This window comes from Balaenoptera musculus, chromosome 4 (assembly GCF_009873245.2).
Source record: "Balaenoptera musculus isolate JJ_BM4_2016_0621 chromosome 4, mBalMus1.pri.v3, whole genome shotgun sequence".
Taxonomy (NCBI): Eukaryota; Metazoa; Chordata; class Mammalia; order Artiodactyla; family Balaenopteridae; genus Balaenoptera; species Balaenoptera musculus.
This window is the reverse complement of record NC_045788.1, coordinates 16050346-16627061: the sequence shown is the minus strand read 5'-3', so window position 1 is coordinate 16627061 and position 576716 is coordinate 16050346. Positions and strand designations below refer to the sequence as shown.

Sequence of the window (576716 nt, the reverse complement as noted above, 5' to 3'; positions counted from 1 at the left end):
GGTGTTAGCTGGGTTTTTTTGTTTGTTTGTTTGTTTGTTTTTGCTTTGTTTTTAGATATAGATGCCTAGGTTGAAAAAGTTGTCTTCTAGTCCTAGTTTGATGAGAGATTTAAAATAAAATTATGAATAGGTGTTTAATTTTGTCAAATTATTTTTCACATCTAATAAATTAATATCGCATTTTTCTCCTTTAATTTCATTGACATGTTAGATTGTGTTGATTAATTTGCACATGTTAAACTAAACTTGCATTCTTGGGATAAGCCCTACTTGGTTATGATGTATTTTTCCTTTTTTTTATATATTGTTGGATTCAGCTTGCTATTATTTTGTTAAGGATTTTCACATCTATATTCATAAGAAATATTGGTTTGCAATTTTTTTCTTTGCTACGTCTTTGTTAGGTTTTGGAATTGAAGCTATCCTGACCTCAGAAGATGAGTTAGGCATTGATCCTTCTTTCTCTACTTTTTGAAAAACCTGTGTAATATTAGTGTTACTTTTTTCTTCATTGTTTTATAGAATTCACCAGCGAAACTGTGTGCATTACTTTCTTATTGCTGCTGTAGCAAATGCCCACAAAATTTGTGGCTTAAATAATATAAATCTATTTTCTTACAATTCTGGAGGCCATAAACCTGAAATGGGTTAAATTCATGGCATGAGCAGGGCTCTATTCCTTTCTCAAGAAAGATTCTAGGGAATAATCTGTTTTCTTGCCTTTTCCAGCTTCTAGATGCTGCCTGCCTTCTTTGGCTCATGGCCCCTTCCATTTTCAAAGTCTACAGTGGCCAGTTGAGTCTTTCTCCAATTGAATATCTCTGACACACCCCCTTCTGCCTTCCTCATTCACATTTAAGGACCCTATGGTTACATTGGGCCCATCTGGCTAACCTAGGATACTCTCTCTACCTTAAGGTCAGCTGGTTAGAAACAGTAATTCCATTTGCTATCCTAATTTCTTTTGCTATAACACAGTCACAAATTCCAGAGATTAAGATGTAGCCATCTTTGGAAAGCCGTTGTTCTGCCTACCATACCATCTCAGGCTGGAGTTTTCTTTGTGAGATGGATTTAATATTTTTTTTTCAACTTCTTTAATAGGTATAGCACTATTCAGCTTTTCTGTTTCTTCTTTTGTCAATTTTGGTAAGTTGTATTTTTAAAGAAAATTCTCTGTTTCACCTAAATTGTCAGATTTATTGGCTTAAATTTGTTCATAGAATTCTCTTGTTATTCTTTTCATGTATGTAGGATCTATGGTGATCAATCCTTTTCATTACTAAATTGGTGATATGTGTTCTTTCCCTTTTTTGCTTGATCTATGTAGTTTGTCCAATTTGTTGAACTTTTTGAAGAATGAGCTTTTTGCTGTGTTAACTTTCTTTACTTTCTGCCTGCATTTTGTTGCATTAATTTCTGCTCTAAGCCTTTATTCCCTTCCTTCTACTAACTTTGAGTTTACTTTGCTCTCCGTTTTCTAGTTTCTTAAGTTAAAACTCTAGGGAATTGATGTTAAGTCTTTCTTTCCAAGTGCAGCTTTACTACATGTGACAAATTTTGATGTGTTGTGTGTCTGTTGTTTTTCAAAAAGATCATTGTATCCATTGGATGCTACAGGTCTCCAGTCTCCTTAAGACACTTCTTAAAAACTGGAATCTGAAACAAGGATATAGCTGGACCCCAAAGTGATTTTGCAATGGGACTACTCACTTGAACTTGGAAAAAGAATGCTAGTCCTAGACCAGAAGCCTTAGCTCAGTAGCCATTATTTCCTTGCCCCCAATATCTTCTTTGAGAGAAATAATTCTATAATTGTTTCAAGTATGTTACAGTTATTGAACCTCTAAGCCGAAGTTGGTTGGAAATCACATCTTGAATAATCTGATACCTCTCTTCTAACTGGGAAGAATTATAAGAATCAGCTTTATTAGTGTCTCCTGGATGCATATGTCTCCAGCTCAGCTGGGACTGACTTTAATTTTCTGATACCTATTTGGACTAGTTCACTGTGCTAAGTGGGATGCACATGGCTCCTAGAGTAGGTATGTGCTGGGAGAGAATGATGCAGAGTAGAGTCCATAGGCGGCAGAACTTGCTGAGTAGGTAAGGTATAAAGAAGGAGAAGACAAGTAGGGCCAGAAGTTAGCTTCTGGGTTTTATTACAGGTCTACACAGTAAGGAGATGTGAGAACAAGTCCTTTCTTCTCTGAGTCTGTCTTGCCAAGAGCATGGGCAATGAGGCTCACAGAGCAGAGTGTGGATGTGAAAGTCCCTTATGGGCTATAATGTGCTGGGGTGACTGTTGTCTGGCATTCATCTCTGCTTTAACTGCCCCACCCCTTGGCCTCTATTTCTCTAGCAGCTCTTCCTTTTTTCTTACTTTCAGGGCTGGCTTCATGAGTATGTGATCCTTCCAGTTGCACAGGACCCCACCCTCAGAATGGCATGCACATGGTTTAATGCTCTGCTGTCACTGTCTGGAAATTCTTAATAATTTTTAGCAAGGGCCCCCATATTTTCATTTTTCACAGAGCTGCCCAAATTCTTTAGCTGATCTTGTTTACCTGGAAAGCCCATTGAAGACAAAGTAGTGACTTGGCAAATAAAAGGGGCATAGCAAGACTCCAAGGTCAAAGCTCCTCAGTGGTCACAGACACAGCCAGGTGCAATTTGAGATGGTGTGTCACGTTTCTGTGTCTCACTAAAACAACTTCCAGCAGCACCTCCCCCACCCCCCACCTCCTTGTAAGGAGAATTTTTGGAAGGCTAAATCATATTTTCCCAGATATTCCTCACCATACACCTGCCCTAACAGCTCCCCTAGCACTCATTCACATCCAGCAACAGCATCCATATGGTGCATCCTCTATAAATGAAAGCTCTTTTAATTAGTGATGGGACACCTCAAATAATTTCAACAGATGCTTCCATTTCATGCAAACAGGCACATGTCTTTGCAATTGGGCAATATTTTTCTAATTATATCATAGCCTGCAGTCCAACTGGGTATGTCTCTTAGACAGCCTTTCTGAGGGAGAGTATGTGGGTAAGGGGAGATCTATTTTATTCACTCACCCACCTACCCACACACACACACACACGCGCTGTGATATCTTCTTTCAATATTTAATGTTTGTTAACTGTTTTTTGTTTTGTTTTGTTTTTCACTATTCTGCTTTCCAAGTGCTTTCTATAGTCAGGAAAGGAGGAATGGAAAGGACATAATTATTTGGCACTAGAATGGGTGAGGGGAGGAGGCTCTGGGATTTTCCTTCTTTTTATAATTTTCTTAAAAAGCACTAGTCTACTTCAAGGAGGTTGCAGAGCAGACTGTGTGATGCAGAGATTCCTTTCACTCTCCCTGATATCCTGGGATTCTTGTGGCAGAGATGGTAGGGCTGTTGGCTATAACTAAAGCTCCCCTAAGAGGGATGGGAGAGCATGTGGTCTCTGAACAGACTGGGTTTGTGTCTGGAGGCATCAGCACGATCTGTGTAGTTCTTGGCATACATTGCAAGAGGGACCTATAGCCTTGTCATGCTTGGGAAGGTGTACTGTCTGGCTCCGTGAGATGCTGGTTGCATGTGTTCACTAAATATTTCCAGTTCACCATCTACCTTCTGAGCACATAGTAGGACCATGCTTCTGTCCTTCTTTGAGGGCCTCTATCTGGGGCTACATGTGCTTCTATACATCTTTTTTATGGGGCTGTGTGATTGATTTTAGCGAATGAAATATGGACAGGTATGAACTGTGTCCCTTACAAGTGGAAGACTTAAAGAGCCAGACGTCCTCAGTGGTCATAGAAGCACATGTCAAGGTAAAGCCTCTGTCACCCTGTGTCCCTGAGTGTCTAATCTCAGCAGCACCCTCTATCGGCCTAAGATACTTGTGTTGTGTTACATCACTGAGATTTTGAAATTTTTTGTTGGTGTAGCAAAACCTGCTCTATCCTGACTAATACAATAGTGATTAGAGCTAGCCCAGTTTCACTCTCTGGGGAGTTCCCATGGGGCCACTTTGACCTGAGGAAAAGAAGGGTTCCTGGAGGAGCAATATGGGGATTGGTGGTATGAAAACAAGCGAGAGGATCTACTGATATACACCCATCTCAAGAACACTTCTCTCTCGTTCTGATACCTAAGAATAACCAACCATGTGGCTCTCAGGCTATTTCAGGCAATAAAGAACAGCTAGACTCTGGAGGCACAGATATAATGACTCATGCTATGTTGAGGAACAGGCTGAATGAAGTGTGGTTAAAGCAACCCCAGGAGAACCCAAGGTCTCCAGGCAGACCTGACAACCTTGTCTTCCCTGGTGACCTATCACCAGGTCCTATCCTTTGCACTTTGGCCCAGCACTCAAGCCAGTCTGTGTTGAGGTGCCTCCAAGGAAGCTGGAGGATGTACCCAGATGTTCCCTTCTGGTATGTGTGTCCTGAGGATGGCTTAGCTTGTTTCCCCTCCCTCTTGGTTGTATAGGTCCAGGATTTCTTGGTGAAAAGTCTACCAATCAGGTAGACTCACTTGCTTTCCTGGTCATCCTCAGATGACCCCCAGGTCCCAAGGCAAGCTCAAGGTTAAACTTTCCCTTTCCTGCTGCAGCTCACCTGATGTTGCTCTGGGAAACCTCTACTTATAGGAAACATGATCTGGGCCTCAAACAACCAAATGAACAAGAGACTGTTTTGAGCATCTCTCCATCTGTAAGACGGGGAGCCTTGTGAGGATTTATAATCCTACCTGAGTGCCTCATTTTTTTCTTTAAACCAAAGTTGGATATAAACAAAAATTAAAAAATAGGAGGAAAGCAATCTTCTTTTTTCAAACTTCTTCAACTACACACTTCAATCTGCTTTATTACCAAGATAGGAAAAGTAATGGGGTTAAATTTAGATAAAAGCACAAAGACATGTTAATTTTTATTTTCAGTGACACTTAACGTATTTAAAATGGTGTCTCTGGGTAAAGACTCTATGCTGGGTCTCACCCTGCCCAGAGGGCTTCATATTCTGCCCACTGACAGTGGAATGTTGGGAGAACAGGTCTTGTGCAGTGTGGATACCACCCATCGGCATCTGATCTGTATCTTTTCCAGTCTGACTTAGATGTACTGAGAATTATTGTAAAAAGGAGCCCAAAAGCCTCCTTTAGTCTTGCTCAGAGATAGGGGCTGGATGAGATGACTGCTCAACGGATCTTACAGCCTTAATGAATAATTAGGATAAAAAGCAAGAAACCATCAGAATTTGAACTTCCATGCCTTTCCTCTTTCCTACCTGAGGTGGCGCTCAAAGAAGATGAGTTGGGCAAAAACCCAAGTGATTAAAAATATCTGGTGAATGTACAGCGTGGACACACATAAACGCTAATGGTTTCAGGACAGCATCATCAGGGAATTTAGTTTGCACTCAGTCTTTTGCTGTTTGGTGGGGGAGGCAGACAAATATATTCCATGATCTGGGCTGAGTTAGATGTGTGTCCAGCTGTTGTGAGAGTGCTGATGGGGCAAGGGGTTCTGACTCTTTGGATGAAAGGACCTCAATCTGAATATTTGAAAGAAGTGGGAATTAAGTGACACGAGTGTGAGGAAGCAGCATCCCTGGTACTGCAAATGTTTTCCCCTGCCAGGCAAGGGCCCTGGCAGGGAAGTGGTAGGAGGGGATGCTGGAGAGGGCCAGGGGTCAGGTATCGAGGGCTGAGTACGTCAGCAAGGGAGGTAGATTTTGTTCTGAAGCACTGGGAGGCCGGGGAAATATTTTAAGCATGGGAGAGGCATGGTCAGATGAGAGATACCTCATACCTCTCCCCAGCTCTGGATGGAGAATGGCTGGAGGACAGTGACACTGGAGGAGGCAATTCTGTAGGAAGCTCCTGTACTGGACCAGGAGAGAGGTACCCAGGCCTGCGGGGCAGGGAAGCAGGAAAGAATCTGGGGATCCAGAATAAAGGGTGAGGACACCCTTTTGCCTTTACCCTTTCTTAGGGAAGAAGCATGCCCAAGTAGTAAGCCCGCCTGTGTTGAGCTGGGTTCGTTTGGGATTCAGTTCAGCAATGACTCCACTGGTGGGACTTTAAAGGCCCTCAGCCCACTCTTTCTTGGAGCAGTGGGTTACCCTCAGCTGAGAAGTGCCTCCTGTTGCCAGGCCCTTGTGGATCTCACCAGGGTCCCCCAATGGCATTTCCCAGCCATGGCTGCTGTTTTGCTCTTACGCTCTGGGCTTCAGCTCTGCATCACAGCTGCCACTCTGCGGTTTGGAGGATCACCCCTCCCAGCTTCAGGATGCCTGGTCAGCTACCTAGAGGAAGCAGCAAAGGGCAGTGCCAAATTAACCAATCTAAGCTTCCTGACGGAAGCTGGGTTTCCATCCTCATGTGCCGTAACTCTCCCTTGCCCTGAGCCCTGCTTTTTATTTCAGGGAAACAGGGAGCTCAGCCTCTCACAATGTCTTTTAGTACAGTGATTCTCAAACTGCAGCTGTATTCGAATTTTCTTGGGTTTGTTAAAACACAGATGGCCGGGCCCCACCCCCAGAGAGAGACTCTGATCCAGTAGGTCTGGGGTGGGGCCTGAGGCTCTGCGTTTCAAACAAGTTTCCAGGTGATGCGGATGCTGCTGGTCGGGGACCAGACTTCAAGAACCATGTTTTCTGCCTTAACATCTTCTGAGAGCAGTTTTGAGTCACACCATCTGGGTTGCTCAGCCCTTTTAAACAGAGAAAGCAGAAGAACTGCCCTATCTCAGCCAGCGAATGCGGGATCCAGGTGGATTTTCGCACATGGACGCTAAGCCGTGTGCTCCTGGCTGGTGGTCTTGGGCAGGCTCTGAGGGCAGCGGGCCTGGCTGGGAGAGGCTGGGAAATCATCGTGCAGTCAGGGCAGATGCTAGCTCTGGGATCTCGGGGCCAACCCGCTGAGCTGCATGGCCACTCTGCCTTTTCCTGTTTCTCCACACTCTATTCAGTCTCCTCTCTCCTGATATGGGGGGAAATCAATGCCTGCAAGGTATTAGAAAAGCCATCGAATTGCCCTTACCTGCCACCAGGTGACACCTGATATTGATTGAGCTTATGAAAGTGATTCACAGGTTTGCCGAAGCCTGGAAAAGATCAAATGTTATGAGCCTCATGATCCCATCTTCCTTCTCTGCTCTCAGCTAACACTAGAGGAGGTAATTGGGAAATAATAGACCGAAGAAGGTTTTTTGGTGTGCTCACAAGGAGAGCAAAATGCAGGAGAATCATTTCATTGGGAGAGAAGGGATTCTAGTATCATTCGTTTTTATTTAGGGCAGTTTTCTCTTTAAGTGCAACATCCTCCGGAATTGACCATTATAGAACATTTTTAACACAGCCAGTAAATCAAAGAAAAAATTACCGTGGAAGGAAGCTTTCTACAGATGTGCCAATGGTTATGTTGCCGGCAGGTTGCTTAGAGCTGAGAAAGCTGGTGTCTGCCATGAGTCTGCACTGGGGCTGCCCAGCCCTGTGGAGGGCACTCTCTCTTTTTAGTAGGAGAAGTACTGGTAATAAGAAAACTATGTACTAGCTTGTAACTTCAGGCAATTTCTACATCTCTGTGTCTTGATTTATAATAATAAATTATAAACTCATTTGGTAGGGTTGTTTTACAAAGTGAAACAATAAAAAGCAGTCAGTGCCTGGCAACAAGGGTTGGGTGTTGCTGTCGTATTTTGGGGGCTTTAGAAGTAATGGCAGTGGAAATAGCAGCTGTAGCAGGAGAGCAGGGTGTCCATTTATTGAATGCTGTGGCACCGTAGTGATCTGTGGTCTCCATACCATTCTGTCTTCTTGGACACACCAGAAGACCACATGCCCCAGCTTCCTCTTCAGTTAGTTTAGAACCACGTGACAGAATTGTGACCAGTGGGATGCAGGTGGAAATGATGTTAGGAGCTGGTTCCTGGCTTGCACTTACAAACATTTTACAAAATCCTCCCAACCTTTCTTTCCCTGCTGCATTGACCTTGAGATCACGTATTCCATGTGTTTTAGCTGCACAATGGACAAGGGCTACTAGACCTGCATTATGATTTATCTGAGGAATAAATAAGTCTTTTCACGTTAAGACCCTGAAATTTTGGAGTTTATTTGTTACTGCAGTATTGCTTATACTATCCTGACAGACACAAATGTCTACTATGTATTAAACAGTAAATTAGACACATGAGTAAGTAATATGACTTCGTTTAATCTTCACAAAAACACTGCAAGTCTGCTGTCCCCCTCACCTCTTGGCTTACTTCCCCAATTCAAAAATGATTTCTATTGGTATATACTACACTATAGCGAGCTGCTATAGTTGAGAAAGAAGAATTTCTAAAACTGGCTACTCTCTTGTTTAGAATTTTTTGTTGTTGTTGTTAGTGGATGATGGGTCTGCCTTCATTTAACCATTACAGAATTTCATGTTCTTAATCATGCAAGTTTCGTAACAGGATCTCTGTTGATAGTTCGTGATTGTCGTATCTTATTTCTAGATTGTTCCTTTTATCATTTTGTGTAATTATTCTTTACTCCTATTATGTTGCCATATATAATATCTTGAGTGAAATGACTACTGCCACATTAGCTTTCTTTTGTTTATAATTTGATTAAATGCTGTCATTGGATAGGCCTTCACTAACTAATTTAAAAAAATAGTAGTCCCCGTATCTTTCATTTACATATTATATGTGTTTATTTGTTCATTGTTTATCATCTGTATCCCCTCACCACAAGAATATATGTATCTCAATACCTACAAGTGAAGTTTTCATAGATTCATTTGCAGTTTTAAGTAATACAGAGAGATCTCTTGTATACTTTGCCCAGTTTTCTCTAACATTTTGCAGAACTATAGGCTTATATCACACCCAAAGTATTGATAGTGATAGAATCTACCAATTTTATTCAGATTTCCCTGGTTTTACTTGTACTCGTGTGTGTGTGTGCGTACATGTGAGTTAAGTTCAATACAACTTTATCATTTGTGTAGGCTTGTGTATCTACCCACCACAGCTGAGATACTAAATGGTTCCAATGCCACAGGGCTACCAATTCTGTAGCCTTTTAATAACTACCTGTTTCCCATCTATACCCCTCCCTCTACAACCTGTAATCTATCCTCCATTTCTAAAATTTTTTGATTTCAAAAATGTTATGTGAACAGAATAGTACTGTATGTAACCATAAGTATGAAATTGGCTTTTCCCTTAAAGTAACACTCACATAACATAAAATTAACTATTTTAAAGTGCACGATCCAGTTGTACTTACTACATTCTCAGTGTGCAACCATCACCTCTACTAAGTTCAAAACACTTTCATTATTCCAAAAGGAAACTCAAACCTATTAAGCAGTCCTTCCCCAAAGCCCTTCCCCGGAGCCCCTGGCAACCAATAATCTGCTTTATGTCTCTATGGATTTACCTATTCTGGATATTCTGTATAAATGAAATCATACAATATGTGACATTTTGTATATGGCTTCTTTCACTTAGTGTAATGTTGAAGTTCATTCATGAGGTAGCACGTATCAGTACATTCCTTTTAATGGCTGAATACTGTTTTCATTGTATGGATAGACCACATTTTTGTTTATCCATTTATCAGTTGATAGATATTTGGGTTATTTCCACCTTTTGGTTATTGTGAAAAGTGCTGCTTATGAACATTCCTGTGCAAGTTTTTGTTTGAATACCTGTCTTCAATTCTTTTGGGTATATACCTATGTGTGGAATTACAGGGTCATATGATGACACTATGTTTAAGTTTTTGAGGAAATGTAAAATTATTTTTCTTAGGCTGCTGCACCATTCCCACCAGCAATACACAAGCATTCTAAATTTTCTACATCTTCACCAACACTTGTTATTTTCTGCTTTTCGATTATAGCCATTTTAGTGGGTATGAGGTGGTATCTCATTGTATTGATTTGCATTTCCCTAATCACTAATGATGTTGAGGAACTTTTTGTGTGCTTGTTGGCCATTTGTATATCTTTTTGGAGAGATGAGATGTCTAATTCAAGTCATTTGCCCATTTCTTAGTCGAGTTATTTGTCTTTTTGTTGTTGAGTTCTTTATATATGTTAGATACTATATACTTGTCAGATGTATGATTTGAAAATAGGTTCTCCCATTCTGTAGGTTTTTTTCATTTTCTTGACAGTGTCTTTTGAGGCATAAAATTTTAAATTTTAGAGATGTTCAATTTATTTATTTTTTCCTTTTGTTGCTTGTTCTTTTGGTATCATATCTAATAAATCATTGCCAAATCCATGCTTGTAAAAGATTTACCCCTAAAGGTGCCTACAGTCCTTGGCCTGGAACCTTCCTCCACATTCAAAGCCAGCAGTGTAACAGCTTCTCTCTTCTCTGACTCTACTTCTATCCTTACTTCTTCTCTCTCTGACTATGATCACCCTCTTTCCTTAGAATGAGAACCCTTGTGATCACACTGGGTCCACCTAGATAATCCAAGATAATCTCTCCATCTCAAGATCCTCAATGTAATCACATCTACAGAGTCCCTTTTACTATGTAAAGTGACAAATTCACAGGTTCTGGGGATTAGAGGAGCATGACTGGGGGCCATTATTTAACCTACCACAACTGGTATCAACATTTTACCACTTCCATTGAAATGTGGTAACCTCATTACCATTTAGATCACTTTACCTTATCCACTTTTAAATATCATTGTCTTGGGCATGAGATGTTATAATTTTTGTTTTAAACATCAATTACAATTTATAAAACTCATGAGGAAAATATCTTTTGGATGTAACCATATTTCTGCTCCTTCCTTTGTTCTTCTTTCCTGAAACTCCAAGATTCCTCCTTTTCTTGTTTTCTTTCCCTTTGAAGAAATTTCTTTAGCAAATCTTTAAGGATGTTTGATAATGATAAATTTTTAAAATTTTCCTTTGTCTGAGAAAGTTTTTATTTCCCCTTCATTTCTGAAGGGATAGTTTCAACAGATATTACATTTGCAGTTTACAATTCTTTTCCTTCAGTACTTCAAAAGTATTGCACCACTTCTTTCTGACCTCCATGGTTTCATATGAAAAATCTACTGTCATTCAAATGGGTGTTCTCTTACAGGTAATGTGTTCTTTCCCTCTGACTGTTTTCAAGGTATTTTCTCTTTATTTTTACTTTTAAATTTTTAATTATGATGTGTCTTGGCATGGGTTTATTCTTTTTGAGGTTTACTTAGTGTCTTGTTTCTATAAGTTTGTGTCTTTCACCAAATTTGGAAAGTTTTCAGCCATGATTTCTTCAAAGACTCTTTCAGTCCCTCTCTCCTCTACACCTGGGGTAGCAGTCACCTTGTTTAGGTTTAACATGCAGGTCTTGGCTTACTTTTGTGGGCTGTTGTTCAAAAGGCAGACTAATTAATCAAAGCCTTTACAGTGTTATTTTGGTCTGCAGAGTGTATCTGGTGCCACTGGGGTTCTCTCTGGTCCTTGCTGGTGCTGCCTTTAGGGGGTAGAAGGAGATTCCCCAGGTGGGATCACCAGGTGACTCTAGGTGCAGGGGCATGTAATGGGGTTCCCCTACCAGAGCCCACTCACCCTTCACTTCCTCAACTATGTCCCATCCTCATGTGTCTCTGGGTGGGGAAGGAAAGTCTTGGACTCATGGGGACAAAGATTCTTCTTAGATCAGGCTGCCTGCTGTAACTGTGTCTCTCCTGCTGGCTTCTCCTGCCCACTTCTTATATCTCTTTGTGAAAAAGAGGACTCTTGGGCCTGGGGAGGAAAGAGAATGCCTCTCCTGGCTCCTGATGAATTCCCCTTGCCCGTTGTGTTGGGCTCACCTGATGTTGCCAGAGGGGCTCCTATTGGATCTGGGGGAAGAATGAACCTACCTGGGCTGCCTTCTACTGCGAGGTTGGGGACTGGTCTGGATAGCCTTCCTGTGTTGGTTGGGGGGAGGCAAGATGTCTGCCTCTGTGTTGTTGCTCTAGTCTTGAAGTCCCAAACCAATTCACCTTTCTCTTACCACCTTTCAGAGTTCTTCTCTGGTTGTCTCTTGCTCCATTTCCAGGGTTATGCTTAGCATGGAGGAGACAGGAAAAACAGGCTTATACCATCATGTCTGGATGGAACTCCACCATTTTTCTTTGACGATTTCCTCATCTTCATTGACTTTGATCTCTCCTACTAGAATTCTTATTAAATGTACTTTGGACTCTGTTTTCTTCCTTCACTTTAAGAAATCTTTACTTTAAAAATTTTCCATCTCTGTCTTTTTGCTATGGAAGATTTCCCTATCTTCCTATCCACTATTTTGGTTTCATTTTATTCATTCTTTTTTTTTTCCTGCTCTACTATTTAATTTTAATTTCAATTTTCAAAATTCCAATTTTCAATAGTTCTCTTCCCTTCTGATTACTCTTTTTAAATATTTTCCCAAATGACTCTAAGTATTCAAGTAAGAAGTACAGTTTTTAAATCACTTTCTTTTCCTTGATTTCTTTCATATGTTGTTGTTGTGGTTCATTTTGGGTTCCTCTTTCATGCTGTTGATTTTCCTTAAAGTCCTTAAAGGCCTTGTGATCCGTGGCTGACTTCTCACATTTCTGAGTGAAAGACAAGGCTGTTTGGTACAAAAGGCACAAAAGGGACCCTTTGCCACTGTGCGCAAGGCCTTGTAGGGGGGAGTATTGGTGTTGAGCGTGGGCAGACAAGCAGGTTCATGATTCCCATCACTGCCTAAATACATTATTCTTGACCTTTGTCATAGTACTTCACTGTATTTTACTCTGCCTCCATTTCTGTTTGTTAGTCTGCTGAGGAGGTTGGGGGATGTCCAGTCTCTCCTCTCCACTTCTGTGGCCTCAGGGCCAGCCACGTACAGATGTTGCAGCCAACATCTTTGTGAATCAGGAAGGCATAGGGCCAATTAGCCCGGATAACACACCGTGGGTGCTAGTGGTGCGGGTGGGGGGGCTGAGGGTTGTGCATGTGGATCCACTGGGTGTGCAAAGAAATGCTTAGAACTTTTACTGACATGAATTTTATCTCAAATAAGAAAGACAATAAGACATTAACTTTAACATATAGATTGCCATTCCAGTAAGTCCAAGAGTTCCTTAATCCACTTATTTGCTTGTTTGATTGTCTTGTGATGAATTGCAGTTCATATCTTCTTGGTTAAGGAGATTTATGGATAATATATTCCATTTAAAAAATCTAATCCTTTCAAAATGGTTAAGTGATTAAAAATTCTGGCATAGGAAATGTGAATCAAAGAGAATTTGAAAATGCCAACACTAGTAAACACCTTGAGAATAGCAATGTCTAACTTTTATTGACTGCATTATGTGATGAAAATAATGATGATTTTATGAGATTTGATGGGAATTTGGTCCCTAAAGTTCAAACTATCATGAAGACTACTTGGAAGATGTAGTCTCTCATGATCGTTAATGATTAATCTCACCTAAATATAAATTCTGTTGAGATATTTGCTAATATGTATGTAGTTTATCAATAAATAAATTTACATAAACTGTGGACATGTGCTTAATTTTTTTAAGTGATAGAGTATGTGACTCAGAATAATTTGGAAACCACTTCTGTAGATAGTCTTCCAACAAATGATTCTGATTTTCACTCCACAGCCAAACTCAAACGGGGAGATCCTCTGGGGCTCCCCTGGGAAGTACTGCATTTACTGCTGCTAGAGCTTTCTCCCTCATGGCTTTGAGTTGCAATAATGCAGTCACATCTATATTCCACTGTCCATAAATTTTTTTATCATTCCTGTTCCATCAATGACACTCTTCCATATATTTAAGGCTGCAATGGATTTATTCTCATTTGCCAAATGTCTTTGACACTTCTGTGGAGTCCTGCAGGAGGTGGGGACAATGCATATGCATCGGCCACCACCTCAAATCTAAAGCCAAAATGTTGCTATTGAACATGGAGAACAAGAAATTCTCCACTGAATTTCTCCTCTATAAAGACTACTTTCTTTTTATTTTCTGTTGGTCTTCATTAAAACAAAAGTCAACAAATGAACAAAAGCAGCCAGATTCAGGAATCAGGGGATAGAGCATGCAAGTTTAGATTTTGTAATGCAGTAAGGGACTCCTGGGGACCAATGTGGCTTTGGCAGTTGTCCAAGGGGAAGGTGAGACTGGCAGGATGAAGGGCAGGTTGTTATTATCATTGGGTGGTGTTATTTAAAGGGAAATAGAAATGACTATTTCTTTCCACCTAGAAAAATCTCTACCAGCATGGAGTTAACATCAGAATTAGAACCAAACATTCCCCACTCACCCTACGCCGACTGCAACGTGCCACTTCCTGGTGCCCTTCCCTGCTTAGGTCCTTCGAGGCTCCTGGCTTTGTTTTTAATGAGGGAGGTTGGTTCTTTACAACAAGGCCCTCCTATTGCTTAACTTCATGTTGCACACACTCCCTCCTAAATATTTCATGTTGCACCTTCAACATGAAAATCAATTTAAATTAATTGGATTTGAGATTCCTTTTTGGAGAATTTCATGAAGCCCTTTGAAATAACAGAAGTGTCACAAATACAGGTTGGGAAGCAGACATCAGGTACAAAGAGTATCTTCTAGAGGAAGATACAGTTGTCAAAAAGGTATTTCCCCCCCCCCCCCACAGTGACAGGTGGCTCTGACAGCTCTGGTTTGTCAACAGGCAGACACATGAGGATGAGAGGATCAGAAATGAAAGATGCCAGTGAAAATAATTCCTTCCGTGGCTGTGAAGTGATCATGACATTGCTGTATCATAACGCAGCGCTGAAGACAGAATCAAATTGAAATCTCTCAACCTGCAGGAGAAAATGTTATCTGATAATGCCCTCTGTCCAGCCCTTTCTATATTTACTGCTGTTCTCTGAGGGTTAATGGGAAACGCAGGACTGTCTGTGGATTTCTGGAGGCTGGAGGCAGACAGGGTGTGGTTGTCAGGCTTGTGCCCTGGAGAGAATGGTGTTCCGGAGGCTGGGTGAAAGCACCTGTGGGGATGAGGTAGGTTGTAGTGCCCGGGGCCCAGCACCAGGGGGAGATCTACCTTCCAAATCAGGAGGCACAGACACCTTGATATGATGGTCCATTTGTACTAAGTTCCTTTCCTAGCTTCTGAGGGTTGCAGATCATGGGAAGGGTGTTCACTTTCTTAGGAAAGAAGGTCTTAGAGAAATACTGTCTCCTCAAGCCTTCTGGAAATAGCTGATAGCTACTGTAGTTACTGCCCCAAATGAATAGAGTCTGAGGGCTACAGCTGAGAACAGAGCTAGCCACAGAGTCCTAAATAAGTTAAACTAGACACAGGGAGGGATGCTTTTTCCATCAATCGGCCGTAATGATGAAAAAACATCTTCCTGCTGGGTCTGAGTGGAGGTAGCTGTGACCAAGAGCCAGAGAGGGGATTTGGGGTTATTAAGCTCAGAATGTGGGTGAGCACAGGAGGCAAGGGCTATCATAGAGATAGATGGGCTCCTGAATGGGTCCCAAATGCTGCTGCCTTATGGGATCTACTACGGCTTTGCTTCCCAAGGTTTTTCTGATCATTTGGGAAAACAACTGTATGTAAATCAATAGCCTGTACCAGTTCAGTGACAATGAGTTTCCTATGCTCTCCATCTACAGTGGGTAGACGTTCATTTTTATCATAACTTCAAATTTAAGGCTTGCTTTCTTAGTCTACTGCTGTGGAGTTTGGGAAAAAGGTTTATATTCATCTTAACACTGCATATATTCGGAAAACTTGGCATGCTTTCTTCCCATTGGTAACTGTGGGCTACCAGTTCTGGTCTTAGGTATCAAGCCATCATTTTTTCTGTCAACTGAAAAAAATATAGAAGGGAAACAACAAGAACTGGCCCCAAGTTCACCAGCTTTCTGTCTGGGGCCACTTTCCTTAAGATAGTGCAGAGAGCTGGAGGGACCATTATCTCACTGAACTGGGGAGGAAGATATGGAGGTTTGAATCTGCTGACATGACTTAGAGGGATGGCTATGAGCACACAGAGACCTGACATGCCCAGCAGGGAGCAGATGTTTCAGGACAAAAGCTGAACAGAGGTACCTGAGACCCCACAGGGCTGGGAGACATTCGAATTTCAACTGGTGAAGAGTGTTTATTGTACCTCTGGAATATTCCAGAAACCCCCAAAAGGCCAGATCTTAGCTACAAAAGTCACACACATTGTAAGAAAGAAAAAAATAGACATTAACAAAAACACAAAAAATCCTTAACAAAATATTAGCAAATTGAATCCAGTACTATATGAAAAAAGTAATACACTTTAGCCAAGTGAGATTTATCCCAGGCAAGTTGGCTTAACATTTCAAAAATATTGTAATTTACCACATTAACAAAATAAAGGGGGAAATGTGATTATTTCAATAGACAGAGGAAAAATATTTGACAAAATTCAACAAATTTTCATGATAAATATTATCAGAAACTAAGAAGAAAATTGTCCCAATCTGATGAAGAGCATCTACAAAAAAAATATCCTACAGCTAAACATTGTTCTTGATGATGAAGTATTCAACACTTTCCAGCTAAGATTGGTGTCAAGGCAAGGATAGTCCTTCTCATCACTTCTATTCAACATTTTATTGGAGGTTCTAGCCATTGTAATAAGGCAAGATATAGAAATAAAGTTACAAAGATGTGAACAAAGAAGTAAAACTGTCCTTTTCCACAGTCAATGTTATTGTTCATGTAGAAAACTTTAAGGAATTCACACACCAAGAAAACCTACAGGATCTAGTTTATGAAACTGGCAAAGGACAAAATATAAAGTCAATACAGAATGCAAATGAATGTCTATATAGTAGCAGCGAACAATAGGAAAGTGAAATCACAGCATGATTATATATACTATAATTTAAATTTCAAGACATGTTTGATAGATGACAGATAAATAATAAATAGATACATAAGTGACAGATAATAGGTTACTCATGTAGATAAAAGGTATTACAGGATAGGGGAAAAATAGATCCGAGGAAAAAATAAGAATGTTTCCCCTGTGAACAGAACCATACCTGTTCCACCCTCGCTGCTGTCATCACAATAAATGGCATCTCTATCTTCCATTTGCTCAAGTCAGATACTTGGAAGTCATTCCTGATCATAGCTCTCTCTCAAGCACCACATCCAGCCACCAAGCTCTGATCGTTCTTCCTTCAAAGACAACTTTAATCTGTCCACTTCTCTCCGTCTGAGTTGCAATCACCACAGTCTAAGCCATTATCATTTCTCACTGGGACTTCCTCTTAAATCGTTTCCCCAAATCCAACACATTTTCCACTGGGCAATCATAGTGATCTTTTTAAACAGTAAACTGATGACGCCCCTCACTCCACTTAACACCCTTCAAAGACCTCTAATTGCCTCCAAAGACGTCCAAACTACCAGAGATACTAGCTGAGGCACAGTCTGATGAATACACATCTGGGCAGAAGAAAGATTCTTGCTGGCTGCTGTGTGGAGAGGGATTGGACTGGGTTGCATGAGGAGGAAGGGAGACCCAGGGGAGGCTGTTGCATCTATGCCAGGAGGTGGCAGTGGGGACGGAGAGAACAGGGCAAAGTCCAAGTACGTTTCCTTTCCCCCTTGGCCTAGTGAGGATGGGTAGGGCCCAAACTCCTGGGCATCCTCTTAGTCTAAGACAACTTCTCTCCATTCCTTGATTGCTGAACTCTTTTCTCTTCAGCCTGAGAGCTGCTGGGCTGGAGCTGGGGTAGCTCGTGGTCCTAAAACACTTATGATTCATTTCTCCTTCTTTGGAGCTTCCTGACTCTCTGGGCCTCTCCTTCCAGAAACTGGGCAAAATTCACCAGAGCCAGAGGCCACTTACACTGATTGTATCAAAGTGGACTTAGGGGAGGGAAACAGAGAGAGCCTGATGAGGGCGGTGTCTCCAGTAATTTGGATGGTTTTTGAGGCAGTGGGAAGCCTGGACCCTGATTCACTCATTTCCTTAAATTCCTCCCTAAACTGCCTGTTTTCCAGCCCATTTCCTCTTCTCTCTGAGGAACGGATAGAAGTAATGGCCCCTTCCAGCCCCCTTCCATGCATGTGTAACTCATACATCAAGGGCAAAGTCTGGGGCAACAGGCTTTCTGCCTCGTGTGTCTGTGGGTGGAGCACAGTCTTGACCACCCAGCTCTGAGCAGGAAGCTTTTTATCCATTCAGCCCTCAGAGCCCCCCAAAGTCCATGGGCAATCTACTCACCAAGCCCACCGACCCATTTCTTGAGCCCAGTCTTACATCACTCTGTTTCTAGCTCCAGGCTTCTTCTCTGGGAAGAAGAGCATTCACTGTTTTAAGGGAAGTGACATTCAAAGTCAGGAGGATGCTCCAAGCTCATCACGGAGGACTTGGGACAGAGCTGGGCTATTACAGCTGAGGAATCAGACCAGTTTGGCGCTTACAGAGGGCTTAAGACCAATAACTTTTTCAATTCATTTGCATGCTCCGTTTGCATACCAAGTATTTACTGGGCATCTTCTTTGTGCGCATCTCTGTTCCAAGTACTGTAGAGAATAGAAATCAATCTCAAGGTAGGTCCTTACCTTTACACTTTACCTGAGAGAATAAGCACCTTATTCGTTCAGCAAACAGCAGGGTCTTTCCTGCTTAGAAAGGCATCTGGCACGCCCTACGCCCCAGTGAAATCTTACCTCTTGGCGGCTCTCCCAGCAGTAAGGATTCGCAGGTACCCTAAGGGCAGACAAGGCTGTCTTGGGCTGGTCAATGAAGAGACAAATCTTCGTCAGCCCAAAATTAGGCTCCTACCCTAATCTGATAGAATCCCTTCATAGGATTCTCCTCACAACATTCCCAAGAAATGGCTGGCCATGCACCCTCAGCTCTCTCTCCTGCAACATCAGATTTGCTCTCTGCCAGGGTTGCTCATTCTGTGTTTGGGCAGTTCTCTCATAAAGTTCTGGTTTATACTGAGTGCAGACTTGCCTCCCTGTATGGTGATCATTCCGTCTTCCCAGCTGACTCAGAGCAAACCACCCCCTATTCTGCAGGTAGTCCTGAGGAGAAGGCTGCTCTCAGGTGCCTTCTGGATGTTTCCTGGGCTCAGCCACCCATTTCTTCCTATTCTCCCTCCTAAGGCTTGGTTTTATTTTCCCTCATCATCCTTGGGCTTCCTATGGCCATACTCCCTGTGATGGGGTCAGAGCTCAGAGCTAAACCCAGCACCCCATGTTGGGGAAGTGTTCTCACTTGAGTTCACTGGGGTCATCAACCCCCCTCCTGCCCCACCACCCAAGGCAGACGTTCTAATTCTGTTATTTCATCTCTCGGTATCCCACTTTCCTGATCCATCAAAGGAGGACAAAAATGGTACTAACCTCATAAGGCCATTTGAGGTTAAAGCAGATAATCTATGTAAAGCACCTAACACACTGACTAAACATGGTTTATGAACTTAGCTGGGTCACCTCTGGAATCTGAGACAAAAATTTGTAGGCAGAGAATTTATTTTGGAAAAAAATGGCAGGGAATAGGAATGGGGGACTGGGAGGGCCACGTACAGTCCTGGGAAGAGTGAGAAAAGAGGTAGGTAAGGCCAATACATACCCGTGTCCTTGAGCTGGTCACCACTGTTGCCAGTTGGGGCTCAGTCCTGCTGGGATCCTCTGCAAAGCAGCATATCTTGGAATTGTCCACCTGAGGGATGGAAGAGAGGGGAATTTTTTAAAATTTACATATTTTTTATTGAAGTATAGTTGATTTACAATGTTGTGTTAATTTCTGCTGTATAGCAAAGTGACTCAGCTATGCACATATATATATTATTTTCCATTATGGTTTATCCCAGGATATTGAATATAGTTCTCTGTGCTATACAGTAGGACCTTGTTGTTTATCCATTCTCTACTTAATAGTTTGCATCTACTAACCCCAAACTTCCAGTCCCTCCACCATTCCCCCTCCCCCTTGGCAACCACAAGTCTGTTCTCTGTCTGTGAGTCTCTTTCTCTTTCATAGACAAGTTCATTTGTGTCATATTTTAGATTCCTCAAATAAGTGATATGATATGGTATTTGTCTCTGTGGAAGAGAAGAGAATTTATTGTTGCCCACTGGCCAAAGATTGCCTTCTTGGGTGTTGACTTCCTCACACTTTCTGACTGCGTATGGAAGTGCCAGCAGGTTCCCAAAATGTCCCACACTGAGGAATCTGAGAACTCTCAAAAGCAACAGGGACTAGGTGCAGGAGAAACAAGGTGTTATCAGGTTACACTTGAGTAAAGGTGGTTGCAAGAAGTGTCCGATACACAGTGCTCGATAAATCTTTGTTATTTTTCTTCTTCTTGTCCTCATCACAATTAATGCAAGCTCAAGGTCACATTCACACTTTGTCAGCCACACGCTGGTCCTGGTCATCGTGTTGGCACAGAGCCAGGTTTCCCAATAACCTCAGAGCTGCACGTAGTGTCCTCTACTGTGTATCAGCACCAACTTCAGACAAATTGCACACTCAGCAAAGCATCCTGAGCCCCTCTTCTGTAGACTTTCTTCATGACCCCCAGGTCACCTGTGCTTACTCAATCCAAGTTTCCTAACCTACAAAATAGGCGGTTGTGTATGCAAAGAGGGCGGCATCACAGAGCTTTTCCCCTGGTTGGAGGAAAGGGCTTTTCAAAGACATCTGCAGGGAGGAACTATGGATGGTTTGTCCCAAAAGCAGATGGGGCAGTGGTCCTCATTTGCCGGTGGTCTCCAGAGGACACAGACGTGGTCCTTGATAGCCTTTTTGGAACATGGAGAGAATGAGGAAGAGGCCTGGGCTCTGTAGCTATAAAGGTGGACACCAAGGGAACACTGCCTAGTGAACACGTGCAAGGAAGGGCATTGGGCACATGGGCCACTGGCTGATGTACCCCAGAGGCAGGTCACACCCTCTTCAATGCAGGTGAGAAATTTGGGGGCAAGTGGGAGGATGGACGGTGCCCTCTCCTCCCCACTCCAAGTCCCCCCAGGCCTACAATGAGGAAGGGGAAATCTAAAGTAACAATCTAGACTGGAGATGACTAGAAAGCCCAAAATAGTCCAAGAAATACTTGAAAGATGGGAAGGGGAGATTGGACAAAGCACAACTGGAGACAGATATTGGAGGAAAACCCCTTCAGGTATGTGTCCTGCAGAGTTCAGATGGTTCAATTAGCTAGTTACATTTGTGGAGCCGGGTGCCAGAGTGGACCACTGCGGGGCCAGTTCACAGCATGCCCGTGTCTCTGACTTACTTTCCTACAAATCGGTCCATGAGAGATTCAGGGCTGCCTTCCTGCCCAAATCAGAATGTCATGCTTGATTGTCTTCATTCCTTCCCTGGAAATGATGCTGACTAAGAATCAGACGGAGCTGCTATCTCCTAATTTTCTGTGATTTTACGCAGGAAGGTGACTGGCCAAGGTGGGGTTATTACCCCTGGCCTTCCCATCTGTGCTGGAGATGAAGCCTGGCACTCAGCCATGGGTATACCGATCTGTGCTCTGGGCAAAGGAGCTCCTGACAAACACACTGACACTTCCATTGCTCTCATGCCAGCGCGAGGCACAACTTTAATTAAACGAGGTTGCTTAAAAGTGTGGCAGGAGCACTGGGGCTCAGACAGCCTCTTCTCTCCTATGACATCACCTGGCTTGCGGCTTTTCTTTCTCCTCTCCTCTGGACTAATCTCCCCTTGGCAGCTGCCATTCTCTGACTTCAGACCATTGAGATTTCTTTAATTTCTGCTTTCAAAGCCCTTTACAAAAATAAACTCTGACGCCAAATCTAGTGGGGAGTGGAGGCAGAAAAAACTTCCTCTCTGTGGGTTGCCCCTTTGGGAAGAGGGAAGTCTTTTTGTACCCTCTTCTGTTCACCCCCTACTCCTGTCTGGTTGTGTGTAATAAAAGTAGGAAATGTGACTGTCCAATTGAGCTTTGCATGTTGTCTAAGAGGTATCTCATTTGCTCATATTCTGTATACAGGGGTACAACCTGTGGGGAAAATAACCCGAGTCTTCCAGCAACCATATTGCCATAATGTCCACAGAGGCCTGAAGAGTCAGTCCTTTCAGGACAGAGTTGAGGGGAAAGCTTGTTTCTTCAGGACCTTGGGGACCTCAGTCTCAAGCTTCTTCCTCAGCACAATACTGGGAACATGAAGGGACAGGGGGCTGGGAGGGGGGCATGGTCACATTTCCATATAAGTCTGGCCAAGTTTCAGTTGGCTGACCTCCTGGGCATCATGGCCAGGCACTTCTTCTGCATCGCTATTCACTGCCCACTAGAATTAAGACCAGGTTTATTGATTTTTGTATTTAGTTGTTTTAAAATAGGGGTCTCTCTTTGCTTGGAGGTGGAGATGTCTTTTTCCCTCTAAGTAGGATATTGTAATTCTGCTCTGGCTTTTTAAAGTTGATCTTTGGTAGGCTGCTATATTTAAAGGAAGGAGAAAGAACAACCAAATAAATAATCTCACCATGCTTGATAGCTAGGTGTCAGAGAGGGAGATAAAGGCCTATTCCTGGTGACTTATTCTTGGTATGAAATGTATCAGGACAGGGAGAAAAGCCTTGGAGAGAACGTTTAATCAGAGGAAGTGGTGAACGACGAACGACGGCCAGACTTCTGCCCAGATATCCGCCTTCTGCAGTGTGATCTTCAGGAACAGGGAAAACAGTGCCTTCGTCTGCCCCTCTTAACGGTTTTTAACTTTTCAATGCATTAAAATCCTTTTTAAATAAGTGACGAGTTCTGAAGGTTTTTTAAATAACTCTGACTTGACTAAAAGTTGGATTGAGAACGTCATTTTTTTTTTTCTGGAAAATTTCCCCAGCCTTTGAAGTACTCCCAACTATATTCTCCCTTCAGAGAGAAAATGGTTGTTTTGAAAGTTGCCTTTTAAGCAGCAAGGCTGTTTTCTCTCTGCTGAGAGCTGCTCTTGCGCACTTCAAAAGCAGGGCATGCCAGCCTTCTCCACCCTGCTTCTCCCCTTTGAAGTAAGTGTGGGGGCAGCCGCTGTCTATTAATCACACTCTCTGGCATTTCCACGGCACTTTACAGTTTTCAAAGCTCTTTCACAGCCGTTTTCTTATTTGATCCTCACGACAGCCCCTGAGGTGGGCAGGGCAGGTGTCTTTATCCCCATTTTACAGATGAGAAATCTAGGGCTCAGAGAGATAGAGATTTGTCCCAAGGTGACAACAACCCCCAAACTTGAGGCGACTGGACCAGTGTCAAGCCTTTGATGGTTACATCAGTGCTCTTTCTGCCAAACTGCACTGCCTTGCCCTGTTGGCGTTTGAGGGACCAGGGGTTGAGAAGCTGGGGTGATTGAGATATTTGACATTGGCTCTGTCCAACGTAGGAGATGTATGTGCTCCCTGAGGCTTTCTGTGCCCTGTTCTGGAGACAGTGTAGGAATCGACCCCATTAAGACTTCCCTGGCTACAATGGAGCAAGCTTAAGTTAGAAATAAAGCTGACCATTGGCAGATCTCGTCCCGAGCTCCCATGCTCCATAAATTCCCGCAGCTGTGGCTACTTCTTCCCCCACCTCTGGACTCAGCCCAGGCCTGGCCCTGGGAGCGGGAACATCAGATGCTCTGGCTCAGAAGCTGCTGGTCTAACTAGTCCGTAGTGACATCGTCTTTCAGTGACTGAACTTCAGCTCATTTTGAACCCACTCCAGTACATTATTCATCTTTGTCCACAGCTTAATTGTTATGTCTAGAGCAGAATTTAACTCAGAAATCAATCTTCCACAGCAAGTGGTCATCTCTTTTACCTATACATCCAGGAACTGAAACTTAGGGAAATTTCTTTCAGGGTAGACACTTCATACTCAAGACTCTTTTTGTGAATTTCATCAACTGTTTCATCCAGCAAGCACCGTATACCTAGTGCTTCCCCCTGAGACTTGGCAGAGAAATGAGTGAGTCCAATGCCAAAAGAGGCAATGATGTTTTGGGGTGAGAGTGCCAGGATGGGCATGAGCCCAGGTGCTGTGATCATCTCAGTCCAGAACTGGGGGTCAGAGAAGGCTTCTCCGGGAAGGAAAGGCCTGATCTGGCTCCTGAAATTTGAGTAAATATAAGACAGGCAAAGATGGCTTGGGAAAGGGCAAAAGGAGGGAATAGTCAGAGAGGACATTCTTGGAGGAAGAAGCAGCACAGAGAAATGCCAGGAGGTGAGGGGAGGGTGCAGTGTGACTAGAGCATAGAGTTTGGGGAAGAAGAGAGAGGTGGTATATGAGTCCAGAATGTGAGGGCTTAGTCATAAAGGAACACATTAAGAATCTTGGACTTTATCCCAAAGTCAATGTGTAGCTTTAATAAGGGTTTTTAAGCAGGATAATGTCATGCTCAGATTTGCATTTTAGAAAGATCATTCTAGTTGCAGTCTAGAGAATCCAGCACAGATATACAGAGATCCAACCCTTCCCACAGGTCTGCTTCAGACATAGGCGATTTGAAAGAGACAGTCAGACAGCACACTAGTTCTCCATTTTCCTGGACCCCCTAAGCTCTGTACTTTTATCTAGCAAGGTCATCAGAAAACAAAATGCTTGGCCTGGGCTGTTTTAGTTCCCCCACAAACATGCCATTGCAGAGCTGGAATTTAATGATATTTCATTTATACAAGAACCATCCACCTGGAAAAATGCTCTGCGTTTTTCTCAAACTTAGGTTAAAGACATCAAGTAATTACCATCAGGTAATCAATATCTTTTATCTGAGGAGCCTCTCTTTTATTTCATTTATTTATTTTAAAATTTACCTTTATTCAAATTTTTTTCTCACATCTTTTTTTTAAATTGAATGAGTCTTTAAATAATTCTATAGTGCTTTACAATTTTCAAAAGTTTCACACACATGATTTCATATAATCCCACAATAACCCTCCCTTATTAGGAGCCTCCCTTTTAGAACTTTGTTTCCTTCAGCATCAAGAAAAACACCCAACATGGCTTTCCTATTTGTGATATGGGGTCATGTAATTACCTTCCTGGGCTATTGGGAAGGCCAACTGTGGCCACATGTGTGATGATCCTTAGATCCTTTGGGTACTAAATAAGCATCTTGTAACTTCTCATGATTTACACATAACCTTTAATTCTAGGAGGTGGTGGATGGATATGGACTTGGAAGCAGGTGCCAGATCTGAGCTCACATCCTGGCTCCACCACTTTCTACAGCTGAAACCATGGGCCAGACATTTATTTAATTTCTTTGAGCCACTGTTCTTTTATCTCTAAATCTTGGAGACTAACATTCATTCCACTGAGTTAGAGAGGTGAATGAAATAATACATGGAGAGTGTTTGCCACACAGTAGGTGCTGAATGAACATTGATGCCTTCTTCTTTCTGCAAACAAATCTGTGGGCTTCATTTCATCTTAGTGTGAGGATGGTATAAATCAGCTTCTTTCTCTTTCCTTCTTTTCTGCCAGGAAACTCAGAGCTCACTGCCAGCATCTATTCTTGTGTCCCCTTTTTTCAGATTTCTCTTTGTTTTCACTTTGCATCATTCCACTTTATATGTGTTTATGTTTTATACCCACCTCAAATACACTCTTGAAGCTGGCAGATTTAAGTCAATAATAGTTTTACTAAGTCAATTTATTTGGTTATCAGCACCATGTTAATAAGGTTGAGCACCTGGATTTTATCCCTCTGTGGAGAGCTGACCTATGCCCTGGTCTTTGGCCATAAGCTTACAATCCAGCCTACGGATTTACAATCTGTAAATGTAATGTGGTAGGTGGTCTCCTATAGAAACAGCCATTCATCTTGTAACAGATCCTACTGTTCGTTGGCAGTTCTCTGGAGTATTGTGTCAAGTAGATACCAAAAGCAATGGTGCACTGGCCCAGCAAAAAGGGAGGATATGGTTGATAACATGGAAATGTTCAGAGATAATGCTGGTTTCAGGCAAAGCTTGATTGGGGCTTATACAATGTCACCAGGACATGGATTGTCTTGTCTCAGCTCTACCTTCCTCCATGTGTTGACTTTATGGATAGTCTCAAGTTCCAGCAAGATACTGGTAGGAGCTTCAGTCTAAAAATTTTCAGGTCAGCCTTAATCTTCTTTCTGCCCTTGTCCCAGAAATCGCAGGATGGTCTCCATGCACCACATTCACTCTGGCTGAATTTTGTCATGTTGCCTTTTAGTTCCTCTTCATGGTGACCAGTGTGATGTGGTGCTCTGATTGGCTTACACCCATCTAAGCCTCACCTCTGGAGCTGGAGGTGAATCATTTTACCTAATTTGCAAGGATTGAGACTGAGAAAAATGGGTTCCAAAAAAATTTAATGATATTGCTTTTGTCCAGGAGAAAGTGGATGGATGCTGTGTGGCAAAAGGGATAAATGAAACAATGCTGGGGCCATACAAGGATCAGCTATTCACCTGTTGTATCTCACCCTCAAGACCACTCCTTCATACCTTGCCCTGTGATGCTGGGGCAGAGACCCTGCAAACTCTATTCCCCAGGCTCCCTTGTTGGCAAGCTTTCTATTAAATTTTACCAATGGGAGGCACTAGAGGAAGACTAGAAAAGAGAAGAGGAAAAAGGGGAATTTATTTCAGTTTTCATGTTTCCTTCATCTTCCTTCCAATAACAGCAGAAGTTTGGCCCCAGCCCCAGCTTCTTTTGGCCCTTCCAGAACCATTCTTGCCTGAGCTATTGCCTCTAGTTCTTCGCCTTCCTTATATCTGGACATATACCCAGAGGTAGATTACATGTTCCAGAGGACAGGTGCAAAGTCTGTCTCAGAGGGAAAGAGCTGAGAGGCCCAAATATCTGCAAGATTTTGCTAATTTACATAAGCAGAGACCTGGAAAATAGTCTGGGGATGATTTATAAGGTGATAGAGCAAGAAGGGTTGTCCATAATAGTGAATCAGGCTGAATTTATCTATATGGTTCTTGGTTAGTCGACTGAAACCCAGGCTTAGTGATGCTGAGATACTCAAACTTCTCTGGCATAATAGAGAGGAAAGTCAAAATGTGGAAGAAAATAAAAATGTTGAGGTGGATTTATCTTGTGCAGACTCCACACTTCCTCAGCCCACCAAAGGGCCCAGGGTGCATTTCCTTAATTAAGGTATTGAGAAGAGCGTTATTGAAGGAACACCTGAAATCTTAATAGCTCTGTTGTGGCCATCTATAGGCTGGGAGATGCTGTCTCTGAGGTGGTTTCCTGATTTCAATGAGGTTGATAGAATTCTGAAGTAGCAGAAACCAAGTGATAACACCAAACTGTCAGAGACAAGGTGGATAGAATGACCATAATGAGCAGCAAGGACAAAGTGGTACTCAACATTTGAACAGTTTTAACCTGAAGGTATTTTTGGCAGTTGGCTAGTTGATCACAATGTCCCAAGGAATAAAATATATAGGCAGCCTCTTAGACTGTTATCTTAATTGATATAACAGGAAAAACTACAGTCTGCTTGTCTGAAACCTGGAGAGAGATGCCAGAATGGAGGATACTGGTCTCTCTCCCAGCTTCAAAGCCTAAATCAGGCCACAGACCCAGAGCCCTTGATGGCTGGGAAGACTGAGTTCTCTTGAGACAAGTTCCTGCAACATCACCTCCATGTCTGCCTCCGCAAGTTCTCCAAAGGTGTAGGAAGACATTTACTAGGATGATTGTACACAGGCTAATGCGTAATACCAAGACCTTTCAGGAATTAGCCAGACACCGGCTCTGATTTAATGTTAATCCTTGAGGACCCAAAATGCCACAGAAGCTTGGTGATAAATTGGGCCCAATTTTGTCCCATCTGCTGCTCTATAGGTCCTCTTTGTGTGTATTTTCCTGGTTTTTTAACATACAATTAGAATAGACATACTCAGCAACAAGTAGGACCCCCACATTGGCTGCCTGATTTAAGAAATAAGGACTCTTATAGCAGGAAAGGCCAAGCAGAAGCCTCTGGAACTTATTGTCCCTATTAAGATAGTAAGCCCAAGGCAAAGCCATACCTCAGGGGAAACTGCAAAGATTAGTGCCACCATTAAAGACTTGAAAGGTGCAAGGAGGGTAATTTTTCTCAGATCCCATTGAATTTGGTCTCCTGGGCTTGTGCAGGAGGTGAATGGATCTTGGGGAATAACTGCAGAGTATTGTAAACTTAATTATGTGCTGACACGAATTACAGCAGCTGTTCCAGATGTGGACTCTCTCCTGGAACAAATTGACACAGAGCCTGGAACCTATTACACAGCTATTTGTATAGCAAATGCTTTTCGCACTATATCAGTTTACAAGGGCTACAAGAAGTGGTTTTCTTTCACCTGGCTGGGGCTGCAGTATGCCTTCCTGGTTGCTCTCAGGCTATGCCAACTCTCTTACTCTTTGCCATCTTATCCAGAGATATTAGTCATCTTGACATTCTATAGAATATCACACTGATCACTGCTGGCCCTGAAAATCTGAAAGTATCAGGTATCTTAGAAGTTTTAGTAAGACACATTGGTGCCAGAGGACTGGAGATAAATCCCATAAAATTTCAAGGGCCTACAATGTCAGTGACAAGTCTAGGGTTCCTATGATCTGTGTCATATGGGATATAGCCTTCAATGCGAATGAAAGTGCCTGCACCTTGTATCATCTACCACAGAAGATGGAACAACATTTTTCAAACTTCTTTGAATATTGGAGGTGACATATAGCACATTTGAGTGTGATGTTCAGACCTATTTATCAAGTGAACTGAAAGTTTTAAATGGGCCTCAGAGAAAGAGAGGCTCTGCAAGAATCCAGGCTTCAGGGCAAGACACTCTGATGTTTGTTCCCTATGACCTAGCAGAGCCAATGTCACATAGTTTCTGAAGCTCTTCATGTCTTCTGGCAAGAATCACTGTGGCGAGCCTTAGGATTTTGGAGAAAAACTCATCTCTCTTCTGTAGATAATTATTCCTTTGAGAAATAGCTTTTTGCTTGCTATTTGGCCCTGGTAGTGCCTGACTGTGTGACCATGGGACTCCAAGCGATCTGAGCTGCTCATCTTAAATTGAGTATTATTGGACACTTCAAGTCATAAGGCTGGGCATACATAAAAGCAACTTATTATCAAGTAAAAATATAAATGATACAAATGATCAGCCTCACGCAGGTCCTGCAGGCCCAAACAAGTCAAATTCACCAGTGACTCAGACTTCTTCCTTATAGAACTGCATTGCCTCTCTCCCTCCGTACACATATGTGGCATCATGGGAAATTCCCTGTGAACAATTGGCTCCTTAAACTTAGGCCCTAGTTTATAGATAGTTCTTCATGATACACTGGCAACCATAGGAAGTACATTGCTACAATTTTACTGTCTAGATATATTATGGTTCTACCAAATAGTCTGTTTTTTATCTCCACAGTGTCCCTTCTTGTTTGGAAGTAGGCATTCCATGATCTTTCTGTTATTCCTCTCCACCATCCTTAGCAGGTTGACTTACATGGTACAGTGGCAAGATGGCAGCTGAACTTCCAGACATCATTCATAATCAATGCAGGAAGAAATGATAAAGGAAATGCCAGCTGGCTTTCCCATTAATCAACAAAATAACCTTCTGGAAAACTTCTGCTGAAGTCTCCTTGGCTGAAACTGTGTAGTATGACTACCTCTAGCTGTGGCAGATGATGGCAAAGTATTAGCTTTTTCATATTCTTGTAGTGACAAGTGGCAAGGGGGGAGGGGAATGGGAATGGCTGGAGGGTACACCAACCAGCAGTGTCTGCCACAGGCACAACTAGTCATCAACTGCTCTTGGTGACGGAAGCTGTCTCGTGAGACCCCTCCCCAGAATGCTACACTATCTTTAGAAAAAGAAGCTGGCCATGTTTTCTGCTTCAGCAGACAAAAATAAATTCAAATCATCTGAAAACTATCAGAATGGGTATAGGGCACAGATTTTTTTTTATGATATTGGTAATTTGTGAGGAATAAGGCCCATTTCTTGCAGTCTGATTCTTGCATTAAAGTCTCTGAAAGAGAGTTAAATAGGCTTGGGTCAATAATGAGGTTGTACAGCTTAGGCCAGGTTTGATTTCTGTCTGTGGTGTAAATAGTTGATGACAAGATCAATACATGCTTCTGGGTCTTAGGTTATCTTTACTTGTGTTTCCAATTAGAGGAAAACGGACCACAAGAGTATTTCCAATTGAAGTACCTAGGTCTCTTGTTTATCTAAGATAGAGCTGGCATCAAATTGAAGGTACATTCAATGGGCTGATGTAGCTAAAATTTGGGGAAGCCAAGGATTACCTTCTTTAGAGTCATTAAATAGACTTTGGGGCAAACCTGCCCAATTATCTGGAGTAAAATGTTTTGTAAGAATCATAGTCCACAACCCAGTGCAGTTTTGATGGAATCCTAGAATCAGAATTCATCTTAAAACCTCTCTTCTTTGGCTCCAGGCAGTTCATCAGATGTTGTGTCATCACTGGAAAAATTCTTTATCCCATTTGGCATGGAGTGGGTATCACATTGCCACAGATGTAGGAACCATGGCTCACTCAGACATCCAATGTGACCACTTCTTCAGAGGCCTTGCCATAGGCCACATTTTTTGTGTGCATGTGTAGTAAGATTTTAGTAATTAAAAAAATTAGAGTATAACATACGCATAGAAAAAAAATCAGAAACACAAAAGACCCCGAACAGCCAAAACAATCTTGAGAACGAAAAATGGAGCTGGAGGAATCAGGCTCCCTGACTTCAGACTATACTACAAAACTACAGTAATCAAGACAGTATGGTACTGGCACAAAAACAGAAATATAGATCAAGGGAACAGGATAGAAAGCCCAGAGATAACGCCACACACATATGGTCACCTTATCTTTAATAAAGGAGGCAAGAATATACAGTGGAGAAAAGACAGCCTCTTCAATAAGTGGTGCTGGGAAAACTGGACAGCTACATGTAAAAGAATGAAATTAGAACACTCCCTAACACCATACACAAAGATAAACTCAAAATGGATTAAAGACCTAAATGTAAGGCAAGACACTATAAAACTCTTAGAGGAAAACATAGGCAGAACACTCTATGACATAAATCATAGCAAGATCCTTTTTGACCCACCTCCTACAGAAATGGAAATAAAAACAAAAATAAACAAATGGGACCTAATGAAACTTTAAAGCTTTTGCACAGCAAAGGAAACCCTAAACAAGATGAAAAGACAACCCTCAGAATGGGAGAAAATATTTGCAAATGAAGCAACTGACAAAGGATTAATCTCCAAGATTTACAAGCAGCTCATGCAGCTCAATAACAAAAAAACAAACAACCCAATCCAAAAATGGGCAGAAGACCTAAATAGACATTTCTCCAAAGAAGATATACAGATTGCCAACAAACTCATGAAAGAATGCTCAACATCACTAATCATTAGAGAAATGCAAATCAAAACTACAGTGAGGTATCACCTCACGCTACTCAGAATGGCCATCATCAAAAAATCTACAAACAATAAATTCTGGAGAGAGTGTGGAGAAAACGGAACCCTCTTGCAGTGTTGGTGGGAATGTAAATTGATACAGCCACTATGGACAACAGTATGGAGGTTCCTTAAAAAACTACAAATAGAACTACCATACGACCCAGCAATCCCACTACTGGGCATATACCCTGAGAAAACCATAATTCAAAAAGAGTCATGAACCACAATGTTCATTGCAGCTCTATTTACAATAGCCAGGACATGGAAGCAACTTAAGTGTCCATCAACAGATGAATGGATAAAGAAGATGTGGTCCATATATACAATGAAATATTACTCAGTCATAAAAAGAAACGATATTGAGTTATTTGTAGTTAGGTGGATGGATCTAGAGTCTGTCATACAGAGTGAAGTAAGTCAGAAAGAGAAAAACAAATACAGTAAGCTAACACATATATATGGAAACTGAAAAAAAAAAAAAAGGTTCTGAAGAACCTAGGGGCAGGACAGGAATAAAGACGCAGACGTAGAGAATGGACCTGAGGACACGGGGAAGGGGAAGGGGAAGCTGGGAAGAAGTGAGAGAGTGGCATTGACATATATACACTACCAAATGTAAAATAGATAGCTAGTGGGAAGCAGCCGCATAGCACAGGAAGATCAGCTCCGTGGTTTGTGACCACCTATAGGGGTGGGATAGGGTGGGAGGGTGATGCAAGAGGGAGGAGATATGGGGATATATGTATATGTATAGCTGATTCACTTTGTTAAAGAGCAGACACTAACACACCATTGTAAAGCAATTGTACTCCAATAAAGATGTTAAAAAAAAGAAAGAAAGAAAAAAATCACAAATGATAAATATCCAGTTTGATGAATTTTTTGTCATCTGGACGTATGCATGTAACCTGCACCCAGATCAAGAAGAAAAAGATTACTAGCACCCCTTCCTGTCAATAATTCCTCTTCCAAAAGTGACAACTCTCTTGATTTTTTTCAATATTTATTGAGATATAATTGATGTATAACACAGTATAAGTTTAAGGTGTACAACATAATGATTTGATATATGTATACATTGCAAAACAATCACCACAGTAAGTTTCATTAACATCCATCACCTCACATGGTAACAGTTTTTTTCCTTACGATGAGAACTTTTAAAATCTACTCTCTTAGCAATTTTCAAATACATAATACACTAGTGTTAACTATAGTCACCATGCTGTACATTACATCCCCAGAACTTATTTATCTTGTACCTGGAAGTGTGCACCATTTGACCCCCTTCACCCAATTCCCCCACCACCTACTTCCTGCCTCTGACAACCACCGATCTGATCTCTGTTTCCATGAGTTTTTTTTTTTTTTAGATTCCATATATAAATGAGATCACATAGTATTCATCTTTCTCTGATTTATTTCACTTAGCATAATGCCCTCAAGGTCCAGCTATGTTGTCACAAGGGCAGGATTTCCTTCTTCTTTATGGCTGAGTTCATTGTATATATAAATACCCCATTTTCTTTATCCATTCATCTGTCGATGGACACTCTCTTGACTTTTAACAGCATATATGTGATTCACCTGCTTTTGAAATTCATGTAAATAGAATCATGGAGCATGTCTTCCTTTGTGCCTGGCTTCTTTCACTCAGTATTACAAGGTGGGATTCACCCATGTCAACACATGTGGTTGTAGTTCATTCATCCTCATTGAGGTGCAGTATTCCATTGAATGCATACACCACTATTGCTATCCATTCTTGTTTGGTCATGTAGGTAGTTTCAAGTTTTAGGCTGTCATGCACAGAATTGCTATGAATAGTAATAACGTACATGATTTTGATGAATTTAGGATGTGTTTCTGTTAGATGAAATTGCTGTGTCATGCAGTATGTGTATGTACAGTTTTAGTAGACACGAGCTGCTTCTTTCTCAGAATCAATAGGCACTGTTAGCCCTCGGTACCTCAGGCTGGGCCTTCCTCTGAAAGCAGTAGGGTCTCTGGCTTTTGCAGGGGAGAAAGAGCTTCTGATACAAAGTATAATGAGTTCATGGCATCTTCATACAAGCTCCTGTTCAGATTCCATGTTGCTGATTTTCCTAGATTTTATATATATTTTTAGATGCTTCCTGGAAATTCTCATTTAACCAGCTATTTTATTGCTCAAACTAGGGGCAGTCAATGCCTAGAATAAGACAAACACTGCTAAGTGCTTAACCTATTTTATTCCATTACAATTCATATCAAGCCTCTGTGGAGGGTTTGCTTCTTTCATAGATGGAAAAACCCATGATCATGGAGGGGAGTTGTAGAACAAGTAGGGAAGACCCAGGCCAGTCTGCTTGCCTCTCCCTGTCAGCTGATATTGCTTCCCAACTTGTTCTCATACCTGGCTTTAACAAAATTGGAATTTTACTAAAATGGAAAGATGCATTTCATAACTCTTCTCCCAACTTGCTCTTCTCCGTCAGCAGAGACAGTGTGTGAAAAGGCTGCTGGTGGAGAGTTAAAGCCTTGATACTATTTGAAGCTCTTCAAAGTGGCATCGGGGGCGTGAATAAAAGGAGGCTCTAGAAAGCTGAGTGTGGAGCCAGTTAGGCTGAAGAAGGGCTTGTGCAGGTGCCTGGATTCCAACGTTGTCCTGAGCACACAGGGCATGGGCTGCTGCACCCATGCACCCATTTGTCTGATGCTTGCTTGGAATGGCTTTCACTTTAAGCACTCTGCTGCGCTCTCAGATAGAAAGACGTGTGGTGCCTGCCCAGGAGGAGCTCATAGTGTACAGGAAAAGGAAGGAGGTTAAGCAAATAATTGCACACAATTGCTAAGGTGCTCTAACAGAAATACGGGAGACACGGGGGCACAGGAAAGTAGCCAGTTATCCTGGAGAGAGGGGCTGAGCATGTGGTTAGGAGGGATCCAAAGAAGATGAGTTTGGAAGGTAAATAGTAGATGGCATGGGAGTCAAGTGTGAAGGGGAGAATGAAGTGAAGTGTAGACAGGGACCAGGCAGGAAGGAGCATGGTGGGGCTTTAGCAGGGAAGAGGCTATCCTAGAGTCAACTCATGACAAGAAGTAAATGCCTAGCCACAAATTCCTGGACAAGGGGCCTGCCTGTTTCCTGTCAGAATCACCCCTTGTAAGAGGCTGGGTTGGTGTGAGGATCAGGCCCTGCCCTGTGGTAAGGTGGGCGTTTGGTCATGATGGGACGTGGCTTCTGGTCATACAAACAGACCTCTGGAAACCCACGGGCCCGTTGCCAATGCTCTTTCAGGCTGGGATATGGAAACGTGTGGGCATTTGCCTTCCAAACTATAGTTCTCCCTAGAGTCCAGTCCTCCCTGCACTGTCAGGGGTGGGGGGGGGGTGCATATTTTCAGTGAAGTGAGCTTTCACACTCGCAGGGAGGAGATTTCATACTGTCAGTGAACTCACGTGGGGATCAGTCTTCTCAAGAGAGTCTGCTGCTGGTAAGGTGTTGAAAGGATTTCTTGAGTGAAACCCACCCTTTTGCCAAGTGTGCTAAGGGGGTTCGCCTAAGGTCATGTTAATTCCACCCAGTAGAAGTAGAGAATGGTATCTTTCCTGACTACGATCTCCTAGCAGGGATGGAAAAGAGAAAAAGAATGTGTACCTCTGCGTCTAGGGGAAGAGTCCCACCAGGTCTGTGTCTCTTCTCCAGGCTCCTGTGATGCTTGAGAAACCTGTTCTGTAGTGAAAGCAGGCAGATCTGGGAGGCTGATGAAGAGAAGCTCAGAGGAATTCCTTCCGGGCGGGGTCTGGACAGTGACCCAGGGGTCCCTGTGCCTAGGGTCTCAGAGACACCAACCTCTCCACTAGACAAGGGCCTGCTCATTGACAGGCAGCCGTGCACCCTCTCCCCCCATATTGCTTTCTTGGTAGGAAGGGTGCTCAGGAGAAAGGGCTGCGTGGCCTCGGGATAGGTGAAGGGGTCAAGGCATTTCTACATGGACTCCTATTTCTTCCCCTTCTGCTGGTAACAGAGTTTGACCCTTCCCAGGACTGGACACGTGATCAAGCTGGACCAATCTCATATCCTATCCTGGAAAATATAATGTGGGGCAAAGGAAGATAAAGGGTCACATATATCTCCCGAAAAGGACTCCTGGTTCCTGCTGCTGCTGAGATGCGTGGAACAGTCCCATCCCTGAGATCCCAGGTTCCGAGGCCAACTTTTCAGTCCTCAGTTCTGCGAGCTACCTTGGGTTCCTTCCAATTAATCACACACACAAACCCCCTTCTTTCCTCGCAGTTTTTTTCCCCCTGCTTACGTCGGTCAGAATTGGTTTCTGTTGTTGCAGCAAAATCTTGGCTGATATAGAAATTGGTTCCAGAAATAAGTGGTTGTCAGCAGACCCTCGGGGTGTGTAGAATTGCTCATGGGCCCAGATGGAATGCGTGAATAGACAGAGCAGCGACTCGCTTACCTGTTGTGCTCACCTGAGACTCCAATAAGGGTGCAGTGCTGGAGACCAGCAGCCCTGCCATAGAGCACGTAAGGACAAGCTGTGGGCATGGTGGGTCCTTGCAGAGCATCCGATAGCATAAGCAAGTGTCCTAACCTCAGCTCAATCAAAACTCTCTCCTTAAAGTAGATAATTTCCTCTCTGTGGCTGTGGGCGGATGCACCTTTACAAATTCCAAGATTGAGTCTTCCAGTTTCTGAATGACAACACTCCTTAATTCACAACCTCATGAGCCAGGGGTGTGGAGAAGGGAGCTCATGATACTGGCATGGGGACCTCTGAGCATGGGAGGACTTGAGGACCCTCCCTTTCCAAACCCCTCTGAAATACACACCCACCCTACCCCTCTCTTGCCTATAGAAGGGGCTGACAGTCTGCTCCCCCTCCTCACTGTTTCTCTCTGAATAAGCAAGAGTTGGAGTCGACATGGCTTGGAGGTGAAATGGATAATCAGGATACAAAAAAAATGATGTGCCTGGAAATAATTATAGCTCCATCACCTGGGGTAACTTGGAGGCATACATTTTGAGAGTTAACTAATGAAGTTGAAATATAATTTTAAATGAGGCAGAATCTATTGTCATAGGTGAGCCCATCAGATGCTGTACCTGCTGTGTGCCTGCTTAGACAGTCAGTTGGGTTCCAACAATTGGATGCTTTCATTAATGAACATTTCTCCTGAAGATTGACCCATGCTGGGTGGAACCAAATGGCCAGAAAGCTCTGCAGCAATGCAGAGAAGGAAATTCAGAAACTCACTCTCTTGCTTATCCCTTGACAGGGCCCCAAAGACTCTTCTATTTCCCTTGCCTTGAGGAAGAGATGGTAAGGGAAATGTCAGGATCTTTTAAAAATACTCTACTGATAGTTCCCTCTGGGCAAGAATACTGTGGATGGGGCTCACTCAAATGGGCCCTTGGTATCCTTGGGGATGGAAGAATCTTAGAATGATATGGTCCAGGGCACAGCTAGAAGCAAAGCAGTTTTTGTTCTCAGACAGTTTTGTAAGTGTGGTTGGGACTCAGTGAAGGGTCTTACACCTAGCAATAACTAGCTGTGATCAAACAGTCATGTGCCCCAGAGACTGTGACCACCTCAGAGTCTGTATCACTCAGGTCAGGCTAGGTCATGGTGCAGTAATAAAAAACTCCTGCAATGTCAGTTACTTAAGATAACAAAGATGTAAATCCCTCTCACTCAATATCATTTTCCACTGAGAGTTACCCGGAGGAGGGGACTGGGGAGGGCTGTGGTCCTTATGGTTATATATAGGCCCAAGGGGATGAAGTAGCCACTATCTCAAATGATGTGGGTCACACCCAGGAGAGGGAGATTTGGGGAGCGGGTCTCACACTCAGCCTCAAAGAAGGGACACATATGATTTCTCATTGGGCAGAAGTAGTCACACAGGCCCACCCAACCAATAGGAAGCCAGGAAACACAGTCTACTGTGTACTTAAAAGTGGAGAGATGAAAATAATTGGGAAACAAAACTAATTCTGACTACCACCCTATTCACTTGCTTATCACACAACACCTATGACACTATGGGAACATTCCCTGAGGCCTTTACACAACAATGAGAAAAAAATGAGAGGTTGACCCTTGGGTGGTTCCAACAGTATCTGTCAGTCCCACCAAGAAGTGAATGCATCTCCTCTCAGAGATGGCCTGAACCACCACCAGAGAAGGGAACTCCTCCCGGAAGGCCAGTTCAGCCTGGAAGTGTAGATGAGCTGAGGTTAAGGATCCGCACAATTTCTGACAGTGGCTGTGGAATTGGGTGGGTGGTTAGAGTGTGTGAGATTCTGCATGTGCCCTTGGAGAAAGGAGTCTCTGTTTCCACTGCCCTCTAGCTCTCCCGTGCACCTGCCCCACTGGCCTTCAAAGAAGGATGTTTTGGGGGCACTCTTCCTGATGCAGAACTCCCGGGGCTAGGGAACCCGATATGTGGGGCTTGGACCCTCGATCCTTGTGGTGAACCTCCGCTATTATTATAAGCCTCCCATTTGTGGGCACCTACCTGGGGGTGTGGGTCTTGACTATACTGAGTCACCAACCTTCTTACCCATCTCTCTCTTTAGTTGTGGAAAATCTTTTCTGCTCGTCCTCAGATTGTTCTCACAGTTGCTCTGTAAATCGTTATACTGTTGTTGTGCCTATGGGGGAAGGTGAGCTCAGGGTTTTCCTACTCCGCCATTTTCTACACTTGCCTTTCCTTCATCAGGGCACACTTATACTCTATCAAGGTCTGGGTAGTGGAAACAAAAAAAAAAAATACCGTCTGCTCTGTACACATCTTCTTAGCAAACCCTTTCATGGATAAGGATGATTCCCATTGGTGTGATTCTGTGTTTCTTCATCCATTCATTAGTTTACCCCTCAACCTGTGGGACCCCTCCGCAGTGCCAGGCCCTTACTACACTTATGACTATGAATATGTGTCGTCTTCCTGAACCACAGTCTCCTTTGTTTATCACAACAGAACCCTGACCCTTGGGAAGGGACTGATGGGAATAAGGTCCCATGTTCTGGCCAGGGATTCCAACTCATGGTAGGAAAGGGGGCTTCTCTGTTTCTTGGATGGCTAAATTGGGATTAGCCCAAAGCCAGGCAGGATGGAGGAGGGTAGCCTCAGGACAAGTGCTGGGGGCCCAGGGGATGGGGAGCCATTAGAGATTTTTGAGGAAGGAGCAGAGATTTCTAGATTGGTGGCTTGACTCCTGATGGCCAAATGCTGGGTTGCTTCCTCTTGGTAGTGAAGTAATTGTCCTCTGAGCCTGCTAAGGACACTGGCATGATAAGGCATGGGGAGTGTTTTCCAGCCTGAAGGTCCCCTTTGTAAGGCTTGGACTGCTGTCAGACCATACACACTCCTTGAAGCCACTCCAGTCCCAGGGAGAAGAGCCTGGTACAGTGAATGTGGAGCCCCGGGAAGCCTGCAGGAAGGTCATGACATTGTGGTGTGAGCTGTCAGCCAGCTCCTGAGTGGCACCCACTCAGGGCAAGAAGCAGAAACGTCTGGTCCAGGTCAATTGGAGACTGATTTACTTGACATGTCCATGTTATATGTCTATTGGTTTTCCGCAGATGGCTGATTTGCAGTTGATATCACACTGGACAGAAGGAGAGTGATGAGATGGCTTGCCTGCTCAGATCCTGGCTCCCGCAGCCCTCCCCTGTAACTGGACCATTTAACCCTCGCAGGCAGCTGCAGCCCTTCCAGTCTCAGAGACCACGCCCAGCTTCAGGCAGGTGTTCTGTAAGGAGCCTGGGCTCTGTGACTTGCTGGCTTGGCATTCCATCAGCCTGGTTGTGGTACCATGTCAAGTGTCCTGGATTACAGAACCAAGGCATTCACCCCTTTTCTAGGATCAGCCTTTCTTTTTATCTTCTTTTGACCCAATAGTCACCAGCCTTATCCTCTACAGTGAATTTGTACCTCTGGGTTCCAGCTCCTCTTGACCTATGGCAGGTCCTGATTGACCTCAAGTCTTCCAGAGATTGGTCCTGCCCTGAGTCTGTGTCTGGGACCCTGACATTACTCAGACTTTGTCTCGTTCTCAGCCTTTGCCTTCCCCTGACCCCCACCCACAGGTTCTATCCCATCCTTGGACCTAGCCATTAATACCCCTACATGCCTTACACACCTACCAGAGTCCCTTATTGCTCCAGACTTGAACACCTGTGCCCCATCCTCCTGTTACATGTCTGCCCAGACTACATCTTAGGATGCCATACCCACTGGACATATGCTTATCTCCCTGCCCTCGTGGTGTAGGCTCCCAGCTCCTACTGGACGGGTTTAGTGCTACCTTCTGGCCTCTTGTCACCGTCCTGCTTGCTGGCAGATATTGGCAAGACCTCCTCCCACCCAATGCTGCCTTATTTGATCCCACGATCTACTGGGCTTGTGCTGTGCCCTGTGTCTGTGGGTTGACCCTGAAGGATAGGGCCATCCCTCTGGACAATTACTCAGATGCCAGCTTTATACTCAGGCCAGCTGGGTAGGTGACACCAGTTGCCTCTCTGAAGGTACCAAGAGGGACCATATTTTATGCTAAGAAAGCTAAGCATGTGCTTCTTCGTTGTAAAGGGTGCTTTGATGGTATCCACCAGAAGGGTGCAGACCATCCAGTAGGAAGGGCTGGAGCAACGGGTCCTTGAAAATTGACTCTATTTTGTAGTCAATTACCTGATGTCATGTTACAAACATTTATAGAGTACCTACTGCAATAAAAAGCAAACAAGGCCATCCTGACTACAGGGAGGTGTGTGGTGGTATCCTGAGTATGAAGTATTGAGCCTCATTCCAATCTTGCAGCCTGGTTTTAGCCACATGAGGTAGGGTTCAGGGTTTCTGTTTGGGCTGGAATGTGAAATCACAAATCAGATCACCTGAAACCAGGTGAAGGTGGCATCAACTATCAGCAAGATCTCAAAGGGAATCAGAACCTTGGGGGTGAGAATCTGAGTGAACTGGTTCCACTAGCCCTCCTGTTGGAGACCCACCATCCCTAGGAGGCTGGCGGTGGTGGAGTACTTACAAGTATGGATTTTGAATGCAGATGGTCCTGGGTTACAGACACACCTCCATCACTCACTAGGTTTACAACTTGGACAATTTACCTAAACTCTCTGTTCCTTACTTTTCTCACTTATGAAGTAAAAACTCTAATACTTGGATTATAGGAATTAATTGAGATAATATATGCTGTATATAATATATCCAGCATAGGGCCTGGAACATAGTAAATTCTCAGTAAATGGTATCTATCAAATTTAATATGTTTCCAACCTTGGGTGATTGGGGTTTGTTTTATTCAGGAACGAGGCAATTTCCTTTTACTATCCTGCTCGGTCAATCTTCTGTTGCCTGATGCTTGGACCTGCACCTTTCCTAGGGCCTGACGACAGATCCAGTCTCTGGGTCCAGGCCAACCCACTGTTTGGCAGTTCTTTCCACCTGCTAGGCCCCAGCTCTGGAAGGTGCCAGAGAACAAACCATGTATGCAGAGTGTGCGAGACCTTCCTTTTATGCTCTCTCCCTTGAAGATGTCTTGATAATGCATTTGAACTCTACCATCACAGTCAGGTGACCTAAAGAAATTTGTGAGCTTCCTGTTAAAGAAAACAATAATATAAAGTGAACGTGTGGGTTGAGAAGGGTGGGGAGACAATAAAATAACGTCACTGGCAAACAGTGGGAAGATCAGGCTGACACCCATTTCCCTGCCCATTTCAACAAAGAGTTTGGTTTTGCAGCTCCAGCTTAGTTCTCTTTATGCATCCAAGTTGGGCCTTATGCAATCTGTCCCACTCAATAGTAATTAGGTGTGCATGTGAACTAACATTTTCACACCCTCTCTTCTTTTATCCAACTTAAGCATTTAATTGTCTAATAAGGGTGTTTATAAGGTAATCAAAAGGAGGGAGATTAGAGCAAGGCCTGGGAGGACAGAGAACCTGACAATGCATGAGGACATGCAACGGTGAGCAGATGGCCCCCCACCCGACTCCATCCCCCATTGGTGAGTGTCCACCACCAAGATTCAAGCTAGAATTCCACCTGGCCACTCAACACACAAGCTCAGCTCCGAATTCCTTCAGGCTGAATTAGGGATCACTCTCCTCTCTTTTTTCTCTTCTCCTCACATCCTTCTCCTTCCCCTTTGAAATAAACTGAATAGAAGCTTTCCATGTTATGTCCCATTGTTATTGGTGCTTCACATTCATTCATTAAACAAATGTTCATCAGAAGCCTCCTCTGTTCTAAAGATATTGGTTATGTCAAGGTGAGTAACTTTGAGTGGAAGGCTTTGTATATTTTAACCATATTGAGCACCGGGGAGAATACAAGGTGTGCTCAAGAAATACCTTCCGTTGATTTACTTAATGTTCCTGTCTTTGGCCTTGAGAAAAATGATCATCATTTCTCAGATGGTCATGAAAAAAGAAGGCCCATCTTCTGTTACGAGTGTTGGGTACACACCATGTGCCAGGCCCTGTGCTGGGGAGTGCACACTGCTCTTCTCATCTCCTTCTCGGCCCTTCCTTCCCTCCCCTTTCAGCCAGAGACACAGTCACTCAACAAGATTTTACTGAGAATCAGCTCTCAGTGTGGGGCTGGAACCATGCACTGGGGATACAAGACAAACAGATAAATATCAAATGTCTGCTCTGAGTCAGCACCAGAAGATAAACACGTGAAAGACAGGCCACCTCGCCCACCCCACCCCAGGGCAAGGCGGATGGTATCAGGTGCTCACTTCCGGCTTTCCTGTTTCTCCATCATTCACAGCGGCATCTGTGAACTACTATTGTTAGTAGTGTGGTCTTTTGCTTTCCTGACACCCTCTTCTCATTCCAGCATCTTAGGAAGTACATTAGGCTTGAGTTCTAATTCTACAAAGCATCTCACTTACCTTGTACCCTGTTTGTCTCGTAGCAAACATGACTGACAGGAGAAGAAAAGGCTCTGCCTGGCAAGTTTTGTTCTGTGTTGAGATGAAAGGAGATGGGTTTGCATTGGAGTGAGAGCTGTCTCTCGGGACAAAAGTGGTTCCACTGTAGGACGTCACTGACAGGGGGTCTCTCCTATGACATCCCCTCCCCGGGCCAGACTCTATGACTCTGGAACACCTCCTCCCCTCTTGGCTTGTTGGGGCGGCTCCAATTAGAGCTTGGGCTGCCCTGCTTATCGCCTGCACACCCTTCCCCCCTTTCTTTTGCCCTTCAGAAGCCACCTAGGACCCTAATGATACTCTGCTTCCAGGCAGAACGGGGACAGGAAATCTGGGGCTCATCCGCTCCTGCAGAGGCACAGCTGTTCCTGCTCAGCGGGTGGAGAGCCAGGCCCACCACTTCAAGAGAGGAGAGAACTTAGGTGCCACTGACTTCTGCCAGCGGGACGATGAGATGCCTACATCCCACTGAAGGACATGCCCAGATCCTTCCTGGACACGTGGTGAGCAAAAATCTGTCACTGATGTCTGCCGCCTTGGCAGTCTCCGGGCTGCAAGTTCATGGAGAGACCAAGAGCCAGGAAATGAGTTAGCGAGCAGCGTGGCTGCAGGCAGGCTCAAAGAGTCTGGCACAGGAAGAACTTGGAGGTGGAGCCATCCAGCCACTAGACAGGGTCTCACGACAGCCGCTCAGGGCAGAGGAAGGACTGGCAAGATCCAGAGGGGCATGAAGAACATAGTGGGGACCAGGGCTCCTTTGTGACCACATTCAGAGGCTCATCGCCTCCCTTCGAGCTGTCACTGTGTGTGGGGTCATTCATCCCTGCCACTTCTTCGCTTTGCTGCAGGGTGCCAGCTTTGTCACCGTGGTCACTAGCTGAGCCATGTTAGTACCCAGACCTCTAGAGCTGTGGAGATCAATGGGACCCATAAGAAAGTTCTTCCTTGTACTGATGGAAATTTTTCCTCCCATTAGTCTGAATTCTGAAGTTCCAAAAATCAGGCTTCTCCTTTGTGTGACCATCTTCCCAGTGTTTAAAGGCATTCAAGAGTCACAACATCCATATGACCCAGGCAAGTTACCCCTTGTTTCTCCAGGGACTGTTTCTAAACCCCTCTTAATCCTCCTATTTTCACTGGATGTTCATAACTTGCTATTCAAGGTGCGGTCCATGGACCAACAGCTTTCGCATCCCCTGGAAGCCTGCTAGACATGCAGAATCTTAAGTCACATCCTAGAACTCCTGAATTAGAATCCGCCTTTTAACAGGTTCTCTAGGTGAGTTACATACATGTTAAGCTTTGGGAAATACTGGAAACACTGGCTTATAGCATCTTCATAGCAACACACACGTTCATATGTTACCTCTATGCCAAACAATAGGAGAAAGATTAATTACATTATGACATATTTAGGCTATGAGATATTATGCATAGAAACTATGTAGAAACCTAAGGAAGTACTCATGATAATAACATTAAAGAGAGCATTGACTACACCTCAGACTCTGTTCAAAGTTTATTAGTGATTACCTCCTTGAATCACAAGCTAAATAACACTGTTATTCCCATTTTAAAAGCAGTGAAAGAGGCCCAGAGAGGCTGAGTAACTTGCCCACAGTCATACAGTTAGAGCCCAGGCAGTTTAGTTCGAGAGTAACTGTGCCTGACCACTGCTGAAATGATAAAGCCACAGATACAGAACTGTATATAAGCCATAACCGCAGCTATGAGGATGTATACTGAATATGCACTAATGCTGTCAGATTGTGCTATTGTAATAAAAATAATAAAAAAGCAGCGTGCCCCAAAGAGAACACAGGTTTATCCAGCTCCAACAGTGTTTCTACCACCTCATTACATTTTCTTTCAAATTAAACCAGGTTTACAATACATGTATAATATACATTCATGGTAAAAAGAAAATCATACACACAAAAGGATATAAAATAAAAAGTAAAGAGCTCCCTCCCCAGTAGCCCTCCTCCACTTTGAGATCATCACTGTTAGCAGTTTCTTGTATGTCTTTCAAAAAATGTGTTCTTCATTTAAAATAATGAACATACACACATATACACACATAGGTACATATATAACACACACACGATCCACTCTTAGCTTGGCTACATCTGTTAAACAGCCTTGCGATTGGCTCCTGTTTTATTTATGATGAATTGGAACAACCATATCTTTCGCACATGAAGTGTTATTAAGTTTTCATCTCTCCATCTTGTATAGTTTTTTTTTGTCACCTAAATGTAGGATATTTTATGTCTTCTTACTGAGTTTCATGTAGCTGGCTGTGTTCTAGCATTCCAGCGAATTAAATCTTTTTTTACTTCTGAATCTAAAGCCTAGAAGCTTTCTCCTTCATAAGTCTAATAAGTATACCCTTATTTTCCAAGGCCTAAAGGGACAACTGCAGGCCTGGCATGAAGAGGGTATAGGGATGGTTTATGAGAGTCAGTGTATTAAAAATGAAATATACCAAAAATGCACCAAATGTCAGCAGTGGCTATTTCCAGATGATGGGTATTTTTCTATATTTTCCAAATGTTTAACGATGAGCATGGGTTAATTTTGTCATTTTTAAAAAAGAAATAAAAGCAGGAATTTTACTGATTTGATATTGTTTCCACCTCTTCATTGTCTTCCTGAAAGAGATGATACACCCATTCCTTTTGCTGGGACACTTTGTACTGGCTCCCAGTAGAGTAAGCACTGTGTTCGTGCCTGATCTATTGACGTTGGGTTTGGGGTTTGACCATGTGACTTGCTATGGCCAGTATGATATTACCTGGTGTGATGTGAGCAGAGGCATCAGCTTGTCTGTGTGGTCTGATTGGCCCCTTGTGCTTCTGCAGCCCACCATCCACCAAGAGAAGGGTGTGCCCCAGGTAGCCGTTGGTCCCAGAATTGAGAGCCCTTGGAGCAGATGTCAACCTGGTCCATAGCCCAAGGCAGAAATCTCCATTCCCCCATCAACCCATGGAAACCAGATTGAGAAAAATAAACGTAATCAGGGGAGTTTTTAAAATAATAGCATAATTACAGGAATAACTGACTAGAAGGGAGAGTCAGCTCCTCCCATGCTGACCAGTGTGTCCTGACAATAGTCGCCCACCCTCCTCCAGCTGTTGTAGCCACCCTCTCCTTGCTTTGTGCTTCCCCCTCAGCCACTGCAGCTACGCTCAGCGACTCCTGCCCTTGAGTCACCTGCTTCCCACCATCACCTACATGGCCAGTAAGGAGGTGGAAGCCACACTTCCTGGCTAGTCCTAACATTCTTTTCTCCAAATGTTCCTGTTCTGTGCAGTAGAAAGGGCTCTGGTCTACAGCTTAATTATGAGTTGTTGTGAGTTGAATTGTGTCCCTTCCAAATTCACCTGTTGAAGTCCTAACCCCCAGCACCTCAGAATGTGACCTTATTTGAAAATAGGGTCATTGCAGATGTGATTAGTTAAGATGAGGTCATAGTAGAGTAGGGCGGGCCCCTGATCCATTGTGACTAGTGTCCATCAAAGAAGGAGAATTTGGACACGGAGACAGACACACACACAGGGAGAACACCACGTGAACCTGAAGGCAGAGATCAGGGTGATGCTTCTAAAAGCTAAGGAATGACAAGCATTGCCAGCAGACCATCAGGAGCTAGGAGGGAAGCATGAAACAGATTCTTCCTCACAGCCTCCGAAGGAAGCAGCCCCGCAGACACCTTGATCTCAGACTCCCAGCCTCCAGCAGTTTGAAACAATACATTTCTATTGTTTAAGCCACCCAGTTTGAGGAGTACTTTCTTATGGCAGTGCCAGGAAACTAATAGCTGAGGCCACCTCAGATTCTGCAATTACAATGTGTGGGTGTTTTCCCTACACTAAGCAATTCTCTGACACCAGCTGGGTGTCGTACAATTCAACTCAACTCTGACACTACTTATTGGAGATAGTGTCAGATTCCACAGGTTAAGGGTTCATCTTACAAGACTGCTTCCCCCAACTTCAGATGGTAATCGCAAGCCCAGGTTGTCAACTGTGTTTCTGAAGGACAGACCATAGGTGGGAGGTATCAATAACCCCCTCCTTGCATTTTCTTAATTTGCTAGAGCAGCTCACAGAACTCAGAGAAACATTTTACTTACTAGATTAGTGGTTTATTATAAAAGGATACATCTTAGGAACAGCCAGATGAACGAGACGCATAGGGCAACGTATGGGGCAAGGGCTTGGAGCTTCCATGTTCTTTCAAAGCTCACAACTCTCCCAGCACATCCATGTGTTCAACCTGGAAGCTCTCCAAACCCCATCTTTTTGGTTTTTATGGAGGCTCCATTACACAGACATGATTGATTTAATCATTGGACATTGGTGATTGATTCAACCTCCAGCCTCTCTCCCGTTCCCAGAGGTCAGGGAGATGGGACTGAAAGTTCCAACCCTCTAATCCCATGGTTGGTTCTCCTGGCAACCAGCCCCCATCCTTAGGTGTTTTCTGAAAGTCACCTCATTAACATAGCAAAAGATACATTTAGTGCTCGGAAATTACAAGAGTTTAGGAGCTCTGTGCCAGGAATGGGAATAATGACCAAATATATATTTCTTATTATAAATCACAGCCAAGTTTTTCTGCCCTTTCAGTTCCCCTGGAGGTACAACTCTGCGCTACTGCTCCCTGCCCCCAGCAGCTGGGCCCGGCTGACCTTGAGTGTGAGTGAGCAGGTGAGACGTTCTCTCCCCTCTCCTCCTCCTTCAGAACCAGTCCTTTCCGAACACGTGATGCCATGCCAAAGCCACCCTCACCCCCCACCCCACTCCTTCCACTCATGGACTCAATGCCGGAGTCTAGCATCTATTGCCGCAAACTCTTCCATTGTGCTTGTGGTGACTATCTTTCTGCAAAATGAACCCGAAGTACCTCTCTGCAGGTCCCATGTGGATGCATTGATAACCCTGTCAATAAAGACAAGGCTATGTACCCTGCCTGCCTTCCGCGTAGCCATAGCCCATGACCCTACTCATTAGAAGCGACTGTTCTACCATGAGCTGGCCTGCCTTCCAGCCCAGGGCTTCATCAACCACGTGGCTCATCATGAATAGATCAGCCAGACAGCCCAAACCTGACAGCCTCAAAGTACAAGGATCTGTGGGATGCCCTTAATCGGTCAAGCTAGTGAGCTTATCAAATGTGAAATAAAGTTCAAATTAGAATGTTAGAAATTTAGAGCTGAAAAGAACCTAGGCATCGTCAAGCTCAAGCTTCCATTTTATTGGAGGAACCTGAGGCCCCAAAGAGGAAACGACTCGGAAAGAGTGAGTTCTCAGCAAAGCCAGGACTACAATACTGGTTTTCCACTACGGTTTTCATAAGACCACATTAAGGAGATTAAAAAAAAAAACAAAAATCTATGAAGGCCCTAACTGATTGCAGTTTTACTTTCTAATTTTCCCTGATCATTGGTTTAATAATTTATTTCACACTTTTTATTATGGAAGCAAACATGCACATTGCTAAACAATTTCAAATTGTACAGTAGAGCCTGCTATCGAAACTGATAACCCTCGTTGTCCTCCTTCAGCCCAAACACACAAGTCCCTCTCCCCTGGGTTAGCCACTCATAACCTCTCCTGTACTTAGCATGTCTGATGATCATTTATCACTGTGTCGCTAAATAACCTGCTATCCTCTTGTACTTGTTCAAACTTCAGACAGCATTAATGTTAGGTTCTATTTTTTTATTTTCAACTTTAGACATTATCTACTCCCTACAATGTATGGAGAAGAAATTGACATTCATTTCTCCTCTGTACCCTTTACATGGTCAAAGTTTGTAACATTTATTTTTATTCTGTAAACATAATTTAGTCCTCTAAACACTTATCCATAAGTTAATTCCAAAAATAAATAAATATCCCTTAAAATATTATGAATACGTAACAATTGTTCAATGCCACTTCCAATACTGAGATTTTTCCTCTCAAAAATGTATGTTCTCCTTCATTATTAAGGAAGACTGGTCAGAATGTAAAAGCCAAGTGCTTTCTCTTTCCTTACACCCCTTTTAGCACATAACCATGCCTCATTTCTAACTTGCTTTTAAATAAAGAACAGTGTTTTTCTTGGATAGCCTTTCATTTCTTCCAGACATTGTAACTGAGATCCTTTTCACATTTGAAGATCTATAAGTGCCTAATCATGCTGTTGACTGAATGAAATCCCCCTTTTTTTACCCTAACAAGTCTTCACAGAAATCCTCTATGCTTCTGTTTTTATGTGACCAGCTCTGTTCTAGGAGAGCTATACAGCAGTTACATTATTTTGGAAGTCCATGTTTTCCTCTTTTATTCAGGTATCTGGGATACATCCTTGAGTTTTTGTTTCAGAAAATATAAATATATGTGAATGGAATTTAAACTTTACGAATTTTGGAATGCCTGAAATGTCTTCATTTCAGCCTCACACTTGATTGATCATTCAGACTGGCATGGTATTCTGGATTCAAATTATTTCCCTCAGAATTTTGAAGGCATTCCTCCTTTGTCTTCTAGAACCCGTTGTTGCATATGAGAAGTGTGGATCAGTTTGATTTTTCTTCTTTTGAGGTCATCTCTTTGTTTCTCTCTAGGAAGTTTTAGGATTTGTCTCTTTCTGTTTGGAGTTCAGAAATGTCAGTAAGATTTCTCTCAATGTGAGCTTTTTTTGTGTTAATCCCAGTTGGAATTTGGTCACATCTTTCCATTGGAAGAATCTCTTCTTTAGCTTCAGGACATTTTCTTCTAATACTTCCTTGATAATTTGTTATTATCATTTTTTCCCCTCAGTTTTCTCTTTTAAATCTCTTCTGTATGAATATTAGAATGGCTACATCTGTCTTACAGTGCCCGAACTTTCAATTATATTTTTCACTTTATTCTGTTTTGAGACATTAACATAACTTTATTTGCCAGAGGATCAAATTTGTCTTCAGCTGTGCACTTATTATTCAGAATGCAATTTAATTTTTTATTTTTGCAATCATATTTGATTACTTAGAACACTTTTTTTTTCTGATGGTACTTTTTAAATGATCTAATTCTTCTTCTAGGGATATAATTTCTCTTAAATTGTTGTTATGTATATTAATACAAATTATTATTAGGAACACAATATTCTGAACTTTGCTTTTTTTCACCTGACAGTTTATTTTGGCAATTGTTGTATGTCAGCACCCATGAGGTTATTTCAATTCTTTTTAATAGCAACATTGTATCTCATTTTATATTTTACATATGTGTAACTCTTTAACAAGTGTCCTAATAATGGATATCTGGCTTTAAAATATAGAATTGATATTACACTCACAATTTTGAAATTATTCTCCTTGTATGAATATCTTTGTGCATATAGGTTATTATTTCAGTAGAATAAATTCATAGTTGTAAAAAGTGCTGAGGTATAGCATGTGCAGCATGATGATTATAGTTAATAATTTGTATTGCATATTTGAAAGTAGCTGGGAGAGTGGATCTTGAAAGTTCTCATCACAAGAAAAAAAATTGTTGTAACTATGTGTGGTGATGGATGTTAACTGGATTTAATGTGATGATCATTTTGCAATATATACAAATATCAAATCATTACATTGTACACCAGAAATGAATATAATGTTATGTCAGTTATATCTCAATTAAAAAAAAGAGTTGGCACCTAAACAGTACACTAAATAAAGAAACAAAAAGTGCTAAGTTGAAGTGTATATGCACTGCTCATTTTGATAGGTATTGTCAAATCTTCATCCACTGAGTCACTATTTACAATCCCACAGAGTGAAGAGAGTTCTGTGTCCTACCCCTTCTTCAACAAAGTATGCTGTCAGACTTGATCACCTTCATCAGTGAAAACTGGTATTTTAGTATAGTTTAATTTGCATTTTTCTTTTTATGAGTGCTATAGATCAAATTATTATACGTTCAAAAGTCTTTTGCAATTTAATTTCTGTTAACTATTTAGTTAAACCTGGGCCACATATCTATTAAGTTATTGCTATTTTTAAAGTTTTATGGGAATTCTTTATGGGTTACAGAAATTAGTATTTTGCTATCATGTGAGTTAAAAACATTTATTTAGATAATATTTATGGAGTTTTTTCCATCTTAAATTTCCAACAAACTTTTTATTGAAAAAAATAAATTTAGAATAGTTTCAGTTTTTTTAAAAAAAATTGTGAAGGTAGTACAGTTTCTATATACTCCATCCCAGATTCTCCTATTATTAACATATTAGATTAGTATGATTCAATAGAAGCAATTAATAAATCAATATTAACACATTATTATTAACTAAAGTCCATACTTTATTGTTCAGATTTTCCTTAGTTTTTATCTAATGTCCTTCTCCTGTTCCAGGATCTTATCACATCACATTTAGTCATCACATCTCCTTAGATTCCTCTTAGTTTTTCAGATTTCCCTTGTTTCTGATGACCTTGACAATTTTGAGGAGCACTGGTTGGGTACTTTGTATAGTGTCCTTCAGTTAGTCTTTGTCTGATGTTTTTCTCATGATTAGACTGGGAGGAAGACCACAAAGGTAAAGTACCATTCTCATCACATCATGTAAAACGAACATACTATACACATGACTAAATTACTGTTGATGTTAACCTCGATTACCTGGCTGAGGTAGTCAGGTTTCTCCACTATAAAGTCACTCTGTTTTTCCCCCTTTCTACATGTTACTCTTTGGAAGGAAGTTGCTATGTGCAACTCACATCTAAGGAGTGGGGACTTATGCTCCACTTTCTTGAAGCGGAGTATCTTCATGAATTATTGAGAATTCTGCATGGCAGATTTGTCTATTCTCCCACTATTTATAAGTTATGTAGGTATGTACATATTTGTTTATTTATTTAGTCAATGATTTATTTATGTCAGTATGGACTCACGAATATTTATTTTATACTTTGGTTTATAATCCAATACCACTTTATTTATTTTGTTGCTCCAATTGTTTTGCTTTGGCCATTGGGAGTTCTTTAGCTGGACACTATGTCCCTTTGGCATACCGCCATCATTGTGAATGTGTGTTTTTTTAAGTACTTCCTTACTGCAAAATGCTCCAGGCTCATCTTTATATTTCCTGTCCCAGTCCTAGAATCAAACATTTCTCTAAGGAGCCCTATTCCTTTCACTGGAGAATGATATTACAAACCAAGGTATGGGTTCTAGGTGTGCTCATTTTAATTGGAATGTCATTGCTTCTAGGCCCTCTCAGCTGACAGAACAAGGAATATATGTGTGTATAATAACCTGTGTATATACACATATCTATAAATACTTCTATACAACCATCTGAATATATACTAAGCTAAACATGAGTTCCTATCGATGTCATCAACTATAATCCAGCACCACATGTTCTTTCTAGCTTCCTTCCTTGCCTATCAGGAAAAGCCTACTCTAACATTGAGAACCCTGGCTCTTACCATCTGTCATGCACTTACTAATTGCTCAATTCCAGTATACATGTATAGTGTTTTCAGAATTGTTAACCTGTACTCCTTGGAAAACAACTTTATCAATTAGAGTACAGTGTTGAAGTACATGTCCCTTTGCTTTTAGTCTTACAGATTCTACTCACTTCCAAAGTTACTTAGATTAGCAATTTTTCCCTCATCCTCTTCAGTGAGGTTGTTCCATACATTCCATACATTGTAATACAGTTAACTTCTTCTGTCACATTCTACTTTCCATCCTAGGGTGCCCTTACAACCTCCTAAATGAGTTTTTAAAATTTGCAGATGTTAAGGTTTACTCTCTGTGCTTTAAAGTTCTATGGGTTTTGGCAATTGTATAGTGTCATACAGCAACACTACAGTGTGTTTTGTTTTGGGGGGTGGCAAATTATGCTCAGAGACTGAAATTGTCTTTGCCAATATTTTATTTAACATAGATTCACAGTGGGAATTATAATAATTTTGCAAGCCAATAGCATACAGAATAATGTTTCTTAATAAGCCAATAAGTAACATACTCCAAACAAATGATAGCTTTATTAGCTATATTACTTAAAGCTTAAAGCTTAAATAAAGCTTTATTACTTTATTGTTCCAAGCAACGTAAAATGAAAGGAATAAAGTTCAAATTCAGTGGAGGTTTACCTTTTCTAGAGTTTCTCTGGAGAGACGGCTTTGCTGAAGTTCAGCTGCCAGCACAAAAATAAAAGTCCCTTGTTGCTAGAGCACATTGCTAGGGAACAATGGTGTTGACTGGCCGCCTGATCTTTTCAGGCTGTTGCAAAGTTTGCCACCACTGCCAATAAAGGAGTCACCTTTATTAGGGCAGAGGCAAATGTCCCTTCTCTTCCTGCGAATACTGCACTACCTAACAAACACCACTGCCGACTGAAAAAGAGTTGCTTGGCTATGGCAGGAGCAAGTGTCTCAAGATCTTGAGAGAGCAGGTCAGCAAAGGGTAGCTTTCCTCTGACCGAAACTCTAGGATATTCCTTACAAACTCTCAATATTTATCATTTAAGTGTCCCCTTTCCATAGTTGCTTCTTTATCTGTTTTTATTGATAAACCCCCAGTGGGAGCCCTCAGCAGTAAAGCTACTAAGTGCTTATCAATGAGAACAGATGACATGATGAAATCTTGACACAATTTATTTCATTTCTCTATCAAAACAACTTTATTGCTAAAAACAACTATTTTTGGTCTTTGTCATAAACAAATGGATTGAAACTACCTTTTTTAATAATAAACAAGTGGATTTGAAATCATGTCAAGCTAGTATACAACACAGTATCCTACACAATAATTTCACCAAAGAAAAAGATTAAAAAAAAAAGTGGCTCCCAGCACTTCTGTCCCTGGTGAAACTTCCACCTAATCCCTGCCCCCTCTGGCATATACCTTAAAATTAGTCAATGAATCTCCTTCCTATATGATCCAGGTGCTTTTCAAGCCTCTGTTTCTGTGCTGGGACTTGGAGAGAGTATTTGTGTGTGAACCCTTCAAGAGTGAAGTCTTGGTTTTCCCACAGCCTTCTGGTTCTCCCAGATGTAAGCCCCACAGGTTTTCAAAGCTAGATGTTATGGGGACTCTCTTCCTGCTGCAGGTCCCCCAGGCTGAGGACCCTTATGTGGGGCTTGGAATCCTGGCTCCTCAGGGGGAACTCCTGCGATTGTTATAACCCTCCTGCCTGTGGGCCCCCATACCAGGGGTGAGGGTTCTGATAAGACTGTATCTCTGCCCCCACTTACCTGTCTCAAAGTGACCTTTTCTTTGTATCCTTAGTTGCAAAAAGTCTGTTCTGCTTGTCTTCAGGTCATTCTCAGATATTTGTTCTATATATAGTTGTAGTTTTGGTGTGTCCATGTGAGGTGAGTTCAGGATCTTCCTACTCTACCATCTTGACCCAGATTCCTCATATACAAAATTTTTACATCAATGTTGTGTCTATTTCTCCATTCCCTTTTCTGTTCCACTCATAGATATTCCAGTCATGTCAACAGTACACTATTTACTCTATATTTATAAAATATTTTAGTATTTGTAAGACTGATTTTTCCTCATTATTTTTATTTTTCAGAATTTTCTTAGAGATACATACGTGGTTATTTTTCTAACAACATATGATTCAATTTATTCTACTACAGATATAACCTACTGATTTTATAGGGATCAAAATTAAATGTAGATATTAAATTAAGACCAAGTGAACTCTTTATATTATTGATTTTTTCCATCCAATAATACAATAGCCTTTCCATTATTAAAAACTTATTTTGTGTCTCTCAATAGTATTTTAAAAGTTACCCTTATAACACTGTTATTCAATAATTACATTAAATGCAAATAGTGTCACCACTCTAATTGCATAGTGGAATTGTAGATTGGATAAGAAATAAGGCCCAAGTACTTGCTGCCTAGAAGAAATGCACTTTAAATATAAAGACATAAGTAGATTAAAAATGAAAGGATGGAAAATGATACAGCATGCTAACATTAATCAGAGTAAAGAATATTACCAGGGATAAAGAAGGGCATATCATGATAATAAAGATATCAATGTATTAAGAGAATGTAACAACCCTAAATGTTTATGCTCTAAACAACAGAGCTTGAAAATACACAAAAACTGACAAACTACAAAAAGAAATAGATAAATCAAACAATCATTTTTGGAAATGTCAATACTGTTCTCTTAATAATTGACAGAATGAGTAGACAGAAAACTAGACATGGAAGACTTGAACAACACTGTTAACCAACCTGGGCTACATGACATCCATAGTACATTCACCCAACAGCAGTGTAATACAGCATTTTTCAAATGCACATGAACTATTTACCAGGATAGACCATATTACGGGCCATAAAATAAATCTCAATAAATTTGAAAGGATTGAAATGATTAAAAGTTTACCCTTTGACCAAAACCAAAATTACATTAGAAATCAGTAAAAGAACAATGTCTAAAAAATTCCCAAATACTTGAAAGTCAATAACATGCTTTCAAATAATTCATGCATCAAAGAGAAAAATCAAAAGGGAAGTTAGAAAATATTTGGAACTAAAAAAAAAAGAGAAAAAAGAAAAGAAAATATCCCAAATCAGCTTCCATCTCTAGAAACTAGAAAAAGAATCATAAATTAAGTTTAAGTAAGTAGAAAAAAAGAAAACAATAAAGATCATAGTGGAAGACAATGAAATAGAAAACAGAAAAACAGTCAATAAAAACAAAGGTTTTTTTCAGAAGATCAAAAAATTGATAGACCTTTAGCCAGACAGATTATGAGAAAGAGAGAGAAGACACTAGTTATCAATGTCAGCAATGAAATACACGGTAAGACAGATGGATGGGTAAAGGAGATGTGTAAATATTGTATACATATATACAATGGAATACTGCTCAGCCATAAAAAAGAATGAAATAATGCCATTTGAAGCAACATGGATGCAACTAGAGATTATCATACTAAGTGAAGTAAGTCAGGAAGAGAAAGACAAATACCATATGATATCACTTATATGTGGAATCTAAAATATGACACAAATGAACCTATCTATGAAACAGAAACAGAATCAGGGACATAGAGAACAGACTGGTGGTTGCCAAGGGGGAGTGGGTTGGATTGGGAGCTTGGGATTAGCAGATGCAAGCTGGTATATATAGAAAGGATAAACAACAAGGTCCAACTCTATAGCACTGGGAATTATATTCAATATCCTGTGATAAACCATAATGAAAAAGAATATGAAGAAGAATTTATATATATATATACATATATATATATATATATGTATATATATAAAACTGAGGCACTTTGTTGTACAGCAGTTATTAACACAACATTGTAATTCAACTATATTTCAGTAAAAAATTAATTAGAAGAAACAAATATGCAGCAAAACAGATTCTATAGCTATAAAATTTTTTTTAAACATCTTTATTGAAGTATAATTGCCTTACAATGGTGTGTTAGCTTCTACTTTATAACAAAGTGAATCAGTTATACATATACAATATGTTCCCATTTCTCTTCCCTCTTGCATCTCCCTCCCTCCCACCCTCCCCATCCCACCCCTCTAGGTGGTCACAAAGCACCGAGCTGATCTCCCTGTGCTATGCGGCCGCTTCCCACTAGTTATCTATTTTACATTTGGTAGTGTATATATGTCCATGACACTCTCTTACCCTGTCACATCTCACCCCACCCCCTCCCCATATCCTCAAGTCCATTCTCTAGTAGGTCTGTGTCTTTATTCCCGTCTTGCCACTAGGTTCTTCATGGCCTTTTTTTTTTTTTCCTTAGATTCCGTATGTATGTGTTAGCATACTATATTTGTTTTTCTCTTTCTGACTTACTTCACTCTGTATGACAGACTCTAACTCCATCCACCTCATTACAAATACCTCCATTTCATTTCTTTTTATGGCTGAGTAATATTCCATTGTATATATGTGCCACATCTTCTTTATCCATTCATCTGTCGATGGACATTTAGGTTGCTTCCATGTCCTGGCTATTGTAAATAGAGCTGCAATGAACATTTTGGTACATGACTCTTTTTGACCTATGGTTTTCTCAGGGTATATGCCCAGTATTGGGATTGCTGGGTCGTATGGTAGTTCTATTTGTAGTTTTTTAAGGAACCTCCATACTGTTCTCCATAGTGGCTGTATCAATTTACATTCCCACCAACAGTGCAAGAGTGTTCCCTTTCCTCCACACCCTCTCCAGCATTTATTGTTTCTAGATTTTTTGATGATGGCCATTCTGACCGGTGTGAGATGATATCTCATTGTAGTTTTGATTTGCATTTCTCTAATGATGAATGATGTTGAGCATTCTTTCATGTGTCTGTAGGCCATCTGTATATCTTCTTTGGAGAAATGTCTATTTAGGTCTTCTGCCCATTTTTGGATTGGGTTGTTCGTTTTTTTCTTATTGAGCTGCATGAGCTGCTTGTAAATCTTGGCGATTAATCCTTTGTCAGTTGCTTCATTTGCAAATATTTTCTCCCATTCTGATGGTTGTCTTTTGGTCTTGTTTATGGTTTCCTTTGCTGTGCAAAAGCTTTTAAGTTTCATTAGGTCCCATTTGTTTATTTGTGTTCTTATTTCCATTTCTCTGGGAGCTGGGTCAAAAAGAATCGCTGTGATGTATGTCATAAAGTGTTCTGCCTATGTTTTCCTCTAAGAGTTTGATAGTTGCCCTTACACTTAGGTCTTCAATCCATTTTGAGTTTATTTTGGTGCATGGTGTCAGGGAGTGTTCTAATTTCATACTTTTACATGTACCTGTCCAATTTTCCCAGCACCACTTATTGAAGAGGCTGTCTTTTCTCCACTGTATATGCTTGCCTCCTTTATCAAAGATAAGGTGACCATATGTGTGTGGGTTTATCTCTGGGCTTTCTATCCTGTTCCATTGATCTATATTTCTGTTTTTGTGCCAGTACCAAACTGTCTTGATTACTGAAGCTTTGTAATATAGTCTGAAGTCAGGGAGCCTGATTCCCCCAGCTCCATTTTTCGTTCTCAAGATTGCTTTGGCTATTCGGGGTCTTTTGTGTTTCCATACAAATTGTGAAATTTTTTGTTCTAGTTCTGTGAAAAATGCCAGTGGTAGTTTGATATGGATTGCATTGAATCTGTAGATTGCTTTGGGTAGTAGAGTCATTTTCACAATGTTGATTCTTCCAATCCAGGAACATGGTATATCTCTCCATCTATTTGTATCATCTTTAATTTCTTTCATCAGTGTCTTATAATTTTCTGCATACAGGTCTTTTGTCTCCTTAGGTAGGTTTATTCCTAGATATTTTATTCTTTTTGTTGCAATGGTAAACGGGAGTGTTTTCTTAATTTCACTTTCAGATTTTTCGTCATTAGTTTATAGAAATGCAAGAGATTTCTGTGCGTTAATTCTGTATCCTGCTACTTTACCAAATTCATTGATTAGCTCTAGGAGTTTTCTGGTAGCATCTTTAGGATTCTCTATGTATAGTATCATGTCATCTGCAAATAGTGACAGCTTTACTTCTTCTTTTCCGATTTGGATTCCTTTTATTTCTTTATCTTCTCTGATTGCTGTGGCTAACACTTCCAAGACTATGTTGAATAATAGTGGTGAGAGTGGGCAACCTTGTCTTGTTCCTGATCTTAGTGGAAATGGTTTCAGTTTTTCACCATTGAGGACAATGTTGGCTGTGGGTTTGTCATATATGGCCTTTATTATGTTGAGGAAAGTTCCCTCTATGCCTACTTTCTGCAGGGCTTTTATCATAAATGGGTGTTGAATTTTGTCGAAAGCTTTCTCTGCATCTATTGAGATGATCATATGGTTTTTCTCCTTCAATTTGTTAATATGGTGTATCACATTGATTGATTTGCGTATGTTGAAGAATCCTTGCATTCCTGGGATAAACCCCACTTGATCATGGTGTATGATCATTTTAATGTGCGGTTGGATTCTGTTTGCTAGTATTTTGTTGAGGATTTTTGCATCTATGTTCATCAGTGATATTGGCCTGTAGTTTTCTTTCTTTGTGACATATTTGTCTGGTTTTGGTATCAGGGTGATGGTGGCCTCGTAGAATGAGTTTGGGAGTGTTCCTCCCTCTGCAATATTTTGGAAGAGTTTGAGAAGGATAGGTGTTAGCTCTTCTCTAAATGTTTGATAGAATTCGCCTGTGAAGCCATCTGGTCCTGGGCTTTTGTTTGTTGGAAGGTTTTTAATCACAGTTTCAATTTCAGTGCTTGTGATTGGTCTGTTCATATTTTCTATTTCTTCCTGGTTCAGTCTCGGCAGGTTGTGCATTTCTAAGAATCTGTCCATTTCTTCCAGGTTGTCCATTTTATTGGCATACAGTTGCTTGTAGTAATCTCTCATGATCTTTTGTATTTCTGCAGTGTCAGTGGTTACTTCTCCTTTTTCATTTCTAATTCGATTGATTTGAGTCTTCTCCCTTTTTCTCTTGATGAGTCTGGCTAATGGTTTATCAATTTTGTTTATCTTCTCAAAGAACCAGCTTTTAGTTTCATTGATTTTTGCTATTGTTTCCTTCATTTCTTTTTCATTTATTTCTGACCTAATCTTTATGATTTCTTTCCTTCTGCTGGCTTTGGGGTTTTTTTGTTCTTCTTTCTCTAATTGCTTTAGGTGCAAGGTTAGGTTGTTTATTCGAGATGTTTCCTGTTTCTTGAGGTAGGCTTGTATTGCTATAAACTTCCCTCTTAGCACTGCTTTTGCTGCGTCCCATAGGTTTTGGGTCGTCGTATCTCCATTGTCATTTGTTTCTAGGTATTTTTTGATTTCCCCTTTGATTTCTTCAGTGATCACTTCGTTATTAAGTAGTGTATTGTGTAGCCTCCATGTGTTTGTATTTTTTACAGATCTTTTCCTGTAATTGATATCTAGTTTCATAGCGTTGTGGTCGGAAAAGATACTTGATACGATTTCAATTTTCTTAAATTTACCAAGGCTTGATTTGTGACCCAAGATATGATCTATCCTGGAGAATGTTCCATGCGCACTTGAGAAAAATGTGTATTCTGTTGTTTTGGGTGGAATGTCCTATAAATATCAATTAAGTCCATCTTGTTTAATGTATCATTTAAAGCTTGTGTTTCCTTATTTATTTTCATTTTGGATGATCTGTCCATTGGTGAAAGTGGGGTGTTAAAGTCCCCTACTATGATTGTGTTGCTGTCGATTTCCCCTTTTATGGCTGTTAGTATTTGCCTTATGTATTGAGGTGCTCCTATGTTGGGTGCATAAATATTTACAATTGTTATACCTTCCTCTTGGATCGATCCCTTGATCATTATATAGTGTCCTTCTTTGTCTCTTGTAATAGTCTTTATTTTAAAGTCTATTTTGTCTGATATGAGAATTGCTACTCCAGCTTTCTTTTGATTTCCATTTGCATGGAATATCTTTTTCCATCCCCTCACTTTCAGTCTGTATGTGTCTCTAGGTCTGAAGTGGGTCTCTTGTAGACAGCATATATATGGGTCTTGTTTTTGTATCCATTCAGCCAGCCTGTGTCTTTTGGTGGGGGCATTTAATCCATTTACATTCAAGGTAATTATTGATATGTATGTTCCTATTCCCATTTTCTTAAATGTTTTGGGTTTGTTATTGTAGGTGTTTTCCTTCTCTTGTGTTTCTTGCCTAGAGAAGTTCCTTTAGCATTTGTTGTAAAGCTGGTTTGGTGGTGCTGAACTCTCTCAGCTTTTGCTTGTCTGTAAAGGTTTTAATTTTCCATCACATCTGAATGAGATCCTTGCTGGGTAGAGTAATCTTGGTTGTAGGTTTTTCTCCTTCATCACTTTAAGTATATCCTGCCACTCCCTTCTGGCTTGCAGAGTTTCTGCTGAAAGATCAGATGTTAACCTTATGGGGATTCCCTTGTGTGTTATTTGTTTTTTTTCCCTTGCTGCCTTTAATATGTTTTCCTTATATTTAATTTTTGACAGTTTGATTAATATGTGTCTTGGCGTGTTTCTCCTTGGGTTTATCCTGTATGGGACTCTCTGTGCTTCCAGGACTTGATTAACTATTTCCTTTCCCATATTAGGGAAGTTTTCAACTATAATCTCTTCAAATATTTTCTCAGTCCCTTTCTTTTTCTCTTCTTCTTCTGGGACCCCTATAATTCGAATGTTGGTGCGTTTAATGTTGTCCCAGAGGTCTCTGAGACTGTCCTCAGTTCTTTTCATTCTTTTTTCTTTATCCTGCTCTGCAGTAGTTATTTCCACCATTTTATCTTCCAGGTCACTTATCCTTTCTTCTGCCTCAGTTATTCTGCTATTGATCCCATCTAGAGTATTTTTAATTTCATTTATTGTGTTTTTCATCATTGCTTGGTTCCTCTTTAGTTCTTCTACGTCCTTGTTAAATGTTTCTTGCATTTTGTCTATTCTGTTTCCAAGATTTTGGATCATCCTTACTATCATTATTCTGAATTCTTTTTCAGGTAGACTACCAATTTCCTCTTCATTTGTTAGGTCTGGTGTGTTTTGACCCTGCTCCTTCATCTGCTGTGTGTTTTTCTGTCGTCTCATTTTGCTTATCTTACTGTGTTTGGGGTCTCCTTTTCACAGGTTGCAGGTTCGTAGTTCCTGTTGTTTTTGGTATCTGTCCCCAGTGGCTAAGGTTGGTTCAGTGGGTTGTGTAGGCTTCCTGTTGGAGGGAACTAGTGCCTGAGTTCTGGTGGATGAGGCTGGATCTTGTCTTTCTGGTGGGCACGTCCACCAGACGTATTTTGGGGTGTCTGTGGCCTTATTATGATTTTAGGCAGCCTCTCTGCTAATGGATGGGGCTGTGTTCCTGTCTTGCTAGTTGTTTGGCATAGGGTGTTCAGCACTGTAGCTTGCTGGTCATTGAGTGATGCTGGGTCTTGATGTTGAGATGGAGATCTCTGAGAGATTTTCACCGTTTGGTATTACATGGAGCTGGGAGGTCTGTTGTGGACCAGTGTCCTGAAGTTGGCTCTCCCACCTCAGAGGTACGGCCCTTATGCCTGGCTGGAGCACCAAGAGCCTTTCGTCCACACAGCTCAGAGTAAAAGGGAGAAAAAATAGAAAGAAAGAAAGAAAGAGGCTATAATATAGTGAAGTAAAATAAAGCTATTATAAAGCAAAGCTATACAGACAAAATCTCACCCAGAAGCATATACATATACACTCACAAAAAAGGAAAAGGGGAAAAATTAATATATCCTGCTCCAAAGTCCACCTCCTGAATTTGGAATGATTCGTTGTCTATTCAGGTATTCAACAGATGCAGGCACATCAAGTTGTTTGTGGAGTTTTAATCCGCTGCTTCTGAGGCTGCTGGGAGAGATTTCCCCTTCTCTTCTCTGTTCGCACAGCTCCTGGGGATCAGCTTTGGATTTGGACCCGCCTCTGCGTGTAGGTCGCCTGAGCGCGTCTATTCCCCGCCCAGACAGGACGGGGTTAAAGGAGCAGCTGCTTCGGGGGCTCTGGCTCACCCAGGCCATGGGGAGGGAGGGGTACAGAGGAGGCGGAGCGAGCCTGCGGCGTCAGAGGCCGGCGTGACGTTGCACCAGCCTGAGGTGCGCAGTGCGTTCTCCCAGGGAAGTTGTCCCTGGATCACGGGACCCTTGCAGTGGCGGGCTGCACAGGCTCCCGGGAGGGGCGGTGTGGAGAGTGACCTGTGCTCGCACACAGGATTTTTGGAGGCGGCAGCAGCAGCCCCAGCGTCTCACGCCCGTCTCTGGGGTCCGCGCTGATAGCCGCGGCTCGCGCCAGTCTCTGGAGTTCGTTTCGGCGGCGCTCTGAATCCCCTCTCCTTGCGCGCCGTGAAACAAAGAGGCAAGAAAAAGTCTCTTGCCTCTTCGGCAGCTGCAGACTTTTTCCCAGTCTCCCTCCCAGCCAGCTGTGGTGCACTAACCCCTTCAGGCTGTGTTCACGCCACCAACCCCAGTCCTCTCCCTGCGATCCCTGAGCCCGAGCCTCAGCTCCCAGCCCCTCCCGCCCCGGCGGGTGAGCAGACAAGCCTCTCGGGCTGGTGAGTGCTGCTCGGGCACTGATCCTCCATGCGGGAATCTCTCCGCTTTGCCCTCTGCACCCCTGTGGCTGCGCTCTCCTCCGTGGCTCTGAAGCTTCCCCCCTCCACCACCCGCAGTCTCCGCCCACGAAGGGGCTTCCTAGTGCATGGAAATCTTTCCTCCTTCACAGCTCCCTCCCACTGGTGCAGGTGCCGTCCCTATTCTTTTGTCTCTGTTATTTCTTTTTTCTTTTGCCCTACCCAAGTACGGGGGGAGTTTCTTGCCTTTTGGGAGGTCTGACGTTTTCTGCCAGCATTCAGTGGGTGTTCTGTAGGAGCAGTTCCACGTGTAAATGTATTTCTACTGTATCTGTGGGAAGGAAGGTGATCTCCGCGTCTTACTCTTCTGCCATCTTCTCTATAAAAATTTTAAGAAAACATTATAGAGAATTTTATAGCAATAAAATTTTAAAATCTTAGATGAAATGCTATATTTTCTTGAAATGCACAAACTGTCAAAGCTTTTTTAAGAAGCAGGTAATTTGAATAGCCCTTTATTATTAAAGAAATTGAATATGTAGCTAAATCCCTTCTCACAAAGAACCCCAAGCCTAGTTCACATCAGTGGGGATTTCCACCAAACATATAAGGAGAAAAATACCAACTCTGCACAAACTCTTTCTGAAAATTTAAGAGGAAGGAAAACTTCCTAACGAATTCTATGTGGCCATCATTACACTGATACCAAACCAGACAAAGACATTACAAGAAAAGTAAACAGCAGACTAATATCCCTCATGAATATCGATGCAAAAATCTTTAACCAAACTTTAGCAACCTTCATACATAAAAAGGATAATACACAATGACCAAACTGGGCTTATGTCAGGAATGTGAGGCTCGATTAACACTAGCATATTAATTGATTCAATTAGCCATATTACAAGCTAAAAAAGAGAAAAACATGATCATCTCAATAGATGCAGAAAAAGCATTTGACAAAATTCTGTATCTATTCATGATGAAATATGTTTATCAAACTAGGAAAAGAAGTGAACTCCCTCAGTCTAAAAAGGGGTATCTAGAAAAACCCTACATTTAACACCATATTTAGTGTGGAAGACTGAATACTTTCCCCCTAAGGAATAAGACAGGTTTGTCTGCTCTCATTTCATCACTTTTATCCAACATTTTACTGGAGTTTCTAGCCAGGCCAACAAGGAAGAAAAAAGAGAAAGAAAAGACATCTAGGTTAGAAAGGAAAGAATAAAGCTGTATTTATTTGCAGATAACATGAGTGTCTATGTAGAAAATCCTAAAGGATGTACCAAAAAGCTCCTAGAATTAATGAGTAAATTTAACAAGGTCAAGATTAAAAAATAATTGCATTTCTATATAGTAGAGATGACCACTTAAATATAAAATAAAATAAATATTTCATTTATTTAAAATATAAATTAGTTTCACTTATAATAGCACGATAAACACAAAATATTAATAAAATATATTCCAATATTTGTATCCTGAAACTATAAAATATTAATGAAAGCTATCAAAGAAGGACTAAATAAATGGAGAGTTATACTATAAATTCATTGCAACTCCATTCAAAATACCAGCAGGCCTTTTTGTAGAAATCAGAAAGCTGATTCTAAAATCTACATGGAAAAGTAAAGAAATTATTTAGAATAGCTAAAACAATTTTTTAAAGACCACAGAGGACACGACCACATCATTTACACACTTACCATAAGATACAATAATTAACACAGTAGTATTTGTGAACGGTTAGACATACTGATAAATGGAACAGAATAAAGATAGCAGAAATAGGTTCAAACCTATGTAATCAATTGATTTTCACTAAAGTTCCCAATGTAATTTAATAGATGAAAGTCTTTTCAGCAAATATTGATGGAACAGTTGGATATCTACATGTAAAAAGAAAAACAAAACAAAACAAAACCTCAACAAAAACAACTGAAAATGGATCACAAAGCTAAATATAAAACGAAAAACGGGATTCCCTGGTGGTCTGATGGTTAGGACTCTGTGTTTCCACTGCAGGGTCCCCAGTTCAATCTGTGGTTGGGGAACTAAGATCTCATAAGCTGCGCAGAGTGGCCAAAAAAATTTAAAAATTAAAAAAAAAAAAAGAAAGAAAGCGGAAAACTGTAAAGCATAACAAAGAAAACATAAAAGAGAATGTTTTTTACTTTCAGCTAAGCAAACATTTATCAGAGAAGACACAAAAATACAAACCATGAGATAAAAAAAGATAAATTGAATTTAATTAAAATGTAAAACTTAGGTTCTTTGAACGTTAAGAAAATAAAAAGCCATAGACTGGAAGAAAATATCTGGGGGAAAAAAAAAGAAAGTCTGATAAAAAAAAATGTCTATCCAGAATATGTAAAGAATTCTCCAAACTCAATAAGAAAAAAAAATTAAAAAATGGAGAGAAGACTTGAATAGCTGCTTCACCAAATAAGACATACAAAACGATAAGCACATGAAAAGGTGCTTGGCGTCATTAATCATTAGAGAAATGTAAATGAAAAGTATAACTGAACACTTATTAGAATGGTTGGAATTAAAAACAATTCCATGTCAAGTGTGAGGATGTGAAGTAACATTTTCATCCATTGCTGCTACAAGTGAACAATGGTACAAATCACTTAGGAAAACCGCAGTCAGTTTTTTCATAACATTAAACATGAACTTACTATATGGTCCAAGAATCTATTTCAAACTAATTACTCAAAAGAAATGAAAACATAGGTTCACACAAAAGCCTGTATGTGGATGTTTATAGCATATTTATTCATAATAGTAAAAAACTGGAAACAATCCAAATTTCCATCAACTGGTGAATTGATAAAGAAATCGTTGTACGTACAATGGAATACTACTCAGCATTAAAAATACATGGACAAATCTCAAAAGCATTGTGCTAAGTGAAAGAAGCCAGACATAAATGGTTATATTTTTTATGATTCCATTTATATAACAATCTGGAAAAGGAAAACAATAGAGCTCAAAGTCTGATCAGTGGTTGCCAGGAATTGTGGGTGGAGGGAAGAAACTGACAACAAACGAGCACAAGTGAACTCTTGGGGATGATAAAATATTCTATATTGATTGTGCTAGTGATTACATGACAGTATATGTTTTCCAAAACTCAGAGGACTGTACACCTCGAAAGGGTGAACTTTATGTAAATTAGATTTCTTGTATGTCTTATGGGTAAGGCAATGCTTACCCTTTGTTCTGGACTATTTTATCAAGAATGTTTGCATAGCAAATAGCCTTGGGAGACACTGTCTGGAGCAAAACAGAGGCATACTTACTGTCAGGTATAGTAAAGAAAATGTCTCTCTCTGGGTCAAAAAGAAAACTTACTATTGAGTAAGTTCAGGGTTCCTCTTCTGCAATGCAGCACGCTGCACATGCAGGTGTCCTTTGGCCCATGTCGTGACACCCTGTGGGAACTGGGACTCAGGGAACCGGTCCAAAAGTTATGATATTCTGGTTACTACTATTTCTGTGGTAATAAACTGTCCTTCGTCTCTGACCCAGGAGTCTGGTAGAACAGCATTCATGAAACAATGGCAGGGTAACTTGTTAGCTTGCAAGTAGGGTAAAATCTCTGACCCTTCACAGTTGTGACACTTTCAGGAAACATGTTGACCAAAATATATGTTCAACCAGGCAATAAATTGTCCTCTACTTCATTGCCTGTTAATGAAAAGGAATTGGGGAGAAACTGTAGATCAAATACTAGGAAATAGGTTCAAAGACAGCTGCCTGAACTGGGCCTTGGATGTTGTAACTCTCCTCTAGTGGGTGGACTTCACCAGTCCAGTGGTCAACTTCAAGTTGACCCTATAACTGATATTAAGATTTTTCTTGAGGGCAGCTGGTTAAAGGTTCTGTCTCTATTAAATAACAGTTACAAAAACACCCACATACACAGATAATGAAAGGAGGGAAATTTGTTACCACAATGTGCAGAAAACAGGAGAATCTATAGACCTTTGGCCGATTCACTTGGGAGATGAAGGGGTTGGGATGCATGATGCTTGTTAAGGAAGAATGGGAACAGCTGGTTCATCTTAGGGCTCTGTCAGTCTGTCATGACAACTGCAGGTCCATTTGGAGCTGACAATAATAGGTTTAGAGTTTTGCTTTGTTTTGTTTTGTTTTTTTGCAGTAGGTACTGGCTGCAGTAAGGGAGTTTTCCCTAAAACAGACAGACTCCTCTGGGAAACCATAAATGAGGTGTTGACTAGTATTCAGGGTCTTACTGCTCTGAACTGGGTTTACTATAATGATGAAAGTGACCCACTGTAGAATGAGAAACTGACCCAACGAAATCTAGATAAATGTTTGCTGTCAACCCTGCCACCCTGGAAAATTCCCCTAGCCCTTATGTGGAGATCGAGTAAGAACTTAGGAAGTGTTATCTTCTTAATGGGAAATGAGGTCCCAGATTAATATGGGCTCCTCAAAGAAGGTTACTGCTGTGGGAGCCAAGCCCAAGCCAGCCAGATGGCACACACCCTGTGACCCCAGCTGGAAATGAATGTGGCTGTGATTGCTGAGTCAAGAGATTCCCAAGGATGAAACAGAGGGTGTTAGCCATGAGGACATCACCATTCCATATAGTATTGGATAGGCTGAAACAATGGAATTTTGTTTGTTTGAGCTGAGAGTAGCTGCTGCACTGCTCGAAATGGAAAGTAAATGTGCCTTGCTTATGGTGTGAAGCTACTCTCTCTCCAGTCCCCTCAATTCATCTTTCCCTCACTCTCTCAGTTTCTTTAAGGAGGAAGATGATTAGACTTGGGGCTGAGATCTCCTCCCGTTCAGAAGTACTGAAGGCAATATGCACCTCTCTGTGTGTGCTAGGGAACTTCAGGGAGGAAAGAGATTTAAATTTTGTGGCTCTGTTGGACACAGTTGCTCAAGTCACCATTGTGCCCATTGCCTGATAATTTAATATTCACCTTTATGAAAGTATAATATAGAATAAAAATTGTCCAAATTATAAGTCAAAAGCCTGATGAATTTTCATAAAACAAACTCACCCATGTAACCAACACCCAGATCAGGAAATAAAAAAGCAGATGTAGTTAATGGGGGTTTAGACAAGGTTCAGAGAAGAGGAAGGGAGTTAATGTAATTTTGTGGTTGGGACCCTTCAGGACAACTACTATGGTTGTGGCTTTCACTGCTGAATGTGTAATTGATATTAATGTTTAACATGCATGCATTGTGAATGCTCATAAAGTCCAGAAGAGGGTCTCTTGATCAGAAGAGAAGTGCTCACTGAATGCTTAATATTTCCCCATGGGTGCCTAAACTGTGCTGTGATTTGCCAGTGGTGAATGAATCAGATTTTAGCAAGAGTGTCTCTACTTCCTGATGTCCAATGCTTTCCTACATAAATGATGTCCTGTTGGTTGGCAAGTCAGAAGCTTGGGTCTCTGTGGTTCTGACTGTAATGTGATCATGCCTCTGGGGTGGCCGATAAACTCTGATAAAATTCAAATCCTGCTCTCTGAGTCTATGGGACTATGTGGATGGATTCACAGTGTTCAAGTACATCCCTTTTGAAAAGCATCTATTAGTTTGCTCTTGTGGAAAGTGAATGCCTGATCATGAAGTCCTTATGACCCAGGATCAATGATTAACAAATTGGGGAGTGTCTAATGAGCCTAGCCTCACTTGTCAAATGGAAATATTATATTCAAGTCCTTAGCCAGGTTGGCCCAACAGCACCTTGGTTTTTCATGAAAAGGTGGAAGCTATCTCTTTGGGAGAAACTTCATCTCCTATTCTATGATTTTGGAAAACTACTTGAAAGTACCTATTAAAACAGTACATATAGATATTCCAGGACCCAGCAATTTCACTTCTAGATATATACTAACTGAAATGCAGACATGTGTTTATTGAAAGACATGTACACCAAAAGACATGTGTGAGAATGTTCATAGTACAATTATAACAATCAAAAACTGGAAATAGCTCAAAGGTATGACAATGGAGTAAATAAGCAAATTGTGGCATATTCATACAAATGAATATCATACAGCTCTTCAGATGAATGAATTAAATTATAAGGACATGAATTTCACAAATATGATTTGAGCAAAACAAATCAGACACAGAATAATAAACACTATTATTCCATTTATATAAAGTCCAAAATAATGCAAAACAGTCTTTGGTTTTAGAAGTCAGGAGATGGCTACCTGTTTACTTTTGCAAAGCTGGGGGAATAGTGACTGGGAGGGAACTTGATGCTAGTGGCTTTCTTATTTCCTGATGTACGTGGTGGTTACATGGGTAAATTTGCTTTACGAAAATTCATCAGGCTATTGATATAATTTGGACAGTTTTTCTTCTATATTATACTTTCATAAAAGTGAAAATTAAATACTCAGGGCCATTGAAAATAAAATGCTAGCAAATATACAAACAAGAAAACTACACCCTAATCATATTTATTAATATGGAAGCAAGAATCCTAAGTAAAATTATAGCATATCAGATCCACCAGTAAATTAAAAACAAAACATGCCATGATGAAGTAGAGTTTACTTCAGGAATTCAAGTCTGGTTCAATATATTCTCTTATCTGTAGATGTTAAAATGCATTTGAAAAAAATAAAGTACCTATTTAAAATAATAATTCTTAGTAAAACAAGGATAGGAACTCCCTTATTTGAATATTCATATAATAGCAGCAACCAATAGCACACTTCATTGTGAAAAAATAAAGGCATTTCTATTTAAATGAGAAAAAAGAGAAATACATCTGCCAATATATTATTGAATATTTTTCTAGAAGTTCCAGAAAATGCAATAAGGCAGGAAAACAAATTAAATGAAAAATATGGATAACTTGAAATTAATATTCTCTTGTATTGTAGACTGTGATATTATGTGCCTGAATAAAAGACAAACAAATCAAATAATAAATTCCATTGAAGAAATTTTAAATAATAATAATGCTCAGCATGTTGGATATTTATAAAATATACATTAAAAATTAGAAAGTGTAGAGGACCTTCAAGATGACGGAGGAGTTAGACATGGAGATCACCTTCCTCCCCACAAATACATCAAAAATACATCTACAAGTGGAACAACTCTTACAGAACACCTACTGAATGCTGGCAGAATACCTCAGACTTCCCAAAAGGCAAGAAACTACTCATGTACCTGGGTAGGGCAAAAGAAAAAAGAACAAACAGAGGCAAAAGAATAGGGACAGGACCTGCACTTTTAGGAGGGAGACGTGAAGAAGGAAAAGTTTCCACACACTACAAATCCCCTTCACTGGCAGAGATGGGGGGTAGGTGGGCCGGGGAAGCTTTGGAGCCACAGAGGAGAGCACAGCAACAGGGGTGTAGAGGGCAAAGCAGAGAGATTCCCGCACAGAGGATCAGTGCCGACCAGCACTCACCAGCCTGAGAAGCTTGTCTGCTCACCCGCTGGGGCGGGTGGGGGCTGGGAGCTGAGGCTCAGCTTCGGAGGTCAGATCCCAGGGAGAGGACTGAGGTTAGTTGTGTGAACACAGCCTGAAGCAGGCTAGTGCACCACAGCTAGCTGGGAAGGAGTCTGGGAAAAACTCTGGACCTGCCTAAGAAACAAGAGACCATTGTTTCGGGGTGTGTGAGGAGAGGAGATTCAGAGCACCACCTAACTGAGCTTCAGAAACAGGCGTGAGCCACGGCTATCAACGTGGACTCCAGAGACGGGCATGAAATGTTAACGCTGCTGTTGCAGCAACCAAGGATCTTGTGTGCAAGCACAGGTCACTATCCATACCTCCCCTCCTGGGAGCCTGTGCGGTCTGCCACTGCCAGGGTCCTGTGATCCAGGAACAACTTCCCCAGGAGAACACATGACATGGCTCAGGCTGTTGTGACGTCACACTGGCCTCTGCCACCGCAGGCTCACCCCGCATTCCGTACCCCTCCCTCTCCCCAACCTGAGTGAGCCAGAGCCCCCTAATCTGCTGCTCCTTTAACTCCCTCCTGTCTGGGTGGAGAACAGATGCCAGAGGGCAACATATATGCAGAGGCAGTGTCAAATCCAAAGCTGAACCCCAGGAGCTGTGCAAAAAAAGAAGAGAAAGGGTAATTACTCCATGCAGCCTCAGGAACAGTGGATTAAATCTCCACAATCAACTTGATGTACCTTGCATATGCGGAATACCTGAATAGACAACAAATCATTCCAAAATTGAGGCGGTGGATTTTGTGAGAAACAGTAGACTTGGGGTTTGCTGTATGTGACTGACAAGTTTCTGATTTATATGTTTATCTTAGTTTAGTTTTTAACGCTTGTTATAATGGGTGGATTTGTTTATTGGTTTCATTGTGCTCTTTTTTTCTATTACTTTTTAATTTTAATAATATTAAAAAATTTTTTCTAATGATTTTTATTTTATTTTATTTTTCTTTCTTTTTTTTCTCTCCCTTTTCTTCTGAGCTGTGTGGCCGACAGGGTCTTGGCGCTCCGGCCGGGTGTCGGGCATGGGCCTCAGAGGTGGGAGAGCCAAGTTTAGGACACTGGACCACCAGAGACCTCCCAGCCCCACGTAATATCAATCAGCGAGAGCTCCCCCAGAGATCTCCATCTCAATGCTAAGACCCAGATCCACTCAATGACCAGCAAGTTCCAGTGCTGGACACCCCATACCAGACAACTAGCAAGACAGGAACACAATCCCACCCATTACCAGAGAGGCTGCCTAAAATCATAATAAGTTCACAGACACCACAAAACACACCACTGGACTCGGTCCTGCCCACCAGAAAGACAAGATCCAGCCTCATCCCCCAGAACACAGGCACAAGTACCCTCCACCAGGAAACCTACAAAACCCACTGAAACAACCTTAGCCACTGGGGGCAGACACCTAAAACAAGGGGAACTATGAACCTGCAGCCTGCAAAAAGGAGACCCCAAACACAGTAAGTTAAGAAAAACAAAAAGACAGAGAAATATGCAGCAGATGAGTGAGCAAGGTAAAAACCCACCAGACCAAACAAATGAAGAGGAAATAGGTAGTCTACCTGAAAAAGAATTCAGAGTAATGATAGTAAATATATCCAAAATCTTGGAAATAGAATGGAGAAAATACAAGAAACTGTTAACAAGGACCTAGAAGAACTAAAGAGCAACCAAACAATGATGAACAACAATATAAATGATATTAAAAATTCTCTAGAAGGAATCAATAACAGAATACCTGAGGCAGAAGAATGGATAAGTGTCCTGGAAAATAAAATAGTGCATATAACTACCACAGAGCAGAATAGAGAAAGAGAACGAAAAGAATTGAGGACAGTCTCAGAGACCTCTGGGACAACATTAAATGCACCAACATTCGAATTATAGGGGTCCCAAAAGAAGAAGAGAAAAAGAACGGACTGAGAAAATATTTGAAGAGATTATAGTTGAAAATTTCCCTAATAGGGGAAAGGAAATAGTCAATCAAATCCAGGAAGTGCAGAGACTCCTATACAGGATAAATCCTAGGAGAAACATGCCAAGACACATATTAATCAAATTATTAAAAATTAAACACAAAGAAAAAAATATTAAAATCAGCAACAAATAATATACAAGGGAATCCCCATAAGGTTAACAGCTGATCTTTCAACAGAAACTCTGCAAGCTAGAAGGGAGTGGCAGGACATATTTAAAGTGATGAAAGGGAAAAACCTACAACCAAGATTACTCTACCCAGCAAGGAACTCATTCAGATTTGACGGAGAAATTAAAAGCTTTAGAGACAAGCAAAAGCTAAGAGAATTCAGCACCACCAAACCAGCTTTACAACAAATGCTAAAGGAACTTCTCTAGGCAAGAAACACAAGAGAAGGAAAACACCTACAATAACAAACCCAAAACATTTAAGAAAATGGGAATAGGAACATACATATCAATAATTACCTTGAATGTAAATGGATTAAATGCTCCCACCAAAAGACACAGGCTGGCTGAATGGATACAAAAACAAGACCCATATATATGCTGTCTACAAGAGACCCACTTCAGACCTAGAGACACATACAGACTGAAAGTGAGGGGATGGAAAAGATATTCCATGCAAATGGAAATCAAAAGAAAGCTGGAGTAGCAATTCTCATATCAGACAAAATAGACTTTAAAATAAAGACTATTACAAGAGACAAAGAAGGACACTATATAATGATCAAGGGATCGATCCAAGAGGAAGGTATAACAATTGTAAATATTTATGCACCCAACATAGGAGCACCTCAATACATAAGGCAAATACTAACAGCCATAAAAGGGGAAATCGACAGCAACACAATCATAGTAGGGGACTTTAACACCCCACTTTCACCAATGGACAGATCATCCAAAATGAAAATAAATAAGGAAACACAAGCTTTAAATGATACATTAAACAAGATGGACTTAATTGATATTTATAGGACATTCCACCCAAAAACAACAGAATACACATTTTTCTCAAGTGCGCATGGAACATTCTCCAGGATAGATCATATCTTGGGTCACAAATCAAGCCTTGGTAAATTTAAGAAAATTGAAATCGTATCAAGTATCTTTTCCGACCACAACGCTATGAAACTAGATATCAATTACAGGAAAAGATCTGTAAAAAATACAAACACATGGAGGCTACACAATACACTACTTAATAACGAAGTGATCACTGAAGAAATCAAAGGGGAAATCAAAAAATACCTAGAAACAAATGACAATGGAGATACGACGACCCAAAACCTATGGGACGCAGCAAAAGCAGTGCTAAGAGGGAAGTTTATAGCAATACAAGCCTACCTCAAGAAACAGGAAACATCTCGAATAAACAACCTAACCTTGCACCTAAAGCAATTAGAGAAAGAAGAACAACAACAACAACAAAAACACCCCAAAGTTAGCAGAAGAAAAGAAATCATAAAGATCAGATCAGAAATAAATGAAAAGGAAATGAAGGAAACGATGGCAAAGATCAATGAAACTAAAATCTGGCTCTTTCAGAATATAAACAAAATTGATAAACCATTAGCCAGACTCATAAAGAAAAAAAGGGAGAAGACGCAAATCAACAGAATTAGATATGAAAAAGGAGAAGCAACAACTGATACTGCTGAAATACAAAGGATCATGAGAGATTACTACAAGCTACTATATGCCAATAAAATGGACAACCTGGAAGAAATGGATAAATTCTTAGAAAAGCCCAACCTTCTGAGACTGAACCAGGAAGAAATAGAAAATATAAACAGACCAATCACAAGCACTGAAATTGAAATTGTGATTAAAAATCTTCCAAAAAACAAAAGCCCAGGACCAGATGGCTTCACAGGTGAATTCTATCAAACATTTAGAGAAGAGCTAACAACTATCCTTCTCAAACTCTTCCAAAATATAGCAGAGGGAGGAACACTCCCAAACTCATTGTATGAGGCCACCATCATCCTGATACCAAAACCAGACAAAGATGGCACAAAAAAAGAAAACTATAGGCCAATATCACTGATGAACATAAATGAAAAAAACCTGAACAAAATACTTGCAAACAGAATCCAGCAGCACATTAAAAGGATCATACACCATGATCAAGTGGGGTTTATCCCAGGAATGCAAGGATTCTTCAATATATGCAACTCAATCAATGTGATACACTATATTAACAAATTGAAGGATAAAAACCATATGATCATCTCAATAGATGCAGAAAAAGCTTTTAAGAAAATTCAACACCCATTTATGATAAAAACTCCCCAAAAAGTAAGCCTAGAGGGAACTTACCTCAACATAATAATAGCCATATATGAAAAACTCACAGCCAACATCGTTCTCAGTGGTGAAAAACTGAAACCATTTCCACTAAGATCAGGAACTAGACAAGGTTGCCCACTCTCACTACTATTATTCAACAGAGTTTTCGAAGTTTTACCCACATCAACCAGAGAAAGAAAAGAAATAAAAGGAATCCATATCAGAAAAGAAGAACTAAAACTGTCATTGTTTGCAGATGACATGATACTATACATAGAGAATCCTAAAGATGCTACCAGAAAACTACTAGACCTAATCAATGAATCTGGTAAAGTAGCAGGTTATAAAACTAATGCACAAAAATCTCTTGCAGTCCTATACACTAACAACGAAAAATCTGAAAGAGAAATTAAGGAAACACTACCATTTACCATTGCAACAAAAAAATAAAATACCTAGGAATAAACCCTACCTAAGGAGAAAAAAGATCTGTATGCAGAAAACTATAAGACACTGATGAAAGAAATTAAAGATGATACAAAAAGATGGAGAGATATACCATGTTCTTGGATTCGAAGAATCAACATTGTGAAAATGACTCTACTACCCAAAGCAACCTACAGATTCAATGCAATCCCTATCAAACTACCAATGGCATTTTTCACAGAACTAGAACAAAAAATTTTGCAATTCGTATGGAAACATAAAAGGCCCTGAGTAGCCAAAGCAATCTTGAGAAAGAAAAACGGAGCTGGAGGAATCAGGCTCCCTGACTTCAGACTACACTACAAAGTTACAGTAATCGAGACAGTATGGAACTGGCACAAAAACAGAAATATAGATCAATGGAAGAGGATAGAAAGCCCAGAGAAACACCCACGCACATATGGTCACCTTATCTTTGATAAAGGAGGCAAGCATATACAATGGAGAATAGGCAGCCTCTTCAATAAGTGGTGCTGGGAAAACTGGACAGCTACATGTAAAAGAATGAAATTAGAATACTCCCTAACACCATACACAAAAATAGACTCAAAATGGATTAAAGTGATAAAGGTAAGTCCAGACACTATAAAACTCTTAGAGGAAAACATAGGCAGGACCCTCTATGACATAAATCACAGCAAGATCCTTTTTGACCCACCTCCTAGAGAAATGGAAATAAAAACAAAAGTAAACAAATGAGACCTAATGAAACTTTAAAGCTTTTTCACAGAAAAGGAAACCATAAACAAGACAAAAAGACAACCCTCAGAATGGGAGAACATATTTGCAAATGAAGCAACTGACAAAGGATTAATCTCCAAAATACACAAGCAGCTCATGCAGCTCAATATCAAAAAACAAAAAATCCAATCTAAAAATGGGCAGAAGACCTGAATCGACAGTTCTCCAAAGAAGACATACAGATGGCCAACAAACACATGAAGGGATGCTCAACATCACTAATCATTAGAGAAATGCAAATCAAAACTACAATGAGATATCACCTCACACTGGTCAGAATGGCCATCATCGAAAAATCTACAAACAATAAATGCTGGAGAGGGTGTGGAGAAAAGGGAACCCTCTTGCACTGTTGGTGGGAATGTAAACTGTTACAGCCATTTTGGAGAATAGTATGGAGTTTCCCTAAAAAAATTAAAAATAGAACTACCATATGACCCAGCAATCCCACTACTGGGCATATACCCTGAGAAAACCATAATTCAAAAAGAGTCATGTACCACAGAGCAGAAGAAAAAAGAACTACAATCCTGCAGCCTGTGGAACAAAAACCACATTCACAGAAAGATAGACAAGATGAAAAGCAGAGGGCTATGTGTAAGATGAAGGAAGAAGATAAAACCCCAGAAAAACAACTAAATGAAATGGAGATAGGCAACATTCCAGAAAAAGAATTCAGAATAATGATAGTGAAAATGATCCAGGACCTCAGAAAAAGAATGGAGGCAAAGATCAAGAAGATGCAAGAAATGTTTAACAAAGATCTAGAAGAATTAAAGAACAAACAAACAGAGATGAACAATACAATAACTTAAATGAAAAATACACTAGAAGGAATCAATAGCAGAATATCTGTGGCAGAAGAACGGATAAGTGACCTGGAAGACAGAATGGTGGAATTCACTGCTGTGGAACAGAATGAAGAAAAAAGAATGAAAAGAAATCAAGACAGCCTAAGAGACCACTGGGACAACATTAAACGTAACAACATTTGCATTATAGGGGTCCCAAAAGGAGAAGAGAGAGAGAAAGGACCTGAGAAAATATTTGAAGAGATTATAGTCGAAAACATCCCTAACGTGGGAAAGGAAATAGCCACGCAAGTCAAGGAAGTGCAGAGAGTTCTGAGGAGAAACATGCTGAGACACATAGTAATCAAATTGGTAAAAATTAAATACAAAGAAAAATTATTGAAAGCAACAAGAGAAAAACGACAAATAACCTACAAGGGAACTCCCATAAGGTTAACAGCTGATTTCTCAGCAGAAACTCTATAAGCCAGAAGGGAGTGGCATGATATACTTAAAGTGATGAAAGGGAAGAACCTACAACCAAGATTACTCTACCTGGCATGGATCTCATTCAGATTCCATAGAGAAATCAAAAGTTTTACAGACAAGCAAAAGCTAAGAGAATTCAGCACCACAAAACAAGCTCTACAACAATACTAAAGGAACTTCTCTAAGTGGGAAACACAAGAGAAGAAAAGGACCTACAAAAACAAACCCAAAACAATTATGAAAATGGTCATAGGAACATACATATTGATAATTACCTTAAACGTGAATGGATTAAATGCTCCAACCAAAAGACACAGGCTTGCTGAATGGATACAAAAACAAGACCCACTTTTCTTGCTGTCTACAAGAGACACACTTCACACATAGGGACACAGACAGACTGAAAGTGAGGGATGGACAAAGATATTCCATGCAAATGGAAATCAAAAGAAAGCTGGAGTAGCAATACGCATATCAGATAAAATAGACTTTAAAATAATGTTACAAGAGACAAGGAAGGACACTACGTAATGATCAAGGGATCAATCCAAGAAGAAAATATAACAATTATAAATATATATGCACCCAACATAGGAGCACCTCAATACATAAGGCTACTGCTAACAGCTCTAAAAGAGGAAATCGACAGTAACACAATAATAGTAGGGGATTTTAACACCCCACTTTCACCAATGGACAGATCATCCAAACAGAAAATTAATAAGGAAACACAAGCTTTAAATGACACAATAGACGAGATAGATTTAATTGATATTTATAGGACATTCCATCTAAAAACAACAGATTACACTTTCCTCTCAAGTGCGCATGGAACATTCTCCAGGATAGATCACAGCCTGGGTCACAAATCAAGCCTCAGTAAATTTAAGAAAATTGAAATCATATCAAGCATCTTTTCTGACCACAACAGTATGAGATTAGAAATCAATTACAGCGAAAAAAACTTAAAATACACAAACACATGGAGGCTAAACAATATGCTACTAAATAACCAAGAGATCACTGAAGAAATCAAAGAGGAAATCAAAAAATACCTAGAGAAAAATGACAATGAAAACACGATGATCCAAAGTCTATGGGATGCAGCAACAGCTGTTCTAAGAAGGAAGCTTATAGCTATACAAGCCTACCTCAAGAAACAAGAAAAATCTCAAATAAATAATCGAACCTTACACCTAAAGGAAGTAGAGAAAGAAGAACAAACAAAACCCAAAGTTAGCAGAAGGAGAGAGATCATAAAGATGAGACAGAAATAAATGAAATAGAGATGAAAACATTAGCAAAAATCACTGAAAGTAAAATCTTGTTCTTTGAGAAGATAAACAAAATTGATAAACCTTTAACCAGGCTCATCAAGAAAAACAGGGAGAGGACTCAAATCAATAAAAATAGAAATGAAAAATGAGAAGTTACAAAAGACATCGTAGAAATACAAAGCAGCCTAAGAGACTACTACAAGCAACTCTATGACAATAAAATGGACAACCTGGAAGAAATGGACAAATTCTTAGAAAGGTAAAACCTTCCAAGTCTGAACCAGGAAGAAACAGAAAATATGAACAGACAAATCACAAGTAATGAATTTGAAACTGTGATTAAAAATCTTCCAACAAACAAAAGTCCAGGACCAGATGGCTTCACGGGTGAATTCTATCAAACGTTTAGAGAAGAGATAACACCCATCCTTCTCAAACTCTTCCAAAAAAGAGTTTTGCAGAGGAAGAAACACTCCCAAACTCATTCTATGAGGTCACCATCACCCTGATATCAAAACCAGACAAAGACACTACAAAAAAAAGAAAATTACAGACCAATATCACTGATGAATATAGATGCAAAAATCCTCAACAAAATACTAGCAAACAGAATCCAACAACACGTTAAAAGGATCATACACCATGATCAAGTGGGATTTATCCCAGGGATGCAAGTATTCTTCAACATACGCAAATCAACCAATGTGATACACCATATTAAAAATTGTAGAAGAAAAACCATATGATCATCTCAATAGATGCAGAAAAAGCTTTTGGCAAAATTCAACACCCATTTATGATAAAAACTCTCCAGAAAGTGGGCATAGAGGGAACCTACCTCAACATAATAAAGGCCATATATGACAAACCCACAGCAAACATCATTCTCAATGGTGAACAACTGAAAGCATTTCCTCTAAGATCAGGAACAAGAGAAGGATGTCCACTCTCACCACTATTATTCAACATAGTTTTGGGAGTCCTAGCCATGGCAATCAGAGAAGAAAAAGAAATAAAAGGAATACAAACCGGAAAAGAAGAAGTAAAACTGTCACTGTTTGCCGATGACATGATACTATACACAGAGAATCCTAAAGATGCCACCAGAAAAGTACTAGAGCTAATCAATTAGTTTGGTAATGTTGCAGGATACAAAATTAATGCACAGAAATCTTTTGCATTCCTATACACTAATGATGAAAAATCTGAAAGAGAAATTATGGAAACACTCCCATTTACCATTGCAACAAAAAGAATAAAATACCTAGGAATAAACCTACCTAGGGAGACAAAAGACATGCAGAAAAATATAGGACACTGATGAAAGAAATTAAAGATGATACCAACAGATGGAGAGATATACCATGTTCTTGGATTGGAAGAATCAATATTGTTTAAATGACTATACTACCCAAAGCAATCTACAGATTCAATGCAATCCCTATCAAATTACCAATGGCATTTTTTACAGAACTAGAACAAAAAGTCTTAAAATTTATATGGAGACACAAAAGAACCTGAATAGCCAAATCAATCTTGAGGGAAAAAACGGAGCTGGAGGAATCAGACTCCCTGACTTCAGACTATACTACAAAACTACAGTAATCAAGACAATATGGTACTGGCACAAAAACAGAAATATAGATCAATGGAACAGGATAGAAAGCCCAGAGATAAACCCACACACCTATGGTCAACTAATCTATGACAAAGGAGGCAAGGATATACAATGGAGAAAAGACAGTCTCTTCAATAAGTGGTGCTGGGAAAACTGGACAGCTACATGTAAATGAATGAAATTAGAACACTCCCTAACACCATACACAAAAATAAACTCAAAATGGATTAGAGACCTAAATGTAAGACGGAACACTATAAAACTCTTAGAGGAAAACATAGGCAGAACACTCTATGACATAAGTCACAGCAAGATCTTTTTTGATCCACCTCCTAGAGCAATGGAAATAAAAACAAAAATAAACAAATGGGACCTAATGAAACTTAAAAGCTTTTGCACAGCAAAAGAAACCATAAACAAGACAAAAAGACAACCCTCAGAATGGGAGAAAATATTTGCAAATGAAGCAACTGACAGAGGATTAATCTCCAAAATTTACAAGCAGCTCATGCAGCTCAATATTAAAAAAACAAACAACCCAATCCAAAAATGGGCAGAAGACCTAAATAGACAATTCTCCAAAGAAGACATACAGATGGCCAAGCAGCACATGAAAAGCTGCTCAACATCACTAATTATTAGAGAAATGCAAATCAAAACTACAATGAGGTATCACCTCACACCAGTTAGAATGGGCATCATCAGAAAATCTACAAACAACAAATGCTGGAGAGGGTGTGGAGAAAAGGGAACCCTCTTGCACTGTTGGTGGAAATGTAAATTGATACAGCCAATATGGAGAACAGTATGGGGGTTCCTTAAAGAACTAAAAATAGAATTACCATATGACCCAGTAATCCCACTACTGGGCATATACCCAGAAAAAAACATAATTCAGAAAGACACATGCACCCCCAATGTTCATTGCAGCATTATTTACAATAGCCAAGTCATGGAAGCAACCTAAATGCCCATCGACAGACAAATGGATAAAGAAGTTGTGGTACATATATACAATGGAATATTACCCAGCCAGAAAAAGGAACGAAATTGGGTCATTTGTAGAGACATGGATGGATCTAGAGACTGTCATACAGAGTGAAGTAAGTCAGAAGGAGAAAAACAAATATTGTATATTAACGCATATATGTGGAACCTAGAAAATGGTGCAGATGAACCGGTTTGCCAAGAAGAAATTGAGACACAGATGTAGTGAACAAACATATGGACACCAAGGGGGAAAAGTGGCAGGGGGTGGGGGTGATGGTGTGATGAATTTGGAGATTGGGATTGAGCTGTATACACAGATGTGTATAAAATGGATGACTAATAAGAAAAATAAATAAATAAATAATAAACATTAAAGAAAAAAAACTGAAAGTAAAAGTAGACAAATCTACAGTGACACTTCCAGACCTTAATCCTCAATAAATAAATAGTCAGAAATCAGCAGGAATATAGCCGACATGTACAACACTATCAACCAGTTTATCTTATTGATACTTGTAGAACACTCCACTGAACAACAGAAAGCATAAAAAGCAATGCTTAGAAGGAAATTTAAAACAGTAATATTTACATTTGAAAAAGAAAAAAATTTCAGATCAGTAACTTCAACTCTTTCCTTGGGTGTGTCCCAGCTTTTGATGTCTTACACACACATGCAGACACACACACACACACACACACACAAAAAGATTCATGTACCACAATGTTCATTGAAGCACTATTTACAATAGCCAGGACATGGAAGCAACCTAAGTGTCCATCGACAGATGAACAGATAAAGAAGATGTGGCACATATATACAATGGAATATTACTCAGCCATAAAAAGAAACGAAATTGAGTTATTTGTAGTGAGGTGGATGGACCTAGAGTCTGTCATACAGAGTGAAGTAAGTCAGAAAGAGAAAAACAAATACCGTATGCTAACACATATATATGGAATCTAAAAAAAAAAAAAAAAATGGTTCTGAAGAACCTAGGGGCAGGACAGGAATAAAGATGCAGACGTAGAGAATGGACCTGAGGACACGGGGAAGGGGAAGGGGAAGCTGGGAAGAAGTGAGAGAGTGGCATTGACATATATACACTACCAAATGTAAAATAGATAGCTAGTGGGAAGCAGCCGCATAGCACAGGGAGATCAGCTCAGTGCTTTGTGACCACCTAGACGGGTGGGATAGGGAGGGTGGGAGGGAGACGCAAGAGGGAGGGGATATGGGGATATATGTATATGTATAGCTGATTCACTTTGTTATACAGCAGAAACGAACACAACAATGTAAAGCAATTATACTCCAATAAAGATGTTAAAAAAAAATAAAGCACTCATTATCACTGAAAAAAAATTTAGAAAGTGTAATGAAAAATAAGATTCCCTTGACTACAGCAAAACTTGAATTATAGGCATTTTTAGCAAAAAATACGCAGCATCTGTAAGAAAAGTACAACACTTTGATGAGGAGTATAAAAGACTACTTGATGAAATGGAGAGAAATGTCCATATTTGTAAATTAGAAGATATATCTGGTATAAAGATTTCCACTCTCCCATATTAATTTAATATTTAGAGCTATATCAATAAAAATACCAGTATTTTGGAACTTTACAAAATTATCTCATAATTCAATTGGAAAAATATACAGGTGAAAATAGTCATGAGAATTATGAAAGTGAATAAGGATGGATGACCCATGTTACACAACATTAAAATGTGTAATGAGGCTGTGATTATTAAGATAGTGCTGTCTTAGAATAAGAGTTGGCAGACTCATGAAGCATCTCATATGTCCAGAAACAGATATGTATGTATACATATATGTATATACATATATATACATATATATATGTATATACATATACATACATACATATATATATACACACACACACACACACACACACACACACACACACACACATAAGTGTATTGATCTAGTTTAAAGGCAGAGCAAGGGAAATAAATGGGGAATGGTAGCTTATCCCCATTATCCCCAACCATAGGCAACCATTCTATTGTGTTCAATGCAGATAATTTGGTTATGTATGTTCTTGTAGAATAGTTATTATATTACATATCCAACCTAATTCTTGCTTTGCCTATTGAGCCCTATGATCTTAAACTCTATGCAACTGTTAATGTGAAAAAAATCTAACAGTCCATTACCTGGAACACAAGCACTCCTGGTGTGCATCCAGCACATTTTGACTATTGACTTCCTCAGCAATGGACACCAGATTGCCTTGACTTCTTACCATCAGACAACTCCTGGTAGAGTCCTGTGACATCAGTCAACCAGCTGGGAGATTTGAAATCCCTTAAAATGGCTGATCTTGACTCTTCTGTTACTGTTGAGGACTTGTATCTTCTGTTGGCCCTGAGTTTTCCCTTTTCTAGTGTAAGACCATTCCCCTTGGCAAAGATGCATCTGCACTGTTTGGAAGATGGGCCATACTTTGTGGCAATTCCCTTGTCTTCATGGCTTGGCTCTGTGTCCAATTTGTGATCCACATCCCCACATCCACTTTTACACACAGGGAAGCAAGGTAAGTTTTAGAAAACAATGTGTGTTTTAGGATCATTTCAATCAGGATTGGAATCTCTGCTCTGCAACCTAGTACCTTAACCAAACCATGCAGACTTCCTAAGCTTCAGTTTTTACATCTAAGTTTTTACATCAGTGAAATGCTAATAACAATACCTGGTGCATTAAGGCATAGTGAGATAGCATATGGAAAGTCTGTTTACTGTTCTTTGAAGATGTCAGGCTATTGTTTATACATACCAGACCATAGCTCCAGTGGCTTTTGCCTGCAGGACTCCCATCCTGGCTCACTCCCTTACCTCCTTCAAGTATTTGCCCAAGTCCCACCTTCTCAATGAGTTCTGCCCCGATCACCATAATTAAAATTGCAAACTACTCTTCTACTCTCCAACTTTTCCTTTTTCTACAGCACTTTTACCTTCAAAGATGTTAGAAAATTTATTTATGTTTATGTTTATTGTTACTTGCCTGTCTCCCCTTCCTAGATCCCGTTGAAGACCCAGATCTGTGTTTTGTCTACTGATGGATCCTAAGCACTTGGAAAGAATGCCTGTTTCCAGATGGTTTGAAGTCCCTACTAAGTAAACATTTGTTGAATGAGTAGTTACACTTAGCACTGCTAAAATCAGAGTAGTCCTGAGAGCCCCATTTTTCACAGTGCCAGAATGGATGCTTGAGAATGTAAGTCTTTGGAGAAGACAAACACCAGGCTGAGGTCTGTGTGGGGTCGGGGTCCTTATTAATTATCAATCACTATCTAGGAGATCAGAGGTCCTTGGGGGGGTTAGCTAGGCAGAGTCACCTTTGTATGGAGTAGGCACTTAATAAAGGTCTATTGGCTGGATTTGGAGATGGCATGCATTTGTTAACTTTGAACATGCGGACATTTATGCCTGAAGCACCAAGAGCTCCATGACCAAATGAGAAATATCCTTGCTTGCTGTCCATCAGCCTGACAACTTGGAGAAAAGCTCAGCTTTATCTAAAATTCAGCCTGGAAGCTGATCCTTCTGGTAGCTGAAATGAAAATGGAGTGCCCATTGGAAAGGATTGTCAGGAGCCCACAAGAGCAAAGGAGGAACACCACCCCCATTTTTCGGATCAGCGAAATGACATAGCATCCTCCCCAGTGTCGGAAGAAGCCTGGTACAGCTGCAGGTTACTGGCGACTTGGAGGTCAGCTCAACTAAGAAACCCACTGGGAAAGAGAGGTCCCAGGTGTGAGGGCAGGTGTCTGTGGCGTCCGTGGAACAGTCGCCTGTGGGCTATTTGAAAACGACAAGGAGTGTATGAGTGGAGGGATAGACTCACACCCACATTTCTCTTCTCTCTTAGGTGCCTCTTCCTCCTCCTTTGCCACCATCAAGACCTCTTCCTTCCTTCTCGCCTCCCTTCACTGCCCTCCTGCCTTCCTTCTTCTGCCTGGGTTCCTCTGCTCTAGATGAGTGGTCCTCACACATTAGCGAGCATCAGAACTACTTGGAAGCCTTATGAAAACACAGGTGGTGGGGCCCATCCCTTAGAGCTTCTGATCCATTGCTTCTGGGCTGGAGCCCGAGAGCTTGCACGCATAACAAGTTCCCAGGTGATGCTGCAGCTGCCGGTCTGGGGTACACACTCCGAGAAGCCCTGCTCTATTGCTAGTTTCCTCTCTACTCAGCTTCTCACTGATTCTCTATCTACTTCTGCCTCCGTGTCCTCTTTCTCATTGTATTGGTCTATCTTCTACGTCCCTGCTAATCTCTCTGTCTGCTGCTCTGAGGTCACTGATTTCTCTTTTGGTTACTTAGAATCAGGAGCAGGGTAGAGAAGGAAGCCCCAGGTCCCATTACCCAGCACCCTGCATGCCAGGCTGGAACTCTCTCTCTCCTCTTCTCTCTGATGCTCTTCGCAAGCCCTTGTGCCAAAGCCTCCCTGCCAGGGACTGTGACACCCTGCGTGCCCAGGTGGGAACTAAAGCCCAGGTCCTCCCATATGGCAGACCTGTGCCTCTGTTCCTTTCTCCCACGGAGAATGCCTGGGAATCTTCAAAGAGCACAGAAGTGGGGGAAGAGATGAGAGAAAGTGAATCCATTAAAAGGCGTAAAAGCTGACAGTTTCAAAAATAATGATCTGGATTTCCTCTTATTTAAAACTACCCAGCTGCCCTGCTGCTTCCATTGCTGCTGCAACTGACACTCAGCTACGTTTGGAATTAAAAATACATAAGTGCTTTTTGAAAGAGCTGCTAATTTGAAGGTCATTAGCAGCCAAAAACATACTTCTTTTATTTATAAAAAAGACATGTAATAAAGCTATTAATATTTACTCTCCTCCCGAGCTCTGGCCTGCTGACTCGCTCCAGCTGAAGCCTCCTGCCTCACCTTGGCCCCCAGCAATGTGCCCCCTGGTGGCCTTTGCATCCGCACACCTGCCCTGTACCTGACACCTGCCTGGTGGCCTCCAGCGCCCAGAGGATCCTGTGACTCACAACCGACTGGGATGGAGGAAAATTGCCATTAGAGTTGGTGAAATGGCCCTGTCTTCCAGGGCAAGGGCACTTGCAGCTGGTAAGAACTGATGAGTTCAGAGACACTTGCCTCGATAATGAGGATATTTGGGATAATGTCCCCTGTGGGCTGCAGCTTGTGTCCTCACTCGCCCTGGTCTGTGTCACAGCAGCCAGGCCAGCATGCCTCCCCTGGGGGCCGCTGGGATGGCCAACAGTCAGGCTGGCACTTGGCCCATCATCCCTGCACGTCTGGAGGGAGCCTCCCACACCTCGCTCAGCCCCCCAGGATGGGGTGGCCCCAACTTCATACTGCTGTCACTCACTGTGCCCCGGACTCTTTCTTCGCGTGCACACCACTGTCTCGCGTTTCTCTGTCCCCTTGTGTCTTCCGAGGAGCTTGCTCCCCCCGCCCACCCTGCAGCCCCGCCTCCCAACTCCCTCTCCTCAGCTGTTTGTTTTATGAGGGAAATTACTAGAAGACCAGCCTGTCAACAGCTTCCCTGCAAATCCTACTTGCAAAAGGAGGAGGGGATGGGGAGAAAAGCAGGAGGGGGGAAAGGCAATGAGGCTGGGGGTTGTGGTTGCCATAGAAATATAGAAATGGAACTGACAACTGAGAAGCTTCCGCAGAGCAAAGGAGAAGGAGGGGAGGGTGACGAACGGGGCGAGAGGAGCAGCTGATCGATAGGCAGTTGCATAATATGTGTTTGGAGGAAGGAAGATATGGAGAGAGGTCCCCGCCTAGGAGCGCAGATCCTGCCAGAGGGCAGGGCTGACATCAGAATGCAGTCCTAGAGCAAGAGACACAAACAACACAGGGTCTGCAGAAATGCAGCCATGCCACAGGGACCGTCCGGATTCCCTCCGCCCTCAGCCAGCAGTAGGACCACACACTAGCCTTCTGGTGTGGGTGAGGCAGAGCCTGGTGTCAGCCAGGGGACCTTGGGATTCCTTCTAAAAACCTGATGTGTGGCAAAAGGGAGCACAGTGGTGCACTCTGCCTTAATTTCGCTTCTTTTCCCTGAGGTTTACTCCTTCATTTTAAAAAAAAAAGGTCATTTTGAGCTTACTTAACCAATTTTCGCTCATTGCTCTTATTTCTCCTAATTACACGTGTGAGGCAGCTGGTTATGCTTGCTGCTCTGAGGGGGCTGGGAAAGGGACAATTTCCCTGTGGGATCTGGAGAGCGCAAGTCTTAGCGAGGCCTCTCTCGGGGCCCCCAGAGGCCGCAGAGGTGTGCTGATGGCTCTGAGAGCCAGGGGGAGGAGCACGCAGCATCTGGACCATCAGGGCCATCTCCATCACGGCCAGTGCCAGGGGACCCCGCCTGGGAGGGTTCCGGCAGCTGGGGGCCAATCTTCTCGAGCCGGCCTCTCTCTGGAGCATGTCTGCTGCTCCCTGCGTGTATGGAAACGGCCACCTTGTCTCCTAACAGATCTCTCAGCCAGGAGGCCAGACCTTCAGACATCGGCCTCCTCTGCCTCCTTCAGGACTCCTGCCCTTATGGCAGCACTTCTCACATCATTTTTCTCTACTCCCTGATTTGACTGTTGAGTGCCCTTAGAGCAAAGAGTGTGCCTGGCATTTATAGGGATTCAGTAAAGAGGTGTGAGTCAATGACTGCACAAATACATAAATAAATATATATGTTTTACCTCCTAGAGACTCTCTTTGATCTTGACTGCTACCGCTCTCTCCTGAGTCACTTGCTTGGATGTCTCTACTTTCCCCTGACCCCCTGCTGGTTGCCTGGAGACCATCTCATCATTTGCCCTGATCCCTAAGGAGACAGAGTCCGTGGGGCCGACTGTTCCCTTTCCTGGTGCTTTAGTCCAGGACCACGATCAGTTTAACACTGACCATGAGCACCTACTTTTCACCACTCACAGTAATATTCTGAGCAAGGTGCTTTGTTTCTGCCTTTCTGTACGATGGGTGGTAACAAGCAGGGTTAGAGTTCCGTAAGAGTCTCCTAAAATGGGCTTTCAAGGATGACTGTGTGAGACCACTGATGAGACAGTCCCAGGATCGGGATGTAGTTGGGGAGGCTTTTATGAGTATTTTGGATTCCTGCACTTTGCCACAGTCTCCCTGACTCTAGGCACTGCCCATTCATCCATCTCAGGCAGGTTGCATCCAGGTTGACCTGACTCCAGAGCAGGGGCTCTTAACCACTAGTTAGACCAGGCTCGGCAAGGTAATACCTGTGAACTTTAGGTAGCCCTCTACCTGTTTTTGTAAATAAAGTTTTATTGGAACACAGCCATGCCCACTCATCTAAATATCACTCCTGTCTGCTTTCACGCTACAACAGCAGAGTTGAATAGTTGTGGCAGACACCATATGGCTCACGAGTCTCAAATATTTATTCTCAGGCACTTAACAGAAAGGTTCTACTGTCCCCTGGATTACATCTGCTGCTCTAGATTCTAGACGAGATGCTGGATAGTTTTGCTCTCTGGCTATCTGCAGGACCCAGAACCACAAACGGTTAACTAAATCTCAGCACCATATGACAGTTTGCAAATAAGACCAAAGGAATGATGTTCACTCAGATGAAATCCGCCGTACAGTTATGCCCTCTGGGCCAGACGAGTTAATGCTTGGCAAGCTGCCCTCTTTGTGAAACATCCCAGCAGGAGTTAAGCCCCAAGGTGGGAAAAAAAAAAAAAAAAACAATAAAAAAATTGTTAATTGTTAAACTGGTTGTCAGAGAGAATATCTTTCCAAGTTGCAGTAGGCAGTTTGCATTTGGAAAGTATCAGATTGTGAATAAGGCTGGAGGTCACCAATAAGACAAAGGAGCCCTTCCCCCACTGGGCACAGTGGATGCGAGGCTTGGTGCCACCTGCTCTGTTCTGCAGAGAGACCCATCACCAGGTGCCCTGCTCAGCTGCTGCATTTTGCTTTAGAGAAAGCACAAATAAAACCATGTGAGCAAGGCAGTGTAAACACGGTTCTAAAGAGTTGTAGTAAACGTGGCTCAGTCTTGAGCCTGTAGTGAAGTAACTTCAAGAGGAATCAGTGTAATCAATGAGTATTGTTGGTCCTTTGGTTTCCTCGGTTGGAAGCAACTGTTGTCAGAGGTACATGGATTCAATTACTAGTTCATTTATTCAACAGATTTACTGTGTGATGACTGTGCCCCAGGCCTGCAGATTCAGCCATGAATAAGACATGCTCCCCAGTTTGGCGAAGCTCCCAGTCTGGGAGGGTTGGATACAGACACATAAACAGATCATTGTAATACAGAGAGTGAGCATTATGATGGTGAGAAGCACGGGGAGCTGAGGGGCCCCAGAGGAGAAGCAGCTGACCAGGTGGGAGGCCTCCGGGATGCCTTCAAGTGGAGCTGAGGCTCCAGGCACAGCCGGGAAGCAGCCTTCTGGTGAGAAGAGGTGGGCCAGGGCATTGCTCCAGCTTGGAATCCCAGGGCAGAAGGCAAGGCCATGGGTATCAGGGAAAGTGAATGTCATGGGAGGTGCCAGAGCGGGGGTTGGAAAACACAAAAAAAGTGAGGAGGGTTCATAGGTTTCAGAACTTCCAGTTTTCAAGTCCCTCTTTTAAGTTTTTTTGCCATATCCACATATTAATTATACTATCATTTAGTTACTCTTTCTTCTTAAAACCAAAGCACTGTTTTACTTGAATAAATTTATTTTAAAAGGAAACTCCCTGATATCTGTGAAATAATGTACTATGTATTTTATGCACTATATATATTTTTTTCTCTAGTATACATTAAGATAAGTGTATAACTTTTATGGTTTTAAAGAATTTGGACATGTACATCCTAAAACCCTCTTGCCAATTGATGCATTCTTGGAAACCCAGCAGGTTGACCCCAAGGACATTTCAGTCACAAGAAAATCTCTGTATAGTTATTAGCTGAAGAAAGCCCCTCATATGTCCCAAGAGACCCAGAAATTGGGTTTTAATCCAATGAAGAGGTTTGGTTTACCACCAGAAAGGACGAGAGCAGGCAGCATGCCTAGGCAGCATATTGAAGACGTTTCCAGAATCCAACCCTTGGTCCAGGATGACAGGCAGCCTGGGAACCCACTCAGGAGCAAGGCAAAGCTCAGTTCCAAACTGGGCAAACAGGCAAGGTGAAGGCAGAAATGATCAAGATGACAGATAACACGCAACTGTGAAGTTCACACAAACCCCACATCCACAGATGTTAAGGATTGACCTTATCAGATGCAAGAAGGCTTTTTACAGCAAACCCCGGGCCCTGATTAGCTTTCTATTTTTAGGTCATGTTTCCAAATCTCTAGAAGCAAAATAAACTAACTGATACCAGGCAACATTTATGGAGCACTCCCTATAAAACTAGAAACTAGCCTGTGGAGTAGATAGTATTATCCGCATTTTACAGACACAAAGCCTCGGAGTGTTAATAATGTCACCAGTGCTGAGTGACAGGACTGGGGTGGCCAGCTGGAATTCCTGGGAGACTCCTCGTTCCAGCAGCAGTATACTTGGAGATTCAGGGAACACACTTCAGACAAACAACCTAGGTTCAAATCCTCACTCTTCACTGTGATCTAGAACAAGCTTCTTGAACTTGAGCCTTGCTAGTTAATTCATTTGTGAAATGGGTGTACTAATACCAGCTGTATAAATACTTGGCGTGCCTGGCTCATAGCAAGTGCTCAAAAAAAAAAAAGTAGGAATTGCTATTACCAATTATATAATTGAATTTGTGATTATTATTTTTGAGAACTTCTCAAGTGGCCATAATTCCGGCCTCACCCCAGGGATACCTCCTCTAATTAGCTGATAGAAAAACTCCCTTTAAATTCTAAATGTAGCATACTCCTAGCTCTTATTCAGACCGAAACCTGGTATAGGAGCCCTAATCAGCTTATCTGCCTTGGAAAACCTCTTGGCTGTGATCAGAGGTCCTGGAGATGTCTGTGGTCACCCAGGAAGCCCAGTTGGTGCACCAAACCCCACCAGCATTAAGTGCTGTGCACTCTACCCCCAGACCTCTCCTAATGCCTCTCCTAATCGGACTTGGCTGTCACCAAGTCCTATTGCCCCAGCAGCATGGAGGGGACTCTGTCAACACAGAAGCACAGCAATCCAGCAAAGGTGGGCTAAGTGCTCGGTCGGACTTGGAAGCAGCATGTTCTATTTGTACAGCTTAGACATTGGACAGTTTCTGAGGAGGTCTTCATTTCCTGCCCAAGCCCCTGACATGGGCAGATAGAGCCCTGAGCTCACACATCACCGCCCACCTGTTCATTCAACAGAAGCCACAGCACCTGGACAGGGGGACATCGCTGTGCACACTCAGGATGGTGTCGCGCAGCAGTAAAGCTCCTGGGCGAACAGCCCCGCCACGCCCCGCACCCCCAGTTTTGTTGTGTCCCTCCTGTTTGAGCGCTGGGGAAGCCACAGTTGAGGAGGCTGGTGACCTGCCCAAACACACACCAAGCTTGAGCGAAAAAGCCAAGGGTCGTCCCCGATCCGTCTGACCTGACTTCCTGGCCTGTCTGTGGAAGGGCAGTGCTGCCTCCTACCTTCCCTTGTCTGCTGGCTGCCTGGCTCTCCCTGTGGCTGAAGCCTTGGTCCCCAAGCAGGCTTCTCCTTGCCCTGAGCTGTAGTTTTCCCTTTACATAGCTCACAAGGCTGTGCTAACTTTATGACTTCATGGTATCCACCCACCACTCTGCAAAGCCCCCAGAGCCCAGCAGCAGTCTCATGCATGTTGGTTGAATAAATGGGCAGAATCCTGCTTTGCTATTACCAGGTGCTACTCTCCAACCCCCCACTCTAGTTCCTGGAAGTCTGGGGCCCTGACCCTGGGCTCTGCCCTCTGGTGAAGACCGTCTAACCCTGAAGCATAGATAGCCCAACCCCACTGCCTGCCTGTTGTTCAGCCCTTCCACTCATTAGGATGTCCATGAACTTCTCCTGGACTTCCCAGTCCTGACCCCTGTATGCCAGCGGAGCACCTGTGGCCTCTCACTACCATCCTAGCTGAGCCTGTTCTCCTGGACAGTTCCCCTGTTCCCCTGAGCCTCTTCCCCTTCCATTCTCTGTGTCTGACGCTCTCTTGTCCAATGCCCAGAGGTTATCTATTTCTTGACCCCAGGGCACACAGGCTGCCCCTTCCTTCTGGGCTTAGTTTCCCTGGGCCTGGCCATGCCTCTCCTCCCATAAGTATTTATTATACGTGGTCCCTGGGCAGGATGCTGGAGACACGCAGATGAATACAGTCCATTCCCTGCCCTCAGGGAGCTCACAGACTGGAAGGTGAGCCATAGGAGATGAGAAGGAGACGAGTGACCAGGCAGATGGGGCCACCCTCACAAGACCTGTGATGTTTGAGCTGGGGCCTGGTGGGCTTACAGGCAAGGAAGTGGAAGGGATCCTAGCACAAGGACAGCCATGAGTGCAGAAACAGAGGTTGAAAGGGCAAGGCAGGCAGCAGGTGCTGTGGTGGGGAGTTCGGACTTTATACCTTTGGTGGTGAGTGGCCACTGAATCGGAGCGGGAGGGGGGCCTGGGCTGCTCCACATGCGTTCCTCACCATCCTCTCACTGTTCGCTTATCCATTTCATCACAAATGGGCCTGCTTACCTGTTGCTCTAGCATTGCGGTGGCAAGGCCCATGGGTTCAATCACGGCTCTGGAGGTCTGCACAAGGGGCTGTGGGAACCATGTGATTAGATTGGGAGGAGCTGGGAAGGTGAGCTCAAGGAGTTCTGCTAGGAACTCATGTCATTCTTCATTTCACCCTCCAAACCAAATTACAGTGGTTGCATTTTCAGCCATAGCAGCCATCCGGCCGCACCCCCTGCCTTCTTGGGGCCTGACCATCTCCATGAGCCTCCTTCTATTCTTCTCTCCCCATGGACTCCTTTATATTGGCCTTTTTTTTTTTTTTTTTTTTTTTCTGGAACACTGAACTAAGATGTAAGATCTTAGTTCTCCGACCAGGGATCAAACCCATGCCCCCTGCAGTGGAAGCATGGAGTCTTAACCACTGGACCGCCAGGGAAGTCCTGATTCCTTTTCATCGGCTTTTAACCTGCTCAAGTCTTTCCCACTAAAAAATAACAACCAAAGGAAGACTCGTCCAGCTACTTCCTTCTTTTTCTTCTTCCCTTCGAAGTCGAGCTTCTTGAAAGATCGTGATGACCTCCCTGTCCTCAATCCAGCCAGTGTCTTCTGCTACCACTTCTGCTGAAACTGCGCTTACCAAGGTCACCCATGGCCTCCTGTGGCCAAACCCATGGGCAGTTTTCAACCCTTGCCTCGTATTAGCCCTGCTTGGTGGCACTGAACCCTGGGGCCGCTGTTCTCTCCCTAAAAGGCTTTCCTTTGGCTCCACGGACACAGCACACTCTGGCTTTTCCTTGTTCCCTGCAGTGGCTCCATCCCCACTCTTCTGTGGGCCTCCCTTTGCTGGGGTATCTTTTAAATATGGCTGTTCTCAGGATTCCATGTCCTCTCTCCACCCTCACATTCTCGTGCAGGACACTTTTCCACTCCCGTGGCTTTGATGACCACGGGAGTGGAAGAGTGTCATGATGAAAAAAGATGGCTCCCAAATCTATATCATCAGCCCAAATCTCTTTGCTGAATTATGAACTTCTGTGTCCAATGGGCCATGGGCAAATCAAATTCATCTTGTTACCCCCCCTCCCCCATTTCTTCTTCCTTTTGCATCCCTTTTTTCAGTGAATGGTATCAAAACCCACTCAGCTGCCCAAGCCAGAAATGGAGTGTCATCCTCAACTCCTCCCTCCCTCACCCAGATAGCTAATCCACCTCTGCCTTCTGCTGGTCTTACCTCCTTTGTATTTCTTGAACGGGTCCACTTTACTCCATTCCCAATGTTACTTCACACCCCCACCCAGGCCACCATCATCTCTTGCCTACTTTATGGCCAACCAGCCTTTTACCCAGGCTCCCAGACTTGAGCCTAGTTCCTCCACTCCATTTTCAATTTTGCGGCCAGAGTGATTTATAGAAAATATAATTCCCTTGCTTCAACCCACTTTCCACCAATTGCATTCAGAATAGTATCCAGATTACTTATGCCATATAAGACCCTTCATGATCTAGCCACTGCCTACCCCTCCAGGTACCCATATCCAGAGTCTTATTTTACAGTCTTGCTGAACAGCCCATAATCCCACAAACATGCCACCTACTCTACGGCTTTTGAACTTTTGTCCATGCTGCTATATCCTCCTCCTACAATACAAGTTCCATCACTAACATCTCCCTCTTCCCAATTTGATAAGTCCTTTCACTCCTTAGTGAACTCCCTCGAGAATGCCTTCTTTCACCCCCTAGGACAATGGCAGTGCCCTTCTCTGGGTTCCTATGGCTCCTTATTTCCCCATTGAAGTTATTTACGAAGTTGAGTTCTGCAATAAAGAAGGTAGCTGGGACTTGCCATCGTATTCTGTGTCTGAAAGCCATTTCCAGAGCTACATTTGTTCATAATGTACTTGACAATATGAATTTAAAGATCAGAAAAGGAAACTGAAGTCTTATTGGAGTGAAGAGAACCTCTCTCTTTTAGGAGAACAGCATAGCATGGGCTCAGCATCTCAGTAGCTTAGAAGTGGCTTATTTGCCCATCATTTTGTTTGCTTATTTTAACTTCTTCTGGTGAACGTGTGGCTACAGGAAATCTACAGGAGTAAGGGTGTCTTTAGAAAGGTAAAACAACTCTTAGAAGAAAGTCTTAGTGGACAGAGAGTGGCAAAGATGCAAATAAAGTTTCCCTGGCCAGGAAAGTCCTGCCTATCCTCTTTGCCCAGCCAGACATCTTCCTGGAGGGACAAGGGCCTGGTTCTGCTTTCAGAAGGCTGGACCACTCACTGTGCTTCATTGCCCTTCCAGTTTGCCTCTATTGCCCCAGGGATGGTGCCAATTTCATTTCTGCATCTCAGGAACTTTGCACAGTGACTGACACTCAGTGGGAGGCTGCTTTCCCAGGCTGGTGCTCTGGGGAAGTTCGTGACATCGTATCAAAGATGCAGGGTTGAAAAAGAGTGTGTTTAACTTCACAAAACTAAAATTAGAATAGCCTACAATTGATTGTAGTTAAGAGTAATGAGAAAGATTCCAACCAGATACCTAGGGATTCACTTCTTTAAAAGCCTGTTGTTAAGGTCATGGACCAACGCAGGTGATGTAAGACATGTTAGACTTTCTCAACTCAAACTTGTTTAAGCCACCAAATATGTATGGAGCACCTTCCTTGTGGTAGGCGGTGTGCCAGGTACAGAAGTGAATAGGACGTGCCCTGTGTCCACTCTTGCTCTGGGTATCACCAGAAGGTTCTGTCTGGGAACGCTGTGTGCCAATCATGCCTCCCAGCAACATGCGACCCATCAAGGGCCCGTGATAACATGGTCAGCCCAGGAGGGATGCAAGCATGGAGGGAAAGGCGTGGAGGGCTCTTCTTTTCTCTCAGGTGGGTGATACAGGTCCAGCTACCACTGCCCATGGGTCTGTCCAGCCCACCCACCCTGAAGTGGGGTCTGCAGAATGCATCGTCCCCCATCCTTACCCCCATCCCCAGGACTGTTGCTCTCTGAGAGGGACAGAGAGTTTGTTCTCAGACCTCTGTGCTCCTGTTCTATTCTCAATTGGAAATTGCTGATCTCAAAAGACTCCCGGTGGTGAATAATTCACCTTTTGACCCCAATCAACTTGAATGACCTTCCTCCATTTGATAACCTTTCTGTGACCTCAGTGACTGCCTTGTACAACCCCCAGCCCTCAGCCCCATTGATAATTTGGACAATACAAACCCTCTGGCTACTTTTGAAAATGACCCTGTAACTTCTATATGAACTGCAAGGTGTGGCAATGAACACGGACCTCACTCTGACAGGGATCTTAAGTGTCCTTTGAGCCTTCCTGGTGGCAGTGAACCCTGGATGGTGCCTGTCTGCTGCTGGTACCCCATCACGCTGTGCTTCTCCCTTGCTTCACTTTCTGGGGGAGGAACTCATCATGCTTAATCAGTTGGTGCCAGAGCCACTATTGTTTCAGAAATGATAATGAAATTTCCAGGCCAGCCCACAAAGGCTTTCCTGGAATGAAACATAGCTGTTGGCATCTTTGTTAACTGATGCTTTGAAGATTCTCACCTTCCTGCCTGTCTCGTCCTTCCTGCCCCCCAATGTTCTTGGAGTCCTAGTCTTCAATCCTCACTGGTTTCTGTTCTTCTTCACAAATGGATGGTCAAGGGTAACTTCTAATGCTCATTGGATTTAAATTATCCTAGGGGTCCTCGGTGTGAGCCCAGTGACCTGGTTCTACACATAACTTGGGGAGGGGGGTTACAGGGAGGTGGAAGGAGGCATATGATCTTAGAAGTTTGTATACCTGTTCAACATCTAAGAGATTCAGTGATTTTCAGATGATGCAATAACCACAGGTCTGTAGATTTATCTACTCTATTCTTCATTCCTATCTTCAAGTATTAGAGAGGGGCAAGGAGGGGCCACATGGAGGTGAGTCATAATCTCCAGGGCTTTCCCACAAATCACCTCCATTCCCATAACCCCTGACCCAGGAACATTAATTAAGCATCTCCCACCTGCCTCCTATGTTGTCCCCGCCCCTGTGACTCCTGGTGGCTACAGGTGGCTCCCCTGGGAGCCATGCCCTGGGCTGTACTGCATGGCTGTAGGTTCCATTTCTAGCCTGACTCTCAGGGCCACAGGCCACTGACCACTGTGCAAAGTGTGTTTTTAAGAAAGGAGCTGAATTAGAATTAGTTCTCTACCACATGGTGAGGCAGCCTGTCTAACTGAAATTCAGAGGACTGGGGTCTTGCTGCCACTAGCCTTCTCCCCAGGGAGCTCTTTTCATGGTGTGAGTAAAGTCCCTTGGTGCCAAAGTGCAGGTGGGCACAGACATCTCGTGCAGGAGACCAGCCTCTCCCATCCCTCACGCCCAAGGGTGTGAGGGTTCATTCCCCTCTTCCTGGGCAGCCCAAGAACCTCGATGCCTATCATTGCCTTAGTCAAGGGCTTTATGTCTATTATTACTAATTGTTAGGAAGGTAGGTTTGTGCAGTGCAGTGCTTCTCCAAGTGTGGTCCCCGGACCAGCAGCATCAGTACCACCTGACAACTTGTGAGAAATGCACATTCTTGGGTTCCCCTCCTGAGATCTACTGAATCAGAAAACTCGGAGGTGGGGCCCAGTGACTTGTGTTTTATTTAACACACCCTCCAGGTGATGCTGATGCAGACTTAGGGGTAAGGCCCGCTGGGATGGAGGGTAAGAGCATGGAGTCAGAGAGCCTGAGTCACCTCCTGGCTCCACCATTGTGTGATCTGAGATAGGTCTTTGTATTTCAGTGTCCTCACCTGAAAATGGGGAACAATAAAGCATCTGCTGAGAGTTAATACATGTAAAGTCCTTAGAAACATGCCTGGCACGGAGGGCCTACCCCGGAGTGTTAGCTAGGCTTCCTCCAAGGTAGTTATCACCAGCTGACTATGAACCTGTGGAAACTGATGTTAGAGAGGTTAGAGACCTGCCGTTGCTCAGAGGGAGTACACAGGGTTTCACTCACCGGAGGGACACTTCCTTTTGAGCTATGGAGGAGGTGAGCTTAGTCTGTGAAGCCGTACTGGGCATCTACAGGGAGAGGCCGTGTCCAGACTTGGTGACATTCTTCCCACTGGGAACCATGCCTTGAGGTGTCCAGGTCTTGGCTCTGCTGACCCCTCATGCTTTCCCCTTGTGTATGTTGGGTTCTTTCTCTCTTTTGTGGGATCTGATAGACAAAACTAACTAAAGGGTGTGACATGACCTTCACCTTGACCTTGCTTTGTCCACAGCCAGGAGATGGGCTGGCCTTGGTGGAGGCACAGTGAGGAGTTCAGGAGGCTGCCTGAGGAATTTGGTGACAAATTAGAATTCATTCCTGTGGAGAACTGAGAGTAGATTAGCCGAATTGCTTAGGCTTGTAAGACACGGCATGGATTGAGGTCGTTGGGGTAATTAGCAAATTGTGCATGGAATTGGTAAGCTATTAATAAGGGAAGTTTTCTCTTCTACTGGCTATATGGCTGGATGGGGGCCCTTTGCAGCCATATGCCAATCTGCTGAGACAGTTCTCTCCATCTTCTCCCAGCCCACTAAGCAAAGGGTGGAGTTTTAAGATGGGGCTTCCCTGCATCAGAGCTGTACCCCCAGGCCTAAGATCCTCTTTGAAGGGGCCTCAGAAGGTAAGGATCTCTCCAAGTACAAAGTTACCTCGGAATAGGGAAAAAGGCTCATCTCACCTTAAATATGTTTGAAACAAGCTACGTGGGAACCTAGCTTCTTTTGCTGCCTCATCCCTCCACCCCCCCGAACTTTACATTCACGGACCCCACAAGGAAGCAGTCTGGAATAGTCTTCAGTGGCTTTTACAAATTTGGCCTGGATGTGAACTTCTCAAATGCAGTGTGTAAACTGAGCTCAGGGCAGATCGTGCTTTATCGGTGATTGTTTATGTTTATTTGCCAGTGACTTCTTACGCTGCATATTTGAGGCTTCAGAGCCTCCTATTTATTTAGTTCTTCCTTTGGGTCACTCCCGTAAGAGTGATTCTCACAAACTCTGCTTCTCGGGAGTCCCTGGGTCCGGTATGTGTTTCCCTCCCTCCCCTATTAGGGGAAGAAGGGCAGTTATTAAGGATTCTCCCATAACGTGGGGAGGGACCCACTGGCATCTGGGAACACACACTCCGACACCATTCTATGTAAACCCAGACATGCTTCTGCTCATTTTAATTAGACAGATAAAATTAGCAAGGAGATTAAGGTAAAAGGAGAAATTAAAAATATTTAAATGTTAGGTGGAATTTACAAAAGTGAATTGAACAATGTGGTACAGGAAGGAATGCAGAGAAACACAGACACATCTGAAACATTCCTCGGATGTCACACAGCTTAAGCCAGTCCCCAGACAAGGGAAGAAGGACTCGCCCTCGCCATCTTGAATTGTAGATTCCAGGGATGTGGAAGAACATTCTCCAGAAACACCTTCCTTCTCCTTCTCTTCAGATGTCACCAAGAATAGTGAATCTGTCAGTATCATTCTCGAATGTCCCACACTGCATCCAATTCAAACCCACTCACCTGTTTCCTGTCTGAATTTGTAAGCCCTCTGGAGTTTTTTTTTCCCCTTTTCATTTTATTTTTCTCCCTACCCTCTCTCCTCATTGAGCCAGTAGGCCAATGGAGCCAATCAGAAAACCAGACCAACAACATGCTCCGGCCCCCCTTTGGATCTTCCAGGGACAAAGACTTCCCAGTTCTTTCTTGTTTGCATCTGTTACGAACAAGTGGTCATTTTATAACACAGACATACATAGGCGTGCCCTTGCACACGGAAACAGGTTTTTCTTTTTTTTCTTTTTTTTTTCTTTTTCCAATTTCTGGTTTCTTTTTTTCCTTTTTGCAGAAAATGCAAACAAAAGAAAAACAAGGTTTCAATTGAAGGTACATCTCTTCTTCAATATGAAGACATTAATTGAATTGGTTGGATTCCCCATGCAGTGGTCAGCAAGGTCCTTTGGCAACTGACAGAACATCTGGAGACTCAGGAGCTGGGGTTTGTTTGAAGAAACTTCCCTACACGAGTCATGAGCAAAGGGAGATGGATGTGGGGGAAGGGTGAGGACTCGGGGAGGAGGACAAAAGGAGAAAAGAAAAGAATGTCATTGGTGAGGAAGAAAATGGGAAACTGCTTCTGTTTCTTCCCTCTACCTCCTTCCCTTTCTTCTTGTAGATGGATGACTCCAGCCCACCCAGGGTGGGAGCTATATTCACTCTTGGTGCCCCAGACACATATTGTTTTGTCTTCACTTCCGTCGAACATCACCTTTGTGTATTTTTATTCTTACATATTTGGTTTCCCACGGCATCTTAAACCTGCGTCTGTCACTGAGAAATGAAGGTTGCCTATTAGGAATAGGTCCAGTTTATTCTTCGTTGATGAGAATGCATTTCTCAGCTGAGAAGCCAATCTCTCCAGGACATTCCACAGTGGTAAACCTCTGGTTCCCCCCTGAGCCTGGTCCTTTTCCTTCCTCTCCTCCCAACAGAAAATGGGAGTTCTCATGCCATTGCCGTCGGTGATTGACTCATCTGGACCCTCATAGACAGAATGCTGTTCAGGATCTTCTTCTGATGACCTGCCAAGGTGACTCCTATTCTCAGGAGGTCTCTAGGAGGGAAAAAGCCACAAAAGGAGGCACGTTAGTGCTTTTCACAGATCAAAACTCATCACAGAAGGTAAGCTCCTGATAATAGTAGGGTAGGCAAAGAAAAGTGTTTAAAATCCAATGAGCCCAAGTTTACCCGAGTCTGAAAAACACCTAACTAGATATTCCCTTGCTCAGTCTCACTTCCTCCAAGCAGTGGCCCCCACCTCCAATGCCCCCTCCAACTTAGATGGCCCTGGAAGTGCTGTGCCTTGTTCCTCACCTGTGGGTTCTGGAGCAGCCCTTTATTGTGTCCATGACCCTAGGTGGACTAGAATTTTCCTCTGCTATTTGTTTTTAAAAATGCAAGCACACACTGTATGGGGCTTCAGTTATTCTGTGAGGTTTCTGCCTAAATTAGTGATCACCCACTGTGAATGAAAAGATGTGAGGCTTGCCTGGTTTTCTGATGTTTTCCCCTGAGTTTCCATTTTCTGCCTCTGTTTGAATTTTAAAGTCATGAATTTTTAAGAAGGGTGATCTCAAAATAACTTTCAAATATCTGCCCAAGCAGGAATCCAAGGAAGATGTTTAGGATAGGGATTTGGACTGGATTCATCTTTGAACTGTGAGTCTTAATATGAACAAGTTCATGGCTTATATTTGTCTTTGGGGAGACCCATACATCTTTTTTTAGTTAACAATATTACATTACTTGAGTGCTTCCCATGTGCCATATACTAACTCATTTATACCTGCGGAAGCATTTCGTAAAAACTGCCAAACCACTCAGAGTCAATGATAATAATTTACCAGCCATCATTTCTCATGTGTGTCCTGCAGGCAGACAATAGGCCAGTTGCCTTGTACGTACTATTCCACTCACCTCTTACCACAAACCAATGAGGTGGGCACTATTATTATTTGCACCTTTATAGAGTAGGCAAGCAGGGCTCAGAGAGGTTAAGTAACATGCTCAAGATCACACAGCAGGTAAGCAGTGGAGGAGCTGGGCTTCAAATTCAGGATGGCCTGGCTCTCAGCCACCCTGCAGGGCTGCTCTCAGAACTCTTCTGGCGCCCTGACTGTATTACCTGCGGACGCACCCCACCCCCAGCAGAGCAGATCGCTCTGTGCACTGTGCACAAGACGTATGAGGAGGCCCTGTGCTGGGCCCCCGTCCACAATGCCTGGGCTCTCCTGACCCCTCCTTTCAGCTGGCTGTCAGTCCCCCGAGGGCTGTCACTGGTCTAGATTGTGAAATTGCCCACGTCTTTTCAGCACACAAGTTTGAGAGGTATGCTTGGATTTTGAACTCACAAATTGTCCCTCAATCTACTTTATTTACGTACACATATTCTTTTTCTGCCTTTTATCTCTCAAGTAGCAAACGAAAGTGCTCCAATAGTGTGTGGACATTTTTTACTTTGAAGTAAATCCCTTACTTTTCAGTTTCACTTCCCTTTTATTTTTCCTCTAGCTCTTTTTCATGTGGCTGTTCCCAGACTGAGGGAATTGCTCCATTTGACTCCTTCAGTCTGTGGGGCATCAGGTGATGATGGTCCCCGAACTCAGCCCCATGACAGTGGGAAAGCAGGCGCAGCCCTGCCTTCATGGACGCCCACTCTGCCCCTGAGCCCAGGCATCCTTTTCAGCTCTGTGGGTTGGGAAAGCTGGTTTTCCACTGGGAAGGGCTTAGTTTTTATTTTTGGTGTCTGACGATAATTCATAATGGTAAGGACGTTTTTAGGCATCACCAGGAAATGAACTCAGGTTTGAAAAAGTGAATTCTGGTGTTTAGTGGATCCAAGGCTAGAGGCACATCCAAGTCATTTCCTGGGAGAAAGTGGAGGTTCCATCATTTCAGGCAAGAATAAACCTGAGAGACATGAAGCTGGACTCTGACTGCAGAGCAGGAATCTGGGATGGAAGGCTGAGTGTCAATAAACCATCCCCCTGGGGCTCAACTGCTCAGGATGGATGACCCCCGCCTCTCCACTGGGACTCAGCAACTGGCCTGCCCCAGCACCCAGCACTGAACCTGACACAGAACAGGTGATCAATAAGTGTCTGTCAACTGCCTGGCGGACTGACTTATCCTCTGCCAGGGAAAATGTGTGTCACAGGCTACCAATCCTGGTGCTGTTAGTACACGTTGCAGCCAGGCAGCTGGTGAGGTCCCTGCTGGGTGTGTGTGTGTGTGTGTGTGTGTGTGTGTGTGTGTGCGTGTGTATTCAAAATTCGACTTGCCCACTCTAGTCCAGTGGTTCCCAAGCTTGGCTGCACATTAGAATCACCTGGGGAGTTTTAACATCCTGATGCCCAGGTCTCACCATGTACCAAATGAATCAGAAGATCTACATTGGGTGTAGGAATCAGACATCAGTAGTTAAAGACGCCCAGGTGACTCCAGGGTGTGTATAGCCGAGTATGGCCCCATGTGGCCCTGGGTGGGCAGGCTGGAACACATGGACCCGGCAGTCAGGAAAGCAGGCTTCTGTTCCCGCTTTGTCACTCCTGATGGCCGAGTCTTCGGGCACTAACATCACCTCCTTTCTGAATCGCTGAATAGAAGGGGTGGAACTAGATAGAGATTTCCCAAAATGCAGGCCCAGAAAACCCCACCCCTCCGAAATACGCTTCCATGGCATTTAATAATTTTACGTGGGTTTCTTTACTTCAGGATTTCTTATGGCCTTTACAATGCTAATATGTGGAGTGACTCTCCAAGAGAGTGCTGAAGTGCTCGGTATTTCCCAAATTTATTTGACTATGGGACCTTTTTTCCAAGGAGAACCTATTAACATTTCCCAGAGCAGGTGCTGCTCAGAACATTCTTGGGGAAATGATGGACTACGTAGGCCTTTAAGACCCTTTCTGGCTCTCATCTGATTTGAATAATCTTAGGTTTTGTATTCTTCCACACTCTTATGGGGGTTGCAGCCTGGAAAATAACTAGTGGGGGATGGAAACATCGGCTTATTTACAAGCGCTGTCTAAGCACGAAGACAGGCTCCCAGTGCATCGGAGATTGCTGCTGAATCAGTGCTCTGCCTCTTCCTGCTATGCTGTTTAAAGTGCTGGCTGGCTGTGTTCTTTCCATCTGGATGCTCTCTTTGATGGGCTGAGTTTAAAAACTTAAACGGAGGAGAGACTCTCAGTGATTAGGCAAATGACATATGGCTGTGACTTTGAAGAACTCTCATTTGGGACCCAGAATAGATCTGGGCCTCCCCACCCCAGCCCTCCGTCTTTCCAAGGCGCTTCCCCACCAGGTCCGATTCTATGCTGAGGTGGAACTCTGAGGATGAGGCCAGAAGGCGTGACTTGCACCACGGGTGATTGCAGGGAGGGAGCCTCGACCCCACCCACGGGCCGCACAGAGGTGATTCCCATCACTCACTCCGACGTCATCTGGGTGACCAGCTGGAGGGAGGTGAAGCCGGCGGTGAGGAAACTGTCCCTGTACTGGACCATTTTGATGGCACTGAGCCAGTCATCCACGGTGGTAAAGGCAGTGAAGTCTGGGATGGAACGGTCGAGCAGGGGCTGGGAAGGCCTGGAAGACAGAGGGGAGCAGGTGACCCCACAGCTGCAGGGGCGTGTGGGCAGAGCCACACTCTGCGCGGAGGGCAGACTTCATGGAGGCTCAGCAGCCCTGGTGGGATGAGGATTATGCAGGAAACCCAGGCTGACCCTTCCTTCCCTACACAATCCTGAGCTGGCATGGCTTCTCAAGGTAGGGTGGCCAGTCCCCCTGCCTCTGGGCTCTGTCCCATGCCAGTCAGCCCAGACGGGCAGACTGACACAGCAGGCAGTCTGAAGGGAAGAGAAGGACCACAGCTCCTTTGTAAACTGAAATCTAAGAGCTTCACCAACCAAAGATATGCTCCTTTTACAAATATATAAAGTTCACTGCAACCTCTCCAAATCTATTGGTAACATTTTTTTCTCCGGGTTCCGTCCTCAGCTAATGGAAAGAAATAGAACAGAACAGTCCACCACTGACCTTCTCGGGCATGTTCTCAAAGCAGACCCCCCCCACCAGGTACCCATTCCAGAAATCAGGGTGCCATCTTCACATTGCCCTCACTTTCAGCACCCACGCCCAACCCTTCACCAAGTCATAAAGATTTGACCTTCAAAATCTCTCAAACTCATCCGCTTCTTTCCACATCATTAGCCTGATTTAAGATGCTATCTTCTCTACCATGGTTACGACTGCCATGTCCTCCTACCAAGTCTGTCTTCATGCTCCCCTCAACAACAGGTCCATGTTATAGCCTGGTGCTCTTTAAAATATGGAGATGTGATCCTGACAATAACCCAGCTCCTGACCCTGATTCATGTCAAACCCTTCAGTGGGTGATCATTGCTCTGAAAACCAAGCTCAGAAGTCTTAGCAGGGCCTAAAGGCTCTGAGTGTCTGGCTCTCGCCCACTTCACCAGCCTCAGTCCCCACCTGGTCCCCCCGCAAACTGCACTCCCAACACCCTGGCCCTGTCCCTCCCACACTCGGGCCTCTGCACATGCTGCACCCATGATCTGGAACCCTGACTCTCTACTCCCATCTTCCTTTCATTCAGTTAACGCGCCCTCCCTCTTCAGCTCGCGACTGAAATAACAGGCATCAGGGTCGCCTTCCTGACGCCAGACCAAGGTGTATGCTCTGCAAGAATCAGTCACTTCCCTGCCGCACTGGCCAGTGAAGTCTCAATTTGCATTTCTTTGGGCAATCATCTGATTAATGTTTGCTGCTCCTAAATGATTCTAAGCTCCATGAGGGCATGTCTATCTTGCTCATTCTATACAGCCAGCAAGGGCACAGTGCTTAGCACATAAGCACCCAATAAACTCTGGTCGAAAGGATGAATTAATAAATGAGTTAACGCTGCAAATGTAAATGCGTGATGTACAGCTGATTGTGGCTGACAGCTGAGAGTTCTGTGCATTTGCTCATAACAAATCCAACTGCTCCGAATTTCTTTGTCCCACAGCAATCAGGGCCTTTACCTGTTAATAGGTTGGCCAAGGTTCCAAGTCTGCAGCTCCACCTGCCTCATGCACTGGTGTGGTTAACAGAAAGGGTGCCTTCTGGAAACAGGATTGCCCACAAGTGGGGTCTCATACCAGTCAGACCAGATACACTCAACTCCTACAGAGCCCAGTGCCCAGCCCATCTGAGGCCAATGGAAGGTAGAGATACAGATATGCTACCTTTTCATCTGTCTACAGCCCATGCTGGCGGCAGGGAATATTTCAGAGAGATTGAAGAGAAGAAGGAAGGGAAGAGTCTTGGAACTTCTTCCATCCGTGGATAAGCTCAGCCGCCTCCCCCTTGCTCTCAGTAGACTGAAGGCTAGCAGCCTCGCTCTGGGCCCTGCCTGACTATGAGACCACCCACCCCTAGGAACCACCCGGTTCCACTAGACTCACACGGCGGTGATGGTTGCCACAGTCTTGAGACTTGCTGGGTTCCGGATCATCTTGTCCAGGGTGTTGACAATCTCTGCAAATCGGGGCCGGCTGTTACGGTCCTTTTGCCAACAGTCCAGCATGAGCTGGTGTAGAGCAGCTGGGCAGTCCATGGGTGGGGGCAGCCGGTAGTCCTGCTCAATGGCATTGATGACCTGCAGTGACACACATGGGAACAGGTGTGATTGGTGATGAGCCACCAGCCAGTCATTCACAAGTTAGCTTCCGAGGATGGAGCCTCCTTACCCCAGGTGCCCCGCCTTCTGTGCTCCTATACCTCCCACAGTAAGAGATTTTACATATACTTGGCTTTTTCCCCTAGACTGTGAGTTCCCAGAAAGCAGGGCCCACCTCTTATTGTGCCTTTGTGTCCCCAGCACCTAGCACAGGGCCTGACACACACTAGATGGCTGGAAATGTTTACTGAAGAATGGTTTGAGCTTCTCCCTGAGAGGACGTCAGGCCCAATTTTGCCTTATTGGCAGCTGGTGGCACCAGGGCAGATGAAACAATGGCACATGGGAAACGTGCCAACTATTTGCAAAGGACACCCACCAAAGCCCATTGTGACCTCATCCTTTCACTGCTACAGGAAAAAAAAGGGAAAGAAGGGATCACAATTTGATGGGGAGCTTACTCCATGCCAGGGACCCTCTAGGTGCTACCTAGGCATTATCTGCCTTAATCTTCATGAGGCAGCGACAGGAATTGGGTAGAAGATAATCTAGTTAAACAAATTGGTTCAGTACAATGACAACAGTGGAAATAACAAGGTGATCCAACATGAATATCTATCAGGTTTTGTTAATTTTCACAGACTCCAGGGGACAGTTTTGTAAAGATTTTAGGATCTTCAAGTCCTTTTTCTGTTTTTCAGATTGTTGTGTTTTTCACCCTTCACTTCTTAATTTCCAATTCATTTAAAACAATTATGCCTGCTCTGTAATTTATTATAACACAATGGAAGGCCAGGAATACAGTGCAGGCCTTAAGACGTTACAAAAATGTGCCTATTGAAATGGAAATATACTCACATTGTAATATTAGGCAAAACAGCAGGCTGCGTAAGTGCAGGTATGGTATAAAGCAGGTATGGTATAAGCTTGCTTTTGTAAAAAAACAAGAATCAAAACAAAACAAAAACTAATAATTATACATATGCATAGAAAAGTCCTTGGAAGGATCTATACCATGGAGCTAACGGTGGTTGCCTCTGGGCAGGTAGAAACATGAATACCCTTTGTGTTTTTCTTTTTGTTTCTTTGTATGTTTATTTTCTATAATAATTAGGCATTGATTTTACATTAATATAAACAGTTAAAGCACCTTTAACAACATAGGGAATAATTTGGAGTTCAGGGATTTTCAGGTGTTTTTGCCTCTACTTTAAAAAATGTCAGATTCATTTCAACTGATTATTCTTTTTTTTTTTTTTTTTTACTTTGTAAATTGGTCAGAAAGTGAATATTCTCAATCAGTTTATATTTTTACAAATTCTATGCACAGTATACAGGGCATGAGACGGGGCATGAGATAATATAATAACCTGAAGTCATTAGAGACAATCAAGGTGTATTATTCCTTCTATTGGATGTGGCAGAAAAACAAACAAGCATACAAACCACACCAATATGATCACTTTATAAAAAAACAGCAACTGTGAATATGCACTTTTGAATAATATTTTATACCACTAACAAATGTTTATCTTAGCCAGACTGTTGTCAGTCAAATTACCTGTTATTCTCTGAGGAGGGCATTTTAGCTCTATTTTCCCCATGAGGAAATGAATGCACAACAGGGAAGTCATTTGCCTGAGGGCACGAAGCTAGTAAGGGATAGGGCTGCGAAAAAATCACAGGGGTATCTGAGTTTAATTTTTTTTAAATATTTATTTATTTATTTATCTGCGCTGGGTCTTAGTTTCAGCATGCAAGAGGATCTTTGTTGTGACATGTTTAGTTGCAGTGTGTGGGCTCTTAGTTGTGGCATGCAGACTCTTAGTTGCAGCATGCATGTGGGATCTAGTTCCCCGACCAAGGATCGAACCCGGGCCCCCTGCATTGGGAGCATGGAGTCTTACCCACTGGACCACCGGGGAAGTCCCTGAGTTTAAGTTTTGAATACCTTGAAGCCCACTCTTCCTAGGTTCTGTGGGGATGCCACAGGAATCTCAGCCTAGAGAACAGTCCTTGGAGCTATTTGATGTCTTCATGATAGGAAACAGGGGTATGGAGCTAAACCAAGTAATCCATGAGGATGAAGAGCCTTGCTTAAAACTGGCATCCTTTCCAGCTCCTTCCAGGCAGCCAGATTAAGGGGCCCTGTCACAGAGTCCCCACTCACCATGGGGACAAGTGGGATTACTCACTGAACGACCCCACGAGCTCTTTCTGGGTTGCCTAAGGACAAGCTAGGTGGGACCAGCAGGAGGGGCTGGTGTCCAAATTCAACTTCTTTTGGGAGTTTGGGGCCCCCAAAGTCTTCCAGTGTAGGGCAGCTCCTGTTCCCCTTAAAGTGCTGGCATCGCTGCCTAAATTATTTGATGACCAGATTCCCAAATACGAATGTTCACCCCGACAAGATTACTCTCCTGTCTGCCCATAAGAGGCAGGAGAACTGGCGGCAGAGCCCCTCTGCGGGGGCACAGCTCAGAGGTGTGCCCAGCTGACCCGAGCACTCCTGGCAGAGCATCAAGGGACTGGGGACCCAGGCACGTGCTGACTCTTCCATCTGTGAGTTTTAGACCAGATGCCACTAAGCTGCTCTTCCCCCATCTCTTCTGCAGGCCACCTCATCGGAATTTTTGGAACACCATCCTGGTGTGTGTTTTTGTACTTCCTCTGTTTGTTTGATGTGCTGACTTTCCTTTTAAGAGGACATCAGAGAGTCACTGATTCCTCCTCCCTGCAGGTCCACAGGAATGTAGCCCCACGTGCTGTGTTAGTGATGGTGTGGCATTGTCATTAGGAGCGTAGACCTTGGAGGTCTGGGTTCAGATCCTAGTTCCATTTCTTATTAGCTCCAGAAACTTGGGAGAGTCACTTGACTTCCTGAAACTGCACAGATGGGGGGTGTTAGAAGGATTAAATGACACAGTGAGGCGATGCACGTTGAGCACCACACATGTGAGTAGAAAGAATCCCATCATCACACGGAGGTTGTCACTGCAGCCACGTCTACTACAGTGGAGGTCTTCTCTTCAAAGAGGGCTGCTGTTCTGCTGCCGGCCAATGGGAGGTCCAGGAAGATGGTGTTTGGGAAGCACCAAGCATGCAATGGGGACTTGGTAAATGCCACCTCCCTCTCTGTATCTCATCTTTCAGGCCAGAGGATAGAGGAGCCCCCTCCCATGCTCTTGTTTACAAATGGGACTTCATTCCATTTGCTATTTCTTTTTTTTTTATGTTTGGCCCCTCCTCGCAGATTGAGGGATCTTAGTTACTGACCAGGGATCGAACCCGTGCCCTTGGGAGTGAAAAATCGAAAGCACGGAGCCCTAACCACTGGATCACCAGGGAATTCCTATTTGCTATTTCTTCTAGATAACTTTGTTGTTATAACTTGAGTAGATGCTCTGGGAGCATTGACGCTTCTTGCACATATGAAAAAAATAAAAGCTTTACCCTCCACTCCAAAGAAAAAGTACTAGGTCATTAATTGCTGTATGGGTAACATTTATCTATTCAAGTCTTTCTCTGAAGCACTATGCCTTTGGAGATTTTTGTTCTTTTTAAGGATCTGGGTGTTTTCTAAATTTTCTGAATACATGTAACTTATAATCAAATTAAAACATCATTATTTCAAAAAAGGAATTGTAGTTCTCTAATGGGGCTTTGGGACCACTCCCTGTCATGCCTGCCTCACTGGCAGGTATGGAGAAAACAGGTAGGAGGCAGGAGACCCACTTTCAGTCCAAACACCAGTGACTGCATCTGAATTGTGAGGAAAGACATGGCCCAAGCTTGGGGGCAGAGGGGGTCCTGCTGAGCAGAATAGAAACATCAGAGCAAGTCCTGGGCCCCTTTCCTTGGTCCACAACAGGATGAGGTAAATGGACGCTGAAAAGACTGGAGATTGAAATGAGATCAGATGGCGTTTCCAGAGAGAAGGTGATGGCGAGTGTGGCGGTGAGAACCAGTCTCGGCAGCTGTCACGGAGCAGGGCTGACTTGCTTTGAATGGTCTGCAGCAACGGGATGGGGTGAGGGCTGCCTTTGCTCACCTGTACCCCGAGATGGCAGGTGTGGGGGTTAGGTGGGGACCAGGGACAGGTGGCCTGGACCGGGGACCAGGGCTGGAGCTCCTCTGGGAAAGTAGCAGGGCCCCTCCTCTTGCTCTCCTGTCCCCAGAGGGGCTCCTGGCTGCCCCCAGACGTGCACTTTTCATTAGTGAGTTGGGCGGTGGGCGTGCTTCCTCGACCTTCCATGCGGAGGGTGAAGTGGCGGAGCTCAGAGCAGTGGAGGATCCAGGGCAGAGGGGGTTAAGTTGAGCTCTGATGTTTCAATAAAACCGCAGCTTCTCCCCACAGACACTGCCACTCTCATTATCTCTGTCAATCAGATCCAAGCCGTAGAACTTCCAAGTTCTCTCTCTGGCTGACAAACTCTCTGTACATGTTCAAAGACCTTCCTGGGCTCCGGAAGCCCAATTACCAGCACTCTGACTTGCCTCTGCAATTCTCTTTCGTAAAGCCTTTCAATTGTCATCTGTAAAATCCTTTACTGCCACCACCTCAGTGGTTTCTGATGAGTCGGGCTGCAGCCCGAGCTGCTGGGAGCTCCTCCTGGCTCTCTCCCAGACTGGGTCAGAACATACCTTCTGAATGGGCAAAAGTCACCCTCCGCCTTCCACAGAGAGCAGAATGGTACTTGGAACAATGCTGAGAGGCTTTATTTTGGAGAAATACAATAAAATTAGAATAAACAGCTACTTTGCAGATGTTCTTATTCCCTTTGAGACCCAGCTCAAGTGTCAAATATCTGGAAACCTTCCTTACCTCCCCCCAAAATGTTCCCACAGCCCTGTGTATGTGCCACTGGGCTATAAACCCCCCAAGAATAGAGCCGGCAAGTACAATGCTTAGTCACAGTTAGCATACCCTGAGTGTGCGTTGAATAAATTATTTGGGAATTCTGGAAGTCTAATATCAGAAACTCCATTTGTTTGCAGCAGAGGTGAATGCATTTGCTGAGAATATCTTGAATGTCAAACCTTGCCTGTCAGAGTTTCATAATCCGTTCCATGTGTGCTGAATTGTGCTTAATTGGATTACAGTCTCTGGGCAGGACAAAATGGGTCTGCGTTTTCTGGCTAACGTTTATTACTCATCTAGCTGACAGTATGGACAAAACCAGGGTGCACTTGATTTCATGAAAGCAGCCTTGGCATCAATTCCGACACTTACTGATTCGACATGCTACAGGAGCAGAGGCAAAGCATGGATAATCGGAGATAATAGAGGATCTAGATGCCACACATGGTCAGCAGCAGGACCTGGTTAAGGATGCAGCCATTTCACCTGCTCTGGGCTGAAGTCACTCTACCCTTGGGAGCAGGAGGCACTGTCACGGCAGCACCCAGCTCCCATTTTGGCTCATTGGAAAGTGTTTTCTGGAGCCCCAGGGCACCACCTTTCTCAACGTTATGAGCGACAGCCATGGCTCGGAACGTCTGTCTGGATAGAGGGCTGGCTGGGGGCAGACTTCCCCAGTTTACGAGTAACGAAGAGCCCACCCACTACGTAGGTGCTTATGGGGTGGCTGGTTTCCCCATCTGGACTGGGCCAGCCCTGCCTCTTCTTGCTTGGAAGTTGGGAAAGATAATAACTGTCCCCCAAGGTGATGGGAAGAGCAAGCAGAGAACAGAGGTAACACAGGCACTGCAGACTCTCCAAGGGGAGGGCATGTATTCAGAACACAAAGGAGGAGTGGTCCTGGGGAACAGCCCAGGGTCCATAATTAGTAATTATGGAGCAAAGTGTCCCCTCTGGAACACCTCCCCAGAAGGTCTCTGCTTAAAGCATCTCAGATGGCCCCTTCCTTTCCCCCTGTCCCTTGTGAGTGGCCTGGAGGGGTGTTGCTGACCTTCACTCAGACAAGTCCCCTTCTGAGACCCATCTGAAGCTGACCAGCTTTGGGACTCTCACTCAGCACCTCCTTCACTGACAGGTGACACGGACTCCCAGAAAAGCGGATTTTCAGGAAAGAAGGGCCTTTACGATTAATTCCTCTCTTTAAAGTGGAGAGGTGTGAGTCCCAGACAGAAGCTGCAGCTGGCTCAACACAGCACATCTGGCAGAGCAGAGCAGCCTGGAAGCCAGGCCCGCCCTCCCACCAGCACTGCTTCCCTTCTTTTACACGTGATGATGGAGCTCTGAAGTGGGGTAGCATTTCCTGATTAACTTTGGGCCTGATCTATTCATGGTTCCTGGCCATTCAGAACCAGCCCATTGTCTCCTGGGTTGGCCTGGGCATCTTTACAAGCTTTGGGGTCATGCTGGGCTCTTTGATTAGTTCAAACATTGGTGCCAAGGGGATCCAATATACCCTGCCCTGGACACCTCACATTCACGTTCTGAGGCCCCAAGCAGAAAACAGATAGGTGGGCTTGGAATTCCATGGCCTGTGGGACACCTGGGGTAAGGGTTGTAGCAGCCAGGTGCCACTGACACTCACATCTTGGTTGGACATATCCCAGTAGGGTCTCTCTCCAAACGACATGACTTCCCACATGACAATCCCGTAGCTCCAGACGTCGCTGGCAGACGTGAACTTGCGATAGGCGATGGCCTCTGGAGCCGTCCATCTCACGGGGATCTTGCCTCCCTGTGGGAAGGAGAAGCCTGGTCAGCCCAACCGTAGGGTTCCTAGCTGAAGGTGCGTGAGAATAAAGTGGGCACACGTGTCCTTCCATTCCACCCCCGCCCCGACATTTCGTGAATTAGGACAGCTGGTGCCCCCAGGCAGGGGGACCTGCGGGGCTGGGCCATCTCACGCCGCATGGGGGCACATCGCACCGCACGAGCGGTGGCAACTGGGGCTGCGGCTGCACTTACCCCCCATTCCCTACGTCCTGATTCTAACGTCACTGTGGGTGGGAGGAGCGAGTGAAACTGGCAGAAAAGCACTACCGCACGATACTGCGTGAGATGGGCCACGTGCGCCGTGACAGGCAGGTGATGCTCTGCTGTCCCACAGCATGTATGAGTCACGACACTTGGGCCAGAAGGGAGCAAAACAAGCAGAAACGAAGGTAGTGATTGGTAATACCTCCTGGGACACCCCTGACTACGGGATCACACTGCGCCGCTCCTCTGCCCCACTTGCCTCGTGCTCCACCCCTGGGCGACAGGTTTTCCTCACTCTGCAGCCGGCAGGCAGCCCCAGCTGCACTGAGTTTACTGGGCCCAGAGCGGATAGATGCTGGCTTTCCTCCCTGCCCTTCTGTGCAGGTCGACATCCAGAGCTGCAGACACATTTTTCTAAAGGGCCGCTCTTAGGTTTGTTTCTCCATTTTACCCTCCGATCCCACCCTGGGAGTTTCCAACTTGACTCTCTGCTTGGCCCTTGGTTTGTCTACCAGAACTTGGCCTGTTTTGTTTACCTAAGGGGTTGATATCCATCTACCCATACATGCACCCCGTCAACAAATAGGCAAGAAGCACTGCTTTGTGCCAGGCCCTTTTTGAGGAGCTGGTGTCCCAGAGCTGAGCCAACCAGGGGCCCTGCCCTCAAGCTGGGCAGGCATGGGGAGGCAGACAAGAAAACAGAAACTTAATACATATTGTTAACAAGGTGGAAAGTGGTGAGTGTGAGGCCGAGGGGGATACAGGGTGTTCTGAGAACCAGAGGAAACTCCCTGACATAGGAAGGGGTCAGGGAAGTTGGCCAGGAGCAGTCAGAAGGGCAGTTTCCTGGAGCCTTTGACCACGTGTGGATACCAGTACTGTCCCTTTCTACCTGTGTGACCTAGGGCAAGTTACCTAACCTCTCTGTGCCTCTGTAGCTCACTGTCAAAATGGGGGTAATGATCGCACTTACATAGTCAGGTCATCATGAGGATAAGTGGATTACGATCCATCTAGTGCTGGGGCAGGGCCTGGCAGAGAGGGTCCATGCTGTACACGTGGTAACTAGTTAATCAGGCAGAGTGTGGGGAAGAGGGAAGTCCAGGCGGAGAGGAGCACGTGCAGATGCTGGGGTAACGGAGAAGATGGTAACTGCCAGCAGTGCAGGATGGCTAGAGCGTGGAATTCTCACGGGGGAAATAGAGGGGAGCAGAGAGCAGAGCAGCTCTGTAGGGCACTGATGCCACTTACGGGGGTAGAGTTCATCATTCTCTAGAACAAATGCTCCTCATTTCCAATTCTCCAGGCCAAATATTGGACTTCACTCCCATGGCCCCGTTGCGATGACTGGGCTATGAGACCTGCAGCTCCCTATCTCCTTCCCCTTCTCATCTGCCTCCTGCCTCGGCTGAAGGAGGCTATTTTTATACTGACCGTTCCCACGATCTGTTCAAATCACCAGAGACATGTGTTGGACTTTAGCAAAAATACCTTAAAAATGTATAAGTGGGGGCTTCCCTGGTGGCACAGTGGTTGAGAATCTGCCTGCCAATGCAGGGGACACGGGTTTGAGCCCTGGTCTGGGAAGATCCCACATGCCGTGGAGCAAGTGGGCCCGTGAGCCACAACTACTGAGCCTGCGCGTCTGGAGCCTGTGCTCCACAACAAGAGAGGCCGCGATAGTGAGAGGCCCGCGCACTGCGATGAAGAGTGGCCCCTGCTCGCCGCAACTAGAGAAAGCCCTCGCACAGAAACGAAGACCCAACACAGCCAAAACTAAATAAATAAATAAATAAATTTATTTAAAAAAAAAAATGTATAAGTGGTTAATCTGAGCACGAGTGAGAGAAAAAGGAGCAAACTGCAAAGTGTATTTATATCTGGTTTCCTACCCAGGGTCTGGGAGGAATAAAGGCTGTCTGACCCCGACCTCCCCAGGCACACATCCAGCTTTCTGCCAAGAAGACAGCCCTGATTTCCCCCAGGACGATGGCAGGCTTTTGTGGTGGGAGACATCCTCAGCTCAAATGCCAGCAACGTGACAAATGCCCGGAGGGCAGGCTTGGGCTGAGAGGCAACAGAAGGCCCTGTTCTCACCATTCCCCAAAACATGAATGAATTTACTGGCTTTATCTCCTCGGTACCATGGCTGGGAAGAGAGGTGGAAAACTCAGCCAGTAAACAGGGAGCACAGGGACCCCATGCTGTGTGTCCCCATTAGGGGAGGTGGAGTTGCCACACCTGGAGGGAGCCTGGGGCTCCCCCAGAGGGGAGCAGTTTCTGGTCTCTCACTACACCTGGGTTACCTGAGGCAGGAGAGAGCAGTGTGAGTGTGTAAATGTGTGTGTGTGTGTGTGAGAGACAGAGGGAATGAGACTCCGTGAGTGAGAACTTACCAGTGTGTGTGACAGAGAGACTGAGAGAAAACTTGGCTGTGTGGGTCTGTGGGTAAAAGAGAGTTAGGGCTTATCTTTTATGCATCTGTTTGTGTCAGAGAGAGGAGGGAGGGGAGACGAAAGTGTGATTCTTCTGAATTTCAAAGAGGAAATGTGGGAGTCTGAAGGTGTCCTCTCTCCCGAGTCTGGAACAGACCCCAGGGGCCACCGGTGACAGCTGTTGAGCCCTCCCTCCTGCATGTCAAGTAGCAGTGCCAGGCCCACTGACGCGCCTCAGCTCTCCTGCCACCTTGCGCTGTTGGGCCTCACTGAACACGGAGTTTGGCCTGTCACCACCCCGCCCCCATCCCAGCAGGTGGCAGAGCCTTTGAGAAGAGTGGCCGGACAGGCAGGTGACAGCTTGTCACCACCGGCCCTCCGCCATGAGAGCAGGGTCTGCTGACCTCCAAGGCAGCCAGGGGAGCACGGGGATGGGTGTTTCCCTTCTGGGAGTTTTTGATTTCCTCTCAGCCTTTCAAACATCATGTCATCAGCGTTGCCTTCTGATGCTCAGAGGTAATTATGGTGATGATTATTTAACCCGTCTTCAATTACATGAAAGGAAATCTATTAATGTAGAGTATGGTGACCAGCTCCACGCAGGGAACTAGGAGAAAAGGAAGTGGGATGGTATTGCAGCCACCAGGGCTTCTGTTAGTGAGGGAAGTCTTCTTGCCAGAAGAGAAGTCTGGACTGGAAAGTCCAAGACCAAGGCATTCTTGTGACTGCAAAGTTCTCTGAGGATCCCAGTTATTACCAATGCAGGCATGAGGAAGGGGCATAAGGAAGGAGTGGTTTGCTCTGTTGGATGGGAAGAAGCATGAGGGAAGAATTCTCAGGGGATGGAGAACAGGCGAGACTCTCTGGAAGGAATCTGTGCCCATGTGGGCAAGAGGGGCCAACACTGGGCTTGAAGAGAGCATTTGTCCCCTGCACAGTTTCCTCCAAGCACCAGATGACTCAATGCCCCCAGGGATGTTGAAGGCACAGGTGTGCATTCAGCAGGGACCTGGTTCCCCCAGAGCTGCATCGGGGGCAGTGTTGGGGTGTCGGGGATGGAGAAGGGGCGAGGAGGGAGAGGCATCTCACTGCTATCAGTGTACTTCATACACTGACCTTCCAGGTAAAGCTTGGCATTGAATGGTTGTGCTGCCCAGAAATTCTTCAAAAGTTTAACATCTCTAAAAGTTTGCTTCAGAATAATCATGCCTTAACTCAGGTATGAGACAAACTATAAAGATCGTGTGTGTGCTTTGTATGTGTGCATGTGTGTGTGTTTAATTTGATAAACTAGGAGATGACGTCTGGCAGCAGATTAATTTTAACCTAGCCATCTGCAGGGGCACCCGCTGATAACTTACATCTACACCTGCCACCAGGAGTGATGCCAACAGGTAGAAGGTTTCAGCATAGAGGTACTTTAGTCCCTCAGCCTCAGCTAGCCTGCAACAAGCATCTATGCAGCACCCACTCTGCCTGGCACCCTGCTGGGAACCTGGCAGTGACGAGACTCAACCCCGCTCTCAAGGAGTGAAGGATATCCCCAGTGCCATCTGGACAGCTCACTGCCTTGCCACAGTGACATTAGATAGGCACAGCTCGTAGCTTTCGTTTCTAGAACCCACACAATTGTGGAGTTTTCCAGGCTAAAGTCTGAGCATAGGACTGATTTCCCTTGCTAGTTACTTATCCTAGAGATGCCCATAAGGGTAATGCTTCTGTGTGTCTGGGCGCGGCTACAGTACTTTTCTCCCCCATCATGTGTGAGAGGAAGTCTCAGCAGGGACATAACAGGAATCCAGACACTCATGAATATTGAGTATCGTGATCACAGAATCATTGGAATCGTGCTGTATGAGGAATCCCCTTGAAGTGATAGGTTTATGACTTGAGATCATCACACAATGGTCCTGACTTTCACAATGCTCACTCTCGAATAGGTTTGTAATATATAAAACATATTAGGGTTGTTTTGAAGATCCAACATTATATATACGTAAATCACCCAATATATTATTGTTACCATTAAACAAGAATTTATTGAGTGTTGTGAGTTGATTTATGCCCCCCCAAAAAGATACGTTCAACTTTTAAACTCCTGACCTTATTTGGAAATCTGGTCTTTGGGGATGTAACTGTAACCAAAGAACCAGCCCCAAACTGGCCCTATTCTGTTTCTAGCAATATACTGAGCTGTTTTTCAGAGACAACAGAACAAAACCGCAAGTCGTGCAGCTGAAGCATACACAGAGGAGAAATGTGTGATCTCAAATAACACCTGGAACCAACGTTTCTCCAGCCCACAGAACCAAAGAACTGGGACATTGCTGGAACCCTTTCAGAAGCTAAGGGTTCAGGTTCGCTGTCCATGAAGACCGGTGCTGAAGCCCCTTTACCATACCTTACCATAAATGGCCAGGTTCAAAAGCCCTCCAATCAAAACCTGCCCCACCAGTGCTTCCACATACCAACCATCCTCCCCTAATTCGAAAAACTGTGACCCAGCCCTGGATCAGGGAGACAGATTTGAGAGCCTTGCCTCCTGTCTCCTTGCTGATTGACCTCACAATAAAGTCTTTTCTTTTCTCAAATGCTGGTTCCATAGTATGGGCTTCTATGCATGCCAGGCAGCAAGCCCTTTGCTCGGTAACATAAAGTAAAAGATGAGGTCATACCAGATTAGAGTGGTCCCTAAATCCAGCCACTGGTGTCCTTATAAGAAGGCCATGTGAAAACACAGAGATGTAGGAGAGAATTCCAAGTGAAGATGGAGGCAGTGAGGGGAGTGATGCATCCACAAGGCAAGGAACTGCAAAGATTGATAGCAACCACCAGAAACGAGGAGAGAGGCGTGGACCACACTCCTCCCTGGAGACTTTGGAGGGAATATGACCCAGCCAACACCTTGATTTTGGACTTCTAGACTCCAGAACTGGGAGAGAAAAAAACAAAAAAAAATCCTGCTGTTTAAAGTCACCCAGTTTGTGGTACTTTGTTACAGCAGCCCTAGGAATGAATACATTGAGTATATGCCATTTTATCAGGCACTAGTTTAAAAATACTGCTGTTAAATTCCCAGGTGGCAGGTCCACCATGGGCTACTTTTGGGGGTGAGGAAAACCTCTAACGTTTAGGTGGAAGCCCAGCAGATAAACCACAGGGTCCTCTGTAATGTTTCCTCAGTGCTGTTGCTCAGACACGGCCAGTCTACTCCCTGAAGGACTGCCCTTTGCTGAGCAGTGTGAGTGCTGTGGCGTGAGGGCTTCAAGGGACAGACCCTTGGCATCTCCACTGATGTGGAAACAAGGACGACAGTCAGGAGGCAGCTCTGCTGATGACGCCGGAGCCACATCACTACCCCTGCTCACTGGAGAGGCGTGACATACCTGAGGGAGAGCCACCCTCACGCCAGCAGCAGTGTCCACAGACCCAGGTGGCCACTCCAGGCCTGGGGAGCTCCATCTTAATTGCACAACGGCAGCTGAAGGCCATGTCAATATCCCTTTTCCTGACATATCCAGAAAGCCTAGCGTGTGCTTCTCAAGCTTGGTTATCCATTGGGAATCACTCTGGGGAAGGTTATTATTATTTTTTAATGCCAGTGGGTGTTCTAATTTCTTCAGAAACTCTGGGAGTGGTGCTCAAGCATTGGTAAGCTTTAACATGCTTCAGGTGATTCTAATGAGCAGTCATTAGTCACAAGCACCAGCCTGCAGCCGTGGTTCTCAAATTTGAGTGTGCGTCAGACTCTCCTGGAAGCCTTATTAAAACACACATCACAGGCCCCTAACCTGGACTTTCAAATGTACTAGTTCTGGGATTGGCTTTGAGAGTTTACATTTCTAACAAATTCTCAGTGTGGTTCCTACACTTTAAGAACCACTGGCATAGATCAATCCAGCATAAGTCATGGACTGAGTGAAGTCTCATATACCAACTCTGGTCATTGTTAATGGCTGGGTTGAGAAGGATTCTGAGGCTTCATCTGGGCTCAGCAAGGAATGCTGCCATGACTAATGAGTGATGAGATCTTAAAATGATCAAAAGATCTTAAAATGATGGGGAAAAAGACAATGAGCTGGCTTCATCAAAGTTTCTGTCCAGTGTATTTATGGCTCAAGGGAAATGGAGGGTGAATTGGGGTGAAGTTCACATCACATATAGCAAGTGGCCCTCTGGAGTGGCAGGTTGAACACTCCCCTTGAAGCAGTAACCATCTTGACAATGTGGTTGGCCAGCCTTGGCTCCGTGCAGCCCTCTGTAGACAGTTCAGACACAGATGGCCCTGCCCTAGGGTGCATCCACGGGACACGCGCTCCTCCTCCTCCCCAGTCACTGCCCACTGCTTTGGACCCAGAGATCTAACGTGATTCTAAGTGTTAAATTAAGAAGGTAATTTAGAATGAATGTCTCTATTTAAAAGCACTCTGGAAAGTACACTGACCCATTTTGCCCAACCTAATGAGCAAAGTGATTTTTCCAGATAAGACCCATATCAGCCAAGAAGAAAGAGAAGTTTCTGCCAAAAAGGTTTTCTTTCTCTGAGCATTACTGGCTTCTAAGAGCCAGTGGAAATGGCTTCTGGCTGCTGGATTGCAACTGAGTCTATATAATAAAGAGGCTGTTTCTAGTTCCCCAGGATGCCAGGAATTTGCATGAAAACAGTCTCTCAATCTTCTGAGAGAGTTCATCTGGCCCCGCTGCTTATTTCTTTCCAGAAGCCACAATCTTGATGGTGACACTGTAATTTATTACCAGGCTAAGGATTATGATGCAACATACAGAGAATTAGAACTTTAGGTGGGAAACCAGCTGCATGGACAGGTGAGCTTTTGGAGAGGATGATCTCATTTGTCATGCAAATGGCACACAGAACAGAGAGAAGGGCTGGGAGAAAAGACAACCCCAAAAGACACAATGCATTGGCTGCAGACAAAATTGTTTCTAAATAGAATGTTTTTCAAATCTTTTCTTGAAGCATTAGCTGCTCCTCCAAAATGAATGACACAACGTATTTTGTACTAGTAATAAAATACGTGATTTGAATGGTTACAAATGGAGAGATTTACAGTCGGTGGGGTACGTGCCGCCTCTCCCCTGAGCTTTGTGAGCGCTGAAACCCTTCTGTGAGATGCTGGAAAGGTAATTGCAGCCCAAACATCATTTTCCAGCAGCGAGAGAAAGGCCTATTTGGACATAAATTAACTAAAAATATGCGGATGATAGTGTGTGTTTCATGTGTGAAGAACAGAAAGGCCACTTGGTGACGTTTCCCAGCTGGAAAAAAAAAAACAACAAAACCTGTTCTTCAACCAAACAGACGTTGTTTCTCTGTACTATACTGTCAGGGCAAACAGCTGTCTTTTACTATCCACCCCCAAAATAGCCCCTGATGGCTGAGATGTGGGCATTAATTATATATTTTTTTATCACACAGTATTTCTCGAGTTTATAATTAAAAAGAAAGGGTGGAGAGACAAGGGCTAAAAATTCACATGCTGCCTTCATTCATTCAACAAGCAGGCAGTGCGTACCCTCTCCGGGCAAGGTCAGGATCAGTAGAGGCAAAGAGAACAAAACCACTTCTGCCCTGAGGAGGGCACTCTGTGGGGCATTCCACAGTGGTAGCTGGCAGGGATGATGGGGCTTAGTCTCTCCTGGTGCAACCCCCAAAAGCCTGGGCCCCAAGAGGGTGGGGTGGGAGGGTGAACCTCTATGTGACCTCGGAATGGCAAGGTTGGCGGGGAGGGCCAGCAAACTGGATGGTCAGGGCTGAGGAGGAGGCTAGCCAGTCACCCTGCTCTCTACCCTTCCCTTCCCGGGCCGGTCCAGGGTGTATTGGTTGCTTTTCTGAACATGGCAGGAATTGTGCTTTTCCCTGGAGCTGCCATCGCCACAGCTTCACTGCTGCCTGTCTGCCTCGCCCTTAGGACCACAGTTCTCCTCTCCTTTTCTAGTGCATCTGTTTGCCTCACTAGTGACACCTGGCACCAGGTCTCTGTGACACCTGTCTCTGTCAACAGGCCGTGATGGCTTCCCCACCTTTGTCCCAAGTGTCTCCCCTGTGACCCTCAGGCAGGCACCCACTCTTCTCCCATTCTATTCCCACCTCTGTGCATGGAGACACTCGGGGCTTCCTGCCACTCTGAGGTAGGGCTACACCTCCTAGGGCAACGTGGCAGGGCTCCAGACGCTGAGCCGAGAGGGGAGGGTGCCGGTAGGGTGGATGGTCTGTCACGCGCCCATCCTGGGGACCTCTGTCCAGCTCTGCGGGAAGCTGAGGGGTTTATTCCTCGTCCTCACTGAGCTGACTAAGCCTTCAATGTTTTCCCTCCTCTCCTGTAAGCATCTGAAAGACTGTGGCAACCCGTTTTCACAGGTATACTAGGTCTAGTCCTTATTCACAGGGTAATTTCTGGTGCCTCCCCGATGTCCACTGGCCACGCCTCTAGCCCCTCTTCCGGCCCCCACCCTCCAGCAGCTATTTTAAAATAATCAGTCACATTAAATAGCTTAAGTTCTTCTGGCCTCCTGCACTGCACTCCCTTCTTGGCACGGCTTCTCCCTCAAACAATCCCGGCAGTTATAACCAAGTCACTGAACCACTCTGTCTCCCTGTCTCCACCTGCCAATAGGGATAATAATGCTTAATTATCTCAGAGGGGCATGCGAGGTGCTGCTGGCTAATGCCGGCAGCGTGTGAGACGCGTGAGTGAGGCCCTGTTCCCCGGGCCGCCTGTCCTCTCTGGTGGCAGTGAGGGAGGCCAGGGAGGGCAGGGCCAGCCCCAAAGACCATTCGGGGAGGCCAGCTCCTCCTGAGTCCCTTCCTCATCAGTTATGTGAACCGGGGGAGGCGAGGAGGGTGGCCACGAGTCCACACCTGATATAGAAAGTGGTGGCGACACTCGAAACCGATCCCTCAACTCCCAATCCCGTGCTGCCTTTTCCTCATAGCAGATAATAGGAAAGAAGATGGAAACATAAATGGAGATAAATGTCCCTGCCTATGGAGGGCAGGGACATCTTTTCTCTCCCAAAGTGGGGGATAAAAGGACTGGTTTCTGTTTTGCTTTTACAGAGCGTGGAGCCCCAAACTCTCAGCCAAGGGTCCCATCCCGCCTGTGCCATTGTCACACTCACACTGTCCAAGTCCCGATGAGTTTGGGGCTACAAAAGACCATGGGAGTCTACTGCATTTTTGATGTTTGGGGAACCTTTGTTGAGGCATAAGAATACTAAAGAGTATCTCAAAATGAAATGAGAAAAAAAAAATGTATTGCTTTCTTTTTACAATAAAGCATTAACAAGCACAGTGTACTGACCCGGCATACGTTGAGAAGACTGGTGGTGGTGCCTGCGTAAGGAAAGGGATAGGGCTGTGCAGAAATCTCACAAACTGTGGCAGGAGTAGACACTGGCAAAAAAGTTTTGGGAAATGAACTTTTTTCCGATCAGAATTTAAAATATGCAGTTCTTAACATCACCATGAGGGGCCGATGAACATCATGTGTTCAGATGTGGTACCCTGCGAAGCACACACCATCATTTATGCAATGCATGATGCAGAGCCTGGGTCTAATCATGAGGAGAGATCAGACAAACCCCAAAAGAGGAAGCTTCTATTAAAAACAGGGGCAGTATTCTTTAACAATGTCAATATCATAAAAAATAAAGAAAGGCTGTGAAAATGTTCCAGATTAAAAGAGGCTTTAACAACATGACAACGAAATGCAATATCTGATCCTGGACTGGATCTTGTACTAGGAGGAAAAAGTGCTAAAAAGGACATTTGGGGGTCAGTTAACAGTATTAGAATACAGACAGTAGATTTGATAAAAGTATTTTTTTCATGTTAAATTAAGTTGACATTGGTAATATTACAGTTATTAAGAGAATATCCTTATTCTTAGGAAATACAGAAATACACACTGAAGTATGTGTTACCTTCTGGGGATAAAAGCCATGATGTATGCAGCATGTCTTCCAAGAGTTTAGGAAAAAAACAATTTTTGGTCGGGAGCAGGCAAATAACAAAGAAATGGCGTGAAATGATAAGAATAGGTAAAGAATCTGGGCAAAGGTTATGTGGATATTGTTTGTATTATTCTGGGAACTTTTCTTTAAGTTTGACGTTACTTTAAAAAATTTTTAGGGTGGGAGGAGAGAAGATGGCGGAAGAGTAAGACGCGGAGATCACCTTCCTTCCCACAGATACAGTAGAAATACATCTACACGTGGAACTGCTCCTACAGGACACCCACTGAATGCTGGCAGAAGACGTCAGACCTCCCAAAAGGCAAGAAACTCCCCCGGTACTTGGGTAGGGCAAAAGAAAAAAGAAATAACAGAGACAAAAGAATAGGGATGGGACCTGCACCAGTGGGAGGGAGCTGTGAAGGAGGAAAGGTTTCCACACACTAGGAAGCCCCTTCGTGGGCGGAGACTGCGGATGGCAGAGGGGGGAAGCTTCGGAGCCACGGAGGAGAGCGCAGCCACAGGGGTGCAGAGGGCAAAGCGGAGAGATTCCCGCACTTCCCGCACGGAGGCTCGGCGCTGACCAGCACTCACCAGCCTGAGAGGCTTGTCTGCTCAGCTGCCGGGGCGGGCGGGGCTGGGAGCTGAGGCTCGGGCTTCGGTTGCAGGGAGAGGACTGGGGTTGGCGGCGTGAACACAGCCTGAAGGGGTTAGTGCACCACAGCTAGCCGGGAGGGAGACCGGGAAAAGGTCTGCAGCTGCCGAAGAGGCAAGAGACTTTTTCTTCCCTGTTTCCTGGTGCGCGAGGAGAGGGGATTCAGAGCGCTGCCTAAATGAACTTCAGAGACGGGCGCGAGCCGCGGCTAACAGCGCGGATCCCATAGCAACAGGGGCGCAGAGGGAAAAACAGAGAGACTCCCGCACAGAGGCTCGGCGCCGAGCAGCGCTCACCAACCCGAGAGGCTTGTCTGCTCCCCCGCCGGGGCGGGCGGGGCTGGGAGCGGAGGCTCGGGCTTCGGTTGGATCGCAGGGGGAGGACTGGGGTTGGCGGCGTGAACACAGCCTGAAGGGGTTGGCGCACCACAGCTGGCTGGGAGGGAGACCGGGAAAAAGTCTGCAGCTGCCGAAGAGGCAAGAGACTTTTTCTTGCCTCTTTGTTTTGCGGAGGGCAGGGAGAGGGGATTCAGAGCGCCGCCGAAACGAACTCCAGAGACTGGCGCGAGCCGCGGCGGTCAGCGCGGACCCCAGAGATGGGCATGAGACGCTGGGGCTGCTGCTGCCGCCTCCAGAAAGCCTGTGTGCGAGCACAGGTCACTCTCCGCGCCACCCCTCCCGGGAGCCCGTGCAGCCCGCCACTGCCAGCGTCCCGTGATCCCGGGACAACATCCCCGGGAGAACGCACTGCGCGCCTCAGGCTGCTGCAACGTCACGCCGGCCTCTGACGCCGCAGGCTCGCCCCGCCTCCTCTGTACCCCTCCCTCCCCGCGGCCTGGGTGAGCCAGAGTCCCCGAAGCAGCTGCTCCTTTAACCCCGTCCTGTCTGGGCGGGGAACAGACGCCCTCAGGCGACCTACACGCAGAGGCGGGTCCAAATCCAAAGCTGATCCCCAGGAGCTGTGCGAACAGAGAAGAGGAGGGGAAATCTCTCCCAGCAGCCTCAGAAGAAGCGGATTAAAACTCCACAAACAACTTGATGTGCCTGCATCTGTTGAATACCTGAATAGACAACGAATCATCCCAAATTCAGGAGGTGGACTTTGGGAGCAGGATATATTAATTTTTCCCCTTTTCCTTTTTTTCTTTTGTGAGTGTATATGCATATGCTTCTGGGGGAGATTTTGTCTGTATAGCTTTGCTTTATAATAGCTTTATTTTACTTCACTATATTATAGCTTCTTTCTTTCTTTCCTTTCTTTCTTTCTTTCTTTCTTTCTTTCTTCCTTCCTTCCTTCCTTCCTTCCTTCCTTCCTTCCTTCCTTTCCTTCCTTCCTTCCTTCCTTCCTTCCTTCCTTCCTTCCTTCCTTTCTTTCTTTCTATTTTTTCTCCCTTTTACTCTGAGCCGTGTGGACGAAAGGCTCTTGGTGCTTCAGCCAGGCATCAGGGCCGTACCTCGGAGGTGGGAGAGCCAACTTCAGGACACTGGTCCACAAGAGACCTCCCAGCTCCACGTAATACCAAACGGCAAAAATCTCTCAGAGATCTCCATCTCAACATCAAGACCCAGCATCACTCAATGACCAGCAAGCTACAGTGCTGAACACCCTATGCCAAACAACTAGCAAGACAGGAACACAGCCCCATCCATTAGCAGAGAGGCTGCCTAAAATCATAATAAGGCCACAGACACCCCAAAATACACCACCAGACGTGGACGTGCCCACCAGAAAGACAAGATCCAGCCTCATCCACCAGAGCTCAGGCACTAGTTCCCTCCACCAGGAAGCCTACACAACCCACTGAACCAACCTTAGCCACTGGGGACAGATACCAAAAACAATGGGAACTACAAACCTGCAACCTGTGATAAGGAGACCCCAAACACAGTAAGATAAGCAAAATGAGACGACAGAAAAACACACAGCAGATGAAGGAGCAGGGTCAAAACACACTAGACTTAACAAATGAAGAGGAAATAGGTAGTCTACCTGAAAAAGAATTCAGAATAATGATAGTAAGGATGATCCAAAATCTTGGAAATAGAATAGACAAAATGCAAGAAACATTTAACAAGGACGTAGAAGAACTAAAGAGGAATCAAGCAATGATGAAAAACACAATAAATGAAATTAAAAATACTCTAGATGGGATCAATAGCAGAATAACTGAGGCAGAAGAAAGGATAAGTGACCTGGAAGATAAAATGGTGGAAATAACTACTGCAGAGCAGGATAAAGAAAAAAGAATGAAAAGAACTGAGGACAGTCTCAGAGACCTCTGGGACAACATTAAACGCACCAACATTCGAATTATAGGGGTCCCAGAAGAAGAAGAGAAAAAGAAAGGGACTGAGAAAATATTTGAAGAGATTATAGTTGAAAACTTCCCTAATATGGGAAAGGAAATAGTTAATCAAGTCCTGGAAGCACAGAGAGTCCCATACAGGATAAACCCAAGGAGAAACACGCCAAGACACATATTAATCAAACTGTCAAAAATTAAATATAAGGAAAACATATTAAAGGCAGCAAGGGAAAAAAAACAAATAACACACAAGGGAATCCCCATAAGGTTAACATCTGATCTTTCAGCAGAAACTCTGCAAGCCAGAAGGGAGTGGCAGGATATACTTAAAGTGATGAAGGAGAAGAACCTACAACCAAGATTACTCTACCCAGCAAGGATCTCATTCAAATGTGATGGAGAAATTAAAACCTTTACAGACAAGCAAAAGCTGAGAGAGTTCAGCACTACCAAACCAGCTTTACAACAAATGCTAAAGGAACTTCTCTAGGCAAGAAACACAAGAGAAGGAAAACACCTACAATAACAAACCCAAAACATTTAAGAAAATGGGAATAGGAACATACATATCGATAATTACCTTGAATGTAAATGGATTAAATGCTCCCACCAAAAGACACAGGCTGGCTGAATGGATACAAAAACAAGACCCATATATATGCTGTCTACAAGAGACCCACTTCAGACCTAGAGACACATACAGACTGAAAGTGAGGGGATGGAAAAAGATATTCCATGCAAATGGAAATCAAAAGAAAGCTGGAGTAGCAATTCTCATATCAGACAAAATAGACTTTAAAATAAAGACTATTACAAGAGACAAAGAAGGACACTATATAATGATCAAGGGATCGATCCAAGAGGAAGGTATAACAATTGTAAATATTTATGCACCCAACATAGGAGCACCTCAATACATAAGGCAAGTACTAACAGCCATAAAAGGGGAAATCGACAGCAACACAATCATAGTAGGGGACTTTAACACCCCACTTTCACCAATGGACAGATCATCCAAAATGAAAATAAATAAGGAAACACAAGCTTTAAATGATACATTAAACAAGATGGACTTAATTGATATTTATAGGACATTCCACCCAAAAACAACAGAATACACATTTTTCTCAAGTGCTCATGGAACATTCTCCAGGATAGATCATATCTTGGGTCACAAATCAAGCCTTGGTAAATTTAAGAAAATTGAAATCGTATCAAGTATCTTTTCCGACCACAACGCTATGAGACTAGATATCAATTACAGGAAAAGATCTGTAAAAAATACAAACACATGGAGGCTACACAATACATTACTTAATAATGAAGTGATTACTGAAGAAATCAAAGGGGAAATCAAAAAATACCTAGAAATAAATGACAATGGAGATACGACGACCCAAACCTATGGGACGCAGCAAAAGCAGTGCTAAGAGGGAAGTTTATAGCAATACAAGCCTACCTCAAGAAACAGGAAACATCTCGAAGAAACAACCTAACCTTGCACCTAAAGCAATTAGAGAAAGAAGAACAAAAAAACCCCAAAGCCAGCAGAAGGAAAGAAATTATAAAGATCAGGTCAGAAATAAATGAAAAAGAAATGAAGGAAACAATAGCAAAAATCAATGAAACTAAAAGCTGGTTCTTTGAGAAGATAAACAAAATTGATAAACCATTAGCCAGACTCATCAAGAGAAAAAGGGAGAAGACTCAAATCAATAGAATTAAAAATGAAAAAGGAGAAATAACCACTGACACTGCAGAAATACAAAAGATCATGAGAGATTACTACAAACAACTCTATGCCAATAAAATGGACAACCTGGAAGAAATGGACAGATTCTTAGAAATGCACAAACTGCCGAGACTGAACCAGGAAGAAATAGAAAATATGAACAGACCAATCACAAGCACTGAAATTGAAACTGTGATTAAAAACCTTCCAACAAACAAAAGCCCAGGACCAGATGGCTTCACAGGTGAATTCTATCAAACATTTAGAGAAGAGCTAACACCTATCCTTCTCAAACTCTTCCAAAATATTGCAGAGGGAGGAACACTCCCAAACTCATTCTACGAGGCCACCATCACCCTGATACCAAAACCAGACAAAGATGTCACAAAGAAAGAAAACTACAGGCCAATATCACTGATGAACATAGATGCAAAAATCCTCAACAAAATACTCGCAAACAGAATCCAACAGCACATTAAAAGGATCATACACCATGATCAAGTGGGGTTTATCCCAGGAATGCAAGGATTCTTCAATATACGCAAATCAATCAATGTGATACACCATATTAACAAATTGAAGGAGAAAAACCATATGATCATCTCAATAGATGCAGAGAAAGCTTTCGACAAAATTCAACACCCATTTATGATAAAGCCCTGCAGAAAGTAGGCATAGAGGGAACTTTCCTCAACATAATAAAGGCCATATATGACAAACCCACAGCCAACATTGTCCTCAATGGTGAAAAACTGAAACCATTTCCACTAAGATCAGGAACAAGACAAGGTTGCCCACTCTCACCACTATTATTCAACATAGTTTTGGAAGTGTTAGCCACAGCAATCAGAGAAGACAAAGAAATAAAAGGAATCCAAATCGGAAAAGAAGAAGTAAAGCTGTCACTATTTGCAGATGACATGATACTATACATAGAGAATCCTAAAGATGCTACCAGAAAACTCCTAGAGCTAATCAATGAATTTGGTAAAGTAGCAGGATACAAAATTAATGCACAGAAATCGCTTGCATTTCTATACACTAATGACGAAAAATCTGAAAGTGAAATTAAGAAAACACTCCCGTTTACCATTGCAACAAAAAGAATAAGATATCTAGGTATAAACCTTCCTAAGGAGACAAAAGACCTGTATGCAGAAAATTATAAGACACTGATGAAAGAAATTAAAGATGATACAAATAGATGGAGAGATATACCATGTTCCTGGATTGGAAGAATCAACATTGTGAAAATGACTCTACTACCCAAAGCAATCTACAGATTCAATGCAATCCCTATCAAACTACCACTGGCATTTTTCACAGAACTAGAACAAAAAATTTCACAATTTGTATGGAAACACAAAAGACCCCGAATAGCCAAAGCAATCTTGAGAACGAAAAATGGAGCTGGGGGAATCAGGCTCCCTGACTTCAGACTATACTACAAAGCTTCAGTAATCAAGACAGTTTGGTACTGGCACAAAAACAGAAATATAGATCAATGGAACAGGATAGAAAGCCCAGAGATAAACCCACACACATATGGTCACCTTATCTTTGATAAAGGAGGCAAGCATATACAGTGGAGAAAAGACAGCCTCTTCAATAAGTGGTGCTGGGAAAATTGGACAGGTACATGTAAAAGTATGAAATTAGAACACTCCCTGACACCATGCACAAAAATAAACTCCAAATGGATTAAAGACCTAAGTGTAAGGCCAGACACTATCAAACTCTTAGAGGAAAACATAGGCAGAACACTCTATGACATACATCACAGCAAGATTCTTTTTGACCCAGCTCCCAGAGAAATGGAAATAAGAACACAAATAAACAAATGGGACCTAATGAAACTTAAAAGCTTTGGCACAGCAAAGGAAACCATAAACAAGACCAAAAGACAACCATCAGAATGGGAGAAAATATTTGCAAATGAAGCAACTGACAAAGGATTAATCTCCAAGATTTACAAGCAGCTCATGCAGCTCAATAACAAAAAAACAAACAATCCAATCCAAAAATGGGCAGAAGACCTAAATAGACATTTCTCCAAAGAAGATATACAGATGGCCTACAGACACATGAAAGAATGCTCAACATCATTCATCATTAGAGAAATGCAAATCAAAACTACAATGAGATATCATCTCACACCGGTCAGAATGGCCATCATCAAAAAATCTAGAAACAATAAATGCTGGAGAGGGTGTGGAGGAAAGGGAACACTCTTGCACTGTTGGTGGGAATGTAAATTGATACAGCCACTATGGAGAACAGTATGGAGGTTCCTTAAAAAACTACAAATAGAACTACCATACGACCCAGCAATCCCAATACTGGGCATATACCCTGAGAAAACCATAGGTCAAAAAGAGTCATGTACCAAAATGTTCATTGCAGCTCTATTTACAATAGCCAGGACATGAAGCAACCTAAATGTCCATCGACAGATGAATGGATAAAGAAGATGTGGCACATATATACAATGGAATATTACTCAGCCATAAAAAGAAATGAAATGGAGGTATTTGTAATGAGGTGGATGGAGTTAGAGTCTGTCATACAGAGTGAAGTAAGTCAGAAAGAGAAAACAAATACAGTATGCTAACACATAAATACGGAATAAAAAAAAAAAAAAAAAAAGGCCATGAAGAACCTAGTGGCAAGACGGGAATAAAGACACAGACCTACTAGAGAATGGACTTGAGGATATGGGGAGGGGGTGGGGTGAGATGGGACAGGGTAAGAGAGTGTCATGGACATATATACACTACCAAATGTAAAATAGATAGCTAGTGGGAAGCAGCCGCATAGCACAGGGAGATCAGCTCGGTGCTTTGTGACCACCTAGAGGGGTGGGATGGGGAGGGTGGGAGGGAGGGAGATGCAAGAGGGAAGAGTAATGGGAACCTATTGTATATGTATAACTGATTCACTTTGTTATAAAGCAGAAGCTAACACACTATTGTAAGGCAATTATACTTCAATAAAGATGTTTAAAGAAAAAAAAAAAAAAAAAAAACTACAATGAGATATCATCTCACACCGGTCAGAATGGCCATCATCAAAAAATCTAGAAACAATAAATGTGGAGAGGGTGTGGAGGAAAGGGAACACTCTTGCACTGTTGGTGGGAATGTAAATTGATACAGCCACTATGGAGAACAGTATGGAGGTTCCTTAAAAAACTACAAATAGAACTACCATACGACCCAGCAATCCCAATACTGGGCATGTACCCTGAGAAAACCATAGGTCAAAAAGAGTCATGTACCAAAATGTTCATTGCAGCTCTATTTACAATAGCCAGGACCTGGAAGCAACCTAAATGTCCATCGACAGATGAATGGATAAAGAAGATGTGGCACATATATACAATGGAATATTACTCAGCCATAAAAAGAAATGAAATGGAGGTATTTGTAATGAGGTGGATGGAGTTAGAGTCTGTCATACAGAGTGAAGTAAGTCAGAAAGAGAAAAACGAATACAGTATGCTAACACATATATACGGAATCTAAGGAAAAAAAAAAAAAAAGGCCATGAAGAACCTAGTGGCAAGACGGGAATAAAGACACAGACCTACTAGAGAATGGACTTGAGGATATGGGGAGGGGGTGGGGTGAGATGTGACAGGGTAAGAGAGTGTCATGGACATATATACACTACCAAATGTAAAATAGATAGCTAGTGGGAAGCGGCCGCATAGCACAGGGAGATCAGCTCGGTGCTTTGTGACCACCTAGAGGGGTGGGATGGGGAGGGTGGGAGGGAGGGAGATGCAAGAGGGAAGAGAAATGGGAACATATTGTATATGTATAACTGATTCACTTTGTTATAAAGCAGAAGCTAACACACTATTGTAAGGCAATTATACTTCAATAAAGATGTTTAAAAAAAAAATTTTTAAATGTGCAAATTCTTTGGCCCAGTAATTTTTTTCTTGAAATTAATTTTATAGAACTATCTATATAAGTGTGCAGAGGCATCTCCTTAGGAATATTCGCTGAAGCATTGTTTGAAATAATACATCAGAAGCTACCTAGATGGCCATCAAAGAGAGCTTGTTAAAAAAGAGAGCTTGTTAAATAGTTTCTACAGCTCATTCATACAAAGGGTGCCTGAGAAAGAACCTGAGAAACCTACAGGAGCAGCAGCAAAAGGTTTCCAAAGGCAGGAAGTAAGGTACTAAGAGGGGAAAAGTTCATGTTCATGATGCATTGTTAAGTGACAAAGCAAGGTGATGAATGGATTGGTATGTATATTGAGACCATTTCTGAGACCATTAAAAATATAAATACACACACACACACACACACACACACACACACACACAAGCTGGGGGTGGAAACACACCAAACTATTCATGACAGTGACTTCTGGGGATTGGGAAGGGAAAGTCTTTTTCACTTTTTACTTTAAACATACTTTTTTTTTTTTTGATGTTTTTAAGCATTGCTTTTAAAAATAAAACCATAATATTTTAAAATACAGCATTCTGGAGACTTCTTTGGGTCCCTTTTTTCAGATGGGCTGACGTTTCAAGTTGGACCGATGAGTCCCTTCTCCCTGCCTGGTCTGGGATCAGTCCTCCCCAGATGTGGGGGGAGGGAGTGGGGGTTATGACAGGCGTAAGTCTGGGGAGGGGGGCCAGTGAAAACAGCCACTAAGAGCCTCAGGGCAAGGGTCAAGTCCAGGCTGGAAGAGCAGGAACTGAAGGGTATCTTCTTCCCGCTGTGTAGAGCCCAGCTGTCTTGGGACAGCCATCTCTCTCCCTGGGTCCACAGGCTTCTGCTCTAGTCAACACTGACCAGTCTCCTACTTGGTATCTCAGATCTCCAGGCATATGTGTGTCACTCATTAATTAATTTCTTAATTCACTCCACAAACACTTACTGAGCAGCGCACGAAAGCTCTGGGATGCTGTGATAAAAGAGGAAGCCAAACCAGCTGCTGGGAGAGAAGGATGCAGGGCCGGGTGAGACCACGAGGCATGTGGCAGAGGCTTTGAAGAGCCACTGAACAGCCTGGAGGAGGGCACTGATGTGAAAGCTGGTACAGGCTGTACGAGCAGCATTGAGAGCATGGTGGTGGGGGGCGGTGGGGGGCTGGACCGTGGGCTGAGCTGCCCAAGGTTGTTCCCAACCTCTCATTCTTTTGGCCTCGGATTCTGTTGTCCTACCTCGGCCTGCACTACAGAACTTGCTTGGGGTGTACTGGGACCCGAGCTTGATTTAGACTTTAGCCAATGCTGCTTGCATCTTATCTGTTCCTTCTCTTGACTAATCTATTTTCTGATCTACTTTAGGATTTATGCTGTTTTCCCATTCTTTAGAAAAACCAACTCCTGGAGGTCCTCCCGCATTCCCAGACTTAGCTTTCTCCCAACTTGGTGGGTCTAAACCCCTGGTCTGCCTGCCTGCCTGTCCTGCTTGGGCCCATGCGAGCCCAGAGATGGGTTGACCATATGGTGGTCCCAAAGGCAGCTGGGTTCTTCACAGTGGGAAGGAGAGACCCATCAGTGTCTGCTCCTCCAACCTTGAACTTGACTTTTTTGCTGTGGCACTTAGTGGCTGTTATCACCAGCCCCACTCACTAAGGCCTTCCTAATCTCACCATAGCCTTGAAGCTCTGTCTAGAACTGCCAGGCCTCTGTTCCAGAATTTTCTGGAATTGTGAGAGTCATGGAAGCATCCCCTGCTGAAGTCTAAGACTTTCTCTTCAGAGAGTTCAGAACCCATGTTATCTGGGGCTGTTGAACTGTGAGCCCCTCCAAAAGAATTCCCATTTCCACCAGATCCATGGTCTCCCAAGGCCTGGGAACCCAGTGTTTTATAGGAGCCTAAAAGTTTCAGGAGATAATCCTCAACCACAAGTCAAGAGAAGCTCTCACAACTTCCCAAGATCCGTGGCCTCTGCACATGGTAAGCAGAGACTGTTCATCTGGGCTTGGTGGAGAGCCTCCCAGGGGTTCTATATCCTGTAGGAACATTTCAGTATCTCTTGGGCCTCTCAGACTTTCACATTTCTGAGCCCTCCAGGTCTGTATTTTACTACCTGTGGCAAAGGATGGGTGAGGTTAGGACAGGTGGAGGTAGAGGGAAGGGCATCTTAGCTCTGGAGCAGAGCAACCATGAGGCAGAGAACCAGGAATTAATGAGCCAGCATATTTGTGCGACAGATTGGAGCTTGTCTGCCTACCTGCCTCATCTGACCTCCCTTCAAGTACATCAGACTATCTAGATCAAAGGTGTGGGCAGAGTGATGGGACAAGACCAGTCTGAAAGGTCATAACCTAAAACAGGGATTGGCAACCTGGGGACAGATGAGAATCTTAATGTTTTTAGCCAAAGGTCATTCCAAAAGTTCTCAGATAAAAATCATAGAGAGTGTGATCTTCAGAATGTTATTAGGTTGAATTTCCAAGCAAGACAAAAAAACATTTTATTGGGTTATGGAACTAGCATCCAAAATATTCCCTTGTCAATGACAAGTGCTGGCCTGCTGGCTGGAGTTGGAAAAGGTCATTTTGCAGCCATGGTAGTACTGACTGGTTCAGATAAGAATCATCAGTGGATGTTAAAACTGGGGAAGTGGGAGGAGGGATTTTGATGAAGAACAAGATACTTACATAGCCTAACTCTCTTCCCAGAGACTGCTTATCAGTTACAAGAGAAAACAATATGTAATATATATTACATGTAAATATACATTGGAGAAGTTGGAGCAAACCTTGATCGGGTGATGAAGATCAGTAAGTCCATCGAGGGGGCACATGGACATCCTGTGTCTTGAGATATGATACCTTAGGAAGGACACATATCACTTAATGTAAGACTGTGGCCAAGAATGTAGAACCTGAATCTAATTATGAAGAATACCAGAAAGTCTCAAAGGAAGAATGTTCTATTAATGAAAAAAAAAAATGTGCTCTTAAAAAAAAAAATGTGAATGTCATCAAAGACAAAGAAAGACAGTGGAAATATTCTAGATTGAAGGAGACTGAAGAGACATAAGGATTAAGACTAGACCATGGACCGCAGGTCTTGGAAGGCAGTCACTCCTCATAGAGATTGGTTTGGACAAAATTAAAAATCTTACCATAGTGTAGATGTCTTCATTAAAATTTGGGAGGGAAATTTTATCCAAATAAAAAGTTCTTAAAAATCTCCTTTTCAAATGATCAGGTATCTAAAGGAGTTCTCTGACCAAGCAATGGCATTTCCTTTTGAAGTTGTTCTTACAGAGAAGCCAGTGAGGAGTGCCCCACGCATTTTTACCATAACTTCAAATGCAGGCGGTAAAGAAAGTGCAATATGGACAATATCCTAGCTTTGAAGTTCTTGAAATGTAATAAAATTTTTCTGAATCTTCCTTAAAGACCAACATTGGTCATGATCTGTAGAGTCTCTTCTAGGCCTGGAAAAAGGACGATTGGTGGGACAGAAATATTGACCGCAAATGACCCATTGTCATCACATTTAATGACCTATAGTCTTCAAAAACCCTCGTCTGAAAGGAAACCTCGGTGTTAGTTCAATCTAAAACAGAGAAGAGAGGAGCTTCTGTGATTGAAGCTGGGTGGTGGTCTGGAGGCTGGCTAGGTTTCCACCTCACCCCAACAGGGCCCTGACCCAGTTCCTATAAACTCTAGGATGTGAAGCTGATGTTATCAATCACATGAGTTGAAAGGCATTCTAGTGACTCACATTTTTTCCTTTCCTTTGACTCACATATATATTCAAACATAATTGCTTTCATTTTGATCTTATTAAAAATTCTAAAAATATTCCCTGTCTCAAATGGTTAGGCCTAGTGATGGTTCAACTATTTATTATACCTAAATGGAGCATATGCTTCCTGTAAGTGACTGAATGGGCTCTAATTTCCTAATACAGGCTTTCTGCTATAATGCCATATATATATATATATATATTTGAAAAACCTCACATTCTGCAAATTGCACAATAAAATAACAGAGACTAAGGGAAAAAATTGCATTTGGAGAAGACCACTCAAAATGTAAAAAAACCACAACAATCCTAATAAAAATAGCAACACAGGTAAATTAAAACCTGCCTTTACATAAGTCAGTCAATCCTTTGCAACCAAAAACCTGGATTTTGTGCCTCCTCCTTGGAGAAATAGGTCCTGGGCGGGGGTCGGAGGGGGGGCATTCCCGTCTCACAGAGATCAGTTTCATTAAAATTAAAAATCTGACCCAGAGTATAGACTTCTTTGTCCAAAAAATTATAATTTAACATAAAGGACATGCTTTCATAGTCTCCTCAATTTTTTGTCTCAGCTTTACCAGGTAACAGAGTGGAAAATATAGTAGTTCTGGAAACCACTAAACCAGCAACTACTTGCACTAAAGAAAGGCTTTTCTGTCAATTCCAACTTTTTCCTTAAGGTCTTCTTAAGATGCTAAGGCTTTCTCTTTAATTGTAAGAAATCTTGCCCCTTATTGCTTTAGGACATAAATATCCCAGGAAAAGGTCATATGAGAACCATTATACTAATGTCATTCCCCCATTTATCAACCATATATTGAGTGAGTTCGCCTTGAAGAAGTAGGCACTGTGAGAGAACAGGCTCTATCTCCATTCCCATATTTATGAGGAATCTCAGAGGAGGCTAGAGCAAATGGGCATTTCTCAAGGATCCACTGAGTGCCAGCTGCTCTGCTGGGCACTTGACATATTTAATATCACCTAATTTTCACAGTCATACTAAGAGGTAGGTTCTTATCCCTGTTTTACAGGTTAGAAAACTGAGGCTCACAAAGTAAAGACCTCGCCTGGTTTACATAACGTATTAGTAGCAGAGCCAGGGTTTGTATTTCAGTCTCATTGCCACCCAAGTTTGTGCTCTTTATATTACATTGGTTAGAGTTTAAAGCAAGATCCTACCACTTGCATTATTACCTGAATGGAACTGTATTGGAACAGATTTTTCCCCCCAAATCAGGTAAAAGTATTTCACTAAGATCCAGAATAATTTATTCTATTGCATCAGCTTTTATAGTAACTTTTATTTTGTTACATTTTACAGGACTTAAGAGATTTATTAAAGCACTTTCAATACAATATTTTTCCTTTGATCTCTACAATAGTCATGTGATACAGACCGAATATAATATCCTATTCCCATTCGACAAATAATGGAATGGAGCCTCAGAGAGGTAAAGTGACTTTCACCCTAAGTTAATAATTGGCCAGGACTCAAACCATGTTTTCTGGCTGAAAATCCAGCCTTGTCCTTATAAATGCTGAGGGGACCACGCTTCAGAATTATCTACTGTGAAGTTCTATGCATTGAATTGTTTGTCGTTAGAGCTATTGGACCGAGTTTGCTACATTTTTTGAAATGTGATGAAAACATTGAAAAATAAAGGAAGGAAAGAATGAGTTTAGTGTGTTTGTCATTGAAGATAATGATTACTGGTAGAATAATGCATATCAAAAGCCCAATACAAATAAACAACTAAAAATTGAATAATGGGTTTTAAATGATGTCTTATTAACTAAAATAATTTTCTAATAGAGAACTATTATAGAATACTAATCATTATTTTAGGATAATAGAACCATAGCATGTGTAATAGGAAAAAAAGTAATTTAGGAGGAACATAAATTATCTTAAGGTGATACTAAGGAACCAGCCCCTCTCCCTGCCCAGGCTTTTGCCCCAACCTTTCACCCCATTCTACCCCTTCCTGCCACAGCATTTCCTGACCAAACCTTTGCCCTTCTAATTTCTCCAGGTAGAATATCTAACTACAAAGCCGCTTCATACCGTTTTATCAGTGATGTTGGTTTAAAAGCATATGAACTTACATTGCTTGGTAACTGGAGATGGAGCCTCCCTGGATTTTCTGTCGTCCTCTACGATCCTTGGAGTATGCCAAATTCCCTTCCAAAGAAGAAGTTTTAAAAATGATGGGGCCTAAAATCAAGGTCCCATGGCTACTCCTGGCTAAGTCATGGGCCAGAGCCCTGGGGCATGTTCCCAAAATATACACCTCTAATAGACAAGAAGTAAAAAAATGTGCATAGATCAAGGCAGGTGTCTTGTCCCATCTGGTATGGAGTAGCAAGATGTAAAGCTGCTGGGTCAGGCCCAGGCACAAGTGGGCTGAGGCTTTGTATTTCAATAGAAAATTCTCAGAAGGTTAATGAATGGAAGGTCAGCCTTGCTCTTGTCACCTGGGTCACCTCCTCTCGCTTCTCCCCACTGCTCAGCTCCTTGGCCAACAAGAGAAGAAAGGAACGAAGATCTGACAGGTCACTTTGAAAAGCTAGTCATTGCTGACCAAGAAAAAAAAAAATCTGCCAGGAGGAGAGGCGAGCAGCTTGCAACTCACAAGCTGAATCCATGGGCTTTGAACTTTTCTTTATGCCTTTTTTTTTTCTTTTTATCAAACACCCAGATGGCATGTGTTCTCTAAGTGAGCAGTATTAGTAGAAGTCTACATGGATCTTTTCACTGAGAATCTTCTCTTCCTGTCTTGTACTCTCTCGCTTTCTCACAGGGAAAGGGTTTACTTGAATGCTTTTGTGAGAGGATTAAAATAAAACCTTCCCCTCTAATGTCCTCCCCGCATATTCCCCCCCAGCAGCTAGAGTATCTGCAGAATGAGTGGGAGCAGAGCGGCCTTTGATCAGCTCTCCCCCTGCTCTTTCCCTTCCTCACTCTGCTCTCTCTTTCTCTCTTGCTTACACTCTGACTCACTCTTTCTTTTACCTCTGGATCTGTAAACTACACTGGAAGAGACTTTCTTGGCTGCCTTCAGATTTTTTTTTTTTTTTAACATCTTTATTGGAGCATAATTGCTTTACAATGGTGTGTTAGTTTCTGCTTTATAACAAAGTGAACCAGTTATACATATACATATGTTCCCATATCTCTTCCCTCTTGCAATTCAGCTTTCCCAGAGGAGGTGTAATATGCTCAGCCTCAATAGGGCCGGTTTTGAGCTACTGGGGTTTTTAGAAAATCGCTCTTGTTTCCGTGTGCTCTCGGAGGGCTGGATTGAAGGGCCTGGTGTTGCTTTCTTGGATAAACACCTTGCCTTCTAGAGATTTGCTAGACCCAGAGGCCTCTTTTCGTGAAGAGGCTCAGCCCTGTGCAGGGCTCACGGGTCAAGCCCTATCAGGTCTTGAAGGCCCTATTAAGCTAGGTGCAGGGGATGAACACCTCCACCCCCCGGTACCAACTTCTCTAATGATGCAGAGGAGGCCCACAGAACTAGAGGGAGATTTGCAAAGACTCCAGAATCTCCTTCTTAAAAGGACACCAGTCATTGGATTTAAGGCCCACCTTAATCCACCTCATCTTAACCTGATTATATCTGCAAAGACCCTATTTCCAAATAAGGTCACACTCACAGATACAGGGGTTAGAACTTCAAGTAACTTTTTTGGGAGGAACACGATGCAACCAATAACAGGGCCCTTCAAGGGCTAGCGCGCCATGATTTTATCGGCTTGCACACCCTCTTCCCAAAACCAGACAAATGAGCCTGTTTACAAGCTGGGAGTGCAGCAGCAAGCACACTACTTCCTGACCTCTTCCATTCTGATGTTACCTCTTTCTGGAAAACCCTCAGCCTCTGAGCCCTTATAACCTTATTCATTTACCCATCCATCCATCCTTCCATCCATCCATCCTATAAACAGTTACTGAGTACCTTTTATGTGCCCAGTTTTACCACCTAGTTCACCTCCAATTCATCTGGGAATCTACTCCACCCCCTTCTCTCATCTCAGCTGAAAGCCATCTCTCTTTTCTCTAAGCCATGGCTCCAAACTTGTATTTACTAAGCACCCAATCAGGAAAGTAAGCTTAAATCTTAGTGAATGATTTACAGATATTATTGCCAATCAACATGAGCCTGGCTCTTGCAAGGAATCAATGATCCTTGATTGATTGGTTCACTGACTTCTTGACTGACTCTTTGGGACCTCAGCTGAGAAGATAAAATCTCTCCACCCTCTGCTGGGCGTGCTTCAATCCAGGTGCCCTCACAGTTCAAGCTTCCATTTCTGCACAGGGCTCCCAGGCCTATTCCCTGAGGACCTGGGTCAGGGTCTCATTTCTGGTTCTTCCTCTTTTCCTACCTCCCCTGGCCAACCGCCCTCCGCCCTCGGAGTTCACAGCTTGGAGCAAAGCTACTGTGAGCCCACTTGGGCTGCTCACACAGTCCTACCCCATGATCCTGACTCACCTCTACTCGCCATTCCCTGCAACATCCCTTTTGAAAGCCTTTTCCACTGGGCAGCTGCTTCTCCCCCATCTGTGCTTGTGCACAAGTGTCCCCAGCACCTTCCGCTCCTCCACGCCCTGTCCTTGCTGAGGAAGCAGAGTCTGCCTCCAGCGCTGGGACTGTTCCCATGGGGCCCTGGCTGCACTCTTGCCCTAATGAACACCTCTGAGTTTCGGCCCAGATGTTCCTTCCTCAGGGTATGCAATACGTGCTTGATATATGCTTCTCCATGCCACCTAACAATTGTAATTATAGCACCTAACAATTGTAATTACATAGTTAATTGCATCAGTTGTTTAATGTCCATCTTTTTTGCTAGGAAGGAACTTCAAGGAGCTGAGGAAGCATCTGTTTTTTTCATTGCTGCGCTTTGCACACAGTAGGTGCTTAATAAATATGCATTGGCTGAGAATGGCTGGTAGAGGCCTTGCATGCACCTGCATGCTCCTGCAGGTGGCTGGCCCCTCCTGCATGATGACAGGCACACAGGGAGGAGGGCTTTGCCTGGCTGACCCCACACACCACACTCAGAGCAGAGAGACGTGCTGGCCGGAAAACCTGACCCTGATCTTGCGCCAGTCGCCAGGGTACGAGCTAGCTCAGGCTCCGAAATCCCATCCTGATCCCACTCATGCTAATAATACACTGGCCTTACTAATAATAATTATGCTGAGTCTTCTTCAAAAGGGAATTTCAGTCAGGGCTTGATATCCCTAACTGAGCATCTGGTGACAAAGTGATCTGGGGAGAGATATCGGTGGAAGGGGAGGGCAGGGCTGCCTGAAGAAGAGTGATGTGAGTAGCAGAGCGGGGTGGCTGGAGTGGCATTTGAATGATTCCGCCCTCAGCAGAATTAATGCTGGGGGAGAATGTCCAGGGGACTGGGCCTCGGTTTTATTCTGGCTGCAATTAGAGGGGCTCCCCTCTTTTCTTTGCTTGTCTTCATTCCTCTGCACTTTCCCATCCACCCAAGAGAGAACCTGTTACCCCAGCTCAGTGACTGAAAGAAGAGTGAGAAATCACAATTTGAAAACGACCTCCTGAGGGAAGCCAGGGATCAGATCGGGAGGAGAAGTATGATTTAAACGTAAAAACTGCCAAGAATCGTGGGGAGAAGTGAAACTGGGCCTGGGGTCACTGGACAGAAAGCCAGTAAACCTTTCTCATTTGGAAGGGCCAAGTTCCTAGCCTGAGCCCAAACCGTCAAGCAGAGGGATGAACCTTCTCAGTAGCGACTTCTGCAAAGTGCAGACAGAGGGGGCTTTTTCCCAAAGGCTTGCAGGAAGGATTATCTCAGATAATTTTCTGCTTTCTTTGCACCTTTTAAGTATTAAGTACATTATAAGAAAAACAAAACAAAACAAAACAAAAAACCAGTGCTCTAGCAGTCGAACTCACTTCTCAGTGGTAAGGAAAGGAAAAGCCTAGCCCTTGCCCCACAGCAACTGGGAGGGCACGTGCCTGTCTCAAGGTAGCCCTGGTGCCTGTGTGTTTCTCTGTCCGTCTCTGTGCTTGGGTATCCATGTGTGTGCACTGCACTATACCTATGTGTATGCCCGTGCATGTTACATGTGTGATGCTGGTGGGAGCCACTCACCACAGGCTTTAAAGAAAGTTCACAGAGGCTTCCTGCCTTCATCACAGAGTCCCCCTAACCGTCTGTCACCCACAAGGGCTAGGGACAGCATTGCTGGCTCCTGATCGAACAGAAAGTCTGGGCAGCCTGGACGGGGAGACGGTTGTGCTCCCGGCTCTGCCCTCGGTCCCCAGCTGGTTCGGGGAACAGGGATGCAGGTCGGCCACTCCTCCGGGATGTGTCAAAGCAAAGGGGTTCTCAGACTGGGGCACCCACTTCTCCTGTGCAGGTCGGGCTCAGGACCTAGCACGGGGAAGGGGGAGGGCCTCTAAGGCTGAGGCTTTGAATCTTTTGATCTTTTCTCGGTGGATCCCCTCTTTGAAAGTTACCCAAGTAAAAGTTCCTGGAGAAAAAAGATTCTCCATCCCAAACATGGGTGAGCCCCTCCGGCACCCTGGACGACCTTCCTTCCTTAAGCCCTTATTTACGTATAGAAGATGGAGGCTAAACAAACACAATGCCAGATACCCTCTCTGAGTTGAACTCCAGTTTACTGGGCAGCCACTTCACTGGTAACCATGTCAATGAAAATGACTGAGGTGTTAATTCATGTGTGTTTGGTGCTATGGCACTGAAGAATCTCAAGACTGAGGGTAATCATCAATCTGTCCCCAGCTCCTCAAAAACCAACCCCAGGATCTTCAGGGCTGATTTAATCAACTTTGTTTTTTGTTTTTTGTTTTTCTTTTTCCAAAAGAGCTGATGAATGGGGCAGGACGGGGATTCAGATTCTGAGAAATGGGTTATTCGGGGAGCTAAGTGGCAGGGTCAGATGGTGGTTCCAAGACCTGGAGACAGATGCTGGTTTGGGGCTCTGTGGTGGGGACACCTATGGGCGCTGTGCCCTCCCTGCCTCCTCAGACACAGGTGATGCTGGGCCAGAGGCGGAGGGGCTCTAGTCCCTGCAAAGACATGGTGCCCCAGTGTGGCCCCAGGACCTGCATAATCCCTCGGGCTTGGGGAGAGAGGAAACGCTCCAGGATGCCTGAAAATACATTTTCCTTTCTAGTCTGACAGGATGGGGACTCAGTGTCAGATTTACTTTGATTTTTGAAAAATAACTGACCTTTCTTGCAACTCAGGTTTGTGAGTGAATTTATGTTCCCTAAAATAGTTTCAATGCAGTCATGCTAAAAGTGCAAGTCCAGCACTAGTGGTATCAGCATTATCTGGGTTCTTGTATGAAATGCATATTCCTGGGCCCCACCTCAGACTTACTGATCAGAAACTCTGGGGGCAGGGCCCAGAAACCTCCACTTTCCTAGCCCTCCAGGGGATCCTGGGGCACAGGGAAGTGTGAGAACCACGGGTTTCAACGGACACAATAACCTTTTTTTTTTTTTTGGCCATGCCTTGCAGCTTGTGGGATCTTAGTTCCCCAGTCCAGGGATCGAGCCCGACCCACTGCAGTGAAAGCGCCGAGTCTTAACCACTGGACCACCAGGGAATTCCCTAGACACAATAATCTTAGCTGCCTTTTCCCCTCTTCTCTCCTGAGAAGTCTTCTTCAAAATTCTTCCATGGGGATCCTGTCATGAGGGCCCTGTTTTCCTTTGTGAATATCAAAATATTCACAAAATATCCTGGGCTTCTGGAAGCTCTCTGCTTTATTGTTTTCTGTTTTGGAGTGAGTAGGAAGAGGGAAAGTCACAATCTTTTTTACCAGTTAGCCTTGAAAATGTATACCTGGGTGTCTCTCGCCGTGGGGTATGGATTCTGAGAGCCCGGGAGGCACTGGTGGCAGCACCCACAACAATCACAGACGCTGCGACCAGGGCAGGACCTGCATTAGGGGTTGTTTCCAGTTTATCACAGGGGGTCATATGAATCTGACAATTCTTCCAAATCCCATCTTATGGATGAGGAGACCAAAGGCCAAATTTATAGAGCATAGTTTGAAACTAAATCCTGCATCTTCCTACCATGTTCAAAGAACTATTTTGCTACCCTAGAGTGAGAGAGAATTCTAGAAGGGATCTTTTTGCCACCTTCCCAGCCCACATTGCTGAAGACATGGGCAGCATAATATCATGGAATAAAGGTCAATTTTTTTGTGAAAGGAAAGGCCCAGGAGACTTCAGCAGGGAATCGATCGTGGCTAGAATGGATGCTCTCTCCCAGAAAAATGGTGAGATTGGAGGCTGCAGCTGAGACAGTAATTCATGGGAATAATGGGGAAGGATGAGACAGGGTCCTGCCTCCATGGTGACAGGGTGACTGAAATTCATCACAAGGGAACAAGGGCCTCTGCAGAGCATGTGCGGGGCAGGCCTGGTTTCCCCGGCAGGTTCAGGACGAGCCAGTGGGACAGGTGCTCGCAGAGATGTCCCTGGGGGACAGGCTGACCCTTGTCCCATGGGGAGGGTGGACCCTCCGTGTCCAATGCCCCTGGGGAAGCTCAAGAAATGAGTCTAATGAAGACAGATTCTAGAGGAAGGACCAGGGGCAGATTCTAGAGGAAGGACCAGCTGAGCTGTCCCGGGGCCGGTCCAGGCAGTCATTGAGGGAAGTGAGGGCAGTATGTGAGGGAGAGCCGGGCAGGCACGGAGATCAAGGCAGGACAAGGAGTGGCTGGCTAATAGCCTGAGAAAATGGCTTCTGCTTCCCGCCAGGAGGGGCAGATGCCCAAGAAGCAGCTCTATTTGAGGCTCCCCAGAGGGGGACAGAGTGGGCAGGGAACATCAGCAGACATTAGAACAGAGAAAGCAAAGAGGAGGGAGGAGCTGGCAGGCTTGGAAGGAAGGGAGCCTCAGAAGCACAGAAACACCAGAAGAACTCCAGGTGTGGGAGGAGCCGGGGGCTGAGACAGGAGGGCTGAGAGGCAGGAGGAGCAAAGGGGAAGGGGCTGGGGGAGATCAGAGGCGCCTTGAAGACAGAGTGCACTTCAGGATAAAATATGGAGGTCTGCTGGGAGCAGCGTTGAGGGAAGGCGTGGGCAAGGCCAGAGACTTCTTAGAGAGACAGCCTGGGGCTTTGAAGGATGGGAAAGTTGACACTACTTTAGCAGAAGGAACCTGGCTGAATACGAAGAAGCAAAGATTTTGCTCACAAAGGGACCAGATGGGGCCTCTTCCTACTGATCAGAAAAGAAAGCAAGGCATGCTGGAACAGAGCTTTTGACTTAACCAGCAGAAAGCTGCCATGCAGAGAGGGTTTGTGGGACCCTGTTGGGGCTCTGTCCACCAGTGTGAGCTGAGAAAGGGCTAAGGTCAGGTTTGTGAATGTGTATGTGAGCCCCAAATGCAGAGTTAACCAAAGATGTGGCACTTTCCCTGATATGTGTGCATTTTTTCCCCTTGGTAACAGGAGACAGGACCAGTAATAACCAGAATGTTACCTGTGAAGTCAAACACTGAGCACTGGTCTTTAACACAAGCATGGTGTCATGGATTGAATGAGTGTGTCCTTCCAAAATTCATATGCTGAAGCCCTAACCCCCAGTTTGGAGGTTGGGCCTTTGGGAGGTAATTGGGTTTAGAGGAGGTCATGAGAGTGGGGCCCCCGTGATGGGATTAGTGTCTTTACAGGAAGAGGAAAAGAGACCAGAGCTGTTGCTCTCTCTGTCTCTGTCTCTGCCTCTCTCTCTGTCTCTATCTCTCTCTGCCATGTGAGCACCCAACAAGAAGGCGACCATCTGCAAGCCAGTAAGAGGGCTCCAACCAGGAACTAAATTTGCCAGCACATTGATCTTGGACTTCCTAGCCTCCAGTTTCTCCAGAACTGTGAGAAATAAATGTCTGTTATTTAAGCCACCTAGCCTATGATACTTTGTTAGAGCAGCCTGAGCAGACTAAGACACGTAGAAATGTTATTTTGAACACCCATAACAGTATTCAGAAATACACCTGCCAAAAAGAAAGTTATATAAATTGTACAGGTATTAGAGCCCAGCCCAGCTCACTGATCTGTCTCTCTGGAATGTTAGGAGCAGTTCAGAACTCCTTCTTATTTTAGTGGGTTTATTCCAGTCATAGAAAAGCACAAAGGAGTAAATTCTATCTGTTCATTATTCCAGGAGCCTGATGGGAAGGAAATGCTCTTGGGGCTAGAAATAGCAATTTAAAATAGAGAAGGAAGACCTGGGGGAAGCATGGTGGAGAATTAAGATAGAATAAGAGATGAAGACTGAGGGCCTAGTAGGAAAAACTAGAAAACTTTAATAGCTACGACTGAGGTCTCCACCTATAAAGTAAAACAAGATGTATTAGAAGGTGACGATGTTTAAAAGATCTTGAAAGAACTGCATGAATAAGGAACTTAAGATGGAGTAGAGCAGGCTTAAGGGCTGTCTTATGGACTTGCTGATTATGGTAATAAGCTGAAGGTTCCACTTCTGGTGTGGAGGAGTGTGCTTCTAACAAACAGACTCTCCAGCAAATAACAACAAAATACAAGAGAAGAGAAAAGGAAAGAAGAAAGAAAAGAAAGGGAAAACTACCTGAAGGTTCCAGAAACTGAGCAGCATGAGGTGAGTTTTACTTTTTGCAGTTTTGCCCTGGGGGCAGCTGTCCACCCAATGGCTAAAACTCTAGTGGAAAAACCTACCATCTTTCTGGCTGGAGAAACCAAGTGAAGGAGTCCTGGATAATCAGGGATGCTGGAGAGTTGGGAAAGAATCCCTGGACACAAGAGAACCAGGGAAATGGGATAAAATTCCCAAATTCTGGGTGTAAACTTTTGCCAGTTCTCTGGCTGACTCCTAAACCATGCAGGTATAAGACAGAGTGAAAACCACAGGAACTGAAATCTGAACTGTTGCCCACTGCAGACATGAGAGAGTCTGCAGGTTGTGTATAACATGTTAATTTCCTGCTAAATCAAAAAGAGCAACATTCTTCGGATCAGTGTAACAGAATTCAGAGTCTCTACATCACATATACAACACTCACAACACATGTGATCCAAAACTACTAGACATACAAAGAGCCAGAGAAATGTGATCCATTTTCATTGGAAAAAAGGATGCCAATCCCAGGATGACCCAGACTTACAATAGCAGCTATTATGGCTATGATCAACGGGGTAAAGAAAAATATGCTTATGATGAATAAAAAAAATAAGACATCTCAGCTGACAATTGGAAAGTATAAAAGAAAGATTCATAAGAAAGTATAGAGCTAAAAAATACAATATCAAAAAAAAAGTCTGAGAGACTTTTCTTAGAAGAATGGAGATAGCAAATGAAAGAATCAATGAATTTAAAGATAGATCTGAGAAAGGGAGAAGAAAAAATGGGGAAAGTAATGAACAGAGCCTCAGGAACCTGTGGGACAATTTCACAAGTTTTACACATAGGTAATTGTAGTCCTAGAAGGAGGGAAAGGGGGACAGGAAATAATATTTGAAGAATTGTGGCTGAAAAATTCCCCAATAATAGTAAAAGACATAAATTTACAGATTTAAGAAGGTGAGAGAGTCTCAAACAAGATAAATTAGGGGAAAAAAACATGACCGGGCACATCATAGTCAAGCTAAAAACCAAAGATAATGAGAAAATCTTGAAAGCAAACAGAGAAAAAGTCACTATTTATATTTATATTTATATTTGTGTTTATATATATAAATCCTAGAGTAACCATAAAAAAAAATGTAAAGAAGTAGAGCTGAAAATAAATCAATAGATAAATGAAAGTTAACAGCCTGCCCACCTCTGCCTGAAGATGGGGTGGGGGCGATGCAATATGGCCTGACCTCTGTGTGTATCGCCCAAAGGCCAGCAGAGCCATTTGGCAAAGATGACAATTCTTTGCTGGATTTTTGGGAAGAAAAGGGGAAAAAAAGAAAGAGAAATAGGCTTTCTGGGATATCACAAATGACCCAAGTTGAGCAGGGAGTCTGGCACACTGTGGGGCCAGAGAGGAAGCCATGGTGTCCCGAACACTGGACTCAGAGTCCGGAAACCTGAACTGAAGGGCCAAAGCTGCACTGACAACCTATGTGACTGAGTAACTCATTTGACCACTGTGGACCTCGATCCCTCCTCTGCAAAGTGAGGGGGTAGGATTTATAGCAAATTCTTAGTAATTGCCTCTCTGGAGGAAAGGGACAGTTAGACATCCATGCTTCCTGCTTTACAGACATCTGTATTGGTCAGTGTTGGGCTTCTTCATGCTCAGAATGAGGTCCTTTGCCCACTCTATCTCTTCCAAGTCAAGTACATTTACACCCCCTGTTTTGATTCTTGTTTTTATGCTGATGACTCCTAAATACACATCGTCATTTGGACTTCTCCTCCATGCTCCAAACCCAGATTTCCAGCTGCCTATTCAGCAGTTCTACTTAGATATCCTACCAGCACATAAAAGTCAAAATATTCTAAACAAGTGTCTTACAAATTTTGTAACAGAATCATCTGGGAAATCTTGGTGAAAATGCCAAGGCCCAGACTCTATTCAACTTCATGAGTCTGTTCCTCTGTGTTCCTTATTAGCTCTCCAGGTAAACCTGATACTCACCAAAATTTGAAAGACTCTGCTTTAAACTAAACCCACAATTTACTCCCAATCCTTCTATTCCTCCAACCAGTTCCTTTCCAGAATCCCCATTCTCAGGGAATGGCACCATCATCCATCCAGAGACACAGTCCAGATATCAGGTGTCATCCTTGGACCTCTGTTACCCTCACCCCTAAGCATCACCCACTCTCAAGTCTTTTCCACATATCTCCCCTGATCCCCCTGGGCTTCATTCACTCCCACTGCCCATGGCCTCCTGACACATCTTGCTTCTACTGTTGCCTCCCCATCTGTCCTCTACACTTCAGCCAGGGTAAATGTTTTTTAAAAATATTTTATTCTGAGACAGTTTCAATGTCTAGAAAAGTTTCAAGAATACTACAAAGAATGCCTATACACTCCTCATCCAGATACTCCATTCAAATTCTTAACAACTGTCACAGAAATGCCCTCTTAGGGATCATATGCAAATATTACCTGGTTATCATGCCTCTCTAATGCCCTTCAATCTGGAACAGTTGGTGGTCTGCTTAACTTTCATGACCTTGAAATTTTAAGATCATAGGTTAGGCATTTAATAGAATGTATCTCGAGTTTAATTAGTCTGATTTTTCCTCATGATAAGATCCAAGTTATACATTTTGAACAGAGTATCTGAAATGCTATGTTCTTTCACTGCATACTCTCAGTGGCACACAATGTCTGTTATTGGTGGTGTGAACTCTAATCTTTGATTCAGATGGTATTACCAGACTTCTCTGTAAAGTTACTTTCTCTCCTTTTGTAATTAATATTTTGGGGGAAATACTTTGAGGCTATGTAAAGTCCCCATTCTCTCTCCAGTTTCACCCCAAGTATTAACATGTTTCTTAACTATTAATCTGATGGTCACCAAATAGTGATTTTTCTACTGGCACCATTCTTTCCACTATTGGGAAAAGCTTTATCTTCTCGTATTTATTCATTCATATTCATATCAGTGTGGACTCCATAGTTATAATCTGTTACCATCAGTATATATTTTGAGGTTCATTTGATACTATATTTGGACATTGGGAAGCCCTTTAAACTGGGTATTGTGTACTTTTGACATATTCCCATCATTCTTTGAGTACTTTCTTACTTTCTGGCACATAAAGATGTACTGGGTTCATCTAATACTTCTCCTGCCCAGGCCCTGGAAGGGGCCATTTCTCTAATGAGTCCTGGGTGCTTTTTGTATAGAAGAGAATACAGAATCCAAGATATGAGTGCCAGGTGTACTTTTTGCTACACAGGTACCATTGTGTACAGGCACTCTCAGCTCTTATTTATTTCTCTATCTCCTTATATATTGAAAACCACAAGTTCTCACAGATACCTCTAATTCCAATTCAACATCACATAATTCATTCTAGCTTTCATGCTTTCCAAATTTGTACCTCCTTTACCAAAAGCTCCCATGGTCTCCAATATATTTCTCAATATCCCTGTCTATAGCTAATCTTCCAATAGTGCTGGCCTTCCAGATCCCTCACCCATGGGTCCTGATCCCTGCTAGGGCTTGCCTCTCTAGATCAGGACATCTACCTTGATTGGGCTTGCCAAATGACTTTTGGATGAAAGAAAGAAGGAAGAAAGCCAAGAAAGTTTTTTTGTTTGTTTTGTTTATAAAGAAGGGAGGGAAGATATTGGAAAGGAAAAGCAAGAGAAAAACCAGGTTATTTTTCTAAAATGCAAATTCATCACCTTTGGGTCATGTGTGTACATCTGTGTACATCCCTCCCACCGCCCACCCCCACCCCACACAGAGCCCTTGAATGACTTCTCATTGCTCTAAGGAGGTAAATTCCATCACAAGCATTTAGGAGGCCCTGCCCGATGTAACTACTGCTGACCTCCTTGGTCACTTTCCCTTCTTTCTCCAAATGCCAAGCACAGGAGTCCTCTCTCAGCTCCTCTAAATTCCACCTTCCCTCTTGATACAGAGCCTTTGTATGTGCTGCTTATGTTTCTCAGTGCTCTAACCTGCCCCATTCATTTGGGTGACTTATTCTTCAAATCTTTGCTGGAGCACCATCTCCTCCTCTGGAAGCCTTCCTTAATTCCCCTAGATCTAGTCAAGCTACTTTTCTTATTTATTATTTTCTTCATGCTCTCACAGAACACAGTGACTCTTATCTCAACTGGCAATTATGCACTTATTTGTGTATGTGTCTGATTAATCTTCCTTTTCCTCATTCGAATGTGAATAATGTGAGAATAGTAATGCTGTCTCTTTTCAATCCTAATTGTGCCTCTAGCTTGTAGCCCAGGATTGGTACATAGCAGATGATCAATAAATATTTTTCATGTGAATAAATTGCATTTTTAGAAATATCAATAGTTTAATCAGCAAACATGATAATTTTCTCTGTTTTGAATAAAAGGCAAAACATGGAAGAATAATATGATAAAATGTGAAGGATCCTGAAAGCTATTAGGTTTAGTTTATAAGCTTCATCATTTAGAAGAAACACAAAATCACAGCAAATGATCTAAATAATGTGTACAGGAAAGTAATGTGGGGAATATTTCACTTAAGAAATTTTCAATGTAAGACATATAGAGATTGTATGTTTGACTCACATTATTATTTAGGTGACTCAGGGTCATTAAAATGTTAGTCCTTCCAAATGTAGAGTAGAATTGCATTCAAAATCCATATGTGAGTGTATATGTATCACTGCATGTTTTGGAACCAGAAAAAGTGATCTTAAATTGAAAAAAAAAAAGATATTTGAAAAGAGCCAAGATTTTTTTTTTAAAAGAAGAATAAAGAATAACTTACTTTATCCAAACAGTAAAACTCTTGCTAAAATTCTTGTAATCATATAGTAAAACTTCTGATAAAGTTACTATAATTAGAACAATATGGTTGGGCATAAGAATTTAAGTTGATCAATGGAGCAGATTTGAGAATCAAAACGTAGTTTATGTAAGGAACTTAACATATGACAAGGATGACATGTGATTCAATAAAATATGGAAAATATCTTTAATAAATGGTGTTGGTATAATTATCTATTCACCTGTATGAAAACAGGGTAAGAATATAGTCCTAACACATATTCAAAAACATATTTGAGAATAGCCCTGGTGTCTATCAACAAGGGAATGGATAAATAAACAATGGAATGCTACAGTAAATAAGAACAAACTACTTCTGCACACAACAATAGGAATGAATCTCACACACAGAATACTAAGAGAAAGCAGCCAGACACAAAGAGCAACCTGATTCCACTTATGTGAAGTTCAAGAACAGGCAAAACAAACCTATGGTAGAAAACAAATCAGAACAGTGGGTGCCTCTGGGTGTGGGGCAGCGGAGGGACATGAGGGAACTTCCTGGTATGATGACAATGTTCTTTATCTTGATAGGATTTTGGGTCACACAGTTGCGTGCATTTGTTAAAACTCTGTAAGTGTACACTTAAGATTTGTGCACTTCTTTATATGCAAATTTTATCTTAATCAAGGAAAAAACTATAAACAAATATTTAACTCTTATTAAAGATGTGTATGCTGAAGCGTTTAGGGGTGATGTGTACTCATATCTGCAACTTATCTGGAAATGCATCAACAAAATAGGATGGAGTGATGAATAGACAGAGGGATGGATTAAATAGTTATATGATAAAGCAAACATAGCAAGATATTAATTCTAGAATCTATGTGGTGAGAATATGGCTGTCTTTTGCAAAATTCTATCAAGTTCTCTGTACGCATGAAATTTTTCAAACTAAAATCTTGGGAAAAATAAATACATTTCAGGTGTACTAACTATTTAGATATAGGACAACCTCCTTTGAAAGGCATTTTATAACTCTGAGAACTTTTAGAATAAACCAGAAAATTCAATAAGTAGAGGAAAAAGATATTTTTGACTAAATGAATATGAACCACTTTTGCAAGCCAAAGGATATCATAAACAATATCAAAAGGACAATTGCATTCTTTTGAATAAAAAAAAATTGTATTTTTTTGTACAGTAAAAGGTGAAGGAACTAATTGTACCATATATGGCAGAAAAAGGGTTAACATCTCTAACATACAAAGAATTCCTATAAATTTCTAAGAAACTGGAAAATAACCCAATAGAAAAATAGGTAAATACATGTACAGGTAATTAACAAAAGAAGAAACATGAATCCCAGTAACTGTGTAAAAAGACAGTAATATCTCCAGCAGTCAGTTGAAAATGCAAATTAAAACAAAATGAGGTATCATTTTTCACCTTTGGATTAGCAAATTTTAAAATATTGATTACTTTCAATGCTGGTGAGGATGTTGGACGATGGGCACTGTACATCCCTAGTGGAGTGTGAATGTTTACAGACTTCCAAAGCAGCAACCTGTAGTAAGAATCCCCAAGAGACACACAAGACACAGAGAAATAGGCATAGTAGGATCCCATTTTTATAAAATAAAAATTTTCAAATTTTTGAACAAAGAGAAAAGTGTGAAAGCAGACACATCTAATTGTTGAAACTGATGCTTCAGGACAGGGCTTGGTAAACTATGGCCTAAGTACCAAATCTGGCAGGTCACCTGGTTTTTTACAGCCCATGGGCTAAGGGTGGTGTTCATACATTTTTAAAGGGTTACATTTTAAATGGTTATATAATCATGTACATAATATACTCATTTGGCCTCTTGGCCAGCAAAGTCTAAAATATTTACTACATGGCCCTTTAGGAAAAATTTACCAACCCTTGCTTCAAGGGAATTGTAGGTTCTGAGTTAGTCTTTCCTCTCCTCTGTATTGTTTTGATTTTTATGATAATTATGTATTGCTTCTGCAAGCTTAAGGAATATAGATAGGTAGGTAAGTAGGAAGATCAATCACTTTGGATGTTGTTGGGAATAGATGTAAGAAGACAAAAGGAAACCAGGGAGACTAACTAGGAAGTTACTGTAACAGTCCAGGTGAAAGAGAATGGTGCTTAGAAATAGAGTGGGCACACAGCAGAGGTGGGAAGAAAGGGACAGACTTTATAGAAACCTATAGGAGTAGCTGAGGGATTGGACACGGATGGGGAGGCACAGAGAGAACTCAAGACTGATTCCTAGGTTTCAGTCATTAGTTGAATGGTGCAACCACTGAGTTGAAGAGATGGGGGAGGGGAAATTGGAGAGTAAATCAAGAGCTCTATTTTGGACCTGTGAAAGTTCTAAAGGGAATTGTGTGAACTAGGCAGCTGGACACAGATGATTAAGCTGCTTGGGCTGTAGAGAGGGAGGCTGAGCAAGAAATACAAATTTGAGAGTACTCATCATGTAGATGGTACTTAAAGCTTTCTGGAAGTGATGGAGAAAGAGAAGAGGACCGGGAGTCTACCTGGTGTCACAGTGCTCAACCCAACTGCAGCCCACTCCCTGCTGACAGCTGTCTCCAATGCCACTGTCCAAATGTTTGGATTCCCCCAAATCATCCTTTCCAAAATGTCCTCTTCATGGGCCAGGAACAGCATGGCTTCAGAGGAGACACCGACACTTTCTCACAGCCTATGCCCCAACGCTTGCCCGGACAACCAGCTACTGTAATTTCTCCTGGATGAATGGTCCGCCCAGCACCTGGCTCCCCCCAGTGGATAGATGAGTTCTGGTCCCAGTCCCTCCCAGTATGGTCCGCCATGGGTCCCTGCCATGAGCAGCCACCTTTCACCCCTGTCATACTTTGACCCGAGAAGATGCAGAAGGACTCACCAAGGAGCTGGTGTAGGTGGGGTCTGAGGTGTCGTCCTGGAGGTAGCGGGAAAGGCCAAAGTCAGACACCTTGCACACCAGGTTACTGTTGACCAGAATGTTCCTCGCAGCCAGATCCCGGTGCACGTAGTTCATCTCGGCCAGGTACTTCATGCCCGCGGCGATGCCCCTCAGCATCCCCACCAGCTGGATCACCGTGAACTGTCCATCATTTTGCTGTAATAAGACACCAAGGGCAACCAGATCAAGATGAGCTTCAGTGGTTAAGCAGAAGCTGAGGTGCCAGGGCCCCACTGCCTTCTCCCTTCCGACTCCCATTCTCCTCTCTCTCCTTGAATACTCTGCCTTCTCCTTGCCAGTCTTGTGGATTTCATCTCCAAATTACGTCTCAAAGCCATCCACTCCTCTCCACCTTCACTGCCACCATTCTAACCAACTCATCATCATCCGTCACCTGTAACAGCCTCCCTCCACCTGCCCCCGTCCCAATCCATTCTCTAAGGGCAGCTAGAGACATCCTAGTAAGACGGAAATCAGGTCACATCACTGAAGTGCTCTAATGGCCTCCCACTGCATTAAGGGAAAGTGCCAAACTCCTCAGCATGGCCCACGGGGCCCCATGGGACCAGCTATTGCCTCACCTTATGTCACTTTGTCCTGCACTCCTGCGCTAAAGCCACAGTGACTGGCAACTTTTCAATCCTCTCCCTGGCCAAGCCCTTCCTGCCTCAGGGTCCTTACACATGCTGTTCCCTCTGTCTTTTCCCCACAATCAACACCTACTTGCTTTAGGTATCCACTTAAATGTCACTCCCTCAGAGAGGATGTCTCTGTAGCCAGTCCCCTCCCCCCCACATAATTAGCACTTTCTTACTGCTATCCTTCAGTGCCTGCTCTTATTTTCCTTCTTAGCATGTATCACAAAGTTTAGTTGTGTGTGTGTGTGTGTGTGTGTGTGTGTGTGTGTGTCTGTCTGTCTGTCTGTCTCTGCTACTTGACTCTAAGCTCTTTGAGACAAGAACCCTCCCTCTTGCAGTCACCATAGTATTCCCAGTGCTGAGAACGTTTCAGTAGACAGATGTAGCTCGATAAACATATGCTGGATGAATGGCTGGTACATCTCTTCTTGTCTCCAGAATTGAATGTTTACGGTGTCTTGCTCGACAGTGGATAACACACCTGCCTCAGAGGGCTGGATGGTCAGGAGAAGCGCACACACTGTGTCTGGCTTGTGGACTCTCCCTCCCAGTGAATGGGAACTGTAGCTGCCCCTCCTCCTGCCAGCCTGAAGTGCTGCCTTCTCTCCAATCACAATTTCTTACCTGGATGCCCTCCCTCCTCCATGGTTAGAGGACAGGCTCTTCTGTGAGTGAACGTGTGCCTTCCTCCACCTCCCCAAAGCCCCTGAGTCTGGGCTCTGCACACACTGGTTACATCAATGGACCTTGGGCCATGCTGCCAAGAACATATTTTCCCAACTAGTCCAGCCCCAGCTGCTCCCTAAAGGGTTATGAGCTGTATTGTGTAAACAGAGCATGGCCCAGGCATTGAGATGCTCTGAGTGCGGGAGAGGGGGGAGGAGGCGGGGCACCCTGGGCTAGTCCAGTTACTGCTGAACAAAGACCTTGGGCAAGGCAGTCCCTCCCTCTGCCCCAGGGTCCTCCTGTGAAATGCAGGAAGCATAAACAGTGTGAGGAGTTCCCATTTACTGAGCACCTACTGTCTGTGAGATGGTACCCAATGCACTCACATGCATTATTATCTCACTAATATGTATGGGACACATCATTTATGCATGAGCTCCTGCAAAAGTAATTTTCTATGCAAAAATAAGTAAACAAAAATAAAAGCGCTGTTATAAAAATACACTATTTATTAGGGGAAAATAATCCAACAATTGAAAAGTCTAACAACGGTAGCATGAATTGTTGAAGACTTTGTTCCTCATGCAAGATTGCAAGCCCGAGGGTTGGTTATGCCCCTCGCTCAGTTGAAGGAGTGGAGCAAACTGGCACTCCCTCCACTCCTTCCTGAGCCCCCAACCCCCACCAGAAGGAGGACCCCCAAACACACTGAGTTTGACATACTCCAAGTTCCAAGTTCTCACTCAAACCTTAACCACCTCCCAATCTGCCCAGAATGCTTCCTCTGCAATATTTGCTTCTAACCAACTCCAAAAGAAAGTGCAGAGCTGCTTTTTGGAAACTGATTGGTTTTCAGCACATGGTGCCCATCTGCCAGAGCTGGATGTGCCGTGAGTGATGCAAATCTTGCTCACTAATGAACTTCACTCCACACCTCCCTGAGAAGCTAGCCCAGATTTCCCCAGCACCATCATTTCTCTAAGTAGGTCTCTGGGGATCTGCCTCCCCAGAAAGTTGTCATACGACTTCCGTATATTAGAAAATATATTTCAGCCACAAGTCCCAAGGGTCAGATTTTTTCAATTCAGTTTGTTCCTTCTCCTCTGTAAGTGGAGACAACAATGTGGTTAAAAATAAATGTATCCCTACAGAAGCCCACTTTTAGACAGATGTTGGGGAGGGCACCGGTGCTGGTTGGAAGCAGCTTTTCCAAGAGCAGTGTTGAAAGCTTTTGCAGATTTGTGTCTATGTTTCTACTTTAAGTCATTAAAGACTTCACTGAGCTGCTTCATTTTCTGATTTGTTTGAATGTTTAGATCAGTCATCTTATAGATTCTGGTGTCGACAAACGGCAAAAAGTGATTAAAAGTTCAGGCTTTGGAGCCAGACAGACCATGGTGGGTCTGGGCTCTGTCTCTCACTGGCTACATGCTCTTGGGCAAGTTATTTAACCTCCAGAGCAGTGATTCCCACATCTGTAAAATAAGAACAGAGTGCCCATTCTTTCTGAGATTTGAGATTCAAGGTTAAATGAGATAATACATGTGGAGGGCTTAGCTCAGTGCCCCATGAATACTAAGACAGCAGCAATGACTGCTGGAATTATCAGCAAGGCCATAATGTCTCACAGATCAGCTCTCCCATGAACCCCAGATGCCTGGTGAGAGAGACGGAGGACACCTTGGACGAGGACTGCAGGTTCCTCCTGGCTTCCTGGGTGTGTGGGGCAGACATCCTAGGATCACTGCCCTCAGAGAGCTTAGTTCACAGGGCATTCTGAGCTCAGCAGTTTGGCATCTGTAATAATCATCCCCACCCTAATTGTAGTAGGAACTAATAACGCAGGCCTGAAATTAGGATCAATTAATCTACAAACTCTGATTTCTTCCCTTCTTGGCCTTTGAATGGCAAGTCATACTTCATGGAATATGTTTTCATCCTTAACCCCAGTCCTGTGGAGTAGGCAAGGCAGGCAATATTACATTGTTTTCATAGAGAAGATAAAGGAAGTCCAGAAAGTTTAAGTGGTCAGCCTTAAATCACTCTGTGTGATTTTGAGTTATAACAAGAATCTAAGTCCAAACAGCAAATTGCTTCTCCATTTACATTTCATCTTTGATCAATTGGTAATGGCTGTCTCAAATGTTGTGTGGAGAAGTCTGTGTATAAGCTTTGTAGGAAGAAGATCTATGATTGATTTATGATGTCTGCCATGGCCATAGAAAGAGAAAGTAGAAATGTATACCACAAATATGCTACTTTTTCTGAATCTTTTATAATTCTTGTCCAGTGCCTTTTCCACTGGAAAATGCTGACTCTACAACACATTTTCTTTAGAATCTGCAGGAGAATCAGATATCATGATAAGACAGTCATACCTGTTGCGTCCATAATCTTGGAAACTTAGAGATATAAACATATTAAGATTTTCTGACATGTCCAGCTGTTTTATGTTCACTTCATTGATATAAACTCCCCCAAAAGAACTTTCAGAGATATGAGCATCAGCATACAAAGATAAACAAGACAGAAAAAGAAAAACAGATTTCTTAGAACTTCGGGAAAGGATGTGATTCTGTGCTGAGCACATGGTAAAACACAGTTTGTAGAGGAAATACAGGCTGGGTGAAGTGATTTAAAGTTTCTTCCTTTCATGAAGTGCTTTCTGCTGAAATTGCTTTTCTGCAAATTCACTGAAGCCACTTGCTGGCCCTTTTATTAGCCAGGAAGGATTTAGGTATTTCAACTTTCATTGACAAACCCACTTCAGGAAATGAAACCCTTATTTGATTTGTTTGAAGAGAATGAATCATAGATTTTTTTTTTTTTCCTTACCTGAAAGAGCCCTTTCAAAATCATCCAGCTCAATGCCTTTAGTTTATAGACTGGGAAATTGAGTTAACGGATTTGCTCAAGGCCACAGGGTGACTCATAGCAGAGCCCAAAGCTGGGCCTCAGTCTCAGAACTTGCAACCTGGTATTCTCTTTCTGACAACTGGCTTGCTGTCCTCTAGCTCCAGCCCATGAATGAGCATCCCATGAATGATAAATGTCCCCATTTGACATTGCTCAGTGACTTCCAAGAGTCTTTCAGTCATGACCATCTGTGAATGAACCAGCAGTAACCACAAGGCCAAGCTTTAGCCACGAAGGCCTTATGGAGCAGGTCGACCTTCTTGGCTAAGGCATAAGGCATTGAGGAGGGCTTCAGGGCTTGTGCCTAAGATTATGGAAGAGCTACCAGGTTGAATCCCCTGAATCTGAGTGCCAAGAAGGAAGTATTTAATTATGGATTTGCAGTCTACCTAACCCATGGCACAGACATTTTTTTAAAAATGGATAATTATGAACCTACTGAATGTGTGGTTAAAGAATAATGGTGTTTCCAATCCCTCCAGAATGTGAAGAATTCTGAGTCCTGCAATGAGTGAGGAGCAGTGAGCAGACTGTGAGAAGCCCTTTCCGATGTGCTCCCTGGACCCTCGATGCCCAGAGCCTCTGAGACACCGATCCAGAGCTGGAGTTGTGGTCACTCTCCAAAGCCACCACGTCTGGTGTGAAAGGAACAGTGGGGGGTCGGGGAGGAAGCAGGTGAACAAATTGAAGACTAATCTTTTTCCTTTCTTCTCTGAATGGTGATCTTAAAAGTATACTACCTCCCAGAAGATGGACCTTGCAGGACGGAACTGATGACCCACTTTTCAATTTTATCAAGAAGCAAATACATCAATTAATGCTGCTATGCTCCAGGGTTTGGTAGTAAGACTGAAATTAGATTTATAGATTACCTGCCTCCGTGCCGGGCGGGGAGTCGGACATGCTTCATTTCCCTCAGCTCCCAGCACTGCCTGCTCTGGCCACTCCCTTCTGGCCATCCTTTCCCCCCTATTCCCCTGTGCTCCTCTCTCGCCCCTAGCTTTTCTCCCACTGCCTGGGCCGCATTGTCATGAAAAATAACTGGCATCCAACCTGCCCCCATGTCCTGCGCCCCCAAAATGGAACAGGTGTGTGCAGAGCAGCGGTGCGGGGTTCTGATTTTCCGCAGCCTCCTGAGAATGAATCTTCCTGCTCACCTGTGCGTTCCAGGGCAAGAGTCTGACCACAGTCTCCAGATCGCGTTGAGAGTCTCTGTGAAGCACAGACAAGTGACTTGCAGGAAATAATTGACTCCTGATAGGTCCGGAGGCTGGTTCCAGAAAATACTTTCCCTTCTAACATTACCTCCTATTCACGTTTATTTGGCTGACACAAGAGGTCTGGCTACAAGGACAAGAGACCGTGTACACTCAGCAAGCTCCATCTCTCCTGCCATGCCCAAACGCTTTTGCTCCAGAAACCGTTCTTCATTCAACTAGCCTCGACCCGGTGCTCAGTGTGCTAGGTACTGGGGTTTCAAAATACAAAGCATAACCCACACCCTCAAGGAGGCTGTACCAGGCAAAGTACGTGGGGCCCATCACCTACATCAGCTGTCCCACACCCCACCAAACAAAAGCCACTACTGCCTAACGTCCCAGACGAGGCATAACGTGTGTGCTCCCCCTGCAAAGGTGGCTTCAGTATGCACACATGCAGCTTCTAGACACGTCTTCAGCTCCCCTTCCACACTGCAGCCCCTAAGCTCTGCTTCTGAGCTTTGGAGCCACCAGGCAGCTGCTGACAGATTACCGAATAGGTCACGCTGACTTTGGCCTATGCACACACAGCTCCACTGTTCTGTGAGCCTACCTGCCCATTCCTGACCTGTCTGGCAAATTCCTCCTTCTCCAATATCAGAGAAATTCTCTCTCTTCCTTGAAGGCTTCCCTGGCTTCCTCAGGAAGGTTTCAGTTCTTCTTTACGTGATACCTCTGTACTTCATGTACGGAAACAAAAAGTATAATCCAGGCAGATGATTGCTGGAAGATTTGGGCACTAAGCTCCTGGGGGTCAGAGGCATCTATGCAGGTTGTATTCTCTAAAATGGATATAACAGGACCTCCCATCCCTTATGTGTAAGAAGGCTGCTGTCCCCCATCAAGATGTGGGGCATGTTTCTTCCCCTTGAATCTGGGCGGGTCCATCAGTGTGGTTGAAGGATGCTGTGTGACATTTCAGGCTAGGTTACAAAACTGATACAGCCTCTGCCTTCTACTCTTGGGATGCTTGTTCTTGGGACCCAGCTTGCTGTGAGGAAGCCCTAGTCAGCCAGGTAGAGAGATGCCAGCTGATACCCAGCATCAACCATGGGACAGATGAATGAATGAGGCTTCTGACGATTCCAGGCCTTAGCCCTTGAGCTGCTCCTGCTGACAACACAGGGAACAGAGAGGTCTCCACCGAGACCTGCCCAATTCGCAGATTTGTGAGCAAACCAAATTGCTGTTGGGCTAAGTCACTAAAATCTTGGGGTGATTTGTTCCACAGAATTAGAGCAATGTCTCTCTCATCAATATAGACCCAGTTCCCAGCACAGGGCACCTCATGACTGTTTCAATGAGACTCTACAAATGGTCCTTTGATCTTCAGCCATAGCTACTGTTTGGTAGCTTTGGTGACATGCATACCTGGCTACTTAGTATTACTCTGAAGCCCTTGCTCAGAAGGTCCTGCCCCATTCTTTGATGCCGCTCCCTGCACCCTCTTGCTCCCAGGCTGCCCAGCTGCCCCTTTGGTCTGAGGCAGGCCCTGCTCTGCGGCCTGTGGTCAGACAGCTTCTACCCTCCAGACATGAGCACCTCGGCCACGCTCACTCACCCCCTCTCTGAATAGCTCTGGGATGCCTCACAGAAGTGAAAATGCTTCCATTGTGGCTGCATGTGGGCATGTTCTGACAACGGTCCTTTACAGACCTCCTGGCCACAGGCCTTCAGGGATCCGCACCTCTGCTGCAGGTGGTTGGGAGCCATAGTTCTCCATCAACTCCAGGAAAGACTTGTGGACGCCTGTGACACACTCTTCCCCTGACCTGCCCAGAAGTGCCTCCTCAGAGGCCGGGATGCCCAGGCGTCAGAAAAGGGCAACCTGTTTTATCTCTGAACTGTGAACTGAGAGAGCTATCTGGGAGGGCGTCTATGCTGGGGAAGAGGCAGAGATGGCCACTGGCGTCTGCGTGAATCACGCAGGACAGCGTAGCGGCTGGAAGTCTCTTCAGTCTCTTCAATGACACCGATGACCATTCTCCGTCCTCCTCTATTCACTCTTACTCAACCAGCAAGCACTTATCCAGGCCTGGCTCGATGCCGTCCTCCTGCAGAGGGGTCCACATGCTCTGCTTTGTTCTTTCCTTTCAGCAGCAAATCTGTTAACCTCGCTAACATCTTCAACGCCCACCCGCATTTCATCGGGGATTCCTGAGCGGCAGGTTGTCCTCACACGGACACTTCTCCCCAGCCCACTACGGTCTGCCAGCGTCCAGCAGTGCCAGCATCATCCATGCTTTTGCCCTGAGGAGTAAAGGTGAGCTGAGCTGCTCTTACCCTGAGGAAAGAATCCAAAGCGCCATTCTCCATGAACTCTGTGATGATCATGACCGGCCGACTCTTGGTGACCACGCCTTCCAGGCGAATGATGTTGGGATGATCGAACTGGCCCATGATGCTCGCCTCGCTCAGAAAGTCCCGTCGCTGCTTCTCCGAGTACCCAGCCTTCAGTGTCTTGATGGCCACGTAGATTTCCCTCTTGCCTGGAAGTTTCAAACGCCCCTTGTACACCTCTCCAAACTCTCCTGCAACAAGAACGCAATTATTACTCACTTCCTTCTGTCTGTGGAACCATGAGGGGAGGCAGCTTGTCAAGAACAATGGTGCTCCAAGTGGAACAGTGATTAAGGTGGCAGAAAGGAAATAGTGTCCTCTCATTGTAACTGTGACATCCCAGCGCTAAGCAGTTCACGGCAAACACAGAAGGAATACCCAAATATGTTCTTTACCTCGGATCTCAGCTTGGGTAACTAAAGTGAAATTTCAGACTCTATATGGGTTTGTTTTTCCTCAGGTTTGGTTTTTCATTTGTATCCCAGCTGAACAATTGAAATGAAATGGTCAGTTTCACTGTGGCAGAATCATAATTCATTTTTAGCAGAGCCTAGTGCAAGAATGTCCAGGGGCTATGGGATATGTTCAGGTACTTTAGTCCTCTGAATGAGATATATAGCGTTTATGTTCCTACATTGCCCTGAAAGTGTTTGTGTCTATTGGGTCCCTCGGAAAACAGAAACTGAGGAGTTAGGAAGGTAAGTTAGCAGATGCTGTGCAGGATAAAGGGGAGAGAAGTAGGATTGCCAAAGTCCCAGATCATGGTGCAGACCTGACTTTATGAAAAGAAGGAGGAAGCAGGAGTGGGCAAGGAGAGGCCCAGATTGCAGTGCAGACCTGGTTGATGCAGACCTGACAGTCTCATCTAACCCAATGAGGAGCTTCAGAATAAAGAGTGACCGTTCCAGAAAGGCCCAGGCCCTAGCATCCCACCATGCTCAGTCACTGACTGGGGCTGCCAGAAAGAGCTGGGTCCCTGCGAGAAAGCCGAGGCAGATCTTGAAGGCGCTGCAGCAGGAGGCTGGCAGCTACCTGCACTCCTGGCAGCTGAACAGTAAGTGGCTTTTTCAAGCAGACACGAGCTGCACACCTCCACGGGTGCCACAGCATTTAAACATTTTTGCAGTAAAATCACCAAGAGTAAAAACAATTCTGGTGACACTATTTCACAGCTGCTTAAAAAATCTGTTGAATCCCATTCAACGTGCTTTCAAAAGTTATCTTATGATTTAACTTGGTTTTGTAACTTCAGTTCTTTCATGTGAAGCAGTTTAGAATCTACTTGTAAGTGCATCGCAGAAACGGGTGTCAAAGGCCTGATAGGAGAAACATGGCTTTCTGCTGGGAAAACTTTCTTTCTCACTTTCAGCTTCTGGAAGACGATGATGGAGCAAACTGTGAGCAATCAGATACGTTACTGACCGAATTAGAAAAGCAAGTTAACATCTGTGATTTAGTTGGGAGCTTCTTGTATTTTCTGCTGCATAGGTTGGAAGGAAGCTGCATGAAAGGCCTTTGGATGCAAAACTGCTCCAGAGTCTATGGAACTTGTTAGAATCTAAGGCTGGAGTAGAGGTTGGCTTAAGCACCATTAGGAAGATTTCAGCACGGACCTAAGATAGACAGCATGTGTAATACTGGTTTTGACATGAGACTACAACTGTCTGAGGTCAGACCAAGTCTCATTCACGTCCGTAGCTTGTACACACCACTGCAGTGTCTGGTACATGGTAGGTATGCCAATAAAAGTTGGAGTATCTTATTTATTATTATTTGCTTGGCTTTGTTCATTCTTGGGTTACAAACTGCTGGAGGCTCCAAAAGAAGTGGAAGTACCAGTATTTACATTTTTACAAAAGACTGTTTATGGCAGCATCTCCTTCAACAGCCAAACACCATATGACCATAACCAGGGGGATGGCTGGAAAGGGACAGCCATCCTGCAGAATGCTATGAGTTACTGAAAACTAATAGATGAGTGAGATGTATTGGCTTCAAAAATGTCTGCATTAGTGCTAAGTGAAGCAGAAAAGAAGAGAAAGTTATATTAATAGAATGTGGTCTGTAGAATATGCCCGTAGGGGGGTGGTGTATACCAAAAAAAAAGATTATGGAAAAAATTCATAGCAAATTTATTTTCAACTTCAAATTATTTTAAAAATTGGTTACACTAGAATGGTGGGAATAGGAATGGGGAAGTATGGATTAGTAAACTTTAGTTACTTTTATGTTTAAATTGTTACAATAAGCATTGTCTTTGCAGTTCAAATGAGAAAATTTAAAGAAAAGTACTGAATAACAACCACCTGTCATATATGTGTGTGCTTCTCTATGTATATATATTTGTGTAGAGTATGTATATGTATGTATGTATACATACTTGTGTATATACATGCATATGTGTATGTGTCTATATGCATGTGTGCGTATATTATACATATGGATATGTCTCTATATATTTTTGTATGTATATATATGTGTCTGTGTATAGAGATATATGGAATCCATCTCTCTGACACCTCCACCTAGTAGGTATTCAATAACTATGAGCTGAATGAATACAGATTGCATATTTAATAAGTATACTAATTGAAGAATATCAGTATTTCTTCCTTGTTGTCATACTAATGAGTTCTATTTTCTTTTAGTAAAAAGACACGGTTGAGAGTGAGGGGAAAGTATGCTAATATTTCTTCTTGAGGGAGATAGTGCACCAAAATGTCTTGACTACCTGCTCTGTGCCAGGTACCGTGCTGGGCTCTCTGCATGTCTTAATCCTCACAGCACCTTCATGAGCTGGGTATTATCATGCCCCTTTTACTAATAAGGAAACTGAGGCACGAAGAAAACATGCCTCAAACCCCACATGTGTGAGGCAGAGCCAGGGATACTCCCCAGGCCTATCCCTTTTCCTGCCATACCGCCTCTCAGAAGGTGTGTTCGGTTAGCAGTGAAGTCACAACGCAGGGACCACTGTGATCCAACTGTGCAAGTCCTAACCATTCATATGCAGTTACTGTTATAGTGACTCAGTAATCAGGGAACAGCAAACACAGTGCGATTGTGACAAGCTGGGATCTGGGACCCTTTGCTGCAGTACTGCAGTGCTTGCACCTGGACACACCTCTCCTCAAGCAACAAAATACAAAGAAACTGTATGGGACTAAAAATAACTGCATGCATGCGCAGTTTGGGCAAAATTATGGACAAAAGATACAAAGAGACCAAAAAACCCAACTGCCACTTTTGCAGAGCCCGGAGCGAGAGCAAGGAGTCAGGAGCAAAAGCAGGGTACCGCGCGTGCCCCCTGCACACCACACCTCCTAAGGGGTGGGCAAAACACCTAAGCCACCCCTCCGGCCCGACCCCTGCACACACACCATATAAGGAACAAGCTCGCCCCTCCTGAGGGAGCTAGCAAGCAGGGAAACTGTCGTTTGTTCTCACTGCCCTCTGCTGTAGCAGGGGTCACAGTAAAGCCTTGCCTGAATTTCTTGTCTGGCCTCTAGTCAATTTTTATTGATTGGGGAAGGCCAAGAACCCTGGCTGGTATCAGGACTACGTTATAGACAAATATCATATTCATGGAAAGTTCCTGCCCGGCTAGTCAGATGAGATCAGAATATTTAGGAATCAGAATATTTGTCAATTTCTACACATCAGTCTGGGGAGTGTGTAAAAGTGCCCCAGGTGAATCTGCTATTCCCCACAACATACACATAAACTCCCCAGTTGAGGACTTCTGTTATATACCAGCGTTCCCGAAGCTGGCTGCCCACTGCAAACCCCTGGGAAGCTTACAAAGCACAGGGGCCTGGGTCTCACCTCCAGGAATTCTGTTTAGTTGGTCTGGGTGCAGCCTGGACATGGACATAGTTAAAAGCTGCTCACGGGAGCAGCTACGTAATTTGCAGGGCCTGGTACAAAATGAAAATGCAGGACTCCCTGTTCAAAATTTTATAAGAATTTCAACACTGTGACAGCAGAGCATTAAACTAAGTGTGGGCCCTGCTGAGCGTGGGATTCCATGCGACCACACAGGTCCCATGAAGCCAGGCTTAGCTGCCCAGGTGGTTCTGAGGAACAGCCAACGTTGAGAGCCATGGGTCTGAACCACCCAAGCGTATTTCAAACGGATTAGGGAACTGCTAAAGGCCCTGGAGTACCTGGAATTCATCCCTACACCTTTGAATTCATTTGAAAGCAGTGCTTGCCTACAAGCTGCCTTTCACTGCACAGGGCCTGACACATAGTGTGGGCTTTGTAGCTGTGAGCGGAGAGAAAGAAGAGAATGAAGCAAGAAATCAATGAAGGTGTGGCTTTGCAAAATCGTATCTGTATAGAACAGTGTGGGCTACGTACATTCGTTTCCTAATTGACAAATGTCATGTCATTGTTTAATCTTTGTGGCTGACTGGTCTTCATGTGCAGTGTTCCTAATACTTTAGCTCTAAATTATATCCTCTGTAGGGGTCTCATCATATAGCTTTTTGAAATTATAAAATAAAAATGTGCTCTCCTGAGAGGATTTTTAGGGCAGTGAAATTACTCTATATGAAATTAAATGGTGGATACACGTCATTATACATTTGTTCAAATCCATAGAATGTACAACATCAAGAGTGAACCTTCACTATGGACCTTGGGTGATAATGATGTATCAGTGTAGGTTTATCAATCGTAACCCATGTACCACTCTGCCGGGGGATGTTGATAATGGAGGAGGCTATGCATGTGTGGGGCAGGGCGTATATGGGAAATCTCTGTACCTTCCACTCAATTTTGCTGTGAACCTAAAACTGCTCTAAAAAATAAAGTCTTTTTAAAAAAGAAAGTGCTCTCCTTGGGTAGGGAGAGATGGGTTCTGTATCGTTACTGCTCTTGGAAATCTGCTCTATAATCACTGGAAAGCAGTGGCTTAAAGGATGGTGATTCTGTAAAAATAGCTCTTCTCCTGTGTCTGACAAAGAAATGACTTCATATTCCCCAAGCCCGGAGGTTTTCAAACCACCAACTGCAAAGGAAGTCACTTAATCCACAGTCCTTACTCGGAGGCTGTGCTCCACCCTGTAATTAAGTGGCCCTCATTGCAGCTGGGGCAAACTCTGGCCAGAAGAAGAAACTCTGGAGGAAGAAGCTTGAGTCTACACCATCCTCCCTTCCTTCTCCACCCGCTGGACTTGGGGCAGGGTGCTTCTCTTGTTCAGCCTCAGCTTTCTCAGCTCTGTTGGATAAAAGGAACTGATCAACTGTGGGGCCTTCCTAACAGGGCGTAAGGTCTCTGAAAAAGTGCTTTGTAAACTACACACTGTTGGAGACACAGGTGGGTAGTGATTTTAAAAAGACAAGCCAGGGGTAGAGAGTGGGGTGGGAAGTGAGGGTAGGGTCATGGGGCAAGGAGTGGGGATGGGTAGTGGAAGAGAAAAGGGAGCAGACGTAGGTTTCTGCAGCCTAGCGGGACTTGAAGGAGGTTGATCCAAGACACAGCAGAGCATCTTGCCAGGGGTGCTGGGAAGTCTCCCTGCCAGGTATCTGGGCATGGAGAGTGTCTTCAGGTAAGCCCGGGGCGTTAAAGTCTGGGGGCTCTGGCCCCCTAGCACCGCCACAGACTCCTAGGGAGTGGGAGTCGATGGGCCCTTTCTAGTAGCAAACAGAAAACCAAGACCTTGTGTCACTTGCAATCTGACTGCTGTCACCTGTGATCTTTGACTTCAGGTTCACATACTCTGCTCAGGGAACTATTTTTGCTTTTTGGACACCTTTCCTGTCATTAGGGCCAGAACTTGAGGTCTGTGGTGCTTCGATTTGCCATGATCTGAACTCTATAGAGCTTCCTTTCATATGAGCTCCAAAACATGACCATCCGTTTTTCATCTTTTTAAGAAAAATTCTTAATGCCTAAAAAATATTTTCAACAAATGAAGCATTAGTATTATAGTTATTTATTTTTATTTTGGCCGCACCGTGAGGCTTGCGGGATCTTAGTTCCCCAACCGGGGATGGAACCCGGGCCACGGCAGTAAAAGCACTGAGTCCTAACCACTGGACCACCAGGGAACTCCCCAGCATTATATTTAAAATAGATACTTACAGGAAATGACTGGGTAGTGGTTATGGTTGGTTCTCTCTATACAGCTCGTTGACTGATAGTAATTGCAGCCGACCTAACTTTGGTCTGGCTGTACTGTGATTGGCACACATCTTTGCAGCTGACCTTGGACCCTCTCCTACACCCGAACAACCTCTTGGCTAGGACTGGCACTAAACTAGCTCCAGCTTCGTGCCAGGTTAGTGCCAGTGATTCTTAGCAGTTGTTCTCAAGGTGTGGCTCCTGTCCAACAGCATCAGCATCACCTGGAAACTTGTTAGAAAATGCAGATTTTCAAGCCCCATTTATACCCAGCTGGATCAGAAGTTTAGTCCAGGGCCCCGTGACTTGGGTTTCAACTTGCCTCCGGGTGATTCTGATGCCTGGTTCCAGTTTGAGAACTGTGGCCCTCAGGGCTGTCAGCTGAGTGTCATTTTGCCAGTTCCTGTCACTGCCCTCCCGGACAGCTGCTGAAATTATTCCCTACAAGTTTCAGCTCCTTGACAAAGTGAGGAAGAGAGAAAAAATGGCTCAGCAGCATTAAATGCCTCAACTATTATACGTAAAATCAGAAGGAAAGAATTTTCAATTTTTGAAAATGAAACATCCAGCCTGCCAGCAGGCGTTTCAAGCACTAGCTGTTGGCTATGTGCAGCATGGATCTACACACAATTGCAGTCTTCTTTTTTTTTTTTTTTTTAGCAGCATTGTGAAGTCACAAACTGCCTTAGGGAGGGAAAAAGGAAAGCAGAGCTTCTCGCTACTAGTTCAAGCTTCCACCGGAAAAGAAACTTTTAAAGAATTAATTTAAACTAGGTTTTTAAGTATGATTTCCAGCAAGTTTTCACACTGTCCTGTGCAAGATAGGTTATGGCTAAACCAGGGATAGTAAAACCATGGCAGGCATTCCACCACCTCCCGTCCTTGCACCCAGGACAGACATTACTAATTGATCACAACCCTATTTCTCCTCAGCAGAATTCCCCAGGTACCCATTACCAGGCTACTGGAGTTGGCAAATGAGATGGAATCTAATTAATAGCCACGGTGCCCACAATACCTAATACCTAGATGGTGAGAGTAAACCTAGTTTTCTCTTTTCTCATAGCTTCTTGTGGTCATTAGACAACCACATACCTAGATATTACTTATTTTCTTAATATGAGCAAGCACATATAATTAAAAATGCTGAATATCTTGGCCCTCATTGTTATTCTTCTTAAGGAAATTACTGATCATACTAGAATAGGAGGACCAGAGGATGGGACAAGGGTATTCTAGAAAGAACATGCTCTCCCCAGGGCATCTTTGTGGCACCACCATATGGGCATACTGAATTCTAGGAGAGTCCTGTCATTCCCAGCCAAGAGGCTTGGGTATTCCAAACTGCTAGCTAGAGTTTGCCATCAGAAACAATGTCTCTATACTTAGCTGTCATTTTCCAGAACAGTGACAAAAGTGGCAGGTAGTGTGGGAGTTACGTTCACCAGACTAAGATCAACCTTATCTGGGTTTCAGTTTTTGCTCTACCGTTAACTCAGTCCAACGAGTAGCATGGCCTTTGGCAAGCTGTTCACTGAATGTGGATATCCTTACCAGTCTACAAATGCATGCACGCGCACAGATGTGCGTGCACACACACACACACACAAACTAACACACAGGGCTAACACGGTCATTATGAGAGTTGAATGAGACAATGCTTGTAAAGTATATACATGTTGAGTGCATGGCAGTTATATTAATCATACTTATAGACAATACCTATTTGATTTGCTCCTCTGGAAACCCTTCCTGCTGTGACTCTCATCCAGTATGAGGCTACCCTCATCCTGCCCATCCTCGCTCTGAGTGAGCCCAAGAGAGTCAGGCTGGCAGGTGACTTTCTACCAAATCATCCCCAAGAAACACATCCTCTTCTTCAAAGAGAAATGGTGGGCCTTGCTGGCCCCATTCCATCCATATACATCACAAGTTCCCTCTCCGCAGCTCTGCTCACCCAGCCCTCTCACCTCAAGCCTCTTTCCCCTTCAAGGTAAGCCATCCACAGACATGCTGGACCAGCAGCTGCTGAGTCAGGGGAAGGTGTGTTTATTAATTAAAATACAACTGGCATGTGTCCCCCTGGATGACCCCTTATGGTGACACCTCTACCTATATTTTCATGCATTTGTCATGCTCAGGGCTGCTACATACAGTTATGTAGGTTGCACACTGCATGACCCAGGAGCACCATTCATGCTGTAGAGCCCAATTAGACATGGCAGCCCTGCTTTATGCTCTGGGCATGTCTACAGATCAAACCGATCAGAATGAAGCATTGGATCAGAACTCCACAGGTCAATTGAAGCTGACCTGTGAGTGACTCCTATGAGTCAGATTCATGGTTATAAAAAGCTGACATCCTCCAAAGATACCAGATGGCCGTCTGCCCTCTCTGAAGGGACTTCAATCATTCCCATCATCCGCAGGGAAAAGAGGAAGGATCAGCCTTCCTCACTCCAGTAGGCTCCTTTCAGAGCACTGAATGACTCACCACCTCACTCAACCTCTCTCTAGTCTCTCTGCGTTCTCCCAGACTCCACCCAGTTCTCCAAATTCTTATCCCAGTTATGGTTTTCCCCCAAGGACATTCAACCATACACAACAAATATTCAACTAACTGAGTACCTGAGTGTCACACCAGGCCAAGCATGGGACTCACAGAAGTACTTACGTTTCATCACTCCCATGGAACTTTGAGCACGGTGATAAAAGAGGGTCACTAAACAAATAATTACATAATGATTAATGAGCTAATTATACAGTTGGCCCTTGAGCAACATGGGTTTGAACTGCACAGGTCCACTTCTACGCAGAATTTTTTTCCGTAAATAGGTACTACAGTACTACACTATCCACAGCTGGTTGATTCCAGGGATGTGGACCCATGGATACAGAGGGCTGCCCGTCAAGTTATACACGCAGAGTTTCAACGGCTCATGGGGGTCGGTGCACCTAACCCTTGTGTTGTTCAAGGGTCAAATGTAATTCAGTCCTCTTGGCTGGTGTCACACGTGGCTCACAGTGACTTGTTATTTATTCCTTTGTTCAATATCCTCAACAATTGTAGAAGAAACTTTGGAGGTTGGTGCCATTCTTCAACCTTTTAGTTTTTAGATTTTACTCTATTGGCCTTTACTCGCAAGCACAACCTCCAGTCCCACACCCTGGGGGCCAGGCAGCCCCCCTCTCCCTTCAAGGTGTTTAACCTGATGGCCCTCGCTTCTGGCCACAACCTCCATGCCGTGTCTCCCCATCAACTCCAGCCACCAAGCCGACTGGTCACTCCATTCGCCATGTGTGGGTACACTCTGGTTTAGATGAGTTTACTCACTGCAAAGCAGCCTTCTTTACCACCCTTGATCCCAGCATCAGCCATCTCAAAACTTCTCCACGTTTCCAAGCCCCATAACTGGTCTGCATGCCTCTGAGTCCTTACCTACCCTTTCCCAGCACCCCTTCCAGTCCAATCGAAACACAGGTTCATCAGGTTCTTCTCCCCCCTCACTCCTACCACCCGCCCTGCTCAGAAACCACCCCACTCGCCATTTTCTACAGGACAAAATCCATACTGCAGTCTCTGGATTGCTAAGCCTCAGCCTGATTCCAGACTTAATGCTTGATTCCTACCTTCAGGAAACCCCTCCCCAGCAACCTCCTCTCAGCCTTGTTCTCAGAATGTGCTACACAGAGTGTCAGCCCATCCACAGCCTCCAAGCCCTCAGAGGACTCTTCCCTGAGTCCTCTCCGGCCATCAAGCCTCTCCTCCTCCCACCTCCGGGGCTGCGTGTTCTCTGGTTCCTCATCTTAGCTCTTAGTCTCCTCCCCTCTTCTCGTGGAGTGGGACTGCATCTGTGTTAGACAGTAACATATCAGCTGGGATTATTAGGCACTGAGTGTGTTTTCCAGAATCCACCACAGTCACAGGCTGTAATCTTCTTGAATTCTCAACCTAATCCCTCCTGCAACAAACATAGCCCTCTCCTCTGGATCTATTCTCAGCAGGAATGGGCCAGTTTTTCTGCAACCTCTTTGAAATTATCTTGCATCTTCTGGAAGGCAGGAGTGTGCTGGTAAGCATTCAACTACCAGCTCTCCAGAAAACGAAGAAACAAAGACCCCTGATTTGTAGCATTTGCTAATTCTCATGGTGTAAATACTCCTTCCATGGTTAATGTCAAACTATCAACACGATGCCACCGAACACAGGGCTGGAAAAAGATGCACACAATTGGCTCCTGCGAAGTAGTGCAAGCTGGCTCCAGCACACCACTGCTGGAAGGTCATGGTCATTCCCCTCCTTATGTCATTTAATTTTCCTCTTCTGTCTCATCCTCTCATGAGTTTCACAGAAACTTACTTTTTCTACTAGTTTCCATCCTTGAAAGCTCAGGCCAAAGGTGATCTCCTTTGTGAAGTCTTCCTGATGTCCCAACTCACTCCCAGAACAGGAAGCTAAACACTACTCTACGTTGGTCACAACCTTTGCACATACCTGTGTTGTGGGTTGTGTGAAATAGTGAGCATGTTACTGGCCTGTTTCTCCCCAAGACTGTCAGACCTCTGAACAGGAGAGTGTCTGTTCTTCTCCACACCCACATGCAAAAATTATTCAATAAGAGCTTATTGAGGGAAGGAGGGAAGGAATAGAATGAAGGAAGGAGCAATGATTTCTGATTCTTCTTCTCATGTTGTGTTACCATTCTGCAGCCCAGATTTGGTCCCCTGAGCCGAATCTGCCAGGTGGCTAAGGGAAATATTGACAATTACACTGCATAAATGTTACCTTACAAAATTTTTTTTTTTAAACTCAACCTTCACACCAGCTCTTTTAGCACAATGTGAAGTCAGTCTCAGTGAAGCAGGGCATGGGAGAAGCAGGAGTGGTGACAGAGAGAAAGAACTGGAGAGTGGAGAGAGGTTGACACCAGCCAGGAGTGTCTCCTGTTGAAATAAACCAGGGTTAGGTTGAAAGTGCATCAAGTTACACATAGTGAATTCATATCCCCAGGGATTAGCTCTGCGATCAGCAGCAACTGGGCAGAAGTCTTTATCCCAAGCTGCTGGCCACCTTATAAACTGCTACATGTATCAACCCTCCCCGGGATCAGGTGAGCCATGGTGGGGACTGAGCCTTCTCTGAGCAGAATGCACAAAAATGGCACCATCAGCAAATGCTACACAGCATCCAGCAGTTGGTGAGCTCACTCCAAGTTGCCACTCCCCAGCAGGGTCATAAAGTGAGAAGGCTCTTTACTCCTCCCCCGACAAAGTCAGGAGGGGGGCTGACGTGTGCTCTCTGGGATGAAATGCAGTCCAGAACACATTACTCTAAGCACATGACATAAATAACAACATTAAAATCGCTAGCACCATTGCCACATGACATAACAACAATGAACAACGCGGAGGAATAGGATGCCGGACTGAACGCCCTCTCCCCCTGCCCAACACTCTTTCAAGTTTACTGGACAAGTCTAAGCCCCTATGAGTCATCAAATTTATCTGGGATCCAGCCTTCCAAGGCATGATCCTTAGGTCTGTCAGTGTCTAAGGGGGAACAGAAAATTATCTGCACAGAAGTGAAAGTCGTGGTTCAGTATTTAATGAAAGTCAATGGGAAATATGTATAGATTCATGTGAATCAGATTATGGCCAGCCTGCTGGAACACGTGAGGGGTTGGTAGGAAGAGAGTAGTGTGTCCTGATAGGGAGAGTCCCAGCATCCACCACAGGGATGCCATGAGGTTGGAGCACTTTAAGAGGGAAATCAGAGCATGAGAATGGTGGCTTAAAGGGGCAAGCTTTCAAATGTGACTTTCAATTTCACAGATGGCTTTTTGACCCCTCAGTGCATTAAGAGAGGCAGTGAATGGAAGGAGTGTGACTTTCCCCCTAAAGATAATATATGGAGTGGCTGTCTGGAAGACTTTGACTAAACATATTTTATGGAGTTTAAAATATTATTCGGAGAGGCAACCCCATGGCTCTCCAAATACTGACATGAAAAAAAGCACTGCCAGACATAGGAACTACAAAGAAGAATACAACATATGAGTGAAGAGATATTGAATAGTGGCTAATACAATTTAAAGAAGAAAAGAAGACAAAGAATGTTGTAGAAAAAAAATTGGAAAGAGGACACAAAGCAAACACATCTTTGAGAAGATTCAGAAAAGATAGCAGAAGGGGCAGTAAAGAGATTACTTCCAAAGGAATGATATTTTGGGACGTTTTACTCATTTACATCAATAAGGCTGGATCCATTGCCCAACTGACTCAACTACTGATCCATTAAAGGAAGATGAATATTTTAGATCAGTCTTTAGGTAGAATTTCCTAAGAGCATCTCAGGCAGTTAGCTCTCTGCCGGGCTGGGTTTCTATTCCAATGCAGGAAGATGGATGAGAGCACAGGTTTTTTGGGAGAGAAATTTGTCTTGTATTACCATCCATATCGTAGATCTTTTGTTTATAAATATGGATATGGGTGAGCTTTCTTCTGGAAACAGTGGTCCCTCTTCAGTTTATCATGGTCTGCCTCCAAATCCATGTACATCAGAAAAGGAGAACTGAAAGTGTGGGAAGAAATCTTGGCCCAAAGCCATGGAGATATGCGAATCAGTGAAGGGGATACTAGGTCCAGCTTCTAAAAATGTGTATTTCTCAATTGGTTACCCTCTTTCTCTCTCTTTATCTGCATTTGGTGGTCCATTTCCAAAGCTATTTCTGAATCTTTTTAGACTAGAGTTGACTTCTCTGCAATACCAAATAAGCTTGGACACCGCAAACAAGCTCCCCAGAAGATCCTTAGACACACATTGTAGATGGCTTAGACATATCTTCTGGGGAAAAAAATGGTAGAGAACACCCAGAGCAGTGGGAAGAGGATGTTTGGACACCAAGAGAACAGAAAGGAGGAGAGGGGAGAGCCATACCTGCTCCGATGACCTCTTCAATTTTCACAAAAGAGACATCAATCTCCTTGGCAAACTCCCGGACAGCTTCGTTGGGGTCCTCATAAGTGAAGGGGTCAATGTAGATCTTCATCCCTGGGGAGCCTTTTTGGAGGAGATAAGCAGGGTTAACGTCCCAAAGAGGACATGGCGGTCATTAAGCACTGGCTGATGTCCCCAGCAGTAAGGGTATGACCGGGGCGGGGGTGTCTCTCCTACACATAGGGCTGCCTCTCTTTTCCTTGCCGGACCTCCCCATCTCCCTTCCCTCTGGGCCATGCTAGCCTGGTTCTCTGTCCTCTACTTCTCCTCTATATTTTCTTCTGTTTTTGAGCTCTTGATGAAATGTGAAGCAGATTACTTATAAATGACAGATCGGGACCAGTTCCCACACTGGGCACTCACAGAAGGCAAAGAAGCTGATTGATGCCAACCAAATGCATTAGCAGAAAAGTGGTGGTAAAATGGTAGGGCAGATATCAATATTTATCAACTTGACAACTTTCCTGAGTGGAGGCCACCGTTAAGGTTATAACTGACGGCTGTGTCCAGGGCTGGAAGAGGGATGAGGATGGATTTAAAAAGAAAAAAAGAAAGAAATTGCTATTAGAAAAACCTCAAGATAGGAGTGCCAAGCCAGTATACCAGAAGAGAAAATGGGAAGAGAAAAGCATAGAAAACACTGGGAGAGGAAAGAGCAAAGTCTACATAGAAAAAAATGAGGTGGAGTGAAAGAAAAATGGTGATTGAACCCCCATGCCTTCAGACACAGTGAAGTATGAAAAGTGAATAAAATGGTGAATGAGAAATACATAAAGGAATATGGACTTTGTCACTGATGTTTACAGTGGCAAGATAAATAGGTGTGCACAGGGACAAAATAGAGAATCGTCATTGCAGAAAAAATACATTCAAAAAGTGGAGAAGAGGGGACAAAAGAAAGGAAATGGAACCCAAAAACAAATGGATTCGTCACAATGTCGCTTTTCACCGTGTTGGATGTGTCGTTAGGCAAGAATGGAGATGGTTTTCCTGGGGGTGATGGGGTGGGACGTGGGCTTCGAAAGCTGCTCAGCACGGTCTGGCATCGCATCCTTGGGAAGAGCAGCCATATTCCCTGCCCGCCGCTGCTGTCTGGTTCGTGGAAGGGACAGGTCATCAGGGCAGGCAGGTGTGCAAAAGCCCAAGTGCTGTGCCCACGGTGGAGGCTGGATCTCAGGTTCCCCGAGCTGAGCTCCTCTCAGCACACACTTCCCACCTGGCCACCGTGGCTTCTTCTCAGTGAGTCCCAGCCCTGAGCGTGTGGTCTAGTTTTGGCATCTTTCATCCTAAAAACTTCTGGTGACTCTACAGCTGCCCCAGATTAATGTTGCCGTGATCACCAATTCAGGCCAGAATACAATCCAGAGGGAGAAGGAAGATGCAGCAAACAATTAAAGGGGGATATGTTTTGAAAGCCAAAGAGAGCCAGGTGCTCTGACCAGAGGAATTGCTTCTTTTGAAAGCTGGGTTATTCCCAGTCATGAAATGAAAGCACTCCAAGCATGCTAGGCGGCTTGCTTTAGGGTGGTCAACATCATTCTAGAATGCTCTTTGAAAACTTGGGGATGACAACATTAACTTTGGAATCTGCTGATTGAACTTTGGACAAAGCAAATCCTCATCTTTATAATAGAGTGTTCTAATCCCTGGGGGGATGGAGGGAGGGAGAGAGGGGAAGAGAGAGAGAGAGAGTGAGAGAGAGGGAGAGTTTAATAACAGTGGACAAAGGGGAGAACAGAGCTGGAGGTTCATCCCTTTCTCCTTTGATCTGGAGAACAAGTGAAGTGCAAGAACGATTGAAACCACACAGAAAGTCTAACAACCAAGACCAGTATCTCCAGGCAGTCTCACTTTGGGTTTCTCCAGAAGCAACAGCTTGAGACAAGGTTTTGAAAGCAAGTGGCTTATCTGGGAGTTGATCCGAAGAAGTAGCCGCAGGCGAGTGTGACAGGTAGGTAGGAAAGGAAGGCAGCCTATGAAAGGTGTGCTCTCAAGGCACTTACTGCCTTGGGGCTGTGAGTAATTGACACAGGCTTAACTCCCCACCCCCTAGGAATCTCTGAGACCCTATGCTTCAGAGTTGGCCCACCCTAGGGTGGAGGGAGCTGACGAAGCTCCACACGACTCCCATCAGTCATTGGTTGAGGGCTGGCTGCCCTGCTGGGCAGGTGGGCGGGGAGACTCCAGGGCCTGAGAGGTGCTTAGGTGAAGAAACACAGATGCTTCAGGTGGAAGCCGGCTAGTGTGCGCTGGAGGGGTGAGCTCAGAAGACGAGGTCACCACAAAAGACCCACTCAAAATGCTACAGGGGCAGGAGGCCAGTGTCAACAACCTGTGACTTCTTCCCAGGTCTGGGCTGAAATGAGAGAAGTCTCAGAGCCCAGAGGCTGGGATCTAGAGGTGAGGTCAGAACCCCAAAGCCTCTCACTAGCCAGGCATTCTGAGGCAAGACCACATACATCTCTTATAACATTGTTTTCCTCTGCTGACGGAGGAGGGAACACCTTCTTCCTGGGGCGGCTGTCATATTAAGGACCATGTTGCAAGTGACATACTTAACACGGTGCCTGATGTACAGGGAGGGCTCACAAGCTGATATGCTCGTGATCATTATCAGTAAATTGTTCTAGGAAGTGTTTGGGGCGGTAGGAAGAGGAAGCCGGGGGACGAGCATGGGGGCTGGGCATTGGGGGGCTGTAAACCGCTTAGGGTTATATTAGTTACTTTAAAAATACCACCTTGTTATTTTGGATCAAGGGCTTTTAAACGATGTATGCTAAGCTGTCCTACAGGAACTCTTCCATGGAAACTAATTAAACAATCTAGAATGTGCTGTAATGAATGGTTTGCAAGTAAAGACATATATAAGGATGAATGAGAGAGGGTTCTGAGTTAATGAGCTCCACAGATACTGGCCCCAATCAATTCTGGGACGGAGCTATTCCCAGAAGGTAGAGGCTCATCTCTTGATGGTGCCAGGATTCATTTAGGTCAGTGGCGTCCGAGCAAGGGCATCTGCATGGGAGAAAGTTCACATTCTAATCACCGTGTGGTGTATTCACGGGCAGCTGTACTACCGCACTGGCTTGTGGAATTAAGGAGTGCGTGTGTGTGAGTGTCTATGTGTGTATGCATGTATGTGAGTGTGTGTATATGTGTACAAATGTGTACGTGTATGAGTATGTGCGTGTGTGAGCACACACGATGTCTCAACTGCTGTTCTGGGCCAGGCAGGGGCTTTGGTCATCGCTGAAGCTTTTCACAAGAAGCCGAGGAGGTGGCACGGGGTGTAGACCTGGTGATGCAATGTCAATTTAGAACATCCTGCACCTATGCAGGGTAGGAATCAGTTCTTGTCTTCCCTGAAATTGAGGATACCATTGTTAGACTGAAGAAGGAAAACTGAAATCAGAAGTCTAACAAATGGTTCACACTCAGTGCTTTTCCTCTGATGAGGGTCAGATAGGGCCAGTCTAGGAATGGCTGTGGGCAGGGTCCCTAGGTCCTAAGTCTGAAGAGTGATTTGGCCGAACACATGCACTAATGGCTCTCCTTGCATCCACCTCATCTCGGGATGACACATCTCTCCAGACCTCTTTCCCACATCACAGCTAGCCTTTTTCTAGTCCCAGAAGATGATGAGGAAAAATAAAATGTCTTCAGCTAGGCAGAACAGGTCATTTGTCTTTTGGCTCATTTTGTGTTTCTGCATAAATCCTGCATCAGCCTGTTCCTGCTCCCACTTGCCAGTGAGCAGTTTTTAATTATCAGGGAAATGGTATTTAGTGCAATGAATCACCAGACAGTGAACAAGGAATTCGAGTCAGCTGTGGAGTCGGGCACAGCCAAACGTTTGGAGACAGGGCTCAGAAAACGTTCTCAGATGGTGAGTGTTGGGGAAATATTATTAATGGCAGTTATAATAATATCAGATGTAATATAGCTCTATAATGTAAGACATTTTATAATGCTCTGTCCAATGCTTCACATTATTGTTAGTGTTAATATTATAATATTTATAATACCTTATAGTTTCTGATTATTTTCATCATTTTTAACATAGGTTACATACCTTTGGCTCAAAAGTGGTATGTACAGATCTAAACTGATTGACGGTGCTGAGAGAGAGAAAAAAAAACTTCAATTTTATGATCTTCTAGTTTACTAATCTCTATTAAAGATCTGATTTGCAGATATGTTTATTCTTTGGTCTCAAAACCCATTTATGCTGTGAGTGGGGTCACAGCCTGGACTGTTAAAACTTTAAAGGACCATAGTCCCAGGAGATCTGCAAAATCTTAAACATGAACCAAGGCTTTAAAGGTGTTAACTTTGGGGAGAAATGACTCAGCCATTATCCAGAGCCTTCTTGCATGGCAGGGAGCAGTCCTTGAAGCACAAGAAACTCCTGGGTATTGTTGGAGATCCTGTATCAGGAGATTAGTGTGCTCTCAAAAGGGAAGAGGCTGGGATAAATTTGGGGGATGCTGGCAGATTGTGGGGTGTAGCTAAAAAGTCAGCTTGACATGTTTACAAGTGCCAGGGTCTCAGGGCAGGATAGCATGGGCTGGTAAAAGGCCAGTTCTAAACAGTAAGTGACATTTAGGTATTAAAAGTGGAAGAAGATGGAACACTGCCATTCAGCCCTCTTGTGCATTCAGAAAGTACAAAATCAGTACTACGGACAGCTTGCGGGTCCCATGAGGGAGGCTTCAGGGTGCCAGGAAGAGCCCAGTGCCCTCCTGTTGGTGTAGGATTCCTAGAATCCCACAGTAGGGTCCGGAAAGCTAGTGCATAAATTAGGTTGTTTTCAGTTGTTGATAACTTGTGTCCCAGCAGGTTTGATGGAGCCATAGGAAAGGGGGACATCTGCTTCCTCATTCCCCATTCTGGATCCAAGGCAGACTTTGTCATATTCGTGACTCACCTAAATTTGGTCCAGATATCTAAGCACAAGAGGGAAGCTGTTTAGGAACCTGAACGTAAACTCCGGTTTCTGGGAGGGACCTCATCCAGTCCTCTGCCTCAGAACGTTGATCGCCCCTCTTTTTCTCAATGCTGACCAGACACCCAACTAGCCCTGTGCCAGGGACTGTGGGAGCTACAGGGAAAACAGAGCTCGTGTAGTTCTCAGGTCACTGAGACGTGAACAAACCGGGGAGCAGTGCCAGAGAGTCTAGAATCAGGATCCCACACCCGGAAACAAGCTGTAAGTGCTGCAGAAACCAGAGAAGACAGAGGACTGTGGGTGCTAGTCTTCAAGGTCAGAGTTCTAGAAGGACAGGTCATGTGGTCCTTCACTGAAGAAGGAGAAGCTTGAAGTGTCATGAGGCACAGCTCAGAGAGAGACCTGCCATTGCGCGAGCGGGGACAGTGTGGTCAGCTTGAGTGTGGAAGGAACGGGGGGGTCTGAGGCGGAACAGTGCTAATGCACTAGTGGGAGGGCCTTGACTACCATCAAAGGCATCTGGATTGCTGCCATTGGACACACAGAGCCGACAACTGTGCCAGCAGCAGGGAAGGGATGTACTGAGAGCAAGGGAGTTCATTTCGCTGACAGCCCGCAGCATTCCCTTGCATCGTTGCGGGGAAGGGGCTGGAGGCTGAGAAAACAGCTCTGAGGTTGCTGCTGTAATTACGGTACAAGATGACAGTTTTTAAGCAGAGCATCGCAATGACAACAGCAGAAGAGGCAAAAGAAATTTCAAAGGAATAACTGACAGCACTTGGTGAGCAATTAAAGATGAGGAATGAAGGAAGGACCAGAAGAATCCGAATCAATGCCAAGACTTCCAGAATTAAGTGGTCCTATTAACCAGGTGATGGACTTTGGGAAGGAAACCCTATTGTTAGGGAAGTTTGCACACGTGGCTTTAGACTGTGAATGCATGGATGAAATACGCAAGGCCTAGAAGTCAGTCAGAAAACTCAGCTGAAAGGCTGGATGTGGAGTGGTGGATGTGGTGGACACATGAGTTACCCAGAGCTTCACACAGTTGAAGCTGTTGATGTGAAAGGCTGAGGACGGGCAGTTTCTTAGAGCAAATCTACCAGGAAATGTTGATGGGCACTAGAAACACTTTGCTCCACCTGCTTGGGGTCAAGACCAGGACGATGGGTGGTTGTCTTTTTCCCTGAAAGAATGGAGGTCATGGGTGTCCAGCCAAGGCTAGAGGGAGAATCCAAGAGAGGGAGCCCCAGGGTGGGCAACAAGGCTGGTGGAAAAGCACCGAATCTGAGGAAGCTCTTCCTTCCACTTTCTGTTTGGGGGTTTCACCATATTTCAAGATTTGTTCTTAAAACCACAGTTATTGCCTAATATGTGTCTCCAAGAGAAGGAAAGTGGACCACAGGCTACTTGCTATTGAGGAAGGTATTTCAGGAAAAATAGTTTAACATCTCCCTGCTTCTTGGGTATCAATGACCAGGACAGGCAGGTCCTTCCAGGCAAGGCCCACTGTCTCTGGGCCACTGAAGTCCTGCCAGGAACCTGAAGGCAACAGTCTAGGAGCTGGGGACTCAAAGAGTTACCCTGGTTTCTAGAGGCTCTGGCTTTGAGCCAGCAGCAGACAAATGGGTGAAGCTAGCTTGTTAAATTTATTTGACATTTAATAAGCACTCATTGAACACTCAGCCACCTTTTGCACCTGGGGGCCTTTCCTCCTCTTCCCATAGGCCCTCATTTACTAATGTTCAGGTACTAATGCTCCTGTTACTTTCAGGAGAGGCAGCCAAAATATCCATGGTCTGTGTCCCTCCTCCAGCTACACCTGACCTTCACCCTGGTGTCCAAAGGCGATTTCCAGTGTGCTGGATGCTGTGTCCTGTACGGTTCGGATATGTCCCTCCCACCCAGAGTCAAGAAAGCTGGGTGTAGAATCTTGGGTCGAATCAAGTCCAGTGTCCTACCTAAAGCAGGAATCCTCTCTACAACATCCTCTACAGCAGCCTTTACTGATATCTGTCTCTGCAAGACCAGAGAGCTTACCTCCCTCCCCACAAAGCAGCCTGTCTCTGTGTGGACAGTTCCAGTTTGGGGGGCTGTTCTTACATTGAATCAAAGTCTGCCTACTTGGATCTCTCACCGATGGTTCCATTTAACACAACAAAGCACAACAACAGTATCACCTTTCTTTTGCCGTGATGGTGTCATGCTTGATTTTGACCCCCAGGTTCCTGCCTGCATTTCTCCAGCACCAAATCGGTTGGTGTCTCGGAGGTGACAGGTCAGGACTTGGCACCCTCCATGGGTCGGCTGCTTTGTTGACCAAGTCCTTCTTGACACATGGGGTCCCCAGAACCAAGAACGTCCTTCTAGATGTGTTCTCACCAGCACAGAGGACAGCATTTCTGTGTATCACCTCCTCTGATCCCAACTTTAATTGTGACCACAGAGTCATAAAACTCTGGACAGGCTACTTGACTTCTCTGAGGCTCTGTTTCTTCACATGCAAAATCTACCTCATGGGACGGTTATGAGGATCAAATTAGTTAATTTAAAGTTACTGTGCTCAACATAGTAAGTGCTCACATTGGAGGCTTTTAGTAGTATTATTCTGCATTAGTAACAGTACTTAACCTTTTTTATTAGCTTTTTCTCACTCCTATTAGGCATGTGATCAACTAAGTACTGAAACTTTTCCATACAAACAGATAGCAAGTCAGGTCTCCTCCTTTTTGTGCCGCTTTATTTTTGTTTTAACCAACACTAGCGTCTAGATTTATCCCTCTAACATTTTGTCTTGCAGATTTCAAATTAGCATTCAAAGCTGTTGTATAGTTTTGAATTTTGATTCTGTCTTCTGTGGAGTTCCTTAAGCCACCCAACTGTTACCTACAAACTTGATAAGCATCCCTAGGCTTGCACTTGACTCATGAATTTAAAAAAACAATCAAACAAACAAGAGATTGAATTGGATGAGAACTAGAATAAAACTGGTGACTTCCTTCCTGGCTGACAGACTCACTAACTCACCAACTTTTCATATGACGACCAGCTCTGTACCCACTTTACAGTGCTTTCCCATGGGAGATCATCAAATATTTTTGCCAAAGTAAAAATCCACTACATATACAATTCCTCTTGAATTTACTAAATGCATAACCCTAGTAAATGAGATGAGGTCCCCATAACTTTTCTTAACAATCCTGTGTTCGCTCCCAATGATCACTGAATTTAGTTTCAGAACCCATCTGCTTCCCAGTCTCTTGAGCATTTGGCAGGGATCAAGCTCACCCTCCTGTTCTGTGGTCCCTGTGTTCTGTCCTCTTGTCCTGTGTGAAAATTAGTGTGTTTGCCAGTCTTATGGTCTTTAGACACATATCTTATTTGTTTTTGCTTTTCTCAAAGCTTAACAAAAGTAGCTCGGTGATTATATCTGCAGTTGCCTGTAACAAGGAGATGATTCTGTTAGGGTTGCTTTCTGAAAGCCCTTGACCCTTTACCAAGCCCTTAACCTTCTTCTCTCCCCACCCCTGCACACTCCATCCATCTCAGAAATCAGTGCAGTGTCAATCACCATCAAGTGTATAGTTGTCCATCCAAGCCCCATAAGTACCTTGTAGCATTTCCAAAATGTAGCATCAACTGGAACTTTCTAAAGATAGATTACCCAGCCTACCCTAGCCCACCTGGATCATCCCATCCAGGCAATTTTTAGTCAGCCAGCACCTTCTGCGGACTGGCCCATGGAAACCATGAGAACACTCCGTCTGTCTGCCTCTTCCCCGACATGGGAAACCCACACTCCCACCCACCCTTGAACATGAACCACAGGTTCCCAGGCTCTTCAGCCCAGCATCCAGCACCACATCCATGCACTTTCACTTCCCTACCTGCCTTCCCTCTAGTCTCTTTCACCCAAATCAAATCCCCCCTTACAAGTCTGTTCTCTGTGCTGCAGGCTCAGAGCGGGGATGTAAGACAGTGCCCTAGGGAGCATTTGGCATTCTCAAATTGACCAGATCTGCCAGGGCTTCACGGACTAGAGAAGGTATTATGTTTGCCAACATTTCTGTTATGTCTCCTTCAGCCTTTGCATCAGCTTGAAAGGCAGGTCTGGGAGGGCAGGGGCCACTGACCTCTGTATGTGGCCCTATGCCCTCCCTGCCTGTGGGGAAGAGAGGCAGGGGCCCCCTCTGGTACTGATGAGTGAGGCTGGGGAACTGCTGCAGGTTTCTGTCCCTCCCAGGGCAGGAGGCACTTAGATGTCCAGGTTACCATCCACGTCCCACAGTGAGGTGCATGCATGTGGATGGCCCAGGAATGGTTATGTGCACACATTCACATCAGGTGCATACAGCTTTCTGCCTCCTGCAGTGGGACCCAGAGAGGGGACCAACAAACCACCAACTAGGACTTCTGAGATTAGTCCTCACCCCATTTTGACTTGCTCCTGACCTCCAGCCACCTTGAGCCTCTGCAATATGGTAAGATCATGGGCTCTGCAGCCAGGTTTAGAGGGTGTGCGGTCCACCTTGGCCACCCATGAGTGGTGAGACCAGGAAAAGTCATGTCATTAATGTCTGCCACTTAGAGTGGTTGTCAGGGTCAGAGGGATTGAAATGAGCCTCCAGAATAAAGTTTCCAATGCACCGAGTAGGCTTTCCATAACTAATTACTCCTACCCTCCTCCATCTCGGGCCAGGCCCATTCTCCACCAGAGCCTTGAGTTTCCTCTTCTGCTATATGTGTGCTGAGTCTTCTCCCAGCTCCACAGCCCTTAGACTGTCATTCTCCAACAGTAATAGCTTTAGTCAGAGTGATGGATGTCCGTGGGAGAAAATGCACTAATGCAACTCAAAGCATGAGGCTATGAGTTTAGAGAACCAGAGTGCAAAGAGGAGCCAGGTTTCGGGGACTGGATAAAAAGAGAACAGTTATGAATAGGAGGAAAGAGCATTTATAAAAAGGAGAACAGATTTAAAAAGAAGACAGACTTCTAAGGCCAAGGAGGGAGTGAACTCTGGTCCATGAAGAACTCTTCGTTCCCGGGTCCCACCCTCACTGGTTGCAGCAAGGCCTCTGCTACCGCAGACTGGGTGGTGGGTTTTCTGTGGACCCTGAGAGCCAGGGAAGCCTCCTTCTGTTGGCCTTAGAGGGGACAGAGTTCCCCAGAAGCAGGCTGTGAGCACTTTGGGAGCAGACCTCTGTGCACGTGGGTGCCATGCGGCGGCCCAGCCAAGCCGGCCCCTCCAGAGCAGAATGGTCACGTCTGAGGTTGAAGTGCCCAAAAAGGCAGCAAGATGAATCCCAGCTTGATGCTTAGGGACTTTCTGTACCCCGACTAAGGGGTGGTGACAAGGCTTAACTTACATCCCTTTAAAAAGGGACATTCTCACCTTTGGGCGTCTCTAGTCTTCAAAATGGCACTCCTCCTTTTGAACCCAATTTTGTGTCCTCTGCTTTCAAGCCCACATGGCCATCTTTAAATGTTTCATCCAGAGTTCAAAGGATGCCAAATCTGAAATAGACTTTATAGTGGCTCTCAACATGGCCAGGAGTCAGCCCAGAGCAGGGAGGCGAGGCAATGTCAGAATCCCGAGAGGCAGAGGCAGGGAGGCAGGGCAGTGGAGAAAGCCCTCCAGGTAATTCTGATGCACCCTGGAGGGGGCACCTTCACCTAAGAATCACAGATAAATCAAAGTCTCTGTTCTTAGGAAGCTAAGGCCCTGCCTGGAAGGGAAATGCACCGGTTACTATAAGAAAAATCATCTGTAGATTTTGCCGTGAGGTGCAGAGTCAGGATGTGAGGAAAGGAGAGAGAACACATTCAAGTTTCCCCTCTAAAACCAGTGATGTCTGGTTAAAATGGAAGCCCAACTTGACTGCTGGGGGAAAGAAAGAAGGGTAAATGGGACTCTGAGTGTTGCAGGATCTGTGCCTATAGCCTTAGAAGGGGGCTGCTCTCCCAAACCCTCACTCCCCATTTGTGCTCCGGATCGTGGGGGCTGACTGGACCACCGTGGGGGCCTCAGCCGGTGCCCATCCCGCAGACCTCTCCCAGCCATGACGGCGGAACAGCAGCCCAACTGCCAGGGGCTTGGTCCTCTACAGACCCTTGGCAGGTTCTTGTTCTTGGATTGAAAGCCCCCAGGGAACAAAGCCATATCTACAGAGTGGCCTTTGTGCAGCTCCAGCCAGCATCGACCTTGGCGATGCCCGAGCACGAGCCCCTGGGTGGTGAAGCTGCCATGGGAGCATCCTGGCATCACTCTCCTGCCTTAGGTGACCTCAGGTGAAAACTTTTGCCTTGGAGCCCATTTCCGCTCCCAGAACCGCCCAGTGAAAGCCAGATTAGGATGTGTGTAGACGGAGCCTGTTTTGCGTGCTCACTGCCCAGTGAACAGGGAGAGGGGGCAGGCACAGCCACAGCAGGACTGAGGTGAGATGCAGCTCACGGCGGAAGCCTGGGACAGAGAGGGCACAGCACACAGTGCTGGGGCAGGTTTCTGAGGGCGTCCATGGAATTCAAAAGGAGTTATTTAGAATCAGAGCGTGTCTGCTGTAAAGATCTAAGCGTTCTGCTTTCTGGACTGAGTGGGACCTTTGCAGATCCTGCAACGTTGTCATTACACAGATCAAAGAATAATCCTGACACAGGCCTTTATGTTTCACGTTGGCGAGGGGAAATTTTAGTTATAAAATATTACATTTAGGTTTTGAAAAAAAGAGAGTAGATAATGGGTGAGAAAAACTTTTAAAGGCACTGCTTAAAAGAAAACACTTGGGAGATATCCCAACACTTTGGCCTCTCGGGCTCTGCTATCTTTTTAATTCCCTACATTCATGTTCTCTGGCTTATCTGTGAAGTTGGTTAACACATTCCCCAGCCGCTCCATTGGATAAGATAAGGCAGAAGATGTTAATAGAGAACCCTCCGTCTTTTCCCACTGGGTCTGATTTCAGGATTCATTGACTTGCTAAACCCAATCTTCTCCCTGCATTCCATGTCCTCTATGGGCTTATCAATGCAGAAGATAATCTACCCGCCAGGCATCCAATGAGTGCCCACGACGGGCGGACACAGATGGGGTGAGCAGCCTCGGTCCCTGGGGACCCAGCCGCTGGGCGCTGGGGGCCGGGAGGGGGCTTGTGATTGGGACCGGCCAGTCTGGCTATAAGGAGCCCTCAAGCACTCGCCTGCTCAACTCAGTGGTTCTCCGGGGCTCAGGTGGTAGGTGTCTACTTTCTACTCACCTCGGCCTGTGCTGTAATGCTGGAGCTTATCACTGTACACAGCTTCTTTGCTGTAAGCCCGTTTCCTGTGGACACAAGGGAGAGGAGCGCTCTCAGCTGGGGTGCACCCCGACCACTCTGCTCCCGGGCCTCCTGTCCTGATGGGGGCTCACCCAGACATCTCGTGGGGTTGGGTACTGCAACTCTCACTTCAAGTGGAGCTCCTGTTGTGGCCAGCATTCTGGCTTGACCACCATCTTGGGCAGCTGGGTCAAGGTCTTTCAAGTCAAGGTCTCTCAGAGGCCGGGCAGGGCTGTGCGTCTCCATCAGAGCTTGGTGCAGAGGCTCTGGATGACGCCTATTAGCACTCCGGCCGCACTGCAGAACTTCTCGGGAGGGGCCAGCTGAATCTGGGCTAACCACCCAAGGCAGCAGCAACAGTATTAAAAATTCACAAGGCCTTCAGGGCCTGCCCTCCTGCAGACACGGAGCTCCTCGTTTCCTCCCCGGCTCCCCTCCTGCCCCACTGCGCCCTGCGCGAGGGCCCTAGCTCTGTAGCCAGAGGACGGGCTGCGGCACAGGGCGTGATGCTCCAGTGGGTCAAGTGAAATTTTGTAACTGTCGCTCCAGGAAAACCGTTGTGTGTAGGTGGGCTAAACGTCTTGGCTAAAATGAGGTTTGAGGACGAATGCTCAGAGCCTTGCCCAGCTCTTACAGAGAATTTTATCCCAGGCACAGAGGAAATAAATAATCTGGAGAATTCTAGGCTGCCTGTGGACGGAGATGGGATGATGAGTGTGGTGAGTTTGACGGTGCGTCCCTGAATGGTCAGGCCCTGTCCAGTCTGCATGACGTGGGAGGGGTCCACAAGCAGGGCTTCCTGCGTCTAAGGAGAGCAGGTGGGAGCAGGAGCGGGGGGCCTACCTGCTGCAGACGATGGAGATGGCCACCAAGGACACGACGAACACGACCCCAGCCGCCGCCGAGCCAGCGATCAGGGGCAGCTGCTCACGCAGCTCAGACTTGTAATCGTCTAGGTGAGAAAGAGGCGTTAGAAGTTTCCTGTATGCCCTTTGCATAGGGCTGGTACTCAGTGATGACAACAAAGACATTAGATAGTTAGATAGATAGATAGATAGATAGATAGATAGATAGATAGATAGATAGATAGATAAGATAGGTTCTGTGCTTCAGAGCTGTAAGCCTGACCCAAACCAAGAGTAATCTTTAAGTCACAAATAAACAAAAACAACGAAAACCAAATGACAGTGTCAACAATAAAGGCAAAACAGCAGTGACAGAGGATCTCAGAACTAAACTGATGACACTGGTCCCAGGGCAGAGGTGACTCCGATCTACACGCCCTCATTCGGAGGGTCTCTCAAAGGTCCGTCAGCCACGTTAAGGATACGTCTAATGGGGGGAATGGAAACCACTACTGAAGTACCTTCTAAAACACAAAGTTGCTGAGATGCAGCCCAGTCAACAGACTCACTGAGCAGAGGTTTAAGAGTATCTGCAGCCAGCAGACACCGCACCCAGTGCTGCAGAGGATGAAGGAAATGCCAAGAAATAGCCCAGCACTCTCAAGCTCACGCTCAAGAGAATGGGTCCAGGCTTCTGCTGGTGTTAGAACCAGGCTGTATCACATGGGGGAGCGGTTGCCCGCCAGTCACAGAGGCAGACAGAGCTCGCCCAAACCCTGGCTTTACCACGGGGAAGCTTGGTGATCTTGGACAAAGCATTTAGTCTCTCTGACTCTCAGACTTCTTATCTGTTAAGATAAATTTTCTAATCAGATCATGTGACATATTTCACAGTGTTTGATCTATCACGGATGCCCTTAATACGAATTCTCTTTTCCTTAATCCATATAAACCACTTGGCCCAGTGGGCTATTATTATTATTGTGGTTATTCTCTCACTTGGTGTCAAGGAGCCATTATCGAATGTTCGGGACTGAGGCAGACGGAGGTCAAGCTAAGTATGTGCTATTACAAGTAGGGTAGCCGGATATAGTGAATAAAAGTATGGGCTGGCCAGTTAAATGTGAATTTCAGATAAACAACAAATAATGTTTTAGTCTAAGTATGACCCAAATATTGCATGGGAGATACTTAGACTAAAACCTTATTTGTTGTTTATCTGAAATTCACAACATTTAACTGACCATCCTGTATTTTATCTGGCCCCCCTAACAATAATTCCTCTTGAAGTGAGGTTCCCATGCCCTGCATCAGAATCACCCGAGCCGGATTGTTAGACCTATTTCCAGGCCCCTCAGACCTACTGTATCAGAACCTCTGAGTGAAAGGCAGGATATCTGAGTGTTTACCATGCACTCCAGGTGGTTCTTAGGAACCCTGATGTTTGGGAACCATGCTTCAACTCTGTGTGTGGAGGATGAGATTTCAAAAGACAAGGATGTTGTTCTTGAAGCCTCCCACTCTCTAGAAATCAATTTAAAAGACTGAAGGTAGAGTTTCAGTTTCCCTCTGCTGCGAGCTTTTTGTAACATGTGTGTTTAAAAAAATAATAATTTGGCAAAAAATAAAATAAAATAAAATTCATGTTAATTAAAAAATTCCTAAGCCATGTGACCTTCACCCTTTCCAACTAATTTCTAGAGAGTCAGAGGTTTCGAGAACCAATATCCTTGGGTTTAGAAGTCTCCTTCTCCACCCACAGAGTTGAAGGATGGTTCTCAAACACTGGGGTGCTTAAGAATCACCCAGAATACTTGGTAAACATGTAGATACCCTGCTGTATAAATGGGTTTAAAAAAAAAAATGAGGCGACCAAGTCAAAAGTTAGCAGGTTGTAGCTAAGAGCAGCCAGGACCACAGCGGCTCTGCCCCACGTGGAGGTCACCTGCCCAAAGCATGGTCACTGACCCTGGGCGGGATCCCACAGGTCCTGCCCGCCCCAGTGACCCTATCACTGACAACCTTCAGACTCACCTTTGTGCTGCAGGGAGGCCTGAAGCCTCAGTGAACATAATTACTACCGATGTGCGAACCTCAGTCATTAAGATAAATACTCTCGAATTTGGCCACTTACCAGAACTCTCCTACATCCAACCTCTGTTGGGTTTACAAAACTTAACTGCCAAATGTAAAAGGAATAGCCTTCTTGGGAGAAATTTGTTACTTCTTGATTTGTCTAGCAGAACTGCCAAGAGACCAGTACTCAGAGCATTTTGAGTTTGGGCTTTTAATCCTGTGTACCTCCTGATGCCAAAGTGCCCATAAATCTAGATGATAAGTGAGGTGCAAAGAGGGGAACAGAATCCTTAAGGAACCGAAAACAGCCTGTGTTCTTTCATACCAGCAGTATTACTCATCTGGATAAACTGTCTCACCTTTCTACCCTAGCTCACCATCCTCAAAATATGAACCAAAACTCATCTAAAATAAACTCAGAGCTGGCTGCAAACTCTCATCCTACAAAGGTCAGACAGCTCACATCAAAGCATCCAGGTACAGATCAATGGGAAGTGGGGGGCAAGCCCCCAGCTCAAGGCAGAGTCCTCACACTAGGATGCCCACCAGCATTGGCTTCTCTTACAATTTTTCGTAAGAAAATGGATATTATAATTTTTATATAAAATCATTTGATTTTTAAATCTTTCTGACGACTTTTTAAATTGTTTCAAAATATAATATGGGTCAGTAGAAAACCTCAAGCCCTCTTAAGGGCCTCATCGGAGAGTGCTGGCCTAAAAGAAAATGTTATGTAAGGGCAGAGTGTTTTCCATATAATTTAAGTAATAAAGGAAAAATTAAAGGCTTTCAATTTGTGACGCTGGGAATAGAGTGACACCTGGGAAACTATCAGGACACAGCTCAGCAATGAATGAATAAATATAGATAGATAGGTGGATAGATAGTAGATAGGTAAATGAATACATACACTACGGTAAGTGGCTAAGGTAGAGACAGACACCCATACACAAGGCTGAGGTTACAGGGAATTGGATTTTCATAACAATTAAATGAGGAGGTCTCAGAGGACTGGGGGAGATTGTTAAAACAGAGACCTAATAAAGCTCAAAGGTGGAAGTATTTTTGGTGACAGATTGTGTGGCCTTGGGGATATTTCGGAAACCAGTGGCCATGCTCTCTGGAGATGCCTCAGCAGGACCTACTGAGGGTCACACATGAAGCTGCTTCAAATATTCTGAGACACGTGGGACAGCCACTCCCCAAATTGTGTCCCTCTGTTTTCTTTCTGGAGTCCTCGGCTCATGCAGTGAGGCTGCGTGTTCAGCTCCCAGCCACCAGAACAGAGGAGTGAAGTGGGAGTGAGAGTGAAACAACACAGGCACCAGCAGAGGCATATTCTTGAGTTCTGTGTGCGTCTCACTGCTGTGCAAACGCAGGCCAACACGTGGGGGCCTCTGCGCGTGCGGGGTACATAGACCTTTCCAAGGCAAATCCACTAGATATTGAGAAACGGGCCAGACTTCAGACAGATGCCCTGCCTAGTGAATCGAGGCATCTACACGGCCCTACCGGGGACAAACACTTCCTTGGGAATTCCACTGGAATCCAGTTAGCAGTTGGCATTTTGGCTGCGAGTACAGCCTTGCGGGGGGGCTCTTCTCTCCTCCAGCGGCCTGCCCTGTGCCCAGGTCACCGGCCTGCCTCTTACCATCCGTCAGAGTCTGGAAGCACATCTTGCCGCTGAACTTGCCGTAGCCGGCCACGGTGCGGGCGCGCACCTGGACCACGTACACCATGCCGGGCCGCAGGCCATCGATCCGCGCGGTGTTGGTCTGGCTCCTGGCCATGGAGGAGTTGAACTCATTGTGTTCCTGCAAAAGAGCAAGGGGAAGAGGTGGGCAGCCTGCTCCTAAGCATGCGGGCCCCTCAGTTCTTGGTCCTGCAGACCTGCTAGAAGTTGTTCCCAGCCCCAAGCCATCCCTCGAAACAGGGACAGACTGGTCTGGATCTAAAGAATGTCAAATCAGCTCTGGACCATGTGGTGGTGTGCTCTGAAGAGAGGGGTCTGAGCGAATGGCTGAGTGCTCACGGACTGGCAAGGGGGACACAGTCATTTTCTACTCCTTCTCCTCCGGGGTTCAGAGACAGAATCACAGAGCACATCCAGATTTGCAAACCCACTCTGGTCTCTGACCTCAGCAGAAGCGAACTGGGTCACGTTCACACCCTACCTGCCTCTCTCTGTGTTGCTTCTGCTGAGTCCTGGTCTTTCCTCTCCTCACTCAAGATCTTCTCGGTCACTCCGCACAATGGCTATTCTAGATCACTCCTTAAGGGCCCTCAAGTCCTTAGACAAATGGCTTTGTGTCTGCTCACTCCGCTGAAAACTTGAGGCCGTTCTGGACTACCTGCTTCTGCCTTCGCTTTGGTGTGTGTCCGTCTGGGTCCCCATAGTCTGAGTTCCTCTCCACCAGCATCGAGGGAGGACATGCCCCTTCTCCTGGAGAGCAGGGACTGTGTCCTCACCTCTCCCACTATCCAGGGGGTCAGCCCCCCCCTCCTGTGTGTCACTGCCTCCAGCACCTTCTGCCCTGCCCTCTGCAGTCCCTGTTACCTGCACACGTGTGTCCTCTGGCATGCACAGACCTTGCTTGGGTCTCTTCCTTCTGACCCTCCCATCCACCGTGAGTGCCCTTACAGGGTCCTTGCTTTTGCTCTCCTTGCTGCTGATCTTGTGTAATATATGGTTTGCACCTGGACTTTTGTAGCCTCCCATCTTTTCTGCCACTCCCTGCCTACCCAAACTAAACTTCATTTGTAAAAAAGATCTCTGACTCCCTAAAGCTATTATCAGATAAAGACAAAACTCCTCAATCTCAGTCCACGGGTCTTTCATAACAAAGTCAATTCCAATCTCTCACATTCCCCTAAGTCGCCAGCTCGCTGCCCCTCCAGGTACCACAGGCCTGGCCACCAGGCCTTCGCTTAGGCTGTTTTCCCAGTTTGAAATGCCTCTCTCCAGGCCTCCTCTGCAGTCTCCAGTTTCCTTACGCCTACACCCCTCAAGGCCTCCTCTCCTAGGAAAGCACCCCTCACTATTCCAGCCCATGGACTCTCTTCACTGCTGCCCTTCATCCTTCCACCTCACCCTCAGCACTTTCGTGAACACCATTCCTGGTCTCTAATTATTTCCACGTGAGCATTGTGGAGATGGTGGCTTATCCTCCAGTGTGCAGGCACAGAGGTTTAGAGTCTGGGTCTGCCCCTGTTTTGCACCATGAATCTTAGAGCAAAATGGCAACATTAGTGAAAATGAAGATCTTGGGTCACCGAGAAGGAGGTCCCGAGTCCCACGTATAGATCTAGGGCACTGTGACGAGTTCTAGGCACAGCAGTCCAAGAGGCATGGTGACAAATGAGAGGAAAGCTGATGACCAGAGGTCTGTAAGCCACATCCTTAGTCAAAGGACAGAAGAAACATGGGAAGTTGAACCAGGACAAAAGAATACAGCCCCATGATAAGAAATCACCGTGGTCTTAAAATATGAAAAGTCTACTTTGCAGAGACAGAGATGACTGGATGTGTAATCATTCATTCATTTGGCTAGGCAAATGAATCATTTGCTAGGCAAAGCTAGGCAAATCATTCATTCATTTGTCATACTGATGACACACTACCATGTGCTGGGCACTATACAAGGGCTGCAGGTACCAAGGCATGTTCCCTGCCCTCGGGTATGCGACATCGTGTGGGGTGGGGCCAAAAGCAAACAGAAGATGACAGCAGTGCCGAGTGAGTGACTTGGCAGAGGTCAGCTCAGGGGGTCCCCCAGCCTAGAGTGACAAGGCAGTTGAGAGGGGCTCCGAGAAAGGGTGACATGAGTGAGTCATGGAAGAGGAAAGAAATTAGCCCCATGGATGAGTGAAGAGAGTGAGAACTGAATAGAATATCCCCTGAGAACAGGATAAAACATGGAAAGGTGAGGCCTAAAGGACTTCAGGAGCCTACAAGTGAGTGGGCATCTCTGGAGCGTAAGTGGCATGGGGGTGGTGATGAGTGGCTTGGGAGCAGTTGTAAGCGACTCCAGGTTAGAGGCCAGAGCAAAGAGACACTTGAACGTTACAAAGAGGCCCACGCTCACACTAAGTGAGGTGATATCCATTGGCCTCTGGGAGAGACGGCCTGGGGAGGGACCACCTGTCCATCATTTGATCTACTTGAAAGGTAGGTGGATGTCCCCCCTCCCCAACCCAGCCCCCACCAATCAGGGATTCAGCAGGAAGAAGTTCGTCCACTCTAGAAGGGATGCCATCTAGAATGTTGGTCATTACTCTCTTGACACACAGGAGATCTGAAACTATGAAAATCATAGTCTACCTTACGAATTAGGACGAAATCCCGTTGCTACAAAATCCAGGTGGCTGCCTGAATTCTCTGGTTTTACTGGAATCAGATGCAAGTGTGCACCGCTTGAAATAATTGAAGCATTGGCTGGGCAGCTCTTTTACTGAAAAATGTGTTCTGGTATATTGGCATTTGGATTGTGAGGACCAAACATTAACCCATAATCACTTTATCGTCTATGCATCCTTCAAGAAGTTCAATGATTAAAATGAGTATCAGTCCTTGTTCTCTCAGAACCATTCATCAGCCTCAGGCAAACAAGTGAGAGTGAAGAGCAGGGTTGCTTTTTGTTGTTGTTTTTCTTTTTTTTTTTTTTTTTGGTTGCTTATGACTGATTTCATAAGTGTATGGGAGACAGAGGCTGCAGCTGTTGAGGGCAGAGACCACATCTTCTTTCTCCATCCCCAATGCATAGCACAGGGCTTTCCCTGCCTGAGTGCCCAACACCTCAGTGCTAAATGAATGAATAAACAGCACACTTTGGACCAGTCATTTTAACCCATCGATGGAGCACAAGACATTGCCAGAGTCTGAAAGAGTTCCTATGAGAAAATGATCCTAAATTTGAAGGGTAGAAATTCCCAAGGCCTAAAGCATCCCCTTCTCAACTAGACAGTTAATATGAAGGGCGAGTACAGGTCTAAACACTTAATCATTAAGACAGCCGACAGCAGCTGTAGATGCTCTTCCCTTGGTTTGCCTACAAACGCTGATGCCAGGAGTGAAAAGTGCTACAAGACAGTAAACAAGAGGGAATGATGAATGGAAATGTATTAACATGGGGAAGGAGATGAACATGGGAAAGACCCTGGAAGTGTCATCAGCTCGATGGCATCTGAGCTCTCTATTAATGAGCTGTTGCAGGAGATGAAAGCCTCATTGATTCTACTCACAGCGCTGAAATTGAAAGGTGTACCAAGCACAAACAAGAGTGTGATATGGAGCAGGAGACCTGGGCTTGGAAAACTACAGCCTATGGCCAGCTACCTGTTTTTGTAAATAAAGTTTTATTGGATCCCAGCCATGCCCATCTATTGACATCTATTGCCCATGGCTGCTTTCCTGCTACAAAGGCAGAGTTGAGTAGTCGGGGTAGAGACTCTATGGCCCACAAGCCTAAAATATTTACTACCTGGTCCTCACAGAAAAATGGTGCTGATTTCTGGTTTAGAAGAAGTAGCGCAGGATGGAGGAATGATGAGTTCTGTTTCTTTGGACTGAATCCAGGACATCTACTGGGCTGAGTTCTACTTGTGTTTACATCTTCTTAAGACCAGGATTCCACAGCCTTGTGGAGCAGGGAGGGAAACCATTCTGGTTACAAGCATTTGGATTGAAAATTAAGACACAATCTCTTATTTCAGGGGGCCATGCTAATTCTCAGATCCTCAGCATCAGCACAATTGCATCCAGTCCTACACTGAGCTCAGAAATATACTGAAATATAGTAAAAATATCTATAGTTCTAGTTCTGTGGTTCTCTGGCTGTGACCTGTGAGGTCATGGGTAAGTCATTTGACCTTTCTGTTACTTAGTTCTATCATCCATAAATTGGTTATACCTGGCTTTCAAGTATCTTTCTTTTATTTCTTTTAAGGATCAGAAGTAATATATTTGGCATATAATAGGCACTCAATACATGATGAATTATTATCATTGTGGTTATTATTTCAAAATACCCTCACAAGGTAATGTCCTTTCTTTAGACATATTAGAAATGGTCAAGGCATGTAATGTATTTTATAGTCAAGCACTTTATAAGTGAGGAAGAGTTCTATCATAATTTACCAAATGGCAACCAGTGCTTAGGTGAAGAATCTTCTGCGTTCCTAAAAAAAAGCATTCTATCTTCTGGGACAATGACATCCTTCACTGAGGTGTGGAAGCCCCCTCAGGCCTTGAGCTACTGTGCATGTGTTCTATTAATAATTGGTATAAAGTACTGAGAAGTAGGGACAGGGCCTAAGATGGGAGAATAATCTTCCTTCATAGCGTCAGAAGTTGGGGTCAACTACAGTTTGTCCAGGGAGAAGTTGAGGTCAACTACAGTTTGTACAGGGAAAGACCATGGAGGACTCGGGTGTGGGCTGGGGAACGAGGAGCCAGGGGACACAGGCATGAACCTCATGGTTTCGGTTCTGCGCCTTTCACCCCCGTCCCAGGGTGACTGCCCTTGGCATGGCAGGTGAGGAGAAGGGCCGGTGGTTTCCCATGCGTCCAGCCCCTTCCCAGCACTGCCACGGGCTGCAGGGCAAAGAACCCAGGCTATAGACTCCCTTTCTAGCTGTGTGACCTGAGCAACTTGGTTTTGTTTTTTTCAACTTCTTTGTGCATTTGTTTCTTTTACCCAAAACAACGATACTAAGATTTACTACACTGGGTTGTGAAAGGGGAGAGGAGATGATGTTTAGAAAGCCTCTGACACCCAACAGGGGCACACTAGGGAGAAAGTATTATTATTTATCTGAGATGAACCATAAGGCTCAAGTTCATGTGTGTGTGGGAAGGGGGGCTGGGTGGGACCTTACTGGTGACTCTGACATCACACCATATATGGCCAAGCATAATACTCTACTGGACTTGGTCAATAGAACTAGGTCTAGGTCAACTTGAACTTTGTCTAGGTCAACTTTGGTGATGAAACGAGGTCATGTAATCAATAGGTCCAGATAGGTCCAAAACGTTTTTCGATTGGTCCAACATTTACTTTACAAAATGATAAAAAATATCTAGCAAATAAGGGTCCCCAATTCAAAGTTGAATAGATATAATGGTTGCTTATGAATCCAGATCATTTGAATTACCCCCAATTCCCTGAATTATCAGAATCAACTGTCTACAAAACCCAGTTTCCTCTAAATGAGTAGAAAGCCGCCTAACCCTCAACTTGCTTGCAAGTTCGGCTGTAATGGCTGAAGGGCACACCTCCTTGCAGGCTAGACTGGTGATCCATCAGAGCTTCTGCTTTCAGGGAGGTAAATTGGTGCCATTTTACAAGTGTGAAAACTGACCTAGAGTAAGTGGTTCAGTAATGGGACCATGGCTGTGTGTCTGTCAGTTATGGGCAGACCTGGAATCCAGGGCTCCCTTCCCAGTGCAGCCATGTTCCACTTTCAACACTGCCTCCATGTTGGAGGCTGCAGCTCTTCATCTCTGTTCCTCTTCTTATCCCCACTGACGCACTGGATGATCCCACCCATACCATCCACACACTGGCAACTTCCAAATGGTCATCTCCAGCCTGTCCTCTCCCCTGAACTCCAGATGTGCACATCTAGCTGCCTGCTCCACATCTCCACTTGGCTATCTCAGGGGCATTTTAGACATGGAGCTGAACTTTGGTCCCTTCCCTCACCCCAGACATGCTCTGCCTACAGTGATCATCTTCTTAGCCACTGGTGTTTCCATTTTTCTAGTGACTCAGGCCCAAACCCTCCCACATCCAAAACCCAACCTGTTGGAAATCCCGTTGGTTTGTCTTTCGTTTACACACCTGGAAATCAACTATGTGTCATCAGCCATCTGCTTCCACTTTGATTCAAGCCACCATCATCCTTGTCTTAGATGATTGTAATCTAACAGGTCTATTTTCAATGGAAAAGCCTGAATGATCCTTTTAAAATGTAAGTCAGACATTGTTTCTCCTCTGCACCAAACCCTGCTATGGATTCCCATCTTATTCAGTGGAAAAGCTCAAGTTCTTAAGGCCTAACGTGAGCACCTCCTCTGATTACCTCTCCCCTGACTACTATTTTCCCATTGCTCGTATGACTCCAGTCATGCCGGTCTCCTTCCTGCTCCTTGAACCAACAGTCATGAGCTCACCTCAGGGCCTTTGCACAGGCTCTCTATCCCCCAGATGACTGCTTCACAACACCCTTGTCTCCAGCAGGTCTTTACTTAGAACTTACCTTCTCCAAGAGGCCCACCTTTACCATTCTATTTATTTCTGCAACCTACTCCTCCCCCAAACCTGACCCTCCTCACCCCATTTACCTTGATCTGCTTCCCTCCCAATTTATACTCATTTTCTAACACACTGTATGATATCCTTATTTGTTATATTCATTATTCATTGTCTCTCTCTTTTTATTGGAAAGTAAGCTTCTTGAGGGCAGGAATCCTTGTTTTGATCACTAATGTATCTTAGAATAGTACCTGCCAAATAGCAGGCACTCAATAAATACTTGCTGAACAAATAAAGGAATAAATCTGGTATTTGCAAAAATATTGTGTTGGGTCAGTATAGAAAGCACTATATTTTCCTGGGATTTTGCAAATGCTATAGTTCACCATGGTGGAAGGAAAGCCCTGCTTCCCCCACAGATAGGCCAGGGGTCAACTCCACAGGGCACCATTTCCCTCTTCTTGGCAGGGCATGCCCTGCTGTAGCCCCCAGCAGCAGCTGTGAGAGAGCAGTCAAGGGAAATAACATACAAATTTCTATTTCGATTAATTTCTATTTATCTTTTTACATTTCCATTTAAATATTTTAAACCTCCATACATAGCTCAGCACAGTAGTATATGCATATAATTTGTAAATAAACAATCTTATATTGGAGGTATATGATCAAAAACTTTGAAAAACAGCAGTTTAGGTAATTTCCTAGTGGTACATTGGTTAGGACTCTGTGCTCTTTCACTGCCGTGGGCCCGGGGTTCAATCCCTGGTTGGGGAACTAACATCATGCAAGCCGTGTGGCACGGCCATAAAAGAAAAAGAAGAAAAAGAAAAACACTAGTTTTCAAAACCACAGAATCTTCAGAAAGTTCAAGGGACACCTGGTGGGTGTGTAGCATCTGCATTAGTATAGCAAGCATGTGACTGGGAGAATGGGATTGGTCCTGCCCATCCATGACAGCCCAGTGAGCCATGCAGACAGCAGGATTGGGGGGGGGGGGGGCACGGGGTTGGAAGGTTCTCTCTTGAGTTGGTACAGAAAGTGCCTGGGCTTTGGAGGCCTTTGCTGGGGCAGAGCTGGGAGCACTCTCAGGGAGCCTCTGACCTGAGTCACCAGATTCCTCCCCCACTCAGGACTCTCTCCAGCCTGTCTCCCTGGGACCTCAGCTGACCACCACCCATGGAAAAGTGGCTGGCCCTGGGTCTTGCAAGCCTGCAGGCAGGGCTGGCTCACCTTCTCATAGTACCGGATCTCATAGTCCAGGATGATGCCATTGGGCTGCTCCGGCTGCGGCCATGACAAGGTGATGCTCCTCATGGTGGCACTGACCTGGTGCATGATGGGGACAGTGGAAGGGGCTGCAGAGAGAGGAAGAGACAGGGCAGATGAACAGACCCTCGATTATACGAGAAGTGCTGTCTTTCAGAGACAAAGAGGCAGAGAAATGTCATTGGACATTTCTCATCAACTAAGCTGGATCTACAGAACTTCCTGTGGGTTTTGCAGAACAAATGGAGTTTGGGTACCAAAGGAGAGAAAAGGTGACAATTTAGGACAGGAGAACATGTGTGAGGGCAGGGACCAGAGTGGACAGGAAGAAAAAAGGTTTGACCAAAACAAGAGATGGCTGGAGAAATCACAGGAAAACAGTGTGGGCTGGGAAAGTTGGAGACAGGCATGGAGGGTGTGACCAGCAGGACAAGTCCAGGCTTCAGGCAGTGAGAAGAGAGGCGCGATGGAATGTCTTTGAGCAGATGGTGTTGAAGGATCCTCAGTCTTGCAGGAATGGGCTGAGCCATCACAGAGAAGAGGATCGGAGGCAAGGCCTGACAGCAAGAGAGTCGAGCTGGTCAGTACAGAATTGCTGTGCAGTGGAAAGGAACATTCTAGCAGACATCTCCTTCTGAGACTGCATGGAAGATTTTGCTGCATTTCAAAAGGAAGAGAGGCGGCATCTCTCAAGAAGACATGAACACAGACCAAAAACAGAGTTCTTGTAGACTTCTGTCAGAGCTTTCCAAATGAGGACATTTGCTGTTGAGAGCTCACAAATATAAATGAAGAAATGATACACAAACCAAACATTTGGAAACAGAATAATAGTTCCAAAATCTGTGAAGTGCTTCTGAAATCTCTCTTTAAAAAGAATATTATTTATTTCCCAATTCAACATTTTTCACACTGTGTAAGTAAAATGAAAACAGTCTGGAGATAATAAATGAGGGTTGTCTGTCTAGGAGAAGAGGCGGGTGATGGATGAGGCTGCAGTCTGTGCTCTACTCAGGGGCTGTTCCATTTAGTCCTGGCACTTCTGCAGTGATGAAGGTCGCTTCCTCACACGAACTCCACTTTACAAGGCTTTCTCTGGGGACCATGGCTGAGTGACATTTACTATCCTGGATTTAAGTTAACAGATTCCCCTCCAAGACCTGAAATTACAGAGCACGGCTACCGGGTCACAGGCAGCTCCTCATTCTCCATGATCCGCGGACTCTCCGTGAGAACCTGCTGCATGAGGCCCCTGGGCCAGGGTGGAGACGCAGAGCTGTGAAAATGTTCACAGTCTAGGGGAGCCATAAGGAGAGCAGAGTAAGAGGTGCTGTGATGAGCCCTTAGAATTGGAGTGTCTGCCTGGGACTTTGCCCAGTTCCCATTAGAGACCTCATCATGGCCGTGAAAATGCGCCCTCAGAGCTCCTACTCCTGGGAGCATAATTGCCTAATGAGCCCAGCTGCTGCGTTCTGCGATCTGTCACTGCATCCACACGGAGCCCACTTCCCACATGCTGCTCCCAGCCAATGACTGAGGATGGCGGGGATGCTAAGGCAGGTCCATTCCTGACACTTCTGATGGGCAACTTCTGCTCAAATACTCCCCACTGGATATCCCAACACTTCCCTGTAACTCGTGGCAATCTAAGATTCTTCCCACTCAATCCTCCTTCCTTCTCTCTCTCCTTCAGAAGGATCAGACCTTCATTGTGGTCTGATAGCTCTCCCAGCCTCCTCTGGCCTCCACCCCATTTCCCTAGTAAATCTGATCCCATCCGATCCCATCTTGGTGTCTGCTTCGTGGAGGACCTGAGTTGATGCAGTCCTGAATCCCCCTCTCAAGTATTCCCTGCCTCGCCCTGCTGCGTTCCCAGGGACGGGAAGCTCACTGCCTCCAGAAGCTGCCGCTTCATACCTGGATACCTCTCACCAATTTGCGTGTCTTCCTTATCCTTATCTGAAATATGTCTTCTTCCTACCGCTCTCAGTTCTGCCAACTGAAGTAATATAGAATGTTCCCTCTTCCACAGAATGGCTTGTTAAATAGCAAAAGAAACTATTGAGGTCTCCCCTGAGTTTTTCCTGCTGAAAAGAATGGCCAGATACTATGAACATTTCTCCCATGAGATGCCGCCACCTGAGGTGGCTCTTTTCCACACGGGCATCATGTTATCTAAATCTCTTTAGGCATAAGGCCCAGAGGTGAACCCAGTTCTCTCACTGCTGTTTGAACAGCAAAGATTAGAGTAAAACGAATATCCACCATGATCTGTGTACTATACATCTATTAATATGCCCATTAGCCTTTGCTTCAAAAACATGTCCCTGCTATTTGATTTTGAAACCACAGTCAGTATAACCTTTAGGTTTTCCCATGGTATGCTCCTCATCTTTTGTCTATAGAGTTGGCTTTTAGCTTTGACTACAGGGATTTACATGTGCCTTTATGGTGCTAATTTGGCCTATGAGTCTGGTAAGTTGAAATAATTTTTGATCCTGACTCAACCATCAAATGCATCTTCTCTTCCTCCCAACTTAGTATCGTGGTCCAGATCCATTAATTAGCTATTTAAACAAATATTTATTGAGCATCTGTCATGCATGTGCCAGTAATCGAGATTCCCTAGTGAACAAATTAACATTTCCTGCCTTCATAGAGCTTCTTTTCTAGTGGAGGGATTCAGAGACTAGACATAATAAATAAATAAATTACAAGGTATGTTAAAAATATTAAGTACAATGGGAAAAAATGGAGCAGAGGAGAAGGGATACAGAATGCCAAAATATAGGAGGCCGGCCAGGGGAAGGCTGCAATTCTGAATCATGTGTTCGGCCAGGTCTTGTCTGAGAAGTAGATGCAGCAGCACAGAGATGAAGGAGGGCAAAGGGGGAGCTAGGCGGATGCCTGGGAGAAGAGCATGTGAGAGGGAGAGGCCAGGGCAAAGCTTCTGATCTGGGAGCATCCTGGTGCAACAGAATCAGGGCAACAGAAAAGAGCCAGTGGGACTGGTGCAGAAACGAGGTCACAGATGGTAGGGCCCCCAGAGACACTAAAAGAGGACGTTGGCTTCTACTGAGAGAGACGGGGACCCGTGGGAGGGTCGCAAACAGGGGAGTGACATCATGTGAGTTACATGTTACCAGTACCACCCTGTGCTATATTGCTAATGGAGTGCAGGGGCCGTGTGAAAGCTGAAAGAATAATCCAGCTGGAAGATCATGGTGACTTGGACCAGGCTTGGAGTGGTGGAGGTGGTGAGAGAGGAGATGGTCAGATTCTGAATATATTTAGAATATATCTCAGTGGATGTGTTTCTGGTCTGAGCAGCTGGAAAAGCGGGACAGCCATAGACTGAGCTCAGGGACGACACCGGTACAAACAGTTTGGGAGGAAAGACCAGGTGATCCACTCCGGACCTGCTGGCTTTAAGACACCCAGGATGTCCCAGAGGAGATGCTGAGTGCGCAAATGCATGTCGAAGAGGTCCAGACTGGAGTTATAAAGGTGAAGTCATCATATTTCAAAGGTATTGAAAGCACTGGAAATGACAGAAATCACCAAGAGAAGGAGCAGAAGAGGATATATAGTCTAAGATTCAGGAGATGATGGGGAAGCCACCAAGGGGTCTGAGAAAGACAGGCCTGTGACGTGGAAGGTGAACCAGAGAGTGTGATCGCCTAGAAATCAAGCGGCAGTCAGCGTTCCCCGGAGGACAGGATGTGTGGGATGCCACTGCTGAGTCACCACAGTGAAACTAGGCAGTGAGTGTGGGTTTAGCACAGGCTGAATGGTTAACGGGGTGGCTGGCGTGGGATTTTTTTTCCCCAAGTCCTGTGTGCACTGTGCAGAGCCCCAAGAGAGGATGAAGGAGCTTCAGGAAAGTGAGGCAGTGTTCTGGAGTCAGTCGGGGTGGTTTGGGATCCTGCTGGGCCCAGCAGGATGGATGGGAACGGCCCCTATTAATCCTCCCCTCCCTACCCTAACCCCGGCCACCGCCCACCACACTGAAAGGGCTGCCCTTTCAGGCCTCTGTGTAAACACGATTCAGTCGACATGTTTTTAATCATGTCAGCACCATATAGGTTTTCAGGATACTTCTGCCTCAAAAGCTGAAGCATCATGTATTAAAAATTAGAAAGGTTAATCCCAATGGCCTGAGGATTTTTGATGGGCTTGGTTCTTTACTTTGCCTCTAATCCCTGGAAAGCCATCATTCAAAACTCAGCATATATGCCAACCATTGCGCCACGCCCCTGCTCTAATCACTCAAGACAGAAGGACAAGTAAGAAAGTCACAGCCCTGCTTGAAGGCCCCAGTTGGGGTCAAATGGCAAAGAGGTAAGGTGATCCAGACACAATGGATAGTCAAATCCACTGAGAGGAATGTCCCTGTTATACAGGTGGCAAGGACCTCCCAGCAGCCCAGCAGCAGCACACAGATCCAGGAGAAGCTGCCGGAGGGTGACAGTCACCTCCGCCAGCATCTCTCAGATTTATGGTGATGACACCACCGTCACGGGCCCCCTGGCAGGCTATCTATCCTCATACAGGTCACTCTAAATGTCTTACCTTTTAACTGAGATGGGATTTTGCACAGGGGAGAAAGTAAGAAAGTATTACTCCTCCTCCCTGGAGATCAGGAGCGGCTTACATTTGGTACTCTGCCATCAGTGATCACCTACGGTGACAAATGTTTTTTTCCTTCTCCAAGTGCAAATGCCACCTCTAAATCGGGTGTTTTACATGCAGTAAAACCTTCAGACAAAACAAAATAAAAAAGAGCTCAGGTATCCACTCAAACACCAACTTCTTTTAGCAAAACTAAGGCAGACTAAGACAGGAAGGGAAAATTAATTCAAAGCAGCAGCCCCTGGGACCCCTGAATACAATAGTTTGAACAGTATGTCCTGGCCAGCTGTCTTTTCTCCATAAACTTGCATCCTAAGATGAAGGGACAGTTTCACTGAATGCTTGAAAGAGTCTCTCCCTCACAAGCACACAGAATGCTTTTGACTAAATTAAACATTTTACAGAAAGAAGGAAATGAAAATTATTAAACTTTAGCAAATAAGCAAATATAGACCTTTCTTTAGAAAAAGTAAGGACAAAGAATTAGTTTAGGGGCTATTTGGAAAGAAGGTACTGAAGGATCAAGAAAGATGTGTTTGCAGACGTAGAGACCAGACTGGTGGTTGCCAAGGGGGAGGAAGGGGAGGGGAGGGTTGGACTGGGAGTTTGGGATTAGCAAACAATTCCCATAGGATGGATAAACAACAAGGTTCTACTGTATAGCACAGGGCAACTATATTTAATATCTTGTGATAAACCATAATGGAAAAGAATATGAAAAAGAATATATATATGAAAAGAATATGTAAGAAATATATATATGAATATGAAAGAATGTATATGAAAATAATATATATATGTATAACTGTCACTTTGCTGTACAGCAGAAATTAACACAACATTGTGAATCAACTATACTTAAAAAATTTTTTTAAATGAAATAAAGAAAGATTTGTTTGGCCTAAAGAGGCGGTGCTCCAAAAATTCAAACATAATCAAAATTGCCCTGCACCTCTTCTCAGCAAAATAAAGGGGCTGGCCCAACAGGAAGCCAGAATCCAAAGAGGACAGTGGAGAAGCAATGACAAGTGTCCTGTCAGGCACTGAGGAAAATCTGTGTGAGGGTTCAAACAGAATCAAAACCAGGAGTGTGTAAAAGACACACACATGTATTGTTCACACCCAGTAATAAGAAGCCCTTTAAATGTGTAAGAAGCAGAAAGAGACTTAAACGCCACGGTCAAAGGGCTTAGGGATGAAGAAAATGCAAAGGCAGGTGGAGTGAGTCCTTTGTCTCTGGTTTTACCAAGGAAGACTTTGGGGAGAACTTCCTCCCAAATTGCTTTTGAAGCAGACAGATCTAAGATAGTATATCACATACAGAAGCGAGAGTGCACAGAATGTTGTGGCCTGAACTGACAAAGGAGATGTGGATAAATTGCAGGGACAGGATGGCCCCAGCTGTAAGTTATGAAACAACTCACCGGTGACATGGGACAAGTATCAGCCCAAACTAGTCACAGGTCACTGCCACTGGCATCACGGATGGGGCCTGGTGGACCACCCGCCAGGCCTCCATTTGCAAGAAGGGCTCCAAAAGAGATCGTAGGGCCTGCACTCCTGTAAGAGTCAGGCTGGGTCTTGGGAGGGTGGCATGAATCTGTCTGCAAGTTAATAACCCTAAATCTGGACCCTGGCTCTTAATGTGTGGAGCCTTGATTTCCTATCTCAGGTTCTCCTGGACCATACAGTTTATGTTTATGACATTCCTTGACCCTTTAATTTAGTTACTGACTCAGTCATATTCAAAGTTTTCTCTTACTCATTTTGTTTTCCTTATCTGATAGGGGCATTTTCCCCCAATGATTAAGCATCTCAGATTCCAAAATGTGAGAACGAATTGATGCTTTTTTCCTAGGACAATTACTAAGTTCTAAAGCATTATCTTTGCTTATTAAAAATTACTTCCTAATGTCTTCATTGATTTTTGTGTCAAAAGAATTCTTTCAACAGTTATCACCATAATCCATTTTGGGATATAATAAATGATGTTAAAGTATTTTATTTAAGACGTCAAAAGTATTATCAGTAGTTTTGAAGAAAAATAATAGCAAAACACACATACATTCAAAATTAAGTTGATCTATTGGAGGAAAAGGTTTGAAGAGGCTATAAAAATATGGAACTTGGATTTTCAGAGTTCAGTAAATCTCATCTGAAGGGGAAAACAGTGTTGCTTCTGCAGGTGGAAAGCATGCCAGGGACAGCCTTGCTGTGAGGCTACCCCTTACCTGCCCTAGAGCAGGGGTGAGGGTCACAGCTAAGTCCCCTCTGCCTGGGCTCAGGTAACAAGCCTAGCAAGTGTCCTGGAAGACAGACGGTGTCTCCACTTAGGAGGCTTTCCTGTCTGAACTTCCCAAGGAGGCCCATGGAAAGGGCAGCCCATTGCCTCCCTCACAATAACTCATGCTGGGCCGGGTTGGGGAGCTTTCCTCTGTCCTTCCATGGGGAAAGGTTTGTGGGGTGGGGGGAGGTCCCCACAGTGACCCCTCAGAGTGATACAGCTGCCCCAGCCTGAACAGTGTGCATCTGAGTGTTATCGCCACTTCAACCATCCGGGGCATTGCTGTTTCTCGGACAAACATCCATCATTTGATGAACATTTGGGATGTTTCCACATTTTGACTATTGTGAATAATGAGGCTAAGAACATTCAATATACAAGTTTATGCATGGACCTATATTTGCATTTCTCTTGGGTATATACTGAGGAGTGGAACTGCTGGATCATATAGTAATGCTAACCTCTCCTACTCTTTCTAGAATAGCATTTCCCAGCTAAATCATCCTTGGACTAACCACCTGCAATCTACACCATAGACCCCAGCTGTGAGGAAAACAAGGGGGGTGGTGTAGGAGAATACAAGGAATAGTAAGGAGCCAAGGGCCCCAGCCCAGGGAAGTAGAAATTAGCAAAATTAGAGACGGACTATGCTCAGGGCTCTAGAGATGTTGCAGAGAGAGGAGGGCTCCCATTCTGGCTCTGCCATCTGCTTACTCTGTGATCTTGGGTTAAGGTTACTTAACTACTTTGGACCTCAAATTCTTCAACGGTAAAACAAGAATATTAACCCTGATGTTATGAGGTTTTCAAATGTTCTGAGGATGTGACCTGTGTGGTCCATTGCTTCTTCCACCTAGATCCAGTCTGCTAGCCCAGGGGACTTGGCAACCAGCCCAAAGTCTCCTTCTGGGTCCACCACTGTTCACAGATGCAAATCAATCCCTGGGCATAGTTCCCCAAGGTAAATGTGAAGAGCACAATCCAGTGACAAGCCTTGGGTATTTGTGTGATAAATACCTTTGAGGGGATAAATAAACAGTCAACCCAGTCAGAGCAGAGCGATGAATAAGAATGGGCTTGGAGAAAGGGAAGGCTAACAGCGGGGTTCCCCGGAGTTTGGTGTGATACATGCTCCAGAAGAAAGATGGTTTCCTGTAACATCTCGAGAGGACCTGAAGTTTTTCTGGGAAGTAATCTAGGAACTAAACAATGGGGTGCCTTGTCCTTGAGGGCAAGGAGAGCTTGTGACTGTAGGGAGGGGATGAGGCATGGCCCACCCATCCGATGGTGTGACTCAGGTCCAGGAGTCACAATGTTCACTCGGCTCTGTGCCCACCTTTCTCTTGGTCTGGTCACTGGCATTGCCTTACACCTAATATCCTGTCCCAGATCCCTTGTCCACCTCTGGACTTCTTCAGTTTAAAGTATACTGCAGAAAGATTAACTGTCCCAAAGCTCATTTTACTCACTTCCTCTGATGCTCAAAAACCTTCAATGGCTCCCCACTGGAAAAAAATCTCAACTCCTTCTCTAACATTTTACAATGTGGCAGCCGCTGGCCTGTCCAGGTTCCTCCCATGGTTCCCTCTAAGGAGCGCACTGCTCTCATCTCACTGTTCCACGCACTGAGTCTCAGCAGAACTCAGCTTCAGGGATCTCTCACTACGGCCACCTCTCTTCATAACCCCACCAGCCTTTAAAGGTCCAGATCAGGCCACATGGTCAGGCTTAGCCACGCCAGACCATGCCCACCGAAGTGTCCCTTCCCTCCTCCCAACTCAAAGTCCTTATTTTTAATAACTCTCATGGGGCTGTAATTACCACCTTGGGACACAGTGCACTGGGATCTAACTTTCCAGGTGATCGTCTCTGGTCTCCATCACTGGAATAAACTCTTTAGGGCACAAGTCCTATTTTTAGCTTCTTCCCACTGTGTTAGCCCCTAATCGATGTTCAATACAAGTTTGCCTTTACTGGAATGGCTGCGGGCTCTTCCCCAAAGGCGCTGGAAGTAAGAGGGGTTGGAAAAGCACACAGTTGCACCAAATATGGACATAGGCCTTTAAAGGAGAAGGATGTCGGGGGAGGGGAGGTGGGGTTGTGATTCTGCAGCCTGTACCTGGGAAGGAACTTGGAGTGGGTCTGAATACAGTGGTCCCAGGGCAGTGGGGACAGGAGTGCTTCTAGATTGCAGAAGCAGAAACTGGGGGGGCTGGGGCCATTCCCATCTCACTGAGATGTTTCAACTGAAAGGTTACCTTAACATGAGTGGTTTTCTAACTTCTTTTCTTTTTAAGCTGTAAAATCCTTTCTACCAAGAAAAGATTCCCTGAGGTATAAAGTGTGAAGCAGAACAATGCAGTGCTGCTCTGGGTGAATCAGAAGCAGGGGTCCCAGAGCCCCGAGGCTGGTCCATTTCCTATCTCCCCAGCCCAGACTCTGAAGGTTTCAGGGAAAGATCCAAAACTGCTAGGCAGCCTCCAAAAGTCCCCTTGAGACCTCAGATTAAATTATGTGAGTTCCTAAAAGGCATGGGTCTCGAGGTTGGATATGAGGCGTTAAGGGTTGTGGGATATCTTTTTCCTTATATGAAATACATCCTTAGGAAAAAACTAAAATCTGTATTTAAATGTCAGGTAAAGACATCAGGCCCAATAGTACTGATGACAAAGAAGAATAATCTGCACACAGATGAATTGTGCAAATGATGAACTGTGCATAGAAGAATCTTGTTTCTTCTGACATCCGTATTCTAGGAGAGAACTTTGTTGAGAAGGTACTGCTTAGATAACAGGTTCCGCCTCTGTTGATGAAAACTCATTTCATTGCACAAATACGCTTGAATTTTACGTCAGGAAGCCTGACTCATTAAATATTTTTGGTGCAGTAACACTTCTGGTCAAAGTAGATTAAACAAATAAGTAATTAGTTTGAGGACTGGGTATGAATACAAAAGCAGAATTCATTATTTTTCTAATTGTTTTCCCCTAGTGTGGACATTGGCTTCTTTGCTTTTGCTCTGGGCTGTGCCTTGAGATGGCCCTGACAACCCTTTCCAGTCTCCTTCTCTACCCTGAGTCCCCTGGGGACAGAGGACTACTCTGGGTGGGCGGCATCAGTTCGATGCTGTTGTAGAATATTGGCTGAGTCTCGTCACGGGCTCAACCAAGTGTGAGTGAGAGAGAAAGCGAGGGCTTCCAGCCTGGGTGGCTGAGTCAACCCCACACCCCCAGAGGGGCTCCTCCCTCACTGGTCTATCCACTAAGGGTTTTGTTCTGAAAGCCAAGGGAGCCTGTGACATTGGGGGCTGGGGGCTGCTCTGAGTTTGTGGGTTTGCAGCAGAGGCCCTCGTTTTTGATATTGCCTCTGATCGGGGGTGGGTTCTTTCTTGGGATCATCTACCTGACGCTGCTAGTTCTCAGAACACACTCCCAGATCAACATCACCTGGGAACTGTTAAGAAATGCAGAATCTTGAGCCCCGTCTCAGATCTACTGAATCAGAAACCCTGGAGGTGGGGCCCAACCATCTGAGTTTTAACAAACCCTCCAGGGGATTCTGAGGCAAGTTCAAGTTTGAAAACTTTGTCTAGAAATCTAGAAATCAGAACGTTACATTTTATTTTTAAATTTAATTTTATTTAATTAATTTTATTTTTTTAATAAATTTTAATTTAATTTTATTTCTTTTTAATTTTGTTGCTGCTTGCAGGCTTTCTCTAGTTGCGGCGATTGGGGGCTACTCTTCATAGCGGTGCACGGGCTTCTCACTGCGGTGGCTTCTCTAGTTGCGGAGCACGGGCTCTAGGCGCGCGGGCTTCAGTAGTTGTGGCACGCGGGCTCAGTCGTTGTGGCTCGTGGGCTTAGTTGCTCTGCGTGCGGCATGTGGGATCTTCCCGGACCAGGGCTCGAACCCGTGTCCCCTGCATTAGCAGGTGGATTCTTAACCACTGCGCCACCAGGGAAGTCCAGAATGTTACATTTTAAAAGGACATCTGATGTTATTCAGTTTTCTGTCAGTTCTTCCCATCTATGGATTACAGTACTGAGGGTAAGAGAGAGAAACTGCTTCCCTATGTCCCCAGCAGGCTACAGCAGAGCCCAGATCAGCCTGACTCCTGTCCCTGAGACGGATGCTGGCTCTCTCTCCCTTCCCCCTACACTCAAGCACCCCGCATTTTCAGAGCCCCTGGAGGATGCCCAGCACGTGGAGGGGTGCGGCCAGGGTCACATCATTCACGGGTGGGTGCTGCCCTCTGGGACCCTTGATCCCTCGGAGAGATCAGGGGTCCCAACAGAGGTGGACGTGAGCAGAGCCCTGTGCCAGGAGGACGAGGCATCCTGGCTAGTGTGGTCCTAGGGCCCCTCTGCCCCCTGGGTCACCCCTGCCTGGCACTTTTCCTCTGTTCCTTCTTCCTCCTGGGGGAACCAGAAGGTGCGCCAGTTAAAGGGAGCAAACCTGAATGTTGTGCCCCGTGGCAGCGGGAGGCTATGAAGGGGCGGGGGCTCTTGTCAGGTGATGCCAGTCCTAGGCAGGCACCCCAGGGTGGCTTTGAGGGTGCCTGGGGCAGGCCCGTCAGCCTTCCTGGTGTGGGACCAGAGCAATGGCAGCTCTGGTTTATTGAGTGTTTGAGCACAGAAGGCAGTTCCGTTACTGGAGAAGCCACAGGAGTGAGCAGAGGACACCCTGTGTGCCCCGTTACTCCTGGCTCTCACCCACAGGGGTTCAGCAGGGCACCCACTACCTCCCAAAGCCTGACATCACCGCCACGGCCACCAGGCAGGGGAGCCGCGCCTGCAGCCACTGTGACTGTCCCCCTGGGGCCCGGAGGTCGAAGTCTTCTGGCCTCAGGGCCGAGAGCCCACCTCCTGCAGGGCACTGCCCAGCTGGAGCCCTCCCTGCGTCCCCATCCCCACTATGTCCGGGACTTCCTTTCTTGTGAGCCTGACTTCCTCCTCCACCACCCTGCACACCCCTGCCCCAGGCCCTCCTAAACGGCTGCTCAGGAGCCAGAAACTCCCCCATGGCCTCCACCTGGCTCTTCCCAGAACACTCCCTCCACGCCCGCCTTGAGGAACAGCAGCTCTCGCCGCAGACCCTTCCGCCCTGCAGCTCTCTCCGGGGTGGCGGTGTATGACTTCACGCCCAGCACACTTCAGGGTCAGGAGGGGGCTGTGCCCTCCTTGTGCGCCATCCACTGCTGTTCACCATCTCCCCCTCTGTCCACATGCCGCCGGGCCGCTGCCCCCTGAGCCTGGGACCGCGGTGCTCTCCCTCCCACATCACTCCCTGACTCACTGAAGCCTTGGGCTTCCATCTCTATCTTCTTCTCAATCCCAGCCTCGCCCTCCTGTGGGTGACTCTGACGTCCACCTGAACAGCACACGCCCACACCCCCACTACTCCTCCATGTCTGACCCTCCCCACCAGACAGTTGGACTTGGCCTCATCTGAAGGTGCTCCTGTTTCAAAGCCACACGTTCAAGTATTCTTCTTGAATGCAAGCATCCTGCCTGGGGCAACCTCTGATAACTCCCCCCACCCCCTGCAGCCTCATCTGGCTCCCTCCGCCTTTGTCTCTGCATAGCCCTCTCCCAATTCATATCCCGCATCATCCAGCTTGGGTTCCATTTTGCAACAGTGTAATTGACAATACTCCCCTAAGCCTCAGGCTTGAGTTGCCTTTATCTTTCCATAGGATACAAGCAGCAAAACTCAACCCGCGAGAGACCCACCATCCTCTTCCTGTAGGGTCTGCTCCGAGCAGCCAGGCACTGCTGAGAAAGCCACAAAACAGGGCAAATGGGCAGCTTTGTAAATATAAGATCACCAACTTCAAATAAGCCTTCAAAACACTTTCTGGAAATGCTGACTTTCTCTGGTCAATTCCATCTCCCATTCTCTGAAGTGGACTGCCTAACTTTTTTCATTCCCCTTAACCCTTCAACCCTTGTCTCCTCTTTCACTCTCAGCAACCAAGCTTACCACCCACCTACAGAGAAAATAGAAGCCTGAACGTCCAACTGCATCAATAATACCGCGACTCGGGTACCCAAACATCTCCTCAAATCGCGCATGCGCAAAACCGAACCCACGGTCCCTGTGCACTTCTGGGAGCCCCCGGCATGTCTCCCACGTATCTGCAAATCACCCGCTCATTCTCCTGCTTTGGTTTCTTTGTTTTCCATGTCGGCTGCCTGCAAGAGCCCCCTGGGAAACCTGCTCCCTGAGCCAGACTTCCAGGGCTCTCCTTGGGGAGCTGTGGGCCTGTGGGGACACGGTTCCCCTGTGCTCCCTGAGGCAGCACCCACTCAACCTCCCCAAGCCCACCTCCCTGCTGAGCTGCAGCTCCTCCTCAGGAGCCTTGGGGCTGCCTATTTGTGCCTCAAACCTCGGCGACCCTCCTGCAAAGCTGCCTTCCTAGCCCTCCTTGTCCTCACTCCTTCTAAGGCATCAGAGGAGACAACAGACACCAGGAGGCCCTGTTTCCAACCAGCCCTCCACGTACCCACCTCCTCACAAGCTTCCCTACCCACAGGCAAACCCGTTCCTGCGAACAAATGCCAGCCCGCTGGGTTATGAGGCGCCACCAGACTGTGAACATTATGTCAGGCCTAACAGGACTTCCCAGGACACATAGGACACCGCACTGAGGTGCAAGGGTTACTGGAGCAGTGAGACCTGGTGTTTTCCCTCGGGAGCCCTCAGTCTATCAGGAGACATATGGCCCATGCCCACAAAAAACTCCTACACATTCAAGAACTCATGTGCCATCCTTATAACTAGTACAGCTCAGAGAAGGACAAGACACACATCAGGGGTTTCTATGGGGCAGACGGGCTTACAGGGGCATGAATGGGTACTTGCTCCCCTGAGCTCTTCTGGATACGTAAAGCATTTGTTCTGTCCAGAAAAAAAAAAAAAAAAGAAAGAAAGAAAGAAAGAAAAGAAAAGAAAAAGAAAGGAAGCAAAAGAGAGACACACACACTTCAAATTCCCAGGGCTCATTTCTATAGCTGAGGCTGTCCTGCAGGCTCAGCTCTCAGAAGGAAACTGATCCCAGGCCTGGGGTTTGGCAAAAGGTCCCTCTTGCACTGGAAAATATTTGTAGTCCAGCTTTGCCTTTATTTACCCAGAACATTTAATGTGCCTTTTTTCCCCATCTTTCACATCCGCTCAGAGAAGATGTTAATTTTCTGAAATTAAACACTTAGCTTGATTACTGTTTTGTTAATTGCTGCATTCAAAAACCCCTGGTGCTCCTGCCTGTTTAACATGGATGGTGCTGTGAAAATGATAGGCGCAGAGCTGGCGTGCAGGTGGACGGACAGCAGCGTCGGAATTGCCAACCCGACACCCCCACTGGTGCCTGCTGGAGCAGCTGGGGCCCTGCCTACGCGGAAGGGGGCAGCCCAGCCTGGGCATAGCAGAGTGTCTCCCGCAGGGCCGTGTTTTGGGAGGACAGTGCACCCAGGAAGTCCAGGTCTCACCAACATCTGCAAGAATGTGGGGTCTTAACTGCAATCACACTGCCCGCCCAGAGATGACGGAGGAAGGAAAGATCACAGAGAAAACTCAAGCCACACCATTTGCTGACGTCTGAGATGAGCTTAAGAAGGATCGAGGCATCCATTCATATATTTATTTGATAATTTATTAAATCATTCAATGAACATTTCTCTAATGCTGATATTAGAGAAATAATAGCACCTAGCTAGACACTGGGGAACAAGAGCCACTCAGGTGGGTACAGGGCACGCTCTCCTGGAGATGATAGTCGGCTCATGGAACTGACGTTTGCCAGAGGAGCAAGGAGCGGACTCACCACCAGACTCCTCCTCCCTCCTACCCCCTGTGCCGCGGCCACAAGGTGAACAGAGACTATCTCGTAATCCAGCTAGAGGTTCCCTCTGTAATGAGGGTGATAACAATCTCATTTGGGCTTTGAACAGGGGAAGGAACTTACTACATCTCACTGCCTGGCAGTCCCATTTTCACTGAACAAGCTGTGTATTTAGAGCGCCCAAGAGGTAGTAAAATGAGCAAATAGGTCCCTGGGGCCCATGGGGCCCTCTAGTCATCCTCAGAGCCACACAGCTGTTCTCGAGCTTTTAGCAGCATCTTAGGCACCGCTCAGGACCTGGAACAGGGAGCTTTCCTACACCCAACCACCGCGTGGCCCAGCATGTGAAATCTGTCCACAAGAAGTTCAAATTGGCCAGATAGTAAATAATAAAATATCCCACCCTGTACTGTCACTGTATAGCAACAACTTCCTCGGATTGAAATGCTTTCTAGCAATGACATGTGATCACATCCTAACTTTTGCAAAGTGAGAGCTGGCACCTCAGTGGGTTGTGGTGCCCAGAGACCAGCTGAGATCCCCCTTGGTGACTTTCTGGGTGTCCGAGCCCAGTCTCAGTGAGTGCTGGGGACCAGAATGGGAGCTCCCCAAGGCACAGACTCTGGTCTGTGCTGTTTGCTCCTGTGTTCCTCAGGCCTGGAGCTGTGAATGACACACAGAAGACCTCAATAAATATTTGTTGAGTAAGTGAATGGGAGCCCCTAGAAGCAGAAGCCAAGGAGTCAGCATGTGGAAGGCAGTCACAAAGATTGTGGCGAATGAATGAATACCTTTCCAAAGTTAATGTGCTTAAACAAACAAACAAACCCCCCTTTGAATCTCACTGTTTTCCTCTGAGTACATCAGGGTTTCTGGTAACATCCTAAGACCATCCCCTTAAGTTTTCCTTCTAAGAGCCACAGGAGAGGAAGATACCTGGTCCCCTGGCTGACCTGGAGGGAGCACCTGCCCACCCGTGGACCACCAGGATATATCCTGATCACTACACATCAACCAAATATTTATATACCAAAACTCATATGTAGGGACTAAAGGAGCCTGGCAAATATTTATCAAGGTTCTGTGCCTAGTGCTGTGGGTCCCTCCCTCATGACAGTGGGGTAGGCTGGGAAAGTCTGATTCTCTGCAGAGCTCACCACCTAGTGGAGAACCCAAGGCTGCCGGGAGTGGAAGGTCATGACTTTTGTCAAGGGCAATGCTATGTGATGACCTGCTCAACTCAAGAGACAACAACCCCTGTTTGCAGATGGCAGGACCTTTCTGAGGCCGCTTGGAAGTTCCTCCTCAATGCCAGGATTTAAGAAACAATAAAAACAGCCTTTTGGAAATTAACAAGGAGAAGAAAGCAATAAAATGAACTATGAAATTGAATTAAGAACAGTGAAATTTTCTTTGACTTAAGTTTTTTTTTTAACTTTTCCTTATTAACTTCAATGAAAGTTTTCCTTAAAGTCATTCCCATCTTTTTGATGTTCTGACTCAATCTTTTTCTCTGCTCTGGAACAAATTTCACCTGCTAATTTCCAGTGAAACCAGCACTTAAAAATGGACTAGATTCAGCATATGGATCTTAACACTACATTTTTACAGGCAGCAGCGTAATATTGTTTTAATATTTAATTTTGAGATTTACATAATATCTTTCCTCCAAAGAGCTCAATATATTGCAATATCATAAAATTCCTTTTCATATTCAAAGATTACTCTTTATGCATGCAAATACTATATTTAACCCAGGAATAATGCAAATTAGGTGATGTGTTCAGAGGAATTGGTGGGCTGGGTAATTCATGTGTGGGGAAAGTAGCATCTCTGAGTGACTTTAATTGTCTAGGAACTTTGAAAATGCCTTAAAAATGGACAAACTATAGGGACTTGTGATGACTGACAGAGTAGTGTAGTATTTTTTAAATAAAATTAAGTACCGGCTTGTGTCTGTGTTGTGGGCGCAGTGGATGTGTTAGCATTTCACATGCAGTTGGCACCACAGGCCATACATGAACTGTGTGTAATATAAACGTCAAACATAAATGCTGCTGATGCATCATGCAGGGAAGGGGAAAGTGCCGCTTCTCCAGACACATGATGAGGAAAGACAGTCAGGCTCCTCTGAGCGGCAGGTTGAGCCTGTGTCGGGTATACAGGTTCTGTTCCATCCCTGCCCTCTTCATCAACCTCCTGGAACACAGATTTCACTGCTCTCCTTTCTGGTGCCTACTCCTTCCTTGAAGAGTGGCCAAACCAATATCTGTCATTTATCTGATCTAGATGACATCAGTCCCAAACAAAGGGACCAGGGGCCTTGGAAGGAAACAACCTAGGGGAAAAAAAAAAAAAAAAAAGCCCAGCAAATTGCTGTCTGGCTCAGGACATAGTCTCAGAAATTATGCTCGTCTCCCAGCCCATCACACGGTTTGCAAAGTGATTGTCTATCCTCTGTCTCATTTGCTTGTCACACAGCGCTAGGAAGCAGGTGCCATTACACCCATCTTACTGTGGAGAAAGGAGGGATCACGGCAACTCAATGCACTTGCATGAGTCATGTGAGGAACAGAGAGAGGGGCCAACCCCACGTCTCCCCTCCCCACTGCACAGCTGCCACCGTGAGCCCAGGAGTCAGGGAAGGTGACTGCCCCGAGGGGGGAAGAGATGGTACCACACGGCACACTCACCATTCAAGCCTGGGTAAGTCAGACTAGCCCTCTGAATCAGAGGCTGCAAGCCACAGCCAAAAGGCCAAATCCAGAATTGGATTTGTTTGGCTCTCAAGTGTTTTAAAATTTTCTAATTAGTTGTTAACATTTTTAATCTGGATTTTCAGCTTATAACATCTGGCAGCGCTGGGTATGGCACCACTTGCTGGAGCTGAGTAGGGGCTGCCCTTGTTCTCCTCTTCATCTCCCTAGAGTCTCCACCACTCCCTCTTGTCTGACTCCGGGCCCCGTGTTGCTCCTCTCCATTACCTGCCTGGCCTCAGGGGTCTTTGAGTGTGTTCTCTCTGGCTCAGATGCTCCCAAATTTACTGACTTTATTTTACCACACTACCAGTTGATTTTATAGATGTGCTGGTCTGATTTGTCTTATTTATTTTATCCAAGATTTCCTCTGAGGTCGTCTTCCCCAACTCTGACACTCAGAATCTAGTTGGCAGAAAAGAGAAGTAAAGTTTGTCATTCACTTTAATTCTCTCTGACAGCCAGATGATCCGGCCATCAGTCTGAACCTGGGGCCAGGTGCCAGAGAGTGACTGCAGAAGTTAGTGGTGATAACAACCTCTCTGCAGATCGCTTGGCCACTGGAACAGAGAGAGTTCCACCTGATCTGGTCTATTTTAAACTCAAGGCAGCCGTATTCAGTGCAAGGCTGCATCCCTAAAGACCTCACGTAAATCTGAGCTTGCATAATTCATGACCAACCCTGACCAAAGGTGATGGACATTTTTTTGACAGCTAAAGTGGCCCAGCTATGTGGCAATAGCTTAGAGGGAGCTTACAAATTACACAGCTCACCGTAATGCAATTTTTGATCAGTCTGAGGATAAAATGGCCACAAACCTGAGTATGAAACCCAGAAACATCATTTGCTGGCTGTGAGATGCTGAGCAAATTCCAAAAGCACTCTGACCTCGGTTTCTTCATATGACCCACATCATTTTTGTAAAGAACTTGGTAGGGGCTTGGCACACTGGAGGTGCTCAAAAATGGTAGTCCTCTGCCTCAGCCTATGGGCTGCATGAGAATCCCATCCTGATACTCTCTGAGTGATACAAGATCCTTGAGTAGTCTGACTATATACTTGACTGGGGTCATCACAGAAGGAGATGAAGGCTCGCTGGATGTCAGGATGCAATAGACCCTTTGGTGTCCCCCAGTCATGCTGGTTCCGAGGGAAGAACTATACCTAATATGTATCCAATGGACCAAAAGATGACTACAAAATCTCCTTAGATCAAAATCTTAGGGTCAAGAGAAGGCTACTGGCTTCGTGATCACCTAGAGGGGTGGGATAGGGAGGGTAGGAGGGAGATGCAAGAGGGAGGGGATATGGGGATATATGTATATGTATAGCTGATTCACTTTGTTATAAAGCAGAAACTAACACACCATTGTAAAGCAATTATACTCCAATAAAGATGTTAAAAAAAAAAAAAAAGAAAGAGAAGCCTACTGGTGACTTTCTCTGATAGACTGTTACCAACCATGACTCTTTTTGTCGGGGAGCTAAATCAGCTAAGATGAGCTGCCTGCCTCCACTGGGCAGGGCTCATGAGAGCAACACGATGCAGCACCAACGTGGCACATCTGGGCAGCCCCAAGGAAGAAGAGCATGACAATCCTGCCTCTACTGGACAGTAAGAACGGCACGCCCAGCCACAGATGCCGTCCATAGCTCCTCAACAGAGGAGGAACCAGCCCAGAGCAGTGAGCAGACTCCCAAGATAGATTCTCACGTTCAGATCAAGCCCAAAACCCTTGGCAGACAACTTGTCCAAACCCTTCTCTCATGTGACCCTGATATCCATTGTCAGGATCCAATTCACCTTGGAACAACTTGTACCCCTCAACAAACACACGCCTATCTCCCATTTCCAACCAGAGGCAGGGGGAAGCCTTTCATGGCTCAGCGTCACAGAGAAAATTGTGGAAGGGTAATCAGCCTGCACACTGAGATCCCATCCACTCAGTCGGATGACACTGGCTGCCTCTGAATAACCGCTCTGTGCTTGGAGGCTATGATATGGGGAGCCCAGAGGGACTGTCCACCTTTTAGGGCAGGAAACAGAAGAAAGAAACAGAATGGATGGCCTGCCAATCCTCCTTCTAATCCCAGATTTCCCAAGCCCTTCAAGTCTCTGCTTCCTTATAGGAAAAATGGGAACAATAACGTACAAGTCACAGGGTAATTATGAAGATCAAATGAGTCTGTATATTCCAAAATTGTTTGTCAACTCAAAAGAGACACAAACTATGAATAATAACTATTACTCAATCAGGACCCACTCAATAGTCCCCCCACCATTTCAGTTTGGGCTGTTCCAGGCAGGGAATAGATACTCAGTAAACACTTAGAAGTTGATTTAATGATTGATTCCAGGATGGCTCTTGGTCAAATTCTTTACCTGCCGTCTACCTACTCATGACCCAAACAGTAGGACAAATGTGGCCACAGGTACTGACAAGGGTCGCACCATACCTGGAGGTCAGAGGGGGGAGGCTGACCTGGATCTTGCCCAGAGTGGAAGAGCCCAGGGCTGCTCTGGAAAGGGGACAGGCATATCATGACTTCTTGGTGATACAGGGGTTCATCCACCTTGTCTCTTAATGGATCTGAGTGAGTCACTAGGGATTTTATGATGCCTGTTATTTAGTCTCTCTTTCATCCCTTATAAAATCTGGGGCTTCCATTCATGTTTCTAAACTCTTCTTGCAGAGGTACAGGCTCGAGTGTTTATTTTGAAAGTTCTCATCTTTTTAAAGAAATATCTGTTTGTGGAAAGTAATTTGCATTCACATGTGGACTCACCAAACAGCCGCATGTTCCTCAGAGCCCCGCAGCCCACGAATGAGAAACCACTGGTTAACTTGACCTTTATTTTATAATAACCATATGCCACCAAGAAGCAGTTGCAACCTTATCTTGTTGATTGTAAACTTTCTAACACCCAAATTCCAGAATTCCCAAAGAGAAATCGTAGATTGGACAGTGACAATGGGGCTGGAACTACAAAATCAGGGAAGGTTAAGAATAAAGGGCTCATGAGAGGGCAAACAAAGGGCATGAGAAATGCTCCTGGAGGGGCCAACGGGTACGGACAAAAATAAATATTTTGAATATTGGTAACGCAGGGTCCCTTGTAGAAGCCCTGGTCCCTCAGCTCCACGGCAGCCTGGGAAGGTGCAGATGGCAAGACAAGCAGATGGGCAGGTTCGGGAATAGCAGGGTAAGGGAAGGGAGGGGCAGAAATCAAAGCAAACCAATATAAGTGGCAGGTTTGTTCACACATGCTTAGAGAGAGGGAAAAGACAGCCAAGCCCAGCGTAACATGACAGACTGGAAGGATTATTATTCCCAGAAGCTGGGACACTAAAATATTTCAGCCAGTTTTCTGCCTTAAACTCTCCAAGGGAAATACTGCTAACAAAGGCTGCTCATGTTATGTGCTCATCGTGATGTAGAAATTACCGTTCTCTTCTCTTTGAGTAAGACGGGCTGTCACAACCTTTGTCTCCATGGCACTGGGGCTGTGGTCACCAGCTGGAGGCTTCCACACTTCCACTCTTATTTTCTCGCTACACACGTATGCATGTAAACACGTGACCCTACGCATACATACAAACACGCACACACGAACACACACACACGCTCACAGCAACAACGCAGCCATCTGGATAGCCATGCTCTCCGACGACACCTTTTTTTCTTCTCAGTTCTAACAGCTTAAACCCAAGAATCATCTGCCATCAAAGATGCCTGGTATTACAAGAGGTGGAATGAGTCTCAGGATGGGGAGATGAGGACTAGGAAAGGATGGAGAAGAATAGAAGAGGTCAAGAATTGGGGGCTATGTGGAGGGAGAGAGAGCAAAGAGAAATGCTTGGCTCCTGCTATTCCACTAACAAGCTGTCCTTTTAGAATTTGTTGATTGAGAAAAATCCATAATTCCAAGTAAGATCATGGTCCACTGCCCACGACCCCCATCGTTGCCTATAGACGTGATCTTCATGTCCCCTCTGCAGCCTTGTACCTTGCCTCCAGGGGGGACATGGCTCATTTCTCTCTAGCTCCTTTGGTATTTACTGCATGCTTACAGCACACAATACTTAGAATATACCACCTTGCAGCTCTGTACTTTGTGTCTATGTCCTAGAAATTCTTCAGTTATTGAGTTTCATGGGAGGAACAATGGTGTCCAAGTATTATTGTACCCCTCACAGTGTCTAATCCATAGCTTGGCACACAGTAGATGCTGAATAACTGTCTCAATAATTGAGTGAATTAATAAATAAATGAGTGAGTGCATGAATGGACTGGTTAAATGGATATAAAAAGAAATGGATTGTTGCAAGAGGTGTGAAAAGTAATAAAAGGAAAAGGTCAGAAGAGCAAAAGATACAGAAATAAAGAGAAGAGAAGAAAACGCGTTCTGAGCTATGCATGCCACAGGGATGTACCAGCCATCAGGAGTGATCTACTGCCAACTATCTGAAGTCTCTATAACAGTGTAGCATTCATCTGACCAAGCTGTAAAGGAGAACGTACTGTTGAATTACATGGGTTTAATTGAAAAATAATCTATGAAGGCAGTACTGACTATCACATGATTTCTGGGAAGTTTCTTTCATTGGGTTGGCTAATAAAGCAGCACTGGTGTTCTCAAGATCGTGCAGTGCTTCTGCCCATCCACCCACCTACCCATCCATCCATCTGTCCATCCATCCTTCCAAGGACATTCGTTGAGCCCCAGCTGGATGCAGAACATTGGGTCCTACTCTGGCTTGGACGTACATCTTTGCTTTTGAACTGGGCACAAGAAAACCCCTCAGAATCCAGTTCATTCTCAGAGGTGAAACACTACAGCCTTTTCCTCCATGGTCACAAATGCCCATCGCCTGATACCTTCACTCCTGGGAGGAGGCCTGAGGGCAGACTAATGGGATATGTGTGGCCAAAGCTTTGTTCCTGCACAGAAGTGGCAAAGAGCCAGCCCCGCAGACAGACAGACAGGAGCACAGACACCTGCAGACTTACCAGCTTGGTTTGTGGTGATGTTGACTGAGACGTGCTGTGGGGGGAAGGGACTTTTGCTGGAGACCCCATTGATGGCCTGGATGTCAAAGGTGTAGGGGGTGTGGGCCCACAGGCTGCTGATGGAGACACGGCACTCAGTCAGGCCCAGCTGCCTGGGCACGAACTCCACGTTGTCATCGCAGCGGGAGCAGCTCCGGCGGTCTGCCCGGCACTTCTTACAGATGATGTTGTAGGTGACATCATCCCGCCCACCTGTCTCCCGAGGAGGGTGCCACTCCAGAATGATGGATGTCTCATTGACAATGGATATGACATTGCGGGGACCTGATGGCACACCTATAGGGAGACAACGAAAGGACAGTGAGGTTGGATAGAAGTTTCCCCAGCATCTCTCCATCTGTCTTTGGTGTGTTCCTACTCTCATCACATACACACATCCCCTCTCCTCCCTCAACGCCAAATCTCCATGCCTCAATCCATTCTGAGAAAAAAATGACAGACAGAGATGACAACCTGTCTCCCACTCCCCTTTTAGTCATTCCCACTGGGGTTTTCCCTCTTTGAATCATGTGTGCCAAGGGAGAGGAGGATGGAGGACTTGGGTACAAGTCCTTCTGTTCTCAGGACCAAGCTGCATCCTCCAGGCAGCTTTAGCATCAATAACATGTATGTATATTGGACACTTATTGGATTCCTTGTCTTTTCTTAATTGGTGTAGAACTCAAGGATTGAAGAATAGGAGTGACCCCTCATAAGACCCAACATATCCAGGCATCCTGCATAAAATCTCACACAATCTGGGATCTATGTGGTGTGTGCATGGCATTGGGAGTGTTTTTCTGTAGGATGGGCTGCCAGAAGACCTGGAGAGATGAATATTCACATTGCACAAGTTTTGGTGCATGAAGTCAGGAAATTCACGCAGCCACCATTTTTGACCCCATGACACTAGAAGAGCACAAGGGTTTGTCCCAGACACTCTGCTAGCTACTTTGCATGCATTTAACACCCTCCCCCCAAGAACGCTATTGGGAAGGTACAATAATTAACTCAGTTTTATTGAAAGGGAAACTAATGCTGAGAATGGGGACTGGCTATAGATCATGTGGTCTATGAGAACTAAAATTGGCATGGACACCACATCTGCCTGATTCCAAAGCTCACGTTCTTAACTATAGCCCTGTGCTGCCTGTTAGTGAAACTATCTTTTCCTACTAAGGGAAGAGTTGGCCTTACTCTGATATGATACTCCAAGAGTTGGCAGTCAAATCTATAAACGGACAACAGGAGATTTGAACAGACTGCCTCTCCTACAAATCAGCCTGGCTCACAGGGACTCAAGGAGGGCAGCCTCTTCCCTCTGGACAGTTCTGCCCATGGCTGCTGGTCACACTCTGGCAAAGGCTGAAATGCCTTGTTGCAAAACTCTAGAAAGCCTGGCCCCTAGTAGGAGGGCAAAAATGCTGCCGAATTAATGGCCGGCTGCAGTCCTGAGCATTTGGAGATTAAGCTGGAGAATCTCCTGCCCAAGAACAGAGCAGATCACAGCCTCTGGCTCCCAGGCTGAGCTCTGCTTATCCTCAATATCCACCTGATGGAAATGGATCCCTCCTGGAAGCACCCCCCCTTCCGAATGGTGGGCCGGCCGGAGCCACCGCTCTGGATAGTAATGCTTTCAGAATTCACGCACGTGACTGTCGCCAGCTGAAGGAAGACGTGTATGGCAATTCATGCTGGAGACAGGAATCAAATGCCAACACACAGAATGAGGGAATAACAAGAAGGTCGGGGGGCACCATGGAAGGATTCTGTGTTGAATCAGTCAACAGCAAGCAGCTAGAGCAGAAAGCAAATATTAAATCGGATTGTATTAAAACATGAAAGAAAATCAGTACTGTACTATATAAAGCCCATTAGGCCTGAGCTAAAGCACAACTTTCATGCATGCTTGTGACAGGGCAGGATTCATGAGGCATTTTTACTAAAGTCTTGCAAATAGTGTTCAAGAATTCCCCACCCTTATGCCCAAGGATGAACATCCATCTCTTTGCGAATCAGCACACAGCTAGTACTGGGCGGGCAGTCGGGACCACGCTAGGTGGGCTTCTACAGGGCATGGCCAGCCTCATCACACACTGCACTAGTCATTAAACATCCATATCGGCCGGTGCCTGTCTTAGACATGTCTATTTGCTTGGACTGATGAGACTCAGACCACAAGCTCCCAGTGGTCAATGCCATCACTGCCTGTCTCACTGTTACAGCAGACAGCCTAGCTTCAGCCACAGGCCACTGTTTCTCATGATCATAATAATTACGTTCACCAAGCGCGTGCTCTATGCCAGGCATGGGGTAAATCCTTTAACCATGTTATCTTGCTGCAACCTTATGACATCTTGAGGCTATCACTCAGAAAGCAGCCTTGGGCGGAGGAGCAGAGACAGGTACCGTCAGAGAGAGTGACCACCCATCCCTGCCACCCTTTGGAGACCTCCCCACTTCAGTTACCTCCTCTCTCCCTTGAACTTCAACTTCACCCTCTCCCCTAACTCCACCTTATCCCCTTAAACGTTCATAAGTCATTGCCATTTTAAAACCAAAATATGGTCACCTGGCGTTTCTTTATATTACATGTCCTCTATCTCCTCTCCAGCCAAGCTTTCCCAAAGTGGAGTCACACTTACGGGCCTCCCTCTCTCCCTGCTCAGCCAAATGCAGCCAGGTTGCTCTCGCACTCCACCACCATGCCTGCCTTTTTTGGATGGGGGGCTCCTACTTGAAAAATCCAGGGAACACAATTCAGTCCTTACCTTCCTGACAACTCCCTGTGTGGTCGCCACAACGTGGGAGCCCAACACACAGTCTGTCAGCTTATCTCCTTTCCTCGGATCTTTCCCTTCCTCTATATCTCCACTGCCTCACAAGGATGAGCCTTGTCAATTTTCCTGCCCTATTGCAGACTCCTAACAATTCTCTAACATCACTTTCCATCTTTCCTATCCATTCTCTCCTGCCAGGGTGTAAGTTCCAAATGTACATGGGATCATACAGTTTTCTACTCACACCCCAATTATTCAAAAGTTCACCCTCCTTTCCGAGTCCTTCAGGTCCCCATGTGGTCTTGCTGCTCTTGATCTCATCTCTGGCCCCTTGGACCTTAACCCTCACATTGTAACGAACAGGAAGATTCCTGTGATGTCCTGTGCACACTAAGCTCTCTTTACTTCCGCCAAGCCTTTGCACTGTGTTTTCTCCTCTGTCTGGAATTCTTTTCATTCTATCTACTTGAGGAACTCCTGTTCACCCTCCAGATCCAGCACGTTCCACCAGGGGTCATGCATCCCCCCGCTGGGCTTCCATTAGCCCATTTCTGGATGCCTAACTGAGAATCCACCATTGCACTGTGCTGGGCTCTTCTTACGTGTCCTCACCATGCTGTGGCCTCCTGGTGAAAAGGGGCTGGTGGCTGGTTAGTCTCCATGATTCTTATGCTCAGCATTTTGCCTGGGAGAGGCCCCATTCCACCAGTTTTCAACCTCTATGCAGTGTGCAAGGCTTCAGGTCACATGTGTGCACCGCTCTCCAGCATGAGACATGATGCCCTGTGGTGGGGCTGAGGGAGGATGCAGCAGCAGCAGTAGAGAGGACCCCGCTTGTGCCCCTGAATGGTAGAGGCTTTGGTGAGATAAAGGTGGCGGGTGACGAGCTGCCCCATCCCTGATCCATTAGTGTCCATGGCAGCTGGGGGAGACCAACCCTGGTCAGTACTTTCTCCATGTCTGTTCACTTGCTTCCCACTCAAGAAGAAAAGCAGTGGGTTTCCAAGAAGAATTTTTCAAGTTTATTTAGAAACAGGCTTCATATGAAGCAACCACCTCTCATTCATGGCTGCACTCCAGAGCAAATGCATCTGTGGGGCATGAACAGGGCTCTGTGGGAGCCGTGGTTGCTGAGTCCAAGGCCGCATAAATCTGAATCCTTTTCTTCCAAGGAGCAGGAGCAGACATTAAGAGCCTTCCCTGGAGAGCAGACTCAGACAGCTCGGAGAACCTGCACGGTGCCTGGGCTCCCCGTGCATACTTGTGGAAGTGGCCCAAGTGTGGGCCACAAACGATGGCTAGAACCCAATTCATTATTCATTTGTTCACTCACTCACTCTTTTAATAAATACTCTTGCACTGTTCTGGGCACTTGGGAAATAGGAAAAAGCAAACCAGACAAGCTCCTACTCCCATGGAGCTTACATGGAGAGAAAAAAACTGACAGGAAAAAAGGAAACACAGAGATAAAGGAGATGGTTCCAGATAAGAATAAGTGTCAGGAAATAAAGCCGTCCCTGGGCTCAGATTGTCTCCCCACAATGCTTGCTCCTGTCCCTTTTCCCACGAGGCTTCTTCCAGGCCAGGCAAGCCAGGCCCAGTGTCTGGGCAGCTAAAACAATGATTGTCCCCAAGTTTGTGCTCCTTTGTCCTGATGACAAGGGTGCATTCCTGCAAGTAGGCAGCCTAGTCTCTCCTGTGCCTGAACAAAGAGTCTGACCAGAGAGCAGATTTGGCCTCCAAATAAATCTCCCTAGAGGAAGCGCTAGGGCCATTTCCTACCCATCTAGGCTGCATCCCCTAGGTTTGGGGCCCTCCCCCTGCAGAGAGTATTTGGCCAGCACTGGGGTCCCCAGCAACATCCTCAGGAAGGAGGCCAATTGAGACCAGCAAGCCAAAACTTTAAAGGGGGAGTGGAGAGGGAGGCCAGAGAGAGAAGAAAATCTGCTTTCTCCGTCCTCAGAAGCCCTCAGGAAGTACACTGGCAGGGCTCAGAGCCAGGGTCTCCTTGTCTAAACTCCCTGCTCTCTCGTCCGTGTCCTCGTTTTTCTTAATTACATACAGACAGGCTTTTTGAAGCCTCTCTGATCTGTTGCCACGGTTACTACTGATGAAAGCTTCCTGCTGAAAGGGCTAGGAAAACTCAGTCCTTTTAAAGGATGGGAAAACTGCTGAGCTGTGATTCTCTGTCTGGGTGGAAGGAACAGGGTGGATTCTGGGTTGTGGGGATGGGTCTCCAGGGTCTTCCAGGATGTGCCTGAGAGGTTGGTTCAGCCTGCATGGAGCATGGATGGCGTTGGGACTTCAAAGAGTTAAGCAGAAATGATCCTTCTAGAGCCATAGGGCTAGCCCAAGTGTTGTCACATTGAGATAGAATCTCCTGCTTCTTAATGTGCTTTGGGCCAGATGATTATTTTTTAAAGAATCGAGAGACAGGGTGGGTGGGAGAGAGTAGTTGAGTTTATTTGTAGGCATAAAGCTGGAAATAAGAGCACTCTTGAGTAATCAAAGGGAAAATCTGCTGAAGACAGGTAAGCCCCAAAAGCCAATTTCTTTATTAGGAATCTTAATAAAGCCAACATCCTGGTTGTAGAATTTAGATGTGAATTTCTGGCTGGTCCGAGGTATAGAGGAGGCAGTGTCCAGCTAACTGTGCATTGCTGCTGCCAGGGTCTGTGTCCTTGTACCCCTCCCCATGGGGAGCAGATGAGGGTGACAATCACAGCGAGGCAATGCTCTCCTGGGAGGCTCCTCGTGCAGGCTGGAATTGAACTGCTCTGCGTAAGGCCAGAGATGAGGCCATCCTTTTTGTGTGCATGACCTCTTGAAGAATCTGATGAAAGCAACACAGATTTTCCTGAGAAAAATGAACATATACTTGTTTCCAGAGACTCTGAGAGGTCTCTGAAACCAACCAACAAACCTCCTAAATGTTCACAGCAACAAAGTTAAAAAAATATTCTCTTGTTGGCAAACCTTAGGGATGTGAACTTCTAAGCCTTAATTTTCTCATCTGAAAAATGGTAGTTTTGAGGATTTAATGAGATAGTAAGTCCAAGGAGTTTAGCTATGTGGTTGGTACACAGAAAAACTCAGTTAATGTCAGCTGCTATTAGTATTAGTATTGTCATTATTGGATGATCTGGTTGACCCACTCGTTGAACTAAGATTAATCTAATTCAGCCACTTGTTCCTTGAGCAGAAACCCTGATGCCCAGACCTATGCTGACATCCATGAAGATAAGAGGAGCCCATATGTTTATTAATGAGGCAAGACCCCTTACCTACAGAGTACTGGGAATTGTGGGCACGTGCAGTTAAGGGTCAAAGCAAGTGATACAGACACAAAGAGTTACAAACGGATGTTTGAGGAATGATAAGATCAATAAAGAACAAAATTTTTAGAGATGGTGTCTGGGCATCCTGCCTACAAGATTGGAGTTGTACTTGGGGAGAAACACCTTGAAGGCTTTCTGCTCTAGTCTATACCCTCTAGGACACCTAACCCTTGCAAGCACATCCTAGGTAGAGCCCTAGTCTTGGGTATAGGGCTGTGTCTCCAGAATGGTTCCAGCTCTTTTTATCTCCTGGGCTCAAAACCTCTGTGTACATCTATACATCTGCTTTCTGGCCTCCCAAGAGGCTGTCTGGCTTTGACCAGTATCTGGTCTTGCTTGTTCTCCTTCCTCCTGGCAAGGAAACCCCACCTTTATACTCCTACAGCAAACTGTGTTCTCTATGCAATCTTCCTTTAGAAGAAAGGGTTGAGATAGGGCTTGTGAATGAGCCAAAAAGGACATTTGATACTCAAGACTCTTGAATGCAGAGGTAGTGTCCTCGTGGCTGAGAAGAGTCAAGATTGTAGTTTGGAAATATGTGGTTTGCATATTTTAATATGGGGTGAGGATTAAGAAGGGAGAAAAAGGGAGATCAGAAAATAACATCAGGGATAGGGATGGCAAAAAATGTGTGTTGTGAGGGGCCAGGAAGACATGTGAGGAGTGGTCCAGGACTGGTTACCAAAAGTGATAGTACTATCAGGACATCTGTTTCCTCACTGCTCACTGTGACATAGCTACTTTAAGGAACCATGTCTGAGTGATTGGAAGGCTTCCTAGGGAAGAATAAAGGTCTTTGAGATTTTATGGAGAAATAGGGAGAAGAGGCAGACATGGCAGTGGGGGCTATGAAAGTCTGAAGAGGTTTTTTATAAAAGCAAAATATGCAGGAAACTAAGTCAGGCTTGTGGTTACGCCTTTGCCCTCAATACAGCGTACAGGGCTGAAAGCAGGATGGGTTGGAGGGTAACATAAGCCAAAAAAGGGAAATTTTGCAAATGTCAGAAAGGCTGTAGAGCTACCAAATAAACATGAGGTCAACTTCATGTTCAGCTGTGGTTCCTTCTTTGGTAACTTGTTCATTGAAAACAATGTCAAAACAAAAAATGTCTCTCTATTCTCTGGCTGCCCCGTGTAGCTTTGACACTCTTCAGACTAAGTTCAGCTCTCTCTCTCTCTCTCTCTCTCCATTTAGCTTTCCCTCCTGAGGCACCAATTCCTCTTCCACCATTCCTTCACTTGGTGTAGACTTCCTGGGAGAGATTGGACAAGAGGGACCACTATGCTAGAGGAAAGGGTTGTGACGTGGTGTGTCGTGCAGGTTCAGCACCTTGGAGAGGGGCATGAGCCTGAGCACTCCCACTTTCACTGGGGTTCCCTGGATGGCAGTGGGCAGTTCCCAAAGGTCCTCTGTCAGGCACCAATAACACCACAGTAACAAGGGTCTTTGACAACAGGGGTTGTAAATTTTTGTCATTAAGGGGGTGGGGTGTATGACTATTTGAGGCCGTATCAGGAAACCAAGAGTAAGTTATCAGGGACCTGGTGGAAAGCAGTGGCATCAAATGAACAGACTGCTGAGGCACCCTCCATTCAATAGTGGAAACTTAGAGGGGCTTGGGATCTTTGGGAAAAACTGATCAAGGATTATCTATAACTTGTGAGGGATGAGCACCAGACAATTGGAACACTGTTTTGCTCAATGTGAAGATGGTAGTGTCTGAAGTCCTGAGGTGTCTTTTCCAAAGAGGGAGTTGTGTTGGGGGCCTGAGGCACAGGACTGGAAAACTGAGTCATGTCTGTCCCTTTGCAAGCTCAGGTACACTGGTTACTCCCCTCAAAATGTAGGCTGTCCCCCCTGGAGAAAGGAGGAGAGGACATTGAAACCTGGACCAGTCATGTTGCTTTACTTTTCCTAATTGCCCTGAGATCTCAACATTCTCAGAGACAACTTTATGTCACCTTTTGAACCAGCTTAAAATGAACCCCAGGGACATAGTCTTCCTGGGGATAGACACCTGTGTCATCTGCATGGATGTCGGGAGGAAAAGGCTTTGATTTGGTGGAACTCGTTTACTTCATGCCACTAAGTGGGTGAGTAATTTTGGTAGTTTGCCTAGAATAGATTTATACAAGGATCATCTGAAAGATCAGAGAGATGGCTGTGGTTTCCTTTTCAGTGGAGTTCTATACGGAATTGTGAATTTCATTTTAACAACAAACCCTCTATGCAAAGTACTATCATAGGCATTTTGGTACATAACTTAATGAAATCTCATTTTCCCAACATCCATAGGAACTATTATCTTCATTTTACATATAAGGAAACTCTAGCTCAGAGCCATTAAATAACTTGCCTAAATCATGTGGTGGGTGAATGCTGGAATCAAGACTTGAGTACAGGCTTGAATGGTTCCAAAGTGCACTCTTAATAACTCTTCCCCCTAGGGTGGAGGCACCTAAGGGTGCAAGGTGCAAGTGTGATGCAAATGTAGCCAGGTGCTGGGGGGTAGGGGGTAGGTCTCTTGTGGAGGCAGGAAGCTCTTGTTCCTGAACCGTTTCAGTAGTTTCCCTATAGAAACAGGGCAACCGTGGTTCCAGGGCCTTGCTGAGCACGTCTGAGTCTGTTGCTCATTAGGGTCTTGGAAACACTGGTCCTGTACTCAGGCAATTCTCCTAATCATAACAGTTAGTAATAAGAAGAAATGACTAGTCAAAACAAGGAGAGACCCCGCTGAGAGGGATTTCGGGAGCATCAAAGAACCCAGTGTTACACATTTCACCAAACACCAATGTTTGTAGAAAGTAATTCTTGTTTCTCCTTCTTCTATGGAGCTAATTGTATGGGAGAGAAGGGGGTGAGTTTCACTTTCTGGGAAAAGAGACAGCCCCTCTACCTGGCCTAAGCCAAATCCTGAGCATCTAGGTTTTCCCAGGGCTGCAAGAGCCCTTGGAGGATGGCTGAGGGCCCTGCACCCTGAGAGGCAGTGTATTTCAGCAGGAATGACTGACAGCCATCTTGCGTCACTGTCTGTGCGAGGGAGGGATAGAAAGTGGAATCTTCTATTTGTAGACCAAAGTGAGGCCAGAGAGAGGGGAGCTTGGACATGACACCCCCTGCAGATTCCTTGGGGACACTTCAAGTCAAGGAGAGCTAGAGGTCATGTCCTCTTAAAGACCTGCCCATCAAGACCTCCTTCTTGGCCCTGAAATGTGGCCTCAGGGCTTTCAGAAGTGGTGAAAGATACACTGGACTCACAAAGAAAATCAGGCTGAGTGCCAGCTTTGTGACTTTAGGCAGGTCACTCATGCTCTCTGAGCCTAATCTTTCATGGATTCTTGACTGATCAGTCCATCTGTGTTGCTGAGACCCTACAGTGTGCTAAGCCCCGTATGTAAGATTATGGTATGAAAAATTCCCTGGCGTCTACCCTGAGGAGCTCAAAGTCTGCAGCGGAGGTGGGCACCTGCACAGCTATCACACAAGCCACTGACTGACAAGACTGGTGGAGACGCATCCCCGGGCCTGGAGAGGGCCAGACACCATGCTGCGGGGACATGCAGGGTCCCTGCCTTCTTCCCACTTATGGGAGAACCAAACGACAGAATACACGTTGAAGCCATAGTGTATCTTAGTATGCTCCACATGCATTAAAGACTATTCAGTATAGTTACCCAGGAATCCCTGCCCATCCATCCACCTTCCAGCAGAGAAAGAGTGACCACGTGCACACCTGTACAGTGAATAAAAGACACTGTCCAGAACATTTGACCTGAAGGCCCTCTGAAGACATCTTCCTGCCTAGGGCTTTTGAGGCCCTAGGCAGACCTTCTCTATGAGATCTACCAGGCTTCTATACAGGGCTCCCACCCCAGACTGGGATTCTTTCTCTGCGGGATTCAGGTAGTCCCTCAGAGAAAGAATCCACATAGGTCATCCTGCTGAAAGATCCATACACTAGGTCACAACCTGCCAGGCAGGCTCTAAGGTGTTTGCTGCCACCAGAGGCAACACTATAAGCCAGTCATATTCTTCTTGAAGTCAAAGGACTTTGGGACACACTTCAGTCTTTAGTACAACAGGATAGACCATTCTTGGGCAGGGTCTCCCACAGGGCAACTTGTTTTGGAATATCATTCTTACTTGATGCAAACTCAAACCCTGAATCACCCCAAACAATTCATTTGATTTAGCATGTCCTGACTCAACCCAGAGCTTGGTAATTCCCCCCAGGCTGGTGCAAGTGTGGAGACTGAGATCAGGAAAGAAATCTAGAAAAAGGAAACTGATGCTATGTGTCTTGAGGTACGGTTGGCAGCCACTGGGCCAAAGCCTGTCAAGGATGAGGGTCACACACTTGATGCAAGCCTTGCAGGTAAAGCATCTCAACTCCCCTGAACTCCTCTTGGCACACAGCCTACTCTGAACTCTCAGATATTAGGTACTAAAGAGAGAAGGGCAAGGATCTTCCAAGGTAGTTTTTAAAAGAAGATAACCATCTGGGCCAGACTGGAGAAGCCCCTACGGCATACGGGGGTGGTAGCTGGGATAAGGCCTCAAGGCTACTGCAGGATCAGCAGTCCTCTCTCTCCACCATCCGCAGAGAGAGTGTGGTGCCCATAAAGGACTCCTGCATCTCCACAGTTCTTCACAAATGACAAAAAGCCCCTCACTGTGTGGCAGAATTTTTCCAGTTGTCATAATTCTCCGTCTTTTTTAGAGGCTGTATAACAGAATGGCATCAAGACAACAGCTGGGAAGAGACTACGGGTTACATAGTCATGGATTATTCATTTAATTTTCCCTGGGAACACACAGAAGAGTCTCCCAGCACTGTTGTATGTGGTTCTAAAAGAGACTTGAACTGTCTCTTTCCAGGTGTACAGAAAAGGCCCAGAATCCAAAGATAACAATTCAAGGTTAAGGAAACAAAAAGAGAAATTGAAAAAGGTAGGTATACCTCCCAGAAAGGTTCGGGTCATCCAAAAGCAAGTCCTGATTCTGACACTTCATAGACACACTCATTCTTGGCATGGGAAGGAACCTTGGAGGTCAGAGTGTGTCCCTGGTGGTGAATGCCCTCTACAGTCCCTACCTGGTTGGCCAGCCTCTGTTTGATTCCTCCAGTGATGGGAAGCTCACTACTCCCACCACCAGGAAGTCATTGCTAACAATAATCATAACCTCTTTGAAAATACAATGAAAAAAGTTACCTATTCTCAATACCACAAAACCCATAAAATATGTAGAATTAAGTCTCACAAGACCTGTGTAACAATTGTATGGAGGCAACTATAAAACTTTACTTAAGGGCACAAAAGAAGACTTGAACACATGCTCCTGGATGAAGAGATGCATATCATAAAGATGACAGTCATCTTCAAAATAATCCCTCTAGTCAATGCTATCCCAATCCCAATGTAAAAGGATTGATTAATGAGCTGTGCCAAGCTGATTTCAAAGCTCATCTTGAAGATAAAAATGTTTCAGAATTGGCAAGACATTTTGACAATGAATAATATGTACAGACTTGGTTTACCAGTTATTGAAACATACTATAAAGCTACTATCTTTAGAACAGCTTAGAACTGGTGCCAGGAAAGACTAAACAATCAATGGGAAGGAATAAAGATAAGTCTGTACAGTCACTTAGTAGGTAATAAAAGAGTTATCTCAGTAACATTTTGGACAATTCAGATGGAGCTCACAGGATGTTATTTTTTAAATAAGTTTATTTATTTATTTTTGGCTGCGTTGGGTCTTCATTGCTGTGCACTGGCTTTCTCTAGTTGTGGTGAGCGGGGGCTACTCTTCATTGTGGTGTGCAGGCTTCTCATTGCAGTGGCTTCTCTTGTTGCGGAGCACGGGCCCTAGGCCCACAGGCTTCAGTAGTTGAGGCATGCAGGGTCAGTAGTTGTGGCTCATGGGCTCTAGAGCGCAGGCTCAGTAGTTGTGGTGCACGGGCTTAGTTGCTCCACGGCACGTGGGATCATCCTTAACTAGGGCTCAAACCCATGTCCCCTGCATTGGCAGACAGATTCTTAACCACTGCACCACCAGGGAAGTCCCAGGATGTTATTTTTAATAAGAGAAATAAGAATACCAATATCACATCTTACACAAAAATAAATTTTAGATGGAGGAAGGAGCTAAAAATAAACTCTATATAAAGATTTAAAATAAAATATGAGAGTGTTTTTATACCTTAGAGTGGGGATGACATATACAAAACCCAGGCAAAATGTCAAGACACAAATCCTCAAAACCAGAAAGAAAAGGATGGCCAGGTATGAGCTCAAAAATTAAAAACCTCGATAACGCCAACAAATGCACTTATAAATAGAGTTAAAAATAAGTACAGGACTGGGGGGCAAGATGTCATATATAATTAATAGGCATCTAGAAATCAATTTTTAAAAATAGAAAAAGGGCAAATGTTATAAACAGTCAATTCCCAGAAGACAAAATAAATTGGTCAATAAATATATGAAAAACACACACTAGTTTATAATGAGGGAAATACCATCAAAATTATTAGGAGGTCAGTCAAATTGGCAAAAGCCAGAAGTCTTGATAACATCCAGCTGGGCCTGCCAGTGGGGAAGCAAGATGTACACCACTGGTAGGTGTGTCACTTGGTCGAGTCTTCTGGGGAAGCACTTTGGTGGTATTGATTGGCTTTCTGAGTGTATGTGCCCAGTAACCCAGCAATTCTATTTCTAGGTAAATTTCCTCCACAAATACAGGCTTATGTGCCCCCAAGGTATGTCTGAGCGTTTTCATGGCAGTATTGTTCGTATTAGTGAAACAGTGTGTTGGCCCAAATGCCCACCTATGGGGAACACAGCAGAGGTTGCTCTTCCTCCCCCTCCCCCCATCCCCCTGCTCCCCCCTCTGCCATCTCCCCTCCACCACCACACCAACTCTCCTCTCTTCCCCAGTCTCACTGAAGACACATTTCCCAGCCACTTCCACAGAGATCACATGACAAATCTTGACCAATGAAATGCAATCCTTCACTGTCTCAAGCAGGCATCTGCATTACTGTGCTGTCGGGCCAGCTCAGAGGCAACCATACTCCTTCCTGAGGAACGCAGCCCAGCACTGTGGGTAGGGAGCCCTGAACCCGTCAGGTCCGGGCAGAAATCGGGCCCTGACACTCACGAATGTGTGAGCTAGGGTACTAGCCCTGCCAGGCCTCAGTTCTCTCATCTATAAATTAGGAATAACAGAGGTAGCTATCTTATATTCTGTGAGGTTAATTGAGAAACTCCATGTCAGGGGCTTAATCAGCACCAGCTATTATGTTAGGCTTACTGTTAGGTGCTTATGTTCCTGATCCAGTCGGTTGTGGCCCGTGTCGGGGAACACCAGGCACACAGCGCTTGGGGTCCACTCAGAAGAGGCCTCTGCCCTAGGCCGTGGTGGTGCACAGCATTCCCCATGCAGGGGGTGCAGGTAACAGGCATGGCTAACTTCATCAGAGCTGCCTACAGCCCTGGAAGGACCAGGAAGCCCTGGTCCTTCCACAGTTGACAGGCACTAGCACAAAGCTTGCCCTTTGCTCACAGGGAGAGTGAATTCTCACTTCATAAGCAAGTTCCCCTGTGCTGGGCAGCAAACAGCATCCTCTCTGGAGTAACAGAGTTGCTCTCTATCTCTGCTCACTGAGCGCTGGCAGGGCTTGGTGGTGACCATGGCTTTCCATGGCCCACCTGCCCCCCCCAGCCCCCAATCACCCACCAACAGAGACAGCCTGCACCAAGCCACATCTCACTGTACAGCTGTCATGCTGGCCTCACTCCACGCTGCAATGTGGAGCTTCCTTTATTGCCATTTCCAAGATGAACAGAGCTCATGAGATGAGCCCCAGAGGGGCTGCTCAAAAGGCCACCTTGGGCATCCCTTTGCAAGTCTAAGCCCACAGTCACGAGAGGTGGGGGGGGAAGACACACACCAAGACTACCATTACCCCAACCTTCTCTCTAGAATGGGGAGGGAGGACAGAGCGACCTCTGTGTCCAAGTGGCTTCTGGCCCTCTACCCATCAACCCCTGAGACAAGCCCCCCTTCTTAATGTGGTTTCAGAGTCAGAGAACCTTGACTGAGTGGGGCAGAGGTGGTCTCTGGCACAAGCTGGAGGGAATCCTGGTCCTTCCACAGTTGACTTCAGACTGCAGCCTGCTCTCTCTCTCTCTGCAAAGTCATCCGTGATCATTTACCCATTGGGGAGTCCAGACTTTAAGCCCACAGCCAACCCCCTGTCATAACAGTTCTCAGTTGTCTGGCTCCAACTGGACACTTTACAGCCAATTGTGTGGAAAGTTTCTCAGAAGACCAACACAGAGTTTCAAAATAAATTACTATAAAATGCAATTTTCCTGGTCCGATGCCACACATAATTCAGACAGCATGGACAAGCCCACACTGACTATAAGACTCATGTCGTTCCACTTCACCCAACTTCCCGCACAATTCAGAAGGCATCACCAGTACCTCTTTGTACACTTCCAGTTGGGAGTAGATCACTAATCACTCAGGGGGCTTCACGCTCTTGGACAGTGTTCAGAATCTACCCTTAGACTAAGTTGAAAGCGGCTTCCTTCTAAATCTCTGATGAGAGTCAAAGATACCTGGGGCTCTTGGTCTTCATCACACCCAAGTGAAGCCATCAGGGACATCTGTGGGGCTCTGGCTCTAACTGCCTTGCTGCATTCACATGTTTTAGCCAACTGGGGCGTACAGAAGATCATGGTCCTGGTCTGGGAAAGGGTTGGCTAGTGCCAGGTTTCCAATATGGCAGCTGGAGGTCCAGAGAATGTAAACAGGGGTGGAGCCAGTGATCCCACCCAGTGTAATGTAGTTTGAGGGTAGGTTCTGAACCCAGACCCTGGAAAGGGTCAATGATCAGTAACAGAGGGGTGCATATCGGTTCCAGGACTGATGGGCAGTGGTGACTCTGAAAGGTGATTGCAAAGAAGAAACTGGCTGGAGGTCTAGGAGGGAGTCCCAGACCTGACCCCTCCCCCACCATGGGACATGGGCTTGGCCTCTGGTGTCAGAACTGGATCAGGATCTGATTCTGGGTTACATGGATGGAAGAAGGCAGACTAGGGGAACCAGGACCTTAGTCACAGCTGGGGACCACCTATGAGGAGCTGGGGACCAAGGTGGTCTGCACAGGTAACACATGGATTTGTGATCACATCGTGATGGGGTGGAGATGGGGGTGATGGTGTAAGATTCCAGCCAAGCTAGGATGACTCTCCAGAAGCAACTGCCCTAAAATGCCCATTACCCCCACACTTTTTTTTCTGTTCTTATTTTGGATCGTGCAATTCAGATATGACTCAAACCTTATTCAGAACGACCAAAACAAAGACAATTTTTTGAGCCCTCACCATACGTCTGACACTGAGTTAGGTATATACATCATCACAACTTGGCACAATAATAAACAGTATCTTCATTTTATGGAAAAGAACAGAGGTTCAGAGAGGTTAAGTAACCATGGCAAAGGAGGGGTAGAGCCAAGAGTGAAGTCTGGTCTACCTGATCCCAAGAGCAGGGCTCTTACCACCTGGCAGTGTTGGGCACCTACCATGTAAGGCCACAGAGGGGATAAAAAATCAGATCAGCACGTCAACAGCTTCCAGTCCAGTGGACAGAGAAAGCCCTACACCTGAATAGATCTGAATAGAATATTCAGAGCGTGCATCTCCTTTCCTGGGGATGAGGTAAGATGCTGGCAGAAGACAGAGGATGTACAGCCATGTGCCTCCAACTGTCTCCTCCTTTGGGGAGGAGAATTGGAGCAGAGAAGATTTAAGGACCCTGAGCTACAGCTGCCATCAAATTCCAGCATCCCTCCGAGACCAGCCCCACCTGGGATCAGAGCCTGCAAATTAGACACCAGAGCCATTGCCTGAAGGCCAGCAAGGAACATTCAGGACAACAGAGGGTCCTAGAGCCATGGGGTAGACAGTTTTGTTCTGATTTTCAAAATAGAGAAGAAAGTAGATTAAATAAATAAATTTTACCTCAATCCCCTCCTACTTCTGAAACTTCATAGTTAAATCAGTGCATGGTGAGCCTCAAGGAAACAATGACAAAAACCAGCATGGGTCTCTAAATATGTCAGGCCAAATGATACTGCTTCTTTTAAAAGTTTATGAGCCTTTAGAGAAAAAGAATATAAAGAGTATACCTAGGTTTTAAGAATGGTAACTGAAAAAAGTGCACAGATACTTGTGTACTGAAGGAAGAAATGTTAGCAAAATGATAATTCCAGTGCTTGGATTTTAGCTGCTTTGAAAATAGCACAAAAGTAGGGTGAGCAACTCCAATAATAGTAGTAAAATAAAATATCTTACTTTCATTGAATGTTTCCTGTTTGAACAATGCCAAACACTGTTCTAAATAGCATTACTCCATTTATACCCTTGACGACACAGTGAGGCAGACACTAATACTATACCCATGTTTTGAATGAGAAAGTGGAGACACAGAGACCTGTCACTTGCCTGTCACATCACACAGCTGGCAAATGTCAGAGCAGCGTTTGAACCCAGACACCAGAGCGCACACTCTTAACGATTATGCTAATACTTGTCCATTGAAATCAGGTTTCAAAATGGTCTCTACTTGAAAGAGCATGGTGTCCAAATCCACAAGGCAAAATGTCTCAAGTTACATGTGTAAGTGCAGAAAAGGGGAGACCCAAATGGGCAGCATTTCCTAAAGGGACAAACAAAAACTTTGAATGTTCAGTGGTCAAAAACTATGGTCGGAGCCCACGATGCGAGAGGCTGCAACCAAAGTGAACAATCACCGGTATCCCAGTCACAGGAGAAAATCCACCAAGTTTCCACTGGACCCTGCTCGGGAGCGAGGGTCATATGTTTCCTTCTGGCTGCCATGTTTTAAGAGTTGTATTGATAAATGTGAGATTCAGAAAAGGCTGCCAGGACACTGGGGTTCAGGAAATCATACATGTTGGGGAGTAGATAATATAACCAATGCTTTGCCTACAGTAGGTGATGAAGGAAGGGTAAGGAAATTGTTCGTAAGCACTGAACCACTGGTTCCACCTGCAGGACTTTGGTCCTCAATGGCGGACCAGTGGTGAGGAGGGGAGGAAGGCAGTGCCTGATCCAAGGTCCAGGAGGTCTCTTACAGTGATGAGTGATGGCTGCCTAACAGTGGAGTGGAGTTGCCCTGCAAAATATATCAGCTGTCCGTCATCACAAGTATTCAGAAAACTAAAAATGGAATGACTACCTCTCAGGGATGTTGGAGAGACAAGGCTGACGCTAGGGAGGAGTTTGGGTGGCAGGGCCTAGCAGGCTGCTCAGAGTGTTAATAATCTGTGACTCCAAATGCGCATGAGATGAAATGCTCTTAAGAGGAAAAGCTGAAGCAGAAACAGCAGAGCCTGTGCCCGGCTATTAGCTTAAAACTTAGAGCTATAGGATGCCTCCTAAGGGTTATACCCACTTGGGTCCAACAACTGTGAAAAGAAATTGTAGATGATAGAAGCGTGAAAGCCCATGTACACAGGTAACGCTGACCCTTCTTGAAACAGCACTGACAGTTATAAATAGCTTTCATATTGCTGTCACACTCCCTCAGTTCTGCATCTAGATGTATACACTATCCAAATCCAGGCACTCCGAGAAACAGCTTACCCTATGACTCTTGTTTATCTGTGACCCCTGTTGGAATTTCATCTCAAGGAACACACAGATTACCCCCCCTCAAAAACACAAATGATATATTTTTATATGCAGTGTGGATCACAAACCAGGGTAAAATCAAGCAGCACCTTTGCCTATAGAAAGGGGCACATGGTGGATATTTTACTAAAGCCCTGATCAGCAATGAATAAGTGAAACTAACCTTGACTAAAGCAGCCCTCTTTTAATAGGTTGCAACTCCTAGATGAGGAGATAAGTGCTTTTGAAAAGGCTGGGTTTTGAAAAGTATTTAAAATCATCCCTAATGTGAAGGCATGTAGACTAGCGAGCAAACAGTCCTCAATTTATAACATTGGATTCCTGTGTCCTGTGGAGTGTTTGTCACCTTGGGGGACCTTCCTGCCCTTCTGGACTGAAGGGCCCTTCCCTGAAGCACTGGCTCCCAGAGGTTACCTCTCGACCTATTTCCTGCTAGGTGGCGTGGAGGACCACCTGAGGGGTGAGGCCCATCACCCATCACCCTGGCCACCTGGTCCTCCATCTGAGCTCAGGGGAATGGTCCCCACCAGTCACTTTGCTTCTGCTTTAGTTTCCCCCTCAGCTTTCCCTGAGCCCACTCCAGCCAGGTCGTGCTCTCTGGTCTCCACTCTCTCTCCCCCACCACTGCTCCTGCCACCCAAGACTGAGAATGAAATGGAAACTGGGCCAGAGCAGGTGGGGGTGGTTATACCCATCTTCTCTTCTTCCTCAGGCATGTATTCATAGCCCCTCTCTCTCTCTCTCTCTCTCTCTCTCTGTCTCTCCAGCCTGCTACACAAGACATTGATGGGGAGGGACAGGCCTGTGGTCCCAGTCTGCAGGAATTCACTCAATGGCCTTTATCCCCAGGAGTCATAAGGCAAAGGACAGAGAAACATGACCTAATTGTAAAACAATGTTCTCAAACTTTAGTGAGCTTCAGAATCATCTGGAGGTCTTGTTAAAACTCAGATCTCTGCCTCCTCCCCTCCCCACTTCCCATCCCCAGAGTACCTCATCCAGGAGGTCTAGGGAGGGGCTGAGAATTTGTATTCCTAGCAAGTTCCCTGGTGACACTGAGGCTGTTCGTCCAAGCACTGCATCTAAAAATCACTGCTACAAAGGAAACCATCACTGGCCAACTTGCCAAGCATAAGCCATCAGGACCCAGGACTGGCGGGAGGAGGTTATGATCTGGTGTCCTTACAGATGTTTCACAACACCACGAAGGCCATGAGATCTGGCTGCAGAGGACTCCCTTCTTTCTCTGTCATCCCAAGGTTCTTTCCTTCTTCTGGGCCCCGGTACCCTCTTCTCCATTCCACCCAGCCTGCCTGCAAAGACCAGGGTCTGGGCAGTGCCACACTCCTGGGTGGTCCATCCAAGGAGTATGGTCCCTGCATCATAAGGACCCTGCTGCCCTGGGACAGTCGGGATGAAACAGAGAAACAGCTGCCAGCCCCTTAAAGGATGAAACATGAGCTTAAGAGAGAGAAACGGGAGTAGGCAGAGATGGGGAAGGGAAGCTTGGATCCTTATCCTTCTCTGTGGGAGGTACAGATGCAAGAGTGAGAGTAACAGCAAATCTCTATCCCTGCCATGACCATCTACACCATGCTCCTAAGAGCTACCAAACTGTAGCTCTAACTGTGTATGAGGTCGTGGCATCAGAAGCAGACAGACCTGAGCTTCCATCCTGGGGTTTGCCTGACATCCTGTCATTTAATTCCCACAACCTCCTAATTTGAGTTCCATCATGCCCAATTCAGCCGATGAGAAGCCCCTGCTCACAGAGGCCGTCCCATGCCCCAGGTCACACACCTTCGGGATCCACACCCAAAGCGCCTGCCTGGCTGCTTAGCTTCCCAGCCACCTCTCTGAGTCAGGAGGGAGGTCAGGGGTGGTCTCTGGGGGACCCTGGAGGGCTGGCTGCCAATGTGCCCCCCATGGGAGGGGATGGCAGGTGGGGCCAGGGGACAAGACAATGATCTCTGGAGCCCCTTTTCACTCCACCTCTATAATCAAAACTGCAGAGGGAAACCCATTGTATTTGAAGAAGAAATAAAGAAACAAGACAAGCACTAGCTTGTCTCTGTGATCCATCAAAGTTTCTCCCATGTGGGTGCAGAAAAATGGGTTTCTGTGGTCGGAAATGTAACAAGGTAATTATTTTTACACCAGTCCTTTTGCATAGTTTTTCACAGTCAGCAATTTTATAAGGCATAATTATCTATTTTCACCTGCTTCATAAATTCCTCCTTTCCATTTCTTCCCCCCGTAAATAGAAATTACTTAAAACTGAAGACATGCATTTCAGTGCTTGGTTTCACATTGTCATGCACTTCCTCATACGTTCCTGGCTGCCACCTCTCTCCTGATGTCCCGCCCGTCACACTTCCAGGGCCGTCAGACCCTCCTGTGAAAGAAGCTAACCCTGAGGAGTCACTGAGCCCCTGCTCCCTGAGAGCTGAGAGCCCATCTCCTCAGTGGCCACTCCTGCCCAGCTTCTCAGCGTATCTCAGTCCTGGAGGAGAGGGCTCAGCGGCATCTGGAGTTCTCTGGTGCTCTATCCGCACCTCCCCCCTCCTACGGCCCGTCCGCTCCCAGTGGCTGTCACCTTCTGGCTGGTTTTCATCAGAATCTCCAGACTAAGGTGAATAGTGACTGTGATCTGAGCCACACGATGGATTCTGCTGTGACACATGGGGCTGGCGTCAAACCTGTACTCCCCCTAAGGACGTCACTTTTATTTTTAGATCTCCTATCATGCTGGAAGCTTCCATATCTGCTGCAATCTTCACACTTTCCAGGGATATAACCAAAGCAAGTTCTAACACTGATTGAGAGTTTACTATGAACCAGGCACTGCGCCAAAGACTCCATAATATGATTTTGCTTAATCCTCGTAACAACCCAGAAAGGCATACATTATTATGAGGTCATGAGAAGAAAATGACAGAATGTAAAAAAGTTAAGACATTAGCTCAAGGTCACAGAGATGGTAAGAGACAGGGTCAGGATTCAAACTTTTGTCTGTGAAGTGCCAAGCCTACCTTCCCAGTGCTACGTGCAAATCGATGATTCAATACGCTTTCCTAGGTCCCACTCAAGGTTGGGGCGGTTTGGGGTGCCAGGACTCCCCAGGGGGCCTCAGGGCCTCTGCGCAGTGGCCCAGGGAGACAGCAGGAGGAGGAAAGCTGAAACTTCCTCAGCTGAAGCTCAGAAAACCTGAAGTTCAGGGTCTCAGCTCCCCAGCCTACAACCTCTGCAACCCCTCTGGTGGGTGGGGCTGCACCTTCCCCTTGACGTCTCCCCCTGCCCCCTGCTACAGGTGGCCCTTTGGTAACTCCTCATTAAAGCTGGTACCCACTGTCCACTCTGTGTAGCCTGGCTTCTTTCAGAGGCTTTTGCTAGCAGGGAGGGGTGAGGTCACCTGTGACCTGCCTCCAGCCATCCCCCAAGCTCCCACCTCATGCCATCCATGGCTTAGGTTGTCCCTCTGTCTCTGAGGGCAGCCCTGACATGCTGCAGTGTGCACCCTAAACCCTGACATCAGCCTTCCCGGTCCTCCCTTCCCTCCCTCCAGAGCCTGTCAGGGACAAGGCCTCCTCCTGAACGTGAGCACATGGGGCTATGGCTGTACCAGGAGGCAGTCGGCCAGATCCTGATGCAACAGATCCAGAATGCCAGGCCTGGCAGAGGTGCAAGGAGGATGAGGAAGAAGGAAGAAGGGAACTGAGTGCCCAAGACCAGCAGAAGTACATCATCACAGACTCATTCGCCGAGCTCCCCAAGGCCCCTCGTCTCACTTCACTTGAAGTCCACACCAGCCCTTTTAATTTTTTTTTTTTTTTTTTTTTTTTATATATTTATGGCTGTGTTGGATCTTCGTTTCTGTGCGAGGGCTTTCTCTAGTTGTGGCAAGCGGGGGTCACTCTTCATCGCGGTGTGCGGGCCTCTTGCTATCGCGGCCTCTCTTGCTGTGGAGCACAGGCTCCAGATGCGCAGGCTCAGTAGTTGTGGCTCACGGGCCTAGTCGCTCCGCGGCATGTGGGATCTTCCCAGACCAGGGCTCGAACCCGTGTCGCCTGCATTGGCAGGCAGATTCTCAACCACTGCGCCACCAGGGAAGCCCCCACACCAGCCCTTTTGACACCTTAGCCTTGGGCTGCGCTCAAATCCCTGCTGAATCTGTGAATATTGTCAAGGACAAGGCTGGACACACAGGGATGCCAGAGCCTCTCAGAGGTCAAGGAGATGACAGGCTCTCCCAGGAGATTAAAAAGCAAATGAAGAAATGTCCACACAGGGCTACAAAAGTTGTCATGCATTCTAAATGTTTAGATTAATTTAGGATAAATTAACACTTTGAACACAATAAAAAAATACAATGAAGATATATGTGCTCATTTCATGAGATTAACATGATTCATTAAAAACATTAATTTTTAGCACACTATAGATATTTTTAGCCTTGTAGAAGAGCACATTTTAAATCGTAAGATTCTTTGTAACCTTTTCAATATTGTCAGTGAATGACTCTTGATACAACCTCATTTAAAGACGGTGGCAACAGGCCACACCTGAAGCCTAGGCTCTTGGAAGCTCCTGACACTGTGTCCCCTTTCCCTGACACTCACGGGACCTAAACACTGTAGATGCCCGCTGTCCTGTACATTTTAGAACAGACCTCCCCTTTGCCTGGGTCCTCCCAGCGCCCTACCGGGCCATCACCGTCTCCTGCTTGGATGGACAGAGGGACGCACTTGCAAAGTGAGCAAGCACCTGGGCCCTTTCTGCCCCCCACCACCCTCTGTCAGATGGCTGGGCCCCTGCTGGCCGCCTTGCCCCACCTGCAGAACCAGCTGGGCCCCCAGGCCATGGTGCAGGGCTGTGCCTGACCTCCACAGCTCCAGATATGCTCCTTGTGTCTGAAAAATTATTTACTGTGGTGATGTGTGATGCCTTTTTAAGATAACAGATGGCATCTCCAATTAGAATGCTTTAAAAGGAAAGCCTAATGAGATTATAAAAGCCAACAAATTGACTTTTTCATACAGTACTTCCCTGGCACACAATAAATCAAATATATAATGAGGCTCAATAAAATAATAGGTTTATTTACACTTGTTTTGCCTAGCGTTGTGCTGCCGCCCAGCCTGGCCTCTGTGTCCTCTCACCCAGTGCTGGCCCCTGCTGGCCAGGGCAGGGAGCCAGACGATGCGTCCCTGAGCAGCTCTTGGCCTGACCTTCACAGGCAAGTGTGGCTCTGATTTGGTGATTTCTGGTCTGACCCTAGTGCTCTCCTTCGGGGGTAAAAGAACACAGGGCTGTGTACAGGGTGTGGTGACGCCCCCGGGCATGTCCAGCATTCACCCCCACTCTGGGTAAGATGCGGAGATTTTGGTGGGACATAGTGGGTGAGAAGGTGTGCCTAACTCAGAGTTGGCTGGACCAGGACAGGAGAGAAAAGCCTGGGAGGTCTGATTTTAATGAGCTGGACTCAGAATATGGGTAAGCAGAGCAGAGTGAGGGTCTGCAATGTGCAGAGTGAAGGCTCTGGGATGCTCCTGTTTATACCAGGAAGCAGTCCTGTTGGTTCAAGCACATCAGGTCAGGTGGTGGAAGGTAGATGGGAGATGTCAGGTGAGAGGTAGATGGGAGAGGTGTTATATAGCAAGGAGCTCCACATCAGTATTCTGAGCCTCTGGTTATTGGTCTACCTTCTCTCTAGGTGACCTTGTCCAGGGGCTGCATGGGTTTACAGGGTGTGTCTGCTGAACTTCCCTAGGTGGGAAGCTGGGGACCCAGACTTTTATTTGCATGAATTCATCTGCAGAAGGAGCCTGGGCAATCAGAGAGGATCCACGAGCAGAGTGGAGGGGAATGTTTCCAGAAGGGAAGCTGTGAGGGCTGGGCTTTGGCAATCATGGAGACTGGTCCTTCGTCTGGACATCCAGGCAGCAGAGATTCAGCATCCTTAAGTGGCTTCTAAAGAAGTACATTAAGCAATGCTTCTCAAGCCTACAGAGACACACAGGGGAACCTCAGAAATCAGTAGATGGGATAACACAACAGAAAGACAGGGACTCTGGTCAGCAGAAATGGAATCATTTTTGTTCATACCAACCCAGGGAGGTCTGGGGAAAAATCAGTGTATAAGAGGATGAGCTTTTCCTCAGTTCAAATCTATAAGCATTGATTGACCTTAGGACCTTAATCTAGAAGACACTTTCATTCTTCTTTTTTATCCAGCAAAGGTTATGTATACTTCAAGGCCAGAATTAAGAAATTATTCTACTTGGAGCTCAGTCATTTTTTTCCTGTTCATCAAACTGCAAATATGCATGAAATGCTCTGTCTGTGCCTTTCTATGTCGGGGGTGGGCGGAAGGAGTTTGGTCAGAGGAGGTGAAGGGCAGGTCCTTGCTCAGAGGGATCCAGGCAACAGCATCCAACTCAGAAGAAAGTTCTAGCATAATTAGAGGTTAACCTGGAGCACTGACTTCTGAATGCAACAGGAATACTGAGAAGAAAAAGCATCCCTATTTCAAGGCTGCTACACTTAGGAGAGGAGGAGTAAGTTCTTGAAAGTGCTGTGCAGGGAGAGTAGTGCTTCCTGACCCCCATGATTATGGATCATAAGGGAGAAGACTGTGAGGAAATTCTCCCCTCCTCCATTCCTCCCCAGGGAGTGGAGTTGCCGCCTCCACTTCTGGCAGGATGACTGCCCTTCCGTCTACAGCAGAGAGTGGGAGAGTGGTGGAGCTGACGCTCTGGACCCAGCCCCTAGAATTTCTGCCTCAGAGATGCACACTGGCCAGGACTCTGGTCTTGTCATTTGGCAGAGGCATGGATGCACCCCACTAGGCACTGGAAGGGACACAGGGAGATGAATATATGGAGCTGGCACACGAGGACCTTCACTGAGTAGCCAAGAAGGCAAGTGCAGAATACTTGGGCAATTAATGAAATCAGGAGAGTTTTGAGGGAGCCTGGTCACAGAGGTACAGGAAGCCCAGTGAAAAGAGAGGATATTCTCATCTGTCAAGACCAAGGGAGCTTCTTGGAGGAGGTGACTGGAAGAGTTACTAGGAATTGTTGCAACATCCTGGTGCGTCTTGATTTTGCACTCAAAGAACTCTCCAGTTGACATTTTTTAACCATCTGGTGGGCAGAAGTTGTCTTCCTTGGGTAGGAGGAAGGCTCTCCCATCTGAGAGGAGGGGGCCAAGAAAAAAATCCTGACCTGATACTACTGAGAGAGGGGCACTGCTTGCCCAGCAAGGAGCTGTCCGTTTCAGCACCACAGCCAACGTTTCCGCTTTGTACTATGCAATTAGAGGATGCTGTCTTAAGTCTTCCCTGCCCCAGGCCCACCACTTGCACTATCAGACAACCAAACTCCCCAGGCCAGAGCCCCTGCTAGATACTTACTAGTGCATGCCACTTCTGGGGGGTCAAAATCCGCTCGGTAATAGCCAGTCCGACAGGTGCAGATGGGAGATGCCTCTGAAGGGGATCGGCTGTTGGAGGGACAGTGGGAGCAGCCCTCAGCTTCCTGGCTGGCCTTGAACATCCCAGCAGGGCAGGCTGTAACACAAAGAGACCATCTTAGAATTAATGGAGGAGTGGCAGCCAGAGGCCCTTCCCTGGAACTGGAAAATGAAACATTCTGTCCCCTTAAAAAGGACATTGAGATACCCCCTTGTACAAAGTGAGCATTTCGGATTGAGGCAACCCCTACTTAACACTTCCAAGTCATCAAACATCCTTAGTGAAATATACCTTCCTGGTACCAATGGCCTCTCTCACTTGAACAATATGAATAATGATTCTTCCCTTTCAGGTGTGTCGAGAGATTTAATTGAGAAAATGAATTAATGTGTAGCGCAGTGTCTGAGGCATAAGTGCTCTATAAACGGTTATTCCTTCCCTCTTCCACCTGTTAACAGTCAGGCCTTACCCTGATTCACTCATCCTGGGCCTCGGATGGAAAGAGGTCCTGGTTGACAATGAACTGGACCCATGGTTCTTAAATCCCATGTTGCAACACACATGAGGGAAACTGTGAGCTGTGTTAACACTTATTATGAATGGTGGTAAAGGGCTGAAATTCATGAGTGATTCGTTAAGAAGAAATTAAAGTGATTCCAAGGTTACTGGCTTAACAATATCATCCTCCCTTAATTGCATTTTGAAATGCTTTGTGTGGGGGGTGGGGGGCAAAGCAGGATGCCTTTGTAGGCAGTGCACCAGGGAATGTGTCATGCACTTGGTGTCATCTATCATGTACATGTCAGTGGGGAAGATTGGGAACGCCTGGTATAGCCTGATGCCCACTGGAGCTGTTCTCAGATATGAGGCACTTATTCTCCTTGCTCCATGGGTTAGCCTGTGAAGAGCCATGCCCCAGAATGTCTGGCTCTAGGCCATCCCTCAAGCTTTTACCATGCCTCATCTACAGAGACCTTTGACTCCAGACATCTGGTCTCTGCCTTGCTGATTCCACAGAAGATTGCCCCTGCCTGCCCTGCTTCCCTGAGGCCCTTCCTCACTGTCTCAGCTCCTGATTCTTCTGGCCCCCAAGAAACCTGTTCTGGCTTATCCTCCTTTGAGACCAGGTAAAACTAATTTCATGGTCAACTCATTTGGCTTTCCTACATACTTCACTAATTCATTCAACAGACATTTACTGTGACCCTGCTGAGAACCTGATCCAGGGAATTTTGAGAACAGAGCCTGCCCTCAGGGAGTTCTTGATCCAATGAGGTCATACAGTTGCAATACAATGTGATCGTTACCATAGTAGAAGTACCATTATAAAGGTTTCTACTTATACAAAGCTCATCTTCCCAAATACACTGTTCCCTCCTGGAAAGTGCAGAGTGTTCTTTAACAGTAGCAGTAGCCACCATCTGTTAACATTCTTGTTAAGTGCTTTACATGCATTCCTCTATGGGGTAGCTATTATTAGCTCCATGTGGTTACTAAGGAAATTGGGACACTGAAAGGTTAAAAGAGTTGCCCAGAATCACACAGTGGGAGAAGTAATAGCGATGATATACATATAAACTCTTTGAATAATATCCACAGATTTTCTACCAAGACAAGAAAGAACGGTTTCCTATGCTGGATAACTTTTCTCACTCCTTTGCTCACTTGAAGTGAGGTATAGGGTTTCGGTCACTCTGGAAGTGCCCCGGGGCAGAAGCTCATCTTGAATGGGAGGGAATTTCTGAAATGGAATGTCCTGGAATGGCATAACCCAAGAGTGTTCAACGCAGTCCATGCCCTTAGGATTGTTAACACCCGTTACTTACAAAAGGGGTCTGGGGTCAGATATTTTGAATCTGTGGGTTTGAAAAGTTCATCTCATCTTTTATTACAGAATTTTTCAGAACTTCCCAAAATAGGATGCAGAATGCTGTGTTTTCTCACCAAGAAGCCCTGTATTGTAGAGCACCTCCTGGGATTCAATTTCCATGGAACGTACTGGGGTAAATGTTGTCTAGGTGCTACAATAAGGTTCTTAAGGATTTCTTTTGTAACCCATGTAAAAATGGGCCACTTGCTACCCATCTCAGTACACTCAAATAAACTCCGTAGAAAGAAAAAAAAAATTCAATCTCTACAAAAGGCTCAACAAATAAAACACCAAAAGGAAAACTCTGAATGGTACACCTAGTATCCTAGAATTTGGCTTGCTGATCTATCTTTCCAAGCCCACTCAGTAAAGTCTCTCCCCTTATTTCTTTCCTCCTCTCTCCCTTTCTTCTTTCCATATCTCTTCCTTATCACCCATGAGAAGGACTTGACCCTTTCTATTGTAAATCTCCCAGCGTTTCTGCAACCCATTCAGTTCTGGAGCTGGAGAACACAGAGGAATCCCAGGCCTGTGCTGCCCAAACACAGCGGAAGCTCTTTCTCTGGAAAGTGGGGGAGGGGAATGGGGAGACTCATGCATTCACTGGAGCGCTGCCACATGTAATTTTCTTAATGTATCAATCCAAGAGACACAAGGTGTTTTCACTTTCTTTCCACCATTTAAAAGCCTCCTTGCTTTACATTTAATACGTTAACAGCATAAACAACCATCCTGATGTCCACAAGTAGCAGAGGGATTTAGAAAGTGTCTTCCTCTGAGATTTCTGATGAAGGAAGGCAGAACTGGGTGTCTCTAGACTCTGACAGTCACAGAGGGAGGAAATGAAGGAGAGGGAGGCCAAGCTGAACTTTAAGAGAGAGAAGTTCAGAGAAGGGTTAGGGTGAAAGGCCCTGGGAGGGGATATGACTCCATCTTCCCCAGGGCAGTGAGCGCTAGGTAGTGATCAAACAGTCCTGGGTCCAATTCCTGGCTCTGCTGGATCCTAGCTGGGTGATCACTGGCAGGTCATGTAATCCTCACTTACTCATCTGTATAAAGTATCCATAAAAAAGAAATTTAACACTTCTCACAACAACTCCCACAGGTCATTAGAATTTATTAAACTCAAATATGAAAATTTACCTATGCGCAGTAAGTGTTAAATAGTGTTAATTCCTCTTTACCTCCATTTATCCAGTCCCTCTTGAAAAACAAGTTTTCTTTGCACAAACTTTTAGAATTGAGGGTTAGAATATAAACTTAGAGTCCCAAAGTCGGCAAATAAATCCTGGAACCAAATGGAAGAATGTGTTTCTGCACAGATTATTTGTGTTTTGTATAATGGGAGAATCATTATATCTGTAAAATATTTCTTATCAATAATTACAAAATGGATGAAACTCATTAATATTCACATTTCATAAGTTAATATTTTATTAAATTCTATGTGTAGGTATTCCCTAATTTATAAAGAAACAGTATGCCTAGGTTCATTTATTGAACATTTGGACTGTAACTTTTTTTTTTTTTAAACATCTTTATTGGAGTATAATTGCTTTACAATGGTGTGTTAGTTTCTGCTTTATAACAAAGTGAATCAGTTATACATATGCATATATCGCCATATCCCCTCCCTCTTGCATCTCCCTCCCACCCTCCCTATCCCACCCCTCTAGCTGGTCACAAAGAACCAAGCCGCTCTCCCTGTGCTATGTGGCTGCTTCCCACTAGCTATCTATTCTACATTTGGTAGTGTATATATGTCCATGCCATATATACACATATATACAATGGAATATTACTCAGCCATAAAAAGAAAGGAAATTGAGTTATTTGTAGTGAGGTGGTTGGACCTAGAGTCTGTCATACAGAGTGAAGTAAGTCAGAAAGAGAAAAGCAAATACCGTATGCTAACACATATATATGGAATCTAAGGAAAAAAAAAAAAGTCATGAAGAACCTAGGGGCAAGATGGGAATAAAGACACAGACCTACTAGGGAATGGAATTGAGGATGTGGGGAGGGGGAGGGGTAAGCTGGGACGAAGTGAGAGAGGGACAAAGTGGACTGTACCTTGTAAGCACACTTGGGCTATATTTTCTCACAGAATTACTGCTTTAAATAATGCTTAAAGTGCCAGGCTAGTCCACAAAGCCTTTTTTAACTCATCTTGTACCAGACACCACTAATGAGAAATAGAAGTGAATAAGATTGTTATTTTACTACAAATTTACATAGAAAAATAAATAAGAAAATTGTGCTGCTCCTTGAGGAAAAGCAGCTTTAATTAGAGGTGATACGTGGAGCTGCTGGATAGAGTATAACAAAGAATATTTAGACCAAGGGAGGCAAAAGCAATGGCCTCAGCCCAGAGAAGTCACCTGAGTATATAAAGTGGTCGGGAGTAACACAGCGGAGAATGGTGGGGACCCCAGCAGCCTGGGGACCGCACACCTGCCTGCAGCCTCAAAAAATAACAATTAAATACTGTGATCATCTAATCAAGCACATATCCACACTGTCAAGCCATTTCGAAGTGGATAACACAGCTACTCGCTTTAATATCATTTCAAAACTCAGGGGCTGCCTTTCTCTTGATTTAAAATTATGGTCATCATTGTCACTACAGTCATGAACCTCTCATTCAACTAAATTTTACTGAAGATCTAGGTGAGCTTGGCACCCTGCTAGAGGAATAGAGCAGAGCACAGAGGGTGGGGGGCAGACCCTGGGAAGTGCCCGCCTTCCTTGGGGGGGTGAGGAAGGCGGCAGACGGTGGAACGCTGGCTGATTCCCACTCAGCATCATCTGTGTTATGCTTATGTGTGCACAGGCTTGGGGTGGGGGACCCGTCAGGCAGGAAGTGCCTGACCTGGAGGATCCATCACCATGAGACAAGGACCAGAAGAAGCATTTTCTGTGGCGACTAGGAGGTGAGATTCAAGAGAGGCAAAGACAAAGCTAGAAGGAAAGAGGTGGAAGAACAGGAGAGGTAGGAAGGGAAATTAGGTCAGAGAGTGCTCAGTTCCATCTCAGCCAGGAGGGTTTCATCACTATTCCAGGAGGTGGGTGGGAAAGAAAGAGCCGCTGTGTATTCCCACAAGACCCTTGTCCATGGAACACCTGTGACTTGGAGGGCTGTACATTTCTGACACCAGCGCAGCCCAGATGGCTTCGTTTCCTTAAGAAAAGGGGGTTGACTTCCCTCCATTGTAGGGGATCACAGTTCAGACAGGTGACAGATGCAGCTTTTAGGTGGCACCCCACATACACACCTCTTTCCCCGCCCCTGACTTTGGCAGAGAGGAAGAGACAAGACGTGAGGTCCCTAAGCATGTGTGCATTTTCCATTCCCCAAGCAAAACATGCAGCACTTCCCTCCCCCTTCGAGCAAGAAGGGACTGGTACACGTGACCTCTAGCTGGTATCCGGAAGATCACCTTGAAACGCCCACCCAACTTCTCAGCGTCTCAGAGATGTAACAAATTACCTAGTGCTTACGGTGCTCTGGAGAACCCCCTCCCCTGCCATCCCTGCACACAGCCCTCCAGTGACACTAAATCCATCACCTACAGTACTATTACTTTATAAAGAAACAGATTAAGTGTCTCATAAACAGTGCAGTGATTGAGATAATGGAAAGCACCTCTCGTCCCCATCTGCAACATCAGGTTATGAAGCATTTCCAAGCAGCCAGGAAGAGGAAATTAATAGAAGCAAGAGGGAATAACCACTTTTATGCAATTTCCTCAGGAGATAGTGGACCATCTAATCTTTATTGGAGCCCTTTAACCTGTCACTCAGCGCTCGCCAGGGCCTCTTTAGCGCTCACAATTTTTCTTGATATCCAAGGAAGATAAAATGAAAACCTCATAACATTATTTTATAATTTTTGTACGTGGAGGGGGCACACTGCCTCTGCCCCTGCCCCTTCCACAGAAGCCTCGAAAAACAACATTTTTATGCAGCAGGAATGTGGGAGAGCTTAACTATTCCCTGTGCATGGTCGGGGGTGGGGGGTGGGTCACAGCTTCTCTGCAGGAAGGAAATCTCTCCTTGCATTTTAAATGTGATGCTTCCCTCCACCACTGCCTTCTGTCCTTGCTTTTTCTTTTTAATAATCTGATTACTGCTCCTGATCTAATTTTTTTTTCCTCCAAATGAGTTTGCAAAGGTTCATGCCAATGAATATTCATCCCCTGCTTAAGAACCGGGTGCCTTTTTCTCAAGGCAGGTGCAGCCCAGCAGCTGGCTCGGGAGGTGTGCCTGCCTCTCTGGGTGACAGTGAGAGGGGCAAGGCTCGGGCTCCTGGTGGGGAAGAAAGAGGTAAACAGCTCTGAGCTCACTGCCTCTCAAGTTCCCCTTGGTCTCCAGGCTCTGCTCCTGCTCCGGAAGACAAGCAAAGAGCCAGCCGCTCTGGGCAGCTGCTGAGATCCCTGGGATGGGTGTGGTGGGCGGGGCAGGGGATAGGGACAGGAGCTTCCTGCAGAGCATGCGCACAGCTCTGCATGGCTCTACTCACAGGTCTTGGGGCCTCTCATTGAGCCCGGTATAGTATTTAGAGTCACACCTGCAGCTCAATGCCTCCCTCATCTTCACATTATGGGGGCTGACCCCAGGGGTTCTTGACTCTGGAACTCCAGGTGTGAAACTCCAGGGAAGGAGGTGTGCTGGGGTTCCTTGTCTATGCTCATAAACAGTCTTTGCGTTTCCCAGAAATGGGTCTCCCTGAACAACCCCAGGCCATCCCAGTGGGACCCAGGATCTTGTGAAACCCCCATTTCCCCTTATAGTCAGGGCAATGTGTTGAGAAAACCACTAGCACAGAAGTAGTTCCCAGGCACCCAGCCAGCCAGCCAGCCAGCCCTTCAACTACTGCACTAGATTGAAAGTTCTCTGAAGGCTGATTCTGGGTGTTGCCATCTTTGTGTTTTCCTCTCCCTGGTACTGAGCACAGGCCTTACACGTAGGCACATGCATTCTGTGGCTGGTTGAACTGTGAGTTCACTGAAGGCCTGCTGTGATAAGACCCGAAGATAAAAGCTGTGATTAAAAAAATAATAACAACAACAATAATGACAAGATCTTAATATTACAGGGTAAGAGGTGACTGGCACTCTCCTACAAAGTGTGGATTCTTAAAACTTTTCTCCATTAAGACCTTCAAAATGTCCAGAGTTTTGATCCAACAATTCTACTTCTAAAGGAAAAGCAAGGAGATGAGGAAAAAGATTTGTGTTAATGGATGCTTACACCACTGTTATTTATAATGTGGAAGAAAGAAAGGAAGGAAGGAAAAAAAAAAGAACTTAAAACTCAAATAATAGGGTATTCACTAAATAAATTATGGAACATCTGTATAGTGTGATACTACAGAGTCATTAAAATTATGTCATGGAAAAATATTTTTAAAGTAGTTTTAAACTATAGAGTATGAACGTCATTATACATACACATACAAGCATATACATATATATGCAAACATATATATAAACCATAAGCAGTAAAATAAAAACTGGGCGTGGTAGCAATGATGATGATTTTGTGTTTTCCCATAATTTCCCAATGTTTTGCATTGTATATACAGGACTCGAGTAACCAAAGAAAATCTCAATCACTACATTTTTAAATTTGGCGGAGGACACAAAAGTATGGACGGCAACCTCCAACCCCAAGGAGATGAGATGAGCAGGGCAGGTCAGAGTGGGCTGCTTACCAAGGAAAGCTCTACACCAGAGGCGGAGATGCCCTGTGCCAGAGGTCTTTGGAGGAAGGGGAGAGCAAAGGCGAGCTGGGAAAGCTGCCTGGGGATGGTGGCACATGCACAGGCCTTGAAGGACAGGTAAAAGTTGATGCAGAAATGGGAGGGTGAGGCAAAGGGAAAAGAGTGCCCCAAGCATCAGAGAGAACAGGACCCACACTTGCCTGGAGTGCCTGGGAAACCTGTAGGAAGAGGGAACCTGGCAATAGAGACTGCCAGGCACACACAGCATTCAAGGGGCCACAGTAGGAGGTGAGCTGCGGCGCTCATGTCTATGTCAACCTGCCCACATGAGGCCAAATGGGTCTCCAGTCCCTGTCTCCATGGGCCCACTTCCAGCTGTAATGGCCTGCGCAGAGGGAACACTTAACTGTGTCATACACTCGTATCACTCTTGGTGACGCTTGCTGAAACTGATGAATGCTGCAGGCACCTTGACACAGACGAGACTGTAACTTCCAGTGCTATTAAGCTTCTCCGGCAGCAGCAGCAGCAAGCCTAGCATGCATCAATCAGCATGGAAGTTGTTAAAGACGTGGGGTCAGGGTCAGGGGCACTTAGCCTTGGTGAAATGGGGAGATCACTGGTCAGGACTGAAACACGACCAACAGAAGGGCAGTGTCCCAAGGGGGAGGGGCAGGCACTTAAGTCCTTGTCTCTGATGGCGCCTGTCCCTAGGGAACAGCCGGGCACAGCACAGCCAAGGCCAGGTTCAGGGAGGGAGGCTGGGCTGGACATCAGAGCCTCTCAGCAGGGAATTCAGGGCTGCATCCTGCAATCCTGGCCCAAGGTCAGAGTGGTCGGGTAGTGGGATAGCATAAAGCAAACCCAGGGGTTTTCTGTGACCTACACCAGAGATTCTCAAACTGTGGTCTCCGGACCGACAGCAGAAGCAGCGTCACCTGGGAACTTGTAGAAACTCAGAATCTGAGACCCCACTCCAAACCTACTGAACCAGAAACTCTGGGGTGAGGCCGAGAAATCTGAGTGTTCGCAAGCCCTCCAGGAGATTCTGATGCAGCTCCAGTTTGAGAACCGCTGCTCTAGACCTCCAGGTAGAGAGGAAACATCCTGGTCTTGGTGTCTGTGAAAACTGCCACTTACTGGTTATGTGATCTTATGCAAGTTACTTAACCCTCAACCTCAGCCCCCTCCTCTGTAAAAAGGGGTACTAGGGTAACTTCGTTCTTGTAGCTTTGTGAAGATCAGTGCAAACTTTCTGGAATGTAGCATCTCCTCAGTAAATAGCAGCTGGGTGTTTTCCGCAAGGAGCCAGGCTGAATGTTTTCATCAATCATTCATTTTAAAGTATTTAAATCGGCCACTTAATATAAACTTGGAGCTGTGCTCGGCACTGGGATCCACCAATAGATGAAACACGCAAAGAGCTCTCCCCCATGGAGCTGACATCCTAGTGGAGGAAGACAGATCTAAACTGGAAATTCCAACAGAGGTAATCAGTGTAGGAGGCCGGATCAGGGACCTATCTGAGTCTGGGAGGGTCTTGGGCAAGTGAGGTCTAAGTCAAGTCATACAGAATGAATAGGAGCCATATAGGTTGGCAGAGGTAAGGTGGGTTAGTGAGGGGAAACAGAGAACCCTCCACGTGGAGGCACGTGCAAAGGCCCTGGAGAAAAAATACGACTCAGTCAATAAACTGAGAGCAGTGTCTCCATGATCGATCAACGTGTAGTGTGAGGGCCATGGGCTCAGGCAGACAGTTGTTCGTGGGGTGGGCAGGGGTCAGTTGGCGAGGAGGAGGCTGAGTCTGGAGAGGTAACCTGAGCTCATGGCAGCCTCTGGACTTTATCCTTAGGTCCTGAAAGCCACTGATGGGTTTAACATGGGGAAAAAACATGCATCAGATTTTTGTGTCTGAAAGATCACACTGGCTGCTGGGGAGAGAAGGGCTCAGAGGAGTGGGGATGGTTAGGGGAGACACAGGAGTCCAGAAAGAGTGCTAAGCACCAGGGTAGTGGGAACAGTCAAGAGTCATTTAGAAGAAGAGGATCTGGTGATTGCTGCGGATCACTCATTCATTCAGCAGAGCCCCTGCTGGGTGCCAGGCACTTGTTTGGCTTGTACCCCAATTTCCTACCAATGCCAGAAAGCCCACCCTCCACACTTCAACCACTTGGGCCAGGCATTTTCCTCTTCCTGGAGTTCTCTTTTAAAAATCCTATACCCTAGCAGTGGGTTCACTGTCCCTATGACTTTGAGGGGGTTGAGAGTGACATTAGGAGAGGGGAGAGTGGAGAAGGTGGGGAGCGGCTCCCCTGGGAACTGGCTGGGTCTGCTCCCCAAGTCTGTCCCCTCCCCGCCAGCCTGCAAACGGGGCTGGAGGAGCCCACCCACCGAGGAGGGTCCTTCAGACTCAGGAACCCTTCGGGACTTTGGTAGCGGAGGGGCCTCTAGCTGAAACCACCCCCGACATCTACTTGATGTCACTGGACCCTGAAGGTGCAGTGCTACCAGGGCGCCTTCCCAGCGGGCCACCTGGACAACCAGTGGCAGCTGGGGGCCCCATGGAGCCGCTTCCTAAGCTTTAGCCCAGCAGAGCCCTTTCCCTTTTATACGCTTGTCTCATTTGGGGAGCACTTCCTATGTGCCCTGAGTTCGATGTAAGAGAGTCACTTTCTTTACCTTGGGAAAGAAGAAGGCTATTGTTGAGGAGTGAGGGCAGACGTACAGGGAATCAGAAGTGGAAGGGGACCTGGAGGAGCCCTCAATCCAGAGGTAGCAGATGGCCAGTGAGGGTGGAATTCTTTAGATGTGGGGCTCCAGGGGCAGAGGAAAGCCTCCTGGAGAAGAGCTGATGTCACAGCCAGGTGCTGAAGGAGGTGGGTGAGCCCGTGCTGGGGGGACAGGGCGGGAGGGGGTCTGTCCTTGAGAAGAGCACAGAAGCACCCTGCCAGCAGCAGGACAGACTCCTTTAAGGGAACATGGTCTTCCCGGTTCCCTCTCCACCACCAGAGAGATGCTTCCTGGGGACCCTGGGACTCAACAAAGAGGAAGTGAGGGTCAGGTCACTTCGGCTACTCCAAAGGGCCCCAAGGTTCTCTATCTTGATCCGACCCATTGGGCCACAGGGCTGCCAGGCCTAGACCCCCACTGCTATGCCAGGGGAAGGGGAGGGCAGGGAATCCCCACATGCCCCCTCCCCAGGCTCTATCTCCACCCACGTCAGAGCCTGGCTGCCAGCGTTCTAAAAGCACCGTCAATCTGCTAGCTCTGGGCAGCAGGCAAGGGGACATATGCTGGCAGTCAGGCTGCTTCCCACATTTTCGAACTGAAGTGCTTATTTTACCCTTTGAGAAAAGCCTTATTTTTAAGTATTCCCCTGACGCAGACCTTGATGGATTCCCTTTAAAAAATAATTTATAGCAAGTCTTTAAGATAAACGAAGGTGACTTCTTACTGCATTTCTCAAGGCTGGGCAATGATGAGAAGCCACCCAGGGCTCCTCGCTCTTTCCTGTGGCCGGGGCAGGGCCGGCCTCCTGCACGCACATAGACAGCCAGGCCTGGTGAGTCATCACACCCAGAAAAAGCACTGCTGTCCCCTGGTCTCTCCGCTTCTCACAGAGCCAGTGTGAAAAAAACAAAAAAAAGAACCATGTTTGGATGCATCACACAAATCTCATTTCCGCTCCAAAACCTGACAAGGCAAATAGTACTCTTCTCTTAGGGAAGGTTGTTATTGTTTCCCCTTTTTCTAAGCTTCCTCACCCCAGGGCTTTGGCGAGTCCACAAATCACATGCAGTCAGGCTGCAAAAAGACCTTAGAAACACCCTAGAACAGGGTTAGCCCATATAGCTATGATCACCAATCCCCAACGCTGCCCATGACTGACATCGCTAATCAATCATGGCACTCATTCCTACTCAACCCAGACCAGAGCTCAGAATCTTTAACACAATGTCCCAGGCAGCCACTACCCACAGATCAAAGTTGGCACATCCCAGATCTATGATGGGGAAACTAACGCCCAGAGAAGGCAATGAATATCTTGGCCAGAGATGCACAGTCAGTGGGGAAACCGGAACAAGCCACAGAGTCCACTCCACTTGCCTCATCAGGACAAGCCCGCTGAAGCCCTGGGGTGCTCACTGCATCCCCGTCCCTACCTACCTCGACTCCTTCTCCTTCTCATCTTCAAGCAAGACTCCTCTCCAGCTGGAATGCCATGGCACCTAATTATTCTCTCTGTGTACATCCGGGGAAGAGCTGCATTATGTTTAAGTAAGTGTAGCTAAGAGGTGCCGCATCTCAAGAGAAGGTCAAGTGCTGCATATGTATAATATAAGATTAAGATTTTCCCCTTCTGCGGTGTACTTGATAAAATAATTTCACTGTGACCTTTACAAAAACTCAGGAGTAGAAATGGGCACAGTGGAATTTCCAGTTTCTCCCTAGGTCACGAAATCATTAACACCATCAATCTATGACACTATTACACACCATTCAAGTGGGACAAGTGAGCAAAATAAATGATTTTTATTTTTTGGTAATGACAGAGCAAAAGCATCGAGGTCAAGATTTTCAAGCTGGATTACCAGAGCTGTCTTGACAGATAAGGGACAGGAATCCTTCCCTCATGCTGCCCTGGCCTGGCCTGGTGGCCCAAAGAGTGTGGCATGGGCCTTCCTGCAGAGTGTCAGAGAAAAGGGGCCTGTCCAAGGTCACAGAGGAATCAGTTGGGTCCCTTGCCAGGAGGGTGTGTTGGGCCCTGTCTCAGCTCCTAAACTGCAGTGGCAGTGGGTGTACCACTCAGCAAGTCCTAGTGTCAACTCTAAAAAAAAGGGAAATAGCTGTAAGTAATAATCAGTATTGAAATAATAAGGTTATACTCATCCCAAAAGATTCTCCAAGTAGGAGTGAACATGACATTTATCCAAAAGGCTGAAGGATGACAAACTTGGCGGAATATGTTTTGTCTGACCCATGACTTTGCTCAGGAACCTCACCAAATCTGAACAGGGAAACGGGGCTCATGGATTCTGGAATAGAGAGGATGCCATCCTTGGGCGCAGCTGAGCAGGGCCGCCCAAGGCACTGGACCCCAGGAGGCCGTGTGAGTGGCCCAGCAGCTGTTGTAAATCAGAGCAGTTGGGAGAGGGCTCCTGCTGCAGGAAGGGCAGAAAAGGGTTGAAGAGTTGTATTCTCTCTCCAGTGACCATTTATTCCCAGGTGCTGAGAGGTAATTTCCAAAGTGCTCTGCGTCCTCCCTATTTGCAGTTCCTGGATGTACATTAGCATCACCAGCTGCCTTCAGATTTGTCAGTTAAACATGATTAAGGGGGAAGCTTCCAGCAGAGATCAGAGGTGTGAAGGGTGCACTTAGCACTTAGATCTTGGTGCATACCTAGGGGAGGCCGAGAAAACCATCCCTCTGAAGGCACCGCATGAGGGAGGGCCTAGGGAAGGAGTGGCAGGGGCAGACCTCTGGGAGAGCCAGGAGGAAGGAGTGGGGAGAGCAGGGACAGGCCCTCCTGAGCAGCTTGGGAGAGGACTTCCCCAAACAAAACAAGTCTGGGGCTGAAGGGCTCACAGGAGCCTAGCTGGACAGGAGACTACTACCGTAACCCTCCACTGCAGAGGAAGGGGCCTGCTTTTCCTTGCCCACCCACTCCCCGCCAGCCTTTGGGTCAGGCCAGCAGAGGCCTCTTATTAAATGAGAGACTAGTCTTTCCTGCAGAGCACAGTTGGGGCGTGATGCTGGGTCCTCTCCTCCCACCCTCAGGACCCTTCTAAGGCAAGGTCTGTGGGTCGTCAAGCTGACCTCCACTGGCTAAAATTGGTTACAAAATTGTGTCAATATTATTAATAATAACAATAATGTTATTAATAATAGCAACAATCAGTATTTAAATAGCATTTATCAAGGGCCAGGTACTCGGGTGCTCAGCATGACCTCATTTCATACTCATAACAGCCCTAAGAGACATATGTTACAATTATTCCCATTTTGCACATCAGGAAACTGAGGCTCAAACAAGATCAGCAGCTTGTCTGAGGCTCCACAGCCAGTGGTGGAGCCAGGAATTGAACACAGGCTGCCTGACTCATTGGTTGGAATGTTTTAAAATCAAATAACTTTCCTTGCAACCAATAAAAACTAGTGTATATCATGTTAAATGCAAACTATGCCAACATAACTTCATGGGGATCCTTCCAGCTTCTGAGTTAAAGACTCCACTACTCCAGAGCCATAGGAAGCAAGTTCTGTCATCTTTTTGAGCCTTGGTTTCCTCATCTGTAAAAACGGAATAACTGTCCCTATCTAATAAGAGTTGTTTTGATCATTGAATGAGATAATGAATATAAAATGTTGGGTGCAGTTCCTGGCATGTATTAACTACTCAATTAAAAGTAGCTGTTAATATTATTCTGTTATAAAATTATAATGTGTTCGCTATAGGCAGTGTGCTATCACCTTGCTAATGTTTTACATTTTTTATAGTCAACATTTGTCCCACCACATGGGGCATTCTCATCAAGGTTTAATAATGCATGAGCCTCGGCTTGAATTGCTAAGATTTAGGGAGGTAAACAGAAGCATATGTGACTTCTGGGCAGTGACTGTCAAGAAAGAAAGCTAGCTGGAAAGTAGACATGATGGCTGAAACTCAGGCAGCCATCTTGGGCTGTGAAGATATCAGAGCAACAAGTTTGAATATACTTGGGTCTCTAACACCAGGCTATGGAGTGCTCTACCAGCCTGCATATATTTTACATGACAGAAAACAAATCTCTATATTTTAAAAACCAAATTATCTTACATGTTTTCTCTTTCTCATAGACAACTGTAATCCTAACATACCATTTCTTTTCAATGAAACTTTCTAAGAAAGATAGTATCATTCCCATTTCACTGGCAATGACATTAAGGCTCAGAGAGTTAAAACAACTTGCCTGGTATTTCACAGCTAATCTGTGGCAGAGGCAGAATTCAAAACCAGATCTGCTTGGCTTCAAAGCTGATACCCTTCCCAGTTATATTTACTAAGGTAACTTATTCATGGGGGTGGCAGCATTCTGTATTTATGGGCATGTGCACTTAGGCTTGAGAATGACATGTTCAAATGCACATGAGTTCGGATGAGAGGCTTGGGAAAGGGACAAGATGTGTTGCTTTCCTGCTCTGAAGTCATCTTGCCCTACTTTCCCTGCTTCCAAGGGGAGGGAGGAACACCAGCTATGGTCTATGTCATATACTGGCTCTGAGCGCTCTGAGTCCCCCTGCCTGCCTGGATTCCTGACCAGATGTAAAAAGGTGATGTCTGGTTGCTGGACGTTCTGCAGGGGCCTGCTCTGAAAGGCAAATCCATCCTCCCTGTGGCTTCCGGTGGGCAGAGGGAAAGGAAGGCAGCGTCAATGGTGAGACTGGCTGATTTTCCAGAGGGCACGTGGGCAGCCCAGCAGCAGGTGGGGGGTGAGTATTCACTGGCAGTAACTGCTCCCACCTCCAGTGGGTGCCAGCTTCCTAGAACATAAGATGTTTGCTATAGACATGACATGTGGGCACTTGAATTTTTATTGTTTACTACATCTCAGTCCAAATATGCCAAAAGAGGCTATTACCTTTATGCCAACTTCCCAGATAACTTCAGAATGGAACAGAGGTACAGAAGTAACCAGCCTGCTGTCCACCAGCATCGGGGGCACAGAGCAGTGAGGGCCAAGGAAACCACATGCATTGAAGTCTGGATTTCCTCATCATCAGACTAATAATCATTATAATCCTATGAAACTTCATTACTGAATTCCCCCTTTACCATTTCTACACGTAACACTCATTTGTTAATAACCAAGATAAAGGTCCATAAAACAAGATTGCTCCCATGTAACAGGTCTTTCTCCTAGCTCTCAATAAGATTCCAGAATTTCATCAGAGGAATATAAGCGCTTCACCAAGATGTGTCAATTATTTCAAGATGACAGGTATTCGATTCCCAAATTCATCAGTGGGGGCTGAGAATGTATTGGTTCATCAAGCAAAGCACATCTCTGGAAGCACTCTCACCATGTGGGAATCAAATAATAATTGCAATACGAACACCTTGACTTTTTAATGGATTTTTTCAAGCTAAAGGGTTTCGACACATTCTCCACCAACCCACTCTCAGATTCATCTTCTTTGCAGACTTCTGAAATAGTGAAGGCACTGGTTTTATTCCCCCATTTTGCAGAGGAAGAAACTCGGATTTTCAACTCAGAAGCTGAGTGACTTACATAAACAAAGCATATTGGAGGCAAAGGAAAGAAAGGCAACAGCTCTTTCACTTTGGGGCTCCAATCACTTGAGTACACAGCTTAAGAAATATCACTCCTTGGATCCAGGCACTAGGCCGGCTGCTGGAGACACAGAGCAGAGTAAGCTAGGGTCCCCATTCTCAAGGAACACAAGCCTAATGAAAGAACAAAATACTAACAGTAATTATAATATAGCATGATTAATGGGAAAAGAGAAGCATGTATAGGAGTGGGGAGAAAAGAGGCAGTCCCCTCTCTGTATTAGTTGGGAGAGAGGAGAGGTCTCTTGGAGATGACAGCTGATCTGGGTTTTGAAGCATGAATAGGAGTTTACTAAGTAGATAAAATGAAGGAAGGCATTCAGGCAAAGAAAATGGCATGCGCAAAGACATGGTGATTGGGAAAGAATCAAGGATGTTTAGTAGTTTGCTAGTGTCCTTGCTGTAAGCCCATCATCAACCTAATGAATGAGAAGACTTTGTCTTCGTGGGGAGAGATATCAGCTGTTTCAAATAGGCTGGAATTAGTCTCAAATGGAGGCAGAATGTTGCACTGAGTCTTGAAATAAGTAGGAATCATGGATGTTTCAGGAACACACACTTGTATCCCCCAATGCTGAGTCTCTCTTGATGAGTGCCTGCCTAACTCTCCCACCTGCTTCCGACCTCCCAGAGCTAATTAAAGAAACTCTTGGACCTGGCTGATTCCGAATAGCAGGATATGGGTGTCTCAGCCCTGGAAGGGGCTGCCCAGACTTCCTAACCCTGAGATAAGCACATTTATAATGCCCTGAAACCACTTGTCTGCATTCTCTGGGACCTCTTTTGTCCAGAGCAGGATAACAGAAGTACAAAAGGGTCCTTCTGAAGGAGAGTTAGTAGGTGCAATGGACTGAATGTTTGTCCCTCACCTACTCCATCAAATTCATATGTTGAAGTCCTAACCGCCAATATGATAGGTATTTGGAGGTGGTGCCTTTCAGAGGTAATGGGGGTTAGACTACATCATGAGAGTGGGGCCCCAATGATGGGATTCGTGCCCTTATTTAAAAAAAAGAGAGGCATGAGACCCACCTCCCACCCCACCCCCGCAAGCAACAAAGAAAGGGCATGTGAGGATTTAATGGGAAAACGGCCTACAAGCCAGGAAGTGGGCCCTCACCAGACACCAAATCTGCTGGCACCTTGATCTTGGACTTCCCAGCCTCCAGAACTGTGAGAAATACATGTGTGTTGTTTAAACCCCTCAATCTGTGGTATTCTGTTAGAGCAGTTCCCGCTCAGACGGTAGGACGTGTCTTCCTTTTCTCCCAGGCCCTGGCCTTCCCTCCAGGCGCTGGCTGATTCCTGTCTCCTATGGAGGCCTCCTCTCTGCTCCAAATCAGGCTGTACTTCCGTCCTTCTCAGGCTGCGCCCCGTGTGGATTTATGATTTAATTTGTGTGTATGGCACTAAGAAATGATTTCTGGGCTGGTCACTTAAGAAATGATTAAAGACCATCATTTCAAACCCACAGCACTCCCTGGGGGAAGGGAAGCGGCATGAGTCAGAGGAGGTGTCGGTAAAGCACGGAGATGGACGCGTGACAGGGGAAGCCAGTTGCCTGGGGGAGATGGAGGCAGGAAGGCAGGGCCTGGATGCCTTGTTTCTGCTGCTGGGAGGGATGTGCTGGGGACCTCTGACCCACACTCTCAGGACAGGGCGAGCTCTGTCCCCCATCAGACATCTGTGATGCTATCTTTGTCCAGACCAGCAGGTGCCTTCTGAGGCAGTCGTGGGCAAAACCAGGCCCAGGCTCCCTTCCTCGGCATCTTTACAACCTCAGAGCAGTAAACCTGGGCCTGAAGGTGGCTGAGAGTGAAGGCAGAAAACAATTCATAAAGGCCTCCGTCCTCCAGAAGCTTTCCGTGCGCTGACACGGACCAGAAACCCGCATGCCGGAGCTCTAAATCACCCTGCCATCTCTTCCCTGGAAACAGCCAAATGTTACACTGTACCAATTTATGAGATGTGGCTGTAAAGTTCTGAGACCAGGTAATAAGCCTGGGAAGATGCACTCAGCTACCCTCGAGGAATTCCTCAAAGTCAGGGCTGTTCTCAGCACCTCCTGTGTTAATCAACCCGCTCAGCCATCAGGAAACTCAGCTAAGCCCTGGCCCCAACTGCTCATGGCTGCACATTCAACACGTGGCCCAGGATGTCACAGGAGGTGGCAACGGGTGAGCAAAATTCACCCTGAGTGTTGACTACAAACGCCGGGGTTCCAGAACCAATTCCTAAACCTTTGCTGCCTGTGAGGTCTTGGGCAAGACCCATTGTCGCCTCTCTGGGCCGTAGTGGGCTCATCTGTGAAATGGGAACGGGGGGAGTAAAAACATCTCTGCACCTTTGCTGTTGGCTGGTGGACACACACAAGTCTTGATTTTCATGTGAATTACAGCTCCCGCGGTTGCTCACCTGAGCCTCTGAGACATCCGTCATGGTAAATGACACTTTGATTGTTGTAAACTCCTTGTATTCTGAATAGCAAAAATAGCTGCAAGAGCACGTTCTCATTTATATCTTACAACGTCTCTCAGCAGAAGGGACAGAGACAGAGAGGTCCCTGGGAAGGAAGGGGCTGAACCTCAGTTCAGCTGTGCCGCTGATGGGTGTGAGCCCCCTCTCTGGACCACACTGACCCCTTTGGTGAAATGAACGGTTAAACTGAATTCAATGACCCGCCTATCCCTTTAACACACGCTTGCTCTCACGGTCATCCATTCATCCTCCAGCCATTCAGTACACACCTTTATTAAGCAGGGGCTCCCCGCATACTACAAAGGCAAGCAAGAAGCAGTCCCAGCCACAAGGAGCTCACGCCCTGATATGGAGGACCTCTCCCACTTCTATGCGGCTAATCCAACCACAAGCACTGTCCTTTCCGGCTGTACCCGTGGGTCAGCTGGGGGCACCCAGAAATTAAAGGCCGTGCTCACCCAGCATGTTGAAGGCAAGGTGAAGACTCAGCTCACCTGGATTCAGGCCTCCTAGAGAGATTTCCCCATTAGTCTGTAGCGCTTCTCCATCAATAATGATACCAACCGTAATGAAGATAAATATCTTGCAATGAACTGTCGCTTTTTCACATGGGAAAAAGCTATTCAAATTAAAAGCACTTTGGTCTCTCTCTCTCTCCTTTATTTCATTTTCTTGGCATATCTCTGAGCTAAAAGAAAGAAAGAAAGAAAGAAGGAAAGAAAGAAAGAAAGAAAGAAAGAGAAAGAGAGAGAGAGAGAGAAAGAAAGAAGGAGAGAAGGAAAGAGAGAAAGAAAGAGAAAAATCTATCCTGAAAAGGGAGAGGGAGGACCACATCCAGCAAAGATTTTACTCACCTCCTAGATTCACTATTTCACAGTTCTGCTGCCAGAAACATGCCCTGTGCGGGTACTCATTGAACTGCCATCATCACCTGCGCTTCAGAGGTGAGGGGGCCCAGGATGGGACTGGGGACCGTGGAGACCAGGGCTACAAGGACTGCTCCAGGCTTCCCAGGAAGCTGGGGATGGAGCCAGGGGGACAGACGTGATGGACGCACTTGGCCTTTATTATCATTCTTATTTTTCAATGTGCAGGCTTTAATTAAGTTGACCCACACAGCACTAGCTTGCCTACTACACACACTTAAAAGCTCCAGTTAGAGACACAGGAGAACAGCAGGAGAGAGCCTCACCACCTCCCCCCTGCCACTCCCCAGGCTCCGGAGAAGATGCTCCTTGTGATGGAGATGAACCCCACCCCACCCCCACTCACTCTCAGCCCCATTTCTGCTGGGATTGGAGCCTTGCCCTAATGGTCTCATCCTCTCTTCTGTATTTTCGGCCTCTGTCTCTAGGACGCATCCTGTGGATGGTCCACCAGCAGATGTCCCACACCTGTTACTTCCCTAACCTCCCCCCCACTCCCCGCATCCACCTGTCTCCATATCCTGTCATCTGTCCGCGCTATTGTGAAATCTCCTGATTTCTGTCTCTACCTTGGTTCAGGCCCTTGTCTTGTCACCAGCTCCCTGATTTCCCCGACTGCCGCTTGCCTCCCCTGCACACCTGCCAAAGAAATCTTCCAATAAAAGGGATCTGAATCGATGCCATTTTCCTGTCTAAAGCCTCCGAGGGCGCCTCTGACTTGGCAGTGAAGTCCCATGCCTGGTCGTGTCTTTTCCAAGCCCCTTGGGATCAGTGGTCCTGCTCACCCTTCCAGCCTCTTCATCAGTCTCTCCCTGCCCCTAAACACCCATGCCCGGCTGCCTGAGGCACTCCCATCCATGTGTCAGACCGCTCAGGGCCCCCTCCTCCTGGAAGCACTGCGGCTTCTGTACCTGTTCTAGACTTCTGTGCGCCCACACCGGGTGTGACTGTTTACCTGCCTGCCTCCCCTCTAAGCTGCTCCCAGTACCCTGTGCATCTCTGCCAGAACCTAAACAGCACTCACATATTCGTGTTGAATGGGCAAAAGAATGGGTACAAGCAAGATAAACATTGAAGAGCTCAGACCTCTTGTTTACTTTTCCGTACTATATGACTTGTGACCTTCCAAGACGTTGCTAACATGAATCCCACTCTCTGCAGGCCCTACTCACCCAGCTCTGCACCTGAAATGTGCCCATTCCCTCCAGCTTAGCTCACACCACCCTACCCATGCCAGTGCCCCTCATTTCCCAGCTGGTGAGAATGTCTCCTCCCTGAATCCCCCTCTTAGCAGTGCCCGTGCATTTGTGTCCTGTCTGCCTGCGTTACAGTGCAGCATATGGAGTCAGGGGTCCAGGGAGGGAAAGTGGCCCCACCTCCTATAATCTGTGAGACCAGAGTCACTAGCCTCTCTAAGCCTCAGGCTCCCCACCTGTAAATCAAGAATAACAGTAGTTCCTACCTGCTAGAAGAATAATAGTGCATAAGGACAGTGCATAATAATAATAGTGCCTACCTGTACTGTTGGAGAGTAGGTGTGATAATCCATGTAAAACCATTTGTTACTAAGCAGTCAAAAGAGTTAGCTCACCACCATCCTCCTCCACCTCCTCACCAGAATCTTCACCACCACCATCACCGTCATCGTCATCACCATCACCATCACCATCATCATTTGGTCTCTTTCACTAAACAGTACATTTCTGAGGCTGTATCCAGGTCACGTTTGTACCCTTCTATGTCAAGGTCCTGCAGAGCCCAGACGGTGGCTTCAGGTACTTGTTGAATTAAATTCACTATAATACTGTCCTTATATCCCCATTGGCTCTTGGGCTCTCATGTCTGTCCATGGTGGTCCTGCAGTCTTTCCACAGAAACCCCTGGCTTTCCCCAAGCTCTTGTCTTGGCCCTGAGCCAGTTTTAGGGGTCCTCTGGGGTGATACAGGATTTCCTGTAGCTCTGAGTTTATCCCTCTTACCCTGCCCATCACCTGTGCTGGGGAGAGCCTGCATTTAGCGCCTCCTAGACTGGGCCTCCTGCTCGGATCACCCCACTCCTGCTGCCCCTCCATCCGCCTCACAGGGAGGCGCCCAGGCCTCACCTCTCCTTCCCCTCCCTCCCCCAGAAGTTGTGCAGCTCTGAGCTCTCTGCGCACAGCAAATTGTTGGTGCCTTCTGTGCCCTCCTGCCTCCCCGATGTTGGTCCCACCTCTGCACATGTGACCACTGCCTTTTGGATCTTAAAGGGGTCAGATCCCTATCTCAACGGATTGTCTGTTAGGCAATCAGCCCCCACCCACCTCCAACCTTTTCTGCTCCCCTCGGGCTCCCAGGGGCTGGAAGCAGGGGAACTACATTTCCCAGAATGCTGTCCTGTGGGGTCTGGATTAGAGCCCACCAAGGAGAGGCCCTCCCACCAGCGGGGGAGGGGGACAGGAGGCAGCAGCTGGGATGCCTCTTGGGCAGGGGTGGGAAGCAGCCGCCCCTGTTTAGGCAGATGTGAAGTACCACAGTGACCTCACGTGTTGTCCCTGCATTTGCCTCCGTGCTGGGGGCAGCTATGACCATTGGAACACCACCTTCCGGCTATGGACCCCCTGGACATTAGTGTCCAACCTGAGAGCGCTCAGGGGCCTGACTGACCTCTGTCTCCTGTCTATTTCAAGGGTTTTGTAGGCATCTAAATTCCTATATCTAACATAGGAATATTATAGGAATATACCTAATCTGATTCTACTTGAAATACTGGGATATTTCTATATCAACTCCCTTCTCCTCTCCATACACAACTTTTTTTCTAAAATATGCTGAAATAATTCTTCCCAAAGCCCTAGTTTTATGCTACACACTCTGAGAACTTGTGAGGAAGGTATTCAAAGGTACCAGGAATATGAAATTCCTCAAGGACTTCGTGTGCTTTGCTGATGATGGAGGAGGGGGTGGGGTGGAACCCTGGGCACTCCTCCTCCCCCTCCCCCCTCCCCTCCACCTGATTCTTCCCCTCACTTCTCTGGAGGGAGAGAGGATGGAGATTTGGAGCGGGAGATGTCTGACTGAACTGAAAGAGGTTGGATGTAAAGGCAATAGTCAACACGATAAACAGTGGTTACGTACCAGGCACTGTGCTGATGCTGTACAGAAATTACATAATTATGACAGTTAATCCTCCAAACAACACAACCACCATGCACAATAATAACAGCAAATGGCCACCAAATGGCAGGCAAGGACTCCTTCTGGGAGAGTGTTGCCCTCAGGGCTCAGCTACCTTGTCATGTTCAGTTCTGCCCCCAGCCCACAAAGGAGGTGCTGTCATTACACCTTTTAATAGATGTGGAAACCAAGGTACAGAGAGATTAAGTAGCTCCACCCAGGTCCTACAGCTGCAAGAGACAGAATCAAAATTCAGCCCAGGTCTGTGTCACTCCTGCACCTGATCGAAGTTGAGGGAAGGTGAAATTTGAAGCTTCAGACCACGACCTACAGCCATTTTCACTGGCCCTCAAATCCTAGAGATGCCAAGCTGTCCTGCCAGTGCCCACCTCTTTGAGTCCTTCTCACACCTGCTGCCCCTTCCCCTTCCCCAGAGCCACACTCTCCTCAGACAGTTCAAGCAGGGTGGGTGTTCTGAAGGCTCTGCCCCAGGCCAAGTGTTCCCAGGGGTAATTTGATGAAAGCAATTTACCTTTTCTTGCAAAGAAAGTTTGAGTTTCCCCAGAAACAATTTCCTTTAGGAAGAATCTGATTAAGCTTGTAAGTACGAGCAACAGGAGTTTGGGGTTTGGGGCAGGTTGTTTCTGCTCATCTCTCCCCCTGCCGCCCTCTCTGCTCTCTTCCTTGGCCCCAACTTGCCCTTCTGAAATCCAACTGAGGGCCACTCCTCCTCCTCCATGAAGCCTTCCTCTGAGCCCAAGATCTTGTCCTGCTCAGGGCACCACGCCTGGACCAGGATTTTCAGTAACACCCCATCCGCCATGAGCTTCCTCTCTCCCACCCTTCCCTTTCCCAACCTTGCAAGTAACTTCCCAACCTGCAAGGATTGTGCAAACCAGGAGGCAGGGCTGTCACAGTGACAGTGCCAAAGGACAGTGTGCCTCATTTTCTCTACCAGCCCCCCAGAGTCACCCCCAAATCAACAGGACCTCTGTTAAAACAGTGTGCATACTTCACAGATCTTGAAGCCAGGAGGTATCTCTACATCCCTTGTGTGCCCTGGACCCCTTTAGATATATGTAGGTGGGCTTGGGGCGGCCATTTCTACCCAGACACTCACTTTATCCCGGCACCCTGGAGAAAGGAGATAGCTGGGGTGACAGTTGACAGGAGAGGGAGGCAAATCTGCAGTGAAGGGTGATTCACATCGGATGCCACTGCAGTGCCTCCTAGAGAGGGTACACAGGGATGGCAATTAGTGTACACATAGCCACACAGGCACAAATTGCAGAACCATTATTTTGCAATTTCCATAACAAGGCCTTTGGGATAACAATCAAAGTGAAGGGAAAGGGAAGAAGAACCGCCCTGAGGGAGCTCAGGACTGCTCTGCCAGGGGCCTCCCCGCCCAGCTCCCCAGCATTACTATCTAAATGAATGGCTGGGCTCCAGGAGGCGGGAAGCAGATTGAGGCCTGCTCTCTCTCATGGGGTTTGTGGAGAGTCTTTTGGAGTACTTGCTCTAATGGAATCAGGGAATTTGTGGCAGCAACAGCAGCAGCAGCAGACAGAAGTCTCACATAGCACCAATTAATTGGAGGCATAGGCCCATTGTGATGGAGACATGGGTGCCCTTTGGAGAGAGGCATGGGTTTTTGGATGGAAGTTTGGGCGCCAACTGAATGGAAGAGCATGAATTTCATTTGGATGGAGGCATGAATCCCAAGTGGATGGAGGCATGGGTCCCAATTTGTTGGAGGGGCATGAGTTTCATTTGGATGGAGGCATGGATTCCGATTGGATGGAAGCATGGGTCGCAAATGGATGGAAGCCTGGGTCCCATGGAAGTATGGGTCCCAGTTGGATGGAGGGGCATGAGTTTCATTTGAATGGAGACATGGGTCCCAGTTGGATGGAGGGAAGGGTCCCAATTGGTTGGAGGCATGAGCCCATAAGCAGGTTACCATCGTTCTGTAGGCTGAGAGCTCTATGATCAACTCATTCTAGCCTTCTGGGCCCAAGCCCAAGAGAGGTATTGATTTTCTAAGATGTTATGGAGGGTAAGTTTTTAGTGGTTGATTGGTTGGTTTTTAAATTTATGTCTATAGCTCCCCACCCACTTCCTAACCCAGGCACTGTTTTGGGCTCAGCATTGTGGTGTCGGATGCTGGATGCTGGAGATCTGTGGCACCTGCTCACAAATACTGTTTCCCCAAGGACCTTCTCTGTGAGTATAGAAATCAAAGAAAAGGAAAAGGGATGCAAAGAAGGGAATGAGCCTGCCCAGATCTATGAGAAGGCCTCTATCCTAGAAGCCAAGCACATAGTAAGTGCTCAGAAAGTACAGGTTGAATCTAGAAGCCACGATTCAACCTGTCCTTAGATTCAATCTAGGTTGAATCTCCTAGAAGCCACACTAGCAGAAGGTAAAAGTTCTCTTGAATTTCAAGACTCTTCTGCCACTGGGTTCTTCGAGGCTTAGCCCCTTGCTGCTGTGAGCCCCTACTCTCCCTAAGAAAGATGCAAGATCAGGTTTCTCTCGACGCAACACATCCCAGCTCCTAAAACTCCCTCTGCTTCCCTCTGCCTTCCTCTCATACAGGCGGTGCCATCTCTGCCCACACTGGCCTTACGGGCTGCTCTTTTGGAAGACCTCAGCTGGCTGTGGCCAGAGAAGGTGCTGGTTTTGCGGTGCCCAGGCCACAGGGTTCTACTTTTTTGTACCTTACAGATGTAAGAGCTGGTCTTGTGTGTGGCTGGTCTTTCCTGCCACCTTGGGCCAGGGAGCTGGGCTTAGGATGCCTTGCCCAACCAGCTCCTCTCCCCCCAGGAGACAGGCAGTCTCAGGCCCCTTGGGTTCCCAGGACACCTCCCTGGGGGGACCCGTGCTATCCTCCATCCCAGAGCATGTCAGCTTCTTCTCTTACTCCTTTCCTTCTTCCCTGTCTTGCTGGGCCCAGTAGATGAACTTGTTTTGAAGGCCTCCAGCCTTCTCATACTGGGTCTTTAAGAGTCTGGCTTCTTACCCCATCAAACCCACTCTTGGCAGGGACCTGGTGGGATGCAGGAATTAGAGACCCACTCTTTGGGCTCCAATCCAGGCTCGGCTGCTCATTGCTTTCCAAAGCTTGGATAACTTGCTTTACCTTCTGGACCTCAGTTCCATTCATCTGCAAAATGGAGTGATAATAATAGCACTTACTTCAAAGAGTTTTGTGAGGATTAAATGAATTGATGCTGACTACATACTTTCAATAGAATCTACCAGGTATTAAGGGCTCCAAAACTGGGCTCAAAGTTCTGAGGGGCTGGTTCATACTCTGAAGTAAGTGACTAAACCAGTGGCAAGGGTTGACCTTCCAGGGGGGTCTCAATTCTTGAAATTCAGTAAAGTCAACCCCAGAAGGCCTTAGCTGCTCCAAAGCATCCTACCTCGAATTGTCCCGCCCCTCCTGTGTGCACACATCCGATGGTCTTTATGCTTGCCCACATCCCATGTGATGTTCCTTCAGCTCCCTCTCAATCCAGTCTGCTCCTTCTACTATGTCTTCCCCTTCCCTAGATTTGGGACCATTTCCCAGCAAGTCTACACCCAGCCATCTCATGACCCAGTGACGTACACTAGAAAACAAGCATGCCCGTTAGAGGAAACTTTTTCCAGGACAATGGAGAAGGTAGGAGGAATGGCAGACTCCAGAAGTGGGACGGGGCAGGGCCGTGATGGCTGAGGGGGTGCAGAGAGCAGGAAGGCACCCATGCTGTCTGCTGGAGGAAGGGAGAACAAGCTTGGGAGATGGGGTGGTGAGCTGAGGCCTCACGGTTGAGCTGCAGAGCCGCCAATGGCTGCCCCTCCCGCAGGGGGCAGTAGAAGGTCCTCAGGACTCAGCTCAGTGGGCTGGACCAGGTGGGGTCTGCACCCTACCTGGAGGCTGGGGCTTGCTTATGAGGTCCTGCAGCCACTCTCCCCTTCTCTCCCTGGATGAGGTGGTTCCTTTGGCAAAGCACATTTTGGAGTCTACCTCTCTCCCTTCTTCCTTTTTTTTTCCTTAAACAGCTTTATGGAGGTATAATTAATATACCATAAAAAATTCATTGTAAGTGTACATTTCAATGATTTTTAGTGAATTTATAGAGTTGTGCAACAATTACCCCAATCCAATTTTAGAACACGTCCATCACCCCCTGAAAGTTCCCTCATGCCCTATAGTCAATAACTGCTGTCACTCCCCAACCCCAGGCAACCACTGATCTACTTTCTGTCTACAGATTCCCTTTTCTAGATATTTCATGGACTTGTTCTATATTTTCTTTGGATCTGGTTTCTTTCACTTAGCATAATGTTTTTGAATTTCATCCATATTGTAGCATATGTGAGTACTTCATTCCCTTTTATTGATGAATAATATTCCATTGTGTGGATATATCACATTTTGTTTACCCACTCACCAGTTAATAGACATTTGTATAATTTCCACTTTTTGGCTGTTATAAATAATGCTGCTGTGAACATGTATATACAAGTCATTGTGTGGACATATGTTTCCATTCTCTTGGGTAGAAACCTAGGAATGGAATTTTGGAGTTGTATGGTAAATTTACGTTTAACTTAATAAATGATCAAATTGTTCTCCAAAGGAGCTGTGTAATTTATATTTCCACCATCTGTAATGTACAAGGGACCCATTCTTTAAATTTAAATTTTAGAATTGTAGCCATGCTAGTGGGCGTGAAGTGGTAGCTCATTGTGGTTTTGATTTGCATTTCCCTGCTGACTGATGATGTTGAGCATATTTTCATGTACATATTAGTCTTTTTATATCTTCTTTGCTGAAATGCCTATTCAAATCTTTTGCTCATTTTTAACTGAGTTGTTTTACTCTTTACTATTGAGTTTTAAGAGTTCTATATATTCTGAATATAAGTCCCCTATCAGATATATGATATACATATATTTTCTCCCAGTCTGTGCCATGTCTTCTAATTTTCTTAATGGTATCTTCTGAAGAGCAAAAGTTTGAATTTTGATGAAATCCAATTTATCGATTTTCTCTCCTATGGATTGTGTTTTTAGAATCATATCAAAGAAATCTTTGCCCTAAGGTCACAAAATATTTTCCTAGAAGTTTTTTTTTTTAATTTATTTATTTATTTTTGGCTGTGTTGGGTCTTCATTGCTGTGCATGGGCTTTCTCTAGTTGTGGCAAGCGGGGGCCACTCTTCATCGCGGTGCGCAGGCCTCTCACTGTCGCGGCCTCTCTTGTTGCGGAGCACAGGCTCCAGACGCGCAGGCTCAGTAGCTGTGGCTCACGGGCCTAGTTGCTCCGCGGCATGTGGGATCTTCCCAGACCAGGGCTCGAACCCGTGTCCCCTGCATTGGCAGGCAGATTCTCAACCACTGTGCCACCAGGGAAGCCCTCTTAGAAGTTTTGTACTTTTGGTTTTTCCATTTAGGTCTATGATCCATTTTGAGTTGATATTTGTGTATGGGCTGATTTAAGAGTCTGTGTTTGTTTCTCTTGAGTATGGATATCTAACTGCCTCAACCACTGTGCCTTCTTTCTAAACGAACACCAGGAACCCACCTCTTGGGATGCTTTCCAACCACCAATGTGACTCTGACCATCCAATCATCCCCAGATGCCTCAAATGGAAAGTAACGCTGCCTACAAGGTGCTGAGGAGAAAGGCCCAGGAGCTCCTCCTTGCAGGGTGCAGAGCTTACCTCTCCCCTCTTAGGGTGACCTGCCCACTGCTTACACTCAGGCTGATGGCAGTGATGGAGGAGAACTGTGAAGGTGATGGGGGTGGGGGCAGGATAGCAACCTTCCTACCACAGAGGGCAGGAAGCCACCATACCCCCTTATCAGCCAAACGCTTGTCCTTGGTTAATAAAAAAAAACCACACCAGCCCCTGGCTATTGCCGCTAGTGTCGGGAAGCAGGAGAGAGAGACAGTCCACCATCTCTAGATACCTTGTCAGGTCCACGTGAACATCAGATAAACTGATCTCTATGGGGGCCTGCATCGCACACCGCTGATCGAGATGGGGAAATGTAGGCCCTGTGATTGGAGGGTGGGGACACAGACAACAACTCAGCAGCAGGCCTGCTCCTCAGGAAGCTCCCAGAATGCAGGCTATCGAGGCCCATGCAATGCAAACCTGTGGCAGACAAAAGGAAAATGCCAGCAGACCCTCTGGCACTCCAAATGTCTGAATTCCCAGACGGGCAGAGCTGCCAGAGCAGCTGGCAAGGTTGCCTCTGCCTCCAGGAGGGCCGCAGGGACAGCGGGAGATGGGCTGAGGGTTTGGAGCAGCTCTAGCAGGAAATGCGGGGGCGGAGCGGGGGGATGGCTCAGGTATCAGATCCCGTGCTCCAGGGACCATACTATGAAAACAGTTTTCTGCATCCAGCACCTAGCCTCTCTTCCTCCAGAGGCCACCAAACACTCCCAGAAATCTTTCCTAATCTGGTAGGCACCTGCTGCTCCCACCACATGCCAGAAAGCTTTTAAAGAAGACAGCACGCAGAATGGCACATGTATTCCAGCCATGGCGCCTTCTGAGCCGCTGGTTGAATTGTGTGTGGGGGGCTCTCCCTCCTGGCCGGTGGGTCCCATTCCTCCCTCCCCACCCCCACTCCACTGCTGCCTCGCTCACCCCGTCTGACACCATTCACATGGCCTCTACCAAGAGGTCACACACACTGAGGAGGAGGGGCCTTGGTAATGACTTGGTACCTTCCCTACATGTTCCAATGCAGAAGCTGAGACCCAAAGAGGAGGTGATTGGTCGAAGCCCACAGCAGAGGAGCCTGGACCAGGCCTGATCAGTGCCACTGCCTCTGGGTCAGTGACCAGTACTTTCCCAGGTGGGAAGCACATCAGTGGGTTTTGATAATGAACTGATTCAGTATGTAACTGAAAGAATTTTGTCTAGTAGCAGATGGATCAACATATTTCTAAAAGCAGGGATTGTGTAGTACCTACTCAATTAAACCCTAGAGGACTAAGTAAATAGTTAAGGAACAGAATTAACCCTAAAGGAAAATCACCCAGTGTCTTTGCATATAAAATCTGGGACTATAAAATCTGGGACTATAAAGTCTGGAAAGAAAGAACTGAAAGCCTATAGAAAGTTCTAAACTTGCATTCGCTCAATTATTCATGCATCAATTCAACAAATATCTGTTGATTGAAATGCATCACTTTTGTTTAAATCTATGAGCTCATGATGATCCTTAAAATGAAAATCCTCACTGGTAAACTTTGGAGGATGTAGGGACCAACTCATTATTTTGGAAATGGACAAAGAGAGAGAATCAAGCATTTATCTGCCTTTCCTATATAAACTATACCTCAAGGTAACCAAATAATAATCAGGGTAAGTTTCTCCTTATAAAAGTATTTCAGCTAATATATGTAGAAGGAAAGACAGAAGAATATTAACATTTTGTCAAGTCTAATGAAATACTGGATCTGGGCAATGATAACCCACCCCTCTGACATCACAGGGTGACAAGCAGACACGATGTGCCTCCTGATGGAAGAATATGAGGCAGAAGCATTCTTTCCAAAGAAACAAACCTGAATCTTATCAAGCCTCTTAAGTCCAATTTACAGAAAATGCAGGGAACAGAGGAACATGTTAAACAACATCACTGGAATGCAATTAGCAAACCTAGATTATGGGATACTCTGCTGCACAAATTATCTGGTTTCTTCAATAAATAGATTGCAAGAACAAAGCAAGAGAGTTGGAGAGATTAAAAGAGACTAAAAGACATTATAAACAATTGCAATTTAAAGACCTTTAGAGCCTAATTCAAACAACAACAACCTGTAAAAAAAAAAGTGAGACATTCAGAGAACTTCGAAAACTCACTGGATATTTGATGATATTAAAGGATTATTGTAAATTTGTGTAGATATGATAATGGAATTTTGGATTTTTTTCTGAAGAACCCTTATCTTTTGGAGATACACACTGAAATATTTATAGATGAACTTACATGATATCTTGGATTTGCTTCAATATAGGGGGATAGATGAAAACAGATTGGCCTTGGGTTGATAATTGTTGAAGCTGAGTGATGAGAAGTGGGTTCGTTATCCTATTCTTTCTACTTTTGTGCATGTTGGAAACTTTTCATTATAAATAAGTTAAAAATATATCTTTGAGCTTCTACTAGGTGACAGTGCAGAGGATGCAACAGTGAATTAGACGGGAAATATAAACATTCTCATGGCACTCATGGGGCTTCCATTCTACTGAGGGTAGAGGGGGAGGAAGAGACAGATAATAAATAAACAAATGCATAAGACAAGGTCATACAATGATAAATGCCTTGAAGACAATAGAACAGGGAAAATTTGAGTGATAAGGATGGGGTGTGAAGGATCTTTTAGACTTTAAAATCAGGGAAGGTCAGAGTCAGACACACACAAGGTCAGGGAAGTAACTTTCTAGGCAGAAGCGGAAAGTACCGAAAGCCTCAGAATGACCATGGGCTGTTTGGGTCTGGCATGGCTGCAGTTCAGTGGACCTGGACGGGGCAGAAGGAGACATGTCAGAGAGCAGAGAGGGGTCAGGTCACAGAATGCTGGTAAGGAATTTAGTTTTATTGAGATAGACGATGATGGTTTTATTAAGGGAAAGACAATGGCAGTCTGGGCTGGACGCTACAGCTGAGATGGAGCAAAGACTGGAACATATTCTTGAGGTAGAGCTGATAGAACCTACTGGTGGACTGAAAGCAGGGTTGCAAAAGATTCTGAGGAGCAGAATCAAGAATGTCCTAAATGGGCTTCCCTGGTGGTGCAGTAGTTGAGAATCTGCCTGCCAAGGCAGGGGACATGGGTTCGAGCCCTGGTCTGGGAAGATCCCACATGCCGCGGAGCAGCTGGGCCCGTGAGCCACAGCTACTGAGCCTGCGCGTCTGGAGCCTGTGCTCCGCAACAAGAGAGGCCGCGATAGTGAGAGGCCTGCGCACCGCGATGAAGAGTGGCCCCCACTTGCCACAACTAGAGAAAGCCCTCGCACAGAAACGAAGACCCAACACAGCCAAAAAAAAATTAATTAATTAATTTAAAAAAAAAAAGTCCTAACTTACTCGATTCAACAGCTGTATCTGTCCTCGTGCCATTTATTGAGATGTTGAAAAGTGGGGAGCAACTGATGTGAAAGAGAAACGCGGGAGTTCTGTGTGGGTGGCATTGAGTTTGAAATGCCTATTAGCCGTCCAGGGGGAGATGTCAAGTCAGCAGGTGAATATATGACTCTGGAGCTCAGGTCTGGCTGGAGATGTAAATTTTGGGGTCATTAGCATATAGATGGTATTTAGAGCTATGAGCTTTTGCACTCATTACCAAAATAAAGCACTAAGGGGAGGCCCCACTCCGTTTCCCAAGACATCTCTGTAACTTCAAATGAAATGGTGTTGGAACAGAAAGAGGTGTCAAACAGCTTTAAATTGTCAACCTCCAGAGCCCAGCATGTAAGACTCCACACATTCTGGTCCAGCACATTCTCTCTTCGTATCCATGTAGTTCCTCTGCATGAACTCTTGGAAGAAGCCACAAACACCCCCTTCCTCTGACTCGGCATATGCAACTCCTACCCTCTTTGAGGACTCTTAAAAAGTCATGTTATTCTCATGAAGGCTTCCTGTCCCTCAGACTGGGTGGAAATGATCTTTCTTCCTCTGACTCCCATTGACCTGCATCTGCCTTTCTCTGAGATTGCCCTGCTGTCAGCCTAGTACTGTGAATATGTGGGCACAGTCAGCCTCAGCCAGACTGTGATGTCCCCAGGAGCAGAGGCTGTGTCAGCCTCACCTCTGCATCCCAGCACAAGGCGGATGGATGTTTGGAACCAGGGTCTCCTTAGTGGTTCTTTCAGTGAAGGATCATCTATTGTTGAAGGTTTACAAAATCTTGTGCCAAGGCAGAGCCAGGTCAGGTCAACAGAGGAAGTGCAGCTGGGAGCAGGTCTCCTTGGCCTTTGAGGAGGACTATATACAAGGAAGTGGCCTTGCTCACTCCCCAAGCTCCCAGTTGTGTGGAAGGAAAGAAGACATGGACCAGACAGACTACCCTCTGACCCTACGGGCCACACCTCTGCTGTGGTACAATGAACACCTGGCCACGTGCATCATTTTTGATTACGTGCAGAATCAGAGCTTACGGCCTGGTGTCCCTGTCTACCTGTCTCAGGTGTAGAACTCCCTCTCCCATGTCCCAATCCCACCTCCCACCCCGCCATCCATCCTGCAACTCTCAATGTGTACTTTAGGGGTGCAAAATAATGCAAATATTTGTCTAAAACTGCAAAACCAGGGAGTTAAATTGAATACAAAAAGGATCTAACATCAAATTATTATTGAATAAATTAATCAATTACATTCCTGTGTAGAGTTTTTCCTTCATTACTATCTCCACCCACCCCATCCCAAACTCCTCACAGTAATAATAAGCAAATGACCTGGGCTGATGAAAAGAGGGAAGTCACCTGGGACATTGGACTTGTCAGACCCTTCTTCTGCTCCCCGGGCCTGGGACTCTTTCCCAAACTCTAGGGCTCAGCCTCTTGGTGGCCTGGCCAGTTCTACTGCCAGTAATGCTGGTGGATGAGCCCAAGACACCTGGTTTTCCATCTCGGACATGATCAAAGGTCAAAGCCTCACTGGTCCAGGACAGCTCAGGTGAATTATGGGGTTCCTTGGCTGCCAATTCCAAGAGGAATTCAGGCAGCCCTGAATGTCAGACCAGCTGGGAGTGAAGATCTGAACACTTTACAGGCTACCCAGAGTCCCTTTCCATAACCAGGCTAGCTTGATGGACTGTTTCGGGCACCCCAGAGGGGAAAGCATACTCTGGGTGGCAAAAATACTCTGTGCTAGGTTGGACAGAGTGGCACCTGACCCAACAGCATCACATACAGACAGAAGTCCAGCTCCATGACTGTCGTTTCATTTACATGATGTGAAACAGGCAGGATTCACTTTTTTTCAATAGCCCTTTCATAGTTAAACTAATTTGGGAAATCCTGCACGGCACACCTCCCTCCTACAGATTCAGGCTCGATGTTCCTAGAAAGACTCTGGAAAGTGCCATAGTAAAGAGACTTATTTGTGTTTAATTTAGTGTTTCTCAGTCATTTGTGCACACAACCATTGTCTCTCACATTTCTATGGTATGCCCTTCAGGAAACGGTACTCAGCATCTCCACGATCAAACCTTTCTAACTGTTTTGAAAACATCATATGTCAGTGGGACTCAAGCAGTCATCAGAACCTTTAATACAAGGTCACCAATGTCATGTTTCAGAGCAAAAACTGGAGGCTCAGAGTGGTTCAGTGAGTGGCCTAGGAACATGCAGCAGGTTATAGGAGAACTAGTAAGGGGACCCAGAGCTCCAGAAACCAGGCCAGTGCTTGAGCTCTGTCAGGACACGTATAGGCAAGCACACCAGGCCTAAGCCAACAGAACTTGGGTCAACCTCAATCTCACCTGGCAAGGCCTTACCCAGCTCCGGGGCCCGCTGACCAGCACATCTGTGTCCATCTGGCCTTCCTCATCAGAAGACCCAATACACTTCCCCGTCCCAGGACGGCCCCATTGGCCTCTACTGCTGCTGGAGATCCTGCTCTAAACTGTCTTCCCTGGGGTTCTAGGTTCTTCCCCAGTAACTCATTAAAGGAGGGCAGCCTGACAGAGAAGTAGCAGAGATCCCTTAGAAAACCCTTGCTCAGAACTTGCAAAACTAGTGACCCACAGGAAGGCTTGGCTTGGCCCAACAGAACACAAGAAGGTTTTGTTTGTTTTCAATTGCATAGATTGTCTTAAAAGAGGGTGCTACAAAAATTAACTCAAATGAATGAAAGACCTAAATCAAGAGCTAAAACTATAAAATTCTTAGAAGAAAGCATAGATATAAATCTTTACGATCTTGAATTTAGGTAATGGTTTCTTAACTGTGACACCAAACACACAAGCAGCAAAAAAGAAATAATAGGGAGATTGAATTTCAACAAAATTAAACTTTTGTACTTCAAAGGATACTATTAAAAAAGTAAAGGACAACCAACAGAATGGGAGGAAGTATTTGCAAATCATATATCTGAGAAGGGACCAGTATCCAGAATATATAAAAACTCCTACAACTCAACAATAAAAAGGCAAATAACTCAATTTAAAAATGGGCAAATAGGTTGAACAGACATTTGTCTGAAAATGTACCAATGGCCCCAATGAGCATATGAAAAGGGACTCAACAACATTAGTCATTAGGGAAATGCAAATTAAAACTACAATGAGGTACCGCTTCATATCCACTAGGATGGCTATAGTCAAAAAGATGGGCAATAACAAGTGCTGGTGAGGACGCGAGGAAGTTGGAATGCTCACACGTTGTTAGTGGGAATGTAAAATGGTGCAGCTACTTGGTAAAACAGTTCTGCAGTTCTTCAAAAAGTTAAACATAGAGTTAGCATATGATCCAGAATTTCTAATCCCAAACCCAGGAGAATCGAAAACATATGTCCATGCAAAAGCTTGTGCACAAAGCTTATTATTATTCATAATAGCTAAAAATAGAAACAATCCAATGTTCATCAACTGATGAATAGAGAAACAAAATGTGGGATATCTATACAATGGTATATTATTTAGTCATAAAGAGGAAAGCTACAAGCTGGAGAACTTTGAAAGCATTATGCTGAGTGAAATAAGCCAGTTACAAAAGACCACATATTATATGATTCCATTCACATGAAATGTCCAGAATAGGCAAATCCACAGAGATAGCAAGTAGATTAGTGGTTGCCTCTCTCCTAATGGACTTATTTCTAGGGTGATGAAAATCCTATGGAATAAAATAGTGGTGATGGTTGCACAACTTTGTGAATATACTAAAAGCCACTTTAAAGGGTGAATTTTATGACACAGGAGCTATCTCAATATTGAAAGAGAGAGAGAGAACACATGCACACTGGCGCTCCCATCCCTCCCTGTGGCCTTGCCCCTGGATTGGCCCTTCTAGACACTGACTCTGGGAATTGTGGCCCAAAATGATTCTCATCTTATGCATGAGCACACTTAGGCCACAGGGACCTGTCCAAGGTCACATGTTAGCAGTGGCGGAGCTGGAACCGGAGCCCATGTCCCCATACCTCAGAGCCTCTAAGGACCTACTCAGCTGCCCTAGGAATTTGAGGCCTTGGGATGCTATTTGGAGTAAAATATATACTTTGCTTTTTTATGTCTATGTTATCACCACCCCCAACCACTCCCATCCACTCCCATTAGGAAGCAAATATCCATCGCACCTAAAACAGATAAAAGCCCCATGCTTCTCATAACAGACACTGACAGTGAATCTGGGAGGCTTGGCAACTTTTGCTCCCCCAAAACCCCCACTGGCTGGGCCTCACCTCCTTCTCTACCACAAAGCTCCTCCTTTCCTCCCCTCTCCGCCCCCCTCCTCTCTCCTCTTCGCTCCCCTTTTTGAGTTGCTTCAAGCAGGTGGGAGTTCGTTCCTCAAGTAATGGCAAATTGGAAGACCTCCCTGTAATGGGGTGAGCTGCCAGGGATCAGCCTATAGAGGAAGAGTGACCCATGTCATAATATCCAGATAACCTGCTAGTTCAGACACTCTCGGATGACACCTGAATTCTAAATGTCAAATTAGGAGCTGTGAAGCAGTAAATGATTGTGTTCACTCCAAGAGGGCTCCTTCTGTAATAAAACTTTTCCTGCTTCAGAAGTAAACCTTGAAGAGAAACTGAGCCTAAGTCACCCAGTTTTATCACAGAACGGAATCTGGACAGAAGAATCTGCTGCTGTAGGGACCAACCTGATACACTGCACATAGAAGGGGCGTAAAAAATCTTTGTTGTTATGATTTGTTTGATAATATCCATTAAGGATCACTTCAGGAACTTGAACGAGGATTCGACTTTAAAAATAAATTGCTTCTCCCAAACTGTATTCTGGGAGGTATCATAAGGTGTTCTGAGAAGAGAAGTTTCCTGTGCTCAAATAAGTTTAGTAGAAGGTTCATACTATACCTCCCTGTGGAGCCTTAAGAAGAACCCCAGAATATGAAAGATCTAGGGGGTCTGCAGAGAAGAGCCCTCCCATGTGCCCCACATCATTCTGACCGTGGACCCTTTTCCACAGAACCCCCATGTCAGCTGAAGGAACAGGAGCTCTGTGGACGTAGGTAGGAGATGCCATGGCTGAGCCAAGGATGCTGCAGGACAGCCAGGGCTGAAGGAGCAGGTTGAGCTTCCGACGCTGGGAATGGGCGAGCAGCAGAAGCAGGTAAGGTGTTTTGGAACCTGGGTTGATACATAAGGATGGGATGAGTGGGTTGGTGTGAGGACCCTCCGGGCTATGGACTGATGCGTTCCTCCAGGAGCTTTATGCGGGCAGATGCCCAGAGATGCTGCTCGGACTATGTTTATACATCAGCAGGAGAGCTTTGCCCACGAGATCCGGAACAGCGGTGAAGACAAGCCTGCAAGGAAGCCCCTATTGTGGCTGGCCCTCCTCCTCTCCGGGGCAATGAGTGGCCACAGGCAATGGGGGAGGGGGTGGAGGGCTGAGCCCACTGCCCTGCCAGGTGCCCACCCCACCATTCCCATGCACGGAATGTCCCAGCAGCAGGGGAGTGGACATAGGTGCTGCCACGAGGGCACTTCATTCACCTTTTGCCACATTCATCAAGTGAGATTAAGAGCAGAAGCATGAGAGTGAAAGCGAGGCAGACAGAATGCACCAGCCCAAACCCAGAAGCTTGGGGCTCCAGAGCTCAGCACAGTATAGCTTTTTGGCTGCTGCATTTCTGTCTCTCCCAGTCTGCACCCGTCCGCCGTCTGCCTGACTCCCTGTTCCTGAGGCTTGGGTGTGTTTCCCCATGAGTCCCGTCTCACCCCAGAGAACGCATACCAGGTTTGGAGGGACCACCTCCTGGACAAAATCCCAATGTTTCGGTATCTGATTGCTCTCTACAGCTGATTGAATGTGATTTTCCAGTTGAGAGAGAAAAATAAACTCACTAAAACAAGGGAGCTAGAAGTGAAGCAACCTGAAAGACAAAACCCGAGCACAACGCCCGAGCAGGTAGGGGCTCAGCACCACAGCCAAGCCTGTCCCGGGCTTTCAGTAAAGGCAGCAAAGCACAGGATTTGGAGCAACCCTACCGACATGTGTATACTGACAATTACAGTATGTGTGTGTGTACAGACACATGCATACGTATGACATGGTGTACATATGTCAAGGAATCTGATTTTGAGATTGGAAAATGTGGTCACTACACTCAGAAAACCTGCAAGGAAGAAAGAGTGACCAAAGCCTTGGGAGGTGAGGAGCAGAACACCTCTGAAGAGCTGGACAAGGGATCCAGCCCACGCCCAGACCGCCCAGTCCTGTGGACAGAAGGCAGGACGGGGGGCGCTGGTAAGCATCACGGATGGAATGACGCAGCAGGGACCGCAGTCCTCCGTGGGTCCAGGAGGGTGGTTTAAGGAATGCGTGGGGCTGGGGTTTGGGGGATTTGGGGTCTGGAGGACTTGATAACCCCATTAGTAGGCCATACCAGAACCTGCCCAAAGGGGAAGAGAATAATAGAGCGGGAAGAGAGGGAACAGAGGAAGAGGACGGGAGAGACAAGGGGTACTGTCCCCGGGGCAGGATGGGAATGAGCCCAGTGGCCTCAGCACCAGACGCTAGGGGTTCACAGGTGACCCCTACGCTTCCTGTTCTCCATCCCTTTCATCTGCCCCCGAAGCCCTCCAGCCTGTGACTTCCTGCTCTTTGGCCCCCTCTCATATAAGCCTTCCTTGTCCAGGGACGCCTGCCGGGAAGGACTCTCCCACGATGACCTGGGCTGCATGTGGTCCCTGGAGCCCGTCTGTGCAGGCAGGACACCTCTGAGCCTGTGCCTGCGCCTCCCCCCACCCCTGCCTCACCTGCTCCTGGATCAGAGGCGGCAGGAGGGATGGGGCTGTGACGTGCGCGGGGTCTGGTGGCTTCTCCAGGGTGACCAGTGACTGCTATCCTGGGGGCCACTGAGCCGGCCCAGAGGGGACTCCCAGCCTCAGCGTTCCGCATACGTGGATGTCCTTCTCTCAGCCCACACAGGAGGGGCAGGTCACCCTGAGTGCCTTTGGCAGGAATCTTCTCCCAACCTGGTCGCGGCTCTTGGGGCTCATGTCCTCTAGCCCCGCCCATACTCCTCAGGCCCCCTGCTTGCCAGCAGCCCTGCTCCCAGGGCCGAGCTTCCTCCCTCCCCGCCTGCCTGTCTGCAGGGCCTCCGAGAAACCTCAAGCACCTCTGTGTGGCAAATGCACTTGGAAGCATGAAATCTGTTGGGAATCTAATGATGAGACCAGAGGATAATAGAAAGACAGAATTTAACTTCTCTCCCCCAGTCCTGGATTTGATGTTGTCATCTCATGTGTCCCTGGATGTGGCCCTGCCTTTGTTCAGAAGTGCCCCGGGATACCATCAGCACACCTGAGTTAGTCTCCATGACAGCTCTGGCCCTTCTGGGGAAATCTGCTGCTTCGGGGGTAGAACACAGAGCATCAAATTGGCTCTGCCTATGACAGGCCCTTCCAGAGACTCCAGGGAGTCCATAGGCCTGCTGACGGGGTGCATTCTGGGAAGAGCAGGGCTCCTAGCAGGGCTGCTCCGTCTAAAGAGAAGGAGGGGTGTGTGAAACGTCTGCGGAGCCTCTGCAGCCTGGGGGCGAGCAGCGCCGCAGGACAGAGCCTTGCCCCTACTGTGTGCAGTGCGCCCTGTGTGAGCTTTAGAGGCAGAAGGCTCCAGACCAATGCTCCACAGTGATGCGCAGGTTTCCGGGTACCACGGTCGCCAGGCCTGGGCTTGGATGTGAAGAGCACTCTTTCTCCAGGGAGTGAGCATCTGATGGGTGGGCTATCGGTGCTAGGACAGAGGACACAGGGAAGAGTGCCGTCCAGGGAGACGCCGGGTGGAAGAGCCCTGGGGAAACGCTGTGTTTCCTGCTTCCCTGTCCTCTAGGCCACAGGTCAGGAAGGTGCATGGATGGAGAGAGTAGGAGCCTCCCCACAGGTGGGGAAGAGGAGCCCATTCGTAGACCTGTGCTGTGGAGGCCTCGCCATAGAGATGACGCAGCCACCCCTGTGGGCACCCTTGGCTGCATGACCCTGTTCACCTTCAAAGGGGGCTCTGCCGCTTGCTGACTGAGCAGTGATCGTGGACAAGGCCCAGTCACCTCATCTCCTTATACCTTGGTGTTCTCCTCTTTAAAAAAATGGGAGTAGTGGTAGCAATCCCATAAGGCTGCTTCACAAGCAACCAGGCAGCGCCTAGCACAGGCGCTGGCCCGCGGGAGGGCACGGTAGCTGGGAGCCAGCAGTATGATGGAATCTTCCCTAAATATGTACCCCCAAAGACAGAGAGCTAGGTACAATATGTTCTTTGAAGTGTTGTGCATCATCATTTTATGAAAAGCAGATACAAACCAAATGTCCAACATTACAGGAATTGTTTTCTATATATATATATATGATATTATACCTAAAGGTAGACAGCCAAATGGACAGCCATTAAAAAGAAGGTTCGTGATGTTTTATATCAAATATTTGGACTAGACTGTTAGGTACCAAATGATAATAAAGCAGATAATGAGGCTACAAGTTAAAGTAAACATCCCAAAATATTAATAGAATTATGGGTACTACGTTGCCTACTTCTTTATTATGTTTCACTTCTCAAATTTTTGACAGTAGGCATCTGTTAATTATATAGTCATCCCTCAGTATCTGCAAGGGATTGGTTCCCCCACAGATACTAAAATCTTCAGATTTTCAAGTCCCTTATATAAAATGATGTAGTATTCACATATAACCAACTCACATCTTCCCATACAGTTTAAATCATCTCCAGATTACATGTAACACTTAGTACAATGTAAATGCTATGTAAATAGTTGTAAATACAATGTAAATGCTATGTAAATAGTTGTAAATACAATGTAAATGCTATGTAAATATTTGCCAGTGCGTGGCAAATTCAAGTTTTGCTTTTTGGAACTTTCTGGAATTTTTTTTTCCAGATATTTTTGATCCATGGTTGATTGAATCCATGGATGCGGAAGCTGCAGATACAAAGGGCCAACTGTGTATTAAAATATTTAATTTACTTGAACAAAAATGAAAAATGAGAGCCAGAGGGATATAATGTAAGACGTAAGGCATCAGGAGGCATAAGGGAATGAGATGCATCAGGACAAATGGACGCTTTTGGAAGAAGCAGCTCTAAAATCAGGAAAACACCCAGAAGGGGAAGGATGAAACCCATGCAGAGAAAAAGAAAACTGAATCTATAATAAATTCAAGTTTATAAGGAATAAACATGCAGTGTTTGTGGAAATTCTGTTGCGTCTGGAGAAAAGAACAATAAATATGTATATAATGTAAATCTTTTATAATAAATCTGTGAAGATCCGATGAGCTAATGTCCATGCCAGCTAGCACTGTGAGAAGTCTCAGGCTCCCCACAGACAATCGGGGGCCTTGGTACAACAATGGTGGGTTTAGCTGGCTATGCTCTGAGGCCGTCGCCCTCCCTCACCTGTGTGGGATGCCATCTGATGCCCTCCAGGACAGGGTAAAGCAAGACATGCAGCATATAGCACGCCCATCCAGACCCTTTCTAGCATCTACCCGGAGCTCTCTGAATTTTCCTCTCTGCACCTGGCTTCCCAGGGCTCTGAAGACGTTGTCTCCCATCTTTCAATCCACTCTCTTCTGCTCCAGTTCCAAGCCAAACCCCACTCCTCTGGAACTGACCCCAAATTTAAGGGCCCAAAAAGAAAAAGAATGATCATTTGATAGGAATACATTGTGTGCTAAGTGCTGTGCAGGGAACTGGGAGCCTAGCGGTGAATGAGACAGTTGTGGTCTCCTAGAGGTTAAATTATTGTCAAGGTACCTTGTGCTGGGTCAGACCCAGAGTAGATGCCTCAAGCCTTGAATGAGTAAGTGGGATAACTTAAAAATTATTTTATCCACTCTACTAGTCAGAGTTGTCCAGAGAAACAGAACCAATAAGAGGGGTGTGTGTGTGTGTGTGTGTGTGTGTGTATGTGTGTGTGTGTGTGTGTGTGTGTGTGTGTGTGTGTTTGGAGAGAGAGAGAGAAAGAGATTTTAAGGAATTGGCTGACACAACTGTGGGATCTGGCAAGTCCAAACTATGCGGGTCATATTTTAGGTCAGCTGTCTGAGCACCCAGGGAAGAGCTACAGTTCAAGTCCAAGGGAGTCTACTGGCAAAATTCCCTCTTTCTTGGGGGATGTCAGTCTTTTTTTTCTTTTTTTTAATGTAGGCCTTCAGCTGATTAGATGAGGCCTACCCACGTGTGGAGAGTAATCTGCCGTACTCAAAGTCTACCAATTTACATGTTAATCTCATCTAAAAAAAATCTTCACAGAGACATCTCGAATACTGTTTGACCAAATATCTGGATACCATGGCCCAGCCAAGTTGACATAGTAAATTAACCATCACACTAATCTTATAGTTTTATAGATGAGAAAAAAGCCAATCCTTGGAGACACCATGACTTGGCTACAGAGCTGACAGAGCCTAAACTCATAGTCAACCTGGTGTCTATGCAACTTCCCTCTTCCACTCTACACCTCTTAAATCAATAGCAAACATATTTTTTTCCTTTGCTATTTTCTATTCAGCCTTTTCCTTAAACCCAGAAGCCTGATTTCCAGAGCTTATTAAAACTCAGAGGCCATCTTAAAGGGACTATCATTCTGATCAATTTTCCAGAACTTCCAAAAATATTCAATCAACACACACCAGAGATGCATGCACTGTCCAATTGGGCTCATTCCGTGGGTCCAGTTCAGCCTCTGAACTGCCATCTTTTTACATAACCTCAGTTTGATGTCTGCCATGACCAGGGCTGAATACTGACCAGCTCTCTCTGCAAGGATTGGGAATTTTTTCCTAAATGCTCACATAGGACCTATTCCTCCCTTCCCAGTACAGATTAACTCTATCCTGGCAAAGGCATGTGTTAAACTATTAGGTTGATCCGTAGGAAATTGCTGATATTTGACCTAGGAAACAGCATTTTCATGAGTTCAAGGAAAAATGAGCTCATCTTTTCCTGGCCGGACCTCACCTTCCTCAGCATCCTGTTCTCTGTGGAGAGAGAATCTCCACTCCCTCCATGGACCGGAATGAAAGATGCTGTTATTAAAAACAATCTAAAGTGATTTACGAAGTGACAGCATCTCTTAGAGCAATGAGGTAATGCATCCAGCCTGCCTTCTCTGCTGTTTAACTTCCTGACAGGAGGCACGGAATGTGAACAAATTGATTGTCCTGTACAAAGTCAAGTAAATAAATAGCAATGCTTAATGCAATCATTTTCCATATTGCCTCATCAAAACCCACGCAGTCAAAGCCATTTATGAATTACGTAGGTCCCTACCGTTGTCGCCTTTTCAGTGTGTTGCTCTCAAAAATGCCTGCAGGTGGGGAGAAATAGGAGAGCAGGTACTAATCAATCTTGAAGCTCTGATCAGAAACGATTTAGAAAGATGAAGGCTTTTGCTCGAGCCATTCCTAAATTTCCAAGAGGAAACCTCCAAGGGACTAAGTCATTAACGGAATGATAGAAAAGAGGCTGGTGGTGGAGGTGGGCAGTTATTATTAGAGAATAACCACCTTAGTGCCTTTGTCTATCTTAGTTTTCGAAGCAAAATACATTAACTTTGGGAAGAAGTAAAGGCGGTTAGTATCCAAGCCCAGAGTAAGGGTGGGCTAGAATGAAATAAACTTCCACATACACACTCTAGTTTGTTGGATTTCTTATTTCCTGTCCTTTTGTCCATTCTCAAAGTTAACAAAGGCCCAGAAAATCAAGGATGAAAAGACCCGAATATGACTGGTGGTGGTTGGATATTGGAGTTATTCCATCAGCAACTGCAAGTGGATCAGAGGTTCCAAGGCAAATACTCATGAATGAGGTGAGGCCCAAAAGCTACAAGAAGCAGAAACCATGCCTAGTAATCAAAAGCCAATCACTTTGCCATGCAGAAAGGATGGGTCTCAGGAAGACAGTGCCCACAACATTGATTATTAATTTGCAGTATGATGACAAAAATATGAAAAATGCAATATGTTTTCATAAAGATAATTTCACTTTAATTGAAAGCACTGCCCTTTATTATTATGTGTTTGCCACTTTGGGGGTTGGGTTAAGGTGTCTTCTCTTTTACGGAATTAACAATGGCTGTAGGTGGTCATTACATTTTTGGTGGTTTCACAGAAGAAGCGCATACCAACTCAAAGGTTAGGCTATAAAGTCAGCACATAAGACAAAAGCCTTAAAGTCTAATCCTCAAAAAGCCTCTCCATTAGCCTTCCATGGCAGTCATACATACATGATGGCGTGCAAGCATCCCTGTATCATTCCCCCTAATTCATTCTTAGTCAATGCTCTATATGAGTTTGAATGCAAGTAACAGAATACCCACTGCACATGAGCTTAAACTCCAAAGGGAACACATTGGCTGTGAAGGTTAAAATGGAAGAGGGAAGCAGGCTTCACTCCCCGAGGTGAGTCTCCTTGGAGTGCTTGTCCTGGGAGACCAATGGAAGCTCACAGAAGAAAGATATTGTGAACTCAGGGACCAGCCAGCTTTTGTCCCATCTCAGGTCACCAAGCAGGAAGAACACTCAGAGCACAGAGTTCAAAGGTCCAGAAGTTAAGCCCGAGAGCCCTGAATTCCTCACAGGCAGGAGGCATGGCTTGCCTCTTTCCCCACAGAGAACTTGGCACAAAGCTGGTGCTCAGGACCATTTGGTCAGTGAATGAATGCATGAAGAGCCTATTCACTCCTGTCTAATCACATGCTGTGAAGGGTTTTAAAACATGGTCCCCAAAGTACCTGACACTCCTCTGATTCAGAGGTGGGGTCTATGTCTCCACCCTTAAATCTGGACTCTTGTGACTGTTTGAGGAGTTGACAATGATGGAAGCTCTGCCAGTTTCCAAGCAGAGGCATTAAGAAACTCCTGGCAGCTTTCAATTCCTATCTCTTGGGACACTCCCTCTTAGAACCCAGCCACCATGCTGTGTGGAAGCCCAAGGCACATGAGGAGGAAAGGTGTTTTCTGGACCACAGCTGCAGCTGAGTTCTCAGTGACAGTTACCATCAACCATCAAACCTGTAAGAGCAGAAGTCCTTTCAATGATCCCAGCCCAGCATCATCTGATTGTAAACGCACAAAAGAAGATGAGGAAGATGTGCCCAGCTAAGCCCAGCAAAGTCTTAGAACTGTGAGAAATGGTAGTAAAATGGTTGTTGTTGTTTTTAGCCAATACATTTGTTACACAACAGACAAAACCACATTAAGTGGCTTAAAGATGTAGTCTTAGCCAAATACTTAAGCAAGGAGATACTTTTCAAGATATGCAAAGATCTCAGTGAGGAGGATCCTCTCTCACTCAGCTGCTGAAACCTGAGTGCAGTCCAGTGGTGGTGCAGGAGGAACCAGAAGGTGGTGCTTGTAGATCAGACTGCTCCATTTAGATCCTAAAAGAGCCAGTGGACCATGATGGCCAGAGGCACCTTCTCCAGAGTAGTAGAAGATGGCCCAATTCCGAGCCTGTAAGGATGCATCCACAGGGCTGCAACTCTAGCTTGACTGGTCCCCACACCTTCTGGAAATGTGTGCTTAGCAACCAAGCCCACAGAGGAAGGAAGCAGGAGTGAACTGGCTATTGGTTGGGCATTTGAGCTATTCTACCATCTCCTGAGACAGACACTCATGTGAGGAAACATAAAGCTGGAAGGAGCAGAAGCCACAGTGGCCTCATGATCAAGAGCCTTGCAGCCCTGGTGTGGAGGCCCAGATGTGCAGATACACAGCGTTCACATCCAGCAAGTGTGACTAGCCCCCTCTGTGTGCAGGGAGTGGTGGATGCGGTGACAGCTTAGCTACTCTGCTCCCCTATGTTCCATGACACCCGCTTCAAACCTAAGGTCATGGGCCCTTGGCAAGACGAGAGACTTGCTGAGACTTAGAGGACAGACTAAAGGAGGCTTCTTTCCCTCCGCCCCTGAGACCTCAATCTGTAGTCATGCCGCTCTGCCCAGCACCCTTGCCCTTGCCCTCCACTGACCCTTAGAGAGAAAAATCTTCAGCTCCCCAGGCTTCCTCTTCAAGCCATCACTCCACAGTCTCGTTCTTCACCTTGACAACGTGGTTGCTATCTGCTGTCTCCATTGCCTGTTCACTCTCTGGGTAACCCTCGAATATCCATCTTCCATTTAGCACAGGGTTCTCCATCTCAGCACTATGGACATGGGGGGCCAAATAATTCTTTGTTGTGCGGGGAGCTGCCCTGTGCATTACAGCATCATCTTTACCTACTATTTGCCCAATACACCCTCCAGCTTTGAAAATCAAAAGCCAAATATCCCCCAGAAGGGAAGAGGGGGAAAAAAGGCCTCTTCTGTTTAAGAACCCCTGAGTCTAGAGTAAAGAGGGTCTGCCAGAAGGGTGTGAATAAATGTTTGTTAAGGGAAGGAACAAGGGAAATGAATGAATGAATGAATGAGTGAATCAGTGTACTGGAGAGGAAGCATTCTGCCCCTGGAGAGCCCTGGGTACAGAAAGCTGAGAGCTATAGGCAGAGAAGAGTTAAATGGTCAGTGGGTCCTACTGAGGCCCTGCATCCTCAATGGGCTTTTGCTGGCTATGCAGTTCAATGTGTTTCCAATTAACGAGAAGACTTGCAGATGCCAATGGCTTTAATAGGGCCACAGGAATGGGGCCTCTGATAAGCCAGGCTGAATTCAGAGAGTGACACGGGAAGCTCAGGTACCTGTCTGCCGAGGAGCTGATTCATTCCCTTTGTCAGGCTGTAGTTTCGAATGACAGCTTCTCACCTTCTGCTTCCCCAGCTGCCACCTGCAAAGGTTACCTGCTCTAATTTGCCTGGCATTTCTCCTCCCTTAACCTCTCTCTGAGCTGTCACTTCTCTCCCTCCATCAGGGCCTCTTTTGCAGTTCACTGGGCTGCTGTGTGCTATCCCTCACTGCAGGGTTAAAGGTCGGCACACTTTCATCAGGAGGGAGAAGGAGACAGAGGGCTCAGGGGCCGGGCTGCACGCCATCCTTCCTCAGCCTCCTGGGACTCTCTTCTCGCTCTCCAACTCAGCCATACTCCTTATCCTTACCCCGAGCTCGGGGCCGCAGAATGTGAGCAAGGGCTGGGCTGTGGGCGAGGAAACAGTCCAGTAGGGTATAAAATAGTCTAGGCATCCTTGGCCTTTTTTGTTTTTTTAATAAATTTATTTATTCTTTTTTTTTTTGGCTGTGTTGGGTCTTCATTGCTGTGCATGGGCTTTCTCTGGTTGAGGCAAGCAATAGCTACTCTTCATGCAGTGCATGGGTTTCTCATTGTCATGGCTTCTCTTGTTGCAGAGCACGGGCTCTAGAGCACAGGCTCAGTGGTTGTGGCGCACGGGCTTAGTTGCTCCGCGGCATGTGGGATCTTCCCGGTCCAGGGATTGAACCCGTGTCCCCTGCATTGGCAGACGGATTCTTAACCACTGTGCCACCAGGGAAGTCCCATCTTTGGCCTTTAAAATAAGAATAGGTCTTTTTTTTCACTCACCATAATTCTCTGAAGATTCATCCAAGTCTCTCTCTAAAGATAGATGATAGATAGATAGATAGATAGAATATATAATACAATTTGTTCCTTTTTGATGCATTCCTGGAATAAACCCTATGTGGTCACTCTTTTTTTTTTTATTAATTTTTATTGGAGTGATCACTCTTCTTATAGACTGCTGAATTTATTTGTTAAATTTTGTTTGGGATTTTTGCATGTATATTCATTATGGATATTGGTCTCTAGTTTTTGTTTTTTTTTTTTTGTACTGTTTTTGGTTTTTGTGTCAGTGTAATACTAGCTTCATAAAGTAAATTGAGAAGTGTTACATCTTGTATCTCTTGGAGGAGATTGTGTAGGATTCTTCTTTATATATTTGGTAGAAAGCCAGTCCCATGTTCCATTTGTTGAACATGATTGAAATGACAAGATTATTGAAATAGAGAACAGATTATTGGTTGTTAGGGGTTAAGGTGGGAGAGAAGTGAATGTGGCTATAAAGGGCAACATAAGGGTTCCTTGTGATGATGGAAGTGTTTTGTATCTTAATCGTTTCAATGTCAATATGCTGGTTGTGACATTGCACTGAAGTTTTGCAAGATGTTACCATCGGGGGAAAAGTTACCTGGGATCTCCCTGGCTTATTTCTTATAACTGCATATAAATCTACAATTATCTTAAAATCAAAAGTTTAACAATAATAATAATAAAATCCATGGAAATGGAAGACATGGATGCAAGAGAAAGTGGATATAGCCCAGGAATACAATAAAAAGGAATCCCAGGATGATTAAAAAAAAATGAGAATAGGTCCTGCTTATCGAATATCTAGGCCTTGCTGCTAAGAGTCTTATGACTATCACCTCATGGAATCTGTCAGCAACCCCCAGGAGTGAGGCTTCTTGTCTCCATTTTACAGGAGAATAAAAGGTGTTTAGAAGTTCTCAGATTTTAAGGTACATCAGAATCACCTGGAGGGCCTGTTAAAACCCAGATGGCTGGGCCCCATTTTCAGAGTTTCTATTCAGTAGGTCTGGACTGGAGCCAGAGAATTTGTATTTCTCAACTAGAGTATGAATGCCTTAGACTAGAAATCAAGTAACTTACTCAAGTTACTACACAGATGCCAAGGGGGCAGGTATGGATGGGAACCAGGTCTCTTGGATAGTAGAGTCTGAAGTCATAACCTGACATCACTTCAGGTAATTCTGTGGACCAACAGATCCCATTTTTATAGATGGAGAGACAATCCAACAGCCATTATCCCACTCTTTAAATATTTACCAAATATCTACCATGTGCCCTGCCATGCGCTAGTTGCTGGGGATGCAAACAAAAATAATAAGTTGTTCTCCATAAGCTTATATCTCCATTGAGGGAGAGAGGCACACACACCAATAATTACAATAAAATGCTGGTAGAGCTATGGTTCAGAAAGAACAAAGCATTTGCTAGAGCAGCAGTCCTTAGATTTTTTTGGTCTCGGTGTCCTTTTATAATCTTAAAAATTATTGAGAACTCCAATAATAGAATCGTTACATTGTGAACACAAATACCATATTTTATGATAAATAACTATACTTTCAACAAAAGTGAGATTAGCATTGTTATACAGTTTTTCAAATCTCTTTATATTTGGTTCAATACAAGACAAATGGACCCACACTTGTGCTTCTGCATTCAGCCTGATGTTATATGTTACTTTGGTGAAGTATACGAGGAAAAGCCATCTCACGCAGATATGTAGTTGGAGAAAGGCATTGTAGTAGCCTTTTCAGATGAATGAGGCTATTCTTCTCTAATACTACACCAAAACTCAGTAGGTTTGGTTGCAATGTGGAACCTTAAACCTAAACAATGAAAATTTTGCATTCATGTTGCTTTACAAATGTATTCATCTATTTTGAATTTTTCATGGAACTTTTACTTATGTTTGATTTAGGCACATCATGCAGAGGTCATGTGGCAAATATCAATACAATGAGTTATGCAGGCCTTCCAGATGTTGGCACATCATACAGTACCAAAAAAAATGATATTCATTAAAATATAATCTCTAAAATAATGGGAAACTTTCAAGTGTCCCAAAGCTCTAATTTTCCCTTGAAACCTCACATTTTATCATCATCATTAGCAACCAAAATTTTCAGGTGCTTTCCTTCGAATGATAGGCTCACTCCTTGTATTTTCAAGAAAACATCTGCCAAATATCCAAGTCTGAGTAGCCATAATTTGTATGTCTGTTGTTCTTTCAAGTAAAAAATGATGTTCCATTTAAAATATGGCTAGTTCAGCTTGCAACTCAAACAGTCACAAGTGTGCTTTTCCTTGAGACAACCATGACACGTCAGTGTACAGCAGAAGTTTTTTATTTGAACCTGGCATTTCATCATATGTTAAAAGGACATGTACTCAAGGATCAAGACTTTTAAAAATATTGTTAACTTGTAGTGCTTCATCAAGGACATTCTTAAGTGAAAATGACATATTCTGTTTGTTTTTTTGACTCTTAGTAAAGGACAGAATGACCACTAGTACACTTTGGTGTTACTGCTTTAATCTTAGATAAGGCAAGAATTAAGAATACCAGCTTCACAGCCAGGTATATCCAAGTTTTACCCACCATCTGTGCAAATATCAGCACAGGGAAATAGGCAAATGCATATAAGTTTTATCATGAAAACAGTTCTGACCTTGAAGACCCCATAAAAGGAACACTCAGGGGTCCATGGAGCACACATTAGGATCCCCTGTGCTACAGTAGCACTAAATTCCATTTCTGAGGCATCTCCTGAACAACTACCTATCCAGTTCATACTCAGCCTTGCTTCTGAGAAGCCTTAAGAGATTAGACACATCAAGAAAAGAAAACACAAAAGGTGAAAATGTAAGGAGGAAATATCTCAGGAAAGATAATAGTCTCTACTGCAGTTCATGAGCTAAGAATATAGTTGAATTAAGCAGGCAGCTTAATTTAGCTTAAAAGACATCGCTTTAAAAACAACCAAATGTGTTAAGATACTACAGACCTAATTAATATGTTTTCTAATAATAATCAGTACCATTTATTAAACATTTACTAAGGGATAGACATTGTGCTGAGACTTTTGCCTATGTTATCTTGTTTGCTCTTTCCAACAACCTATGTAACAAATATAATTACCTCCATTTACAGGTCGGGAAACTAAGACTCAGAGAGGTGAAGTAATGTGCCCCATATTAAAGAACAGTAAAGAAGTAAGCAGAACTGTCATCACAAACTTGGTTCTGTCTGACCAGGAAGCTGTGGTCTCAGCCTCTCTGCTCTGCAGCACCTTGAGCATGGCTGCCCATAGGCTGGGCTGATGTTCCTCTGCTGCTTGCGGAGGGCTCGATGCTGGCCTGCATCCATGGGGACTGGTCCCTCAGGGCAGACGCAGGCACAGCTGCTGTCCTCCAGGAGAGCATGTCTCTGCCACATTTGCAAACCTGCAAGAGGTGTGGTCTTGCCTTCCTATCATTTCCATCATCTTTATTACAGTGGCCATGGCAGCACCAAACTGCCCGCGCATACTTGTGACATATATAGAAACATCCGCCCCCCTCCCCGACATCCTGGGGAGCTGCCATAACTATAGGCAGAACCCCCTTTTTTAAAAAAAATTAGTGGTTTGAAAGTGAGATAGATTCCGTTTTAACTAGAATCCATTTCCTGATAAATTTACTGCTCAGGACATTCATTTTACAATCTACCTTGTTAATCTGTGACTGTCCTACCTGCTCTAGGACAAGCCCCGCCCTGACAGTCAGCCTGGGAAGAGCGGAGGGCTGGGGAGACTCCCGAGCAGAGCTGGAACGGGATCATCAGGCGGCCAGCCGACAAGCCACGTCCTCGAGGCTCCCTCCTCCCTGTCCTCCTCCCACCGCCGGCTTTGGGGAATGTGCAGGTCAGCCTCCCCCACTTCTTCTTCCCCAGGCACTAACTCAGGAAAGGACCTGTGGAGCACAGCCTGAGGTATTAGGGACCAATCAGCCTCAAGGCATCATCGGTGCCGGAAGCAGCTGCATCTCTATGGATGCAAAAGGCTTCCACCCAAGGAATGCATCTTCGGAATTCCTAGTATGGAGATGGAGCAGGACCTTAAATGGGAGAGGGTGGGGAGGTGGACACAGGACATGGGAAAGATGCCTCCCCTGACAGGGAGGTCATCGAGACCCTCTCCTAACAGGCAAGTCAGGGGAACCGGTGTGGAGGGGGAGGGGGAGGAAGATGGGAGAACTGTTGCTGGGGAGAGTCTTTACTCCCAGCTTCGGCCTCATGGAGGGGTTTACATTCTGAGATGGATATTTGGGCACAAGACAGCCCCGTTCCTGCCTTGATTAAGCCTGAGCCTGGTTGACTAACAGTTAAAAGATTAGAGAGAAAAGTTTAGGGGCTCAGATACTCCACATTCTTTTTGATATGAGAATAGGAGGTAAACAAGAATATAAAATCCTAGGAGTTAACCTCTTTAATTCAATGGTCTACCATTTACTGTTTGGCGTGGGGAGATGGTCATATGCTTAAAGAAGGGGCATGAGGGGATGAGTCATGAGGTTTCTCTAGATCAGCTGAAGAATGCACTTGCTGTTTGGACAGACCAGATAACAAAGCAGCATCTTGCCTACCTGGGGCCACAGACCTTGGAGCAAGTGAATTCCTTGAGAAGAAATAATCAGCTGAGGCTGCCTTGAAACTCAGCGAATTCAGCAAAAACTCAGCTCAGTAAGGAAGACCCAACCACCACCGTAAGACAGCAGCATCCTCAGGCAGGCCTGGGGGATTTAGCAAACGAAACACAAGATGCCCACCCAGCTGGCTCTGAATTTCAGACAAACAACAAGTCATTTTCTTTTAGCATATGTAGGTCCCAAATATTGCATGGGATATACTTATATTGAAAATTCATTCTTTGTGAGAAGTCCATTTGGGGCATACTAAAAAGTTATTTACTCTTTCTCTGAAATTCGAATTTAACTGGGCGTTCTATATTTTATTTGGCCACCCCATCCTCATGGTCTCAAATCTTGGGCTTCACATTTTCACCTCATTGCCCAAGCAGTGTGGACCTTTCTTTATCTTTTCAGGGGATAGGTCTGCTCGGGCTATGATGTGGGGGGGGGGGGGGCGGATAAGACCATAGGATTCCTTATGAAAGACTAGTTGGAATGCATTTGAGAAACCCCACTTGAGGAAGTAACTCTACAGGAAGGCCAAGAACCCCAGCATCACAGCTAGCACTTCTGCGGCCACAGAAGTCTCCCCAGGCATTTCGTGGGAACAAGCCAGCAGTTCTGGCCCACACAAGTAAACTCCAGGGGGACCACATTATGGTGTGTGGGGAATGGGGAATGATAGGTCTGGGAGTTATTCTCCCCAGGGCAGAGACAAGGAGGGAGGAAATTAGAATTGTGGCTATGGAGTTCTAAGTAGTTCAACCAACACACCCACCGCTACATCCTGGAGAGTGGGATCATCCCTGCCCTCCTGGATTACAGAGACCCAGGGAAGGGGCCCCAGGCTGTGGAAAACATCCCTTACCAGCAGGGAATATATCCACACAATAGAAAATCCCCTCTGAGGGGATTCATTAAATAAAGTCCTAGCTGAGCCTTTCCTAAGGGGCTTTGGGCCTTCTGCAGCTGGACGCTCACTAATCCCATAACATTCCAATGTGGTAAGAAGGGGAAGGAATTATAGATGTAAAATTGTTATCAGGAGGACTCAGGCAGATTTCTACTTGTCCACTTCTTCTAACTTCTCTTCCTCCTTGTCATGCTATTAAGAATAATGCCTTGCTCACAGAGAGTGCTTTACAGTTTAGGAAGAGCTTTCCGTGCATTATCTTTGAGCCAGGCAGACGGGTGACCCTCCTGGGCTGTGACATTACGCTCTGAGCCTTCACAGCTCCTGCTTCAGTGTTCCTTACAGCCATGCTCGCTGGGCTGAACACCTTCAACCTCAGTTCCTTCTCCCCTTTGACACATGCACATGTGTGCACAGGCACATAGACATGCCTTGTAGAAGCAAGTGTGTCTCAACCATAAACCCAACTCCTGCATTCCTGGCAAGTTGGGACATGGGTCTCCAGCTCACCAAATGCCCCCAGACCCAGGGCTCAGCATCTTTGGGTGGCCCTTCCCTATCAATACCACAGGTCCCCAAGAGGACAAGCAGGGAAGCTCTTGGGACATCACACAGCATGTGGGGAGCTATTCCCAAGATCCCACTACCTGAGGGTATTCTGGTTTGCTGGCAAAATGTTCAAAGGATAGCTTGGATTTATTGTACACCTACTATATGCCAAGCCCTTCACACCATACTATGGTGTATACTATTCCTCTGAAAGGAAAGTAGTGTTATCCAATTTTATAGGTACTGGAACTAAGGTTTCAGAGAGGATAAGTATTTGCTTCTAGTCACACAGCCAGAAACTGGCAGAACTGGGATTCAAACCCAGGAAGTCAGACTCCAAACTCATATTTTTATTATCTATAGAGTTTGTGTGGGTCAGGAATTCAAACAGAGGTTGGTGGGGTAATTCTCGGGCTCCAAGTGGCATTAAGCTGTGTCCCTCAGTTGGTGGCTGAACTGGGCAGGAGGGTCCAAGATGGCCTCACTTACCTGCCTGGCACCATGGCAGGGCCAGCTGGGCTGAGCTGGGCCCATCTCCCTCACCCTCACCCTGCAGTGTCCTCTCTCTAGCAGGGGACCAAGAGACCAGGGAGAGGGCAGCACACACGCTTAAAGGCAAGGCCTGGAAGTGGCGAAGTGTCACTCTCACCACACTCTGTTGGTCAAAGTAGTCACAGGCCAGAGCAGATTCAAGAGGAGAGTAAATGGATCCCATCTCTCCATGGGATGAGTGTCAAAGAATTTGCTGTCATCTCTATTCTCCCGCAGGGGATAAGTAAACCCACAGATAGACTTGGCCAGGCTGCCCCACTGGAGCTACACATGGCCAACTTGCCCCTCACACCTTATTCTGGTAAAGGTGACGTATGCTTGCAGGCAGGGGCACACCAGAGCCCTGTGGCAGGAGCAAAGGTTTTGGGGCTTGTAGGCTGGGGGATCTTAGGCTGCTGGGCATAAACAATGATCATAATTTACAAAAAAAAAAAGAAGGATAGGGACTGATAAAGGGCATACCAGAAAAGTATTCTAACACTAACTGCAGAATTCCTGTAACTTTTCTTCATAAATCACTCCAATAGTCAAAGGCCAAGGAGGCAGAGCACATGTGGCCTGATGAAATCCACCATTCAAGCAACACAGATGAATTAGTACCCACTCCAGGCAGACATGGTGGAACCTCCAGCAAATATGAAATCCACATTGCAACTTTGTACCTCTTGGCTTGCTCTGTAATGAGGCTGTTATCCCAAATGGACCTGAGGTACAATGCAAATTTTTAGCTTGTTCATTCACTCTTTTTCAACCATCAAGTGCAACACAACCCCCCCGCCGCCCCCCCCCCAGCTATTTTAGATGGGGGTTGGGGATAGAATAGAAATAGATGCTGTCCCTGGCCACAGGCAAGTCTCCTAAGCTCTCTGAACCTCAGTCTCCCCTTATGTAAAAGGGACTTGGTCTACTTGACTTCTAAATCTCTTCCAATACATTTATGTCGGGAACTAGTGCCAATGAGCTTTAAAAGCCAAATCCATGCAAAACTAGTCATTTTCTCCCTTACATACCTAACGAGTGCTTTTCTGCACAAAACATTTATCCTCAAGGGACACTACCTTGAGGGTTTGAACTCTCTCCAGTTTTCAAGGCCAAGACCACAGAAAATTCTATCAAATCCTTCCCAGAGGCCAGAGACTCATCCCATTAGGACTCCTGTCTCATGGAGATTTGAAACAAAGAGTAGACTTTTCATTTTCAGTGTGCATCTGGGGTGAGGAGATTGAGTTCGGAGTGATTCCCTGCACTGAAAACCCTCATTTCGCTTCCAGGCCTGAGCAGTGACTTGGGGTCTTCGGCATGTGCTAATTCTCTTGTTACCGGGCCTGGTGTGACAGTGGCGGCATCCTAGGTCAGGATGCTGCCCACGTCTAAGAAAGTCTGATTCCAGAATAGCAGCCCATTCATTTCTCCGTAGTCCAGTTACCAGCCCAGAGCCCTGGTCCCGCCCACTTCACCTGACATTCCACTCCCCGAATCAACCAGGGCAGCAGAACACTGTCCTTATGGCTCCTGCTTGTCAAGCCCCAATGCCCACCTTGTAAACCTCTACAGCCCTGGGTCCTGGCCACTTCAGCCCATTGCTGGGTAGATCCTAACTGTGGCTTCCAAATTGTGGTTTCCTAACCTGGCTGCTTGTCGTCAACACAACCTGCTATTTTAGAAGTTTCCTAAATAGGCACAAGGACCCTACTGACCAGAGAGGTGAAGGCACCAATCTCAAGTTCAGACAGCTTTTCAAGGTAAGGCGAGGGCTGGGACACCCCCCCGTTACACTGTCACGGTGGCTGAGTTAAAAGGACCCCACACAGGTCTGAAGGTGAAAAGAATGGTGAAGATAGCACTGCCTAAGATGTGAAAGGCTTCAGGGCACACACCTCTCTCCATCTCAGGGCGTGGTAATCTGTGCACTGCAGGGTCCCCATGTGGTAGAGATGACACAGAACGGTAAAGCAGTGAGGGGCCTGCTGACCCACTGAGGCCTGCCCCCTCCATCCTGGCCAGTTTGGACAAGTATGTGCCAATTCCACCACTGCCTTGATGAAGTCTCTCCATGTCCAATTCAAGCACGCTCTAGCATCTTGGTCAGACTGGCCCCAGCCCTCCCTTGCACTGCCTGTCCCCTTTAGGTATGATATGAGTCTGAGGCTCTGGTCCTCCAGAGGCCGTGCTCCATCAGCCTTGCCATGCTGTTTATGCTGTTGGCCTTGTCTGCCTTCCCCACCCAACCATGGACTCCCAGGGATCAGGAGTAGCTTCTCACCTGTCCTCAGCCTTTAGCCCAGAGCCTGGCAGCCACTCAGTGGGTGTACGTGGCATCAGTGAATGGGTGGAGGCATGGGTGGATGGAAGGGAGGATGGATGGAGGGAGAAGTAAATGAACGTTAGCACCTAAAGGGATTCCCATGCCCTCATGCCCCTCCTTTCTTCATACCTGTGGACCTGCCCAGACCAGAAACTTTGACAAGTCCCATGAGCTGACCTCCCTAGGGACCAACCTTCTCTTCTTGGTGGTACAGCAGACAGCTGGCATATTACACACAGGCCTCCAGTGGGCCAGTCATCTGACACCTGCCACAGGCTCAAAAGCTTTGGATGGGCCTATGCCTCATGCATCAGGCAAGGATGTCTGTGGTCGCAGGAGACGCTGAAATAGTAACTCGAGGCCAACAGACTCCAGGTCTCCAGCCAGCGCAGCTTCCCCCAGCAATAGGAACCAGATCCATGCAAATGGTGTGAGAGGGGTTGTTCTGGTGAGCGGCGGGGGTGTCCTGAGTGGGAGGCCATTCCCCAAACACACAACCAGCTGGATTTCAACCTCCTTCTCTAATTACCCAAGGAAGCGCTCCCTAGGATGTACTTTAAGAATAAAAGACCCTCTAATTAAGGCTAATTCACTTTTCCCAATTCCATTTATCACTGCGTGTAATTATTGTAAATACTGGCCTGGAATAGGAAAGCTATTTTTTCCCTGTGCGATTCTAGCTTCAACATCTGTGGAACTAGGTGGCAAAATCCCCACTTGGTGGGTAAGAAGCCAGGCCCTGTCAGTGGGAAAGGGCAGCAGACAAGGCCTGTGGATAAGAGACCCCTGCTGAGGGTGACGGCGGGTATCTCTGCAACCTCCCCGAGGGAAGATGGATGCAGGAGGGCAGAGGCTAGATGCAATCGGGGCTGTTGGCACAGCGCATGCCCACTCCACGTGAGCAGCGGAAGCCTAGGGCTCAGGCCACGTGGCTCCAAACCCCAGTGGGACTAGAAGAAAGAGCTCCGAACGTGGCCATGGCAATGGTTGCGAGCCGGCAGCAGGCGGGGGTGTGCGCGCGGAAGATTGCTCCAGCCTGAAGAGTGTGTGAGCGCTCCGCCTCCGATACTCAGGGGGCCTCTCTGTCCCTCCTCAGCTCCACTCGGCAGCCTCCCCGTCTGTTGTCCCCCTTCCTTCTGGCCCTACGTCCTACTCAGGTCCTCCAGGCAGTGTCCATCCTGCAGGGCTCCCTGCAGGAGGGGTTCCAAAAGCTCCCAGGCGACGAGAGGTTGCACTTACACACCAGCTACAGGGCTGGGGCCCCCCACCTGCTTAAATAGTCACCAGCCCCCTCTAGTGACCTTCAAAAGTGCCTGCTGTCAGGACCTATGACAGCTGCCTTGACAGGATCACCTGAGCTCACATGCAAGGATTTTCTGGGGAAAGCCACCTGGCAGGACCTGCCCAGGGTCCCCGTGGCTGTGACTGGGACCGAGCCTTGTCCAGGCAGTAGAGCTATCACTTCAGCACAACCCGCCTCCCCAGGGTCCCGCATGGGGTTCCAGCCTCCAGCTCTCCCCTAAACAGACAGCGCCTGCCTCTCACGGCCCCCGGCCTGGCTGCAAACGCACAGTCAGGAGCTGCGGCCAACACCAGCCCCCCGACCACCACACACACAGGATTCCCAGGCTGAGCTTCTGTGCCGCACAGGAGCCTCCCGTGTGAGACCCTTCCAGGCAGACGTGGCCGTACTTCCCAGCTTGCCTGCCCCCTGCCCCTCCCCAGACAGGAGGTGCATATTTTATGTCCAGTGAACCATGAAGGTCTGCAGGTGGCAGGCTGATTTATCAAAGACATAACCATACAGCGGAAATTGTGTCAATATGTCTTTGCATAATGGATTCTGAAGGATGCCCCCTATTTCTCCAGTAAATCATATACATTTAAAGTCCCCAAATGCCTAAATATATATTTATCCAGTAAATCAACTCAGCTTTGAAGTGGCTCATTTCTTTCCTGCAGAAATACAGGATATAGTTGCTAACCTTGTTTTTCTTTCCTTCTCCAAGTTAAAAAAAAAAAAAAAATGAGGAGCGGAGAAATGAAATTCTGAATAATGAATGTTTAAATATTGACGAGAGTTTGACACTAATGGTGTGAGGGAGAGCGTGCAGCACAACAGCTTTGCCGCGGCAGGATTTACAAAGGGAAGCGTTTTGCTAGAACCTTTCAGGCCCCTTCCAGCAACTTAACTCTCTGAATCTGTGACACGTTATTGAACACGCTCAGGGGGCCAAGGCAGAGCACACTGGACTTGGATGGAACCTTCTTGATGCAACAGGAGAGGGCTGGTGATTTATTCATCTTCATATCCTGATTCCGATTCTCAACATATATGCAAACAATTTATTCAGAAACAGCGATTTCTTGTTTTTTTAAGGATACTACACTGACTCTAGCTATCTTCCATCTTCTAGGGGGACGTGTGTGAAATCCCTAACGCTGGCCTTGGTGTAAAGCAAGTTCTCAATCAATGGTGGTTCCCTTCCTAGAGCCTCCAGACCCTTGTGTAAATTGTGATTTCACAGTCACATGCCCCAGGAGGGTAGAAAAAAATCTCCTCACTTTAGAGTCAGGAGGGAGGAGGCCTAGTGAGTCAATGTAATAGAGAGAGCAGCTGTCTTGCGTGATTCCTGCAGGCTTAGGTTGGCCTTGATTCTAAGGACTCCAGTGGCTGTAACAATGGAAGGTCCCAAGGGGAGCTGACCTTCCCTGCAGGACACATGCTGCCCTGTCCTCAAGATGAGCTTTGGCCTTGAGTTCTCTGAGTCTATCCCTCTGTCTTTAAGCTAAAGACAGTAAACAATTTAAGCTAAATCAACAGTAAACGATTCCAGAATCTACCCTGATTGTCACATTGCAGGAAAGGAATTCCCCTGCAATACCCTATCCCAACACAGACTGAATCTGGTATCAAAGCCCAGGGGCTCTTATTCCCGCCTGGTGATCCCTTCAGGTTCTTCTTCCCTGCCCCATTGTGCTAGACAGTCACATGGACTTTACCACTAATGTCATCCACAGTCAAACCTCTAATTTAAACACATGCTTCTCTTTGCTACCTCCTGCAACCCCGGGAAATGACAATAAACAGTAGAAAATGTGTAAACTCCCAAAGAACAGGGAGACTCAGCACACAAAGGTCTGTGTATATTTTTGAACGGAGGAGTTGACACTGACTTTGAGGAATGGCCACAGTGTCCAGGCCTCGAGTGGGACCATATGAGCTGTTGGGTCACTGGAACTCCTCAGAGGCACAGGCCTCAGAGGGTAAGAATGGGGCATGCAGGCAGAGATGTCTCTGCTGCAAACAAACAGATAAATAACAGATCAGGGTACTGGAGAAACCATCTCTTGAGAAATTGGAGGGCATCTGAGAAAAGATCTCTGGATACTGACCCCAGGGAATTGGTCACCTTTGCCATCTGAGAAAAGATCTCTGGATACTGACCCCAGGGAATTGGTCACCTTTGCCATCTGACTACCTGACAGTTTTATCCATCCATCAACAAGCCCCAGCCACTCATGTGGAATGTCTGACCATCTTTCAGTGCCACACATTAAAATACGAACAGATTGCCTGAATACTCAGATATGATTTTTAAGCCTGCAACATGAGATAGCAAAACCTACAAACAGAAAGGGAATCCAGAAGAAAAAGAAGGAAAGCAGAGAATTGAAGAAAATGTCTAAAATTAAAGTAAATATCCTCAAAGAGATGGAAAGGTATTACACTCATGAAAAAAAGAACAGGATGCTATGAAAAGAAACAGGTCTTAGAAAATAAAAGTAAAAGAAAAAAATCAGTAAAATGATTGTATGATGAAATTAAGGAAATCACCTACACAGGAGAACAAAAAAATTAGAGATGAAAAATAGGAAAAAGATTATTAAAAAAAAATCAAACTAGGAGGTCTTATTCATATTTGACTAATGAGAGTTTAAGAAAAAGATAACTGATAAAGTGGACAGAAAGAAATGATTTTTAAAAAGCAGTAGCATAAATTTTACCAGAACAAAAAACAGCAGACTCCAGATTAAAATATTCATGGAGTGCCCAGACAATGAGTGTTTTTAAAAAAAAAAAAAAAGCATGAAATTTCAGAATCCCAAGGATACAAGAAGATATTAAAAACTTCCAATGAAGAAAATCAAACAAAATACCAAATATAAAATAAGGAAAATCAGAATGTCACTGGACATCCCAACAGCAGCACTGACATGTAGAAGAAGCCAATTCAGTGTCTTCAAATGATTTTTTAACCTAGAATTCATACCCAGCCAATCAATCAAGTACAAGAGTAGAATAATTTTCTCAGACATGGTGAGAATACAAAACATTTACCTCCCAAGCACACTTTTTTTTTAACAAAATTTCTGAAGGATGCACTCAAGCTAAACAAGAGAGTAAACCAATACAGGTGAAGACATAAGACTCAGGAAACACAAGACACAACGTATGAAAGTAGCAAAGAAAAGTCCTAAAATGCCAACTGGGCAGCAGGACTGGAGAGCAAGGTTTAAGCAGGATAATAGAGGATTTCAGGAAGGACTTGGGAGATCATTTGAATTTTCTGAGCTTTGGGAAAATAATATTGATTATTATTGGATAGATTTGATTTTGTGAAAAACATAGATAATAGAGAGAAAATTAAATAAATGAAAAAATTATTAACTTTTATTAATTATTAATCCCAAATTTTATAAAAAGCATACAAGAAAGAAAACAACCATGTAACTCGACTCAGCACTGAAAAATGGTTGCATAGATATAATAATGTAAACGTGATATGGATTTAACCAAAAAGTTATCAGTATAAATTAACAAAATATATAAATATATTCTGCGTTACACACAGGTGAGTATCCCAAAGTCAGATATATATAACCAAAACATTATATAATTATATATAAGAGATAAAAGTGATGGATATTAACAAAATGAGAGAAGAGGAAGGCTGTGGAGAGGGACGAAATAGGAGAGGTAAATCCTCAGCAACCATGGGGAGGAGTCAAAAGACAATGTCTAGACTGATATCAATAAATAGCATTAGGAGTATATAATTCAAAAAATGGAAGTAAATATAAGAAACAGATCAAAGTGTTAGGGAACAGGATGGGGTGCGGGGGGAGGTAGGTGGTCAAGAAACTGATATTTTTTCACTTTGGTACTAATTGAATTTTTTAATCCATTTACTTTGATAAAAATTAAAATTAATTGAAAAAACGAAAAGCTTCTTTTTCCACAGGTAGGTCCACTACAACGTGGGGGAGAAGGTGCTGGTCCACCCCCTGGTGTGGGGTAGGGAGGGGGCAAATGACAAGGGAGCCCCCAAAACACGCGTTCCACTCTGGCTGGGACTGACACTCTTCTTCAATTCTGGTGACATCCATCTTTGTTTCTAAACCATGAGTTGAAAGGTTTCAAAGAAGTTGGCTTTAGCAGATTAGTTGGAATTTTCCCTTTCCGGGATTAAAATAGAAGTAAAACTCGAATTTTCACAACTAGAGCCACACTAGGGCACTGTTTTCATTCCACCGCACAGTGTGTGACATGAAAATAAACAATCCTGGAAAGGAGGTGCTTCTGTGTTTTTCCCGAGTCTCTTGAGATGAAGTTGGGCAGAGGGGGCGCAGCCAAACTATTTTCACACCAAGCCTCAACTGAGTCTCACACATCTTTGCATTTAGAGGGGATTTTCATCACTGCCTGGTTTCAGAACTGACTAGGTGTAGACCGCAAGCTGATAGCTCAGCCCAGCAATCTCAGCCAGCACATGTGGTCTGAACCAAGTTGTCTGCGGGTCTGGAATCGCTGACCGAGGTCTGAAGCTTGCAGAGGGGCCGTTTTTCAGTGTGGCCCACAATAAACGACTTCACTGGGCATCCCAAATTACAACCTGAACCAGTGGCATATTCACCCGAAACACCAACATATGTATTCAAAACAATTCCTCTAAGAAACAAAAATTATTTTTTAAAGAGTCTGAGTATAAAACTGCAGAGTGAGAAAATTCACAAGGGAGAATGGTGTTAAATAGTCACTGGCCAGAAATGCCTGACAGTTTCTCCCAAATTCCCACTAAAACACCGGTAAAAACTAGACAAGTAAAAACTCAAAAGCCACTATATAAACTACATTTGATCTGGTGCTAAAACCTTGAGGGATTTCCACCAATTATAAAGCCATGGGAGCAGGACTGAAAAACACAAACACAATATATATATATATTTGCTTGACTTACAGACCAATTAAAGTAAGATGGGGAAGACGTTCTGTTCCTGAACCCAAGTTCAAAACACAATTTCATGCCACCCTCTCTCCAGAGATTCTCCACAGGGGTGATTTTGCCCCTTAGGAAACATTTCACAATGTCTGGGGACATTTGGAGCTGTTGCAACTTGAGGAGAGGGGATGCTCCCAGCCTCTAGTGGGTAGAGGCCAGGGAGGCTGCTCAACATCTTACAGATGGCTCCCCAAACGATGATCTGAAGCAAATTGTCAATAGTTTCAAGGATGAGAAAAACTGCTGTACCTTGTGGAGCATATATATATATATATATATGTTTTTGGTAGCACCACACGGCTTGTGGGATCTTAGTTTCCCGACCAGGGATCGAACCCGGGCCCACGGCAGTGAAAGCACCAAGTCTTAACCACTGTACCACCAGGGAATTCCCATGTGGGGTATATATTTTAAGGCAATGAGAATATCTATTTTCCCATCATAACACACACACACACACACACACACACACACACTCGCGCTCTCTCTCTCTCTCTCTCACAATACACCATAATACATTAGGCTTGAAGGCCCTAATATTGTTATCTAAAAGGCCTTTTTAAAAATATACAAGTATTCAGGCAGGAGAAAAAGCAAAACAAAACAAAACAAAAATGAAATAACAATAAAGGACTAGCCTCAGACCACCTCTGCAATATCACAAAGGCAAGAACAGAAGATTTCAGACAACAACACCCATTGAGTTTTGCAGAAAATGGTTGTGACCATGAAATTTTATACTCAACCAATACATTGTCTAAATGTGGAGCAACAGACATTTCAAGATAAAGCATGAACTCTGAAATTTTAACATGTATTGTGTAGAAAAGAAAATATTACTTGAAAATACACTTCACCCGACTGAGTGATGAATCAAAATGAAGAATTCAAGAATGGGAAAGCTGGAAGTAAGCGATAAACCCATTCAAATGTAAACTTCTCTATATTATTATTGTAAATGAGAATGAGAGAAAGCAAATAGCATAACTAATAAGAAAGGGACAGACACAGTGGTTTCTTGTAGTTCAAAAAATCTCTTGTATAGCACGGTGCTAATGAATTGAAAAATCTCAACAAATTGAATAGTTTTCCTGAAAATGTAAATTATCAAATATGATACATGAAAAATAAAAACCTAAGAGATCGATTAGTTATCAGGTAGATGAAAAAACTACCAACGTTTACATCAGAGAACTATTCCAAGACTAAATACTTTTACAAGGGGGGTTCTTTCAAACTTTTAAGAAAAAGGTAACTGCATGCTGTATGACCTGTCCCATGCATTAAAAATATATAAAGCTCTATCTAGCTCATTTTATGAAGTTAGTAAAACCTTGTATCAAAATGTGCCAATATAACTAAAAAAACATAAAGAATAATTCACTTATGAATACAGATGCGAGCATCCAAATAAAAGCACTGTAAATCAAATACAACATTCACCATGGCCAACTAAGTTTTATTCTAAAAAATGAAAATATAGTTTTATATATTTTTATTAATATTAATCAAAACCCCATGTCAACTGACCAACAGAGAAAACAATATGCTTATCTCAAAACATACTGACTATATTCTTTATTATTTTTTCAAATAAATGTACTCTATTTTTCTTCCTAGGTTTCTACTTTAAACCTACACTATTTTAATAATGAAACAACTAAAGTCAGTTCCAGTAAAATTAGAAAGAAAATGAGCTTGTTCCCTCTCACTAATGCTTTACACTTTTCTGGAAGATCAAGCCAAGGCAATAAGAAATGAAACAGAAATAGAGATGTAACTATTAGAAAGGAAGAAAGAAATCATCATGGCTTTGGACAGTATGATTAGAGACAGAGAAATTGCAAAAGAAACAACTGGAAAATATCCTATAATTAGAAAAGAGAGTTCAGAAAAGTAGACCATTACAAACAGGGGGAAAAAAGAGCCTTCTTTAATAAAAGAAATAACCAGTTTTAAAAATCCACTCACAAGAGCAATAAAAAATATCAAAAGCAATCAAAGAGATCAGAATAGCCCTAAATTGTGACACCAAAATGAGGAAAATTAAAAGCATTACTAAAATATATAAAATAAGATTCGACAAAATGGGGAGACGTGCTCCTGGATAAAAGACTGAATACAATCAATTCTCAAAATAACATGGAAGTTTAAAGCATGACCAATGAAATTACCAGCAGCTGTTTGGTGGGGAAAAGGCATTGTTCCAGAGAAGGGAAGGAAATTTGACCAAAAAAATTCTCAGATCTTCAGGTAAAATGAATGGGCAAAGGAATTAAGAAAGTCCGTAGAAAGAAGAATAAAGAGAGGTGAACTAGTCTAACCAGACTGTACTTTATTTTACAACTGTTAGAATTAGAAAGCCCAGCCCTGGTGCAGTGGTGGATAAACAGAGCACTGCAACAGTACTAAAATAGACCAAAGTACATTTAAGAACTTAATAAATTACAAAAGAAGCAGCACAAGTAAATGGGGTAGAAATGCACTGGGACAATTGGCTATTGGAAAAAAAAATTAAATTAGACTCTCACCCTATTACTATTTACTAAAATACATGCCAGGTGGATTGAAGAGTTCATATAAAAACTAAAGCCATTTAAAACAGGGCTATATCCATATATTACGTTGAGATTTAATCATTCTAATGTTTTAATGAAGCAGTTAAAAAAAAAACCTAACAGAAAATACAGTTGTAAATTTAATTGAAGGACATTTTAAGCATAAAAGCCTTGAGAGAGAGAAGGTAGATCACAGAAGGAAAGCTCAAAACATTCACTACATAAAAATTTAAAACTTCTACTATTAAAAATCATAAGCAAAATTTAATGGCACATTGAGGTACTGAGACATGATGCAACCTTGAAAACATCCTGTTAAAGGAAAGAAGCTGGTTACAAAAGCCCATGTATTGTATGCTTCTCATTATATGGAATGTCCAGAATAGGCAAATCCATAGAAACAGAAAGTAGATTAGTGGTCGCCAGGAGCTGGGGGCAAGGGGAGGGGAGGTGAAATGGGGAGTGACTGCTGGTGGGTATGGGGTTTCTTTTTAGGATGTTAAAAATGTTCTAAAATTGATCGTGGTGATGGTTGCACAATTCTATGAATATTCTAAAGACCAGTGAATTGTACACTTTAATGGGGTGAATTATATGGTATGTGAATTATATCTCAGTAAAGCTGTTATAAAAAACGTAATGGCAAATAACCAACTGGGAGAAAGATTTGTAACATATTTGAAAAAGATTAATAATCTTGATATATGGGGGACTCTTAAGTAAAAGAGTGACACCCTATTGGAAAACTGGGGAAAATCAATGAACAGACGGTAAATGACTAAGAAACTATTGTGTCTATTCCATCAAGTTAGCAGAGATTTAAGGAACAGTAACACTCAATGCAGGAGAAGGTGCCAGAGCAAGGACATTCTCATCTATTGTGGCAAAGCCTTCATCTGGAGACCTTGCTGGAAAGCAATTTGTAAGTAAGCACCCAGACCCATCACCAAATCACACGCCCTTTATTCTATGTCTAGAATTCTGTCCTCTGTCCTTAAGCACAGAGTGTCCAAGGATTCATGTATGAGGATGTTCACAGCATCATTATTTTGTGGATATTCGTAATATCCACAAATTAGAATGAACATAAGTGTTCAGAAAAAAAAAAAGGGAGAAACGGTTAAATAAGTTATGTATCAGCCACAAGACTGAATATTATGCAGCCATTAAAAATGATGTTTTCAAATAAATTTAATGACAGGGAAAATGATCACAATGTAATGTTCAGTGGATGAAAGATATAAAATTGCTTACAATATGACCCCATACACACAAAATGCTGGGATGAAATACACCAAAAGGCTGCAGAAATGATCTCTAGATGGCATTCTGGGTGATTTTCATTTTTATTTTTATTTCCTGTATCTTCCACATTTCCTATAATAGGCATATTTTATTACTGTAATTCAAAAACAAAAAATTGATATTTTTCTGGAATATTCATCTACAGACAAGTATTTGGCCAGAAGAATGAATAACCAATTTCTTTGAAATCTGGTACCTGCTTTGCGCGCCCCCCCCCTCCCCTGCCCTCCCTCCTCCCTGAGTCCTGGGGTGGAGTCAGTTTTAAAGGCCCACCCACCCTCCTGGGGGCAGCTCCATCCTGCTAGACCAGCCTGGCCGTCTTAGACTGTACAGGCTGCTATAACAAAACACCACACACTGGGTGGCTTATAAACAACAGAAATTTATTTGTCACAGTTCTGGAGCCTAGAATTCTGAGATCAGGGTGCCAGCATGGTCGGGTAAGAGCCCTCTTCTGGGTTGCAGACTTCTCAGTGTATGCTCACATGGCCAAAAGGGCACAGGAACTTTCTGGACCCATTTTTATAAAGCCACTAATCTCATTTGTGAGGGTCCCACCCTCGTGATCTAATCACCTTCCAAAGGCCTCACCTCCTCATTCCATCCCCTTAAGGGTTAGGATTTCAACATATGAACTTGGTGGGGGGGACACAAACATTCAGACCACAGCACTGACTATGAAACAATCTTATGCTCCAACTCACCTAGGCTCTTATCTCTGGGGGCTGAGAATCTCAGAGAATAGTAAAGCTGACAGCACTGATGCATCCAAAGGTCTATTTCCCCCAAAGTAGTATTTATTCTAACAAAGAACATATTAAAGGCTAAAGAACTTTTAAAATTCAGTGAAAAGAATGTCTCATGAGTAAATAAAATGTGATATATATGTATTCATATATATATATATTCCATTGTATATAACTGTGATATGTGTATCACATATGTGATGTGTGTATACATGAGTGTGTGTGTTTGTGTGTGTGTGTATATATATATATATATATATATATTCTATCATATAATGGAATATTATTCGGCCTTAAAAAAGAAGGAAATCCTGCCATTTGGGACAACATGGATGAACCTGGAGGACATTATGCTAAGTGAAGTAAGCCAGACACAGAAAGACAAATAGTGCATGATCTCACTTATAATAAGTGGAATATAGATATAAGAGTCAAACTCATAGTAACAGAGAGCAGAATGGTAGTCACCAGAGGCTGAGGTATGGGGGAAATGGGGAGATAAAAGTAGGACAGTAGTTGCCAAGGGCTGGGGGCAGGGATTCATGGGGAGCTATTGTTTAACCGGCAAGATGTAAACTGTGCAAGATGAAAAGAGTTCTGGAGATGGAGGGTGGTGATGGCTGCACAACAATATGAATGAACTTAGTACCAATGAACTTTATACTTAAAAATGGTTTAGACGGTAAGATTTAAGTTTCAGTATTTTACCACAGTTTATCAAAAGGATGTCTCACGGTGGAAACTCAGGCCTGTGGAAGAGATGAGGAGGAGTCTCCACTCAGCCCCCAAGCCTGTCGCTGTGGGCAGCCCCTCCTACGTTGGAGTCGAAGGCTGGAGCATGGTGCACGCCAGATGGGGGGCCCCTAGGTATTTTGCAGCGCGGCCCTCAGAGCTCAGCTGGGCAGCCTGTCGTGGTTAAACCTTGGCAGAAAGGCAAGAGCACTCTGAACACACAGGTTCTCAGGCAGACTTTACCCCAAACAGGCTCGGTCCCCCTGACCCCACAGCCTCTCCAAGGCACAGCCCCAGCCCGGAATTTCTATCCCTCGGTCCCCATCAGCTGGCAAGACTCACTCCTGCCCAGTGTTGAGGAGGAAATGAGAGCACCGCCCAAAGCCCATGTATAATCCCTGTCATACAGTGTCACTCAAAAAGCATTAGGAAATTGGTCTGTCAAGGAAATAAGCCCTGCATTTATTCAGCAGCTACCAAGCAAACTGAGAGGGATGCTAGTCGTGTCCTGTGCAGCTCGTGGACGGGCACGTCATAGGAAAAGACAGATCAGCAGTAGCCAAGACACAGGGCTGATAGTGGTCACAGTGTAAGCAGAAGTTTCAAGAACCTACTAAGGGGAAGAAGGTGACACCTGAGCTGCTCGTTGAAGACGGGGAGGAAGGCCACAACAGAGGGAACTCACAGCATCAGCAAGGTCCCCTACGTGGGAGGAGTGTCAGATGGCCTGTGTCGACTACACCCCCAGAGAGCCTCCCAAGGAGGTTGGTCCTTGCTCAGCACCCCATCCAAGCAGCTGAAGGGCCTTGCTGGCCACTCACCAGCACTGTTTCTCAGAGGACCCATGTCCACGGGTCTAAGTTGGGCAGGGTGTGGGGAGGATGAGGGAGACTGCTGCTTGCCTGGAAGTACCAGCACCCCTTATGATGGGGGCTTCACAGAACCTGTCCCTCTGTCCAGGCCCAGTTTAAGCACCACCTCCTACCTCATAGCTTCTCCTCCCTCCTCTGTCCCCCCCGGGAGTCCCGTCACACCCCACCTCACAGCTCAGGCACGGTGGACGCACCTGTCAAAGATGGCAGCGAGATGACCTCAATGTGTCTGAAATGTTTGCAGGTCCCTCCTGTGCCCAGTCATCCATTCATTCATTTATTCATTCAACAAACACATACTGACTGACCACAGTAAGCCAGGCCCTGCGGTGGACTCCTGGGAATGCCACAATAAAAGACCATGAAAGACTCAGTATTTGACCCCAAACTATTCAGCTTCTAGTAGATGAGACAGACAAGAGAAAAGTCCAAGGCCCCTGAGCTCAGACAGGGAAGGTCAGGTCTGCAGGGCAGTGAGACCAGAAGGCTGCCAGGAAAGGCAGTGGCTGTTTTTCCACCTGAGGTGCTGCAGGGTGCCCCGGGGCGCTGACGGCGTCTGAGCAGGTGCTGGGACACCTGAGCGGGTGGCCTCTCCGGCTGATGCCACCTCATAGGCACCTGAACCTAAGATTAATCAGAAGGCTCTGGCTGCCTGGGAAATAATGATTCATTCTCTCTCTCACTCTTACACACAGACACACACGCACACTATTTGCAATCCTTTGTTCTGGGTTTTCTACGCATTAAATTACCTCAGGATAAATCTGATTTCTCCTCTCGGAAAATCTCTCTTTTGTTTTCTTTTAATTTCCCTTCCTTTCACGTTACATTTGACAAAGTTGGGAGAGACACCGAAACGGATGAGCAATGGTAGGGGGTGGGGAAGCTGCTGTGAAGGCAGCATGGCCGTGAAGGGGGCACCCGGTGACGCAGGCCAGCTCAGCTCTGCACCCACAGCCGTAAATCAGGAGAAGTGCCCTGGACTTATATTTAATTCAATAACAAATACTTACTCACATAAAAATAACTTATTTTCATTTTGGGAGGAGAGGGCCTAAATTTAAACAATCTTTGCCAGCCTGCCTGAGGAAGAAGGCTGCCAATTCTGCATCCTCTGCCCCCTCAAGCTCCAGGCCTTCAGCCGCCGCTTGGAGAGGAGGGAAGGGAGTCGTGTGCTGGCCACAGCCCAGGCCGGGGAGGGCCGTCTGGGCGTCTCTGCAGTGAGAACACACTCCTGACCAGCGTCCTGAGAAGTAAGCACAAGAGATATTCTGAAGGGAAACACATCAAGTGGATGGGATGACGGCCATGCTTATCTGGTGAAGTTCCTATTCTAATCTTGAGAGAAGAGATGGAAAGCTCATAGTTTTCCTGGAAGGGAGGACACTGCCCCCCAGGATTCTGGGCCTGGGCCTGAGGGGGAGGGCAGGGCCCCCACCTGGCTGCCAGACCCTGGGCAGGGCAAGACTCTGGGCTTGGTTCCCCCTTGAAGGCTCATCCCAGAACAAAAGACCTCGAACAGTGCTTTTAAACAGCGGCACCTCATGGAATCACCTGGGAAGGTTTTAAAGATACTACAGCCCATCCCCATGGGGGCCAATTCGGTCAGATGGCAGGGGAGGGGCGGGGGCTGGCATCAGTGTTGCTTTAAAAGTTCCCCAGGCCTTTGTCAAGTTCAGCCAGGTTAAGAAGCCCTGGATCAGCACTTAGGGACGTGTGCTACCTGCCCTTGGAGGTATGCAAAGGCCACCGGGTCAGTGGTGAGCAGGCAGAGGTCCAAGGCTCCGGCTGATGGGCACTGAGATGCCCCGTGACTCCAGGAATGAGGAAGCAGGCAGAGGGCAGCAGCAGTAACAGCACAGAAACTGGCGATGGGAGGCACGGCCCTGCTGCAGTCAGGCTCTGGGCCCAAATGGGACGGCTGTGCAAAGGAAGAGTCAGGACCGGAGCCTGGGGTGCTGCATGGGGGTTCCTAACACCCCCGAACATATAAGCACCTGGTGGTCCAGTGTCCCTTCACCCCTAAAGACAGAGGGTAAATCTGCCATTGGCTGTGACCAGTAATTCTCTCCTTCTTGAAGTCTATTAAATAAGAAGAAAGAAAAATAAAACCAGAAAGCAAAGACTAGGAGAAATAGCTATAACAACCCATGAAAGACAGGGCGATTTGTGCCTGCATGAACGCTGGGCTCTAGGTGAGTTGCCGCGGATGAACGTCAGGACCTTACTGGACCCCCCACACACGCCTGCCGGGCACCTGCTGTGTGAGTGGATGGCACATCCTCCCACCAGGCAGGCAGCCTTCCAAACGGGGCCCACCTGGTGCCGTGATCTGGAAGCTGGGCAGGCATGTCTCCTCCACTCGTGCGAAAGCTCCGTGAAGGCACGCTTCCTACTGTTTAGCACAGTGTCTGCCACCAGCACCCACTCAACAGCCCTTTACTAAATTATGAATGGGCATTCCTCCATCTCCCACAGGTATGGTCTTCCTGCTAGACGCAGCTTTCCTCTAAGAAACAACTGGCAAACTCAAAGCTCGGCACCACTCTTGGATCAGTGAGGATTCCTGGTTTCAAGCAACGGAAATTGACTGTGGTTAAACGAAAGAAACAGAAAAGGGACGCGGCCTTTCGGAAAGTGATGGAGCAGTGCTCAGAAGCATTGGAGAAGCTGGGCAGCAGACAAAGCAGCCTGGGCTGCACCTAGACCCTAGAGGGTCTGGACCTACCTAGACACTCCTGATGGCCCCTCTGCCCTGCCCACCCTCCAAACGCCCGAGGCAGATGCATCTGCTGGGACTTAATGCTGCTGCAAATGTCCCAAGTCTCCTAAACCTTCGAGCCGCTCCCTCAAAAGTCACAGCCTTGGTGAGGAGCATCCAGGTGGTTGAGCCGAGGCCCGGTGCCCAGGCCCTGGCTCCCTGCGGTGGGGGGAAGACCATCTGGGCCCCTCAGAGCTCCTGAGGCTCTCCAGGTAGACGCCCCCAGCCCCGTTCAAGCAGGAAGGAGTGTTCTAAGTGGTGCCCCTAGCCCAGCAGACATGTGTCCACTACAACATGGAATCCCATCTTCCATTTCCAGAATGACTTCATTCCAGCAGACTTTTAAAACTAGCTGAATTGAAGCAGCTCTCTTGCTTGATGCGTAATTGACTCAGTTTCACAATCTAGTGTTTACAACACCCTTAATCTACAGCCAAGGGGAAACGGTGGCAGTTGTAACTTTAGCCTCTGGTTACAAAGGGAGGCTAGGGACATTGTCTGGGGGAGACACTTGGGAAGAAGATAACGCTCCCTTAGAGAACTAGGTTGTTTCCAAGCTATGGGCTGGGGTTGAGGGGAGCAGCGGTCGCAACCTTGGCAGGAGACAGAGGTCTGAACAAAACTACTTTTCTCTCTTAGTGGAGCTTAGCCCCAGGATTTTCAACCTGACGGCTGACACCTCTTCCTTTTCCCCTCCCCGATCTTACCCTAGAAGCATCTGTCCATCTGCTGCCGGCTCTCCCAGATGTGTCCTCTGACACATGGCATGCTGTGGTGAGGCAGCGGGTCGGGCTGTTCCCCCCAGCACCTGCAATCTTCCCCCCGTTCATCCTCCCCGAAGGCGGCTGACTTCACAGCTGTCCCAGTAAGGAGGGGGAGAATCATATCACTAGGTGTGGGAGCAGGGGTTCCACAGGGATGGACCACACGTGAGTTTGCATCAGGGGTAAACCTTTGCACCTTCCGCAATTCCCTAATAACTGTCACTAAGGTCCTGAGGTGGGGGGGCTATCGTCATCTGTTTCATCGTTTTAGGTAGAAACAAGGTTGGGTCTGTGACTCCCGCTTCTGTTCCCTCAACTTTCCTTTCTCAAAAGTGGAGATGATGGCCCTCTTGTTTGGCACGGTCCTAAATGGGTAAAGGTGGGGATGACTTGAGAGACTGCAGGGCCTTCACTCTGAAGTGGTCAGGTGCCACATCTATTAGGTTTTGGTCACCCCGAAGTACCTCCAGTCAGCCTTCCCTGTTTCCCAGTAAAGCCTAGATATGCAAATAATAGCACAAGTAATTATGGTGCAAGTGGCTTTCACCCAAGGAGCTGGGTCAGTGGGTTCGGTGGTTTCAGGCTTTCTCCTGGTTCACCATTTGCCAATACAACAGGCCCTGCAGAGAAATGAGCTGAAGATACACCTGGGCTGAAGTATATTCCCCTCGAGAGGAAGTTGGCTTGGGGCAGCCCCAGCACTGAGCAGCTTCAGCTGCAGGAACCCAGGCAGCAGGGACCAAGGGCCAGGCCCCTGTTGGTCAGGTGTCCCCCCCATTAGCCATTGCAAGATCTAATTGCAAAAAAACCAAAAAACAAAAAAAGGAGAAGAAAAAAACCAGTTAAATGTGAAACAGGTTGAACCTCATCCTGGCCTTGGCTTAGAAAAGTGGAGGAAAGCAAAGTTGTTACTGAAGCCTTCTATCTCCTCCCATGTATCTCTAGCTAAATGCACAAAGGAAAAGGGCTTTTTCTTGTAGGAAGAGAAGAAAGACCAACGTTTACTAAAAGAAACAGTCACTACTACAAACTGCATAGTAGAAAATGCAGAGAAATTTGGAAGAATATTGAAAGCTGACCCAAACCTCCTCAGACTTTGGGTAAGATTTGGATTTCTCCAAAGGAAATGTTGCATCCTGAAAGGCCCTCCGGCGATATGAGAGCCAAGGTGCAGGGGAGGTGTGGGAATCTGTGATATAGCCCGAGGGTGTTCCTCTCTCTCTCCTGTGTCTCTGCCTCTTCCTGTCCCCATCTCCAGCGCTACCAGGACAAGGATTCCTGGCCGAGAGAAACTTCCAGAGAGAGTGTGGAGGAAGCAGGGAAATAGCCTCAGTGGGTCCCAGCCCACAGCCCCAGTGACAAACGGCACACCCCCGTGCATCCACCGACAATGCTTCATCAGTGTTCTGTGTAAGACTCCAGAAGCACAGTACAGACGGTTCGAGGGCAGATGGGACAAAGGCTTCCTGAGTTACAGGCTTGACACTGCCCTCTGAAAAAGTCAAAATACATCCCAAGATCAAGGTGAATTACCAAACCTCAAGGATAAAGAAGGAATCCTCTGGCTATCCAGGCGGAAAAAGGCAACTCATCTTAAAAAGGTAAAAATCAGGCTCGTCCTAAAGTGACCACAACAATGTTCAATGCCAGAAGACACTGAAAAATGTCCACAATTCTGAGCAAAGGAATGTATGTCACCCAGGTATTTTAAAGCCAGGCAGGTTGCTCCCCACCCCATGCATACAAACAGGCAAGAAGATCCAAGCATTCTCAAGAATGCCACATTTCAGGGAACACAGCACCAATGAGCTATGGGGAGAGGGTGGGTGGGTAGGGGTCAGAGGATAGAGTCTGATCGTCTAAGAAGTAAAACATTTTAGAACCTGTCATCAAAGTGTGGTTCTTGCAGCAGCAGTGTGAGTATCATAAGGGAGCCTGTAAAAAATACAGACCCCCACCTCAGACCTAGGGCACCAAAATCTGCATTTTAACCAAATTCCCAAGCGATTCATATACACTTTAAGGTTTGAGAATCATTGCCCTGGAATACAGAAATGCCGGTGAAAGTCAGGCAAACAGCAGGTGAGAAGAGGGGAGTACGGTAAAGCACCTGGGCATGACAGCACAGAACAGAATGCAAATGCTGCAAGCCTTGTTGATGTAAAAATAATAGCAAGAGAAATCCAGAGTTGGAGGGATGACGGAAAGTGGCAGGAGTCTCTGTGCAATTTTAAAACTGGGACTAAAACTCATCTTCCTCCCCCAAAATAAATAACTTCAGAAAATTCTTTCAGAAATTGAAATAACTTGGAAGGAAGAAAACTATTTCTGAACTTCAGCAATTTTTGAAGTTTCATTTTAATTTTTTTGTCTATTAAATTTGAATCAAACTAAACATATTGCTTTCAATTTAAAAATGTGTACAGTAAGATTCTATTTTTGTAAAAGTGTTTCAATTTACCTAATTAGCTATCACTCTATCAGAGAGAGAGAGCTGTGATAATGTTCACCAAATGTTAATTTCTTCTCCATGGCGGAATTTGAAGTAATTTCTTCTGTTTCTTTTCTTGGGTACTTTTGTATATTACTTGATTGAAAAAACAAATAATGTGTTTGTATCAATTTCACAAAAAAAATTCTTAAAAAACATAAAAACATAATCAGAAAGACCTGTCTTTGTTTTAAATAACAGATTTATGTGATGTTCTAATTAGAACTTCTATTGTATAAATCCTAAGGAAAAATAATTAAAATGAGGCTGAAAGAAGTCAAATTGGGAGATAAGCTGGCTAAAAATTTAATTACCCGAGGTCCACTAAACACTGTTTTTCCATTATGTTCCAGGAGGTTAGAAAAACCTCGCAGTGCTTTCTGTTAAGAAGCTTCTCCGGCAGTTTGCAAATGCACTGGATCTCTCCAGGGCTCTGTCCCTCTCCAGGGTTTTGTCCCTCCGTGCCATGCCGGTGCCTGCAGCTTCCGCTGTGGCCTGTCCTGGTGTCACCAGTCCCTGACTGAGCTCGCTGAGGCCTGCCTTTGCTTCCCTGTCCTCTGCTGCTCTCTGCACCTCTAACAGCCAAATACAGGAGAGCCCACAGACTGTATCACCTTACCTGCACAATAGAACACCCAGAACTTTAAGAAATGACTGTGAGCCACACCCCAGACCACTAGTTCTCAAATTTTGATGATGATCAGAATCCATCCAGGAAAACTTGGTAAAAATGTAACAGCCTGGTCTCTATCCTCCTTCAGAGTTCCCAGGGGCCACGTGTGCTTCAGCAGCTCTGCAGGTGATCTTGATCCCCACCACCATGTGAGGACTGAATCGGACTCTGCACATGGGCTGTGGCATCAGCAGCCAGGGCTAAGAACCACTGCCCTCACATCTGCTTTTGGATCTAATGAAGGATGTGGGTTTATGCTGCTTCCCTTCCCCAGGCAACACAGGACCCCGTGACTTCCGAGCGTGACAGAAGGCAAGTCTATCCCTGTGTTGACCACACCTGTCCAGTGAAGAGGCTGTCTGCACCGAATGCACTCAGCCAGGTATATAACTTAAGTTCCCCCATCTAAAGACATACTAAACTTTTACATAAGAAAGTAACTACACTAAAGTTATCTTTCAGCTCAGCCTTGTTTATTCACAGAAGAAACAACTGAAGACCAAGGAGTCAGGTGATGGCAAAGCCCTCCCTTGACCCAGACCTTCTCCCGCTGTCCCTGTACCATTCCCACTCAGCTAGGAAATGCCACCGCACATTCAGAACATGATACGACATCTTTTGAGGCAGATTATTTAACAACTCCTCACAGCAGTCACTTTCACCTCTCCCACTTGGTTGAGAGAAGATTCCACAGGGACTGCTGGCCCTGGAGAGACTGCCCTGAGGTCTGGAGTCCCTGGGGTTAGCCACATCCTCTTTCTAGAAGCTGAACATGCCAGGAGACTCTGAAATCCATTCAGTAATGTGATGGAGGCTGAGCTTTCCAAGGCCATAGAGTGAAGTGTTTAAGAGCACACACCCTGGAGCCAGCAGGCTTGGCTTTAAACCCTGCAGGTATGATTCAGGGTAAATTATTTAACCATTCTCTGTGCTTCCGTTCCGTGTCCTCATCTGTAAAATGGAGATAATAACTACACCTGCCTCCTAGGATGTGTGAGAATGAAATGAGTTCATATATGCATAGGGCAGTGTCTGACACACAGTAAGCACTACGTATAGATTTGTTATTCCGAGGCTCAAATTATACCTACATGTCTGAATGCAAGCACCCTTCTCTCCTCCTGCAGTTCCACATACCAAGCCAATGATCTGGTCCAAGTTCCCTGCCCCCACCCCACCCCCCGCTTCCACTGCACAACCTGCTTGTTCCTTGGTAGTCAGAACTCAAGCACTAACAGTAACTTTCCTGTTTTGTCTCCCACCTCTTCCCACTGTCCCCAGCATCCTGATATCAGCAGAGCGTGTGAGCCCCTCATGATTTCACCATAAACGTGACAGTTGGCTGAGACCTCAGCCCTCCCATTAGGAATAATTCTGTTAAATAACTGTATCCCGTCAGGCTTGAGAAATGGGATGTCATCACCTGACACTGCCCTTGGTCCTGACCTAATCAACATTGTAATCCATAGAGTGGAGGAAGAATATTTAATGGAATATATATCAAATCAGGAAGTGACAAAAAGCTGGAAGAAATTACTAAAATGCTGGTGAGTGAGTTAAGATTCACTCAGACTGATCATGGGGGTTTGGAATTCTGGATTGAAGCCAAGAGAAGGTGATCCTTAGACAGGACAAATGTACATTATAAATCCAGGCACCTTGGTTCTGTAGCTTACTATGTGAAGAAGACCAAAGCATGCCAGGTGGCTACATGCTTCCTGCATTGACTCAGCGCAGGCTGCAGCCCAGAAGGGCCAGCCCACTGTCCTCTGAATTGAGGAAGTTCCTTTCTAAGAACTCTATGCTGTTATGGAAGCCACAGGGTAATAAGAATACTAGTGATTGAAATTTGCAGATAATTCATGTATTCAAGGATCCATTCACCATCATTTATTTCAGGCTTTATCTTTGCAAGTGACTGGCCCAAGAGCTGCTCAGAGAAGGACTACACTTGTTCTGGTTCTTCAGAGGGTCTACGATCATGGGATGGAAAACCAGGAGGAGGTACACTTGATGGAGAATAACCTTCCTAGGAATCAGGAAGAAGTGAGCTTGCTGTCATGAGCGGTGTGCAGAGACTCTCAAAGCTGGGAAGGTAGCACACGAAGGACTCGCTGTGTTGGGCAGCTGGACCTGTTAGGTCCTCTTCCAAAGTGCCATTCTGTGGTTCCATGAACCACATAATAAAGCTGAGGCAGCAAGTAGAGGGAGGCTGCAGAGGGGGTAAAGGAGCCACACCCAGCCAGCCAGCCCGCCCTGTGCCTCCAGGCTGCTCCTGACCTATTTCCGTCTTGACCTGGCACCAAGGTGACTCCTGATCAGGGGAGTCTGTGACACTCACCACACGTATGGCATAACCCCCCCAGAGAAACGTGAATTAAATTGACAAAGGGTCCATGTTTCAGCTGTCGGGGTGGCAAAGATCAAACTGTTTGATGTCAGACTGTGGTTGGTATCAAACCAACCTCATATCTCATGAGTCAGAGCATTACCTAGTCCAATATTCTGAAGAAAATTTGGCATTGTATATCAAAATTTAAAATGTACACACTCCTTCTCCATTTCTGGGAATGTATCATACAGACATACTTGTGTTCCTACAGAGCGCCCTATTGTACAAGGATGTTCCCTGCGGCATTCTTTTCTTTTTAAGGCTTCAGCAGCATGTTATTATCTTTCCTATCTTTCTATCGTCATTTCTTTTTATTGTGATAAAATATACATGGCATAATAATTTTCACTTTTAACTATTTGCAAGTGTATAATTCAGTGACATTAAATACATTCACACACAAAAAAGAAAACAAATAAATACCTTCGCAATATTGCACAACCATCACTACTATCTATACCTAAAACATTTTCATCATCCCCAACATAAAACTTTGTATCCATTAAACAATAACTCCCCATTCCCCTTCACCTTCCCCCAAAACCTCTATTTACTTTTTTTAAAATTAATTAATTAATTATTATTATTTTTTTTTAATTTTTGGGTGTGTTGGGTCTTCGTTTCTGTGCGAGGGCTTTCTCTAGTTGAGGCGAGTGGGGACCACTTTTCATTGCGGTGCGCGGGCCTCTCACTGTCGCGGCCTCTCTTGTTGCGGAGCACAGGCTCCAGACGCGCAGGCTCAGTAGTTGTGGCTCACGGGCCTAGTTGCTCCGCGGCATGTGGGATCTTCCCAGACCAGGGCTCGAACCCGTGTCCCCTGCCTTGACAGGCAGATTCTTAACCACTGCACCACCAGGGAAGCCCCTCTATTTACTTTTATCTCTATGAATTTGCCTATTCTATGTACCTCATACATATAAATGGAATCATAAACATTTGTCCTTCTGTGTGCTGCTTCTTTCACTTAGCATACTGTTTTCATGTTATCATATATATCAGCATTTCATTCTTTTCTGTGACTGGATAATAGTCCATAGTATGGATATACCACATTTTGTTTATCCATTCATCTCCTGATGGACACTTGGGTTGTTTCTGCTTTTTAGCTACTGTGGCCGTGAACAATACTGCTATAAACATCTTCGCACAAATATCAGTTTGAGTCCCCGCTTTCAGTTCTTTTGTGCAGCATTCTTTTTAATGGTTAAAAAAAAAAAAAAAATGAGTGGAAACAACCAAAATAACTATTACTAGGGGATTAATTAAATAACTTATTATATTTCCACACGGTAGAATACTATGCAACCCTTTAGAGTGAGGCAGGTTTATGAGTCTTGGTATGGAACCATCTACAAGATAAATTATTATATCAAAGAAGAAAAAGAAGGTGGGGGGAAGGAGAGGGAGGAGAGAGAGGAAGAGGAGGAGGGGAAATGAAGCAGAAAAGGACCAGCAGCAGCGTGCACAGTGACGTGGCAGGAGGAACTGAGGGCTCGCCTGATTTATAGACTGTCTCTGGAAGGTTCCACAGAGCCAGTAAGAGCAGTACTCTGGGAGGCCACTGGGCCCAGGGTTAGCAGTGAAGGAAGACTTGCTCTTTCCTATATGCCCTTTGTCCTGTTAGAAATATCTTAATGAACTGAATGGTTTGCCTTCTGAAAATTAATCAGTATGTTTTTTAATTGGCATGTGATCTCTTCAGATCCTGAGTTTGGTCCCGGGTCCAGCAGAAGGTGGGGATGTGTGACAGCCAGGAGGCTGCAGAACAGCCCTGGGAAATGCAAGGACAGGGCCACCTGACACCTATCACTTCAAACCCTGGGAACATGGAGGCGGCTACCCTAACTTCCAACACTGAGCTCACTATCAAAACCCTCCCCGGTGCCTGCAGCCTCTCAATTCCACTCCCCCTGTTTCTTCTTTTCTTCCTCCTCTCCCTGGAAAAGTAACTTTGAGAGCTACAAGGTGAAGGTTGTGGGCTCGCCCCGCCAGAAGGGGAGGCCATGGGGTGAGGCTTCAAAGCCACAGGGACACCCTGCCCTGAGGAGGGTCACCCTCACCAGGAGGGGCCCCTGTCACCCTCCTGCAGGCTGCACATGGCGAAAAGGTGTCTGCTCAGAGCCAGCGGAACAGACCTCACAGGATGATAATCAAATCATACTTGAAAATGAGATGAGGAGGGGAGTCAGAACAAAAGCCCGTGAAAAGAAAAATATGGCGAAAGTTGCCGAAATTGGTGCTCTGAATTCTAAGGCCTTCCTGGCTCCTAGCAGGGTTTGAGATTAGTGTTGATAATAGCCTCACCATAGGACCACAGAAAAATCAATGGAACTGGACCGAGGCAGGATCCATTTATCTTCTTGGGGTGAAATGGAAGGTGTGATTTTAAAAAGACAAATTATCCCGAATGCATGTAATTGATGTGCGTACACAGAACTACGCAAGGAAGGCCAACCGCACACAATTGCACAGTATCAGGCATTATTCTCATCAAGAGTCCCTTGTAACAATGCCAGCTTCAGGGCACGGTTCAAGCGCTCTGGAGAGTAGTACTAGGAATTGAGTTCTAGAATATGCTGCATTATTTTTGCATGGCTAATTATTTGTTTGAAAGGGCGTTGAAGAATACCAAAAGGAAAAGTTAATTTGCAAGTCCTGCTTTAAAATGAAACGGCTTGGTTGAGACAGGACTCCAGACTCACTTCATCCATCCCTCTGCCTCTCCTTTAAATGGACTGTCTACCCCTCAGACCTCAGATGAATTGTCCCCCCTTAGTTTAAAGGCTTTTATTTCTGTGACTTTCCTTCATTGAGCTACATGTACACTCTCATGGGCATGGATGATGGCCTGATTGCCTCTAGGGTATCAGACGTACACAAGGTTCTTGGACATGTTTTATTTATTAATTGATTAATTAGTTAATTGAGATCTTGTTTTTCAACCCAAGAAGGCTATCATAAGCACAAGTTCAGAGCTGGGTATTTCACAACCAGCTTTCTGGTCCAGCTGACAGTGCTAAGCCAGTCCACTTGAGGGGCTCAAGTTAGTCCTTGGAGAGGTAAATTAGCAGAGAGGGGGTGGGCAGGGGCACAGAGGGTGTGAGGGGAACCCCTGCCGGTGTCTGGAGATCAGAGGACCCAGGACGGGGGCATCTCCACAGAGGCTTACTGTGTGTCCTCAGCCCATGTACTTCATGTCTCTGGAGACAAGTATGAAGCAATCCCCCAAAACAGCTGAAAGGTGAGGAAAAAAGGGCTGTAGTCCAGGGAGAGCCTCCCTCCTGGCTTGAAGCCACTTCCCAAAAGCTTTCCTCAAGCTGCCTAGAAAGGCAGTCAATGCTAGCACAGTGCACAAGGCCACCTGAAGCAAGAGGCTTTCAAGTCTCTCTTGCGGTGCCACCCAACATCAGGTCTAGAGGCCTCTTCTGCCCCTAGGCTGGGCCTGCAGGCTGCCGGGTAACCCTTTCATCCTGCCCCATTTTGCTACACCTGGCCTTCTGTGCCTCTCGCCCTCCCCTCCCCACCCCAAACCTCTACCCTTGTACTAGGAGGGGGGAGAAGAGGGCGGCCCTCCCCTCTGTCCTTGCCACCTAAGGTATCTCCACCACCGCCCTGGGCTTCCTTCCCCACCCAACAAGCCCCGCACCTCCCTCGCCCAGGGGCCTCCTGCACAGGGAGCGCAGCCCTCGTCATCCAGTTCTCAGAACAACCTTCTCTCCACTCATCCACTCCTCTGATTCCTTCCTCCTCAGATCAGACTGGCTTTGGCTCCTATTCCTCCTCTGTCTTGCAAATTGCTCTTTCTGGTCACAATCTCCTTCCCTCAGGATATAAAGCTGATCAGATCTTCCCCATTCCGACAACAGCAACAGCAGTACCAAAACAAAAAAAACCCTTCTGGCATGCTGATTTCCCCTCAAGCCCTCTCTTTTCTCTGTTTCACTTTTTCTTTTAAAATCTGTTGTGAACTCCTTCCTCAACCTACACAGCCTTTCAACTAGGGAAGGGATTGTCTCCATCACGTTTCTGAAACTAAAGGTCACAAGAGACTGACCAGGCATCACCTCTTCTTCACGCATCGCCCTTCTCAGCCACACGGCCGACCCTGTCAGCCCTGACCAGTCTGCCGGCCCAGCCCTCTCCCACCCACCCTCCTGCTTGCTCTGCTCTCCCCCTTAGCTGGCTTATCTTCCTCCTGCGGCTGCCTTGTTCCTCAAAGGCCAGTGTTGTCTCTCTCCTCAGTTTCTTCCTTGGCAATCATATCCCAGTTTAATTCAAAAAAAAAAAAATCTATTAAACACTACGCACAAGACTCTGTTAGATACTGTTGATGTAGTGGTGAATTATAATTCTTACCAAAAGCTGACAGACGAATGAGGGGTGGAGGGTGTAGTCAGATAAATAAATGATTGAACACACTATATTAAGAAGACTTTCTGGTTCAAAATGGGGACAGCAGCCCAAGGCATGCCCAATTTTTCAGTAAAATTATTATCATGTCAGAGAAATGTTGAAAACTCACAACAACCTTTCTTCAATCTAATACTGACAGATAATCAGATAATCCAGTGTCAGGATGGGGGAAGGGAGGCTCTGTATCAGGGCTGGATTGAGAAAATGCGCTGGGGCTTGGGACAGGCACACCCTGACTCTGCTGCCTGAAACAGAGGACTGCCTGAGAAAAAAAGTAATAAGGTCCACGCACTGTCCCTGCCCCAGAGATCCAAGGCTACTTACTACCAGTGAGGAACTGGGCTATGCTGGGAGTCAAGGAAGTTTCCATTTCACCACCCTGCTCCCCACACTCTCTTCCCTTCCCAGAACACAGCCAGACACAGCATAGCTATCCAAGGTCTACAAGTAACATCATGCATCTGAGAGCTGTGGTCTGAGGGGAAGAGCACTTTTGGGAAAGGGTAAGGAGAGTAATGCCCAGAAGTGATGCAGGCAGAAAATCATACTTTTCACCTATCACATCAGACTAGAACAACCAAAGAACGAGATGCGGCAGGTCAAAGGAATGTGTCAGCTGAGCAGGGGAGAGATGCATCATGGAAGCATTTTAGATGTGAGAAAGTGGACACATCCATCTCCCCAGCTGGTGCAGACATGAGAGGAATGAAGTCACCCTGGAAGTGGGCAGACACGGAGTCCCAAGACAGGCCTCCCCCAGAATCGAATGGACATAGGTTTTCAGGACAGGTCTCTCACCCAGTGTGTAGAACCTCACCAAGTTTCACCAAAGTCTATCATGCTTTCAATTACAAGGGAAAACACCACATACCACAAGAATGGGAACATCATTCTGTACAGCCAGAGGAAGAGCATGCCTCTAAAAATGGGATACTGCAGAATTCAGAAGAAAAGTTCAGGAAACTGTTTACTTTTTTCAGGAGTGTACAAGAAGCTTGGCTTCTAAGACAAGAGGAACAGAATGTCACAAGACGGGGTGATCAGCACGGTGAGATGAAAAGGAGGATGCATTCAAAATGAGAGGATAGCAAGGAAACTGAAAATGCAATAGCGGAAACAAAGCCACTTTGTAGGCAGGGAAGAGTAGCAGTCAAGCTTCAGGATATCAAGTCAATAACACAGAAAACAAATGTGAAAGAAATTCAGACAATATGGCAGAAGGTGAAAGATTTGGCAAATAGAGAATGAAGAACACATGTAGATAATGAGGATTCTTAAAATAGAATCCACAACAAATGACACAGAAGAGAAATGAAAGTTATAATGTAATAAAGTGTTACCAAGCTGAAGATAAAGGCCTGTGTATACAGACAGATGGGCTCAACAGGCAAAGTCAGCAAAAAGAGACCCCAGATGCATCATGGAAAATAATAAAGATAATGTTGGAGAGAGAAAGCAGGCTGCTCGCAGGTTGAAAAAGGTGGCTTCAGACATCTCGGTGACACAGAACAGACCTGAGGGCAGAGAAGGATGTGGGCCGTGATGAAGATGACCTTTCCAGTTGGGGGAAAGAGTGAATTACTCAGGGAACCAGGCAGAGACACAAGTTAGCTACAGGAAAACAAGTTAAATCCCTACTTTATACCAAATCCCCCAAATGAATCCCTGCTGGATTAAATATTTAAATGAAACATTGAGCCATAAAAGTGATATGGTAAAGCACAGATGAATATTTATATAACTTTAGAGTGAGGAAGAACTTTCAAAGAAGGAACCAAAGGGAAAAGCACTTAGGAGAAAAACTGATAGACTAAACTACATAAAATTTTAAGGTTTGCTGAAAAAATACTGTTCTAAATCTAATTACAAATTTAGGAAAAATGAAATACAGATGACCAAGGTCATATCCTTCATATCAATAGATAAATGGATAAAAAATAAAGATGGGCGATTCACAATAAAAGAAATCCAAACAAATATTTAGTCCATCTGGCAGTCAAATTTAAAAATCTAAAATAAAATAGCTAAGACATCATTTTCAGCTGTCAGACTAACATAGAATAAGAAGAATTACAATGGCCGTTGCTGGAGACAGTCAGGGCTCACTCACGAGCAGCCAGGATATGAAGAGTACATCAGTGCAACGTGCCTGAATGGCAGTTGGGAATTTTATCAAAAATCTTAAAAATCGGAAAAAGTTTAATCCAAAAATTCTACATATTGAAACTTATCTTGAGAATATCATCCATTAAGTTATCAAAAATATGTGAATAAGGAATTTCATTAGGTATTGTTTATAACAGCAGGAGAAAAAAATTAAAATAACCTAGATGTCTCAGTTTAGTGAAATAAGTCACCAAACTTAATATAAGGCAAGTGTTAACATGATAACCTAGGCACCCATTGATATGGAGGGGGGAAACACTATATTGTTAAAAAAAAAAAAAAACAATGAAGTCAGAAAAGTATACGCCACCATTTTTGATGAAAGAACTACACACACACATACACACACACACACACACAATACATCAAAATATTAGCAGTAGATATGTCAAGTAGTTATGGCAAGATTACAGGAGATTATTTCCTTTATGTTTATTCATATTTCTACTTTTTTTATTATGGATATGAATTATGTATTTTTTCAAACTTGCTTTAATATACAGTTAAAATGCCCAAAAGTGCAATTGCTGGGTCATACGATAAGCACATGCATAGTTTTGTAAGAAACTGTGATATTCTTTGTCAGAGTGACTGTACCATTTTACATTCCCACTGGCAATGTATGAGTGATGCAGTTTCTCCACATCCTTGCCAGCATTTGGTGTTGTCACTATTTTTAATTTTAGCCATTTTGAGAGGTGTATAGTGGTATCTCATTGTGGTTTTTATTGGTATGTCCCTAATGGCTAATGATGTTGAGCACCTTTTCATGTGCTTGTCGGCCATCTGTAGAAAAATGAAAACTTATGTTTACACAAAAACCTGTACATGAATGTTCACAGCAGCTTTATTCATAATTGCCCAAAACTGGAAAAAACCCAGATCTCTCTCAACAGGTGAATGGTTAAACAAACTACAGTATGGTCAACCCTCAGAGGATTGGTTCCAGGACCCCCGAGGATAGAAAAATGTGTGGATTCTCAAGTCCCTTATATAAAATGGCCTGGTATTTGCATATAACCTACACACATCCTCTTATATACTTTAAATTATCTCTAGTTACTTATAATACCTAACACGATGTAAACGTTATGTAAATAGTTGCTGGTACATGGAAAATTCAAGTTTTTCTTTTGGGAACTTTCTGGAATTTTTTTCCAAATACTTTTGATCCATAATTGGTTGAACCTGCATATGTGGAATCCATAGATACGGAGAGCTGACTGTACATCAACACCATGGAACACTAATCAGCAATAAAAAGAAATATCTGATACACACAACTTGGATGAATCTCAATGGAATAATGCTGAGTGAAAAAAAAGCCAATCTCTAAAGTTTACATACTACATAATTCCATTTATATGGCATTCTTGAAAAGACAAAATTATAAGCATGGATAACAGGTTGGTTGCCAGTGATGCAGGAAGAAGAGAAAAGTCGAGTTGGCTACAGTTCTAAAAGGGTATCTCTAGGGGCGCCTGTGATAAACTCTGCATATTGACTACGGTGATGGTCATACATTTCTATACGTGTGATTAAAATGAATAGATCTAATCACACACACACACACAGTGAGTGCATGTAAAACTGGTGAAATCTGAATAAGGTCAATGGATTTTATCAGTGTCAACCTCTTCATTGTGATATTGCACTATAGTTATGCAAGATGTTACCACTTGGGGGAACTGGATGAAGGGCACATGGGTCTCTTTGTATCATTTCTTACAAGTGCATAAGAATCTATAATTATCTCAAAATTTAAAAAAAATTTAAATATGGGACAAAAAAATATACAACGAAAATGCAACAAGATACAGGCTAAGACATAGCTATGCAAAGAGCAATGTGAACACCAGAGGTTGGGGGAGGCCCACAGGAGATTCAGGGAGGCCTTCCTGGAGGAAGCTGACTGAGGAGTCTGAAAGGACTGTAAGCAGCAAGCACATTCCCAGGCATGAAACAGCAGGAGTTGAAGACACAGCTTAAGATCCTGTGATGACTGTATCTCTGAAGCCTCAGAAGCCTGCTGTAGAGGCATAAGAAGCAGGGCAGACAGGGAGAGAGGATGTCCCAGGAGGGCCAACATTTTTCCCCACTTTGTCATGTTATTTCATTTATTTTCATATCATTAATTTATTCATTCATTCATTCATTTGTTCAACAAATATCCTCCATGTACTAGACACTGCACCATGCCCTAGGGATAAAATGATAAATAAGAAACCATCCTTGTCCAACCCACCCCAGCCAAGGTTTTGGTGGGGAGATGGAAAAGCAAACAGAGAAAAATGCAAAAACATTATTCTGTGAAAAGTCCTATGACAGAGTGTGCACAGACTGCATATGGAAGGGCCACCTAAACCTGGAGGGCTTCACGGAAGTGGTGGCATCTGGACTAAAACCTGAAGCATCAGTGACAGAAATCCAAATGAGCAGAAGGTGGGGAAGGATGGCCTTCAAGGTAAAAGGAATCAATGGCTTGTACAAAGACCCGGAGATGAGAATGTGTGTCACAGCTGGCGGGACCCAAGGCATCAAAGGTGGCTGGAAAGCTAATCAAACCCAGGATCTCACAGTGCCCCGAATGCCATGCTAAGGAGTCTGACCGACTCTTGGTGGGGGGTGGGGGGGTGGGAGGGGTGTGGAGGAGTCCCTGAAGTCTTTTTTCTTACAGGAGAGTCTCATGATCAGAACTTAGCTGGAGGAAGATCACGCTGCGAGCAATGAGGGAAATCAACTGGGGTGGTGCAGGGAACCCAGCCCCATCTGTGCTCCAGGTTCCCACTGCACAGCCCTTCAGAGCTCTCTCACAGCTCCCCGGGCCCCCTGTGCTGTGGTGAGCACACGTCCCCTCCGGAAGCACTGAGCTCCGTGGTTTATGGAGGTCCGAGCTCCCAGGCCAAGCTCTCTCCCATTCCCAATCAATTGCTCCCTGTCACGAGCTGATCTTGTTCTAGTTCTTTACTTTCTGGATCATAAAGTTGTCCTCTGTGTGACTTAGGAGGCTCTCTGGTAATGGGCATTTATAACCCAGAGATAACCTGTGCAGTCAGCAGTCCCCATTAGTGTGCTGCTTGACAATTTAGCTGTCCCCTCCGAGGCCAGGATTAGATCTATCTGTTTCCCCAGGTCTTACTCGCCTGGCATCCGGACGAGGCTGGATGGCTTCCCAGCAAGTGCTTTGGCAGCAAGGGCAGCCAGTAGCCTATGCTGCTGTAGCTTCCAAAGAGTCAGAGCAAGAACTGCAGATAGGTATCCTGGCCGTGGGGGGCAGGGGACAGCACCCTTCTGGCCAGGCAGTCATCCTTCTGGACCTCGAGATGCCTGTCAGGAACAAGTACAATCTGGGGAAAGGCTTTCAGGAAAGGACATGGGGCCAAGGGCTAGGGGAACGAGGGAGGGGGGAGCCCACCGGTCAGCTCCAAATCCCGGTGAGAAACAAGAGGCAGAAATCCCCAGACCGGGCCGGAAGCACACCTCTCAACAGTGGTACTCAGGGGCCACAACAACAGGGCCAGGGTGATGTAGGTGAGGAGGGATGGGATTTGAGTGTTCGGGGAAGAGAAGGGAAGAAGAGGGTCTGTGAGATTCCATTCCATCTGCTGTCTCATTGCAGGTGAGGGTGAAAAGACAGGTCTTTCCTCCAGGAGCTCACAGCACAGACAGGGAGGGACAAGGCTCCACATTGTCCCCATCTGACTCTAGACACTGTTTCCTATAAGAAGCGACTGCAGAGGGCATTTACTTGGCAGCCCTAGTGCGACTAAATATCCCTCCACTGGGGCAGGACCATTCTGTGCTTGTGCTCAAAGCCTCAGACACTGCCTGGCACCAAGTAGATGCTCAGTCAACACTTGCAGGATGTCTGTCTTGATTTAACTAAGAACACAAACAAACTTTCATCCAGAACACTGGCCAGAAGTTTGGGCAACGTAGTCCTGGAACCAGAGGGAAGTTTGGAGCCCAGCGCGCTGCATGGGGCTGCCTCTCGCGAAGGCATCACCAAGCTCCCACAAGCTTACAGCTCAAAAAGAGAGGTTCCGTGGAGCCAGGGCCCGAGAGCAGCTTCCAACCTTCATTTTCACTGCGGGACCGCCCCTCACCCCCCGGACCAGCCCTCAGGTGCTGCGCTAATGTCCCGGCACCATAAATCACAGGCTTCTAAGGCCACAGTATCTCATGTGAGGTCCCAACATTGAGCTCATTTATTGTGTGACCTTTAAAAAAAACAAATGAAAAAGGACAGGCGGTTTTCTCTCACAGGTGACCTGAGATTAAAGTTTCCAAAATGCAGCTAGAGAAAGTGGAGGCTGAGGGAATCATGGGGAGAAACGGATAACTAAGATAAACAGCCCTGGAAAGGGGCCAGCTTCCAGACTTACCCACCAGTGGAAGTCCTGAGGGAATTTAACCTCACACCTCGACTCAGAGAAGAAGAGGGATTCTCACGGATGGGAATGGAGAGCTGTGTGAACATCAGGGGCGTGGCCTGTGTGAGGGGTCCCTGAGGGCTCCTTGAGTTTGGGACATCTGAGCTGAGGTCTGACTTAGAGAATGAGGCAGGGCAAGGAACAAAAGCAGGCCGGCAGGAGGGGTGGTCGGCGAGGGTGAAGTTGGTTTGCACAGGGGTGAGGGGTGAGTCAGGCAGGCCACGCAGGTCTCTGGGGCCAGTTCAGTGCAACTGGTGAGTTAGAGTTCTGAGAATTCTCTCCAGACCTCCTCATGTGTAGAGTTGGAAAGGAATAGGCTAAAAGGGTATTTAATTTTTTTTTTTCTTTTCAGGGTTAATACCCTTACAGAAGGAGAAGCTTCAGGGCTCCACCCTGAAACAGGGTGCCAAGGCTTTACCCACCACCCCAAACCTGAGGAAGACCTACCCTACTTAGAAGCACTGATAGAGAGTAGATATTGTGCCTCTATCAAAGATGGTGCACAGACCTGGCTGAGCTTTCCTCCTCCCACAGGGACAGAAAGGTGGAGGGAGGAATAACCAGGCTCTTAAACTGTGGCTCAGGTGTGAAGACAAAAGGGCCTAAGGCCAAGTGCGCAGAAAGTCAAGTGGGTAAGAGAAACAGGAGGTCCGCCCAGAGCTGCCCTTGGGGAGTGGGAACAATATGAAAAGAAATGAAGGGCAAGGCAAATATGCAAATGCATTACCAACTGTATAAAAAATAGGAAATAATATAGAAACATAGCATGAGAAGAAAGCAGGAAAAGAACTCAGTATGGAAGAAAATACAGCCCAAGAACTAGAAGAAAAGTATCCATAAGGATTCATTTCCAGAAGAACTCAATAACACAAAAGCTCAAAACCAGATGATAAAACAACTGAAAACAATTAGAAAGGGAGATGGCAGAATTAAAGTCACAAGTTATGGATGAAAGTAACATTATAAAGCAAATAAAGCAGAAAAGGCTACAGAATTGATATAGTTTAAGACTGAACTACCGACAGAGTAAATACATAAAAAATAAGTGCTGAGCAAAGACAAGGCTCAAAATAATCTATGGAGGACAACTGGTATTCCTAAATTAGAAGCCTGAGCCAAAAAAAAGAAAGAAAAAGAAAAAGGTATTCAGTATTCAGAGACCCAACAGAAAGAAATTTCCTGAAAGTGAAGGAATTATCAGCAGAGTCAAAGGCATAGTCTGGTGAAGTTGCTGAACTTCAAAGGGAAGGAAATGCTCAGCCGGTCACCTCTCAGGGGAGGCCCACGTGAGCCCCAGGCCTGTCTATAGCAACCTTCCATTTGCAAGCAGATGTTCTCAGAGATGTAGAACCTCAGGTAACAGAGAGTCCTTCTAGGGGGAAAAGCTACTTGATAATGATATTCAATCAACCAAGAGATAAATCAAAATGATGAATTCAGTACAGAGTAATTGTGATGAAGCAACTGGGAGTTGTTATAGTCTTTTAAATATAGAAATAAAATGAAAACATTCTGAAGTTGTTATAAACACTAATATTAAAAAAAATTTTTTTTAATTAATGAAAATTAAGAGGCAGGTAAAGGGAAAGAAATACAATATATATACAATATATATACCAACCTTATAATAGAAAGAGGTTAATAGTTACTATTTAAAATTGAAATATGAAGTTTAGAATAATGAGTCAAATCACATTTTTAAAATAATATTCTTTCTTGATCTTAAGAGAATATTTCAGGAAATATATTTTCTGGTGAAGAAACATTTATCAAATGTAGCAATTTCCTCCATTTTACATTAGTTTCTTTTTCTTCAGTTACATTTAAACAAAATTAAAGTAATGTTTTCAAGATTACCATTATCACATTTTTCTAAAATTAGTTCTGACTCTCCATCTATCTTTCTAGCTATAGTGAAGATAGATTATAGAGGCATAGCTAAAGTGCTGTTGACCTAACCTTAACAATTATAGTTTCTGACTTTTTGAGTCATTTTTTCTTTCCTCATTATACTTTTTTTTTCTTCTGTGAAATGTTACTAGAAATGTGTACCTTTAATAAAAACAAGAAGTCACTTTTCTTAAAATAAAAATGTCAGACACAAAAAGAATATCAATAACATGCTGTATAAATTAAAGTAATAATTTATGATTTCCATGTTAGTAATTCCCATTTACTAGCCCCCATTTGCTAAAAACACTTTCAGAATCTCCCTCTCCACAGTTTTGAAAAGGCATTTGTAATTTTCTCACTCTGGGGCAGTAAATGCACACACTGATTCACTTTTACGGCCCTATCTTGTCCTCTAATCAAATATTCAGAGGCTTTCTGATTTATGTGATTTATGTCACCTGCTACTTGGACCCTGACTCAGAAGACCTCCATAGGTGTCTAATTCCTCAGCCTGCCTGCAAACATGGTGGGAGAGACAGCCAGAGCTCCTCAGCTCCTGGCCGCAAACTCTGATCCTAGGTCAGGCACATCCCAATACCCTTCCCAGAGCAGACTGGGACATAGGAGGGCACCCAGGTCTTCCTCCAAGACAGCCTTGTGAGCACTGCCCACTGCTCTGCCTTGCACTCACCCTCTTTTCTCCTACTGCCAATTCCTCTATTTCTAAAATATTCCCAACAGCAGTGACTCAAAACCAGAGTAACCTGGAACAGAAATTCTCAAAGTATACAGAAGTAAATCCAGGGATACCAGCATTCCATAAAAAGAGAATCTGTGTTTGGGGAGGGGTTATTGTACACACAAATCCCTGTAAGTAATACAAGTACAAATCACATAAATCTGGACACCTGAACCCTTGTACCACATATCTGCCATGGTCACCCCAGCCAGGATCCATTAGCAATAAGGGGGGTGGGTGCAGGCGTCTTCTGGTATGAATAGTTCTGTTTTCAGCCTAATGGCACATTCATTTACTGTGGTTGCTCTTATTAGGGCTGTTAGTACTTCAAGACACAATTTATAGAACCTCACAGTGATTCATTCTGCTCATGTTTACTCATTTGATTAGGCTAACTGCTCCTCTTTGAAAAAAATACACTTAAGCTATTCTAGGAACATGGTTACACACATTAAGCTGAAGACAAAGAGATGTCAGCGTACTCTTTGTGTGTTTGTTCATCAGATCCCATTAGCATCTCTTGAGCTCTTGCCTACTTTGTGCCCAGCGCTGAGCCCAGGACTTTATATTCATTCTCTTTCTACCATAACAGCCCCACTGGGCTGTCGAGCATTTCTCAGCACAGACCCTTGTGCCCTGGCTCAGAGGGACGGACCTACTGGCTTAGATTGAAGGGCAGCGACTTGGGCCTCCCTCCATTCTCAGTGTAAGGCAGGTGCCTTAATGGATACCAGCTCGGACTCTGGAACAAGGCCAAGTGCCACAATTTCTGCTCAACCTTGGACAAGCCGGTCACAATTCCGGGGTTTAAGGTTTTCCTTGGCAAAAAGGAGCTGACAAAAGTACACACCCCAAAGGGTTGCTGTTGTATTCGTGTGCCTGGGCTGACATAACAGAACGCCACAGACTGGTCACCTAAACATCAGACATTTGTTTTCTCACAGTTCTGGAGGCTGGAAGTCTAAGTCAAGGTGCAGCAGGGTTGGTTTCTGGTGAGATCTCTCTGCTCAGCTTGCAGATGGCACCTTCTTACTGTGTCCTCAGGTGGCCTTTTCTCTGTGCATATGTGGAGCGAGAGCTCTGGTGTTCCTTCCTCTCCTTGTGAGAGCCCCACCCTTATGACTTATTTAACCTTCCTCACCTTGTTAAAGGCCCTTCCTCCAAATACTGTCACAATGGAGGTTAGACCTTCAACACTAGAATTTTGTGGGGATACAATCCAGTCCCTAACAGTTGTGGGGATGATTAGATGAGTTAATGCATGTGATGCACTTAGGTAGGACAGTGCCTGTATGTACTACATGCTTAATAAATGTTAGCAATTATTATTGATATTGTTATCAAAATATTGAATCATCATAGACTAATGTTTGAAAAATAGCAAGTGTCCAATCTTTCACAGTTCTCTCTATGTGAGTGTCTTGATGAGTTGTACAAGATAAGAAAGGGAATGTCCTTCACCTTTAGAGCAGACTAGATCAGTTATTCCCACACCTGGATCAGGCAAATGTGAGAGAGCTGTGTGAACACGAGAGAGATAAATGTAATGTAGTGAGATTTTCACAAAGATGAAATTTTCATAAAGATTAAATTCTTAAGTGTTTAAATTCTGAGATTATGTCCCCCTCCCCTTTTTGGAAAACATATAGTTAGGCTGTTCCAAGACTGTGATGACAAACACATTACGCTGAAAAAAAAGGGATCCCTCTTTGTCCATTTTCTGGTGTTAAACTGACCTTCTTTAAGAAATGATGCTCCTGTGATGGAAAGTGGCTCTCTTGTTTTTGTTCAGGCAGTGTGTGTGCATGTGTGTGTGTGTGTGTGTGTGTGTGTGTGTCTGTTTTAATATCCTTAATGGGGATCTTATATTAGTAACCTGTATTTTGGGGATCATTTTTGGTCCAAAAGTCTGGAATCCATGGGCTGGACTGTGGTCCAACATGAACTGAAGAATCAGAGTTCTCTGTCCCAGGCCCCCACTTTCCAGATGGATAAGTTGGATCATGACCTCACTTGGTTTCCAAGTGCCCTGACTGATGCTGAACCTCAGCCGGTCCCTCAGGCTAACGTCCAGAATCAGCCACACATTTGCCAGAAGGCTAGCTGCCAGGCACACAGACACTCACCAATGCACATGCTTCTTTGCGAGTACTGGCAGTTAAGAAAGCCTCATTTAAGCTGCACTGCATCTGACAGGAATGAGTTAAAAGGAACCAGCTAAAAGATAAAGCACCCCAAGTCGGCTGAACTCTGGCTAAATTTACTGAACACTCTGTCACCACTTTTCTCAAAGGAAAAAGATAGTTTTGTGGAATAATCATGAGGGATCCTCCCAGCACTCACATTCTTTAATTATCTGGAACACGGTCACTCCCCAGGATCTTGGGATGAAGCTGAGGAGTCGGCATTTGAATGATCACATCCTGAACTGATGGTGTTAAGCTTGAGTTTACGATCTAAAGCAATGGGTGAAATAAAGTCTTTATTTGTGCCTCACCCCCGAGTTGTTGCGAGTGAAACCCCTTGTCCAAGGGCCATGATCTGGGCGAGCACATCTTCTGCTTGGCTGGAACCATGCATGACTCCTAGCCAGACATTGCCCAGCGGCCACACGGCCATTGGCTCTCATGACCGGGCCAATAACTCAGGCTCAGACCACACTGATCTCAGAATTATGGGGTCTTGGCAGCCAAAGCCAACAGGCAACACTGACTAAGCCATCCTGGGTGAGGGGCAGGTGTTCTGGGAAGCAAGTGGTCTCAGTAAAGTAAAAGTAAGAACAGTAATAACAACATGAGTAACTTGAGTACTAACATTTAGTGTGGGTTTGCTCTGTTCTACCTAAAATGATGAACATTTTACTCATCTCATTAAATCCTCCCTACAACCCTAACAAATAGGCTCTAATATTATCCCATTTCAAGAATGAAATAGTGACATTTGCAGCAACATGGATGGACCTGGAGATGATCATACCAAGTGAAGTAAGTCAGACAGAGAAAGACAAATATCATATGATATCACTTATATGCGGAATCTGAAAAAAAATGAAACAAATGAACTTATTCACAAGATAGAAACAGACTCACAGACATAGAAAACAAACTTAAGCTAACCAAAGGGGAAAGTTGGGGGGAGGGATAAATTAGGAGATTGGGATTGACATGTACACACTACTATATTTAAAATAGATAACCGACAAGGACCTACTGTATAGCACAGGGAACTCTGCTCGATATTCTGTAATAACCTAAATGGGAAAAGAATTTGAAAAAGAATCGATACATGTATATGTATAACTGAATCACTTTGCTGGACACCTGAAACTAACATGACATTGTTAATCAACTATGCTCCAATATAAAATAAAAATTAAAAAATATATATTATCACATTTTATAGACAAGAAGTCTGAGGCACAAGTAGCAAGTGGTAAAGTAGATGGAAAAGTCCTCGTCTCTGTTTCAAGAAATCAGAATCTTTGCAGAAATAAGGCAAAACGAACCAGTCAACTCAATCCCAACAGAAAGCCATCTTTAATTGCTCCGGCACACGCCATTGAATCCCTTCAAGGGGCAGGCCAAGGGTCCCAGGGTCGAGCTAAGTCCTGTAGGGTAGTTACTGAAAGTGGCCCAGAGTGGGAACCCAAGGGTCAAGACTGGGAAGCCAGGTTTAATCATGCAATAAAAAGGACTCAGCTGAAAATGTGACACCAGGGTGATGGTCCCCCCTGGTCCAGCTTCCCTGTGGAGTAAACTCTGGGAATCACAAATTCCACGAGGTCTCTGCCAGGCTCCATGCCCTTCCATTGAGGCCACCCTAGCTCCCCGACCCTGACCACAAGGTAGAGTATGACATGACTGTTCTCCCCCTGTGCCACCCCATCTCTCCCCTGGCCTCAGGCCCCACCTCGCACACTCTTCTTTGGCCTCTTCTAGCACACCCCACCCCGTAGGACACTGAGCTGTCACTCTCTGAGGCTTTCTCCCCACGACTCCCTGAGCCCCTTCACCCCAGGAACGCATGTCTGGACCTGCAGTGACACCTTTAACATGGCAAGAGGGGCTCCACACACGCCCCTAGGCTGGGCACTCCGAACTCTCTGGAGCTCCCAGGGCGAGGGCCCTTCCCTCTCCACTGCCTGGAAGCAGCCGATCCCCCCAGACTTTTTGGAGAGCTTAATACTCCACCTTGTGCTTGCTCACCGCGTGGCACTGTCCCGGCCACCTCCTGGCCTTCATTCTTCCCTGGGGCTCTGCCTCATCCCATTTCTCCACTCCTTGAAGCCCCATGCCACCCAGGCCTGAGCTGTGGAGAGGAACTCTCTGAAGGCCATGGTCAGGGCCACTGTCATCAAGGTGGGTGTGCCTCAGTGGGGAGGGGAAGGAGGCCCAGCTGCAGGGCGCTCCCAGGGCCCCCACTGGGACGACCACCCATGTCCTGAGGAGGGTCATCTCAGGCTGCTCTCAGGTCCTCACTTTCAACTGGTGGTGAGACAGGGGCTCAGATGCAGGGCGTAGAGCTCAGGGCCAAGAGTTCTGCTCTCGCTCCTGCTTCTTCAGCCCCTTGACCCCTTTGGAGATTTTTACCATGAACACATTACAGGTAAGAAACTGCCCATGGCCACCCAAGAGTCACCTGCTCCCTTGCAGGGCAGAGAATGTACTCTTCACCAGGCAAGTCCACAACTGAAGTCACAGTCGCCTAACCCTCAGGACACCCTGGGAGCCCACCAGGAAGGTGAGGGAGGGGGTCAATCCCACTTTGCAGATGAGCCACTAAGGCCAAGGGTGCAGCTGTAACACGGTGCGGGGGGTGATACTGTGAAAGGGCCTCAGCTTCCGGAACACTTGTTCAGACTTCCATCCGCCACCTCTGTCCCTGAGGGTTTGGGTCACTGCCTGGGCAAAGGGTCCAGGAGAGGGAGCCACCCTCTGCAGGCCGTTCAGAAAACCAAAGTCCTTCACAGAGGAGATGCCAGGCCCCAGATGTGGAGGTTCTGCCATCCAGACAGAGCTAATCCTCCACGTGGCATGGGTGGCACGGCAGGGAAGCAGCTCACCGGCTAAGCTTCCGACTTCCTGCAGAGGCTCCCAGGAACTCTGTCCTTCACCTCCCTTCCCCTTCTTGCTCTGAAGCAGCTTTCCCACCTCTCCCCTTGGGTCCCTCTCCCAAGGAGATGCTCTGGCTAGAGGAGGTGCCTGAACCCAGATGGTGAGGGGGATTTAGCGCTGAGCCCCACTGAGCCATGAAGGGAACTCAAGAGGTGAGTACTTGACACCTGCAATTAGTCACACACACAGAACTGAGCTCACAACTGGTTGCACCTGCAAGTGGTTAATTGCTAAAGAGCAAATGAAATTAGTGCCTACACATCATCTCCAAGCCACAAGCTGCCAACACAGTAGTCACTAGTGTATGCATGGTCACACATGGGCGTGTGTGCACATGCACAGTATACAAAGGGGTGCACACACCTATACAGGGGCACACCCACATGCACAGGGGTACACACACACGAAGGAGTGAACACGGAAGAAAGCAATTTGACCCTCGAGGTTGTAGCCTGAAAGACACTAAGGGGGGCCTTTTTATTAAATGCTAACAAGCTGCATTAGAAAAATCTAGGTTAACTCAAGCCTTGTATCGATATATAGGACACGGTCTAAGGCTCCGACACCAGATGAGAGCAGCCCAGGACTGCAGATTGTTCTTTTGATAAAGCCTGAGCAATCGTGGAAAACAAATTGGACCTAGCACACTGTGCCAAGCTGCAGAAAGGCCGATGATTGCAGGCCTCACCAACCGCTGTTGATTCCCATGTAAACCATTATTTAACTGCAGAGGATGGAGGAGAGCCATAATTGTTATATCCGCAGGTTTTTTTTTTTTTTTAATCTCAAAATATCGCTTTGGAAAGTAACACACAAAATCAGCGTGACCTTTAAAAATTCTGTTTAATGCCTCCTTTGTAGCCCTTTCTTCCTTCCTCCAGTTTCTCCAAGCTGTGATACTGAGTTTCATATTTTTCAAAAATATTTCCTTTTCAGCAGCCGAGTGAGGAGGAATACATCTGTGTATTTAATTGTAGTCAGTTTAGACGTGGTAGACTGGTGATCCTCTTCAGTGGTAATGAGACGCGCCAAGGCACGGAACTGGGAGGCTGATGGACAGAGCTGTTGATCAGTGATGATCTGGTTATAAAAGCAGCACTGCCGACTTACAGGACACCCTCCTACAGGGTCCGCGCTGCCTTTGCCTGCCTGCAGCCCAGAGAGCCACGCCACCTCACAGGCAAGACTTTCACTCTATGTCAAGAGCATCAACCCCTCTCCCTCCTCCCCCTCCTTTGTTCCTTTCTTCTCTCTTTCCTTCTTCCCTTCCTTTCTTCTTTCCCTCCCTCCCTTTCTCCCTCCTTCATTCGTTCATCAAAAAGGACTCAAATGATCACAAATCACTGGAAATGATCCTCACCTTTTAAGTGCTCCTAGTACAACTGCAGGAAAATAATCTTTGTTGTTTCCAGGTCTCTGATTCAGAGAAAAAGATTGCATGAGCATTAAAAATAAGTGTGATGTAGCCATCAAAGAGTAAGAACTTGGACTTGGCCCAGATTTAAACCTCAACTCTGCTACAGCCTGAAAAAGTTGGATAGATTTTGAACAACCCCAGTTAAGACTAAGAACTTCTCCAGGGAACCTTTTCATCTCCATATGCTTAGCACCTGGAGCCATAGCTGGCACAGGACAGGTGCTCACTAAACATTAGATGGGCAGATGGATGGTTGCATGCAGGAATGCAGGCATGAATGCAAATGTGAAGAAGAGGGAAAAGATATTGTGAAGAGAGGGCAAAGATAATGATTTGAGGAGACCATTGTGGTATTTACGTAGCAATCAATGTAAGTTACCATGTTTTCCAGCTCCCTGTGTTGCAGGTACATGGTGAGATTGTGCTTCCTGGCCCTTTTGGGGGCGGGGTGGTGGTGGTGAGGCCACGGGTGTAGTTCTGGCCACTGAGATGTAAATGGAAGTGACGTGTGTCACTTCTAAGCCAGGGCATAATTGTCAATGCAAGACTCACCAGAGTCCCCTTTCCCTCTCACAGATGACTTTCAATGGCATGAAACACAGCCCTTGCCAACCCATGATGAACATACACTATGAAGGGGGAATAAACAGGTGTTGTTTTAAGCCACTAAGACTTGGGAGGGGGGGTATTTGTTACTGCAATATAACCCAGCCTATGTTGACTGGTACAGGCATGATGGCTCATGAAAATTTAATGGCAAAATCTGGTGTGGCTGGGGTGCTGGTGAAGGGACCACCATGTGGGAAATAAGGTAACAAGGCTCACTTGGGCCCACCTTTGACTACCGAGAATGAAGCAGTTGGTCAAAATGTGTTCCAGGAGACCCTAATGTGTCAGGGATGCCTCGGCAGGACAAGGTTGACCCTGTGAGGTCCCATATCCTGCAGTTCCTGTGCTTATCTCCTTGCTCCAGTGTTGAGGGGGGGAACCCTTGGAGCTCATGGATAAAGTGCTTTGAATTTCCAGGAAGACATCTCTTTGTCTGCTCCTCTCTCAGAGAGGTTCTCAATCCCTTCACCCCCGAGGATTTTGCCAGATGAAATATCTTCCCTCCAAGATGATACAGGGTTATGGCTTAGCAGCAGCAGGCAGAAAAACCTCAAACCACACAATACTTAAGCCCCTGGCCTAGCATGGTGCCTGGTGATCCACCTGACATGCACTGAGCGTCTATCCCAGCAGAGTGTGGCAGGGTCCACCTCTTCTCTGGCCTGGTCCTGCCCAGGAGAACTAAATGGGACAATCTGGAAGGCCTGTCTTCTCATGTGGTTGGAGAAATCTAAGGTATCACCAAGAGTCCACTGCTAGCAAGTCTCTCTAGAGGCGACCTTTTTCCTCCACTTCCTTCCAGATAACACTAAATCCAGATCAAACCAGGCAGAAGAGAAATGATCTGTTGTGGTTTTAAAAACATGGCTGTGAATTCTTGACACCCCTCCCACTGAGATCTACATTTATTGGGATCTATGTTTCCTCTTCTTACATCTGGGTGGGCTTACGACTTCTTTGACCAGTGGGGTAAAGCAGAAGCAATGATATGTGACTCCTGAGACTAGGTCCTAAAAGCCAAGGAACTTCTGCTTTCTTCACTCAAATACTCTCTCTAAGAACCTTGAACCACCTTGTAAAAAGTCTAATTGCCCTGAGGCCGCCATGCTATGAGGAAGCCCAAGCCATATAGAGAGGGCATCTGTAAGGGTCCAGTCCAGTTCTAGAAGCTGAGTTGTGCCTTTTACACATCCCAGCCCAGGTGCCAGACATGTGAGTGAAGAAGCCTCTAGAAGATTCCATCTCTCAGCTGTTCAAGTCTCCCAGCTGAGGCCCCAGCCATGGTGGAGCAGAGGCAACCCATCCCTGTTGTGCTCTGTCCACATTTCTGATCCAGAGGATCTGAGAACATAATAAAAGTGGTCACTATTTTACCCAACCATTGAGGTTGGTTAGTTATGTAGTAAGATGTAAGTAAAACACAATTCTACCCATTAAGTTTCCAGCAATGCAATGTGGGGATAACCCAAATAACTCTTGCATTCAGACAGCAAAATAACTGTGAAAAAATATATGATTTAGGGAAAGAGGGTCTGGGCTCAAACACCATCTATAACCATGCATTGACAGAATGGTCTCGCGTGGGTCATTCAAACACTCTTGTTTGCACCTTTTTCCTTCTACAAAATGGGAATAATAATGACCACAGTAATAACCTCTGCACAAGCACTCGCTGTTGCTGTCAACAGAGTGAAAAAGGCCCCTTCTAAAATGTTTTCTTGAGGGAAGAACGTAATCTTAAGCTATTTATGGAGAATGGTGTGAATTACACACACACACACACACACATACACTCACACGCTGCTAGTTGCCCCTTTCTGAAGAAAATTGATGCCTTTCAAACAAAAGTCTAAAGTTACGGAGAGAACTGAAACACATCAATCTGGTTGGGTTTTTTTTTTTTTTTTTTTTCTTTCTCTCTCTTTTTTAAACATACTCCTTTACCAAAGTTTTAAAATTATACAATAGCTTCCAAAGATCTAATCACTAGATTTCTTCTTCAGATTCCAGGTTAAAAATACCTTTAAACACACTTCTTCTGTCAGTCAAATCCTAATGTAGAAGATACTGTACCATTCTAAATATAAGTTGAGAATATTTATTTCCCTAAGGAAAAATCCTCCAACATCTTGATTTTGTTTCCTTGGGGGCTTTGACAAGCTACATCGTGGGGCCAGAAATCCTGAGTGTTTGTCTAGCTTCCAGATCCCACGACCAAGGCCCACAGCCCTGCCCTCCATGGGGACAGCACATTGGGAGAGGAAGCCCAAGAAAGCTGGTTCTATTTTACTCCTCCGAAGCCAGGTGGCAGCAGCATCCATGAACCCGCACATCACTGTGCAGCTCCCACACTATTCTCTCATTCATTCATTCATTCACTCATTCAACACATGTACAATGAGTCCTTGTAATACCTGCATTGGGCCGGGTGAGGAGCCACAGAAGTGACCTGGAAGTTGTCCTGCCCTCAGGGAGCTCACGATCTCCTGGGAGGACCAGGAGAGAGGACACGCTGTGGTACCATGTGATGCATGCCACCAGAGTCAATGCTTACAAAGCACTGAGGACACAGAAGCAAGAGCCGCTGACAATCTTTTGTGGGGGAGACAGGGGAGGCTTAGTAAGGAGGAGCCATTTGAGCAGATTTAAGCTGTACCAATCGAAGAGAGAGAGAAGGGAAGCCCAGGAAGAAGAAAGAGCGTGTAAGTTACACTGAAAACCAGACTCAATGCTGGGCACCCCTGAGCACTGTTCAGCCAGAAGCTTGAGGCAGAGCCAAAGGAGATAGGTCTGGAGATAAGTCAGGGGTCAAATTACTAAATGCCCAGGTACTAAGGGGTTGGGGTGCATCAGATTTTATCCATCAGAAGTCATGGAGAGATCTAAAGAGTTTTGCATAGGTGGTCAAGACCAGCTTTACCTTTTGGGAAGACCCTTGGGGCAGCTGTGTGGAAGATGCACTGAGGGGCCAGGACAGGAGTCAGGATGACCAGAGAGGGCCCAACTGCAGTAGAATAGGAGCAACAGACAGAGAGGGAAGGTTCCAGAGAGCTTTAGTAGTAGAATGAACAGAACTTGGTAACTCAATGGCTTGGGGAGATGGGAAGATTCTGTGGGAGGAGGAGGGAAAAGCTTGAACCTCCAATTTTTGAAGTTCTAGAAGCAAGCCCCTGCCTCCTCAGAGGGGGCTTAAGTCAGCCACAGGCCGATGTGTAAGTATGGCAGAGACACCAGGCTCCTTCATTATCCATCACACTGTCTGTGGATCCTCTAAACAAGCCTGGACACTGCAGAAAGTAAAACGGAGGATGGAGAAGATGTGGGAAAGTCTCCTTTGAGTCCTCTCTCCACAAGTAGAGCCATCCCACCAGCCTGGCCTGGGGAGGCCGGAGGCTCGGTTCCCGGCCCTGAAGATTTCCTACGTTCATTGGGGTTAGGCCTCTATGCTTACACCTCCTGTGGACGATCCAGGGAGCATCTTGGGAGAGTGGAAAACTCATCCTGCCCATGGTGGGGACGGGAGGGGAAGCAGCTGAGGTGAAGTTGGGGGGTGTAGAGCGAGAAGGGGGAGTCACAGAGAATGACTCTGGTGGGGAGCAACCCCGACTCTAAACAAACCAGGGCATCTCACCCCAAGAGCAAATTGGGGGCCCGTAACTCTAGGAAGACTGAACGTGCTGAGGGTGATGATGAGAAACTGGGGTGGAGGACATAGGAGGGGAAGGGACCAGAGGGTGTCTGGTCACCAAGGGAGAGATTCTGAGCCTCACTATCTTTCCTGAAAGGAAAGCCTAAAAATGAGGGAACAGGTATTTGAGGGTGTCAGCATGGTATGGGCCCCAGAGGGATGATGGACAGGACACAGGACCCGGGCATCCACTGGGCCCAGGATGAATTTCCAGCAGCTCCCGCCCCTCCTCCTGTCCAGGAGCTGGGGATTTTCTGAGTCTCTCTCCTCCACACCCCAGACCACTATGTGGCAGTGCCTGTGACACTTGGCACAAGCTGAAAGTCTACACACGTGCTTCCTTTAGTGTAAGTTGTGGCCGTTTAGTGGCTTCAAGCACCTCACCTCCTCCCCTCCGTTAAGCCATGAAGGTGGGAACGCAGATGCAACAGCCTCAAAGACATGTCTGTCTGTCTTAAAACACCCACAAGGAAGCTTTGGATTTTTAATTTTGACAAATTGGGTCTCAACTAGAAGTGAATGTCCTCCAGGGACCTACATTTCCAAGAAGAAGGCAGGGCGCCAGGCTTCAAGGCTACAAAGCCTCTACCTATGGGGAGGAAGAGATTTACCTGGGCTGCCATTTCCTTAGGGCTTTGGCTACAGAGTTCCAACACGTTGAAGGACAAGCCCCAGCCTTTCTTTCCCCAGAAGCACTGGTACTGTAGGCTGCAAATTTAGGGAATTATGTGCTGCGTTACAGAAGAATGCCTGGGCCATGGAGAGTATCCTAGGCATCCAGGAGGAGATGGCATGACTTCTGGATAAAGTGACCCTTAAGCTGAAATCCAAAAACTGGGGAGAAGTTAGCCTGGTGAAAAAAAAGGGCAAAATTGTTCCACAACGAAATCTAGACAATATCTAAAAGTTGGCAAACAGGCTAAAATTCTGTATCATCTCAGGATGATTTGATCACCTTTCAATGTTCCTATGAATTGTTCCTGTGCCATGTTTACTGAGCCAGGTGGGGAAGCTGTTCTGCGTTTGCCAGGGGGGCTGCCAGGCTGCAGTGCCCAGAGGGGCTGGTGCATGGACCCAGCCATGCCCTTGACCCTTCCTCCCTGCGCCTGCCCAGGAGCCCGGGTCAGATGAGATGTGGTTAGGCGACTGCTCTCCTGGCTGCTCCCATAGAGCTTTGAAGTCACGTGGGGAGGGGTGGTCACAGCTCATGGCTGCAGAGCCCAAGTGGGGGGTAGGAGGGAGGAGCGGGGCAAACCTGGTGACAAGCAATCAGTCCATCCAGAGGACCCACCTCTGACCATGGGCGTCAGGACTTTCAGCTACAGATCCTCTTACTTCCCTGCCTTTATTTTCCCTTCATCTAATATCCTCACTATTCCCTTGATTCTGTTGGTATATATATATATATATATATATATACATCCAGCGTCATTCCCAGAAAGATGTAATGCAGACTGCATGTGTGAACACACATCCTTCAGGAGGTAGGATGCTGCCCTTCCCCCCCTCACTCTGCCCACTTAGCTGTTTCGATTACTTCGTCTTTACAGATCGTGTTTTCGAACCCACTGCCCTTCCCTACCTTTAGTCCTGTAATGTCGTCTTACCCATAAAGCAAGATGTAAATAATATGACCTGCCCCTAAGGTTACTGAAGGATGAGATGGGATGAGGCAGGCGGGGCCCTCAGCACAGGGGCTGGATCACTACGTGCTTTGTGCGGGAAGAGATGAGACCAACCTGTCTCTGATGCCAAAGCAGCGGGAACCGGGGCCTTACCAATGAATCCCCACCACGGTCCTCCTCCCCTCCGTCCCCACCCCAGCGGCCGACAGTCTGTCGTCTTGGTCTTCGCCCAGCTCTACGCCTGCCCTTTACCCTTATCCTCGAGTCCAGGCCAGTGTGCAAGGCCTCCCCTGCCCAAGGCTCTCTGCCCCCAGACTCGGGCCCCAGCTCACGAGATGTAGCATCTGAGGTCCCCGAGTTCTCAGAGTCTCCGGAAAAGAGTTGTCAACCTCGACTCCTAACTCAACAGAACAAAGTCAATGGCTTTTGAAACAGCTTTCTTCCTACATTTAAAAGTAAGATCACGAAAAGTGCCCCAGGAAAATCGAAGCTGGCTTTTTAAAACTCCAAATCAATATGACGTGTGAAAATTCTCATTAAGAGAGAGGTGGGGGAGGTCAGAGAAACAAGGAGAATCAAGAAGCAAGAGATGGCAAGGGGGGAGGACTAAATGAAACAGAGGGAGCTGGGTGGGGTCCGGGGAGAGGAGAGGAGCACAGGGAGAAGGAAGAAGGCAGGCAAGGAGGTGCCAGTGCTCAAGCAGCTCAGCCAGGAGAAGCAGTGAGAGCCCGTCCCCTGCAAGAAACAGGGACACGAGGAAGAACAAGGAACGGGACCCCTCAGGGGCTTACAATCTGCCTCTGGCACTGGCGGGACAAAGGGGCAAATAGGCAATGGGCTGGCAGATACGTACGGACAGAAAAGTCAATTATTATGCCCAGCTGACAATTGGAGCAAGAAATCAAAAGCTGTTTAAGAAGAGGCAGAAGTTCAGTCAGGCCTTGGGGGGTTGATGAGATTTAAAATGTGAACTCTTGGACTTGAAGGGGGATGGGTGCCAGCAGGCTACCTGTGAGAGTTGGAAAACAATAACAATGATTCATATATACTGAATGCCCTCTGAGAGCCACCCTAGGAAGTAGGTTACTATTATGCCCATTTTACAGCTGAGAAAACCAAGGCACGGAGAAGTAAAGTAACCTACCCAAGGTCATACAGCTAGTAGGTGGTGGAGACAGAGTTAAGCCAGGCAGTCTGGTCCCAGAGTCTACACTATTAACCAAGCTTTGGGGCCTGCAGTATTTGTGGGTATGTGTGCACTTTTGAATGCTTGCCTGAGACGTGCTCTTAGAGCAATGAGGAGCTATAAGAGTTTGTGAGCAGGTGGATGACTGAGCCAGTCTGGGATTTAGGAAGATGAATCTGGAGATGGGGTGAACCTGGAGTACTGGGGCGAGGTTTGGTTAGAGGCCATTGCATTTGGCGGGGTCTCCAACAAGAAGGCAGAGGGATGGGATACACCCTCCATCACAGAGGCAGCTCTAAATCACTCCACGGTACTCGCTGAAGACCATCCCCTCAGCCAAATCACCAACTTCCCGCTGGCCTTTGGATCATCCCTCCTGCAGACATGTGTCTCTGTGTTGTTCCAGGTCAGATAACACTTCTCAGGGTCTCCCTGCAGAGATAAGGCACACCGTCCCACTCAGGCCTTGGAGCCAGGAGCCGCAGTGTTTTCCTCTAGGATTAAGTATTCCACAAATATTTTCTCCCCAGGTCCTTTGACCACCCCTACCCCAACCCACCCCATCACTCCTGGGCATTTTAATTCTACTTAGTTGATTCCTTTTGAAAGACCAGAATACAGACAAGGAGAGCTTATTCTTGGCTTTCCCCCTACTGCCAGACCTACAGTGGGCTCCCCCAGAATAAAGAAGCAGGGAGCATTCCCATCAGGCTCCCCTGCCTGGCTGCCCAGGAAAGACAAAGGGCCAGTCAAGATAGCCAGAGAAGCAGTCCCTTTGGGTGCCTGCCCTTGGAACGGGCTGCAGACCTGGGTGTCAGGGCACACAGATGCCCACAGGCATCTAGACCACAGGGGGAGCCACAGGGCGGGGCTCGTGCAGGATGATGCGTGCCCCACACCCAAGGAAGGAGAGTGACTGCACCGGCAGCCCCCAGCTTGGTCAGCCATCAGATTTACCTGTCCTCTGAACCATACTCCAAATGGTTGTGTCCATGGAGCCCCCAGCGGGGCTGTAGAGGGAGCAAGAAGAGGGGTCAGACCCCCAGAGACGAGGATGCTGCTGAGGACCGGCGGGGATGCACAGGTGGGCAAGGGACCCATCTCTGTCAGCGCTGCCCATCCCCCAGGCTCAGGGGCCGAGCCGGGCTGTCACGGGCAAGGTAGGAGGGCCACCTGGCCTCACTCCCATCTGGGAAAGGCCTCAAATTCACACTTGATGAGAGAGTCACAGGACTGAGATGAGGAGTCCATCACAACTTCAAACATGTCACATTATCCAACCAGCCTGCCTCTAAGGGGCTGCACGTGTACACATCCCATAAACCCTGCAAGTATCTTCTTGTAGCATAACATCAAGTATCGCAATTTTTGTGTTAAAAGCAGTTATTTGTTGAATGCAAACACTTAAATCATACCACAGTTTTTGTAACCCTGTTTTGACATTACCATACGTAGATTCTCAGAGAAAGACCAAAGATCCAGGCACTCTCTATACAGCTAAGGAGCCCTGCACCCAGTGCTGGCCCACAGCAAGGATGCTTCGAAGGGGGAGGAAGGGAAGGGGGCCCAAGGGGGAGAGGCAGCCTCTCCTGGGCGGGTCTTCCCCCTGAGGAACCACGGGAGACAGGTGTGGCCAAGGGAACAGGCGAGAAGCAATTCTCAGACACTGCAACTTTTTGTTTCTGATCTGTAATTAAGACCTCCGTTTAAGCTGGTAACACATCTTTAAAAACAAAAACCACAAAGGAAGACATTTCAACCAGATCTGCTTGAGCTTCTTTTCTGTGAATTATTACAAGTGTTAGTGGGCGTCTTCATTAAAGTATAATTTAAGAAATATTACAAGTTGGGTTCCCCCACCCTCATAGGTCTGATGACTCAAAATCAGCAGCGCCTCCCACTGAACTAAAGCAAATTTGTCAAAAGGGAAAATTAGCCGACTTGGTCTCTCCAGTGGTGGAAATGAGACAGAAATAGGAGACAACGTGGGTTTTGCTTTTCTGGGAACAAATATAGTATGTGACCAGATTCCAAACAGACCAGGAGCCTTAGCTGTTCAGAGATCATCAGAGAGCAGGGTTCCACCTTGGGGCGGGAGATGGGTGGTATCTATGGGGCAGATTCCTCTGCAGTGAGGCAGGCAAGGACCAGCTCCTTCTGCAGCCAGGTCCCAACAGACGCTCCCTCCCTTCCTGTTCCCATCAGCGTCCTGCACTCCAAATTAACATCCCCTTTAAGAACAGTGAGACTGCTGTACAAACGCAGCCTTCAAGTGCCCAGCCAGCTCCCTCCCCTCCCATCCAACCAAGCCATGGCCCCAAACCCCTCCTATATAGAAATTCCAGAGCTGACCCCAGGGAGACACAGCACCATACACTCCTTCCACCTGCCACTGGAGAGAGTGAGTGATGCTGGGACTCAAGGTAAGGACAGCATGGAGAGGGGCTCCATTATGGAGGACAGGAACCCACTAAGTCCCCCACCCCAGTTCATCTAAGCTGCCCTCTTTTCTTCTGTCATCTCCATATCTTCGTACTGTTTGCTTCTCGGATTCCCTGGGCCTCCGCCCTGATAAATTAAGCCTCTTCACTGGAACGGAAGACTGTCCGGCCAGGTGAAACCTGCATCTTAGCCGACTCTGCCTCCTAAATAGCTTTCCCCGTGCACCCCTGCCCTGCCAATTGCCTCATCGCTGAGTGGCTTCCAACACCCAGGATTGAGGACTGATTAGAATTTAAGATCACTTTCCCAGGGCATTAGAGCACTTTCTTTTTTTCAAGGGGTGTAAGGGTGAAAAAGGGATAAAGCTTAAGTTTCACGGAACAAATACTTTTAAGACATAGAAAAAAATGATTTAATTGCTTAAGTTCTTACTGGCCTCAAATAATACAGTGGGCGGGTGGGTGAGAGGAGAGCTCAGGGTGGAGTGTTTGACAAACCTGTTTTGCCTGATGAACGTGGGAGGCAGGGCTCCGGACAGCTCACTTGTGATCTGACCTGGCCTGGGAGCTTCCGCCAGCCACCCCTGCACCTTCTCCCTCTGCAGCCGTGTGCCCTGAGGGAGCCCAGCATCTCTGTGCATCCAGTTCTTATTAATCACTCAGGACACATCAGTTAACAAACAGACCTTCACACACCCTCAAAGTATCCCTGCCCTCATGTAGCCCACGTTCTACTGAGGAGAGACAGATAATACACATAACCAATAAGTTATACACTATTTAGAGATGATGAGTGCGAGGTAGCAGAGACAGGAGGGCTGCTGAGGGTGGTCTACACTGTGAGTAGGGTGGTCAGGGTGGGGGGCACTGAGAAGATAATTTTCAAATAAAGCCTTGGAGGAGGTGAAGGAGTCATCTCTGGTACTGGAACAACTAGACATCACAGGCAAAGTAATAATAAAATGACCTTCAACCTGAACCTCCAACAAATACTTCCAACAAATGCTAACTCAAAACAGATCATAGACCTAAAGACACAAAACTATAAAACTTCCAGAAGATAACATTCGGAGAAAACCTTTGTGACTTGGGGTTGGGCAAAGAATTACTGGACATGATACCAAAAATATGATTCTTGTCCTGGAACAATTGAAAAAATAATTGGTTGGATAAATTGGAAAAATAGGGATAAATTCTCCAGACAGTGGAGTATTACTCAGCTCTCAAAAGAAATGAGCTGTCAAACTATAAAAAGGGCCTGGAGAAAACTTAAACGTATATTACTAAGTGAAAGAAGACAATTAAAAAAGGCTATATACTGCATGATTACAACTGTATGACATTCTGGAAAAGGCAAAATTATGGAGGCAGTAAAATGATCAGAGGTTGCCAGGGGATGGATGTGGGGAGGGATGAACAGGCAGAGCACAGATGATCTTTAGGGCAGTGAAAGTACTCTGTATGATACTATGATGATGGACATGTCATTATACATTTGTCCAAATCCACAGAATGTACAACAGCAAGAGTGAATTTTAATGTAAACTATGGACTTTGAACGATTATGATGTGTTCGTGTAGATTCATCAGTTGTAACAAATATGCCACTCTGTCGGGGGATGTTGATAATGGGGGAGGCTATGCCCATGTGGGGCAGGGGGGTATATGGGAAAAACCTGTACCTTCCTCTCAATTTTGCTCTGAACCTAAAATTGCTCTAAAAATACAATCTTTAATAAAAAAATTTTAATGGATAAATTGGATTTCATCAATATTAAAAATGTTTGCTTTGTAAAAGACATTGTTAAGAGAAAGAAGAAACAAGTTACAAGCTAGAAAATATTTTTAAATCACACGTTCAACAAAACTACTTGTATCCAAAATATACAAAGAAATCTCAAAACTCAATAGTAAGAAAACAAATAACCTAATTAAAACTTGGGCAAAAATGTTGAATAGACACTTCACCAAAGAGTATAAAGAGATGGCAAATAAGCACATGACAGATATTCGACATCATTATTCACTAGAGAAATGAAAATTAAAACCACCATGAAATACCATGACATACTAATTAGAATGACTAAAATAAAAAATACTGATAATACCAAGAGCTGACAAGGATGCAGAACAATTGCTGTTGGTAATGTAAAATGGTACAGCCACTCTGAAAATCAGCCTGGCAGTAAAACATCCCATTTTAATATGACCTAACAATCCCTCCCCTGGGTATTAACCCTAGAGAAATGAAAATGTATGTCTACACAAAAACGTGTACCTGCACGTTTATAGCAACTATATGTAATCGCCAAAAATTGGAAACAATCCAAATGTTCTTCAGCAGGTGAATAGGTACACAAAACTATGGTGCATCCATAAAATGGAATATTACTCAGCAATGAAAAGGAACAAATTACTGACACAAACAGCAGCTGAGATGAATCTCACAGGCATTATGCTGAGTGAAAGAAGCCAGTCTCAAAAAGTTGTCACGGTGTATCATTCCATTTTAAAAGGCAAAATAACGGTGATGAAGAACAGATCACTGATTGCCAGGGGTGGGGGATGGGAGGAGGCAATGGAGATAAAGGGAAAGCATAAGGCAGCTCTTCTGTTTCCTAATTTTTATGGAGGTTACACAAATCTATACATGTGTTAAAGTTCATAAAACGGTCCAACAAAATAAGTTAAATTTTCTGTATGATAATTTTTTTTAATAAAATTTAAAGTTACTGAAAAATGTAAAAAAGAATTTAAAAAAGTTAATTTTGCAATGAGAAACTGGACAAACTCATGCCCACTTATGACTAGATGGGTGGCTTCCACAGAGACTCTAAACTCATATCCACTTATGACTAGATGGGTGGCTTCCACTATCTCCAGAGACTCTAAACTAGTTTATGTACCCATGACCCAGATCATGTTATCTAAGCCATCTTAATATTTACCAGATCTCTGTAAATGTACCATATCCTTTCCACAATTCTCATACACCTCAAGAGAACCAGCCCCATAGATAGATAGAAAATTATCCTCTGGCTTATTTAATAATAAAACGTTGATAATATCAGCATCCGTTTTTGAACCCTTGCAACGTGCCAAGATCTTGGCTGAACTCTACCCAGGCAGAGATCCTCATGGTGTCTTCACTGCCAGCCCGAGCCCAGTGTTAGAAGACCACTTAACACAGTGTTATAAAACCACTTAACACGATACTGAGCCCAGAGAGGTCATTCTGCTCATAAACACAGAGCCAGGACAGAACAACCCAAGCTTCCTGCCGCCAGCTCTTGACAACTACCCATCGATGACTGTTTTCTCAACAGCTTTGTGGTCTGGCTAGTTGCATGGGAGATGGATTCAAGCCCTTATTTTCCAGAGGAGTCCCTGGGCAGGGTTAAGACGAGCTACACTGAGCTGTGTGCTACAGACAGTCCACTGCGTATGGACTCCAGAAAGGTTCATTTTGAGACCTCAGCCCAGAACTGGAGGATGTTCCCAATAGATTCCAGTGGGGTCTCTCTTCTCACACGTAGCCATCACCTGAAACAGCCACCAGTGGAAGAAAATGAGCTAGCTATAGTCTTTGCTTTCCATGTTCTATTTCCTTTTCCTTTCTTCCTTCCTGACTAGTTAGTACCAATGTGTATCACGATGAGGCTTCCACTGTTCTCCTTTTCAGAAAATTACCTCATTTTTTTCAATGCACAGGGCACTGACGTCAAAATCTTTATAGATCTGCATCATCACTTCGTTCACCATATGCCTGGAGAAACTGCATCTCTAGACAGGCCGAGTCACCAGGTAACCCTCCCTCCCTGTGACTGCCAGTTCTCCAAAGCCAGTCCCCCCGGGCACCTCCAAGCCTTCAGAGTGATCCTGGCCCCTTGAAGCATGGGGCCATTCTAAGCCACAGAAGAACTGCCAGATTGGTGCCCCCAGGCCCTGACTGCTGTGGTATCTGGAACCTTCTGTGAGCCTGCAGTGGGTTCAAAGATCTCCAGTCGGAGTCGGGTCCTGTCCTGACACCGGCTGCTGTCCGCCTAGCCATCCACTGGGCATCTAGCCCTTCGGCACCGGGCATCAGGGCTACTTTTGCTTTTGGCGAATTTAATGACATTGGGTTGGGAAGAGAAATTGCCTGGTGAACCAAGAACAGGACTGGGTGAGAAAAAAGCCCTGACAGAGAGCCTTGATTTGTCAGAGGATGTTTTTCAAGCTGGGGCTTCCTGATGACTCAGTGGCTCCTCCGTAAGGGGGCTCCCCTCTCAGCCAGTGATCCCGCATTCTCTATCAGCCAGAACAAAAATGACCAATAAAAGGATACACTTAAATGTCCCCCAAACAGATACTATTGTTTACGGGGGCTACTGAGAGAGGGACAAAGATGAGAAGGGTAGATGGACACCAGCAGTGGGAGTTTACAAGAAACTCTGTCATTTCTCCTTTCCTCCCCTTTTAGGACGGGAGGTTAAGACAAGATCCCTCTTTGCCATTCTGAAGAAGCGTTGTTGCTTATTTTGACAAACTATCCCTCCCAAGCCCCTCAGGGGCCCCCCTGCCCTTCCTCCCTGGTTGATTTGCACGGGAGCTGGCCCCTCCGCTACCTCCCTCTTCCAGGCTCGCTCTCATTCTCTGGCTCTAATTAGCAACTGCTTTTTTTATTTTTGTATGCACGTTCAAAGACGGAGAGCCAGGGGGAGACTGAAAGGGAGAAAGCAAAGGTCTGTGTGAAAGGAGAGGGCAGCTGGCCTCTCCCTCGCCCCCTCTGTGTACCCGGGCCCCCGTGTTGGCAAACAGCACACAATGTCTGTCTAGAGAGCCTTTGTGGCCCAGAAGGAAGGGCCGGCACACAGCTACGGGCGGGAAAGGAGACTGGGGACATGGGAGGTGGTGGTGGCCAGAAGAGGACTGGCCATCAGGGGGAGCCAGGGCAGGGAGAGGACCCGGGGGGTCAGGATGTCCGGCCACCTCTCCCTCCTCCTGGTCAGGAAGACGTGGGGGTGTGGATGTCCAGCTGGCTAGTGTGCTGAAGCTGTCAGCTCCCTGGGGAGCACCTCCATTGCCCCCAAGGCTGCAGCAAGTCCTCAGAGGGGAGGGGGCTGCTGCCCGCGTTGGGACGGTGAGTTCACATTTAGACTCTGCAAGTGGGCAAGGAGGGGCAGTAAGTGCCCCCTGACGGGGTTCAGAGCAAAGGGGAGTGGAAAGTCCAGTCCCCGAAGGTGAAACGCTCTCCCAAATAACTGAGTTTGCATGAGGAAATTCTGAGGTAAGTGGGCTAGGTAAGCGGGTTAGAGCTACCTACAAGAGGGGAGGGCAGCTGTCAGCCTGAAAGGTTACATCTGTCACTCTGATTGGGTATGTTAAACCACAAACGGCTGTGGTAACTGGTTCTTAACTAGTAGCTGGACTGAAAGATTTAAAAGATGTTAGGAAAAAAAGGAAGTTTGAAAGAATTCTCATAAGCCAGGAATAATGAAGAATGGGGCTGAAGAAGCTGAAAGCAGTAGAGTGTGTTCCAGAAAAATAAAGAAATGAGAACAGAGAAGCAGGGCATTCTACAAAGACATTTTTTTAAAAAGCTATGTTCTTTTTAAAAAATAACCTTATTATCAACACGTGTGATTACATATTCATAATTTTGATGACAAAAATTACTCGTAATATTTGCAATTGATTTCACTGATAAACATTGATTTCCTATATTTTCCTATATGAAAAAATGCATTTGTTCTTGCAATTTGCATCTAAACAGTTTCCTAGAGGAAAAAAAATAAAATGAATGGAATTAGCCATCCATTCATTAAAATTCTACCAATGGAATGTGTTTTCTCTTTTCTCTCTTTTCGAATCAACTCCAGAGAGAAGACAGACAAAAGACTAGAATAAATGGAGGAAAAGAAAAAAAAGGAAAACAGGGGAGAGACAATTTGGCCAAAGATACAGAGGGGAAGACAAACAGAACCAGTGAGAGAAGAGAAGCCCAAGTCACAAGGGCCTCCACATTCGGATCAACACAGGCATGTGTGTGACAGACCCAGAAACCCAACAGAAACCGTCCAATTGCCTAATTCACAGAACAGGTACATTTTTGCCAAGTTCATGATTTGGCAGAGTTCTTGCATATTCCATACAATTTCAATGAGAAGCTCTATCCATCTTGTGCAAAGAGCAGATTGTCATTTTCTGCTTGAAGCACACACGTTACACTGACCTTATGTCCTCTGTCAAACTGACACATTATCACCAAATTTTAGCAAAAGGGTTTCATGACGTATGGGCTTGCAACCGTTCTGTTGATTTTCTTCTGTGTGTGCCTGTGTGTGTACAACGTGTCACTCTATTGGACAACAGACAGACAAGGCCTCTGTCATCACTGGTTACTTCCTCCATCTGGTTCTGCCATCGTCACCTCTCCGAGTGCACGCCTTGTCATCGGACTCGCACTCCGTTCCTGCCTGGTTTGTTCGGAGTTTACACTGCCCAGTTCAGCTGAGATGTTTTCTTAAACATTTTTTTTTTTAATTTTTATTTTATATTGGAGTATAGTTGATTAACAATGTTGTGTTAGTTTCAGCGTCCAGCAAAGTGATTCAGTTATACATATACATGTATCTATTCTTTTTCAAATTCTTTTCCCATATAGGTTCTTACACAATATTGAGCCCTGTGCTATACAGTAGGTCCTTGTTGGTTATCTATTTTAAATATAGTAGTGTGTACATGTCAATCCCAAACTCCCAATTTATCTCTCCCCACTCCTCCCAGTATCTTTCCCCTTTGGTATCCGTAAGTTTGTTTTCTAAGTCTGTGAGTCTGCTTTTGTTTTGTAAATAAGTTCATTTGTCTCTTTTTTTTTTTTTTTTTTTAGATTCCACATATAAGCGATATCATATGATATTTGTCTTCCTCTGTCTGACTTACTTGCAAAGCCTTTCTTCCTCCTCAGCTCACATCCTGCTTCCACCAATTTTGTTTTCAATGTGTTTTGTTTGGTTCTCATTTCACAGATGGCACAGTGTAGGCATTTGGGACACAGAGGCTCATCAGGGGTGGCCCTGCCCGTAGGGAGCTTGGGGAGGAGAAGGGTGAGAGCTGGGCTGACCATGGAGCCGGAGGGGTGTGTCTTTGACTCATTCTTGCCGTGAGCATGGTCCCTCCATGAACCTCCTGGTTCACACCTAGCCAATGGAAAATGCTGATCAAACTCTGATGGCTTTTCTTTGGGTACCTTAGGGAAGGCTTATATCTCAGTCCACATGGGACGCTGACGCCCTAGCTCCCATCACAAAACACAGGTCTGCCCCTAAGTAAACATTGCTCTTCTCCAGCTGGCAGAGGAATACAGAATAAGAGTTATCAGCCAGGCCTCAGAGTCCTACGTTGCATGACCTCGGCAAAGCTACTTAGCTTCTCTGTGCCTCAGTATCTTCAACTGAAAAGCGAGCATGATGATTGTATGTACTTCATAGGGCTACAGTGAAGATTTAAGAGATAATACAGGAAAGGAATTTGGCAGAGCAGCCGGTACACATGAGTGCTCTATAAATGATAGCCACGCTGCACTAGTGCCTCAATGCAAGCTGAAAGCCAGTCCAGAGAAGTTTGCTCTGTACCCGAATCAGAGCCGTCAGCATGATCTGACAATGGAGTGTGGGACTGCCCTGCAGAGCATACAGGCTGCTTTCTTAACCTAGGTAAACGGGGCAAGTCAGCAGTTTTTTAAACATCAGTCATTTGCATATTATCTTTATTGTTTTTTGCCATATCTACATGCCAGATTTTTAAATTTATTATTTAACTTATTATTTTTTCTTTAAGCTGACTCACCTTTTAACCTGAATATATTTAAACAGAAAAGTAGTGAGGAAGGAAGGGAGGGAGGAAAGATGGAAAGGAGGGGGAGAGGGGAGAGGAGTGGAGAGGAGAGGAGAGGAGAGGGGAGATGGGGAGTAAGGAAGAGGGGAGAGGGAGGCTGAGGCTAGTACGAGAGGTGGGAAGTCCATGGCCCCAGAGAGAAAGAACTGCTGCAGAGTAGAAGACAAAACCAAAAAGAGAATGAGGCAGTGAGCCGCAGCCCAGGGCTAAGACAACGCCCACTGGCAGAAGTAGGCCTGGGGCTTCCGCAGGCTGGGCAAGGACACCTGGTCAGGGATGGGACTGAGACAGATTCAGGGCTGCTGCGGAAGGGGTGGCAGGTCTAGTGAGGGTGAGAGGCTGCAGAAGAAATGAAGAGGAGGCTGGAGGAGGCACCGGCTGAGGGCTGGTGACTTAAGAAGGGGCAGTGGAGTGGGAGTCACCAGGGTGAGCTGAGCCCCGAGGCCCCAGAGATAAGCTGGGAGAGTAAAAGGAAGCGATGACAGGTGGAGGGACTGGGCAAAGGGTGAGAGCTGAGGGATGAGTGGGGCAGAGCAGGGCTGCAAGAAGGGGAGCAGGGAGCCCAGAACAGGTCCTGGGCAGGAGAAGAAGGATGGGAAAACCGGGCTTGGCCAGCCTTCCTGAGACTGGCCAGAAGGGTGGCATGGCCCTTTTGCAGCAGCACCGGCTCTTGTCCTGTCCCACCTGTTCTCCTTTCCCCTACCACAGTCGGGAAACACTGAAATAGGTGCAGAGCACATGCCCAAATGTCCTAAGGCTACAGATGGGCAAAGAATGCATGAAGGGTGAGATGAAGGGCAGGAGGGAAGGGACCAGAGGAGAGTGAAGGGTAGACCACGTCGTGGAGTGAGCACACTCCAAACTGACTGCCAAGTGCAAACCCACCTAATGTAATGATGCGTGACATAGGAACGCTTGCGTCTCAACCCACAAACAGGGCAATTTATGGAACTTTGCCATGTTCAATGCCCCTCATAGCAAGACAAGTGGAAACTGAAACCACAGTGGGAGGCCAATTTTCATCTATCAGATTGGCAAAGATAAAAACAATTGATATTTTATTATCTTGGCAAAGGTATGGGGAACAGGAACCCTCATACATTGTTGGTGGGAGCAAAAATTGGAAGAAAATGTCCTTTTTTGGAGGACTATTTGGGAATATCTATCAAAATTAAAAATTTATATACTCTGATTCAGCAATTTTACTTCTAAGAACTTGCTGCATCTTAGCTCTTAGAAAAGTCCGTGGCACACAGAAAGTCCTCAATAAATATTCATTGAATTAATTAATTAATTAATTAATCTCACAGATATGCTCACTCCTAAGTGCGAAGATGAAGGCACAAGGATGTTTGCTGAAATATTGTTTAGAAATAGCAAAACACAGGATGCAACCTACATGTACATAAATGAAGGGCCAATTAAATAAAGGTACAACCATCCAGTGGAATATTACACAATCATTGGAAAGAAAGAGGCCAGATTTCTAGGTAACACAACCAACCAAACTACTGCTAACTTTCATTGTTAAGTAAGAAAGGGGGGGGGGGGTGGAACTAGGTGAAAAACCCTGTGCAGTAAGCCCTGTGCAGATGAGGAAAGGACTTGTCTACATTCTGGGTGTGCAAATGCATGGACTCTATTGGCAAGAGAATATCAGAAACTAAAACAGTGAGGGACCTGAACAGGACCAGAGTCAAAGGGAAACTTAATTTCATAGGTCTTACCTGTTCAAAGCATTTAAAAAATAACAACAATGAAAGGTAACTTGGGATAAGGGAGATTTGCTTAAAAGTTCCAACCCAGGAACAAGAGCAGTGGGTCCCTGATTCATTTCAGTCCTAGAAAGAAGGGCTCCGTGATGAACCAGGCTGCCTCAGGAAGTCAGAGTGTCCCATCACTGGTAGTGTCTAAGAGCAGACTGGGGGACCACTGTGGGAAAGCAAAGTACGTGTCATCTGGCGGGCTTAGAGGCCTTACCTAGCTGGGAGGGGCCACCCTCCATAGGCCACTTGTGGTCCCCTTGCCCTCTGGATATTGCAAGCACTTTCTAAGAGCCAAGAATCTAGCAGAGTCTCAGAAGTATAATCGCTTCATCTGAGTGTATAAATATAAAGGGCCTGGCAACAGTAGGTGTCCAATAAGAACCTAGAGAAAGAATGAGCATAGAGACAGTTCCCTTCTAGTAGAATCCAACTAGACTGAGGAATGGGAGGCCAGAACTGCCAAGGCCTGCAAGGAGGTGACCTGAGCAGGCCCCAAGGGTCATACCTGAAGACCAAGTAACTCCAGCCCCCACTAGGGGCACTATGTGCCCACAGCGTTGGTGGGCTATTCCAGACAGAGGCCAGGGACAAGCCAGAACCTGAAGGGCCTGCTCCAGCCCTTCTCCTGAACCGGGTCCCACCCTCAATGAAAACCCTTGTTAGGGCTGCTCCTGGCCCTCCGTGGTCCTAAATTCCTGTCCTGTGATTCCAAGAAGCCTCCTGAGGTTCCCCACAGCGCCTCCTTACCCTCGCCAACCTCTCCAGGGCTTGACGTAGCCGAGCTGATTTCCTCCTGACCTCTCGGTCCGTGAGCGTGCCCGCGGGCGTGCACGCGCGCACACACACACACACACACACACACACACACACGAGAGGGTGAACCCAGCACACCTGCAGCTGCACAGATGCCTCGCGTGGCAGGCTGGCTGGGCACACAGGAAGGCAAGATGCTCTCTGTCATACAGGATAGCTCCCGGGGCCCCAGGCAGATCGAGGCATACTCCTCTGTGCTAAGCCACATCTCCCTGGGGCTTTCCTGCCCTGCCTCATTAACTGGCCCTTAAAACAAAAGTGGAAGGCTCAGCTGCAGCTGCCTGACCAGGTAACTGGTACTCCAGCTCTTAGCCAGCAAGGAACGTACAGACAGGACATCTGCAGATAGAGACCCCTCCCCTAGGGAAAGGCCAGGGTGTCCCTCTCTCAATGTCCCTGCCATGGCCCTGTTGGCAAAATAAGGCTTGCTTCTGGTGGTGTGTGAACAGGATGCATTCCTTCACCATCTGCAGCTGCCCTGAGCTGACTCTTCTCGGGCTCTTCACCCCGCTGCCTTGAGAGAGAACTGAGGCCCAGGAGCATTAGGGCGCTGTCGACACAGCTTGTCAACGGGCCAAAGCAGTGGAAACAGAGCTCAGACCATCAGAGCTCCAGTGGTCCAGAACGGAGGGTCCCAGCTCCAGGCAAGCTCACATTCAGTGGGAGTTTTCATCTCCATGCTTCAAACTCCAAAGTGGTGATTCACCCTCCAGGCAAGGAAGTTTGTGCAGATGTGTGTGCTCAGGTTCTGCATACAGGGGCTGTCCAGCTCCAGAGAGAGTTGGGGACAGGAAGCCAAGGGGGTAAGTCTGACCACAGCGCTGCCTGGGCCCGGGTTCAGCCCTCGGGGCCCATGCTGTTCCTTGATGCCGATTACAGAGACACAGTCAGGCTTGCAGCCCACAGCCCTGCCATCCCCCCCGTCCTCTTCTGGAAGCACAAAGCCTTAGACCTCACCCTTCCCAGGGAGCTTGGTGTCACCACCACCCCACCCCACCCCCGCCCAGACGCCATGCCCCTCTGGATGGCTCACAGGCACGTCAACATGTCAGAACATCTGGAGAGATGGTACTGCTCCCAGAAAGATTAAAAAGAAGATGCGGGTAGTCAACGTGGAGCCCTGTGCTGTACGGTGCGGAAATGTATGATCGTAGAGCACAGCTCCACGGAGCGCCTGGACCCAAGATAAAACAAGGGACGACACAGACACAGAGAAAGTGTTCATGGGAAAACAGCTGAGAAGGGGTGGATATTCCTGGAAACAGATGTTGTGCGTCTAAGGACGGTTAATTTCAACAAAAACCAGACTCAGAAGCAGAGGCAGATGGTGGCCTCCCAGACCTGGGTCTGATCCCAGCTCTGACATTCCCCAACAGGACTCCCTAGATTGGTATCCAGAGATGCTCTCTGGCCACCCTCTCTCCATGGATAAATGAGGCAGACAGAATAGATGGTCTCTCCGTATCCTGCCCACTCCCACCCCCACCCTCACCGCCACCCCCCGGCTTGGGCTGTTTCAGGCTCGATGGTTCTTCATGGGGCAGTAGTGGTGGGCCCAGGGCCCCAGCTGAACTGCTCACCCGTGATGTCTCCACTGCCCACACCGACCCAGTAATGACTGTATGGTGCCTTCGTCATCATCTTTGATAATATTTACTAAGTCATGGACTTCTACCCAGGACAGCTATCATGCCCAGAACGTTCTCTTTACGCTAGCACTGACCTGGGAGAATCATGATTGCTCGTATTTGGGTGCTTCTACCCCTGTCCTTCAAATGCAGAAGGGGCAATGCAGAGCACAAGGGGGTCTGGAACCCAGAGCTGCCCCTCTCCCCTGTTCTCCCTGCCGCCACCAGAGTCTGGGACCACGCACCCCTGCCCCCTGTGCTGGAGTCGGTGAGGCAGAGGGCATCCTTCCAGCTCTGTTTACTGTTGCTCATGCTGGTGTCACAGCCCATTACATCCAGCCAATTACATAGGAGGCCTCTCTGGAGGGCGCTGGGCAGGGCCACCGTGGAGGCCCGAGAGGTTTCTCAATGAAGTAGCCCGTTGGGCAATCCTATCATGAAGCTCATCTTACAGGGCTGCGGTGTTAATGACCCTGGCCTCCCCCAGCCCTGAGCAGAGCGGGTCTCCCTGGGGCTTGAGAGGAGGCGTCTAGGTTGTGGCCTTCCTCTCAGTCGCCAGCCAACAGCTGATGGGCCAGAGAGCAGAGCAGAAAAGGTTCCTCAGTGCCCCTGAATGCAGCCACCAGCACAGCACCACACACACACACACACACACACACACACACACACACACGTGCGCTCTGTCAGGCCCCTAGTTTCTCTTTCAACACCCAGGATGAAGGGAGGTGGAAATAGGCCCCAGAAACTTCTTTTTTCCAAGAGGAGCTAAATTAGACACATTTTTCTCCCCCTTCGAACCCTGCAGATTTTTTGTCTCGACTCCCCCAGGCTTATAGATTGGCTCATCTCGGCTGCTCAGGTTGACAAAGGTGTCGAAACTGTTGAAAGGTTCAAAATGTCCCTTGGGTTTCCAGGCATGAAGGAATTTACATGTAGGTGGGAAATTACCAAGGAAAACAGTCCCCATTTGGTGGGAGGGAAGGAGGGAAGAAGAGACCTGGGGGAGGGGCAGGGAAGTGTGGCCGAGGAGTGGGGTGGGGGGCGGGGGGGAAGGGCTGCACAGACAGTGCCCATGAGGTTGTAGGGCCCAAGGCAGGCCTTTGATGCATACTAAGGAGCAGAAGAGACACAAAGCGAGGGACAGAGAACAGCTGAGAACAGCTCTGTTCTTCTTTAGGAACTGCCAAGGCCCTGCCAACATCCAGAGTTGGAATGATCTTAGCTGACCCCTTTAGCTGACACCTTTAGCTGACCCCTTTAGAGACCAACTTTAGCTGATGCAACATTTTAGGCTCCACAGCACAGAGGGAGCTTGCCAAGCACCAGCTCTTGGCCTCCCTGGCCCAGGGACAGTTAGGCTACAGGGACTCACAAAGAGAATGGACTTAGCCATCAACCTGAGCAAGGAAGGTATGCAGGTGGGGAAAGACAAAGCCATGATTTCTCATTAATCTGCTAAACTAAGAGCATAAAACTTGAAAGTGGAGCATATGGGCCATTTTCCTAGTAATTAACAATTTCACAGAGATAAATGCATGATGGGGTCAGAGTCACTGGTGGGGTCAACAGGCTGCTGTGATTCTGCCTGATCAGTCCAACCTATGTGTGCAGAAAGGATGAGTCCGGAACAGGCCTTGGGCCATGGAGACCTCTAGAAAGTGTGTGAGCCGCTTGCTGCACAGCCTGATGTGCAAGCTCCCCTTATGGCTTCCTCTGCTGCTTGCCACCCCCTCCTTCCAGCACCTTCCCTCCTCACAACAGGAACAGCCCTAGGCCAGGACCACTCTTTGCTGGTTGAGCTGCCTAATTGGTCCCCAGATGCTTCTGCAAAACCAAGAAACTGGTCACCATGTCTTTGACAGGAGAGGGTTTAGCAGATGCAAAGCGAAAAGTCAGAATAAGATTCTTGCCTGTGATGAAAGTCTGAACTGCCAGAAAAACAATACAAAAGATATTCTTTCTGTCACCCCATAGATTCGACACATGCAGAGGCTCAGATTCAAATATCCGGAAAAGAAAGTTAATCAGATCAACATAACTGTGAATCACAGAACCATCCAGGTTTCTCCCAGCCGGGCATCTCCAGGGCATCAATTCTCAGGGCTGTATTGGGAGAGAGCAGCTTGCCTTCTTTCTCCAGTCCTACCGGGACAGCTGTTGGAGACTCACAAGACTTTCTCACCTACAGGTCTCTATTGCATCCACCAATCTCCATGCTTCTTGCCTCAGGAGAATTGCCTGTACTAGGCAAGCCACCCCAGAACTGCTGTGAAGGGCCACAGTGCCCACCTGACACCCCCCAGCATGAGCATCCAAAATGAATTGAGCACCTTCTCTTGAAGATACACCCCAAGGACTAGTTACAAGTACCTCACCATGCACTGCCCATCCCCATCCAAAGGGTGCAGAATCCTCCCAAGATCACCATCTATGCCCCAGGCCCCTTTACCTCCCCGGGCAGCCCCTTGCTATGAGCCCTGGGGAGGGAGGTCAGGCTCAGCCATCAAGCCCGGGTTACCAGCAGAGCCAAGGTCAAAGAATTTGGAAGATTCAGCTTAAAGTTCTTGAGACAGAAGAAAAGGTGCTCTTCTGCCTTTCTAGGGCACTGAGCTCAGCCAGGCCGCTGGGCTGCAGGACCCATGATGCCGCCTGGCTTGCCACTCTCCGCTCTTAGAAATGCCACCAAAATGTGGCTGCCTGTGCCTCTGAAATGGCAAAGTGATGATGTCCTGGGCTCCCCATCTCCTCCAGCTTCCAGTGAGTTTGCAACAAGTAGTTTGTGAAGTCAGGTCAGGTTCATGACAGCTCTAGATCAGGGACATCCACCAAAAGTCAGGAGGAGGGTGGGGCTGAGTAGGGAGGATGGAAAGTAACCACTTGGATTTACATATTTGTCCCCATAGGCCCTCCCAGGACAACCACAGGAGGTGACGGACAAGCAACGGGGACACAAGAACCCCCCAAAAGAGAAAAGTTCCAATTAGCCCAGAGAAATGAGAGGCTGTTCCCAGAGTCCCAATTAAATCAGAACCAATCAATGCTTGCTCTGGTTCCTGCCGTTCTGCTCAGGAAATAATGAGAAACAAGAGGGCCCCAGCCAGCAAGTGCAGTGTGGCAATCCTTTGAAGCCTGGAGAAATCACCCGTGCTATTGCGAGCATGCCAGGCAGCTGCCGCATCTGCGCCTTTAAGAACTCAGCCTGGGGCCTGGGTCTCCACTCAGACCCTGACACATGCCCAAGAGGGCACCTCCCTCCCACCCCAAAACAATGGGACAAAGAGGAGCGCTGTGGGACCAGGCTGGGTTGGTTTTAAACCTGTCTGCGTTGATTCATCACTTGATCTGGCACTCTCTCCCCCCAGTTTCCACATCATCCATCACGGGTACCATAACCAAGAAACCCAATAAAGACACAAAGGCACAGCTCTCCGCTCTCAGCAGGTCTCAGAAAGGCTGTGTGAGTTCCCCAGCCCAGGCAATTAGCTGAGTCCAAAGGATCGCAGAGCAGGTGGGCATTAGCAATCCTGTGCCTGGTGCTTTGCCTGCAGGTGTTGTTTGGCGAGTGAGGTAAGTGGGGAAGGAGACACGCAAGGGATGTTCTGATGCTCAGGCAGGGTGGGGATGATGACGGGGGACAGCTTGCATGAGGCTCATGATGGAGAAGAAGGAGCAACCACAGCCCCCCCCCACCTCCATCTTGTCCCCAAAGGACTGGGGCAACCCTAGTAAGGAGTTAGGGTCAAGGTGGTTTCTGAGGTCCATATGGGAAGCCTTGCTCTTGAAAGAATCTGAAACTTTGAAAGCCACAAGCAAAAGATAAAGGAAAACAATCTTCTCTTCCCCAACTTTGGATTCCCTCCTGTTCAGCTTCCATGTACTCAGGCAACAGATGAGCCATGGACCCTCTAGACCCCTCTATTAACTCCCAGAGAAGATCGAGTCTCAAGCCAGTTCAGCACGTTTATTGCCATGTATTGCACATGTGCTCTCCTGGATTGAGGAGGGTCAGTGTGAGCACAGGGTACCCTGACACCCCCATCTGCACAGTCGCCATCACTCTGTATCATCCCAAAGCAAAGGTAATAGAACACACAGTACTGTCCCACCCCGATTCCAACAGCTTCACCTCCTTCCAGGACCTACTAACGCTAGACCCCATTCCTTCCCCAGAGCCTGGCACTGAGACCCTGGAGGAAGACAGCCAAGCCAGGGGGCTTTGAGTTAATGAGCTACATGGGTTCGGTACCAAGCTGAGTGCTGTGGGAGCTGGACTGAAATGAACAAAAATATTTTCCAAATTCAGTCATTTCTCAGTTACCCTTGAGTGACTTGTCTATGACAACCCAAATAATCCACGCCTCAGAGCACGGGGCTGGACTGGATGCAGGTGTGTGGGTCTGTGTGTGTGTCTGTGTGTCTGAAAGAGGGAGAAAGAGAGAGAGAAAGAGAATATGAGTGCCAGTGTCCCCAAAACTAAATATGCCTGAGTGGTTATTAAGTTATTATCCACCATTTGGAATTCTCCCCATCTCTTCCCCCCACCATAAATATGGATATCCAGTTGAACACAACTGGAAAATCATCAGGCCTAGCACTGGAGATGGATTTTCCCCCCAGAACTTTAGAAGAAGCCATTAGGCTCTTCTGTTCCCTTATGATCCCAAGCTGGAGGCAGGGACCTTTGCTGACTCGGCCCTGCCCCAGGAGGGCAGGAAGTAGAGGCCTCAAGAGCCTCAGGGCTTACCCTTGCAGGCCACGCTGTTCTCAGGCTCATAGCCAGGCTTACAGGTGCAGCGCCCGATGGGCACCATCCACTCCCCGTCCCCGTTGCAGTAGAGTTTGATGGGCACGTCCACTTCCTCTGCATTGGGGATGCACGTGCCCCGAGCAATCACCAAAGATGTGCTTTCCGCCCCAGTCATGGTCTCTGGGAACACTGCAAAATTTTGCACAATGCTAGGACACTTTTTGAAGAAGACACGGACAGAAAGGAGAGACATACAGGCTCCATAATCCTGGAAAGCAAGATAAAAACCATTCCGCGTAAGAGGCCCAAAGCTCCTGACTTCTGTGTTGACCTTCATCAACCTTCCCCCGAAGTCCACCTGGGAGAAGCTCTCATCTGCAGCAATGGTGTCCACTTTGAGGTAAGGGGCTTCGGACCAGAAGGCCGACTTCTTGGTGGCAATGACAGAGTCAGTCTCGTAGTAGTACAAGTTGAAGGTCTCCTTGCAGGAGCCTGGAACGTTGGGGAGGCTGCTGCAGTCCCTCACAGTGAAGCGCATCTCTGTGTAGATGCGATGGGCCCCCCGCCGGTTGATGAAGGTGGTGAGCAGCCAGTTGTTCTGGTTGGGCTCGAAGACATTGCACACCTGGTAGGTGCGGATGGTGTTCAGGTTTTCATCATAGCCACTGACTTCTTCCCACTGTACCAAGCAGTCCAGGCACACACATGAAAAACACAAAATAGAGAGTAAGAAGACAAGGAGAGGCAGAGCGGAGGAGAAGCCTGGCACTGGAGGGGGCCTTACGAGCTCACCAGTCTGGCTGCTTGACTTGAGAAATGAACGCACCTAACTTGAACTTGCTTTTAAAGGTCTCCTTATAAGAAGACTTCGGAAGACTTCTCTGCAGCCCATTCCAAAATATAACAGACTTCACCCTAGAAAACCTCCCTTCATCTAACCCACAGCTCTCATTGTGACAATGACTCATTACATCCAAGGGACCACCTGCAGCTCTTAGCCCCGTGCAATGGTAGGCACTTTCATCTTCAATGCCACTGCCTCTGCTCTCAACAGTCACTCTGTGTACTACGGGTCTGACCACATGACACCCTCACCTGGGAAATTCTCATTTCTGAACCTAATTTCTTTATTGTGGTGAAACTATTTTATATCTCCAAAAAGCATATGAATATAAAGCTTTTCAGAATTGTTCAATAAACTTAGATTCACATAAACTTTTGTTTTATAACATCAATCTCTGAAAGAGTTAGACTGTGAAGCGGATGAGAGTAGAGATACTAAGAGAGATCCTTAATGAAGCAAATTAAGTGTCATTGTGCACACACATCAAACAAAGATGTGATGGAAGAGAATGTTGGAGGGGGTTACTTAGGGAATAAGGAAAGCTTCTTAATAAGGGAGAGACTATTGTGATTCATGTTGGAAAAGAGAGCTCTCATTTTTAGCAGTCCTGTAGATTCGAAGGAGAGGAGGAAACATGCATTTAGTAAGTGATGTCTCTCAATAGTCTCAACAGTTCCCCATACAACTAGATTATCATCCTCAATTTACAGGTGAAAAGACACCACGCAATTCACCCGTGGTCACATGGCCATAAAGGAGATGGGAAAGAGAGGAACTAGAAACAACTGCTGTGAATGGCCAAAGAAATTCACCTAGTAACTTATTTCAGTAACAGGCAATAAGGGGAGGGGGTCCATAAAGACACAGCTTCCTTAATGAGCCACTCTGGGGCAGGGGTCAAAGAAGAATTGCTGGGTCATTCTTACTTCCTTGTGCTGGGAGATGAAGCAGCTGCCCATACTGGGGAGCTCTCAGGACCCTGACCTCAAGAACTGGGGGTCTTCCCAGGAGGTTCCAATGTGTTTGCTAAAGAAGTAAATAAGGAGCAGAAGAAATTCAACTTCTAAAGTAAAAAGAGAAAATAGATCAAGGTCCTTGACTGTTTAGCAGTGGTGATAAAAGAAACCAAACAAGTGCCATTTCTTTAAATATTGTGTTAATTGCTTATTATTCACAGTGTGGACTTGAAATATATAAATTAGAATTCTTTATTAAAAGAGCTAAAAGCTAATCAAGTGTACATGGGAAATATACCAGAATTTCTTCTTGCACAGAATTAATTATCTGTAGGAGCAGGAGGGCAAAGCAAGGCTGTCCTTTAAACTTGTACCGGGGCTTCTGAAGACCAGGCATGGTGCAGAGGAAAGATGGGTACGTGGAGAGCTGGCCCCGCCCACCCAGGCCTGTACAGTGACCCCATGGCCACTCCTTCTCCCCAGGCCCCTCCCAGCACTCTCAGGGGACCCCGTTCCCTCTCTAGCTGGTGGGCTCCTTCCAGGATCCTCGCACAGAGCCAGCTGCACCTAGACCTTGCTTCATTTCTCATTGAATCTCTAGATGTTGAGGAACCACTTTTTATTCCTTCTTTAGATTGTGTTATGTTCTATTTAAATGTGTTCGTTAAAGTTATATTCTGCTTGCCTGTTTTTTTGGAACCAGAAAGCAAATACATTAGGGAGAAGTCATTGCTGACAGTTGTTTCAGTTCAAATTTTCAGGCCTCTCTCCCATGGCTGTTTTGAAATTACATTTTCCCAGTTGACCCTACATGACTTCTGAGGGAAGGAAAGTATTTTTTTTGCTGTTCTGCAATTGTTTAAACACAGCAGGTCTCATGATCCATCATTTCATTGGGCTGCATGAGGTCTCAGCACAAACATGGGGCTCCTTTGTCAATGCACAGGTGAAGCCTGGGGTCCCAATTAGGGTGGGGACCTTGACCCACCCAAGACTAATGCAGCTCTGCTGTGTGGGAGCAGGACAGGAAGCCCACCTTTGGGAGCTCACCTTAGCACTGAGACTATCACCACCAGCACGCCCTTAAACAGACAGAATGAGGATTTACTCTCCTGTGGAGCTGGAATATTGAGAACATTTATCTTAGAAAATGACACTGATTGGTATTATAAGACCCAACGAGGTAATTGTTTCAAACATTAACCTCTCTGGGCCTCAGTTTTCTCATCTGTAAAATGAGGAATCATACTGGGTGACCTGGAGTCATAAAAATCTACAGATCTAATTGATTCCATGACAACTCCTAAGGGAGCGATCAAAACAAATTAGGGGGAATACAGCTGTATATTCAAAGGGAAAGAGTAGAGAGAAACTGAGAGAAAGGAAAATAACTCCTCGCTGTTCAGGAAAAGGTCATGATGGAGTCTTTTTATTTCCTTTTTTCATTCTTCTCCTGCCCGCGGGTGGTACGGGGGTTGGAAACAGCAATCAGAGGGGCCTGGAGGAGGTACAAATGCTCTCCAAGTTAGTGGCAATTAGGATTGGGGGCCTTGAAAGAGAAGATTTGGGGAAATCGAGATGAGGGTGGAATAGCATTCCCAGCAGGGAGGACAGACATTATTATTTGTTTATGATACTTGGAATCAGTGTCATTGGTTTATAGTTCTACCTCATTCATCCGCCAATGAAAAAAATATTTATTGAATGCCAACTTTATTCCAGGCATTCCATTAGCCACTGGGGATGCAGAAATATGAAGCTTATAATCTAGTGAGAGAAACAGAAATTAGACAAATGGTTATTAAAATAACTAAATTATTACAATTGTGCTAACTGCTGTGAGGAAAAATTTCAGGATGCCAAGTGAGGGGGGGTGTACTTGATATACAGAGGACTGGCAGAGAAGACCCTCCAAGTTGAGAGGGACGGATGGATAGAAGTTAGCCAGGAAAAGTGTGCATCTGCTGGGGGCAGAGAGGGGCAGAGAAGGGGCAGAGCATCGAGGCCCAGGAACAGCAAGTGCAAAGGCCCTGTGGTGGGAAAAGTGTCCTGGCACCATTGAGGAATGAAGAGTCATAAAAAACTGGAGGTGGCAGGACGAAGACTGGGGAGAGGATGAGTCTGGTGGAGAACTTCGAGTTTCATCCTGAGGGTAACTAGAAGGTATTGATGAGTTTTAAGGAGGAAAATCAGGTGATCAGAGCTGAGTTTTTGTTTTTTTTGTTCTTTTTTTTTTTAAATTATTTTATTTATTTATTTATTTTTGGCTGTGTTGGGTCTTCGTTTCTGTGCTAGGGCTTTCTCTAGTTGTGGCAAGCGGGGGCCACTCTTCATCGCGGTGCGCGGGCCTCTCACTATCGCGGCCTCTCCTGTTGCAGAGCACAGGCTCCAGACGCGCAGGCTCAGTAGTTGTGGCTCACGGGCCTAGTTGCTCCGCGGCATGTGGGATCTTCCCAGGCCAGGGCTCGAACCCATGTCCCCTGCATTGGCAGGCGGACTCTCAACCACTGCGCCACCAGGGAAGCCCAGAGCTGAGTTTTTAAAAGATTTCTCTGATGCAAAGTAGAGACTGGGTTGAACGAGTGCATGAGCGGGACATGTACATCACTGCCCTAGTCCAGGTGAGAGATAATGGTGGGATGGACCAGACCAGTGGACACTGAAAATATATCTTGGAGCAGCAGAAGCTCTAAGCTTTCATCAGCCAAGGTGGGGGAGGGGGGAGGGGGAGGGACAGAGAGAGGCTGCTTTAACCAGACCCAAGGGGCCGTGTGTTCCCTTAACACCCTTTCATGCATCAGGCCTGCCTCCCCAGCCAGGCTTTGAGGTACCCTGTGTCCCCGGGCACACCGCTTCCCAGATCCTTAAAAAGGGGGAGCTTCACCAGCATTGGATATATGACCCCATTGATATTCAGACCCAATTTCTTCTACCCAAGACCTGTGCTGGCTCCAGTCTCTGTGACGCATTCTCACTGCCTGTTCCAAAGCTAATTTCGTACGAAAGGTCTCCGTTCAGTGGCAGCTTCTCAGCCTCCACTTCTAGGCATCTGACACACTGCCTCCTGTGTTCCTTTCTATAATTATCTCCTCCCAGTAAAACAACAAACCACCGTAATTTGCTTATCAGATTGGCACAAAATTAAAAAGATAAAATATCAAGTCTCCGTAAGAATGTAGAGAAAAGGCCACTCCCAAGCCTATTGGTGGCAGTGTAACTGGTGGAATTTTTTAGATGTCAAATCAATAGTTTCTCTCAACATTTAAAAGGTTGGCCACAACTCAAATCAGTGGGGAAAAGGTGAATCATTTTTTAAAATTGTTGTAATAGCTGGGTAGCCATCTGGAAAAGAACACATAATTTTGCATCCATATTTCCTACCTTACTCCAGAAAAAAATTCTCAGTGAATCAAAGATTTAAACATTAAAAATGAAACCATAAAAATACGAAAAGAAACTATGGAGACAATGTAAGTATAGTAATTATGACATGAAACTCAGGAGCCACAAATGAACAGATCGATCAGTTCAGCTCCATGCATTTTTAATTGGCATGACAGAAATGATGTGATGTAGTCATATGATGGAGTACTATTTGGAAATAAAAAAAGAAGGAAGCGCTGGCACATGCAACAATCTCTAAAATGTGATGCCCAGTGAAAGAAGCCAGACACAAAAGACCACATACTGCAGGGTCCCATTTACATAAAATGTCCAGAAAAGGCAAATCTATAGACAGAAAAGTGTTAGTATTTCCCTGAGACCGTGGATGGGAAAGGAGAGTGACTGCAAATGGCATGAAAAATCTTTTTGGGGGTGATGGAAATGTTCTAAAATGGGATTGTGGTGATGATTACACAATTCTGTAAATGTACTGGAAATCATTGAATTGTACACTTAAAACGAGTAAATTGGGCTTCCCTGGTGGCGCAGTGGTTGAGAATCTGCCTGCCAATGCAGGGGACACGGGTTCGAGCCCTGGTCTGAGAAGATCCCACATGCCGCGGAGCAACTGGGCCCGTGCGCCACAACTACTGAGCCTGTGCGTCTGGAGCCTGTGCTCTGCAACAAGAGAGGCCGCGACAGTGAGAGGCCCGCGCACCGCGATGAAGAGTGGCCCGCGCTTGCCGCAACTGGAGAAAGCCCTCACGCAGAAACGAAGACCCAACACAGCCATAAATAAATAAATAAATAAATAAATAAATAAATAAAATTTAAAAAAAAAATTTAAAAAACGAGTAAATTTTATGACATGTAACTAATAACTAACATAGATTTTTCTGAAAAACACTCTTTGTTTTCTGGTCCAGCCTACACCTCAACACCCAACAATGCTGGCCTGGTCTCTATTATCCACAAACAGTATGCCCCTGGCAACTTCGTGCCCAATTTGTCACCACAATTTGCCATTTCTTCCGGAACGAAGTTCCTCCTATCTGACCTCTTTCTTGCTTTCCGTGGCCATGCACTAGGGCTAGCATTACCTCATGCCTGGACTCATGCCCTGGCCTGCTGTTTGGTCAGAGAGTAATGACAGCAGACCAGGCAAGAGACAGCCAGGGCTCAAGCCAGGGCCACATCCTCTCCCATCACTCAGAGACGGTGCCCAGTTTTGTCTCCTGATATTGTTGCTAATGTTCTGAAGCCTTTCTTCTACCCCATCCTCTTCCCATCTCAACTCCTCCAAGACACAGAACCGGAGAATAACAACCTGGCTGGAAGCCACTATAGTTCGTGTTGACCAAGACCTTTTGTTGACAAATGGGCATACTGAGGCCCAGAGACACAGTAGTGGCCCGGAGTCAGGCAGCTGATGGGTGGCGGAGCCTAGCACTCTCAGCAGCCTTTCCTTTGAGGGGCCTCAAGTCTTATTTCTCCCATGATGCCTTCCCAGCTTATATTCAGCTACCATCTTCCCCAATGCTTCAAGTATGGTTGAGCTATTCCACACAATTTAGCATTTGATAATACACTGCTTTGAACGATCCGTTAATTGCTTTGGTTTCCGCTACCAGGATGTGAGCTCCTTGAGGACAGGGAATTATGTTTTGACTAATTTATTAGTTCTGTCGACAGCGAAATTATTCTGTGCATTTAGCTTTGCAACACTGGTATTACATGATGACGTTTTTATTCAACGATGTCTGGGACCAGTGAAATCCGCAGGTTTCTTGGGGCTCTACCCTTACTCCCTTCTCCTCTCACTTTTTATCCTGGGTGATCTCAACCACACACAAGGCTGCAACCACCATGCGGTACATCACCTCTTCCCAGTGCTCAGACTTGTTTATCCAGCTGCCTGCTGGATATCTCCTCGTAACCTCCTGGAACTCACCTCCTTGCTCTCTGCAGTCCTGCTGCAGTCTCACAAATCCAACCTCCACCCACCCTCCCCAACGTGGACTTGCCCCCTAGAAGGCTGGACTGTGTTAGGGACCTCCTGATATTCCCAGTGCCTAGCCCTCTGTACATACTGACAAATTGAGGGAATGAGCAAGTTCCTGGTCTGTTCCTCAGCCCCTGGTCCTTGGCTGGGGACTTATAGCAGGTGCCACCAGGCTAACTTGTCCCTGGGAGAAGAAGAAACAAAGCAGCCTTGCACAACCAGCAGAATATTAACAACCTTTGAAAGGGCATTATTATTGATGCCAATGGACCACCTGTCCTTGAGATAAACATAATGAAGAAAACAATGACACCCGTTAGAAAGCACTTGTTCAGGCTTTCAGATCAGGACTTTGATGTATGATAAAGACCCCTGTAGGTTCCTCCAAGATCTCAGTTTCTCAGACTGGCTTGTTGGAGTCAGAACCTGCAGGTCTGTGGCTCTGGAGTAGCCCCCGAGTGCCTGCTGGCATTTGCTGTCTGGCCGATTGTGCGCATATGTGTGTATAGAACACACTGTTCTCCTTCAGAACCACCGCCATGAACTCCACTCACTGGTCCATCGACACTGCCCTTCTAGAACAATCTTCAGAAACACTAACACATTCTTTATCCTCCAAGGGTGGGCTTGGATTTCGGAAGCAGGCAAAGGTCCTCTGGAGCCCAATCTGATGAGTCAGATGGATGAGCAAGCTAAGAAATACTAGTTCTTGGTCAAAAATGAAGAACCACCATAAAATGAAGTTAAGAAGAGGGAGCTGATGCTACTTATGCCTCTGAAGACAGTCCCAAGCATGGAGTTCTGGAAAGATCTATGATCGCTGGCCCTTCCTTGGATTGCTGCACCTCCCTGGGCCGACGCTGCCCCTCCCAGAGCGCCCAGTGGCTGCCGTGGTGCTGCATCACAGCAGCTGCTGAGAATAAGCCACTTGCACAGGGCCTGTCCAGGAAGGGGTGCTCCTCTGGACACTGCTATTTAAGGTGAGGACAGAAATCATTGAAATTGGCATTTGGGCCTCTATTAGTCTAACAAGAGGCTCTTCTGATTTGTTTCCAAACCAGTTTATTTAACTCATTTTTAAAATAAAGAATTGAGCACCTACTACATCCCCAAGTAGTGGTCTTAGGTGTTGGTGACACAGCAGCGACTAAGAGACAAAGTCCTGCTCCCATGGGCCTGATAATCTAATGGAGCAAACCAGAAGATGAACAAGCAAACCAATTAATAGTATAAAGTTGAACAGTGTTAAATACTACTGAGGAGCAGGTAAGGGGTTAGCGAGTGACAGCTGGCAGTGGGGTCGTCAGAGGTCTCCTTTTGGGTAGCGATCTGAATGACACTCAGGAGCCCCCAGCCTGGAGGGCACAGGTGGGAGAAGCATCCCAGGCTCAGGGAACAAGAACAGACTCTCTGGCGGAAGAGTGTTGCCGGCATGTTGCCGAGAAAGCCAGGATGCCGGGGCGGCTGCCAAGCGGCGTAGGGCAGGGGGAAAGTGGGAGGAGGGGAGGCAGGAGAGGTGGCCGCGGGGCAGGCGGACCCCACCTTTGCCAGTTACAGCTCTGCAACCACACACAGCTTTCCGAGCTTCCGTTTCCTCATCTGCAAAACGCTCTTTACCCTGCAGTGTGTCACGAGGACTGAAAGATCATCACCTAGGTAAGAAATCACCTAGCACTGAGCCTGCAAGTAACCACCATTCACTAAGTACCAGCTATTATCATTACCATCAGCAGCAGCACCGCTGTTATGCTAACCTGAGCGTCCTGCTCTGGCTGACGCGTCAGGATGTGGAAATCATCTCCTCCGTTTTAGATAAATAATCCTACCCTTCCGTCAGCAGAAACTGCAGGGACTAAAGTGCTGAACTCGGTCTCCTTACAGACCCAGAGGGGCAGCCAGCAGCCTTCTCCCCACCCCTCCCGGAATCTCCAGGGCTGCCTCTGGGCAGGTTTCAGCATGGGCCCCCTTCCCTCAGCCAGGCAGTCCCTGGGCCACTGTCAGCCACCAGACCACAGGGAGACAAAATTGGACACACATCACAGGCTTTGCTCCCACTCAGCTTGCATTTGGGCACAAACTTTTGTTTGCAGGAACCTGCTATTTTGCAAACAGTCGCCATCACCACACCCCGTAGGACCCTAACTCCCATGGCGCTGCTCAATCAGGGGAAATCCAGAGACCTGCTTTCAGGCTCCCAGTAAGAGATGGCTGCTCTCTGAACAAGAAGAGAAGCCCACTGGGGCCTGGGCCACACACGACTTCACAGAGCCCACAGGAAGCCAGAGATTCTTCAGGACAGCAGATGGCTCGGGCAGGGCTGGGGCCACCGCCGCCAATCAGCCTGGATCCCAAGAACACAGCTCCTGTGTAGACAGTAAACTAAGCCTGAAAGAGTTTGGATATTAGACAAGCTTGAGGGCTAATTAAAATGTAAAACGTGGTCCGTGGGGCATAAATTCCTACAAGCCCAGAGGGATCTACCACTTAGTACACCAACCGAGCAAGGCGGCCATGTACTCAGTGGCTCCCCCGAGGGCTGTGAGCCCCGGCTCACCTCCCAGTATGCTTCATTTACCTCCTGATGTACTGGGCTGGGAGGACACGTTGGCCCCTGGTCATCACCATGGCCCTATGTGGTGTGCCAAGGCTTGGGGCAGGCACTGCTTCTGAGAGCCCAGAGCCTCGAAAGGGTACAAAGCGATGCATTTTCTAAAGGGTGCATAAGATGCAGAAGAGCAGGGGATAGGGGTGACAGACACAATTAGAATACGGAAAGAATTAGAGTATGGAAAACATACTTATTGTTTCCCAAAGCGGTCTCTAGAAATCTCCACAAAATCCTTCTGGAAATTTGGATGGTGGAAAAATGCAAGAAATACTGTGTCGAGGTGGGAGTGAGAGAAATGGTCCCAAGCATAGCATACCCAGTTTGTTCGGAAGGAGATTTTTGTGCTGAGCAGCAAAGGGTTGGGATGAAGAAGCACTGCTGTCACCCTGCCTAACCCTGAACCCCAGAGGTCATGGTGACCCCTGGCTTAGCTCAGTAGTTCAATGCACAGACTCTGGAGTCAGCCAGACCCAGCCCTGTGACCATGGACATGTCTTTAAACCTCCCTGAGCCTCGGTTTCCTTCTCTAACACAGGGATACTCAGGGTACCTACCTCACCAGATGGCTGTGAGGATTAAACGTGGTAATGCACCTGAAGTACTTCAACCTGAATAAGAGGCCCCTGCGAGTTGTGGCTATCAGCCCCCTGAGCACATCTCTCTGAGCACCAGGCATTTTTCCTTGAAAGTCTTGCTCTCCCTCCGTGATGTGTATGATCTACAACTCTCTCCTGTCTGTCTAGTTGTCTGCACCTGTGCATCATCTTTGGTGTGTGCACGTGTGCATATGTGCGCATACGTGTGTACATGTGTGCATGCATGCCTGCGTGTGCGTGTGTGTGTGTGTGCGTGTGTGTAGTTGGGGGCGCTGGCTGTGGCCCAGGTGGGGCCCGTGTGCCCTCCCTTGGGTATATGCCCACCCATCAAATGCCGTATAAGCTCTAGTCAGCCCACTCCCAGCCAGGGAGCGCCCCTCACTACACAGAGGCGCCATGGCTATGGGCCATGGGAGCCACATTAACAGAGGGCAAGGCCAGCCGGCCCGAGGTCCAGATGGCTTGCATCTCGGCATCCTGGCACATTTCACAGCCCAGTCTCTCAGCACGCCAGGAGAAACACTGAAGGCTTGTGCCTCGGGTGGGGGCTCCTTGTCCACAGCACCGGGGCCGCTGTAACTTCCACCAGGCAGCAGCATTTGGTACCAGGCCCTGCCTGGAGTGGGGTCCTCGGCCATTATGACAGCTGCCGCTGCTGTTGACACTGAAACAGTGACAAATTCATCCTTCTGACAAGATCCCTTTTAAATAATTCACAGGGAGCTGGGGATTAAGACACTGTTTCTCTCTGTCTCTGTTGAGATTTAAAACACCTCCAGCTGGGGTATTTAAAGAGCGTATAATAGGCTGCCCCTCTTGGGTCTCCCCTCCCCCTTTCCTCCTCTTTCCCATTTCCCAAACTCACCACCACCCCCCCCCCACCAGCCAGCACTATAACAAGGAGGCCCAGAAAATAAGAAAGAAAAAAAAGGAGGGAACCAGTGCTTGGCTGGTCACTATGGCAACGGTGGCAGGGTATTCAGCTGTCATTATCCCAGCGCCTCACACATGTGATTATCTTAAGCTGTCGGTTGAATGCAGTCCCCACTGCTGTCCAACAAGGCCTTGTCGAACAAGGCAGGGGCGGGAGCTGCGGGCCCCAGGCCCCCCCCCCCCAGCCTGGAACTGCTCTGCCCAGGCCTGGGCTCCATTGATGAGGAGCAGTTACCCCTGGGAGAGACTGATGGCATTTCCCTGCAGCCTGGAGGGATTTCCGCTCAGCACGCATAGCCAAGGCCAGCACACTGGGTTACAGGCCAAGGAGATGGGCTCTTCATTCCATGAGTGCAGAGAGTTTTGATTGAGTGTGGGCAGGCTGGCTGTGGCCAGCTGCAGCTGTCCTGGAGACAAGGGAGCAAGCCACGGGGGAGGAAGAGACTGGCCTTCCTAGAGGAGCTCCTGGCATCATTGCCATTCTCAGGGTGCAGGAAAATCACATCTGACCTGGGAAGGGGACACACTCCCTTCCATCCTGTCCCCTCCCCAACTCTGGGAATGTGGTCACTGTGTGTGATCCACTTTGAGGGACTGTGGCTGCTGGAGCTTGGTCCTGGGAAGCCTGGGGAGGACTTTGATCTCATGCTTTTGCCTCCTGGACTTTGCTTCAGACTGCTGCTGGGCTGAGGTTCCCAGGTCCCCCAACATTCTCTGAATGACACGATCACTGGTCACCCCCCACTAGGTACCACCCCCCACTAGGCATCACCCCCCACTAGACATCACTCCCCACTAGGCACCGGCACCACCGGCACCACTCCGGGTCCATTGTCCCTTTCAAAACTCTGCTCTCAGAATAAGCCCATTTCTGTAGATGTGCTCAGGCCGGCACAGCATGCAATGAGACCACAATCACCTGTGACTTGCCCCTGCCTTTCCTGAACCTGCATCTTGTGGTCAGTCCCCATGAATATGTGGCCAGCCACACGGAAGTTCCCACCACCTGAGGCACTGCCTACCCGGGTCACCCCTGGCTTGTTTCTCACAGTGACCCATTTACACCTAAACGCAAGTGTGGACCATTACCACTGACCATGTCAGTTTGAAGACGGAGCTCTCACTGAGCAAGATACGGCTGAATCTTGATTCAAACATCTTTCACGTGGTTGTCCTTTGTGACACTGGGAAATGTGCTGGGCATGCCTCTCTCCACCAGGAAGAGTGGTGAGTGGGACAGTACGTATGGAGATGAGGGTGTGCCACGACTAGACGCCCCCCATTCTGTTAGCAGAGGAGCACCTCACACGCAGGAGCGGCTGGGTCAGCCGAACTGACACGGGGGCCACTGGATGGGAAACAGCAGCTCACGGAGGCCCCTCACTTCTCTCCCTTCCCAGGAGTCCTCACTTCTTGAGCATTTGCCAAGGCCTGGGGGCGGGAGCTGACCACAGGCTCCTCCATCACCATCTGGAACCAGCCATCCCCAGGGACCACCTGTGTCCTCCTCTGGCTCCCTGGCCAGGCCTCACCTGCCCCGGGAACAGGGCTGCGCCCTCAAGGCTCTTCCTGGGCTTGATGCTCTGCCCCCAAACCCCACACGTCACACAGCGCTTGCTCCACCCCTCCCCAAACAGCCTGCTTTAAAAAGCAATTCATGGGTGCTTAACATGTCTACGTTTCACTGTCAAACCTACCCTTTCCCTTTGTAGAAAACTGGGAAACTTCTTCCTCTCCTTGCCCCCTGTTCTCTGGTTTCTCAACAGTGTTTGACTCACCCTTCCTCACTCTCATCCAGGGGCACAAGTACAAGTACAGGAGTGAGCTCTGTGGTCAGACAGGCCTGGGGTCAGTCTCGGCAAAACCCCTAAGCAGTCCTGTGACTTTGGATCATTGCCCCGAGCCTCAGTGTCTGCTCTGTAAAATGGGAGAAATACCCCCCTGGCTTGCGGGGTCCTGGTGAGAATTCAGCGAAGTGATACAAGTGATGTTCAGTGCCTGGTACACAGCTGGTACTTAATTAACAGTAACTAGTAGTAGCAGTAGTTATCACTATTCCTAATAAAAGCGCTATGAGTAATAACAGGGTGCACCCTCTGATGGTATTCTCGCAAGAGCCACAGCCTGACAGAAAGGCTGGAAATCTGATCTTGCATCTCAGGGGCCCCCTCACCCATCAATTCCTACCCTCATCCCGTGCAAGTTAAGTCCCTCAGACAAGAATCACTGAGACCACTAGCACTAGTCAGGGCAAGTGGTATTGACTAAGCTTTGGTGTTTCCAAAGAAGGTAAACACAATTTATGCTGTCAACCACTCTGTAAATAAGATCTTACATTACCCATGTGACAGAGGCAGAAGATGGGCTCAGAGAAGTTAAAGAACTCAGAGGAAAATGGAAATAAACCCAGCATATTAGATTGCAAATCCTGGGTTTGCTCCTTGATGCTACGGGAAGTACAGTGGGATTCAGGCCAAAGGATTCTTCTCCCTTGGGCCGTAGCTGGAGGTAAGGCCAAGGGTGTACCCCCAGGGCTGCCCTGTTCCCGCACAAGCTTGGCTTGTCCTTCCAGAGCCAGAAGATCCATGTCTTTTGCCCACCCTGATGCCCCTTCTCCGTCCGTTTTCCTCCTGTCCATCTTCTCCAGGCCTCTTAACTCCGCCTCACCTTCCTTCTAATGCTTCGTCCTCCCCTGTAATGTATTTCTTTCCTTCACCAGCGAGACCACTGGGGAGCTGTGCGTTCGGGCTGTCAGGGCAACGAGCCCCTGCGGACCCCCCTCAGCTGCATCCTGGTGCCTGTGTCAGGAGCCCCGTTTCCTTCCAGGGCCCCGAGGGCCACTCCAGCCTTTAACCTGAGAAGAGCTGTCACCAGGCAGCTGGTCCTCAGCCTCACATGTCGGTGGGAGAAAGGTTTCCAGGGTTGGGACAAGGGGCGTGCCAGGGATTTGCCATCCTAGGGGAGGTTTTAGAGAAAAGACACCTATCTGTCCGGACAAATGAGGGTTAAGCCTGCCTCTGAGAGGGGGAGGGGGACTGGGTGACCTCTGGGGTTCCCTCCCAGAGTTTGCGGACAGAAATATCTCCTGCTCTGCTGATGAATGAGTCTGTAAGGCATTTCCAAGAGCAAGAAAATCAACCTGCCAGACAGTAAGGTTCTGGTGAACCACCACAACTCCCAAAGTTCTTTAACACAGCAACTTGGAGAAGCATCTCTCCCTCAGTCAATCTCTTTCTCCACTCCACCCACATCCTTCCCCCCCCACACACACACATATATGCAGTCATACCCGATGTATTTCTGTTGCAGGAAGGGGGACCCCTTCAGGGCCCAAGAATGGGCTCTTGTCTAACACTCGTAAGTGAATTGTCCAAGGAGACACACGCACTGTCAAAGCAAGAGACTTTATTGGGAAGGGGCGCCTGGGCGGAGAGCAGCAGGGTAAGGGAAACCAGGAGAACTGCTCTGTCACGTGACTGGCTGTCTCCAGTTTTATGGTAACGGGGTTAGTTTCCAGGTTGTCTCTGGCCAGTCATCTTGCTTGGCCCATATTTGGTCTGACTCAGTGTCCTTCCCCTGGTGTGCGCATCTCTCAGCCAAGATGGATTCCAACGCGAAGGATTCTGGGAGGTTAGAGCAGGACATAGGGACTGGCGTCTCCTCCCTCCTTTTGGCCCCTCCCGAATTCTCCGGTTAGTTCTCACGGCAGCACCGTGTTCCTTATCGGTACCTCTTGCTTCGATGCAACTCGTGCAAGTGGCTATCATCATGCCTGGCCCAGGCAGGCAGTTTCGGTCAACGGTTCTCTAGCATTTCTGCAACCAGTGCAATGATTAATATTCTACTCAATGTAATAATTCATATTCTAACCAATGACACTGGTCATCTGTAACATTCTAGTCACCTCTCTGTCAAAGGCATACATGTGCCCACAGAAAAGAGCTCATATAAAAGCCCTGTGACAGACAGCAACCACACAAGATGAAGCCAAGCAGAACTCTGCCCTTGTCCAGCCCACCTCTCCTCCCCTGGGATCCACCAGCCTCGGCCAACCCACCCCAGGGCCGTCACACTTCCCAGAGCAGCATCTGAACCCTGTGGAGCGCCTTCCACCTCCCCAGGGTCCCGCCCCTGTGGCTCTGTCCTGAGCCCCCAGGCCTTTGTCTATCACTCTCTCTGTCAAGCAGGTGATTTTAAACTTCCATTCCTAAAAGACACATATTATATAAAAAAAAATGTTTTAAGTGCCTTGGGGTGTTTTGTTCCTCATTGTTTCATAAAAGTGACATTAATAGCCAGAGAAGAGCACTGCTGAGTGCAATTACAGAGGATGTTTCAGGTATGAAAGCTGTTTTGAGCCTGCTAATGTTTCCTAATTACAGGCCTTTTGGTAGCGAGAGAAAAAGATAAAGAGTGGGTGGGAGGCCCAGGGTGGGAGCTCTGACTTATCTCAGGGGTTTACCTGAAGAGGGCAGGGGAGGGGTGGGAAGGGGAGAGGGAGCAGGGAGGTCAGAGACCCACCTGCTGGGAGGCAGGGCCCCTCCCAGAGGAGAAAGCAGTACTAATTCCTGGGTAACAGCTCAGGGAAAGGATACCACCCATGTCCTGAACTGTGAGAAAAACCTTTTAGATACTGAACCTGAATTCAAGGAACCCTCAGCAACTCAAGCTGGCAGTTCCTTTGGAAGCCACCCTCTGGAGACACTGTAGCATTTCACTGGGAAAGAGGGTACAGCCTGGTTGCCAGCAGGAGAGCAGGCTGGATGTTAGAACTGGCGCTTTCTAGCCATGTGACCAGAGGCAATTTAACAGCTGTTCTGTGCCTCAGTTTCCTCATCTGTAAAACGGGGCTGTTGTGAGGATTGATGCACGCCTGGCTGTAAAGCACATGGGGCCTGTGATACAGTGCTAGATTTCCTCTTTCTCTGCCGAGCACCTGTTCAGTTCTCTGGTACCCACATCCCGATTCCTTCTGGGGAATTACTCCCTCCAGCCTGTCAGTCCAAGGCTTCTGGTGGGCTCAGCACAACACGGGGTTGGAACACAGGACCTGGGAGTACCATTCAGTACTTCCTGGATGCAGGGACTGGATCAGGGCAGGCACGGGAGTCAAACTGATCCAGTCAGGCCCATTCAGGGCTAATTCCAGGGCTTCTGCTGGGGGGACCGGGAGGAGGTACTTGGTCTTCCCCAGGGGACACGGATGGATGTGGTTGTAGGGGCGGGAACCTCTGCAGACTTCTTATGACCAAGAGGAGCCCCAGCATGGAGCCAACACCAGGGGAGTAGAGAGAGGAAAAAGGGGGTGGGAAGAGAGAGAGAGACATTGATCCTAAGGATCTGGACCAGCCACACATGAAGCCACATCAGCCACTGGACCATTCATTTACATGAGCCAAGATACCTTCCTTAAGATTGACTTATGCTTTGCTGTCCCTGGCCACCAGGAAGCCCTGACTGATACAAAAGTGTGGCTCCCAGCAATCAGCAACCAGGTCCAACGCCCCCAAGTCCCAGGCAGGGGTACCAGTCTGAGAAAGGATGACCAACTCTGTCCCGCCCTGCCTGCCTGCCCCTGGCATGGCCGGAAATTCAAAAACCGCACAACTCCATTCACAGAATCATTTTGCCCAGAGTTAAATGTCTCTTGGAGTTGCCTAATTTAGCTCAGACTTTTCTGTCTTAATTAGCATGATTGAGTCATCAAAGGAAGAAAAGAGAAAATCCAGACCTCCAGAGGGTGAGTACTATGCTAACACTTCCCGAGTGTTTACCCAGGAAAACTTTTCACCGACATGGTTTCATGTATGGAACAGTTCCCATCCTCACTCTGCTGAGCAGAGGAGGAAACTGGGACTGAAGGAGTCTGCATGACGGGCCCACGATCACGCAGCCAGGGAGCTGCAGGGCGGGAACGGGAGCCAGGTTATTTGATGTCAAGGCCTGAGGCCTTCACTGCTCCATAAACCTCTCACCCAGCAGACCAGCTAAATTTCAATTGATTTTGCTTGGCCTTGGAACGAATGGGATGTTATTAGGGTGGATTTCTCTCCAGAGCGTACTGTCCTTATTCCCAGGAGGTGGGCAGCCGGCGAGGGTGCCTGGATCTGACAGACAAGGAGACAGGAGCCTGCCAGGAGGGTCTCCACATGGACAAGGGGGGCTGTGAGGGAGGAAGACCCCGGTGCACCACTCTCATGGGCGTGCATCCTGTGTGGGGAGTTAATTTATCAGACACAGGCATTCAAATGAAGGTCGTTCCCTTCACACTGGCCTCCCTGGAAGCTCTCCACTTAGTCCAATAATCCTCCCATCATTTAAGATTTTTCCAGAACTGTGGGAACTGCTTGCAGAGGCATAAGGTGAAATAAGCTCGTTTAACTTCATACACACACAGACACACATCACATCACATAGAAATACACACATATATCACATAGAAATACTCGGATGCACATATATACACAGACACATACACACATATATACATACATGTACCTGGATACACACACATGCAAACACACATATCACATATATATACACACACAGATGCACAGACACATACATATACACACATGCACACTCACATGGAGCACAGGCACGCACACACTCAGCCTGTTCATCCTGAAGGCTCATCAGGCTTGGCTCCAGATTCCTTTTCCATCGTTCTTCGATCAACCTCCCCCACTTCCCATGATGAAGATTTGCCAATATTGAAGTAGAGAACAGAGCATGTCATGGGCTGTGGTTTCAAAGGGCAGCACAGATGGAGTTGCAGTCTGGAAGCCCGTGGAGCGCTCTTTGAAGGTAACTCAGGATCTGTAGATGGTCACACGGGGGCCACACATCCCACAGACACAGAAACCTACACATACAGAGGTCACTGGCCGCCCACATGCAAATAGCCAGTGAGCCCTGGCAAAACTCTGTGAAAGTAAAAGGGCTTGCTTGGATTTCCAGCAAGCAAGTTGAAGAAGCCTCACTATCAGAGGGACCCAGGCTCACCTTCCTAATCCATCACAGCCAGTGTCTGAAAGCAACTGGGACCTTCTGGTGGGTGTCCTCGTCTCCTCTCTCATGCTCATCTCAGGAGAGGTGGCTCCATCTGCACCACTAATTAGCTTCTTTAAAAAGATATGGACAATCAATTGGGTATTGAGAGGGCTACAATAAACCTAAATTGAGCATCTCCTAAATTCAGAACCCTGGGTTGAAGATGCAGGGAAGTATCATGAATGCTCCAGTCCTTCCTCATTTATTTGGCCAACAGACATTTACTGGAGCCTGTCCCCTGCTGGACCAGTGCTGGGCACCAGGGACAGAGATGAAGCTACTCCATTCTCTGGCCGGTGGGAGAAAGCGCACATCAGCACAGGTTTATGGACAGTACATTAGAAGTCGGCACCAAGCCCTCTGCTTTAAGAAGAGGACCTCTACCACAGAGTGCTGGTGGGGAGGGGCGTCCAGGAGGGCTCCCTGAGGGGAGGAGAACGGAGCTGACACTTGAGGGACAGAGAGTGACGCAAGGAGGGAGGGCAGTGGAAAAGGAAAACGGTGGAGAGGGCCAGGCAGCATCTAGGAACTGGGGCGGACTGCTAAGATGGACCACGCGACCACGAAGACTAGCACTTACTGAGCTCTGCCGGTGGCCGAGCACAGCACCGAGGGTTTGACCACGGGACCTCTTGGAGCTCCCCCGCTGCCCAGAGCTCCTGAAATTGAAGGTCAGGACCCTTCTGGAGCAGGGCTGGAAACAAGGGTTTGGGAGAGGTAACTGAAGGCAGCCTGAGGGAGGAGGGTGAGGTCAGCAGGGTCATGGGTGAGGGTCCCAGGATGCCCTCTGATGGTACCTCAGCCCCTCCCTGGCATTTGTTACTTTAGAAATGTATTTGTTACTTTCTCCCTCTGCTCACCAGGTGGCCTCTGATTCGGGTTAAAACTAAAGGCTTTAAATTAAAGCTGCAATTAGATTATAAAGCAACATTTTGCCATTTGAACAGAAATACTTTCTGCTTTTGACACGTAATATTATAATCCACTTTCCAGCAATATAGCTGAAAACAATTTGCGGGCTATGTGTGGGTGGGCAGTCCAACTCCTTCCCACATCTGGCAGTCCTCAAGTACAGGGGTGAAGATAACTAGTGACCCCATAAAAGGAAGTCTCTTGGTCTCTCTCTGGGGAGCCCACCTCACAGACAGTGCACTGTGGATAGGGTTCATTGAAATGCCAGCTGTACCCCCTGGCAGAATCATGGTGCCTCTTCTGGATGAGGCCAACCCAGTTCCCTGGAGACCCACAGGCTACCAGAACAATGCCCGCCCACCCTTCAACATCTTACGCATGCATGGTATCCTGACTGCAGGGACCATCTGAGGCCTTTGTCCCCTTTCTGGGGTTGTGGGGGCAATTTCCTCCCCCACTGGATCCCAGGAAGATGTGGACCACCCACCCAGCCTCCTGACTTCTCAAATGCCCGGCCCTGGCCCCACTCTCTGGACCCCTTCATCACCCAGAAATACTCTGTTTGTCTTAAATCTAAGCCCTGACTCAAGGCCACAGCCTCCGGTCCTCCTCCAGTCTCACCAAGACCATCATCTGGGCCCCCGTACTTTGTCACATGGTCAGTCCCTCCTGGCTTCACTCTTCTTCTCGTGGGGTCGATGCCACGCTGCAAGATGCCGACCCCCTGCTGCCAACGTCCTCAGCCCCTGACCCTCCGGACCCACCATTCTTGCACAGCCATAACTCAGGGTGACTCCGCCGCCAGGTACACCTGATCAGGGCCGTCACAAACACACGGCCTCGACCTCAGCTAGGCCCTTATTCCAGCCACATTGCTTCCAGACAAGTCCAGCCTCTCTCCAAGTCACCAGCAGTGGCAGTTACTTCACACCTTTTCCTCCCTCCTAAAACCTGCTACTCAAGACTCCCTACCTCATAACCTGTGTAAAGCTATCAACAATGCCTGAACTTGTATGGTACTCAGTTCACAAGTGGGAAGACGAAGGTTCAGTGAAGTGGAGTAACTCACCCAAGGTCACACAGCTAGTAAACATCAGAGCTGGGATTCAAGCCTGGCTGTCCTACTCTGGATTTAAGCATTCTCCCTTCTCCGACTCCCTGGCTCTCAATCCACTCTGCAGTGGTAGTGGCATGTGGGCAGGGGAAAGTATTTTATCACACACATTGTTTAAAATTTCTGGCCAATGCTTGTTGATAATACGAAGGAAGAAAGAAAAAAAAGAAAAGACTCCCCACCTCCACTCTCCAAACCTCCCCTCCAGCCTCAGAGAGAAGGTAGGAAGTTGAAAAACTTTTCTCTTTGATGGCTTCTGTCTCCAATCCTGAGCACGCCCATCTCTCTGAAGGCACCCGGTCACTGCACTGCCATTTCAACAGCAAAGGAGTCCCGTCCCCTGAAAGGCACCCACGCCCACAGCCCCCCGTTCCCTCCGCCCCCCCATGCTCTGTATTCTCTCTCCTCACAAGCTGCTGCTTCCATCTCCACACCTCCCACTGACCCTTCAACGCCCTGATTTCTGGCTTCTGACCCTGGTCCCCTCTGAAGCCATCAGCACGGGTCACCAACAAGGTCCCTGTTACCAAGCCCAGTGGAAACATGCAACACCCAGCAGCACTTTTGCCCCACTTCCTTCTTGATGCCTCCTCCCTTGGCTTCCGTGAGAAGACCACCTCTTGGTTTTCTCCTGCCTCCCAGACCACTCCTTCTCATGCCCGTTTCAGGTTCCTCTTTCTCTATTCGACACTTCAGTCAGGTCACCCATCCCGAGTTCTCACCTCTTCCCCCTCCAGACACTCTCCCTGGGAGACTGCAGCCACCCCCTGGGCTCGCCTCCCACACGTGAGGCTGCCTTCTCATTCCACTGCCCTGGAGTCACGTGCTAATGGGCCCCTCCCCAGGGGTGCCCAGGGGCACTTCAGCTTCAGGAGCTCAGCCCCCTTCCACCAAGCGTGCGCCTCCTCCTGTGTCCTCATCTCCAAGAACGACACCAGCAGCCACCCACTTGCCCAAGTCAAGAACTGTCAACAGGGCTTCCCCGGTGGCGCAGTGGTTGGGAGTCTGCCTGCCAATGCAGGGGACACGGGTTCGAGCCCTGGTCTGGGAAGATCCCACATGCCACGGAGCAACTGGGCCCGTGAGCCACAACGACTGAGCCTGCGTGTCTGGAGCCTGTGCTCCACAACAAGAGAGGCCGTGACAGTGAGAGGCCTGTGCACCGCGATGAAGAGTGGCCCCCACTTGCCGTAACTAGAGAAAGCCCTCGCACAGAAATGAAGACCCAGTGCAGCCATAAATAAATAAATAAATAAATAAATAAATAAATAAATAAATAAAAAGAACTGTCAACAAATATACGTTGAAATATACGTAGTGAGCTAGGTGCCAGTTTCCAGTGGTGAACGAATAGAGTCCAGGCCGCCATGGAGACCACACTGTGGCCAAAGTGGGGGAGGGGCGGAGATGGGTCCAATACTAACACAGAGAGATGTAAAATTTGCAGCTGTGAAAAGTGCTGTGAAGTAAAGCTCCCCGGCCCTGAGACAACCTGTGACGGAGGACCTAACATGGCTGGGGATGCAGGGAAGGTATCACGAGGATGGGCGGAGTGGGCTGAGGCCTGAAGACGAGAGAGGAAAGTCAAGAACGGCTCTGGTTTCTGGCCTTCACAATGTGCTAAGACGGCGCCCACGTGTGCCGGTGGGGGAAGGAAAGGAGGGTGAATTCTGCTCGGGCCATGCTGAGCAGCCAATAAAAGACAGGGCAGGTGGTGGATATGTGAGCTGGGCCAGGGACAAACTTGGGAGTCACCGGTGTGTTCACGGAATCAGAGGCAACTCTCCAGGATGAGAACACAGGGAGGCGGGGCGAGAGCTTGGGTGGAAGTGTGGTCCTCGATCCGCCCTCTCGCCCAGGCCAAGGGCCTGCCTGACCCTCCTGCTGCTCGCCCTAAACCAGACGGGCTCAGAAGCTGCTGAGGGCACCAGGAGAACTATCTGGCGGTGTGTTCCTGGGAGAAGAGCAATGAGGGAAAGGCCGCCAAGCGTGGCTGGTAACCAGGGAAGGGTAAGCAGAGAGCAGCCCAGCCAGCTGCCGTCTCTACAGGGCATCTCTTGACTTTGAATGTTTCCCTAAAGGATGATCTTCCTTGGGAAAGGAGATGAGAAGTTTAAAGAAGACAGGTGGTGTGTACAGAAATCAAGGGAAAAATGAACCATCTCATTGTTGCCTCGCGAGAAAACATGCAAACCTTCAAACAACAACGTCACTTGTAAAAGAGTGGCAAGTTCTTAATGTCCAGGCCACCTGAAGAGCTGCCGCCTCGTCGGCTTTGCATAAAGTCCCTACTGGGAGTGGGAAGTGTTCCCCAGTGGCCCAGTGTTCCCAGCAGGATTTGGACTTCGTCAGAGAGGGCAAGATGTGGCCCTGCTCCCACCCCTGCTTTGGGAAACACAGCTCACGCTAGACTTTGCCCTCCTGCCCCAAGGCTTGATGCTTGCACCTAGGGTGGTGAAAGTGAGAAACCAGGGGAGAAGGTGCAGGTGAGGCCACAACCTGCCTCGGGCCCTGAATCCCAGTGTCCCTAAGGCAGAAGTGGGTGTGTTAGGACTGACAGTGACGTGCACCCCAGGGTGCAGAGAGGCCCTGGGCTGCAGGTGACCAAAGGTAGGGAGGAGAGAGGAGGTGTAGGGCAGCTAAGGGGACCTAGCTCACCCCACGCCTGCCAGCTTCAACCCCTTGCCGGGATGAAGTGTCCACGCACTTCTCCCGTCCTCTCCCTTCATGATTAAGCCCCACAGCGAGCCCGTCACTCAAGTCAGGGATGTGAATCTCATCCCTACTCCTCTCTCGGCCTCTCTTCTCCACAGTCCATCCATTGCCAAACGCTGCCAATGCCTCCTGCTTAGCTTTGCTCCAACTGTCCTACATATTTCGTTTTAATTTGACGCTTCCGACCCATCTGAGACAGCTAAAAGGACCTCTTAAAGGCCTTTCTCTCAACTGTTCCCTACAATCCTGTCAGCAAGCGTGACAAGATCCGTCCATTACCTATAGGATAAATCCAAACTGCTAGCTCAGCACGGCAGTCCCAGTTCCCCACCCTGTGCCCCAGTCAATCCACACCCCAGCCCAACCTCAGCACTGCCCACACCCTGCCCTGGTCCAGATACACAGACTCTCGCTCTTACATCTTTTCATGACCCCTTCCCTTTTAACCAGCTATTCCTCCTACTTGGAATATCTTTCCAGTTCCCCATTCACTACCTGTCGAACTCCTACTCCCTCTCCAAAACCCAGCTCGCGTGCACCTTCTCTATAAAGGCTTCATGTCTCCCTCTGAAGTGCCTCACTCCCAGCTCTGTGCCAACACCTGCCTGTCGACCTCTCCACTGCCACAAAGGAGAGATGCATTTCAGCTCATTCATGAACATGGTGGATCCCACAGGAGGCCATGAGCTCCTCAAGGCTGTTTCATCTTTGTAGCTACAGGGTCTGGCCAGCTGCATGAGCACTGAACAAATGAATGCAGAACATCTCTCTAAGGAAACGTCAGATGAAAGAGAACCTCCGCCCTTCTGAACTCCAGCTCCTCCTCATGCCCTTGCCTTTCTGCAGCCCCATGGGTGGCAAGGATGTCTGCCCCATCATCACTGGCCTGACGGCCCAGCTATTGGCAGCCACTGGCCCCAGTCCCACACAGACCCTGGTCACCTGGAGGACTGATGGTCTGCAACTCCACACCAGGGAGCAGCTCAGGTCTGAAGGCCCTGCTGCTGCCTCTCTGTGGATGGACCGTGGACACAGCCATTCACGCCTATATTCCACGTCCCAAAGGGGCAAGTCGGGCTCTGCTCCCACGACTACTCATCAGGATTGAAGGACGGATGGTCTGACACTCACCCCTGATGCGGGATTGGCGGTCCAGCCCAGCTCTGCAGTAGCCGTCCTGGTGTCCATTAATGTTTCTGCAGATCAAAAAAAGAAAAAATGGTGAATCAGAAGGGTGACTGGACAGTGGCCCTTATGTTCTTGAAGTTACTTATGACTGTAAATATCAGGGATAGGAGCCCTGGGCTCCTTTGCCAAGCCCACGGCTCAGAGGAGGAAGAGGTCTGCTAGGAGGATGCAGCTCGTGGCAGAGCTAGGCACAGACCTCAGGTGTCCTGATGCTAAGTCTCTACCTGAATGACCCCAAGCCACCTGGGTGGGGTGAAGTCATCTGCCTACTCATCACTTTAACCCTGAGATGCAGCTTCTTCCCACAGCACTCTACCTCCGGGGTCTTCCCAGGCCATGTTGACCCAGTAGCCAAACCTAATTCCTTCCTCAAACCTTCCTCGGCCACCTCCTTCTGCCCTCTTCCTCCCCACTCCTTCCCCACCCTCCAGCCTCATCTGCCTGCGCTCCTTTCTCCCCACCCTTCTCCTCCACCTCCCCTCAGGCCTCCGTGTTGACACTCTTGGCCGATTTCCCTTCAACCCCTCTGGCCCCAACACTCAGCCCTCCTGCAGGTCCCTTTGCCCCTGGGCCCAGATACATGGCCAGCCCCTTTCCCAAGACTCTGCTGCGGGCTCACACAGCTTTGGCAAAGCCCTTATCCCGAACATAAATGCACATCTCAGACCCCAAGGGACTGCTTCCTGGTCACCAATCCCTCTGGCCAGTAAGGGAAAGACAGACACCCTGACTTGGCTGTGAGTTCCCAGGGGCCACCAGGGTGGCTACAGTACACACGCCGAGATCACCGGGCACCATGTAGTGATCATAGAGCTGATAGTTATTATACCTGTTTTCTGGAGGATAGTAGTAAAGTGTCCTGAAAACGGGGCAGCTTTTTCTTTTTTCTTTCTTTCCTTTTCAATCTATTATTGACTTCTGTCAGCCCCACCTCTCAAGGGAAACTCCTCCCCAAAGGCTGATAAGAGCTCTGATCAGCAAATCCAAAAGCCCCTTTGCTTTGTTCGTTTTGTTTTTTTTAACAGCTTTGTTGAGGTAGAAATCACATGCAATAAACTGCGCATAATTAAAGCACACAATTTGGTAAGTTTTGACATATATTTATAACCATCACCACAATCAAGATAATAAACATATCTGTCATTCCCAGAAGTTTCCTGTCCCTCTGTAATCCCTCCTTCCCTCCTACCCCTGCCCCACCCTGCCACTGTCCCCAGGCAATGACTGACCTGCTTTCTGTCACTATAGGTTAACTGGCATTTTCTAGAATTTTACATCAATGGAATCATATAGTATACACTGTTTTCCTAATCTGGCTTCTTTCACTCAACACAGTTGTTTTTAAGATTCATCACGTTTGTGTGTAACAATAGTTCATTCCTTTTTATCACCGAGTAATATTCCATTGTATGGAGAGACTGCATTTTGTCTACCATTCACCTGTCATTTCCAGTTTGGGGCTATTACATGAGAGTTCCAGTTCCTCCACATCCTCACCAACACTTGGCAGGGTCAGTCATTTTTAATTTTGGCCATTTTAACGGAAGTGCAGTGGTATCTCATTGTGGTTTTAATTTTCATTTCCTTAATAAAGAATGATGTTAAGCAGCTTCTCACATGATTTTTTGTCATCTGTATCTTTCTTAGTGAAGCATCTGTTTAATCTTTCCATTTTTAAATTGGGTTGCTTGTTTCCTTGTTGTTGAGTTTGGTAACTTTTTTTTTTAAATTTATTTGGCTATGTCGGGTCTTAGTTGTGGCACACGGGTCGTTGCAGCATGCAGGATCTTTCACTGCAGCAGGCGGGCTCTTTGCTGTGGTGCACGGGCTCCAGAGCACATGGGCTCAGTAGTTGTGGCTCGCGGTCTTAGTTGCCCCACGGCATGTGGGATCTTAGTTCCCCGGCCAAGGATCGAACCCGCGTCACTTGCATTGGAAGGCAGATTCTTAACCACTGGACCACCAGGGAATTCCTGGTAACTTCTTTATATCTTCTGGACACAAGTCCTTTATCAGACGTACGCTCTACAAATATTTTCTCCCACTCTATGGCTTATCTTTTCATCCCTTTAACAGCGCCTCTCAAAAAGCAGAAGTTTGGGCTTCCCTGGTGGCACAGTGGTTGAGAATCTGCCTGCCAATGCAGGGGACACGGGTTCGAGCCCTAGTCTGGGAGGATCCCACATGCCGCAGAGCAAATGGGCCCGTGAGCCACAACTACTGAGCCTGCACGTCTGGAGCCTGTGCCCTGCAACAAGAGAGGCTGGGACAGTGAAAGGCCCGTGCACCACGATGAAGAGTGGCCCCCATTTGCCGCAACTAGAGAAAGCCCTCGCACAGAAACGAAGACCCAACACAGCCAAAAATAAATAAATAAATAAAAATAAAATTAAAAAAAAAAAGCAGAAGTCTTAAATTTTGGAGAAGTCTAATTTTTCAATTTTTTCTTTTATGGTTTGGTGTCATGTCTAAGAAATCTTTGCCTAACCCAAGACCACAAAGATTTTTCTCCTACTTAGGTCTATGATCTATTTTGAGTTAATTTTTGCATAGGGTGGGAGCTCTGAGTCAAATATACAATTTTTTTTCTTTTCATATGGGTATCCAGTGTTCCAGAGGGGCACCTTTTAAAATCACACAATGGGGCTGTTTAGGCTAGTGGAGGTATCTTATGCACTTGAATTTCCCAGGGCATGTATCAAAGGACCAGGCACAGCATGCCCTAGCTGCACAGGTGCTCAACAAACACAGGCACAGGAAATAGACATGACGTGTTGTTTTGGTTTCTCCCTCTTCTGTTTCCTTTTCTCCTGAACATCCTTCCCACTGTGAACATTCATTCACTGCTCAGTGCTTCAGGCAGGAGATGGGAAGTATGAAGGCAGAAGGCAGAATCTTGGTTGGGCCCCTTGGAAAATAGAAGGACTCCTGGCATAAACCAAAGGTTTGGGAAGAAACCCACCCTATGGGCAGGACTGAAGGGGTGAAAATAGAGTGATAAACGAGGAGCTGTGTTGAGCAAAAGGGTCCCCTACACGCTCGTCTCCAAATGCTCAATCCCAGAAAAGGGATAGTGGAAGTCTGTCCAGGTGACAGGGCCTTGGACACTCAGCATCCCAGCCTGGGGTGACCCCATCAGGCTAACATGGCACAGACGGAGCAGAGGAAGCCTTTGAGCCAGAACGGGTCTCATGAAGGGAACCCAGAACCACCCAGTGGTGACCTTCATGGACCATACACAAGGGTCAGATGGGGTCCAGGGTGTCTCAGTGCATGCCAGGGTGGACGGGCGCTAACAGGTCAGTGAGGCACCTCCCTCACAACCTGACGCTATATAGCCCGCCTGCAACCTAGACAGCTTTTCTGCCACCCCAGTGGAAGGGGGACTCACACTACAAACAGAGGGGAGTAAAGCAAATAAAGTGAGCTGGATTTTCTTGCCCATTTGAGTTTGGAATTGGATTGAGAGTCATGCCCCGTGCATATCTGAAGGAAGGGAAGCACTGGAACAGACTTCTCCGGTTTGTTCTCTCCTCCGATTCTTCCAACAGCTGGGGAGGCCGATCCCCGCATGGAGCAGCCCTCCCTCTCTCCACTTCACAGCACTAATAATGATCATAATGACACGCCAAATTTACATAATACACTTCTCAGAAGGCCCTCCATGATGCCCTGGAGAAATTCATCTCCATGATTAAAATGCCTTCGCCAGGTGGGCCTGAAGCAGGAGTCACTGAACCCATTTGGCAGGGTTGGGGACCAGGGCACAGAAAGGTGCAGTGCCTCCCGCTGGGTCACACAGCCTCCCATCCTGATGCCGACAGCCCCAAATCTCAGCTTGCTGCCCACCAGGCAGACCTGGGTGTCCAGTGGCTCTGCTGTGGCCCTGGAATGGAGGTCCTTGCTCATAAAGCCAAGAAGCCACAAAAGCCCCCAGAATAAGGCATAATGCGATAATAATGTATATCATGGCACTCCCCAAACTCAGGATCATGTTGAAGTGCAGTAAACAGGCGGAGGACACGGGCAGGGAGGAAACTAGAGTCCAGAATCAAAAGTAAGAATCAGCCTTCACTCCTCAATCTTCCAAGGACTGGTTTGTTCTGTTAACCCCAGGAATACAATCTAAGAGTTCATTATATTCATAGTTACCTGCTCAAGGGCTGTAATTGAATCTGTTTCTAAATAATGTTTTCCATCCACCCTCTTGGACAGAAGTTGCAGCAAGAGGAATCCATTTCTCTGCATCCTGCCCGCGTGGAGACAAAAGACCACAAAACCGTAAACCATCCACTCGATATGATTAAGGGCAGTTTCTTTTCTGGCACAGAGCGCTCCTGATTATGGCATTACACTCTGGTGGGGGCTGAATTAAAGTGATTTGAGGAGGTTTACATCTCCCTGGAGAAGAAGAGAGTACTCATTTGCATTTATAAAGCATATTGAGAGTTCTGGCAGAAAGTTATGGTGGAAGCACAATTAAATATTTACCATCACTTCTACTTTCAAACAGTGGCATGGGGACCAAACCAGCTGGAGATGCACGTGTTGCTGTCAGATCCAATGCCTTCAGGGGACATGACTCTGGGACTCCTACCCGCCGCCAGCCTCTGCTCTCTGGGAGCGTGTGCTCACTGCCCACGGGAGGAAAGCTGGGGAGGGCACACAGAAGGCAGAGAGGGCGCTGGTGTGGGCAGACAGACAGGGTCCGGGTCCCACTTCCACCACTGAGTGGCCATCTCTCTCTCCCCCTCCCTCCATCCTCATCTGCAGAATGGGGCTAGGGCTAGTTAGTGCTCAGGACCATGGATGGACTGCATGACACAAAGCACCGCAAAACAGATGCTTGTATTGTTATAACTTAATCACTCCAAGCTTCTGTTTCTTAGCTATGAAAAGAATCTAACGATCGTTATCTGTAAAATACTATAAGGTATCTGGAAGAATCAACGATCATGGATATCTACTGATATCTCATCTACCTCCTTCCTTGTAAAGACCAAGGAGTAACATGTGGAGGATACAGCAGTGAATCACAGTGGATCCCGTGGAGGGACTCATGGTCCAGTTCAGGGAGAGATAAGAAACAAATTTCCACTAGACATCCTATTCTGGCTGAGGCCATGAGAAGACTGAGAAACTCAAGATAATGGACACAATTCTTCTCCACGTGGGGAGTCAGTGGACCCGTCCCAAAAGGGAGACTCACACTGTGTATGGGCAAAGGCAATGCTGTGGCCTCCTGGATAAGGGTGGGCCATGGTGGGAGGCAAGAATGGAGAGGTCCACCTGGCGCCTGGGACAGAGATGGCAGAGTGACTGCCAGAGCAACCAGGAGGGAGCAGAGACAGGTCAATTGGAAAGAAGTGGGAGCCGTCCCAAACCTAAGGGGCGGGGGTGAGGAAGACTGAGCCAGAGGGGCGGGGAGGCCCCGTGGGGAGACAGAAGGAGGTCTCTGGCAAGAGCCGGCCGGACTGGCAAGAAGCCGAAAAGGCTGGGGCACACGAGCAGCCTGACAGAGAGACCCCATTTTCCCAGGGAACAATTTCCCTACAGGGGTTTCAGTATGGAAACCAACCACATGGGGCTGCCGCCCGAGGGTCCAGGTGGAGGGGGCAGGTCTGAGCCCCCTGCTAGGGGGAAGAGGCAGCTGCCGCCCGACTCTCAGACGGTTCCTGTTTCTGTCTGGATTGGCACGTGGGGATGTATTGACATTTGGGATGAATTAGATGTCCATCATGGTGAAAGAGAGCTAAATAAACCCTCTCCTTAAAGTTCTGCCACTCTTTTTGGAGAGACATTAATCAGACATTCAGCTGAGAATATTTACAACGTCCTTCCATGGTGGTAACAATATACAACAACATACACAGATGGAATGGGGGCTTCCAGGCCTTCTCTGAGCAGTGCCTCATGTGTATTTGATAAGGCAAATCCATGGACCTTCCAAGCAGGGAAGGACCAGCGCAGCTGCCCCGTCACTGCCCTGTGCAGCCCTCCGTGGCCCACAGAGCTCCTGAAGCCCAGGAGCCACAGCACAGAGTTGCTTCATGAGTCCAGGTCCTATCAGGTAAATGCCAGAAGTTGGGGGTCAGCCCCCTGCAGCCCACCCTCCCCCTCAGCCTTCACAGTGCAGTCGGGATCATTGGAAGAGGGCTGAAACGCAGTGGCATAAAGGGGTGCTGGTACCCATTCAACAACGGTCGTCCAAGTCGCTCCCACAGGCAAGGTGGGCACTGTGCGGGCGCCAGAGACAAAGCAGAGAAAGACAGACACCCCAGCCCTCAGGGAGCTTGCAGGCAAGTGGGAAAACAGAAATTAATCCAATAAGCACGCAGCCAAACCTGCAATTACAGCCCTGGTGAATGGCAGGAAGAGTGATCCCAGGGACGGTTGTGAAGACTGAATAAAATGACAGGTGTATGGGGCCTGGCGCACAGCCGGCACTTCCTCCTTCCTTCCCCAGCCCCCGGCTGACGGGAGCACAGGGACTGCCCCCTTTACACACACGTACACACACACACACGCACGCACACATGCACACTCCTGTCCCAGGATTGAGCCCATACTTGCAGGGATAGGACACGTAGTAAGCAGTCTCCCCCACCCCAAATCCAGAGCGCGCCGGTACCCACGATGCGCTGAGCAGCCCTGACCACGGTGTGGCACTCAGCCTTTCCAAGGGATCCCCGTGCTGCCCTCCAGACCTGCACTCATCACAGAGAACCTGAGCACTTCCTGGAGCTCACATCCTCCAGCCACCACCCCAGGCTCCTCAGCGGCCCCCACTCCTGGCCCTGCTCCATCCATCACCACAGCCTGCCAAGGACTCCAGCCCAGCCTTGCTGTGGAGGCCTCGTGGGGCTCTTTCCCCAGACCTTCCCTGGGGCTGTGTCCTGTCTTCACATGCCCCGCTCACTGGGCACAGACTCCCCAGGTGGTCTGCTGCCCCCGCAATCTTCAGCCCCTGACACAGGGTCTCAGAACCAATAGCTGCTAAGCCCCAACTTCACACCTGCCCAGACCTCCTACTGCCAGGTCAGGCCAGCCTCCCTGTAATCTCATCCCCATCCTTCTGAATAGGTCTCAAATCACCTCCCAGGACCAGAGGAGGGAGAGCCTTGCTGGCTCTGGGTCTGGGGATGATTCTGGTTGAGTGTGAACTGTGAAGGGCACCAGCTAGCCTCGGGGGCTCATGTTCTGGCACAATTGGGCCCTGGGCCCTGCACAGCTATGAAAGACTGAAGTGATAAAGTATTCCAAGCAAGACTTTCACATCCCATCCCATGTGTCCACCCATCCAAAGTTTCTTCACACTTGCCCCCCTCCACGCTTTCCCACTGCCCTTCCCTGGAGCCCATGTGTGAAACCTCAGAGGCATTTAGCTTTGATTCCTTGTTCTCCCTCAGTCCATCATCAAATCACTCACCATGCCACAGTGACTCTTGCATCTTCTTCACTGTGTATTCCTTTCCAGCCTCGGCAACGTATCTGAGTCTAGGGCATCAGCCCTGCACAGTGGGACCACAGCAAGCACCTCCTAGCTGGTGTCTCAGCAGAAGCCCCCAGCTGCACCATTCTCCGCACAGCTGCCCAGTTCAGCTCTTGCTGTCAATGTAAATGGTTCAAAGGCAATATGGCCACACTAAGCAAGGGCTTAGAGAATCTCAGGTCCTCTGATCACCCAGTGATGTCACCCCCAAGAATTAGTCCAAAGGAAATAATTCCAAAGGAAAAGAAAACAAAAGGTTCCATTTCGTGAAGATGTTCATTACAGCATTATTTAGAATATGAGAACACTAGAAGCAGCATAGGGGAAGGAAGTGAAGGATGGTACGCTCATATTCATGCTCCTGGAGTGTTACGAGGATAATGTCACTGCATCAGGAGGCCGGCAATTAAACACAGAGCAGGAAACGGAGCTGTGTCTGCACCACAGATGCAACTCTGGAAACAGTGCTTCAGTGGAGTAAAATGGCACCATGAGTACAAAGACCAGAAAGCAAAGTACAAGGGCTGATGGGTCAGGGATGTCGGGTTTACTATTACTTACATCCTTACTACTACTGTGCTGTTTTAGAAGACACGTGTTCAGAAATAGAAATTTGACCCACCTTCTAAAAATACCTCTTTCATCCCACCTCACTCCCCTACTTTATGATTTTCAAAATCTCTCCACTATTCCAAGATATGCCACAAACTTCTGGCCTCCATGAACCTTCTGTTCCAAGCCCGTCTTTTCCAAATTGATCTTCAGTTTCCCAAAGGAGACCCATCACCTCCCATCCCTGCACTTGCGCTCAGGCAGGTCCTCCTGCCTGGAATGGCTTCTTCCTCTTCTCTACCTGAAATCTGGTTTGCATCTTTCCTCCCCAAGTACTTTGTAAGTACCTTGAGAAGGCAGAGCTGTGACTTATATCCCCCAGAGTTTGATCAGATGTCTCACACAGCAGAAATGCTCCATCAGCTCTGGAGACCTGGGTTCAAGTCCCAGCTCCAGGACTAACAAGCATATCAAGTCACCTCTGAGCATCAAAGTCTGATTTTCACGGAGAGAGGCATCTCTCCTGCATCCACGAGCCAGGGAGACCAGACCCAGAAAGATGCTCTGTATATTCTTTTTTTTTTTTTTTTTTTTTTTTTTTAATTTTATTTATTTATTTTATTTATGGCTGTGTTGGGTCTTCGTTTCTGTGCGAGGGCTTTCTCTAGTTGTGGCAAGCGGGGGCCACTCTTCATCGCGGTGCGCGGGCCTCTCACCGTCGTGGCCTCTCTTGTTGCGGAGCACAGGCTCCAGACGCGCAGGCTCAGTAGTTGTGGCTCACGGGCTTAGTTGCTCCGCGGCATGTGGGATCTTCCCAGACCAGGGCTCGAACCCGTGTCTCCTGCATTGGCAGGCGGATTCTCAACCACTGCGCCACCAGGGAAGCCCGCTCTGTATATTCTTAAGAACGCTCATTGGAATAACATTTATTTACTGTCTCTGCCAAGTGTAAAATGCTAGGTCAAGAGAAGCTGTTATTACATAAGTCCCCATTGACTCATGTGTAATAGTGGCCAGCAAGGAAGAGAAACAAGCCTGAGTAAACGAATGAGCCAGTCCAGCCCATCTGCTGAATGACTGACTGATTGAATGAGTAGGAACAGGCACTTAAATTATAAATACAAACTGTGAAATTTGCTCTTTTAAAGAACACAGATCAGCCCAGTCTTCCCCACCACACCCTTTTCCTTCTGTTGCTTTTATTTTCCAAGGTGCAGTTAATTATCATAAATAGAAAGAAGCCACAGCGTAGATGGGTCATAGCATAGAAATATGCTTCCAGGAGCCGGCAGGGCTCTGGTTCCCACATGGCAGAGCCCATGAACAAGGCCGGAAGGCCCAGACTCACAGCTCTGCTTTCTCTCCCTCCCAGGGCTCTGCCAATCGAGGCTCCCGGGGAGCAGACCACAGCATGGAGACGTGACATGGTCTGTTCAGCTGGGGAGCTGGAAAAGGCCGGGGACAAGCCTCAGAAGGGCTGCTGCCTTCTCTGCCCAGCCCAGCTCAGACTTGGTGCCTGCCTTGCGAGGGTCCCTGTCCTCTCTGGCCTCAGCGGGTCACTTCTGGCTCCCAGTCCCTAGGGTGATCTCTAAGAAACATGGCAAGAAACCAAAATGAACCTCTGGGGCCTGGGTGGACCCCTCTGCCTCCTGAATCTCCAGGTCTGGCTTGGTGTTTTGGTGACTTAGCAGTGCATATACCTGTCCCCTGCAAATGCTTTTCACTAATAAAATATAAAAATTGCTTTAGGAGATGTATTAGTTTCCTAGCGCTGCTATAGCAAAAGTACACAATTTGGGTGGCTTCGAAAACAGAAATGTTTTGTCTCACAGCTCTGGAGGCTAAGAGTCCAAAATCAGGGTGTCGGCAGGGCCATGCTCCCTCTGAAACCTGTAGGGGAGAAGCCTTCCTTGCCTCTTCTAGTTTCTGGGGTCTTAATGGCTTTCTTTGGCGTTCCTTGCCTTGCAGCTGCATCATTCCAATCTGTGCCTTAAGGGTCACAGGGTGTCCCCTGTGTGTCTCTGTCTTCACACGGCCATCTTATAAGACATCAGTCCTATTGGGTTAGGGGCCCATCCTGCTTCAGTATGACCTCATCTTAACTAATTATATCCACAATGACCCTATTTCCAAATAAGGTCATATTGTAAGGCACTGGGGGTTAGGGCCTCAGTATATCTTTTTTCTGAGGGGACACAAGTGAACCCATAACAGGAGGGTAGGATGCCAGGAAATACCGCTGTCGGGTTTCCTCCAGCAAATACTCAGCCTTGCGCTGGGAGCTTAGGAGACACAGACACAAAGAAGGCCAGGTGCCTCCTTCAAAGATCCCATTCTAGCAGGCGATGGGAGGTCTTCATTAGCTGCTCCAGGTCCACTCACCCACCCCCGATTCCTTACCTGGAGGCAGGCCTTCATAGACACATGGACTGGGTCCCCTGCCATGGAGCCTGGGGTGGGTGGGAGGGAAAGGCTTTGGGGGAGGGGGGAGTATCCCCAGCTGCCCCCTGCCGAGCTGCAGCGGGTGGTGGTCCTCTCCTACTGCCTGATCCTGCTCACAGGGCTCCTCCACTCAGCCTTCAGGCCTAGGGTGGTAAAAGCTCCCCACTGCCGCGAGTCCCTAAGTGTTTTGCCATCCTTGTCGCCTTTCTTTAACTCTGTGCAAACCTTTGCGAACAGTCCCCTCGTTCATCTCCGCCCATCACCTCTTTGGACTGCGTCATCTGTTTCTCCAGGTCCCTGGGGATACACAGGGCCTCGGTCCGTAGCCCCCGGTCGGCAGCACCTCGTCTCCTGTGCCCTCCCTGCGTCGTACACGGGAGGCAACCACCCGCCAGCCTGGCCTGTCCTGACCGCACTGAGCTCGGATCAGAACGACCTGGGTGTGAGCCCCAGCCCCACGCTATCCAGCTGTATGACCTTGAGCAAGTCACCTAGACCCCTAAACCTCCTGCTCAGCCATCCTCATTAAATGAGGGTAATAATGCGCACGTCACAAGGCAGTCGGCGGAGCCAAGGAAGTAAGTGTCACCAGACACTTACTGCACAAGTGCTTGACAAGCAAAAGTTGGTCCGCTAGCAGCAGGCACTGTCATGCCCCGTGTCTGGTCCTGGTGTGGGCAGTGGACTCTCTCACAGGCCTAAAGTCCCTAGCTGTGTCCTATGAGATGGGCCAGCTACTGGGTCTCGGACCCTGAGGCCCACGCTGAAGGGTGGGTTTTGGTCCCCCCTCACCCCGGCCCACCCTGGCAGCCTTGGTTGATTGAAAAGCCTCGGCCCTCCAGCCACACTCTAATTTCTCCTCAGGCCCCCCACCAGCCACCAAGGGACCCTTGTTGCAGTCTGCTTCACCCCACGGACCCCTGGCATGGGGGACCTAGCACGGGGCCGCAGCCTCGGCAAGAGAGCACCAAGTGCCTCTCCCGCAGGCTGCCCCTGAAGACCAGGGCCCCATCCGGGCCTATAGGGACGGCTGACAATAAGGACCCCAAATAGCCAGGTGGCTCCCCCGCCTCCACATACACCCTGAGGCCCGGAGAGCAGCACCGGGCCTTTCCTGGGTTCAGCGCTCCTCCCAGCGCCCTGGTGTTGGTGCAGAGCTCGCAAGGCTGGCGTGCGCGGGCTCCAGCCATGGTTCTGCTCTGGATGAGCGGGCCACACTCCAGACCCAGTGCCCCCGACACTGCCCGCCTCCGCACACGGCTCCCCATCCCGAGGTGGGGCGTGGGCTCTGCGGCCAGGGGGCAGCTGGTGGTCTGCAGCCTCCAGCAGCCAGGCTTGGGGGACCACAGCCCCTCTCCTGGGCTGCACACAGAAGCATTCTGGATTAACCGAAGATGAATGTCCGTGTAAGGGCCCTGGACTGGGAGAGGGACCCACCATGGCCTGTGGAGCGCGGGTGGGAGGGAGTAGTGGATTTATACATCACACACGCCCCACGCCCTGTCCTGCTGGTGAAGCAGTGGGTTCCAGCAGCCCTGGCTACAGAGGGCGTGGGTCCCCTCAGTCAGCTGCTTCGTGGCTTCATTCTTCAAAACTATGGTTGAAGAATCACTGGTTTGAGAATGATGGTGCTAGGCAGTGGTTTCCTTGCCCACCTACTGTCATATGTGCCACCAGAGAGTGTTCCCTCTTGGGAGGTCACCAAGAACTGAAGGCAAGAGTCTCTCCTTGCATCCAGAGAACTCTGGGAAGAGATCAGCAAGCAGCTCAACTACTCTTTGAGCTTTCCCAAGGGGCCAAGGTCAGGGATGGCCCTTCAGAACAAAGGCAGGGTGACCACAGTGCCTGTCCTGTCACCTCCCAGATGATGTGCCCCTCATCGTCCTGATGTATCAGGCCTGATGGGTTCACCTTTTGCAGTGAAAGAATTGCCATAGTGCTCCTGCCCAGCTGGAAGTGCAAGCTCCGTGCTGGGCCCCGCCCTCAGGAGACAGGTCTCATGCTGGGCCCTGCCCACCCCCTCACGCCCCTGCACTCATCCTGCACGACTTGCCACCTCCATATGGTTCGCTGATGGAGGAGGGGGCCTGGGGTGCAAGGACTGATAGCTGTTCTCCAACAAAGGAGAAGCCCTGAGCAAGCGAGACTAAACACAGGAGCGAGGAAAAGGAGAGACTGAAAGCCTTCATTTTAGGCCCAAAATGCCAAACAGCCAGTCCTTCTTCTGCCTGATTCCTTCGTCTGCCTTCTTTTCCTTCTATCTCAGCTGCCTTTCCCATTCTGAAACCTGTATTCCCTGATCCTTCAAGATGACCAGACACTCTCTCAAATCCATGTGCACCCCTCTTATGTCTGAAAGTACCGCACAGCCAGAGAGCCAAGAAGAAAAGTGGGTCTCACCACTCCCGGCTGGGGATCTCCGGTCCTCTCCAGCATCGAACACCTGAAGGCAGAAGCCAAACCGGCCAGATCGTGTTGGTGGGCACAGGCAAGGCGGGCCTCTGAGGCTGCCCTCCAGCCCAGGCGTGACCTCCAGCAGCACCCGCTATGCCCAGGCCATCAGGCAGCAGGGGCGCCCTTAACCAGACCTGCAGCAGAGCTTTGGCCCGAAGGCCTCACCTCCTCCTGACCCAGCTTCTTCCCCAACACCATCCAGCAGCAAGGAGAGAAAAGAGAACTGCATAGGAGTGCTCTGGTCCAGGGACATCCTTTAAATCATCGTCCCGGCACGCTGATGAAGCCAGCCTGGCCGGGACCCCACTGCTCCATGCTCCACCTATTTGCATTTTTGTGGGGAGAGTCAAAGACCCATTAAGATTGAGGAGTCTGGCATTTTCCAGTCTCCCAGCGCCATGAATTCTAAGGGAGATTAAATCCTTTTGCCCCGGCCACTCTGACAGACCCGTGAGTTGGCGCCAATGGCACACAGGTAAGAATCATGCACAAGGGCTTCCCTGGTGGCGCAGTGGTTGAGAATCTGCCTGCTAATGCAGGGGACACGGGTTCGAGCCCTGGTCTGGGAGGATCCCACATGCCGCGGAGCGGCTGGGCCCGTGAGCCACAACTGCTGAGCCTGCGCGTCTGGAGCCTGTGCCCCGCAAAGGGAGGGGCCGCGATAGTGAAAGGCCCGCGCACTGCGATGAGGAGTGGCCCCCACTTGCCGTAACTGGAGAAAGCCCTCGCACGAACCGAAGACCCAACACAGCCAAAAATAAATAAATAAATAAATAAAGTAGCTATAAAATAAAATAAATGCTTATTAAAAAAAAAAAAAAAAAAAAAAAAAGAATCATGCACAATAAGCCCACTGCTCTCCTCCTCATGGGCGCGAGGAGAGAGGGCCTCTCACTTTCCGGGGGATGCCGGCACCCAAGGGGCATCAATCACCCTGGAGAACAGCGGGGAGGAGAGGCCGCACGCGCATGCAAAATGACTCTCTGCAGCCCTAATGAAGGCCGGCGATGGATGGCCACCCGGGCTCGTTAATCAGAAGAAGCACGCTGCCGTCTGCCCCCCACCCCCGCCCACCCCCCCGCCAGGCCCTCCTGCGCCCTCATCCTGGGTTGATCTGTGGCGCAGTGACTCTCAGATGTCCCTGCGCCTAGGGCCCCTGCAGGCACCAGCAGCAGCCACAGAGCCAGGGGCCCGCGGGGAGGGCTGTGGTAGGGGCTTGGGGATGTGCGAAGGGGCGGAGCAACCAGCCAGAGCAGGGAGGAGCGGGGCTCGCAGGCAGGCCCTGGCCTTCTCGTGGACACATCCTGGACCAGACTGGGGCCGCTGAGCCCCAAGGGGCCACCAGAGCTGAAACGACCCCTTGGGGCCGCTCCGCAGCGCACCTCCCACCAGATGCATGGACATCTCCTTCCAGGGGCGTGCAATCCTCGGCACGGCCCTGCGGAGGCTGCTGCTGTCTCACGGCACCGCTCCCCTGGCCTCCAGCCTTCATGCCCAGCCCCCCCTCCTCTCTCCAGAGAGCCAGGCGCCATCCAGAAAGGCCCAGAGTGATCCGTCAGCCACCCCATCCTTGTCCACCCAAGGAGACCGGGCCGAGAGGGTCCAGGCTCACGTCGCATGCTGATGGCAGAGCCAGGCCTACTCCCCAGGTCCGCTGTCTCCTGGTCTGTTCCCTCTGACGAGCTTATGTGGAGACAGCCTCCCTTCTCCACGTCTCACTTTAGCTGCTTGTTAAGTGGCAACGATTGCATAAAATGTCTCCTCTGTGGCTGAGGGTGCTGTCCTAAGGCTTGGTGTGGATGGGTGGCTTCTGGGTTGTGATGTGGCATTTATCCAGTCCCCAAAGCCTGACAGCTCTGGGAGTGTGACGGTTCCTGCCCTGGGGGCTTTTAGGCACCAGACGTCCCCCTGCCCTCCCTTTCTGTGGCAGAGGGCGGGTGAGGTACTCCCGGCCAGAGCGGGAGGGAAGCAGGACTGTGCGGCCACCCGGCCTGCCAGCCCCCAGCTGGGGAAACCCAGCAGGACCCCCCTAAGGCTAACAAGGGAGCTTTGCTTGGGGCCTCAATATCTCTGGAGACATTTCTGCACAAAGGCATGCATGGCAGGTGTCTGCAAGGCTTGGGGAGGACACTAATGACACCGAGATTGTCTGGGGTCTTAGGAAACGCAGGATGCCAGGAGCCAGTCAATGCTACTGATTGGGAAACACAAATAGAAGTCTTCCCGGGGCGCTCTCCAGGTGTCTTGGTGATGATGGAGCGTTCCCAGGAGCAGGAATGACAGGCAGGGCAGGACAGGCTTGCCCTGACAAGGAGAGGCACAATGGCAAAAGGTCCATCCCTGGGGGCAGGAGGCATCCGTGGAGTTACAAGAGCATCCCTGGAGGGGCCTTGGGCATCACCCCATCGGCCACCACACCGCTCAGCTAGAGGAGGCCAGAACTATGACCCCGCAGACAGGAGGGAGCCGTTCCCCCGGCAGATTTCTCTCATGGGCTCTGCTACGGGCGGCCTGTTTGCTCCCTCTACCACCATGCAGATGACAGCGGTCATGGGGTACAGGAGGGCAGGTTCAGACAGGCCATCACAAGCAGTTCAAAATCCACCCCACGGAACAGGGGAAAGGACGAAAGGCAGAGAGTGACTGAGGCTGCCCTGAGGGTACAAGGTGAGGCATGGGATCGAATGGGTGGCTTCAACCTTCAGGGAGGCTCCTGGAGGAGGAGTGATGGGGCCTCCGCCTTGCAGCCTTCAGCCTTTGAACCTGGGGCCTGATTCACATAGCAGGGCTGGCCACATCAGTGGGTTCCCTATCTGTGGCCACAGGCGAGGCAGAGAGGATCCACGGAGGAGACTGACATCACTCACACAGCCTACAAGCCACTGCGGCCAGGGGACCACCAGAGGAGCAGCCCAGAACTCAGGCCCTGCAGAACTGGAGTGCCAGTGAGGGGTGGCCTACATCCTCAGGGGCAGGAGGAGAGCAAGGGCTGGGCCGTCAGGCAGGCTTCCCGAGAGGATGAGGGGGACTGTGGCCGGGCCTCAGAGAGCTGCAGGGATGTGGTGGGGTGGAGGGTCGGGTGTGATGAGAACAGATTCTCTATCAGAGGCTCTTGTGTGAGAGGAAGCAGAAGCACAGCTCCTGGTCTCTAACAACAGGCAGTCGGGGTCCCTGGAAATCTCCTCCTCCTCTTAGGGGCTTAGAAGCTCATGGGAAGGGTCGTTCGTGGACTTGGCCTTGCATTCTCCCCGCTGGGGTGGGGCAAAAGTTTCCTTGAGGGGCTGGAGCCTCAAGACTCTCCATTGTGGTTTTCTAGCCAAAAGAACAGACTTCTAGAAAAATCAGGCCTGCATTTCTCCTCCTTCCGAACTGAGAAAAGATTAAGTGCAGTGGCTCGGGATCTGGAGCTCTGTTCCCTGCCCTCCAGCTTGGACCTGATGACCAGTCCAGACTTCATCTGCCCACTCCACTTCCTGACTATCCAAATGAGGTCAGGGAGTGGGTCCAAATCCGGGCACTGCTCTCTATTCAGAACCTCTCAAGGGGTAAAAAGCTGCAGAGACTTGGTGCACTCCTCCTCCCTAAGCTCCAGCCTCTGCTCCAGCACCCTCACCAATCGGCCATTCAACCTCTGCTTGCATACCACCCACGACGAGGCACTCACTACCTGTCCAGATGGGCCGTTTTCTTGTCAGATAGTCTGAACTGTCAGAGGCTTGGCTCCTGGGATTTCCTTCTTTGGCCGTTGCTGTGCCCCGAAAGGGTCCCCACAGGACCAACTGCTCCCCTTTCTCCATGGCAGCCCTTCGGAGTATGAGGGGCAGGACCTTCTGAGTTTCCTCTCTTCTAGTCCCACACTCCTGGCTCCATTAGCTGTCCTTCCAGCCCCACCACCTCTGACGGTTTCCCAGCATCACAGGAGAGAGAAGGGGGCTGTCACCGCCCCAGTGGGCACATTGTACTTCTCTCCTCATCTCCCTGTAGATCCCCTTAAGAATCCCACCAAGCATGCCAGGGTCTCCCTGGGAGAAAAGAGGCTCCTCAGAGCTCTGAATCCATCGCCAGCTCCCCTTCCTCCCTGCCCTCTCCTCCCTCCTCCTGTTCCCTCTCCCTGCCCCCTCCTCCCTCTTTGTGCTGCTGTTGCTGCTTGACAGGGTATTTCTGGATGAATAGTGTGTTCAGCTCTGGCTGGGAATACATCTGGCCTTTCCCAGCCCCGCCCTCGTCCTCACGGAGCTGGTGGGGGTCTGGGGAGAGCTGGGCCCAGACAATGGGTCAGTGGATTCACTTGAGAACTCACAAAAGCCCTCCACGTAGTGCAGAGTGACAGGCACAGAGAAGAAACCCCTGCCCTGCGTGCTGCCCACATGGGATGCTGTGGGGGCCTGGGAGCCCTGAGCATAGAGGCTGGAGCCCTGGGCCCTGGGCCTGAGAGAGCCGACGGGAAGGGTCGGAGCTCACAGAGCTGCAGAGTCCCAGGGGCTTGGCGTGGTCCCCACCTCACGCAGTCACTGGGGGTATCAGCACCTCCATCCCTGACACACTGGGGCCTCTGGATGGGTATACAGAAGGCCCCACATCCTGTGTTTAGATTCTGAGAGATGAGGGCTTGCCAACAGGAAGACACTCCAGGCTTCCTAAGGGCGGGAAGTGTGCCTGAAGGGTCAGACACCGAACACGGGCCCCTTCGTGTCTGCTGTGAGGACAGGTGAATGGATCAGCGCCCAAATCAGTGAGGGAATGAGACCCTAGCGGGGCCACCGGCTCTGGCCTACAGCATCTCAGGGGAGGCAGCTTATCTGGAACACACTGGTCCCTAACTCTGGAGCGGGAGACCCTGACTTTAAGGGCAGCAACACGTTGGATGCCTGCAGAAGGAGGCCAAATTCTGGCACACGGGCGGGGAGAGCGCAGGTGAGGCAGGTGTGGGCATGTATGACTATTCTTCGCTTCCCAAGTACACTCAGCTGGTGAAATGTGGACAGGTTCCAAGACTTCTATTAATTTTCAAATTGAATAACACAACCAAGGGTACAATCTTTCTTGTAAAATGTCTATTCTCTTTACCTTCTCTTGATTTCCATCATTAGTACTACTGGCTGGCTTTCTTGGGAAGGAGGGTTCCACATTTTCCCCACTTCATAAGAGTTACTCTAATGTACATAACACAATATAATGATGATAAATGGCAAATAGCAAAGCAACTGTGTCCCTCCTGGCAGGTCCCTTGGTGCTGTGATTCAATTTCACATCTCAGCAAAATGACATGGAACTTCTACAACAGTCAAAACTCAGTGTTAAATTTGGGAATGGTCAGAGACAATGAGCTGTGTTTTCTTTATGTTTCACTAAGGTCCTTGGGCCCGCCTACCCTTACTTTAGAAAAGTGATGCCCAGCTTTACTTACCAGCAGAGGTAAACACACACCTGCCTCCTTCAGAGGACCCTGACCTTGTCAGCCATGCTGTAGCTAGGAGAGTACTGGAGTTGAAGTCACAAGACATGGGTTCTAACCAGGCTGTGTACATAAGAGCAGTGTGGCCTGGGCAACCCACACAAACTCGCTGAGCCCCAGATTTATCACGGGTAATATGGGTGCAATATACCTGCTTCTTAAGGAAATATGAAGATCAAATGAAATGCTATTTGTAGAATGTCTATTACTATTCCTAGCCCATAATAATAACTCATCAACATTATCTATTATTATTTCTAAACAGTTGGATTAAAAAATTATGCTTTTTATGAAGGATGTAGGTCTGTGTCTAGACTCTTTTTTTTTTTTTTGGCATGTGGATGTCTGGTTTTTCCAGCACCATGTTTTGAAGAGACTATCTTTGCTCCATTTTATTACCTTTGCTCCTTTATCAAAGATCAGTTGACTATCTTTATGTGGGTCAACTCCTGGGCTCTCTATTATGTTCCATTGATCTATTCTCTATTCTCACACTGTCTCGATTACTGTAGCTTTATAGTAAGTCTTGAAGTTGGGTAATGTCAACCCTCCAATTTTGTTCTTCTCCTTCAACATTGTGTTGACTATTCTGGGTGTTTTGCCTCTCCATATAAATATTAGAATCAGTTTGTCAATATCCACAAAATACTTGCTGGGATTTTGATTGGGATTACACTGAATCTATGATCAAGTTGGGAAGAACTGACATCTTGGCAATATTGAGTCTTCCTATCCATGAACATGGAACATCTCTCCATTTATTTAGTTCTTCTTTGACTTCATTCATCAGTTTTATAGTTTTTCCTTCTATAGTTCTTGTACATATTTTGTTAGATTTATACATAACTGTTTCATTTTGGGGAGTACCAACATATGCTTTTTATAAATAGTCCTTTTCTAGCCCTTAGAGTCTATAAATGTCTTCACAAACATTATCACATTTCAGAAGACCATTATGAGATAAACATTAGCCCTACACAAACTCTCTGAGCCCCAGCTTGAGATCTTATTACACAAACTGGACATAATACCATCAGTTGAATGGGTCTTAGCTTGCATTCCCCTAGATCTATACAGGTGATACACTGTCTTGGCTGGGGAGAAACATAGCTCTAGGGGAAGTCCTCCAGCCCAGCCCAGGAGTACACCCTCCCAGGTGGTCTTAGTTTACCACTGGCCCTCAGGAGCTGGGCTGCTAGGATGTGTACTACAATCACCTACGCTGGCAGCTGGCCAACTTTCTATAAAGGTCCAGGTAGTAATTATTTTAGGATTCGTGGGCTATAAGGTCTCTGTTGCAGCTATTCAACTTTGCCATTGCTATTGCAGCCTGAAAATAGCCTGCAGGCTACTGTTTGCCCACCCCTTGTCCAGACAGGCAAGAGTTCTGGCATGGACAAATGTGCTGACAAAATTTGTTCAGCGATATTTAAATGTTTTCTTGTAATTTTTGATCAACTAACTCATTATTTTAGCATACAATAATAACATATCTTTCTAGCCATTACTATAACTACAGACTTCCACAGAAGCCTTTGTGACCTTCAGAACACCAGAAAGACACCAGCAGGGACCATGGGAATATTTGTGAAAGAAAACAAGCTTAAATAAGGTTTATATTCACAGGTAATCTTAGCAAAGTGTCCCTACAGAAGACAACTGGCCCAATTCTGGTCTGTGATGCTGTCCTCTTGGGGCAACTGGTTTCTACCAGATTTGGGAGGGAATTTGAATCCTTCCTAGAGGATCTGATGGGAAACAGGACAATCATGGGGAGCATAAGCCTCATTCACCACTAACGAATTTGCAGAGGAACATGTATACTTAGTGTGTTTGTCAGCGGGGAGTCTGTGGACCTGGCACATAACGGAAACGTGTCATCACAGGGTCACTCAGAAGGGCCCTGGGCTCAGGGAAGAGTCCCCTCCGATCTGCTGGGACCACAATCAGAGGCATGATGAAGGAGATGGGAGAAAATGCGGCACAGCCAAACCAGGTGGCAGAAACAGAGAAGTGAGCAGACTGGCCAAGAGGGCTTCAGAAGGGAAGCCAACAGCAAGAGGCTCACTCATTACAGGCCAAGACCTGCCCAGGAACGATGGGGAGATGGCAGGGCTCTGTCCGCCTCCCTCAGCCTAGAGGGCAGCTGGGGGAAACGGACACCCCAAGGCCCCTGTCACCACCCGGCAGAAAACATAGCTGAGGTTCAGTCCAGGTTTGGCCAGACCTCACGAGCAAAGGAGGGCTGGGGTCAACAGGGTTACTCCTCGGAGCCTCCAGCATAAGAGACAGCTTTAAGCAGTGCTGTGATGGCAGTTTCCCATGGCTATCTCCAAAACTCCTCCCACAGTGAAGGGGAAACCAGTGGGTCCACAAAGGCCAGACAACAGCCAGGGAGATGGTGAGACCGAGGGCAAGCCCTCTCCAGACCTGGCTCGTGTTACCGTGAATGGCTGTAATGGGTGACGGCTGGGGCTCCTGGGTGAGGAGGCTGGAACCCACCACACCTCCAGCGGGGAAGAGCAAGGGCCAGCATAGTGAGTTGAGTTGTGTGTCCCCCGAAAGATGAGTCCAGGTCCTATCCCACAGACCTGTGAATGGGACCTTTAAGGACTTCGAGCTGAGATCAGCCTGGATTTAGGGTGGGCCTTAAATCCGATGACAGGTGTTCTTAGAAGAGAAAACAGAGAAAGAGGTCTGACACACTGAGATGCACAGAGGGGAAGGCCGCATGAGGACAGACACAGACACTGAATTTCTGCAGTTATAACTAAGGAACACCGACGATCAGCACCACCAGAAGCTGGGGGCGCAACGGCTTCTCCCTCAGAACCTGAAGAAGGAAGCACCCTGCTGACACCTTGGTTCCAGACTTCCGGTCTCCAGAACAGCGAGAGAATAAATTTCTGTTGTTTTAAGCCCCCAATTTGTGGTGGTGGTTTTTGTATGTTTGTTTGTTTTTTCTTTCACAGCAACCCTAGGAAGCTAATTCAGCTGGGAATGGCGTATCCCTTCCATGATCCCAGGGGCATGGTCTGTCTTGTCTGCCCTCTGTCCTCAGCCCCAGGCTCATTATAAATATACCGCCTGCTCTGGGCTTGGATAGTCAGGACCACCTGAGGCCCTGAGCTGGCTGACAGGTGGTCCCTGGGCCTGAGGGTGAGACAAGAAGTGAGTGGTCAGCTGGCCGAGGCGCTGGCCTGAAGGCTGTGGGCTTCTCTGGCTTGGCTCAGGAGGTCCTGAGCTCAGGGGCACTGGGCCAGTGCAGTGAGGAAGTGCGGCAGGGGTTCAAGGGTCCGCTGGAAGCAGAAGCTGGGTTCTTGGCAAGCCATGACCCCGGGGCTTGAGGCTGTCCTGAGAAATGCCCTCATCACTGCAGTGTCCAAAAGAATCCTTGGAGCCAACTGGTATAGACTACCAGGGTTCGGGGGAGGAGAGAAGAGCCTGGGGTGGTCGGGGAAGGCTTCCTGCAAGAGGCAGACAATAGGCACAGCTTGGATTATGCAAAGGATTTGTGTGGGAAGAGAAATGAGAGGCTGGAGGGTTTGGAGCAGTGTTTCCCAAAGGGTAATTTGTGGAACTGGGGAAAGAGAACATGTGTTTCAGGGGGGAAATAAGTAGTCGGTCAAATCAGTTAGGGAAGTTAGTTAAGCCAGTGTCGTTACTGCAAGACTCTTCAGAGTGAGGGTGAAGGGGTGAGCTGAGAAGTGGGGCTCCAGGGAAGAAGACAATTCTCAGTAGCTGCCACTGGACAAGCTCTCTGGCTGCCAAGAAGAGGGACAGTAAATGGGCAGGGGAGTGTGGCCATGGCAGGGCCACCCTCACCATCCTCAGCCAGCCTTCCACATCACTCAGGAGCTGGGTGTGACGCCGGAGGTGAGGGGGGCCCACATCTGGGGTGGAGGCATCTCTGATAAGAACCTGGTGGGCAAAGGTCCCCTCCCACATGAACACAAGCAACTCCATCTTTTCTAGTGAGGAGGAAAACTTCCTAATTAAAACAGAAGGCAAGATGATGGGCACAGACTGTGTTTATCTTCATTTTATATCCTTTATGATGAACTTAATGACAATGTTCCACTTTGGTACAACTACAGTGTCCCTGAACAGCACATCGATCCTGATTTGGTTCATTCGCAGCTCACTCCTGGGTAGGAATCCCTGCCGCAGTTCCCCAAACGGTGCTCATTTCAAGAAGGGGCAATGGGAAGTGGAGAGAGTGGGAAGCAGCCCCATGCCTGGAGTAGCCCCTTCACTACCCCTGAGCCCAGCCCAACCCAGCTCATCCCTTCACCCCATTCTCAGAGCGGCCCCTGCTCCCAAGATCCCTGCTTCCCAGCATCCCTGGTCTCTGGAATTCTCTCCCTGCTCCTACCCAGGGCAGTGCCTCAGGCAGTACACAGCAGAGTGTGCCCCCAGGCCATACCGACTGGCCCTGTAAAGCCACCCACCACGCACTGCCTTTGCCCTGCTCCCTTCCCTTTGCACCCACCTAAGCATCTTTACCCAGCAGGCGGTCTCTACAGATGTGCTGAACTGATGGATAAAGCTTGTGTGCTTTCCAAAGCAGAACTTCGCCCTCCTACCTAGGTCCACAGTGGCTGGGTGGTCAGGAACCCCAGGGTGACAACAGGAATGTTAGACACCACGGAGGGCGACTGGAGGGCCATGTGGAGGTGAGGCAGGGCGGTGCCTGCCGTGGGCACAGTCAGTCTGGGAAGCCCACAGATGGTGCAAACTCACCGATCAAAAGTGTTGGCTTCCAGAGAGGCTCCTGGGCCCCTTCCACCAGCACTTTCCATAGCTCCAAGGAGGAGACTGATCCCGGGCGGCTTCTGAACCTCTCCAGCTGCAACTTACCAGAGTATCTGAAAAGTTACCCTGCCGAGGGAGGGGTCTTTCTGCAGTTATCGGAGGGCGAGGTAGACCCTTCTGATGGACCGGCCCCACCCATCCACCACCCAGCCGCCTCCACCCACCTCCACGTGGCCTGAGGGACGGCCTGGTGACCAAGAGACACAGCTGCTGCCCCCTCACCCCGACATTGCTTTAGCAGATTCAGCTGCTGTGGAGATCATCTGTCTCTCAAAACGCAGCCCTGTGACTGGGGATCGAGCATCTGCCACCAGGTGCAAAGCCCCTCCCTCCCTCCAAAGGCCCGGGTTAAAACACGGAGGTGCGAGAGAGAGAGAGAGAGAGAGAGAGAGAGAGAGAGAGAGAGAGAGGCTCAGTTGACCAAAACAAGCAACTTTCTGTCAAAAATAAATCTCCTTCAGACCAGCTAAGCTTGAGAAAATTGTACAAACACTATATTTAGATGCTCTGAGGCAATTTTTCAAGTTTGTGTTCCCTAAATCACATCCGATGTCTTCCCTGACTACCTCACAACTGGTGATCACCCACAGAATTCATTTCCTCACTCCCACGCTCGGGACCCACAGACGCTAGCTTCGGTTTGCACCCTCAAATCTCCCTGCCAAAGCCCCTCCAGCCCCTCCATCTGGAGGAATCTCTCCAGCCCTGAACTCCCCCCACCCCCCACCCCGTACAAAGAGAGTCCGACCAACCCCTAGCTCCGCAAGTGTAAGGGCCCGACAACCTGGGACCCTCCTCCCCACAGGCTCTGGGGGGGGAGGGCGTCTTCCCCGCGGAGCTCACCCACTTCCTGAAGACCCCGCCCTCCCCGCCTCCTCCCCACCCCCACAGCTGCCTGCGTCCCTGAAACAGAAGGGACTATTCTGAACAGAGAATTAACAGCAAATTAAACGGGTTTCATTGTACTCATTCATGCACGAAATGACTGTGGGAGGTAAACCGAGAAAAACCAAACAGGCCATGCACATGCGACAATCAGAGGGCAGAATCCCGCCGAAGAAGGCAGTGATAGTCAGGGGACGAAAGCGCCAGGCAGGAGGGCTTCTAATGGGTCAGGAGCCCAGCGGTCCCTCTTCCCACGCTGGGACGCTTCCTCTCCACGGGGCGTGGAGGGAGGCGGGGGGACGCTGGGACGTAGCTGAGGCTCCTTCCAGCGGCGGCCCATCCCACTACGGGTGGACACGCCCTCCTGAAAATGGCCCAGGGGGCGGCCCCTCTCTGGAGAACTGGCCTGGCTCCTCGAGCAGGAGCAGCTGCCCGCACTGCCTCTGCACTCAATCAGAAATGGTCCGGCGGCAGCCAATTAGGGCCCACAGTCCTCCGGACTTTCCCTTCGCAGGCACATCTGGCCGCGCTGGGGTCGAGGCAGAGCTGCTCAGCACCGGTGTAACGTGTGAGCCCATCAGTCTCCTGGGGATTCTTCAGAACCCAGGAGGAGCAGCGACGGAATGATAACCGGCTTTAGAACACCGGACAATTTTAAACAACCCCACACATCTCTTTTCTGTCAGCTCTACCTGGTTAATCTATTATCTGATTCCCATCTCTGGTGGGTGCCCGGGCCCCTCTCCTTGCAGAGGCCTCATCAGCCTCCTCCCTAGAAATAAACCTGGTACAGGTGCGCGCAGCCCAGGCTGGGTGGGAGGGGAGTGCCCAGTGGCGGGCGGTGGGAGGACTCCGACCTCCAGCTCCCAGGACCTTCTGAGAAGGGGATTCTCAGAAAGGGCTGCATGGTCCCAGGCAAATTCATTTTTAATCGCAAGGGATGCTGCTAAATGTGCACATATTCACGTGCATGCCGACACACGCCAGGCCCTGGGGTGAGCTGCGGCTTCTCTCCTGGCCAGACTGCCGAAGAGGCCAGAGAGGGGGTACAAGGAGCCCCACCCCTCCCTTCCCCCACACACCCATCCTAGCTCTTCCGGCGCCAGTAGGAGCCACCTCGACAGCCAGACCCATGAGCTGCAGGTGTACCTGGGATGCAGGAGCCCAGACTAGAGCCCCGAGCAGCTGCTCCGAGCCTCACCTGCCTTAACCACCTCCCACAAGGCATATTGTTCCCCCAACTTGGCAAAGAGCAGCCCAGAGCTCAAGTGGGGTGCCTGCACTTCTATTTCTTTTTTTTTAATACACAAAAGAAGATGAAAGAAAAAACTAAGCTTTAGTCCTACAGAACATACAGATGGACCCTGATGCTCTCTCTCGGGCCATGGTCAGGGTCCCATGTCGGGTGCAGCTTCCGAGGTGTCCTGGGAGCCGAATGGGAGGCAGCACGAGGGAGGGGGGCCCAGGTGTCCTAACTCTGTTCATTTCCAGGGTGATGTACTGGCAAAGAGCACCTACGGCTTCTATGATCTGGTTTAGACAAAACCAATCCTTACAAAGGTGGAATAAGTGGATTTAAAAGATTCTGGCAAAGAACGCACAAGTTGAACCATTCCAACACTGCACGAGGTTGTAAGCCCACGAGCCTGAGGGTGCTGACGCTCACCCCATCCCTACTAATAGCTCCTCATCAGCCACACGAAGAGCTGAAAGCCGTGACAGTCTAATCAGATCTGACAAGAAATTGGCCAAAAACATCAAATAATCAGGAAGACTATTTGAAATATGGATATACATCTACTACTGTGAATGATGAACCTCTCCCTGAGTGTATATTTTGCCTTGCTGTACCAGCTACTGAGATTAAGAAGCCATTTTAATCATAGTAAGATAGTTTAAAATATTGCTTATTTCATCTTTATCTGATTTTTAATAATTTTTATTTTATTGAATATATTAAAATGCACAGAATATATTAGCACAGTAGCACACATGCATTCACTAAATACATAAATATACAAGTACTGGGGTAATGTTTGGCCTGGGGTCCTGGAGGTTTGGAGATTCCCTACCGTCTCAGTGTGTGGCACCACCCTCCTGCTAGAGACTCAAGCCGAAACCCCGACCCCCTCCTGGCTCCCCTCTCTCACCTGTGTTGTCTATCATCTCGTTTCTGTGTTTATTCTCTGAATACCTCCCAATAAGTCCATTCACTTCCATCCCCACTGCCATCACCCCACCCAGGCCAGCCCCCTCTCTTCTGGACAACTACATCGGCCCCTAACTGCTGTCTCACTCCTTTTCTTGCACCTCCCAAATTCATTCTCCATCTTGCAGACAAGTCAGGCTTCCTGAAATGCAAATCTGATCATATCACTCTGACCCAGAAGCTTTCAATCACTTGCCATGGATCTCAGGGAAAAGTCCCAGCTCCCTTCCCTCCTCCTCCACATCGTCGGCACCTCATCACCAACAGCATCTACTGATTCCTATTTGCCAGACGCTGGTGCTAAAGGTCTTTCATCTGCTGTCTCTTTTAATCTCCACAGTCCCTTTAGGAGGTAATCACAGGTATTGTGTCTACTCTACAGATGACGTTTAAAGAGGCTGAGAGACTGCCCAAGTTCCCACAGCACTGCTCTGCCTCTGCTTCCAGCCCAGCTCTCTTTTACCACGGTGCTGACCTTGCCACCCACCTCCCAGCTCCTCCGAGCTGCTCAATTCTGACATGCCCTCTCAGACACCCAAGCCTTGATTCATGATCCCCTCCCTTCCCTTCTCCTGGTGACTCTTCTCACCCAGCTGGCTTCAGCTTAGATGTTGCAATCAATGAGATGTCCTCCCCTGGGAGGCCACAGCCACCAATGGCTGCCAAACCATCCGGGGAAAAGCCTATGTGGAAACCAAATTGAACCTGAACCTGTCCAGATCAACAGGTCTGACTCTCAGCTTACAGGATGTCTGGTGGACCAAGGAACATACTAACCAACACCACGGGGTTTGATCAGCAAAATCCAGACTCTGCAAAACTCTACAGGACATGTAATCTGGTTCATTCAACACATACATTACATGGGAAAATAAAAAGGGTTGGGGAAGCTATGGATTAGAAGAGGCTTGAGAGACAAGTCAACCAGACATAATGTGTGGATCTTGTTTGGATCCCGATTTGAATAAACCAGCTGTAAAAACGTTCATTAGACACACAGGGTAATCTGAACACCGACTGGCTATTCGATAACACTAAGGAATCAGTGCTGATGTTTTAAGATGTGATAATGGTGCTGTGGTTATGTTACAGAAGGAAAACGTGCACATATTTATGTAAAATATAAATTATGTTTATTAAAATTATTATAAGTTGAAAAGATGAAAGCTTTTTAAAAAGCAGATTGTCTTCCAAGCCCCCAGTTATGAATGAGGTACTTGTATGAACTTTCAAAGAATTCCGGAAATTTCCCATCAGACCTGTCATCACACTTTTGAGTAATGATTTCATTAAGTCATTACAGTCCTTCTTCCCCGTGTCACTACAGTCACAAGCTTTGTGAGGGCGGATATGTATCTTTTGGTTAGTGTTGGGTGGACACATGTGAGTGCACACACACACACACACACACATCCCCCACCCCCTACACACACCGGCAAGCACCGCTACCCGCACACAAGCACTCCCGCCCTCACGTTCACACATGTTCTGCCCAAGTCCACCTCTCACTGGGTCCCATGAGCCCAAGCTCTTCCTCAAGAGGCTCCAGGACTTCCTGGAAGCGCTCAGTCCAGGTCACTTCAGAGTGTGCTTGAAATGTCCTTATCTCTCAGGCTCCCCTCCACACACCTCTGCTGCCTATAACCCACCCTACACACACCCCTGCCAAAGTCTTCCTTAACGACCACTTTCACCCTGCCTCTCCCTGGTTCAAAATTCTTCTCAGGGCATTACCTTCACTCAGACTGCTTTAAAAAGTGAGCAGCCAGTAGCACCTGCCCTGTGTGAGGCCCACTGGCAGATCGAAAGACGGAAGAGGCACCACCCCTGCACCCAAAGGCCTCAGCTTCTCAGCCAGAATGAGTTCAGTTATGACCACCGTGTCTGAGCACGTCTACTTCGCCCTATACCTGCATCACCTCACATGATTCTCACAGCAGCCTTTGCAATAGGCTCTACTATCACATTTCCACAGAAAAGGAAACTGAGGCTCAAAGGAGATGAAACCTCAGAATACACTGCACCCAGAACCTAATTCCAACCAAGGTCCTGTCTAACTCCCAAGTCCATTCACCTCGGATGGTTTTATCAGCTTAGACACCAACCACCTCCACTACCCACCCGGCCTAAGTCCTGCCACTCCTGGCCTGGGGGCACCAAGCTCTGGGTCCATCAGTCTCCCCACCACCTCGCAAACTCACCAGGTGTGGTCCATTGTCCCGCTGTGCCACTCCCTAGAAAGCCCTTCCCCTCAATTAGCTCAAAGTCTTAGTGTGTGCTTTGGATGGTTGAAAAATAGGGAAGAGATCAACTTTAGGATGTGATCAACACTATCCCTCCAAAGATATTTATTCTGCCTGACAGAAGGGGGGCTTAATCTGGGGTTTAGTGCATGAGTAGGAATATACTAGTCAAAGAAGCATGTAAGGGCATTCTAGGCAAAAGGAAGAGCAAGGGCAAAGGCACTGAAGCATTCAAGAGTGAAATGCTGGGCGGGGGGGGAGTGTCAGCAACCTGCCTAGCACAGAATCTCAGGTACATTGGCAAGAGAGAATGAACACCCCAGGCCAACCTCAGTTAGGAGCAGTTTCACTCTCTGCCTAGAACATCCAGCAAAAAATGTTCCATAAAAAGAAGCTGAAAAAGAATGTGTGTGTGTGTATAACTGAATCACTTTGCTGTACCCCTGAAACTGACACAACATTGTAAATCAACTATACTACAATTTTTAAAAAGTTCCATAATCCCTAGGCCCCCATGGCTGAGGATGATGATAAAAATGATGATGAAGAAGAAGATGATGATGATGATGATGATGGAACTCATGCATCACAGGTCTGCAGTGTATTTTCTACTCCTCACCCCTGGGAAGCATCCTGTATGCGTCTCAGGTGATGTGAAGAACACATGGCCCGCCTCTTGCCCTCCACTCCACTGACCAGCACACTGGAAATTAAGAAAACCACTGCCCCACACAGTACCCCCTCCGCCCCACTCCCTCGGGGTGCCGGCCCGAATCAGAATCCTGTGCACTGCTAAGCCTGAGCCCCTAGCCCATGCGCAGCATACCCAGCGCTGCACAGGTTCATTCCAGCAGGGAAGGGAATCACCAAGGTGCTCCCAGGCCTGCAGGCAGAGCTCCCAAGGGCCGGAACCCCTCCCCAGAAAAGCCCGGGACTTCTCAGCTTGGAAACGAAATGGCACACATAAGGGGGCGGACACTTCCAGTCCTGAGCAGCAGTTGTTTCCTCAACAAGCAAGCAGACCCCGCACAGACCCCACTCTCCTCCACAGATGGGCGCCTGCAAAACACAGAGTTGCTTCCAAACTACAGATTGTGCCGAAGCCCCATATCACCTGCTACATGCAGGCTTCGCCGTCGCTTGTCTGAAGTCTCCTGGGAGTCGGAGCATTAGGGGCTGGCCCCCCACCAACTACACAGAGGAGCTGAATCGGTGCCATTAAGTGGGGTTGATGGTTAGATCGACCAGGGGGAGGGGGGACCTGCAGAGGCGGGGCTACAAATTCCACCCGCCCGGCTTCTCCCCCAGCCCTGCCATCAGCACTCCTGCCACGTGATCAAGTCATTTTCTCCCATCTGAAAATGGGGCTGTTAACGAAGCCCATTTATGGGATGATGCGTGGAGTCATGAGGTGATGACTGTAGAGCGTAAGTGAGAGGAGCTGGACATGAAGTTGATGAGCTGGGATGACAAATATGCAGCCTGTGTGCGGCCACACCCCTCCCCCCACCCACGACAGGCACGGCCAGCGACCCAGGCGCGCACATCCACCACGCTCATCACCGCCCTCCTCACCCACCCCGCCGTCGCCCCACTCGATGCCAGCTGGCGCACGAGATAACATCGATTTGCCTTCTTGGCAAATTAATCCCTTCGCTGATTAATCCCTTCTTGGGATTAATCAGCGAAGCCCCAAGCCACAAATCCCTGAGGGACATTTAATGGTGACATACAGGAGTGCCACAGCCTCAGGCCACGGTCCACATGCAGTTTGGGCTCTAGGAGAAGAGAAGCTGCCAGTGGAAGGGTCTCTAAAACCCCTCCCTTCATCACAGCACTGAGACCCAGCTGCCTGAGCAGAAAGAGGTTTCTCCCCAGGAAGGATGTGCAGACACACACATACTCGGGCTGGGGCCCAAACCAGCACCAGGCTTTCACAGCCGACCATTCGTCCATCATCCATTCAGTGCGTCAGTCAACAGTGCCACAGAAGGATCAGGGCTGGAAACTTCAGAGCAGGTGGTCAGGGGAGGCTGCCCAGAGGAAATGCCCCTCTGAGCTCTGGATGAGTTGTGGCCCTGAAGAGACTGGTGGGGAAGGGATTCCAGGCAAAGGAAACTGACGGTGCCCGAAGACTGGCACCCCTGTGAATGAGGACCATTCGGGACGCGCTGCTTTGCTGGCCTGCGCTCCCAGGGTGGCCACGCTCTCCCGTGGGACTGCTGCTGCTCTCACCCGCCTCCCTTTGCCCTTGGACTGAGTCCCAGGCGCTTAGGGACTGGTTGGGATTGGGGCACGTTCCCTTCAAGATGCTGCGGCCCCTCATCACTCCCCAGGCCAAAGAGAGGTTGGGACCTTTCAGACTCCTAAGGTTGATGAACTGTACTGACCAAGAAGAAAATTATTCTTTAGGAATAAATATGGTGATGGGGCTGGGTGTGCCCTGGGTCTCCCACTTAAACCTGGTTGTGAGAAAGGATCAGGGAGAACCTCTGCCCTCACCCTTTCAGGGACGCTCTCCGGGGCACAGCCATCTCAGCAAAGGGCTGGAGACCTCCTCCCACCACCCCCGATGGCCTCCTCGTGTCCCCTCTAGCACAGCCCAGATGTGTCCCAGGGGATGGAACAGGTGCCATGGGAGGAAGGTGACATTCACCCAGAGGGAACTTCCCACCAGAGCTAAGCCTTCACCAACCTCCACGCCCTTGAATCAGGACAGCAGGGGCTCTGGCTCCCTCAGGACATGGTCCTGCATTCAGATTGCCACCTCTGTCAACACCAAACCCATGGCGCTTTCTATTTCTGGCAAGTCTGCCCAAGTGGGGCTTCCCTCTGAGCCTGACACCCCAGGGAACTACTCCCAGTGAGCAAAGCACTCAAAACACTTGAGGGCAGAGGGTGTGGGGTGGAGGAGGTTGACCCCACAAAGATCTACGGTGGAGACCAGCCCGCACAGGCAGGCTTTGACAGGAGGAAACCAGCAAGTCAACTGGCAAGAAAGTGAACAATGGGAGAGGAAATAATGTCTGTTATAATAATAATAATAATAATAAAATATCCACCACGACAGCATCAACTGTTATTGGGTGTTTATGATGTGCCAGGTATGGTCTCAGCGCCTCTGTTGGTCCCTGATGACTTTGAGGTAGGTTCTATGATTGTCTCCCTTTACTGACAGACAACTCTCATCCAATGGACCAGGTTACAGGAGGGAGGATGCCAGGACTAAAGAGAACTGGTTGGGGAAGAAGCTCAGCATCCAGCAGATGCCAAGCAAACCCAGACTTGGCATCTCTGAGATGACCTCTGCAGGGGGGGTATGGAGGACCCTTTGAGGGTTGGGCGCTCTGCCTGGCATCTCAGAGCTTCTTCCCCAGCCTCAACACACCATGTACCTGACCTGGTGAGCCATTCAAATGCTGCTCTTTCCACATCTCGCCAGTGATCCCAGAAAGATTCCAGAAAGCCTACAACTCCCTGTTGCTGGCTACATGGAAGAAAGCTGGCAAAGGAGCCAAAGAGAAGATTCCAGTTCCTTGTTTGTTCTCAACCCCACCTCATCTTCAAGCCTTGTTTGCCTGTCCTGAAGACGGTTGGCAAAGGCTGCAGAATTTGGGACCAAAATCGAAAGGTAGAGGGTGACCCTACGGACAGACCCGTGTGCCTTACATTTGGGGTTTGAACTGTACCCACGTCCCCAGGCCAGCCCATCTGTTTCACAATGCAGAAGATAAACCTGGCATGCTTTTCTATTTTCATCCATCTTCTCTAGCAGTTTAAACTTCAAAAGAAACTTCAGCTGCCCTTCTTAACATTCGGTGGATTTTCCTCTTAGAGCTTAAAACGGTGAATTCACGTTTCCTTACAAGAGTACTAGAAAGATATTTGAGCATGTTGGATAGGAAAAGTGCATGTTTTCAGATTCCGTATCTGCACACAAAAGGTCCGAGCACCATATTTTACTTTTCAGCTTCTTCCAAGCCTAGAAAATTTCCACTTCAAAACTGTGGCTTTCTTATTTTCTTTGTGGAAAAAAAATGCATTGGTAACAGAGATTATTCTCTCCAAGCTCCCCCTCTGCCCGTGGGTGATCACAGGCCCTCACTCTCCAACACACCCCTTCTGCGCTGCGCACCAAGGCCACGCCTCTGTCCATCTGGACCCTGATTCTCTGTCATTGGGTAAAACGTTTAATTCACCGGGCATCCAATGAGCCACCAAATGCAGAGTGAGAAGGCAAGATAGAGGCAGTTTTGATTTCTGTGGATGTCAATTCCTAGGGGCCAAGCTTGGCAGGAAAAGCAAGGCAGCCCACAGGGCCACAGGGAGGGAGCAGGGCAAGCAGAGGGCAATAGGGCTCTCCCAACACAGACTCCTATTTTACATTAATTTCTTTTAAATGCCACCTTTTAAGCTGCAAATACCCAGAAGAAAGGGGAGTGATTATTAACGCAGAAGATCTGGCTACACATTAAGGAGTGAAAAGCCTGTTTCCCCTGCAGAAGCCCAAGGCTGGAGGCTGTCACTCCTTTCAGATGCTGGAGATTTACTGAACTCGAACAAGAAAAAGAGAGGCCTTTGCATAACAGCCACTGTTCCTCATTCCCAGAGACAAAGAGAAAATGAAGAAACAAGACAGAAAAATACCAGTTAGGGGAATAAAACCATCAGAAGGGGACATCTTCCAAGAACAAAGCACTTGGCTTGTCAACATGCCTCTGCAGATGGGAGGTGACCGCAGGAGAAGGCAGGGGAAATGTCCCTTCTACGACTGGTGTATCCTCAAACGCTGAACAAAGGCGTAAGTCTCCAAGAGCCCACGGCAGAGAGTTTGGGGACAGAGGCTGGTTGGTCTGACACCAGAGCCCTCGTTCCAAACAGAACTCTCCATCATTCTTCCAGAACCTTATTTCATTTGCCAGAACCCAAGGAAAGACCCAAACCAACAATCCTGGGCTTCACAAACAGTAGGTAGACAGGGAGAAGGACAATAGAGAAAAACAAACACTCAGAGAGGAAATGCTAGCTTTCCTGGAGGCTACCAGTGGCTTAGACAGCCTCCTGGAAGGCTTCTAGGATGAGAAGCTTTGGTCTTTGCATTTCTGCTTCAAAATGTTCAAACTGTATTAATAGAAGTGTCCTCATATCACCTCACACCTGTCAGAACGGCCATCATCAAAAATCTACAAACAATAAATGCTGGAGAGGGTGTGGAGAAAAGGGAACCCTCTTGCACTGTTGGTGGGAATGTAATTGGTACAGCCACTATGGAAAACAGTATGCAGGTTCCTTAAAAAACTAAAAATAGATCTATCATATGACCCAGCAATCCCACTACTGGGCATATACCCTGAGAAAACCATGCTTCAAAAAGAGTCATGTACCACAATGTTCATTGCAGCTATATTTACAATAGCCAGGACATGGAAGCAACCTAAGTGTCCATTGACAGGTGATTGGATAAAGAAGATGTGGCACATATATACAATGGAATATTACTTAGCCATAAAAAGAAACAAAATTGAGTTATTTGTAGTGAGGTGGATGGACCTAGAGTCTGTCATACAGAGTGAAGTAAGTCAGAACGAGAAAAACAAATACCATATGCTAACACATATATATGGAATCTAAAAAAAAAAAAGGTTCTGAAGAACCTAGGGGCAGGACAGGAATAAAACCATAGATGTAGAGAATGGACTTGAGGACACGGGGAGGGGGAAGGGTAAGCTGGGACGAAGTGAGACAGTAGCATTGACATATATACACTACCAAATGTAAAATAGCTAGCTAGTGGGAAGCAGCCGCATAGCACAGAGAGATCAGCTCAATGCTTTGTGACCACCTAGAGGGGTGGGATAGGGAGGGTGGGAGGGAGACGCAAGAGGGAGGAGATATGGGGATATATGTATACATATAGCTGATTCACTTTGCTGTAAAGCAGAAACTAACACACCACTGTAAAGCAATTATACTCCAATAAAGATGTTAAAAAAAACAAAAAATAGAAGGGTCCTCAGATGAAGAAACTGAGATCGGGAGTGTGGTCTCAAGGCAGCACGGTGAGTCAGCCTCCTGAAGCTGAGACCTCGCTCCCAGTCCCTGCCTCCTTCCACCAGCCACACCATGCTCATCTCGTACATAGTGACAAGGGGTGACCCCGGGAAGGGACACCTCTGGATGAAATTACTAATCAGTTCAACAAATACAGAGTGAACCCCATGTGCACTGGCTGCAGGAGTACCACTAGGGAGGAAGCTTAGCCCTTCCTCCCCGATGCTCTGGCTTTGGTGGGGAGAAACCAGCACAGGCTCAACTCAGAGACAAACAGGAATAAAGGAGGGTGGGGTGAGGGTGGGAAGCAGAGGAAGCACATAAAAGAGAAAATGCACACTTCAATGCAAACATCTCCCAGCAGCAGAGGGAAGAAAGATGCTGTTACTCTTGGCATTTTTTCCTCCCCTCCTCGCCTGCATCCTCCCTTCCTTCCTTCCTTCCTTCCTCAGTTCACCCACAGGTACTTAGGGAGCAGCATCTGGTCTGCGGATAAAGCCCAGAAAGTAACAGGCAGGAGCCCAACCCTCAGGCAGTCTATGGCTAGGGGACAGACAGACATCCCGCAAGGAATGGCCCAAATACTGATATCATGACCTCTGCACTGACTGACACGGAGGACGCCACCAGTGGGTGGAGTAGATAAGGGGACCTCACTCAACATAGGGGGCGGGGGGATGTGAACATTTCCTGGAAGAGGTAGCTTTGAGACTGAGACAGAGGGATGGATAGAAGGGGCCTGATGAAGGAGGCGAGGCTGGGGCCTGGTAGGATGCAGCAGGCAGAGCAAGGGTGGGTCCAGGGCCCTCGCAAGTCCTTGCAGCTCCAGCACTTCTGAGCAAGTGAAAGGCTCCCGTGGGCATCTGCATGGGTGTGCGTGTGGCCGGGGTGGGGGGAGTGTGCACTTGCATGAGAGAGATTTGGGGGGAGACAGGGCAGGCTGGGCCTCCTAGGCCACATTAAGATGTTCTTTGTTTGGATTTGTGGTTTGTTTGCTTGTTTTTCTACTGTATTCTCAGTGCCAGGAGAAACCGCTGAAGTGTATTTGAGGCCAAGCAGCCCATGAATGGATTTGTTCGCTCCTCGTTTCAGGTAACACAGTTTAGGTTTACACTCTTTAAAAGTATTCTGGATGCAAACAACAAAGGTTTTACAGGCCTACAGTTGCTAATTACACAGCTAATTAAGCCTGTAATCAGGACAATCTCTAGGCTCCTGAGACCATCGGCACCCAGGACCACACTATGCGGAGGTGGACCGTCCCGGGGACATCTCTTCCTATATTCTTGCAACTTAATTGGGTCTCAGATGGATGACTTGAGATTTTTCATTACATCTGGCTAGAAAAAGATGTAGAAGGCTGATATGGTATGTGTGAGCACGTGCCTTTGTGCAGGCCGCAAGCATCCTGTTTGCAAGGGGCTTGACCCAGCCTGCACAAGGGTGGTGAGCCAGCCGGGGCGCAGCAAAGCAATCCATTTATTATAATTCTGCTGAGAAGAGGCCCAGTAAATCAAAGAGACAACCTGACTGCAAACGAATTATATACACCAAGAGGTAGAATGGAGAGAGGGAGGGAGGGAAGGCAGAGTGAAATGGTAGCCAACTGGAAAAAGTGAGCATAAAAAGGAAGGGGAGAGGGAAAACCAGGGAACAGAGACCTACAGGGATGCCTGGAGTCTGAAAGAAATAAAAATGGAGCCTAATTTTTCCATCAGAAGAAAAAGAAAAAGAAAAAGAAAAGCATCCTACCAAGAGAGATCCCATTTGCTGATTACCTCTAACTTAGAAACACTTGACTTAAAAAAGCAACTGCCCTTTGTTCTCCCAAGGGGTCACCTAGGGAGTGATTGATGGGCAGTTACTTTCTCTGGAGAAAGTGTACTGAGTTCTCTTTTCTCATGCAAATAGAGAGGGGACCTTCTCTCAAAACAGAGTTAACCTGTTCCTGGTACTCCTGTTGCAAGTAGGCAGCCCAGTCTAAGCATCCTCCAGAAGCAGTTGGCCTTTTGGAGGTGGAGATGCTCTTGCTGGGCCAAGGTTGGAAAGGATGTTCCTCTGGGGAGGGTCCCAGCACAGAACTCAGCCCAGGTTCCTGTCCCCAGAATATGACAACTGGTGAGCAGCTGTGGCTGGGACACCCCTGGTAGGGACGAGAAGAAGTAAGTGGGCTTCAAGGCCAGGAAGAAGTAGTAGTTCATCTACCACTTAAAACATCCTTTCTCTGGGAAAGTATACTCCTAGATCTAAATGTCTCCCTTACAAATCCAACTCTGAAAAAAGAACCTGCTTGGAAAGCTGCGAAGTGCTTCTACTGAAGCAGTAAACAGAGAGGACAGAAGGCTGGGAGAGGATCTGCTTAGACAATGAGTTACACCGCATTCCCAAAACGCATTTCTATGGAAAAAGGCCAGACCAGAGAGAGAATAATATGAGCTGAAATAGGAGGCTGTGGGAATCTGAACAGACCCCTCCTACCTGAGAGGCCATCCTCCTCTGTGACAAAATTGTGAAGGAGATCATCTCTAGAAGGCTGAAGGTCCGTGGACATTTGGGGACCCAAATAATCATGAGAACTGGCTCATGGTATAAATGTTGAGGCTGTAAGGGGGACTCCAACACCCAGATTCTGCAGGGTGCTTCCCACACAGCTCTCCACCATCCAGACAGGCCTTTGAAATCAATCTTGTTTATGAATAGCGGTGCAAAAGTCCTAAATAAATTATTAGCTGAAAATCCAGCAACACCCTGAAGGACTAAGTGGGGTTGACTACAAAACAAGAATCATTCAATATTAGAGAATCCATAACATAATTTAACCAGTTTACTAGATCCAGACATTATCTAAGCATCTCAATGGATACTGAAGAGGCAATAAATAATACTCAACACTCATTCTTGATTTTTAAAAAACTCATAAGAAAACAGAGATAGATGGATATTTTCTGCCACTATGATATATGTTTTTCTCAACACAAAATGTTTAATGGAAAAACAACAGATTTTCCCCAGGAAAATTAGAAGCAAGGCAAAATGTCCAGATTTACCATATTATTGAGGCATGTTGTGGAGCAGTAGGCAAAACAATTAATACCTAATTAGGAAATCAGGTGTATAAATTGTCAACATTAGTAGATATTATGATTGTACGCCCGGCAAACCCAAGACAATCAACTTGCACTCTGCTCTAAATGGTAAAAGGACAGGTTACAAAGTAATATCTAGAGAGCAATGGCTTTTATATTTACCAACAGCCAACTGGAAGATACAATAGGAGAGAAAATTCTCATGTATAATAGGAACAAAAAGGACAAAATACCTGGAGATATACTTAATAGGAAAAAAGATAAATTCCGTATTCTTGGATAAGAATTCTAAACATTCATAAAACATTCATAAAATGTTAATTATTCCTGAATTAATCTATAAATTTAATCCACTGAAGCTGTTATTTATTTATATGCTCATTTGCAGATAGTTGAGCTAATTCTAAAGTTAAAACAGGAAAACCAACAGGTACACACACTACAAAGATCAGTTTGACTCTATCTAGGAGGCCTGAACAAGTGTATATCTGATGAACAAGTTATTCCATTCCTGAGTATAGATGCAAAAGATCCACGGGAAATTCTTAGAAATGCACAAGAATGCCAGTAGAAGTACTGCTTATTATGGCAGAAAATTGTATACAAGCTAAATGCCCATTAACAGGAAAATGAATAAACTGTGGTATTTTCATACAACAAAATACCACACAGCTGTGGCAATAATGGACTAGAGCAAGTCATCTCAATTTGGAAGAGTCTCTCAAGCTTAATGTTGAGTCGGGGGAAAAAAAGCAAGATTCAGAAGGACACAAAGTATAATACTGTTTATATAAAATTTAGAAACATCTAGATTACTGTTGTGTTTAGGCCCACATACATAGACATTAAAAGTGAATAAAATTCATGGAACCAAAACCCACCAAATTCAGTGGCCACCCTGGTGGGAGGAGGGGCAGGGACCGAGGTGGGATGGATGGGGCTTCTCTGCATTTGTAGAGGAAATTGGAAGAGATTTCAGAAGCTAGGTGGTAAGTAGACCTGTGTCTAGAACACGGTCTACTTTTTTGTTTTTTTTTAAAAAATGTTGCATTATTCTTTCTACTCTTTATAGATCTGGAACATTTTTAAAACATTCTACTACAAGATAAACAAACAAGAATAACCAGGAAAACTTTAATAAAAAAAGAAGAAGTATTCTAATTTCTTTCTTTTACATGTAGCTGTTCAGTTTTCCCAGCACCACTTATTGAAGAGGCTGTCTTTTCTCCATTGTATATTCTTGCCTCCTTTATCAAAGATAAGGTGACCATAAGTGCATGGGTTTACCTCTGGGCTTTCTATCCTGTTCCACTTATCTATATTTCAGCTTTTGTGCCAGTACCATACTGTCTTGATTACTGTAGCTTTGTAATATAGTCTGGAGTCAGGGAGCCTGATTCCTCCAGCTCCGTTTTTCTTTCTCAAGATTGCTTTGGTTATTCGGGGTCTTTTGTGTTTCCATACAAATTGTAAAATTTTTTGTTATAGTTCTGTGAAAAATGCCATTGGTAGTTTGATAGGGATTGCATTGAATCTGTAGATTGCTTTGGGTAGTATAGTCATTTTCACAATGTTGATTTTTCCAATCCAAGAACATGGTATATCTGTCCATCTGTTTGTATCATCTTTAATTTCTTTCATCAGTGTCTTATAGTTTTCTGCACACAGGTCTTTTGTCTCCTTAGGTAGGTTTATTCCTAGGTATTTTATTCTTTTTATTGCAATGGTAAATGGGAGTGTTTCCTTAATTCCTCTTTTAGATTTTTCGTTGTTAGTGTATAGGAATGCAAGAGATTTCTGTGCATTAATTTTGTATCCCACTACTTTACCAAATTTATTAATTAGCTCTAATAGTTTTCTGGTAGCATCTTTAGGATTCTCTATGTATAGTATCATGTCATCTGCAGCTGGGTGGGAATGTAAATTGATACAGCCACTATGGAGAACAGCTTGGAGGTTCCTTAAAAAACTAAAAATAGAATTACCATATGACCCAGCAATCCCACTACTGGGCATATACCCTGAGAAAACCATAATTCAAAAAGAGACATGTACCACAATGTTCATTGCAGCTCTATTTACAATAGCCAGGACATGGAAGCAACCTAAGTGTCCACCGACAGATGAATGGATAAAGAAGATGTGGCCCATATATACAATGAAACGAAAAGAAACGAAATTGAGTTATTTGTAGTGAGGTGGATGGACCTAGAGCCTGTCATACAAGTCATTCTGATGTAAGTCAGAAAGAGAAAAACAAATACCGTATGCTAACGCATATATATGGAATCTAAAAAAAAAAAAAATGGTTCTGATGAACCTAGAGACAAGACAGGAATAAAGACGCAGACAGATGTAGAGAATGGATTTGAGGACATGGGGAGGGGGAAGGGTAAGCTGGGATGAAGTGAGAGAGTGGCATGGAAATATATACACTACCAAATGTAAAATAGATAGCTAGTGGAAAGCAGCCGCATAGCACAAGGAGATCAGCTCGGTGCTGTGTGACCACCTAGAGGGGTGGGATAGGGAGGGTGGGAGGGAGATGCAAGAGGGAGGGGATATGGGGATATATGTATATGTATATGTATATGTATAGCTGATTCACATTGTTATACAGCAGAAACTAACACACCATTGTAAAGCAATTATACTCCAATAAAGATGTTAAAAAAAAAAGAACAAGAAGAGGCAACAGTCCTACCAGATATTAAAACATATTATCATGCCATAGCCAGTAAAAACAGTGTGATACTGGCATCAAAACAGGTAGATTAATGGAATAAAATATAATGTTTCAAAATATCCCTGCCTTTCCTTTTCCAGAGGGCTACCTACTTGTTCTAACACAATAGTTTCTGTGTGGTAATGCTTTGCACAGTTTTTTTGTTTTTTGTTTTTTTTTTTTTGGCTGTGTTGGGTCTTCATTGCTGTGTGTGGGCTTTCTCTAGTTGTGGTGAGTGGGGGCTACTCTTTGTTGCAGTGCACAGGCTTCTCACTGCGGTGGCTTCTCTCATTGTGGAACACGGACTCTGGGCATGCAGACTTTAGTAGATGCAGCTCGTGGGCTCAGCAGTTGCAGTACACGGGCTCTAGGGCTCTCAGGCTTCAGTAGTTGAGGTACGTGGGCTCAGTAGTTGTGGTTCGCAGGCTCTAGAGCGCAAGCTCAGTAGTTGTGGCACACGGGCTTAGTTGCTCTGTGGCATGTGGGATCTTCCCAGACCAGGGATCGAACCCGTGTCTCCTGCATTGGCAGGCAGATTCTTAACCACTGCACCACCAGGGAAGTCCCCTTTGCACAGTTTTTCACCCAAGAATCCCTCATGATAGGATGGTGGTGAACAAGGGACCTGGGAGTCTGGGACCACAGCCCAAAGTGGCCCACCATGGGTACAAAACTTCTTTGAAGGCTCAAGCTTTATTGCTGCAGCAAAGGCAGAATTGTAATCTACTCAAAAATACATGCTTATGCATAATCCCCCAGCCCAGGCCACCATCTCCTCAAGTCTGGCCTCCTGGACCTGCCCCTCACTGGTCCCCTCCCCCCAGTTTCCTCTCTTGCCTCCCTACTCAACAGCTCGCGGGATCTTTTAAACATGTATCACCTCCATTCACCCTCCTGCGTAGAACCCTTCCACAGCGCCCCACCGCACTCAGCAGAATTCTAAATTCCTCACCAGGACCTATGAATGGCTTTTAAGGGGTCTACCTTGGCCCACCTCTGAGCATCCAGGCCCTACAGTCAGTCCCTGCCAACTAACATTTTTCTCGGCTACTGGAATCTGCCAGGCTCCTCCCTTCAGAACCTTTGCACTGTCCTCCTTCCCCTTCTGGAACATTCTTTGAAGCTCCAGGAGAGCAGCAATTTTGTCTGCCTTGTTCATTGCTGTGTCTCCCTTCCTAGCACACTGCCCAGGATGCACTGCCACTGAGAATATTTGATGGATAAACAAATTACATGTGGGTAAGACTGACACTCCCAGAAGATATGTTTTATTTCCAGAAAAGAGGAGTATCTTTTCCTAGAAGGGACTAGGGATATAGGCCACATCAGACCATAGAATGCTTTGACTGTAGGGCCTTAGGGGCCCTAAAGAATCCCTATCCCTCATGGCATGGAGCTCGGTGGTGAGACCTTCCTTCCAGGTTGGTGTGGAGCTGAGACGGTCCTAGTCCAGTCCTGTCATGGGAAGGCCCCTGGGGCTCTGGCCAGCTGCCCCTGTGTGAAACCATGGATGCTGCCTGTGGGGACGGGGAGGAAATTCCTTCCCCTCCCCAGAAAGGATTCCCTGCGCTGAGCAGCTGCCCCGTGGGCTGTGCTCAGGCTGTCCACAGGGAAGGGCTGTCCTCCAGGACACATCGGAGGTGGGCCTTCCACACTACCACTCCCCCAGTGCTCCCAGCTAGAGGAGCTTGAGTCCTCCCCTGGCCCCAAATCCTCTCCTTAGAAAAGTAGTCACTCTACCCTTTGCCAAAAGGAGTAGGTGAACTAAGTCAACACAAATCCAGGCAGGGAGGCCCCTGAAAGTCAGATGCCAGCTCTTACAGGTGGAAAATATGGCCTGTCCTCTCTTAAATGGCATTTGGACAGCTGTTTGATGAATCTTCCACTCTCCTTAAAATGAGTTCTAAAAACTCCATGGATATGGTCTCATTAATCTTCAACTTTTTATTAACTTACAAAATGGATCATCCTGCAGAGTTAAAACAACAAAAACCTGATTTTCCTTTGTCATCGCTCCCCAAACAACTTCTTTACATTATTCAGGTTGATAAAGAGTTGTTTTGGTAGCCTTTGAGCTAACATCAAAAGACATAAATGAAAATAAATACTTCCTATTCTTTCCTAGGCAAATGTCATTTCTTGTTTCTGGCGCCCTTTGTCCCAAACCCAGTGTGGCAGACACTTATAATAATGGTTCCCAGTGAATCTTGCCTCCCTCCCTGTGTTCATGCCTCTTGTAATGTGACTTGGCCACACCTTCCCTCAATAGATGGCGTCTGTTTCTCCACTTTCTTGAAGTCAGGTTTTCTCTGTGGCTTGCTCTGACCGACAGCATGTGTGGCAGTGATGTGTGAATTCAGGAGCTCAGGAGGTCTGACAACTTCCACTCCTCTGTCCCCAAGCCCACTGTGCCACAAAGAAGCCCAATTGGAGTCAGATGAGAAGCCACATGGAGGAGAACGAGGCCGCCAGCCAACAGCCTACACCAACTGCCAGACACAAGAGTGATGCCACTTTAGAACCCACCACCCTCCCGCCAAAGTCAGCTGCAGGAATGAGCCCAGGTAAAACCAGAAGAGAAAGGACCCAGCTGATCCTGAGAACTATGAGAAGTCATTCACTGTTAGTGTCTTAAGCCATTACATGTGGGGGAATAGGGGCAGGGAGGGGTGTGGTTTTCTATGCAACAATGGATAACTGTTGTCCTGTGTCTGTTGCCCATGAGTCTGTATCTCTAATTTTTTTTTTTTTTCCTATTTCCCAATCTCCTCCCAGGTGAGCTCACTTTTTGGAAAGGAGTCTCACTTCCAAGCTGTGTGACTTTTGTCTCTCTCATGCCACCCACACACAACCACCCCATAGATTCAGTTCTGTTTCCAGTCAAGCCACCATCTCCCATTTGTTGGCAGAGCAGCGTCTCCCAAAAGATTCCTGAAGCACCCAGGTCATGCTTAGGACACACCCTTCCCTGAACGAGTTCCTGGATCCAAGACTGAGAAACAATCTCTCCTTCACCAGGAGTCTGAAGCTCTGCCAAGTCAGCAATAGCTAGGCCTGCTCACTTGACTTTGTTGTCCCCAAGGTTTCCCAAACTTTCTAAGCCATGGAACCCTCCTTTCTCACAATATCAATTATGTTCCACAAAATTCCCTGGAGGCATGTAAGCAAGTGTGGTTAGGGGGTCCTAGAGGTACATAACTGAAGAAGATGATCTGCCTGTTGCCGGCTAGTTAACTGTCCTCAAACCCGGGACTGCTTCTCAGATGTATAAATACAAATAGGTGGCTATGAGTGTATTTATTTTTCTGAAAGGAATCACAAGAAACTGTTACCAGTGATTATTGCTGGGGAAAGACATGGGAGTGCAGATTGGGGAAAGAGGCTATCACTTTCATTCTGCACTTTTTCTGTTGTTTATATTTTCTAACATTATACATGGTACTACATTTGGTTTTTTAATACCGGTTCACTGATTCTCTGTTCATTATTCTTCAATCATTTATCCCTCTGTGTTTCATCCTGGATTGTCTTCAAGTTCACTCATCTTTCTTGCAGTGCCTCATCTTCCTTCAATCCCATCCTGTGTATTTCTCATCTCAGATGTTCATCTCTAGATGTTCAACTTGGACATTTTTTACATCTTTGTCTCTCCTTATCATGCTCATGTATTCCTCTACCTCCTACAAAAGCAGAGATAACTCTGCACCATTAGAATCCAAACTTCTTCTTCAATTACTTGAGGGAATACCAAACAAAGCCACCCTTTCAGACCTGCAGCATGAGAATCATTGCATCCACTCCTTGTGTTTCCTCCGAGGGCTGATGTCAATTCCAGCATGCCTTTATTTATATGTGTTCAATAAATGCATGCTGATTGATTGACTGCAGTTCCAGAGATCAGGTCTAAGTAGATGGATTGCTCAATTTCGGGTCATTGGTTCAGTGCCTCCCTTGTGCCTGCACATGTCAGCTGTGGATACCGCACAGCTCAACCCACACAGCAGAGTAAACTAAGAGGCTTTCTCACTTATGTTATTCCAGTGCCCCAGTACCTTGGCCTCTTAAAATGCAAAGATTCAAATTAGCCAAAGGAAATATGGTCTGGATCATTCAGGTCTTTTGAAAGAAAATGGTATTATTAACTCATATCCTATTGCTTGTTTATGCTGATCTTTGATATTTTCTTTAACTAACAGAACGGTGGCCAGGGCTCTCTCAGTCTTTGAACCCAAGCTAATTAGAACCCACTGTACTCTCTGGCAAGAACAGACCACCTTCTGATCAAATGAACTTCTGAATCCCCAGGAACGGCATCTGAGCAGCTTTGGCTTCAAGCATGTATTTTAGAGTTAAAAGAAATCTTACACTCATTTATTTATAATAAGCTTATGCATACAAAAGGCTTCTTTGAGGCTTCAGGATTGTGATTGCTCACGAACTCAGAATTCTTCCAGCTGTGCCCTACCCAAAAAGGAAATTTCAGCTCTCGGCTTCTCCACACCATCGCTGCTCTCCGACATGCTGGGGGGGGACCAGAGCCTCTGAGGCGTGGAGTGCAGCCAATGAAACACCACTCGGACATTCAGATATCATGGCCCAGAAGTCCTACCATGGCCACAGGGCCTGACACATAGAGACCAAAATGGAAGGCAGCACAGGGCAGTGAACCCAACTCTAGAATGGATAGACCTGGGCTCAAATCCCATCCTCCCACCACCTACCAACAGTGTAACCTTTATATTCATGGAGACTACATTTCTCCACCTCTTCAACCAGGGGAAACAGTTTGTGATTCATAGAGTTGCCATGAGATGATGCATAAAATTCATTTAGCACAGTGCCCAGCACAGGGAATGTCCCTAAGGGCTACTCACCCTGACCCCTGCCCTGATCCTCCAAGGCAGGGCAACACCTGCCCTATGAGCATCTCAGCCCTGATGGGAGCTGCTATGGAGGCTCCATGGTAACCAGAGGTTTCTCAGGAAGGTCCAATCTCAGAACAGGATGTTATCCCCTTGTCCACACTCCACCCAATTCCTCTCCACGAGAGAAGTAATGCCCTTTATTTTTTCATGGGTAACTCAGGGTTCATGGCCAGCTGTTAAAAGCTAGCCAAGTAACTCTCTCCTCCTCCCAAAATCTTAAATCTATCACTTGTCCTTTCTAGGAGAGTTTAAAGTTGGTCCAGCTTGCAATCTCAGAACTAAACAACGTAAGGATAAAAAGGCCCTTTCAAACTCAGTACTTGAATCGCTCTCAACATTTCTGACAGGAGGTTGTACAACCTCCGCTTGGGATGGAGAGCTCACTGTCCCCTGAGGCAGGACATTTCTTTTAAAGACAGCTAGGGCCCAAGTCAGAGACTCAGTGTAAACTTTGTATTAAGGGGCCCTTTTCCTTGCAGCAACTCTCACATCTACCTCTGAGATTTTCCCCTCTCCAGACAACCCTCATTGCTTCAGTGGTTCTTCTTAGGACAGATTTCCAGAGTCTGCTCCTCAGAACAGACCATGGCTTGTTTCTCCTCCTTCTGAGTGAAGTGCCATCATGGTGGAACATTCCCTTCCAGTCCTAAGAAGTCCTAATTTCAGGAGGAAAGAAGAGTTCTAACAGCACTTCCTTCTCCAGGTCTCCAGCTCCATCGTGTTAGAGATGCCCCCCATCACACACACACACAAGTTGATTCTTCATGGTGAGTCTGTGTCATAGCCATCTGGAATCTGAGGCTTCATAATTGGGAATTTTTTTATAGCTTTAATTATTTCCTATGTTCTCTTTTCTTTTTTATATACAGTGAATCATTCTGCTCCTGAGAGAGGAAAAATAAAAAGATTTTTGAAAGTTATGGCTGTAATTTCAATAGAAAGAGATGGGGCTTTGAGGAATATGAGCATTTGTTGTATTTTCCGAGTCTACTTTTCATCCCCACTGGTTAACGAAGATGTTATTTCTCTCTTGCATTTCAGTTGTTAATTTCTGACAAGCGTTTTTTGTTTGTTTGTTTGTTTTAGTTATGGCTGGTTATATTCCTCTTGGTTCATCCTTTTTTTTGTATACTTTCAATTCTTCAGTTCTTCTTCAAAACTGAAATATTCAGTTCTTCTTGATAGGATGAGGTTTGATTCTCCCCTGGCTGCGATTAATTGTGCTAGTATTTTGGGACCTAATTTATGTTTATAGGATTCCTCTAGTGTTCCCATTTTCTTTTCTAATTATCCATTTTTTCCCCATCTTTTTCCCTGAAATTAGTACTGAATTAGCTTGCCTCTGATTACAGTCTTGGACACATCCCAAAGAATATTGTTGGACAGTTCCCCATTATCATTTCATTCCATGAATTCTTTGTTTTTTTCAATAAAGCTTTATTAACCCTCTGTGAACCCTTCTTTTCATTTACTCAGTCATCATTGATGGGAAGCTGCGCTAGGCTATGGCCGGGCGTTAAGGCAGTCACTCCCACGTTTTCTGCTGCTGCCTGCCAAGTCAAGCTCCTTTCAAAAAAGTCAGAATTCCAGGGATTAAAAATAAGATCTATGCCTGTGTTGAGGGGCTGATTTCAATTATTCATTTATTTACCATTCTGGTGCTGACATCTGTTGAGGCAGCTCTGCTGGTGGACATGAACCCGTCATTGTCCTTTGCCAGGCCTCCTGCCCCTGTAGATCTTTCCTAGTTTATAAAGAGAGGTCCCTTCTGACCTGGCCCCACAGGTGGCTGGCACTCAGTCTCTGCCAGCTGGTCTCTCCAGTGGCCTCATCAATCTGAGGCAGGTGGGACCCCAGGTGAAGCTGTTCTGGAATGCGGGTGCATCTTATCCATCATCCACCAAAACACCTTTATCTCAAGTCAGCCTAGGGTCTGTATTTTGCTTCTTGATGGGCTCTCCTTTCTGACAATTCCCTGCCCCTATCTGCCTGCACACACCTATATGCCCCATCCCACCACATACACAGCATACATGCTACATACTACTGTAACATACTACTATAACATACTACTATATACTTGCTACACACCCGATACACCCATGCACATGTGAAACACACACCCACCCGTCGCTTCCCATGGAGACTTTGGGGCCACTGCCTCCCTGGGAGATGCTATTTCCTGCATTAGGGATGTTAGTACAAAGGCTCTGAGCCACTGCTAACAAAAGGTACTCCCACAACCAGCAAAGGCTCGGCTACCCAGAATCCCCCACGATAACAGAGTGCTCAAACTGTTTTGACCAGGGCCCCTCTGCTGCCCTTGATCTGCCAACATGAGCGTAGAAATGGCACTGTTCCAATGATGAACAAATTTACTCCCCTTAACTGCACCCCAATTCTCAGAACGCTTGGCCATGTAATTCTCACACCACCCCTTCCTCTCACAGATAAAGCAATAACATCTCTTCCTTCTTGAAAGAAGGACCCAGAAGCCCAATTCCGAGCTGCCTAACCTTCCTGAGAGGACACATCAGGGATTCTCATCAGTGTTGAGAGCCTCACCGCTCGGCCCTGCAGCCCAGATGCTCATCCCTGTAACCTCGCCCTGCCAAGCACTGGCTGGCTACTCCGAGGGGGGCCCAGAGAGATGAATCTTGTCTGAGCAGTGATATGGGGCTAGCTGTCTGGCCTTGTGGTCCCTGGTGATGGGCCCTCAATGCCGTGTCCTCTGAAGTGATGGAGACCATCTCCTGGCTGTGTGGAGGGCTACTGCGGTGTCCAGGGAGAACCCCTGATTAGGTGGACTGCATGCTGCCACCACCAGTAGGCCTGCCCGGGAAACTTTCAACCCAGTGGTGAGAGGAATGGACAAAGGAGAAAGAGCAGAACCAGCCTTTACCTCCCATGGGCAGCACGCAGCCCGCGGCCGCTGCCAAGTGGACAAACCAGCCCTGCAGGCCTCCTTACCAAAGCCCCCTTGTTGGCCTAAGAGACTGTTCACAATCCTAAAATGCCACTGAGGTGTCTTGAAGAAACACGCTTCCACAGAAGTCCCAGAGCAAAGCAGCCTGGGTCTGTCCACCCAGCCCCTCCACTTTTCCCAGTTAGTCCTTCAACGGCTGGAGGGCAGCAATGTCCTTGTCACCTTTGCTTCAGTGTTTACTCTGTGGCCAGCTGCACATTGGCCAATTCAGACCAAGGCAGAGTGTCTCCTCCGACAAGGCCTCTTCCAGCAAAGGGCACAGTTGCAAAAAGCTGAGAACCGAGTGAAGCATGGTGTGAGGGAAGGCCCAGCGTTTGGGGTGGATATAAAGGAACAGGAACACAGGATGCTCAGAGACGTCCTCTGGGGTATGCTGATTTTTTCCAGCCTCATTTATATCACTTCTCTATCAATCGTACCCTACCAATGTCCATTTTGGATTTGATTTTGCCTGTTATGATGGCATCAGGCTAGGTTTGGGTATAAATCATTCTATGACAACTCGGCAGACCTATCTTATCTCTTTCACAGCTTTGTCCAAACTCGATTCCCTTCCTCTAAAGTTCAGGGAATGGGGCCGATTTCCCTCATTGAATCTCCATCCATTGCATTTCTTGATGGAATCTTTGCTTGGTAAATGCTGTTGGCTTGGAATTGGGATCAGATGTTGGTTTTCTAGGCATAGCAGTGATCCAAAGATTCCAGTTCCTCAGACAGTCTTAAGACCTGGACTCTGCTCTCTGGCCAGCTCTGGGCACCTTGGATATATTACTCTATTTATGAGCCTCAGTAAAGCTTTCTGCAAAATGGGCGAGACGATTGAGGGCGAGCAGGGTTTTCTAAGTGAGAAGGGAGAGGCAGGCACCATTGTGACATTAAAAGGAATTACAGGGTGGCGCCAGACACCACGCTAAATCGTACTGCATGACTTCGGGAGAAATGCATGCCCCTTCTAACTTCCTTTCCATCCTTCTGACTACCTTAAGGAAGAAAGTCTTAGTTTGGGTGTGGCATTTCTTTAACACCTCTTGAAAACTTGATACTCAAAAACAAGAAAACCGGCTTACATTTTAGCTAAAGCTTAATGTTTTTTTTCATTTGATTCATTTTGACAGTTGTCTTCCATTGGTTGCATATTTGCCATGTACTAGATTGATTTAAACTTTCTTTTACAAATGAATGCACTTAGATTTTTAAAAAGTGAATCAACAGTGGTACAGTAGTGAATCAACAATAGTAAACTCATGGCAAAAATTCATCAATGTGGTCATTGTGTGAACAGCAGAAATGGAGGAAATGCTGGGCAAATTGCCCTGGGGGTCCCTTCTGCCCTCTGCATCTGGACTCCTGACTGGGGAAACCAATCACCCCTGTAATCACAGTCATCACAAAGAGACCAAATCCTCCCCTCCCACCAGCCCTGTGGAAGCCAGAGGAAGTCACAGCAGGGAGAGCCCTGTCACCACAGGGCTCAGCCCCCCAGCCCTGTGGACTCACCTGGTTCCTGGCAAGCAGACCGCCCCATGATGGCCAGGAATAACAATGCCAACCCCCAGGGGCAAGTCCCTCCACCGACACAGCGGTTTTTAATTCCTAGGGTTTCCAGCCTCTCTGTTCTTTAATAACTTTAATACGAACCACAAACTACCCCTGCCCCTCATCTAGCTGATTCACCATTAAGGGAAGAGCAAATTTAAATTTGGAAGAAGGAAAATGAATTATTCAGAAGAGCTAATTTCACCTGGGCCATTTGCTTAAGAAATTGCTTGAAGAACAGCCTGAAACTCCTTCTTAATTCATGATATACAAATATCCCTCAGAAAGATCAATGGAGACAGGGCCAGAAGGTTCTCCAGAAAGCCCCAGCCTTCCCAGGGCCACCCTCAGCTGCGATGTGAAGAGCTGACACGCTCAGTGCCACCATCACCTTCTCTGGGAGGGCTGGTGGTCACTTCTTCGCAGGGGCGTGGGGGGGGGGCTGGCCTTCCCTCAGCCGCCACCCTACCACGTGGCGACTGCACCCCAACTTGACCTGGCAGTACTGAGGGCTGAGGCAGTGGGGAGGGGCACTCCTATTGCTGAAGGGAAGGAGGAAAGCCTAGAGCAGCGGGCCTTGCCTGAACCCCTGCCTGGCTGGGTGACACTGTCAGGCTGGGCATGGCCTTCCCAGGGTCCCCAGGTAAGGGGGCCGCACCATGGGTATGAGAGGCTGCAGGAGACACACAGCCCCCAACCCCCTACAGTGGAGCCACCCTCCCCTCCCACACAGGAAAGCACACGTGAGTGAGGTGAAAGTTGTTATATGGAGGAACCTTGGACCCCTACAACTTGCTAAAGAAGCAAACAGATTATTCACAAACTTGGGTTTTTTGTCATCAGTTACAAGTTTCTTATGGTCTATCTCCTGACTGATGGTGACCCTGTTTCTGGAGTTGGTGCCTTTGGGAGGGTAACTTCCTGGGTGTGCTCAGCCCACCATCAAAGGGGCTGGCGGGATGTGAAGGCCTGAGGGTCAGCAGAGGAAAAGGAGAGGTTCTCAACAAGGAAGGAGCACAGTTTCGGGGCCAGCCCTGCTCCCTGGGGGCTGTGGTGCTGGCGGCTGGGTGGGTTCCTCCCCCACAAGGAAAGGACCAGCTCTGATGATGGTGCACCACTCATCTCCACTCTTGCTGGGCAGCACCCCCATCCGAAGCTAAGGTTCTCCAGGTATCCTGTCCGTGACAGGGCATTCTCCGCTCACGAAGGAATGGCCCCCAATGGTGGATCTTATCAGACCACAGGACCCGCAGGATCTGGACCAGTGTGCTTGGCAAGGGTCCACACCCAGGACCATGACCCCAGCTCTGCCATCTGACTCCAGACTTCTTCAATTTGTGTGTGAGCCTGAGGCTGGGCCTCAGTGGACTCACAGGTACCAAACCCCCATGGGGTTCAGGCCCGGGGTCAGGTGGTGAGGAGTCAGTGCTGAAGGGGACAAATGCCCTGGCCTCAGGCAGCTCACAGTGTAGTGGGAGAAACAGGTGCAAAAATTTCTCCCGCTCTATTGACAGCAGCAAGGCACGTGGGCAGCGCACAACCCCCGGAGTGGTGGGAACAGTCAGGGAAGGTGTGCTGGAATCTTCTGTGCCTGCTGCCCAGCATTTACACCCTCTTCTTTACTAAGAGTCCCTGATTCTGCTCCAGTAAACTACTCCCTCCCACTCAGTCCATGGGATTCATGGACTCCCCATCCTGCCCCATCCTACCCCAACTACCTGCCCCATCTTAGCCCATTACCCCAGCCACATGACCCATAGAGGCTTCTCTGGCACCACCATGGAGATGCACACTGCCCACATTTTAAGCCTAAACTGGCGACTGGTCATCTTTGCCACCCCTTTGGGGGCCTAAGAATGAAGCTTCCAGGGAAGACAGCAGAGCCAGGAGATGGGAGAGATCGGGTCCTGGTGTTGCATCCAGAAAGCATGTAACTCTTCACTGTGAATCAATAAATTTCCTTTTCCTTGAAGCTATTTTGAGTGGAATTTCCATCCCTTGCAACACTCCAAATGCTGAGTCGTGAAGGCTGGGCAGGAAACTGGCAAATGAAGAGGAAGGGAGGAAGAAGAAAGGGTGAGGGGCCCAGCACCAGCCCGGGTGTGTCGGAGAACAGCACTGGGGCTGTTTCACCTAGGGCTTGGGAGAAGGGGGAGAGGAGGATGGGTTGGAGAGGTAGGCAGGGGACAGCGCCAGAAGACTTGGGAGCCAGGACTCTTACCCAGCAGGGGCAGAGAAGCCCCAGGCCATGAGCCCGGGGACAGGACGGTGCCCCATCACACTCCCGCCCAGCTCTCTGCCTAGTACAGAACTCAGCGTACATCTCTTACGTGAGCGCTGAGTTATGAACTGAAGTTTGTGGAGCATGAAGACGACAAGACCAGGGGTGCAGTTTCCAAAAGCTCCCTCTGCAGGCCGTGTGTAGGAGGGAGCAGAGGAGGCCAGGCCGGGTGCTGGGAGTCAAGTTAGGGGGCGGAGGCAACAGTCTCCTTTGCAGCAGGAGATGACAAAGGCTCAAAAGAGGCCCTGTGGCCACTTCCCTGACCTGTTCCATTTGGATGTCTTTAAAATTTTTGCTTTAAAGACCTGGACGAAAAGTAAGTACCGAGAAGTGGAATAAAAATAGGTAAACATAATAATCATCTCACTTAGGTGTAGCGATCTATGGTGCTTCAAGCCCTCTCACAAACATTAGCTCATCAGCACGGTGAGAGGTGGTCATTATCCACATTTTATAGATGTGGAAACGAGAGCTCAGAGGTGCTGAGGAACTTCCTGTGACTGTGGCAGCATCCGCATGGAGGCTCAGGGAAGAACAGGTCTGCGGGGCCGTGCTACCCGGGCATCCCGGGGTCCCTTGAAGGCCACCAGCCCCCCCACTCCCTGCAGCTCCGCATGTGAGATCTGGGCCCAGGCCTCTCCACGCTGCCCACGTGCCCCCTCCCCACTGCCGGCGGCACCTCCATCTGCCCGAACTCACCCTCCCAGCCGGCTTTCTGCTCCCCTCTGCCCGCCAGCACAAGCCCGGGCGAGGGACCAGGTGGGCAGGTCAGCTGTTCCCGGCCGATTTAGACGGAAAGGCATCAGGACAAGGCCCGGCGTCTCCCTAGGAGCCACCTGCCAGTGGATGAGCTGAGCCGCCCTGCTTCCTTGCCTGTCGTAACTAGGCAGGGCCTTCACCCCCGAAAACTCTGTCCAGGTGCCACAAGCCCTGTGGGAGGCCGATCCCTTGGGGGATGAGTTCCTAAGGACGCCAGGATCCAAGGTCTGGGCAGGACCCCAGAAGTGATGCAAAAGCCTGGCCCGCTGGCTGCCCGGATCAGACAATAATGAGGAAGGGGAGGGAAGTGGACTGTCCCCCTTCCAGGGACCGCAAGCGCTCAGGAGGGCGCATCGATGCATTCTCAGTCTGCAGCAGAGCAAGGAAGGGGCTCCGGCGACGGCAGAGTGGGGGCCCACACTCTATAAATAGGCCACCAGGTAACACTATGATGAACGCAGCCCCCAGGCTGGGGGCCTCCTTCTGGATACTCTGCAGCAAGAAGAAGGAGGAACGTGTCTCCACATTAGGAGTATTTCTGTCTGTGCTTTCAGATGGGGCATGGAGAATCACACGGGCCCGTGAGGTAGTCAACACCAAGTGCCGCCAGGCCATCCGGGCAAGACTGTTGCCTCCGGAAGCCAACGACCACGCTGCCCACAGACCTTCTGGGGAGGTGAGAGGGGGGAAGAGTGTATAGTGTTTTAAAAATCTGTTGCTAATGTTTAAAAAGTGCAACTTTCACACAAAAATGCCTATTTCTGGATTGCATTAAAGAACATGTGAAGATCTGGCCGTGCCTGCTCTGCTACAGGCGAGGGCAGGGCTGGAGCAATGAGCCTGCTGCCACAGGCTGCCCGCCGGCCTGCCAGCATCACTGGCCAGGCCCCGCGGAGTTCAGGTTTCCACCCAGAACCAACCCGTGGAAGCAGCTGAATTTCTGCGCCGATCAAAGTGTCTCTGGAAACAAACAACCCAATCCAAAAATGGGCAGAAGACCTAAACAGACATTTCTCCAATGAATATATACAGATTGCCAACAAACACATGAAAAGATGCTCAACATCACTAATCATTTGAGAAATGCAAATCAAAACTACAATGAGGTATCACCTCACACCTGTCAGAATGGCCATCATCAAAAAATCTACAAACAATAAATGCTGGAGAGGGTGTGGAGAAAAGGGAACCCTCTTGCACTGTTGGTGGGAATGTAAATTGATACAGCCACTATGGAGAACAGTATGGAGGTTCCTTAGAAAACTAAAAATAGAACTACTGTACGACCCAGCAATCCCACTACTGGGCATATACCCTGAGAAAACCATAATTCAAAAAGAGACATGTACCACAATGTTCATTGCAGCTCTATTTACAATAGCCAGGACATGGAAGCAACCTAAGTGTCCATCGACAGGTGAATGGATAAAGAAGATGTGGCACATATATACAGTGGAATATTACTCAGCCATAAAAAGAAATGGAATTGAGTTATTTGTAGTGAGGTGGATGGAGTTAGAGTCTGTCATACAGAGTGAAGTAAGTCAGAAAGAGAAAAACAAACACCGTATGCTAACACATATATATGGAATCTAAAAAAAAGAAAAAATGGTTCTGAAGAAGCTAGGGGCAGGACGGGAATAAAGACGCAGACCTACTAGAGAATGGACTTGAGGACACGGGGGAGGGGGAAGTGTAAGCTGGGACGAAGTGAGAGAGTAGCATGGACATATATACACTACCAAATGTGAAATAGCTAGCTAGTGGGAAGCAGCTGCATAGCACAGGGAGATCATTTCGGTGCTTTGTGACCACCTATAGGGTGGGATAGGGAGGGTGGGAGGGAGACGCAAGAGGGAGGGGATATGGGGATATATGTACATGTATAGCTGATTCACTTTGTTATACAGCAAAAACTACACACCATTGTAATTATACTCCAATAAAGATGTTAAAAAAAGGAAAATTTCTCTGGAGAGGACGCCCCATTGTCCTTGCTCAGTCTCTCCTTGAAACCTCTCAGGCCAAGCTGAGTGACAAACCACTGCCCACCGACGTCCTAAGGAAGGCTACCCTGCCAAAGCTGGGATCTGAGGTTGAGAGACTGCCTCCTTGTTCTTGTTTACTTCTGTTCTTCAGCCCACACTGGAGGCCCCACCAGTGCCCTTAAACCCACCCCGACCACCCCTCGTCAGGGCTGTCGAGAGACACAGTCCGCCACCACCTGCTGGCCCAGACGCATGAAAGGGCCATCATTTAACGTCCATCCCCGCGCCAGTCCGGTTTCTCCAGAAGGGCAGCAGGCGGGGATGGGGCAGGACCATCTCCTGGTTGCAGGACAGGCAGCTCTGAGCAGACCTTGTGAACTAACAGTAGCAGGTAATGAGTCCCCACTGCCATTCCTCAATAAATATATACACTCTTAATTGCTGAGATGCAGACTAAGTGAAAAGACAATTACTGTGGTTGATTATTAGAATACGGATAAATTCAGTATGAATCCCCAAGCCATCTGAGTGGCTCAGATGTGTCAAATGCACCCCAGAAAAGTTTTCTCTGACTTGGGGTAAGGGTGGGGTGAATTAGGTTTAAAGGCCAAATCCTTTATCACACTCAGAGCAGCAAGATGTCCAGGTCACAAGGAGCACGAGGGAGCCAGGAGAGAGGAGAAAGCATTGCCTGGCCCCCACTCGCTCTGGAGCATGAGTTCATCTCTCTCCCTCTCCCTCTCTCTCCAAGAGGGCATGAGTTGGCTTATGAATTCTAATTTAATGGTTCAGGTTAGGCTGAGATAGAACATTCCAGGTGATGTGTCAAATATCCGGAAATGTTACTTTGTGAATTATGGCTGAACACGAGCCGTGTCAGGTCTGTGAGATGTTCCCCCATCCATCCCCGCCAGCCAAGGTCCACAGTATCTCGGGTGGATCATTCGGTCATCCATCCACTCAGCCAACCTCTGCTGGGCTCTCTCTGGAGGCCGGGCCCTGTTCCAGTCAAGGGATATGGAAAATAGCGTGGTCCCTGCCTCACGGGACACCCAGTCTGGTGGAGGAGGCCCATGGACTATTCTCATACGGTGCCCTGGTGCCAGGATGGAGGGGAGCCGTGCGGTACTCACCGTCACTCTAGTTGATGGAAAGACATTGAAGGAGCTTAAGCAGGGAGTGACATGATCACTCGTGTAATTGAGAAAATTAGATGTCAAGAAAGCACTGCTCTGCCCACGATATTGTTAGCTGGATTGTAATACAACTGGCAGGCCCCGTTCTAGCTTTCCTTTATTTATTGGAAATCTGTGGTGTGTAATGTGATAGGTTGGCCATAAAAGCGTCTAATCACTGCATGTGAAATAGCCATGTCTTTCAGCTTTGCATGAAAATGGCAAATTCTGCTTAATGTTCCTGGACTCTTACAGTCTGACTCATTGTACTGGATCCAAATTATAAGGATTAGAAGAGGCGATGGGAGAGAGAGCTAAGACACGGTGCACACAAGGCCTCTCCCTCGAGTGGGAATTATCTTTCCGACGTGCTTATGAGGGCCCAGGTAAACCACGTCAAGGCTACTTTGGGAGGGATCCCAGAACCCCCTCAGTGGGCGATTCATCGGTTCCCTCCTGGGGGAGGCAGAGCTGTTACCCCAAATCTAGCCATCCTTTGTCAATTTGTTGTGAGAAGTCGTCCTTTATGCTAAGGGACCAGGTGAGACTCAGAACAAACAGAATGAACCCACGGAGAAACAGAGCGGTGGGAGAAGACCAGAAAGTCAAGGGTTTTGCAGAAGAAGGGGTCGCCTCCACATGGGGAGCAGGAGCAGATGCAGCCGTCAGAGGTGAGTGGAAGGGCAATTTGGCAGCCCCTGTGTCACCCCGTGGTGACACAGCATCCAGTGCTTGCTGTCCAATAGCCACCCACGTAGCTCCACTCTGGTCTGGACTTTTTGCAGATACTGCCCTTGGTTGCACTAATAGCTTGGTGTCATTAACTATATTAACTCCCCTCAGCAGGCCAGCTGCTGGCCATCACAGGGACACACCGATGTGGTCCCTGTGAGGAACACCCAGAGCTGTAAGGCAGCCACTGCTCATTCCACCCATTCCCTCCAAACACACTCACACTTGCTCTCTCACCTGCAGCTTCCAGGCTGATGGGGATGGTAATTGCAAAGACCCCAGGGTCCAGATGCAGTAACAGCTCTGTAGGAGTGATCGTGAGCCCGCTAAGGAACATCTTCCCAGGGGATCCTCAAACTTTCTTTTGGGAGCAGCACCCAAACAGGCTTGTCTTGGCAAGGTAGCGTGGTTTTGGAGAAGAGTGTTAAAGCAGACAAAACTGGGCATGAACTGCATCTCTGCCACTTACAAGCTTGGATGACCTTATGCAAGCTTTGTGACTTCTTTGAACTTCAACTTCCTATAAAACTGAGCAAATGAGACCTACTTTGCTAGGTTATTATTGAAATTAGAAAAACACTTCTTCGTGAATTCACTTGATCAATATTTATTGAGAGCCTATGATGTCCCAGGCCCTATATTAGGCCCTGTTCAGAGCAGAACCTGCAACCAAAGGTTCCTGCTCCCATGCATGAAGACTCCAGTGCATGCAGACTGTAAATTAGTAAACAAATAAGTAAGCTTATTTCAGATAATTACAAGTGCTACATATATGATGAAGCAAGATGGTATGATAAGAGGGGTATTATTTAACTAAGGTGGGCTGGGAGGGCCTCTCTGGGACCTGCCCAGAGAAAGAGCCAGTCCAGGAAACCCTGAGAGAAACCATGCCAGGCAGAGGGAACAGCAACTGCCAAGATCCCGAGATGGAAACAAGCCTGCTCTATTGAAGGGCCAGAGAGGTCACTGCAGCCTGAGGAATATTTCCGAGTAAGAGGTGGGGTTGCAGAGGTGGACAAGGGTCAGAGCACGTGGGGACCTGAGGGCCGTGGAACCAAGTTGGGGTCTTATTCTAAGTGTGCTGGGAACACACCAGGAGGTTTGAGGTGGAGAGGGGCATCACCTGACTCAGACTTAGAACGGGGGCAAAGCAATCTGGAGGCAAAAGATGCTGGGGGCTAGGACCAGGTGGAGAGAAGAGGACAGATCCAGGAGGCACTTTGGAAGGAGAACCAGCAGGGTATGTGGGTGACCGGCTGAGGGCTATGAGGGAAAGGAGGGATTAAAGGGGACCCATGCTTTGGGGCTATGACAACCAGACAGATCACAACGCCATTCGCTGGGATGTAAAGGCGAGCGGAGGAGCAGTTCCATTTTGGACTTGCTATGGTTGAGGAGGCTGTGAGACATCCCAGTGGAGAGATCCAGGGACAGAGGGAATCATGTGTTTGCAGCGAGTAGAGAGACTGGACTGGAAATAAGCTTGGGGGTCGTCAGCATCTAGGTGGTATTGAAAGTCCCAGGCTTGGTTGAGCTCACCTAGGGAGCCCTGGATTACAAAGTGCAGTGCACTCAATAAAGGCAATGATAATAATGATCATAAATAATGAACACGGCGAGGTGGCAGATCAACAACCCCACATCGACTTGATTTGTCCCCAGCAAATGGATCCACTTTGAACGACAGACTCTGAGAACTGCAGAGCTTTGCTCCCCTGCCCCCCACCCCAGGACCAGTGTGTGAGGACCTCACCTGCTGAATTCCTCACCCCTCATTCCAGCCAATCCCCCAGCCCAGAGAATTGGCCAAATTGACTCATTTGTTGCTCAGATTATGAAAGGTAACCCCTGCCTAGACCCAGGGGCACGCGTGCAGTAACAGCCAGAAAGCGGCGGTGTTATAAATAAGTGATGGGCTCCTCGTTAGGCCCCGAGCTGTAATCATTACTCGGCTCCACTCCTTCTCTGAGCTGCAGCTGGTTTGAAAGGTCATTATCTGGTACTGTTTTAGTAACTAGGTATTTCTATGGCCTCCCTCTGGCCTACGCTTTTCTAATCTCTGTTACATTATTAAGCTGAGGTCCTTCTCACTGTGCAGGAATCCATGATAAAGGCCACCCATCCCAGGGCCGGGAGCGGGGAGTCCGAGCTATTAGAGAGGCAGCAGCCTGCCTGGTGTATGGACCACGTATGGTTTGGGGGGAAAAGAGGAAGCTTTGGTGGCCCCTGCTTGGCCCCTCTTGTACCATATAAACAAGGCAAGTTGCTTAACTTCTGTGAGATCAGTTTCCACAGTGGAAAACCAGGGAGACATGGCTAAGAGGGAGCTGAGACTCACTACGTACTTATTCTGTACTGGGAACTCAGTGATTCTCATTTCATTTAATCCTCGCAACAGTCTGTGAGGTCTGTCCCCTTGTCCCCATCTTATTGATGAGGCTTCCGAGACCGGCTCTGTGTGTGGCTGGGGTTTTCTGAGGCTGGGTCGTCCTAGCACAACGCAGCTGACGTCAGGCTGTCCAGGGCAGCATTAGATGATGCCAATCTCTGCCCAAGAGCTTGAATCCAGTGGGACTCGAAATTTGTTGTGACTCCCTGGCAAAGGGTCAGTGCCCTCCTGGCCTTCCTGGGCCAGTAGCCCCTTCTGAATACTCCTCAACTGACCCAAGGGGAACACTCCCGATTGTGAGCTAGGCTACGCCCTGCTTTGCTGTGCCACCTGGGACCACCCTGAGGGGATACACTTAGAGTGGGCAGGATGTTCCTAACACCTCCACCCTGCCCCCACCAACTCTGCCCTGGGTACCTTCCTTGCTCAGACTGGATGCCCACAGACTCTGGACATCACGTCTGCATGTGACTGAAGTCATTATGTCTCTCTCTGGACCGTTGGCTTTCCTTAGGGAGGCCAGAACTCCCTTCCTCTCTTGCCCATCCCATGTGGGTCCAGCTCACTTTCTCAACATCCTGTGCAACTGGCCCAGCCATGCCAGTCATCCAAGACCAAACTTGGGCAGTGGAAACTCTCTTTAATGACCTTATGTGATTGCCTGCTTTACCTACTCTTTCTATTCGCTCTGTCAAATGCATGGACCCAATGCCCACAGTCCTGTGACAGCTCAAGGAGACTTGTGCACTTGTGCCCATGAGTTAAACAGAGTGCTTGCTCAGAGTCTGTGTGTGTCCCCATACCTGTTTGCCAGCTGTATTTGTGGTTATAAATAATTAATTTAATCAAATATTAATAAATCTATGAAGTATAAATGTGAAGAAGAAGAGCTTTGCTTCTATGGCACTAAGTTGAATGCTTTGGAAAGACACAACGAGTTGCTAAAAAAGTTCATTTTTTGGACAGGGTAACACAAAGCTAAAAGATCAGAAACAGAATATCACTAACAGTCTAGCGGATTTTGCACTCAACATGCTTTAGGGTCTTAAAGTTCTTGTTCCATTACAAGAAGCCAGAATTGGACGTTGCAAAGGGTGTGTCTTAAATGGAGAGAGTGGAATGGTCTCTGAGCACTCAGCCGACCTCAGCGAGTGGTTCAAGGTCAGGCACAGGCTTAACCCCCTCAGGGTCCATCCAAGGGCTCTTGCTAGAAATGCAGGAACAAAGATTCTTGCTATTACTTCCCACTATATTCATCCTGGAGGGCTATAGTCCCAGCAGCTGCCTGCAACCAACTTGATAAGGTTGTGCTGAGAGCCTGTGAGAATGACATCAGCCCAGAGGGCGTGGCCAATGAGGGGAGAGAGAAACCAGGTCCACAGCACTGCTTCACCTTCCTGGTCCACTGAGAAAGGCAATAAATTCCCCATTCACTTAAGCCGAGTTGGGCTGGGATTTCTATCACCTGCCTAGCTTTTCCTCCTCTGAGAATGCCCTTCCAGTCCTGCTTCCTAGAGCTCCCCTCCCACTTCTTCTCCATCATTAAGCTAACACTATGTAACACATTTAATCCTTCTGACAACCCTGTGAAGTAAGTACCACTGTGAGGAAACTGAGGCAGGGTGTTGTTAAGTGACTCACTCAAGGCTACACAACTTGTAAGAGGCAGAGGCAAGACCTGAACACACGTAATCATCCCTTCAGTGAGAGTTCATCAAACCCTGGAGGCCCATGGCCTCTAATGAACCAAGTGGCCGCCCAGTGGCACATGACGGCTGAGGGTCCAGCACGACAGCAGGCCTGCACTGCAGATTCATTATTTTCTCATCAGGAGGTCTGATACAAACGTCTATTATTGAACAAGCCACAGGTTTATCACATCCAATGTTTAGCAGTCCATTTTCCTCACTGCCTGGTAAATACTTAAAGCCAAGAATGTATCCTATCCCTATTTGTATCCCCAGAACCTGACACATAGTAGGTGCTCAATAAATGTCTAGTGAACTAAACTGTGCAAGTCAGGCCCATCCTGGGTACTTCACTTCCCAAGCTCTGAACCATAGACCAAGGACCAAGGACCTTCAAGGACCAAGTCTCCATGGACTCTGCCTGGTGTGCCTGGAAATGAGACTGCCCCTGCCCTGGCATCAGCACTGTGCTCTTCCCCTCTCACACTCTACATCCATTTCCCTTCCTGGTGCAACACAGAACCTCTGCATTCCTAGTGACCTTCATCTCACATTACTGCTGCAGCATTCCGGAGTCAGTTTACTTTCTCCAAAATATTCTGCCCCGTAATGAGGGTGATACCACCCAGCGGGCGCGGCTGCCTTTGCATATGGCCTTAGGGTCCAAACAGCTGAGCCTCACAAGCAGGTGATTAATCGATGAAAAATGGTAAGAGTCTCCACTCAGTTATGTTTTTAAGTTAAAATGTAAGTCTTTGTTAAGACAGCCAAGCCGGAGATCCTAATAGCATTAATCATGTCCACATTTAAAAATCTGATACATAATTTAAGAACAAGAGGCACAGAAAGATAAGCACTTAAGTACAATTTGGTATCTTTTCATTAAATCTTAACTCATCAATCAATGACTCACCTAACCCTACTCTTCTCCCCTGGCTAAAGCAGAACCCCTCCTTCAAATCTCCCTGAATTTCACATTTAGAGATGAGGTCTTTACTTACTGTCCTCAGGGTTTACCCTCTGCTGGTTCCAATTCTCCCCCAGTGCCCCAGTTCCATTTCCACTACAGGCTGAAGGGACTGTTGGGGACAGAGCCCACAGGAAGGGGCCTCCAACACGTGATGCCCACAGCATTTCCCTCAGAAGCCCTGGGAGACCAGCCTCGTCTCCATTCAACTCTCCCCACCACCCCCATCACTCTCAGCCCAGGACCCAATGAGAAGCAACATGGTACAGCACTCCCCAATGGAGCAGTCCCCAAGATCTGGTCTTTGGTCACCTACATCCTCTGTACTCCCTCTTAAATGATTTCATTCATACCTTCATGTGAGTCACCACCTTTCACTTCTATGAAGTTTAGGCCAAAATCTTGAACTGAGTCCCAAGCTTGAAATTAACTACCAGGGAACCGGGGCCAAGGGAGATGGGACTCTCCATCCCCATCAGCAAGTCAAATCTGAAAGTCCAGTCCTGAACTAATTAAGCATCTTTCCCCAAGGACTCCTCTCCATCACACTTCCCACCACCAGGCTTGATCCAGAGGAGTCATGCCATGTCTGTCCTCTTACCTCTGATACTGAGTCAGCTTCCAAAGCCTGTTTCTTCTCCTTCCCAAGGCCACTGGTACCACTCACCTGCCTGTTTTCACCTGCCTGCTCCTCCCAGCCCAGGCCCTTGGGCTGCTCACTGGAGCTTCTGCAGCAGCTTTCTAGCTGGCCCTGCCCAGTTCCTGCTCACTCTGTCTGCCTGGTACTTCCTGATTAATTTCACAGACCCCCACTGGGGTCCCACCATTCTCTCTACTAAACACTGTCCAAGGCTGTTTCTGTTATCTGAGTACTGGAGTTTTGGGTAAAATGTAGGCAGAAAATGAGAAGGAACAAAAGATCCTCTCCTGCCAAAATACATACAAACAGATATAACTTGGACAAACGTCAATGCATGGAGTCTTCCAAGGGAGACCGAAGATAACTGTCCAGATAGAATCAACTATAATTGAATTAAAGGTATATAAAGCTGATGAAGGAATGTGCCCTACAAGGGAGACTGCTCACACATAGAGAATAAAAAGAAACTTCTAAGAGGTGATTAAGCCATGGCCCTGCCAGCACTGCCCCCCACCCCAGTACATAACACACATTCATTTCATACATTCTCAATGGAAAGGATCAGTCCCCAGGTATCCATCAGGGCTGGTGCTCCATAGCCCCAGGGTGGCCTGTATAGCTCAGATTCCTGCCTACCAAGGGCCTTCTGATGATAGTTTTCTGCCCCTTTGGAGCTGTCTAAAGGAGAAGGTTTACTGATCAGAGGGCCTGGGTATCAACTCCCCTTGGTGGTTCTGCTCCCAGGGTAATGAACACACAGGGCAGGGTCTACATGTGAGTCTCTGAGAGCCTGAACAGCATCCACATGCTGATGAAAACAAATTTCCAAGTCTGTAGCACTAAGATCATGGTGGTGAAGTGCCAGGTAAATGTTGCCCTATGAGGTCCTAGCTGAATACCCTGCCAGCTGCCCAGCAATTCTCCTTGGCCCTGGAAACCTGAACAGAATCAGCATGGGCTTTGAGGTAAACAGACCAGGCCCCACCTCCATCCTCAACTCTACCTCCACCCCACACCTCAACAGTGTCCAACCCCTGGAGACACCTGCCCAGATAACCCTAGGGTCCTAGAAACCTCACTGAGCTTGAGCATCAGGCTGGGCAGCAGGCAGCAGGTCCTGGGCATGAGAAAAATGGTCTGTGCCTGCGGGCAGCTCCCCTGAGTCCTCGGCCCTCTCCAGCCCAGCCCTGAGAAGTCAAAAGCCCTACTTGGTCCGGTCTGCAGGGTTCAGCATTCCTTGGGTGATGCTTTTTTCGACACATGCAATTGCGTTTGAAATTTTAAATTTTGAAAGTTAAATTTCTAACGCATCCCCACCATACCATTCACACTTGATATCTAGAAAGAGGGAGGGATAAAGGAGGGAGACAGAGGGATTCTCCAGCTGTTGGTCCACTCCATCCCAGCCTCTTGCCCCCTGTCTGGGGCTGGTCTCGCCTCGGTCTCGGGCATGAGGACAGGGACCAGCGGCCTCTGCTTATTCTCCACTTGGGCATGGGACTGCCCTCAGTTCTGCCTTAGCTCAGAGTGAGCCCCTTTCCTGTCCCATTAACCAATGGGATTCCTTATTTTAACAGGTCCCAGCAAGAAATCTCCCACCCATTCTTACCTTATACTTCCTTCATGAACATTATATGGAGCCATGTGAAACTGCCAATACTCAATTATTTTGATCTTTAAAAATGGGAATTTCATATGGTCCAACCCAATATAAGCAGGTATGAATATAGAATCTAATTGCCCCCTTTTTCACTCAAGAGGTAACAAATTAAACATGCTGTTTTTCATCTTGTTGTTTGAATTAATATATCTTGGCAATCTTTCCAACTTAGGTCATTGAGAGCTTCCCTTTCTTCTTTAACACCTGCAGAGTATTCTTCCATTGTGTGGATGTTCCATTAGTTATTCAACCGGTCCCATCATGATGGACATCTGAGTTGTCTCTAATCTTTTGCTATTATAAACAACAAAGCAAAGAATTATCTTGAACATCATTGTGCATAAGTATATCTGTAAGAGAAATTCCTAGCAATGGGATTTCTAGAAATTCCTAGAAGTGGAACATCCCTGTAGGAACATCAGGGTCAATGGGTATATGTATTTGTACATTGATAGATATTGCCAAAAGGCCCTCATTAAGAATGTGCCAGAGTTCCCAGATCAGTGATCCTTAACACTTTCCTTTAGATCAGTGTTTTCCAAAGTTCAGGTTGTGACTCATTACTGGGTTATGAAATCAATTTCGTGGGCTATAATCAGTATTTTTTAATGAAATAGAATAGAATAGCTAATTATAGAATCAAGAAGAGTAAAATAGAAAATACCACATTGATTTGCATGTAGAAGGGTAAGTAGTGTTGGGGAACTTGTGTTTCAGAGATGATATAGACATGGATATAGAAATATATATAGACACCCACAAAACTAACACACTCTCTCTCTCTTCCTCTCTCTCTCTCACACACACACATACATACACACACGCACATACATACACAGATGTGTGAGACAAGGTCTAGACAGGTCTTTTTAACTACAGGTCATGGTCAAAAAAAAATTGAAAGTCTTAGATCTTGAACCTTTCCAGGAATCTGAGGAAAACTGTAGAAACGCTTCTCAGAAAATGCACCTACACACACACACAACATCTCTGATCTCTGACCTCTCAGAGGCCCATGCAGGGACCCCAGGTCTGGAGATTCTGGGTTGATGACTGTGGGCCACTCGAGAACAGGCCAGTCGGTTGTCTTCCCACCCCCGTGGGCAGCCCCTCTGGCAGTGAGGTATTCTGAAAACACATGCTGCCCTGAAGAAATGAACAAACCATGCTTCCTCCTGACACATCCCCTCCATGTGCCTTCCACCACTCCCTCTTTTTCTCAGCTATGGTGATACTGTCCCTCACCTGCTGCTTTGGTTTTATGAAAAGAGAGGGAAAAGGTTTCAGAGAGAGAGAATAATGATTTCTCTCCTTTGAGTCCACTGATTTCTTTTTTACTCTGAGCTTGTGGCTCTCGGGAGAGAAATAGAACATTAGAGGAAGAGGGGAGTGGGGAGGAGGAGGAGGGCGAGAGGGCAAATTATGTCAAAGGAGAGGACCATCAGTGGGGGCCTGAGACAAGGTTTAGAAAAGGCCAGGGGAATAAGGAGGGTGGCAGGGGGGACATTCCGGGACAGGAGCATGTGTGCACAGGTCTCCAAACAACCTGAGGAAAGGTGAGCAAGTGGGAGCTCAAGGGAAGAAAACAGCCACACTGACAGCTGGGGATGAGGGCCCAGGTCTTTGCAAGCCCTCTCCTGATCCCAGGACTTCCCAGCCCGGTCCAGAACCCACAGATCAGGAGGTTTAAAAGAGGAGGTGAAGGAACCTCACACAAAAGCAACTAGCTGCAGCAGGACTCGGAAGAGGGCCAAGTGAAGGTGAATAGACACGAAAAGGTCCAGTGCTGGGGCGCGAGGTCACAGCTGAGCCATGTTCTCTGCTGTTCTTGAGACAACAGAGGCCAGGATGCACCACTTTCCTGAAAGCATCTCTCCAGTGAGGAAGCCTTCATCCTGTCCCCAGCGGAGATGCTGTGACCTCCTGCAGTACTGTCCCTGAGCCCCACCTCCCCACCACCTGCCTCCCCAGTGAAAGCTGACGTGTGGCTGGAGAAGGGCAGGCAACAGAGATGCCCACTTCCATGATCTGTTTTCCCTCTCCAGGGATGTGGTTTGGGGATCAGGACACTGGACATGACAGGCTGTCAACAGTTGGGCCTGCTTCTCCTGATCTCTGCCTTAAATACAAAGCTGGGTAAAAACACACAACGCTACAAAGAAGGAACAGGGCTTTGCAGGGGTTGCCACACTTGTTCTATTTCCAGGCTTGGAGGTAGAAGAGCTAATTCCAAACATGGAGTTTCTTTCCGCAGGCTCGCTCCAGAAGCCCTGCAATAACAGCTACTATTCCCCGGAACCAAGGATAGTAACAGACTGTTAAGTCTTTAAAAACCCAACACAAATATTGATTCTCCCTTTACCTAATTTCTTCCTTCTTTTGTTCCTGGTAGAGCTTGCTGCCACTTAAGAGCATTGGGCTTAAAAGACAAGCATACATGAGGTTATTGATTTTCTCCTAAGAACTCGCCTGTTCTTGAAGTGAGCTCACATCAGGTAGGAGGGGTTACGGCCGGTGGTCCAGCCTCTGTAGGTGGGGCATGCTGGCCAGACACCCGAGGGGCCTTTCCACACTCTGACATTTTGTTCCTGTCAAACTAGAACGCTTCCTTAGACAAGTAAAATTCTAAAAGTTTGAGTTGATGACTATAAAAACTAGTGGATAATAGAAAGTTAAGCAAAGGTCAATCGCTACCCTTAAAAAACATGCAGTCTCCTATACAAGAAAGATGTAACTTAATACTATATATTAACATATACCCTGACTTGTACAGAAGGATGGAGATGGCTGTGTACATAATGATTCAAGACAGGCCAGTCAAGGTCAACAGACCTACTTAGAGGAGCAGCAAGAAGACGTGTCTCACTGGGCCTTGAGGAGAGGGTAACCATGGACAGTTTTAGAGGAACATCTTATTACTTCCAACAACTTGCCAGTTAGCCAGGAGACCAGAGTGGCTGAACAGAGGTCCTCTGTACACACAGGCATGGTGGGAGATGAGGAAGACAGGGCTGAGGGCCCAGGTGGCACAAGGCCACGAATGCCAGGCCTGCCAGGTCAGGGGGAGCCTGGTGTTCACCCCACCTGCGCTCCAGGGACCCGTGGAGCAAAGCTACACACACAGAGTGGTTCTCAGAGCCTCACTACCAAGAGGAAGGAAAAGAGCACCTGCAAATGTGCATGTGGCTTTGAGTCCAGGTGGCTCTGTCAGGTGTGGCCTGTGAAGCCCTGTGTGTGACCTGCAGCCCTTCCTACTCTGGGCCCCATGGGGACAGGCTAGGCTCTGCTCCACTCCGTATGGAGTCAGCACCAGCTGTGAGCCCCTCTGTCTCCAGGAAAAGGAGCAAGAGGGTCACCAACCGTGCCACAGGTAGAAGGACTCAACAAGAGGGATGTCCTGTTCCCAGGGCCCAAAGTCAGCCTTCCGTTTCCTACTCCCCAGACCAGCAGTATGTCTGGCTGGCCCTCCAGCCACCCCATGACCAAGGCTGGGGCTTCCAGGCCACAGGGCCGTATCGGCTGCTGCTTGTTGGAAGCACTTTAATTAGTTCTCTATTTTAATTCATGATATGTTTTAATTGGTGTTTCAATTTCATTTAAGTTTTATTCTAATTGGGTGTCTCTTTTTTTGAGTTCACAAGGTTTGAACAAAAGAAAGAATAAGAGCTTGTCCACAAAAATAAATCTAAGACCAAACAGGCCAGTATCCCCAGGGGAAGAACTGTGGTCAAGACAGGTTTAAGTCTATTTTAGGGTTCCAGGGGGACAGACTAAGGACATCCATGGAGTACCCACCTCTGACCTCTTTGGGCCCAACTTAAAGCCCTCCCCCCCTGCTGCCCCCCACCTCCAATCCTGCACCAACTCCTCCTCCCCCAGGGAGCCAGGTGCCTCTCGCATACATCAGCCCCAAGCTAGACACCCGGATGGCTTTGCCCATGAGCCCCACCACCCTCTGCACTAGACCTCGTGCTCCCAGCAGGCAGGGAAGGCCCAGGGCAAGGCCCGTGATTCCTTGCTCTCCACAGCGTCTCATCCTCACCCAGGCTGCTCAGGGGAAGCTGAGAATCCGGGAATTGACTCTGCGCAGGGGCAGCAGTGAGGCCGCGATGGACGCTCCAAAGAATCCCCGCAGAGTGGAGCTCCCACCCCGGGACTGGCTGGGAGGCTGCCAAGTTCATATTTCTTCACTCCTCCAAAACGAATACCCAACTTAGACACCGGGCAGAAGCCCAGGGACTATATTCCACACGGGCTATTCTTTTAGCCCCACAGTGTTTGTATACATCTTTCCTACCTCTGGGAGGATGGTTTCTTCTCTTATTTCCCTCCACCCCCGTCCCTTCCCTAACTCTTTCACGAACCTTCTTTCCAGGGCAGCTTCCCTTTCTGGAAGCTGCCATGACTCTCCTTATTCTGAAATCTCCTTGCCTCTTCCAGCTGGTATTACAGATTCTCTAATCTTGGTTGCTGAAACTCTCAGGTAAGTGGTCTACACCTGGAGGCTCACTACCTCCCATCCCCTCCTTATCCCCCTCACGTGGGTTCCTCCCACTAGGCCAGAAAACAAGCTTGCCAAAGTCTGCTCTTCTATCCATGCCCTTGGCTGGTTGTCTTGGCCACATCCCATGCACTCCAATTGACTGCTTTCTTCTTAAACGCCCTGGCCCTCGACAATTCTAGCGTGACATTATCGTCCTTCTGTTCTATTTCTTTTTCCTGGTCTCAGGGGCTCCCCTTCTCCTGGGACCCTAATGGGTTCTGCGTATATGTGTCTCCCCCACTCCTGCCCCATTGCCCACTGCACTCACTCCCTGTAGCCCCGCAATTCCAACGTCTGCAAACCTGGCCCGGCCCTCTCATGGCCTTCCAAGCCCCCAATTTCCTCCATGCACTGTCCTACTCATCCTGTCCATAGCCAGGGAAGTGCCTCTTGGGGAAGCACAAAAAGTAAAACAAAACACGGAGCAAACACAGGCAAATTGGGCAGTGAGCCTTGAAGTACTGCTTTTCACTTATTTAATCTGGGAATGAGCTGGGGTGCATGGGGTGTGCAATGACTAGTGAGAGGATCTAGTGTCACTCACAGTGACGCTGCCAAGCAACCTTCTGGAAAGTACTAAGTGGGCTTGCTTCTTACGCCAGGGTAGTTTGAAAGTCTATATAGTCAAAACTGCCCATGAGAGTCCCTGGGGAAGGCACCACGCTAGACGCTGCCACGTCGTCTTTCCCGGGAACAGATGGCCCTTCCTTTGGCTGGGTACCAGACGAAGCAGTTGGTGGACCCTTAGGTGCCAGAGAACACGAAAGCCACGCATCTTTAACATCGGAGTCTTTAATGAGGGCGTGGCTCCCAGAATGGGAGGCTTGAGGGAGGGAAGCTGGCTTAGGGGTCAGCAGAGCTGCGTGTGTGTGTGTGTGTGTGTGTGCGTGTGCGTGTGCGTGTGTGTGTGTGTGTGTCTCCACCCCTTCTCTTTTGTTAGAGTTCAAGTCTGGTCACTTAAATGTGCATATGATTCAACTCTGCACTTTAAACAGCTAAAAGTGTTCAAAATAATCCACTCCTCAGAATTTACCAAAGGGGAAAAAAAAGGCAGTATAAAAAAAGCTAAACGCACAATATACTTTTGCTGTACATCTGAAAATAACACAACATTGTAAATCAACTATACTCCCGTATAAAATAAAAATTAAAAAATACAAATACATGACACACTTATTCCCAGTTTCACAAAGCAGGGGAATGATTAAACACTATACAGCCATTTGACAGACTCTTACAAAGCCATTGAAAAGTGACAATTATAGAGATCATGTAAAGCAGGGAAAATAAACAGTAAATTTGTATGCATCTGGACACAGATTGGAAGAGGTATCACCAAAAAAAAAATGTACTTAGTCTTTTGGTAACATAAAGCATTATTTCAAAAAAGGGAAAGTTTGCAAATAAATGCTTGTTAATTGAATGAATGATTGCATTTGGGTAGCAGAAATTTAAAGTCCTAACGGTGGCAGGCTCCACGGAGATCGAAGTCAGGGCCTTGACGGTCAGAGGAAGATGCTTTAAAAGCTGTGATAGCCACTGCAGCCTCTAGCAGAAGGCTCCGCGGGGGCTCCGCCAGGGGGTTGGGGACACCAGGTTTCACAGAATAACACCCTGGGATGGGGCCTCTAGAGATCCCAAGTCTGGGACCACTGGACCAGATCAGGGCCCAGACCTGCCATACACCTTGACCAGAATGGCCTAGAACGGGCTGGACACCTCGTCCCACCCTCCAAGTTACCTCCCCACAGGAAGACTGGGTGGAGAGTGCAGCCCAAGGTGAGCTTCCCCTATGCCTTCTGGTTGCCGCCACTGCGAGGCTGTGTTGGAAAAGAATTTTCTCTGCTGCTTGGCGACCATTTGATGAGGCCTAGGGAGGGGCGATTAGGGAGCGAGGGAGGAGAGAAGATGTTACACCACATATCCCAGGGCAGAGCTTAAAACAGTTAACTAGTAGTCAATGAAGAGAGAGGCACCAGAGCCAGGAGATCCAGGGTGCTCTGCCCTCAGGCGTGGACGGGAAAAAGAAAAAGCCCTCCAAACCAGACGGGAGACATCCCCAGATTCCTCTTGCCCTTCGTCTGTGGGTCCCAGCCCATGTGACCATTCGGCAGGGAGGACGTGGGGTGAGCAGCGTGCCCCCTACGTGGCCAAGCGGCAGGATGAGCTGAAGGCCACCCGAGGATTGCCACTCCCCCTGAGCAGGGGCCCAGGGTTTCCATAAGTGCCTCCGAGGGATCTGCCAGGGCAGGCTGGGCTTTGGGGACCTGCTGGGGGGATGTCCTGGGCGGAAGGGGTGGCCAGCTGGTCCTGGCTCTGTCACCGACCCTGTGGTTCCTTCCCCTCCCTGCGCTGCCTCAGTTTCCTCAACAGTCAGATGCGTGGGCTTGACCAACTCCCAGGGGTCCTTTCTCAGTCAAGAGTCGATCATTTCATGCTGTTATTTCTAGCAGCCTTTCCGGAGCAGAGGAGCTTTCCTGTGCCCCTTTCTGGAAGTGATTTTTGGGTCAGGTTACATAAGCTCCAGGCTTCCTTAATTTATGTTGGGGCTGCTCCAGGGGCCGCTGATGGGAACAGATTTTAAATCATCCCTTTGCCATGTGGAGTGCAAACACACCAGCCCTCTTGTGCCTAACAACGCCAGCCATCAATGAAACTCTGTATTTAGCAGATGCTCAGCAGTAATTACCTGGACATCAGACACATTCTCCTGTTTAATTACTCAGCTATGGTAGCCCCAGTCGCCCTCCCACATGCCACCCCAAGTGCTCACATAAACACACTCAAAGCATCGTCTTTGATTCTGACCCATCAGGGGACCTAATAAGCATCTGGGAAGGTAACAGGACAGGCTTCAGGGGCCCCAAGCAAGGAGGACATGCCACCCCATCTACAGTGAGACCTGGCGATGACAACAATGATGACAATTTTGATGGGACCAAATGCTTGCCATTGAGAGCAAGAGAAAGTTGTCAGCCTGAAGTCACTCTGTAAAAGTTAGGTGGAGGGATGGCACAAGCTAAGGCCCCCTAGATGGCTTCCAGGAAGTTTGCCTAAGTGGAACCATCTTTCGTGAAATCATGGCACACCAGGTCAGACCCATAACTGTGATAACGGGGGGCTGACTCATGCAACCAACTTCACAGAGAGGAATGCATAACCAGGATGCCAATGTGTCGCTTTCAAATGAAATAAGTACCTCTCCAGGTAGCCAGGGTACCTATGCTGGTTCACCAGTGCACTCCTGCCTGTGGACAAGCTACACGGAGAGTCACATGATCCAACAGGCACAGAGGGACTGATAATAGATCTTAAATACTCAGTAGCATCAAGCTCACAGGCTCTGCCTTCACCTCCACCTGGGGATGTACAGGCATCGCTCCTGGACAGGTGCTTGGGGCCGACACTGCCCCTAAGCGTGGTGCTGGGATGGACACTGCCGGTCTTTGCTTCTGTTCTCCTGACTGACCCCCACCCCCCATTATCGTAGTGCCTGTCAGGCCCAACTTCCCTGCCCTGTGCTCAGGGACACACGCCAAGCTGGCATCCACACAGAGGCAGTCACTGAGTGGATCGAGGTCGGCACCCAGCCCAGGACTGACATCCTCAGGCGGTCAGCGGCCAGGACACGGCCTGATGTGAAAAGGTGAATCTCACTGACCAGAATGCCTGCATCAGGAGGAGCCGGGGCTGTGAGGCGGACAGGAGGCAGGTCTGGGCAAGCCCGGAGGAAGCAGGGCAAAGTACCGATAGAAGAGGGAGCACATATGCCGGCAGGGAGCAGACGAGGGGACGGGTGTCCGGAAACTCAGAGATGCTGCTGGCTCTCCCAGGAGCACGCCCCCCTCTTGGAGCTCACCACCCCTCCGCCACCCTCCCAGGGCTGGCTCACTGGCCTTCCCCTGGTTTCCTGGCATCAGATCCCACCACAGCACTCTGCCCAGGAACCCGACCGAACGCTACCTCTGAAAGGGTACATTCCTTCTTCAGATGCATCTTATGCCACAGAAATACACAGTGTCATAAAATGTGCAAAAATCACAACCTTCCTTCTTTTTTTTTTTTTTTACAGTTTTCCACCTTGTCTAAAACAGTGCTGTCCAGCAGAAATATAAGTCACACATGTAATTTTAAATTTCACATTAATAAAAGTAAAATTAACTTTAATAATTTACTTCTCCCCAATATGTCCAAAATAGTACCATTAAACTTATCAATACACAAATTCTTGAGATAGTTTATTCTTTCCGTCATACAAAGTCTGCAAAACCCAGGGCGTCTTTGACATTGACAGCACCTCTCAGGAAGGACTGGCCACATTCCCTCTGTTCAGTAGCCACAGGTGGTTAGCAGCTACCATACTGAACAAAACAGGCCTAAAATTTGATCTCTTGCTCATCGGCCCCAAGTGCTGATGACAGCACACAAAAATGCACTGCAAAGTTAAAGAAAACTCCATTTCTTCCAGCTTAAAAGAATCTTTTTTCAGATATGCTCGTCTGCCCCACCCCACAATGGGGTGGGGTGCTGGGAAGCTGAGCTATCCTCACATACAGGGGCATGAGATGTGGCCGTCTGCTCCTGTCCCCACCCACGCCGAGTGCCCGGCCTGTCCCCCGATGGAAGGCAGAACTGCCTGGCTTATCGTGGAGGCCCTGGGTGCCTGCATGGGTCACTCCCATGGTGCTGCAGCCCCTCTCCAGGCCTACTCCCATCTGCTTGTCCTCTCCACACATCCACCCCTCCTCCAAACCTGCCGAAGGGTCTCCAAGCCCACAGTACCCCCCACCAGCACCCTCACCCCAAAGTGGGGCGCTGGGGCACCGGCTCTCAGTTCCACCCTCACCTTCCTCTCTTGCTTTCTGTCTTCCTCCAGGAACCAGAAGGGCGTTCTTATACATATTACTGTGTGGACCCTGGAGTCTCATGCGTTAAGTGTGACATCCGTAGTCAGGCCACTTGACTTTGGACCTGGCTCCACCCCTTAGTAGCTACATGACCTTGAGTAAGTTGCTTGACTCCTCTCTTCCTCTTATTTCATCATCTGTAAAATGGGTATAATCCTACTACTACCATCTAATTGGGTTGCTTTGTGGATTCAATGCTGAACACACATAAAACACTCAGAAGAGAACACACATAAAACACTCAGAAGAGTGCCCGGTACCAGGTCAGTGCTCAATAACAACAGTTATTCCAGTGGAGCAGAAACATCTCTAGGTCCTGGCTTCCTTCTTCCCTACTCTGTGGTATATTCCCTCCCTCCTTCCCCCAGCATCACTGGTGGAAAGGCTACAAGGATATAAAGCAACCTGCTGATACAGAAAAACGTATCAGGAGCTATCTCTACAAATCAGCACCATCATAGTCTGTACACTCAGCCCAGTCTGTAACCAGGAGACATCCTGTTGCTTTAAGGTGAGGTCTGCTGTCTCTGCTCAGATGAGTGGTAGGTCATTCAGATGGTGCGCATTCCCCCCATTCCAACACTTCATAACAGCCCCAGTGTTCTGTCTGCAGGTTCCATAGGAAGTTTCTTCCAGTCTGACTGTGGGCTCCAATGGGCACATGTAGATTTCTTCCAGTATGTTCAAAATTCTATCAAGAAACTCAGGCAACCTTCCCAGAGCAATTCCACCCACAGGGCAGCTCTCGCACCCCCAGACCACCTCCACCCACAGGGCAGCTCTCGCAACCTTCCCAGAGCACCTCCACCCCGAGCCCTTGATTTGCCTCAGGCCTAAGCTTCCCTGGAAGTCTCTGCCTTAAATCTTACATTTATTTTATTTATAACCCACTCTATTTTAGAAGCTTTAAGATGGCTTACAAGGATTATGTAAAATACTCTAAGATATATAAGTAACCAAGTAAAAAACATAATATGTATTGCTATTTTTTAAAGTTACCAAACACTATGTATAATATGGTGAAATTGTTATCTGAATATTGTGCATGTGTGTACGTGTGTTCACACCTATGTGTCGTGTGCTCATGTGTGTATAGGACAGAGACAGGTAAGCTGAACACAAAATTTAACAGATTGCCACAAAGAGCAGGTAGGGATTACAACTGACTTGGTTTTCTTCTTTATAGTTTTTTATGTTTTCTTAACTTTTGTTGCATCTATATTTGTTTTATATTAAGAAAAAAGCAATAGAAAATCTCTAAAGAAAAATAGGTGAGAAGAAAAAGCCAAACCAAGAGTAAAGGCATAAATTGGAGTTCACGGTGAGGCTGAAACAACTCATTTTCTTTGGCCAAGCCACACATTAAAGCTGGATTTTCTAGCAGTAGATGGATGAGGAAAACCTGACCGGTTACACCAGTCATGGGGTCCATAGGACATAAACAAAATGATTGCTCAGAAATGCCCACTGTTCTTGATATGGAAGCCCGAAGCCAATGCCTCCCACTGGCCCCCACAAGGACACTGTGTAATGCAAGGAACACTGCCAATGACACCCTCGTGATAAACACCACCAAGACTTCCCAGGGCTGTTCTTCCAAAGCCTCTCGGTGCAGACTGATAGCATCTCGCCAAAGTGCACTGCGGTAAAGGCACTTCCTCGAGGAGCAGAAACCAAGAGGCCAGGTTCATGGTGGGTCTGAGAACAGAGGGAGACGTTAGAAGATCACAATGAGGACACAGATCACCGTTCATTGAGCACCTCCCAGACTCGGCTTAGCTCAGCTCAGTCCTGAGGTCATCAGGCAGATTCTTTATGCCTCTGCTCCCAAGAGGCTTCAAGCACCCACTCACCCAGACATTTGTTCAACCCACACATCTTCACTGAGCACCTACTGGGCACACCTAGTGCACGATTCCTCCCAATAATCCCAGATCCGTCACACACCCAGAGCCCCAAGCCAGCCCCACCTGATGTCAGCTCCAGGCTTGCAGCAAGACAAACACCATTTCTGTGAACAGGAGCCTTGGGTAAACCTCCAGGGCAGGAGAGGAACAGGTGTGCCTGCTTGTACACGGAGAGGATTCAGAGGGGGTAGGAGCCACTGGAGGAAAGGATTCTGAGGCTGAGCATGGGCTCATAGGAAGAACTCTGCGATGGATGGGTTCTGGGTCCTGGTCAAAGGGAATAGGCTTTGCTGAGGTGTGTTGTCGTTCTTGTATGGAACCCATCCATGTCTCATATTTTCCATGGAAACCATGTCTTACACTCTCCACCCTGCTTGAGCTCTGAGCAGGGCAGGGGTCCAAAGCCTTCTCTTCCTCCCCGAAGCCTTCTCTTTCTCTACTCCTACGAAAAGAGTCCAAGAACACTGCTGGGCCACGATGCTTCTGGTGGGGAATTAACCACCTGTACATGCATGGCTACCAACTTTCTACCTCCACCTCAGCCCACCGACCTCTCCTTGGAGCTCCAGATCCACACATCCAATCTCCTTCACCACGTCCACTTGGAATTCTCATGGGCATCTCCAAGTCAGCACAGCCAAGTCCCCCAAACATGGTCGGCTCCCCATCTTTCCCATCTCAACAAGTGGTCCCATCACCCGTTGACTGTGAAAGCCAGAAACCTGGATGCCGCCTTTGGCCACGCCTCCTCCCCTAATTCCCACAGCCAACCCATCACTAAAATCTGTGATTTTATCACCAAAACATGTCTGCCATTTCTTCCCATATCTAGCTCCATTGTGAGAGACTGCCCAAGCCCATCACAGGAACTGGAGGTCCTTCAGGAGCACTGTGGCCCCCTCTGGCTTTTTTCAGGCTGGCGCCATGTGTCACACGGGGGCTCGAGCACACGCCGCCTCTGGGGTCTGCGATGTGCTTCCCTCCTCTCTCTTCTTCCGACAATGCCAGCTCTCAGGTAAGTGCTCACCTGTTCTTTCTCTTCCCTTCTTTCCTCTTGCTTCTGTTACCTTCGATTCTGCTTCATTCATGTCCACTCCTTGGCCTTGTCTATTTCTTTCCTTTCTCTCCCTCTTTCTTCCTTCTCCTTCTCTATCACTCTCCACCCCACCCCAGCCGTACTCTCTTCCCCTTTTCAGATGTGACAGTCATAGGGAAATCAGAGGTGGCAGCGACCTCACTGGCCCTCCCCACTTTATGGGTGGGGAACGTGGGGCTCAGATGGTAGAGCCACACGCCCACATCTTCACAGCAGCTGGCAACGGGGTCAGCCCTATAGGACTCGGATGTCCTAGCCCCAGTTCAGCTCTCTGCCCCACTCACACTCCCTATTTCACTGGTTCTCCTGGTCCCTGTCCCTTTGCCTAGGACTCTGGCTAAAGACAGGGCTGGTCATCCTTTGCACAACACAAATCAATAATCAGGGTGCTTGGGTATGTCTCTTTGTATGTCTCTCTCTCCATATTTACCGCACATCCGGACACCTGCACCCACAGTCTCCGAGGAGACTGGTTTCACCCTCCCCACATGTTACTCTGTGGCTTTTCAGGCCTTCAGTTCTCCTCCTGACGAGACTGATGCATTCTGTTGCACTTGGAGGTACCTACAAAAATCCTCTTGAAAATCCCATCACTTCACAACAAAGGACTGACTAAAGTACCATGAAGAAGGTGCCCGAAGGACATATAGGGGATGGGGGTGGGAGATTAAGTGCCTCTGACCCTCTGCCCTCTTCTCCTGTAGCCCCATATGGCCTTGCACAAGAGGGCTGCAGAAGTCAAATGACGTCTTCAGAACCCATCCAGGTTTAACAGAGCCATCTACGATAATGCTGCTCGCCAGGGTGGGAGTGGCAGGGTGTGCGCTGTGGCTGCAGATTTAGGGTGGAGGTAGACTGCCAGAGGGGTGGGGTCACCAAAAGAAGGGGACCGCTGAGGCGGACAGTGGTGAGAGGTGGGGGCAGGTGTATGACACCAGATGGCAGTGCACTGTCCTTAAAACGGGTAGGAAAACACCCCCGAGGCGGGCTAAGCACACAGCCACCCGTGCGGAATGGAGGCCGCGCACATAATCTGAAGTTGGACAGACCCTTGCAGCCCTAGGGTTCTATTGAAAATCCACCCTTCGGCAGAATATCAAGACAAACATTGGACAAAGAAGGATGGTTAAGATTCAGGCTCATCCTGAGGTCCACAGAAGCACGTCAGGCCTCCAGAGCCTGGCAAAGGACGATGGCTCAGCTCCGAGCATGGACATAGCTACAAAAAGGTAAACAAGGCGACAATTTGTTTTCCAGACTGTCAAGATTTTCACTATTTTATGATTTTCAGCCAACATAATTCATTAAATGTGTAACAAAGGGGATTCAATATTTATACCTTCCTTTGTAAGGCTTAACATGTAAATAAACCTCAGATTCGTAACAAACTACCGTTTGTCAGGCAGTGAAACGTGACCACGGTGCCCATGGGTCACCAGGCACCGAGGGCAATGAGCATGGTTTGGCCCCCTGAACTGACAGTAGCCCAAGGGACAAGACTGCAAAAACCAAGACAGCCCGTGTGTACCTCGCCATGCAAACAAATGTACACAGAGTTCTTCCAGCAGGGAGAGGGGGCATGTTGCCGGGAAGGGGGTGGCTGCAGAAGGAAGGGAATTTACAGGAGAAGGTGGGGAGGCACTGAAGAAGGTGGAGGGGGAGAGAAAGGGAAGGGAAATGAGAGAAGAGGAAATAACCAATGTGGGGGAGGAAGGAAGCTCAGGGGAGCAAAGGGGCAGTAGGGAGAGGAAAGGGGGTGCCAGGAGGAGGAGCAGGAATGCAGGGTACCAGGGACCTGTGGGAAACAGGTGTGAGGACTGGACAGTGGAGGGGACCCCAAAGGACACCCTGGAAAGGAGTCTCTCCAGAGACCTTAACCACCCGTGGAAACCTGTCGTTGAGAAGCAGCTTTAAGGAGTCATGTGTGGCCCCTGCTGGGCTGTCTCCCTGAAGCCTGGATTCTCCCTTCCAGACAAGGCCTGCCCAGCCCTGGGGGCCCCAGCACCCGCTTCTCTCTTCGCTGGACACAGCCTGACCCTGGAAGGACACAGAACAAGCACCTTTCCTCACAAACACATTGGGGCCTTTGCCCATGAGGAAACAGGGCAATGATCCAACAGGGAAGAAGGGAGAAAGGCGATTCCTGATCCAGGCCCAGGCCAAGGCCCATCCTTCCACTGTGATGCAATTTCCCTCCCAGCTGCTTCTGCTGGGCTTTCCCAGGAGGAAGGGCACAAACGCCCTCCTAGCTCTGCACCAACCAGCCAGAGGGTCTGCTGCATCCATGGGGAGACTGTCTGCGCCCCCCTCATGCGCACAGGGCAGCCATGGGAGCACCTGGGGAATGGGAAGTGGGATGGATCATGACCCCCAACACCATTAGACAAGTCAAGAATCCCAGCTGTGTGGGCACAGCAATGTGGGCGGCCCTTCCCTGCTCGGGCACAACTCCCTGACTCCTCAGTCAGCCCCCAGATCCCATGGGCCCTTCTCACCTCTGTGCCTGGGACACAAGCCTTTCCCTGCCCCACACTCCCCTCTTCCCACCCCTGGAGCGTGGTCAGTGAAGGCAAGCCCAGAGGACCCCCAAGAAGACTGAGGGGCCCTCACCCCTGGAGGTCTCCCAGCCTCATTTCTCCAGGCCCCAAACTGGGGTGGTCTCCCCAGGGGCCAACGTGGAGGGCACCCCTCTTAAAAAGAAGGTCTCAGCCAAGAGCTGGTCCCTGCGGCCCTGGAAGGCAGGCTCTCCTCGCTGCTCTCCCGGGAGCTCCGCGCTGCTTTGATGTGGAACAGAGGTGACAACGGCAACTGGGGAGAAGGAGATTTAATGCTGCTGTTTAAATGAGCGTCATTGTTCCCTGGCAATTTTATGATCAAGGCAAAGAAAGAGGCCTTTTAAGAAACGATGTAGCACATTTAAGAAGCCCTAGAGGATTGGGAAGGTGGAAGAATGAAGTGGTTCCAAAGGGGAGTCTCCACCCTGGCGTCCTCGGCCCTGGCCCCTCCCCAGCACCCCAGGGCACAGCCCACCAGCAGCAGCCTCCCAACCGGCCTCGGAGAGCACCCAGAGGCCAAGGCCACCCTGCTGCTGGGCAATGCCCAAAACCGGGCCCAGCAGACCTAACGCAGGCAGGTGGCCAGCCTCTTCCCAAGGTGGTGGTCCTTTTCCCCACAGTAGGGGCTCCGTGGAGCAGAGCTCCAGGGGGCACATCCCTCCCTTTCCCCTCCCCCACCCAGCAAAGGCAGCAATAATAACCCCACCAGGAGGCCTGGGGTGATGGGCCATGAACCACAGGTCTCTTTGGTGTGGTCTGGCTGGGCTGCATCGCAGGAGGGAGCTGTCCAGCTGGCATGAATGGCTTCTGACCCCAGATCTCCTAGCTCTGCCCTCAGGGTCCTCCTGCATTCTCACAGTTCTCCCTGCGTCACTTACCCCTCTGCGGAGATGGAGAGAGAGAGTTCTCCATCTCCAACTCCCAGATGCACCTGCTGTCCACCTCCATGTCAATTGCTAAGGCTCTGCAGCTTTCTCCCTGGGCCGGCTGCCCTCGAACTTCCCACTTCCGACTCAGGCCCTGTCACCTTCTGGGACTTCTCCTCCTTTCTGCTTGGTGAAGTTCTAGGCCTCCAGCAAAGGCCAAAAGGACCCTTCTCCATGAAGCCCTCCTGGTTTGTTCATAGCAGTCTTAATCTAAATCAGTGGTTCTCAAAGTGTGGTCATCAGGCCAGCTCTGTTTACCCTCTGGGGTCTTCTGTTTGCACCGTTCATCTGCGACTCACGTCTCCAGCCTTGTGCGTGTTGTGGCCTCCACAGGGCAGGGCTGAGTCTCACTTCTTTTGGCCTCTTCCCAGTGCCTTGCAGATAGATATTCAACAGCTACCTCTCATATTGTATTGAAAAATAGAGGCCTGTGACTCCTGGACACGCTTCTACCATGAAGAGACAACCTCAAGCCACCAAAGGCTTTCTGCTTTCTCAAGGAAGAACACACAAGACTTTGGGGGTCACAGATCGTGGAGGAGTTTCCCACGAGAAAAGCCTCCCTGCTGAGTGGCTGGTGCCTTGAGGTTTGGGTTGGAGAGTGGCAGCCGACTGCAGCAGGGAAGGGAAGCATGACAGCTTGTGACGGTTTCCTCAAAGTCTCCAGCACCATTATTGTATCAGCATCATAATGGCAAGAAAAAGTTATTTCTATTTTAAATTGTCAATATTAATCTAATGCTGGTGATGAATGGAATGGTGATGATAAATGGGGTGTTTAATAAAGATGAAAGCTCCAGCAGCCTAGGAGAAAACCTCCTTTGACTTAAAGTTATCGTCTTGATTAAAATTTCCATTTTATTACCCTAATCAGCAATCTTTGTTCAATATGCTACAGTTTCTATTTTCTCCACTTAGAGAGATAATTAACAAGTGTAAACATATTAAAAGTAAAATGTTTATTAAAATTGCTCTGTTATCCATATTTAACTTATGTTTAGTAATGCTCTGTCGAGACACGCCCCTGCCTTCAGGAAGACTTCCGGGGACCACCTGCTGCTGGAAGCCTCATCCTGTTCCCGAGGCCCCCTGGGAACAGACAACCCCTCATCCTGGTCACACATTCCTGTGTTCAACATCTCTGTCAATTTAACTCAGCTTAATTTCATGCCATTCAATCTGCCATCTCTTTATGCAGAGGCGAAGAAACTCACTATTCTCCATGACAGTTATGCTACTGGGGTTGAGTGCAGACATAGATGGGAAACTGAGGGAAGGAAAATACACAAATTTCTCCAAATAAATCACCTCTGCATCTCTCTGGAAAGCAGAAGTTTCGTTTAACGAAAGGTCCTTCACGAGCAAACAGCCACTAGTCACCGATTATGAGCCAAGCTCAGTGGGAGGAGGCCCAGCGCCTCACAAGCCAGAGCCTGACAGCAATCTTTGTTCAGTGTGGTACAATGTCTCCAGGCCACAGTGGAAAATTGTTTTTTTTTAACCACAACACTGATCCTTATCCAGACACAGAATCTGACTCCCCATATGGGATGTCTGCTCCACACAATATGAAACACTGGGGTCAGGTTGCAATGGCCACCTGGGTCACCCGGGCACACCCTTGGGAGGAGTGCCCAGGCGAGGTCCTTCTGGTTCCCTCGTCCTGCCTTCTTCTCAACCTCCTCGTCTCAGGGCAGACCACCAGCCTCGGTCCACCCACCTCATCTCGTCCTCTAGACAAGGCTGATTCGGCATCAGGAGTGGTCCTCCCTGCAGCCATCAGGAGTCCAGAGGGACCCCAGGAGGCCACCCCTCCTGCGAAGGACTCTGGTTTTAAAGCACTTCGGCACAGCTCTCATTTAACCTCCCAAGCAAGGCCTGGTGATGTAAGTGTAATCTCCACATTTTACAGATGAGGAAGCCGGGCTCGGTGAGGTTGGGTACCTTGCTCCCAGTCACACAGCTAACGAGCGAGTGGCAGCGCTGGTGGGGTCCTGGTCCCAGCTGTCTCCTGGGCAGTTACGACTCTAGCCCACTCGTAGGATGAGTGGCTACATCCAAAGCAGGAGGGGACCCAGCCTCCTGCCACTTCTGCTGGCAGCTCACAGGGGCTCCGGGGACAGCCTCTCTCTGTCTGGGATGTGTTTTTCCATGATGTGTGTGTTTTAACCTGGGTCACCTCCGGGTATCCTGGAGCCTTCCACAGGGAAGGCCACGTTCCCTTAATCAGCGTGAACTGGCACATGCGCCCTGACCCCAGCAAACTGGAGCTGACAACACCCGGGGAAATGCAGGAAACAGCAATCCACACGGGCCCGGGAAGGGCCATTAATCTCCCTCCCCTGAAGGAAATGAAATCATTATGTCTGCAGCTCCAAAATCCAAAAGAACAAATTTCCTGCCAGGATAATAAATGGATTCTTTTGTGCTCGCCTCAACTCCCGTCACATGACCCTCCTGGCCCATTCCTCATCCAGGTGACTTGGCTGGGTAAATAACCAGAGGTTTCAGTTTCAACTTCCAAAATGGACTGGGGAGTGGCCCACCAGAGCCCTCAGCCTGCCTCGCCTGTCTGCCCTTAACCTTTCCTTCCCCAAACACCGCCCGCAAAGGTAAGCATCCTCTCCACAAACAGGAAAGCCCCTGCCCTCAGCCAGGAGCAGGTTTTGAAGTAACTCCATGGAGAAGACAGGGAAAGAACCATTTTTCACTGAACAGGCCTCACACAAGATGTACTGTGGGAGCAACAATGAATAGTAAACATGAGCTATAAAGTTCCCAGGGCCGGCAAGGAGCGCCGGGGCCATGCTCCCGATGATGTGCGTGCAGGGAAGAGTGCAGGGCTCGGGAGGGCACTCAGAGGCAGTGCGACGGGCAGGCGGAGCAGCGCTGGGCTGCACTAACATTCCCCCGAACGGGGCCCCGGAGCCCTGCCCTGGCAGGTCGCAACATGCAAGCAGTGAACCACTTCATAACGGCCTTCTATTCAGACACAACACTCAGCACTAAGCTTCTAAAATGGGTCTGTGTTTGCAGAGGAAAACTGTTGCTGGCTTAACATGGCAGGGGCCACAGTGCCTGGCGAACAGACCCAGGGAAAACCTGTCCACTGCTCCTTGCCCTCCTGCCTGTGGGCCCCCGAGAAGAGGCAATGCCTGAAGCAGAGAAGGAAATGCAAGTCTGGGCGCAGGATGGCAGTCCCACTTCCCCAAGGATGTGGCCACCTCAGAAGACCCTCTGCAGATGTGAAACAACCACAGTCTTCTCTCTGACCTGTGCACAAAAGCCTCCATCTCCTAAGTATGGGCATGCTTGGGGTGGTGGGGCGGGGGAGGGGGAAATAGTCCCAGTCACCTAACAGAGGCGAGGGTGCCTCCTCTGTGACAAAAAGAGTGAGAGCTTGCTAGGCACTCCTGGACTCCACGAAAAACCGGGATACATTAGTGCTTTGCAGTAAAACAGTGGATAGAAATGATGAGTGTCTTGGCAGGAAAAGTAAAATTGTACCTCCTACAGAGGCAGTGTGAGCATATATAAGACTGCTGCAGCCTGAGGTCTGCTGGGTTATCTCCCTTGGGATGGTATGGGATGAAAAAAGTGCTAGGTGGTCTTGTCTCTACCCACCTCAGTTCCCTGCCCCTAGCCAGAGAGCCTCAAAGCCACAGCAAAGGGGCATGGACACGAGATTGCCACCCCAATGTCACTCCTCTGGCCTCTCTACCTGCAGCTCTTCACTCATACCTGCCTTAGCTCTTGTCCATGGGATTGTAGATTATCTATTTATGTGTCTGTCTTCTCCAATAGAGGTGTTTCTCCAGAGCACATTCCCTGTCTCATTTATCTCTGCATCTGTAGAAAGATGGATGGACAGCTGGATGGATGAATGGATGGTTGGATAGATGAATAAGCCAGATTACCAAAGGCATATTATCTTCATCAACCCCACATCTTAGGAGAAGAAATGAAATTAATAGTTACAAAGCACTACTCCATGCTGGGATTGTTCTAGATGACTTCTACACCCTCTCTTATTTAATTCACACAACTACCACAAGAAGTGAGTTTTATTTTTGACGTTTTACAGATGAGAAACTAAGGAGCAGTAAGGCGAGTAAGAAGTGAGTTTTATTTTTGACACTTTACAGATGAGAAACTAAGGAGCAGTAAAGTTCTCAGTTTTTTACTTGAGAACCAAAGCCAGGTCTGTCTGAGTCCACATCCAACGTTCACTTGGATCATCCTGTCTATCAGCCATCTTTAAGATCATAAGAGCAGCAAACACGTGCCGGGCACCTGCTGTGTGCCAGGTATGATGCCACTCATTGAGGATCCACAGATGAATCCAAAGTGGATTCAGATGGAGCTCTTGGGTAAGTGGGGAAGGAAACCCAAGCTCTCCAGTGACTCTGAAGCCAGGAAAAAGCTGATTACATTAAAAAAAAATATGCAACCCAGTAGAGACTCATGGCTGAGCAGAGAAAGGAGGTCAGCAAAACCTCTTTTTCAAAAAGCAACTATAAAGCTGGGCAAAAGTGACAAAAACAACCATCTCAGCACTCTGAAAATTTACCAAAGACAATCTGAGAAGTGTTTATGTCTCAGAGGCTGAACTTTGGGTAAGAACTTTGTGGTATTCTTCCCTGGAGTTGCTCCCTCCTCTCCCACCCTCCCCCCAGCTGGGTTGATAAGGAGGTTCTGCCAGGGGAGGAAATGACATGAGAGGAGCAGAGCTGTGGGGTCAAAGAGGACTTGGGATTTGGGGTGATTGGTGATGCCCAGGTCCAGCAGCATTGTCAGTAGAAGTGAGGATCTCAGCAGGCAAGGCTCTGGTCATGGTTGGGGCAAGTATATCCCTGGCTTAGGTTGCACACATGTCCAGTGAATATCAGAGAGAACCCAAGATATCCACACACTAGCCCTAAGACTGTGCTTGTTCAGAGGAGAAGCAAAAGGTCCCACTGAAAATTCAAAGCTGGAGTAAGCTTCAAAATGGCCTGAACTTTGAGCATTTTTACCCACACACAGATCAGTCAGCAGAGAATGGAAGATGGACTGGCTCAATGTGTTTGAGCACAACTTCTGTCTAATCACTGGAAAACCACTAAGCTACACAGACAGAGGGGTTACCCCTAGGAAGCAAGACATAAACATAAAAACAACAATTTAAAAATAAAAACTGAACCAACACATCAGTGGCCACACACCCCAGGGGAGACAGATTTCATAGATTTAACCCAGGCAAGTTACAAAACAAATACAAAATCAAAACCAGTAACAACAGCCTTTAGGGGAAAAGAAAGAAGAACCAGAGATACTACAATATATTATCTCAAATGTCCAGTTTTCAATAAAAAATTATGACACATCCCAAAAAAATAGGGAAGTGTAACCCATGCTCAAGAAAAAAAGTAGTCCCCCAATGGCTTCAGCAGACAAAGACTTCAAAGTAGTTATTATAAATATGTTCAAAAATAAAGGAAATCATGTTTAAACATTTAGAGAAGTGTGAAAACAATGAACAATCAACAAACAGGTATTTTCACTAAGGAGACAGAAATTATAAAGAATGAATCAAATGGAAATTCTGGAGATGAAAAATGCAATAACTGAAATGAGAAACTTCCTAGAGGAGATTGACAGAAGATTCTTCAAGTTGGAAAAAGGAAGAAAATCAGTGAACTTGAAGATAGATCAATGGAAATTATAATATCTGAAGAACACAGAAAGAAGATTAAAGTAAAAAGCAACAGAACCTCAGAAATCTGTTAGATAACATCAAGCACACAAATATGCATTTGATGAGCATTCCAGAAGAAGAGGAGAAAAAAGAACAGAAAAAATTTGAAAAATAATGGCTTAAAACTTTTTGAATTTGATGAAAAGCATCGATCTATACACAGTCAGGAAGCTCAATGAACCCAAAGTAGGATAAGTATAAAGAGACTCACACATAGATACATCATAGCCAAACATTTAAAAGGCAAAAAGAACATTCTGAATACAGCAAAAGAAAAATGATTTATATCACGTACAGAGGAACATTGATATGGTTAACTCCTGATTCTTTTCTGAAACAATGGAGGCCCAAAGGCAGTGGAATGACATACTCAAAGTGTCAAAAGAAAAAACAAAACAAAACTGTCAGACTTCCCTGGCAGTCCAGGGGTTAAGACTCTGTGCTTCCAACACAGGGGGTGTGGGTTTAATCCCTGGTTGGGGAACTAAGATCCCACACTCCAGCCAAAAAAAAAAAAAAAAAGAAAGAAAAAAACTGTCAAGCAAGAATTCTATATCCAGCAAAACTATCCTACAAAAACCAAAGGCAAAATAAAGACATTCCCAGACAAAGACAGAGAGAATTCATTGCTGGAAAACCTGACTCACAAAAAAATAGTAAAGGATGTCATTCAGGATTGAAGGAAATGACACCAGAAGTATCATGGAAACAGAAGAAGAAATAGAAAGTAGTGGAAATGGTAAATATGTGGGTTAATACAAAAGACTCTATAAATATATTTTCCTTGTGTCTTCTCTTAGCATCTTTAAAAAGCATAAGATTATATAATCATTGTAACACTGTGTTGTTGAGTTTATAACATCTATAGCTATAACAGATACAACATTAGCAGCATAAAGGAGAGGATCAGGGCACCACTTCAAGCAGGCTGTTAAGGGTGTGTGGGATCGTAAAAGATGGAGACAGTGGGGAAGGCCCTACAGGCAGAGAGAATTGAACAGCTGGAAGTGTGCAGCCAGGAAAGCCATGTCTAAGGAAGAGTCAGCTGTCTGACTGGAGGACCTAGAGGGTGAGGTTGGAAGAGTCAGCTGCAGGTAACAACTAAGGAGGCCCATGAAAAGCAAGCAGTTTGCGGGATCTTATTTCCCTGACCGGGGATTGAACTCAAGCCACAGCAGTGAAAGTGTCGAGTCCTAACCACTGGACTGCCAGGGAACTCCCAGATTTTGTTTTTAAATTAGAATAACTGATCTTTCCAATCAGTGCCTTCAGAAGGGTCTTATGGCACGGAGATGGCATGGGTCCTGGATGGAGTGAGCCATGATGGGGTGGGCTCTGGATGGTGTGGTGTTGGGGAGTGAGGCTCAGATCAGGGAGGTCTCTTAGGAGCCCACACTAATGATATGTGGTGATGTCCATGACATCCTCTTATTTTATTCTCACCCCAGGTCTCAAAATCCCTGCAGATAAGCTCAGCAAGGTATAAAGAATGAGGGAGACCCTGAGAGGTGGACAGCCCAAATAAATAAGCAAATAAGAGAATTTAAATCAATCCATACACAATGCCAGACACTCTGATAAGCATCTCAAATTCCCTCATTTAAGCCTAAAAAGAAGATTTTATTAAACCCATGTTATAGAGGAGGAGACTGAGGACTCATTGGCCCAAGGCCACACAGAGAGCTTGCAGCAGAGCAGGATTCAGATGCACGTGTGCCCGACACCCCACACACGCTCCTCCCAGACTCAGTCACTCTTTCCAGTGAGAAGGTGCCCACTCCAAAGAGTCAACTTTTTCAATCAATCAAATGGAGAAATAAGGAGAGGAGAGCTCTTTAAGCTAGAGTTGCCCCTGCCTCCTTTCAGGAATATCTCCTCCCACTGCCTGCAAGCCTGTCCAGGTTCCCTTGGAAGCAAAACACCTGGGCTCAGCATTGCCCCCAGCCACACCCCCACACACTGACATATGCCTGAAAAGCAGCCTCCATCAAAAGGCAGCCCGAGGGACCAGCACTGCTTGGAGCAAGTAGGAGAAGGCCGCTGGGACGGGGCGCCCACTCCTCCAAGGTGCCCAGGCTGGATCTGAACACGGCCGAGGTGGCAGAGCACCTAATGGGGTTTTAGAGATATCCGGATCCCCGCTCACATCAGAGATCTTCCCAGAAACCATGAAAAGGCCCCAGGAGGGGCAGAAGCCCCAGTCACACCGCAGCACCGGTGAGTTCTGCCCCTTCTCGGCACACACGTCCTCTCCTGGCCACGTGCGGGGAGATGCAGCCAGAGAAGGGGGCTCTGAGAGCATGGGAGACCAGGGAGGGGGTCTGTCCCCTGGAGGGAGCCCCAAGATGGGGCAGCTCATTGCAGTTCGAACCCCATCCCCCCGTCTTCCTAATAACACCTGCAGTCACCAGCCTGGTGACTGTCACCACAATAATGAGCTGATCAGAAGTGGGCCTGAGGGCCGTAAGCTACGAAGGCCATTAAAGCCCATACCTGTGCCGGAAGCTTTGAGGGGGACTCTTAAAGGGAGGGAGGGGGCTTCACATCTGTCACCGAAGGAGTGGCTGAGGGGGCGGTCAGGGAACTGGTATTTACAACGTATATCAGTTCTACACACTGTAAAAGAGCATCCAGATTACAACTTTCTCACCTTCATAAAATACATTTTATTGGTATTGTTATGGTTCTGACCCAAACAACTTCATAAAGTTTTTCCTTCTCATGAAGTGGATGCTCTTACACACTCACCCGAAAGAAAGAATTTCAATTGCCAAGGCCCATTTAATTAGGCATGAGCACTGAGAAACTATCTTTTAAAGGGCAAGGGCATACATAGGCTTTTTGTGGTGCTTTAATTTAGAGGTTTTTAATGCATCTGAGAGCCAGACTGATTTTATTTGGCCTGCACACCAATGTAAAAAGAAAAAAGTGCATTTTTGCCAACATTTAAGAATTGGGGATTATCCCATGAAAATCCAGAAGACAAGGCAATGGCCATATAGTCAGATGGGTCGTGGGCTCATCTGTTTGCATGGCCCCCACCAAGCAACCTCAGCTGGTTCTGAACCCTGCAAGTCCCCGGCTGGCTTCTGGATTTGGGGCCTCTGCTTTTAGATGAACCACAAACACTCACGGCATAGTCTACGATAGTCAAAGCCCTGTGCCAGGCACCATGGGGAAACAGTAAGACCTGGTCCCTGTGCCCTAGTGACTCATGCTGCCTGGGAGACAGACACACAGACACACAGAAATAACTGATTCAAAAAAGAATGAGTTTCAAGCAATAAGGGAGGCACCAAGTGGAGATAAAGAGATTTCTTAGGGAGAGACAGAGGAGTAATAAAGAAAGAAATAGCACTCCTTGCCATTGCCCCAGGACCTCCTGGTGGGATGCCCCGGGGTCCCCAGTGAGCTGTCAGTCCAAACCCACCCCGAGAGAATCCTCAACAAAGCAGAAGCACATTCAACCTTTCACTTGTTTGGTCACCAAAGGGTGGCCCAAGACATACAGCAGAGTCACCAAGAAGCTTTTTCACCCCCACGCAAACAAGTCCCATCATCTGTGGAGTTGAGCTCCTTTTTTGGGTGGCGTCTCGTCATGGGGGCATGGAAAAATACCGGATGGATCCCATTGCTCATCACCATCCCACCTATGCCAGGCCCCATCCCAGGACACAGCCTCTCCCTCCAGGGCTGCCCACTGCATTGGTCATCCTACTCGGGCCAGCCTGGCATGAGGTCACAACTCAGTCAGGGGCCCAGGATCAAGCGCCCTGAGACTTGTGCCTGGGTGTCCACGGGCAGAGCCGTTTTCAGGACACACCCCGCCCCTCTGCCTTGTAACCTAGCACAACTTAGAACCCGTCACATCCCCAGAACTCAGTCCCATCCACTTCTGCCTCACAGCAGCAGAAGCTGGTAATACAGCCAGAATAGCCAACAACAAAGGAACAGACTCTAGAATTCTAGGTGAAACTCAAATCAGTAATTATATCTACAACAGGGAAATAGTCACCAGCCAATAGCAACACGGTGAGGGCAGGAATGTTCCCGCTGAGCACTGATGCCATCAGCACACAGCAGGCTGCAGAATCAGGAGTCAGTGAGGCAAGGAACACAAGTATGGTCTTGGGCGTGAAAAATCGAGTTCACATCGTAATCCTGTGAGTTCCAGAGTGTGTGGCTTTGCCTGTTAACCTCTAGGCATCTGTTAAAAAAGAATAGTATTTTGGGGTTTTATATTGAGAAGCAAATGAGATAACATATGTAAAGCACTTAATACAGTGCCTGGCATACAGTAGGCACTACATAAATACTCCTTCTCTTTCACCCAAACATTAATTGATGAATTAATGGATGAATATGTAGTAAAAAAAAAAAAAAAAAAAGAACTCATTTACTTGAGAATGTTCCAGACTGCATCTAATTATTTTGCTCTTATTGTTTTTAATAGAATCTGCCTGCCTAGGGGTAGAATGTTCGCTTTTTTTCTAGCTTCAAAGTCGCACGCAAGAAAGCTGCCCTCTTTTTATATATTTCTCTTGTAATTAGGGTACATTGCCACCAGGTGGCAGTGTTTGCTCGGGGCTCCTCATCAAGCTGGAAGACACATGATTTGCCTTAGATCCAGCTACAACCATGAATTTTCCATATATTAATTTTCAAAGAGCAAGAAAGGCTACATGTGATAGATTAGAAGATTCTATTAAGTGAAGAATTTTCTTTTAGAGGAGAGCACTAAGCAATTATTCTCTCATGATTTCAAGTATAGCATGAGAGGATAAGGTTTTAAATTTGGGCAACACAGATGACAGACACTAGGAAGAACTGATTGACCAACAGGGTGACAACATTTTAGCATAAACTTCTAGGAGACTCTGAAGAGGAGGCATCCAGGAGGTGTCCCCAAGAGCTGAAATAAGCCCAGGAAAACTGTGAGAGAGCAAAGAGGCTGGGGCAGGAAAGAAGCCACGGTTTCCTTTCGGCTATGCTTCTAACACTCTCAAGACTCTGGCCAGATCACCTAACTTCTCTGGGCCTGAGCTTCCTCATCTGTAAAAGGAAATGAGGGAGTAAATGATCTCCTATGGCTCCCGGACCTCAGTCCCCATGAATCTTCCTCCTTTTTGTGCAGCATCTCCCTGTTCCCAGCCTGGGTCCTACATGGTGATAACAATTCCCCCACCACCTGAAGGCAGAGCTCAGACCAGAATGTCAGGAGGCCAGCTGCATTCCCAAGGTATAAGAAACCTGACCATCGGGCATGAGGATGCTGGGAGAAAGAGCAGAGCAGAAGCACGGTCCAGGACCAATGATTCCCTAAAGCCTGAAGGGAAATCCCAGTCAATCGAAGCCCCTATTCTGTGCTCCCCATTGCATGAATGAGCCACTCATGTTCCCCATTTTCTAAATTTTCCTTGTATGGAAACTGTTAAAAATTCCACCAAATACCCCTAAATACTTAAGTCATATTGGCTAATTCTCAATCTTTGGGGGCCACAGGAGAGCTTTCTTTGGTACTTTGTTCCTTTGATAAAGCCATGCTTTTATAGATTCAAGCTAGCCCATCAGCCCCACCTCTTCCCAGCTCTGGCAAGGTCTGCACGAGAGAACTGGTTGCCCTCTCCCCTGTCATGCCCCAGGACAGCAGGAGTCATTTTGCAAAGCAGCCTGAGGCCATGGGAACCATTTGGTGTTCATCCTTGAGTTTATATCAACAACATCTGCATCCATGTGAACCAAGAAGGATGACAATCAGAGATCCTTTAGAAGTAAATCAGATTTTTAAAACATCTATTTTTGAAAAAAATTAACCCCAATCATTTGCTTTCCATAGCCAAAAAGATATGCTAAAGCTCAAAGACATAATCATGGAATAGATAACATACCTTTTAGTTACGGGGTGTTTGAAAGAATAGATTATTTTAATCTTTTTAAAGAAATGTTTTACAAATAAATCCTGATGTGCCCCTGACACACTGGTTGCTAGTATTCCCATAGGTGGGCTGGGGTCACTTTCTTTGCAGGGACACCTTGGCATCCAGCCACATGGACAACTAGCTACCATCCTTTTTCAATATCAGCTTTATGAGACGGAGCTAAGAGTGGACACATTAAGAGAGAGAGATTTGCTGATGAGTAATTTCAAATAGTTAAAGCTGTTTATCTGCATTCATCAGAATATTAAAATGATAAATCAAGCTTTTAATAACCGTACCCTCTTCTACAGATGAAGAAACAATGTCTTCTTTCTTTAGACAAATCTATTTGAGATTAGTCACTTGGGAATTGGAAAAGCAGGCGAGCTCCTATTTCTTTTCCGGTCAATGAATTAACAGGAAGAAGAAGGTAAGCGGCTGCATAATGAAGACATTAACTTTCTTATCTTGATTAAACTTAGGCTGATTCATATTTACAGTTTTTTTTTAAAAGTCCACGTTTCATATTTATAACCAAAATACTAACAATGCATGATACATGTTTTTGTTAAAATGTGCTTTTGTCGAATGTAAATAAATATTCATAATATATAAATATGCAGTTTTAATCAAAGAAAACAGTTTCACTGTTATTTCAGTTGTACTTTATTTGCCTAATAAAGTATACTTTTAAAAAATTCACCAAATACATATCATACCTCTGTTAGATTGCAGATGGTTTGCCTCTTAATTTACAAAGATCTGCTTCGATTTGTGTTCGATGAAATTCCTGAAAGATTACTACATTTTCAGATGCAAAATTAAAAATAGACAAATGAAGTAATTCTTTAAATGTACCTTTTTAAAAAACTGCATCTGATTTATGAGCAACAAGGAGCTAAAATCCATTATTAAAATTTACTTTTTAATTGAAAAAAGTGAGTATAATAGATGCTGAAATCATACTTTGCATTGACCATTGCTGTCAGATAACCCTGAGAATGAAGGGAGTCCGTGCTTTAGCGGGTGCTCGGTGTGGCCAGAAGGACTGGGATGGCTGGGCAGGGTAGGTGCCTCGTGGACCACTCTCCCTGAGGGGGGACGCACCCTCCCCATCTCCAGACAGCCTCTGCATCAGCTTCTGCCTTCAGATGAAACGTCCACAGAAGCTCCAAACTGCTGACTCTGACACAACCTTTCACTAAACCCTATTGGCAAAGGAGCTTGCGGACTCTTGGCGGAGCGCCGATCACTTTTGAGTTTGGACCAAAACAGCAGCAGCCTCCAACTTGCGGCCAAAGAGCCCACAGAACAGGCAACAGGAATCTCAGGGTTCTTATGAGAAGGATGAAGATGTGGGGCTAAGAATGGGTGGAGCCCTGGGGAGTCCGGGAAACCCTGACGCCCCTTTGCTGTCCTTCTTCCCCAGTCGGGCCCTTCCCTTTACAGAGCCACGCTCAAGGCTCAGGGGACCGTCACCTCCGGCCCCGTGGTCTGCCCCACCTGGCTAGATGAATCAGGTGCAGGGACAGGCAGAACCCAGGCTTTGGAGCCAGACTGTCCAGGGCTGGACTCAGCTCCTGCCATTTCTACTCACCTTGGGCATGTTGCCTCGCCTCTCTGGGCCTCCAGGTCCTCATCTATAAAGAGCTGTGGTCAAGATTCAAGGCAATGAAGGTAAAGACACCAGCCCAGTGCCTGGCTGCACTGTCAGCATCAATAATGTCAAGTTTACACATTCATGGGTTCTCATGAGCAACCCCTCTGCAGGGCTGCAAGAGGCAATCACAGGGTCTGGAATCTGAAATCTACCACCATTCAGTGCTGTCCGGCCTGGGGAAGGGGAGGGGTCTCCAATGTTCTGAACCCAGTCCCATGGGGATGGACCTAGTTTCTCCAGGGTCCCCAACACCACATGCCAGCTCTTCTCAGCTCAGGCAAGGGTTCTGCCAAGGCACTACCATCAGGAGCGACACACCTGCACAGATGTTAGCACGACTTCTCCCACAGTCACCTGGCCTCTGACAGAATCGAGAACCTGAAGCCCAGACACCTTGTGGAAGCCAAGACAGGAGGCTGCCCACCCATTCCGTACGTGTCCAGCCAACCGTGAAAAAGTGCCTCTAAATTACCCCCTGCTCACTTGACTGAGGAAGTAGCATTTGTTTTTATTTTCTAGGACAGACAGTCAATCAGTCGTATGTGACAGAAATAAAGATAAATACCACCCCTTGAACTTTAAATCAAAATGCTAATCCCAAGCTGACTTCTCCGTCAAGGTCTGACACTGAAGTAATTCAGCGGGCTTTGATTATGCCCCAAATTAATGTTCTGGTGGAGATTATGTCCATTAATCATGGATTTTGATGGCGTGACTGCCCATGTTCCTCCACTGGGTGACATCCCAAACTGTCCCAATGGCCAGGAGACCTTCCCCTGGGTGTCCTCAGCTCACAGATTATAAGGCAACCTCCAAATGGGAGAATTTGGAAAGACCACTTGATGTTTACATAGTAAAAAGGCTCAAGGGGTAAGGTTATCCTTAAGAAGAAGCTAGAAGGTGACATGTTCTGAGCATAAAACGAGGGCAAAGCATTATTCCGTCTCCACTAAGGACCAAGCTAGAGAGGCCTAGGCTGGCCAAACTGAGTCCAGAAGAAAAGACCCCAGAGATGACCTCACCCAGAGATTCCCAAACAACTCTCATCCCAAAAGACCATCCATAGGTCGGGAGTTTGCTTTGTGTAAGAAAAACAAAAAGACCTCCTTGTCTCTGGAGGTCTGCTAGAGGGGACACATAGGAATCCAGGTTGGAACATCAAATGCCCATTTCATCTCCACGAAACTGGACCCCCTAAATCTCCCCTCACTCTGAACCTCTCACTCAACACATACTTATTTATCACTTACTATGTATCGGGCTCTCGTCTAGGAGTTTGGGATATGTCTGAACAAAACAGATTAAGATCCCTGCCTTCCTGGACCTTGCATTCTAGGGAGCCTAGCGAGCCCCCTGGCCCAGGCCTTCTCATCCCTGCCTAGAATGACACAGAAGCCTTCTATTGGTCTTCTCCCTCTGTCTTAGCATCCTCTCATCCATCATCCACAAAACTGCCAGAGCAACTTTCTTAAATGTAAACTTGACCAAAATCCTTCAGTGGCTCCCCTTCCTAAAACTGAGAGTCCAGGGCTTCCCTGGTGGCGCAGTGGTTGAGAATCTGCCTGCCAATGCAGGGGACACGGGTTCGAGCCCTGGTCTGGGAGGATCCCACATGCCACGGAGCAACTAGGCCCGTGAGCCACAACTACTGAGCCTGCACGTCTGGAGCCTGTGCTCCGCAACAAGAGAGGCCACGACGGTGAGAGGCCCGTGCACCGCGATGAAGAGTGGCCCCCGCTTGCCACAACTAGAGAAAGCCCTCGCACAGAAACGAAGACCCAACACAGCCATAAATAAATAAATAAATAAATAAATAAATAAAAATTTAAAAAAAAAACAAAAAACTGAGAGTCCACACTTCTTATCAGGCTCTGGGGGGGCCTCCATAAAACCCCTCTGCTTATCCCTCCAAGCTCAACTCACTTTAGAAATATGGGCGGATGGGAGCAGCTCAGCACACACCATGCAGGTCAGCCCCCTGGCCCCACTGTTGGCTGTCCACCCTGCTGGGCGTGCCCCACATCCCTGCTTGTCACCCATCAAACACCTCCTCCCCCTTCAAGACTCAGCTTCCGGGCAGCTCCTCCTGACGCCCTCAGGTTTAGCCGGGCCCACTGCTGGACCCCGACGGCACACTGGGCCTCCATCCGTCCTGGCACCCATCACCCCGAGCAGCCAATGCCCGTTCGTCTGTTCTCTGCCCATCTCTCCCACAGGACTGAACTCCATTTAGCCCAAAACAGTGCTTTCTACATTTTGTAGTCCCAGCACAGTGTCTGGAATATATTAGGTGCTCAAAGAAAATTTACTGTCCTGAACCAATCATACCATAAAACCTAACCACCCTTTAGTACATTGTTTCCATGGAAAAATTGTGTTCCAAGTCCTGCCTGGCCTGTCGGGGACGAGGCTTGCCCACTCACAGTCCCAACGACAAGAATATCGGTCCATTCAGCACACTCTATCCTGTGCTGGCCTTGCCATCAAACCAGAGGGCCTGGGGGTCACAGGGGCAGAGTGGGGCCTCTTCAGATCAAAGCTGGAGAGTCTAGTTGCGTTTACCTCTGTAGCCTCACTCATGGCGGAATGAGAGCCCCAAAGGACCCCAAGGAGATTTCTGCTGGATGTTGGCTGGTGGCCCCGGCACAGAGGATGTGGGATCAGGTCACCATGAGCATGCACTGTGGAAACTTAACTCCCACTTGCAAAAATTCAAACTTCTCTCCACAGAAAGAAGAAATTCATTTATAAAGGACTTTTTAAAAAAACAAAGCAAACTAGCATTACCGGCCATTACTAAGACATACCCAACACCAGTACTTTCTAGAAACAAGAGTCACATTAACCATTAAATACGCTGGCCTGCAGAGTTAGAAAGTTGTGTCCCCTGCAATTCTTCTTTGGCCCTTGTGATTATGTCAAGAAGAAAATTTCAAGCAGGGACTGGTGTGTCATTAGCGCCTCTCCACCACTTACTAAGTTCACTTTTTAAGGAATCAAGAGCAGGCTTCAGACTCAGAGTCAAAGGTTAGAGTTCAATAACATCAATGTCATTGTCCTGACATTGAAAGTCACCTGCACTTTGTGAAAAGTGAGACTGCTTTTCCCCTGAGAGCGATGGGATCAAGCTTCCTTTTTGAAATACATTCATTCAAGGTTTTAAGTGAATTGATTTAGGGGAAAATACTAGGTCTCTACTAGCACATGGGGGTGAGGGGGGAGTCATGGCAGTGATCTCAGTGGGATGGAGCTGGGCACAGAAGAGGGCCTCAGATTAACAGGGCAAATTCTCGGGAGCTACGATGACTCAGACTCTTCACTTGAAGGTCTGAAGTTCAGTTGTCTCACGACCTGTCCCAGATTTCCTTTCAGCTTCATTCTGTCTTGGTTTGCTCCCAGCCTGGCCTTTATGTTATGTTCACGAATGCCCTTGTTTACCTCAGATGAAGGCCGCCCACAGGTTGCCTAGCTCCATCCCACTTGTCCATATAAGGTTCCAGACTTAGCAAACCAACAAACAGCAGGATACCCAGTTAAATGTGAATTCCAGATAAATAATAAATCATTTTTAGTATTAAGTATATCCCAAATGTCACATGCAATATGTCAGTGCATGTCCCACAGTATTTGGGACACATTTATACTAAAAATGATGTACTGTTTCTCTGGACTCCAAATTTAACTGGGCATCCTGTATTTTATCTGGTGACCTTACCCAGCCAGCATGCTGCCCTCACAGTATGTTGGCACATTGGACAATTTCAGAAAGCAACACTTGACATTTTTCTTTTCAGAGTAACAGCCCCAAATTCTCCTAAGCAGATCGCACAAGCATTCAAAGAGGTAAATTCTCCCACAATGCAGTTGAACCAAGGAAGACTACAGGATGTCCTCTTTGAAAATGAGGAGAGCTCAGAGCATACATTTCTTTTGAAATCGGGGGGAAAGCCAATAAATGTTACAAAGTGTGAAAAAGCACTGGGCCAAGTCACAGCGGCCTGAAGGTGGAGAAGGTGGGAGATGATTTTCCATTTGTGTAGAGGCAACATTTAGGAAAGCACAGGAATGAAGAGTCAATTCAACTGCAGGGGAAACGTCTCTACAGAGGCGGAAGCAGCCTGTGGGAACTACTTTGGAGACCTTGGAAGGGAAAGAGGAAGCATCAGAGGGGTAGGATAGGCCAGAAGCAAACTTCTGTTACTTGTTTGGAGGGACCTGAGCAAGTCTGTAAACTTGGGGAAGGAAAACTGGAGAAAAGGAGGGTGAGAAACGGTGGGAAGACATGGTCCCAGAGCGTCTGCTGGATCCTGAAGCTGCTCAGCTATGGGGCAGGCAACTGGTCTAGAACTGTGGGGCGAGGGTCCAGCTCAACAAGACAGAGCTTCCCTCATTAGAGCCTAAAACTCTGCAGGCCCACTCCTGGCCTCCCAGCTGTTCTTGAAAGTTCCAGGGAAGACTGGAGGCCATGCTGGCCAGTGTTTTCAGAGCTCTGCAAAGCTATCTGCCTGGACAGGACACTGGATCTCAATTACCCCAATGAGGAACCCTCTTATAACACGTCTCCTCCCCAGAGGCCACTCTGGAATTTCTCGATTAGAAGGGTTTAAGAGCAATACTCTGGTTGGGGATGCCATGCAGTTGACATGAGAGCAGGAAATCACTCTCCATTTCAAGAAAGCAGGGAGAGCTAATGGAAGTTATGAGGATGTATGCCCCCATCCCCCACCCCACCCCCGGCCACCGCCTTCTTGTTGAGTCCTTGCTGACTTCTGTGAGTAGGGAGAGAGGATGTATTTCCATACCTTTCTCCTAGCTTCTGGTGGTTTGCTGGCGATCTTTGGCATTGCCTGGTTCATGGAAGCATCACCCCGATCCCTGCCCTCATGTTCACATGACACTCTCTCTGTGCACATGTATCATCCAAATTTCCCCTCTTGATAAGGACACCAGTCATATTGGATTAGGGCCCCACCCTACTCCAATATGACCTCATCATATATATAATTTAACTAATTATATCTGCAACTATCCATTTCCAAATAAGGTCACACTCTGAGGTATTGGGGGTTAGGATTTCAACTAGGGTGGGGGACATAATTCAACCCATACAAGAGTATAATAGAATTCTTTGTACTAAAAAATTTTTCCGTAGGTCTGGAATCATTTCAAAATAAGTTCTTTTTTTTTTTAAGATAAATGAAAAGGAGCTCTGAGAAGGACTGAAGCGGGGGTGTGCCAGGGAGGGCAGCATTACTGAGGGAGCCCTCTCAGAGCCGCAGGGTTATAACAGCCCCCCAGGGAGGCCGCTGCCAAGAGGCACCTGGGGAGGTGACCTCCCCAAGTCCCAGTGTCCCCCACACAAAGAGAGCCTCCTACTCCTCACCCCCGAGGTGATTGTCTCAGGTCCTTGGAGGGGAGGTTCACTCAGGACTGGGGTCAAGAATACAAATTAATTTTTTTCCCCGTCGAAACAAGCACGTAGCAGGCATACTTGCCCAACATCTCAATAGATGCTAGTGGCCGTTAATTAGAAGAATGTTCCTGAAAAAAAGACAGCTAAATAATTGTGTGTTTCACAGAATTTTATTCCGTAGCTAGTATCTCTTAAAAATACCACCCTCCCATATGAGAGTTTTCCATTTATCCAAATCATGTCTGAGAAATGGCACATCTCTACCACAATACTTCACTGACTACGGGAAGGAAAGGGAGATGGTAGGTGCTCCCCAAACAGAGTACGAGCTGGGTGATGGAGGGCCCCACCCTGTCAGCCTCAGGCAGTTCCTGTCTGAGCCACTCAGACCTCCTGCTCTAATACCTCCAGAGACGGGACCCAGTGGCCATCCTGCGTGGCTCACCCCAGCGTTCTGTCACCCTGACAGGCCCATTCCTCTGCAGCATAGAAGATATTGGGGCAGTACCTTCCTAACCAGAATCTTCCCAACCCTGAAAAGTATCATCAGCCAATCCTGTGCCCACACACTGGCTCAGCGTCCACGTGTGCCCAGGACTATGCTGACCGGTCTCCAGGAAGCACCATCAGACCCCGTCCATGGCCCTCAGCCTCCTTCTGTCTGGGCACGGCCTGCAGTCCCCAAGCCTCCCGCACAGAGTCATTCCCCAGCATAAATGCCTTGCTGAGCCGCCCTGGAAAACCACAGAGGCTGGAAACAGCACTAGAGGGGGCATCAGAAGTAATCTCCACTTCTAGCTATGCCCTAACCCACTGCATGACCCTCAGGAATTAATTCAGCCTCTCAGGATCTCAGATTCCTGATCTAGAAAATGATCAGATTGAGTCAGATGCTGGGAATTAACACGTTTTCAGGTATAATGGGCCCAACTGGGGATGAGGTTCCGAGAAGGTTCTAACTGACCAGGAACAGAGCAAGAGGATGACGGGACCTTCCAGGCCAAAATGCCCCATTTGTTTGAATCCCATTTGGGTGCCTGGGAGGATCCTGCCAGACTTCTCATTATGGCACTGTATTCAGAGTCAGAGCCTTCATTGGTCTATTAAGACCCCAGGATCTTTTTTTGTTCCCATTCATACACACTTGGTTTTGCCTCCATCCTTGGCTGCAGTGATTTTCACCAACTATTCACCAAAAGTCCCAAATAGCACGGAGATGTGAATTTTGCACATTTATTCCAACTTGGACATAATCTATTTCTCGAAAACCGTCCAAGGTGGTGAGCAGATGTCTTTCCTCAATGGGGTACCAAGGAAGAGAAAGCAGGAATCCAGATCACAGGTCCTCAAGGGAGGAAGCTTTCAGGAGCCAGGCAGCCAAGAAGCTTTCCTCGGTCCAGGGAGGCATGAAACAGACCAAAGGGTATGGGGGATTCAGATGGGAAGGGTGAAAAATAGGAGCAGGAAACAAGCATTAGCAAAGAGATGCTGGTGGGATAGGCCATGTCCATCTGAGGAGCAGCCCAGCCAGAGCACGAAGTCTCAGGGTGGGCGCTCAGGGAAGGCACCTATTTTCTGCTAGCCAGCGCCCACTCATCCTCCTTATCATAACTGTCCATGGTCTTGGTTTGCAATTTCACCCACCCTTTAGAGTACACAAACCCCCACCCCCTCAGTGGCCCAAGAGAAAGAGTAATCTAGGCCCATCAGCGAATTCCAGCCCCTGAGCCCACGTGGTGACTGGTTCAGGGATGAACACATGACCTAGGTTGGCATCAACCAGAATGACTCCCAGGACTTGTGCAGGAACTACCAAGAAGTGAATCTCCCTGTTTGTACTGTATCAGGACAACGAACCTGCTGACCATGATGGGAGAGCGTCAGACCAACTCAGAGTAAGTGGGGCCACAAGACAGAAACTGAGTCACGACAGCATACTGCATCCAGCCAAGCCTGAAGCCAGCATCACACTGTACTTTGAATTACATGGGCCAATAAGGTGTATGTATGTGTGTCCACGTGTATTGATTTTGCTTACTGTCACTCAAAACTTAAATAACTAGAATGGATGTAGCCATAAGCTCAGGCTAGAAAGAAGAGAAAGTACTAGACTAGGGTGTTAGATTTACCTAGCCTCAGATCCCAGCAGTGCCACGTGCTAGCTGTGTGGGTTTGAATAAGCCACTGAGGGTCCACAAGCCACAGTTTCCTCATCTACAAAATGGACATAATAATTCATGAGCTGATGTATGTGAAAGTATGTGAATATTGGTAGAATCTGTGGTGTTTGTACTAGATGCAGTGGGAGACACTGCAGCCCTCTGGACAGAGAATTTGCTCTAAGGAAAAAGTGCTTTATGGTCATTATCCTGGGCTCCGTACAGGCTGATGTACAGAGGGAATGGGCCCGGGAAGCCCACCGTGTCATGGTGCAGCAGAGACAGCACACCCCACAGGTGCAGTGTTGGATGCTGAGAGCAGAGGCCTCTTTACACTATGGACTGCACTGGCTAGAGGTGCCAGCAAAGAAATTGCCTGCACCTCCATGGCCTTTCCCCCAGTAAAATAAATGGTCCCTACCTGCTTTCTCCAGGAAGGGGTCAAGAATTAACGATGAGCTCTACAAACTACTTGGTACGCCCTGTGGAAAGCCACTCTGTGGCTATAAGGGGGTGATTAATTTTCTCTCTCTAAATGTCTCAGTATCATTTGCCAAAATGATGATTTATTATTTAGACAACCTTTATATTTCCAAGGGGCTTTATAGTGGAGAATGAAATAAAAATGATTAGGGCCCTGAAAAACAGGGGTAGTGAGGAAATACACAAGGAAGTGGGGATTATTTATCCAGAAGCAGAGAAGGCAGATGAAGGACACAGCAAGAACAGTCAATTATATGCAGAGCAGCTCTGCTGAGGAGAGGCCTGATTCTTCCCCTTACACAATGAGGGGGAAAGAAATGGGAAGAGAGATGGCACTGCACCCCAGTTGACATGGGCTAGACTTCAAGATGACTACAGGAAGCTGGAGAGGGTGTGGAGAAAAGGGAATCCTCTTATACTGTTGGTGGGAATGTATATTGGTGCAGCCACTATGGAAAACAGTATGGAGGTTCCTCAAAATACTAAAACTAGAATTACCATATGATCCAGCAATCCCACTCCTGGGCATATATCCAGAGAAAACTTTAATTGAAAAAGATATGTGCACCCCTATGTTCATAGCAGCACTGTTCACAATAGCCAAGACATGGAAACAACCTAAATGTCCATCGACAGATGAATGGATAAAGAAGATGTGGTACATATATACAGTGGAATACTACTCAGCCATAAAAAGAATGAAATAATACCATTTGCAGCAACATGGATGCAACTAGAGATTATCATACTAAGTGAAGTCAGAAAGAGAAAGACAAATGCCATATGATATTGCTTATATGTGGGATCTAATATATGATGCAGGGACTTCCCTGGTGGTCCAGTGGTAAAGAATCTGCCTTTACAATGCAGGGGACACGGGTTCGATCCCTGGTCAGGGAGCTAAGATCCCACCTGCCACGGGGCAACTAAGCCCACGCGCCCCAACTACTGAGCTCACATGCCCCAACTAGAGAGCCTGCATGCCTCAAACTACAGAGCCCATGAGCCCTGGAGCCCACGCTCCACAACTAGAGAGAAGTTCGTGTGCCACATATAAGATCCCACATGCCTCAACGAAGATCCTGTGTGCTGCAACTAAAGACCTGACGCAGCCAAAAATAAATATAAATAAATAATAAATAAATCTTTAAAAAAATAAATAAGTAAAATAAAATATGACGCAAATGAATTTATCTATGAAATAGAAACAGACTCACAGACATGGAGAACAGACTGGTGGTTGCCAAGGGGGAGGGGGTTGGGGGAGGGATGGAGTGGGAGGTTGGGGTCAGCAGATGTAAGCTTTTATATACAGAATGGATAAACAACAGGTCCTACTGTAAAGCACAGAGAACTATATTCAATATCCTATGATAAACCATAATGGAAAAGACTATAAAAAAAGAATGTATATATGTATGTATAACTGATTCATTTTGCTGTACAGCAGAAATTAACACAACATTGTAAATCAACTATACTTCAATAAAAAAAATATTGGAAGATGACAACAGGAAGAACTTCCTAAATGTACACTGGTTCTAAGCTCTACATCTAAAAATGTTTTCATTGCCTTTTATGGTATAATACTATCTGGGGGGAAATACAATATAGAAAGACAATGCAGATACGGTCAAAGAAAGGCATCTTCAGGAAATGAGAGGATGAATAAAGTGGGAGAAAACTGAGAGGGCAAATGTAATATTTCTTTAAGGAAAAAAAGGTAAATGGTGAACACTGTATCCCATGAGCCAACCCATGGGGGAAGGTGGGGACCAGAGGATACTTACACGCAGAGGAAACATGGGAGGATGTTGGGTTGAGTAATAACCACCAACTCGAACTCCTTTCCTGCTTGGAAGTTTTCCTAGGCCACTAAATCATTGTGTACTAGATTTCAGTAAAGCACTTCATGAAATGGTGGATCAGATGGAAGAGCATAGGCCGAGATAAGTACAAATTGGTGGATTCACAGCTGGCAGAATAACAGTACCCAAAGAGGGCCCCGTGGAAGCAGCATCTTCTGTGAGATTTCACAGGCTCGGCGCTCTCTGGCATTTTTATCAACCGCTTGGATGAAACTCTGCAAAGGGACATTCATCCAATCTCAATTGCTGGGAGACTCAGCCAAAACCAACCAGATAAAATGAACGGTCCTGCATGCCGAGGTTCAAAACCAGCCCATCAGAGCTGGAGCAGATCTGGCCTGATGGGCATTTATGTTGCCAAACTGCAGACCAACAGCCAGGCTCCTGGAGCTGACTGACAGCTGATCCCCACCCTTCCCACACGCCCTCCTTACAGCAGGATTCACCCACAGGCAGGCCACTGACTGTCTCCTGGTTCTGAAGGTCAGAGGCCCTGGACTTCAGGGCCCACCACAGGGCCAGTCACCTGCCATGACTGTGGTCTCTGACCTTGGGCCTGTCTGGGTTTTGTCTCACACAACAACTTCAAGTCATTGCTTGTGTTCCTGTTACCATTAGTCGCCCTGGACATGTAGTGGCTCGAGATGATGATGCCTCATTTTATGTCACAATTCTGCAGGCTGGGTGGGCCCAGCTGGGTAGTTCTCACTGAGGGTCGCTCGGGAGGCTGCAGTCAGATGTTGGCAGGGGCTGCGGTCACTGGAACTTCTACCAAGCTTGATGCCCAAATGGCTGGGAGCACACCTGGGGCCATCCCTGGAGCCCTTCCACGTGGCATCTCCACGTGGCTTGGGCATCTTACAACATGGCCTCTGGGTTCCCAGCATGAGCATCCTAACAGCTAGAGTTCCCAGACATCCAGGTGGAAGCTGCGAGATACTGATTACCTAACTTTGGAAGGCCCATCACTTCTGCCACATTTTATTGGTGGAGCAATTCAGCAAGACCAGTCCAGATTCCAGGGAAGGGGAATTCAATTCTGCACTGGCGCAGTCCCTTTGCTAAAGAGCATGTGGGATGGAAGATGGTGTTGTAGCCCTCTGTGAACAACATAATCAGTCACAGCTTTTAACAACATGGAGCACTTCGACGAGAATGATCCCAACTGGCAAGAGGACCCAGTGCTGCCGTGTCACACGGTGAGAACCCCAGACCCAGTGCCTTTCAGCCCCAGCATATTCAGCATCTGGGCTCAACCTCCCAGTCTCCTTCCAGAAACTCACTTGCCTCCCAGTACTTGACCCCCTACTGGCCCTTTCTCACTGTCATCCCCACCCTGCTCTGCCATGTCGACAGGAATTAATAGCTCCCCCTGCTGGGCACACAAGAAACCAACTACCACTTAGCCAACTGCAAGATCCCAGGATTACAAAAACAAAACAAAAAATAAGAAAAGAAAAGAAAGAAAAAAGTATTGTCCTTTTAGCAAATAGTCAAAGAAAACTTTTAGGGAAATCATATTTGTTTTTGATTAATTGTGTGAGTTTGCAAGCAGAAGAATTCAATGGTTCATCAAGCCCATGTATTTGCTCTGAAATGTCAGTGTGTCTCCCTTTGAGAAAGCAGCAGCCGATGCTGGGACAGGGTGGGTGGAAGGCCTTCAGCATCTATGCTAATGGATCGTGTCTTACACCCTCTCTGCCATGGCTCCCCATGTTCCTGCCTGCTTGCGTCTCTGCTGTGCCAGGCAACTGTCTGTGACATCATAGCCTATTGTCACGAAAACTGATGCTATCACCAACTTCTGACTTCAACAATAAAATGTCTTTATATTTACAGTTTCCTGAGAGGACCTCAGCTTGATGGTCGATGGGAAACATCAGCTTCCAGAATATTCATCAACTTCCAGAATATTCATCAGATTCCCTCAGGGGAATAGTAGAAAGAACCCTGTCTGGGGCCCAGAAGCAGCTCTGGTGTTACCTGGGCCAAGCTGAGCCTTAGTTTCCCCATCTGTAAAATGGAAAGGCCTTTGGGGTTACCTGTCACAGAGCCTGCGGGAAGGCAGGCACTCAACAGGCAAGGCTTCTCTTCCCCAAGACCCCAAGAGTTCTGACTTAAAGAGCCTGTGCAGCCTGATTCAGTGGGAAACCTGGCAGAGGCAGGGGGCTGGCAATGGGAGCCAGAAATTCTGAGCTACTGAGAGGACCAGGATGCCACCAACTCCACTGCCCCTTTGTTCCCTCCCACTCTTTCTCCATTCCTTCTCTGTCCTCACTCTCCGCTTCCCCTGGGTTCTGCAGATGGTTCTGCCCAGAAGGGGTCAAGTGAAGCAGGAGAAACTTATCCTCAGCCCCACCCACCTCCTCCTCTTCCTCTCTACTTTCTTCCATTGCTCCCTCTCCTCCTCCCCCCTTCCTTCCTCACTCCCCACTTTCTTCCTTCCCACACTCCATAATCCAAGATCTGACCCTCCTTTGGTGCAGAAAGATCTCCCTCCCACCATCCCAGGGCACTCACCTGTCAGCCTGGGTAGCCCCATCTGGGAAGAACCCACCGGCTGGCAGCTCTGAATGGAGGTGCAGGCTCTGCACGGGGCTTCCTTCCCGCCCCAGCAAGAATGGCTTGGTCTTCCCCAGGACACCTTGTTCCTTCCAATCCCCAAGTCCAGGGTGACCTCCTGCTCCCTTTTGATTCTCCACTGTGCAAGCTCCGCCCCACTCCCTTCATCAAACCCACTGCTCACAGAAGACACCTCCCTTCTGGGAGAGCTTGGCCTGTAGTTGTTTTCTGGAAGCCTCTCTCTGAATTTACTTCCTCCATTAAGAAGGCAGGTGATGTTTGCAATGAATAGTTTTTCAAGAAATGCAATAGGTAGACATCCTAATTTATACTGTTATATTTGATATAGTTTCATAATTTTTTATGTTTTTCCATAGTTTCAATAATTATTTTATGAGGAGCTTCAGAATATTATTTCATTTATTCAAATTTACCAACTCATTTCTACTATTTTGGATAGAAAACAGTTAAATAGAAATAAGAAATTAAGAAGTGGTCTCTTAGTTGAAATTAAAGATTGTACTGTAATGAAAATCCATCAAATATTATTTTGCTTTTTTAAAATTATATTACTAATGGTTAGAATTACTACTCATTCAGTAGTTATGTCTGCGTTTATGGTTCATGCTATCTATCTATTATATTGCTTTCCAAAAGATTGTCAACTATACCATTAGCACTATAAATTATATCCATTAATTGCAAACTGGATATGTACTTCATAACAGGTTTTTTTTAAGAAAAGATTTTTTATAATTTAGTGTGATTAAAATTGTAATTTAGCTCAATTATTTGATTACTAAAGAGAATGAACATTTCCTATCTGTTTCTTTACTTTTTCTTCTACAAATCTTTTTCAGAATAGGGTAGGATAAAAATAAAAGTACATACATGAACAAAAAAAAGAAGAAGGCAGGTGAGTCATTTACAACAGTTCACACCTTCTTCTGAGAGATTTAATGGCTTTTAAGCAAAAGCAATTATCTGAGAGGCCACAGGCCCAGGGGCAAGCCAATGGAGCCTTTCAAACCAGTGCTGGGTGCTTGGGGGTGCAGGGAACTGGTAAGCTGGGTGGTCTCGCTGCAGGTGAGGGGTGGCCCAGTGCACCCCATCAAGGGCACTTCTGCTTCCCCCTTGGCTGGATCTGAGGCCAGGGTGCAGGGTGCAGGTTTTGCTGAGTCTGACCCCAGGCTGGACAGTCTGGGTGCGTTTTTGCCAAGCCAACGCTCCTATCAGCACGCCAATTCCCGCAAACTATGCCAACACTTCTGAGAAGGACACAAATCTCTTCCAAGGTGATTGGAAAAAAATCTTTTAACAGCAAAAGTATGCTATTTAAAAACAGAAGGGTCCCTGATGTAACTTAGATCTGTCACCTTTGCAAAATGAGACAAAATGGAAAAGGAACGTGCTTTGGCAAGGGATGGCTCACTAGAGCAAGGCGGGGAGAGGGTGGCGGTGCAGGATAATATCCTACAAGTTTAAATAAGAATCATGGGCATTCCTGGAGTGTCAGGGCAAGGCCCTGACTTTAGGGAGCCAATTCTTTTGCAAGAGGAGTGAGAAAGGAAAACACACATGCTGGTTAGTGCCCCACCCTCACCGGCCTGCACACACCATCAGCCTGCGACATCGCAGCTCACCTGCAGCCAGGTGGGGGCGAAGGATGGCCAGCGTCGGCGGTGAGAGATGCCAGCGGTCTGGGAAGCCTCGGCTAGAGGGTGTCTGTGGGGTTTGCCCATGTCTGGGGACAGCCCTGAAGCCGCCTGTGTGGTGACGCGGCCGGTGGGGACCAGGAGCTGTGGAGCCCAGAGGCTGGGTTCCAGGCCGGAGGGCAGTGGGAGGGAAAGGGGATGTCTGCCAGCTGAAGCAATCCTTTATACTGGGACCCAACTCCCCAGCAAAGCAGGAAGACCTCCCCTCCCGGCTCCTACACCAGTTCCCAGACGGCACAAGGCCCCTGGTGACACCCTCTAAGTCCCCGCCTGCCCCATTTTAACACCTTTACCTTTCCATTTAGCCAATGTTCTCCTGGAGAAGCTGCCTGGGAAGGGCCGCTCTGCTCTTCGCGTGTGGCCCCAATTCTGACCTGCCAACCTCCTTGCCTCCAGCTGTCCCAAACACAGGGAGAAAAGGGAGAAAGGCCAGACCCCAGGGGCAAGACAAGTGGCACCAGCCGCCCCAGGCCCCCAGCCCCACCATCCCTCCCCGCCTGCAGCCTCTTTCTCATAAAGAGAAGCGTTGTTTCTATCTACGTTAGAACTTCTCACACCCAAGAACCCTCAGAGAAAGAGGGACAGAAACGGTCACAGAGCTAGGCTGTGCCCCCATCGCCTATGGTTTGGGACTATCTGCTTTCTTCCAGATTTAGTCTTCTTGGGGTATGTAATCTAGCCTTCCAGTATTTTAGGTGTTTGGATTTCACATTTCATCTTACCCTTTTGGGCTTTCACCCTCTTTTCACCATAACTTGTGTCCCTGTCATTTATCTTTACTCAAACCTTTTTCACTTCCACTAATTCTTTCAAGCAATTAGTTCCCTGGCTGTACCATTTTATTAGCATTTTTAAATATCCGTATCCTCTTAATTCTAATACTTTTTCTTCATTTTAAAAATCAGTCGTCCCTCTTAAAGCTTATCGGATCTTTGCTCCCTTTTCCCAGCCGAGGCAGCAGCGTGGGGAGTGCCAGGAGGAGAGAAGCCGGCATCGGGGGGCACACTGCAGGTGGCCAGACAAACCCAAATAAATAAAAAGCAACTACCAAGAACTTGCTGTTGAGGAAGTGTTTGGTAAATGGAATAACCTGGATCATTATTTACCTGTGATCGAGAGCCCAGCCCTCATGAACTGAAAAGTTACCCTAAGCATCTCTTCCTCCACTGCATGAAGGCAGCCAGTTTCTCGTCTAAGGGGCTGCTCTGTAAACATGGAAGGATGGAGGGAAGGAAGGAAAGGAAGGGGGAAGGGGGGAAGGCAGGAAGGGAGGGAGGAATGTTCTGAGCCCTCCTGGTGGACAGGCCTCCCCGGGCCACAGGGAGGCATTTGCGCCTGTCCCCAGACTCAGAGAGGCCGTGGTGCAGCAGCAGGGACATTGCCAGCTGCTCTCTAGACCTGCGCCCTCTTCCCAGATGGACACTCACTCCATTTCCCAGCTCGTGTCTAGCTGGGACCGCAAGAGGAGAGGAAGTGGGGTGTCATCTCCAGGCTGGGGTAGGTAAGAGTGCCGGCCTTCTCCTCCATCAGCACGGGTGCCCGCCGCTGGCCGCCGTGAACTGTGATGTGAGGAGGAAATAAACTTTTATCTTGTCGGGTAACAGATTTGGAGTCTGTTGTTACGGCAATTAGCTGACACTGGCCAAATTGGAAATTGGCACCAGGGGTGTCCATCTGTCCTCTGAGCGAGGCTCAGAGCAGGAGGTGGGGGAGGCGAGGCTGGGCTAGGGAAGGAGGCAAGAGCGTCACAAGGAAGCCCCCAGCAGGGCGGAGAGGAGGGGAGCGGGGATGCAGGGGCTCGGGGCAGGGTAGCCACCTTGCCCACAAGGAGAAGTGTCTGAGCAGCCTGTGGGAAGCAGGGTGTGGGTTCGCGGTGGAGACCCAGCTTCTCCAAGCAAACCCCCCAGGCTACAGCCCCGAAGGAGGAGGGAAAGAAGAAGGAAGGACGCATTCACTGAGTGCCCACTACATACTCAGCACTGCAACAGGCACCGGACTTGTGTTAGCTCACTTTCTCCCTACGGAAGCCCCTACGAGGGGGCATCATTCATTCCCACTTTACTGAGGCGATGACTGTCCAAGGCCACACGTCGAGAGTGGCCAAACGAAGACAGGCACCTGGTCTCTGAGACCACCCAACATGTACCACTGCACCTCCCGGGGGACATGCATCCTGCCTGCTGGCCGCCTGTGCCGGGCACTGACACACAAATAGGAGGCCCCAGACCTCAAGGCACAGGAAAGGGAGAGACACATACAAATGGAAAACCCCAGTTTATCACGGCAATGGTAAAACAGAGGGGTGTTTCTGCCTGCCCACCTTCCATTTCTCTGTGTTCAGTTAGGAGCTCATCTCTGCCACCTCTCCTGTTTGGTACCCCAGGTATAGACCCACGTCTGTCCTATTCAAGCAGCCCTCTCTGCTCATAAGCTGGCCCCTAAGCATCCCTTGGTCGTCTGAAGATTAAATCTGCTCCCATCTACCACCTCCACCCCGTTTCCAGCCAGGCTACCTGTTCCCTTCTGCTCCTCGGCCTCTGATCAGCCCCCTGTTCACCCTAAAACACAGTCCTGTGAGAGGAGAGGCCAGATGTGTGGAAGGCTCCCAGGGGACCATATTATTGTCCCCAGGAGTAGGGACACACCAGAGCCAGGTCAAATATCGGAAACCAAAGGAGCCTTACGCCCACCCGGCTGTCTGCCTGTCTGACTCTTAGGGCGCCAGGGACTTCTGATCTCGTTACCCCAGAGCTGAACACAAGTTTCACACCTGTGGAGTGACGGTCAAAGAAAAGTGAAATCTATGGCCCAGGAATGTGAGATGATCACCTGAGGGAACATCCTGTACCTGGTTACACCTTCCCTTTCCATATCCTTCCTCTCTACGTGGTCCTCAGCAGAGTCGGGGGCGCGGACAGCCCCACAAGCTCAGGTGAGCCGGGAATGGGGCAGGGACGGGGCACTCGGGGAGCCACCTGTTTGAGAAGTAGGTGATTGGACGCTCAGGCCTGGGACCCTGAGAGGTGTCTGTGAACCTGGCTAGACATGGAAGGGAGACTTCCACCTGTCACTCCGCCCTCCCACTCTGGGCTGGGTGGTGGGGTCTTAGACTTGATCCCCTCTATGGGGATGACCACTTAGCCACCGGAATCAACTGTACTCATTGTTACGGGAGAGGCGGCTTGACATCTCCAGAGCAAGGGCCAGTTCTGGGACAAAGCATCTCACACACCGCAGCTCTAATTCCTACTCAACAACTTCTTACTGGAGACCCCAGAGGGGAGGGGATTGGACCCCATCACCTCCATTAGATAGGTGACGAGGTGACTTTCCAAGATCACGGCAGCCAGTCTTCTGACCCCAGCACTGCACCTCTGCCATGGAGGCACTCCTTCCGCTTAAGGCCAAGAAGGGGCCCCGTGCGGACCCCTCCACCACGACAGGGAAACAAGTGCCACCCGCACCATGTGAACACACCACACACATCCGCCTCCAGCCCAGTGTTCCCTCCAGCTGAGCCATGAGCCCCGCTGGCCATGGGCCTGGGGACACAGGTGCTAAGAGCATCAGGGCGTCCGGCCTTTAGGGCATGAAGGAGCTGTGCAAACTCCAGAGTCGCGGGTCTGATGGATATCCCACATTGAGGACAGCAAGTGCAGGAGAGTTCCTGGGGCCGCAGAGGGGTGTGTGGGCAGATGGAGGCCCTCAAACTTTATTTTAAAACTCTATTTTCTGTTTACAAAAACAGGCAGCCAGCCCACAGGCTAGAGTTTGAAGATTTTTTTTTTTAATATTCTATTAAAATATTTATCTTGGTTACTGAGTTTTTGGGTGCCCCCTTAGATTTTGCATGCCTCAGTCCTCTGACCCTAGCCCCAGCCCTGTGTTTCCCTGTCCCCACAAACTTAAATCCTGGCCTAGTGAGAAGAAATCTGGAGACAGGGTGGGAAAGGAAGCAGTGGGCCACAGGCCCTCTCCTTACTCTGCTAGGGCTGTGGGGACTTCACCCTGACCTGAGCAGCTGGGGGTTAGTGACATGGGAGGCCCAGGATCTGGGATTCCTGGTCATGATGTCCAGCTACCAAACGTCACCCCAGCACACACGCCTGAGTATCAACTTTCCAGAGACTACTGGAGCAGACAAGACAGAACCACACACTAGCAACGTAAGGTCTAGACAAGGTCTTGGTAGGCAGGGTAAAGACTTGGGGATCAGCCTTCCTGGAGGAGAGGGCCTGGAGGTCTGTGCTAAATGAAAAGAGACATTCAGAAGAAATGACAATAATAATGGCTAAGCAGGTTATCCCATTTATCTTTCACTACAATCTGAAGAGGTAAGTAGTGCCATCCCCACTTATCAGATGAATAAACTGAGGCATAGAGAGGTTAAGGAGCCCAAAGTCAGAGATGGAGTTCCAATTCAGGCTTATCTGACTCCAACCCTCTCCTAAAGTGCTTCAGAAAAAAAAAAAAAAAAAAAAAAAAAATTCTCCCTGTTCAGGAAGCAATTCAGGAAAATCTGGGAGACAGGAGATAAAGCACCAGGTACAGAGGATATGGTTGTTGGCTCCATCACTTACCTCTGGCTGTTACTGAATTTTGCTGCGTCTCAATTCCCAACCTTCCCTGCAAAATACATACTGATAAATAAACAGGGTGGGGCTTCCCTGGTGGCGCAGTGGTTGAGAATCTGCCTGCCAATGCAGGGGACACGGGTTCGTGCCCTGGTCTGGGAAGATCCCACATGCCGCAGAGCAACTGGGCCCGTGAGCCGCAATTACTGAGCCTGCGCGTCTGGAGCCTGTGCTCCGCAACAAGAGAGGCCGCGATAGTGAGAGGCCCGCGCACCGCGATGAAGAGTGGCCCCCGCTTGCCACAACTAGAGAAAGCCCTTGCACAGAAACGAAGACCCAACACAGCCATAAATAAATAAAAATAAAAATAAAAATTATTTTAAAAATAATAATAAAAAAATAAACGGTAAAATATTAACAATTCTTGAATCTGGGTGGTCAGCTATGGATGTTTGCTGTGTTACGATTTTTCTTTACTTTTAGAAATATTCATAATAAATTGGGAAAAAGAAAAATATCCCCAGGTCAAAACTGATATATGACCCCATCAAAAAAAGTCCCTGGCATGAAAATAGCTGAATAAAAATAGCTACATCAAGCAGCTGCACCAACCCTCTCACGGTGCTGTGAGACTATAAATTGGTTCAGCATTTTTGGAGGGTAACTTGCAACATCTATCAAGCTTTTAAACAAGACGCATTTTTTAAAACTTTTTATTTTTAAAATAATAGCAATCACACAAGAAAGTTGCGTGAATAGAACAAAAAAACCACCATATACTCTTACCCTGAGTCACCAATTTTTCACATTTTGCCACATTTGCTTTTTTATTCTCTCTTTCTACAAGTATATTTTAGAGTATAAGAGAATATACATATACATGTATATACATGTATATTCCATATACATTTGTGTATTATGTATACATTTATTATAGGATATGCACACACTTGTTCGCTTGTTTTCCTCCCCAAGACCTCTGAGAACAGGGTGCATACATTAAGAGAACAAGGATATTCTCTTACTTGACCACAAGTTGTTAAATTTGGAAATTTTAACATTAAATTATTTTCATCTAATGAGACCCTTTCCCTTAATTTGGGGTGTTCATTGTCAATTGTCCAAATACTGTCCTTTAGAGCAACTTTTTTTCCAGTACAAGATCTAGTAAAGGAACATGTGTTACATTTACTTGCCATGTCTCTTTGGTCTTCATTAATCTGGAGCAATTCATTTTTTTAAAAAAAATGCTCAAAAAAGGTTTGTTAAATTGTTTAAAGAGGCCACGTCCCTGATGCAAAAGTTTTAGAGCGTGGGACTCCTGATCGAGGCAGATCTGAATTCGGTCATTGCGAGGCAGGGCCTGAGATTCTGCATTTTGGGCGAGCTCCCAGGTAAAGCCCAGGCCCTGGCTCACACACCACACCCCGAGTGTGAGACCAGAGAAAACAGCTGTGAGCGCTGGTCCAGACCATTGCAAAGAGCATCTTGCTTTCCTCTAGGTGAACCCATGTTGGCAGTGTCAGCTGCACCCTGGGACTCAGGACGCAACAGTGGTGCTGAGCCCTCCCCCACAGGAACACCTCCTGGGCTTTCCGGAGCCAGGAGGTCCAAGACAGAGGGGCACAGGCCACAGAAACAGGCTTCTCTGCAGGTTCTCCGCCCCAGATGATTCTGGTCGAGGGCAGGGCAAGCTTCGCTGGAAGAGAATCCTATGCTCTGCCTCTTCTACCAGCAAGAACCCTCTATTTCGTGCAAGAGGTACCCCTCCTTCAGGAAGCCATCCTGGCTACCCTGGCCATTCCGTCTCTCCGTCCTCTGACCTCCTACGGCCCCGGCCACCTGGGTGAGCCCTGAGCACTCACTTGACTGTATTGCTATTCCACGTGCTTGCCTTTCCTTTCCCATTGCCATACCTCCGCTTCTGCTACTTCTCCCATGACACGTGCCCCACCACTCTCCGTCTCCACATGTTCAAGGTACAGTTTACCCCTAAGCTTCCCCATAAAACAGGTCCTTTCAATGGTGTCTCCTGGTCTGAACCATCTTCAGGTCTCTCCATCCAGCTCCAGGTGTGTTGGTCTTGTCTTCACAGTTCGATCTGGGTTTCCTATGCTGCTGTTGTTTTGTTTGATATGAGTCCCTGGTTTTATGCCATGGTGGCCCCAGCACCAGCTTCTCCCTGAGTGACCCTGTGCAGTGTGATAGGGACCCAGTCCATCCATCCATGCATCCATCACTTACCGAGTACCTCCTCTGTGTCTGGGTTAGGGTTAGGGTGGATTCTGGCTAGGGTGCCTGCCCTGCCCAGAGCCAGAAGTGATGCAGAGGCAGCTGCATCTTTGCTCGTGGGCACAAGAAGTGCTTGTGAGATGTGACGCAGGGCCCAGCTGAGCCCATCAATTCTTGATGACACCACGGCAGGCCTCCACATGCTTTTTATGTGTCATCTCCCCCATGATTACTCTGATCACTGATCATCATCATGCAAATAACAGCAAACGTGGTTGAAGCACCTACATCATCCCTGGTGTTGAGAAGCCTGTGGAATCCTGCATCTGTCACCTAAAGTTCAGAAATGAGCCAAAGTCATTCTCCACGGCTTGAATGCAGCACAAACTGGTGGGGCTGGGAAACCTCTCAGGAGTCGGAGCAGGAGAAAGGTGATGAGCCACCTGGGCGCCCTATCAAGTGGGCCCAGCCTGAGACCAGGCATCCCGAGCAGTGCCAGACCAACCTTCATAGGGCAGCCTGTGAGGAGGAATCACCTTTCTCCTTAAGAAGGAAACCCCAAACCAAAAGATACCTGTAATAAGACCATCTGGAGAAGCAGGATGCGTGGGGATCTCTGCCTGATTTCTGCTGCCACCACCATGGAGGCCCAGCTCCTCCCGTAATGCTGGGCAGGGGCAGGGCACGGGCCCTCCCTTCATACCCAGGAGTATGGTGGAGACAGGCTTGGAACTTGGGGATAACACATGGGAAATAAACACAGGGTGACACAACGCTGGATCACCTGAATTATGGCTTCCTGCAGAGGCTCACACATTCCCACAGCAAGAGCCCACTTTCCAAGGTTCTGGCTCCGATCTGGGGATGCACTTCTTACCTGATAACTGACAACCATCCTTGTTGAGGAGATCATGGCCCATCCCTACCCCACCTCCAGGAATGAGACCCAGCAGGTACCAACCTATGGTCTTCTCAGCACAACACAGCAACCCCAACAGACAGGCAGGAGTGGGGGTGAGGTTTCCCTGTTACCTCCAAACAACCATACAAGTGGAAATGGACCCAGAACAGACAACCCAAAAAAAAAAAAAAAAAAAATGGACAAAAGATCTGAACATCCATTTCATCAAAGACTATGTATGAATGGCTAAGAAGCACATGATAAGCACAACGTTGTTAAAGAATGCAAATGAAAACCATGGGATGCCCTTATATACACCCCAGAATGGATAAAACTAAAGAGATTGACGATAACAATTGCTGGTGAGGACGTGGAGCCACAGGGACTCTCATACACAGCTGACGGGAATGCAAAATGTTTGGTAAACAAATTGGCAGTCTCTTATAAAGACAAATTCACACTTAACCATATTATCTAGCAACTCCACTCTTAAGTATTTACCCAATACCTAAGAAAAACCTATTCTTCGTTCTGTGTCTTCACGAAGAAACATAACTCAAATGTTCACAGTAGCTTTATTCATGAAAGCCAAAAACTAGAAACTAGAAGGAAATGTCCATCAACTGTTGAATGGATAAACCAAGTATGTATATCTATGCAATGGAACACGACTCAGCAATAAAAAGGAAGGAACCACAATCGTGGGACGACATGGATGAATCTGAAGTGCATCGTGCTGAGTGAAAGAAGCCAAACAGAAAGACTACATGCTCTGTGATTCCATTTGTATGAACTTCTAGAAAAGGCAAAACTGCAGAGGCAGAAATCAGATCAGTGGTTGCCAAACGTCAAGGGGAGAGGGATAGAGGCAGGGGATGGCAGCAAAGGGACATGGGAGTGATGAAAACGTTCTATATCATGTTTGTACGGGGGCTACACACCCACATTCATTGGTCAAGTCTCATGGAATTGTACACTTAAACTTGGTGAACGTTACTGTATGGAAATTATACCTCAAGAAAGCTTATTTATTTAAAAAGTGGACCCAGACTCAAGAAACTACTTCCAAATCTGGGGAACTCAGGACTGACATTCACTAAGTATGGGCTGGCACAGCCATGCTTGTTAAAATACTGAAATCCTTCCGCACTTACTGGTAAATCACCACTGCCCAAGGCTTCTGGTTACCCTTGTGCCCCAGGCCGTCAATGGACAGCCCTCCCCGGACCACCCCAGGACCTGACAACTGAAGCTTAATACCAGGCTGCAGGGGACATCCTGGACCAGCTAAGGTGGACATCCTTTCAACCAGCCGGTGCCACTCTTGGCAAAACTTATACAGAAGAACAGAAGATGCCAAGCTGTGCTCTGACTCAGCGGAGGGCTGGCTAATTTGCTGCCGGACTTATTTCACTTAGATCATGCTTTCTGCACAGGGGTGCAAAGTGATTCTTGGGGGAAGGTGGGGAGTGAAAAATCTTAGATATTACAATGCTTTGTGGCCCCAAAGGGCCTCAGTCCATAAAGAGATGTACAGTATATCTAGGTATTAACACTTCATAGGGTATGGTAGGGGGTGGTCAGGAAAAACGTCTACAAAGGCTCCTGGGAGGTAGGGGGGTGGGGTGGGGGGCAATGAGAATAAAGTTGAGAAGCACTGGTTTAGATGCAGAACACAGACAGCCGTGACACCACAGAGCCAGCCCCCAGTGCACGTGTGCAACTCCCACCTGATGGTTTTCCCTATGCTATGGGTCCCCATCCTTACCACAGTGAGGTGGCGACATGAGCCGGAGGATGTGTGAAGGAGGGAGTGACCATATGAGCCCCTGTGATCCTTCTTTACAGGATGCCCCGTCATGGCAAAGCCAATCACTCACTCTCCATCCTATGAAAGATTTAAACCAACTCAACTCAGCAAACTGTCACTAGAACCCCGGCGGCCAGCACCCATTGAAGCCCAGGCCATCAGGACGGCTACAATCAGGACCCCACATGGAGGTCTACAGGGAGCCAAGTACAGATCCACGGATTTCCACCCCTCTCCTCTGGACGTCTGCTTCCGGAGCTCCTGATGGTAGAACCGCATGCAGTACGTTGGTGGTTTTCCGCCGGTGTGAAATAATGAAAACAACCTCCAAGTGAGAAGAAATTAAGCTCTGTCGCTGAGTCCCCTGCTTTGTCAAGCTCAGCCGAGTCCCAGCCTCCCTGCGCAAGGCTTGCTTTGTGCACTTATACGTTATGACAATACTATAATTGTTCTTTCAGTCCCTTCCGGATATTTAATAACAACGTGAAGCGGGAGTCGCAAAGGTCAGCCCTACTGTAGAACGAGCTTTGTTCTTATTGTCCTTTTCTGAATAGCGTCTTCCCTTTGCCAGCTGTTGCATGTCGGTGAGCCCTGGTGGTGGAGGCCTGGTGCTGCTACAAAAGTAGCACCACCTACTCTGGGCGGAATATTCTAATTTCCTAACCAGTCTCTGTGCCACTGTCTATCCACACCATCTGCATAAATACACACACAAGCACACACACTCACAGACACACGCACACACCGGGCTTCCCCTCAGCTACAAGCCCAAGAATGGAAAGAATACCAACCATCAAGAGCAGAGAAACCAGGTGATGTACATATCTGGCATATTCATTTGGGCAATTACTCTCTCTGGTTAGGTGAGAAGTGAAATCTCCTAGGATCTCAGAAGAAGAGTCGCATACCTATGTTTAAAAAACAAAAACAAAAACCTTTCTTTAAGTTTATTCCTGAAGTTCACAATAGTTGGCAAATGGAAGTCACTCTTATCAGGATGCAGCATGTGAGTGGAGCAAGCACTAGGAAACAGCAGAGCCCTGAGCTCCCATCCTACCTCGGCATGTCAGGGTACCTGCCCCACCTTGCCATTTCACCTCTCTAAGCCTCAGCTGCCAGATCTATAAAATGGACCAAATCTACTGCCCATCTGAAGACAGGACTCACCTCCAATGCTGAGATCTGTGATTCTCTTCCTGAAGATATATTATCAGAGAGCAGTTTGCAGGCACCAATAGACTATTGGGAGCATTTCAAAAACAAGGGTCTTCTTAGAAGTCTGCATGCTCAGATAGGGTAAGGAGGAACCGCATTGTAATTCAGAACCTGAGTGATGTTGTCAGTGAGTGTGCCTTGTGTCTGGGCAGGGCTCGGTTTGGTAACTCAGGTACCATAAAAGAGGGCGATGTAGCCCCAGCAGTCTGTGTCAGAGAGCAGCTTTGTACCTAATCCTGAGGGTATGATAGTTGCTAAGGAACCATTGAGATGCAAATGAATTGGCAAATACTTAGCAGCAAGATATCAGACAAGGGTGGGGAGGGGATGCTTTGAACAAGTTAGTCAGGTGAGTGAAAGGAAAATAACTTTCTTCTGATTGGAAAAAGAAAACCACGGGTTTTCATGCCGAGCAGCAGCATTGTGTTACTGTGTTAAAAAAAAAAAAAAAAAAACTGTTCTTTTTCCGCTTGGCTGGGAGCAGAGGAAAGTTGGAGCCAAGAGCAGGGAACTTAAAAGGGCAAATGGAGTCTTCCTCTGATGAACTCTAGCAGAGTTTAGATGCCTCTCTCTCAAAAGAGAAAGAGACATCTAAGGTGTGAAGAAAAAAGTCTGCAAAGGACATTGAAGACCTGCCATCTTTATGCAAGTCTCAAAACCTAGACAAAAAGTACACAGAAAACTGACTAAATATTCTACTGACACAAAATGTAAATTCCTGGTGATACTAAGCCATGATTGAGAATGGGGGACAATAAGAGGAAATGAGCCATCTCATTGTGCCTATGAGTTTGCATTTCTTTCATTCTTGCTCTCCTCTGAGCATCCAGTTTAAATGCAATGGTTAGGTTAAGATGTTGTGGTATCTGTGTTGGAACCCAGAGAGTTACAGTGAGAAGCATAGCCCTTCACTCATTGTTTTTTCATCTTGTCCCAAATAGGAACCCTCCCTTTTTCAGAGTCTAGTTGAGATACCCTAGTCTTAAAATCATTTTGCCTTCAGCCAGACACCCTTGCTGTCTTCCTGTTCATCACTTTGAGTTTGATCATGATGCTCAGGAATACAGAAAATATCCTTCTCAAGAAAGAAGCTGTTTGCCCAGCCATCTCTAGGTCTCCCTTCCTGGGTTTTCACTTTTCTATCACCTTCACTTTCCCCTGCTTTTCCCACATCTTCATCCAGGACCATCACAGCTGCAGCCTCCTCCTTCTTCCCCCAGAGTCCATGTTCTTTCCTTTCCTGCACACTAGCTCTCTGTAATGTTCCAGTGATGCAGGAAGGTTGAATGGGTGTGGAAGACTGTTGCCCTGTCCAGCACCCACTCCTGCTTCTTCCGGCAACAGCATCCTGACATTTCTGTGGGGAGACAGCTGTCCCCCATCTCAGTCCTGGTGGTTCAGGTGGGTCTGGGCTAACTCTCACCCCCCCAGCTCTGGGGATGGGTAGTCATGCGTCCCAAGCCTGGCCGATGAGTGCATTTCAACATGCTGGTGACAGAGCCTGGCTCATGGAGAGGCTTAGAACCCAAGGGAACCAAGGAGACAAAACTTCCAGGGCTTTTGCTGGAGCCACTGGGAGTGAGAATTCATCTCTCTGCTGAAACTTCAAGAGGATGTGAGTTTGAGCTGTCAGTGGCCACATGACCAATCTGGTAGGAGAGCCTGCTGGAGGATGAAGTCAAGGTAGATGACCGGGCTGATTATTCTCCATTGCCCCTCCAGACCCATTTCTTTGCCCTCTTCTGAGCCTCAGGAGACTGACTTCCATGGACCAGGTTTCCACGTCCACCGCCTTCTTGTTGGGTTCACCCAACAGGAGGTACTGGCAGGTGATGAAATAGTGGAGGAGAAAGAGTTCAGAGAATATGATGCCCCTCCCCCCATCCCCATGCATGGTTTGGGCAGCAGCTGCATTCCTCTATCTACGTCTACAGCTCCCATCAGGGAGCCCTCTCCAAGTACAGCTCTTGCCAGGTTCTGGTGGCACCAGTCCTACGCCTTCCCCCTTCTGGCCTTGGGGAGCTATGGTTTCCCACTTTTGCCAGACCCTGGGTGCATCCCACACTTTTTGGTTCCCTTAACCCTGTTCATACCTCTGGGAAGAGTCTCTTCACTAAACTCTCCTCAATTAACCCTTTGAGAATGCCATGTGTTTTCTGCCAGGACCTGGGTTGACACAGACACAAAGCTAAGGAATGAAGAAAGGGAGACTGAGTCTTAAGACAGCCTTGGTGCCCCAAATATAAGCACAACCTAAGTCCCAAACTGTCCAGGAATAACAAGGGCCAGTAATCACTCCTTACACTTTGCTTTTCTCCACCTTGAGTTGTACATCTGTCCCTACAACCAAAGATATGGCTAATAAAATAGGTAAAGCCCTTCATGGAGAGCTCCGGAAGTCCACCTTCATAAGACAGAGAATAGGAATGACTATCAGTCTTGGTTTCTCATCCCTACCCACTCCCATCTCTGTCTGACAAATTTCTACCCACCCTCCAAGGAGCTTTCCCCATGTCTCTATCTCTGTTTCTCTCTCTTGCACACACACTCTTGCTTCAAATCCTTCCCACTGGAAGTATGACCCCCTCCTTTGGTTTCTCCTAGCAGCTGATGTGTAACTGTTATACCACAGCTAGCATATGCCATCATACATCCTGTTACAGCTTGTAGTTTGCATGGCTCTGTCTCCCCCACCAGTCTGTTAATCAGTGAGCTCTTGGAAGGAAAGGCTGTGTCTTCTTGACCTTCATGTTTTCAGCTTCAAGTACAAAGTTTCTCATGTAGATGCTCAATAAATGTGCTCTGTATGAGTATTCATGAACCTGATGGCTCCCAGGCCAAGCTGTCAGTTCTGCCCCTCTGCTCCCACTCCCCATTTGCCTCTTGTAGAATTTGGGCTCTCACCTCTGGGAGTGGCTCAGCCCTCCTTGGATACCCCGGGATGGGGCTGTATCATCCCTCAAGGCAGTCTATCCCAGCTTGGTTCAGTTTGTCTGGAAAGAATTTAATAATCATGTCAAAATCCATCTCCCACCCTGAGTAAAGCTAAGCCTGCTTGGCAAGATGACCCTTCATGTATTCACAGAGAGAGGTCTTCCCTTCCCCACCTTCTCTCCTCATTTTCGGTTGCCCAAGCCTGCACCCATCACCCTCAATCACATCACCGTGTTTACTCCGTTTATAGTACTTTCCTAAAATTATGTTCTACATTATTTGTCTTCTTAATGACTGTCTGTCCTGCCACTAAGATGCTCCCAAAGGCTGGGCTCCCTTTCCATCACTCCCTGTTTTGCACATACTGCCTGGCACATAGTAGGAGGTTGACAAATATTTCTTAGATGTTGAATGAATGAGATACCATTTCTCTTCCCTCTCCCCAGCCTCTCCTTAAGTCCTCTCTGATCTTGTCTAAACCATTTTACTTCTACTACTTCTCCTAGGATATTTTGGTTATCAATTGCTACATAACAGACCAATCCAAAACCTAGTGGTTTTAAACTATGACAAGATTTATTTTGTTCACAAATCTATAATTGGGACAGGGCTCAGTGAGGAAATCCTGTCTCTTCCCACTGAGAGTCAGCAGAAATGGCTGGAGAGATGGAGGCTGCAACCATCTGAAGACTCACTGACTCAGACGTCTGGCATTTGATGCTGCCAGTGGGCTGGGATTTCAGCTAGGGCTGTGGCTAGAACATCTCCACGTGGTCTCTCCAAGCTGCTTGGGCTTCCTCACAATATGGCAGCAGGGTCACAAGGTCTCACATCCCTCGTGAGAGACAGTCAGGCAGAAGCTGTAGTATCTTCTCCGATCTCTCCTCCAAAGTTAGGCAAGATCACGTCTGCCATGTTCTGTTCATCAGAGTGAGCAGAAGCCCAACCCATACTTAAATGGGGAAGAGCTAGGCTTCATATTTTGATGAAAAGAAAATCAAGAAATTTGCAGACTTGTTTTAAACTAAGACATGATTTCAGGTTTTTGTGTGTTCTACTGACCTTTTCTTTCTTTGCATTCATTAATACAACATACACATTGCCGCTACCTATATGTCACATGCTGGGGATACCATGACAGTGAAGACAGAGCCCCACCCTTCAGGGGCTCACAGAGCTGCAGAGTCTCCAGTGAAATAAACACGCAATTGCAGACCAGTGTGGACTGTGCTCCCACAGAGGGAGGCAGAAGCAGCTGTGGTGGGGACCAGCAGGCCACTTAGTCCAGCCTGGGGCTACGAGGAAGGCTTCCAAGAGGAGGCAACCACTATAGCAAATTCTAAAGACTAAGTTAGAGCTAGCCAAGGAAAGATCAGTGACAAACGCAACACAGGCAGAGCAAGCAGGTGCAGACCCGGAGGCACATGGCAGCAGAACACTCAGTTGGGTCCCTGCACAGATGGGGAAAAGGGAAAGGGGATGCCCGGGGTGTGTGTACCTGTGCAGCGTGTGTGCATCTGTGCCCGTGTGGAGCAGGGGAAGACGGAGCAGCAGGAGGTGCTGCTGGCAGGACCAGAGTGGGGAAAGGGGGACCCAGATTGTGAAGGGTCTCGCATCAGTCCTCAAGGTGCTGGAAGAGATTCACACACGCCCCAGCCAGGGTAAACCCAGGTAGCACAGTGTGGTCTGACACCCAAAGTATGGTCTGACCAGTGCCCAACACAGGCCCCTGGGCACCCACCCACAGCTCCGTGGATGGTCTGATACTAAGACCCTCTTCCTTGCCCTGAAGCTTACAGCCTGCGCTCCACCCCATCCCCAATGCATCCAGACCACTTGGCTGCATTGCCACAGGGACTGAGAGCATCCCTCTTTGGGCTCCCCTCCCAGCCCTCCCGAGCGAGGTTCCTCCCTTCTTTCTCCCCCTTCCAAGCTCACCACACAGCTCAAGCCTCAGCATCAATGAGAAAGCCAAGGGCAGAGGTCCCACCTTGATGTACTGAAAAAACAGCAAGAGGAAAACAACAGAACAATGAACTGCAGGGCCCAGCTGCCTCTCACAGATAAGGCATTTTCTCTGCCGCCCTGTCGATGAAGCTGCCTGCTCTTATTCCCGGTCCTCCTGTTCAGCACCGTCCACAGGCACGGCCCCAGGGGGACCGGGCACTGTCCAGTGAGACTAGGATGTGGAGGGGTTTCTCTCCCCCCTCCTCCTACATGCCCTTCCACACTCAAACCTGATGCTAAATCCCCGTGTCCTCCCCTGATGCTGTGGGTCTGCACCTGTCCCGACGGACAGGAGCTGCCAGAGCTCTGGGAGTAACACGGCCCCAGGCAGGGCAGGGTGCACACGGCAGAAGTCAGGGCGGTCCCCAGAGGAGAACGTGGACAACTGGCCCTCCCTCTGGAAGGCGGGCCTGTGGCGGGAGCTCTAGGAGGCCCACAGCAACCTGCTCCCCACACACCCCCACCATCACGAGCCTGGCCCAGATGCCGAGCCGCCACCGTCTAAGCAGCACATCAAAGACAAGAGCCAGACGGACACGCAGCAAAAAGAAAACCACTAATGACCACAGTGGGGGTCTGACTGGTGGGACAACATGGGAAAGGCCATGTGCAAACAGGAAAATGCAAACGGAGAAGGAAGAAGCTCTTCCTCCAGCTGGGGGCACAGGTGGGGCAGTTCCAGAGAGCAGGAGGACAGCCTGGCCACAGGGACTTGGGCACAGAGGCCAGGATATTGTCTGGTACCTTTGACAGCACCTGGCAGAACAGTGAATAAACAGCTGGCGCTTAATAAGTGCTCCCTGCTTTCATTCATGAGTAAGCAATGTTCAATAGAAAAGGCACTGAACTGGGAGGCAGAGGCTGAGGAGCTGTCCAACTTCAATTTGTCAAGACTTCGGTTTGAATCTTAGCTCTTGTGCCAGTAATGCCTCAGCTTCCTCACTTGTAAAATGGGAGAACAAACAGATGCTTGGATATTAAGGGTATGGGATCGGCACATGGTAAATGGGCAATAGAAGCTTAGTCTAGTCCTGGCTCTAGTGCTGCTAGGCTGTAAGATTTCTGGAAAGTCTCTTCCCTTCCCTAAAACTTGTCTCCAGTCCTGCTCCCAACATGTCGGGGCCCTGGGAACAAGCCTGACCCCCTGTTGGCCCCCAGGAGTTGAAGCAGCCCCTGGATCAGTCCCAAGGACTTCAGAAGCTAGTGCTAGGCTGCAGCCTGGGGCCCCTGTTCCCTCACTTGCCCCTCCCCTCCTGGCCACCTGCCTCTGCCCATTTCTCTGCTCATTATCACCTCCACTGGGGGGATGGAGAAGCAGAACAAGGAGGTTAAATTCAAATCAGTCATTTTGTCACTTGCTGCCAGGAAACGGGAGGGACGAGAGGAGAGACTCCGGGCCTCAGGTGCAACTTGTGGGCAGAAATGAGTCCTGGTAATTCTCAGGAAATGTCCTATATGTTTCCACATTGGCCCAGATCTGCTCCAGAGAATTCTGGGAACCTTCCATGAGGGGACAGAGCAGCCTCCTTCAGAAGCTGCTAATGGTTTGTCTGCGGGCGCTGGGGTTTCCCTGCCCTGGAGGAACACCTCTGCTGGGGGCAGAGTGGGAGACGGCCTTTTTCATCACCTTTCCAGCCTCTCTAGCAGATGAGCATCCTGAAGCCCCCATTATGGGGGTCGTTATGATGTAGTGAAGGGCCCCAGATTTTCGGCTCCCATGCTTCCCTGGGAATGAGGCAGCAGGTGGGTAAGATATTCTTCCTAGGCTGTGGAAATGAAACCTTCTCTTTCACAAAGTTAGTGGCAAACGTAAAAGCCAGTTGCACCGAGAAACACCTGGTGGATGATTCTACATGGGACCAGTGGAGACTGTGGACCCAGTGCTGGACCAGGTCAGCAGGCCTGGACCAGGCCAACAAGAGGTCCCGGGAGCAAGGTCTCCTCATGGAGGGCAACAGGCTAAGACCCTTCTTAATGTCGGCCCAGCTCACCCTCACTCATCTCTGAGGTGCTGCTGCAGAACCCCTGCCAGCCTAAGAGGATCCACACCTCACCCACAACTAGTCAGGGGGTCACCATGCCCCAGACTGCATTTTACCCACAGCTGTCACCCCCAAACCTCCTACTTCTACTACTGCTTCTACCCTGGGGTTTGCGCCCACCCCAAGTCCCTGCTACCCTCTCCATCATAACGGCCCCTCCGTTAGCCTTTCAACAATGAGGAAACTGGGGCACAGGGAGGGAGAGAGCGAACTGTACATCCGGTTGCTTCCTGTGTCTTAGGTCAGATGGAAAGCAGTGTTCCATTAGTAAAGAAGAATCAAGCCCACCACCCTCCAGGCCTCCCTGCACAGTGTGTTCCCATCTCTCTAACCCCCCCAGAGGAGTGATCAACAAAAGCCAGTGAGGTGACTCAGACCTCAGGCTTGAGGGCCTTTGATGGAGCAGGTGGCCCTGACCTGGCCACTCAATGCCCCCCTTCTGAGCACAAACACACACCTGGGGACCCTGACTATTGCTGTAATTGAAATGCAATCCACGGAAGGGGCTGAGAAATTTCTCATGCAAAATTGTGCTTTTAAATATGGAATCTCTCCCAGGGTGTTACTTTATTATTATAGTAATTTCCTCAGAAGGGCAGGCATCCAATGCTGTTTCTCCACCACCTTTGGAGACATGGAAATCTGATGGAAATATTCAGGTTGCTTAAGTGGCTAATGCAGAAGAAGGAGACATAAAGGGAGCTCTTCCAAGGAATGTGGACTCCTAGAATCCAGGTACAGGGATGTGTTCTAGACTATTGGTGGTGGTGGTGGGGGGTGGGAACAGGTAAGGATCCAGTGTGCTCCCTCCACTGCCCCCAGGATGCATTGGGTGCCCAGGCCCATCTCCTTTAGGGACCTTTGTCCGCAATCATTTCTTCCTTGGGAGAGCAGCCAGGGCAAGAAGAGGAACAAAGATGCTCCCAGTCTTTCTACTAGATTCCTTATCAGAAGCTTCACCACGGTACAGGTCCCTATCCCTGTGTCTGCCTGTGTACAAGATGGGAATAGGGTGGGAGGTGGGAAAGAAGGGGTAGGAAACTGGTGCTTCAGCTGAAGTGTTGGGATTATATGAAACTTTCACTCATCTCTTCTCCCGTGACCATGGAAACATGGAGTCCCCAGTAATCAACGGAGTACCCAACGGCCAGTGGCTCAATCAGCATTAGAATTCTTCCTGCCCATGGATTCAGGTGGATCTGAACCTTTCTTCATGCAAAGCCTACAAAAGTGATGTAGTGAGGTGGAGTGGTTAAGAACACAAACCCCAGAACCTGACCACCTAGGTTCCAGTGCAAGCCTCTCACTAGCTATGTGGCCTTATCAAATTACTCAACCACCCTGTACCTCAGTCTTCTCATCTGAAAAATGGGAGAGGAGGGTTAATAATAATACCTACCTGATAGGGTTGTCTAAAGATTAAGTGAATTAATTTATGTAAAGCACCTAGAACAACACCTAGCGATAAGTGTTAGCTATTATCAGCAGTTCCCAAATATACCGGTGCCAGACTACCTGCATCTGAATCACTGGGGCCCTTTATTAAAAATGAAGATCCCAGGCCATTCAGTAAGTGCAAAGTGGAGTAAGACCTGCCCAGGATTTGTGACCGCAGCCTATTTTAGAACCATTCCCCTGGGCAGAAATTCCAGGAAGCACCTGCAACAGGATTTTCTGGGAGGCCAGAATGCAGACTTTCAGGATCTATCCAGACCTGCTGAACTTTTGTGGGAAGAGTCCAGGAGTCTATAGCAAATTGCCCAGGTGCCATGAGGCTGCCTAAAGCCTAAAAATCCCTACCTGAGATGACTGGCTTCCAAAACTGCCTCCACCCTTTGCCCACGCTGGAAACCCTACGCTCCTGAACCTTAGGGTTTCTAAGAACTCCTGAGGATTAGCTAAGATGATTGTTTTAGTTTAATAATATGAATGCATCTTTGACTTTAATAGCATCTTTATTTTAAAACCAGTACAGGGATATCCTCATAACGTACGTTACCTGTCCAACTTCTAAGGCTGGAATGGGTGAGCATCTCCAGCTACTGGCAGCTCTGCTTTGCCAACCCAGAAGGTTCTGGCCAGGGCTGGGTCCTAACTCTGTAGCTGTCTACACTGCCAAAACTTTTCTCAAGCAATGGCCCAGGGTTGCGTTACCTTTCCTCGCCAGCATTCCACTCACTGGCTTCGGGGTCCCTCCACAAACACTGAGTAATGGTAACTGTTTCATAACGCACAGAAAATATAATCAACTAATGGATAGAAGTCTCACAAATTTACTTTTCTCTCCCAGACATTTTTTTCAATCTTTGGCGCCTGCTACCGCTTGCCGGCTCATGCACGCTCATGGATACCCAAAACAGAGGCACATGTAGCAAATGAATATTAACAGAAAATGCAGAAACTGCCAATTACCACCTGGCCTGGTGGCCTGTTGTAGGCACACAGGCTGAGGTTGGGGTTTTTCGCCACAAACTGTGAACGGTGAGATTCAGTGCCCTTGCATGTCAAGGTGGGGTACCCCAAGAAGGGGTGCAGTAACTCAAGGGTGTATGTATTCATACATCAGCAATTCCTTCGAGAACTCACTATTTGTTAAGCCCTACCACCAAATCAAACGTGTGCACGTACAAGGGTGGCAAGCCCAGGATTTCACTCTGGGCCACATCAAAGAGCGGTTCTCCGGGGAGTGCTCTGGTCAGCGAGCGTGGAACATGGAGGCCACCTGCAAGTCTGTGGTCATTCGTGGACGCCCGCGGGTACTCGGGCTGGGAGGATGCTATGAGCTGTCAGTGATTCCAGGGCACTGCCTCCCAGAAGGGCCAACACGCTTAGCCCAGGAATACACCACTCGGAGGGAGAAGTGTCTGCAGCCAGCCCAACATCAGAAGCACCTCAAGAGAAGCCCAGGTCTCCAGACCCCGACGCAAAGGGTATGGGCCAAAGGGCAGCTCAGAGAATGCAGCCCGCAGACACCAGCAGCCCGTTCTCAACAAGTTCTCAGGCCCAGGGTGAAAAGACATGGACTTGAAGAGGCAGTTGTTTTTCCGGAGACAGAGAAAAGAGCCCTGGTTCTGTGTATAGAAGCCCAGAGTATGTCAGCATCCCTGTCTCCCAGCCTGCCTGCTCCCCTCTGAAAATAGCATTTAAAAGCCCATGCCTCTGCCCTGCATGCCATCTCTCTCCCCACACAGCAGAGCGGGCTGTAAGTGGGGAGGGAAGGAAGGAGGGAAGGGGCCGTCTCCTTCAGTGTGGGCCTCTCACTCTCCAGGTCAGCCAGCCCCTTCCCTCCTTCCACCCAGGCAGAGGATCTCCTAGGGCTCCACCTGCTCCTGGCTAAGTGTCCCCATCACCTGGCCCACGGCTGCCGTTATCCCTTTGTCCCTGCCCTGGCCTGGGCTGAGGACCTGACTGCTCTTGGAGCTGCTTGCCCTGGGTGACAAGGGCCCACTGAAATTCCAACAGAGACCCACGAGAGAAAGAAGACAGACAGACACAAAAGTGGCCAAACCAGCAAGGGGAGGCGCCGCCTGGCCACGGCAGTGGGAGAGGGATCTGCTCTCTGTGTAGGCAGCTCATTGATCCACTTTTCTGATAATTATTCCTCACTCATCGCAAACCGAATGACGCTGGCCCCAGCCCAGCCAGCCCGGCGGGAAGGCAGCTCCGCGTGTGAGGAGGAGAAAATGAGCCTGCCTGTGTTCATCGGGGAGAGGAAGGAGTGAATGGTGTGGACTATCCCTGTGCACTGAGCAGGGACGCCAGGGCTGCTTTAATATTCTGCTGAACGTGGCATTTCTTTTAACCCTTACTGGAGAGACAGACGTTCAGCCCAGAAAGCCGGGCTCTTCTGGCCAGGCTAACGGTAAAGTTTCCTAGCTGCGAGGAGGGAAAGACTCCAGACGACCTGGGTGACAGGACCGGTACGCGCGGCTGGGCGCCGGCACCACGGCACCCTCCTTGGGGCCTCTCCAGCCCAGCAGATAGGGAGGGCTAGCCAAGAGGGGATCTAGGGCAGAAACCGCACGCCGCCAGACGCCCAGTGAGTTCCCACACATTTGCTCTCCAATTTCGCTCGAATGCATGTGCCCTCCTTCAACGATGGAGACCCAACGCCGAGACCAGGCTCCCCAAGTAGGCACCTATCTGCTCTCGGAGACCGAGCCGCTGACCCTCCAAGGGGCGCGAAGATCGGCGGGCAGCACGCGCCGCCCCAGCGTTAGAAAGTCTGTGGCCTCGCCCATTGCAAATGCCCGCTCTCCCAGGTCTTCCCGACTGGTTTGGAGGTGTGCCTCGCCTGGCTTGTGCTAATTCAACCGCTCCCGCGCTTGCCTCTCAATAAGCCAAATCCGAGCATCCCTTCTGCGGGGTGTTGACCGCGCTCCCCAACGTTCCAGTCCCTGCACGTTCCCAAAAGCAACCCCCTCGGCACAAAGACCCAGCAGCCAGAAAGGAGCGGCAGGCGGAGGGCAGACAAAAAGCCACCTTCAGAAAAGCAAAAGCGAGCTTTCTAGGCATTAATCGCCGCACCCCCGCGCCGCCACCAGAACGAACGCGGGATATGGTGGTCTTCGCTACCGGGCCGGGTAATCTTAGCCCCGCCTCGGGGCCACAAGGCCCCAGCTTCGCTTCGAGAAGGGCAGCACTTTCCGGAGGGGTCGGGGCGCTGAACCACGGGGTTTGGGGCCGGGCGGAGGGTTCCGCTGGGCAACCAGTAGCAGTTGGACGAGGACCTGGGCGGCCCAGCGGAGCGAGCTCCCAGCTCGGAAGGCGGCGCGGGCGCCGGGGTCTGCGTGCGGAGTCCCTCGGTGGAGTTTCACCCACGCCGGACACCGGGGCTGCGGGGCTGAGGCGCGTATCTCCCCCCAGAATTGCTTCCATCCCGACACTAAACTCCGCTCTAGGCCGGCTGCGTTTCGGGAGGGGGCTGCGGCCGCCGCTCGGCTTCGAGGAATGGGGCGGGGGAAGGGGGCGGGAGGCGGGAGAGGGGCAGGGATTTCCCACAGGGATTCGCGGGCGCCGCCGAGCGCGGGTCTCCCTGCTGCGCCAGGCGCTGTGCCCGCGGAGCGCGCTTTCCGGGCCACGGCGGCAGAGGCACAGCCAAGGCTGAAGTAGCAGGGAGAGCGTCGCTGCGCGTCGGCTACCTTCCCAGGCCGGAGGGATACTGGGCGAGTTTCGTCAGGACTGATCACCCACCCCACCCCACCCCACCCCCGTTTTCAGGAGCAAGAGGCGACAAAGGTGTCCACCTCGCCCCGACTGACCCGGGAAAGATGCAGCCCGCAGGCTTCGGTACCACCAGCTGTCCCCCGAGGGTCGGGCCAATGAACTCAGCCCCTCTCATTCGGCAGCCACTTGCGAGGTACCGGGGCAGAGCTTCTCCGGTCCCGGCGCGCAGCGCTAGCCCGCCGGGCCGAGTCCTGGAGCCCGCGGATCCCGAGCGGAGGAAAAGGAGAGGTGGCGCGCGGCTGCCTAAGAGCATCCGTGCCCGGGATAGGAAGCGAGCAGACTGACGCCCGCACTCCAGGAGCCGGACCGCCCGAGGCGCCCCTTCTTCCCCAACGCCCGTCTCCGCCGGAGCTAAGGAGCCTGCACCGCAATGCAGCGGGCTCCGTGCTCTCTGAGCCGAGCTGCGGGAGACCGGGGCTGCTAAGGAGCGCCCGGGCGCGGGAGCCAGAGGGCTCCGCGAACCAGCTGCGGGCGCCGAGAGCCAGCCGGGGGCGCGCGGGTGGGTGCCGCCCCAGCCCCGCGCTCGGCCGCGGCCGATGCTCCCCAACAACCTGGCCCTCGGGTCGCGGGATGCAGGCGACGCGTAACAGCCACAGAAGCCCCGGGGATACAGCCGCCAACTTGCTCCGCGGTGGGTACGTTACCTTCCATCGCGGCCACTGCGGATGCCAGGAGGAGCAGCAGCAGGCAGTCCAGGGCCATCGCCGGCCGGCGGTCCCCAGGCCGAGCCCGAGCCGAGGCGGCCGCGGGGGGAGGGCACCGCGTCTCGGGGTGCCGCTGCGCTCCCCGCCGGTGGCTTCTCCGTATCCTTTCGCGCTCTGGCCGGGACCGGACTCCCCGGAGCGCGATGTGGGCGTGGGCGGGATTGTGCGCGCGTGGGGCGGTGCGGGCGCGCGTGGGTGTGGGTGTGCATGTGTGTGTGTGTGTTTATGGGAGAGGTGGGTGTGTGCGTGCGTGTGTGTGAGAGAGCGGGCGAGGGAGTGCGAGCCGGGGACAGCGCGCGAGTGCGTGTTCGTCCTGGTGTCACATTGCGAGCTACAGCCGAGCCTACTGGAGGACTGAGCCGGCCAGACTGATGGGGGAGGGTGCGGGATCCCCCACCATCAGCTCTCTCCCCACCCCTAACACCTCCTGTCCAATCAAGGAATCAAACCTGCAAAATTCCCCCGTCCAATCAGGCGCGAGCACCTCCTTACACTGGCATTGTTAGTTTAAGAAAAACTTTTGCTTGCAAGGCTGTGCGGGAGGGCTCGGAAGGCGCTAGGAGGGGTCCGGGCTCCCCCTGGTGGTGCTCTCAGAGAACCGCACCGGCCGGCCCCAGCTCTCCATGCCCTAACCTAGGGGGCCTAAGGAAGGGGCCGACAAAGACCCTTCCCCTTACAGCCCCCCAGGACTAGGTGAACTATAGATAATCAAGTTTGTCTTCTTTCATCTTCTCAGCGAGACTACCCTGACTACTCTATTTAGTGCAGCCCCCATGGCACACCCTATCCCTCCTGTCCATAGCACTTCACCTAACACACTGTGGGTTTTACTAATCAATTTTGTTTACTGTGGGTCTCTCCTTACCAGAACGGGATTCGTGTGCGCGTTGTTCACTACGGAATGGCCAGCGCCTAGAACAATGACTGGCCCGTCGAAGGCGATGACATGTGTCTGTTGACTGAATGAATGAGGTTCAGAGAATGTGGGGGCGGTAGCCCCAGAGTGCAGGGCACTGGATATGCTTCCTGTTCAGCTCCCTGCTGCTCTTGTCCCCCAGAAGTCTCTGGCTGCCTTTAGTTTTCACTTCCCCACGTGTCCTGTGAACATCCACCGAGGGCCCCGACCCCAGAGGATAGGTCAGGCGGGAAGGACCAGTGGTCACACAGCCCCTTAGAGGGGCAGAATGCAATAGGACCAGCGAGAGCTCTGCAAGGTGGCAGGCGGCGGAAGGCACCAAAACTGTGGGGGAGGGGCTGGAAGGACTTGCAGAGGCAGCAACAGGAGGACAGGGCATTGGAGGCAGGAGCGATTCTCCCCGGCTCAGCACCCCCAGCTCTGCTTTCTTTTCCTGTCTCTAGGGATAGCCGGAGCGTTCAAGATCTGCCTTGAGGCTGTAAAGCTATGCTGGAGAAATGTCCTCATCCCATCACCCCCACCTCAGACCTGATGATGGTCTGGTCCTACAGGGTCAGGGAGGACCTATTAGGTCAACCCCCCAACAGTCGCCTCTTCCCCACCAAGCCTTTCACAGATTTGTCAATGACTTAACTGTGGGCAGATGTGATGACCCCTCCCATGCTCTACGTCCTCCTCTTCCAGCTTTGCCAAATCAGCTTCCCACCCTGAATGTTTAGTCTCTCCTTTGCTGGGACTGCCCCCCCCCCCTCAGTCATAGCCAGACTCCTCTCCCCATCCTGACACTGTTTTGCTTCCCCCACTCCGACTCAGGCTGCCTCCCTCCCCACTACCTTCCATCCCACCCTGCCTCGGCACCAGCCTTCACTCCCTCATCCTCCTCCTTAACAGCGTGCCAGCTGCCCTCTGTCCTGCCTCACCCCACCAAGTACATCCCAACATCTCTGGAGCCATCACCCCGGGAATGACCCACTCCCAGTTACCCATAGTCCTCCTAAGCCCTCAGCACCCTTGACATCAGGGAGCTCTTGCCTTGCCTCAGTTTCCATGGTGCCCGCTCTCCTCCTACCTATCTTAGCACTTCTTACTGTTCCCTTTTCAACTCTTGCTGGGTCCATGGACAATCCCTCAGCAGCTTCACCTGCTCTTCTGCCTTCAGCCCTCCCCCCATGGATGGATAGATGGATGAGTCTCAGACTCCTTTCTGTCCTTTGCTACATCACAGTCTTTTTTTTTTTTTTAAGAAATATTGCTTTATTTGAAAAACTTACTTCTAAATTACTTTTTTAAAATATTTTAAAAAGTCATAAAGAGCACCCAAGAAGAAAATATATACAGTTTCCATAGGAATAAGGACCAAATAATGGGGTTGATAATTGTCCCAAATTATATTTCCTAAAGGAAAAAAATGTAATATTTAACCTTCTTTTTTTGAGGCAGTGTAAGTAAACTACACACATCATAAATAAAATTTTCTTACTTTACAAGGAGGAAGGACTGGGGTCTTGTTTTTGATGTATATTGAATACAAAACACAAAATCCACTGTATGAACATCACAGTCTTTTGAGAGGTACCTTAGGCAGAGTCCCCTGTGCCACAGCTTGCTTCTGATGCCCTTGGCCCATGCCCGTGAGCCTGTCCCAGTGCCAGCCCGCTGCTTTGGTCACCCAGCTTCCATCCCCTCCCCTCTCCAATCCTTCTGCACTCTGCTGGCAAACCAACGCTCCTCAAGCCAAGCTTGATCTTATCTCTTCCCAGCACAGAAACCTAATGGCTCCTCATTGTCTGCCAAAGAAAGACCAACCACTTTAGCGTGGCATCCAGATTCCTCTACAAGCTCCCTGGAACATGCCTTCTCAACCCAGACTTTGCCCCTCTGGTCTGGGCTGCTCAGCCAGCTTGATCCCCTCACCATCCCCACACCCAACCCAGGCTCTCCTTCCCTTGCACCTGGCTAGCTATGCACTCACCCATTTATTCCACAAGTATTTATTGGGTACCTGCTATGAGCCAGGCAGGGCTTGCTCGAGGCTGGGGAGACGCAGACACAGACCCTGCTCTGAGGGAGCTTACGGTGTAGTGGAGAAGGATGACAATAAAGAGGAAATAGGTGTCAGGTGATGGGAAGGACTGGAAAATAAGCAAGGTTAACAGCTAAAGGGTGACGGTGGGTAGTGAGACACGAGGGGAATGACTTCTGTTTATTGCGCACCTGCTGCATACAAGCACTGCACCAGATGTTTTCATGCAAACTGAAATGAAATGAATTGAATTTCTTGCCCTCAACTTCTACCCAAAGCCCACCTCTCCCAGGAAGCCTTGGTGTCCCTTAACTGGTCCCTCTCACCCACAGTCTTGTGTTACAGCTCCTTGTGTGGGTACAGAGCAGCAGTTCCAGACTTGGCTGAAGGTATTATCCAACTGGGACACCACAATTACAGGGGTCCCAAGTACTCTGCCAGGGTCTCTGAACCTGTGCCAGGAAAATTACACAAGAATCACCCACTTAATATCTTCTGACCCCCAAGGCTCACGAGGATTTTAAGTTGGTAGGGATGTGGTAGGGCCACAGGTGTGTTTTATAGTCCTCACGCCAGTGGATTCTGCTGCACACTGAGGCTCGGGAGCCACTGCCTAGGAGTTTCAAACTGTTCTCTGAGGTCCTCTCAGGGGACATGCAGATAGGGAAGTGGTCAGTGGATGGGGCTGCAGACCTCACCTCTGTTCCGTCAGCTTTTCATTTACTCGGCATCTATTGACTATATCAGGTTTTATTTGAAGGAAGCATTCTGTGGCAAGAAGAGAAGGAGGTAGGGGAAAAATTAGAGGGTTTAGAGGAGAGAGTTGGATTGGGGTGGGGAAGGGGCACAACAGTTTGAAAAGGTATGAGGGAACGGCACTGATGACTTTTAGCACATGCTGGTGGCTCAGGTAAGAATAACATCAGTTTAGGGCTTTTGTTAATTTCTCTAATAACCCAGGGGATTGACTTATCCTGAGCAAGTTAAATATTAATTTAGCCGTGCAGCAGATTGATCTCTCTCTTGCAATGATTTATGCTCTGTAAATATCCCTGAAAGCACCATTGGTTTGGGATTCCAAGCCTGGGTGCCCATTTTCCCCAAAGCAACTCCTTGGCTGTTTTTTCTTCTCTCTGAAGTCAAATGCTCACTTATTTTCTTGATTAATCACCCAGCTATTTGATATCACTAAATCACTCCTTCAAAGTGACAGATGCTTACCTCCAAGCCAGCAGCTGAGGGCCCTCAGGCACCCAAGGGTGACTTGGCCCTTTTGCTAAGGCTCAGAGGCCCTTCTGGCTGGAAGGTTTTGGGGCAGCTAACCAGGTCACCCCCACCTCTAAACAGTTTTGTGTCTAAAAGATTGAAAAGCATTTCTAGTGAAAGCAATTGCGCAGCTTCCATTCTACACATTATGAAGCTACTCTATTAGAAAGTTCCTGCTCACCGCTAACCTGCATCCTTTTTGTTGTAGTTTAAGCCTGTTTTCTTCATTCTACTTAGTAATGGGAGCATAGACAAATAGTAACCACCCTGAGGATGATCATATGGGTGTCTTGTACCTGAGATATTAAGTTGCTTTCTTATCCCATCTTTTTCTTTCTAAGCATTATTTAACTGCTTAAATGAAAGGTTTAGTCATACACTCCATGACCCAAGCTACCTTTAATTAGATTCTTAAGCTGCAAGACACATTTTCATCAGTTCTTTTTGGAGAGGCAGGTGGATCATTTATGAGTTATTTAAAACATTTTAACAATGGATAATAGACAAATAACAAAAGCTTCCTCTCCCTCTTTTGTTCTTTCAATGTTTATTGGTCAGGAATTCAGTGTTGGTTGCCTGCAAAGTACTGGGGACCCAGTGATGTCTGTGACCCAAACCCTCCCTTTAAGGATCTCAGGGTCTCCTTGGGAAGACAGACACTGAAATGCATTGTGGGACTTTCTGTACATAATGGCCTCTGGCTAGAGGCTTCTAACAAAGCCTCTCCCTATTTCTCAGGAAAACACCCCAGCAAATACAGACAAATATGAAGACTCAGAGTAACAAGGTGAATAAACACTGACAGACAACCTAATTGCCAGGATGTGGAAGGAACTGACAATCCTTATAAGGCAGATGAAGCTGGATGGAGAAAAACCTATCAAACACATGTATGACATATGCCAAGTTCTCTTCCATAAAGAGAACTTGCTTTAAAGAAATAGGAAGATACATGGTAATTCCCACTCTGTCAATACCTGACTCAGACACGCAGGATCTCTACTAACCAGAGAATGGAGTAAATATCCATCACCATTATTGCTTCAACTCTGAACCAAATGAAGAACAGTTTCCCCAGGTCACCTTCCTCCCTTCCCCAAGGTCTTCTTATACCCAGAAGAGCCTGAAAATGAGCAAGACAACTGGACCGATGATGGGCTGATGGAGACACAAGGCATTCTGGAGGGGAAGAAAGATCAAGAGGCTGGGGCAGATATGGTGATAATTGTGGGAGCAGTACAACTGCAGAGTGTAGTTTTTCCTGTGACACATCAGGTCAGAGCACCAGAGAATCAACATGGTAGTTGGAGAAAGATGCCACCTCAGTGGAGCAGATATACTAGATGAAGCCTACACTGGCTGGTCCTCCAGCTGTAGGTCTAAAAAGATGATTCAGCTATCAAGCAAGCAGGAAGATGGGGGCCCAAGGCCAATCCACTCCTCCTGCCTAGCATAAAACAGGACTATGAGTCCCTCCCTTCTCAAGAAGGAGTGAAAAGGGGTCAAGAGAGTCCAGGGACTTGTTAGAAATACTGCAAGACAAAGAGCAGGGACAGTACCTCCAAGACTCAGAGGGGGAACATCCCTTTAAAAATGATGCTTTGCCCAGTCAAGAGACATTTTCAACAAGCTTCTTGGTATGCATAAAGACAAATTCCATGACAAAGGAAGAAGCTGACAAGAAAACAGGCTAAGAGGAAAAGGCAACAGAATGAGAGAAGGAAGGAGAAAGAGAGAGAGAGAGGGTTTTAAGGAAACAAAAATGCAGGGCAGAATTAAACTCTACACTGGTGTGGCAGGAAAGAGCAGATTTGTTGCTGCTGAGCATTGAATGAGTGGCGTTGAAGACAAGCTGGGGAATCTTTCCAAGAATGCATGTAAAATGGACAGAAAAGGAAAAACATTGAGAGAGAATACGAACATATGGAAGACACAAGATGGAGGACCAACATACGTAAAATTGTGTTCTGCTTGCCAGGGGCTAGGGACTCCAAAGAATTCCCAGAAACGTTCCTGAAAGAGTTTAGAGTTCCTAAAAGAGGCAGCAGTATAAATGTCATGAAAGTAATGGCAAAGCTATCAATATATTAAAAAAAAACTTTACTTAGCTGAGTAAAGACCTGATAGTCCCATCTTGGTGATGTTTTTGAAGATATTTTAAAGAAATCTTACATCTACCCAAGGGCACACACAAACAGACACATAGAAAAACAAATCAGATTACCTACAGTTGGACTAAATATCATTAACTTCATAACACTAAATTCCAAAAGAAAATGGAGCCGGAGCTGTAGACTTTGATGAGTGAAAAATTTGTGACACAAATAATATATTTGAGCAGGCTAAAAGCAACATACATTTTCAGTTAAATTTTCCAGTCTCAGAAAATTTGCAGCAGTTTTAAAAAAAAGTTACTTGAAAATATACCCAAATGATAGAGATGAAGTTTGGTGACAAGCATAAAATCAATTAAAATAGAAGTCTAAATGTTTGCAAACCACTTTTAAATTGAATAAAAATATCAAAAGTAGTCTCAATAAAGAATATACATGTTGTTAAAATTCAAATTACAGAAACCTAAATCTAATAGCTCAAATTATATTAAGACCAAAGAGGAGGGGGATGTTAGGTGGGGGAACAAAGCTTTGTGAAATTCCTAGTTCACATAGGAGGGATTCAGAAGCTTTTTTTCCTTAAATGCTTGTATCTTACAAATACTGAAATTGGTTTAAAGTAGTTAAAATTAGTTTAAAAATAGTTTTAAATAGTTGAAGGTTTCCACAAATACAATTTAAAGAAGTATATATACCTTTGAAAACACTGGAGAAGATAAAAATAAAATATAACTTGTATATTTATTTAAAAAGGAATTGAAAAATTATTAAACAGAAGATAAATTATTGTTAAACAAGAAGAATGCATAAGAAATGACAGAAATCACTTCCAATAACAAATATGAATAAACTGAATATTGATAAAGAAGACTTTTTGGCTAAAAAGTAATATCATTTTACATATCATACCTAAAACAAAGGGGAAAATAAATAGTAAAAGAATAACTTTTATTCATGGTAATACTATAGGTTAAGCCACAAAACTCTTGCTAAACATATGCAGAAAAAAACTCAATAATATGTAAAGTATCTTCTTTTCAATACATTGCAGGGCTCATAATTATCCCCAAGAGTCTAGAAAGAAAGTATTAAAATCCAGAATGATAAATGTAGGAGTTTATGCTGCAGCGTGGGCAGGGACTAGTCCCTGGTCCAGAAATCTAATGCTTTGAATTTTAATGTATATCACTTGGAAACAAGGCTTTGAATGAATGCAAGACAGAAAGTTGGAACTGAGACCACTGCATAAAGTTGAGGCCTCAAATTGCAACACCTTCATTGAAATACTGGACTGAGAAAAACGTTTACCCACTGTCAGAGGACTAGGAAGCTTGCATCTCAACCTGGGCTTGACTTGGGTGTGAGAGACAGTAATCTCTCCACAGAACTCCTGTGATAGGCCTTCACTTACCATGGGCTTGAGTTCAGATTTATACTACTTAATCTCAAATCTCCCAAGTCAAGAACTCAATTGAAAATAATTTGTTGTAAATGGGTTGGTAGAGGGAAATGCAAAAAGGACACCCCCCATAAGATTCCCACAGATAAAGCCCTGCCAAATATGAACTCACAATCCAAAATCACAGAACACATGAATAAATCTACCATAAGCAAAATTCAGCAGACTAAATGGAGTAGACACATTATTATAGAACTATCAGAGAAAGACTTAAATATCAATATTTAAAATAAGACACTACAAAAAATTATACATTTATGAGAGAACAACAGAAAATAGGAAAAAACTTAAAGACACTGAAACTAAAAACTAAATGGATAGTCTTAAGACATTAAATATGCTTAAAGAGTTTACTGAACTTCACGTTAAATCTGAGAAAATTGGCTATAATGCAACACAGAAAAGTAAAGAGATGTAAAACATTAAAAGAGGTTGAGGTATATGGGTGATGCAAAGAGAAAGCTATCATAATTTTTTAAATACTTAAGAGGAAATATTTGAAGTAATTGTAGTGGGGGGTGGTTAAGCAATATTAAGAGAAAATGGCAGAAAGTTTTCCAGAACTGATGGAAGAAATGGATTGTTCAGATTTAGGAAGCACAGACTTAGGAAGTCTTCAGCAGAATAAACAAAAAATATTCATGCCTAGACAAATCATAATGAAACTTTAGGACACCAAAGACAGAAAAAATCTTAAAAGTGATCAGGAAGAAATGACAATAGCACAGGAAACTCTGCTCAATGTTATGTGGCAGCCTGGATGGGAGGGGAGTTTGGGGGAGAATGGATACATGTATATGTATGGCTGAGTATGGCTTTGCTGTGCAACTGAGACTATCACAACATTGTTAAGCTATACTCCAATATAAAATAAAAAGTTAAAAAAGAGAAAATATTACATATTAAAAATCTATGAAACTCAAAAAAAAAAAAAGAAAGAAAAGAAATGATGGTTACTTTTAAGAAATGACAATTAGTTTTCCCAGCAGCAAAATGTTAAGTGCAGAAAGAAAATAACTATGAATCTAAAATTTTGCATAACCTAAAATCCTATATCCAGCTAAATTTGTATTCAGGACTGAGTGCAAAATAAAGGCTTTATCAAGCCAGACTTAGGGCATTTACCACGAAGATACTGTCTCTGAGAGCTACTAAAAGAAATCATTCATGAATAAGAGAAATGAAATCAAAAGAGCACAGTAACATGAAAGAAGCAATAATGTGGGCAAATCTTTGGCATTTGTAAAAGCACTAAATACTAAATGACAATAAAATACTGAATATGAACAGCATCTCAGATAGGAGTTAAAAAGCTAAATGTTTTTTAAAATGCTGGTGCCATTCTGGAGGCAGGCAGAGGTATTGAAAAAATTTAGATCTTGTCTATCTAGTCAGTTATGCTTTAAAATGTTATGGGTAACCATTTCCCAGATAAGCAGTGGGGGAAAAAGGGAATAATGAAACTTAATCAATACAATGGTAAGTAGGAAAGGAGAAAAACTAAGGAAAGAAAAGCACAGCATACATACACAAAGCACAAAATAGGATGATGGAAATAAATCCAAGTATATTAGTAATCACAATAAATGTATCTTCAACATAGTAAATATAAATGAAATAAACTTATTTAAAATGGTGAACATCATACTGGTTAAGAAGAAAATCCAGTTATATATTTTTGGAAGAAACACACTAAAAAATAAGGATTCAAAAATGTTCAAAGTAAATGGACAAGAAAAATATATGCCAGGAAATGCCAGGAAAATATTGATTTTAGAAATCCATTATAGCTAGATTAACACAAAAAAATTAAGTAAAAGGCATTATTAGTACTGAAAGAAGCAATACACAATAATAAAATAAATAGTTTTTTTAGGAAGACACATGGATTCTGAATTTCTATGCACCTAAGGCATGGACTCAAATTGTATAAAGAAAAAAAAGGGCAGAATTTCAAACAGAAGTTGACAAATCTACCATTATAGAGAGAGATTTTAACATACCTCATTTGGTTATTATAGATCAAGCAGATGAAAATTGGTACTGGAAGACTGTAACAACATAACTACCCAACTTAATTTAAGAGGTATATGCAGAGCCCTATACAATCACTAGTGATTGCCTATTATTCTCAAGTATATGTAGAACAACTGCAAAAATTGACTACTTACCAGGCCACAAAGTAAGTAAGTCTCAACAAAGGCCAAATAATTGGTCGTACAAATCACAGCATCTAACCTCAAAGTAATTCAATTAGAAATCAATGACAAAAGAAACTTTGAAACACACTTTAACAACCTTTAAATAAAAAATCTTAATGGGAAATGAAAAATATTTCAAATAGAATGATAATTAAAACTCAACCTCTCAGAATTTTGACACGCAGCTAAAGTGATATTTAAAGGTAATTTTGTATCTTATATTGGAATATTAGAAAGTTTATAAGAATAGAAGAGATCACTAAGTTAAGCAATAAAACTGAGAATAATTCAAAGGAAAGCAATACAATATAAAGATAAATACATAAAAATACAGGAATGGAAAATACAGAAATTATTAAAAAGACCTCACATCTCAAAACTCACTGTCTGAAAAAAAAAAGGAACTAATAAAATGGAAAAAGCTTCTAACAAGATTGAGCTGGTTTGCAAGAGATCTGTAATGAGACAAAGTGTTAGGGATGAAAAGAGGGACATAAGTATAGAATAAAACTCTGAAAGTTTAGAGAATACTATGAACCACTTGAATGAAATAGGAAAATATAACGTAAACAATCTAATTCATAAAAAAATAGAATATTTGAATAGACTCATTACCATGAAATAATTTGAATCAGTAATTAACAATCTATGCACCAAAAAGGAAACAACATTAAGTCCAGATGGTTTTGCCAGTGAGTTCTCCTCCAAACATTCAAGGATATGTTTCCCAAATCATGTTAGGAAGCTAAGTTAACCTTGATATCAAAACCTGAGAGGAACTGTACAAGAAAATAAAGGACCAAATAAATGCACAAATATATAATAAAATATACTCAAACTGAACCCAGCAATGTACTGTATACTTTCTTTTTTTTAAGGGGACCAATTTGGGATTGTCCTAGGATTGTAAGGATAGTCTAATTTTAGAGAAATCTATTCACTTCATTAACTGATAAAAGGAAAAATGTATATACTCATCTCCATAGACACATAAATATTTGATAAAAATTCGTAACTTTTTCACAATTTAAAAAGTATTTAATAAGAGGGTAGGAAGAAACTTTCTAATCTTGAGATATGGTATATACCAAAACCCCAGAGCAAATAATCCATCAGATGGCCAAACATCAGAAGCATTCCCTCTGAAGGTGGGGAAAAGAAAAGGATGCCTGCTCTCTTTGTTTCTAATAAACATTTTACTGCAGGTCCTAGCCAGCACTCGTAAGACATGAAAAAGAAATGAAAGCTATAAAGAATGGAAAGGAAGAAAGAAAACCATATTGAGTCATAAATAGTAAGATTATCTATCTAGAAAACCCAAGAGACTGTACAGACAAGTCATTAGACCCAACATGAGAGATGAGCAAGTTTGCTGGTTACAAAGTCAATATATAAAACTCTACTGCTTTCCTAAACAGCAACAAAAAAATAATAAGTAATTTTCAATAGTATAGCATTTTAATAGCAGCAAACATTGAAGTATCTTGGAACAAATCCAAAGAAAGCTTTAAAAGGCCTGTATGGAAAAAAGTATAAGACTCTATTAAGGAAAACCTAAATAACAGGGGAGATATACCATGTTCATGGGTGAGAAAAGTGATGGCAATTATCCCCAATTTTAACTATAAATTTAATACAAACACAATAAAAGTATCCACAATATTTTTGAAGAATTTGACAATTTGACTCCGAATTCACAAGCAAAAGGCAAAAACAACCAAGACAATTTTTAAAACAAACAGAATGGAGGACCTTGCCTGATCAGCTATCCATATGTATTATAAAGCTACCATAAATAAAACAATATGGAATTGATGTAGTGATTTAGGACCAATGTGTAGATGGAAAATCCATGTCAAAAAAAGAATTACAAAGTACTGGGGAAGGGATAAACCAAGCAATAAATGTTGCTGAGACAATTTGAAAAAGATAAAATTAGATTTTTTTTCTCACACCAAATATAATCAATTCCAAGTAGATTAAAAATAAATATGGGAGAGACCTTCAAGATGGCAGAGGGGTAAGACGTGAAGATCGCCTTCCTCCCCAAAAATACATCAGAAATACATCTAAATGTGGAACAACTCCTACAGAACACCTACTGAATGCTGGCAGAAGACCTCAGACCTCCCCAAAGGCAAGAAACTACCCATGTACCTGGCCGTGTGGCTGGCATGGTCTTGGTGCTCTGGTCAGGTGTCAAACCTGTGTCTCTGATGTGGGAGAGCCGAGTTCAGGACATTGGTCCACCAGAGACCTCCTGGCACCACATACTATCAAACGGCAAAAACTCTCCTAGAGATCGCCATCTCAACACTAAGACCCAGCTTCACTCAAAATCCAGCAAGCTACAGTGCTGGACACCCTATGACAAACAACTAGCAGGACAGGAACACAACCCCACTCATTAGCAGAGAGGCTCCCTAAAATCATAATAAGGTCACAGATGCCCCAAAACATACCACCGGACATGGCCCTGCCCACCAGAAAGACAAGATCCAGCCTCATTCACCAGAACACAGGCACCAGTCCCCTCCACCAGGAAGCCTACACAACTCACTGAACCAACCTGAGCCACTGGGGACAGACACCAAAAACGACAGGAACTACAAACCTGCAGCCTGGGAAAAGGAGACCCCAAACACAGTAAGTTAAGCAAAATGAGAAGACAGAGAAACACACAGAACATGAAGAAACAAGGTAAAAACTCACCAGACCAAACAAATGAAGAGGAAATAGACAGTCTACCTACAAAAGAATTCAGAGTAATGATAGTAAAGATGATCCCAAATCTTGGAAATAGAATGGAGAAAATACAAGAAACGTTTAACAAGGACCTAGAAGAAGTAAAGAGCAAACAAACAATGATGAACAACACAATAAATGAAATATAAAATTCTCTAGAAGGAATCAATATCAGAATAACTGAGGCAGAAGAACGGAAAAGTGACCTGGAAGATAAAATAGTAGAAATAAGTACTGCAGAGCAGAATAAAGAAAAAAGAATGAAAACAATTGAGGACAATCTTAGAGACCTCTGGGACAACATTAAACGGACCAACAGACCAGTCCCTTCCATCAGGAAACATGCACAATCCTCTTAGATAGCCTCAATCACCAGAGGGCAGACAGCAGAAGCAAGAAGAACTACATTCCTGCAGCCTGTGGAACAAAAACCACATTCACAAAAAGAGAGACAAGATGAAAAGGCAGAGGGCTATGTACCAGATGAAGGAACAAGATAAAACCCTAGAAAAACAACTAAATGAAGTGGAGATAGGCAACCTTCCAGAAAAATAATTCAGAATAATGACAGTGAAGATGATCCAGGATTTCGGAAAAAGAATGGAGGCAAAGATTGAGAAGATGCAAGAAATGTTTAACAAGACCTAGAAGAATTAAAGAACAAACAAACAGAGATGAACAACAAAATAACTAAAATGAAAACTACACTAGAAGGAATCAATAGCAGAATAACTGACGCAGAAGAACGGATAAGTGACCTGGAAGACGGAATGGTGGAATTCACTGCTGAGGAACAGAATAAAGAAAAAAGAATGACAAGACATGAAGACAGCCTAAGAGACCCCTGGGACAATATTAAACACAACAACATTTGCATTAAAAGGGTCCAGAAGGAGAAGAGAGAGAGAAATGACCCAAGAAAATATTTGATGAAATTATAGTCGAAAAAACTTCCCTAACATGGGAAAGGAAATAGCCACCCAGGTCCAGGAAAGGCAGAGAGTCCCATATAGGATAGACCAAAGGAGAAACATGCCGAGACACATAGTAATCAAAGTGGCAAAAATTAAAGACAAAGAAAAATTATTGAAAGCAGCAAGGGAAAAATGACAAATAACATACAGGGGAACTCCCATAAGGTTAACAGCTGATTTCTCAGCAGAAACTCTACAAGCCAGAAGGGAGTGGCATGATATACTTAGAGTGATGAAAAGAAAGAACCTACAACCAAGATTACTCTACCCAGCAAGGATCTCATTCAGATTCGATGGAGAAATCAAAAGCTTTACAGACAAGCAAAAGCTAAGAGAATTCAGCACCACCAAACCAGCTCTACAACAAACGCTAAAGGAACTTCTCTAAGTGGGAAACACAAGAGAAGAAAAGGACCTACAAAAACAAACACAAAACAATTAAGAAAATAGTCATAGGAAAATACATATGCATAATTACCTTGAACGTCAATGGATTAAATGCTCCAACCAAAAGACACAGGCTTGCTGAATGGATACAAAAACAAGACCCATATATATGCTGTCTACAAGAGACCCACTTAAGACCTAGGGACGATTCAGACTGAAAGTGAGAGAATAGAAAAAGATATTCCATGCAAATGGAAATCAAAAGAAAGCTGGAGTAGCAATACTCATATCAGATAAAATAGACTGTAAAATAGAGAATGTTACAAGAGACAAGGAAGGACACTACATAATGATCAAGAGATCAATCCAAGAAGAAGATATAACAATTATAAATATATATGCACCCAACATAGGAACACCTCAATACATAAGGCAACTGCTAACAGCTCTAAAAGAGGAAATTGACAGTAACACAATAATAGTGGGGGACTTTAACACCTCACTTACACCAATGGACAGATCATCCAAACAGAAAATTAATAAGGAAACACAAGCTTTAAATGACACAATAGACAGATCATCCAAACAGAAAATTAATAAGGAAACACAAGCTTTAAATGACACAATAGACCAGGTAGATTTAATTGATATTTATGGGACATTCCACCCAAACACTGTAGATTACACTTTCTTCTCAAGTGCGCATGGAACATCCTCCAGGATAGAGCACATCCCAGGTCACAAATCAAGCCTCAGTAAATTTAAGAAAATTGAAATCATATCAAGCATCTTTTCTGACCACAATGTTATGAGATTAGAAATCAATTACAGGGGGAAAAAATGTAAAAAGCACAAACACATGGAGGCTAAACAATACATTACTAAATAACCAAGAGATCACTGAAGAAATCAAAGAGGAAATCAAAAAATACTGAGAGACAAATGACAATGAAAATATGATGATCCAAAACCTATGGGATGCAGCAAAAGCAGTTCTAAGAGGGAACTTTATAGCTATACAAGCATACCTCAACAAACAAGAAAAATCTCAAATAAACAATCTAAACTTACACCTAAGGGAAGTAGAGAAAGAAAAACAAACAAAACCCAAAGTTAGCAGAAGGAAAGAAATCATAAATATCAGAGCAGAAATAAATGAAATAGAAGCAAAGAAAACAATAGCAAAGATCAATAAAACTAAAAGCTGGTTCTTTGAGAAGATAAACAAAATGGATAAACCATTAGCCAGACTCATCAAGAAAAAGAGGGAGAGGACTCAAATCAATAAAATTAGAAATGAAAAAGGAGAAATCACAACTGACACTGCAGAAATGCAAAGCATTATAAGACATTACTACAAACGATATGCCAATAAAATGGACAACCTGGGAGAAATGGACAAATTCACAGAAAGGTATAACCTTCCAAGACTGAACCAGGAAGAAACAGAAAATATGAACCGACCACTCACAAGTAATGAAATTGAAACTGTGATTAAAAATCTTCCAACAGCCTGGTGCGGGGCCGTGCGTGAAGACATGGGTAAGAAGTTGGAGCTGAGGCTGGAGTCGCCCGTGTGGGCCGAGCCCACCATCTACCCGTGGCTGCTGCTGGTCTACAACAAACCCCACGATGCTGCTCACGAAATCATTGAGACCATCCGGAGGAAAAGAGATGTAGAGTTACATCCAGAGAACAAGTTGCTGGACCGCTCCCTGAAGAAGAACCGGGAAGAGTAAGACCAGGAACACAGGTGGAAGAAGAAGAAAGAGATGATAAAGTAAAGCCTGGTCACCTCCAGGTTCTGACAGAATAAAGTTTCCAGAAGTTGTGTTCCTGCAATAAGAAATAAAGACGTGACCTTCCAAAAAAAAAAAAAAAATCTTCCAACAAACGAAAGTCCAGGACCAGATGGCTTCACAGGCGAATTCTATCAAACATTTAGAGAAGAGCTAACACCCATCCTTCTCAAACTCTTCCAGAAAATTGCAGAGGAAGGAACACTCCCAAACTCATTCTATGAGGCCACCATCACCCTGACACCAAAACCAGACAAAGATACTACAAAAAAAGAAAATTACAGACCAATATCACTGATGAATATAGATGCAAAAATCCTTAACAAAATACTAACAAACAGAATCCAACAACACATTAAAAGGATCATACACCATGATCAAGTGGGATTTATCCCAGGGATGCAAGGATTCTTCAATATACACAAATCAATCAATGTGATACAGCATATTAACAAATTGAAGGAGAAAAACCATATGATCATCTCAGTAGATGCAGAAAAAGCTTTTGACAATATTCAACACCCATTTATAATAAAAACTCTTGAGAAAGTGGGAATAGATAGAACCTACCACAACATAATAAACGCTATATATGACAAATCCACAGCAAACATCATATTCAATGGTGAAAAACTGAAAGCATTTCCTCTAAGATCAGGAACAAGACAAGGAGGCCCACTGTCACCATATTATTCAACATAGTTTTGGAAGTCCTAGTCACGGCAATCAGAGAAGAAAAACAAATAAAAGGAATACAAATTGGAAAAGAAGAAGTACAACTGTCACTGTTTGCAGATGACATGATACTATACATAGAGAATCCTAAAGATGCCACCAGAAAACTACTAGAGCTAATCAATGAATTTGGTTAAGTTGCAGGATACAAAATTAATGCACAGAAATCTCTTGCATTCCTATACACTAATGTTGAAAAATCTGAGAGAAATTAAGGAAACACTCCCATTTACCATTGCAACAAAAAGAATAAAATACCTAGGAATAAACCTACTTAAGGAGACAAAAGACCTGTATGCAGAAAACTATACAACACTGATGAAAGAAATTAAAGATGATACCAACAAATGGAGAGATATACCATGTTCTTGGATTGGAAGAATCAACATTGTGCAAATGACTATACTACCCAAAGCAATCTACAGATTCAATGCAATCCCTATCAAACTACCAATGGCATTTTTCACAGAACTAGAACAAAAAATTTCACAATTTGTATGGAAACACAAAAAACCCCGAATAGCCAAAGTAATATTGAGAAAGAAAAATGGAGTTGGAGGAATCAGGTTCCTGGACTTCAGACTATATTATAAAGCTACAGTAATCAAGAGAGTATGGTACTGGCACAAAAACAGAAATATAGACCAATGGAAAAGGATAGAAAGCCCAGAGATAAACCCACGCACATATGGTCACCTTATCTTTGATAAAGGAGGCAAGAATATATAATGGAGAAAAGACAGCCTTTTTAATAAGTGGTGCTGGGAAAACTGGACAGCTACATGTAAAAGAATGAAATTAGAACACTCCCTAACACCATACACAAAAATAAACTCAAAATGGATTAAAGACCTAAATGTAAGGCCAGACACTATAAAACTCTTAGAGGAAAACATAGGCAGAACACTCTATGACATAAATCACAGCAAGATCCTTTTTGACCCACCTCCTAGAGAAATGGAAATAAAAACAAAAATAAACAAATGGGATCTAATGAAACTTAAAAGCCTTTGCACAGCAAATGAAACCATAAACAAGACAAAAAGACAACCCTCAGAGAGGGAGAAAATATTTGCAAATGAAGCAACTGACAAAGGACTAATCTCCAAAACTTACAAGCAGCTCTTGAAGCTCAATATCAAAAAAACAAAAAACCCAATCCAAAAATGGGCAGAAGACCTAAATAGACATTTCTCCAAAGAAGATATACAGATTGCCAAAAACACATGAAAGGATGCTCAACATCACTAATCATTAGAGAAATGCAAATGAAAACTACAGTGAGATATCACCTCACACCAGTCAGAATGGCCATCATCAAAAAATCTGCAAACAGTAAATGCTGGAGAGGGTGTGGAGAAAAGGGAACCCTCTTGCACTGTGGGTGGGAATGTAAATTGATACAGCCACTATGGAGAACAGTATGGAGGTTCATTAAAAAACTAAAAATAGAACTACCATATGACTGAGCAATCCCACTACTGGGCATATATCCTGAGAAAATCATAATTCAAAAAGAGATATCTCCCACAATGTTCGTTGCAGCACTATTTACAATAGCCAGGACATGGAAGTAACCTAAGTGTCCATCGACAGATGAATGGATAAAGAAGATGTGGCACATATATACAATGGAATATTACTCACCCATAAAAAGAAATGAAATTGAGTTATTTGTAGTGAGGTGGATCGACCCAGGGTCTGTCAAACAGAGTGAAGTAAGTCAGAAAGAGAAAAATAAATACCATATGCTAACACATATATATGGAATCTAAAAAAAAAAAATCGTTGTGAAGAACCTCGGGTCAGAACAGGAATAAAGATGCAGATGTAGAGAATGGACTTGAGGACACGGGGGAGGGGAAGGATAAGCTGGGATGAAGTGAGAGAGTGGCATGGACATATATACACTACCAAATGTAAAATAAATAACTAGTGGGAAGCAGCCACATAGCACAGAGAGATCAGCTCAGTTCTTTGTGACCAGCTAGAGGGGTGGGATAGGGAGGATGGGAGGGGGATGCAAGAGGGAGGAGATATGTGGATATATGTATATGTATAGCTGATTCACTTTGTTATAAAGCAGAAGCTAACACATCATTGTAAAGCAATTATACTCCAATAAAGATGTTAAATAAATAAATAAATAAATAAATATGCAAGGTAAAACTCTAAAAATGTTTTTGAAGAAAATATAGGAGAATACCTTAATGAAGAACAGTGGGTGGAGTAGGGTTTCATAAACAAGACACGAAATCCACAAATTACAGAAGAAAATATAGATACATTTGACTACATCAAATGAGACGCATTAGTGCAAAAGACATCATAAACATAGTTAAGCCAAACACTGGAAGAAAATATTTGCAACCCATTTAATTAAGAAAGTATTCGTATCTAGAATAGATAAGGAACTTCTACAAGCCAAAAATAAACATTTAAAAGTGCCCAAGTGCTTGCTTTGACAGCGTATTGGAACTAAAATTGGAATGATAACAGAAATTAGCATAGCCCTTGAAACAGAAATTCATGAATTGTTCCATATTTTTCAGCCAGACACAAAAGAGCAAATATTGTATGATTCCACTTATATGAAATATCCAGAATGGCAAATTCATAAAGACAGCAAGTAAATTAAAGGCTAACAGGGGCTACAGGAAGGAGGTGTGGGGCGTTATTGTTTAACGGGTAGAGTTTCTGTTTGAGGTGATGAAAGGGTTTTGGAAATAGTGGTGATGGTTGCACAACATTGTGAATGTAATTAACACCACTGAATCGTACACTTAAAATGATTAAAATGCAAATTTTGTATATATTTGACCATAATATTAAAAACACTCAGTATTGAAGAGGGCAAAAAATTCGAATAGACATTTCAGGTAAAAGGAAATATGAATGAGCTAGCAGTATCTAAAAAGATGAACAACCTCATTTGCAAGTGAAAACAACACCAAGATAATACTCCTCACACACCAATAGGTAAAAGTAATACAGTCAGACAATAGCAGGCTTGGTTTGATGTGGAGCAACAGGAACTTTCATGCTTTGCTAATGGGAGTACCAATTGGTTCAAACCCTTTGGGTAGGAGTATGGCATCAGCGAGGTTCAACATGTGCTTCCTTATGTATTAATTAAAGTACAGGCTGCCATAATAAAGACACTAACAATAAAATAGTGATAGTAAAATGGCTTAAAGGTAAAGAAGTTTATATTTCTCACACATATCGTTCCTGAAGTTTACGGTCCTGATCAGTGGGACAACTCTGATCCTCATGACCATTTAGGTCCTTGGTCCTTTTCAAGTCATTGCTCTGCCATCCTCTAGGAGTCTGCCCTTTTCCGCAAAGTTGAAGTTGGGTCATCACCACATTTGGATTTTGGCTACTGGGAAGAGAGATAAGAGCATGGAAGAGGCGTACCCATTGCCTTAAAGCTTTGACCCCAAAGTAGCAAAATAGAAAGTTGCTTAGATTGCATTCATGAAAACTTAGTCATACAGCCACATCCAACTAAAAGGGAAGCTGGGAAAGATGTCTAGCTGGACACCTTGTGTGAAAGTGGGGAGAATGGATTTGGGTGGACAACTGGTAGTCTCCACCGTACCCTAGGGCTCAGCAATTTCATAGCTAGATATACCTTAGCAATGCTCGTGCACGTGTAAGCCAGGAGACATAAGCAAGAAAGCTCAGAGATGCACAATTCACCATAGGAAAAATCAGGAAATAGCCCAAATGTCCATCATTGTAGAACAGAAAGATAAAATTATGTATACTCATATACAGGAGCAAAAATGAATGAATTACTGCTGCATAATTTAAAAGATGCTCCTAAGGCAATATTAATATTCAGCTGAGTGGTAGGCATTAATATTTAAATTGTATGTGTATACATACACATATACACACATATGTACATATACTCATTACATGTAAGTATATATGTGTGTATTTATAATAACTCATTACATGTAATTATATATGTATGTATTTATCATAACAAAGTTACACCCTCAAAATGAACTAGATATTTTTCTTCACCCAACAGACTGGTAAAAACCAATGTTTGTTTATGCTGAATGTAGGCAAGGATGTGTGGGCAGATAGACAGTAAAAGTATAAATTGAAGTTTTACTCTTTAGGGCATTTTGGCAGTATCTAAAAGCCTTAATCTGGACCTTTCTATGAACTCCAGTTTCACTGCTCAACACTAACGTAGAGAAATAGTCATGGAGGCACATAAGGACTCAATGTGCTGAAATGTTTGATGCATCAAATTTTAAAATAGGAAAAAATTAAGAATAACCTAAATGCCGTTAATTAAGGAAATGACCAAGTAAACTATGATCCAGCCATACTACTAATGCCAGAGTTAAAAGAGTGATGTGGAACTATCTGTGCTTATTGTACATAGATCTTCAAGACCCAGTGTTCTGTGAAAAGGCAAGTTGCAAAACAAGTGAGAGAAAACAGTATTATATCTCCCAAAAGGGTGTGTATATGTATTTTTTATTTGTTCTGAATTATCTCCAGAAAGAATTTTCTGTTTAAAAAAAGCCTGAATGAGTAATTATTTTAAAATATTAAGTTTAAAAATGTTTTAAATCCAATAAAAGATACTTGACCATCTAAATAAAACTGAATGAAGAGATGATGCAACTCATCCATTCATTCAAAAATATTTATTGAGTGCACACAGTATGTCAGAATCTGGGGTACAGCAGTGAATTACAAACAAAGTCCCTTCTTTGCAAAATTCAATCATTTGAAGGATTGAATCTCACCAAAAGTAAAACTTAGAAATCCCAATTACTAATCATTTCCATGTATTTTCATTAAGCAAACTCTCCAGGTTTAATTTTTTTTTAAAGTGAGTCAATTGGACAAGTCCAGTAATTGTTCAAAGCCTCGGTTTACCCATTTAAAAACTGAGGTGAGTATATATCCTGCTCAAAAGTCAATTAAAAGACACTTGAGGGTGCAAAATCTGATCATTCTCTGTGGTTGATCAAGAAGAAGAAATGAAGGCAATTTATCCTGCTCTTCACAGAGTCTAAGGTATGAAATGCTAATCATTATAACAAGAAATACAGTCCAGATCAAAATACTGTTAGGTGATCGCACAATTAATTGGAGAGTGAGAACCAAAGGGGACTTATTAATGGTAAAATCCACAAGTATTTTTCAATGAGAAACGTGTGCCTTTTTTAACACCTACACCAAGGACTCAATAATGCAATAGAAAACATGCTGGTTAAATTTGTGTTTGTCACTTCTCGCCTTTGGAAATCTTCCTTTTGAAAAATTAGAATGAAGAACAGTTGACTTTTCTCACGAAATAGATGAGCCTCAGATTCACACAGTTGGCTCTGATCTCACCCCATCTGAATGAGGTGGTCCTGGTGCCCCAAATAGCATCAGCATCGCCACCATAGCCTGTCCATCTGCCCCTCTTGCTACCAGTACTATGGATAGTTTCAAAGACCTTAAAAGCATTGGCCTGAAAGTTCCTCCAGCACCTCAAGCAAGTGGTCCCTATCTCCACCTCCTCTTTACAGCCACCAGCATTGGCCACTGCCCCACCTCCATCATCTCCAACTTTGGAAATTCCCCTCTTAGACCAGGACTTCCCAAGCTTCCAGAACCATCCCTCCCCTTCCCCCACTCATCATTACCCTTCACCTTCATCGTGAATCTCAGTCCTCAAACCCAATCCAGCCGCACCACACCATCAAGAGCATCAGGCCCTCCTGGCTTCACTTGCCTCCTAGTCCAGCCTAGACACCATAGTTTGGCCATTTCAACAAAGCCAGGCTTACTACCAGACACTCTAGAATCAGTCTCTCCAATATGATACCCATTAGCCATAAGTGGCTATTGAGCACTTGGTATGTGGCTAGTCCAAATTGAATGTACTTTCAGTATAAAATATGCTGTAATTTATACCATCTTTCAAGGATTAAGGATAAAAAAATGTAAAATATCTCATAATTTTTATATCAATTACATGTTGAAATAATAGTTTGATATATTGTGTTAAATTATATTAAAATGAATTTCACCTGTTCCTTTTACCGTTTTAATGTGTTTATTAGAAAATACACCGCTTATATTATATTTCTACCTTAACCAGCTGATGACTGGAACTATGGGAAATGGAATCTGGCTCTCTCGGGCCAGAGGTTAGCAAGGATTAGGTGGGTGTCGAGGCCACACAGAGGTGGGTTGTGGTACAGGACATCCAGAGGGGCTAGGCTACCACACAGGGGAGGAGTCCTACAACCCACAGATATCTCTACCCACAGACAAATGGACAGGGAGGTGGTTTGCTGAGGAAGCAGCTGGCCATGTAGGTAATCCCTGGCATTTTTGCCATTTCAGCTGTTAGCGCTCACTGTGTAGATCTGATGCAGAGAAGAGGGAATTCACAGCTGAATGACAGGAAGAAGAAGACTGAAAAAGAGGGGCCAGGTCACTCCAGGAGAAGAGGTACCATTCCACACAGAATGAGTGATGGAGAGAGAAGAGGTCACTGTCTAATTAACTCCACAATTTATCCAAAGTAACCTCCAGAACCAAATGGACTAATGGGTACTTGAATATACTATCAAGAGATTTGATGCCTCCCCTCTCCTGGAGATCAAGGTAAATCTGTCTCTCATTCCATACCCAGAATCAGACCCTGAGACAGATTAGAACACCAGCCTATACGGAGGTGCACTGGCTGCTCCCCTCCGCTGGCCGGTGCACCCCTCCTCCAGCTGTGATCACTGGCTGCTAACAGCTCACAGGTGGGCCCTTTTCTGGAGCACTGCCTTTGGCCAAATGGGCACCGCCTCAGCTAGGAGGGTATGCCTACCCACCTCCACCATTCAGGGCGATCTTCAGGAAGTAACTAACTGAAGTGGAGGTTCAAAAGGCCAGCTCCCTTGGCTCCAGGGGCGTACGAACTCTGCAGTAGAGTCTGTGCTCCAGAGCTCCCCAAGGGATCAAGCTGAAGCCAGTCTCCAGCCAAGACCACAGCTTTGCTCAGCTCTTTTCCCTGGTCCATGACAGCCTTCTTGCCTCTTCCCTGAGAGCACCTCCCCCTAAGTCCTGCTTCAGGCTCTGCTTCTAGGGACCTCACTTAGAGAGGAGGGGCAGGAAACATGGAGAGGTGAGTGGGGAAGTGAGATAACAGAGGAGAAGCAGCCATATGGTGTATTACCAAGCCAGCACTACCAATGGGCGCCTGGAGAGTAACCCTGTGGGGAAATTCTGGATGGCAGCATAGAACACAGGCCTACGAGTTATCCCACCCAAGGGCAAGGAAGTGGGGGTATTTATACACCAATTCGCAGCAGACATTTGTTCAGGCTGCCAAGGTGGAGAGCATCAACCCCACAGCACTTCCAGCTGCGTCAATACAGGCAGGCAGCCCTCCAAGGTCCAGAGAAAGGCCTTGGGCCCCAAAGCTGGCAGCTGGAAGTCAGGCCATTGTGACTGAAGTGCTAGGGCTGAGGGAATGTGGTCAGGTCATAAGAGTTTTCAACACTAGTCCCAAACTTGTCTCTGCTTCCTGAGTTCAATGCATGGACATCCTCAGCCTCTCCACTAGGCACCGAACTGACTCAAACACACACTCACCACTCTCACACAGCGTGTGTGTGTGAGGTAGACTTCACTGAGGATTGATGGGGATATTTACTTTGCAGAAATGCAAATGGACTCAGATACACATTCCTGTTCTTCAAAGTCCTTCAGCTGCCCCACCCAGGAGACCCTCACTGCTGCCTTGGCTCTAGGCTATCCATGTGGACAAGAGCCCATTAGGGGATTCAGTGGAACAAAAGAGTTATTCATTTTATAGGACTCACTCTCCTGACAAGGTATTTGTAGATTAATACAGTAATTTTCCTCTCTATTCCATTAGTATTGTGGCATGCTATTACATTGCCCCAAGTTAAGGATTAAGTTTTAAGTTTGTGTGCTAAACTGGAGAGTGGATTGGTACGGTCATTTCTTGGTTATGTGACTTAGCACAAGGGAAGAAACAGGGACGCACATACCAGCATCTCCCAGACAGCCTGCGGAAGAGAACAAGAGTAAAGGTGAGGAAGACAACATCAGCCTGTTGGAGGAGGTCATCGAGAGGATGTGACCACTGGTTGACCCCTGAGCTGACCCCGGCAGTCAGAGGCTCCTCATCCTCATCCCCTCTCCTTGGAATTTACACTCTGCCCACTGTTCCCACACTAGGAGCCATTCAAGAATGCAGTCTTGAGACAACAATGTGTTACCCTCCTGTGTTTGTGAACCAACACACCCACATGGCGGGGAGGAGGTGTCAATTAGGAAATGATACCCCAGGCTATGCCAGTGGGAACTGTGTCCTTCCTTCTGGTGCCCAGAGGACAGTGTTTACTCTCCTGGACCCAGGAAGCCTCTGCAGCAGCAGGGCAAGGCTCTCTGTTCCTGCTGTCAGTCAATGATGACTCAGCATGTATTTTCTGAGCACCTGTTGCATCCTGGGCACCAGGCTGGGTGCCGGGGAAACAATGACAGGACAGAAAGTCGCTGTTCTCATGGGTGTGGAATTATAGAAGAGACAGGCCCTCCCCTCAAAAAACTAAGCAAATACAATAAGATCGTCTCAGAGGGTGTCAACCAAGAACCATGTAGAAAGTAAAACACCTTGTGACAGAGGGTGACTCTTGGTGGGATGAGGACCATGTTTCACCCAGGGCCATTTGGAAGGGCATCTGTGAGCGCATAACACCTAATCAGGGGAAGGAAACAGAAATGTCAAGGACAAGGGAGGGCAGTGGGGCTGAAGCCTGGAGAGGAACCAGTAGCTGAAAGTGTAGGGCATGAGGTTGGGAAGATGGGCAGGGTTCATTTATGTGGAGCCCTGTTTGTTCTGAGTTACGATTTTAAGTATCAGGTTCATGGAGATGTGTGCTGAGGGATACACCTGTGACCAGGGGTACCAGGGTGCACTTGGCTTTTCTCCCACCCCTACCAGCTAATAACAGCAGCACCTGGAATTGAATGCTCAAAATAGACTTGGACTCTATGGGTGCCATTGCCTAGGCTAAGGGAGTGGCTTAAGTGGCCTCCAAAGGTCGCTCCCAGCCACACCATGTAGCGAGGGCTCTGCCTGCTCTAAGAGCAACTGTCTCCTGCAGGAAGGGAGCCCCCCGGATTGCCCATCTGTCTGGGATGTCTGGGTCCCCTGTCTTTTCTGAGGCCTTGGCCTCACCGCTGAGTGTAGGTGGCAGCGAACAGGAGCAGGACCTTGCAGCCAGGGATGAGGAGGAGAGCGAGGAAGCTGTGCAGTGTCTCCCCACCTGGCCAGCCCATGGCTTCCTGAAGCCCTGCTGTCTCTACGAGTGCATGGGCACTGGTGGGAGACTGGGACTGGCAAGCGCACTCCAAGGGGCTCTGGGCACCTCTGGGCAGACCCTAGGGTATATGAAAGAGGAGGCCGTAGCTGCCACCCATGCTTTGGAATCTGGAGATCCCTTCCCAGGAGAGGTTCACTGACCACAGGGCCTTGGTAGCACAAGACTGGATAGCTGTCTCCACCCATCAGAAGCCAAATTCCCTTCCCCTCACCCCAGAAGGCTGCAAGGGGCATAAACTGAGTCACAGTCAAGCCGAGCTCCTGGAAATGACCCTTCAGCACCTGAGATGGTCTAGCTCTCCGTTCCCTCTTGGGAGCGGTCAGACTTCACAAGGCAACACTTACACTCTGCCGATGAGACCGAGGGCTGTCTGGGAACGTCATGGGGCAGTGGTGGGAGCCCACCATTGTGACAACACAGAGGCTCCACCACAGGTGCACCCTTGTCAGGGACACAAAGGGGAGAATCTAGGTGGGCAAGCACCCTGGAAGCAAAGCCAAGAGTGGCTCTGAGTCCTTCCCACATGGAACATTTCCAGACCACAAGGGAGAGCATGGGGAATAGACAGGGGGAAGAAATGGAGGGTAAGAGAGGAGGGAGGAGGGGAGAAAACAGAACAGCAAGAAACTGAAGAGGAGCCTTGTCTGGCTCTCGGTCAAGTGCTCTCTCCCAAAGCAACTGGCATCCATACAAGATGTCCACAAGCCAAGTGTCTCCCTCGCAGCCATTACAGTCTCCCATTATGGCTGGCTAACAGAAATCAATCTTCTTAATGCTGCCTCAAACAGAGAGGGAGGCCAGCCAAGTCTGGCAAGAGGATCCAGCCGTGCATCAGCTGAACCGGGCGTCTGGCATCAGAGGGTCAGGTTTCTCCCATCCACCTCCTCTCCTGGCACCGAAAGAGCACAATGCCTGCAGCGCCTCTGGGGAGAAGGCAACGGGCGGCCAAGACTGACGTTTCAGACAGGCCTAGTCAGGGTGGGATACCTCTGCTCGGTGCCCCCATGTCTGCTTCCCCCCCTCCACCCTGGATGGCTGGATCCACGTTCCCCATGAAGATATCTGCAATTCAATCTCACCAGCACCTTTGCAAATAACCCCTCATCCCTTAAATAGTTCCCCCTCAGTCAGGGATCCAGAGTGCTCATGGCTTTAAGAACATTCTGGCTATTTCTCAAGTGTCAGTGGTCAAGAACTAGAAGAGAAAAGAGGTCTCCTGGATCTGGTGCCGTCTGAGGGTGGAAATGGGCATAGATTGCTCTACGCTGGTCCTTCAGTCTGCCCGCCTCACTCAGCCTGGAGAAAGGACAGTGAAGCCTCTCTTGGCTGGACTCAGGAAGCTGGCAGAGTTGATGGTGTGGAATTGGGAGGCTGGGCTACTCTGACTTCAGCACCTGACACCTCTGTGAGGGTCAGCATCCAGGAATGGAAGTTAGGATGTGGGCTCCCCCTGTTAGCATCTGTCCAAATGTATTCTTACAGTTACCTTCTGGCCAACATGGGTTGATAATTTTTTTTTTAATTTTTATTTATTTATTTATTTATTTATGGCTGTGTTGGGTCTTCATTTCTGTGCAAGGGCTTTCTCTAGTTGTGGCAAGCGGGGTCCACTCTTCATCGCGGTGCACGGGCCTCTCACTGTCGCGGCCTCTCTTGTTGCGGAGCACAGGCTCCAGACGTGCAGGCTCAGTAATTGTGGCTCACGGGCCCAGCCGCTCTGCGGCATGTGGGATCTTCCCAGACCAGGGCTCGAACCCGCGTCCCCTGCATTGGCAGGCAGACTCTCAACCACTGCGCCACCAGGGAAGCCCTGGGTTGATAATTTTGCACTGAGTTTGGGGATGGTTGCTAAGGGAATCAGGAGAAAAGTGTTTGGTATGTAAATCTTATCACTGTTTTCCAAATTAGCATCCATACAATCTGTAACTTTGAAAGACTTGGAAGCTAATTAACCCATGTACTAATGATTAAGACAAAACAGACACAAGAGGAGAACTCAGGAGTGGGCCTGATGATGCTATTAACTATTTATAGTTTTCCTTTGTCGCTTGACAAGAATAAGGTGGAAGCTAAGAGGGAAAATGGCAAAGACCCCGTGGCTAGGGAGATAAATTCTATCACCCCTGATCAATTATGATACAGTTAACCAATGATTGCAGCTGAGAAGGGAGGAAAGTAAAAGCATCCTGAATGGTGTTTGATGACAAACTAGTTCGATAGCACGGGGAGCTCAGCTTGGTGCTCTGTGATGGCCTAGATGGGTGGGATGGGAGGGAGGGAGGTCCAAGAGGGAGAGGATGTGTGTATGCATATGGCTGATTCACTTCGCTGTGTGGCAGAAACTAACACAACATTGTAAAGCAATTATAGTACAATAAAAAAAAATATCACAAGGGGAAGATTAAATTCGGAAATCAGGTTAAAATGAGAAGTACCAGTAAATCCCAGGAAAAGAATCAGGTTGGTGAAAAAGAAAAGGAAGATAAGTAGAAAGAATTGGAACTGTTGCAAAGTATTGGCAATTCTTTAACTTTTACTCTAATGTATTGATACTTTTATTGATGCAATCTTTTTGCTAAAGTTAGTTTATATTTAACAATGTTGAGAGCTTCTTATAGAAAGAACAGTAGCTTTGTGAAAAGAGTATGTTAGGATGCAGTGATTCCCAAACTCTCATGGCCTGACGACATCAGACTCTCCTGGGGGTTCTAATGAAAACTCAGCTATTGAACTTCGTGATCCAGTGGGTCTACATGGAACCTAGCAGTATGAATTGTCACTTTCCAGGAGATGTTGTTGGGCAACCAGATTTGAGAATGATCTGGTATTTCTGCTATCCACCTGCTAGAGAAGACTAACTATTTGGACTGAAAAGCAAGCACACTTGCTTACCTTAATGGAGAACACAATTCCATGAGAAGAAAAGTAGCCTTGACCTGCTGGCTCCACATCAGTGAAGGGACGGGGAGGAAGCTATGAGGAGCTGGCATGATACGGTTCCCCCATGTCTCAGAAATGAGCCCATTTACACTCCACAGCCTAGGACTGAGGATGTAAGAGGGAATAGAAATAACTGTACGCTCTCATCCTACACCTGCATCTCATCTCTATCCTTTTTGGATAAACTTAAGTAGGATAGATTAGAGGTCAGGAAAGTGCTCAGTGAAGAAGATGACAAGGACCAAGGCTTCTTGGTCACTTCCTCCCCCACAGCTCCCAAGGCACTTAGGGTCCGGCTTTGGGGTTACTTCTCTGGTGAAATGCTAATACCAAGGATTTTTCAAAGTATATTATTAACCAACCATCCAGTCAGGAAATATTTACCAGGCTTCAATTATGTGCCAGGCATCTGGGTAGCAATTCTTAATGTACATTAGAGTTGCAGGGGAAACTTAATTACAAATGTCCAGCCCAGAAATTTTTAGTAAATTGGTTTGACATAGGGTCTAGGCAGCTGTAAGTTTGAGAGCATCCCAGCTGTTCCTAATGCACAGCCAAGGTTGAGACTCACTGTACTAGCATTACTCCAGTGGTCCTCAAACAAGAGCCAGAATCAGGACCACCTGGAGGGCTTGGCGAAACACAGACTTCCGCCTTCACCCCAAGACTTTCTGATTCAGCAAGTCTGAGGTGGGGCCCAAGAAGTTGCTCTTCTCTGAGTTCCCAGGTAACGCTGACCCTGCCACTCCAGGACCACACTCAACAGCTACTGAGGTACTTCGTGCCTGCATCTCATGAAACTTGCAGTTAATTGAAACTAGGTTCTCATGCCTGTTTCTTAGCCAGCCTCAGAGCCCACCTAAAGTAATACCTCCCTCACCACAGAGCCACCCAAAACTGTTCTACCTCATGCATCTCCAAGCCCAAGCCCCTGGCCTGCCTTTAGGGCCTGTTTTGATTAGAAAAGCACAGACAACTGCATTCCTATTGGAGGCTTGGGTGGGGGGGGTGGAGATCTGCTTCTAAGCGTAGTCAGGTTGTTACCAGAATCCAGTTCCTTGAGGTTGTAGGACTGAGTTCCCCGTGCCTTTGCTGGCTGTCAGCTGGTGCTCCTCTAGTGCCTAGTGACTTCTCTGGTCCTTGCTCCTGGCCCCTCTATCTTAGAGCCAGAAACAGCACATCAAACCCTTCTCCTGCTGGGAATCTCTCCTGGGACCCTCTTCTGCTTTTAAAAGCTCACATGATTCCACGGGCCTGCCTGGACAACCTGGGATAACCACCCCATCTTAAAGCCAGCTGAGTAGCAACCTTAATGCCTCTCAAAGTCCCCTCACAGCAGCACTTAAGTTAGTGTTTGATTGAATAATCCAAGACAGGGATTTTGAGAGACATCTTTACACTCCTGCCCACCACAGCACTCTACCTGTTTAGCAGTGCTTTCCAATGAGCAGGCACTTGGAGAAGCTACGACTTCCTAGTTTCAGCCATGTAAATAGTCGGCACCTGGACATCCAGAATCCCTGGGTTTCCAGCACCTGGGCTGGCCCACAGTTAGGAAGGGATGCCAGTGCCAACTGAGAAGAGAGAAGGGTTCTCAGCTCCTTCTGGCACCACGTGAAAAGGAATAGAAGGAAAAATGCCTCTGGTCACTGTTAAAGCCTTTCATGGCCTTAATTAGAGCTCCAGTAACTTTTAAGCAGGGCTTGCAAAATTCAGATCTGTAGGCAAAGTCTGCAGCGGGCCAAATGAATTCCTGTTCCTAGGAAGCTCAGGTCTGACTAGCTAAGGATAACCTTCGGTAATGGGGCAGCTTGTTTCAGACACCCTCCAGGCTCACTGCCTCTAATCCACTGGCCACAGCACAGTCACCTGAAGGTTGTCCCACATGCAAATCTGCTCGTGTTCCTGCCTGTTTCTGATCCTTCCATGGCTCTCCATTTGATGCCAAAGATTCCAAGTTCCTTGAGTATATAAGAGGCCCTCTGGTCTTGTCCCTGTCTGTCCCTCAGCCTCTTCTCTTGTCACTCCTGGCCTCACACTGAGTCCTCCCTAAGTGTTTCAAGCTCCCTGAACATAGTGTGACCTTCACTTCTCCAGATCTTTGCTCAGGCTGAACTGCCTAGAGTCTTTGACGAATCTCTAATCACCCATCACTCACTACTCTTTCAGGAAGGCTCTTCCCTCTCCATGGCTAGGTTAGATTAGTTGTCCCTGCATGTCGATTTTCCAGCTATGCATCTATCTCCTCCCTGAATGGAGAGCTCCCTGAACAGTGCATGGTGCCTGGCACAGCACGGGCTTTCAAAAATATTTGCTTACAAGCAACAAGAACAACACCTGTGGCAAGAACTTAGAGCAATCAGACCCAGATTTGTGCATGGGAAGGAAAAATCGGTGTGGAGTCAGGAAAGGGCCAGAAGAGGGCCCATTCCACTGGACTTGCTTCTTACCTACAGGGCCCTTTGCAAAATGAAAATGCAGAGTTCCTTGTTAATCAGTTATTAAGAATCTCAAGATGACAGAGCATTAAACCGAGCATGGGATGTTCCTGAGCACGGAGCCCTGTGCGACTTCACAGTTCACATGCCTGTCAGTCAGGTCTGCCAGTCTGGAATCTTGACATGGGCTAAAAGTGTGGAGGCGGCAAGGCCAGAACACTCACCTGCCATTTCCCCAAATCCTCAGGCCTGAGTCGAAGTGTCCATGAAGTTAACCTACTGAAATAGTCCTTATGAAGGAGGGCTGTGGTTCAGCCTCCAGTTGAGACCTCTTTGTCTAAGAGGGAGATACTGCCTGCACGATACCACTGGCCACGTGGTATAAAGCATGGCTGTGTCTCTGCCTGGGACCTGGGTACCCTGCAGCCCATTTCTCCATGTAGTGGTTGCAAAGGCCGTGTCACACCAATGCACACAAGTCCGCAGCCAGCCTCTTCCCACCGCTGGGCCCAGAGGGCTCCGGGTAGCAAGATGAAGCCGAATGGGAGGACTGGGCTGCAGGTCAGATGGTCCTCCCGAGCACAGCACAGTGTAAGTGGGGTGCTGGGCGTCCACGTGGGAGGGCAACCTCGGCACAGACCAGTCAGTCCCAGGCACGCCGCCAGTGACAGGGAGGCCCACTGAAGGTCAAAGAGCCGCAAAGAACACAGACCTTTCAAGCCAGTTTTTAAAACCCCATTGGGCAGGGTAGAGCAGAGCTCTTGCTGGATCTCATGGAGTGAAACTGGGGGACACCAGGCCATGGACAAACTAGAACTTAAAGGCAGCGGGGAGCAAGGAAGCTGTGAGGACGAGTTTCTCCCTGGGTGCCTCTGCTTTCCCATCCCTGCACTTTCAGGCCTCCGCTCTCCTCCGACCAGCACCTGCTAACAGGTGGTTTCTGTCCCCATGTGGCTTGGACTGCTCAAGGCCCCAAGCCTGTCCTGGTCTTATCCGCCCTGCACCATGGCTCTGCTCCTTCAGGCCCTACGCTCACGGCTCGATCTGGTCTGTTTTCCGCATTCTACAGGGAGGAGTCTGACTTGGCCTGACATTAGCCCAGGCACAGTCTCAGATGACCAGGCAGGAAATGATGGTCAGACAATCACCCTTGGTCCACATGGTGAGGCTCTGGTTACAGGTCATGTGGTACAGCCTCCAACTAGGCCCACTTAGCCTTAGGCCCACTGGGGGAGTGTGGTCAGGGCAGGTGGGAAGGGCCCTTTCTAGATAGAGCATTCCCTGCAGGGTAGCCTTGGTGGTAAAAGATCTAGGCAGACAGGCAAGCGGCACAGGGGGGCACTGGGCTGGCATTTGTGCTGATAGGGCAGGGTCCTAAGAATCTGGGTCCCCAAATCAGGAGGCAGGCACCAGAAGTGGGTACAGGATGAAGCAGAGCAAGACCTGGCTCAGAGCCACAGATACACTGCTGGATCCCGGAGACTGCTCAGATCTGCATTTCTGAGCCTCCACCATCAGAGCAGCCAACAGCAGAAAACCATGGGAGAGGCAGATCCTAACACCACACACACACACACACACACACACACACACACACACACACAGAGCAGGGCCCTGAGCCCAAACACTTTCATAGTATGAGCCTGTCCAACCTCAGCTCTCAGGAACATTTCACAAACCAGAACATCCTTTCTTCCCACACAATGATTGAGTTGATTCTATTGTAGGTGTATGGTACATTAATAAATATATTTGAAAGTTGTGGGGAGCCAGGCTCAGCCAATACCTCCACCTTCTGACCCCTGTGAATATAACCCCAAGGCCTTACTTCAGTGAAGAGATAACTAACCCTGAGAATAAAGGTATGCACAGAAATGATGTTGTAGACAATCTCCACATTGGCCAAAGAGATCCCTTGAAAAGGCAAGTAAGCCACGTTACCATTTGGTTTAAAATCTTTCACTTGTTCAATCAAGCAGCAAATATGTGTTACTGAGAAATGATTCTGTGCTGTGGTTGCTGTGGGATCAAATCCAGACGCCCTACTAGGACTTGCATGGCCTCTCTCCAGCCTCTGCCCAGTTCTCTAGTCAAGTAACTCTCAAACTTGAGCTGCATCAGATTCCCTGGAGGGCTTGTGAAAACATAGATGGCTGGGCCCCACGCCCAGAGTTTCTGATTCAGTAGGTCTATATGGGGCCCAAGTATTAGCATTTCCAAGAAGTTCCCAAGTGACGCTGATGCTGCTGGTCCAAGGACTACTTGAAGAGCCCCTGCCCCAGTATCACCTGTTGCCATGGTCAGCTCCAGCCTCCAGTCTCTCTCTCTACTTCCCATCCTCCTCTCACACACAGACACCCTCCCCGCTACCTGAACTTTCAGGTTCCACATCATGCCATGCCATAACTCTCCCCAGATCTTTATACCTGCTCTCTCCTTTACGTGGAACACAACCCATTCCTGACTTCCTCTGGCTCACTCCTATTTCTGTTTGAAGATCCAGCTTAGATGCCACTTCTTCCAGGAAGCCTTACAAAACTTCTCTCTTCTCCCTTATTCTCTCATTCACACATCAGACTGGTCTGGGGCTCCTGCTCTGAGCTTCAGGAGCAGCCTGTACTTCCCCTCCTCTCATTCTGAGCCCACCGTATCATCAGAGCTGGTCTGCAAAGAGACTTTGCATTTCTAAGATGTTCCCAGGTGATGCTGGTGTTACTAGTCCAAGAATCACACCTTGAGAACCACTGTGGTAGTGTATGCATAAGGTACTAAAATTCTGCCTGATTTAAGTGTAGGCTAATATCCTAATAAGACAATGATCAAGTTCATGTTGTTCATTCCTTCCTTCATTCATTCATTCAGCAAATATTTTCTGACCGGCTACTGGTCACTAGCCAGGCCTTGGGGATGACATGGTGACTAGGATGGCTCTGACTACTGCCCTCACAAAGGATGAGACACACCAGCTCTGACGCATTATTTATAATAGCCAAGATATAGAAGCAACCCCAGTGTCCATCAACAGATGAATGGATAAAGATGTGATATATATACACACACACACACACACACACACACACACACACAATGGAATATTACTCAGTCATACAAAGAATGAAATTTTGCATTTGTAGCAACATGGATGGACTTGGAGGGCATTATGGTAAATGAAATAAGTCAGACGGAGAAAGACAAATACCATATGATATTACTTATAGGTGGAATCTAAAAAATACAACAAACTAGTGAATAAAAAAAAAGAAGCAGAATCACAGATATAAAGAACAAACTAGCGGTTATTAGTGGGGACAGGGAAGGAGGAGGGGCAAGTAAGGGCAGGGGATTAAGAGGAATAAACTACTATGTATAAAATAAATAAGCTACAAGGATATATTGTACAGCACAGGGAATATAGCCAGTATTTTATAATAACTATAAATGGAGGACAACCTTTAAAAATTGTGAATTACTATGTTGTACACCTGAAACTTATATGATATTGTACATCAACTATACCTTAATAAAAAAAAATAAAAAAGAAATGTAATTTCTCCAAAGAAGACATACAGATTGCCAACAAACACATGAAAATATGCTCAACATCTCTAATCATTAGAGAAATGCAAATCAAAACCACAATGAGACATCACCTCACACCAGTCAGAATGGCCATTCATCAAAAAATCTAGAAACAATAAATGCTGGAGAGGATGTGGAGAAAAGGAACACTCCTGCACTGTTGGTGGGAATGTAAACTGATACAGCCACTATGGAGAATGGTACGGAGGTTCCTTAAAAAACTAAAAATAGAACTACCGTATGACCCAGCGATCCCAGTGCTGGGTATATACCCTGAGAAAACCATAATTCAAAAAGATACATGTACCACAATGTTCATTGCAGCACTATATACAATAGCCAGGACATGGAAGCAACCTAAGTGTCCATCAACAGATGAATGGATAAAGAAGATGTGGCACATATATACAATGGAATATTACTCAGCCATAAAAAAAATGAAATTGAGTTATTTGTAGTGAGGTGGATGGACCTAGAGACTGTCACACAGAGTGAAGTAAGTCAGAAAGAGAAAAACAAATACTGTATGCTAATGCATATATATGTAATCTAGAAAAGTGGTACTGATGAACCTAGTGGCAGGGCAGGAATAAAGACGCAGAGGTAGAGATCAGACTTGAGGACACATGGGAGGAAGGGGAGGCTGGGACGAAGTGAGGGAGTAGCACTGACATATATACACTACCAAATGTAAAACAGATAGCTAGTGGGAAGCTGCCACATGGCACAGGGAGATCATCTCGGTGCTCTGTGATGACCTAGAGGGGTGGGATAGGGAGGGTGGGAGGGAGGCTCAAGAGGGAGGGGATATGGGGATATATGTATACATATAGCTGATTCACTTTGATGTACCGCAGAAACTAACACAACATTGTAAAGCAATTATACCCCAATAAAGATGTAAAAAAAGAAAAAGAAGCATAAATTCTCAGGCCCCACCCCAGACCTGTTCATCAGATGCTCTGGCGGTGGGGCCCAGTCATTTGGTTTTAATAAGCCTCCAGGTGGCTCCCTCAAGTTTGAGAACCACTGCCATCACATAACGAGTCCTCAAAGGAGTAGAAACACTAGAGTATTCTGAAGGTGGTAGCACTCTCAGGTACGAGGAAGTCAGCCATACGTGAACACTGCTTGGAGGATGCTGGACACAAGGCTGGGGGGTGGTTTGCAGTCAGCAGAGCTGTACCCTCGGAGCAGCCAAAGTCAGTTTATTCTCCAAGTTCTTGGTCTGGATGAAGCAATAACTCCAGGGATGGAGATGTCACTGCAGATGAAAAGAGTTTGGAGGGGAGATCATTTCTCTGTCGGGTGACTGATTTGGAGGCTAAACTGAAAAGTGACAACAAGGAATACCTGGAGAGCTGAAAGCTAATTTCGTGGCTGAAGTAAGGAGCATTGGGATGGGGGAGGTGTTCCTTTCATGGCAGGTTCCAGGGAGCAAGGCCTTTCCAAATCCACGTGCTGCCCCTTTGTGAGAAATGAAACACAGCCTGGGTGCAAGAGGCAAATGCCGCAGAAGTGACAACCAGGTGGCTGTGGGCATCTCGGGGCTCAGGACGAGGCTCCAGGACAGGAACGGGATCACAACAGAGGTCAGGATGGTGAAGAGAGCCTGGACCAAAGAAGTAAGTTAGTACTACGCAGTGACGCGGGTATCGTCACGTACTCACTATAAAGGCAAATGAAAGGACCCAGGGCTGTGCTCAAGGGGAGAGCAGACCAAGGTGGCTCCGAAGGCTTTGGAAAGAGGAACAAGAACTCGGGTCCCTGAACTTGTCCCTGAAGGCCCACCAGAAAGAGCTCATTTTCCTTTAAAGACTAGGAATGTGGGAACTCATGCATTGAAGCCAACTTAAACTTGGCATTGAAGCCACTGGAAATAGAGTTGACTTGCTTGTTGAACTCTGCCTGTAGCAGGCTGTAGTCCTACCATATGCTTCTAGATGGCCTGTCTCTGTGCAGTGTGCTCTCAGATGGTCTTCACATGCCAGCAGAATATATTCTACACAGTAATGAAACCAGTCTTGGGCCACCCTGATGACCCAGAGAGTACAAAAGGGAGGCCTCAATCTGCAGCCCTTGTCACTCTACCTAGTACCCTGTGACGTGGGACCCTAAGAAATGAGGAGTGAGTGGTGGAGATCCCAGATTTGCCACATGGAGCTAGAAAAGCATTCACTGGGTTACAAAGAATGGGGCATTATTTCAGGGCTAAGGACACCAAGGTCATCATCTCAGAAAACCTAAGGGAGACACTTGATCCACAAGAAATTGATTGTTTTGAAAAGAATATGTGTTTTGGAGGTAAATACTCCTCCAATACACAGCTAACTGTGTGAGCTTGGGCAAGTTACTTAGTCCTTTTGATTCTCAGTGCTATCTCAAAACAGGGGTACAGCACAGGGCACTACATTCAACATCTTATAACAATCTATAATGGAAAAGAATCCGAAGGAAAAAAAATATATATATATATATATACACATATATATATATGTAGAACTGAATCAATTTGCTGAACACCTGAATCATTGTAAATCAACTATACTTCAATTAAAAAAAAACAGGGATGAAAATATCTACCAGGCAGGATTGTTTGGAGAATAAAACAAGATCTCATAGTTTCTCTCATACACACCTAATAAATGTTAGAGGTACTGATCTCAGACTTCTAGATTTTGGAGTCCTGGTCTGTCTGACTCCTGGTTCATCAAAGGAAAGCAGATACGGAACTCCATAACACCGCCCTGAACTACAGAAAAGCCGTGATTTTTAATGAGCCTTGTAAATTAAATTACTTTCAAAAATTAATGATGAAGCTGCTGCCGCCCTCCCCCTCACCCCCACCTCTGCACGCCCGTCTCCATTTGGTTCTGCAAACTGTCTCTCCCTTCTTATTCACAGTGAGAAGAGTCGCCAGCACAGACCCTAGAAGTTGCATGGTGAGTTTCTGGGACCCCATGGGGGAACTTCTTTTACCCACTTATTCACTAAGTCCTGCATTTGTAGCTAGAGGTGTTTTTTGTTTATGTTTGTTTTGTTTTGGCTGGTAAAGCCCCCTGTACAAGTTTGCGAGAGCTGCCCACAGCAAACTGGGTGCTTCATCAATGGAAATGTGTTGCCTCACTGTTCCCTGAAATCCAGGTGCTGGCAGGATCTCACATGCAGCTGGGGGCTGTGAGGAAAGGATCCGCCCAGACCTCGCTCCGGGGCTTGTAGTCGGACATTTCCTCCCTGTGCCTTCACGTTGCCTTCCTCTTTTCAGGACACCAGTCCTATTGAATCAGGAACCACCCTAATCACTTCACGTTCACTTGATGACCTCCATGAATCCCTGTCTCCAAATAAGGTCACATTCTGAAGAACTAGGGGTTAAAAGCTCAACATAGGAATTTGGTCGGGGGACACAGTTCAACCCACAACCCCACTTACATGCACTTGTGCCAAATGGGGGATGTGAGTGCAAAGTGACCTGGTCCAGTTCCCCAGAAAGTGGCACGTTTCCACAGTGCAGGGGAGAAATCGATATATTGATAATAATCACCCTCAGCAGAGCCCACCCGGGGTAGGTAACCAACCAGACATGCACTTGGCCTGGCTCAGGCTGACTTCCTGTAGGCCTGCCAGTCTTTTCAGAGTCTGGACCTATAGGCTAGGCCTATTTTCATGGCATCCTCAGACAAGGACCTTCGCTGCAGTGGCAGCTATGCGTCTGCGGGCCTCACACGTGGGAAACTGTATATAACCGAGGGGTCAATATCAAGGTTTCTCACCTCTCCTTCTGCCCAGCTAGCTACAAAATGTGGCAACTCCGTTAAATCTCAGGAGAAGAGCTGCTGGAAGGTTCTCCTCCTGCAGGAGGAATGGGGAACAGCTGGAGAGGTAAAGGAAATTCAGCGTCGTACGTAGAATGTGGAGAGAGGACCCCCAGGCTCCTTCCGCTTACTTTCAGGTTGGGTGACTGGAAACTTCGGAGGAGCCTCCCCAGGAGCACCTCCACATCAGGGATAGAAGAGGAGAAGCGGGGGCTCAGGTGCGTTCAAGGGTTACACATAGAGAAAATACGAAAGCTAAAGAGTCATGAATTGCAAATTCTGCTCTGAATCTCCTAGGCAAATCTGAAGCACTAATATCAGGGCCGGGTGGACAGCACGGAAGGCTGCCAGATCCCTGCCCCGAGCATCTCAACACCTTGCTGCGCAGGGTGGAGACGTTGCTTCCGCCAATGGCCATCTCAGCCAAAGCAGGAAGTTTCCCCTTGGCCTTTTTGGACAAATTGAATTTTTCTTGGCTCAGCTTTGAAATGAATCCAGGGGACACCTCCGCAGAGCCATCCTCTCTGAAGGCTCAGCCCAAGGGCTGCTCAGTGCCCAGGGTGTGTCCAGGGGCCCCCTGGCAGGCACTTTTCACCTGGAAGAGCCCTGACCTTCCCCGTCCGGGCAGCAGCGGGCCTCTCTCCATAGCTCTCCTGGCCCCTTTCATTTTCCATATTCATGTTTATGAAAATTAAAAGTCCCGAAGATTTGATTAGGGGACCAATTTGGAGAACGAATGGCAGAGCTTGGTGGGCAGCCAAGGGAAGCTGGCAGGCTCCGGGGGCGGGGCTGTCTGAGCATTTAAACAAAAGAGCTCAGTGGATGAGCTGAGGAGTCACCCCAGCAAAAATAGAAGCTGGATCCACGTTCTTCCTCAGGGGCAAAGCTGAAGTGCTTTTGCCTTAGAAGGTTATCATTTAAGAGCAAAAAAGACCCCTCAGCCTCTTCTTTTTTTTTTAAATTTATTTATTTTACTTATTTATTTTTGGCTGTGTTGGATCTTCCTTGCTGCGTGTGGGCTTTCTCTAGCGACGAGCGGGGATTACTCTTTGCTGTGGTGCACGGGCTTCTCATTGCGGTGGCTTCTCTTGCTGTGGAGCACAGGCTCTAGGCGCACGGGCTTCAGTAGTTGTGGCACCCGGGCTCAGTAGTTGTGGCTCACAGGCTTAGTTGCTCCACGGCATGTGGGATCTTCCTGGACCAGGGCTCGAACCAGTGTACCCTGCATTGGTAGGCGGATTCTTAACCACTGCGCCACCAGGAGAGCCTCCCTCAGCCTTTTCCTACAATAGCCTTCTGAGCAACGGGCTTAGTCATTCCAAAGAATTAAAACTCCAAATACCTGGAATGGTCCCGGCATGAGAATTCAGTGGAGCGGTGCAGAGAAAGCATTCTGTGGGCACTGAGAAACGAAGCAGGCGTGATCCCTTGTTACCTTGCAGAAGTGCCCTCCAACGAGAAAGGCCCCGGGACCTGGGACCCATAGAGTTCTGCAAGTAGTGGTGAGGAAGTTGTTTGCATTGGACTCTGAGCTCCCCTCACAGCAAGAGCATGTGAGCGTTTCTAGCTTGACCACTGGCTGTTAGCTGTGTGACCACTGACTATTAGCTGTGTGACCTCAAACAAGTTCCTTAACCTCTCTGGTCTCTACCTCATGGGACTATTATGAGATTGAATGTGCACATGATAATGGATTAACACCATTCCTGGCAGGCATGTAGTAATTGCTCAATAACTGTTAACCCTTCCAATTATCCTATGGGGCTCTGCTGTGTGGATATACCAGACACTGAACAGGGATGGCAGTGGTCACTTTTTTCCTTGGACCAGTCTCTTGACCTCAGTTTCCTCATCTCAAGAATGGACAGAAGGATTTCTGCCTGCTGCTCTGGGCACCAGAATGAAACCACCAGTGGGAAAGTGCTTTGGGGGCTGAGATGATGCAAGTTAATATCTTTACATTTGATTCGAGAGTGCCTTCCCTAGAGTCAGGTCAATCATGAGTTCTAATTGTTTTTAGGCAATTATTTAACCTCTCTGTGCTCCCGTTTTCCATCAGCAAAGCAGGGATAGTAAAGACAAACATCTTGTAGGTTATTGCAAAAGATTCAAAGCTACGTGCTGAAAGCTTAGGAGAGAGCCTGGCACATCGTAAACACGCGTTAGCCTTCTTATCTTGTTACTACAGCTACTGTCTTCATTGTTATCGATGGGAGTACATGCAATAATCATGGCTGTATTTCTGCTTTTAGGATTGCTTGCTCCCCAAGTCTTTCGTGCTTACACATCGCTGCCAGAGACCCCTGCCCCTTATATAAAAATCTGAACATCAGGAAAGTGGCTTGGTCTCCCTTCCTCCCATTAGACACCACTGTAACTAGAGTTCTTTCCACCCACAGCCCTACAAGTCAGGCTTTACTGGTTTCCAGTTTTAAAATCCAGGTGCTGTGAGTCAAAGTCAGAGCCCACCTGTTTCCGGCTCATTTGGATGGATTTCCTGCTGTGGGGTTGCTGGATGGTCTGCTGTAGGCAGCCTGGAAGGAGAGGGAGGTTTCCCTTGTCAGGAAAATCCAGGGGGTGATGATGCCAGAGGCGAAACTGTGGCCTCTGTACAGGACCAGTTTGTGGGAAACGGCAACGAGCTGGCAAGTAAAGGCCTGACTCCTAGGAGTCCTGGGCCGCGACCATGACGGGCTGCTCCTATAAAGGGGGAGGAAGACCCATTTGGCCACAGACGGTATTTGTGTGCTATGACTGCTGTAAACAGTGACCACAAACTTAGCGGCTTAAAAGCACACAAATTGATTATATCTTATGGTTCTGCAGGTCAGAAGTCTAAAATTAAGGTGTCTGCAGGGCTGCATTCCTTCTGGAAGTTCTAGGAAAGAATCTGTTCCCTTGCCTCTTCCAGCTCCTAGTGGCTCCAGGCATTCCTTGGCTTGTGGCAGAATCTCTCCAACTTCTGACTCACCTTCACATGGCCTTCCCTTCTTCTCTCTGTGTCCTTTCCTCTTCTGTCTCTTAGGAGGACATTTGTCATTGGATTTAGGGCCTACCTGGTTAATCCAGAATGATCTCATCTCAAAATTTTAACTTAATTACATCTGCAAAAACCCTTTTAATAAATAAGGTCACTATCACAGGTACTGGGGGTTGGGACCCCCTCTCTTTTGGGAGGTCACTAACCCACTGTGGAAGGAAGTGTTGGATAAATGAATTAATGAAGGGGGTACTTGTCTGCTCCTTAATAACCAGAATCCCATTCCTTGGGGAAGTACATACAGGGATGGTCTATGGGCTGGAGGGACCCCAGGGCATCCCCAACTCAGTCCTAAAGTTGAAGCTGAGCCCCCAGAGGAATGGGTGATCCCTTGGGTGTCAAAACAACACGCACCATGGAAAGCCCTGGGTTTGGGTGTGGGTGACAATTCAAGGGAAATGGAGCTGCCATTGACTGGGGCAGCCCAAAGCTTGGGTGACAAAAAGCAGTAAGAGAATAATGCTGAGGGAGTGTCCCAGGCTGGCTCGGGAGCTGGCTCACACCGACCAGGGAGGCCGGGGTGGCCGTGTCTAGGGGACTAGGGTGTGGTTGCACTGGAACAAACGGGGCCAGAGCCAGGCAGAGACAGGCCCAGCAAGCGAGGACAGGAAGGGGCGGTCGGCATCCCCCTAGAGCTGCTCCTCAGGCCGGCCGCCGGGGACAAATACCCCGTCAGGGTTCCTGGACCAGCTTCACCTTACAGACGAGGAAACGAGCCCTGGGAAAAGGAACCTCCCTCATGGTGATCAGCGGTACAGCCACAGCTAAAGCCCGGGCTTGGCTCCTGGCCCGGTGCCTCTCCTCTGTGTAGACAGCTAGAAAGCACGGCTGTGTCCTGTTTGGGGAGTCGAGCCCACGTGACCACCCAGAGAGTCGTCAGGCCGGTGATGGTAGAGAACAGACGTGATCGGAGTTCAGTGCAGAGCTGGAGGGCCGCCTAAAATGAAGCAAACCTAAAACGTGAATAATAAGTGGGTGGTGAGAAACGTATTCCATGTAACCTTCTGATGGAACACGCTGCCCTTTTCGGGGAAAGATTGTTTGCTGCGTGTCTGTTGGAGCTAAGGCTTCAGAGCAGGGGGACCTGCCTGGGAAGACTGTAAAAGGCAGGAAAGGAGGAAGAGGGGAGAGCTAGGGGCCAGCGGATGAGCTGAGGAGGGGACAGAGACGGAGCGGGTGGGTGTGAAGCGCCCTCGGGGGACAATGGTGACCGCCGGCCGCCCTGATGCATGCCCAGCCCAGCCCAGCCCGTCTCCTCCACGACCCTTCAGAGAAGCCTGCACTGCCTGGGGGTGGATGAAGGGGGCATGGGGAGTCTCTGGGGAGCCCCGAGGGGAGGCTTACTTTGTGTGGTTGCAGAGACCAGCAGTGTCGGGTGCAGAGAAGGCGTGAACAGCTCATGTCCATACGTCTGCAGACAGATGGGAGAGCCTCTGGACTCCCACAGACCACGCAGCTGGGGTGGGCTTGAGCCCGTCTCACCCAGCTGACCCTTGGGTTACATCTTTTTATAGCAGTCCATAAATGGTCGATAATCGTCATAACAGCTGTGATCAGGGGCAAATTTGTCTCAAACAAGGTGTGATTTGAATTGCTTTTCCATTTTTAATCTCGTCTCTACACAATTCCCCTGGGCAACCCCATTTAGGCTTAGCCTCCACCAGCCCACAGTCACACACGAGGGGTGCACATGTGCTCACAACCAGGTTCACCCCCAGACCCAGCACGCACTGAGTCCCCGCTCTCCTGGCCCCTCACCTGGGCCCGGGGCTGAAGCCACCACACCACCCCTCCTCCCACCAGTGCTGGGGCCACCTCCTACCCCCCCCCAGCCCCTCTGCTCACTTTTGCACCCCAAATCCCCGCTTCCTCTGACTCCTCCACCAAAGCCCACAGTTCTATCGAGTTCTCCTCAGCCTTGGAAACCGGTCCTTCCCTGACCCTCCTACAGCTCACGTCACCATCCTGCTTCCCTCCTTCCCTTCCCTCCCCAGGGGTCTTCGTGTCCTCAGCACCCACTCTGGGTGTCCCCCAGACTGCATCGGCTCCCCTCCAGGGGCACCTCTCCTTCGCCTCTCTCTCCCCAGGGCTTGGCCCTGGTGGCACAGGTGACCACAGGAGGTCCCATCCTTGTCTCAGGGACCCTCTGCCATCCCGGTGCCCCTCCCTCCTCCCGGCCCTGCCTTCTCTGCCTTCCATCCACTCACACATCTGACTTAAATAAGTCATTGCTCATCTCTTACCTAATTTTCTACCTTCTTCCTCTCTTTGGGACTGAAAATTTTGAAATAATCCTTGATTCTTTTTCTACACCCACCCTCAGTATTCTGCCAGTCATCAAATCCTGTGCATATTTAATAAATATTATTGAATTGGATTGAAGTATTGATAAAACAGCCTTGTCATGGGAGTAGAAGGTTCTGAGTTTTAGTCCAAAGTCTAACACCGGCTGTGTTACTGATCTCAGTTTGCTTATCTGTGAAATGGGGGATTGGACTAGATGAGCTTGAAGGACTCCGGCACACATGGCTGGTCACCTAATCATTACCTGTTCTCCTTGTATTTATTGACAAAACCATGATCCTGTCCTGGGTGGTGATATGCTCGGCCACAAACCCAGCTGCTCTGTGGGTGGCCAGTTCTGGCCTACGGTGACATCTGCTGTATCCTGGGGGTCCTCCTAATCTCAGACTTTTCACCAGCCAAGTAAGCAATCAGTCCTCTATACAAGAGATGCAAAAGGAAAGTCATCTTCTTGCTGATGTCTCCATGGGAATAGAGTGGCCTATGTTAGAGGCTCAGAACCTGGGAAATAGACAGAAGCTGAGGTCCACTGGGTCCCAATTCCTGTCTCGTTCAGAGCCCCAGACATTGCTATGAGATTCGCTCTGCCATTGAGCACGGTCTGGGCCCATAAGGAAGTTTGTCCTATGAGCCCTGTCTCCCTTCCAGAGCTGGAAGGATAGGGTGTGGGACAGATGCTCCCTGTCCCCTGGGTCTCCTCTTTTCCAGGTTTTGCTGGACCTTCGGTGGTCAGGACAGGACTGGTTTCCAAACCCCACACCATATTGGTCCCTGAAAAGTACCAGACATCACAGCCCTCCATCCTGCACACAGTTGGACCTGACTTCCCTTGCAAGGCTCTTGATAAGGGGCCTCCTGACACTTTGCCAAATGTTCAGTGCTGGGATGAGGATTCCCCAGCTGTACATGGATGGTCCCCTTGGGAATGCTCTCTACACAGAGGCATGGGCCTTCTTCTCCTCTGATCTGAACCTGGACTCAGGAAAGCTGGAATGTATAAGTTAGAAAGTACTGCTAAGACATGCCACCCAGACCAGGAACACTTGAAACTGTCCTGGGGGTGCCAAGTGGAGACTGCCCCACTGGGCTGGGCAAGTGCCCCAGCACAAAGGGCTCGGTGACCATCGTGCCCCTGCATGGGGCTCAGGCCACCCGTGCACTACACGCGCAAGCCTTCCTCCAAAGCAGGGGCAATTCCCCCTGCACTGTCCCTCAGAGGCAAAGCGGGAACTCACTTTGTGCTGTTTCTCTAAACGTTGCATTTGGGGACACGCGAAGCACCAACCCAGTTCTCATCAAACACTCAGACAGCCAGGTGAGCTTTCATACAGCTCCTTAGCCACAGGTATCGGCTGTACGGGGAAGTTACCAAAGCTGGGGCTCCTCTCAGGATCTTCTCCGCAGAGGGAGCCAGGATGAAGGAGCGGAGGGGGCAGAAGCTGAGATGTGGCCCCAGCCACCGAAGAGGCACCTTGAGTGGGGCTGGGGGAAACTCTGTGGCGTGGAGAGGTCCCAGCCCCAAGCAGCCTGCACCGGAGAAGGAAGAAAGGGGCAATCTCTCCCCGCTTAGAGGTCGAGTCAGCCTTGGAGCAGCCCTGCAGCTGCCCTCAAGCCAGATTGTTCTGTGCATACAATATGGAGGACACTACCTTTCATCTCCAGCCTCCTAGAGATGCCCTCTGGGAGCTGAGATGCTGACCACCTGAGGGCCTCCATTCACAGACTCTCCACTAGAGGGCAGCCCTGGGTGAGGGCTAGGCTCTGCCCCTTCTGGGAGCTGTCGGGCCTCCTGGGCTCAGGGCTGACCCGAGGTCCCAGCTGGTAGAGGATGAGGCACTCCCCTGCCCTCCCCCTTTGTACCTGCTGGGTCCTCCATAAATCAGCTCTCACAGGCCACATGGCCCAGCACCCTTCCTCTGAGCTCAGAATAAGCTGACCTCACACCCAGCTGCCCAGCAGGCCTCACGTGTCCTGGCCACGATACCCGCAGTGCAGAGGGAGCCAGGGTGTGCAGCGGAGATCTGGGGAGGAGCGTCAGAGTCACACATACAACCGGCTCGTGGTCTGCTTTCCCCAGACCCACAGGGCAGGCGGGGAGGATTTGAGGGGCTGAAAGCTTGCCTGTCCCTAGTTAAGAGTCAAGGGGGAGGGTGGCCTAAAGCCTTTTTTAAGAAGACAAATAAAAATGTGTGCTGCCTAGCCAAGCTCTTAGAAGGAAACCCAGTTTGCAGAACATAAAACCAGGGCTGCCCTGGTCAGAGGAGGATACACAGACTCCCATCCCCCGAGTATCCATAACTACCCCCCCTCTCCACCCCCGAGTTGAGTAGTCACTGAAGCACCTCATGCAGAGGCTAAAAGTCTCTAGGATACAGTTTGAAAATGGCCAAGCTAGGCATCCACGAGGCCTTGGGATGGCCAGAAGCCCCAGGTCGGTGCACGTGGGAGAGCTACCAGATAGAGGGGAAGGGCTAGGACGCAGGAGGAGACCCTCCTCACGCTGGGGCAGCCCTTCTGTTGACAAGATGAGCTGTGTCCTTCACCAATACCCTGGAAGAAAGCTCTGACCTTCTGAGTACATTCCCGATGGGCCAGATGGGCGGCCCCGGGTCTCTGCGCGTGAGCCCCGCTTCTCCCATGGCGGTCACAGGGTCACAGGCCCAGCAGGGGCAGCCCCGGGACACCAGAGGACCAGGCCTCGAGGAGTCCTTGAGGCTAAGACACAGCGTTGCCCACCCGGCCCGGCCCCAGTCACCATGCAGTGTGCTGCAGGACGCCAAGGCAGGCAGGGGTGTGATCCAGCCCGGAACGGGCCTTGCAGCTGGCAAGTCCTTTGGGCTCAGAGGCTCTATTTTGTCACATTTTCAGTAAAGCCTGAAAGGAGTGCATGAGCGGCACGCATAAAAACACCCCCCACGCGTGTGCACATACAACCTTGCAGATACTCAGCTCTGAGCGTGCGCACCAGTGTGCACACGTCTGTGGCTCACACCACAGTGCCCCGAGGCAGTATTGCAAAGTGGTTGGGAGAGAGGACCCTGGGGCAAGAGCGCTGCTGTCTAGCTCTGTGTCCTCAGGTCAGTTACCCTACCTCTCTGAGCCTTTGTTTTCTCATTTGTAAAAGCACATGTGTCAGGGCCCTGGCCTGAGATCCGTCCCTTAACCCTGCGATGCTGGCTGTGTGTGGGCATCCAGGATGGCAATGCTGAGTGGGTGCTCTCAAAGCCAGGAGGACTGGCTCCCTGCCCACCGGGTATCGCTGCCTTTAGGCCAGTTTTCCATCTCCTGTGGTCCACGGGGAACGAGGGTCCCTAGTCAGCATCAGAAGACCTACAGCTTGTGGACCGTCGGAGGGGTGGAGTTTGGGGACTTTCATCCTGCTAGCTGCTTTTCTGGAAGACCCAGGCATTAATAAGTCCCCATGGAGGGAAGCTCTGACCACAGGGAGACAATGAGGGGAAAGAGAGCTGGGATAAATATAGAGAAAGAGAAACTGTAAATAGAGCAGTGACAGATGCAAAGGGAACGAGCAGAGCGGGCCTGTATACAGAGCTCAGCTTAGGAAGACCACACAGAGACAGCCAGCCAGAGACCCACTGACAGAAGGAGAGACAGACAGACAGACAGAAGGACCGACATCTGGGATCACAGGCTTCAGTAATCACGTACGCCCAGACCCCACTGCTGAGGACTGAGAACAAAGGATGGAACACAGAGCCCTGTCTGCTGGTGACCTTGGCACCCACTTCGTGCCTGGACTCCCCAGAGGCCCTTCCCTCCCGGCAGCTGAGTCCCTGCCAGGCCGCTGGCCACCAGGCCCGTGTCATGCTTGGGCAGCGGTAGAGCCTGTGGGACGGGCGGCAAGGGGGCAGCGCAGGTAACCGGTGAGCCCAGGCAGCAGGAGGAGACAGCTCCTGCAGCCACAGGCAATCGCCAAGGACCTTCACTGTCAGTCCTGCGTTTTAATGGCATTAATGAAACCTCCTGCAATTTTCTCTCCTGAGAAGGTGCCATCCTTCTATGTGTCCTGGCCCCAAGAGGCTGCCCCTCTGCCCTGTCCTAGCTTCACCCGCTCTGTGGAGGAGTGTGGCAGAAATTCTGTCTTCTTTTTATGACTGTAATTAATTCTTTCCAAGGGGAATAAATGAACGTGCCGCCCACGTACCTAATCATCTGCCATCCCTCCAGTAATTTGCCCAGGAGGGGAGGTGGCTGCTGTCCCACCACTACGGAATGTGGGGGGAGGGAGGGGCTGGGCCATGCCTCGGGGGCAGAGCAGGAGATCCCAGGCTACAGGGTGCTGGGCAGGATCCACCCTCCTTCTTCAGGCTTCCCTCCCCTTGATGCGAGGACATGGGTCACATCTCAGGCTTACAGCCCCTATGTGTTTTGGTTTTTTTAATAGATCTTTATTGGAGTATAATTGCTTCACAATACTGTGTTAGTTTCTGTTGTACAACAAAGTGAATCAGCCGTATGCATATATATATCCCCATATCCCTTCCCTCTTGAGCCTCCCTCCCACCCTCCCTATCCCACCCCTCTAGGGGTCACAAAGCACCGAGCTGATCTCCCTGTGCTATGCGACTGCTTCCCACTAGCTAGCTATTTTACATTTGGTAGTGTATATATGTCCATGCCACTCTCTCACTTCGTCTCAGCTTACCCTTCCCCCTCCCCGTGTCCTGAAGTCCATTCTCTATGTCTATGCCTTTATTCCTGCCCTGCAAATAGGTTCATCAGTACCTTTTTGTTTAGATTCCATATATATGCATTAGCATATGGTATTTGTTTTTCTCTTTCTGACTTACTTCACTCTGTATGACAGACTCTAGGTCCATACACCTCACTACAAATAACTCAATTTCATTTCTTTTTATGGCTGAGTAATATTCCATTGTATATATGTGCCACATCTTCTTTATCCATTCATCTGTCGGTGGACACTTAGGTTGCTTCCATGTCCTGGCTATTGTAAATAGAGCTGCAATGAACGTTGTGGTACATGACTCTTTTTGAATTATGGTTTTCTCAGGGTATATGCCCAGTAGCAGGATTGCTGGGTCATATGATAGCTCTATTTTTAGTTTTTTAAGGAACCTCCATACTGTTCTCCATAGTGGCTGTATCAGTTCACATTCCCACCAACAGTGCAGGAGGTATCCCTTTTCACCACACCCCTTCCAGCATTTATTGTTTCTACATTTTTTGATAATGGCCATTCTGACCAGTGTGAGGTGATACCTCATTATAGTTTTGATTTGCATTTCTCTAATAATTAGTGATGTTGAGCATATTTTCATGTGCCTCTTGGCCATCTGTGTGTCTTCTTTGGTGACATGTCTATTTAGGTCTTCTGCCCATTTTTTAATTGGATTGTTTGTTTTTCTGATATTGAGCTCCATGAGCTGTTTTTATATTTTGGAGATTAACCCTTTATCCCTTGATTCATTTGCAAATATTTTCTCCCATTCTGAGGGTTGTCCTTTCATCTTGTTTACGGTTTCCTTGGCTGTGCAAAAGCTTTCAA

At 46.7% G+C, this 576716-nt stretch overlaps 1 protein-coding gene and 1 non-coding gene across 3 annotated transcripts; both read right to left on the bottom strand.

Moving 5' to 3' along the window:
• Positions 1 to 98483: 98483 nt before the first annotated feature.
• On the bottom strand, positions 98484 to 527440 carry EPHB1 (EPH receptor B1). Of its 2 annotated transcripts, XM_036851877.1 has the most exons (16): positions 527009 to 527440; positions 395783 to 395847; positions 371532 to 372213; positions 247147 to 247302; positions 221840 to 222175; positions 199275 to 199399; positions 191441 to 191603; positions 187712 to 187820; positions 186809 to 186873; positions 174550 to 174672; positions 161426 to 161673; positions 153604 to 153819; positions 112019 to 112168; positions 105304 to 105497; positions 103271 to 103426; positions 98484 to 99890 (listed from the first exon to the last, which is right to left on the bottom strand). In XM_036851877.1, the coding sequence occupies exons 1-16, from the start codon at positions 527064 to 527066 to the stop codon at positions 99782 to 99784; spliced, it is 2955 nt and encodes a 984-aa protein (XP_036707772.1). In that variant the 5' UTR covers positions 527067 to 527440; the 3' UTR covers positions 98484 to 99781. The 2 variants fall into 2 exon arrangements, with proteins under 2 accessions (XP_036707772.1, XP_036707773.1); XM_036851878.1 differs by lacking the exon at positions 112019 to 112168 and having other exon boundaries at positions 527009 to 527270.
• TRNAK-UUU lies at positions 167468 to 167539 on the bottom strand. The gene has a single exon. It is a non-coding gene; the product is annotated as a tRNA-Lys (tRNA).
• Positions 527441 to 576716: the final 49276 nt, after the last annotated feature.

Excerpts from the sequence above, each read along its gene's own strand:
- EPHB1 (XM_036851877.1), bottom strand. The coding sequence starts at position 527,066 with ATGGCCCTGGACTGCCTGCTGCTGCTCCTCCTGGCATCCGCAGTGGCC. Across the intron at positions 199,400-221,839 it reads CATCACCACAAACCAAGCTG|CCCCTTCCACTGTCCCCATC; the intron begins GTAAGTCTGCAG and ends CTCTCTCTGCAG. Across the intron at positions 112,169-153,603 it reads CCACCTACACCAGCTCCTTG|GGAGGCAAGATCCCCGTGAG; the intron begins GTGAGTCCTTCT and ends TCCTTCCCACAG.